Source organism: Sus scrofa, chromosome 3 (assembly GCF_054392235.1).
Source record: "Sus scrofa isolate SSC_HxYL_T2T_F1_AM1 chromosome 3, Sscrofa_HxYL_maternal_Yorkshire_Landrace_v2.0, whole genome shotgun sequence".
In the NCBI taxonomy this organism is placed as follows: domain Eukaryota; kingdom Metazoa; phylum Chordata; class Mammalia; order Artiodactyla; family Suidae; genus Sus; species Sus scrofa.
The window spans coordinates 8234109-8720750 of NC_139385.1; the positions used below are offsets into that span (position 1 = coordinate 8234109).

Below are 486642 nucleotides of genomic sequence, written 5' to 3' on the forward strand. Positions count from 1 at the left end.
AGATTAAATCCTGAACCTCACCCAGAAAAGATGTAATAGCTCTTGGTTGAGCCCCAGAAATCTGATTTTTTTTTTAAGTTCCCACATGATTCTGATACGTATATAAGTTTGGAAATCTCTTTTTAGAAAATTCAGTATTCCAATGATTTAAAAAAAAAAAAAGAAAGTTGAACTGTGTGGAGTCTAAGACTCTTGAACTTCAGAAATTCTTTTTATGGAAGGTCAAGAGATGAAAAAGGTCAGACTCCCTATCATATGCTATGCATGTCTGCTAACAGGAAAAGTGTGACAAATATAGTTATTCTAGAGCAGAACCGGGTATCAAGCCCATTCATTTAGGATCCTATTCAAAGGGGATAAGTTACATATGTAGCTCATTCCCATACTCTGTGCTCTTTTAAGCCTTCCTAGCCTTTAGCTGTGCTGTCCCTCTATGCCTAGAATATCCTTCAGTCTTTTTGGACAATTCTCATGCACCCTTCCTTTCCTTCAGAAAGTCTTCTTGACCTCTCTTGTTGAGCCGACTACCCATTTTTGTGTTCCCTTAGTGCTCTGTGTTCACTTGCCACCACTGTACTAGCTATTGCTACAAAACAAATTACCTTAAAACAGTTGCTTAAAACAACTAAAATTGACCATCTCAGTGTCTGTGGGTCAGGAATTCAGGACACAGCTTGTTCCTGCTCCACAAAGTTTGGGGCCTCAGCTGGAAGACTAGAAGGCTGGAAAGCTGAAGTCACCTACAGGCTTGACTGAGGCTGGAGAATTCTTTTCCCAGATAGGTCATGCCCATGGATGGCGAGTTGGTGCTGGCTCTTGGCAGAGGTCTCAGATCCTCCCTGTACGGGCCTCTCTGCAGGCTGCTTGGGTGGCCCCAAGATATGGCAGCTGGCTTCCCCCAGAATAGGCGGTCCAAGAGACAGCAAGTCTTTTACGATCCGGCCTCAGAAGTCACACACTGTCTTTACATTGCATTCTTTTGGCTGAGAGTGAGTCCCCTAGTCTAGCAAACATTCAAGGAGAGGGGAATTTGGTTCTACTTTTTGGAGGGAGAAGCATCATAGAATATGTGGACATATTTTAGGACTATCACAACCATTTTGAATTACAGTTTTTAAAAATTAAAGTATGGTTGACTTACAATGCTGTACCAACTTCTATTATACAGCAAAGTGACTCAGTTATACCCATATACATATTTAATTATGTGTTTCTCTGTGTAGTCCCTACTAGTCTGTGAGGACTCCCACAGCGGGACTCCGACACAAGGCTTGGCACCAAGGGAGCACTCACAAGATATTCAGCTATTGCTTGAATAGTAGCAGAGAATCTAGTCACCCTGACAAGGGAGCAGGTAGACCTTCTCTGGCTTCTCAGAATGGGTTCAAGGAACTTGGATGCAGTGGTTCAGGCTGTTTGACCTTTCCTCCAAATGCCCTCAACACTCCCCTAGCAAACCCTTCAGGCTTGCTTAGGACATTTTAAGGTTTAGGGTGGGATATAGCATACATGTTCTAAAGTCATGGTGAACTCAATATGCTCAAACCGTGTGCCTCTTTTCCAAACCTGCTGCTCCTCTGGTGTTATCATTCCAGTGAAGGACATCAAAAACCTGGATGCTATGGAGTTCCCATTGTGCCTCAGCAGAAACGAATCTGACTAGGAACCATGAGGATGCGGGTTCGATCTCTGACCTCGCTCAGTGGGTTAAGGATCTGGCGTTGCTGTGGCTGTGCTGTAGGCTGGCATCTATGGATTTAGATTCTATCTCCGTAACATCACTCACATGCATCCAAACTTCTCTCATAAAATCCTTGAGTATCTCCTCGCTGCTTTTTGCAGCAATTTCAAATTCATCAACCCAGCATTCACAGTCCTCATGATCTGGCCCTTTTCAGCTCTCTCTCTTCCTGCCTTCTCTTCCAAAATCTCTGGTTCAGAACTGTGAGAAATACCAGACACCTACAGTCAATTAATCTTCAACAAAGGAGGCAAGGATATAAAATTGGAAAAAGACAGTCTTTTCAGCAAGCAGTGCTGGGAAAACTGGACAGCTGCATATAAATCAGTGAAACTAGAACACACTCTCACGCCATGCACAAAAATAAACCCAAAATGGCTTAAAGACTTAAACATAGACAAGACACCATCAAACTCCCAGAAGAGAACATAAGCAAAACATTTTCTGACTTCAACCATACAACTGTTTTCTTAGGTCAGTCTCCCAAAGCAATAAAAATATAAACAAAAATAAACCCATGGGACCTAATCAAACTTACAAGCCTTTGCACAGCAAAGGAAACCATAAAAAAAAAAAAAGATAACCAACAATGTGGAAGAAAATAGTTTCAAACGATGCAACTGACAAAGGCTTAATCTCTAAAATATACAAACTCATACAACTCAACAGCAAAAAAACCAACAACTCAATAGAAAAATGGGCAGAAGACCTGAATAGACATTTCTTTTTTCTTTTTTTTTTTTTTTTTTTTTGTCTTTTTTGCCTTTTCTAGGGCCGCTCCCGTGGCATATGCAGGTTCCCGGGCTAGGGGTCTAATCAGAGCTGTAGCCGCTGGCCTATGCCACAGCCACAGCAACGCGGGATCCGAGCCTCATCTGCAACCTACACCACAGCTCACGGCAATGCCGGATCCTTAACCCACTGAGCAAGGCCAGGGATTGAACCCGCAACCTCATAGTTCTAGTCGGATTCGTTAACCACTGAGCCATGACGGGAACTTCTGAACAGACATTTCTTTTTTTTTTTTTTTTTTTTTTTTGTCTTTTGTTGTTGTTGTTGTTGCTATTTCTTGGGCCGCTCCCGCGGCATATGGAGGTTCCCAGACTAGGGGTTGAATTGGAGCTGTAGCCACCGGCCTACGCCAGAGCCACAGCAACGCGGGATCCGAGCCGCGTCTGCAAACTACACCACAGCTCATGGCAACGCCGGATCATTAACCCACTGAGCAAGGGCAGGGACCGAACCCGCAACCTCATGGTTCCTAGTCGGATTCGTTAACCACTGCGCCACAACGGGAACTCCTGAACAGACATTTCTTTAAACAAGACATACAGGTGGCCAAGAAGCACATGAAAAAATGTTCAACATTACTAATTGTTAGAGAAATGCAAGTCAAAACTACAATGAGGTACTACCTCACATAGGTCAGAATGGACATCGTTAATAAGTCTACAAATAACAAATGCTGGAGAGGAAGTGGAGAAAAGGGTACCCCTCCTTCACTGTTGGTGGGAATGTAAATTGGTACAACCACTATGGAAAACAGTGTGGAGGAACCTCAGAAAACTAAATATAGAACAACAGTATGATCCAGCAGTCCCGCTCCTGGGCATATATCCAGACAAAGCTCTCATTGAAAAAGACACACGTACCCCTATGTTCTTTGCAGCACCATTCACAATAGCCAACACATGGAAACAACCTAAATGTCCATCAACAGGTGAATGGATAAGAAGATGTGGTACATATACACAATGGAATATTTCAGCCATAAAAAAGAACAAAATAATGCCATTTGCAGCAGCATGGATGGAACTAGAGACCCTCATACTAAGTGAAGTAAGTCAGAAAGAGAAAGACAAATACCATATGATATCACTTACAGATGGAATCTAGTATATGGCACAAATGAACCTATCTGCAGAAAAGAAACAAACTCATGGACATGGAGAAGAGACATGTGGTTGCCAAGGGGGAGGGAGAGGGGATGGACTGGGAGTTTGGGGTTAGTAGAGGCAAACTATGACATTTGAAGTGGATGGGCAATGAGGTCGGGCTGTACAGCACAGGGAACTATATCCAATCATTTGTGATGGAACATGATGGTGGATAATGTGAGAAAAAGAATGTATATATGTGTGTGACTGGGTCACTTTGCTTCACACTGGAAACTGACAGAACATTGTAAGTCAACTATAATTAAAAAATTTAAAAAGGAGAGTTCCCGTCGTGGCACAGTGGTTAACGAATCTGACTAGGAACCATGAGGTTGCGGGTTCAATTCCTGGCCTTGCTCAGTGGGTTAAGGATCTAGTGTTGCCATGAGCTGTGGTGTAGATCTCAGACGCGGCTCAGATCCCCCGTTGCTGTGTCTGTGGCGTAGGCCAGCAGCTGTAGCCCCAATTAGACCCCTAGCCCCCTAGCCTGGGAACCTCCATTGACAGTGGGTGCAGCCCTAAAAAGACCAAAAAAGAAAAAAAAAAAGAAAAAGAAAAAAGGAAAGAACAAGAACTGTGAGAAATAAATGCCTGTTGCTTCTAAGTCCCTCCAGTCTGTGATATTTTGTTATAACAGCATGAATGGGCTAAGACACCTCCCATGCAATCCATCTTCTAAACCACCATCCTAGTTACTTTCCTAAAACGTATCTAGTGGTGTTACTTTCTTTCTCAAAATCTTTCACATTATCTGAAGCCAGTTTACCTCTGGCTCAAGGCTGCTGACCTCCCTCCAACCCCCCCCACCCCGCCCCCACCCCTGCTTTCTCATACTTCCATGCCATGGCTCATTTCCTCTGCTTGGAGCCTCCTTTCTCCCCTAACCTCTGGGCTCATCTCCACCCACATTCCAGGATTCAACTCATGTGTTACCTCTTTTAGGAAGTACCTCCTGCCCCCTCTCCAAGGTGAGTTAGACAACCCTTCTCATTCATTCAGCCTTCTGTTAACATTTACTGTCACCAGTAGGTCAGGACCCTACAGGACCCTACAGTAGGTGCTGTAGGTACAGAAATTTAAAACATAGTTCCTAGTCTTAAAAAAAGAGCAGATTGGTGGTAAGGTATTCATTAAGATTAAATCAATGTCTTCTCACTGAGTTCCCAGCCCTTGGGCTGGGAAGTCAACTTGAGTGTGAAATTTTCAGTCCTTCAACTGGCTGAACAGTTTCTGCCCTCCTCCCCTGTTCTCCCAGGATGCTGTGCACACAGCTAGAGGCTTCTCACCTTGTAATACAGCTCTCAATTGTCTTATCTATCTCCTCTACCAGACTGTGCGCTCTAGGAGCGGAAAGGAAAATGAACAAAAAGGGGGGTGGGGGTGGCAGTTACATGAAGGTGTGGAATTGTAATCAGGCCTCGAAGAATGGAGAGAATTTCGATCCTTGTTGTAGACGTAGAAGCAGAAGGACCTTCCTGCTTAAGGGAACAGGGTGAGCGAAAGAGGGATGTGGCAAGCCAAAGACAACACATAATGAAAGCTGTGTGTGCCCGCCACTCATGCACGGCAGGGGAGGGGAGGCGAGGCTGAGTTAGAAAAACTGGGTGCAGAGAGATTTTGATAAAGTGATACAATTAGATCCAAGTTTTAGGAAGGAAACTAGGGTGGTGGTTTAGAAGATGGATTGAATGAGGGGTGTCTTAGTCTATCCTTATAATAGAATCCCATAGATTAAGGTTTATAAACAACAGAAATGTGTTTTCCATCCTTCAGGAGACTGGAAGTCCAAGATCAAGGTGCTGGCAGATTCTGGGAGGTGAGGGCCTGCTCCCTGGTTCACAGACAGCTGTCTTCTCTCTGGGGTCTCTCTTATAAGGCACAATCACATTCATAAGGATTCTGCCAAAAGGGCCCACTCCCCAGAGTCCGGTGTCTCCAAGCTCTATCACATTGGGGGTTGATATTCCAATGTATGCATTTGGGGGGGTACAACATACAGTCTATTGCAGGGGAGAGAGAGGCAACAGGGAGATCAGTTCGAAGCTAGCAGGACTTGGTAACTAACTGAAGGAACGTGAAGATTCTTACTGGACCGTTCCCTTTCCTCAGTCCCCACGTGCGGCACATCACCCCAAGATTTCAGGATGTCCCACCACTGCCCTAGCTCAGCCTTCCCCATCTCGGCCTTTTGTCTAGGGCAGGCTGAAAATCTTCCATGATAGTGTCCAGCTACACAGCTCCCAACTGCTCAAGAAAAGCGACCGTGGTCCATTTACTTCTGTAGGTATACATTTCAGTGGTTTTTAGTGTCCTCGCAAATTTGTGCACCAAACACCACAGTCAGTTTTAGAACATCTTTATAATCCCATACCCTTTCTCGGTCACTCCTCAACGCCCCCATCCCCTCCCAGTCCCACACAAGCACTAATTTTCTTTCTGTCTCCACAGACTTGTCTATTCCAACATGTCATCTAAATGAAATCATTCAACAGGTGGTCTTTTTGGTATTTGGCTTTCTTCACTTAGCATAGTGATTTCCAGAGTCATTCGTGTTGTAGCATGTATCAGAACTTCACTCCTTTTTTATTGCCAAATAATATTTCATGGCGGCACCACACTTTGTTTATCCACACAACACCTGATGCACATTTGGATTGCTTTCGCTTTTTTTTTTTTTTTTTTTTTTTTTTTTTGTCTTTTTGCCATTTCTTGGGCTGCTCCTGTGGCATATGGAGGTTCCCAGGCTAGGGGTCGAATCGGAGCTGTAGCCACTGGCCTACGCCAGAGCCACAGCAACTCGGGATCCGAGCCGCGTCTGCGACCTACACCACAGCTCACGGCAATGCCAGATCCTTAACCCACTGAGCAAGGGCAGGGACCGAACCCGCAACCTCATGGTTCCTAGTCGGATTCATTAACCACTGAGCCACGACAGAAACTCCCACTTTTTTTTTTTTTTTAATGCTTTCACTTTTCGACTGTTATGTATAACACTGCTACGAACATGCATGTACCAGTTTTGTGCGAACATGTTTTCCACTCTTATGCATCTACACCTAGAAGTGGAATTACTGGGTCCTAACTCTTTGAGTAACTGCCAGACTATTTTCCAAAGCAGCTGCATCATTTTACATTCCCATCAGCAGTATATGAGCGTTCCAATGTCTCTGCATCCCCACTACTACTTCTTACTATCTAATTTTTTCACTATCGCCATCCTGGGTGTGAAGGAGTATCTCACTGATTTGCAGTTTTAATTTGCATTTCCCTAATGACTAAGGATGTGGAGCATCTCTTTGTGTGCTTATTGGCTATTTGTACATCTTTAGAGAAATGTTTTTTTGAATCCTTTGCTTATTTTTAATTAGCTTATTTGTCTTATTAATATTGAATTGTAACAGTTCTTTATTCTAGATATAAATCTTTTATCCTTTGCAAAATATATAATTTGCAAAAATATTTTCTCATTCTCTGTTTATCCTTTTGCTTTTTGATGATGTCCTTTGAAACACAAACTTTGCGTGTGTGTGTGTGTATGCGCGCGCGCGCGCGCGCGCGCGCGCGTCTTTTTAGGGCCACACCCTCAGCATATGGAGGTTCCCAGGCTAGGGATCTAATCGGAGCTGTAGCCTCTGGCCTACACCACAGCCACAGCAACACCAGATCCAAGCCGCAACTATGACCTACACCACAGCTAAGGGCAATGCCAGATCCTTAACCCACTGAGAGAGGTCAGGGGTCGAACCTGCATCTTCATGGATACTAGTCAGATTTGCTTCTGATGAGCCATGACGGGAACTCCTGAAACACAAACTTTTAAATTTTGATGAAGTCTAATTTATTTATTTCTTTTCTTTGGTTGTTTATGCTTTCAGCATCATATCTAGGAAATCTTTGCCAAGTACAAGGTCACAAAGATTTAGGTCTATGTTTTTTTCTATGAGTTTTGTAGTTTTGTTTTTACAATTAGGTCTTCGGTTCATTTTGAATTAATTTTGGTATATGGTATGAGTTAAGAGTCCAACTTCATTCTTTTGCCTGTGGTTATCCAGTTGTCCCATTAGTGTTTGTTGAAAAGATTATATTTCCCTCAGATACTGTTCTTGGCACCTTTGTCAAAAATCACATTACCGGAGTTCCCATCGTGGCTCAGTGATTAATGAATCTGACTAGGAAGCATGAGGTTGCGGGTTCGATCCCTGGCCTTGCTCAGTGGGTTAAGGATCCGGCGTTGCCGTGAGCTGTGATGTAGGTCGCAGACAGGGCTTCGATCCTGCGTTGCAGTGGCTCTGGTGTAGGCTGGCGGCTGCAGCTCTGATTCGACCCCTAGCCTGGGAACCTCCACATGCTGTAGGAGTGGCCCAAGAAATGGAAAAAAAAAAAAATCACATTACCATAGGCATAGGGTTTATTTTTGGACTTTCGATTCCATTCCACTGAACTGTATGTCTAATCCTTATGTTAATACCACACTGTATTGCTTACTGTAGCTTTGTCATAAATTTTGAAATCAAAAAGTATTAGTCTTCCCATCCATGATTGTTTTGGATCTTCTGAGTCCCTTGAATTTCCATATGAATTTTAGAATCAGGTTGTCAAATTCTGCAAAGAAGCCATGTGGAATTTTAATAGGGATTGCACTGAATCTGTAGATCAATTTGGGAAGTATTGCTATCTTAACATTTTCTTCTAACCTATAAATAATGTCTTTCCAAAAAAAAAAAAAAGTCTTTCCACTTATTTCATTCTTTTAAAAATTTCTTTCAACAATGTTGTATAAATTTCAGACTTATGTTTTACACTTCTTTTGTTAAATTTATTCCTCAGTGTTTTATTCTTTTTGATGCTATTGTACTTTGAGTTTTCTTAATTTCACTTTCAGACGGTTCATTGCTAGTATATAGGAGTACAACTGATTTTTGTTTATTGGTCTTGTATCTTGCAATCTTTCTGAAATCATTTATTAGTTCTAATAATTTTTTTAGTGAATTGCCAAGAACTGTGTATATACTAGGTCATGTCATCTGTGAACAGAGATAGGTTTACTTCTTCCTTTACAATCTAGATGACTTTTATTTCATTTTCTTGCCCAATTGCCCTGGTTAGACCTCCAGTATAACATTTAATAAAAGAGATGAGACAGGACATCCTTGTCTTATTTCTGATATCGGGGGGAAGCATTCAGTCTTTCACTATGAAGTGTAATCGTAGCTGTACAGGTTTTTTGCAGATTTCCTTTGTCAGACTGGAGAAGGAAGTTCCCTTCAATCCTAGTTTGTTTAGTATTTTTATCATGAAAGGGTGTTGGATTTTATCAAATGCTTTTTCTGCATCTATTGAGATGATCATATGGTTTCTGGTTTTTATCCTACTGATATGGTATATTACTTTAATTGACTTTGGGATGTTAAACTGGATCTAGCATTACAGAAATAAATCCCACTTAGCCAGTTGTATAATCTTTTTTAGATGTTTCTGGATTCAGTTTGCTCATATTTTGTTGATGATTCTCATGTCCATATTCATACTGCTCCATAGTTTTCTCTTTGATGTCTTTGCCCGTTTTGTATAAGGATAATACTGGTCTTTTATAAAATGACTTGGAAAGTATTCCCTTTCATCCTTTTTTTTTTTTTTTTTTTGAAGAGTCTGTGAATAACTGGTATTAATTCTCTTTTCTATATTGGTAGGATTCACCAGTGAGGATATATGGGCCTGGGCTTTTCTTTGTGTGTTGTTTGTTTTGTTTTGTAATTCAATCTCCTGTTACAGGTCTACTGAGAGACCGAAGAGACAGTAACCAGTCCCCAGTCTAACCTCAGAGTCTAAGTAGATTTCCAGTTCCAGCCCACCTGTATCCTTACAGTATACCTACACACTTTTGTTCCTAAAATTTTCAGAGTTAGCCCTATTTCTTGCAAACTACCCTAAAAAATATAGAAATTTATTCCAGGAGTGGAGATGCAAGCAACAGACTCTCCAAAGAGGTATGGAACATTCTGTTAGCAATACAGTAGAGAAAGGCAGACATGATTTCTATATCCCTGAATAGGCAGGTGAAAGACCATGGATTAATCAAACAGTTAATGAAGTTTTCATATTCAGATATTATGTCCATTGAAAATAAAGCACTGGTTGACTTTATTGCCGTTATTTAGGGCACATTAGATTACCTAAAGTACTTTAAAAAGCATGGATGCCTGGGTTGCATCCACAGATATTTCTGGGCAGGGCTCCGGCATCAGGATTTTTCAGCTCTCCTCAACTGAACCTAAAGTACATCAAAGTTTGAGAACCACTGCTTGAGACATTCTAAGGGAATAAGGAATAGAAACACCACAAGGACATGTTTCACAGCATTAAGTGACTTGAATCAAGAAGTGAAAAATGCTAGTCCTGGGGTACCTGGATAGAATCAGATACCAATATTCACGGCTACTCAATGGCCCTGAAACAAGAAACCATTTTACTATTAGCCAGTGGTTGGGAACCACTGAAAATTAAATTTCAGTGACTTTTTTTTATCATAGTCTCCCTAAAGTGAACATTTATCATATTCTATTTTTCAACTTGAGTGGCAGGTTTACCAGTCTTCATTTATTTTTATGCATCATAGATAATACATGTAACACATATTCTTTGTACATTTTCAAATGTGTTATCGTGAAACTTTGCTGCCAAATATTTTATAATAAAAAAAGACACTGTAAATTGCCAAAGTACCACATTTGCTAAGTTCACAACTGTGCTGGGTTTCTATGGTTAAAATTAATGTCTTGATTTTCAAAGCCTGAAATCCTGGCAGCTGGAAGGGCACTATCTTGAGGGGATGGAACTCCCCAGTCTCCTGGGCCCCTCCAAATAATTTCTACTGCATTCGCCACGACTGCCAAGCAAATGTGATGAGTCACCTCATAATGAAGAACATCTGGTCATAGGAGTTTGGAAATACTGTGAAACCGAGGATGGTGTGCAAAATCTGAGCAGGGAAAAGAGGCATTAGAGGCAAAATGAGCTCAGAAATGTTCTAGGGAGTTGCTGCAGGAGGGACTATGTGGACTTGAATTCCATGGGCTCACAATCGAGGAAGACGGAACAAACAAACGCGGCTAGACGATTACTTCACGCCCTTCCTCCCTCCTTTCTCCCCTTCTTTCTCTCTGTCTCTGTTCCCTCCTCCCCACCCCCGTTTTCTTTCTCTTCTTGCGCACGGTTTGGCTGATTATACTTTGTCGAGCTGACACTGAAGAGCCTGATGGATCTTGGCACATCATCCTAGATGAAAAAAAATACCAAGACTGAAGGAGAAGGAATGACAGTATGTCACCAATGACCTGCTGACAGCTACTCCCTTCCCCCAACACACACACCTCGTCTTCCTCAGAAAAATTCACCACTAAAACCTCTTTGTTGGGGGGCTGGGCAGGGCACCAGAAGAGCTGTCCCAGCTAAGAATGTGGAAGGAGGGTGGCTGACCACAATGAAATCCCTGCTAACATTGGGACAGGAGGATACCAGATGGTTAGTTAGACTCAAGGGGAGGCAGGTGTTAAAAGCAAAGTGAGTGGACCATCTAGTCTCTGTTCAAGCTGTGCAGGCTGACCTGCTTCGGGCCACACTGGTTGTTAAAGGACTGAAATGCTTTCCTGTTGGCTGGTAAATTGCTGCCTAGAGTCCCCTGATGCCCCACCACCATCTACCTGCCTCCAAGCCACCAGACCTCCCTCTCGTGCTGCAACTAAAGGGTTAACACCCAGCACAGCTGTTGGCCTCCAGAAATCTGTCTCAGTGCTAAAGTCAGTGTCTATTCTAATTGGCTGGTGGCCATGTGGTAACCAGCTGCTAAATATTTTGAATATCACCCCTAGCTGTGGCCACAAAAAAGCAAAAGCCAAGTAGGTGTGGTACTTTTGGAGCAAGAAATGACCTAACACACTGAGTTGAGGTTTTGGCTTCTGCTTGAGGTGTTGGCAGCAACAGAACAAACAGGCAGGTCTGGGTTCTGCATGATTTGTACAGAAAAATAATTCCTTAGTTTAACAAACAAAGAAGTAAGTTAAGCCAGCACACTACCCAGTCACATGCCCTCTGGCTGTAACCATCCCTCAGTCAGTTATTGACCTAGAGCTTGGGAACCTTGGAGGAAGGCTCCTAAAGCATCATTCCATTCTCCAGGCTGGTTGGTACCAAAGACAGTACCTGAAAAATAACAGAGGGTTACCTCCAGCTTAATTAGGTGGGTACTAAATATATGATAAAAGCTTTATTTTTGCTTTTTAGAGCCTCACCTGCAGCATATGGAAGTTCCCAGGCTAGGGGTTGAAACGGAGCTACAGCTGCTGGCCTATGCCACAGCCACACCAATGCATGGTTTGAGCCACGTCTGCGTACTACACCACAGCTCACAGCAACGCCGGATCCTCAACCCACTGAGCAGGGCTAGGGATCGAACCCACATCCTCATGGATGATTGTTACTGCTGAGCCACAACAGGAACTCTGATAAAAGCTTTCTTTCTGACCTCTTTACCCATACCAACAGAAGCTATTTACCTTCAGCTGGCAAGTATAACAATAGCATATCTTCAAAGGGACCTAGTTCATTTTACCGAGGATAACCAACTATTGCATCTGCCCAGGACCATCCGAAAGTTCTGCATCCCAGGAAACCCCTGGGTCTCCAGCAAACAGAGGAGCCTGATCACACTAATTTACTCCTCCATGAATGTCACCTTAATCTACTATATTGATAATATCATGTTGATCTGCCTTGGACATGAGGAAGTAGCAAGTATCTTTGTTGTCTTGTTGAGACATGAATGTAATGGGGTGTGAGGTAAAGTTTGCAGAAATACAAGATCCTGCCACATCAGTGGAGTTCTTAGGAGGTCATAACGTATAATGGAATGTCTCCTTCAAAATGAAGGCAAGGGGGAGAACTTGAAGGACAAGTTGTTACACCTTATACTCTTTCAACTTAAGGATTTTTTTTTTTTTTTTTGTCTTTTTCCTTTTCTAGGGCTGCTCCCATGGCATATGGAGGTTCCTAGGCTAGGGGTCTAATCGGAGCTGTAGCCACCTGCCTACGCCAGAGCCACAGCAACGTGGGATCTGAGCTGCGTCTGTGACCTACACCACAGCTCACGGCAACATCAGATCCTTAACCCACTGAGGAAGGCCAGGGATCGAACCCGCAACCTCATGGTTCCTAGTCGGATTCGTTAACCACTGAGCCACGACGGGAACTCCTCAACTTAAGTTTTGAAAGAAGCACATATCTCAATGTTAGCAGGAATTTTTCTTTTCTTTTTTTATTGAAGTATAGTTAATTTACAATGTTGGGTCAATTTCTGCTGTATAGCAAAGTGATTCAGTTATACATATCTATGTACATTATTTCCATATTCTTTTCCATTATGATTTATCACAGGATATTGAATACGGTTCCCTGTGCTATACAGTAGGGCTTTGTTTTTTATCCATTCTATACACAATAGCTTACTAACAGGGTTTTTTTCACTGCAAGAAACAAAAATTCACTCAACAAGGCTCAAATAAGGGAAAGAAGTTGACGAGAGAGACCAAGTCTCATAAATCTGAGGCTAGAGTGGGGTCGGGCTTCACCTAAATTGAAATCTAAGGAAGTTTGGAGTCCAGAAAACTCTGGGAATAAGATTTTATGGATTTTCTTTGATCCCAGATTGTTTATGTGGCTTAGCCCCTGTCTTCCCCTTCTGTCAGTGTTTGTCTCCTACCATCTGATTCCACATTTCTCACCTGAAGAACCCAAGAAAGAGAATCTGATTACCTTTTCTTTTCAAAAATTTATGTTTTATGTTTAGTAGAGTTTGGTGTGTACATAATTTAAAGAGTTAAATATAGAAAAAAAAAATAGAAGACCCCTTTCAACACTTCTTCATCTCCAGCTCCTCAAAAGCAAGCACTTTTTCAGTTCTTACAGATGATTATTCTGGCATTTTGGTATTAATCTCCATAATTCCAAATAATATATATATACACACACACACATATATATACATATACATATATATATATATATATATATATATTTTTTTTTTTTTTTTTTTTTTTTTTTTTGGCTACCCCACGGCATATTCCCAGTTCCCAGGCCAGGGATCAGATCTGAGCCACAGTTGTGACCTGCACTGCAGCTGTCACAACACCAGATCCTTAACCTACTGCACTGGCCAGAGATGGAACCTGTGTGCCAGTGCTCCAGAGACACCACCAATCCTGTTCGGCCACAGCAGGAACTCCAATTATATTTTGAATTCTTAGTTTTTCCAGTTTTAGCCCTACTCTATTGACTTACCACCGAGGACAATGCGATGAGATCCAGCTCTCTTTCCTTTCCCAGTCTCTCTCTCTCTTCCTCGCACACATGCACACACACACACACACACATCCCATGCCACCACCTTCCACGTATGTTTGTGATTTTAATTAGCTATTTAGGATTATATTTTTATAACTATGTAAATGCTATTCACAACTGAGCCATATGATAGAATGTTATCATTTTTCCACATGTTTTCCTTGGCACTAATAACTGCCTGTCTAAAACCATAATTCAAAAAGATACATTCACCCTAATGTTCACTGCAGCACTATTCACGATAGCCAAGACATGAAGCAACCTAAATGTCCATCAAGAAATGAATGGATAGGAGTTCCCATCGTGGCACAGTGGAAACGAATATGAATAGGAACCATGAGGTTTCGCTCCCTGGCCTCGCTCAGTAGGTTAAGGATCCGACGTTGCCGTGAGCTGTGGTGTAGGTCACAGACATGGCTCGGACCTGGCACAGCTGTGGCTGTGGTGTAGGCCAGCAGCTGCAGCTCAGATTAGACCCCTAGCCTGGGAACCTCCATATGCTGTGGGTGTGGCCCTAAAAAGACAAAAAAAAAAAAAAAAGAATGGATAAAGCAGATGTGGTATATACATACAATGGAATATTACTCAGCCATAAAAAGAATAAAATAATACTATTTGAAGCAATATGGATGAACCTAAAGATTATCATACTAAGTGAAGTAAGCCAAAGATAAATAACAAATGATATTGCTTATATGTGGAATATTAAAAAAAAAGATACAAATGAACTTATACATAAACCAGAAAAATACCCACAGACATAGAAAACTTATGTTACCAAAGAAGAAAGGGGGAGAGAGGGACAAATTAGGAGTTTGTTGTTAACATATACACACTACTATACACAAAAAAGATAACCAACAAGAACCTAGTGTATAGCACAGAGAATTATACTCAATATTTTGTAATAATCTATAAGGGAAAGGAATCTGAAAAATAATATATATGCATATCTATATCTATATATCGTGTATATCTATCTCTCTATATATAAATGTATTCATGTATCTGAATCATTTTGCCCTACACCTGAAACTAACACAATATTGTAAATTAACTCTACTTCAGTTTTTAAAAACTGAGTTGTTCTGTTTGTCTAGTTTTCTAGGTATTTATTCCTAATTAAACCCCTGATACATAAATGTCTTCTCATTATGTTCAAGCATATGGAGTAGACTATCACAGAGGGAAATGCATGTTGCTGTGCCTGCCAGGAGAAGGTAAATTATGAGGTCTTTCTGTCAGTTTCATCTCCTTAAAGAAATCCCTCCTAGAACCTTCTGATCTTTTCTACTCTGGGCTGGCTGCCATCTAGGCCCGTAGCTCAGCTGTCATCTTGAAATCTCCTTTCACCAATACCCAGGGAAGTATTTTTATCTTTCTGGGGTTGGATACCCTTTTTCATGAATCCTAAGTTTTCCTATTTCTTGCTTCATCCTTTCACTTTGGTAGTACAGCTGCCTTCCACAAGAACCCACAGATACAGAGGGCCAATTGTACTATAAATTACCACTTTATATAAGGGACTTGAGCATCATGGATATTGGTAAGGGGTGGGGGTTCTGAAACCAATCTCCTGCAAATACCAAGGGACAACTATATATTCCACCAGGAGTTCTGAAGAAGAGTGCTCAGGAAATATTCAAGACTATGTATCAGAGATTGCTACTTATTCTGCACATGTCCATCTTCTATTTTTTCCATTTAATAAGGGGTTTTTTTGGTCACACCCACAGCACGGGAAAGTTCCTAGGCCAGGGATCAAACCTATGCCACGGCAGTAACTTGAGCCACAGCAGTGACAACGCCAGGTCCTTAACCCACCAGAGAACTCCAACAAATTCTTTAGCTGGACACAAGACCATCCAAAATCAAGTCTTTATTTCTATATATTCCAGCCTCCCTTTCAGCTATGTGTGGCCATCTGGTCAAACTCTGACCAATGGGATGTAAGCAGAAGTGTTATTTGGCAGCTTCTGAGAATCTTCCTAAAGACACAGGTGACAAATGCCCCTTGTTCCTTCTTCATCATCCCTTCCTCCATCTGGTGTCTGGTACTCAGATGCTACCACGCTGAACCATGAGGATGAGGCCTACACTCTGGGCAGAGTGAGGGTGGAATGAACCTGAGTTGTTGACAGTTTCATGGAGCAGAGCCACTCTAGTGACCTGGATTTTTATGTGAGAAAGAAAATTGTAATTATTGTTTTGGGTTTTCTGTCACTTGCATCTTAACCTTGAATTAACGAAAATGCCTTTATTCTAGACTAATTCATAATTGTAGGTTAGCTGTGTATGGAATTGCAGGTTGGAAATTATTTTCCTACTGAATTTTTCATGCACTGCTCCTTTGCCTTCTAGCTTTCAGTGTTGCTATTATAAATTCTAATTTGGCCCATTTGTTTGTATCCTAAGAAATACATGTTAGAAACATTTTTTTTTTTCTGCTATTTCTTTGGGCCACTCCCGCGGCATATGGAGGTTCCCAGGCTAGGGGTCGAATCGGAGCTGTAGCCACTGGCCTATGCCAGAGCCACAGCAACGCGGGATCCGAGCCGCGTCTGCAACCTACACCACAGCTCACGGCAACGCCGGATCATTAACCCACTGAGCAAGGGCAGGGACCGAACCTGCAACCTCATGGTTCCTAGTCGGATTCGTTCACCACTGCGCCACGACGGGAACTCCCCAGAAACATATATTTAATCTCCACTATTCTCAGTTTCATGAGGATGTGCCTTGGTGAGGCTCTTAGTTTTTTCAACTGTGCTGGGACACTTGATAATTCTTTTATATCTAGAAACTCATGCCCTTCTATTTTGGGACATTTCTTAAATTTTTTCAGTAATTCTTTTCACTCCATTTTTTTCTCTTCTCATATTTTTCATATTTTTAATTTCTAACATGTCTTTCTTGTTCTCTATTCTTTTTAAAATGCATCCTATTTCTGTTTCATGAAAGTACTATCTTCTCTTATCTCTAAGGATATTAATTATGGTGGGACATTTGTTGAAATGTTCTTCTCTTTGCATTGTATCTTCTTTCAAGTTGCTTACTTCTGTTTCTGGCTTTGGTTTTTGGTTTGATTTTGGTTTTGCACCTATGCCTTTCATATAAGAGGCTTTCCTCAGAAATACTGGTGATCCTTCGCAGGACCCTACAGGGAGTGCTACAAGTTGACTGGCAGCTCTGTGTGCCTGGGTGGAGCTTTTTGCCTGTGGGGTTCACTGAGCCAATTCCGTGGAGAAATTTCAAAGTCAGTGTCTTTAAGTCTGTTCTCTTGGGCTAGCCATATTTCAGAAAATACTTCTAAGCTTCTGCCTAGAGGATAAAGGCCTCCTGCCAGCATTCTGAGAACTGAGACTGGAGTTGGGGGTGGGTTGGAAGTCTCAACATACATCTGGTGCACTAGCTTAGGGCTGCACTCACAGCATGTGGAGGTTCCCAGGCTAGGGGTCGAAATGGAGCTACAGCTGCTGGCCTACGCCACAGCCACAGCAATGCCAGATCCAAGCAACAACGGATCCTTAACCCACTGAGCGAGGCCAGGGATCAAACCCATAACCTCATAGTTCCTAGTCGAATTCATTTCCATTGTGCCACGACGGGATCTCCCCGCACTAGCTCTCTTTCAATCCCCTTATTTTCAATCAGTTACCCTCACCCTCAACTGGGCTTATGTTCCAGGGTCCAGAAATCTTCTGTTTTATCTTGTCCAGGAATAAACTTCCATTGTTACTTCCAGGTGGAGAAGTCACCCACATGAGGTTCCCAAATAGGAAGGGAATCTAGTGGTGTAATGTCTTTTTTTAATTGAGTGAAATTCATATAATATACAAGTGACCATTATAAAGTATACAATTCGGTGACATTTAGTACAGTCACAGTATCTATCTAGTTCTAAAGCATTTTCATCACCCCCAAAGAAAGCCTCAGAGACCTTAAGGAGACACTCCTCACGCCCCTCTCCCCCAGACCCAAGCAACCACCAATATGTGTTCTGTCTCGATATATTTACCTACTCTGGATATTTCATATAAATGGAATCATACAACTTGTGCCCTTTTGTATCTGAATTCTTTTACGTAGCATAATGTTTTTGAGATTCCTCTACATTGCAGCATGTCAGCACTTCATTCCTTTTCATAGCTGAACAATATTCCATTGTATGTATATACCACAATTTCTTATCCATCTATTGATAGATGTGTGGGTTGTTTCCACCTTTTGGCTACTGTGAATAGTGCTGCTAGGAATGTTTGTGTACAAGTATTCGTTGAGTACCTGTTTTCAATCCTTTGGGTATATACAGGCATACCTTATTTCACCGCACTTCACATATTGTGTGTGTTTTTTTGTTGTTGTTTTTTGGTTTGTTTTTTACAAATTGAAGGTTTGTGGTAACCCTGTGTCAAGCAAGTTCATCTGCACCATTTTTTCCAATAGCATTTGTGCACTTCATGTCCCTATGTCATATTTTAGTAATTCTCAAGCTATTTCAATTTTTCATTGTTATTATATTTGTTATGGTCATCTGTGATCAGCAGTAATCCTTGATGTTACCAATGTAATTGTCTTAGGGCACCAGGAACTATGCCCATATAAGACAACAAACTGAAGCAATAAATGTTGTCTGTGTTCTGACTTCTCAACCGACTGGCCGTTCCCCCACATTTCTCCCTCTTTTGGGGCCTCTCTATTCCCTGAGACAACACTGAAATTAGACCAATTAATAACACTACAATGGCCTCTGAGAGTTCTAGTGGAAGGAAGAATCACACGTCTCTCACTTTAAATCAAAAGCTAGAAATGATTAAGCTTAATGAGGAAGGCATGCGGAAAGCAAAGACAGACCAATAACTAGGCCTCTTGCATCAAACAGCTAGCCAAATTATGAATGCAAAGGAAAAGTTCTTGAAGGAAATTAAAAGTGCTAGTTCAGTGAACACATAAATGAAAAGAAAGCAAAAAAGTCTTACTGCTGATATGGAGAAAGAGTTAGTGATCTGTAGAAAAGATCAAACCAGCCATAACCTTCCCTTTAGCCAACGCCTAATTCAGAGCAAGCCCCCCCTCCCCCGCCTTTTTGTCTTTTTAGGGGCACACATGGCATACGGAGGTTCCTAGGCTAGGGGTCAAATCGGAGCTGTAGCCCCTGGCCTACGCCACAGCAATTCCAGATCCGAGCCACATCTGCAACCTACACCACAGCTCATGGCAATGCCAGATCCTTAACCCGCTAAGCAGGGCCAGGGATAGAACCTGCTTCCTCATGAGTACTAGTCATATTTGTTTCTGCAGAGCCACAACAGGAACTCCAGAGCAAGGCCCTTTTACTTTCTTCAATTCTGTGAAGGCTGAGAGAGGTAAGGAAGATGCAGAAGAAAAATATGGAGCTATCAGAGGTTGGTTTAGGAGTTTAAAGGAAAAAGGCTGTTTCCATAATATGAAAGTACAAGGTAAAGCAGCAACTGCTGATGTAGAAGTTGCAGCAAGTTATCCAGAAGACTTAGTGAAGATAACGAATGAAGGTAGATATGCTAAACAGATTTTTCAATGTAGATAAAACAGCCTTCTATTACAAGAAGTTGCCATCTAGGGCTTTCCTACCTAAAGAGAAGTCAATTGCCTGGCTTCAGAGCTTCAAAGGACTTCTCTTGTTAGGGGCTAATGCAGTTGGTGACTTTAGGTTGAAGCCAGTGCTCATTTACCATTCCAAAAATCCCAGTGCCCCTAAAAACTAGGCTAAATCTACTCTGCCTGTGTTCTATAAATGGAACAATGAAGCTTGGATGACAACACATCTGTTTACAACATGGTCTACTGAATATTTGAAGCCCACTGTTGAGATCTGCTGCTCAGAAAAAAGGACCCCTTTCAAAATATTACTATTCACTGACAATGTACCCAGTCACCCAAGAGCTTTTTTTTTTTTAATGTTTTATTTTGACCAAGAGATTGATGGAGATGGAGGAAATTAATGTTTTCATACCTGCTAACACAACATCCATTCTGCAGCCCATGGATCAAGGAGTCATTTTGACTTTCAAGTCTTTTTTTTTTTTTTTTGATCTTTTTGTCTTTTTAGGGTCACACCTGAGGCATATGGAGGTTCCCAGGCTGAGGGTCCAATTGGAACTGTAGCCACCAGCCTGCACCACAGCCACAGCAACATGGGATCCGAGCCGAGTCTGCGACCTACACCACAGCTCCTGGCAACGCTGAATCCTTAACCCACTGAGTGAGGCCAGGGATTGAACCCGCATCCCCATGGATGCTAGTTGGGTTCACTAACTTCTGAGCCACAATGGGAACTCCAACTTTCAAGTCTTATTATTTAAGAAATACATTTTGTAAGGTTATAGCTGCTACAGATAGTGATCCCTCTGATGAATCTGGGAAAAGTCAATTGAAAACCTTCTGGAGGAGTTCCCGTCGTGGCGCAGTGGTTAACGAATCTGACTAGGAACCATGAGGTTGCGGGTTCGGTCCCTGCCCTTGCTCAGTGGGTTAACGATCCGGCGTTGCCATGAGCTGTGGTGTAGGTTGCAGACACGGCTCGGATCCCACGTTGCTGTGGCTCTGGTGTAGGCTGGTGGCTACAGCTCCGATTCGACCCCTAGCCTGGGAACCTCCATGTGCCGCGGGAGCGGCCCAAGAAATAGCAACAACAACAACAACAAAAAGACAAAAGACAAAAAAAAAAAAAAGAAAAGAAAAAAGAAAACCTTCTGGAAAGGAGTCACCATTCTAGATGCCATGAAGAACATTCATAATTCATGGGAAGAAGTCAAAATATCAACATTAACAGGAGTGTGGAAGAAGTTGATTCCAACCCTCATGGATGACTTTGAGGGATTCAGGACTTCATTGGAAGGAGTAACTGCAGATGTGGTACAAACAATAAAAGAACTTCCACTAGAAGTGGAGCCTGATGATGTGACTGAATTGCTACAATTTCATGATAAAAGTTTCATAGACGAGGAGTTGCTTCTTATGGATGAGCAAAGAAAGTGGTTTCTTGAGGTGGAATCTACTTCTGGTGAAGATTCTGTGAAGATTGTTGAAACAACAAAAGAGGATTGAGAATAGTACAAAACTTAGTTGATAAAGCAGTGGCTGGCTTTGAGAGGATTAACTTCAGTTCTACTGTGGGTAAAAAGCTATCAAACAGCATTGCATGCTACCAAGAAATCATTTGTGAAAGGAAGAGTTAATTAATGTGTCAAACTTCATTGTTGTCTTATTTGAAGAAATTACAACAGCTACCCCAATCTTCATCAACCACCCCAATCAGTCAGCAGCCATCAACAAAGGCAAGGCCCTCTATCAGCAAAAAGATTATGACTTGCTGAAGGCTTGAATGGTGGTTAGCATTTTTTTAAGCAATAAAGTATTCTTAAATTAGCGTATGTACATTGTTTTTAAGACATAATCTATTGCACACTTAATAGACTACAGAATAGTGTAAATATAATTTTTACATGCACTGGGAAACAAAAAATTTGTGTGACTCACTTTACTATGATATTTGCTTTGTTTTGGTGGTCCAGAATCAAACCTACAATATCTTCAAGGTACGCCTATACCTAGGAGTGGAACTGCTGAGTCATATGATAATTCTATATTTGCCTTTTTGAGGAAGTGTCAAACTGTTTTCCATAGCGGCCGTAGCATTTTACATTTCCATCAGCAATGTACAAGGGTTCTAATTTCTCCATATCTTCACTGACAATTGTCACTTTTATTTTTCCTTTCTTTTTTTGCAAAATTATAGCCATTCTAGTGGGTGTGAGTGAAGTGGATATGATTTGCATTTCCTAATGACTAATGATATTGAGCATCTTTTCATGTGCTTATCGGCCATTTATACATATTCTTTGGAGAAATGTCTATTCAAGTCCTTTGCCTTTCTTTTTAATTGGGTGGTTTTTCTTTTTGCTGTTGAGCTTAATGCCATATAAACTGGCTTTCAATTAAATCTGAAATCTTGTTGTTAGTCCCCATATTAACCTTACTTCCACAAGTACTTGCTGCCACCAATTCCTAAAGGGTCCAATTAAAGTTTTGCCACAGCTTACTGGTGTTCCGTTTGTTTGTGGGGTTTTTCCCATCTTTTTTTTTTTTTTTTTTTCTTTTAATGGTTGCACTGGTGGCATATGGAAGTTCCCAGGCCAGGGATCAAACTGGAGCTGCAGTTGTGGCCTATGCCATACCCTGGCAATGCCAAATCCTTAACCTACTGAGCGAGGCCAGGGATTGAACCTGCATCATCACAGAAACATTAGTTCCTTAACCCATTGAGCCACAACAGGAACTCCTTTCCCAACTTCTTTTCCCCCCGTGCTTCATTTTTACTAGTTTCTACTAGTATGTCTTCAAGTTCATAATCTCTTCTTCTGTAATGCCTAGTCTGCTGTTAATCCCATTTGCCACACTTTTCATCTCAGACATTTTATTTTCATTTCTAGAACTTATATCACCTTTTATATCACCTTATATCACCTTATCTCCCCTTATCAAGCTCATACTTTGCTTCAAAAAATATTTTTCTTTTTACGGCTGCACCTGCCACCATAAGGAAGTTCCCAGGCTAGGGTCAAATAGGAGCTGCAGCTGCTGTCCTACACCACAGCCACAGGAGATCTGAGCCACATATGCAACCTATGCCACAGCTCACAGCAATGAGGGATCCTCAACACACTGAGCAAGGCCAGGGATCAAACCCACATCCTCATGAATACTAGTCAAGTTCATAAGCTGCTGAGCTATAATGGGAACACCATATGATATATATTTTTAATAGCTATTTTGATGTCTTTGTCTACTAAGTCTATCATGTCTTTTTTTTTTTTTTTTTTTTTGTCTTTTTGCCATTTCTTGGGCTGCTCCAGCAGCATATGGAGGTTCCCAGGCTAGGGGTCGAATCGGAGCTGTAGCCACCGGCCTACGCCAGAGCCACAGCAACGCAAGATCCGAGCCGCGTCTGCAACCTACACCACAGTTCACGGCAACGCCGGATCGTTAACCCACTGGGCAAGGTCAGGGATCGAACCCGCAACCTCATGGTTCCTAGTCAGATTCGTTAACCACTGCGCCACGACGGGAACGCCTATCATGTGTCATTTCTGAGTCAGATTCTTTTCTTTTTCTTCAACCACACCTACACACCTGGGCCAAGGATAGAATCTGAGCCACAGCTGGGACCTACACCACAGCTGCAGCAACACCAAATCCTTAACCCACTGCATGGGGCCGGGGACCAAACCCATGCCTCAGCAGCAACCTGAGCTGCTACAGAGACAATGCTAGGTCCTTAACCTGCTTTGCCACAGTGGGAACTCCTGGTTTCTATTGTTTGATTTTCTCACCTCACTATGGATTCTTTTCCTGCTTCTTTGAATTTCTGGTTCTTCTTTTACTGGATACCAGACATTGTGAATTTTACATTTGGATGCCGAATTTCTTTGTGTTTCTTTAAATATTTTGGCCTCTCTGTTGGGATGTAGCTAAGCTATTTGGAAATAGTTTGTGATTTTTTTTTTCAAGGCTTGCTTTTAAGTTTTGTCAGTGGAGACCAAAGCAGCCTTTAGTCTAGGGCTAATTTGGCTATAATACTATTTAGCAAATACCCTTCAGAGTACTGTGATGCCTTGTGTATTTACAAAGTTTCTCCATTCCATCTATTAGGAATGTGAACTTCCCTAGATTTGTGAGGCCTCCAAAAATTATCTCACTTGTTCCTTTCTGGCAGTTCATTATCCCGCCTTGAGTAGTTTCTTTATCCACATGTGATGATAAGTACTCAGTCAAAGACTCAAGAGAAACCTGCTGAAGATTCAGGAGCTCTTTCTCTTCCTCTGTGCAGCCCCTTCCAATACTTTGCTCTGTAAACTCAAACTCTCTTGGTCTAAGTTCTGTTTCCTCAACTCAGGGAACCCAGTGGGCTGTGTGTGGGTTCCCCCTCTTTGTACTGAAGACTGGGAACTCTACCCAGGCAGTGAGCTGGGGCAATGATAAGGCTGACCTCATTCTTCCCTTTTCTCAGAGATCACTATCCTAGCCTGCCCATTGTCCAATGTCTGAAAACAATTTTTTCACATATTTCATCTATTTTTAAGTCATTTAAAGTAGGCCAGCGAGTGCAGACCCTGTTATTCCTTCATGGACAGAGCTGAAGTCTCCTTGCTTGTCTCGTTACACCAGACAATTTTTTTTTTTTTTTTTTTTGGCTGCACATATGGCATGTGGAAGTTCCCAGGCCAAGGATCACACCCACACTGCACTTGGGACAACTGCAGCTTTAGCAATGCCAGATCCTTAATCTGCTGCACCACAGAGAACTTCCTACACTGACAACTTTAAAGGCCACAGGCCATTGTGTGATTTGCCTGTCTTAGGATCATGGGTCTTCCCCAGTCAGTTGTGGCCAATGACCCTTAGTACAAAATGCTACAGTGGGCTGCCCATGCAGTGTGGACCATGGGTAGTCGGGTTGATATCCTTAGAAGAATCTGTGGGCCTGTGACCAACTTGCATAGAGCAAGCTTCCTTAGGAGTCCTTGTGACTCATTTACTGGTTGGTCTGAAAATATGAGGAGAAGACAAAAAAGGAAGTTTTGAAATTAGTCCAGGCGAGAGAGCACAACGCCCTATGGCCTTGCCAACCCAGTATTACTAGAGATGTCTAATCCAATGAACTTTGGCATGCCCAACAAAGAGTCACAGTGGGTTCCTGGGGGTTTGAAGCAAGACCACATTTCATCAGATACCTATTCTCCTTCTAGGAAACATCTTTTATCTTGCTGCTAAAGTATGGTATAAATACCTGGGATAAAAATTACCATGAAACCTGAACTGAGCATTATCTAATCCATCCTGCCTCAAAATGGGGCAATCTAGAGCTTTCCATTACTAAGTAGACTCCAGATTCTGAAGGCCTAACTTGAGCATGTTGTTTATATCTTCATACACTGCTCCCCTCCCCTGTCAGATATGCTTTCACTTGCCCCATTGCAGAAAGAGTCACCTATGATTAGCTAAATAAGGCTGAAAAGACTCTAGGCAGATTTACAGATGGTTCCATGTGGTACTACCCAGAAGTGAACAGGTGCAACATTATTATATTAAAAGCCTATGGAAAGTTCTGTTTTAAAAACGGTAGCATATTTGACCCCTAGCCTGGGAACCTCCGTATGCCACATATGTGGCCCTAAAAAGACCAAAAACAGAAAAAAAGGAAAAATAAATAAGTAAACAAATAAATAAAATTTTAAAAAACAGTAGCATAAAAGGCCACGTTTCCTCTCTACCCTCCTGCAACCATCCAGGAGCAATGGAGAGAATAAGAAACAAAAATACAAATTTTAATTTCAGCAAAACAATGAACTTGCTCAATCTGCAAACCACAGTTCAAATGGAATGGCTGCCAACAGCAAAGGAGTTCTAGTGGAGGTGCATGCAGAAGGATAGGCAGCAAGGTCACTACTATTGCAGATCTCAAAAACTGCCAGGACTAGAACAAACAATCCTAAAATTTATATGGAACCATAAAAGATTCAGAATTGCCAAAGCAATCTGAGGAAAAAGATCAAAGCAGGAGGCATAGCCCTCCCAGACTTCAGACAATACCACAAACTACATTAACCAAAACAGCATGGTACTGGCACTGAAATGGACATATGGCTCAATGGAACAGAATAGACAGCCCATAAATAAACTCACACACCTCAGGTCAATTAATCTTTGACAAAGGAGACAAGAGTATACAATGGAAAAAAGACAGCCTCTTTAGCAAGAGGTATTGGGAAATTTGGATAGCTACATGGAAATCAATGAGGTTAAAACACACCCTCTCACTATACACAAAAATAAATTCAAAAATTGCCAGGATGATACAGGTCTCAAGGGTAAAGGGCATATCATGATGTGCAACAGCCCCTCAGGGCCTGTCTCAGGTGTTCAACATGGGGGAACTGAGTAAGCAGGTGCTTACTAGACCCCGTTTAACTCAGAGAAAGAGAAGTGGAGTGAATGACAGTCTGGCAAGACATGGCATGACACTGTCTTTCTCTGGGGTAGCCATGTAAAAGACTTTACATTATGAAAAACTCTACAAGTAAGGAGTTGGATGAGCTCAACAGCATAATAAGGTAGGTCTGATATCATCAAACACATCATAGTTTCAGGTATCCAGAGAAAAATCACAGAAATTGGCTCTATATTAAGTTACAAAGAAAGTCTAGTTAAATTCAATGAAAAAGAACTAAAATCATTCTCCAATCACTATGTATATATAACTAAACATTAATATTAAAACTAAGAGAGGAGTTCCTGTCGTAGTTCAATGGTTAACGAACCCAGCTAGTATCCATGAGGACGTAGGTTCGATCCCTGGCCTCGCACAGTGGGTTAAGGATCTAACATTGCGGTGAGCTGTGGTGTAGGTCACAGACATGGCTCAGATCTCACAGTGCTGTGGCTGTGGCATAGGCCGGTGGCTACAGCTCCGATTGGACCCCTAGCCTGGGAACCTCCACATGCCATGGGTGCGGCCCTAAAAAGACCAAAAAAAAAAAAACTAAGAGAAAAAAGTTCCTATCACCTGAATATTTTTTATTGTTCTTCCTCTCTCTTTGCAGACTGAAGGCAAAGGGAACATGAACTGGGCAGTGAAGAGGGGAGGTTATTCATACCAGCAACAGCTTTACGGTAGAAAAAGTCTGTAGCTTCTACATACAGTTCTTTAAAAGAAACTCTTGAGTCAATAAAAAAGAACATTAAAAATGCAGAACATTTAGAAAATAATAGCAAAGGCCACAGCATCTGAGAATCTACAAGATATAGCTGAAACAGTGCTTAGATGAAGTGTTTTGGTCTTAATTGACAAAAAATTAAAATGAATAAGCACCCAACTCAAGAAATTAAGATCTTTAAGAATGTTAACTGGTGCATGCATCACAGTGGAGCCATGCCTCTCCATTGCCTGCTGGACTGTGTGTGCCCCCTCCTCACTCTGCAGCCGGCAGAAAGCACGCCCCATCCCACATTCTGGCTATGGTCCCCCTACCAGCCCCTAGCCCTTCCCATGGTGCATCAAAGAACACAGGTACTACTTTGTGAAGACCCCTTCAAAAGCTTTATGCCTTGCCCTAGTCTGCACCAATTTCAACTCCAATTAGCAAAGGAGAAGCAGCACCAGAATCGAGGCAGATGGTCACAGCCAGAGACGCTATAGCCTTCTTGCAGTTTCTTCTGACATTTCTCTCCATAGAGAGGGAGAAAAGATATCCGCTACTATTTAACTGACTCTAGATATTCAAACAACTATATTACACAAGACAAAGTAACTAGAGCTTTAAAAAACAACCAAAAGAAGTTAAAACTACCATTACTTAAATATAGTGTGGTTTCTACCAGAAAAAAATGAAGGAAATAACTGAAAAAAAAGGTAATATCAACAGTAAGTGACAATGAGACACCAACATCAAATGCTTTCACTGACATGTGGAATCTGAGAAAAGGACGGACTGAACTTCTTTGCAGAATAGATGCTGACTCACAGACATTGAAAAACTTACGGTCTCCGGAGGAGACAGTTTGGGGGGGTGGGGGGATATGCTTGGGTTATGGGATAGAAATCCTGTGAAACTGGATTGTGATGATCATTATACAACTACAGATGTGATACATTCATTCGAGTAATAAAAAAATAAAATAAAATGAAACAAAATAAATAAGTAAATAAATAAAATTAAAAACAAAAACAAAAAAAACAGTAAGTGAAATCCGGGAGGCTGGAATACAGTCTTGAGGCCCAAACCAAGCACAAGGCTTCTTAGGAAACGGTCAGGAATCTGGTGGCAGGTCAGCTCTGTCAGGTCCCTTCTGTCCCTGAGGGTGTGGTCATTTAAACATTCTGGAAGAAACACTTAATCTCTATTTGGGTTTTCTTTCCCAGCAGGTCATGCCTCTGACTACTTCACCATCCCAGGAATTACTGACTCTGTGTAACACAGGGTGGTCCAGACAAAATTGTCTCCAACCAAGAGAGTCATTCTCCAGTCAAAGAAATACGACAGTTGGCCAGCCATGGGCCATGATCATATTTCCCATCCACCAGAAGCAGCTGGTCTTATAGAACAATGAAACAGTGTTCTGAAAACACATCTAGCAGTATCCAGGAGACCGCACCTGTGAGGCTGGGACGCTTTCTGGTAGAAAGTGATACGTGATCTCATTCAATGACTGAAATGCAGTGTCAGTTCTCCCTCGGCCAATATCAGAGGTTCAGAAACCAAGGGCTGGGGTGGGGGTGGAAGGTGGCAGCTCTCACTATTACTTTTCTCTCTAAAAACGTTTGCTTTCTACCCCCGCCAAGTCACTCATGTTCTGTGGGCTTAGCTGTCCAAGTGCAAGGTATGTTCACCAGAGAACCCGATGAGGATTCCACCTGGTCCTCTGGAACACCTCCTCCCACCAGGGCAATGGCAGAAGAGGGTGTTTCTATGCTAGCTGTGCTCAGATTATAAAGGAGAAACAGGGTTGTTACTCCCCGATAGGGCCTGGGAGGGGCAGGGGTGGCTGCCGCCTTGCACCACCACACCCAGGGGCACAAATTAACAGAAAAAGATCACAATCCAAATTAACGTTCTCATTTTCCTCCCCCACGACTACTGTATACACCAGGGCTTGGGGGAGCTAAGTCTACCAACTTGTTCAAGCTTCCAGGATAGTAAGAAATAAGCCTTGGCTAACAAGAAATAATAAGAGGAATGGGCTGCCCTTGGAAACTGTGAACTCCAGAAGGAATGTTTAAAGGGGTCTGAGATGTCACAGCTGCATATCTGGATGTGACTTGGTGTTGCCTTTTTTTTTTTTTTTTAAAGGGGTGTTGAAATGCATTTGCAGCTGTGATAACTGTGAAGAAATGAAACAAAGTACACACGGCGGTGCCCAGAGGTTCTGGGCCCTCTTCTCTGTCTACCTGCTGTAGCTAAGCAACCTCACCCAGTCTTGTGGTTTAAGTAGCTCCTGTACACTGATGACTCCTAAACCTACATTTCCAGCTCTGGCCTTAACTGCAAATCCAAACTGTCTACTTGATCAACATACTTGGAAGCCTCATAAGCATCTCAGGTCAACACATCCAAAGCAAAACTACTGATGCCTGGCTATCCGGATCCCCTGACACTGCTCCAGACCTGCTCCTACTACTGTTTTCCTTTTTTCCCCCCAATAAATGGTACCATAAGCCACAAAAAATAATCTAGAGCTGTCCTGTCCAAAACGGTAAGCATTAACCATAAATGACTATATAAATTTGAATTTTAATTAAAATAAAATTTTCAGGTTCTCAGCCTTACTATTCACATTTCAAGTGCCCAGTGGCCACGTGTAGCTAGTAGCTGCCATAATGGACAGTCAGATACAACATTCCATCATCACAGAGAGTTCGATCAGCCAGCGCTTCTCTAGAGAGGCTGCCACTGATTTCTCTTTCCCTCCCATATGTAATCCATTAACAAATCCTAAAGATTTTACCTCCAGAACATTCCCTGAATCAATCCATTATTCTCCCATCTGCTCTTAGAACCCTGGTCTATGCCACATCACTTTCTTTTTTTTTTTTTTCTTTTTAGGGCAGCACCTGTGGCATATGGAGGTTCCCAGGCTAGGGGTCGAATTGGAGCTGGCAGCTGCCGGCCTACACCACAGCCACACCAATGCAGGATCTGGAGCCACATCTATAACCTATACCACAGTTCATGGCAGTTCACGGCAACACCCAATCCTTAACCCACTATTCAAGATCAGGGATCGAACCAACATCCTCATGAATAATAGTAGGGTTCTAAACTACAATGGGAACTTCCGCCACATCACTTTCTATCTGGACTGCTGAACTCACTTCTTTTTTTTTTTGTTTTTTTTTTTTGTCTTTTTGCTATTTCTTGGGCCGCTCCCGTGGCATATGGAGGATCCCAGGCTAGGGAGTCTATTTGGAGCTGTAGCCACCGGCCTACACCACAGCCACAGCCACAACCACATCAGATCTGAGCTGCGTCTGCGAACTACACCACAGCTCATGGCAACGCAGGATCCTTAACCCACTGAGAGAGGCCAGGGATTGAACCCGCAACCTCATGGTTCCTAGTCAGATTCGTTTCCGCTGCGCCACGATGAGAACTTCTGAACTCACTTAATTGCCCTAGTTCCAACTGTCCCCATTATAACTATTTCCCCTCTATACACAGAATGATTTTTTTCAAAACTGAAAATTAGATCCTATCTTGCCCCTGATATAGTCCTTCCAATGGCTTCTGTGGCAGATACTGTGCTTTTATCCTATTGCCTTTCTCCCTTTTACTTTGGTAATTGGACCTCTGAAGTTTAGATGAGCACATAGAAGCCCAAAATAAAGGAGACATTTTCCAGAGTCCCTCCTTGCACTTAGGTGTGGACATGTGACTGAGTTCTGTCCAGGGAGAGCCAGTGAGGTTGTATGCATGTCCTTAAAAGGAGCAGGCTCTTTCCTGCTGCTGTAACACACATGATGGCTGAAGCTGGAATAGAGGGGAGCATGGGAGTGGAGGTAATGCACTGGGGAGCAAAACGATCAGAGTGTGGTCCCCCACACAGTGGAGCAACCCGCCAGCCCTGGAACACTTACCTGGACTTTTCCATGAGAGAGAAAAAACTTCATCTAAGGCCCAATTATTTGAGGTATTCTGTCATAGACAGACTTCTTTTTTTTTCTTTTTTTTTTAAGGCCACACCCGTGGCATATGGAAATTCCCCAGGATAAGGGTGGAATCGGAGCTACAGTTGCCGACCATAGCCAGGGCCACAGCCACGCCAGATCCAAGCCTCATCTGCAACCTACACCACAGCTCACAGCAATGCCAGATCCTTAACCCACTTAGTGAGGCCACGGTCAAACCTGCATCCTCACACATTCTTAACCCGCTTAACCTGTCGGGTTCTTAACCCGCTGAGCCAGGAGGACTCCAAGGGACCTAATTCTAACTAATACAGCGTCCCATCACACTTAGAAGAAAATCCAAATCCTTACCAAAGTCTGGAAGGTTCTACATGATCAGTTTCCACTTCAGTATAATCCACCCCCACTCTCCCCTCACTCACCACACTCCAGTCACTCTGCTTTCCTTTCTCTGCGTCCACACACCAGGCTTCTTCATGCTTTAAGGCCTCCACAGGTGCTGTTCCTCCTGCCTGGGTTGCGCCTTCTCAAATCTCCTCACAGCTGACTCCTCTTTAGTTACTCAGGTCTTACTTTAAATATCATGGCTTCTGAGATGGTTCCCTGACTGGTCTGAAATACCCAAGTCATCAGTTTTAGGATACCTTATTTTGATTCTCTGCCTAGAACTAATCACCTGCCGATGATTCTCTGATTTATTGTCTGCCTCCCCGACTAGAATGTAAGCTCCATGAGGATAGGAATTTTGACTGGTTGGTGCACTGCTATACTCCCCGCATCTACAACTGTGCCTGAAACCAAGTATTTGTCAAATGAATGGTCAAATACTGTTCCACGGATACTGTGGTAGTTAAAAGCAGAGTTTCTTTCTTTTTTTTTTTTTTTTTTTTTTTTTTTTTTGTCTTTTAGGGCTGCACCCGTTGCATAGGAAGGTTCCCAGGCTAGGGGTCCAATTGGAACTGTAGCTGCCAGACTACGCCAGAGCCACAGCAACGCAGTTACAAACAGCATCTGCACCCTACACCACAGATCACGGCAATGCCGGATCCTTAACCCACTAAGCGAGGCCAGGGGATCTAACCCGCGTCCTCGTGAAAGCTAGTAGGGTTCGCGAACCGCTGAGCCACCACGGGAACTCCAAAAACAGAGTTTCTGAAGTCAAATGACCTAAATCAGAAAACTGGCTGGGCCATGAAAGTTGCATGACCTACAGCAAGTTGTATACCTAAAGCTCTCTGTAAAATGAGATTTCCTACGGCACAAGGTAGGAGTAAATACAGAAGCGTACAGAAAGCACTCTTTCCCCTTCTACCTTCCTTCCTCTGAGAGCCCCCTACCCTGGGCGCCTCATACGGCCACTTCCCTTCGACTTTGAGTTCCTCTCAGCACAGTCTAGCTGAGACTAGGCCTTTGAAATTTAGCGGGAAATAACACCTGGCAGGAGGACCAGAGCTGCGCACGCGCGGGACACCCACTCTTTCTCGCGCGCTATCTTTGCGGCCTCGACAGCCAGTAGAGTCAGCGTGGAGGCCGAGTTCCGAGGACTCACCAATCGAGTGTGGGAGGCGGGCCGCCCTGGAGGCAGTGGCGAGAGGGGGCGGGGACAAGGAGAGAGCACGCACGGTGCTCGCGGCCAGGGTCTCTGCAGGCCAATCCGAGGGGCCTGAGGTCTGAAGGCAGTGGGGCGTGGCGTTGGCGGCTCCCTCAATTCTAGACCGTCCAATGTCGCGCCAATCAGAGTGAGGAGGCGGAGGAGACTAGCCAATCAGCGTGCAGGACAGGCGAAGCAGGGGGTTGAGGAGTCTCGCGCGGATGCCGCCGGCTCCCTAGCTTCTGTCAGGGGAGCCGGGCGTGCAGAGGCGGCAGAGGAGGCGGGAAGGCGGCAGTGGTTGAAGGGGCGATTGCTGACTTGCCGGGAGGAGGTCTGCGGGATTGAGCGGCCATGGTGATGGCGGCGAAGAAGGGCCCAGGACCAGGTGGCGGGGTCGGCGGGGGAAAGGCGGAGGCAGAGGCGGCCTCCGAGGTGTGGTGTCGTCGGGTGCGGGAGCTGGGAGGCTGCAGCCAGGCCGGGAACCGCCACTGCTTCGAGTGCGCCCAGCGCGGGGTCACCTACGTGGATATCACTGTGGGCAGCTTCGTCTGTACCACCTGCTCCGGCCTCCTGTGAGTGGAACGACACTGGGGGAGGACAGGGAAGAAGCAGCGGAGTGTTGGCGTTGGGGACAGTGGGACCCCGGGCAGAGGGACAGAGCTGAGGTTGGGGGCGGCGGGGAGGCCTGGGACGCGCGGGATGTGCAGAGAGGGTCGTCTGCTGCAGAATTGTCATGGGAAAGGGAGAGGATCAGAGGAGACAAGACACGCTTGGAGTCGCGTTGCAGCGGAAAGGAAGGGAATGAGAGAACTGGAGAAACTCCCTAAAGGAGGCGACAATTGAAGGATTCTGGGGGTGAGGGGGTTAGAGATTTTAAAAGCTGGAAGATGACAAAAACACCTTGAAAGGGAACCTCGTGTAGGTGGAGGGCAAGCAAGAAAGCAGTAGAGCAAGCTAGGCTCAGAATGAAGGGGTACCTTTCTTCCCTCTGGCTTGTGCCCATCCTGGAGTGTGGGACGGAGAAAACGATTTAAAATAGGTAAGTTAACCCACCTCGACAAGAAGAGATAATGACAGGTACAGAGCCCTGTTCCAATGTTCAGGAGCAGATTCTAATCTTTGGAATGCTACCCAGAGGGAAATTTCTTACAAATCTAAGAGATGCTGGTGGATTGCCCTGTTAGAGAACTTAACTTTTCCAAAGGTTTGGGGTTCTGGGTGAGCCATCCTTAAGTGTAATAATTTACACTTTTAAGCTCCTTGTTGCCATGCCTTGCTCCTGGTAGTAGCATCTGGCACCTCTTCCTAGATTTGAGGGGGCTTTGTTGTATAATCTGCAATGCTACCCTAGAGGTTGGCACTCTGTTTGGTCATGCCTGAGCTAATTTAGAGCCATGGTTCCAGCCCAGATTTCTGGTTACATAGTAAGGTTCTTCTTACCCCTTAGGGAATTATCTGGTTAGATGCATGACTAACATGTGATACCAAGCCTGTCTATTTTTTTAAGTTTATCAAGGGATTTATTTTGACTTTTTAGTATTAATACATTGGTTGGTTGATTTCATTTTTAACTAGGAGTGCATCCCTTGTTTCTTCTCACACCTTTAGGAGCCGAAGAGGGAGCAGCATTGTTCTTGCGTGACAGATGGGAGAACAGAACCAAAGAGAGGTTTAGTAACTTATTCAGTGCCAGATGGGGGTTGCTGTTTTCAGCCTTTGTTGTTTGATATTAGCTCTGATCATGGCAGAACAGAAATGAGAATCCAGGTCTCCTCATACAGTTTAGGATTTCTCTGTTCAGTTTTTACCTCCTTAGTCAATCTTCTATGTTGATCAACCTGTGTGCTGTGAGGATAGACCTGATTTTAGCCTAAGTGAAAAGCACTGTGGCTCTTGGGACAGTGGTTTAGAACCAAACAGGAATGTGTCAAAAGTAGAGAGAGGCTCAAATGAAGTAGAAGGATAGAGACCTGAGGCTGGGACCTACTTTGAGGAGAATAGGAGCAAAGTTTAGGAATATTTATAGCATAGAGTAGAAAGCAGATTCCTGAAGATCCTGTTATGAAAAGGCAAATCTGATTATAGAGTCTGGAGAGAAGTAAAAGGAAGCAGGGGGATAAAATTGATGGCATACCAGAGTCTAGGCCCCAAGAAGAAAATGTTAGGAAACAGTGTTAATTCATTCCCATGGTTACTGTGATGGCATGAAAGATAAAATACTGAATAAATGGCAAGTGCTGACATCATTATCATTAGTTCATAGATCTTGGTTTAAAGTATCCTGTAGATAACATTTCCCTTCTACAATGAATATCCCTCAATCAGGACAGAAGGAGGGCCAAGGGATGTGGCTCACATTAAAAACCTGGTTTCTTCTGCTGGAAAAGTTAACTCCTTCATATCAGTGCACAATTTGCAGAACTTTCCCACTTTCCCCTGTGGTCTTTATTGTTGATCTCACTGCTGACAAGTCAAAACATCTGTGATCTGGACAGACACTGGGTGGAGGTAAGTGTGGCCTAAGGATTGATTAATAGAGAAGTATTTTAAGAGGCTTGTCTCTGTCTGTGGTGTATGAACTTGCAACTAGGGGCTTAGCTCCTTAAGAACTTAAGTTACAGTAGGACCAGGTAGGGGGAGTCCACCAACCCTCCCCTCCTTTTTTTAGTTTCAAAAAATTCTAGAAAGAATATTTTTGCCTAGTATTTTTGGCGAAGCATTATGAGAATCGCTCAGAATGATTCTTGCGACAGTAGACTTGAGGGAACACATTTTGATAGTTGGGAAATGAGAAGCTAGGCCACCCCTTTGTTAGCCGGAAGAGTGAAGGGTCAAGAAGCTGGACCAATACGTGAAGCTGCACTGAAGGCATATAGAGATGATAAGGAGAGACAGGTCAGAAGCAGCTCTACAAGAAAGCTGTGACATCCCTGGCTGGGAAGGGCTGCCCTGGTTCTGGTGGTTTGGTACTTCTCCTTTGCTAATTGGAATTGTAATTAGCATACACTAGGACAAGGCATATAAAGCTTGAAGGGGAGCGGGGGCTTCACAAAGTGTTACCTGTGTCTTTTGATGGACTTCTGGGAGCTGGCAGGTGGGTCAGAGGCAGAATACGGGATGGGGCGTGCTTCCTGCTGCCTGCAGAGTTGGGAGGGGGCACACACAGTCCAGCAGGCAGTGGAGAGGCATGGCTCCTCCGTGATGCATACATCTTAAATCCACATGGTTGACCATAGGATTCTTTGGTGCTAGGAAGTGAAAAATTGTAGTAGGCCAATAGCACACACGTTCAGTCAGTCAGTCAACAAACATTTATTGTCTCTCAAGCCCCAGCCACTGTTATAGGCACTGGAGATATGGTAATGAACAAAACTGACAAAGTCTCATCTTCATGTAGCTTGCATCCTAGTGGAGGCCATAGGCTGTAAATAAATCATAAATACATAATATAAGGTAGTGGTAAGTGCTTTGAAGTAAACTAAGGCTCAGGATGGGTTAGAGAGTGAGGGGCTCATACTGAGGATGACGATGAAAAGGATGAAAAGAGAAGAAATACTCTTTCTCAAAATGAAGAGGATGTTGCCGGGGTTGAGGCCGGGGGTGTGCGGCGGAGTTGAAGTATCACACTTAGCCCTATAGGCAGCGAAAGGAGACAGCAGGATTGAAAGCCAGTTTTCTGTTGACTGTGTTACAAACATGTTTTCTACATAGGGGGATGGAGTGTCCTGGGGGCAGTGAGCAGAATTACCAGGGTTCCCATCTGGCTGGACTGACTGATAGAACAAAGTTGACTGTTCCAACTGAAGGTGAATTTCCCAAGATCTGAAGAAAAAACATGAGATTTTAATATTGGTGGGTGGGTATGATTATGCTTCCTCTCTGCGTGTGTGAGTTCATTCTTGCTCTCTTTTTAAATGAGAAGTATTTTCTCAGCTGTAGCAAAAGCCCACAGTGTTGGTGTGAAGGCCTGAGAGAGAAGCTGCTAGTTTCTGCTGTTTCTAAATTTACATGCATGCTGCCACAATTGTAGGTCCCAAATTTGACCTAGTTTTATTCATTTGGTTTTCTTCCAATACCTAGTTTCCTTAACCTGGATATAGATCCATTTATTTTCCCTATACATGTGCCTGTTTGTTTACTTTTATTTCTAACTCTTCCAATAGAAGATGATTCTGCTGCTTTTGAAAAGAATTTACTTCCAAAGCAGTGCCTCAGTATTCTTTCTTGTTCTGGTTGGCTTGGGTGCCTCAATGAATAAACCACTTTTCTTTTAAAAGAAAATAGATGGAGGCCTGAGATCTCACTGGCATCAGGGCAGGGCACTATCTTTGACACCCAGTTTTTCACCCAAGTATGTGACGTGCTTCCCGCACCAGGTCTGTGTTCTGGGGGGTGGGGGTGTCTTTTTAGGGCCCCATGTGTGGCATATGGAGGTTCCCAGGCTACGGGTCGAATTGAGCTGTAGCCACTGGCCTACACCACAGCCACAGCAATGCCGGATCCTTAACCCACTGAGAAGGGCCAGGGATCGAACCTGAGTCTTCATGGATACTAGTCAGATTTGTTTCCACTGAGCCACGACAGGAACGCCCCTTGCCCTGTTTTTGCCTATCCTTAAATCCACCCTCCTTCAGGTCTCAGTCCTTGTCTCTCCTGCTTCTGCACAACTTTACTGACAATGGGATTAGGTCAGGATTAAGGTGGACAGAGCTCTGGACTGGGTGTCAGCTCTTTATTTGTGACACATTGCTACCCTCCTGGTGCCTTAGTTTCCCTGTCGGTCTCGCTAGTAGCTGTTCCAGCTGAAGCACTTTTATCTCCAGGGAAGGAAACGTGTAGTATGTTGTTCAATAATTCAGTACTTTTCCATCTGTCTGGGGTGGAGAGGTAGACGTATGCCTTGCTCTTATTTTCGTCCTCCCCCTCCATCCCCTCCACCTCACCTTTCATATTCACGTCTGCTGGGCAGAGGTGGACAGGGTCTCTCAAATGACAGATTTGACAACTTGTCAAATCTTGGACAACTTGAAAAGTCCCTAAGAAAATCATCAATTACCAAAGGGATGAGATTGCCAAAGAGGGGGCAGGAATGAGAAAGGATTGAGATTGCACCTGAAGAGGAAGGTAGCTGGCGATAGGATTCTACAAGGTTCTCTGTGAGGGCAGCTGTTTTTTTTTGGGGGGGGGGGGGCTTGTCTGGGAGTTTTCTGGGCTGCACCTGCAGAATATGGAAGTTCCCGGGCCAGGGAACAAATCTGAGCCACAGCTGCAGCAATGCCGGATCCTTAACCCACTGTACCATGGCTGGGGATAGAACCCGAGCCACTGCAGAGAAATGTCAGATCCTTAGCCCGCTGCGCCACAGCAGGAATTCCAAGGGGGCAGCTGTCTATTCTTGTCACTGAGAAAGAACTTCAGGAATGGACTGAAGCAGTGAGATAAAGAAGAAATCCCCCAAACTAGTGAAATTGACCTTGGAGCAAGGTCACAGGGGAGCCGTCCTAATAGCAACTCTTGGCAAGGTCTGAGTCCAAGGTAAGAGCTAACCCGGCTTAGCCAAACCCTGCTCAGAGGCAGAGGAATAGAATTCCAGGAGCAAAGGAACACAATCTAAGGTGTTTGAATTTGAACACAAATATTCAGAGGTAAGGAATTCCCAGGTCCAAACCTGGCATGAGTGAAAGAACTTGGGCGCTGGGTAGAATGGTTTTTTTCCACTGTCGACCTGGCAGAACCTTCTTAGCTGAGCAGCTGAGCAGGTTTGAGGCTTTTACGAAGCAAGATAGAAGCAAAATAGAAGCAAAATATGGGCCAGTTCGAGGATGATGACCACAGAGAAACAGAAGGTGTGGTATTTGCAGAAAGAGTAGTATGCTTACTAGAATCAAAGGGAAGGAAAGAAGCAGAGAGAGAGAGGCTTGGGCAGACTTCAGGATCTCTGCAAGTTGCTTCCCTTGCCAAGTAATTCCGAGTACTTCAAAGAATGACTCCGAGTACTTCACATGCCATTTAGGCGCCCTGTAAAAAAGAAACCCGAGTAGAAGACGACCATGACTGGCCTGAGGCTGGCGCACCAGCAGTTTACCTTGCTTTCAATTAGGACAGCTTGCCCTGTTCTGGGCAAACACACTTATCTCTATTTCCCCAGCTCCTCCTGGTTTGAAATAACGGAAGAGATTTGCTGTGATAACCAAAGGGCAGGGCCTCCATCTAGCTTTCACTTCTCTGGGGGAGAACCTGAGCGTTATGTTGGGGAGACTGGGTGCAAGCTGGAGAGCTGGGTCTGTTTAATCCAGCGCAGTGATTCCCATCTGGCCCAGTGAATGACTCTGGGAGGTACTAGTAACAGACAACACTCCTAGACCATTTGATTTCAGCTACTGGGAGGCAAGGGGCTCTGGTTTCTAAATGCCTTCTCTCAGCCAGCAGTGGCCTCTGTGATTCAGAGACAGACGCTCTGACTCATAGGCCATGTAACTAGGCCCTCGTCCCGGGCTGCAGAGGGTTGCCTTGTAGACTCTCCCTGCCCCCAAACCATGGCTCTGGTTATACATAATCCAGTCGACAGACATCAAGGTCAGAGCAGTGCTTTTTGTACCGTGCTATGGAAACATCCTGTTCCATGAGATTCATTTGGCCCAAAGCACCTAAATCACTTATTTTCTCTGCCTTTCCTTTATCCTCTCCCCCACACGCCCCCAAAAATCCCCTCCAGTCCCAGCTCAGCCATAGGAAGTTCTGTTGTTCACAGCATCGCCGCTAGACTGATGAGTGGGTCAAGTTCCCGGGGCCCCCCCACGCCCCCCCCCCAAGGAAGCACACCTCCCTGTTTACACTCTGCTCACAGTTCCTGGTTGTCCTTTCAGGAAATGTCAATGACCTTTTTGTGATAGGCTTAGAATCTGTTTTGCTAGTGTAAACATAATACATTTTACTTTTCCCATGACCGCTTCTCTTCCCTCACTGCTGCATCCTGGTGCCACATCCTCCCCGACCTGACCATGTGCACCTAAACGGCACCCTGCTGCGCTGAGGCGTGCCCTTGTCTGGGCTCCCTGCACCCTTCTTGGAAACGAGTGCCTGGAAATTGAGAACTAGGTCCTCTAATTTTTGTATCCCCTACAGTGCCGACCACAATGCCTTGTATTTTGGCAAAGTAAATATTTGTTAGTGGGAGGTGAAGAGGCAGCCCGGGATCATAGAACAGAGAGGTCTGCTCTGGCCAGACCTCAGAAAGGCCTGGCATTCACGGGGGAAGGGCGTAGTGGTTAAGGGGAGAAGGGCTGAGGGTATAAAAGCAGACTGTCTTGACTTTGGGACAAAACAAAACCAAGCCGTTACAAAAGAGAGGCTCTGGGAGAGAAAACTGGAATCTCTCTGACATGTACTCAGGAGGGCGTCCAGGTCAAATCAAGTTTAAGAGCTGTTGTTTGACACCTGGTTACAAAGCCTTGCTTTTGGTTTTCCCTGCTCTCATCTTTCCTCCGGGCATCCATCCTCTTTGATATTGCTTCTCTTTTAAAGGGGTATTTTGAGACCCATCAGAGTCTGAAAACAACCCCAAGTGTAGCGTCCAGTGTTCCTCCTGTCCTTGGTTAGAATCTCAAAATCAGCCATTTAGAGCAGCCGCCCTTCGCCGTGTACTGCGTACTCTGCGCCTTCTCCCCAGCCCAGCTGCCTTCACTTAGGCTAACCCACTCACTGCCCTGCTGCCAGGCTAGCCGGGCACCTTCTTCAGCATGTGCACCTATGAGCTTGAACGTGCACATTCTCCCTTTTCCGACGGTTGCCATTTGGCAAGTTTTGTTGGCTTTCCTGAGGGCATCGGCCAGGACCCTATTCTGGAGTTACTTTACTTTCATGTCTTGGTTTTCCCACTTTTTCCAGGGCAGTGAAAGCCTGAAGAGGCTCCTCAGTTGAGTCTGCCTTTCCTGCATGTGGTCTTTCACTCCCGGCCCCAGGGCCTAGTTTGTTTTGGTTCAGCCAGTTTTGTTTTAATCTAATGAAGGCAGTGAGTCTAGACTAGAATAAAACGGAAGGTAAAGAAAGGGGAACCTCTGAAACCCTGCCCGGTTCAGCTTGTAGTTCCTGCTAGAACACTCCGAAGGGCAGCGGAATGGGGCTAGGAAGCCTTCTCTGCTGTAATCTCCACAGGGCATCTGTGGGCAGAGCTGGACTCCCAGGGAGTTAACAGAACACACAGGGCCGGCACAAAACATCACTACAGGATGTGTGTTCCTGACTCTTGCCAGTCTCACATCCCATGCTTGAACCTGACTTCCTCCTGCTTCGCTGAAAGATCTAGAAGTAAGAAAGTCTGGAATACTTCTTTCCCCCAAGATCACTTCCTAAAAGACAAGGCCCCACTCCATCCTTACACCACGCCAGCCTCCCATGTAGACAAGAGGAGCAGCCAGCCTGGGCACTCTTTTGTCTCTGAATCTCCGTTGGTACTACAGTCACGTGCCTTCATTTTTGCCTTCCCTCGTGCTTGAGGGGTTCGTGTCTTCATGGGCTCTGGGACCTTGAGGATGTGCTGTAGATCTGAAACAATGATAAAGCCAGAACTGGGAAGTGGTCACAGGCCTGAGTTCCCACAAGTACCCCTTCAGCCTCAACACTGAACTGCTAGGGTCTGAGCCGAGGGAGAGCAGGCCACTGGGTGGGGGCCCCATCTTCTTCTGCAGAATGACTGGGGTCCCAGGATGTTCCCAGGATCTCTTATGAGAAGCGTCCAGAACATTCTTGCTTCCCTTCTTTCCTTGAACGAGGAAGTAGCTTCAGAGAGTTTAACGTTTGTGTTGGTTTAGTCTTTCTCCCTCCCTCTCCTCCCACAAACAGAACTGCGGTGTTAACGGCCTTCTACTTTTTTTTCCTTTTTTTTTTCTTTTTTTTTTTTTTTAACGGGTGCACCTCTGGCATGTGGAAGTTCCCAAGCTAGGGGTTGAATCAGAGCCAGTCGGATCCTGAACCCACTGAGCAAGGCCGGGGATCGAACCTGCATCCTCACAGACAGTGTCGGGTTTTTAACCCGCTGAGCCACAACCGCAACTCCGGCATTCAACTTCTTTTTCGTTCCATTTCGCTCCCACAGGAGAGGGCTGAACCCCCCTCATCGAGTCAAGTCCATCTCCATGACAACCTTCACAGAGCCTGAAGTAGTGTTCCTGCAGTCCCGGGGAAACGAGGTGAGCCCCCACTGCCAGCTCTGGTTGCCCTGTCAGCAGAGCTTTGCCTCATGATCATAGGAAAACCCTACTGTTTTCTTTTTTGTTCCAGTTCCTCTTATTTTTTAGTATGTAAGGTATCTTATCTCATGTCCACGTGTATGTGCATGAATCTTAGTTACACAGACTGTGGTTTGTCTGGGCCTCTTGGAGGAATCAGGGGAAGGAGCAGAATGCCTGTTGGGGTGGCCCCTGGGCACTGGAGGGGGCAGTGCCCCACACTAATGGGTGTTCAGGTTGACGGGCGCCTCTGAGGAAGAGCTCCGGGAGCCAGCTCCGCTGACTTGAGCCTCAGCAACCGGGTTTAAGCCCATGTTGTTAACTTGAAAATGAGTTAATCCCCTTCTCCGGCTAAATCTGCAGATGGGAAGATAGATGCCAGCCTGGGTGTTAGCAGCACCCCTAGCTCACGGGGGATGGACTTACTTGCAGGGTGCCAGCAAGGGCCTCTGGAGAGTGCTCGGGGAGCCACAGCTCTGAAAATTGTTCCTGACCCACCCCCATCCTAATTTAGTTCCCCGTACTTCTCACGGCCCTTTATTTTCTTTCACAAGGTTTGTCATGCGTCATTCTAAACGTATTTGTATTTATCTAAGGCATGACCTTGCCCTTAGATGAGGGGCTCTGTGAGGACAGGGGTCATATCTGTCGTGGAAGGGTACCCACATCCTTACCCTCTGTCCAGGCTCAAGAAATCTTTACTGATGAAGACGCTGGAAATGGCACTATTCCCATTCCAGGTTTTCTGCCCCAACTCCTCTGTCGCCTGACTTCATTCCTTTAGGTGTGCAGGAAGATTTGGCTGGGGCTTTTTGATGCTCGGACATCCTTAATACCAGATTCCAGGGATCCTCAGAAAGTGAAGGAGTTTCTCCAGGAAAAATATGAGAAGAAGAGATGGTAAGGGGGCGGAAGGGATCGCACTGGAGAGAGGTGTCCTAGGCGTGCTTCGTCCTACAGGCCAGTTTCCAGAGTTGAATCAGGGCTTCTCTCAAAGGCTAGATGAGGGTTGAGTCTCTTCCCCTCAGATTCAGTGAGGGCTAAGTTCTGACTTCAAACAATAAAGGCACAGGAAAGAACAACGTGCTCTTGGTCACTAAGCCTGCAGGTTGGGGACCCTCTTTTGGGAAGACAGTAGACTGGAGGGGAGAGCAAGGCCCCCGACTAGGGAATGTGGTCAATTTTGACGGCTCAGCTGATCTCGTTTATGGGGAGAGGTGGCAGGAAGCACTTGGCCTAAAGCTTTATGCTTTTAACCCATGATGTATACGTACCTTGTTTTCCTGCTGCGGAAACGGCATCTCTGTTCCCCCTTCTCTATCCCCAGGTGTCACTTCCTATTGTTGGATCTCTGGGGTGTGTGCATGCTGGGGGGTAGCTGTGGGGTGGAGAAGAGAATGCAGGGAGCAAAGAGACTGGGAGAGATAAAACAGCATTTTGGACACAGAAGATACATCCCAAGCAGAGACCACATCCACTGGAGTGCAAGGGGATTTTATGAGAAGTAGCGGGAGCCAGCGGGATGGATGGTGAGCACTTAGAAGACAAGGGGGCAGAGACTTTTTTATGGGGCTGAGAAGCAGGAGCTTGAAGACACTCCCAGCAAATAAAAGGGGCCCTTGAGTAGGAAGCTGGAAAATAGGGTCACCTAGGTCAGCATGATTGCGGGTGTTAGTACTTGAAACTCAGATGGTTTGACACGTCAGAAGGAGGTGGGAGAGGTGAGGGGCAAAGAGACACAAGCCAGAGCAAACGGAACATTCCTGAGGAAGAAAAGGAGCATCTGACAGTAGAGGAGAAGCTCAAGTTGGGCAGAACTTTGCTAAGTTGCTAAATTCCCTTTAAGTTCAGAAAATAGGAAAATGAGAAAAGGCTTTGACTGCTATTACCTGTGTTTTCTCAAGTACCTAAGCTGAGCGAGGTCCGAGGTCCCCCACCCCTCTCAGCGCAACTCTTCTTTCTCAAAGGTATGTCCCCCCAGACCAAGTCAAGGGGCCCGAGTATACCAAAGGCAGTGCCTCCACCCCAGTCCAGGGCTCCATCCCGGAAGGGAAGCCCCTGCGGACACTTCTGGGAGACCCCGTGCCATCTCTCTCAGCTGCTGCCTCCACCTCCAGCCAGGTAACTCTCAGATCTGTGCCCCAACATTACTTGGGGATTTGGGCGGTAGGGGTGTCAGTTTCCTCAATCAAATCTCCTGGACCTAGCAGACGGCGGTACAGGACATGTGAGTTGGTTCTTGGCCCCGCTGTTACCTCTGTCTTGCATCTCTCACTGTGGACTTGTATGTTTGGGAAGAAAGGACCCAACAGGAAGTGGCCTTTAGGGGTGTCAGAGTATCACCTTCAACCCTGACCCTCCCTCCAAGGAAAGACAGAGGGGCCAGGAAGCTGCTTCAAGCACCTGGGAAGGATGAGGCAGTAACAGCTCCGGGGGGGCTGTTGGGCAACACCCCTGTGTATCTCAGGCTTACCTTGACGAACAGGCTCCAAAGTGTGTGGTTCTGGGAGCTGGCGCACTGAGATGACGAGGGATTAGGTGTGAGCAGGGCTCAGGCAACTTCTGCCCAGGAAACCTCTCCCTCTCCTCTCTCCACCTGCCCATCTGGGGGCAGCCCGGGGTGCCGTGCAGGGGCCTGAGTCATGTCGGGGATTCCAAGCGCTGCGTGTACTGCCTTCTCTTCCAAGGCTGTCAGTCAGTCTCAGCCTCGGACGTCCCAGCCCCGGAGCTCTCAGCCAGCTCCCCACTCCTCAGTCAAAAAAGCCAGTACGGACCTGCTGGCTGACATCGGCGGAGACCCTTTCGCTGCTCCCCAGGTGGCACCAGCTTTTGCTGCATTCCCAGCCTTTGGGGGTAAGTGGACTTGGGATAGAACCTTTCCACAGCATAGGTCCCCCAACACAAGGAATTCACTTGCCTCTAGCTCTCTGCAGGAATGAACGTGCGGGTAACTCTGGGGGGGGTGGGGTTCAGGTGAGCACAGCCAGGCTTAGGGTTGGGAGTTTGACCGTAAAGCCGTACAGCTGGGGGGTCCTAGCACTCCCTTTTAGAGCACAGGAAAGAGCCTTTCCTACTGCTTTCTCTATTAAAATGGGGCAAGAGGGAGTTCCCTGCTGGTATAGTGGTTAGGACTCGGCATTTTCACTGCTGTGGCCCAGGTTCAATCCCTGATCTGGGAACTGATATCTCACATGATGGCACTGCATGGTGCAGCCAAAAAAAATCAATCAGTCAATCAAAGGAGGCTAGGGAATTGTCATGTGTTCCCCCGCCCTCTTCCCAGAGATCAGCGGTGCCAATAGAGTGTTGCCCGAAAGAGTTATCTAGTTTCCCTTTTGCCTCTTTAAGCCCTTTCCCCGCAACAAAAATTTTTTCCCATTATTCCGCCCAAACTGGGCCCTGACAGAAATGTTAATGCCTCATGGAGTAAAGATACAAAATGGAGAGTGAGCCTGGAGGCCGCTGAGATCCCCTATCCGTCTGCATGTGTCTGACCCTCTGTCTCAGGCTTCTGCCAGCTCCCTCTGAAGAGGACCCTGTGGGAAGCCGATGTCCCACTGGGTGGCCTTTGGCCTTGAGAGTTAGCCTGGGTGGCACAGATTCCATAGCATTCTATATAGACATAACCTTAACGCTCTCTCCACCTACAGGCCAAACGCCGTCCCACGGGGGCTTTGCCAACTTCGATGCCTTTGGCAGCAGCGCCAGCTCCTCTGCGTTTGGAAGCATTCCTCCTGCTGGCCAAGCCCCGTTCCCGGCCCAGCCGGTGCCCCCAGGTAAACTCTGCCCCTCCCACCTCCCCTCTCTCTCTCTCTCTCTCACACCCGCCCCAGCTGTCCACACGCATACATCACCCTCCATTCACGTGTGCGGCCGGCCCAAGGACCTGGACAAAGGGACGCTCCAGAAGGAGGAGAGGAGTGTGGTGCAGTTCCCATCAGGAAGAAGGGGCTCTGTTGTAGTTTTTTCTCATAAGGAAAATGGCTACGACCGCAGCAGGAGCCGTCTAGGTTGCTCGCCAGGAGGTCGCTGATAGGGACGCAGGGGAGACCTGAGTCCTAGGAACCCTGAGAATGGACATGGCCTTTCCCCTAGAGCGCCCCCAGGGCCAGGCTGGGTCAGCGTCCGAGGGGGTCTACAGACGTCCTCACGCAGCCCTCAGACAGCAGCAGCCTGCAGACCCTGTGTTGTGCTGGTCATGTACCATCAAGAGTCCAAAGGCCCCTAAAGCAGTGGGTTCCTCCCTACGCCCCCCTCGTCTGTCTTCAGAGCTGTCAGGCTGCCCCCTTCCTTTGGAAATCCTGCACCCTGGAGGGCAGGGCAGCACAGCGAGGACAGACGTCTGAGGACAGCCAGTGACTGACACTCTCTCTCTCTCCCCTCCCCACCTGCCTGGCCTTGCCCTTTCCCACCCTCACTGCCAGCCAGTCGGATGCTAGCGGGAAGTTACAGCTTTGGTAAGTTATTCTTCCACCCCACAGCCAACCCAAGGCAAGAGCCCCATCTCAGATCATCTGACCCCAGAGTTTTGAGGTCTGGAAGGAACCCCTCAAATGTAGCCCTTTTACAGAGGAGGCTACAGCTCAGGAGTTCCTGACTCTCTGCTCTGCCCACAGCCCTCCCACCTCCCACCAGGGACTGGTTGCTTTTGTTTTTATCTTTATATATATTTTGGGGGGGGGCACACCCTGGCATATGGAAGTTCCCAGGCTAGGGGTTGAATTGGAGCTGCAGCTGCCAGCCTACACTAGGGCCACATCAACATGGGATCCAAGCTGTGTCTGCGACCTAAACCACAGCTCAAGGCAACGCCAGATCCTTAACCCTCTGAGCGAGGCTAGGGATCAAACCTTCATCCTCATGGATACTAGTCAGCTTCGTTACTGCTGAGCCACGATGGGAACTCTTAATATTTTTGAATGGAACAAGAAGAGACATTTTATATTGATAGAAGTTAAAATTCACAACAAAGTTCTCACACTGTGAATTTAAAGTAACTGACAGGGTAGCCTTGAAATTCATAAAGCAAAAACAGACACGTGAAAATTTAATAAACCAGCAAGATTAATAGATGGTGTAGACAGACAGGAAGTAGACCATCTGAGTAACACTTGAAGGAGTCTGACCTAAGAAATATAGAGGAACTCTGTAACAAAAAAGAAAATATATATTGTTTTCAAACATATAACCCATGTATAATCTGACCATATGCTGGGAAACAAAATCGCAAATTCTAACAGAGAAATTGCATAGGTCACTTTCTATATGGTAAAAGATGTCCTGGAGTTCCCATCATGGCAAAGTGGTTAACGAATCCGACTAGGAACCATGAGGTTGCAGGTTTGGTCCCTGCCCTTGCTCAGTGGGTTAATGATCTGGCATTGCTGTGAGCTGTGGTGTAGGTTGCAGATGCAGCTCGGATCCCGCGTTGCTGTGGCTCTGGCGTAGGCTGGCGCCTACAGCTCCGATTCGACCCCTAGCCCGGGAACCTCCATATGCAGAAATAGCAAAAAGACAAAAAAAAAAAAAAAAAAAAAAGTCCTAAAAAATTTTCCTAAAACAGGAGTTCCCATTGTGGCTCAGCGGTAACAAACCCAGCTAGTGTCCATAAAGACATAGGTTCGATCCCTGGCCCTGCTCCGTGGGTTAAGGATCTGCCATTACTGTGAGCTGTGGTGTAGGTCACAGATGTGGTATTGCTGTGGCATAGGCTGGCAGCTGCAGCTCCGATTCGACCCCAAGCTTGGAAACTTCCATATGCCATGGGTACAGCCCTTTAAAAAAAAAAAAATTCCTAAAACAGGAGTTCCCATTGTGGCGCAGCAGAAACGGAGACGACTAGTAACCTTGAGGTTGTGGGTTCGATCCTTGGCCTCCCTCAGTGGGTTAAGGATCCAGCGCTGCCATGAGCTGTGGTGTAGGGTGCAGACGCAGCTTGGATCCTGCGTGGCTGTGGCTGTGGTGTAGGCCGGCAGCTGTAGCTCCCGTCTGACCCCTAGTCTGGGAACCTCCACATGCTGCAGGTGCAGCCCTAGAAACCAAAAAAAAATTTCCTAAAACAATATTTCATGTCCTTAAAGACCTGAAGCATCTAAGGAGAAGATACATACTTACAATGTGGAAAACAAACAAAAAGTTAGTAACCTTAACATAGATGCCTTTTTATTTTATTTTTTTATTTTTTCCCACCCTACAGCATGGGGATCAAGTTACTCTTACATGTATACATTTTTTTCCCCACCCTTTATAGATGCCTTTTTAAAGTCCTCTGAATAAGAGAGATTAGAATAATGGACAAGGGTTAGAAGTAAATTCTACCCCAAAGGGAAATAAAATCACAAATTGAAAATGACCTCAACCTAACTCATCAGAGAAAACGCAAATTAAGATAATAATGTGGCACATTATAGTCACACAAGTTTTAAAGATTTATAATGGCCAGTATTGGGTGGGGAAATAGGCCTTGTGTGTGCTGTTGGTAAGGGTGTAAACGACTACGGGAATGCTGAGTTGAGCGAGAGAGAGCGGTGGTCCCGGGAATGGGGCCAAGGTGGTTAGGAACGGCCACATTTAGAGCTGCTTTCCTCGCGCGACTCATCAGAGCGTGCGCCGAGGAGAGAAGGGAGGCCTCCGCCCCGGAGCTGTCCTGGGCTGAACCTTCTGTCCAGTGTCAGCCCGCACTGGACGCAGAGCCCCCCAGCACCCCGATGGTGTGCAAGGACGCCCCCGTAGTAGCTCCCTGAGGAAAGAAAGTTCCCCATTTTGTAGGTGAGGACACTGGCTCCGCTTGGCCAGTGACTTGGCCAAAACCCAGGTGTCAGATCAGTGGCGGATGCCATTCACTTCCCAGCACACCGTGATCACAGGGGTGTCCCTGTGCGTGTGCCACGAAGAACCGCTGGGTACAAAGTAGGAAGATCTGAGTGAGAGGCGGGTGTCTCTCTGACAAGCCCAGCTGTATTTTTATATCTGAGGGGGAGTAGGGAGAAGGGGAGGTTTCTAAAAGTGCAGTTTTCCTGAAACTCTTAGAAGCTCAGTCCACAAATCCAGCTGTGGGAAGTGAGGCTCTGGAAGTGGCTAAGAAGCCATCAGGAGCACGGCTGCTCCCGGGTCCTCCCAGCCTTGGCCTCCTTTCTGAGAACGGCCCTCTGTGCAGGGCGCCCGCCCGGGGAGCAAGGCCCGCCTCTGCCCTCTAGTGTCCACCAGGCGGCACAGCTCTGCAGGCCTGGAGGGCCCAGGAGCTGCTCTACACCGATGGGCGCGCCCTGACCCCAGGGCCCAGAGCAGGACTGAAGAGTCAGGCCTAAGTGAGGACAGGGAGCTGCATCCCCCTGGAAATTCCTCGTACCTCGAGTCAGGTAGGCAAAGGCAAGGGTGGGGTCTGAGAAGCAGAAGATCCAGCACAAGGTCTCAGGTTTTCCCGGCTTCCTCGAGGCCTGTGGACCGGAGAGGGGTGAAGTCCCGCACTGTTCCTCTGGGAAGCCAGGGGACAGGAGAGTGGCCAAGGAGAGCTCCGTCTTCTGAGCGCTGGCCCTCCCTCAAGAAGCAGCCCACCTCTGGAACCTCTCGGCCGGCGGGCCCTGGCGTCTGTCGTCCCCGCCCGTATCTTGGGTTCTCCAAGTCAGAGCCGGGGCCGGTCAGGAACGCTCAGCTCAGCACCCAGCACAGGGAAGACCCCTTAACCCGGGGTCTGGACACACACAGCAGCCTGACCCTTTAGAAGAGAAGGCATGGAGACTCCCGTTACAGTTCTGAGGGGTTAAAAAAAAAACCCCAAACTTTCCCAACAAGACACGGGGGCTGAGGTGTGAGGGGCTGGGGAGCAGTCTGGCTTTGAGAGCGAGGCTGGCTCTGCCATTTCCTTCCTTGCCTCTTGCCCTCCTCTTTGCCTTTTCCTTCTTCCTCTTGTGTCTGAGAAAGAAAAGTGCCTTCTGAAGGTTACTCCCCCTCATCCTTTCTGCAGGGTTTGGCTGTATCACCTTTCCTGTCTGAACTGCACCTCCACTTTCTCCACTCCTGTGGGCGTCTTCCCCTTTTCCCACAAATGCGATGCAAGGTGCTGGTCCTGCAAAGTGTTTCCGCAGCCTTCCCCACACTGGGCTCCCTCGTGTCCCCTCCTCTCCAAGGCCCTGCCCCTGGGAAAAGGAGCTGGTGGCTTTTTTTTTTTTTTTTTCTTTTTTTGGCCATGCCTGCAGCTGGCAAAAGTTCCCAGACAAGGGATCAAACCTGCACCACAGCAGCAGCCCGAGCTGCCACAGTGACAATGCTGGCTCCTTAACCCTCTGCACCACAAGGGAACTCCTTCATTTACTCATTTCTTATTGTCCTGTTTTTTAACGACATGTGTTATGGTCTAACACACACACTGTTCTGCACCCCGGTGTTTCTTTAAGGTACTGTTATATTTTCATCAGTACATTAAGAGCTCCCTCGGTCTTTTTTATAGCTGCATCCCAGTCCCCTTTATGTCTATCCTGTAATTTATTTCCTCAGTCCCCTGTTGCTAAATATGTAGGATGTTCCAAACTTTTGCTATTAAACAGAGCTGCAGGAGTTCCCTAGTGACACAGTGGGTTAAGGATCTGGCATTGTCAACTGCTATGGCTCAGGTCACTGCTGTGGCGTGGGTTTGATCCCTGGCCTGGGAACTTTCACCTGCCATGGGCACAGCCAGGAAAAAGAAAAAGAGCTCCATAGTTAATAACTTTCTTTGCACAATGGAAAGTTATATCTGTAAGGAAACTCCCAGCAGTGGAATTGGTCCAGTTGATACAGAAAATACATCACTACAAATACGTCAAGTGCTAGGAATGAAAAGAACAAGGTTCTAGAAGAGAAAAATCGAATTCACATCTGGGTCAGGAAGGCCCATGAAGATGGTTCTGTTAAGCCTGCAGGGTGAGTAGGAGTCAGCAGGTCATGTCAAGGGTAGGGCCACTTGTTCAAGACAAGACCGAAAAAAAAAAAGCAAGATTTTTCCCCTTTGTAGCCTCATTTTACCCTCACTACGGCTCAGGGTAGTTGACAGGATCCCACACTCTGGGTGAGACTTAGGTCCTCAGATAAGGAGGCTTTCTTAAAATGATGGGGCCTGGGCCTCTTCTTGCCACACCACAGTACTCAGGGTTTCTAGAACTTGCCCTGAGGGCAGTTTTGTAAAGCTTCCCCTAGGAGGCTTGCCCTCCCTGCTTTTTCTTTACCTTTTTTTCTTTCTTTCTTTTTTTTTTTGGTCTTTTGAGGGCCGCACCTGCAGCACATGGAGGTCCCCCAGGCTAGGGGTCTAATCAGAGCTGTTGCTGCCAGCCTGCGCCACAGCCACAGCAATGCCAGATCCAAGCCATGTCTGCAACCTACACCACAGCTCACAGCAACGCCAGATCCTTAACCCACTAAGTGAGGCCAGGCATTGAATCCGTGTCCTCATGGATGCTAGCCGGGTTCACTAACCACTGGGCCACGACGGGAACTCCCCTCCCTGCTTTTTCTGTTCAGCTGTGAAGACCAGGGAGCACAGGGTCCCAGCCCTGCGCTGAGGTCGTGACAGGGGTCTCCTGAGGGGTGGAGGTGGCTCGGCCGGCAGTGGGAACGGTGCTGGCGAAGATTTACGCCCCTCACCTCCACGGCCATCTCCTCATTCAGGAGTCTCCCGAGTGTCCCTGAGCCCCTCTGCCCTTCCCGGCTCCTCCCCAGCTCCTTCCCCTGCCCCTTCACATCATTTCTCCACACGTGGAAATGCTGGTTTAGGCAAAGGATGAATTTTCCATCTCTTAAGGAAAAAATGGGAAGCGGAAGCCAAACTAGAGCAGGAGGGACAAGGACCTGCCTGAGCAAACACTGCTCTCCTCTCAGGGCCGGCGGTTTGGAGCACTAGGGAGCCCGAGATTCAGGTTGCCTAGAATTCCCAGTGGGAGACAAGCCGTCCTGAACTGGGCGGTCAGGAGGAGGGGCTGGCTCAGAGGACCCCGCTGGTGCCGTCCCTCCACCGCACCCCTGCCTCCATCCCCCTCCAGTCCGGTCTCACGCCCGCACTCCCTGTTCTGCTTCTTGTGCCTGCCCAGGGAGCAGCCAAGCGACTCCATTTGGTGCCTCTCCTCTTGCACCTGCCGGTCAGCCCAACAACCTGGGAGATATGGGCAGCCTGCTGGGACCGGGGGCATCAGCTGGAGGCATCCCTAACAGGTAGGACCAGACGTCGGGAGCTTGGCGTCGGGCAGGAGAGCCAGCCAAGCAGGCCTGGCCTCGCCTTCCCAGCCCGCTCCGCCCCTCCCTTTGGGCAGGACGTGTTCGCTGTCTCCCCGTCCCATGCCCAGCTTACCCCTTGGTGCTGGATGACGTGCATGCTGACTTCTCTCCTTGTATGGCAGTGTCTTCGGGATAGCCAGCCAGGTCCCCACGCTTCAGTCAGCCCCCACTGGTGGAGGCAGCAGCACAGGGCTTGCCTTTGGAGGTGAGTCTCGTGTAGCCACCCAGAAGGAAATCGGAGACTCTGGACAGGGAGGAGGGGAGAGAGGCGGAGCAGGGCTGAGACGGATGTTGTTACCACAATATTAACCAAATGAGGAAAAATAACCATCCTTCCTCCTGCCTCTACCCCACGCCACCTGAGCAGCCTTCAACCCCTTCACGGCACCTGCTGCTCACCCCCAGCTGCCTTCCACCAACCCGTTCCAGCCCAATGGTTTGGCCACAGGTAAGCCTCCCCGACGTCCCCCCGGCCCTGACTCCAGAGTCACCAGCCCAGGACAGACCGGTTTAATTTCCAGGCCACCTAGTGGGCAAAAAGTAGAGGCACTCAGTCAGCAAGTCAGAACGTCAGAGTTAGAAAGAATTGCACCTCTCACCTGAGCCGCCTTTGGCTTCCCGCTGGGAGCCCGGCCTCCTCCTCCTCTCCGGCTCCACCCGACACCACGGCCCCATCCCCTGCCCTCTCAGCCAGAGCCCTGGGGTCTCCTCAGCGTCAAGTTCATACCCCCCCCCTTTTTTTTTTTTTTGGTTCTCAAAGCCTTGAGGCCAGGAAGAGAACATCATACTTGCTACCAAGCTGACCCACGAGGCAGGCCCAACAACTGGGGCTTTGCCGCTGTTGTCTGACTTTCACGGCTTGGCCCCAGTCTTAGAGATGGGAGAACAGCGTTAGTTTATGCCGTTTAAGGGCAGCTGCCCCCAGTTCCATGCTGTACCCATGCTCATAACCACCCGGCTCTCCGGGCCACGGGCCACGGGCAGGAGAGGGCAGGTTTGGCAGGATGCGTGGAAGCTCGGTCGGGGTCCCTCCACTGGGGGCCTCTGGGTAGGAAAAGACGACACATTTCCCCACCTTGGAGGGACTTAGGAAGAACTGTGCTCCCGCGTACCTTCCAGAACCTCACCTGAGCCCCCCATCCCTCCCCCCACAGGACCCGGCTTCGGGATGAGCAGTGCGGGGCCTGGCTTCCCCCAGACAGTGCCCCCCGCCGCCGGGGCCTTTTCCAGCCCCTTCCCACCCGCGCTCTTCCCCGCCCAGCCCTCTGGGCCGCAGCAGCCGGACGGTAAGGGATTCAGACCTTCAGACCGCCCTCCTCTCTTCCCATGCCCGCCCGGCGGCCCGGGTGAGAAAACCAGTCAGGAATATGTACCATGGAGACGGCCCTCTGAGCTAGCGCCCCTCTGGGCCAGGAAGCGGGGACCAGGGAAGCCACAGACCTGCCTGTGCCCCCTGACTGTTCCACACGGTCACTGCCGCCCTTGGGAAGGCCCCTGTGGCCGCTTCAACCTCGGGATGTGGCTGTGCCTGCCCTGCAGGGAGCCGGGCTCAGGGGCGGCAGCTGAGCTTTTCCTCTTGCCTCCCAGGCTCTTCCTTCGGAGACCTGGGACCCGCCAAGCTGGGGCAGAGGCCCCTGAGCCAGCCGGCCGGGATCTCCACCAACCCCTTCATGGTGAGCGTCCCGGTGCGGTGCCAGCCCGGGTGTGGGACGGGGCCTTTCATGCTGGGGGCTGGGGACAGAACCGCCCCAGGAGCAGAGGGCCACATGGGACCCCTCATTCCCCTTCCTCGGGAAACTCCAAGCAGGGAAGCGTGGGCTCGTGAGGGGACCTCGTCTCAGCCCCACCGTTGTCCACACTCCCCCCGCCTCACCTCCCCAGTTATTTTGAGGGAAAAAGAATCCTGAGCTGCACTTCGTCTGGGGCCTCTGGCTTTTCCTCCCTAATCTAACGATTTGTGGTTGTTGTTTCTTTCTAGACTGGATCCTCATCAAGCCCATTTGCCTCCAAACCTCCGACCACCAACCCCTTCTTGTAGCACTGTGTCCTGGGGGGGCCTGCTCTCTGGGCCCCTCTTCTCCCTGGAGCTCTGATGACCACTAGCCTGTGGCATTTCTGCGGGTCTGAGACCAGATGGGTCTTGTTTTGCAGGGTGGGGGGCTGGGGATGGTGGAGGTGCTGATGCTTTGCTTGGGGCTTGCAGATCAAAGGGCAGCTCCCCGGGGTCAGCTGCCCCAAGGCTTCCTCCCTCCAGCCCTGACCCAGGCAGGGGGCCCAGGAGGCGAGATGGCAGGGCCTGGCCTAGAGGAGCAGTGGTGTTTCATTCTGCAAATTATTAATTATGACAGTAATCCTCTGTCCCTCCTGCCCTTCACGCCCAGCCCTGTGGGCGGAGGAAGTCGTGGGCACAGCCCTCCCCCATGCCAGCTTTCCAGCGCTGTTCTCCTCGTGGACAGAAGCACAGTGGGGAAAGTAGGGCAAAGGGGGAGATGAGGCGTGCATGGTGTTGATGTGGTGACCAGACGGGCGAGGAGCGGGGCGGGGGGGTGTCAGCACCCCCTTTCCCCATGTGTTTGCTTCCCCAGCTCCTCCCATGTCCTGGGCACTCAGGATGAATGGTTTTAGCTGCGTACTTACACATGCCCAGCTCCTGGCAAGCACTTTAGTTCGCTGCGGTGTCATGTTTGGATATCAGTGTTTTATATTTATACATAGAGAATTTTCTAATATAGCCTATTATACATACAAATATATATATGCACACGCACGCACGCGCAGACCCCCACGCCGGCTCCCTCCCGCTCCAGACAGCTCCTTCCCATGGGGAATGGAACGAATCCCTATCTGTGCCTCAACCAGGGGGTCGGGGGGAGGGAGCCACACGTCCTGACCACCCCCAGAGCCTGGGCTTTTCCGGGGAAAGGCTTTGTGCAATTGGCTGTTTTTTTCCTTTCTTTTCCTCACGTGCCTTCCCCATCCTACCCCGCCCCCAGATCCCTGCACCAAAGCTGTTGCAGGCAATGTTGGAAAAGAACTGCATTTGAAAGAAAAAAAAAAAAAAAGGCTCTCAGGGTCTTGCTTGGGACGAGCTTGAGGGGCCTCATGTCCATCAGTGTGACTGCCTGGGTTGGTGACAGCGTGGCTGTTGGCCAGGGACAGAGTCGGTCCCTGTCTGAGGTGGAGTCCAGTTTCAGCCGCTGGGAGAGCTGGGGGGAGCAGACTTTGGGGGCAGGAAGGGGGACCAGGGTGGGGCCTCATCAGATACAGCACTCCCAGGTCAGGGGCCTCCTCAGACCCTTTCCACGTGGGGTGTTGTGTCAACGGCTGGCCTGTTTGTGTGGTGACAAGACAGGTGGCTTGGGTTAAACACCTCACCTGGCGAAGAGGCCCAGTTTCGCCCTGCTGCCTCAAGCAGCTCCCTTTCCACCGTCACCGTCTGGCCCCTCTGCCGTCCCTTCTTGGGATTTCCCTGGGTCTCTCCACTCAGTGACCTTGAAGAGCCTGCCAGCAAGAAGCAGTGGGGACAGTGTTACCACTTACTTACTTTGAGGGTTTTTCTGTAAATACCTTCAACTGCTCTACCTTCCCAAGGCTCAGGCCCCAGCCTGTCCTGTTCCTGTTCTCCAGGCTCTACCCTCCTCCCATCTCCTGGTGGCGCCCCCAGGGTGGCTGGACCACCATCTGTTTTCCCCTGGGTGTTTCATGTTCTGGCCCCTCCACCTGTTACCTGTTTCCCATTCTCTGCCCAGAGCCAGAGAGGGAGGGAAGCTGAAATCTCTGTGGTCTTTTCTTCTTGTGCCCCCGCCCTCACCATTCCTAACCTCAAACTCTGAGGTTTGGATGTGAGATTTAAAGGACCAGGCGCTGCAGTGCCTCGTACTGTGTGTTTCAGTCACATGCCTGCTGTTTCCCAGGGATCTTGGACTGCTTGGTGCCTGAACCCAGGGACCTCCCTGCAGTCCCCCCTCCACGCCTCCCAGTCACTGTGTCCTACATGGACCCCAGCCAGCTCACTGGCCAGGGCAGGGTGATCGGGCAGCAAAGTTGAAGTTACGCTGGGTCAGCCTCCGACTCCAGAGCAGACAAAGCAAGAGTTCCCTAGGGAATAGGCTGACACCAGGACTGCAGCAGCCTCTGGGCACCCTTCCTCCAGGCAGGCAGCAAGGATGGAAAAATCCCCGGCCTGCAAGGAAATGTCCAAATGACAGGCTGTCTTCCCCCTGCCCTGCGGCCTCCAGGGCCTCCTTGCAGACCCTGCCTGGTGATTACAAATTGGGACCCACACTGTGAGACTGGAAGGACACCTGCACTGCCACCAGGCTTCTGAACAAGTCCTCATGTCCCCATGGCCAAGGCTGTGACCGTACCCCGCAGGCAACAGTCTTCTGATTTGAGCCCAGCCTTCAGCGGGTCCCCAACAGCTGCCTCTGTGGATGAAGAAGCAGGAGCTGGTCCCCAGGACCTCTGTCAAGCTCTCCATTCTCTCCACAGTGGAACCTGGTAGCCATGCGGCGGGGGGGGGGGGGGGGGGGATGAAGAAGGGGATGGCACTGTCCCTGAGTCCCCCTCCACAGAGGAGTGACAACTTGGGATGGAGGAGAGAGGGCCACAGGAGAAGATCCTGGCCTTAGTGCCCCAGTCTCCTCCCTGTAGGTGCCTCTTTGGTAACAAGTCTCCCGCAGGCACTTGGAATGCGGAGATCTCGCCCCAAGGGCGCGCTGCACCTGCGCCCGGCAGGGACACGCAGGTGGAGCCCCTCAGGTTGGGGGAGGTGCTCTCACCCAGCAGAGCTGAGGTTCTGCAACTTCCTGTCCCTAGGGAGCAACCCTAGTTACCAGGGCAACAGGCTAAAATAAATCTTGTCTGGGTAGAGCCAAGGGCAATACTGTTGCCAGGGCAACTGATGAGGTCAGTTGTTGGGCTCCAGGCTCTTCCTGGTACCCAGCAAGCTAAATCACCTGGCACTGATTACCAACCCACTCGACCACCCGCCCAGGACCCAGGCACTGGGATCCCTGCTGCTTCCTGCTTTATATGTACCCAGCACTTAGAGAGTCAAAGACGCGAGGCGGTCTAGGCTGGTCTCTGTGACAGTGGCTGTGATTTCACAAGCACTGGACTGCTGCAAGGGGGACTGGATGATGGGAGCAGGAAGGAGTGGCTGTGAAGAGCCCTCCTGTGGGTAGCTTCAAATCAAGCCTGGGGAGGAAGGCTCCAGCCAGGAGCACAGCAGGCACGTGGGCTCCATGGGTGCCCTGCTCCTTAGGGCAGCACCAAGACTAGGAAAGGGAGGGGCCAGCAGATGTCTTTTGTGTTCCTGCCACTTCGCACATGGTGCATATGTCAAGGCTACACTGGAGGCGATGGCCGGGGACATACTTATGTCCTGGTGTCAGCTTAAGGATCTATGACATATCTGCCTCTCCCTGGCCAACACCTATTGATGGTGGAGGCTGCCACAGGCCCCCCCATGTACCACGTGAGCTGCCAGCACCTCTCCCGCACCTTAGAGAGGCGCTGGCTGACCTGAGAGGCACCTGGAGTAGGCACTGGGTACCACCTGCCTGCTGGCCAGATGCCCATCCTCACGATGCCAGGCAGTGCCCTGCATCATGCTGGCAACATGACCTGTAAAGGATGTTCGAGGATGCCAGCCTCCCTGTCCACTAAACCATTGGCTCCTCTGGTATCCCAGCTCCTTCCTCCAAGGCCTGGGTGGGAAGCCCCGCCAGCCCTGCTTGGGCTTTCCTGACCCTTGAACTAGTCTATGAAAACGAACCAGATGGCCTTGCTTCAGTACTCCTGTTACAGCTCCTTCCTCACCTGAAGGCACTCCTCCCCCAAATACCATCTTTAACTGGGGCCACAGCTGCCCCCTTCCCCTCCCCAACCCTCAGCTCTCCCAGGGCCCTTCAGGTATCCTGCTTGCCAGGACAGGGATATCATAAGGTCCTCTAAGGCCCACCTGTCAACCCGTGGTTTGTCTTGCAGAGTGTACACTGACCAGCGCCATGGCCCCCGCCGTCAGCAGGTGGTCCTTGGAAGGATCAGAGGCGGGTGTAGGGCGTTCCTGCTATGGCACGGGTCGCAGCTGAGGCTCGGATTTGATTCCTGTCCCAGGAACCTTCATAGGTGGCAGGTGTGGCTGAAAAAGGGGAAAAAAGAAATGGATGTAAAAGTGCCTGAATCCCAACCCCATTTCAAACTTCTTGGGATGCAAGGGGGCAAAGGGTACCCCCATGAAGACACCTCCTGTCACCCCAACCCTGCAGAGAACCTGAACCTCCAGCTCCACCGAGGTCAACTTAGCCCAGTGCTCGGCGGCCCTGGCTCCTAGGATTACTTGGAAAGGAAGAGAACAGAACCATTCTGAGCGGGACCGGGGAGGCAGGGGACACGGGTGCTGGCGGCCTAGAGCCGGAAGGGGGTCCCGCTGTAAAGGCAGCCGGCTTAGCAGCCCCCTTACCTCCAGGACTGCGGACGAGGCCGCCAGCGGTCACCACGGACGTAGCTCCACGCACACTCTCTTCACCTCACAGCTTTCTCCGCGCTCAGGTCGGGTCAGAAGAGACGCCCCCAACACCTCCCCGCCCCGGCACCAGCCCAGGCCGAGGCCGCCTCTCCCGCACTCGGCAACTCAAACTCCACGCCCACCGCGCGGAGTCCAGCTCCGGGGCGCGTGAGGGTTAACCTCGCGGGGGTGGGGACTTGGGCGCAGTCGGCGTTGGGAGGGAGGGGAGAGGAGGCGGCGGGAGGCCACTGGGTTGAGGCTCCGAGCCCGGCGGAGCCTCGGGTGTCTCAGGCCGTCGAGCAGTCACTGGGTCACACGCTGCGCGCAGCGAGGGGCCACTGCAGACCCCCTGCCCCAAACTTCAAGTCGGGAGCGGGGGAGAGAGACGCCGGGCATTAAGGCAGTGGCAGCCTGTCAGGACGCTGCCCCCTCCCCCGGGACCGCTACCTCTAGAACCCCACCTCGGCGAGCCTCTTCCCAGCCGTCTCCGCTCCTGCTCCGGCCACTTGGTCGCCTTTGGCCCAGGATGAAGCCCAGAGGCGGCGGCGGCGGCAGCCCCACGACGGCCCCGGAGTCTGAGTCGGCCGACGTGGCCCTGGGTCCGCTGTCGCCCTGGGCCTGCCCGGCTGACGTGCGGCTCTGCGGCCACCTTCGGAAGCACAAGTCCCAGCACCGCCGCTTCTTCGTGCTCCGCGCGGACCCGCCGCGCCTCGAGTGTTACGAGAGCGAGAAGAAGTTCCACGCCGGCCGAGCGGCTCCCAAGCTCAGCGTGAGCCTGACGGGCGCGTGCACCATCAGCAAGCGCGTAGACGCGCGCCAGCGCCACCTGATCTTCCTCTTCACCGCCGACCGCAGCCTGGGCGTGGCGGCGGCCAGCGAGGCGGAGCAGCAGGCGTGGTACAGCGCCCTGCTTGAGGCGCGCGCCGCCGCCGGTGAGGCCCAAGCCCAGGGTGGGAGGGTGGGGGGGTGATCGTGGATTTGGCTTATCCGTAGGCTGTCCCTCCCCCAGGTCTCCGAAATCCAATCCAAAATGAAGCGTTTACGCGTTGTCAGTCCCCGGGGCACACTGACTCCAAGCTCCCGGCCCAGAAGCTCTGTGACCCGCCTGTTGTCTCTCCAGGGCCCAGCTCCCACGAGGACCCCGAGGCCTGGATGCTCGCTCCGTTTCAGGACATCTGGCCCGTGACGCTGCGGCCCAAGGGGCTGGGGCAGACACGAGGCCTGGGCAGCGGCGGCTACTGCTTGTGCCTGGGTTCCGGGGTACTGAGCCTGCTGCGGAAGCCCAGGGGCAGAAGCTCCAGGGCCACCCAGGCACCTCCGCCCCCAGCCCTGCGCCTGTCCCTGCTCAGCGTGCGCCGCTGTGGTCACGCAGACTCTTTCTTCTTCCTGGAGCTCGGGCGCTCAGCACCCACAGGTCCCGGGGAGCTGTGGCTACAGGCGCCCGATGCTGTGATGGCCCAAAGCATTCACGAGACTGTCCTGGCCGCCATGAAGCGAATCGGGGACACTGGTGCTAGTGGCAGGACTGAGCCACTGCCAAGAAAGCCCCCGACGAGGGCCCCCAGACCCTCTGAGACCCCAGCCTCTGCGGCTCAATCAGGCAGCCTGAACCGTCTGGGGTGCCCTAGTGAGAGGAGCGAGCAAGCAACCCCTAAGACGCTGGCGATGCTGGGGGCAGCGGCCTCACAGCCTGAGGGGTTGGGGCGGGGCGGGGGCTACATAACCATGGGAGCCAGGAGAGACTACGTGCCCATGGGAGACGGGCAAGCCAACAGCTACGTGGTGATGGCGCCCCTGGGCCTCCCTGCCTCGGCCAAAGCCGCTCCCCATCAGCCACCTCTGGATGGCGGGCACTCTGAATACGTGTCCATGAGCCGCTGTGCACCACGGTCCCTTTTCTTGAGCTCTTTGCCCGGTTCCTACAGGCCTGGGGCCGGGGAGCCTGAAACGGGGCTCCAAAGCCCTCGTCTGCGCGTCGGAGACAGCTGGGGCCCCACAGGGGCTCAGCCCTGCTTGCAGCCGCCGTCAGAGCTGGCCGGGGAGTACGTGTGCATCGAGTACTCGGACCACGTAGCCACACCCGAAACCCCCGCCAGCTGCCTCAACTACGTCGACCTGGACCTGGTCCCTCCCCTGGAGGCGGGAGGCAACGCCCCCGGGGCCAGGCACGGCCCGCACAGCTACGCCCGCATAGAGTTCCAGAACTCTGGGGAGGCCCGAGGGAGGAGACCCTGGCAACCCCGTCTGGTTTAACTGACAGACGGAGACGGCGGGAGAAAACAGGGCAAAGTTAAGAGTGCTTTCCTGCCCACGCCCCTCAACCCCACAGACCCCTTCCCTGAGACGGAGAGGCTCTAAAGCAGAGATGTCCCCTAGGAGGTGTGACCCGCAGAGGCTTGCTAAGCTGCTTCTTGGGGCCTGGTGCCCACTCCGCCCCTTTCAGCTGTGCCGCCTGGGAAATCTTTGGGAGGAGGTTCCCCAAGAAGCTGGATTCTTTTAAGGGAGAAAATTCTAGAACTCTCCCTCCCCTTGAAAACAAACCCCCAAAACGTCCACAACCTCACAGATTTCTGGACATTCTCAGCCAAAGCCCTGATCCTGTTTCCCCCAGAGGCCCCGCAGCATCACTCCAGAGCCTTAAGTCAGGCCCCTGCCCCGGCCTCGGCTGCGGAAGATATGGACCTGGACCTGCCCCTGCCCCTCCCCCGCAGGCCCGCAGGGCTGGCCTGGTGTATCTTTGGAGCCAAAGAACCACCCCCGAGACATACACACACGTCCAGCCTCAGGGCTGAACTCCTGGGGCCCCAGAGCACCAGGAGTCCTACACTAGGGCCTCCCCAAAGTGAGGCACCCCCTTACTCCCTAGTTTCCCTCTCCCAACGCCAGCTCTGTGCTCACGATCCTCCCTGCTCCCAGAGCTGGCAGAGCTGATGGAGTCCTTGCTTCCTATATAATTAGTCTAAGAGACTAGACTCCCCACCCCGCCCCCGACATTAAAGGTTCCCTGCTTGGTCAGCTGGAAAGATCTTAGGTCCATGGATTCCCCCGCCCTGGAGGGGGTGGGGAGGGCAGCCAAAACCGTGGTGGAGGAGGGGACCCCATCCCTGCCTCCACAACCCACTCTGCTATCTACCACGAGGAACTTGTCTGCAAACCAACACTGTTTTATTGTCAACAGAACCTGCCTGGGGAAGTAGGGGGCCCACTCTGCCCCCAGAGAGGCTATGGACCATGGGTGTCTGGGGTTCGTGGGAGAGATGGGTCAGTGCAGTGAGAACAGCTTTGGGCACCACTGGCACCCGGGTGGTCAGAGACGAGGTCTGGGGGGCCGGGAGGGGGCGGGGGAGCCCCGGAGAAGCTGGGCCTCGGCTCCCCCTGGCTCATCTGCAGGAGACCGGTGAGGGCGATCAGCTCGGGCCCACTGAGCCAGGCGGTGGGACAGCCAGAGGATGGAGTGGGGAGCACCCAGGGGGACATGATCGGGGGTGGGAGCAGCAGCTTCAGAGAGCCCATCACCTGAGGAGAGAGGAGGGGCAAGTGTCTCTTCCCAAGCCCTGCGGTGAGCGCTGGGGTGAGGCCAGGGCAGGAAGAGCGCTCACCTGCTGAGGGGGCTCGGACAGGTATAGGGGAACACGCTGCCCACAAGGCAGAAGAGGGTCTGAAAGAAAGACATCTTCACAGGACATCACAGGGAGCCCTGGGGAGGAGAAAGAAGCTACTAGGGCAGCAAGCTCTGCTCCGGTTCCCTGCAGAGCTGAGGGGACCAAGGGCAGTACCTGCATCCCTCGGCACCTGCTCTCGGCTCCAATGTCCTGTCAGACCCGGCCTGAGGCCTCTGCCTGAGACTGCCTCATACAGGGGCCAGAATGACGGATGACACAAAGTCCGGCCTGAGAAGGAGGCACCAGATGCACAGCTGGGTCCCTGGAGAGACAGGTGAGGTTCCTGCAGCTTCAGCCCCATCCCAAGGCAGCCCTGCCCCACCCGAGGCCAGAGCCGCAGGTACCCCCAACTCACCCACACCTGCCGTGGTTCTGCTTGAGCCTCATAGTTGGGGTCCCAAGGTGTTAGCAAGGTCATCCTTGATGGGGCCACCTCCCAGGTCATCTCGGGGGAGAGAGGACCTGGGGGGGAGGGGACTTGAAGCAATTAAGACAGGCTCAGGAATCGGTAAAAGCGTCTTAGGAGAAAAAATGGCAGGACCTTAAACCTACCTGGGGTTCCCGAGGACCGCTCTGCAGCCAAGCCTGGGGGCCTCCAAGGCAGCAGCTGCTCTTTCCAGGTCCAGGAAGGCCTTAGGGACCTGGGCTGAGGGCTGAGAGGGGGTGGTACTGAGATGCTCCAGTCACAGCCTCTCCCAGTCACCTCCCTGCTCCAAATCTGAGTTATTTCCAAGGCAGGCCCAAGGGTGCCCAGGGCGGGGAGAAGGATCACACCCATTCTTCAGCAGGGACACTGAGATTTTCTCACATTGTGGGCTCCTGTTTCCCCCAAGAGCCGCCAGCCAAGCCCCTCACCTGTCCTGTGGTGGTGTTTCCGGCTCCTCTCCAGAGTCCCAGGTCTGGCCGGGGTTACTGCCCATCCAGGGGCCTTGTTCCTCGGGCGCCGGCTCCCCGCCCGCGCCCCACCGCCGGGGGGTCCAGGGCAACATGCCCCGTCTGGGTGCAGGGCTGGGCAGCACCTCCGCGCCCTCCGCCCGCCTGGCCGCTCCTGGAACCCACTCGGGCTCTACCTCCCTTAGCGGCCAGCGGAGCCCTAAGCGTCCCGGTCCCCGCGAGCCCAGGTCGGCCCACCTCTCAGGGCCTCGCGACGCCGGCGCCCAGCGCGTTTCCGGGCCACGTGGCGCGCGCTCCCGCCGGGATCCCGTGGGCGCCCCCTGGCGGCGGGGGACCTGTGGCGCCCAGTGGAGATGCGGGCGACCCAGCTTTCGTTCGCAGACACACACACATACACACACACCCCCCCGAGGGGCAACCTAGATGGCTTCTGGCCTCTCTTTATTGCACTTGACACAATATTCAGGGCCCTCCTGCCATCCCAGACCCACGGCCGCACCCAGAGGTGACCACGCGCCTTGCTGGGCCGGCTTCCAATCTCTCAGGCCGAAGTGCCCGAGGAACAGGGCCAGGCCGAGGCCGCCCTCACCAGTCCTCGCTAGAGAGCAGAGCCCAGGCGTGTCTGTCTTCTGTTCCTGGGGTCCTGGCCGGGTCGCGGCCCTGCACCCCCGACCTCAACCCCTAAGGCCGTTCCAGCAGTGCGTGGACGACAGCAGCGATGTAGGGGAGGCCCCTTCCCGGAGCCCCCTCCTCCTCCAGGATGTGGTGGGGCTGGCACAGGGACTCCTGGAGGGAGGGGCCAGGTTAAGTTCTTGTCACCTCCTCCTCTCGGCTGTAGGGTGGAAGGCACCCTGGAGGAGCCTGGGCAAAGGCGGCTGACAGCATGTAGGGGACAAAGGTCAGGGGCACCCTGGACATGACTTGAGGACAAATGAGATGCAAGGAAGCTGCCAGTGGGTGACAGAAGGAAGATGACACAGGGGCCAAGGCTCAGAGGGAAGGAGAGACCTGACATTTCCAGAGGGAAATGCTGGAGTAGGCAGGCTGGCACATGGAGCCCAAGGGACACGGCCAGGGCTGGGCCCAGGCACAGAGGGAGCAGACGCAAACACACATACACATACACACACACACACACACACAGGTGGCCACAGTCTGTACAATTTATACAAGAGACAGGGACCCAGCCTGGGCCCCTCATCCCCTACAAATATAGAGTTCTCTCTACAAAATATAGATAATTTAGCCCCCCCTAGCGGGGGGGGGGAGATTAGGATCCACCCTCTGGGGAAGCAGAGGGCAGGGCAGGGAGAGGCTCGAAGGCACCGTCAGCGCTGAGAGGGGAGGGGCTACAGGAGGCGGGCCAGAGGCTGCGGGCCCAGGGTCTGGGGGCACCAGAGTGGGGCCTCTGAGGTCAGTGTTTCTGAGGGGAGGGGGCTCACTAGTGTCTTTGGTAGGGGCTGAAGGCACCACCGGTGGGGATGGGGCTCCCACGGGAGTCTTATAAATAGAAACAGGGCGAGGGGGTAAGGGCAGGGGTGACTTCAGGTCCTAAGAACCCAGGAGCCGAGTGTAGACGACACAGAGCAGCAGCATGAGGACGACGTAGAAGAAGATGAAGCCGCCCAGACCAGAGGGAGGCCAGAGGGGTGGGGGAGGCCTGCCCCCCACCCGCTTCACGGCCTCCAGGGTGGTCCACAGCCCCTGGGCGGTGCCCTGGAGGAGGTCCGAGGGCGAGCACAGGTCAGCCTGGGAAGGGAGAGTAGGACAGATGGACAAGGACAAAGGACACACGTCAGCAGCAGCAGCACGACGATCCTTCCCACCCCCTGCCCTCACGTGCCAGGGCCAGAGCCACGCCAACATGCAGAGTGCAGGGAAGGGGGGCACGCAGGGGACACATGCAGGCTCGGGGCTGGGGGACGTGCTTCCTTCTGGGGAGCAGACACCCCCCAGGAATGCAGTCCCGCCGTCCATGCAGAGTGCTCAGCTGAGCCCAGGACACGGCACTCTTTAGAGCAGAGACCAGCCCTGGGCTCCTGAGAACACACCCCCATACCTCAGGCACCCCCATTTTTCGACAGGCTTCTAAGAAACTCTCCACATTCTTCCGAGACTTGAGGGCACTGAGTTTTGGCTGGGGGTGGGTAAGGAAGAAAAAAAAAGTAAGGGAGAAGCCACAGGAGTCCCCCGTCCCAACCCCTACTTCCTGTCCTGGGCCCCAACTGACCACAGCAGGCGAGGGCACGTGAATGAAGGGCACAGACCGCGGCCGCAGCTGGTTGGCCAGCTGACAGAGGATGACCCCACTGGCCAGAGCCTCGGCCAGGTCCTCGGGCAGGGGCCGCTGCAGCCGTGACTCAAGGACCTGGGAGGCAGGGGGAGCCGGGAGAGAGGTCAGGGTCAGCAGGGAACCCCCTCCCGTCCCTTCCATCTTCCGCGGAAGTACCAGGGTGGGCGGAGAGGATGTCGAGGGAAGCCCAGGCCCCACGCAGACCCTGCCTCTCATACCTGGCGCAGCTGAGCCATCACCTCCTTTTCGTCCAACAGCTGAGGGGATCGCCGAGGTCTCAGGACAGAGTCTGGTGAGGAAGGGCCTGGAGAAAGAGGAAGGTGTGGGGCTGTCTCCACTGGCCTCCACCCACCTTGTAGCCAGTTCGCAGTGTCTGGCACCCACATCTCCTGCCTCTGTGCTCATGGGATTTGCAACACAAAAAGGCAACTGAGGAGTTCCCATGGTGGCGCAGTGGAAACGAATCCGACTAGGAACCATGAGGTTTGTGGGTTCGATCTTTGGCCTCGCTCAGTGGGTTAAGAATCCGGAGTTGCTGTGAGCTGTGGTGTAGGTCGCAGACGTGGCTCAGATCCCCTGTTGCTGTGGCTCTAGTATAGGCCGGCTGTTGTAGCTCCCATTGGATCCCTAGCCTAGGAACCTCCATATGCTGCGGGTGAGGCCCTAGAAAGCAAAAAAAAAAAAGAAAGGGCAACTGAGCAGAGAACTCCCAGGCCAGCAGAGGGGATGACCCCAGCCCATGGCTTAGTACTGGGTTAGTACTGGATTAGCACTGGGTTAGTACTGGGGCGGGGGAAGACCCACCTGAGCCACTCTGAGAAGAAGAACGGAAGAGGAAGCTGTTTGGTCTCTGGATGGAGCCGAGCGGCCGGGGAGCCGGGGCGGTTGCTGGGGGCCAGAGCCAGGGGGCAGGGGCAGGTGAGAGAAACATCCCCGCAGGGTCCTACTCCCTCTCAGGCCACCAGGTCTCCCTCTTCCCAAAGCCCCTGTCCCACCTGGTTCAGCTACAGGAAGGGGCTCCTGGCAGGTGGAAGCCGGAGTGGGGGCAGGGGCTCCCTGCCCCCCTGAAGCTCCCTGCTGGGGGGCACTGGGCTTAGGTGTGCTGCTGAGGAGAAACAGAAGGAGAATGAGAGGGGGGAGTCAGGGGAGGGGTGTGAAGGGACAGGATGGAGTGGGGGGAGGGGGGGAGTCCAGGAGGACACATACTTGTAGGTGGCCTGAGCGGATGAGGCAGCAGCACCCCCACCAGCAGCCCTGACTCCCAACTTCAGAAAACTGGAAAATGGAGGAGGACATGTGGGGTGAGTAGTGCCAGGCAGGGGCCCCGCCAACCCTGACTGGCAGAGAAGCTCAGGAGGGCTTACTCCCAGAGCCCACCGCCCGGCAGTCACCCCCAGGCCCGCACCTGTCCTTCCTGGGGGCCCCCCACACCCCACTCTGCTGCTGCTGCTGCTGCTGCTGCCGCCGCTCACGCTCCTGCCACAACTGCAAGGTGTCTGGGCGCCGGCGCTCCTCCCCTGCAGGCTCCTCCCGCCTGAGGGGCAAAGGCAGAGGAGAGGTAGAGCTGGGTCCAGGGAGGGCAGAGGTGCGGGTGATGGGGTAAAGGGAGGAGGTGCCGGCTCAGGCAGCTCTGGGTACCTGCTGCTTGGCGCCCTCTCCCTGTCCCCTGCCACGGGGCTCGATTCTGGTGGCCGCTGCTCCTGAAGGAAGAACAGCAGAGGGGCTGAGGGGGTCCCTCGAGCCTGCTCTAGCGCCCTCCCTGCAGCCCGCTGGTGGCGGACACACACGTGAAAGCAGGCAGCCCTCACCTCGCCAGCACCTCGATCTTCCTCCTCCCCAGGGACGTGGCTGTCGATGAAGTCAATCTGCTCAGGGTCTCCGTCGGCTGGAGAGAGGGCAGGTCAGCCAGCAGATGGGGGCCTTTAGGCCCTCATCCATTCCCCCGAGCCCCCAGCCTAACCCCACAACTCACCAGAGCCATCCTCCCTCCGCTCCCTGGGTCCCCGAGGCTCCCGGGCCAGCTCCGAGATCCGGAACGACAGCTCAGAAAACTCATCCGTCGACTGTAAATGCAGAGATGCACAGAAGGGAGACAGGCTCTCTGGGGTTGGGGGCTCCCAGTGCTCAGGGCCTCAGGCTCTGCTCCTGAGCCAGCCCTTCCCAGAGATACAAGGGCGAGGGAAGGAAGACGACAGCTCCAGCCACCAGCTGTCACTCTGAGATTTAGAGGCAGCAGGCAAAGGGTCCCAGCTCAGAGGCTCCCCCCAGGGTGGAGATGCCCAGTGTCCAGGGAAAGAAGGCCTTTACCTCATTTCCAGACCACCTCTTGCTGCCACTGTCAACGCTGTGGAAGCCTGAGTCCAGCCCACCGTCGTACCGACGTCCCGGAAACAAGTCCTCAGCCGGGCTGGGGTCAGCGGCGAGAGCTGCTCAGCCCTACTGTGGGCTGGGCAGCAACCTCCCAACCTGCCCTCCATGGGGTCCCTGCCAGGAAGGGGTTAAGTATCCAGGGGCTTCCTTCCTTCCCACTTGAAACTTACCAGGGACTGAAACTCGGGGGGCGGGAAGGGGCCAGGTCTCCCAGTGCAGACCCCCCGCGCCGCCCAGCCTCCGTTGACAAATACTTGAAGATGTGAAGTTTCCCCTTCAGGCAGACCTAGGTGTGGAGGCACATGGAGGGGTAGTTAGGGGACAGGAGGGTGCTCCCCAGATCCTGCTTGGCTACCGAAGGGACCGACGCCCCAACTTCTGCCCATTCTCAGCCCTGTCCGCATGGCCCAGCCCAGGCCACCCCTCACCTGAGCAGGTGGGCTTTGCAGGGGGTTGCTGTCCAGCAGAATGACCTGCAGGTGCCTGAGGCGGCAGAAGGAGACCGGGATGCGGGAGACACGGTTACAGGAGAAATCCAGGCGGACAAGAGGAAGGTCCCCCAGCTCTGGGGGTGGGTGAGGGGAGAGTCAGGAGCATGCCCAGGGGTGGGCTTTGTGCTCACTGCCTCTGCCCCCTGCTCTGACCAGCCGGTCTCCCCTGGGGCCGCCAAGCCTCACGTCCCAGGAACCACCTCCCTGCTCTTCTTCCCGCTCAAAGCGAGTTCAGCTGCTGCCCATCCCAGGTGCTGCCCCCCCCACCGCCCACTCCATTCCACACTGCAGCCTTCCTCCTTCTCAAGTGACTGTCACAAGGCCCAAACCAAACTGGGACACCGCCTTGCTCAAAAGCCTTCCAGAGGAGTTCCCGTCGTGGCGCAGTGGTTAATGAATCCGACTAGGAATCATGAGGTTGCGGGTTCGGTCCCTGCCCTTGCTCAGTGGGTTAAGGATCCGGCGTTGCCGTGAGCTGTGGTGTAGGTTGCAGACGCGGCTCGGATCCCGCGTTGCTGTGGCTCTGGCGTAGGCTGGTGGCTACAGCTCCGATTCGACCCCTAGCCTGGGAACCTCCATATGCCGCAGGAGCGGCCCAAGAAATAGCAAAAAGACCAAAAAAAAATAAAAATAAAAAATAAAAGCCTTCCAGAACTTGCAGCCAGGGCTGCTGCGGCTGAGTGGACTGTGCCCTGCACAAAAGCACAGGCAGAAGGGGCTGCGACCCTGCTGCGCTCCATGAGCCAGGCCCTGGCCACCTGCAGGAAAGGGTGCCCTTCCCTTCTCCACTTCTCAAAAAGGCACGGCTGGATTAGTGGTGGCCGGAGACACAGGGTGAGAACAAAAACCACTGCTCTCCGGTCAGGCAGCACTCTCTGGTTAAGGAGCTCATGATCTGGCTCAGCCCAGGAGTTCCACCTTGCTGTCTACCCTCAGACCACATCAAACAACCCTCCAGCCCCTTGGCTTCTGGACCGTTCCACATGCTGTTTGCCCAGCTAGGAAATCTCCACTTTTCTGTCCATGCGTCTTTCAAAGTTCACCTCAAGTGTCACCTCATCTATGAAATTTTTCCAGAGACTAGGTTGGAATTCATTGCTCCTTCCTCTGGGTTCCCAGGGCATTCTGCTGGGATCTCTTTTATGGCCCAGAGAGAGTTCTGACCAAATGCTTATTTGTACCCCTACCTACTTAGAAGGCAAAAGGGCGGGTATGGGGGGAGGGGCAGAGAAAACAGATGACCACCTGACTCCCCTCTCTTGTTCTTTTGTTTTGTTTTGTTTAGGGCCACACCCAGGGCACATGTAGGTTCCCAGGTTAGGGGTCCAACTGGAGCTACAGCCTCCAGCCACAGCAATGCCAGATCCAAGCCATGTCTGCAACCTACACCACAGCTCACGGCAACGATGGATCCTTAACCCACTGAGCAAGGCCAGGGATCGAACCTGCATCCTCATGCATGCTAGTCAGATTCATTTCCACTGTGCCACGATGGGAACTCCCTCTCTTGTTCTTTCAAACCATGGGTAGAGTGACCCTGGTCCTTCCCACCTGGCCCTGGCTTGTCTTTCTCACTTCTATGCTGTGCACACAGGGTCTCTTCTGCCGGGTTGCAGAAGGGCGGAGAACTCATTCCATCAAAGGTCAGCTCCTCCGCACCTCTGGGGTGAGCTCTTCTCTGGGTCCCCAGGCAGAGCCACAAGGCTCCCTCTAGCTCCTGTGGCTCTTTAAGTATCCTGTTCTAGCACCTGCCTCTGCTTGTCTCTCCCCATTAAGCCATTAAATCTTTTTATTAATTTTTGCAGCACCTGCAGCATAAAGACATTCCCAGACCAGGGATGAGCCAGGGATCAAATCTGAGCTGCAGCTGCAACCTGCACCACAGCTGTGGCAATGCCAGATCCTTAACCCCCTGTGCTGGGCTGGGGATCAAACCCTCACTGCCACAGAGACAACCTGGATCTTTAAACTACTGTGCCACAGGGGGAACTCCTAAGCCATTAAATCTTAAGAACTGGCTCAGGGAGTTCCCATCGTGGCTCAGCAGAAATGAATCTGACCAGTATCCATGAGGATACAGGTTCGATCCCTGGCCTCACTCAGTGGGTAAGGATCTGGCATTGCTGTGAGCTGTGGTACAGGCCATCAGCTACAGCACCAATTCAACCCATAGCCTGGGAACCTCCTTATGCTGCAGGTTCAGCCCTGAAAAGACCAAAAAAAAAAAAAAAAAGAGAGAGAGAGAGAGCTGGCCCAGATCTGAGTGACATCACTCACATCTACCTGGTCCCCACCTAAAACACAGGAAACACACGCACACAACCATGCTGGCTGAATAAAGGAAGGTGTGCCTGCTTTGGAGCACAGGCTATCAAATGTCAGAGGGCATCACAATTAGCTCATTAAAAAGCTGTTTGGGCTCCAGCACACGGCCTGGCCACACAGATTCAGAATCTCTGGGGAGGCGGCACAAGACCTCACCTGACTTGGGTTTTGAGAGCCTTGCTGGGGTGAGTGATGACATGGCTATGTGACCTGAAGGCCCCTTCTGAAATTCTACACAGCACTCACCTACCCTCCTCCCTGTACCTTTTCCTCCATTTGTCAGGTTCAGCTAGTAACCCACACCTTGGCCGCCTTAGGGGGTGCTGGTCAAGAGCAAGTAAAACAATCTACAGTGTGTTTCATACAATGCATCCCCCAGGCAACTAAGGCATTGCTTTTCCTTGAAGATTTCTTGTCTGTAACTCCTCCAAAGTAGACACACACACACACACCCTCACCCCCTCATTTTCCTCACCATCCGGCAGGGTGCTCAGCTGGTTCCTGCGAACATTGAGATCCCGCAGGGAAGGGAGACTGCACAGCTCTGAGGGCAGAGACTGCAACTCATTGCTGCTCACATCCTAGAATGAGGAAAGGAGGGCAGGAGCCACAAGACCAGGAGCATCAGAAACTGCCCCCGACCCTGGCCACCTCCTTCAGTCTCGGCCTTCCCCCAGGGAGCAGGCTGCCTTCCCCTGACGCCCCCGGAAAGGTCCCTAGTGCCTGGCTCGACAGTCCCTCCTCTCGCCCTGCCCCCATCCTCACAAGCTGTCGCAGGCTTCCCAGGGCGCTGATGTCGGGAGGCAGGGCTCCCAGTTTGTTGTTGCTGACAATGAGCACTCGCAGGGGCAGCTGGCAGATATAGGGTGGCAGCGATGACAGCTGGTTTCGGCTGTGGGAGGGAGAAAGGCAGTGGGCTCACGCCCCAGGCATGGCGTCCCAGCGACACTCTCCTCTCAGGGTCGCAGGGAGAGTCACTCTGGGCGCCATGCACCGGTACTTGGGGCCTAGAAGGACAACCCCCTACCCTCCAGTGGCCCTGCCTCCCTACCTGAGGTTGAGGTAGGTGAGAGCTGTGAGATTCCCCAAGGCTGGGTTCAGGCATCTCAGGCAATTGTGGTACAGGCTCAGGCCCTCCAGGGACACCAGCTGGCACGCTGCCTCTGGCACCTCGGGGAACCGGTTCCGGGACAGGTCTAGGGGAAGCAAGTGTCAGGGGAGAGTCTGCAAAGGCCTAGCCCTGGGCAGAAGGACCCTGAGCCTCCCCAGAGCCGGTTGCCCAGACCTCTTCTTTCCCAGCAGACCTTAGGAATCAGACCTCGAGCGAGAGGAAAGCCTTCTGTAAACTGGAACACATTCCAAATGTGACCAGAAGGGCAAAGGGAAGGCGAAGGCCTTGGGGTCACTAGGCTGGAGAAGCCCAGACTTGGGCGGGCGGGGGGGAGGTGGACAGGGCGAGCCACGAACACGATCTTCAAAACACACGAGTGCAGGGCAATTCTGCAAGAGTGGCTAAAGTCTCTAACTCTTGTGGTTCCTGTTTTGATGTCTGGAGATGTGGAAGGCCAAGGTCATAGGTGAAGGTTGGTGCTCCAAAGAAACTAGCAAGGTGATGGGCTGGGAGGCTCAAGATAAGACGACCAACAACCCCTGAGGAAGAAAGCTTATCCCTCCCAGGGGCCCTGTCTCCCAGCCCCAACCTATTTTCAACCCCGGGGGAGAAACCAAGGGTCATTACAGCCTGGCTCCAGACCTGACACCGCAACCAGCAGCCCCTGGGATCACAAGCCAGCCCCAAGGGACTGTGAGATTCCCAGAGACCAGGAGGGAAAGGCAAACGGCCCAAGCTGGAGGTGGGAGCTGGAGTCCCAGGCACACCTTCTCCAGGGCTGGCCTCCTTCCTACCCTCTTCTGGTCCCAAGAGCCCTCCTCTACTTCCTCTCTCACTGACCCAGACTTCAGACCAGCTTCTCTGCCTCTGGCATGATCGAGGAATAGGGAGGGTGGCAAGAAGGTAGAGTCCATTACCATTGTTTTAGCTCAACCAGGGGCTTGCTAGGCCAGTGCAAGGAGTCAGGCAGGGGACCCCCCAGCCTGGAGGCCTCGCTGCTTAGATCTCTACGGGCCTGGGTTTCTGTTTCCTCTGCTCAGCCTGTCCTGGGAGGGGCCCTGGGCCTGCTGAGGGAAGTCCCAGACAACAGAACTTGGGTGAGCTTCTTAGAGGGCCCTCCCCAGGGAGCGGCAAGCAAAAGCTGAGGGGAGGGGAAGCTGGGGTGTATCCCCCAAGGACATGAGTCTTGTGACAGGAAATGAAGCAGAAACAATCTGTCAGGTTCTGTCTCTGGTCGGCTCTGTGGTTCCCAGGGCGGATGACAGCCTGATGCCCCAGGAACCCTTCTCTCCGCCTCTGCTCCCAAGCCTGGTGTGCGCAGATAGAAGTCCTGTCACAAAAGACAGCTCCCGGGAGGGAGGGCAGAGGGATGAGGTGCAGTCCTCCCACCCCCCTCCACCTGCCCGCTTCCTCCGCATCCACTGAGGTGTGCGCTGCACGTGCCTGTGGATAAAGGGGGTGGAGGGCAAGTTCTGAGGGGGTAAGGTGGGCAAAAGCTAGGGCGGAAGGGAGCGGGCTGGAGGAGGCAGGGCACAGGAGGCACAGGATGTGGTCTGTGAGAGAATGAGCTGCACTTCTCTTTTGTGAGGGCAGCCCTTCCCCCACCTCAGATTCATCCTACTATCAGGGCCCAGGCACGAGTCCAAGGGACATGGGGACCTGCGCCACAGGACGCATGCAAGGAACACGCTGGTTCAGAAAGAGCTGAGAAAGCTGGAAGAGAGGGTTCCAAATGACTCGGGCAGCAGAGCGGTGGAGCCTGTAGTCTGTCAGGGATAAAGGGCGAGGGGATGTGGGGAGTAGGGTATGGGCACCACGGACTGGGTTTCTGCCACTTCCCCTTTCCACCCCAAGCTACAAGCACCCTGCCTGGGGAGCGGGGCCAGAGGAGAGAGTTCTGGGGACCAGAAAGGCCCGCCTGGCCTAGAACCTGGGCCCTGAAAGGCCTGAGGACTCGTGCATGGAGAGCAGGGCACAGAGGGGTTCCCAGGAAGCTGGGATTTTCCCGCCTCCCTGCACAGGCTGGCTCACAGGAGGGGCGGCTGCACCCTGAGCCGGAATGCTGGGGGAGGAGAGCGGAGGGGGCAGGAGCTGGGAGGGCCTGGAGTTCTGGGTAGTTTTCCCCAGGAGTCCACGCACACAGACAGGGCCCTAAGGAAGTAAAGAATAACATTTGGTCTTTGTCAAAAAACAAGCAAGGGGGAGGGGCAAGGGAACAGACGGCCAGTGTCCCACAGCTGCTGAGGTCAATCTGGAGCTTGGGGGTTAGGCGGCTGGGGGAGACTGGGAGGGTCGGGAATGGCTCCTGGGGCTCACCCGCTCCCTGAACTCACTCGCTGCGGAGTGGGCAAGTTAGTTGACCTAGCAACCCGAGACAAGCCGAGTGGTTTCAACTGGTTCTCTCCAGAATGTTCGCGAGGAAGAGGAGAGTGTGCCAGTGCCTACAGGGTGTTTGCAGGTGATCAGGCACCTGCTGGGGAGAAATGCAGTCCCAGGGCAGGGTCATCCGGGGGACACTCTCATCCAGCTCCCAAGTCCTACCCTGGGCTCGGATGGGGTGGGGCTTTGGGAATGCAGTCCTCCACCCCTCTCTCAATCCCCACCCACCCCAGCTGCCAGCCCAAGGTCAGCGGTGGCCTCCTGAGCAGCTGAGGCCTGACTCACCTGTTACAGTGGCGTCCCCTACACCCTACCGTCAACAGACACCAGGATGGAAGACGCATGATTGTTAAGAGCCTATGGTAGGGGGAGTGGGAAGGACAGCTAGACGGTCTCTAGCTTCCCAGCACTCCCCGCTGGGAGATAAGATTTCCTTCCTTTCAGCAACTGCAAGTCCCCTCCCCTAGGGAAAGCAGAAACTGTACTGGGAATTCTAGGGTCTCTATGAGATCACAGGCTCCACAGTGATCTCACACACGCAAGGAGGAGGAGTTGCAGATAAAGGGATTAGGGATAATGGGAAGAGCTCAGGGAGAAAAGAGTTGGCGGGAGGTGGGAGATTTGCTTTTCTCCCACAGGCTGCCTGGGTGAAGAGCCGGGTCCGAGCAAAGGAAACAGAAACTTGGGGCTATCAGGGGCAAATCCATGGGAAGCCGCAGGGAACCTGGGGCTGCTCCTATCTTGGTGGAACAGGGGAAAGAGTTGGAGGCGAAGTGCAGAAAGAGAAATGAGTCATTAGAGGGGCTCGTGGGAACGATCAGAATTGAGGTTGAAGAGGTCACGCAAATAAGCCAAACTAGGGGAGGGGCGGGACCATTCTACAGGTGCGCAGATACGCAAATAAAGACAAACGGAGGTGGGGGCGCTCTCACAACGCTCGGCCGGGGACCCTGGGCGTTCCGTGCAAACGAGAAAAGTGTTCATTGTCTAGTAGTTCTTAAAATGGGGAAGGGGTGGCAGCTGACTTATGCAAAACAGCAGAATCCAGAACTCGGACCACCAGGTGAGGGAGCCGGCCAGGCTCCCTGGCTCCAGGAAAAACGAGGGGCGGGGCTATGCAAACGAGGGTCCCCGCGGGGCCCTGGGCCGGGTGCACTCACCAGCCTGGGTGATGTCTGACAGGTCGTAGCTGCGGGCCGCGCCCCGGGGGAAGTGCTTCAAACGCCGGTTAGACAGGTTCAGGGTCCCGGTGGCCACGGCCTCCTCTAGAGCCCGCTCTGCACTGCGGCTCCCGGGCAGACCCGGAGATCCTGGGACGGAGGTTGTGGCCGCCGCCTCCTCACCCCCAGCGGCGAGTGGGGCCGCTACCACCGCCGCCATCCGCTCCTGGCGGCTCCCGCTGCCTGACTGACGGGACCGGCCGTCCCTCCTTGCCCCTCCCCCTCCTCGGAGCCGCCGTAGTGGCTTCCAGGGGGAGGAAGCGGGCTCGAGGACCCGGCGGGCCAATCGCTGTCCCGGGACGCGTCGGAAGTGGCTAATCAGAACCCGCCGGGGGGGTGGGGACTCCGGCGCTGGAGTGAGGCGAGACACGGGAGGGGGACTAGAATGGAGCGCTCGCCAACGGCCGACGTTCCAGGCCGGCCCACCCCGCGCAGCCGCATCCAATCACAAATCTTAGGGGTGGAGATGGTCCAATCAGGTCCAGTCAGGAGGCGGGGACGCCGGCGCTCCACTTGAAATGATAGAGGCGGTGAAAAGCAAGGCCGTCTCTTTTTCCAACGAAGACAAATCGCAAGCCATACACAGGCGAGTGACTGTCGAGAAGGCCAATTAGATCCTCCAAAGGGAACCTGACCCGGCCTCTTCTCTGAGGGACGGCTCTATCTACCAATAGCATGGGCGAGAAGGCGGTCCCTTCACTAAGAAGGAGGCGGGTGAGCTAGAACTTTGAGACCGACGTAAAGAATGTGAGCGCTGCGTGTTGGGCAGGCTGGAAGGAGTAGAGGGACTGCAGTAGCGTGTGCGAGCTGGACATGTTAGGGAGCGAGCCTGCTGTGGTGGCAGCAGGCAGATTGTGGGTATAGGGGGAGCTGGAGGCAAGACGATATCTGAGGCCAGTGAACAGGGGGTCGTTGCAACCGCAGGGACCATGAATGTCATATCAGCTGCAGAGGCCGAGGCCCGGAGACAGTCTCCGGAGGCTGGGCGGACAGGCGGCTTCCCAGGGACCGGGGATGCCCAGCTCAACTCCTGGAGGGAGGGTTACGGGAGACCAGGAGATCCTCGAAAATAACCTCCCGATCTGCCCCCTTGCCCAAAGAAGTGCGCCTGGGCAAATTGTGATGATCAGACCTGGGGGCTTAGTCTAGAAGGGACCTCATCTAGAAGAGGACCGCCGTTTCACAAACGAGGAAAGTGAGACAGAGGGAAGAGCTGTCAAGAGCAAACAGCAAGTTATCGACAGCTCGTTCTAGAGGCCAGGCTTCCTTCCCCCTGCATCAACTTTTGCAGTGGGCTTTTTTCTGTTCGCATCCTCTTCTTTGTCTCCCGAAGTGAAACTGAGTGGATAAAGGGGACCCAAATACAAGAGGAAGTTACCGATTCTTGCTCCGTCCACGGAGAGTCTTAACATCCTGTTAAGTGGCATAAGAACCCAATATAGTCCATTTAATTGGTTAATAGCTACCTAGCCACAAATAGCTCAAGGTTCTTTCCCATAAGTCACATCTCAGATGCTGACATTCCAGAACATTTATTGAGTTATTAAAATTCCATCCCAGGTGTCCCAAACTAGCTGTTTACTAGGCCCCCTGAATAAGGGAGTTTGATTGGCTGGCTGACAGTCTGTTCACCAGCAGAGTAAACGAATGAGTCTATAGTACTGTGCAGCTGAGGGCTGGTTGTCCAGGCCTGGATTCCTTGGAGTTCCGGGAAGATCCAGATATTCCTTGGTTGGATTGGTGCAGATCCTCTGCCCCCACAGGGATAGACACAGGCCCCACTCCTGCTGTTTCTCATCCGTGTCCCCCACCTGTCCCCTAAGACTAAGTGAACACCTTAGACTCTGGGAGAAATCCTACGCTTTCAGAGTAAACCTGTCCCTTCCTTCCACCTAATAGGCTGCCCTTTCTATGTGCAGTCATGTTATTGTCCCTGGAAAACTGTCCGCCTTTGGATGTGTTTCATGAGGCTGGAAAGCATGAGCTCAGTTGTACCCACTTTCATCTCATGTGTGCTTTCATGAGATAGGTGCTCTAGTTAGCAGGGTCACCTTCCCCCTCACCTGTCAAACTGAGTTTAAACTTTTTTTTTTTTTTTGAGTTTATATCTTTGAGGTAAAGATCCCGTGGAGGCTCTGGCCTGCTGAGATGTGAAGAATTCACCAGGGTATCTCTACAGAATTAGTGCTAAAAAGGCATCAAGTGGAAAAACTTCCCACTACTCCCTGAAAGGCCTCATCTACCAGTAGTTCAGACTTTATTTCTCCTGTCACATGCATATTCCCTAAGCCACTGGGTGGCTAGAACTGCACTTGAACCAAGGAGCTAAGAGAGAAAATCCCGGGCAAGGTTGGGGAAAATAGGTCACAGTGGCTGGGTGGTGAGGTCACAGAGAGGTTTGTCTACCCCAGACTCCATGCGGGAGGGGCCTAGGAGGCAGAGGGGCCCCAGAGGTCCCCCAAGCCCAGGCAGGGGACATGGTGTGGGAAAGGCAGCAGGGACGGGGGCCAGGGAGCAGAGTACGAGGGGCCAAGGGGCCCGGAGAGATGAGGGCAGGAGCAGGGAGGGGGCAGTCAGGATGGTGAGGAGAAGCCGGAGACGGAAGCTGCAAAAGTTCACCGGGCTGTGCGGACGGGAGGGGCTCAGGGTGAGGGGGGGAAGGCGAGGGAAGGGCAGCAAGTCGGCAGCCAGAGGGCAGGGGAGGGACCGCTTGGAGAAGTCGGACCAGGAACCAGGTGGATGGGGAGGGGCGACCCTTGGATCTAGAGAGGAAAGATGGGAGGATATGACAGCACAGAGCTGGAAGTCAGAGCTGTGAACCCCCAAGATAGTGGTGAACAGAGAAAACGGAGACAGAGAGGCCTGACCCTCAGGGAAGCCCTGTGCGCGCCCTTCTCCTTGGGTAGGTGAAGTGGAGCTGCCCTTCGTGTGGCCCAGAGCCTGGGGGTGAAGAGAAGAAGGGGAGAGGAAACCCTATTTCTGTTCAGTTGTTTCCCCCAGAGCTGGTGAGTCTTTTTTTGGGGTGGGGGGGGCTTGGTGCTAAGACTAAAGGACTGGGGGCCAGATGACTGAGGGGCCCCCACGACCCCTGCTTCTGCCCCTGCCCCCAGGTGGAGCACATCGTCTCCTTCCTCCCAGTCAGAGATGTGGTCGCTCTCAGCCAGACCTGCCACTACTTCCATGAAGTGTGCGACGCTGAGGGCGTGTGGAGACGCATCTGTCGCCGGCTCAGTCCTCGTCTTCGAGAGCAGGGTTCCGGGGTCCGGCCCTGGAAGAGAGCTGCCATTCTGAACTGTACACCTTCCCCAGAATCTCTAGTTGTCTCTGCCTCTGTCCTACCTTATTCCGGGATCCCTCCTGCTCCATAAAGTTGCCAGATGATCTTAGTCTTCCCGCCAACCTTCCAGGGCTCCCTTCTCTGGAAGGAATGCATTAGATTTAAACACACCCCATCAAGGACTTCCTCCAAGTCTCTAGGTCCGCTCTCAGACACATCACCCAGAGCCGCCACTGCCATGCCGTTACCATGCCCCGTCCCCTGCCATATTCAAACTCTTCCAAATCTAACCTTGAGATATTCTCACCTCCCCAGACCTACAGTTTTCACTCCCCTAAACCAGGATTTTCCAACTTTGTCAAGATTACAATTTTGGGCCAAGTAACTCTTTGACGTGAGGGGCTGGAGTTCCCATTGTGGCTCAGCAGGTTAAGAACCCGACTAGTATCCATGAGGATGCGGGTTTGATCCCTGGCTTCGCTCAGTGGTTGAAGGACCCGGCGTTGCCATGAGTTGTGGTGTAGGTCACAGACGTGGCTCGGATCCCGTGTTGCCGTGGCTGTGGTGCAGGCCGGCAGCTGCAACTCGGATTCAACCCCTAGCCTGGGAACCCCCATAAGGCTGCAGATGCGGCCTTAAGAAGCAAAAGAAGAAATGAGGGGCTGTCCTTTGCATCGTAGGATGTTTAGCAACATTGCTGGCCTCTGCCCACTAGATACCGGTAGCACCTTCCCCAGGTGTGACAGCCAGTGTCCCATGAGGGACAGAAATCATCCCTGGGTTGAGAAATATGCTCTAACCCCCTTCCCCTCCCAGGAAGCCCCTATCCAATCTTTCTCTCTCACATGAAGGGAGATCCAGATGCCAGATCCAGAGCTAGCGGTGAGGGAGGGGTGCTGGCCTCTCCCAGTCATTCCTTTCCTCGCCTCTTTCTGCTTGTCTACAAATTCCTACATTTCCTTTGATGTCTCCGATGCAAGTTTGGACAAAGAAGTGCTCACTTAGAAGCACAGATAGGGCCCTGGGCTGAGGTGGGACAGAGAACTAAAGTTCAGACACGGGGCATCATTGCAGGCATCTTATAAGCTTTCCACATGCCCTTTGGAAGGGGTCTGTTCCCCCGAGCCTGGGGCTGGGAAGGAACTAAGCACCTCAGCATCTGAGAAATCTAGCTTGCCCAAGCTCTGACTCATCTCCCTTCAACCTCCCTCTCCTTCCCTCCTCCAGACACGAAGGGCCTGTATTTCCAGGCATTCGGAGGCCGCCGCCGCTGTCTCAGCAAGAGTGTAGCCCCCTTGCTGGCCCATGGCTACCGCCGCTTCTTGCCCACCAAGGACCATATCTTCATTCTTGACTACGCGGGGACCCTCTTCTTCCTCAAAAATGCCCTGGTCTCCTCCACCCTAGGCCAGATCCAGTGGAAGCGGGCCTGCCGCTATGTTGTGCTGTGTCGCGGAGCCAAGGATGTGAGTAGCAGGTCTCCAACCACCGAGACCCCACCTCTCTTCCCGGTACCAAGGGCCCACACCAGTCCTGAGGCGTCATCCTCAGGAGAGCCGCCCTCCCTGACCAGGAACGGGAAACCAAGCCTGCATTTCCCATGCCAAGTATCTCACCTCCCACACCAGGATCCAGCTGCCCCGGCCTCATCCACTGCAGGGCCCCGGATCCCGGATCCCTTTGTCTTTTCCTACAGTTTGCCTCGGACCCAAGATGTGACACCGTTTACCGTAAATACCTCTACGTGTTGGCCACTCGGGAGCAGCCGGGAGTGGTGGGCTCGACCGGCAGCCGGACCTGCGACTGTGTCGAGGTCTACCTGCAGTCCAGTGGGCAGCGGGTCTTCAAGATGACCTTCCACCACTCCATGAGCTTCAAACAGATTGTGCTGGTTGGTCAGGAGACCCAGCGGGCTCTGCTGCTCCTCACAGGTGAGGCTGGGAGCAGGGGTTTGCAAATTGTTTGCTGCAGATTTCCCAGAACCTGCTGCAGGGGGTGGGGAGGGACGCCTCTCACACAGGAATCTGTGTGCCACCTCGTCCTGGACTCGGACCAAGGCACTCTGCTTTTGTTTTTCTCCTGGTCCAAGAGTCTACATCGCGTGTCATAGGAATAAAGGGCCCTGCTGCAAAAAATAGTTGGGAATCCACTGTTCTAGTGAATGCCTGACTTTTTTTCTTTTGTCTTTTTAGGGCCAAACCCGCGGCATATGGAGGATCCCAGCGAGGGGTCCAATCAGAGCTGTAGCCACTGGCCTACACCACAGCCACAGCAACACGGGATCCGAGCCGCATCTGCAACCTACACCACGCTCATGGCGACGCGGGATCCATAACCCACTGCACGAGGTCAGGGATCAAACCCACAACCTCATGGTTCCTAGTCAGATACATTTCCGCTGTGCCACGACGGGAACTCCCTGGTTTTTTTTTTGTTTTTTTTTTTTTTTTTTTTTGTGCCATGCCCACAGCATGCGGAAGTTCCTGGGCCAGGGATCGAACCCATGCCACAGCAGTGAAAACGCTGGATCCTTTAACCACTAGGCCAGCAGGGAATTCTGAACGCCTGGGTTTTAAAATGCTAATTTCCCCAACCTCCCTGCCAGGCACTGTACTTTATACCCAAAACTTTCTCAGTGTTCCTCCTACTTGACCGCACTCTCAAGTCTGAGAGCTTCTGGTCTCAGGACCTTCTGCTGAGCAGGGCCCTGAATCCCCAGAGGGCCTTCTTCCCAACACTCAAACTGGATCCAGCTGCTAGGTTTTCTCTCCACTCTTCGCTCACACTGAGGTCCCCTGGTTGATTTGTGGGGGTGGTGAGGGCTGGAGTCTGGGGAACCTGAGGTCCCTCTTTCCTTATTTCATCTCTACCCTTTTTCTTCCAAGCCCACTCCAGGGCAGTAAATGTCTCGTCCTGTGTGGCTTAGGGATTCTCTTGGGCAGTTCATGTGGATATTGGAGGGTCCCCCCCAACACGCAATTGTCTGCTTCCCCGCCCCCTCCCCCAGAGGAAGGAAAGATCTACTCTTTGGTAGTGAATGAAACCCAGCTGGACCAGCCACGCTCCTACACAGTCCAGCTGGCCCTGAGGAAGGTGTCCCGCTGCCTCCCGCACCTGCGCGTGGCCTGCATGGCTTCCAACCAGAGCAGTACTCTCTACATCACAGGTAAGAACCACCTCCCTTCTTCTCCAGACCCCAACCTCAGGCAGACCGTCCAGATAGACACCCTCCCTCGACCTTGTTCCAGCTCTCTGGGGAACCCTGAGGGCATCCTAGAAAAACATGTGTTTAGGTTCCCAGACCCCATAGCTGGTGCATTTCTAGTGGGTGTGAGACTCCCCACATCTTGCCTCTTCCATCCCAGGTAGGGCCTTATCTCTAGGAAATGGGTGCCCAAAGCTGCTGAGCTGAGGGCTCCCGACCCCCCAGACCAGGGGGGAGTGTATTTTGAGGTGCATACCCCAGGGGTGTATCGTGATCTCTTTGGGACCCTTCAAGCCTTTGACCCCCTGGACCAGCAGATGCCGCTGGCGCTCTCACTGCCTGCCAAGGTAGGATCCTGGAGGGGCGGGGCAGACCAGAGGGGGCGGGGCCTTAGGGACTGAAAGGCACCCAAGGTCTGACATATGAGCAGGAATCAAAAGATGGATCAGGGAGGGACAGGGGACCCAGGGAGGAGGGTGACTTAGAGGGCAAGACCGAAAGAAAGCCATCGGCTGGGGATGGCAGGTTAGCAGCTCAGAGTTCCTCCCGAGACAACTGAAGGCCCACCTCCCCTTCTGTCTTACCTCCTAGATCCTATTCTGTGCTCTTGGTTACAATCACCTTGGCCTGGTGGATGAATTTGGCCGAATCTTTATGCAGGGAAATAACAGATATGGGCAGCTGGGCACAGGGGACAAAATGGACCGAGGGGAACCCACACAGGTGAGACTGCCTCCCAGCTACTCTCATCCTCACCCCCTTCCTCTAATTCACTAACCTCTGAATCTCTCCATTTTCCCAATTTCCATATAATCCACTTTCTACTCCCCAGAAATTAGGCCAACCAGTATGTAATGCCTGCGATACTGTTGCGTGTCTGACCCAGGGTTGGAACCAGGAGGTGTGTTCTGTGTGGTGTGGCGCTGTCAGTTCAGGAGGAGTTTAGTGAAGCGGGGACAGGTGGGTGGGCTGAGGTAACTAGAGGAGGTGAGATGGGAGCAGGGCCTAGTGCATTCGATAGGATTTGGGTGGGTGCAGGAGAAGGCATTCTGTGTGATGACGATGCGACAGAGCTTACATGTGCCTGGGACAGTGGCAGGGTGTATGTTTGGAAATTGGTAGCTACGAGGTGATGTGGGTGGTTGCGAGTCTACAGAAGTGTGGATTTGGGAAAGTGTCCTTGCAGGTTCCCAAGCAGGCCCTGAATGATTGAGAACAGGTTACCTGGCTAGAGGGCCCATGGGGAGTCTGTTGATTGACACCAAGCACTTGAGATAAGGGCCTGGGGCTGGAATGATGTTAGCGAAAACAGAAAGGAACGGATTGGTGAAGTGTTTCCAACGAAAATGAAGAGCCTTGGAGTTCCCGTCTTGGCTCAGTGGTTAACGAACGCAACTAGCATCCATGAGGACGCAGGCTCAGAGCCCGAGTTGCTGTGGCTGCGACGTAGGCCGGCAGATGAAGCTCCGATTTAACCCCTAACCTGGGAACCTCCATGTGCTGCTGGTGCGGCCCTAAATGACTAAAAAAAAAAAAAAGAAGAGCCTCTGCAAGCTGATGAGATACGAGGACAGTGAGCTAGACCAGAGGTGGCTCTATGGCCCATAAACATGGGGGTTGGAAAGGAATGCTGGTTTGAGGAAAGAATGTGAATGTGGACTTTCCTGCAGGGAGAGTAAACCATTAGAGTAGAAAGTAGCTGGATTCCAAGCTGGAACAAGGTTAAAAGCAACAAAAGGAGAGACAGAGGAGCAAAGCTTGGGGGCAGATTTTGCCATTGTGGGCAGAGGGAGTGCGAGCTGACTCAGAGACAGAGACACACCCTCAGAGGCCAGATCCCAGAAGCCCCAGGCACAGGAAGGTTCACACAGGAGGGGTGACATGGTGACAGTGATAATGTAGGAACATACTCACTGACATGAAAAGGTGGTTGAGTCGTATTTCTAAGTAAAAAAAAAAAAAATCATAAAAAATTTCATGAAATGGCTTATACAGCACAATCCCATTTCTGTTTAAAACATACCCCTTGGGGAGTTCCTGTCGTGGCTCAGTGGTTAACGAATCCGACTAGGAACCATGAGGTTGCGGGTTCGATCCCTGGCCTCGCTCAGTGGGTTAAGGATCCGGCATTGCCGTGAGCTGTGGTGTAGGTCACAGATATGGCTCAGATCCCGCATTGCTGTGGCTCTGGCATAGGCGAGTGGCTACAGCTCTGATTAGACCCCTAGCTGGGAACCTCCATATGCTGTGGATGTGGCCCTAAAAAAGACAAAATACCAAATATATATATATATATGTGTGTGTGTGTGTGTGTATATATATGTGTGTGTGTGTGTGTGTGTGTGTGTGTGTGTGTATATGTGTGTGTGTGTGTGTATACATATATATATATATAAAATTATATATACCCTTGGGAGTTCCCACTGTGGCTCATAAGGTTAGAGACCCAATGTTGTCTCTGTGAGGATGCAGGTTCAGGATTGGGCGTTGCAGTATAGGTCAAAGATGCAGCTTCGATCTGGTGTGGCTGTGGCTGCAGTGAAGGCTGCAGCTGCAACCCCAATTCAACCTCTGGCCTGGGGATTTCAATATGCCACAGGTGCGGCCATAAAAAAAATTTTTTTTTAAATATATGTGTGTGTGTGTGTGTGTGTGTGTGTGTGTGTGTGTGTGTGTGTGTATACCCTTTGTTGGGAGTTCCCTGAGGTCTAGTGGTTAGGACTTGGTGCTTTCATCACTGCGGCCAGGGTTCAATCTCTGGGCTGAAATCCCACATCAAGCCGCTGCACAATACAGCCAAAAAAGACAAAAACAAAAACAAAACTACTTACCTGTATAAGTCTGTATAAGCAACAGTGAGGAGGACTCTCCAGCCAGATGTTAATAGTGCATGGGGGGGGGCTTCCAGTGATTTTGGGGAAAAAAATTATAGTTGATTTACATTCCAATGATTTTTCAATTAGTTTTGGCTTGCCAATATTTTATAATTTTCCTATAACGCCCATAAATGATTTATCTATACGTCTTCAAAATTAAAGCGCTCACAGTCTCAGGAGCAACGTGCAAGAGAGGCTCTGGGATTTGGCTGCTGGGAGGTCAAGTGCCTTTGGAGAGCTGTCATAGCATAGGAGAGAGAAAAACCAGATCACAGAAGGTTCAGGCAAGACTGGCTGTGGTGAGAACAAGAATGTGGCCCATCTCTGATCACCTAGCCAGCCCTGCTGCCTAAAAGGCAGAGGAAGGAGCAGCAGGAATCAGGTGGAAAATCAGGTTTTTCCAAAACAGGGTGGCCATTTCGAAAGATAATGTTATGACTAACTAACAGCGACGCTAGGAGGGAAGGAAGGCAGGTCCTTAGAGAGGAGCGCTCTTCCTCCCCAAGGCTGGCAGGCAGGATGAGACAGTGATGGGCAGAGGCATGGGGGTGAGACGAGGGAGCAGAGAGCAGGCCCTGGCCTCAGGCAAGAAGCCTGTCTTCCAGGGAGAAAGAGGAGGGACCCAGAGCCGCGCACGCACGTCGTCAGCCTGTGGCTACAGGGGAACAGAGGAGGAGAGACTGCTGCCAGTCTGCAGTCAGCAGGGCAGACCTCGTAGGGGAGGGGGGTGTATTTCAGGTCCCAGTTCCTGCCCCTCTAGCTTCCCAAGATTCTGCCCTGAGTCCTTCTGTCACTCTTGTCCAACCTGGGCCCCTGGTCCCTTGGGGTTCCCTGCTTAGCGACCCTGGCCCTGTGTCCTCAGGTACATTATCTGCAACGCCCCATCGCCCTGTGGTGTGGCCTCAACCATTCCCTGGTGCTGAGCCAGGGCTCAGACTTCAGCAAGGAGCTGCTGGGCTGTGGCTGTGGGGCCGGAGGCCGCCTCCCTGGCTGGCCTAAGGGGAGTGCCTCCTTCGTCAAGCTCCACGTCAAGGTCAGAGCCAGGTCGCCCAGGTGGGCAGCCAGGGAGGGACGGAGCAATAGGGCCAGGTAGCCCCCAGGGCTGTAGCTGGGCCCCCCACAGGGACCCAGGGGCCCCGTTTCCCAGCACCACCCACCTCCCTTTCCTGCCACGTACTGGGGCTCCTGGCTCCCTCCCTGAGCTGACCCTGCTGGCCCTCTCTGACCTCACACAACCTTGCGGCTCAGCCAGCCAGCTGCCTTGCTGGCTCAGGAGGGCTGGTCCGAGAGGGAGGAACGCAACAGCTGGGCTTCCTGGGAGCCCCTGGTCAAGGCCCCACTCAGCCATGCCCGTCTCTCCTCCAAGGTCCCTCTGTGTGCCTGCTCCCTCTGCTCTACCAGAGAGTGCCTCTACATGCTGTCCAGCCATGACATTGGGCACCAGCCTGCCTACCGGGACCTACCAGCCAGCAGGGTGCTGGGGACCGCCGAGCCCAGCCTGGGGGCCGGAGCACCCCAGGACCCTGGGGGCGCGGCCCGGGCCTGTGAGGAGTACCTCAGCCAGATCCACAGTTGCCCCACGTTGCAGGACCGCATGGAGAAGATGAAGGAGATCGTGGGCTGGATGCCCCTGATGGCTGCACAGAAGGATTTCTTCTGGGAGGCCCTGGACATGCTGCAGAGGGCTGCCGGAGGGGTTGGCCAAGGCCCCCCGACCCCCGAGAGCTGACCACCCGCCTCCTAGTCTCACCCCTGGAGGGAGAGTCCGGCCCTGGGCCAGGGGCGAAGGAGAGGTGGAGCGGGGGACAGTGTGTGCGCGTGGGGAGGGGACGCGGGGGGTGGGGCCTGCTAGCCACGCCAGGGTGGGCAGGGAACTGTTTTGTAAAATGTTCAGGGGCTGCCCAGGAGGGGCCCCCAACCTGACTATCATGGACAAAAGATTTGATGGACAAATAGAATAAAAGGCTGAAGCAAGGCCCGGTTTGGAAGCCTGGGGCCTGGGAGGAACACGGGGCAGGGGGTGGCAGATCTGCCACGCCGGGCTCGGTGGACGAGGAAGGGCAGGACCGTGGACAGGCAGGCGGGCGGAACAGATGCAGCAGCTTGAGCCGTCAGTTGCTACAGAACCGCCAGCACCTGGATCCTTCAGCTTCCTTTCCCCTCCAAGCCAAGCCCGAGACCCGACGCCCCACCCTCTGGGACGAGACCTGGTTCCCCGCCTCACCCCACCCCCGCCTCCGTGGGTCCTCCACCCACCAGACGCAAGAAGCCGCTGCCTTCTGACCAGAAAGCTTCCTACCCACCTCCCTTCTTCTCTATGAAGTCAACCCCCTGCTCTCTCCTCCTCCTATTTACCTTCCAGTCCAGATCTAATCTTTCTCTCTCTCTCTCTTTTTTTTTTTTTTTTGTCTTTTTGCCATTTCTTGGGCCACTCCTGCAACACATGGAGGTTCCCAGGCTAGGGGTCTAATCAGAGCTATAGCTGCTGGCCTATGCCAGAGCCACAGCAATGCGGGATCCGAGCCATGTCTGCAATCCTTAACCCACTGAGCAAGGCCAGGGATCAAACCCACAACGTCATGGTTCCTAGTCGGATTTGCTAACCACTGAGCCACGACGGGAACTCCTTACTTCCTTTCCACTCCATCCTCCTCTTCATCAACAGGGAACACACACCTTTTATTTATGTACTAAGGCTCCGTGCCCCACACCCACACCTCCAAATGTTTGGGAGAGAAGAAGGGTGAGCAGAAGTCTCTCTCTGTGGAGCAGACAGTAGAAATTTGAAGTGGAAAATAAACTGGAGCTGGGGGTGGTCAGGAAGAGGGTAAGTAATTAGAGGTTGGGTGTCCAGGGAAGGGCTTCCTCTGGGTACTGAGAAGTGGGAATGGGGAGAATCATGGGTGGGCTGGAGAGTCCTTGGGAAAGACCAGAGGCTGAGTTGGAAGGATGCTTGGGCACTGGACAGAGCGGGCTTCCAGATGACATTTCTGGATTGCCTGGCCGAGGCCGAGAGCCTGATGCTCCCTCTGCCCTTTGTTGCTCCACCCCCTCCTAGGTCAGTATTTACGTGTCCTGGACCTAGAGAGGCCCCTGGACTCGCCACTGTCCCGGCTCTACGCTCCCCGTCCCGCCTTCCCCGCCGCCCGCCCCACTGGCCAGTCCCCACGCCCACACGCCCGAGGCTGCCTCATCTGGCACTGATTATCCCTGCCGCTGCCGCTGCCGCTGCTCAACTCAGCTGCTGCCTCTGTCTTGAGGACCCCAGCGCCTCTCCCCCCCGACCATGCTGCCTGCTGCCACCGCCTCCCTCTTGGGGCCCCTCCTCACTGCCTGGGCTCTGCTGCCTTTTGCCCAGGGCCAGACCCCCAACTACACCAGGTAGGTCTCTTGGCACCTTGCAGACAGCTTGAGTCAGTTTCAAATCTCCGATTCTGGGGGTGGGGGTGGGGGGGTGGGGATATGCCTGTGTATCTTGCAGATTCTTTTGCTAACATAACAACCCCCCCACCTCCCAGAGCCCCCACCCTCCTTGGGTCCCCAAGTCCTCCCTCCCTGCTGCAAGACCATTGTCTCCTGCAGGTCACCACTGCTCCCCATTCCTCTAACCTCCGTCTTCTGACCTCTGAGTCTCCCCATCTATCCAGACCCTTGGCCCCCCATGGAACCTGAGAACACCAAGACCTTGAACTTGCCTGGATTCCAGGAGGGAATTAGAGATGGGGAATGGGGTTGGGGAAGAGGGGCCTGTGAGGGGGAGACCTGGAAATCAGACACTCAGATATTTAGCTGGCACAGGAGCAGGGCAAAGGTTGGGAGCTCAGGGAGCCCAGTCTCCAGGTTCAATCTGAGGGCCCTCGCTGCTGCTTCTCCCTCATCTCCCCGCCCCCTACTCCCACCCCCCCCTTCGCCTCGTGGCTCTGTCCACATCTGGAAGTAGTTAGGCGGCTCCTGTCCCTGACTGCCAAGCAGGGCGAGGGGGGAGAATGAGGAAGGGGGGCCGAGGAGGATTCCGGGAATTCCTGTTGGGTGGGGGTGGGGACTCCGAAGGGCTGGAGGGACAGCCAAGTTGCTGGCCCCACTTTTTCCTGATCCTCGGCCGGAGTATTTCCTCCTCCAGTCCCGTCCCGGCTGCGGAGGCGCCCCAGATCCCTTGGGCCTTTCTCCCTCCTTGGCCTCTCCATCCTCATTCCCCTCTCCCGGTCTCCCCACTGCTCCCCCACATGGTTGACCTCTCTTCTGTTCTCCAGACCTGTGTTCCTGTGTGGAGGGGATGTGACCGGGGAGTCGGGTTACCTGGCAAGTGAGGGTTTCCCTAACCTCTACCCCCCCAATAAGGAGTGCATCTGGACAATAACGGTGAGAAGGCCCCCCGGCCACTGCCCCCTGGTCAAAGTCCTGTCAAGGTCTCCCGGGTGGCCAAAGGCCTGACTGCAGAGGGAACCCCACTCCCCTCCCCAGAAGCACAACCACCTCTCCCTGGGGAAGTCCAAGCTCCCCGCCTCTGGTCAGTGATGGCATCAGTGATGGCATCCGAGCCGGTAGTAACACGCGTCAAGTATCCTCACACCTTCCCTCAGAGGCTGCATCTCCATTCCAAACTTCACGCCCGCCGCTCTAGTCTCTCCACAGACCTCGGGTCTCGTCCCCTGCCCAAGCCCTCCACTCCACACCCTGATGGGGTCCCCTCCCCCTTAGGCCCAATTTCTATAGAAACTGCTTGGGGAAAGGGACGTGCCCTCGGCCCAGTCGTGCTGGGCCTGACTTTGCGGGTCCCCATCCCTGTCCCCACCATCAGGTCCCTGAGAGCCAGACTGTGTCCCTCTCCTTCCGAGTCTTTGACCTGGAGCTGCACCCCTCCTGCCGGTACGATGCTCTGGAGGTCTTTGCCGGGTCTGGAACCTCGGGTCAGCGGCTCGGACGCTTCTGCGGAACCTTCCGGCCGGCGCCCTTAGTCGCCCCTGGCAACCAGGTGACCCTGAGGATGACATCGGACGAGGGCACGGGAGGACGAGGCTTCCTGCTCTGGTACAGCGGGCGGGCCACCTCCGGCACTGGTGAGACCTCCCTCACCTCCGCCTTCCCCCTCTCCTGGCCCCGCCCCCGGCGCAGGCCCCACCCCGCCTTAACCTCCACCCCAAGAGCCTGGAGCCCCCATTGCCTCCCTTACCCTTTTTCCTCACTAACTGCCCCTTCAGTCCCTCCTCCCCGTCTTCTCTCCCCTTCCTCCCGCTCCCACCCACCCCTCTTCCAGGCCCCCCCCCAGGCGCAAGGCGGAAATGGGTCACCGACCCGCGGGTGGAATGGGCGGCCTGGGGTTACTGGGACGGTGAGTAACTGCCCGCCCCCGTCCGCAATCGGGCTCCCTCAGACGGGCGCGAGGGGGCACTCCAGGCTGGGGGACTAGGTTCCCCCGACCCGGAGCCCCCTACACCCAGCCCGGGGCTCCCGATTGCGGTCCCATCACCCCCTCCTGGCGGCAGAAGTCTCCCGTTAAGTGTTTAAGGCAGGGACTTCTCCAAAGGGGCCTCGGGGGCTGTGCCCCAATTTGAGGGCACCCTCACAACACGAGGACTCGCCAGCCTCGAAAGAGACTTTGCTGCCGGGCCGGGGAGATGGGATCTCCCAGGGGAAGAGAAGCGATGTGGCCTCGGGTCAGGGGGAGGGGCAAGAAGGGAGCGTGCCCAGTCAATTCCTCTTCCCCCTCCCCCCCCCACCCCGTCCGGCTGGGTGCCTGGCGGTGCAAGACCTTATCCGCTGCGGTCCAAGACCTCCTGGAGCCCCGCTCCTCCGAGCCCCATCTCTGCTAACCTTACCTCCCCTCCTCCCCGTCTTCTCGAGACCCAGACATCTGAGCTTTCTGCACGGGCTCCCAGTCTAGAGCTCTCCTCCAGCTGACCGAGGGTCTCCACTGCCCCCCACCCCCACTCCTCTCTCCCCTCCCCAGAGCACCAATTTTGCGGGGGGCGGCTGGAGAAGGCCCAGGGAACCCTGACCACGCCCAACTGGCCCGAGTCCGATTACCCCCCGGGCATCAGCTGTTCCTGGCACATCATCGCGCCCCCGGACCAGGTACTGACCCCCTGCTCGGGCTGCCCCCGGGGATCCAGGCGGCGTTCTCCAGCATGCAGCCTGCAAAGACTTACTGAACGTCTACTATGTCCCGAGCACTGAGCTTGACATAGTGGGGAGCAAAACCAGACCCAGACCTGCTTTCACCCAAACAAAAATTGTAAAATCACAACTGTGAGGAGAGCCTTACGAGAGCGAGGTACCCAATGCCGACATATATACTGACTGGTGTGTGTGTGGGTGTGGGTGTGGGTGTGGTGTGGTGTGTGTGTAGGTGGTGGTGGTGGAGGAGATGGATTCTAGCTAGGTTCGTTCCTTGAGAATGAGCCCGGATTTGACCTTGCGGACTACGGCGACCGACGCCACTGCAGGGCTTCCGTGGATGTGTGTGTTCCTCAGAGCTGTGGTTTGAATGCATTAAGAGGAGAGCACGAAGGGACGTGGGAGAAGAGAGAGGAGACCACCGCAAACTTCCGGGAGGCGGAGGCGGGGTGGAGGTGAGAACTCCGCGCCCTTGGCCGCCCGGGGTCCCGCCGCGCAGCCTCCGCCTCTGCCCCGCCGCCAGGTGATCTCACTGACCTTCGGGAAGTTTGATCTGGAGCCCGACTCCTACTGCCGCTACGACTCGGTCAGCGTGTTCAACGGAGCCGTGAGCGACGACGCCAAGCGACTGGGGAAGTTCTGCGGCGACAAGGCCCCAGGGTGAGGGGGCGGGACCTGGGTGGGCGTCCCCGCGGCTCCGCCGCCGCAGGTGCGGGAGGGGCGGGGCTTAGCCGAAGACTCGGGACACGAACCTGGCTGCCCGGAACGGGTGGGCGGAGCAGAGAGCGGGCCCGGCGGATATCGAGGCTTGGCGCCTGCCAGGGGTCCGCGATCTAAAGGCGAGCGGCGCTTGCGAAATCGGGAAGCTAAGGCAGCCAACCCAGGGGCAGAGGTTAAAAGGCCACCGGCCCGGTTAGGGGGCACGAGGCGCTGCCCGCCTGACGCCTCCCCCACTGCCCCTCCGCCCGCAGCCCCATCTCCTCCGAAGGGAACGAGCTCCTCGTCCAATTCGTCTCGGACCTCAGCGTCACGGCCGACGGCTTCTCGGCCTCCTACAGGACCCTGCCGCGGGGCGCCACCGAGAAAGCGCCAGCCCAGAGCCCGGGGGAGGACGCCCGGCCAAGTCCCCCGCTCCTCGGCCCAGGCCCCAAGCCCGGAGCCGGGCCCAAAGTCAAGCCTGAACTCCCACCTGAGGAGAAACCGAAGGCCGCGCCCAAGGCGGAGGCAACTCCGGCGGGCTCCGGTGAGTCTGAAAAGGGATAGGAAGCGGAGGCCGACAGAAGGACCTGTATCTTTCTGCGCCCTTTCATTCCTTGTCCATTCACACAGCACTCACTGGTGCCATCTCTGTGCTAATGGCTGATACTGAGTCCTGCGACCCCAAACAGGATCGCATTCTGAACAAGTTCGAAGCAATGCTTTTGTGGGGATGGTGGTCCTTCCTACCTGCTGGGTAGGTCACCCTCCACGAACTCCACAGACAATGCCCCCCCTCCCCACCAGATGGACCCAGTGTCCCCTGCCCAAAGCAGTGCCGAAGGACAGGCACGTTGCAGAGCAACTTCTGTAACAGCAACCTGGGTAAGAAGCCCCATACCCCAGCTCTGCCCTTCCAACACCTGTAACCTCCCTTCCTGACCCCCAAGTTCCCCCCTCCTTCTGGTTCCAATCCTGTCCTCCTGTCTCCACACCTCTCCCTTTATCTTCCTCAGTGGTGACGGCAACAGTGAAGTCCATGGTTCGGGGCCCTGGGGAGGGCCTCACAGTCACCGTCAGTCTCATTGGTGTTTACAAAACCGGAGGCCTGGACCTGCCCTCTCCACCCACTGACACTTCCCTGAAGTTTTATGCACCCTGCAAGCAGTGTCCCCCCATGAAGAAAGGTAATGGAGATGTGGGGAAATGTAGAGGAGGACTTAGCCTCATGAAAATGACAGAGGTGACAACATCTGAGGTGCTGGGATGAGGAGGCACATCTGTAAGGTCTCTGTTACATGAACTCTCAATCCCTCCCTCCCTCTCCCTAGGAACCAGTTATCTGATGATGGGCCAGGTGGACGAGAACAGAGGTCCCATCCTTCCTCCAGAGAGCTTCGTGGTTCTCTACCGGCCCAACCAGGACCAGATCCTCACCAACCTCGCCAAGAGGAGGTGCCCTTCCCAGCCTGTTCAGGCTGCTGAGTCCCAGGCCTGAGCCCTAGGCACCCCTTTCTTATCCAAATAAATGTTTCTTGACTGAAGAAGGAGCCACATCTCCATGTCTGTGGTTTTAGTGCTCATCTTGGAGCGGATCTGTTTTCACTCATTAAACTGCACAGAGAGAAGTTCCCATTGTGGCTCAGTGGGTTAAGAACCCAACTACTATCCATGAGGATGCAGGTTCAATCCCTGGCTCAGTGGGTTAAGGATCTGGTGTTACTGCAAGCTGGAGTGTAGGTTGTAGATGTGGTTCAGATCCAGCAGATTTGGCATTGCTGTAGGGCCACAGCTGCAGCTCCAGTTCGACCCCTTGCCTGGGAACTTCCATATGCTGCAGGTGCAGCCCTAAAAGGACAGGAAAAAAAAAAAAAAAAAAAAAACCTCCACAGTTACCATACAGAAGAATGTAAGTCAAATCTTGTCACCCCTTTGCTCAAAATCCTCCCATATTCCTAACACACACATACAAACACACAAAAATGGTAACTATGCAAAGGTAATGGATATGTAAATTAGCTTGATAATCTTCTCACAATGTATACATATATCAAAACATCAAATTGTACACCTTAAATTATACAATTTTTGGAGTTCCCTGGTGGCTCAGCAAGTTAATTATCCGGCATTGTCACTGCTGTTGCTGTGGTCATTGCTGTGGTGATGGTTCAATCCCTGGCCCTGGATACACATACATACACACACGTACACAGAATTTTTATGTTAAGGATATCTAGTTTTTTTTTTAGTTGTTTTATTTAGGAAGGGCTGTTCCTTTTTTTTTTTTTTTTGAAGCAGGGGGGCCACACCCACGGCACATGGAGGTTCCCTGGCTAGGAGTCCAATCAGAGCTCTTGCTGCCAACCTACACCACAGCCAGAGCAATGCCTGAACTGAGCCGCATCTGCGACCTACACCACAGCTCACAGCAAGAAGGGATCGAACCCGCAACCTCATGGTTCCTAGTCGGATTCGTTTCCGCTGCGCCACGACAGGAACTCCTAAATAAAGTTTTTCGTGGCACAGCGGAAACGAATCCGGTGGCTACAGCTCCAATTAGACCCCTAGCCTGGGAACCTCCCTATGCCATGGGTGCAGCCCTAAAAAAAAAGACAAAGACAAAAACAAAAAACAAAAACTCGGAGTTCTCCTCGTGGCACAGGGGAAAATTAATCCGACTAGGAACCATGAGGTTGCGGGTTCGATCCCTGGCCTTGCTCAGTGGGTTAACCATCTGGCGTTCCGTGAGCTGTGGTGTAGGTCGCAGTCCCGGCTTGGATCTGGCGTTGCTGTGGCTCTGGCGTAGGCCGGCAGCAACAGCTCCGATTAGACCCCTAACCAGGGAAACCCCATATGCCGCGGGTGCGGCCCTAAAAAGGACAAAAGAGACAAAATAAAATAAATAAAATAACAAGAAAACTCTCCCATAGTTTCCCATCAGTCTGTCTTACCGTGGGCCCTAAGGCTCTAGGTGATCAGCATCCCTCCTTCCACCTCATCTCAACGCTGAGTACTGTCTCCCTTAAAACCTCTGTTCCAGCCATACTGGTTCCTTGACCATTTCTATCTAGTACACATTTACTTCCGGCGTTTGCCTTTGCAGTTCCATCTGGAATTCTCTTCCACAGACATGTGTCGTGCTTCCAAACTTCAATCAGACCTCTGCTCAAGCTCATCCTAGTCACTCATTCATTGTTCACTCCACATGTTTTAGGTGCTGAAAATAAAACAAAACAAAGTCCCTACTGTTGTAGAGAGCAAGGTACATTCTACAGGAGCAGCGATAAACTAAAACATGCTATCAAGTAGCTCTATGAGTGCTGTGAAGAAAACAAAAGCGTGACAAAAGGACAGGCAAAGGGAGATTCTACATTTGATAGGGCGCTCAGAGAAGGGTTTCAGATAAGATAACTTTGTTTTGCTCCACTGCTGCTAACCAAAGGTGTGGCCTGGGGCAAGATTCTTCACCTTGTTGAAGCTGTTTCCTCCTCTGCGAAGGGAGTTGAAGATTCGGTGGGATGACGTAAGTAGCAAGGCTGACTCTTAATTCAGCAAGTAGCAAATATAAGTGATTTCCGAGTGAGTTCCGTGCAGGAAGGAATCAGAAGAACCTTGGGCTGAGATCCCAGTCCAACTGGGAGCTACTTCCAACTAGTTCTGTAGCAAACGGTTTTTGTTGCTGCGAAGGCTTCTAGGAGGACCTGGGATAGTAGAGAAAGAGGGCTCTCTCGTGGGAGGTAAATTCTAGTGATTCGGACGGGCTCAGAGTGGGGAGAAGGAACAAAGACCCATTCCCAGCCCCGCCCGGGTCCCCACCCCCGCTTATGCCAGGGTTAGCATTCTAGAGACGCTCGTAAAGTTTTACGTCACTAGGATGAAGCCAATCACCTCTTTACGTGCACCGATGGGCGCACTTACGGCTGAAACCAGGCGGCGCTGGCCAATGACAGAGCCCGTACGGCGGAAGAGTGAAACGGTCTCTCCGGAAGATGGCAGCCCTAGTACAGCCAAAAGCTGATTGGCAGGTGCTGTGACCAGAAGGCGAGCTTCATAGCAAGAGCGGCCATTCGGAGGCGGAAGTCCGAATAAGCGTCGGCTTGAGCTCAGGGAGGGGTCGGAGGCACAAATACAGGTCTCGGGAAAACAGAAGACGGAAAGGACAGCCCCGGAAGAGGCGGCTGCGGCAAGTAGAGTCTTGGGGGGGCAGACTGGGCAAGTGCCCAGGGACGCCCGGAAGGGGCGGGGCATGCTGCAGAGTGGGGCGGGGCTTATGGAGATCAGGAACCCGGACTGAAGACAAGGGCCCCGGCAGGGAGCTGGGAGGGGCAGGGTTTACGAGGTGGGCGTGACCCTCGAGGTAGAGCTTGGGGGCGGGGCCTAAGGGGACCCAAGGCAGAGCTGGAGAGGGGAAGGGTTTGGGGGGGCTGGGCCTGTCTTCTGGGGCCTCATCTAGCGGGATTCCGAGGCGGCGGCAGCATCAGTCCAGGCCCTGCCCTACGGTCTCATCCCGTTCCGTTTCACCCCTCTCGCCCCTCAGCTCTATCCTCCAGGCCCGTCCCCTGAACTCTGCCCTCGGATGTTCCACCGCCCAGAGCTTGCATGCGCCGTGGGGCGCCCCAGGACCAGGAGCTGGTGGGTTCGGGGGCTCCTGGGCGGGGGTCCCGGGGCGCCCCTGCTCCCTCGGGACCTGTTGTCCCGGTCCTCGTCTTTCCCCCGGATCTAGTATTCAGGGCGGACCAGCGGAGCGGCCCCCGGCAGTTGCTGACCCTCTATAACCCCACGGGAGCAGTGCTTCGCTTCCGAGGTGAAGGGGATGGGCGTCTCGCGCTAGGATCTGGGGACTGGCAGAAGAAAATTGGGGAGCTGTATGGATTGAGCAGTCAGATGAGTACGGTCGTATGTCCAGCCTAGGCAGAATGGATGATCGGAGGTGGGGGGGCGGGGTAGGAGGCAAAGGCGCTCCATGGGCGGGGCTTGTACAGGGTCCCTGAAGCAATAATCATTCTCTGTGCTTTCTTCCTCCAGTTCTGTGCACAGCACCTGCCAAATACACAGTGTTTGACGCGGAAGGATATGTGAAGCCTCAATCCTGCATTGACATGTGAGTTGGGAGGGGAGGGGTCGAGAGGCTGATGAAAGCCAGGGGTTGCTGCCAGAATAGTTCTCTGATTTACTGTGCTTTGGCCTTAGGTCCCAGACCTTGTCCTCTTCAATCTGTTTTACCCACCCCTCTGTCTGCGTCCCTAAGGGAAAGTTTCCTGGGAGGGTGGGGCCTGGATCCACTTGGATCACGGCCCCTCAATGGGCCTCTCTCCTTTCTTGAGACCAGTGTGATTCGCCACGTGGCCCCCAATCCCAGCCACTATGACGTCCAGGACCGCTTCCGCATTGAGCTGTCTGAGGAAGGAACAGAGGGCCGAGTGGTGGGGCGCAAGGACATCACCTCAGTTCTGAGGGCCCCAACGTACCCCCCTGAGCTTCAGGGACAGCCTGACCCAACGCCCCACCCAGGGCCCCCTTCCTGGACCGCTCCACCCTCGGCCCAACACTTCCCAGAGAGTGAGTTTGGGGATGGGAATTCTGAGAGTTCTGTAGGGAGGGAGGACCTAGCATGATCTTAGAGATGAGCTCAGTTGGAGGTGAAGAGGCCTCCGGTTCAGTCTTTTGCTTTTTGGTGGAAACCTACCTAGGAGTTGAGATTTTACATCAGGTTGGTTTCTGGCTTCCACTGAGGGGGAAAAAATGTTTCCCTTAGCTCTGACTTCAGTACTTCCCATCATGTATCAGCCAAGTTCAGTTCAATAAGAAGCGTAGGTTGAGCAACTCCTGCCGTCCCAAGTTGTGTATGTGTGGGAGACAGGGGTCTCTGCCCGATAGACCAGTAAGCAGGGCCAGTATTCAAGACAGAGTGAAGAGAGAGGAAGAATGATGAGGGACCAAAGGGGAGAGGGTGTCTTGTGGCTGTGGGGACAGAGGCTCCAGGGAGGAGAGGACACTTCCAGTGTCCAACGAAAAGTAGGTACACCTTCCATCTTCAGCCTCCTCCCTGTAGGACCTTGGGCTGGGCAGGAGTGCGGGCTGGAGCGTCTGACAGGCCTTGTTTCCCAGACCCCCACCCGCAACTGGCCACCAGCTCCTTCCTCCTCTTCTTGCTGATGGGCATCGTCTCGGTGGCCTTCCTGCTGCTCCCGCTCCAGGATGAACTTGGCAGCCAGCTGCCCCCAATCTTGCACGTCTCCCTGGGACAGAAGTTGGTGGCAGCCTACGTCTTGGGTGAGCACAGTGGTGGTGGTAGAGGATGTGGGCCCAGAGAGGGGGAGCCGGGACTGGAAAGGGGGCCTCCAGGGCCCCCGGCTGCATATACGACCTTGCTCTTTTGTTCTCCCCTCTCCAGGCCTCCTGACCATGGTGTTCCTCCGGATCTGAGCTCCCTGCTCCACCTCCACCACCCCCCTCCCCGGGCAGGGACGTGGACGTGGACATGAGACAGCCACTGTGATGCTCATAACCCTGCCGCCACGCCTGCTTCCTTCTTCCTCCCTCCTGCCCATCCCCCCACCCCTACACAGACAAAACCCAGGGATTTGTATTCATTTCCAAGTTGAATAAAATAAATTTGTAAAGTTGAGCTAAGACGTTTAGGGAACAGTCCCCTTTCTTTCCACTTTTTTTCCTCCAGTTCTTCCTACCCACTGGGGACCTGGCACCTGGGGCCGTGAAGAGGCCCAGTGAAGAACTGGGTGCTAGGCCTTGTGCTGCCCCAGAAGAACAGTGTACCTTGAGCAAGTCATTTCATTTCTCTTGAGCTTCAGTTTCTGCTTCTAAAATGAGGGAATTGGGGAGTTCCCACTGTGGCACAATGGGATTGGGACAAAGTTTCCATCCCTGGCCCACCACAGTGGGTTAAGGATCCGGCGTTTAGGTCACAGCTGTGGCTTGCATCAGATCCCCGGCCCAGGAACTCTTTATGCCAAAGGGTGGCATACATGCATAAATTGATTGATTAATTAATTAAGGGAACTGGGAAAGTTGATTCTTAATATTTGCCCTTAGCCCTATCCTAGGGATTAGGTCCTATCCCTAAGGAACCCACCTAAGCTAAAAAGAAACAAACAAAAATAGCATCTAATCATACCTGCTGCAGAACTCAGGTCTCACCATCTTGAGCCATCAGAGCCTCTTGCCAGGGTTGCTGGAGGCTTCCCATCCCCAGAATCCTAGTCTGCCTTTTCGCCCCTTTATCTGCTATTATGTTGCCTCCTCCTTTGACTTCGACCCCTGTGGGTCAGAAGCACTAAGGTCCTTGCCAAGATGGGGGAGAAAGAGCCCTGCCCGACATGACCTCAGCCTAACCAGGCAGGAGACATTTAGGCAAAGGAAAAGAACAGGATTCTTGAAAGGCAGGCTTCCGGCCCTCCTTCAGATGCAAGGCTAGGCGGGAGGAAAGGAGGAGGGGCAGCCAGTGACACTGGCAGATTGTTGATTGGGAACAAGACAACATGAAGACAGACTCAGTCTGTTATGCTGCTGGAAGGTTATCAGTTGTTCCAGTTTTACTTTGGGGGCCTTGGGAACCGCCTCCCTGCCCTGAGTCCTGTCCTTCCCACAGCCAGAGCTGGTGCAAATGGGGTGTGGGCCCAATCATGAGCAGAGAATGGCTCTGTAGCCTGTGTCTAGGATAGGGCGCTCACCGTGGCCCAGCAAACCCCTCACCAATTGCAAGTGTATGAATGATAACCACTCACACTGGGCTGGCTCTGCCCAGGACTCCAAGAAGGCATTTAAGATAGCACACGTTAATGATCTTGCTGGTATTTGCTGAGAAAAGGCCTCTCGTTGTCTGTGGGATCAGGAGACTTTCTGAGGCAAAGCTATGAAGGGGTGACAGGGGCTTCAAACACAGACTTTTTTGGGGGGTGGGGTCTGCACCTCGTGGCATGTGGAAGTTCCAGGGCCACAGCAGCAACCCCAGGCACAGCAGTGACAACACCAGATCCTGAACTCACTGTGCCACCAGGGAACTCTGGGACAGACTGTTTTTAAGTAAATTTCTTAGAAAACAATACTGAGTTGGCGGTAGTTGGAGGAGGTGGGTATTAGGTTCCTGTGGCTTCTGTAACGGTTTTTCACAAACTAGTGACTTAACCCAAATTAATTCTCTTACCATTCTGGGGATCCAGAGTCCAAAATGAGTCTTCTGGGGATAAAATCAGGGTGTCAGCGTGGCTGGTTCCTTCTGGAGGCACCTGGGGAAAATGTTTCCTTGAACTTCTCAGCTTCTAGAGGCCATCTGCGTTCCTTAGGTGGTGACCCCTTCCTGCATCTTTAAAGCCAAGAGTGGAAACAACAAACGATCATTGTTTTAAGTCACACACACACACACACACACACACACACACACACACGGGGAACTCCCTTGTGGCACAGCAGGTAACCTAGTATTGTCACTGCAGCAGCTTGGGTAGCTGCTATGGTGCCAGTTCAATCCCTAGCCTGGGAACTTCTATATGCCTCAGGCATGGCCAAAAAAAATATTTCAGGAGTTTCAGTTGTGGCTCAGCAGTGAATGAACCCCAACTGGCACCCAGGGTTTGAACCCTGGCCTCACTTAGTGGGTTAAGGATCCAGCATTGCTGTGAGCTGTGGTGTAATCTGAAGATGCGGCTCAGATCCCGCGTTGCTGTGGCTGTGGTGTAGGCTCCCGTCTGTAGCTCTGATTCAACCCTTGGCCTGGGAACTTCCATATGCTGCGTGTGCAGCCCTAAAAAGACAAACAAACAAACGAAAACAAACAAAAAAAAAGCACAAATTAGAAGTTCCCATTGTGGATCAGCGGGTTAACCCAACTAGTATCCATGAAGATTTGGGTCCTATCCCTGGGCTTGTTCAGTGGGTTAATGGATCCAGCGTTGCCACAAGCTGTGGTATAGGTCACAGACATGGCTGGGATCTGGTGTTGGTGTAGCTGTGGTGTAGGCTGGCAGCTGCAGCTCTGATTTGACCAATAGCCTGGGAATTTCTACATGCTGCACGTGCAGCCCTAAAAACAAACAAAACACCAACAACAAAAAAAAACCCAGACATTAATTTCTTCACAGTTCTGGAGGCTTTGTCCAAGATTTGATGTCAGCAGGTTTGGTTTTTCCAGAAGCTTCTCTCCTTGGCTTATAGATAGCTGCCTTTTCACTGTGTCCTCACTGGGCCTTTCCCCTGAGCACCTGTGTCCCTGGTGTCTCTCTGGACACCCAATTTCCTCCCCTTTTAAGGACATCAGTCAGACTGGATTAGGGCCACACTCTGATGGCCTTGTTTTAACTTACATCTTTAAAGGCCCCCATCTCCAAATACAAACATTCTCAGGTACCAGAAGTTAGGGCTTCAGTATATGAATTGGGAGGGATACAATTCAAGATTCTCAACTTAAACAACAAAGTCTTACTTTTTTTTTTCTTTTAGGGCCACACCTGTGGCATAGGGAAGTTTCTAGCCTAGGAGCTGGAGTTGCCAGCCTACACCACAGCCACAGCAATGTGGGGTCCAAGCCTCATCTACAACCTACACCACAGTTCACGGCAATGTCAGATCCTTAACCCACTGATCGAGGCCAGGGATCGAACTCTTGTTCTCATGGACAGTAGTCAGGTCCATTACTGCTGAGCCATGATAGGAACTTCCCAAAGTTCTACTCATAGCAGAGGAGACAGTATTCAATTTATTGTCATGAGCCATAATGGAAAAGAATATATAAAAAAGATACGTGTGTGTGTGAATAACTGAATCACTTTGATGTAGAGCAGAAATTAATATAACATTGCAAATCAACTATACTTCAATTTAAAAAAGAATTAACTATGCTTGGGAGTTCCTGTTGCAGCTCAGTGGTAAGGAACCTAACTAGTACCCATGAGGATGCTCGTTTGATTCCTGGCCCCAAGCAGTGGGTTAAGGATCTGGTGTTGCCATGAGCTGCAGTATAGGTCACAGATGTGGCTTGGATGCGTTGCTGTGGCTGTGGCATAGGCCGACAACCCCTAGCCCAGGGACTTCCCTATGCCACAGGTTTGGCCCTAAAAAAAGCAAAGACAAAACAAAAAAACAGGCAAAAAAACCCCACACACAAAACTATGCTTAGAGTTCCCTTAAGGATCTGACATTGTCACTGTAGCAACTTGGGTCACTGCTGTGGTGCAGGTCCCATCCCTGGCCCAGGAGCTTCCACATGCCTAGGGAGTGGACGAAAAGTAAGATACAATAAATAGCTATGCAAAAAAAAAGAGAGAGAGATTCTCAACCTCATCACATCAGCAAAGTCCTTTTTGTCATGTAAGGTACCACTCAACACAGATTTGGGGGTTTAGGACGTGGACCTCTCTGTCCAGAACTCCATTCTGTCCACTCCAGGGAGTAAATGGACAAGGTGGAGAAGGACTGAGCAACAAACTCAGTCCCATGGAAATTTGTTCTGGACAGTATCTCAGGGAAGCAAGGAGTTGAGGAGGCTTCTGACTCCCGGTCCAGGCTCCTAAGAACCCAATAGGTCAGACTCAAAGGACTAAGGAGGGGACAGTTTCACCCTGGAACCCAGGGGCATCCCAAGCCCTAAACTAACAAGCCTTCGCTTCTCAGCATCCTGGGGAGCAGGCTAGAACCTCTCATGTCACACTGGGAGCAAGAGATGACCAGAAGCCTGAGAGCCAGGCCCTAGGATTTACACAGTCACCAGGAGGTGAGAATCTGGGCCACAGCCTCCCGAGGCCATGATTACGGGTAAAGTGGTGCAGCAGCACCTGTAATACCCTGTCTCCTGCAGCTTCCACCTCACTGAACAGATGGGCCAAAGGGGACCCTCGAGGGGAGACAGGTCCCAGGCTGGGCCAACCTAATGGCTGTGTAACCATTGCAGCTTCGCAGGGCTCCAAGCTCAAAAGGAGGCCCTGTGCTTGAGGGGGGGTGCTCAGTAGGCTCTGTCTTGAAATTCCTTTTTGCTTTTTAGGGCCACACCTGCAGCACATGGAGGTTCCCAGGCTAGGGGTCTAATTGGAGCTGTAGCCGCCAGCCTACGCCACAGCCACAGCAATGTGGGATCCAAGCTGTTTCTGCGACCTACACCACAGCTCACGGCCAACAGTGGATGCTTAAACCACTGAGCAAAGTCAGAGATCAAACCTGCAACCTCATGGTTACATCAGATTGTTTCCACTGGGCCACAGCAGGAACTCCTGCCTTGAAATTCTTAATGATTTTACCTTCGAGCTCTTTTTTTTTTTTTCCCCATCTTTTTGTCTTTTTAGGGCCACACCTGTGGCATACGGAGGTTCCCAGGCTGAGGGTCCAATTGGAGCTGTAGCCACTGGCCTATGCCACAGCCACGCCAGATCCTTAACCCACTGATTGAGGCTAGGGATCGAACCTGCAACCTCATGGTTCCTAGTTGGATTCATTTCCTCTGCGCCACTTCGAGAACTCCTACCTTTGATTTCATGATTTGGAAAGTGCAGTCCAATGAGACAATGGAGCATGTGCTGAGGATCCTGCCTCTCCTGGATGGGTTCTCACCTCTCAGCTCCCTGCCCCCTCCCATCCACAGCTGCTACCTTCCCCAGCAGAGACCTGGGTGCAGGCATAGGGAGGGTCTCGGTCTGGGTCTGGGTCAGGGTTGGGGACACATTCTGTCTGTACCAAGTTGCGGGGCAGAACCCTGAGTGCCTAAGGGGATCTGGCCCAGAGTACCTCCTTGTCTGAGGGATCTGGTCATTAAATAACAAATTAAAAACCACCAGGACAGGTTGAGAGGCTGTGGAAGCAGACAAAAGCTTTGTTCTCGCTTTTTGAACAAGAGGCTCCACGTTTTCATTTTGTACCAGCCCTCGCAAATTATGTAGCCATCCCTGGTCCAAGGAGAAGGTACAGAGCCAGCCCCTCACCCTGTGGTGGTCTTTGGAAATGGGCCCTTATTTCCTCAGGCAGTTTCCTTAGGTAACAGGAACATTGCTTTTCCCAGTGGTGACAGTATTCCCACTTGCACGGTCCCTGGCTTCTTCTACCCAACACTTCCCTAGGTGTCAAGGGAGGGAACAACTGGGGGAGGTGAAGGGGAGGAAGATGCATACAAGTGCTTATAAACAACAGATGCCACGAGGTGGTTTATTGAGCTCCAAACCCCAGCCACTCCTACCACAGGCTACGTGTTGGCGGCCATAAGGCTATGGTCCCAGCGATCTCTCCCACCAAAAGGCCTGGCCAGGTCCCAGGGACTAGGAAACCTTCCAGAAGTCTCTAGCTGTGGCGAGGGGGATGGGGGATCTCACTCCTGAAGAGGAAGGGGCTATGAGTGAGGGAGAGGGTGCTGCTCTCTGATTAATTGACAGTATGGCCCATTATGAAAGGCGCTGCTCACCACCTCCTACATTGCAGGGCCTGGGGTGTGTGGGTGTCTGCTCTGGCATCATTGCTGGGTCCCTTGGAGGTACCTTAACGACTAAGGAGAAAACGGTCGGTCAGCAACCGGAGGTGCACAAGGGGGTCTCCATCACCCAGAAATCACTCAAGGGTGGAAAGCAGGCGATTTCGGCAGGGGTCAGGGGCACGTGCCCCCCTCCACCGGCCTCAGAAGTTGTTATCGATATTCCAGACGTCCCCACTCAGCGCGTTGGCCGCCCCCTGCAGCGTCCAGGTGAGCAGGGCCAGCTGGCGCCGGAAGCGGCTCTCCTGGAAGCCGGGTGCCACGTGGGAGGAGGTGGCCCCAAGGGCCCCAGGGCCGCCCGAGCGTAGCAGCCGCACGTGGTCCAGCAAGGCGGTCAGCGTGTGGTCTCCGTGACCCAGGAAGATGTGGCGGAACGGGGAGTCGGCCGGCGACACGTACTGGGACAGGAAGTAGAACTCCACCTGCGCCGAGAGGTCAGGTGGGAGTCAGGATTCTGCCGTAAAGCGAAGATCTGAACGCCAATCCCAAACCAAGTTTGGGGCCCGCTCACTCGCTTAAACAGTGCTGAGCAGCTTCTTAAGTCCCACCCTCCTTTTACCTACCCAATGAGAAAGTGCCATTACGTGACGTAACCAGTAGCCAGGTAGGATGCATCCTCCGCTGTGTTTTGCGTTGGATCCCTTTCTTCCTATTCCTTGAGCCTCCAAGCCTGCATCTAGGTCTCCCAGTCTTCCTTCCTTATCCATTCACTTCCCTGCCCAAAGCTTCAAAGAACTGTCCATCTTCTCGCTGTTCCTCACCTCCCCGCCTGTTTAAATGTCCTCAGCCCAGAGCCAAAGGACAAGGGGACAAGCCAGTCTGAATGAAGTGTCTGACTCTGGGTTCTCACCCTCTGGACTGATGCTGTTCATCTTTCTTGAGATGGGCACGATCCTGGCCCAGTTCTCCCACCTTTCTGCCAACCTCTCTTGTTCCTTCTGCTCCCAACACCTGCGGGCAGGCCCAAGGTTTTTCCCTCTACCTTCTGCTCTTCCTATTACCTACAAGCCAATGGTTTTCAACCCTGGCTGCACATTAGAATCACTTGGGGAAGCTTTTTAATTTACTGTTGCGTGGGTGCTGCCCCAGCACAATCAAGATCTCTAAGAGTGGTCTCACACACTGTTTTGTTTGTTTGTTTGTTTGTCTTTTTGCTATTTCTAGGGCCACTTCCACGGCATATGGAGGTTCCCAGGCTAGGGGTTGAATCGGAGCTGTAGCCACCGGCCTACGCCAGAGCCACAGCAACACCAGATTCGAGCCGCGTCTGCAACCTACACCACAGCTCACGGCAACGCTGGATCGTTAACCCACTGAGCAAGGGCAGGGACCGAACCTGCAACCTCATGGTTCCTAGTTGAATTCGTTAACCACTGCGCCACGACGGGAACTCCACACTGGTATTTTCTTAAGGTCTCTTACTGTGGTGTGGTTGCGATCCCCAGCCCAGTGCAGTTGGTTAAAGGATCTGACTTTGCCAAAGCTGCGGTGAAGGTCACAGCTGTGGCTCAGATTCCCTGGCCCGGGGAACTTTCATATTCCACAGGTGCAGCCATAAAATAATTAAAAAAAAAAAAAAAAAAAGAGGAGCCCTGGTTTCAACGGGGAGCTGGTGGAGACAGGTGCAAAGCTGAAAAATCATCCACTGGAATCCTGTCCCCCAGTCTGCTGGACCTTCCCACTGGGGTAAGGGGCCTCATACACATGACCCTCATGAGCTCCATGGTATATACCCAGGTGTCAGGCTCTCAACCTCAAAGATGACAAGAGTGGGGTGAACACAGGATCACACTCCAGTTTTTCTTTGCGGTCGGACTGTGTGGTTTCTAATTTTGGCTTCACCACTAACTATCTGATTTTGGATAAGTCACTTAGCCTCTCTGGGCCTACTTCTGTGTATAATACTAGCAAACTCACAGGAGTTGAAGGAGTCCTATGGGAGGAAGTGAAGAAAAGCCCTAGAACATGGTAGCCCTTGATACGTGGAAGATACTGTTATTATTCTCCTCGTCTTCCCTCGACACCCAGTCTGTTCGTTTTTCCTTCCAAATGTGTCACAGCAGTCCTGTCCGCTCAACCTACAGATGGCATTTGCCGCTCTCACCCAGAGCTCAGCCATCCCTAACTTCATTCCCTCTTCAGGCCATTTACATTTCTGGCCAAGTCCTTCTTAAAACTCCACTTTGCCCACATCACCTCCCTGCTCAAAAACCTTCCTGAGTTTCCATCGTGGCTCAGTGGTTAACAAACCCAACTAGTATCCATGAGGACGTGGGTTCGATCCCTGGTCTTGCTCAGTGGGTTAAGGATCCAGCATTGCCATGAGCTGTGGTGTAGGTCACACATGCAGCTCAGATCCTACGTTGCTGTGGCTGTGGTGCAGGCTGGCAGCTACAGCTCCAATTCGACCCCTAGCCTGGGAACTTCCATATGTCCTGGGTGCAGCCCTAAAAAGACAAAAAGGAAACAAAACGAAACAAAAAAAACCTTTCTAATTTCCTTGATGCCCAGACCCTAAAAACCTAAACTTTTTATCGGGGCATTCAAGGCTCCCTATAGATATCCCTACCCCACTCCCCTCCTCTCTCCATGGGGCTTCTTTTCTGGCTCTCCTGGTCCACATCTGGCTCCCGAGGAAAGCCAGTCCTGTTTCACTAACACCGCTTATTCTTGGTCTCTCCACCTTGGAGCATCCTCTTTGCATCAACCCATGTTCCGCCCATTCTTCAAGACCCACATCATCGTCTAAAGCAGGGGTCAGCAAACAGTTTTTTGCAAAAAGCCAGAGAGTAACTATTTTAGGCTTTGAAGGCCACACTGTTTCTGTTGCAACCGCTCAGCTTTGCTGCTGTAGCACTAGAGCAGCCACACACAATAATAAAAAAAAAAAAAAAACTAATGAGCGGGACTGTGTTATAATAAAACTTTATTGACAAAAACAGGTGGCAGGCCAAATTTGGCCTGCTGGCCATAGTTTACCAACCCCTGGTCTAGAACCACAAAGTTCCCTGGGTGTGGCCCAGCCCTGTGTTTCAGACTCTGAAAGTTTGCATCTTTTACTCTCTAGCCCTGAGTCTGAATCATGTCTTTCACAGAAAGATGCCCTTTATCCCCTATGGGCACATGGCAACAGGGGTAGGGTGAATGGGTGCCTTTTTGTGTCTCTGGAGTTTGGCACAGCAGGGGTTAAAGCAAGATTTGTGAATGAGAATGACCCACACCTGAGCCAGGATGAAAGAGCAAGACAGGTGGGTTTGTGAACACAAAATATGAGTGATGCCAGGGAAATAGGCAGGGACACACAGGAAAAAGGAAGGGGGAGAAAGAGCAAGACCTTGCAAGGGCCAGACATGGCATCCCAAACTACACGTGTGTGCAGTGTGGAGTCCTTGCTCGCCCCACACTCGCCAGGGATGGCCCTGCTTATCATTTTGCTCTATAGACTTTTCCCCCTGCCCACAGCCCCTACCCACTTCCAGAGATGGAAGGGTTGCAGGGTTGAGTTCTTGGGGTGAGGAAATGGAAGGAAGAGGAGGGGTTGGAGCTGGAGATGCGATGCATGTTGCCAAGTATTCGAAGCTAAGCAGGAGGGATTGGCAAGGGAATAATAATAATCGTGTGGAGTTCCTCTTGCAGCTCAGGGGAAATCCGACTAGTATCCAAGAGGATGCGGGTTCGATTCCTGGCCTCCCTCAGTGCCTTAAGGATCCGTCTAAGGAACACGTCTAAGTTGTTGTGAGCTGTGGTAGCTATAGCTCAAATTCGACCCCTAGCCTGGGAACTTCCATGTGCCATGGGGGCTGCCCTAAAAAGACAGGAAAAACAAAAAACAAAACAAAAACCCTCATACAACTCAACAGTGAAATTAAAAAAAAAATTAAAAAATAATGATCATCTTCTATAAGTTTCACATGACATCTCTTCCAGGTAGCCTTTCTGGATTTCATCCATCTCACCAGGAGGAAGAGAGCTCTCTACATGCTGAATTTCTTAAGCCTTCTGTACCTCCTGAGCCATAATCCTGTGTTTCTTAGTCCCATGCACCACTGTGGACATACTTTTTCTCTCCAGATGGGTGGAGAACTGGGAGGGAGGGGGCGTTGTCCCAGTTCTGCCAAGGTGGCCCCTGTGGCGGAGGCACTGGCCCTCCCTACCTCATCACCTTGTGGGCTTACCTCAGTGGTCGCTCCAGCCTGGCAGGTCAGTCCGCAAAGCACAGTGCATCTAGGACTGGGAGTGCCCAGAGGCCAGGGACAAGTGATAGTGGAGCCAGGGGAGAGGAGTGCACAGGCTCGCAGGGCAGGGCAGAGCAGGGCGGGGAAGAGGGGCCTCAGGCAGCTGGAAAGGGCCGGGAGGCGGGGACGAGGCGACCCGGTGGGCGGGGCCTCACCCGCATGATGCGCACGTTGTACATGCGCGTCAGCCGCTCGTCGCTCTCCTCCGAGCTGTAGATCTCCTTCCGCAGCTTCTCTGCCGCCCGGATGTAGTCCCCCCGCGCCGAGTACACCCACTGGAGGGTCAGCCCGCGGGCCTGAGGGCGGAGGCGCGGGCTGGGGCCGGCGGCAAGAACCAAGACCCCGGCCTAGGGTGGGGGTCCGGGTGCTGGGGGACGGGGCTGGGACCCGGGGCCTGGCAGGAGTCGGGGGGTATAGGGAGACAGGATGCTGGGGGCAGAAGGAAGGGAGAGAGATCTGTGCGGTTGGGCAGGTACCGGCTGGGTCCTAGGGACGCAGTGACTGGCTCAAGAGTAAAAGGGCCAGGTTGCCAGATGGGACCTAGACCAAGGGGGAAAGGGGACAATCCCCTGGCCCGGGCAGCACTTTGAGGGGATATAGCGTGACCCCCCGCACCCCGGCACGCCCCACCACCAGAAGCCTGGCCTGTTGACATCTTCAACCTTGAGGTCCCCAGAGAACTCGTTGAGGCTGCCGATGTGCTTCAGGACCACGTCCCCGTAGCGGCCGAAGTCGAGGGGCAGCAGGCGATCGTGGCTGAGCCGGATGAGAAGCTGCCCGGCGAGCTGGGCCACAGCCAGGGCCACGGCGGGCAGGCGGCCCCGCAGTACCCTGTGCAGGTTCTCATAGGTGTCATCCTTGGTGTGCAGGAATGGGTACACCAGGCCATCCTGCAGGGACAGGGCGGGCTCTTGCGCGCAGGCTCTGGGCGGAGGGGCCCAGGGACGGCTGCTCTGGGGCAGGGCCCAGGAGTCTCACCTCCACGAAGGAGAACTCCACCGCAGGGACTCCCGCAAAGGCTGTGAAGGAATAGGCACTGCTCTCCATGGGCAGCGGCCGGATCCTGGGGATGGGCAGTTTGGAGTGCAGTGTGGGTTCAGGCTCCCCCTAAGCTGCCCAGCTCTCTTCCCTCCCCTCCTGCCCAGCTTACACCTCAGCTTCCCAGCTGTGATTGCTGAAGACCACCTGCTCGTAAAGGGTCTGCCCACTGCGGTTGGGAGAGTCCACCTGGAGGCAGGGTGGGGGCAGTGGTCAGGCTCTGGCAGCCACCAGCTTCCCTTTAGCCCCTGGTCCTGGCCAGACTCTTGCCTGCTTCAGGACGTTCTCGATGAGGCTGATCAGAAGGGGGCTGGTCTTGGCGTGGAACTTATCATCCCCTGTGGAGAGGGACACCAGGCTCAAGGCTTGGCCCGGAAGGCAGGGTGCACCTGAGGGGGCCCAAATGGTGGCAGTGCTCCAGCTCACCCAGCACTGCGTTGTCCAGGCTCACATAGACTACAGCTTTGAGGTGCAGCACGCTGAGGTAGCCCTGTGGGTGAAGGGTGTCAAAAATGAAATTCCCCCGCTTCTCCCCACCGCCTGACTACCTGCCCAGGCCCCCAGGTTACCTCCAGCCACTCCATGGAGCCCACACTCCCAAAGTCACCACCATCCCAGCTGATGAAGAGAAGACTTCTGCGGGGCCGGAAGCCTGGGGGGCAGCAGGGGGAGGGAGGAGGGGCTTGGCTGGGGGCCAAGGAAAGACCCTTTTCTTTGTCTCCCTCTGTCCTGGTCCCCTGGGGTCTCTCTTCCCTCCCATCAAGCCCTCATCCCATCCCATCTCCCCTGGTGTGCCTGACTCAGGTGTTATCAGTGATGGGGATGCTTACAAAGCAATAAGGAATATCCTGTTTAATCTTCACTCAGCCATGGACTATTAGTATTTTCTTTTTTTGGGGGGGGGCACACCCACAACATATGGAAGTTCCCTGGCCAGGGATCAAATCCAAGCCATCCAAGCCACAGCTGTGGCAACGTCAGATGCTTAACCCACTGTGCCACAGCAGGAACTCCAGTTTCAGATGAAGAAACGGAGGCAAAGCGACTTGCCCAGGGCCCTGCAGCCAGGACGGGGAGGGCCCAGGTTTTGAGCCCCTGGTGGTCTTGGTGGTCACCCTCCAGCCTGTGCTCCTAACTGCCCCTCTGCCTCGTCCTGGCTCAGGCCACAGCCCCGGCTGCCCGGCCCAGGCCCTGACCTTACCATTGCTCACCATGGAGGAGAAGGTCCGCACCAGCTCCAGCAGTATGGCGGTCCCCACGGCGGACTTGGCTGCCCCCGGGCCCCACGCATCCCTCTGGGCCCCGATGACAACGTAGTGGTCTGGGTGAGGGGATGTTGGGGGTCCAGCTCGTACATGGGCAGAACCCAGAGGCTTCTCCCTCAATCCTGGGAGGGTCCATTTCTCCAGGACCCCCACACCTCTGCAGCCCCAGCCCTGCAATCCCTGCTGTCCCTAAAGACAGTGCCTCTCCTCCCCAGGGCCCTTCCTGGATGGGCTGCTTCTTCACCGCAGTGCCTGGGCTCATTCGGGACTCCATAACCTCCCTGATCAGCGCGTCCTGCAGTTGACCAGGTCCTGACAGGACTGACTGATTGACTGACTTAGGCAGGCTGTGGTGAGGCATACGGAGGTTCCCAGGCCAGGGACTGAATCTGAGCCACAGCTGTGACCTCCACCACAGCTGTGACAATGTCAGATCCCCACTGAGCCAGGCAGGGGATTAAACCGGCACATACCACCTACTCAGTGACCTGAGCCGCTGCCATCTGATTCTTAACTCACGGCACTAGGGTGGGATCGCAGGTTTTCCCCTTTTAAATCCCTCTCTAATGCACTCATGCGCCCACCACTGGCATCCCCATCTGAGTTTCATCACAGGCCTCCTCTGCCTCTTCTTCAGCGCTATTTATAGTGCCACACTCTTGGGCTCCAGAACCCACTTTGATTCCCCACTGTTATCCATGTCAAATTATGCTTGAAGGGCTCACCTATCTAATCTGAGCTCCTTTTCATGCTATAACATCACCAACTTATGCTTGCTTACCTCTGGTGCTAGGGAACTCACTACTGTACAGAACTGCCCATTCCGTCTCTGGACAGCTTTGACCATGAGGTCCCCTCACTGCTACCCACCTCAGTACCAACCCAGCCCAACTTGCCAGCCTCCCTCCCTGTTAACTCCAGGGCCCCTCCTGCAAAGGTGTGGGTAACGTTAGGCAAGCAAGCACACCTGGCTCTGAGCGGCCCTCGATGCAGCCAAAGATGTTGCTGATGGGGGTGGAGGTCCTGTGGTTGTTGACCCCAAGGTGCAGGCCTGGCCCAGGGCCCAGGCGATAAGGGGAGACTGGGAGGTAGCCCTGCCACTCCTTGGGGGCCACAGGGCCTTCAAACTTCCTGGAGATGGGTGGGGCAGAAAGGGTTGGAAGTGGCAGAGAGGCTCAGGCTACAGAAGAGCCCAAAGCCCCCTCTTCACTCTTTCTCTCCCTCCCACCCTCTGGCTTCAGCTCTCTGTATCTGTACCCTGCCTGCAGGGCCAGTGCAGCCAGGACTGCCTTGGACAGTTGTGCAGGTTGTGTCTTGTTCAAAGGTGCTGAGCAGAGTGGGTGTGATATCCCGCTGGAGGTTCACTCACCAAACAGTGGGCCCTGGCAAGAGGCTGTGCCCACCCAGAGGAGTCACTTGGTTCTAGTTCACCCAAGGCTGGCTGCAGCCTCCCTGCCCCTGCCTCCTCCCCTCCTGTCACCCCATGTCCCTCACTTCAGTAGGAGAGAGGCAATGTCCGCACTGATGGGCTGGGCCGGGATGCTCGGGAGGCCCGAGGATTGGACTGGAGGGAACTGGGTTTGATTGAAGGAAGGGAAGCCAGGTGTGTAGGGGTCCCCTGTTCCCAGGTGCACCTGTGGGGAGAGGGGTGCCCACACTGAAACCGTGAGCTGGGTTTCCAAGAATAGCATAGCAGCCTCATCCTAGGCAAGGAAGTGCAGCCCTGGGACCCCAGGAGGGCACTACCGGCTCCCCCCAGACTCACATGTCCATACACAGCCCGGTGGCTGGACAGGCTGAGCTTGTGTGGGTCCTGGGAGAAGTCCGCTGGGTCTGGGTATATGAGCACTCCTTGGGCCCCAAAGTCCTGGGCACTGGCCACCTGGGCAAAGGAGGTGGCTAAAGGACTCCGTCTCCCAGAGAAAATGGATTTATAAAGGCAGGAGGAGCAGGTAAAAGCGGAATGGCTCAGCCTCCGTCTGCATCGTGGATCCACAGAAAGGCTATGGGCACCACCTGGACCTCACCTTCTGCCTTTCCACCGTGCCCCGGCCCCTAAACATCACTGCACCCCATATTCCTTCATGTTTCTGTTCGCCACCCCAGCCTCCTGGGGTTTTTCAATGGCCACACCCTCGGCATCTGGAAGTTCCCCAGGGCCAGGGACTGAATTTGAGCCGCAGGTGCAACCCACCCTGCAGCTGCTCCAAAGCTGGATCCTTTAACCCACTGCATCTGGCAGGGATTGAACTCGTGGCTCTACAGCAACCTGAGCTGCTGCAGTCAGATTCTTAACCCATTGCACCGTAGCGGGAAGTTCCAACCTCCTGATTTTGTTCCCTGACAACAGTGTCTTACGACCCATTTGGTTCTTTCTTTTCTCCCCCTGGCAGGTTCCTAGTAGACGCTTCCCATTTGCCGCCATCCGATTCTCGGGCTCCCCACCCCCAGACAGGGGCCCTCACCTTCTGGGCGAAGCTGATCAGCCCCAAGCGCACCAGCAGGAGGCGTCCCGCCGGCTCCACGCCCCGGGCCCGCAGGTCCTGCAGGTCCTCTGGCCGCCCGTAGTGGGCGTACACCAGCTCTCCCTGGGTGGGGAGGATGGGTGGATGGGGAGGATGGGTGGATGGTGGGGCGCGCTCCCCTCGTCCCTCCTCCGCCTCGGGAAAAGGCACCCTGCCTCGTCCTGGGGGCGGGTCAGGGGGCGCTCACCGTGGCGTTGCCCGTGGCGCTGTAGGGGCAGTAGACGTCGGGGTCCTCCAGGGGCAGCTGCTCCCCAGGCCTCCCGGTGGCGGCATCAACCCAGTGCAGGGTGTTGGGATGAGCCCTGAAGAGCAAGGGTGGTGAACGCCCCACCACCAGGCTCACTCTTCCCCGCGCCGTCCCCGGCCCCCGCCCCTCGCACTCACCGGTCTGGGAACTGCAGCCCCACGTAGTGCGTGTCCATCCACACGTGGTCCAGCTTCTCTCGCAAGAGCGCAGCGCGGATGTCCTGAGCCAGGGCTGCCATCCCAGCCGAGCCGGCCACCCTTTCCCGATGGCTGGTTTGCCTGCGCAGAGAGAGGTGGCAGTGGGGAAGGAAGCCAGAAGTGTGGGGTCTCTCCTGCCATCACCAGCCATCCCATCACTATCAGGGCTGTGCCAGGGTCTCCAGGCCCTCCTTCTGCCTAACCCTCCGCATCTGATAGCCGGGGGCCTACGCACCACTCCTTAGGTTCTTCCCCGTGTCAGGCCAAATCACCCGTCCACTGTTGCCTCTACACGTACACACACTGGCCTGTGCTTTGCCTCAGGCATGAAAACACTTTTCTTCCAAAGGGCTATGTAGGCAGAGGTGAGGGGCCCTTCATCTCTCTTGACCTCCAGCTGGGCCTCCTGGAGACACCTTCCACCAAAGTTCCTGGTGGAATCTGGGGTCTCTCGTCTCGGAGACCTTGCCTTGTCTTCTTTCATAGTCACCACTTAACTGGCCAGCCCGTGGTCATCTGAACTCTCCCTGATCTTCCATCTCACCTTGGCCAGGCCCATCCCCACCCCCATCCCCACGCCACCAGTTGCATGGCCTCTCTGTCAACAGGCTCCACTTATGCTTCCTTCCTTCCTTCCTTTCGCTTTTTAGGGCTGCACCCTCCACATATGGATGTTGCCAGGCTATGGGTTGCATCGGAACTACAGCTGCCAGCCTATGCCACAGCTACAGCAACACCAGATCCGAGCCACGTCTACAACCTACACCACAGCTGATGGCAATGCCAGATCCTTAACCCACTGAGCAAGGCCAGGGATCGAACCTGCATTCTCAGGGATACTAGTCAGATGCGTGTCTGCTGCGCCACAATTGGGAACTCCGCCACCTGTGCTCTTTCTGTGGCAAACAGACTCCTCCCTCCTCAGCACCATCACCGAACACCTTCCTATCTTTTGTGTTGGCAGAAACCTGGCTGTCCCTTGGGAAGCCAGGTCTCCTTCAGGCACTTGAAGAAGGCAGCTCAGGCTCTCATACCACCCAAACACGTGCCCGGCTCCCCAGTTCACATTTCAGACCATTTCTTTACAGGTGAAACTCTCCTCCTTTGAAGCCAGTGCCACCCAGCAGCACCCCCCTCTGTCGTTCATCCCTGCTGTTGTCTTCTTTCATTGAGGACTTTGGCATCTGGCCACCTACTTCCCTGGCCACATCCTGGATCTTATCATTACCCAGAACTCCATCTTTGGAATATGGATCCAATTTACTGACCACCTACTAAATGCCAGGCACAGTAGTAGATGCTGGAGACTTCAAGCTAACTAGGACACAGTTTATCAGATAAATCTGAATCCAGAATCCCACTCTTTGACTAGAGCTTTTCAGGTTCCAACTTATTCCCTTAGCCTCAGTATACCTGTTCTTCAACCCCATCAAACATTGCAGACTGTCCAGTGTCTCCAGGTCTATCAGCTCCTCTCTGGCCTCCCTTCCCCCTTATCCAGCCTAGACTTTACATCACCTCACTGCCTGCTCCCCTCTCATGGCTTCCCTCCTGGCTCCCTGCCCTTGGATGGCATCCACACCCCACCCCGAGACCTATCAAACTGTCCACCTGCTCAGCCTGCACCCAGACTACCAAGTACTGTTCAAGAAAAAAAAAAAAAAAAAAAAAAAGCCCTGCACGTTGTTGCTACCACAGATTTAAGGTCTAGCAAAATGGATCCAGTAGTGTATCAACATCTTGATCAAATTTATATTGATCTCATGAAGACAAGAAACTCTATTAATATAAACGACTATGCAAACATTAAAGAAGAATCATGTGATCATCTCAATACATTCCTGAAAAATATTTGAAAAAAATTTTGATTCCTGTTCCTCCTTTTGTGATCATTCAAAAAAAGTCTCAGTAAGCTAGAAATAGAAGGAAACTTCCTGAATTCTCTTTTTTTAAAAGCCATCCAGAATCTGCAGCAAAGTCATACTCAATGACAAAATGTTATGAAAACATTCCTATGAGAGTTAGGAACTAGGCAAGGAAATCTATTGTCATTATTATCTAAATTCATGTCCTTTTCAATGCAACACAAAATGAAAAAGACATAGAGGTAAAAACACTGGAAAAGAACCTATGTGTTTCCATCTATAGATTTTCTATCTATAGATTTCTATCTATGATTTTCTAAGTAGGGAAATCAAAGAGAATGCACTGAAAAAAAACAATTCCTCACCTCTTCTCCGGACCTATCTGGGTAGCAGTAGTCAAAGGTGACCTCAGCAGAACAAAAGAAACGCTGGGCCTTCTTGTGCTGGGGCCAGCATCCCCCGTAATGGAGATGAGGGATGGCCTGGGTCACAAACACATTTGCTTCTTTTTCTGATTCCCTAAAATGGCCCCTTCTCAGATCCCCCCCACCCCCGCCCCAAGCTCCCCGCTGCCATAGGTCAAAATCCAAGCTCCTTGATGTTGTATTCAAGACTTTCCTGGGTCTGTCCTACCTCGTATCTGGATGCTGGACACCTCTGTGCTCATTTAGTCAGTTCCCTCAACTCCCAAATGTGTCCCCTGCACTCTCGTCTCTGGAACTGCCCTTCCTCTTCTCAGCTCCAAATGCCTGCCATCCCTCCCAGAGCATAGGCCAGGAGGCAGGTGGAAGGACTCAGAAGGGGCACCCCAACACCAGGGTCCCAGGAGAGGAGGAAGGGAAGCCGGTCTGAGTGGATGATGGGTTTTGAGGGCCAGGAAGGGGGCAGGCTGATCCTTACCTGATGGTGTCCTCCAGACGGCCCTCCCCCAGGAGCCGCAGGAACATGGCCTGGAGGTCGCTCCAGTACAGTGTGCCCTGGTGGGAGTCCAGGCCCAGCTCAGAGTTGACATCCTCGCTGACCACCAACACATCGTCCCCGCACGCCTGGCAGGACCCTCGGAAGGTCACATAGCCCAGGAGGAAAGCTGATGGGTGGCAAGGTGGAGATTCTCCTTGTGCTCTTCTCTGGACCCCAGATGTTCCCCCAGCCCAGACCCTCCACTGGGAGTGGGCCTGAATCTTACCCCCGGTGAAGATCAGCAGGGCGGTCAGGACCAGGTAGGGGGCGGCTCTTCGTCCTGCTGCCCAGAGCCCAAGGCTTTGCCGAGCTGGTCGAGAGCCCAGGGGCTCGGGGCCCCTCAGCTCCATGGGGCAGAAGTGGGAGGGTGGCTCAGCCCCCTCCTCCCCGTCTTCCTCCTCCTCCTCCAGGCGCCCCTGCTGGGTGCCCTCCACAAGCTTGTAGATGGTCTGGGAGGGTCGTGGGGACCACCTTTGCTGTGGGGGGTTCAATGGCTGTGAGATTGGGGAAAGAGGCCTGGGGAATGGGGAGGAATCTAGCGATAATAGGGTCAGGGACTTTGGGGTGCCATGAAACTAGGCAGGAGAGAGGGTCCTGAGAGGCGGGCTGGAGGGGAGAGTTGGAGGTGGGAAGGGAAGGGGTCAGCCTTGGGGTCTGTGGGGGAGCTGAGAACCTGGAGAGAAGGCCTAAGGGTCTCCCAATCCCACTCGATCTTACCACTCTCTGGAGTACACCCCAAAGCCGCTCCATGCTCGTGTCCTTCCTGAGCCCTGCAGGCTGTGCCCCCCACCAGTGATAAACCGTTTGTGGGAGCCCCCAGAGGCCCCTTATCAGCCCTGGCAGGCAGCCTGAGCCCAGACCGTTCCTCGCTTCCCCCACTCCCAGGGTTGGGGCACAGTCCTGGCTTTAGTCCAGCCTTCCAGGCATGGCCCCCCCGGCTCAGGCTAGAGGACGAGGGGCTGTGCCCTCCCCTGCCAATCCCTCCACAGTTCACTCCTGCCCTCTTCCTGCAAAACAATCAATTTTTTAACCTTGGGGCAGACTTTGGCCTCTAGTTCCCGGCAGGGCTGGGGGAGGAGGGCTGATGGCTGGGGAGGGTGGAGATGTGGGTGACCCCTCTTCCCTCCTGCTTCCTCCCCTCCCAGTGTTCTTGGGGACCCCCTCCTAAGCTCCCCACCATGAACACCTCTGCCCCTTCCTCATCTTGCTTACAGGCTCCCCAGTACCCAAACCCTGTAACACATAAGCTGCCCTCCCTGTCTGGACTCCTGCCCCAGTGGGAACCCTAGTTGAGGGGCCACGTGGTGTGACCTGGGTTTTGGTCTGGCCATGTGTTTGTTCCTTTGCAATCAGACTGAAGGGGGTGGGGGTGCAGGCTCCTGTGGGCTGCTGGGGTGGGAGGTGCAAGGGTGGGAGCACCTGGTCAGGCAGGACTGGTGAGTGCTCCAGGACCAGGGCCCGCCTGGAGTCAGGGAATCTGTGGATCAGGCCCCCTCAAGCAACGATGGAGAGAGTCCTGGCCATGGAATAGGCAGAGCTGGGTGACCCTGGACAAGTCATAGTCCTCTCTGGGCACCTGCACCTCTTTGACGACCAAAGGATTTGGACCACATGGGTTTCTACAGCTTTGGGGTCGAGGGACCTCACAACACATCACAGGCACAAACTGCTAAGCCTTACCTACAATTTCAGGCAGGGGCGCAGGTCCCTGAGCCCCGCAGAGGACCCCAAGACACGCAGCTCTAAAATGGAAGGGCTCAGGGGCCCGGATGTCAGGGGTCTCCCTGGGAAACCTCAGTGCCTACCCAAGTTGGGAGAGAAGTTCTCAGCTGCTGGGGCGCACTGTGCCTCTGTCCCCTCCCCACTCTTCTCACTGCCTATAACGCCCTGGGAAAAGACAGCGGTCGGTCGGCTCACCTGAGCTGTCGGTCCTGGGGTGCTTAGGTGCAGCCTCTCCTGAGGCCCGAAGCCCGGCCCACCCCAAGCCCCACCCCTCGCGCAGGCCCCGCCCCTGGGCCGGGCCCTCGGTTCCGTCCCGCCCCTGACGCCGCATCCCCTTCGCCAACTCCCATTTCCAGCCCCGACTCTTGCTCCTCGCTGGGGATTTCATTGAGGGGCTCTACCCGGTTCTCGCTGCGCGATCCTCCCTGGATTGCGGCCCCTTTGAAACCTGAGGCGTTCGTGGCTCCTGCCGCACTGCCCCCGCCCTCAGACCTTGCCCTGGCGTCCACCGTGCGATGCCACACCGCGGATTTAGGTGTGGCCCTCCCCTCTTCTCCCTCCAGAACCCTGACCCCACTGCCCACCCCTAAAGAGGCCAAACTTCCTTTTTCTTAAAACGTTTTTACTCCGTTCGACAACGCAATCTAAGAGGACGAGCGGGAAGGGGAAGAAAAGGGGGCGGTGGGAGCGTTGGGAGCTTGCGGTGCCGAGGCGGGGAGGCGGGGGGGGGGGGGGCGGGAAGAACGGGGGCGGGGGTTAACCCTCTCCTTCCTTTCGCGTCCCCTCCCCCACTGCTGCAGGCAGGCCTGTGGGTGAGGAGGGGGCGCCCTCAGGGGCACTTCCGCTCCACGCACTGCTTCCCGCCCTCCTCATATTCCTGCTTGGAGATCCACATTTGCTGGAAAGTGCCCTGGGTCGGGGGACGACACTGGCGGTCAGGGAGGCCCTGAAGGAAGAGAGAAGCGCCTCCCCACACTCCACGCGTGCAGGCTCGACGCCCCGGAACCCTCCTCCGGGCCTCCCTGCCTCTCAATCCCACATCCCTCCCGCGACCACCAGCCTGCCCCATCTTCCAGTCCACCCCTTCGTAGTCAGAGGGCGAACACCCGCTGCCTGTCGTTCAATCCAGGATTCATTCATTCAACAAGCATCTACTGAGCACCTGTTCAATAGCTGTTTCCCAGCTGGGAGGTGGTGCTTACAGACCCTGGCCAGTGGCCAACGCTCCATACCTCTTCTTCTCCAGGTACCCTATAGGGCCTAACAAACATGTCAAGTCTCCCTACTTCCCAAGAAAATCTTCTCTCCACGCGCCTCACCAATGGACATCACCTAACATCAGGATGGGGCTGTCTTTACTCCCAAGTGGCCCCCGCCCCCCTTGAAACCTGCTCCTTGAGAGTCTCTGGTCCTGGGCATTTCAGGCTGTACCCACTCTTTCATGGTTTCTCTGCCTCTGCCTGCAAGTGTGTGTGTGTGTGTGTGTGTGTGTGTGTGGCTCTGCTTCTGTCCTGGGCATTTCAGGCTGTACCCACTCTTTCATGGTTTCTCTGCCTCTGCCTGCAAGTGTGTGTGTGTGTGTGTGTGTGTGTGTGTGTGTGTGTGTGTGGCTCTGCTTCTGTCCTGGGCATTTCAGGCTGTACCCACTCTTTCATGGTTTCTCTGCCTCTGCCTGCAAGTGTGTGTGTGTGTGTGTGTGTGTGTGTGTGTGTGTGTGTGTGTGTGTGTGTGTGTCTCTGCTTCTGTCCTGTGGCTCAAAGAACACGCCTTCCTGGACCATGTCATCTGCTAGGGTTTGCTCCTGCTCCTGTGCCAAAGCTCCACCCTTCCCACCATCTCTGGTTCCCAGTTTGGATCTCCATGCTGAGCTCCAGACCCTAATACTCAGATGTCTTTTGGACACCTCCTCCTTAGTGTCCCAAGGGACCTCACCCTGGACATGTCCACAGCTGCATTCACCATCTTCACCCACGCCTGCCCCAAACCTGCTTCTTTGACCTTTCTCACCTTCCACAGTTGCCCTGTCCAAACCCAGGGGTCCCTTGCCACACTGAACACTTGAAATTGAGCTACCGAGCACTCGAAGTGTGGCTAGTCCTGTCAAATACGCACCAGATATGGAAGACTAAGTCCAGAAAAAAGAATGTAAGGCACCTCCATTTTTATATTGATGATATTTAAATTATATTTTTGATGTATTGGATTCAATACTATATATATATATATATATATATATATATATATTTGGGGGGGGCATGCCTGTGGCATGCAGAAGTTCTCAGGCCAGGGGTTGAACCTGCACCATAGCCCTGACCCAAGCCACAGCAGTGACGATACCAGATCCTTAATCCACTGAGCCAGTAGGAGAACTCCAAATACAATATATATATATATACTTTTTCTTTTTAGAGCAGCTCCTGCAGCATATGTAAGTTCCCAGGCTAGGGGTCAAACTGGAGCTGCAGCTGCCAGCCTACACTACAGCCATAGCAATGAGATCCGAGCCACATGTGTGACCTATGCAGCAGCTTGTGGCATACTATCCTCATGGGTACTAGTCAGAGTCTTTTATTTTTTTTATTTAATAATGAACTAGTCAGAGTCTTAACCTGCTGAGCCACAATGAGAGCTCCCCAAATATGATATATTCTTTTTTTTTTTTTGTCTTTTTGCTATTTCTTTGGGCTGCTCCCACGACATATGGAGGTTCCCAGGCTAGGGGTCGAATTGGAACTGTAGCCACTGGCCTACGCCAGAGCCACAGCAACACCAAATTCAAGCCGCGTCTGCAACCTACACCACAGCTCACGGCAACACCGGATCATTAACCCACTGAGCAAGGGCAGGGACCGAACCCGTAACCTCATGGTTCCTAGTCGGATTCGTTAACCACTGAGCCACGACGGGAACTCCCCCCAAATACAATATATTCTTATTTTTTGGACTGTTTTTAAAAAATGGCTACTAAAATTTTTGAAATGACATACGTGGCTCCCATTACACTCCTGTTGGACAGCACTGCCAGGAGCCAGCATCCTGGGCCTCACCCTTGACCCTCTCCTTCTTACCTTGCACATCCAAAGAGTGTCCACATTCTGTCAGTCCGAACTCTGAGAAGCTGCCAGTTCCACCCCCCCAGTATCCGCTCCTCTGTCAAATCCAGGTCACAGTAGAGACCACAGTAGCCTCTCCAGTCCACTCTCCGCTCTGCAGCCCAAGCGAGCTTCCCAAACTCAGATCCCACAGCATCTGCCCATGGCCTTTGGCTTTGCCTGGCTTCCCCATGGGCCATGCACCCTCTCTCCCGCTTTGTCTCATGAGTTCTTACTCATTTCAGCTTGAAGGGTCCTCAGAGGTCCTTCATGATCCCTGAGCCACATCAGGTCCTCCTTTGACAGAACTCCCAACACTTTGGTTTTTTTGTTTGTTTGTTTGTTTGTTTGTTTGTCTTTTTTGCCTTTTCTAGGGCTGCTCCCACGGCATATGGAGGTTCCCAGGCTAGGGGTCAAATCGGAGCTGTAGCCACCAGCCTACGCCAGAGCCACAGCAATGTGGGATCCGAGCCACATCTGCAACCTACACCACAGCTCACAGCAACACCGGATCCTTAACCCACTGAGCAAGGGCAGGGATCGGACCCGAAACCTCATGGTTCCTAGTCGGATTTGTTAACCACTGAGCCACGAGGGGAACTCCTTAGGAACTCCCAACACTTTGTGGCGACCTCCTGCTTGTCTCGGCTTCCAGACTGTCCCCACTCATGGAGGCAGGGACTAGGTCCAGACGTCTGTCCACTTCAGGCACACGGGAGGCCTGGGGCAACTGGTGACTGGCATGCTCCCAGCTCTGAGTTAATTTCAGACCGTCAGCCTCCTGTTGTTCTGACCCTTGCTTCTATCTCTTTGGGGGCACCCCCTCCAGTGGGTGTCCTCCTTGTCCTGTCATCACCTTGCTCTCCTCTCTGTGTGGCTGACACTCCTCAGATACAGTTTGCATCTGCAGCTCTCTGCTCTGGAACCAATCTGCCTACTGCCTTCTTCTTCTTCTTCTTTTTTTTTTTAATTTTTTGGCTATCCCGCGGCATTTAGAGTTCCTGGGCCGGAGGTCAGATCTAAGCCATTTGTGACCTACACTGCAGCTGTGGCAATGCTGGATCCTTAACCCACTGTGCCGCGCCAGGGATTGAACCTGCATCCCAATGCTCCAGAGACACCCCTGATCCTGCTGTGCCACAGCGGGAACTCCTGCCTGCCTCCTCCTGTTTGCCCCTTTCTCGCTACCCCATCCACACTACTACCCGGGACTACAGAAAGAGCCTGCTGGCAAAGTCCCCTTGCGTCCAGCTCTTACCCTGATCTCCAAAGACTCATGTCTGACATAATCTTCCCAAACGTGCCTGTGGCAGTCACACCATCTTTCTCCAAGCAGTCAGTGTCCCGCCCTGGCCTATAAGACCACTATGACCTCATCCCAGCCAGCCTCTCCAGCTTCCTCTCCTCCGCTCCCAGATTTGTGTCCTGATGTCGCATCCGCCTTTCCAGGAGCACTGACTTCCCTTTCATCAAAATAAATGCTTGTTGAATGAATGAATGAGGAGGCAGGCAAGGCGGCAGGGGCCGTCTGGATCTGCCCCTTCCCCACATTCGGTGCTAGGCCAAGCCCTTCCCTCTCACCAGTGAGGCCAGGATGGAGCCACCAATCCAGGGGCTGAACTTGCGCTCCATGGTGCTGTTGCTGGCGATGAGCTTCAGTCTCATGCTCTGAGGGGAAAGAGGGGCTGGGGGAAGCCGACACCTGGGTTCTGGGAAGGGTCAGGGCTGGGGGTGGGGAGCACTGGGAAGCCACAGCAGGCAGCCATCTGCTCTGGTGGCCAGAACACTCCCTCCACGCGTGGGAAGGAGGAAGGACTCAGTCCTGAAGGACTAAGCCAGGACTGGAGTCCAAGGCCCTGGCCACGCATGGGCTCCTACCGGTGGAGTCTTCTGGGAAAGTTCTCGATTGAGCCTGTCAGTGAAGCCCTGGAGCAGTGTGTTCCCTCCAGTGACAATGACACTGCCATACAGGCCCTGACAACAGGGAGACGGAGTGAACCGTCAGGGAACGTCCCCTCCCTGCCACCCCGCCCCTCACAGACACACTTCTGGGCCACCCCACCCAGACACAGGCTTGGGCCTCACCGGGCGAATGTCAATGTCACACATGCCGATGCTGGTGGTCACCACGTGGCCCACGCCCAACATGGTGTTCCCCGACAGGCCCTGTGAGAAAGGTGACTGGACTTTGGGCCCTCTGTCCCCTCTCCCCAGACCCAAGTGATCCTTCCCAGCTTCCCCCACACCCTGAGGTCCAGGGACTCCAGCCAGCCTCACCTTGACATTGGAGGGATCGAACAGGCCCTCAGGGATGCGCAGTCGCTCGGCACCATAGTCGGTGTTGTAGCCGTTGGGCATCTCATAGTGCACTGTGGGCATCTGCGCAGCCACCCTACCCAGGAAGGAGCAAGGCTCTGCTTGGGGGTGCTCTCAAAAGACCAGAGGTCGCCGCTGAACCCCAGGCTGGCCGCCCCCCCACCTCAAGCTGTGGGCCCCACTCACTGCTCATCGTAGGGAGAGTCTGAGACCTGCAGCACGGAGGCCTGAAAGTCCTGGATCACCTCCTAAGAACGCGGGGAGGGGGTGAGGGCGGGGCTCCCTCCTGAGCCCCGCCCCCACCCGCAGGGCCTCAGGTCCCCTCCTGGCCTCACAGTGGGGCAGGGGACGAGGAGCTGGAGGCGGGGGCTCAGGGGACCCTCTCCAGTGCCTCACATTGCACATGTAGTTATGCCAGGACTTGGAAACCTGGGGTAACTTCTCTTTCTTCTTCCAGTTGGGGGGGGCACCCTCCCGAACGGGCTCCTGTGGGGACACAGCCTGTGAGCACCCATTCCCACCCTGCTGGCCGCACCCATGCTCCCAGCACTCACTGGTTCTCAGCTAACGGCCCAGATGCTCTGCTGCCCAGAAAAGGCGCTTCTCCCTCTCCCCTGTTAGAGGAGAGGGAACGAGGAGAGCCCATCACCATGGATGCCACGCGTGCAGTGGGCATAGCCGATCTGAAAGGCTCGGTAAGAGAAGGCTGAGGGCCCTGGGGAATCCTGTAGGAGGCCAAACCTTCAGGAATCAATCAGCCTTTAACTGAGCCATGTTCCACGTGGGGGTCCCTGGCATGCGGTATCTCACTGAACCCTCACGGCAGCCCTACGTGCTGTGATTCCACTTTACAGGGAGGAAACTGAGGCTTCGGTCTCATTTCTAGGTGACACAGCTTTTCTGTGGCAGAAGGAGACCTTGAACCTGGGTCTTTTGGCCCTCAGAACCCTCCCCAGCCCTCACACATATATCCTGCTGGCAGTTGGCTGTGGGACCTCGGCCATGTCCCTCCGCCTGTCTGGATCGTTGATGACTCAGTTACAAATTGAGGACCAGGGTCCTCTTGGGGCCCGGCTGCTCCCCTCTCTGCGATTTTATGGATCAGAGGGTTGACAGTCATAGGGTGAGTGCCCAGGACATCCCAGAGGCTCCACCTTGGCTGCGATCATGTAAGGTGGGATGATGTCAATGGCCATTTCCTGGAAGAGCTCTCGGCACTGCATGGAGATGAAGTCCCCTGCCAGGGGTGACTTGACAATGCCTAGAAAGGAGTGGGTGTCAGAGCCTGGTCCCCCAGGCACCCCCAACCCCTGCCGAGGCCCCACCTTGCTGCAGGACGTAGCCATCATGCACTGGAATGGCCGTGGTGTGGGTGGCCCCACTGTCCAGCACCAGACCTGTGGAGCGTCCATTTGCAAAGCTGGTGTGGGATGGGCGGTCAAAGAGACAGCAGCAGCAAACGAGGGAGCGGGACCTGAGTCTGGCCTAGTCGCTCTCTGTTCTCCCGGATCCAGCCCACTCCCAGTCTGCAAATCTCTCCTGGTTTGTGACCCATCCACTGGAGAAGGCTCTTGAGATGCCTGTCACGCTTCTCTTGTCTGAATCACACTTTCTGCCTTCCTTTTGTGCTCCCAGCTTCTCTTTAGTCTTCCTTCTCAGTCCCATGGGCTCCCTGAAATTAGGGGCCATATCACCCCAGGGCTTCGCATAGGGTTCAATGCAACGCACAGCCTTAAAAAAAAAAAAATGCTGCTTGGCTGCTTGGGAAGGGACCACCTCAGTGTCATATACCCTTCCCTCCTCTCTCCAGCCCCAGCCCCTGCTGCCTCCTTGTCCCAACTCTCCATGCTCAACCTGATCCAAGGAACGGGAAAGGGCTGCTGACGCGGCCATCTCAAGGTCCAAAGCACTTAGCCCCCAGGGGCCCTCTGCACTAATGGGGCTCAGAGGGGATGTCTGCCCATCCAGGATACTGATGGCCACAGAATCAGGCCCAGCCTCCAGCTCAGTGTGCCACACACCCCACCCTGGCCCTCCACCCTGGCAGAGCAGCTCAAGCCAGAGGATACGCGGTAAGCACAGCTGTCTTGCATAAGAAGAAGGCAGGAATGTTGTACTGCTCGAACATCAGCTCTGTCAGCTTCTCCCGCTTGGCCCGTGTGTTCCACTGGGGAGAAAGTGAAAGAGGGAAAGATTCAGGAAGGGAAAGGCAGAGATCCATGCACCTGCCCACACTCATATCCATCCATCTTGCACTGGGGACAGAGGTAAGGTCCCTTGACCCTCAGAGCTTTAGAATGTGAGAACTATAAAATACTTTAAAGATCACAATCCAAACCCAACTAAAGAAAACAACATTCAGAGAGGGATAGTGACATGGCCAAGGTCACACAGAAAGCTCTTGGTAGAGTTGGATTGGAGTCACATGGAGTCTCTTGACTCCTAGCCCAGTGCTCTTTACTGTGCAATACATCATATTTCAGGGCCCTCGCAGACCCCAGTACATCCCTCATCCCCGTTTTAGTCATCTCAGAGGCAAGAAAGCTGAGGAAGACGATTTATGGGTAAAAATGCTGGATTGAATACAAACATCTACTTTTATTCCCTCCTAAGATCACGGCAAAACTATAATAAAGGGGGAATTAAAAAAAAAAACAAACCCATAAACCTATAAAAGCCAACAGGCACATAAAAATAAGGGAAGTGCAAATAAAAAGCACAATGAGATATCGCTTCACAACTAGGGTGGTGATAACAATTAAACAAAAGAAAAAGAAAATAATGAATGTTGGAAAAGATATGGAGAAATAAGAACCCTTGTGCATTGCTGGTGGGAAGGTCAAATGGTTCAGCTACTGTAAAAATGATTGGTGGTTGTTCAAAAATTATGCATAGAATGATCACAGGACCCAGCAATTTCACTCCTACTTATCCATCCCAAAGAATTTCAAACAGGTATGCAAATGAATCCTTCTACACAACTGCCCACGGCAGCACTATGCAAAATAGCCAAAGGTGGAAATAACTCAAATGTGCATCAATGTATGAAGAAAAAAATAAATTGTGGTATATTCATAAAAAGGAATATTGCTCAGTCAATACAACGCGGCTGAACCTTGTAAACATTATGCTAAGTGAAATAATACAGAGACAAAAAGTCACATGTTGTATGATCCACTTATATTAACAATCCCAGGATATATATATCCATAGAGAAAGAAAGTAGATTGATGGTTGCCACGTGCTGGGGGCAAGAGGAGTGAAGAGGAACTGCTTAATGAAAATGGGTTTTCTTTGGGGGTAATGAAAATATTTTGAAACTAGGCAGAGGTGATGCACAACATTGTGAATGGAGTGAATGCCACTGAATTGTTAACTTAAAAAAAGTTAATTTCAGAGTTTTCTTGTGGCTCAGCAGCTTACAAACCCAAGTATCCATGAGGATGTGGGTTTGATCTCTGGACTCACTCACTGGGTTAAGGATTCCATGTTGCCATGAGCTGTGATGTAGGTCACAGATGTGGCTTGAATCCTGCGTTGCTGTGGCTGCGGCGAAGGCCAGCAGCTGCAGCTCCAGTTTGACCCCTAGGCTGGGAACTTCCACACACTGTGAGTTGGGCCCTAAAAGGACAAAAAGAAAGAAAAGAAAAGAAAAGAAAAGAAAGAAAGAAAGAAAGAAAGAAAGAAAGAAAGAAAGAAAGAAAGAAAGAAAGAAAGAAAGAGAGAGAGAGAAAGGGAACACAGCAAAAAAAATTTTGAATGTTGGAAATCAGGTGAGTGATAACTGACTTAACTGGTTCAAGAACACTGAGTTCTAAAACTGATATTGGAAGCAGCCAGCAACAGCCTGTTAAATCTCAGACTCCTCAGAGGGATCAGGAATTGGTAGTTTCAGGTACCTCTGGAAGCGGAGGGAAAGGGAAAATGAAAAAGTTTTTTTTTTCCTTTTTTGGTTGCCCCATGGCATATGGAGTTCCCAGGCCAGGAATCACATCTGAGCCACAATTGTGACCTACACTGCAGCTGTAGCAACGCCAGATCCTTAACCCACTGGTTTGCGCCTGGAATTGAACCTGCATCCTAGCACTCCTAAGAGGCTACCGATCCCATTGCACCAGAGCGAGAACTCCTAAATAAGAGTGTTTAAAGCTATTCAAGTAACAGATCCCTAAACTCTCTTCCTAATTCCATGTCACTAAGCTATTGCCCACTCCAACCTCAGAGAAGACTAGAAGGTTATTCTCTAGAGAGAGGAAAGCTGAGGGTCTGAAATGGTGGGACACTTGATACTGTTGGGAATGAGGACATTATATTTAAAAGAAGGGAATTAAGTGATACCATGCATATTGAATGCTGATAACATCATCCCTATTTGCTCACTTGGCTTCCACAAAGGGGGTGGGGCAGGCCTGTCTTCAGGGTGGAAGTCTTCCCAGTAAGTTACATCAAAGATCTAAAGATGCCAATTATCAGAGGCTGCCAAGTAAACACGCCAGTCAAATCATCCTATTGCAAAGATTTCAGCCAACAAGTCCCCTTGCCCAATCAGATTTTATTTTTTTTTAATGGCCACACCCAAGGCATATGGAAGATCCTGGACCAGGAAGTGAATCTGAGCCACAGCTGTAGAACATATGCAGAACATCAGATCCTTTAACCCACTGCTTGGGGCCAGGATTGAACCCATGCCTCCTCGTGACCTGAGCTGCTGCAGTCACTTAACTCACTGCACCACAGCTGAAATTCCATAGTGTCCCATCCTTAAACATATGCAGACAACCAAGGATTTACAGAAATCTAAGAAGAGCCCCCAAAAATAGAGACTCCCAAGAAAGGGCAGGGAAAGAAAGCAACTTGGAAGAACAATAATTATACAATGAGAAGAAAACTTCCAAAGACAAAACTAATAATACCTTTAGTGAGATAACGAATGACATTGCACATATGAAACAAGAATAGGATACCCTAAAGAGTAACATTTGTGGAACAAGAAAGACCTCCTGGGAAATAAAAACACAAGAGCAAGAATGAAAAAATTAATAGAAGGGTTGAAAAGTAAATTGAGGGACTATCTTGGAAATTAGAGGAAAAACATAAAGAGCTGGAAAACATAAGAGAAAAGATAAGAACATTAGGAGAACAATTTAGGAGGTACAAAATCCAAATAGATTTCCCAAAAGAGAAAACAGAAAATACTGAAAGAAATAAATCATCAAATAAGTAATTAAAGGGAGTTCCCGTCGTGGCGCAGTGGTTAACTAGGATCCGACTAGGAACCATGAGGTTGCGGGTTCGGTCCCTGCCCTTGATCAGTGGGTTAATGATCTGGCGTTGCTGTGAGCTGTGGTGTAGTTTGCAGACGCGGCTCGGATCCCGCGTTGCTGTGGCTCTGGCGTAGGCTGGTGACTATGGCTCCGATTAGACCCCTAGCCTGGGAACCTCCATATGCCGTGGGAGCGGCCCAAAGAAATAGCAAAAAAATATAAAAAAATAAAAAGAAAAATAAAAAAAACCATATAAGACTCAATATAAAAAAAAGATAAGTAATTAAAGTTTTTCCATGAAATTGAAAGACATAGGTTTCCAAATTAAAGGGACATATTGAGTGTCCACCGCCATGGACAAAAATAAACCAATATAAGACCATAAAATTATAATATACTGAGGACAAAGTGAAAATGTTATAAGCTCTCAGAAAGAAAAATAAGTTACATCAAAGGATCGGAAAGTAAATGGTTTTGGTCTTCTTGATGGCAACAGTAGATACTGGAAGACACTGGAGAAGTGCCTTCAAGAGTCCAAAAAAAAAAAAAAAATGATTTCCAAATTGGAGTGTTACACCTAGCTAAACTATCAATCCAAGGTGAGACATGTAAGGTCTTAAAAATTTTATTTCCTGTGACCTTTCTAAGGCAGTTACTGGATGATGTGCTCCATGAAAACAAGGGAGTAAATCAAGGAAAGGGGTCATGAGATACAGGAAACAGAACTTTTAATACAGGAGAGAGACAAAGTATTTCCTTAAGGTGATGGTGGAGGGCAATGTCAGGATGATAGATACATTTTCTTTTCTTTTTTTTTTTCTTTTTGTCTTTTTGCTATTTCTTTGGGCCACTCCCGTGGCATATGGAGGTTCCCAGGCTAGGGGTCGAATCAGAGCTGTAGCCACCGGCCCACGCCAGAGCCACAGCAACACGGGATCCGAGCCGCGTCTGCAACCTACACCACAGCTCATGGCAACACCGGATTGTTAACCCACTGAGCAAGGGCAGGGACTGAACCTGCAACCTCATGGTTCCTAGTCGGATTTGTTAACCACTGCTCCACGACGGGAACTCCAGATACGTTTTCTATGTAGAAAGCAACTAATCCACAGCAGAGCAGGTCAGTGGGCTCCTGGGGAGATTTCTTCAAGATGAAACTGATACAACACTCTAAAGAATTAATGTCTTGAGAAAAGATATAGATAACTGAGGAACAATCTATCTACTGCGTTATTAGCAGATAGAAAACTAAGGAAAATAGGAACTAAGACAATTTTCAGTGCTAGAGAGAACAAAAAGTTTGCACAGAAAAGGTAAGAAACCATAGTTTATTGGTTGGCTCAGGCCTAATAAGCATATATAATAAGTGTAAATACTGAATATTGATCTTAAAAAAAAAAAACCCTAAACTACAACAGTACTTAAGGTGAGAAATAAGAAATGTATGTGGTGTGGGTAGAGAGGAAAGAGAGCTAAATGCTGATTTTCTATATTGGGAAATTCACAGATAACAAAGCTAAAAAAATTCACAATCAGGAGTTCCCATTGTGGTTCAGCAGTATTCATGACTAGTATTAGTGAGGATGCAGGTTCGATCCCTGGCCTCACTCAGTAGGTTAAGGATCCATCATTGCCCAGAGCTGTGGTGCAGGTCACAGATAAGGCTCAGATCCAGCCTTGCTGTGGCTGTGGTGTAGGCTGGCAGCTATAGCTCTGATTTGGCCCCTTGTCTGGGAACTTCCATATGCCTCAGGTGCAGCCCTAAAAATAAATAAATAAATAAATAAAAATCATGATCAGCAATTCAATTCAAGTGTGATAATCAGAGATATGAAAGGTAATGGGAAAAAAAAAAGCTAAGAGAAAAGCAACTGCCTCTGGAAAAGGGTGAAGAGAAGAAAGAGGGTATGAATGCCAGTTTTTCCCTTAACATATTTTCTAAAGCAAATTGATTATCACTTTCACTTTATTTTTTACTTAAAAATTGAAGTATAGGAGTTCCTGATGTGGCACAGTGGAAACGAATCCAATTAGGAACCATGAGGTTGCAGGTTCGATCCCTAGCCTCGCTCAGTGGGTTAAGGATCTGGTGTTGCCAGGAAATGTGCTGTAGGTTGCAGACCCAGCTCAGATCTGGCCTTGCTGTGGCTGTGGTGTAGGCCGGCAGCTATAGTTCCTATTAGACCCCTAGCCTGGGAACCTCCATATACCATGGGTACAGCCCTATAAAGCAAAAAAAAAAAAAAACAAAAAAAAAAAAAAACAAAAAAAAAAAACCACCCAACCAACCAACCAAAAAAACCCCAAAAAACCCAAAAATTGAAGTATAGTTCATTTACAATGTTGTGTTATTGTAAATTGACTATTGATGTGTATATATAATATGGACAACAATTTTAAGTTAAAAGTTCAAAAAAGATCTTGGGAGGAGGGGCAGTGGAGGGGCAGTGTAGGAGTCTGGCTGGGGGAAAAGCACGTGGATGGGGCGGGAAGAGCGAGGCATGGAGATTAAACCAGGGAGGAAAGAAAGTAGTTGAAGATGATGGTGTTGGAAGGAAACTCTGAGGGAGTTCCCCCTGTGGCTCAGCTATTAATGAACCCAACTAGCATCCATGAGGATGGGGGTTCAACCCCAGGCCTCGCTCAGTGGGTTAAGGATCCGGCGTTGTCATGAGCTGTGGTGTAGGTTGCACACGTGGCTTGGATCCTGTATTGGTGTGGCTGTCGTATAGGCCAGCAGCTACAGCTCCGATTGGACCCCTAGCCTGGGAACCTCCATATGTCACAGGTGTGGTCCTAAAAATAAAAAAAAGAAAAAAAGGAAGGAAAGTCCAAAAAGCGAAGTGGAGTGATTGATGGCAGTGGCTTGATGAGAGAGGTGAATGGTAAATGGTGGGACCCAGAGCTAAACTAGGGGCTGGATGAGGCACTTACCGGGGCCTCAGACATGAGCACTGGGTGCAGGTTTGGCTCGGACTTGACGTGTTTGCTGTAGGTGTGATCCAGGATCGCACGGAAGCACTCCCAGTCCTCGACTGGGGCCAGGAGACCAGGGGAGAGATGAAGGTGGGCAGGCGGGTGTCCAGGGACAGGAAGGAAAGGAAGGAGGGAGGCCAAGGCCAATGGAGGAGAGGTGAGACAAGCTCCCGTAGAAATTCCCCCTCCCCAGGAATCTGGTGGCCCCTGGTTAGGAACCAGGCAGCTGTGCAAAGTAGTGAGGGCATCCCTGGGACTTGGGCAGCTGCAAGGAAGACTCCTTGGGTGTGGAGTGCTGTGCCCTGGGGTGAGGGGGGGTGGGCTCCCAGTCTGTGTTAGGAGGCAGTGGGTGCGGGCCCCTTACTCATGCCATTCTTGAGGGGGGACATAACTTCTGCTCCATCCCGAGGCACGTGGAGGGCGTTGGTATCAATGTGAAAGATCTTCCCTTTCTTCTCTTTCTCCCCCTCCAACTCCAGCCCACCCCCCTCCTCTGCGGCCAGCAGCCCCACAGTGGTGGGGAAGTCAGCCTGGAGGGGGGCAAATACAGAGGAAAAATCAATCTCTTGCACCTACCCAGGCCCTTGGCAGGGCTCTCAGCCCATCCCTGGGCTTACTGCCAAATTCCAGCTCAGCAGAGCTTCTTTCTTGGCCTTGAGACCCTAGATCACTGAGAAGCCTGGGGGTGGGGGGCAGGATTTGGGGAGGGGGCTGGAAGGCTCACCTTGGGGCAGTCCTCCCCAGCATACCCAGCGCGGACTGAGAAGGAGCCAATGTCAAAGACCAGCGCGCCCACCTCATCTGTGCGGAGAGACAGACCTGTGAGGGGACCTGTCCCAAACTCTCTCCCCTTGGATTGCTCCGAGAGGAGGTCAGGGCAGAGCCACAGTCTCACCACCTTCAACGTCGGACGGGGCAGGTGGGAGCTCGGCCAGGAGTTCGGGGTCTTGGGAGTGGGGGTCAAGATTCCAAAGTCCCTTTTGACCCGTGGCCCGTGTGCAGGCCACTCTCCTTGCCAGGCTGGGGGCCGGGTGGAGGTGGGTTGAATGATGGAGAGGTTGGGCCGAGTGCGTGCGAGCGTCTGGGAAGGGTCTTAGGTTGGAGCGGTGCAGGACCCAAACCCCGGGTTGGACCCGCTGTAGCGCCGAGTGACAGGCCCCAGAGTGTCCAGAGCTTGGATCGCGCGGGTTCGGGGCGCTGGGCTTCGGGTGAGGCCGCGCCGGGCTGGGGAGCCCGAAGCCCGAGGCTCGCTCACCTCCGCCATAGACGCCCCCGCTCATAGTGCCCTCTCAGCGCTGCTCGCGGCCCGTGGGCGGCGGCGGCGGGATCAGCACCGAGGTGGCCGGACAGCTCCCGGAATCCCGGGAGGGGCGGGGCTCAGAGCGGCCTATCGGGAGGCCGGGTCCCCCGCCCCCAACGGCGCCGCCGATTGGCTGAGAGGGGAGACAATAACTCGACCGGGGGCTGCTGCTTTAAAGGGCCAGACACCTCAACATTAGGCGTCAGGGAGGGAATTAACGGGATCAAGGACCTCGAGGCCCGCCCTAAGGGATAGGCAGGCAAGAAGCAGGAGTAGGCAAGAGATGGAAACCTTGTCCATCCGGAGATCAGGACTCTGTATGGTGACCGACAGGGCTTCTGCTTCCTTATTTTAAAATGGGGTCGAGGAGAGGGCGCCATAGTCTCGCAGACTCGTCCATTCTCAGGCTCCTGAGCAAGGTTCTGCCATACCCTGAACTAAATGAAATCACCAGGAAAGTGGGGTAGGGAAGGAGGAGAGGTAAGGAAACAGGTGTGTCTCGATTTTCTCCCTGTTTCTTTCCACCCTTGTCCTTCTGATGACTCCTCTTTTCCTGCTCATCCCCTAGTGCCTACACCTTATACATACACACGTGTACACACATGTACACGTATTCATACATGGCACTCAGCTAACCTAGCTTTTGCTTCCTTTCCTTTTCGCTCTCTTTATCTATTCCTTTCTGGAGCTATTTATCAAGCAAGCAGGTTTTGTACCAGAGGCTCCTAGGTTTTTCTGGGCATCGCCTGAGGCCACTTGGGGGGGGGAGGGGGTGGGCGGGGTTTGCTTTTTTTTTTTTTTTTGCCATTCCTTGGGCCGCTCCCGCGGCGTATGGAGGTTCCCAGGCTAGGGGTCTAATTGGAGCTGGAGCCATCGGCCTACGCCAGAGCCACAGCAACGTGGCATCCAAGCCGCGTCTGCAACCTACACCACAGCTCACGGCAACGCCAGATCATTAACCCACTGAGCAGGGCCAGGGACGAACCCGCAACCTCGTGGTTCCTAGTCGGATTCGTTAACTACTGCGCCACGACGGGAACTCCGTTATTTTTCGTTTTTTGTTTTGTTTTTTTTTTTTTAGGACCACACCCCGAGGCAAAAGGAAGTTCCCAGGCTAGGGATTAAATCTGAGCTGCAGCTGCCGGCCTACACCACCACAGCCACAGCAACACCAGATCTGAGCCATGTCTTCCTTAAACCTACACCACAGCTTGGTCAATGCCAGATCCTTAACCCACTGATCAAGGCCAGGGATCTAAACTGCATCCTCATGGTTACTAGTTGGGTTTGTTTCCACTGAACCACAGTGGGAGCTCCTCCACAGCAGTTTTGATATTGAAGGCCAAGGATCAACTCTGAAAGTCTGGCTCAGCTGAGACACTCTTTTGTGAGCCTGTGTGTAGGTGTGTGCTTATCTGTGTGTGTTTGAGTGTGTCAGCATGTGTGTGCATATGCACATACATGAATGTATGTGTGAATACTTGTGTGGCTCAGGGGCACTCCTACCTACTTGTTTGGGGGTAAGGGGGACATTAAGACCAGAAGTAGCCAAGGAAGAGGGTTCTGAACAATGGCTGAATGCCCCTGAAGTTCACCAGATGCTCACACATGGTTTGAGCTGGCTCATCTGTTACCTACTTGGTGCCGGTGGCATTTCACATACTCAGAGTTGGTTCTTAGTCCAGGCCTGGCTCCCCAGACTGGAGGCTTCAGTAGGAGGGGTGAGCTGGAGGACAGAGAGCTGACTCAGGAGCTGGGAAATGGAAATATTCCAGAGTGACCCTAGGTCTGTCACTGGCCTCTATAAAGGGAGGCCTGGATGAACTGGATGAATTGGGTGAGCCCTTAACCTCTCAGCACCTGCATTTCCTCATCTTTCAAAATGCTGAGGTGAGATTAAAGGGAAACTGGAGGGGAAAGTGATGCTATCCATGGCCTGCACCTCTCCTTTGGTGGACATTGAATGAGGCTGCTTCACTTCCCCTGTAAATATACCTTGTCAATTCCCACTACCCCCTCCCCCATCCCAGTCAGGATCTAGGATTCAGAAACTGCCCAGGTCAGGAGGAACCTTACTGATCAGGGATCCAACTCCTAGATTTTACAGGGATATCTGCCAGGGAGAGGCAGGGCCTGGTCTTGGGTCACACAGCCCACTGGAGCAGAACCAGGACTAGAATTCACCTCTCTCATCAGCTAATTGACAGATGACATCTCTGTGTCTCTCCAGGCTTCACTGTCCCCATCTGGAGGAGAGACAATACTGAGGATTCAATCTGATGCCAGAATCAAATCCCTGGTTAAGAGCTGGGCACAAGGACTATTCAGCAAGCATTCGGTCCAAAGAAAATCCCTGGGGCATTTTTGAGGCTTTGGTGTTATTATTCATATGTTCATAGAAATCTGTGGTCGATCTGGTGAAGTGATTTTTCCTCTCATGGTTGGTGGAAGAGCTACAGTCAGCTAGCTACAGGACTAGACTTGATTTAAATTCCAGTTACCTGCAGCCAATTTTCATTTGTCATATGATCTGACATGATATTCTATTGCATTATGGAAATGGTTAAGTTAAAGTTTATTAATATATTTCATATATATATCACTGTATATATACTTCCTTCATCCATCATTGATTCAACAAACATCTTTTATGCCTACGGTGTACCAGACATTGTACAGGTACGGGAATACTAAGGCACATAAGATATATCCGTGCTCTCAAGGAGCTTTGGTGCAGTGGGGAACTTGGACTTGCATGAAAGGGGGTGAAATGGAGGTCCAGATGAGGGAAGGGCTACTTGTCTCTGAAAGTCTGGGGAGGCTTCTAATGTGAAGTCTGAGCTGTTGTGAAGGATGAAGAGGGATTCACTGGCGACCAAGGTGGGTAAGGTCTTCCATCCAGAGAACTGTGTGGGCAAAGGAAATAGGAGCTCAGTCTAGAAGAAGAGTTGGAGACGAGCTGGTGGCAGAGACCAGTGTAAGAGAAGATGAAACTGAAGAAACAGTCAAAGACTTACTTGTTCATGCCTGAACCCTATATATATATATATATATATATAATTTTTTTTTTTTTGGCCATGCCCTCACATGCAGAAGTTTCTGGGCCAGGGACTGAACACAAGCCACAGCAGTAACTCAAGCAGTAACTGTCACAGCAGTGACAATGCCAAGTCTTTAACTGCTAGGCCACCAGGGAACTCCTGAATACTATTTTTATTTAACAAACACAAAGCATCTGCTATGTTCCAGGGACTGTTATAAATGCTTTACAAATATTAATATTTTAGTTCTCATAATGACCCAATTATCACCCCCATTTTGCAAGGGAGAGAGAGGCTTCTGGAGACGTTAAGTGACTTGGCCAAGGTCACTAAGCTGGAAAGGGACAGAGGTGAGATTTGAACTGTGAAAAGTATTGATCCTGGTGAAGATGTTGCCATGCTTCTATTTACTTCATAGATATTCTCTAGGTACCTGATTGGCACTGGGAATAAAATGGCTCGTACAATTTGATGTGGCTCGTACAATTTAATGTCTATTCTGGAAGACAGATGATTAAACAATTAGCTCAATAAAGTCATCTGGAGGTTCTCACATTAGAAGCCTGCACACCTGGTAATGACATTGAAGGTGGCAGGCCATGAGCCTGAGACCCCACACCTTGGATATAATTTGGCATCTTGTGAGGGTCTGTCATTGCTTAGTGAGCTCTCACTCAGACTTTTGCCAGACAAACCAAGTGTCCTGATTTCCCAGGGAGCCCCTAGGACAGGCAGCAAGTGCCAAGAAAGGAACAGTCCAGTAAAAGCTGCAATAGGAATGGAGCCAGCATTGCAGTGGGGCACAAAGAACAGTGTCGTCAGGGAGGCAATATTTAAACTAAGAGAGAAAAATGAAGTTTCCCGGCTGACAAGGAAGTGGAATTGGAGTAGGTACAGAAGGCATTCATGGTAGAGGGGACAAGACCCAGCCTGTGTGTCCTGCAAACAAGTTTGGCCCTTCTCACAGAACTGAGGAGGAACTACTGCCTAGTTTTGGATGGCAAAGTTGTACAACCCAACTTGTATTTGATTGATTGACTGATTTTTAATTAATTAATTTTTTCCTTGGTCTTTTTAGGGCCGCAACTGTGGCATATGGAAGTTCCCAGGCTGGGGTCAAATCGGAGCTGTAGCTGCTGGCCTACAATTTGAATTCAACTCGGAATTCAAGCCACATCTGCAACCTACACCATAGTTCATGACAACATTGGATCCTTAACTCACTGAACAAGGCCAGGGATCAAACCCGCGTCCTCATGGATACCAGTTGGGTTTGTGAACCACTGAGCCACAACAGGAACTCCTCCAACTTGCATTTTAGGAAGATACTTTCCGGAGTTTCCGCTGAGCCACCAAGGGAACCCCCCCCCTTTCTTTATGAACAATGTTTTAGCTGGGTATGTGCCTAGAGACTACATTTTGTCTACATTTCCCAGCCTTCCTTGCACCTGGCCAACTTCTGAGCAGAAGGTAGCGGTGTCCTTAAACAGGAAAGAACTTGTGCATTCCATGCCACCCCCCTTCCCAAGAGATGAGCTTCAGATATAATAAAGGGAAATGCCCAGGCCACACTGGACACAGAGATGGAAGTCACATGTTGAGGATGGCCAAGTTACCGCACAGTCCCACAAGATCTATTTTGGGGTTGTCACTTAAGCCACTGAATTTTGGGGACTCTGTTATAGCTGCTTGGACTATAGCCTAACTAGTTGACCATTCTTTGGATACAGGGAATGAGGGAGTGAGAAGCTCCTGGGTGGATAGTGGTGCTGTTAGCTGCATTAAGAAATTCAGAGGAGGGGTAGGGTTGGGTAGGATGAGGTGGGATGGAAGAGGATTAATTTAGTTTTGAGTATGCTGAGTGTAAGACACCTGCGAACAGTGATATGTAGTAGCTGTTTTAACAACCAGCTCTTGGAGTTCCCAGGTGGTTCAGTGAGTTAAGGATCTGGTGTTGTCACTGCTATGGCTTGGGCCCCTGCTGTGGTATGGGTTCCATTCCTAGTCCAGGAACTTCCACATGCCACAGATGCAGCAAACAAAACAAAAAAAAAACCCAGCCAGCTCTTCAGGGAAGGGACCCTCAATCTGAAGCATTCATTGATTTCCATGGTGTAAATACTCCCACCATAACAATTACAAGTTACTACTATCAACATGACATCATTCCAGACCCCTATGGTCGATTAATCTTCTATAAAGGAAGCAAGAACATAAAATGTGAAAAAGACAGTCTTTTCAGCAGGTAGTGCTGGGAAAACTGGACAGCTGCATATAAATCAATGAAACTAGAACACACTCTTACACTGTGCACAAAAATAAACTCAAAATAGCTTAAAGACCTAAACATAAAATAAGATACTATAAAACTCCCAGAAGAAAATATAAGCAAAATATTCTCTTCAACCGTACAGATGTTTTCTTAGGTCAGTCTCCCAAAGCAACAGAAATAACAAAAATAAACCAATGGGACCTAATCAAACTTACAAGTTTTGCACAGCAAAGGAAACCATAAAAAAAAAAAAAAGACAACCTACGGAATGCGAGAAAATGATTTCAAATGATGCAACCGACAAGGGCTTAATCTCCAAAATATACAAACAATTTACACAAATCAACAGCAAAAAAAAACAACAACCCAATTGAAAAATGGGCAGAAGACCTAAACAGACATTTCTCCAAAGAAGATACACAGGTAGCCAAGAGGCACATGAAAAATGCTCAACATCACTAATTATTAGAGAAATGCAAACCAAAACTACAATGAGGTACCACCTCACACTGGTCAGAATGGCCATCATTAACAAGTTAAATAACAAATGCTGGAGAGGGTGTGGAGAAAAGGATACCCACCTTCACTGTTGGTGGGATTGTAAATCAGTATAACCACTATGGAAAACAGTATGGAGGTACCTCAGAAAACTAAATATAGAACAACCGTATGATCCAGCAATCCCACTCCTGGGCATATATTCAGACAAAGCTCTCATTGAAAAAGATACATGTACCCCTATGTTCTTTGCAGCACCATTCACAATAGCCAACACATGGAAACAACCTAAATGTCCATCAACAGATGAATGGATAAGAAGATGTGGTACATATACACAATGGAATACTACTCAGCCATAAAAAAGAATGAAATAATGCCATTTGCAGCAACATGGATGGAACTAGAGACCCTCATACTAAGTGAAGTAAGTCAGAAAGAGAAAGACAAATACCATATGATATCACTTACATCTGGAATCTAGTATATGGCACAAATGAACCTATCTGCAGAAAAGAAACAAACTCATGGACATGGTGAACATGTCCTCCATGGCTGCCAAAGGGGAGGGGGAGGGAGTGGACAGACTACAAGTTTGGCGTTAACAGATGCAAACTATGACATTTGGAGTGGATAAGCAATGAGGTCCTGCTGTATAGCACAGGGAACTATATCTAGTCACTTGTGATGGAACATGATGGAGAATAAAGTAAGGAAAAGATTGTGTATATATACGTATGACTGGGTCACTTTGCTGTACAGCAGAAACTGATAGAACATTGTAAATCAACTATAATTTTTAAAAAAAGAGAAAAAAAAGAAAAAATTCTTATGTGCTAACATGATGTCATTGAACAAGGAAGGAGTTTCAAAGAGAGGTATACAGTGGGCTCTTGTGAGCTGGTATGAGCCAGCACGAGCTGACTCCAACACACCAGTGTCCATGAATATCCATCTGGAGAGGTACAATCTGTGGTGAACAGACACCAAGTCTGCACATGGAGATAGAGATTTGAGGAGTTCCCGTCGTGGCTCAGTGGTTAACGAATCCGACTAGGAACCATGAGGTTGCAGGTTCAATTCCTGGCCTTGCTCAATGGGTTAAGGATCCAGCATTGCCGTGAGCTGTAGTGTAGCTTGCAGACATGGCTCGGATCCTGTGTTGCTGTGGCTGTGGCGTAGGCTGGTGGCTACAGCTCCGATTCGACCCCTAGCCTGGGACCCTCCATATGCCACGGGGGCGGCCCAAGAAATGGCAAAAAGCAAAAAAAAAAAAAAAGAGAGAGAGAGAGAGATTTGAGAGTGATGAGCAATTAGGGGGTAATTAAAGTTCCAGTAGTGACTGAAGTCACTAGTGAATAACACAGAGAATGAGAGGAGGAAGCTGAAGTCAGGATCTTGAGAAAATCAACATTTACCCAGGGTCCTGAAGAGAGGCAGAGGCTGAGGAGAAGGCCTGAGAAAGAACAGTCAGAGGGGGGAGGAAGTGTCCCATGACCCGGCAGGGCCAGGTCTCCACATGTACTCCAGGGCTTCTGCTTTCTTGGAGAAACTGATCATGTAGTGGTCATACCCCATCTGTATCCTTCACCTTTCTCCTCTCACTGTCCTTTTTATCATCAAAATAATCTCCAGTAGCTCCAATCAAAACACAAATATCTGGACTCCACATTCTCTTCCTGCTGCTGCCCACCTTTCTACAACCCCTCCCAGCCAAGATTCCCAAAGCTTTACCACTTCATTGCTCCACTTGCCCTCATCCCACTGCAGAGCAGCCATTGCAAATGCTCTGGACCATCAGCAGTGGCCTCCACGGTGGTCAATCCCATGCCCACTTCCCAGTCCAGCCTTGATTCATCTTTCTGCAGCATTCAACACAGTTTACCATTCCTTTTTTGGAACACTCTTTTCTTTGGGGTTCCAGAACTCCACATTCTCCTGATTTTCTCAGCTCTCTGGTTTCTCCTTTGGCAGCTCCTCTGCCTGACCTTTAAGTGTTGGAGTTCTTCAAGGCTTGGTCTTAGGCCATCCTGTCTTTTCCCTGAACCTCTTTATGACTTCATCTGCTCTAAAATGCCACTCATTCTCAAGGCTCTATTCCAACAGACTCCTGCTGTGCCCCAGACTTGCTTCAACAGTACTGAGCATTCTTCCTTGTACTTCTCCTAGGGACCTTAAGCCTAACGTGTCCCAACTTCAAACTCCTGATCTTCCTCCCCAAATGTAACCCTTTCTAACTGTTTTGCTCTCAATGAATGACACTTCCAAAGCCCCCAGTACTAATAGTTATCTCCATGGTTGTCTATCGGCTGTTGTAAGCTCTCTGCAGGCAGAGGAGGGTGCACAAGTTTGAAGTTGTATTCCAAGTACCTAAGACAGTGCCTGATACATCATTGGGACCTAATAACTATTTGTTGAATGAGTTAAAACAAAGAAACATATCCACACAGAAACCAAAGCAAGAGGAAGCATGGAGTTCCTAGTGTGGCACAACGGGATCGGTGGCCTCTTGGGAGCACAGGGACACAGGTTGGATCCCACGCCCGGCACAGTGGGTTAAGGATCTAGTGTTGCTGCAGCTGTAGCTTAGGTCCTGAATGTGGCTAAGCTACATTGGCCCAGGAACTCCATGTGCTGCAGGGCAGTCAAAAAAAAAAAAAAGGAAAGAAAAGGAAAAAATGAGAGGAAGAATAGAAGAATAACTTGATGCCTATAGAGATTAACAAAATTGGGTTCCCGTTCTAGGCTGCTAGTTTTCTAAGTGACTTTAAGGAAGTCACTTTAATCCATCTGTAGATTGAGAGGAAACTGAGCTAAATTTTCTATAAGATCCCTTCCAAGTTCTTTTTGTTTTGTTTTTTAGGGCTGCGCCTGCAGCATATGGATGTTCCCAGGCTAGGGGTTGAATAGGAGCTGCAGCTGCTGGCCTATGCCACAGCCACAGAAATGCAGGATCCAGAAGTTCCCGTCGTGACGCAGTGGTTAACGAATCCGACTAGGAACCATGAGGTTGCGGGTTCGATCCCTGCCCTTGCTCAGTGGGTTAACGATCCGACGTTGCCGTGAGTTGTGGTGTAGGTTGCAGACGCGGCTCGGATCCCAGGTTGTTGTGGCTCTGGCGTAGGCCGGTGACTATGGCTCCGATTCGACCCCTAGCCTGGGAACCTCCATATGCCGTGGGAACGGCCCAAGAAATAGCAAAAAGACAAAACAAAAAACAACAACAAAAAAAGGAATGCAGGATCCAAAACCAGGCTGCAAACTGCACCATAGGTCACCGCAATGCCAGATCCTTAAGCCACTAGTTGGATACTGGATACTAGTTGGATACTGGATACTAGTTGGGGTCATTACCTGCTGAGTCACAATGGGAACTCCCTCCCTTCCAAATTCTCATTGACACCTATTACCTACTGCTAATATATGATCGAATTGGTGAGTGCTCCATAAATGGAATTTGTGCTTAACTAAGAATGTGACTTTTCTTATTCTCTTTAAAAATTGGTGCTTTGGAAACTGTTTTTAATGCCTTCAACTGAGGCTAAATGAAAAGTGTATGTTTTAATACTTTTAAATCGCATGAGGACTCAATGAAGGTTACTCATTGATTTGAACTTTCCAAAACATTTTCACAATCCGCAGGATCTTAAAATAATCCAAGGTGACTTGCAGGGCAGGTAGCTATCAACACTCTCATTTTATAGATGTGGAAACCGAGGCCTATACTTACATTCTCATCCCTTCGCGGAGATGGTCCAGAGCGAGGTTCATCAAGAGGCTAGATATTAATACACACAATAAGGTCGATAAAGCAGCCTTGGTTCATATTCCAACTCTGCAGCCCTAGGACTCTGTTTCCACTACTGTAAAATGGGGACAAAGCCAGTACTCAACTTCATAGCACTGTGAGGAGTAAATAAGTATGAAGCTCAATAAACGAGTTGCTATTAGAGTGTCATGCCGCCACATAAAGAGTTCCGCAAAAGCCACTGGGCAACGCGGGGGCACTGCCTGGGCAGACCCGTTCTCACAGCATACCTGAGTTCCCAGGGGCCGCCCTGGTCCCCATGGCTTCCCGCCCGGGCACCTTCGGAAACACTGCTCCTCCTCGCTACGCGTTGAGGCCGGCTGGCCTCTCCAGCACTGATCAACACTGATCTCTCTCAACCCTGTCCCCTGTGGAGGGGCGTGGTCTCACAGACAAAGGGCGGAGCCAAGGCGAGAACTGGGGCGTCGAGCTCCCCTTCCCAGTCTGGAGCCGCCCAATCCGGGAGGGCAGGTCACGTGACCAGCGAGCGGTTTCACCCTCCCCTATGCCGGTACCACCTATGTCAGTCCCAGAGGGGATGTTTTGTGCCTTTTCGGGAAGCAAAGTATTTTTCTGAGCCCATTTTGCGTAGAAATAATGTAGAGTAATATCTTTGATGTTATGGGGTCAATATTTGCCCCCTAAGTGCTATTTTTCCCCCGGCCTCCCCCCGATAAGTAGTTGGTCTCGTCCAGCCGGGCCCTGGGCGCGGCGGCGACGGCCGCGTCACTGGCGGGCGGGATCCCTCCGCTCTGGGGAGAGCAGCGCTGGACGGTTGAGTTGGGGTGACTGAGAAAATCCATCCGCGTCGCCGCCGCTGCCGCCTCCGCCGCGGAGGAAGACAGGACCTCCCGCTCTCCTTTAGCGACCCTTCGCAGAGTCCCACCGCCACAGGTACCTCCGCTGGTAAAAGGAGTCCTCATCCCCTTCCCAGCCCCAAATTCCCGTGGGGGAACCTCTCTTCGGTCTGTCTACCCGGTCTGGCCTCTCGGGAGCGGACGTAACTCCCCAGACATCCCCTCCCTTCTTATGGCCCCGTCGCTCCCAAACCCGGAAGGGGAACTGGGGGACCCTCGCCCCCAATAACGCACGCGCTCCCTGCAGCATCAGGGGCCTTTTGCCTGACTCTAGACCTCATCTCACCCCCACCTGCCTCTTGCTCCCTGAGAAGTTGGGGGGCTAAATTCGGGGCTTCCTCTAGGCCCTGTCCCGCCCCCTTTCCCCACCACTGCCACCCTCTTAGCTCCCCCGGGGTAGCACCCCTCGTGTCCTCCCATTTCGCACCGCCGCTGGCATTCGCCTTGCAAAAGTCCAGAATCCTCAGAGAAGCAGGCAAGGCCGCGAGGCCACCCTTCCCTTGTCTCCACCCTCGATTTAGGTTCTTTTCTGGACCCATTACCCCCTAGACCAGAGACCTCGGCACCTCATTCCCTTTAGCAGTCCTAACCTCACGCTTAGCTCCCAGTCGCCCCTACCCCCCACCGAGCTTTCTTTTGGGCAAAATGGAGGTCGTGGGGGCCGGAGAGCCAGGCCCACTGCGTTTCGAAGAGCCACACCGGCCCGCGCCTTCCCCTGCCAGATCCGGGGACCCTCGCTTGTCCCTTGCCTCCCCTTCGCCCCGTCAGCCTTGCGGAGGCGGTGGCACCCCCATTTCTCCTTGGGACCCCAATTGCTGTATGCCCAGAATCTGGGGTTGCCGAGGGGGCTCGGAAGGGTGATAGGGATTGAGGGCTGGGAGCGTTGCCCCCGCCCCCAGCGGCTTCCTCCTGGCCTGCTTCCTTCTGCCTGGGGCGTCTGGCGCTGCCGCCCGGCCTGGGCTGCCGGCAGCTGGAATTGAGGGGCTTTGTCCCGAGCTGGGGAAATGGGATGGGGGTCTCTGCCCCCCACTTTGGAAGGGCGTCCCCAGGCTCTGGCGTAGAAAGCTGAACAGAGCGAGGGGAAATGTCAGCGGGGAAGAGAAACGCCCAGGGCCTGGGGGAAGTGGGAGCAGGGTGGGGGACGCCTGGGTTGGCAGAGTGCAGTGTGCATGGCCAGATCACACAGGTGTCCAAAGGAGGGGGGGGGTAGGACTTCGGGCGCTGGAGCGGAGCCAGCCAGGCCCCTGGGGCCCCGGCGCGGAGCTCACAGGCTGGGCTCCTGGGGAGCCGAGGGTGCAGGGGCCGGGCCGCCTGAGGCCGTCCGCTCGCCAGCCCGCTCTCCGGCGCCTGGGAGAGAGCAGCTCCGCGCTCGGGGCCCGGGACCTCTCTTCGGAGACCTAATTACTCGAGAGCGGCTCCCACGGGCTTCCTGCAGGCACGCCGGGGCCGTCAGCCTCGGCGCTGGAGGAGCAGAGGCTTGGGGCTGCCCTCCCTGCCACCCTCGCCTCCACCCGCTGCGGGCGGCTAATGGGGCGCAGCCGGCCCAGGGATAATCCGGGGTGAGCCGTCCCGAACCTATTAGTGCCCAATCGGCTTTTCCAAATCCTGTAAACAGCCACCCGGGCCGGTTCTGGGGAGGGGCGGGAGGCTGGGTCGGGCGGGGGCGATGGGGCTGGGGCCGGGGGTGGGGTCACCCACCCTACAGGTCTCTGCCGTGGATGCGGTTGCCTTAGCAACCGGGCTAGGGTGGGGGCACTTCACCAATGAGGTGCTCTCAGTCCGGGTGACGGTTGCCTAGGCAACCCCACGAACAGCCCAGCTTTCCCCTGGTCTCCCCCCACCCCCAGTCGAAGCTGGGGGTGTGCGTGGAGAGTGTGCGGCGTGTGGGGGTGAATTTAAAGAGGCAACGCCCCTTTTAAAATTAGGTGCTAGGCGGGTGGTGCCTGTGCGGGCCAGGGCGGACGCCAGGTCTGTTTTCGAAGGGACTCTCCCCGCCACCCACCCCCCCCACCGGCCCCCAGTTCCTGCCTCGGGTGTCCCGCCCGGGCTGCTGTCCGAGGGAGGGGTTTCCCCTGCGCTTCCTCTTACACTTCCCGCTCCGCTTCCGGGGGGCGGGAGGAAGATTGGGGAAGTCGGCTGTTCCGCTGCAAAGGCGGCTCACCAGTGCCAGGAGACCCTGGCCCTGTCCGTGGCACCGCAGCCACCGCTGTCGCCCCCTCCCTTCCCCCTCCCAGCGGCGCTTACCCCTTCCGGGCCGCGCGCTTCAACCCCGCCTTTCCCCCTTCTTCCCCGGCGGCCTTGGGCCTGACGTCAGCCCTGCATCCCCCAGGCCTCGGGCCAGCGGCGAGGAGCTGCCTCCCCCAGCCCCCGTCCCGCGGCCCCCAGCCGCCCCCAACCCCGCCCCACGGGCCCGGCGCCATGAGTGAGCTGGAGCAACTGAGACAGGAGGCCGAGCAGCTCCGGAACCAGATCCGGGTGAGGGCCTGGCCGGCTGGGCAGGAGACGCTGAACGGGCAGGGGGAGGGGGCTTGACTGTACTGCTCCAGGGAAGGGGATGGAGGTGGAGGGGGGTGGTACCCTAATCTTTTACTGTCTCGTCTTCTCTACTCCTCTGTCTCCTGTTTTCTTTCCTCTCCTCCCCCTCCCGTCTTTTCTCCTGCTTCTCTCTGACTGGCTCTGCCATCTCTTATAGGATGCCCGAAAAGCATGTGGAGATTCAACACTGACCCAGGTGAGATGATCCCAGGGCTGGACGTGGGGTTTAGGGAAGGAGCAAGGGTTCCAAGCTTGCTGCCGCCTGGACCTCCCTGACCCCATTCTGTCTCCACCTCCAGATCACAGCTGGGTTGGACCCAGTGGGGAGAATCCAGATGAGGACACGGAGGACTCTCCGTGGGCACCTGGCAAAAATCTATGCCATGCACTGGGGGACAGACTCAAGGTGTGTGGAGCTGGGGCTGTGTGCTGAGCTGTCGTGTTTGCCTGGGGCTGAGTTTACAGCAGGCAAGGTGGGGAGGGAGAGCCTTGCCGATCTGGTGCCATGAACAGGATGCTCATGTTGCCAAGTCTGGGAAGACCGTGGCTCCCTGACATCCCCAGGGAATGGGAAACAACACCACACCAACAGCAAGTTGTGGGCTGCTACTGGGCGTTGTCTTGGAAGTGCCTCCCACCAGCTAGGAGAGGTGCCCTGCCTCCAGAGGGGGCTTTCCCCTGCTGACCCCTCTGCCCTTCCTGCCACCCGCCTACAGGCTGCTGGTCAGCGCCTCCCAGGATGGGAAGCTCATCATTTGGGACAGCTACACCACCAACAAGGTAAAGGTAGTGCCTGAGGCTCGTAGGGGCTGGGCTGCAGCCCCTGGCCGGCTTTGACCCTGGGCACTGCCCCTCATCCATAGGTCCACGCTATCCCACTGCGCTCCTCTTGGGTCATGACCTGTGCCTACGCGCCCTCAGGGAACTTTGTGGCCTGTGGGGGATTGGACAACATCTGCTCCATCTACAGCCTCAAGACCCGTGAGGGCAATGTCAGGGTCAGCCGGGAGCTGCCTGGCCACACTGGTGAGAGGGGCCTGCCAAGGCACGGGCACTGATGTGGGGGGAGGGGCTGCGCTGCCCTCCCTTAAAGACCCGGCTGACCAGCCCCTTTCCCCAGGCTACCTGTCATGCTGCCGCTTCCTGGATGACAACCAAATCATCACCAGCTCGGGGGACACCACCTGGTGAGGCCCTGCCAGACCTAGGCCGTCAGGACTGGGCCGCACTTCCTGAGGGGAGGGGGCAGTGCCTGAGTGCTCAGCACGTAGTACACAGCTTGCTCAAGCATGGGCAGAGTCGTCCTCAACGCCTCAGCCTCTTGCTCTGGTGGCAGGAAGGAGGGAGAAGGGGAGACCCTTTGGGGACAGGAGCAGGCTTCTGTGACACAGTGGCTCTGTCAGGCTTGGGCTCATGGGGTGGAGGGGTTAGGAAGAGGGCCTCTGTCCTGCATACTGCTCTGACCCCTTCTTGTCACCTTTCCAGTGCCCTGTGGGACATTGAGACTGGCCAGCAGACAGTGGGTTTTGCTGGACACAGTGGGGATGTAATGTCCCTGTCGCTGGCCCCCGATGGCCGCACCTTTGTGTCAGGAGCCTGTGACGCCTCCATCAAGCTGTGGGACGTGCGAGATTCGATGTGCCGACAGACCTTCATCGGCCACGAATCCGACATCAATGCCGTGGCAGTAAGTTCTGGGGGGAGCTGGGCTGGCCCGTGTCTGCCAGTCTCCTGGCCCTGCCCTGCCCTGCCCTGCCCTGCCCTGCCCTGCCCCTGGGCCCTCATTCCCACTCCGGTCCTGTGTCCCACAGTTCTTCCCCAACGGCTACGCCTTCACCACGGGCTCCGATGATGCTACGTGCCGCCTCTTTGATCTGCGGGCCGACCAGGAGCTCCTCATGTATTCCCACGACAACATCATCTGCGGCATCACCTCTGTTGCCTTCTCGCGCAGCGGCAGGCTGCTGCTCGCTGGCTATGATGACTTCAACTGCAACATCTGGGATGCCATGAAGGGCGACCGTGCAGGTAAGGGCTGGAGCTGAGCAGGGGGGCAGGCAGGGACAGGGAACTTGGGCTGGATGAATTCTGATGTCCCCCGTGTCACAGGTGTCCTCGCAGGCCATGACAACCGTGTGAGCTGCCTTGGTGTCACTGATGATGGCATGGCTGTGGCCACAGGCTCCTGGGACTCCTTCCTCAAGATCTGGAACTAACAGCCCCGACCCCAACTGGGCCCAGGCTAGGAGGGGCCCTGCCCATGCCCACACTACAGGCCGGGAGCTCTGGGGCTGGGTGCACACCGAGCCTCCCCCGCCAGGCCACGGGGCCTTGGGTCCCTGCTCCCCTACCCTGGTTTGGTTCCTCCTGGGGGCCCCACTGTGGTGATTAAGATGGGGATAGAATGGGGAAGAGGGGCAGAAAGCCCTCACCCTTTTGCTGCCCTGGGGTTGGGGCCTCATCCCTCTGGAGGGCCAGAGGCAGGAGGTGGAAACTTCAGGGGCTGGCTTTTTTAAAACTTGGTTTATTTTAATTTTTATTATATTTTCAGTTTTTCCATAAAGGAACCAATTCCAACTCTGTATCTGGCCTCTACCCTTGCTTGTATCTTCCTCACTCTAGGTCCCTGTCCCTGAGGGCACACTGGCTGGGGACACGGGGCACCAAATCCCACTCCTCCTCAGATGGCAGCTGAGTCACTGGCAGGAGGACCTTCTCTGCCCAGCAGGTCACAGGGGTTCCACACACAGCCCTCCCATTTCTAGTCTGGCCTGTGGGTCAGCCAACCAGAGGTGCCTGCCCCCTGCCTGTGGCCCTTTCAGTTCCCAGAGTCCCCTTCGTTCAGGAAAAGACTCAGGCAGAAGGGGAGAACACACACCAAGTTTTATTGGGGGAAGGGGAGTATTTACAGGGGCAGGTAGAAGAGAGGGGAGTCACATGGGGGCGGGGAGACTGTGGGTACAAGGCTGACGCCAGGATACAGAATGACCCCTGCACCCACCCTAACCCCAGGAAGGGCGGGAGAGCAGCTGGGCCCAGGAAGACGGGCTGGGAAAGGACAGCAAAGGGGCTGAGTCCCTGGGCTGGGGGGCTCAGGGGCTTGTAAACATTGACCACTCTCAGAAGGGGATGGGGGTGGGAGAGGGTTCCCCCTACACTTCCTCACAGGGTTAAGGCCTCTCCAGGCTCAAGGGCCCCCTAAATTCAAAGTCTCTTTAGCTGGGGGGGAGGGGGGAGGAAGAAACGGGGAAGAGTGTCATCCCCCTGCCCCCTGCATTGGCTGCGGCAGGGGTGGGGGCAGTTACATTCAGTCACAACAGTACTCCCCCCACACCTCTAATGCCGCCAAATACTGGCTCGAGGAAAGGGGGAGCTGGGGGGCCAGCAGCAGCAAGACATTTCCCCCTGGCCCATCACCCCCTTATTGCTTTAGAGAGAATATTGTCTTTTCACGGACGCTAACACTGTTGAAACCAGGGAGAAGCAGGTGGAGGGGATCCCTCCACCCCCGAGGCCAGCTTTATCCCCCAACACTGACCCAGTTGCCACTTTGGTGCAAAAAAAAAAAAAAAAAAAAAAAAGTCATCTCTCTGGGGACAGATGGGGAAAGAAAACTGGGGCCACTCCCCATTTCCCCAGGGCAGGCGGGAAGGAGAAATACATTCATGGAGGGGAGGCAGTGGCAGAATCTTGCCCTAATACTGCACTCTGAGCAATGAGGTCCATGGGAAAAGTTAAATGGGAAATCCAAGAGATACTACAAACTGGGGAAAAAAAACAACCCCCCCCACCCCACAAATGGAGACAAACCTAGATAGGTGATTGGGAATAAGAAGTTGGTGAAGGGCAGCCTACCCCCCAACCCAGGAGACAGACACTCCCATCCTTGACACCCCACCCTACCCAACATTAAAAACACATCAGGGGAGCAGGAGGGGAGAGGCCACTTGCTCCTCTCCCATTTGGTCAGTGGAGGGGTCAGGGCAAGGCTGAGTGGTCCAGATGCCACACAGCTGGCTGCAGGTGGGGGGACTCCTAACAGCCCCCCGCACTGCAACCTGAAGCCCCAAGCTGCCCACTGCCATGGACTCCTCGGCCCCTCCTCCGCCCCCTTCACAGGAGAAATGACAGTCATTAAGTGGTGCCTCTCTCTCCAGCTCCTGGAGGAACCGCTCCGCCCCCACCTCGCTCAGAGTTGAGGCAGGGGGCGCAGCAGGGGCTTGTGGCCCAGAGAATACATTCATGTGGCAAGGCAGGGAGCTGGGCTTTCAGCTTCATACCCAGGTCGGACCCCCGAATGGCAGCGGTGGGGGGTTCAAACCCCTCACCAGGGCCAGAGTGGAAGTTCTGCCGGCCTAACAGCCAGATGAGGTTGGCACGGCTGGCCCTCTCCCATCCACCCTCGTGAGCCAGCGTAGGATGGCAGCCTGGGGCACCGAGGCAGCCTGACCCATTTGTGCAACTTTCCCCCGAAGCAGCAAAGCCAAGGGGCTACTTTGGCCCCCACCCCAGACACCCCCGCCACAGTCACAGCAACAAGGGAGCCGTTCACAGCGGGTCCGGCCGGCGGGGCTGTGGGGGCCTCGCTGTGCAAACTGCTGGCACCCCAGCTTCCAGTTACCCCAATAGCCCACCTTGTGGGGCAGGGAGGGTAAGTGCAGCCTTGGGGGCCAGGCAGGACAGGTCCGTGGGGCCCATGTCCCCACTGCCCCAAAATAACAGTGTGTTTTTTCTTTCAGTCTCCTAACCATTTTTTTTTTCATTGTTTTTCTTTTTTCTTAAAAAAAAAAAAAAAAAAAACACACACACGAAACAAAACAAAACCTCTGTGGATCTTCCATGGTCACGCCCACTATCCCCAAAAGGGAAAGGGGTGCTTAGAGTCTAGTTTTTAACAATCTCTTTCATCTTCCTAATGTTCTCTTCAATGTTGTTTAAAATTTAAAAAAAAAGGAAAAGAAAAAAAACCCCTTCCCCCCAATCTGTAAAGTGCCTCGTGGTGGGTGAATTAAGGTGCATCGTGTGGTTTGTAACAAGTGCTGGGGCCCCTGCCCCTGCTTCCTCCTATGCTCCTCGAGGGGAGCCTGCAGGCTGGGGACCCTGGGGTCCAAGCCGCTGCTGCTGCCCCTGGCCTACAGCCCAGGGCGCTGGTGGGACGGGCTGGTCAGTAGTCATCCACGCTCTCGATCTCACCAGAAGGTCCATGCAGGGAGTACCCTGAAGCCGGGGGAAGCTGGGTTTGAGCTCTGCTACCCAGGCTTCTGCCTGGCACTGAGGAAGGAGCTTCCTCCCCGGCCCCGCCTCCAAACTCACCCAAGATGCTGGGGTCCGAGTGCAGCATCAGCGCCCGCCTCTTGGCCTTGCTGCCCTCCCCAGGGCCGAGTTTGGTGCTATGGTTGGTCTGAAAGGCCGTCTGCAGGGAGCCACTGCTCAGCCACGCCTCCTACAAGGCAGCAAAGGGGCAGGTAGGAGAGTGCTGGGCGCCCTCGGTCTCTCAGCTGGGGCTCTCAGAAACCTCACCTGCTGCTGCTGCCGCTGCTGGCTGGCCTTCTGCTTGGCTCTCCGTTCCAGGAATTGTTTGGCAAATTCTTTGGCTTCCAGCGTGTCCCCCAGGCAGGAACGGATATAGTCATGGACGTCGTAGGGGGATTCCACCTCCTTGAGGATCGCTACAGCCATGGGCACTGCAGGGCGGGATGCGGCTGTCAGGGCCCACCTGGCGCAGGTTTGGAACCCCTGGTCCGGCCCGAGGGGAGCACTGCTGTACCGTCTAGGCTGCCTGTGGTGCTCAGCGTGTGCAGCATCTGCTCACACCACTGGGTGAAACCATCCTGGGGCCGGGGGATGCCCTGTAGCAGCTTCAGCAGCTTCTCTTCCTCCTCTGTCTTTTTGCGCACAGGCCGACCTGACAGGTGGCTATAGGAGTCACTGAAGCGGATGGGGCTGAGTCAGAGACAGAGGACTGGCTCAGGAGTCCTGTGTCCTTCCAGCCCCGCCCTTGGCCTGGACCCTGCAGGCCCTGGCACCCACCTGAGAGAGGGGCTGCTGCGGCTGTTCTTCAAGCCCAGGCTGCGGGCCAGGCTCCCGCTGCTCTTGAGGGTGTCCTCCCAGAGTCCCAGGCCGCTGCTGCCCCCACTCTTGTCGGGCCCGCCCCACAGCGGCCCAGCCTCAGACACCCACTGGTTCAGGGGGGCGGTGCCCAGGCCCCCAAGCTGCTACGGATGGCAGGGAGTCAGGGTGGCCCAAACAGCAACACCCACACTGAAGAATGCTGAGCGGGCGGTTCGCTCAGGTGGCAAAGGGGGCGGGGCAAGGTGAGGGCCATGCAGCAGGGAGAGCCTCCAGATTTGAGCACGGACCAGCATGCCTCCCCACCCCGGGTCACCCTAGGAGCTGACCGGAAGGGGTTCCCAAGCGCCCCAAAGGTGCCAGCGCACAGGGGCTGGGCCCAGCCTGCTCACCACACGGTGGTTGGGGGCCTGGGCCCGTGACGGCTCCCGAGGTGGGGGCTGCTTATGCATCTGCCGCTCGCCCTCCAGCTGTAGCTCCAGCAGCGTCTTCATGGATAGTCCCTGCTTGGCCAGGCCGGCCCACAATGGGGGCGGGGAACTGGGCGCAGGAGGCGTAGGAACAGCAGCCACGGCCTGCTGCTGCTGGAGCAGCTTCAGCAGAAGCTCCTGCTGCCGCACCTGAAGCAGGGATGCAGTGATGGCGGGCGGCCAGCTGGCCCCGGGGCCCTGCCCGCGCAAGCTGAGGGCTTGATGGGACCCCCACCTGCTTGCGTCGAAACAGCTCCTCTTCCTCCTGCCGCCGCTTCTGTTCCTCCTGCTGCTGTTGGCGGCGCTTCTCCTCCCGGCGCTTGCGCTCCTCCTCCTCCCGCTTCGCCCTGAGCTCCACTTCTCTGCGCTCCTGGAACTGGTGTGGTTGAGATCAGACGTCCTGCCCTCCCACCTCCGCCTGACCCTTGATCACCCAAAGACTCCAGCCCCGGATACCCACTCACTTTATGTTGCAGCTGGAGTTGTTCTAGAATTGGACCCTGAGTCGAAGAGTTAATTGGTATGTCCCAAAGACTGGCCTCACCGCCTGCAGAGGGCAAAGGCAGCTGCAGAAAGGAGCAGACCCCCAGGACCCCACCCATCCACCTGGGACTGCTGGGGGATGAGGGGAAGGGATGTCAAGATTCAGGACACGGCCGAGCGGGGAACTCACTGGCCACAGACCTGACTGTGATGAGGCTGAGGTATGTATGTCCCAGAGGGGGCCCGAGTCTGGCACGGACAAGGACCGATTCATCGTCGGGAGCAAGTTCTGGTCCCCACCCCTGAGAAGCGAAGAAGCATTGATGCTCAGCACCCTAAAGCCATCTCTGGTTGGCACCCCCACCCAGTTTGACACTGACACAGACAGACAGACACACACACACACACACACACACACACACACACACACACAGCCCTGGAACACAAAATAGCCCACAGACCTGGGGGGTTTGAGAGCTTGAAGCTGCTGCAGGAATGCGGTGAGCTGCTGCTGCTGCGGTGGCGGCAGGTCCCCCAGAGCTGCCTTCTCCCGGAGAGCACACTGCGGGAGCTGGCGGCTGCTGAAATGCAGGCCGGCGTGAGGCAGGCAAGCCATGGGGTCGGCGCTGGCCCTACTGACAATCCCTGCTAAGCACCCCGTACCTGCTGACCAGCTGAAGAAACTGCTGGTGCTGCAGCTGCTGGTACAAGGCCGCTGCCGCGAGTTCCTGTTGCTTCTTCAGCCGCTCCTGGTCCATGTTTCCCTGAGCGAGGGTGAGAGCACCCCTGCAGCTTTGACCTTGTCTTGCTGGGCACCACCCGCTGCCATCCATCAGGCTCCTGCCTCCCATCCCTGTTCCGCACCAAGGGGGAGACACTCCACTCACCAGCAGTGGGGGTGGTGAGGGCCCCGGGGCAAAGGGCACACGACCCCACATCTTGATCACCTCACCCAGTGGCTGGAAGCCCTCATCACAGCCCCGCTTCACAAGCAGGGCCATGGAGAAGTAGCCGGCCTGGAACCACTCTGCCATCTCTTGTGTCGTGAAAGGGCCTGGACCAAGGGAAGGGGCCTGTGGTCAGAAAGGCTTGCCTGAGGTGCCCTCAATGAGAATGGTGCTGTCCCAGTGCCCCAGCAGCCCCTCCTGCATGCCCCGGTCCCCATGGCACCTTGGATCTCCCCCTGTGGGTCCTTGTAGAACCACTTCCGGGCTGCGCCGTGGCTGAGGGGGAGGGCCGTGGCAGCTGCCGAGTGGCGCAGGCCCTGGGCCTGTATGGCAGCTGTGAACTGCTCCTCCTCCAGGGAGCTGTCCTGCAGGGAGGCCACGAGCTTCTCTGCCTCCTGGGAGCCCAGGGAGAGAGGGAAGTCTCAACCGTCCAATCCCAGCAACATTAGGACAGGACTGGGGCTAAGGTGGGGTGGGGTCAAGAGGTCAGCTTCTGGACACAGTGGGACACATGGGAAGAGCTTGGAACCGGGGCAAGGAAAGATGGAACAAAGACCCTGCTCCTGCTAGGGAAGGCTCTCTGGAGCCTTCTCAGCAACGCTCCCCCCCCCCCACCTGCTGCAGGTGCTTCAAGCCTTCATCATCTTCCAGATCTCCTGGAGGGCCAGGGGGTGAGCCCACACCAGGACTCAGCTGCATACCCCTCGTGTCGTCTCCTAGGAGGAACAAAGAGGGGAAGGTGGGATGAGCAAGTCCAGAGAGGGGGGAGTGACAGCCCCCTACCACTCATTCCAGAAAAGGGGGCTCTAATCCTGCTCCCCGCAAACAGCCCTTGGTCTGTTTTTCCCCACCAGGCCCAGGCTCTAGGGAAAGGGCGGCCCCACCCTCTGGCTACCTTCAGCGGCTGGCAGGTCTTTGTCCACAGCATCATCGCCCTCCCCGTTAGCTCCCCAGAGCGGGCCCAAGGTGGGCAGTGGGGATGGGGAGCTGGACTGCTCATCCTGAGGAGGCAGGGGGGTCAGTTCCTTCACGCCTGAAAGGGAAGAGTAATAACAAGAATTCAAAACCAAAACACTGGAAAGCCTTCACATCGATTTAGCATGAACCCTTCGTTTGCGGCCAGAAGGGCCTCTGGGTGGTGTCCATCCATGTAACTTTGGTCAACACGACGAATGCCAGGGGAACGAACACTGTGAAGCCTGCTCCGCACACCTCCTCTTTCGCCCCTATGGTCATGGACGCGCATCCACATCACGGGGCCACTGACTCAGCACCGTGTTCTACAGGGTCCTTCAGGGACTTCTGAGGGTCATTCCGATTCTGTTTTGATTTTTATCTGACACTGAGCCTTCTTGACACAGCCGTGCTGCTTCCAGGCTCCTCTCCACACTGGGTCAGCACCCGCTTTTCTCCCGCTGCCCATGGACCTGGCCCAAGGCCCAAACCCGCAGGCTCACCTGCCTCAGGCCCCTCCTCCTCCAGCCCTTCCGGCGGCTCTTCCTCCTCCTCCTCCAGCCCCTGGAAGTCGAGCTCCTGCTCCTCAGGAATAGGGTCCTTGGGGCCCTTCTGTGTGGGTTGGGGATACAAGGAGGAGGTGAGGGGCAGAGGACAACGAGCGCAGGGAGGACCCGCCCCGCCCCAAGGCAGGATCCCACCGACCTCCGAGGAAACCCCCTCCACCAGATACCTTGAGGGGCAAGAAGGCCCCGGAGGCGTCGAAGGTGCCCATTTCTTCATCTTCGTCGTCCAGGCACCACTCCGGGAGCCCGTCCTTGTCATCATCAAATCCGTCGGGCCCTCGGCACCTCCGGAGGTGAGAGCTGCCTCCCCCACCCCGCCCCTCCTCTTCACCACACCCGCCTCGCTCCCCTCGCAAATCAAATTCAAACTTTCGACGCCGGTCCCCATGTTCCCGCCAGCCAGCCGAGCGGGGGCCGCCATCTGGATCGGAAAAGTCGGAGAAGGAGAATCGGTATGCCGGTCAAGTCAGGGTCTCTCCTCCTCTGCTGCCCACCAGGACCCCGTGACACAGCTGGCATTTCTGGGACTGCTGGCCCACCTGCCCCGCTCCAGATCTCTCTGCTCCCTGGGCCTGGCTACGGGTGTCCACCCTCGTGGGAAGTGCTCACGGCCCCCCGGCCCCAATCTCACCAGGGCTGGCTGAGCGCCAGCGGTCGCCATCTCGCCGGGGTCCTGCCCCGAGTCTCCAGCTGCCCTCTTCCTCTTCCTCTTGCTCCTCTCGGAGAGAACGCCAGTTCTCGCTATCTGAGCGGGCATGCTCCTTCCTCGGGCCAGCCCCTCCCTCCTCAAACCCGGATCGTGCTTGGGGTAGGGGAAGACACAGTCAGCAGATGGCAGCCATGGTCCCTGCGAGACTCCTACTATGCACCTTGCCACGCTCCAGGCCCCCTGCCCCCCTGCCTCCCCTAGGAAACATCTCCCACCTGGGGTCACCCCCTTCAGCCCTCCCCGAACTCTCAATGACCTGGGGCCCTTGCCACCACCCTCGCCACTCTCCATACCTCCATCCCTCCTGGCTGACTTCTCAAACCGTCTCTCGCCTCTGCAGAAGGAAAGGTGCAGATCAGAAGGAAAGGTGCAGATCAGAGGACAATTCCCTGGAGTTCCCGTCATGGCGCAGTGGTTAACGAATCCAACTAGGAACCATGAGGTTGCGGGTTCGGTTCCTGCCCTTGCTCAGTGGGTTAACGATCCGGCGTTGCCATGAGCTGTGGTGTAGGTTGCAGACGTGGCTCGGATCCCGCGTTGTTGTGGCTCTGGCGTAGGCCGGTGGCTACAGCTCTGACTGGACCCCTAGCCTGGAAACCTCCATATGCCGTGGGAGCGGCCCAAGAAATAGCAAAAAGACAAGAAAAAAACAAACAAACAGAGGACAATTCCCTCCCTGACCTCTAGGGTCTCTGCTCACATTGTCCATTCTGCCCTGAGAGGAGGGGGTGCAAGGGGAGGAAAACTGGGCTTGGGAGGGAGCCCAATGGGGTGCACGGATAATCGGAAGGAAGAGGGTGGGGCCACGGGGGATCAGAGAGCATGGAGAGAGCTCTCTGAACTGGGCTAATGAGTGGGTCTCCTGGTGCCCTCTGATGACAGAGTACCAAGCCTCCCTCCATGGGACCCTGGCCCTAACCCTGGGGCCTCTCTCTGCTCTGCCTCTATGCCACCTGCTTCCAGTCTGCACCTGTCATCCCAACTCTGGCTACGCTGGATCTCCCGGGGGTTTCGGCCAAAGGTCCCATCGCCTTCTTCAATGCTTCTTTGGTAAAAGCAACTGTCACCACGGCCTCGGCCTGGAGAAGGAACGAGATGCACGTGGGAAACCTGCTGGTTCCCCTCTCCGGGTCCTCAAGACCACAGGCCCCACCTCTGCCCGCCCCAGAACATGGCATCACTGCCCTCTACCTCGGCTCCGTGTGCTGCCCCTGCCACGGGAGGTGCCACCTAGGGGGGGACCAGCCCCTTTCCCCATCAGCCTCAGCACAGCCACACTGTTCACTGACAGGGAGAAGTTTCTCTGAGGAGGGAGCCAGGGGTGGGAGTGAGGACCTAAGCACCCAACCAGCCCCACCCATCCAGAACCACAACCTCCACCACCTCCCTTCCCAACTTCACCCCCCGCTGAGGTGGAGACCCCACGCCCACACTGCAGCTGCCCAGGCCTGGCCCCACCTGCTCCTCCTCAGTCAGAGGCTCCAGCGCCAGGGGCTGCAGTGGCTCCTCCTGCAGCACCGCAGCAAACTCCTTGTCCTGCAGCTCATCAGGGACCTGCCAATGAGGGCAGGATGGTACTGTGTGGTACACATGCTCCTGAGCCCTCTCCACTGGCCGAGACCTAGTGGGCAACTGGGCCACACACCCCTCACCACCCCCTCACCTTGCTCTCCTTGACATAGAGGGCCAGCATCTCCTCTCGCCCGTAGCGATAGTCAGCCAGCTTGTATTTGGGCATGGCAGGGGACGGGGGTGGGGAGGCCATACTGCTACCACTAGAAAGGGCCCTCAGCCTGGAAAAAGGACACGAGATGGAGAGAAACAGGAATCTGAGCAGTTCTGTTCTTCTCAGCTTCTCCACACCACCCAAAGCACATATGACTCACCACTCAGGCCCAAAGTTGAGGGTCTCTGCTGCCATCGTGGAGCTAGGTGTGTCCTAGAGGTCGCAGGGGGTGAGCAGGGGAGGGGGTACCTGGCGTTCACTCTCCAAACACCTGCGGAGGCATGGGGGACACTGGGCCTTGGGGACAGCACACCCCAAGAACCCAAGAGGATGAGGAACAGGTCCCCACCTAAGCGGGCACAGTAATGGGTTCTCTAAGGACTCACCCGAGCCAGCCACAGGTCACTCACACCATGAGTTAACCAAAGAGTCACGCTGGGGGGAAACCTGGGGGAGAGGAGGAGACAGGCAGCTACAGCCCCTTCCACCTTCTGTAAGGGGATGCCCTCCCTCCGGCCCAGACTCACCTGGCAGCCTTGCCCAGGGAAGCAGGTAGGTCGGGGGCCAAGTTCTCTCAGGAAAAGGGCTGTGCTGGAGTGAACCAGGGTCCCCAAGCAACTGGATGTTGGTCTGACCAGAGCAGTGCCCAGGGAGGGACCTTCACATCTAGGCAAGATCCTTATGGAAACATGAAAGGAAGAAACAGGAGTTAAATTAATGGTCAGACAGACCTCCCTGCCTCCAGCCCTCCTCTGTCCTCGTGGAGCTGCACACAGCAGCGGGTTATATGGAGCACAGGGGATCAGAGCTCCTGCATGTCCTCCCAGCAGGCCTCCCCAGCGGTCAGCTCATGCAGCAGAGCTGGCTGAGGTGCTGGAGGCATGGCTGAGAACGCCAGGCACCTCTCCATAGCTCAGCACTCTCGCCAAACGCCCAGCATTCAGTAAAGGGGTGCCTGAGGAATGTCTGCATGTTCAGAACAAAGAAAAAACACATACAAGGAAGCAAAACACCCACCTGACCCACGAATACTCTAGAAACAAAAAAGGCCAGTTATGAAAAGTGTTAGTAGTTTATCTGGAGCAAAATTACTTCTCTCCTGAAAAAACTCAGGTCTGGCTGCTCAGCAGCTAGAATCCAGAGACTCCGTTTGGGGCGAAATTCTGTACAAGGGGAGCAGGGGGGCTCTATTCCAGGGCCGGAGGTGGGATACACACTGAAGGCTGAGGGCAGGCAAGTCCGGCCAGTGTGCCCAGGGCTCATCTACCAAAGAGGAATCAACACCCAGGCCCCTTCCCTGGGATCAGGAAGAGCCAGAGCTTCAGTACAAAGAACCAAGAAGGGAACAATGGCATTACAACACAAGCGAGGAGGAAGGAGCCCTTACCATAAAGCAGAAAGAAGATCAGACTTACTGAGGCTGACAGAAGTGGCGACGGTAGCAGTGACCTGCCCCTCTAAGGAACAGCAGAGGCGGCTCTTGGGAGGTGGCTCATCCCTGGTGGTTCCGAGCAGAGGGTGGGAGGGCTTCCCTCACTGGCTGGGGCGGAGGCTGGACTGGAGCGCCTCCACAGTTCCCATCAACTCCAAGACTCTAGGAAAGAAGGAGGGACAAGGGTTTCCACCAGAGAGGCCCAGAGAAGGCGGCTCCCACCGATAGGTGCAGACCAGAGGATGAAGCAAAACGCTCCCACTCCCAGACCCCTAGAGCTTTTGGGGCCATCGAGATGCCCTCCCCCAGCATGGGCAGCTCTTCTACAACAGTCTCAGCTGGACCCCTCTGGAGATGGAGCCCACCACTGCGGACACGGCTGTCAGAGGAGACAAGCCTGGTGCAAAGCTCTTCTTGCCACTGAAGGCCTCCCAGAACAGTGGAGTAAGGTTAATTCTTTCTAAGCTACAACCCTGACATAATCCGACCAATAAATGAATCTTGAAAACATCAGCCAAGTAAAATACACCAGTCACAAAAGAACAAATATTAGATAACTTCTCTTACGTGAGATTCCTAGGGGAGTCGAATTCAGAGGGAAGTAGACAGTGGGTGCCAGGGCTGTGGGCAAGGAGAGCGGAGAGTTGTTTAATAGGGATCGAGTTTCAAGTGAAATGGGCAGGTAAAAAAGTTCTGCAGATGGGGTGGATGGCTACACAACGTGAATCTTTTTTTTTTTTTTTTTTTCTTTCTCTTTTTAGGGCCACACCTGCAGCATATGAAGTTCCTGGGATGGGATCAAATCAGAGCGGCAGCTGCTGGCCTACACCACAGCCACAGTGATGCCAGATACAAGCCACATCTGTGACCTACGCTGCAGCTTGTGGCAATGCCAGACCCCTAACCTACTGAGTGAGGCCAGGGATCAAACCCACATCCTCATGGATACCAGTCAGGTTCATAACCTGCTAAGCTACAACAGAATCTCCATAATGTGAATGTATTTAATGTTGCTGAATTGTGTCCTTAAAAACAGCTAAAACAGGGAGTCTCCACCATGGCACATTGGGTTAAGAATCTGGCTGTAGGAGTTCCCAATGTGGCTCAGTGGAAACGAATCTGACCAGTATCCCTAAGAATGCAGGTTTGACCCCTGGCCTTGCTCAGTGGGTTAAGATCTGCTGTTGCCATGAGCTGTGGTATAGGTCACAGACATGGCTGGGATCCCATGTTGCTGTGGCTGTGGCGTAGGCTGGCAGCTGCAGCTTCAATTTGACCCCTAGCCTGGGAACTTCCATATACCGCAGGAGTGGCACTAAAAAAAATAAAAATCCGTCTGTAGCAGCTTGAGTAGCTGTGGCAGCACAGGTTTGATCCCTGGCCCGGCACAGTGGGTTAAAGGATCTGGCGCTGTGATGAGCTATAGTAGATCACAGCTGTGGCTCAAATTCAATCCCTGGCCTGGAAACGTCCATATTCCATGGGCACAACCATGGAAAAAAAGGGCGGGGGTTAAAATGGTACACATTATATTTTAGCACCACTGAAAAAAAGATTTAAGAAAAAAAAGACACGTGGGGAGAGCTGCTGCATACCTAAGTCATTCCCACTCCAAGAAAAACAGCCCGCTTCCTTCAAACAAACTTAGGAGAGGCTGTTCTGAGTCTTCCAGTTCACCTCAGAAGAGCCCCATCTTCTAAATGGACAGGACGGAAGGGTCCTGTGGGCATGGAAAGCCGCTGTGGGGCAGGGGGACAGCGAGGGGACGACTCACCCTCCCACCCTTCCAGGGAGTGCCAAAGGCGGCTAGCCGCCAGGGGCTTTCCGCTTCCGGCTGTCACCTTCTGTCCTGGTCGTACTGAGGAAATGTGGCTGGCTGGCTCCGGTGTGAGAAGCAGGGAGACTGCGGAGGTGAGAGGGAGCAGACGAGCAGTTGGTAAGAAAGAGCTCGGCCAGAGGACTGGGTCCCGGAACCTGGTGGCTGCCAGGCTCTTCCACAGGCTGTGAGCAGCACACACACACTAGGGCTTCTAGTGCTCCAAAGAGGCATGCATCTTTTCCACCTGCTTCCTCAAAGCCAGCCGTTCTCAACTGGGGCAGCTCTGCTTCCCATGGCACACCTGGCAACAGCTGGTGGGTGTGACTGGGAAACACTACTGGCACCTCATGATAAGCAGAGACCAGGGATGCTATTAAACATCCTCCAATGCACAGGACAACCCCCAGGACAAAGAATTATCTGGCCCCCAAGTCCCGACAGTGGTCAAGTAACCCCCTGCACCCCTTGGGCAGAGGGGAACGCCTACAGTCTGCTTATGCGGAAGAATGGAAGACAAGAGAAACAAAACTGACTCCAGCTCATTCTCCCCTCTGAAGAACAAGGAAATCATTCCCTAATTACACTGTCCCATAAGAGAAATCTGAAATCCTGCCAGGAAGAAATCCTTGAGAAAAGAAAAGGTAAAAAAAAAAAATTCCCCTAAGTTTCTCTATTACCAACTCTCAACGACCAGGGCTCTGATCTCTTTCCAATGAAGGAAAAGAGCGGGAGGTGGCAGGCAGGGAACTGGGGACAGTATCCCTTCCAGGCTACCTGGTGCTGTGCTTAGTCCCCCCCCCTCAGCCCTACCCGCTTCATCTACCCATTCCCTCCCAGGCAGTCTCCTCCTTCTCTAGCCTCTGTATACTCTCACTCCCCTAGCATCTGAATTATTGCTATTAGAAGACTGCCCCCTGCTGGAATCGAGGGGAGAAGACACACACTGGTCCTGGGTGCTCACAACAGGCTTGAGGGAACAGGAGGGGAGCCTGCTCTCTGGGGTTCAGAAATCACAGAAGGAAAAGATCCAGAGAATAGGCAGTCCCAGTACAAACTAAGTTAAGAACATTCCATCACCCCTAAAATTAGCCCAGATCCAGAGCAATGTGCCTTGGCACAGGAAGGCACCACTGTCAAGAGAAGTAGAATCCCAAATTCCCCAACATTTGAGCAACCGCCCAGCCCCAAGCCTGTTGGAGGTTTCTCTGCCCTTTCTCAGGATGGAAAGACTCTCTGCCACGCATGGTCCGAGGTCGGATGAGAACTCTGAGGCTTAAAAAGGGGTGCAAGCCTGAGTTTCTCCCTGCTGGTCAGTTATCCCGGCTCTGCTCTCTGAGCCATCAGGACCACACCCAGTGGCATGTCTAGCAGTTAACAGTTTTCAAAGCACTTTCACACTTTACCTCATTTGATCCTTCTGCCCACTTGCCCAGACCTGGGCTCCAGTCAGGGAAAACAGGGAAGGGAGCCTCAGCTGCCCCAACAGACCTTGATGTCCCAGACACCCGAGCCAGCCTGGAGAAGGGGCTCACGTGTACCCACAACCACCCCAAACTCACAGGCACACTTTGTGACTTTGAAACCATTTTTAATTCCTTACTAGACTACTAAAAATCCTGCCCAGAGCCACCTCTTCTCACCTCCTCTGCTCTAAAGCGGGGCTATTTCTGTTTTTTTGGGTTTTTTTCCCCCATCCCAAACTCCAACCACAGATGTAAAAGCTGGGGCAAACTGGGGTCCTTTAATCCACCAAACCACACACAATACTGACACATCCATTGGCTGAGAAAACCAGGCCAAGAGTCTTAGAACACAACTCATTTGACTGTAATCGCCATATGGGACCCTCAAGGTCCCTGGACCCCAGGCCATGGTAGCAACACAAAGCCCAGATCTGCCCCAACTCTGCCCAATGACACACCACCTAGAAAAAACGGAGGCGGGAGTAAGGGTGAGTGGCTCGGACTGCAGCAGTGCACAAGGAACGGTATACTTGAAGGAGCCAGAGAGAAAACTCACCCTGAGAGCAGCAAAAGGGACCAGCCTGTTGGTACTGATGGTGTTTCAGGTGCAAGGCCAAAGGGCAGGGCTAAATTGCAAGTGCACATCAGCTCTCAGGGGCAGAGAGATTGTAAAGGCTGATCTTTGGAAAAGCAGCAATGAGAAGCAAGACAGGAGACTGGGTGGATGGAGGAAAGAGCCGGCCAACAAGTACTAGTTGGGCATCTACCTCTCAGGGTCAGGCCGGGCCCTACGATGGACCAGACCTGGAAGTTTACTGGAAATTACAGTAATGACTGCGTAAGATATGAGCGATGAGGATCTTTTTGAAGTGAACTTGAAGGGAACAAAATAAAAAGGCAAAGTGTGAGGGGCTGTGGCTGGAGAGCTGCTGGATCAGGGGAGATGTGCTGGGAAGGGCCCAGCCTGCTAACAGGAAAGACTAAGGTGTTTCACAAGCCCAGGCAGCCAGGAGGAAGGAGACCCCAATGACCAAGCACTAACGTCGCTTGCTGAAAGGAAATTTAAGCGAAGACCCAGCCGAGGTGCTTTGGTTAAGAAAAAAGGCTTCCACGTTAGCCAAAGTCATGGAACGCTTGGACTTCAAGACCTGCAGGGCCCAGCTAATTTCGATAAGAAGCCAGAGGCACGTTGGGGGCAATCTCCGGGCAGCACCGGGCATTAGGGTCCGGGGCCCCCGGGCGGAGACTGCGGGCGGGGGGAGGTGGGGAGCCCGGGCCGAGCTTCCGAGGGGCAGGAGGACGACCGTTAGGAGCGCGGGGGTGGGAAGGAGGCGGCCCGGCCGGGGAGGACGGCGTGCCCTTCAGGGAGGGGGCGCCAGGTGCGTGGGGCGCGGGCGGCCGCCCCCCGGGAGCGAGCCGGCCTCTCCCGGGGCGGCGCGGGGGGCCCGGCCCGCGCGGGGGGAGGGTCCGGCGGGGAGGGCCGGAGGGCGGGCGCACCCGGGGGCGGCGGCCTCGGGAGGAGGCGGGGGAGGGTCCGTGCCGGCGGCCCGCGCTCCCGCTCAGCCTCTCGCAGGCTCGGCGCGGCCGCCTCGGCGTCGGGGGCGGGCCTTGGCCGCGGCCCGGCCGCCAGCCGGGGTCCGCGGGGCCGCCGAGCGCTTACCGCGGCTGGCGGGCTGCGCGAGGCTCCGGTCCCGGGGCGTTGGCGACGCGCGGCGGGCCGGGGGGCGGCGGCGGCGGGGGAGGGGGCGCTGGCGCTCCCGCGGCGGCCGCTCCTCTCTGTTTGTGTTTGTAGCAAGATGGCTGCCCGCCTCGCACCACGTGACGCGGACGCGGGGCCGCGGGGCCGCCCCCTCCGCCCCCGCCGCCGCCACCGCCCCCGCCCCCCTCCGCGGCTCCGGCCCGCTGCGACCCGTAAGGCCTGGCCCGCTCCCCGCGTGCCCAGCGGGCGGGGCCCGGACGCCCGCCGCCCCCGAACCCCCCCCCCCCCGGCACGTGACCCCGGAGCCCGGTTCCTCACGTGACACTGCCTGCTGCGGGCCGGGGGTGTCCCTGGGGCTGCCCGGGGACCCCCCCCTGCACGTGATGCGCGACCATCGCCGGCCCCCCCGGGGGTTGGCTTCCTCCGGGAAGCCCGCCTGGATTGAAGGGGAACACATACAACCCAGCGGTGTGTTCATCAGACATCTGGGACATATGAAATAACGGGGAACCTAATGACTTAGAAACAATTCGAGGCAGCACTGGCTGGTGAGACCTGGACTTTCTATCTGGCTCCCCTGCCAACTAGCCACCTAGACGTCGAGGGCGTTGGACTTGACGCTTTCTGGCCTCAGTTTCTGTTTTATAGTTAGATATTGAAGCTCTCCTCCCTTCCCAGGCCCCCATTCCATGCCCTTCCCGGGGTGCTCAAAGAATGAAAAGAAATGAATGCAAAAGGCTTTGAAAAGAGTGAAAAGTACTATGCAAATATGAGAAGTAAATTGACACTTCCTTTGTTGAAAAAGCTTTTCAAAAATGAGTTTTCTGATTCTTTTTGAACTTTTTAGGATAAAAGAGTTTGGTGTGTATTTTCACCATTTTCTTTGGAAGTTACCTCAGACTGTATGCCCTACTTCCAGGCTTTCTAACACAACCGATACCAAAAACAATATAATTCTCGTGACAGGGAGAGGTAAATTCAGACCTGGAGCTTGAGTCCCCTGTGTTGTGCCAAAACGGGGCACACAACTCCAGAGCTACCAGGAAGAGCCTTTGTTCTTGCACCGAGTAAACCCCAGGCTTCTATGCACTTGCAGCTTTAGTGTCTGCTTTTTTTCAATTCACTTGATTTTTCTTGCAGTCAGGATTCCCGCCTCTGTTGTCAGTGCAGCTGCTTGCTCACAGACTGCAGAAAGCAGTTGTTTAAAGCGAGGACTTGTGTACTGGTTCCATCCATTCCTGTCTGTGGCCTTGGGCACCTCTACTAATCTCTGAGTCTCTGGATTGCATGGTAGGTAAAGCACTTAACACAGTGCTTGGCACAGAGCAAGCACTCTGTACTTGTTAGCTAGTAGGGGCTTCTGGGTCCATGATGTTCAGATTGTTAATCCTATATGAAAACAGATCAACATAATCCAATCTTGGGTCAAGTTCTTTACCTGGAATAGAGTTTTTAAGTTTATGACAGATGGTTTTTCTTGCTTGAAAGCTTTTGTTTTTTTAACTTTCGTAGATTGTGTCCTGGGCGGTTAAAGATAACAGCCGCCTATCTTCTGAAGGAATAAGATCTTAGCATGTTTTAATTGTTAATTAACAAATGTGAGGTTGTAAATTATGGTGCAGAAATGGTAAGGGGGTGGGGGAAAGGGGGCACTTCTGTGACGTGGAAGCAGTCAGGGACAGTGGTAGCCTATGCTGAGCTGGAAGGAAGGGCAGGATTTGGGTAGAAAAAAATGAGCATCAGCTTTAGAATTGTGACGGTCCAGGCTGATGGGAGAAGAGGACCTGGATTGCTCGTTGGGTGAAAAATGAAGTAAAACTTCAGTAAAGGGCTTTGAATGCTCTCAGGAAAATGTTTTTGGTTTTTTTTTTCATGTGCCTGGGGCATGTGGAAATTCCTGGGCCACAGATCAAACCCAAGCCACGGCAGTGACAGCACTGATCCTTAACCCACTAGGCCACCAGGGAACTCCAGGAAAATGTTTTTGATTGGAGAGTACCTACTAGATGCATTGTGTCAGGGAGAGCACGCTGGACTCCAGGGTAGAAGACTGGAGTTTCCCAGGTACCAGTTTGTGATCCTGGTCAAGTAATTTCCCCCGACCATAAAGTGGGAATGCCTCTGTTGATGATGACACTGTGGAAATTGAATGTATAAGTGTCCTCTTTGAGAAATGAAACAAATCAGAACTGTGAATCTCCCATAAAAAATTAAAGGAAAAATTATGAAGAAATCACTTGGACCTAAGATATTTGTGTTTATCCAGGTACTATGCTGTAGAATGTCTTGGTCTTTGTTCTCTGAAATTTGGAAGCCTTTGAACTAAACAGAGATGTGGCTAGATGATTAACTGAGATGAAAGGGAGGTCTCCAGGAACACTAAACAGCCAAGCTCTCTGCCTTTTCTCCTAATGGCAGATTTCCCTGCAATGTTTGCCTTCAATGAAATGCAAAACTTAAGGACCATCTTAGTGTCAAACCAATGCATTACAGTGCCTGGCTTCACCCACCTAAATTGGGAACCTTTATCTGTATGTCAAAATTTGGAAAACATATCTTAGCTCTGAAAAGACACACACCCTAAGTAATGGAGTGATATCTCATAAACTCCTTATTGTTAATTATCAGACAAAATGGGCCTTACAAATAATTTATTGCATTCAGAATTTCTGCCATGAGCCAACTTCTTCGGTTGATCAAGTGTTAATGCTTGTTAAGTCACCAGTGACCATGTTGCTAAATCCACTGGTCTATTATCTTATGTGGCCTCTCAGCAGCCTATGACACAGCCAGTCCCTACCTCCTCCAAGATATGCTTTCTTCACCTGGCTTCCAGATCACCCCACTCCCTTGGTTTTTTTTCCTACACCTCACCAGCTGCTCCTTTTGAGTCCTTTGCTGGTTCCTTCCTATTTCCCTATCTCCCTGGGCTCAGACCTTGCAGACCTGTCCTTTGTAACGGGGGCGGGGTGGGGGAGCAGCACAGTGTCTGAGCCGCATTGCTAGACATCTTGCCGCAGCTTACCCATTGCTTCCTCTGGAAAACCTTGGCTCCACCAAGGTCATATTGGCTGTACCTCCTTGAGGGTCCACTAAACCCTGGACATGCTCTGCACACAGCACTGATCTTCCTCATCTTATTTGCCTTCCACAGTAAACTTATGAGATGCTCGGCACAGTATTGTTCTGTGATGTGACTAGTCTTCCAACAGCTTAATGGACCTCTCTGAACCAACTTTCATTGTGGAGCAGTAGTCCATGGTATGGACATTTGTGTACAAGCATATAAATGCCCATAAGTGCTCTTGCTGGATCATACTGGGAGTGTATGTTTAATTTTAGAAGAAACTGCCAAACTATATTAGAGTTGGCTGGACCATTGAACATTTCCACAAGCAGCATATTAGAGATCCAATTTCTCTGCATTCTCCTAAACAGAATTGTTAAATTTTTTATTTTATTTTTATTTTTGGCTGCACCTGCTGCATGTGGAGGTTTCCTGGGCCAGGGATCAAACCTGTGCCCCAGCAACAACCTGAGCTGCTCCAGTGACAATGCCAGATCCTCAAGCCACTGTGCCACAAAGGAAGTCCAACATTTTTTATTTTAGACATTCTAATAGATAATGGTATCTCATCATGGTTTTAATTGCATCTCCATAACAGCTAATAATGTTGAACATCTCACGTGCTTCTTTGTCATCCTTATACCCCTTTCACCAAAGAAGCCTCTGTTCAAGACTTTTGCCCATTTTCCACTTGTTTTCTAACCCTTGAGTTTAGAGTTCTTTTTCTATTATGGATACAAGTCCTTTGCTGGATATGTGATTTGCAGATATTTTCTCCTAGTCTGTGGCAACGCCAGATCCTCAACCCACTGAGCAAAGCCAGGGATCAAACCCACGTCCTCATGGATGCTAGTCGGGTTCGTTAATTGCTGAGCTACGACAGGAACTCCAGTATTCTAAGTTTTATACTTTTACATTTTATGTTTAAATCTACCATCTGTTTTATTAATTTTTTGCATAGGGCTGAGGGTCATTTCTTTGCCTATTTATTCAATTGTTTTACCACCACTTGCTAAAAAGACTCATTCTTTCTCCATTCAACTGCTTTTGCACCTTTGTCAAAAATCAGCTGGCTGTACTTGTGTGAATCTATTTCTGGGCTCTCTATTCCATTTTATTGATTTTTGTGTCTGTCCCTTGGCAAATACCACACTGTCTTTTTTTTTTTTTTTTTTTTTTTTGTCTTTTTAGGGCCACACCCGCGGCGTATGGAAGATCCCAGGCTAGGGGTGGAATCAGAGCTCTTGCCGCTGGCATATACCACAGCCACAGCAACGTGGGAACCGAGCCGTGTCTGTGACCTACACAGGTCATGGCAATGCTGGATCCTTTAACCCACTGAGTTAGGCCAGGGATTGAACCTGCATCCTCGTGGCTACTAGTTGGGTTCATTACCACTGAGCCACAACGGGAACTCCCCACACTATCTTGATATTGTGTTTATTACAGTAAGTCTTAAAATCAGGTAGTGGGATTCCAACTTTTTGCTTTTCAAAATTGCTTTAACTTCCCTTGCCTTTCCATATAAATTTTACAATAAACTTATCTAGGAGTTCTCGTCGTGGCTTAGTGGTAATGAACCTGACTAGGATCCACGAAGACAAGGGTTCGATCCCTGGCCTTGCTCAGTGGGTTAAGGATCCAGCAACACCTTGAGTTGTGGTATAGGTTGCAGACGTGGCTCAGATCCCACATTGCTGTGATTGTGGTGTAGGCCAGCGGCAATAGCTCCGCTTCGACCCCTAGCCTGGGAACTTCCATATGCTGCAGGTGCAGCCCTAAAAAGACCAAAACAAAAACAAAAACAAAAAACTTATCTCCATCTACAAAAATTCTTGTGGGATTTTCATAATAATTGCATTAAACTTGGAGAGAATTGATATCTTTACTATGTTGAATCTTCCAGTGCATGGACGGTGCATCTCTCCATTAATTTAGATCTTCTTTGATTTCTTTCTTTTTTTTTTTTTTTTTGTCTTTTTGCTATTTCTTGGGCCGCTCTCGCGTCATATGGAAGTTCCCAGACTAGGGGTCGAATTGGAGCTGTAGCCACCAGCCTACGCCAGAGCCACAGCAACGCAGGATCCGAGCCACGTCTGCAGCCTACACCACAGCTCATGGCAACGACGGATCGTTAACCCACTGAGCAAGGGCAGGGATCGAACCTGCAACCTTATGGTTCCTAGTCGGATTCGTTAACCACTGTGCCACGACGGGAACTCCTGATTTCTTTTATCTGAATTGTGTAGTTTTTTGTTTGGTTGGTTGGTTAGTTGGTTTGGGCTGTACCCACAGCATATGGAAGTTCCCCAAGCCAGGGATGGAACCACACCACAGCATTGACCTTGACTACTGCAGTGACAAGGCAGGATCCTTAACCCACTGCACAAGAGAACTCTTTGGTGTAGTTTAGCATACAGATTTTGTACATGTTTTGTTAGATTTATGCCTAAGTATTTTTTCCTCCTCCTCCTCCCCCTTTCTCTCTGGAGTGATTGCAAACAGTTTTAAATTTTGATTTCCTACTGTTTATTGCCAGCATATAGAAATAGATTTGATTTTGTACATTTATTTTGTATTCTGCAAATTTGCTAATAAACTCATTTATTAATTATATAGGTTTTTGGTAGATTCCTTGGGACTTTTATGTATGTACAGTCATGCCATCTGCAAAGAGACAGTTTTATTTCTTCCTTTTCAGTTTGTCCTTTGCCTTACTGCACTGTCTGGTATTTACATCAATGAGAGTGGTGAAAGAAGACATGCTTGCCTTGTTCTTGATTTTAAGAGAAAGGTTTCCAGTTTTATACCGTTAAGTATGATGGTTACTGTAGGGTTTCTGTAACCCTTTACCAGGTTGGGGAAGTTCCTTCATTCTTTTTGCTAAGAGCTTTTATCATAAATGGGTTCTAAGTTGTGTTAAATGTTTTTTCTGTATCAATTAATATGATCATATATGGTTTTTTCCTTTAGTTTATTAATATGGTAGATAATACTGATTGGTTTTCTTATATGGAAACAGTCCTGCATCTTTGGAATAAACTCTACTTGGTTGTGGTGTATAATTCTTTTTTTATATACCACTAGATTCAGTTTGCTAAGATTTTGATGAGGATTTTGTTGCATTGTTCATGAGAGATATTGGTCTGTGGTTTTCTACTTTGTATAATCTCTGTCTGGTTTGGGTCTCATAAAATGGACCCTCTTCTATTTTCTGAAAGAGATTGTCTAGAATTTGCGTTTTCTTTCTTTCTTTCTTTTTTTTTTTTTTTTTTTTTTGGTAGAATTCACCAGTAAAACTATGTGAGCCAAGATATTTCTTTTTATAAAGTTAAAAAAAACCTATGAATTTAATTTCCTTAATAGTTACAGAACTATGCAGATGATCTACTTCATCTTGGGTAAGTTTGGTAGTATGTGGTTTTCTGGGAATTGGTCCATAAATTGTGGAATTTGTCTGTAGCGTGGTCTATATTACTCTAAGTATACTTTAATGTATGAGGGATCTTTAGTGCTATCCTCTCTTTCATTTCTGGTAATCATAACTTGAATCTTCGTTCTCTTGTTCTTTTGTCAGTCTTGCTGGAGGCTTATCCATTTTATTGATCTTTTTCAAAGAACCAGCTTTTGGTTTGAATTTCTTTATTGTTTTCTTGTGTTCAGTTTAACGGAGGTTTTTTGGTTTGCTTTTATTAAAGTATAGTTGATTTACAGTGTTGTGCCAATTTCTGCTTTACATACAGCAAAGTGACCCAATCACACGTATATATACATTCTTTTTCTCATAATTTAATTGGTTTTTGTTCTTTATTGTTTCCTCCCATCTTCTCCCTTTGGCTTTACTTCGCTCTTTTTCTAGTTCCTTGAGGTGGAAGCTTGGATTACACTTCCATTCTTTTAAAAATGTTTCCAGAATACTCCTTGGTTCCCTGAAGAACTCCTGTTTGTCCATCAAAACTCAGCTCATATGTCACTTCTGAGGCAGAATAAAGTGGTAGACAGGCTTTCCTCCTCACCCCCAAATAGCCCCCAAACTTGTAAATATCTGAAGCTAAAAAGAACCACAGGATTTAAATGGTGCTGGGAAAGTTCTCAGGAACCTGACCACTTTACAACCTCCAGTCAAATGGAGTCGGACTCCACCCCAGGCAACAAAAAGCCGTGTAGGGGGCATAAAAATGCCAACTCAAATGTATAGGCTTACAGTTTACCCAAGGTTATATCGGGTTTCGAAACTCAGTGGCAAGAACAGGAATTGTCATCCCTATTTGAGTGATGAGAAAACTCAAGCGAAGAACAGTCAAGGACCCCAGTGCAGCTCTAACTCAGTTTCCAGTGGAACTCCACCAAAGCTAAAGCAACCTGGGCCGAGAACCCCTCCCCACTGGCCTTAGGGAGCCTCCAATCCCTCTGTGCTGCCCTGCCCTTCCCGCCAGGGGGCGCAGGTCCCTGCTCCTGGGTGGCGGGCAGAAGCCAAAGAGCTGGTGGATGACGACTGAGGAGTGCTAGTGGGTCTGCGAGCCACAGGGAAGCTGTAAAGGCTAGCCCCACGGCTCACAACTCGCGTCCCCAGGCGCTGGCCTGGAGGTCACCCTGGTCAGAGAAAGGGGAGAAGAACGGGTCCCCGTAAACTGCAGAGGAGTCCCCGAGCCAAAGAACTTGTCCTCCGCCAAGGGCCGGGCCTTGCTTGCCCCCATCTTCGGGCAGCCGGAATCTTGGACGGGAGGTCAGTTCTGCCACACCTCCTCTGACCCGAGGAACTGCGATGGACCCGGGAGTCCAGACTTCTCTTTAGGCCATTCGCGATCAAGATCAGTGGAATTCGCCGTCCTCCCTCACACCTTTGGAAGACCCTTACCCCTAAATCCTCCACGCCCCTAGAAAACCTCCTCTCTTTTCTCCCCTTCATGACTCCTCCGGGAACCGAGTACTGGGTGGGATTGGCCCAGGGAAGCTAACCTTTCTCTTTCCAGATCCTCCCCGGCTTCGACTTGGTATACGCCCCCTGCCTCTGCAGCTTACAAGTGGTAGATCCCATCACCCCCGGAAGCCTCGCGTTACTCAAACACATCGCGCGGTTTTGCGAGCAACTCAGGAAAGGGGCGGGGAGAACGGATGCCGGGAAGGCGATTCGCGGATCGCCCGGGCCTGGCCACGGGGTATGGGCGCGCCTGCGCACTCGGGGGCCTTTTCAGGAGCCTGGTACTAAGGGCGCCCGTGTTTCGGCGTTCCTGCGGCGAGTCCCTTCCCTTCTCTTCCCTTTTTGGGGCCTGGGAGTTGCGGGCAGCTCCTTCCCTTCAGACTGGTCGGCGCAACGCTCGAGTGGCCTGGCAGGGGAGCGGGCTGCGTGCGCGCTGAGGGCACTGTGGAGCGAAGAAGGTAGGCGTGGGAATAGCTGGGGCGGTGGAGGGGCCTGAGATTGGGAGCGATGTGATGGATGAATGGGAACCGGAGGTGGGGGAGATGCTTGAGCTTGAGGTAAGTGGGAAGGGACTGAGACTTGAAGCGACGAGGGGCGTCGAGTGCGACCCCTCTTGGCTGCACCGTTTGGGCGGGAAACGGGGTAGGAAACGAAACCTGGTCTCTCCTCACCCATGGCTGATCTTTCTCCCACACCAGGGCACACTGCATGGCTGAAAACCGAGAACCCCGCGGGGCCGTCGAGGCCGAGCTGGACCCGGTGGAATACACCCTGCGGAAGCGGCTTCCCCACCGCCTGCCCCGGAGGCCCAATGACATTTATGTCAACATGAAGACTGACTTTAAGGCCCAGTTGGCCCGCTGCCAGAAGCTGCTGGACGGAGGGGTAAGGGGTCAGAATGCATGCACTGAGATCTACATTCATGGCTTGGGCCTGGCCATCAACCGCGCCATCAACATTGCCCTGCAGCTGCAGGCTGGCAGCTTCGGGTCCTTGCAGGTAGCTGCCAATACCTCCACCGTGGAGCTTGTCGATGAGCTGGAACCAGAGACTGATACACGAGAGCCACTGACGCGTATCCGCAACAACTCAGCCATCCACATCCGTGTCTTCAGGGTCACACCTAAGTAAAGGAGATGAGGCCGGCCCACCTTATCCACCCATCCCATACAGCTTGGCTCAGAAGTGGCTTTTGTACTGAGTACATGAACCTCCTACCAGGACCATGTAGGATAAAGCCTATCCCCTCACCATCCAGAGGACTCTGAATTGAGAGGGTGAATATTGTCTTTTGTTGGGCTCAAGCCGTGAGTCTTCCTGAATCTTTGTGGTCTGTAACCATTGTCCTATACAATAAAAAGCATCAAGTTGTGTTAGTGCCTGGCCACCCAACTGCACCACCTCTCTGCTGTGTAAATTCAGTGTGTACCTGGAAAGGAGAGTAGGAGTAAAATTTTACAAGGACGTAGGTACAAGAGGGGAAACAGTGTTTCCTGCCTTCACAGAAAGAGCATAAATTGTACCACAGACACTGCAGCATAAAACAAACTTTAGCACAAAACAGAAGTCTGAAAATCCTGATGTTTGCTTTCAAATATTTCATTCTCTCAGGAGCTCCCACTGTGGTGCAGTGGGATTGGGAGTGCTGGGATGCGGGTTGGATCGCCATCCCCACACACTGGGCTAAGGATCTGATCCTGAGCCCAGGAGCTCTATATGCCTCAGGGCAGCCAAAAAAAATTTTTTTTTTCATCCTCTCAGAAGAAGGCAGGGTGGATAATGTGTATATTCTTGCCAGCTGGGGTGTAAAGCATCAGGCACTACTCTGGTGCTGGTTACCAGGCACAGGAAAGGTGAGGGTATAAGGATGATGGACGCAAAGACAGGCCCCTCCTTTGTAAAAGGCTGTTAAGGCTGTCGTGGGAACCGACAAACTGACAGCTACATTCGATTCCTGGTGGCGGGGGGCAAATTGTTCTAAACAGCTATTCAGACCCCTCTGGCTAGGCTATTCTAAGAGGGAAAGGAAAGCCTTTCCTCTGAATTACTGGGCATACAGGCCATAAGTACTTTTTTGTTTGGATATTTGTAGGAGGATCTGATTTCTCATGTTTATCAAACGAGTCATCTAAAGCAATGTTATCCAAGTGGGTGGTGACCGTTTGTGAGGTTTAAAATCAATTCACTGGGTCATAGCCTTTTAAAAAGCAAGTAAAAAAGAAAAAGTGCAGCTTCAATGGTAATATCTTGTTGACACTGTTTCAGTTGTAGATGTGTATATAGACACATGTACTAGTTATGACATAAATCTTACTGTTGGTTGAGGTCACAAGAGTTTGAAAGCCTTTGATCTAAAGGTTAATAACAGAATTTGCCTCTAGTTTGCCTGAAGGCAGTTTGGTTAGGGGTTCTGAAAATCAGCCTTTCCGTTTATCAGAATCTCACCCCCCAGCTTGAGTATTACTGTTGATGAGGGACTTTGATGCTGTACAGGTGACTATCAGCAACTCAGGAAAGGACAGAAGGACTAGTGCTTCTTTCTAACTACTACACACATGCTGAGTACCTGTTGTAAGCGAAGGCCTGGGCTGGGCCCTGCAGATACAAAGATGAGCATAAAATGGCCCCTGCCTTCAAGGAGTCCACTATTTGCCTGGGAAGGTGGGTATATTAGTTACTGTGAGATGACTAAGATGGGTTATGTAAGAAGAGTAGCCCTGATGTAGAAAAGTGAAGAACAAAATGGCTAACTTCCTGGTGGGGTCTGAGATGGCTTCACCTTTGACCTGGGTTTTAAAGGATGCATAGGAGTTTGTTAGGCAGAAAAGAGGGGAGAGGAAATACCTAGCAGAGGGAGCAGCATGCACAAAGGGGAGTCATGAATATCACTGTTCCGGCACTGGAGGGTCACTCAGCGGCTAGAAAGCAGGAAACAGTGGGGAGGCTTGAGAGATAGAGTGCTGGAGACCATTTTGATCAAGTCTCCCTGATTCCCCCCACACCCCAGTTTCCCTGTCAGCCTTGACTGCAAGGCTCCAGTATCAGAGAGGGAAGCCAGCAGGAAGCTGGAGGGAACTATGTGTCTCACTGCACGTATGTGCTCTTATGTCCGTGTTTCTGGCCTGGGCCCAGCCGAGGTGGTGGCAGCAGCCCTTTTGCATTCGGTTTGTTTTGGCAGCTACGTCTCCCAGCTTATTTGTTTGTTATTTCTACTCCATGTTCTCTCACTGCTTGCCAGTGGGGCTTCCCTCAGTGGCAGGTCTGTGTAAACAGCCCCTAGGCACTGCCACTGAAGATAGAGGGGGAGTGTGGGCAGGTAGGGGCTGTGGGGACAGCTCGCGTGAGCTGGAGTCCACGCACCGTGGACGGGGCAGGGAGCTCTGCATTCCCTTCGGCAGGAAGGCCACCCCTGGCCTCTGTTCCCTCTGCCGGCGCTCTAAGTGTTTTCCATCAAAGCTGGGGAAACAGGCGGTGATAGGGCAGAAGGGGTGCAGTGCCCCTCCCTTTTTGCTCTACAGCTACTGAGCCCACAGCTACCGAGTGCAAAATTACCTACTTCAAAACAGCCCCAGAGGCCAGATCTGAAATGCTGTCTCAGAGGAGGCTGTAGACCTTTGCTCATCATCTACAGTATGACTGAGCACCCACTAATTACAAGGAATCTGTGTTAGGCGCAGGCCTGCCTGGGGAGGCATAAACCACTGGTTCTCTAAAAACTAATAGGAAAAAGGACTGATAGATTTCAAAAGACAAAGAACCCACATAGTGCTTGGAACTGCCCTGGCATTAAAAAGGGCTCAACAGGAGGTCCCATCCTGGCTCAGAGGAAACGAATCTGACTAGCATCCATGAGGATGCAGGCTCGATCCCTGGCCTCGCTTGGTGGGTTAAGGATCTGGCGTTGCCATGGGCTGTGGTGTAGGTTGCAGACACGACTTGTATCTGGTGTTGCTGTGGCTGTGACGTAGGTCAGGGGCTACAGCTCCAATTCGACCCCTAACCTGGGAACCTCCATATGCGGGTGCGACCCCAAAAAGACAAGCGGGGGTGCTCAATAAATAGTAAAGGCCACTGTTAGTGTGAGCCATTTTGCTAAGGAATGACTTGGGCCTCTTTTTTAAAAAATTGTTATTTTTAATTTTTTTATTATAGTTGATTTACAAGGCTTGGGCCTCTTAATGGGGATGGAGAGAGGGGAAGGAAGGTGATGTGTATCTGTGTTTGATTTACGAGGCTGAGTTATTAGTCCTGTCAGCTTTTACTTTTGTGGCTCGGGGCAGGGAAGAAAACGTGCCCTCGGGACACAGGAACAGGTTTGCTTGGGCTGAGGATCTGCCTAGGAAGTCACTGCAGTCTGTCAGGTGCGTTTCTGGTGCTTGGTCAGGACTTGGGGGAAAAAGGGCATGTTCCACAAACCTGGAACCTGTGGAGAAGCTGGACTAGAAGTACATGTCTGGTGTAGTTCCTTAGGGAACAGATGTCCCACTGCACAGAGATTTGGGGTGAGGCAAAGGTTATCCCTCCAAGAAAGAAGCCTGTGAAAATCACCAGCTGAGACTCCATCTTGCTGTATAGCACAATTGACAGAACATTGTAAATCAGTTATCATTTTTTTTTAAAAAGACTCCATCTTCCTAATGACATTATGGGTGCTTCTAGATTTATGTTTTTTGGTTTAGCCATATTTTCTAGCTGTTCAATGATCACATATTATTTTTGCAGTAAGAAAAAGTCACTTTTTTATGAAGGCTGTTCCTTTGATCTGGCCTCTAGGTGGGGTGATCAGGGGAGTCTGTTATCAAACTGATGGGATAACTTCAAAGAGAAGTGACACCACTGCCCAATCCAGTAACTAATAAGTACCTGACGGGTGGACAGATGGATGCATGCACAGGAGGACAGCTTGCTAGCCACTCTATAACAAGTCTCTGCTCCCAGATATCTCTTATTGGAAGTGTGCCTGCAAGCAGAGGGTGACCTTTCACCTTTGCAGAACCTCCTAGGTCCCTTCCAGCTCAGTCTATGAGTCTTTTTTTTTTTTTTTTTTTTAACTTTTTGCTGCAAGAAAAACATATTTTCCTGGGAGTTCCCTGGTGGCCTAGTGGGTTAAGGATCTGGTGTTATCGCTGCTGTGGTACAGGTTCAATCCCTGGCCTGGGATCTTCTGCATGCTGTGGTAAAGACAAAAAGAAAAGAAAAGAAGAGCGTTTCTGGGAGTTCCCATCGTGGCTCAGTGGTTAACGAATCCAACTAGGAACCATGAGGTTGCAGGTTCGATCCCTGGCCTTCCTCAGTGGGAAGGCCATGAGCTGTGGTGTAGGTTGCAGACGCAGCTCAGATCCCATGTTGCTGTGGCTCTGGCATAGGCTGGTGGCTATAGTTCTGATTAGACCCCTAGCCTGGGAACCTCCATATGCTGCGGGAGCAGCCCTCAAAAGGTAAAAAGACAAAAAAAAAAAAAAAAAAAAAAAAAAAAGAGAGAGGGTTTCTGTCGTGGTGTGCAGAAACAAATGCAACCAGTATCCATAAGGATGCACATTCGATCCCTGGCCTCACTCAGTGGGTTGAGGATCCAGTGTTGGCGTGAGCTATGGTGTATGTAGATTGCCAACACAGCTTGGATCCCATGTTGCTGTGACTGTGGCATAGGCCAGCAGCTGTAGCTCTGATTGAACCTCTAGTTTGGGAACTTCCATGTGCCTCTGGTGCAGCCCACAAAGCAAAAAAAAAAAAAAAAAGAAAGAAAAGAAAAATATACTTTTCCTGAAAGTACTAAAATTGTTTGCTGGTTCATGAAATAAGACATGAACAGGAGGGCTCACTTATATACAGATCAGGGGATGCCTGTGTCAAGCAATAGGTTCTTGTAATTCATTGGTTATCAGTGAACCGTGAACAATCTGGGAAAATATTTGCTAAATTTAGGTGTTTAAGAGTATGTCTGAGGCTTCTATAAATTCCCTTGAGTAGATCTTGGCCTATATTCTTCCAAACAGGAACAGCTTATATGATGGCCCAGTAGGGTTCATACAAAATCTTTAAGTCCCCAAGCCCCATGTTAACAAAATGAAACTTTGGTATTCACGACTGCACCCCTGCAAAGAACTTACGTGGGAGAAAAACTTTACTCCCATTGTTACTGCCAGTAGTGTTTTTTTTTTTTTAGGGCTGCACCTGAGGCATATGGAAGTTTCCAGGCTAGGGGTGGAATTGGAACTGCAGCTGCTGGTCTATGCCACAGCCATGGCAACATCAGATGTGAGCTGTGTCTGCACCCTATGCCACAGCTTGTGGCAACAGCAGATCCTTAACCCACTGAGAGAGGTCAGGGATCAAACCCGTGTCCTCATGGATACTAGTCAGATTCTTAACCTGCTGAGCCATGACGGGAACTCCCAAGGATTTTGTAGTTTTATTTTTGCTTGCAGAAGAAAGCCTCTCTGGCCAATTTAGCAGCTTCATTTTCTGATAAAGGGTGGGTGATATGGGAAAGAGTGTGGGAATATTCAGCCATACTTGTGAGCAAGAGATCCTAGGATGGGCCTGACACTTTTCACAGAAACTAACCTGGGGACGTGGTTCTGGAGCTCAAGGTGAAGGTGGTGGTGTTTTGGGAGCCCTTCTCCAAGGACTTAAACCTTAGGGGAGATTCAGAAGACAAGTAATCAAGGAAGGTGGCCCCATAATGCTTCAGGGCTTGTCTAGGGCGAGCCTGAAGACCTCATTCAGTCCAAGGTCCTTGGGACCCCCAGGCCTGCCCCGGGACGAGACCCATGTTAATGGGACAAGAGATTCCTGGTTGGCCCCGGGCTTTGAATCAACTTAAGTTTGAGACTTGCTAGATATTTGTCTTAACCAGCCCCCGACTCCCAAGGTGATGCTGGTTCACTCAGCTGTGTTCAGTGGCAAGTTTCCGCAAAGAGTAGTGGATGTAGACACCCAGACGTACCTCTGTCCACACCCACCATCCCCATGACCTTTTCTAGCGAGGCGCTCGCGGGGGCAGCTACACTACCAGAGACAAGGTGAACACATGCCCAGCTTCCCAGAAGGAACAGTGGAGGACACTGGAGGAAGCTGAGGAATATCCTGGAGAGTTGGTCTCCAGGACTCCCACGTGAGGACAAACAGCAGGGAGAGTGAAGTGAGGGCGCAGTGATGACCGCTGGCCTTTACCAATTACTCCGTGCTGGCCAGCATGTAATCCCAGGACAGTCCTGGCAAGTGACTGCTATCATTTTTGCCATCCCCAGGCTCAGAGATAAAGTCACTTGTCTAAGTCAGGTGCTTGGTAAGTGGCAGAGTTCAGGCCGCTAATCCGGGCTGCCTTGTTTACCGGACAACCCTTGTCAGGCTGCTGAAGCACAGAGCCGCTACTAAGAATAGAAACCCAGGGGTCTGGTTCACTGCTTACTCTGTGGCCAAGAAAGCAGAACTTGCCTCAGTTTCTCCAAACTGACCTTTGCACAGGACTTTCTTTGGTTGTCCAGCAGGAATCCCTTCTCCAGAGTCCGTGCTCCCTTCCCTGTTCCCCAAGGGCCAGGAAGCCCTCCCCCCAACGCCCTCTGAGGTCCCCAGCCGGCCACCTCGCTTCCCAGCACAGAAGGTCTTCCGGGCCTCTGGCTGAATTCCCGAGGCCCAGAAGAGAAGCCACTGCTTGGAAAGGAGGAGGAGGAGAGGTCTGGAGGTCCCTCTCGTCCCCAGCACAACTCCAGGCAGCTGGGACTTCATGCTGCCTGGGGGTCTGGACAGCCCCGGGGGATGGGGGGCTGTAAATCTGCTTCTTGGCTTTTTCAATCTGAACTGGCTGCCAGGAAGACTCCAGGGAACAGAGCCTGCCTCCACCCCCGCCATCCTCTGGTCACAACCGTCCCTTTTCAGACCCTGCCTCAGCAGCTGCCTGCTCAAGAAGTAGATGGTGGCGTCTCAAGCCCCCTCGATTCCAGAGGGAGGTTGTCCCGGCCTGGCTCCAGCACGCATTCGGAGGCTGAGCAGCTCACTTCCTCCCTCGAGACCTCCGGTTTCTCTGGCCAAGGTGCCTGGAGTGGAGGGAGCACGTAATGCAAGCCACACGCAAGCCATGACCACACAGAGGCAACATGCTAGGTGCCCAATGGCACCAAGGTGAACAAGATCTGCCGCACACGGTCCTTTGCTCTCTTCTCTGATTAACCTGTGCTGCCTGACTCCAGAGGGTACCATTCTCATCAGGGTCTACATGAGTGGCACTTCTTGGAGCTGGGTCCTGAACCTTGTCAGTTGTACATGGTGGTCTGGGCAGGAGAGACCTAAGACACATACATAAAGGATGGCAGCTGAGATGGGGAAGACAGCTTTCTACTCGGGTGTCAGGGAGGGCTTCACAGAGAAGGTAATGCTTGGGTGGAGGCTTGAAGGACAGGGAGAGATAGTGTGGGAGGGAGATCCAGGTGGATGACACAGAGTGAGCAAAGGGCAGGAAGCAGCAAACCATCCAACTAAGTCCATGTGAGGGGGGAGTGGGAACGAGCCAAGTGGGAGAACAGGCTGTAGAGGCAGGTGGATGGCAGCACACAAAGGGTCTTCGTTCAGAGGCGACTGGGAGCCACTGCAGGCTCCTGCTCAGGGGACTGATAGGAACAAGGCCACTGAATGAGAAAGTTACTCTAGTGACACAGCTGGGGATTCACCTGGGGGGAAGAGACAGTGAGGAGACCCTCTGCAGTGGTCCTGGCGCTGGGCCAGCACTACGCCAGAGAAATGCAAACAGGCAGATGGAGGGGGCACTGGTAGGGGTTGATGGGTATCAGAGGGAGAGCCCCAGATAGCTTCCTGCTCTTCAGGGCCCCCTGCTGTCAAGGATGGATAGATGGACCCTGCTGGGCAGTATCCAAGAGCACCTGTGCTGAAGCTGGCCCCCAAACCAGCCTCTGCACCCTGAGTGGAGTTACGACAGCTCAGGGATTGGGTGCAGGGTGTACTGAGATACTGTCCTCTATTCCCTCTCCCAGGCTGCAATTGTAGCTCTCTCCAAAAGCCCCAGGAGATGAGCCAGGACGACTCTGTCAGCAGTCCCCAGCACCTAGGGGCTAGTGCTCAGGGCCCATCTCCCTTCCTTTCTCAAAGGCAGGGGCCTAGGGACCTCTGACAAGTTGCTGTCAGGAGAGAAGCAGGTCCCACAGCCTGAATGACTCTTCCTCTCCTCCCTCTCCTCTGGCTGCGTCTACCTCCCCATCTGTTCCTGGCCCCCTCTCCATGGTCAGGTCAGGGCAGTGACGCAGGAGTCAGGAGACTGGGAGAGCAGAGCCTGGGGGGTGTGGGGGAGTCGGGACAGAATGCATGTGTGGACGTGTGTGGACGTGAGTGTGCGTGTGCTCGTCCCACAGCTGGGATCTGGGAAGGGAGCAGAATTGGGCTTTGAGGGCCAAGTGAGGCTGGGAGGCTGCCTGGGTGCTGAGAGGGAAACTGGGACCAGAGGGCATAATGGGGTGTGCAGACCAGCAGCCAGTACACCACGTTCAAGGGGGGCCCCCAGAGCAGGATCAAGGTGAGCAGAGGGCAGGGGAGCAGGGTCCGAGCAAGTCAGACCCTTATTATTTCCTATTACTTCCCCAAAGCTTCTGTCTCCCTGCCCTTCCCGTTCATCTTTCTGAACCCCTCTTTGAGAATGCCCTTTCCCCAACCAGTTACTCATGGCTCCCTCCATCATCTTCTCAACAGGCATCCCTTCCTGATTCATTTAACACTGCCCCCTCCTTCAACACTCCCGGGCCTTTTCTCTTTAGTCATTTTTGCCATTAGAGATCCTCCATCTTTTATTCATTTTTGTGTTTATCATCCATCTCTCCACTAGAATGTCAGTTCCACCAGGCAAGGCCAGATCCTAAACTGGCTGAACCACAAAAGAACTCCTGGTAAGCATTCTTGTCTGCTTCAATCACTGCTCCAACCCCAGGTCCCTGGCCAAGAGTAGGTACTCTTACATGTGTATTTCTTTTTTAAAATTTATTTTATTTTTAGGGGAGTTCCTGTCGCAACACAGCAGAAACAAATCTCACTAGGAACCATGAGATTGCGGGTTCAATCCCTGGCCTCACTCAGTGGGTTCAGGATCCGGTGTTGCCATGAGCTGTGGGGTAGGCTGAAGACACGGCTCAGATCCCACGCTGCTGTGGCTGTGGTGGAGGCTGGCAGCAACAACTCCGATTAGACTCCTAGCCTGGGAACCTCCATATGCTGTGGGTGCGGCCCTAAAAAAGACAAAAGACAAAAAAAAATTATTTTATTTTTAGGGCTGCACCTGCAGCATATGGAAGTTCCTAGGCTAGGGGATGAATCAGAGCTGCAGCTGTCATCTATGTCACAGCTTTCGGCAACACAGTATCCTTAACCCACTGAGTGAGGCCAGGGATCAAACCTGCATCCTCATGGATACTAATTGGGTTCATAACCCGCTCAGCCATAACAGGAACGCCCACATGTATATTTCTTGAGTGAGTGAATGACTATTGCCCACTCTTTCCAAACAAAATCCAAATTCTTCAGAGCGGCATTCACGGCCCTTTGCAGCCTGACCCTTCCCTAACAGTACTCTAGCCCCATCTCCACCTCTCCTCCCACAGCCTCCACCCCAACTAGGCAATGGACCAACCTCCCCCACCCACCTCACATCTCTTCCCATTGAAATCTTACCCACCCTTCAAGGCTGAGCTTGTTGTTACCTCCTGTATCAAATCTCCCTTGATTCCCTCTGCTGGAAGTGAGCTCCCCTCTTCCAAACTCTTACAGCTCAGATCTGTACACCTCAGTCCTCCAGGCCCCATGGACCCCCCCTTCTCTCTACTGTAAGCTACAAACTTCAGGAGGCAGGAGGCAGGAAGCAGGGTTCAACACATCTTTTGGTCCTGAAAATTTTGTAGTCAATTGTCTTGCACTAAGAAGACACTGAATGCATGAATAAGGTATCTCTAATATCATGGGACTGGGGAGGGAGTGAATGTATAAATATCCACCTGTATTTGTAGGACTTCCCTGCCTTTTTTTTTTTTTTTTTTTTTTTTTGGCTGTGCCTAAAGCATACAAAAGTTTCCAGACCAGGTAGGTATTTAACCTGCACCACAGCAGTGACAACACTAGATCCTCAACCCCATGTGCCACCAAGGAATTCCAGACTTCCCTGACTTTTTTTTTCTTTTGGTCTTTTTAGGGCCACACTTGTGGCATATGGAAGTTCCCAGGCTAGGGTTGAATCAGAGCTGCAGCTGCCAGCCTATGCCACAGCCACAGGAATGCGGGATCCGAGCTGCATCTGTGATCTTCATCACAGCTCATAGCAAAATCGGATCCTTAACCCACTGAAAGGGGCCAGGGATTGAACCTTTGTCCTCACAGATACTAGTTGAGTTCGTTACTCCTGAGCCACAGTGCAGACTTCTCCGTCTTTTATGAGAACTGCATGAGCTGGGACTGGTGTTTTCATGACACCCTTTTCACAGATGAGAGCACTGAGGTTCAGGGACTCAGACTCACTCCTTTCCAAGGTTTGAGAGGCTAGCTAGCCTTGGATTCCTGCTCCCCAGACCTGAACCCCTGCCTCAGGGCTTCCCAGAAGCCACAAAATTTAGCTGCAAATTCTAAGTGCCCTCACTCTGGGGGTTAGCTCTATACTAGAGCTCTTAAAGAATTTTGTGGGAGTTACCATCATGGCTCAGCAGAATCGAGTCTGACTAGCATCCATGAGGATGCAGGTTCGATCCCTGGTCCTGCTCAGTGGGTTAAGGATCCAGTGTTGCCATGAGCTGTGGAGTAGGTCAGAGATGTGGCTTGGTGAGGCCCTAAAAAGACCCCCCCCAAAAAAAGAATTTTGTCACACAGATTAGCCTAAAAGTTCAGTATCTGGCTTTTCAGGGTCCTAGAAGGGGGGGAGAAGACCCCCCAAATTTCTTGCTCTGTGCGGCCCCCACTAAATTCCTCAACAAAACGACACTAGTTTCTAGAACAAGAACTGGGATTTTGAGGAGGCCACTGGTGTGCCCCACCAGCACCTTTTCGGCTTCCACACCCAGATGCCTTGCAGTCCCAGCTCTGAGTCTCCGCCCAAGATGGGGACACCCCCTTCTCCAGAGGGCCGTCGGGGTCACCAGTCTTTCCCAGAATGGCACTGCTTTCCCAGCGCAGCCTTCTGCCCATCCAGCTGAGAGCACCCACCTGCACCTTCAGGAACTCAGGGATCGGGCGGGTAGCCCCGTGCCCCGCACCCGCGCCCGCTGGTCTCACTCCCCTGAGGGCCCCCGACCCAGGCGTCCTGCCCCGGCTCTGACCCCTCCGGCCCACACCTCCCGCGACCCCTCACGCACACAGCCTCCCCCCAACCCCCCACACGCACGCACACAGCTGATAACAGCCCCGACCCCCGGCCGCCGCCGCAGTCCCCGGGCCAACCCCGGCCCGTCGCCTCGCCTCGCCGTCCTCCGGACCCTGGCTGGGGGCCCTGAGGCGCTCTGTTCCGACCCCGCCTCGGGGGTCCCGGACAGCAGCCCCCTCCTTAGGGCGGAGAGGTGGCCCTGTCCCGCCAGGCTTTCCAGGATGCGGGCTCCCGGCGCCGGCACCCGCCAAGCCCCAGGACGCTGAGGGGCCGGGCGAGGCGCGGAGATGGGGGCGCGCGGTGAGTACTCCCGGCCGCCCGCCCAGCCCCTGTTTGAGGAGGAATTTACCGCTGGGGCTGTTGGCCCCGAGGGGGCTAGGTTCAAGGACCTGAGACTTGCCAAGGACCCCGGAAGGGCAAGGGGGGTGGGGCAGCCTTCACCTGCCGGCGGGGCTTGGGGAGTCCCCGGGCAAGTCGAAACCTGAGCTGGGACCGGGTGGAGGTTTACAGGTCCAGGGGAAAGAGGGGCTGCTATGTGGGTGACGAGAAAGCTGATACCTGGACCTGGGAGCAGCAACCCGGATCTGCGAGAGGGGAAGCCTCTGTCACACCGGGATTGAAGTTTGGCCGGGACAAGTGGATTCCGGTAGTTGGGGGGTGGGGTGTGCACGCGGCCGCGGGATTGAATGAAGGCAAAGGAGGCAGAGCCTGCGCGCTCGCAAGGTTGGGGTCGGGACGGCTGGCTGGGGGCCAGGCGGCCGGATGGGTGAACCTGTCCGTCTAAACCAACCCTTCTCCTGCAATGCCCAGCCTCACATTCAGCCTGGCTCTCTTTCCTAGAATGTCCTGCCCGGCTGCTTCTGCTGTCCTTGCTGCTGCTTCCTCTGGGCCTCCCAGTCCTGGGCGCCCCCCCACGCCTCATCTGTGACAGCCGAGTCCTGGAGAGGTACATCTTGGAGGCCAAGGAGGGCGAAAATGCCACGGTGAGGCCCCTCCCCAGGATCTTCCACAGGTCTCATTCTCAGGAGTTCAGGGTCTCCTCCAAGATCCAGGAACCTGGAACTGGTTTCAGGGGTGGAGGTGGGGAGCCAGAGCCCCCAGCAAAAGTGATAAAAGTGGTAGTCCCATCACAAATCTGGAAGCTAGGTAAGGGGCAGGGCCGGCAGGAGCCCTTGGGGCCCCTGACTCCAGGATTGTGCATTGCAGATGGGCTGTGCCGAAAGCTGCAGCTTCAGTGAGAATATCACTGTCCCAGACACCAAGGTTAACTTCTATGCCTGGAAGAGGATGGAGGTGAGTTCCTTTTTCCCGTTCTCTTGGGAAGTCTCATTTGGGGAACCTCATAGGGTGGGAAGGAGAATGACAGTGAGAGAAAAAACGGAGCAGCAAAGATGAGGGCTGAATGGAATCTGTTAATTCGTTCATTCATTTGTTCATTCATTCAACAAAACTTGTGTTGGCTTGGGGCCGCTGAGAAGAAGGAGGGAGGGGCTGGCTTGGGCCAGCTGACTCTGAGTCTCTGGTCTCTTCAGGTCCAGCAGCAGGCCATGGAGGTCTGGCAGGGTCTGGCCCTGCTCTCAGAAGCCATCCTGCAGGGCCAGGCCCTGTTGGCCAACTCCTCCCAGCCATCTGAGGCCCTGCAGCTGCATGTGGACAAAGCTGTCAGCGGCCTGCGCAGCCTCACCTCCCTGCTTCGGGCGCTGGGAGCCCAGGTGTGTAGGACTCTCCCTCACACTTGTGTTGCCCTTTCTGGAAAGTGGGAGGAGGGCCCTGCCAAGGAAATGCCAGGGCTCTCCTTGTCCCCCCTGTGATTCTATCCTGAACCCCATGTCCCTCTGGGGTCCCCGGCACTGCAGTAAACTTCTGTTCTCTTCTTGGCAGAAGGAAGCCATCCCCCTTCCAGACGCATCCCCCTCCTCTGCCACCCCACTCCGAACATTTGCTGTTGATACTTTGTGCAAACTTTTCCGCAACTACTCCAATTTCCTGCGGGGAAAGCTGACGCTGTACACTGGAGAGGCCTGCAGGAGAAGGGACAGGTGACTTGGTGCTCCCACCCGGGGCATGTCCACCACTTCGCTCACCACCACTGCCTGTGCCATGCCTTCTGCACCTCCACTCCCAACCCCCGCTGAGGGGCCATCAGCTCAGCGCCAGCCTGTCCCATGGACACTCCAGGGCCAGCGGTGACATCTCAAGGGCTAAAGGAACCGTCCAGAGCTCAACTCAAACCTAAGGATGTCACGGGGCCAGCCTGAGCCCCCAAAGCAGGAGGAATTCAGAGATCAGCTTAAACTTGGGGACAGTGCCAGTCTGGGGAGACAGTGAGACTCATCTTGGCGCCCTGCACAACTGTGATGCCTGGACAAGCTGGAGGGAAAATACCTCCTTCTGCACCTACCAAGCAGGGACAGAATGGACTGGAGAATTTAGGAGGCAAGCCATGAATTCTCCAGGTCTCATGGAGACTCCCACAACAGCAAGAGCCCACTGGACAAGGAGGGTGGTGGGAGCCGTGACGGGATGGGGGCTGGCCCCTGGCTCTCACTAGGTCCAAGTTTTGTGTATTTTTCAATCTCACTGGCAAGAACTGAAACCACAACCTGGCTCTTGGCTTTTCTCTTTTCCTGGGAGCCCCCTACTTCCCTGGTTCTGCCCTATCCTGGCAGTAGGCAGCAGGTCTGGGAAACCAGAAGTGGAGGGGGTTGGGCCCTACGTGCAGCCTTGCATGGCCTGTCTGACCTCTTGACCCCACTGGGCCTGAGGCCACAGCTCTGCCCACGCTGGTCAATAAGGTGGCTCCATTCAAGGCTAGTCCTCAGTAGGCAGCTGCCAACTGGCCCAGGATAAGTCTTTAGTGAGCCTCGGCTGCCAGCAAGGAGATAGTGGCCAGGAGGAGGGGCCCCTTGGGGGCTGGTGGCAGCTGTCAACACTGGCCACTGGACCCTTATTATTTTCTGCCTCCTCTCTGTGGCCCCTTCTTCTAATGCCACCTTGCCAGAATCAGCCTTTGGCACCTTAGCGCACAAACGCCCTCTGAATCCAGTGGATCTTTCCTTGTCTGGGGACGGTTACCATTAATGCTCTACCCTGAAACCTGCAGAAGGGGCTACAGATAGTGGTGCTGTAGAAACCATCTTCCCAGGGAGCCATCTCATTGATCAATCACTGCCCAGCACTACTCCAGGCAGTTCCCTTACGTGACATTTTATCCCCACACTGCCCCATGAGAACATTACTGCTGTCACTCCCACGGTTCAGAGGAAGAAGTAAAATAACTTGCCCAAGGCCAAGATGACGGGAATCCTCAGTTCTCCCAGCACTCACTCCTTCCCACTGCTGCTGTCCCTGCCACATAATCCCTCCCTGCTCCCCCGAGATGGGGGACTCACTCAACCTCCACTCTTGATCCCTACTTATTCTTCTTCTTTTTTTTGGCTTTTTGCTTTTTCTAGAGCCACTCTCGCGGCATATGGAGGTTCCCAGGCCAGGGGTCCAATGGGAGCTGTAGCTGCCGGCCTATGCCACAGCCACAGCAATGCAGGATCTGTCTGCGACCGTCTGCAACTTATACCACAGCTCAAGGCAACACCGGATCCTCAACCCACTGAGCAAGGCCAGGGATCAAACCCACAACCTCATGGTTCCTAGTCAGGTTTGTTAACCACTGAGCCACGATGGAAACTCCTTGATCCCTACTTCTAATTTTACCCTCCCTTCTGACAATCAACTTCAAATGCCTGCCCAGAAATGATGTTTCAGCTGCAAAGTAACGCCCAAGACAGACCTATGCAGATAGAAAAAGATGTCACAAAACTGTCCGGGAACCTCCATCCTGGCCATTATTATAAACATGGGGATCAGTCCTTCTGCTTATATCATGAAACTTAGAAAAGTCAGCCTACCCCCCCTGCAAATAGGCAAAAAAGGAGGGAATGTTTTGCAATCTGTGTAGGAAAAATATGGGCAGGTTAGGGGTTGGAGGGTATTTGCCAAGTGTATGTGTGTGAGGGGGTAGAGGTGAAGCTGTGGTGGGAGGAGTCAGCAGTGGGGCAGGACCCACGGAGAATTTTCACTCTGGCCAACGCCACTCCTGGGCTACAGTGCCCTCTTCAGGCGCTGTTGGGAAATGCAAGGATAATCTACAAGCTGTGTCTGACATCACCTAGCTCCAGAAACATTTGTGTTATGGTTTCCATACCTGCCATCTGGTTTTGCTCCATGCTGTGAATCAGTACAGAAGGAATCCCTCCTTCTTGCTGGCAAAACTGAAACCAAAAGACTTGTCCTGAAGCTCAGGGAGTCCAGCTAATAAATCACAGCTGGGACTTGAACTGGAAATTTAGGGCTTATGACCCCAAAGTCTTGTCTACCTCTTCACCAGATTTAGGGGCTTCTAGCCCCCAAATCTCAGCCTAAACATCATCTGGCTCTTTTTCCCCTGATCTTATTTCTCAGCTTCATTTCAGACTTCTTATTGCTTTCAATTTTAAAAAAGTAGTTAATAGAACCTGAAATATATGATGTGGGGGTCAGGTGATGGGCAAGTATGTTAAGAACCTAATTTATTTATTTATTTGCCTTATTGTCTTTTTTAGGGCTGCACCTGCGGCATATGGAGGTTCCCAGGCCAGGGGTCTAATAGGAGCTGTAGCTGCCAGCCTCCGCCACAGCCACAGCGGTGCAGAATCCAAGCCTCATCTGCGACCTACACCACAGCTCACAGCAACACCGGATCCTTACTGGCCAGGGATCGAACCCTCATCCTCATGAAAGCCAGTCGGGTTCATTAACCGCTGAGTGACGATGGACACTCCTAGTTTAAATTAGGTTCTTAGAAGTTTAAATTAGGTTCTTGGAGTTTCCTTCGTGGCTTAGCGGTTAATGAACCTGACTAGCTTCCATGAGGACACAGGTTCGACCCCTGGCCTCGCTCAGTGGGTTAACGATCTGGCATTGCCATGATCTGTGGTGTAGGTCAAAGACAAGGCTTGGATTCCACATTGCTGTGGCTGTGGTGGAGGCTGGCAGCTACAGCTCCTATTAGACCCCTGGCCTAGGAACCTCCATATGCTGCAGGTGTGTCTAAAAAAGACAGAAAGGCAAAAAAAGCAAAAAACCCAAAACCACATAACTTATTTATTCCACATTTATAGAGGGCCTGCTGTGTGTCGGCCTTTGCATTAAGTGGGAGGAAACACAGAATGACAGTCTGTGCCACCCATAGCCCAGTGTCTTCCTTGAGTGGCCAGTCCTCTGGGGGCAAAAAGACAGGAGCTTGTGAATGCAGACATAGCCAGCTTGGCATGTGACTGAGTCCTGAGGTATGGGGAGCAAGGGGCCCATGGTCTCTGTGAACAGACAGTTATGCCAAGAAGGCATGACCAGATTTCCAAGGTATGTCAGGTGCAAGCTCTGGGTGTAAGCTTTCTTCGGCAGTATGATTATTATGACTAACATCTTATTAACCTCTGGCACCTATACGATCTGCTGTGATTCTTAGGCCACTCCATCACACAGGAGGACAGGAGGTGTCATCCCCGTTTGTCAGAAGGGAAAACTTGAACTAAGTTCCTCAGGTAAAAGACCAAGCCAGCTCTGCCGACTTCCGGGTGGGACAGGAGCCAGTTCAGCCCACTTCTGAGTCAGCAGTTACATAACTGTTTAATGGAGAGGGCTTCTGTTTGCAGAGGGCTTTGCAATTTCCAAGGTGCTTTCCAGGGGCGGTCTTACATTTGATCTCCTAACCCCAGGAGGAGGACAGAGAATGCAGAGGATCCCCATTTTGCAGAGGAGGAAACCGAGACCCAGAGGGCTTATGGATGGGTCTTGCCCAGGTCACGAGAGGAAATGTCAGGACCAGGAGCTCCAGTCCCTCTTCTACCTGAAGCAGGGATCACAGAGCGGAGAGGAGACGGAGGAGACGAAACAGCCTCAGTCAATGAGGCATGAGTCCCCATTCATTTCTCACTACTAACTCCCTCCTGCTTCATCCCCTGCCTCTGGCACCGGCCTCCTTCCTGGAAAGGCAGAAGGGACCTACCGTCCTCCCCACTGCCCAGGTCTCTCAGCTCTGGGGCACCTCAGCCACCTCCTGTAGCCCCAGCTCCCACCTTGACTGTAGCCTCTTGGTTTTCGGTTCTAATGGCCCAAATGCTCTTCCTGGGCCCGACCCTGGCCCACAGGCCCCCTAGGATTCTCCTGGAACTACTCAGTCTACTAGTCTTAATGCAGCAAGTGACTGTTGCTGGAGCTGAGTTAGCTAAATGGGCCTCTTAGACACTGGTGTCTACGCTGAATATTAGTACACAATATTATCATATTATTTCCAGCTGGTTGAAGCTAATTCCTCTGAAATTCCACCATAAATCTGTGACATTATGAAAGATTATTGGCAACAGAGAAACAGATAGTGGCATGGTTTCCTAGCCCCCTTGAGTCATGCCCAAATGTCTCTATAAACTCCCTCCTTGATTAAAAAAAAATGAATTATTAAAAAAATATCCCACCCATATAAAATTTGATTTTTAAAAAAACCTTGGCTCTGCCGGTCTCCACATCTTACAGACGAGGAAACCGAGGCCCAGAGTGGATGAGCAAAGTATCAAAGACTCCAGGAAGCCAGGACTGGCTCCAGGTTTCTGGCGTGATTCCCAGACTCTTCCACATCCCAGGGGCCCTCGCACCTATTCCTGCAATTGCCAGTCTTGCAAGCTGACAAACGCTCTGGGGCCTTGCTCCTTCCTGACTGCCCAAAAGGCAGAACCCCATGGTTCCCTCCCACACCGCCATCCCCTCCGGTCCTGCCCGAGCACCAACCCCCACCCCCAGACAGGGTGGAAGCTAGGACTGTCCAGCTCTGTGGCGCCAAAGGGAGGTCAGCAAGAGCAGCCCTCAGAGGACATATTGCCCAACCTGGAGGGGGCTGTGGATCCAGTGGCTCCTGCTGCTCATCCCTGGGTTAACCCTTTCCTGGCTCTGTCCCTCTTTCGACTGCTCTCCTGACCTGCTCTGGAGAAAGGGGAGATCAGGGTTTGGGCTGAGACTCCTTTACCCCCAGCTTTAAGGCAGAGGGTCTCTTCTTTGGGGCTTGACCCTGTGTGGACCCTGTCGAGGCCCATTTGGGCAGAAGGAGTCCCTGGGACTCTGAAGGGGGTTGGGACTTTCCTTTCCAACACCTGGGGCATGACAGTGCCTGCCCCTTCCTGAGAATGGCCAACCCTGCAACCCTGTCACTTGTCAGGGGCCAAGGCCAGGCATCCTGGGCATGGATTTCACAGTAGGGAGGGGGGCCGCCAAAGTGAAAGGAAAGAAACAGAAGGTTTCTAGGAACAACCGGGTGTGTGGGACACAGGAACTCTGGACTCATGACAGCTCCACCCGCTGCCAGGCCAGCCCTCTGGCCAAGAAACAGTGAGGAGAGTCAATGGGATTTTTTAAAAGTGGTCAAAGCCCCCTCTTAGCTGTAATCTCACGTAGACTTGCTATTGATGAAACTGATAAAAGCGGATCTGCCCTGGCCGGGGTGGGACCCCACTCCCATTTGGATGAACTTTCCCAGCTGATGGGACTCGGCAGGACTCCGCAGGACTCCGCATAAGGTCCCTTGGCATCATGCTCTTGTGCTGGGCATTGACGTCATTTCTCTAGAGCTCAGGTTCACCATGTGGAAATGAGGACAATCGCTTTGCAATGAAGAGAACGTGAGATTCTACAGATGGCCAAGAGGCACATGAAAAGACGCTCAACATCACTAATTATCAGGGAAATGCAAATCGAAAGTACAATGAGAAAGAAAACGATAACGCGGTAGCACCTCACACTGGTCAGAATGGCCATCATGACAAACATCTGCAAAGAAATGCTGCAGAGGGTGTGGAGAAAAGGGAACTCTCCTGCACTGTTGGTGGGAATGAAAACTGGTGCAGCCACTATGGAAAACAGTACCTGGCAGGGGAGAGAAGGGCGGAGAGGGAGTGAGTGTGTAAAGACGCGGCAGGCCGCCAGGGCGATAGAAGGCTCGGCTCCGGCCCGGTGGGTCCTGGACGGCAGCCTGCGAATGGCACATGGAGAGCCTCCAGGGCCAGGGCACACGCTGCCGCCTGCTGCCCACCGCCCCTTCTGGCCGCGTTGCTGCGCGGGAGCGCGGACTCCGGATGGGCAGCCTTCTGGGGACAGTGGCTTGAAGACCCAGGCGAGAAAGAGGAGAAGGTACAGCACCACCCAGAAGAGGCGATGCCTGATGGCCCCGGAATAACGGACGCCTTGGGATAGTCACCCAGTCAGACGATTGTGGCCAAAATCGAAGTGTTATGATTACTTATATCAAGAAGCAGAACGATTTCATTTTATGAAGATTGTGATACTGAAGAAGAAATTGAGGAGCTCATCTGTGAAAATGAATCTGATCACTTTTGATGACATTTGGAGCTTACAAGTACAAATTAGATTAGTGTACACATGTATCATAATCCTTTTAAACTAATTTATTTGTACATAAATTATTAAGAAAATGAAATATTTAGTAATTACCAAAAAAACAGTGTAGCCATTCCTCAAAAAACTAAAAATAGAATTACCATATGATCCGGCAATCCACTCCTAAGCATATATCTAGACAAAACTGTGATTCAAAAAGATACATGCACCCCTACATTCATAACAGCACTATTCACAACAGCCAAGACATGGAAACAACCTAAGAGTCCACAGACAGATGAATGACAAAGAAGATGTGGTACATATACACAATGGACTACTACTCAGCCATTAGAAAGAATGATAATGCCATTTGTGGCAGCATGGATAGACCTAGACATTACCATAGTAAGTGAAGTAAGTCAGAAAGACATACCATATGATATCACATATGTGGAATCTAAAACATAACACAAATGAACTTATCTATGGGTTTTTGGGTTTTTTGGGTTTTTTTTTGTTTGTCTTTTTGCCTTTTCTAGGTCTGCTTCCCGCGGCACATGGAGGTTCCCAGGTTAGGGGTCTAATCGGAGTTGTAGCCACCATCCTACACCAGAGCCACAGCAATGTGGGATCCGAGCCGTGTCTGCGACCTACATCACAGCTCACGGCAACGCCGGATCCTCAACCCACTGAGCAAGGCCAGGGATCGAACCCGCAACCTCATGGCTCCTAGTCGCATTCGTTAACCACTGCGCCACGACGGGAACTCCAAACTTATCTATGAAACAGAAAGAGACTCATACACTTAGGGAACAGACTTGGGATTGCCAAGGGGGAGGGGGTGGGGAAGAATGGTTTGGGAGCTTGGGATTAGCAGATGCAAACTATCACCATAGAAACAGATAAACAACAAGGTCCTATTGTATAGCACAGGGAGCTATATTCAATATCCTGTGATAGACCATATGGAAAAGAATGTGTGTGTGTGTGTGTGTGTGTGTATAACTGAATCATTTTGCTGTACAGCAGAAATTAACACATTGTAAATCAACTATACTTCAATAAAATAAATTAAGAGAGAAAAAGAGGGGTTCCTTCCCTAGCCTCGCTCAGTAGGTTAAGCATCCGGTGTTGCTGTGAGCTGCGGTGTAGGTCATGGATGAGGCTCAGATCCCCTGTTGCTGTGGCTGTGGTATAGGCCAGCAGCTGTAGCTCAGACTGACTGCTGGCCTGAGAACGTCCATATGCCGCAGGTGTGGTCCTAAAAAGAGAGAGAGAACATGGGATTCAATTAGGTCAGCTGGCAAGAAGTGCTGTTTTCAGCTCCCGGAAAGCTCTTGATCCACTCATATCTCCACTCCCGCTGCCCTGGCATTCGTGCCCACTGGCACACCCATCTCTCAACCTCCACAAACTCCTTTCCTGTCTCCCTAGCTCTGCCCAGAACCTCTGATACAAAGCCACCAGGGGCTGCTGGAGCAGCCTTTTGAAAATGCAAGTGGAATCAAGTCACTCCTGCTGCTTAAAAACTTTCGGTGACTCCTCAAAGCTTTGGCATTCAAGGTCCTCCAAGGAAGGGCCCTGCCTCTTCCCAGTGCTATATTCACACATACACACATGCACACACACAGCTCCAAGTGTCATGCTTCCTCTAAGCCTGGAATATTCCCTCTTCCTGGAATGTGCCTTACCAACTTCTCTGCCTAGTTACCATCTCTTGGTAGTTCAGAAAGCCGCTCTTGCCAAAAGCCTTTCCTATTCAGCTCCCTTCCCTTCCTGTCACCAGTGACCTGGGTCACAGACTCCTTTTCCAGGCTCCCTAGCAAAGTGCTTATCTGCCCAGCTACCTGTCTGACTGCCCCACAGAGGGACGCAAGTTGATGCAACTGTCAAGTGTGGCAGGAGGTGGGAGGGGATGGGTGGAGGAGAGAGCGCTGGTGTTGGCAAGGCTGCAAGGTATGGATGGGCTGGCTGTGGGCCGCACTGGCAGGGATCTTGCCTGGAAGGACCACTCTGTGGCCTTCTTGCCACTTGACCCTTCTCCATTCACCTGCTACTTCACAGATAAAACAGAAGCTGCCAGACATGCATGGGTCCCCAAACACCTTCCCATGAGTATTTACAGACTCAAATTTCCCTTATTTTGAAAAGACTCCACCTCATCTCAACTCCCACACCTGCCCTCCAAGTCTCATCTAGAAGATGTGATTGAAAACTCTATCCTCCTGGTGGGATTCCTTACTCAACTTCCACTCCCTTGCTGAACCCTCCAGTCTGGCCTCCTACAATCAGGCCCCTCAGATGGCTTTCACTAAGCACTAAGGTCCCTATTACAAGCTACATCTGTTACCCAGAAAGGCCTGAGAGCATTTTTTTTTCTTTTTTTTTTTTTAGGGCCGCAATCTTGGCACATGGTGGAGGTTCCCAGGCTAGGGGTCAAATTGGAGCTACAGCTGCCAGCCTACACCACAGCCATAGCAATGCAGGATTCAAGCCACGTCTGCGACCTACACCACAACTCACAGCAACGCCGGATCCCTGACCTACTGAGTGAGGGCAGGGATAGAACCTGCAGCCTCATGGATACTACTTGGATTCATTTCTGCTGAACCACAATGGGAACTCCCTGCAATGAACATCTTTAAGGCATGTACATCTTTGTGAAAATACTCACATATTTCTGGGGGAAGACTCCTAGAAAGGTAATGCTGGGTCAAAAATACACACATTTGAAAGCCTGTCATTGTCAAATTATTTCCTCAGACATTTTCACCAGTATATAGTCTTAGCATCAGTTTTTTTTTTGTTTTGTTTTTTTTTTTTGGTCTTTTTGCCATTTCTTGGGCCACTCCCATGGCATATGGAGGTTCCCAGGCTAGGGGTCTATTCAGAGCTATAGCTGCCAACCTACGCCAGAGCCACAGCAATGCGAGATCCGAGCCACATCCGCAACCTACACCACAGCTCACGGCAACGCCGGATCGTTAACCCACTGAGCAAGGGCAGGGACTGAACCCGCAACCTCATGGTTCCTAGTCGGATTCGCTAACCACTGCACCACAATGGGAACTCCAGCATCAGTGTTTTTGAGTGTGTCTACCTCCACCCCAGCCAACACTCAATGCCTCAATCTTTTCAATTGTTAGCCACATGGAAGTTGTAGTTTTGATTAGTGTTTTGCTTATTACTATGGACGTAGAACATCTTTTCCAATGTTCACTGGCTGCTTGCAGGTCTTCCTCTGTGACTTTTCTTCAGTTCTTTGCCAAGAAGCATTTTCAGGCCTCACTTTACTCGATCTTTCCGTTTACTTTGTCACTGTTGCCAGCTATAGAACTTGAGGTTTGCAATGGCCTTCTGTTGGAATTCTGCAGACAATGTTCCACTGGCTCTCAGAGTCCATGGTTGCTATCGAAGAGTCCAGTGCCGTGCTGACTCCTGACCCTTAGTAAGGGACCTGCTTTTTTCTGTCTGAAAGTGTTTAGGATCTTCTTTTCACCCCTGATAGTCTGAAATTTCACGACATGCCTTTCATGGGTCTCTTTGGTAGATGGTTTTTAATCCAGAGGCTTACTTCTGTTCTGGGAAACCTTGTTGGGGCTTTTTCTTAAGTAATTTCTTTCCCTCCAGGCTGTCTTCTTTGAACTCTCCTGGTTGAATGTTAGGCTTCCTGGACTGACCCTCCAAGTCTCTCTTCTTTCTTTCTTCCCTGTGCTCTTGCTCTCATTTTCTCTTGATTTCACAGTATAACTCTTCTATTGGATTTTAAATTTCAGCCCTGGTAGTTTTCATTTCCCAGAGCGTTGCTGTGTTCTCTGCCCAGTTTTCATGGCATCCTTGGAAGGATGCCAAGAGAGGAGGGGCAGGGGTGTATAAAGTGGTCTGGGCTCCTCACTCTGCCTTCCCCCTCTCCCGAGAGCTGCCTCTGAGGTCCTGCCCGAATGGCTCCTCCACTCTGGATTCTGGTGCTACAGCTGGGGGCTGCTTGGGGCCAGGGCCACATGCCCGCCCCTGCCCGGTAAGCTGGGCTCAAGTGGGCAGTTAGGGGTGGCTCTGAGGAAGAGTGAGGGGCAAAGCTGGAAGGGGCAAGTGGGCTAGCGATGAAGGGCACAGCCCTGGGGAGGAAGGCAGGCCCCACTGGGTGAGAAGAGGATGATGCACAGGAGTGGGCACAGCCCTGTAGCCTTAGAGCCTGGAACTGGAGCGGGGGAGCAGCTCCGCGTGGGCAGGACAGAGTTGAAATGGGAGGAGAGAGGGAGGCGGGGCAGAGCTGGGAGACAGGAAGGCGGGGAGGAGAGAGAGGTCAGGTCCTCAGAAAATGGACAAAACCCAGGACAGACCCACTGGAAGCAGCAAGAAATGATGGATGGTTTGGTGTCCTGGAGGGGTGGTTTGTTTAAGGGGATTTGATCCAGCAGGACTTGAACGATTGAAACAAAGGGGTGTTCTATGTGGCCCACGACACTTGGGGGCACCCAGCCAGCTTCTTTCTGGAATTTATAAGGTGTCCTTCGATCTGTGTGTTCAGTGAGGGCAATACCATCCCTGCCACCTACCTGGCAACACGGGACCATACAGTCCCTTCTCTGTAAGGAAAACTTGGGCGACAGCACAGGAGGACCTCGACCAGAAAGAGGGAGACTCCTCAGGTGTGAACTCTCAGGCTCTGCGTGAGAGGACCTGGCCCTTCCTCACAGGACATCTCATGTGATATCTAGGGCACAGAGGGATGGAGGGAGCGGGTGGGGATGTGAGGAGCCTGGAGGGGAGACTTTTTTTAGGACACAGAGGAAAATTTAAGGTGAAAAGGCTGGGATGGTTTTTTTGAAAACCTGCAAGTAAATATACACTCACTGCATTCACATTGACACAATATGGATAAAATGAAAGGAACAATCCTCCAGAAGGCTCACAATCACGGAGGCGTGATGGTTCTTGGTAATGACAAGGATTCCATTTTTTTCTCTCTTCAAATCAACCCGCAAGGAAAGAGAAGCCTCTGGATTGGAAGACAGTTGCTCGAAACTCAAGGGACAACTGTGAGTTGGAACCTTAAGTACTGCTAGGACCTCCTCTCCCTCCCATGGCACCCCAGGTGCCCTCGGGCTGAGAGAAAACATAAGCTTGTGATAAATGTTCAAGGCGCAGCTCTCAGAGGATAGAGGGTGGAGAGAACTGGGGAGGAATAGAGTAACAGCCCCACCTGAAAGATTCACATGCAAATGAACAAGAACAAAATGTGCATCGCCCCGACAAGCCTGCCTGCCTGGGACCTCAGTTTGCAACCCCTGACCTAGTCATCCTACCCTGAATTTCTCCTTATTTCTCTGGACCTTAATCTTTTTTTTTTCTTTTTTTAGGGCTGCACCAGGGGCATGTAGAGGTTCCCAGGCTAGGGGTCAAATTGGAGCTGTAGCCGCTCTATGCCACAGCCACAGTAATGCAGGATCTAAATTGTGTCTGTGACCTATACCACAGTTCACAGCAAGGCCAGGGATTGAACCCGCATCCTCATGGATACTGGTTGGGTTCGTTAACCGCTGAGCCATGACGGGAACTCCTGGACCCTGATCTTCTCTCTAAGCTTTGCAATCCTGCTAACCACCCCCACCCATTGGCTCTGCAGCCAACTCCTGGCCCTCTCCCCTCACAATGGCCCTTTCTTCCCAGCCCTTCTCACCCAGTGTGATTTTGAGGATGACTCGAGACCCCTCTGTGATTGGACTCAAGCATCCTCAGATGATGGGGACTGGACTCGAACCAGTAGACCCTCCTCCACTGGCAGCACCGGGCCCCCTGGGGGGTACCCCAATGGAGGTGAGGGAGCCTAAGGTTTAGGGAGGCAGCTGGGAAGTGATGTGGACAGACCTGGGTGCAGGGAGGCAGTGGGAAGTGGTTGTCTGGGCTCTGAGAAGGGGTGTAGGGTTGGGGTGGGGAGGGCAGCCCTTTGCGGGGGTTGGGGGGGGGTTAGGGCAGGGCCTCACTGTCCTGGGCTCTGCCTCCTCCCAGAGGGCTACTACCTGCACATGGAATCCAACAAATTCCACCAGGGCAAGGTGGCCCGCCTGCACAGCCCCCTCATATGGGAGCAAGGCCCCCTCTGCGTGCGCTTCGCCTACTACATGTTTGGGCTGTCGTGGGGCGCCCAGCTCAAGCTGCTGCTGACCTCAGGCTCCAAGGGCAAGCACCCCAACGTGCTCTGGAAACACAGTAATGCCCAGAGCCCCTCGTGGATGCCCACTGCTGTCACAGTGCCCACTGGGCTTATCCTGCCTGGCCGGGTGAGGCTCAAGGCAGACCTGGAGTCCCAGCGGGAATCTGTGTGTAGAGGTGCCCAGGAAGGGGGTGGGATGGGACAAGGAGGGGGCTCAGGGGCGGGGCCATCTGAAATCAGACAGGAAACGGGGAGCCTGAGACAAAGGGGCTCATAGGGTGGGTGATCCCCTTCTCCCCCCTGCAGCTGACATTTGAAGGTGTGAGGGGCAGCACGGCTTATCTGGACATCGCTCTGGACACCATCTCCATCCGTCGGGGCTCCTGCAATCGGAGTGAGCCCCTCTCCCTCCTCCCCTTGCCCCCCCACCCCACCGCTGGACTTCGGTCAGGTGGCAGGATTAGCTCAGGGACCGTGACCCTGGCTTCTTCCAGAGTTGAGGCTACTTGCTCCCCTCTACCCACACGCCTCACACCTTTGACTCCTGAAGCAAAAGTCACCTACAAAGAAGCTCTCTCAGAACACACTGTTGTGGTGACACCTGTTGTAGAGTGACCAACCATTCTGGTCTGACTTGGGTTGTCCCTATTTTGGCACTGAAAGTCCTGCATCTCAGGAAACCCAGTCCCAGGCAAACCTGGACATCTGGCCATTCTGGCTGCACCAGATCTATCCAGAATTAGCCCTCTAAGCTGACATTAGAGATTCAAGAGGAACAAATTCAAAGGAAGGAACATTCCAGAAGCTGTATACAAGAAACTAACACTTACTGAGTGCAAGCATTGTGCTAAATGCTCCCACATGGGATATAATTTACAAGAGGCAGGTACTGCTATTCTCAGTTTACAGATGGGGAAACTGAGTCTGGGGAGCGGGGCTCTATCTGGCTTCCAACCCAGCCTTGGCTTACATGAGGACCCTGATTAAGACTCAGAATTCTGGAGTTCCCATTGTGGCTAAGTGGTTACTGACTAGGATCCATGAGGATTCGGGTTCGATCCCTGGCCTCACTCAGTGGGTTAAGGATCCAGCGTTGCCATGAGCTGTGGTATACGTCGCAGACGAGGCTTGGATCTGGCGTTGCTGTGGTGTAGGCTGACAGCTATGGCTCTGATTCGACCCCTAGCCTGGGAATCTCCATATGCCGTGGGTGTGGCCCTAAAAAGACAAAAAAAAAAAAAAAAAAGACTCAGAATTCTGACTCCACATTTTTTTGAGCTCCTTCCTCTTAGAAAAAGCTTCGTTCTTCCTCTTTTCTTTCCCCTCAGTCTGCATGATGCAAACGTGTAGCTTTGACACGCCAAATGATCTCTGTGGCTGGAGCTGGATCCCGACGGCCACTGGGGCCAAGTGGGTCCAGAAGAAGGGGTCAACAGGGGTGCCGAACGTGGGACCTGAGGATGACTTCTCTAGTCCTGGTAGTGAGTAATGGCCACACTTCTGTCCTTTGACTTTCTGAGCTTCTAGTGCCCTCTGCGGGAGTTTAAGATGTTTGCCTGACAACCCTGCAAGAATTCACCAGGGAAGGCCTGAGATGAACCCAGCCACCTCAAACCTCCTCAGCTCAAGTTACATGGCAGAAAGCAAACTTCAGACACCCAGCCATCTTCCCCCACCTCCATCCCAAAAGTCCTACCTGGCAGACCCAACACAGCCCGCTCCTCACCTCTTTTCCCTGGCAGCCTTCCTTCTTCATTCATCCAACACATATTTATTGAACACCTATGATGTGCCAGGTACTGTCCCGGGCTCTTGAGATGGATCAGGTTACAAAAGAGTCAGAGAGCAGGGGGCAAGAGGTTGGGCGAAAGCGAGACAGTTCCTAAAACAATAAAGAAGTAAATTATATAGTTATAAGGCAACCAGTGTCATCAGAAAAAAAATTAAACAAAGGGAACTGAGAGAGCAGAGTAGAAGGAATTTTAAGGGTTTTTTTTTGTTTTTGAGGGCCGCACCAGCGGCATATGGAGGTTCCCAGGCTAGGGGTCTAATCGGAGCTGCAGTTGCCAGCCTACACCACAGCCACAGCCACATCAGATTCGAGCAGCATCTGTGACCTACACGACAGCTTATGGCAATGCCGGATCCTTAACCCACTGAGTGAGGCCAGGGATTGAACCCCAACCTTATGGTTCCTAGTCAGATTCGTTTCCACTGTGCCACGATGGGAACTCTGCTTGTAAGTTTTATTTTATTTTATTTATTTATTTTGGTCTTTTGTCTTTTTAGGGCCACACCCATGGCATATGGAGGTCCCCAGACTAGGGGTCTAATTGGAGCTGTTGCTACTGGCCTACACCAGAGCCACAGCAATGCCAGATCCAAGCCGCATCTGTGACCAATACCACAGCTCATGGCAATGCGGGATCTTTAACCTACTGAGCGAGGCCAGGGATCGAACCCGCAACCTCACGGTTCATAGTTAGATTCGTTTCCACTGCACCACGATGGGAACTCGCACTTGCAAGTTTTAAATAAGGTGGTCAGAGTAGGTCTCACTCAGATTACATCTGAGCACAAACTTGAAGGAGGTAAGGGAGTGAGGCATGAAACTGTGGAGGGGAAGAACATTCTAAGCAGAGAGGTAAGCCATGCAAAGACCCCGAGGTAGCAGTGGATTTGCTGAGGTACAGCAAGGAGCCGTGTGACTTGGATGGAGAGGACCAGCTCAGACAGGAGACCATGTGAAACCTTGAAGGCCACTGCCAGGACTGTGGCTTTTATTCTACACGGATGGGGAGCCTTTGTAGGATTTGGAGCAGAGGAGTGACCTGATCTGACTTAAGTTGCGGAGGCCATTCTTCTCCATTTTTCCCTCCCCCCCAATTCCAGGCTCTCCTTCCTCTGATCTTTCCTCCTGCCTGAGGTTCACCTTTTAGAAAGACGTGAAGAAAACCCGCACACCACCTTCATTTTAGGCTCCTGGAGAGCAGGGGACCAGGCCCTCTGCATCCTCCTCAGCGTTTAGCCCCATATCCCGTGCCCGGCAGTTTCAGTAAATGTTACCGGGTTGGTTGGTTGTTTATTTTCCCATTTTCTCTCTCTCTTCCTTTCCCTACCTTGCTCCCGTCCTTACATTCTCTCTTTTTTCCCTTCTTCTCTCCCACGTCTCCTTTCCCAGTTCTCAGACGTCCTAGTGCCGCCGCTTGTTGCGTTCTTTCACCGTTTTACTCTTCCCCTACTCCTTTCCTGTCTTTTCTCTCTCTCTTCTCTTCTCTCCCACCCCTGGCCGCTCCCTCCTGTTCGGTTCTCCTCTCTTCCTGTCCGAAACCCACCTTCCTGAGGCCCAGCTTTCAGAGCAGACCCCAAGCCTCTGCGACGAGCCTGCTCCTCAGGCAGAATCCCGCGGACACGTGCACGTACGCGTGCGCCGTTGGCAGCGCCCTAATTCCCCGCCCACTAGCAGTTGCGTCACGCAGCGAAGTCCCGGCTGATTGGCTGCCTGAGCTGGTGGCGGGTGTAAGGAGGTGCCTGCCCTTCAGCTTCAGGCCCGCACTCTCAGCGATTTGTGTGAATCATCTCTGTACAGTGGGTCGAGAAAAGGAAGAGGATGTGGCTCTAGGGGACTTCAAAAGCCACCATTTGAAGGACAAGATTCTGGCCTGTGCTTCTGAGAGGATGCCGCGATTCCTAGGCAGCGCCCCCACCCTCACCCAGACCTGCCAAGCGCTTCTGGAAGGATCCGAGGCCTCAGCTCGTCGCGTGGCGGGTGTAGGCCCACCTCGGTGCTGGCTGATCCTAGGGAGATGTTAGGGCTCCCTGCCCTCGCAGGTCCTATGGCTATGCCACACCCACCTCTAATTCCCTCCACTCCCACTTTATTGGCCTTTTCCTTCCCAGGTGGCTTCTACATGCTCCTGGACCCCAAGAATGCAAAACCAAGGCAGAGATCTGCCCTCCTGAGCCCTCTGATCCAGTCCTCCGGCTGCCTGAGCCTGTCCTTTCAGTACACCCAACGTGGCCAGGCGTCTGGTGCAACCCTCATGGTCTATGCTTCTGTTTTGGGTGAGAGCGATAAAGTTGCAGGATTTACATTGACCTAGGCTTTTCTCCCAGAGTTGGGTGGACAAGGTGTGGGGCATCCCCAGGGGTCTAGGAAAATCTGGGATTCGTGCAAGATTATTCCTGGAATGCAATTTGGGAGCAGGGAGGATATTGGGTTCTGAAAAAATAGTTTAAAATGCCAGGAGAGTGAGAGAGAAGGATATGGTTGCACTTGGGGGAAGGGAATATACTTCAGGTAGTCCCTTTGCTGCTTACTCAACCTTCTGAGTATAGTTTTGAAATCATTTTCCAGTCCCCTTAATCTGACTTCTCCCTTGGATTCCTCCCATTGTAGGCAGCATCCGGAAACACACTCTTTTCTCAGGACAACCCGGACCCAGTTGGCAGCCTGTTTCTGTCAATTACACAAGCCAAGGACAGATTCAGGTACAGCAGAACAAGAAGTCAGATCTCCTTGGATGTGGGAGACAACCCCCCGATATTGACAAGGATTGCTCTGGGCACTAGAAGCAGGACTCCTAGGTCCCTGAAGAGAGTAAAATCAAATGAAGGGGTGGCTGAGTATTTGGCCTCTTTTCTCATTCCCAACCCCCTCTCTCCCTCTCGCTTCAGTTCACCCTGGTGGGTGTGTTTGGAAAGATCCCAGAGCCAGCTGTGGCAGTAGATGCAATCAGCATTGCTCCCTGTGAAGGTGAGAGCATCTCTCTGAAGGGGCAGGGGGGAATGGGGTGGGAGAAGAACAGAGAGCATGGCCCAGATTTCTGAAATCTCCCATCTTGATACCCCAGAGAGCTTTCCTCAGTGTGACTTTGAAGATAATGCCCATCCCTTCTGTGACTGGGTACAGGCATCACAGGATGGTGGATACTGGAGGCAGGGAAATAAAAATACATTCATCCAGCCTGCAGGCCCCTTTGGAATCTCCCTTAATGGAGGTGAGGAGATGGAGGACCCCTCAAGCCAATGAGTTACTGAATCTGCTCCCAGCTAGGGGTGGGCTGGCGTGATTGGTGAAAGATGTAAGTGGTGAGAACGAGCCAGCGGATATTCATTGGGAAACCACCATGGGACCAGAGCTGTGGAGGTGACAAAGGCAGAGCAAGTTGATTCTCATGGTTGTGGGATCACTTGGGAACCACCCCGCCCCAAATCCAGGCTTCTCACTTCACTGAGCCCAAGGCTTCAAAATCCACTGTGTCATTTTCAGGCAAGACATTTATTTACTAGTGCAGCCAACAAAGGAATCTGGGTTGCCAGTTCGGTTTTCCCTTTCTTTTTCACCCTGCCTTCTTCAGTTGAAAGTCTAAAATGGGAGTTCCCGTCATGGCGCAGTGGAAACTAATGCAACTAGGAACCATGAGGTTGTGGGTTTGATACCTGGCCTCACTCAGTGGGTTAAGGATCCGGCGTTGCTGTGAACTCTGGTGTAGGTCGCAGATGCGGCTCAGATCTGTCATTGCTGTGGCTGCCATGTAGGCTGGCCTCAACAGCTCTGATTAGACCCCTAGCCTGGAAACCTCCGTATGCCACGGGTATGACCCTAAAAGGACAGAAGACCAAAAAAAAAAAGAAAGAAAAGAAAGAAAGTCTAAAATGAGCAAGAAAAAAATAAAACAGACCAACCAAAAAAAACCCTGCAATGTGGGGAGTTTGGGTATTTGCATCAGATCCCTGTTTGGAAAGCACAGTGTCACGAAAAAAAGCACCAGAATTGTCCTCTGGAGTTTTGTCACCTGGCCTGTTCCCTTCTTTTGTCCAGAAGGTCACTACATCTTCCTTGAGACTGACAAGTTCTCCCAGGCAGGCCAGTCTTTCAGACTGGTGAGCCGGCCCTTCTGTGCCCCGGCTGTGATCTGCGTGACGTTTACCTACCACATGTATGGCCTGGGACAGGGCACAAAGCTCAGGCTGCTGCTGGGGAGTCCTGCGGGTAGTCCCCCAAGTTCTCTCTGGGAACGTGTTGGGCCTCAGAGCCCTGAATGGCTGAACACCTCCGTCACCATCCCTTCAGGACATCAACAGCCCATGCAGGTGAGAGACGGAGAGACTGGCCCTGTAAGTGTCATTGTTGGGCCTGGTGAGGGAGACAGAATGCCTGGGATCTGGGGGCGCAATCAGGGCTGAGAGGAGGGGACACTGGAAAAAGAGCAGGGCAGAGGGGACCTTTGTGTCTTCTCCCCCCCCCCCCCCCCCCCCGGGCTCACTGGTCCTGGAAAGGGGCGGAGCCCCAGTTGGACTGTTAAAGCCAGAACAAGGTGACATTAGGCAGAGGATAGTCCCTGTGCCAGGAGGGTCACTGAGTTGCCAGGGATTCACTTTCATTTCTTTCTTGCTTCATTCTCCCTTGTACCTTCAGCTGATATTTGAAGCCGTCAGGGGCACCAACACCGCCTTTGTTGTTGCTCTGGGTTTCGTCTTGATCAATCATGGGACCTGTCGAGGTAAGACAAAACCCAAGGCCCCAGAAAGGGGGCCGTGCCCTGGCATCATCTCTTGGGTTCTCTGCGTGTACTGCTTAAAATGCGAGTCCTCTCTTGGGCCTAAGGCCTCCCACAGCTTTGTTCTCTATATTCTGCCCACCTGTATCTTCCTGGCCCATCAGGATGCTTGCTTGAGTGAATGTGACTTTGATGCCCTGGATTTCTGTGATTGGATTCAAGACCTCTTACCTAGTAAATGGTGATCCTGGAAGGAAGGCTAATATCCTTTGTTTCATGTTTCCTGCACCCTGTGCAATATCAGACATATATTAGGAGCAGTGTTTGTTGAGTGTTGAGTGGAGGTTGGGGTTGGGAGTAGAAGAAGAGATGAGCCCCCCATTCCAATTAGATGTGAGTCAAGAGGGTGGTGGTATACTTTTGACTAAACTCCAGGAATTTTTTTTCTTCATAGGACCTTCTGAAACCTCTGTCTCCACAGAAAAACCCGTGGCCCCTACAGAAAAACCAACTGTCCCCAGTGAAATATACACTATCCCCACAGAAAAGCCCATGGTCCACATGGAGAAGCCCATTGTACACACTGAAAAACCTACAGTTCCCACAGAAAAACCTACAATCCCAACAGAAAAATCTACAGTGCCCACCAAAAAACCCACTGTCTTTAAAGAACCCACCCTTCCACCTGAAGGGCCCACCGTCCCTGCTGAACAGCCTACCACCCCGCCTGAAGGGCCTGCTGTCCCTCCTAAAGGGCCCACTGTCCTCACTGAATGGCCCACAAGCCACACAGAAAAATCTACTGTCCACACAGAGAAACCCATTCTCCCCACAGGAAAATCCACCATCCCCACAGAAAAACCCATGGTCCCCACCAAAAGGACCACCACTCCCACTGAAAGGACCACTATCCCCGCAGAAAAGCCAACTGTCCCCATAGAAAAACCAATGGTCCCCACCGAAAGGACCACCATTCCCACTGAAAGAACCACTATCCCCACAGAAAAACCTACTGTTCCCACAGAAAAACTCACTGTCCCCACAGAAAAGCCAATTGTCCCCACAGAAAAGCCGATTGTCCCCACAGAAAAACACACCATCCCCACAGAAAAACTGACAGTCCTCACTGAGAGGACCACTACTCCCACTGAAAGAACCACTATCCCCACAGAAAAACCTACTGTCCCCACAGAAAAACCCTCTGTCCCCACAGAAAAGCCAACTGTCCCCACAGAAGAACCCACCATCCCCACAGAAAAGCTTACCGTCCCCACTGAGAGGACCACCACTCCCACCAAAAGGACCACCACTCCCACCATAAGGACCACCACCCCCACCATAAGGACCACCACCCCCACCGAAAGGACCACCACCCCCACCATAAGGACCACCACTCCCACTGAAAGGACCACCATCCCCACGAAAAAGACCACTGTTCCCACAGAAAAAACCATTATCCCCACTGAAAGGACCATAGCTCCTACAACACCCCAGCCCAGCCCAACTCTTGTACCCACTCAGCCAGCAGCCGTCGTGATGCCAAGTACTTCCGCGACCACTGTGACCCCGAGAACTACTATAGGTATGTGGTGGAGCATCAGACAGCTGAAAGTCAGAGACAGTGACTAGGAGAGAGGGCTCAGGAAATGATGCTTCTAGTAGAAAATTGTAGTCTTAGCGGAGAGATGAATCAGACACAGTGACTTGGCGGGAATGATGAGGGCGACCCCAAGTGAGAGGGATAGTGGGGCCCAGGTGGAGTAGGGGTTGTTGGGGACCAAGACCAGGCTTACTTACCACTGCTGCTTGTTTTACTGAGGTATAATTCACTGCCTTAAAATCCATCTTTCAGAGTGTACGATTCAGTTGTTTCAGTATATTCACAAGATTGTGTGACCACCACTGCATTTCAATTTCAGGGCAGTTTTATCACCCCAAAAAGGAAGCCTGGGCCCATTAGTGGTCGCTCTCCATTTCCCTTACCCCCAGTCTCTGGCAACCACTACTCCGCTTTCTATCTCGATGCATTTGCTGTTTTGGACATTTCATATACATGGAATCACATATGTGGTCTTTCGTGGCTGGCTTCTTTTTTTCTCAGCATATGTTGTTTTCAAGGTTCATCCTTTTTTTTTTTTTGTCTTTTTGCCCTTTCCAGGGCCACTGCTGCAGCATATGGAGGTTCCCAGGCTAGGGGTCCAATCGAAGCTACAGCTGCTGGCCACAGCCACAGCCACAGCAATGCAGGATCCAAGCCGTGTCTGCGACCTACACCACAGCTCATGGCAACACCAGATCCTTAACCCACTGAGCAAGGCCAGGGATTGGACCTTCAACCTCATGGTTACTGGTCGGATTCATTTCCGCTTCGCCACAGCAGGATCTCTGGGGTTCATCCATGTTATACTTTGTGTCAGGACTACATTCCTTTCTTAAACATTTTATTGAAGTATAATTGACTTGCAGTTTTTTTTTTTTTTGAGGTCGGAACTATTTTTTAAAATTATTTTTTCATAATTTTGGGGTATCGTTGCACTGCTTTCTCTCTCTTTTTTTTTTTTTTGTCTTTTCTAGGGCTGCACCTGCAGCATATGGAGGTTCATAGGCTAGGGGTCTAATCAGAGCTGTAGCCACCGGCCTACGCCAGAGCCACATCAATGCCAGGTCCGAGCCGCGTCTGCAACCTACACCACAGCTCACGGCTACGCCAGATCCTTAACCCACCGAGCGAGGCCAGGGATTGAACCCACAACCTCATGGTTCCTAGCCGGATTTGTTAACCACTGAGCCATGATGGGAACTCCTGATTTTCAGTGTTAAGCTTTGCTGTATATCCAAGTGATGAAATTACACACACACACACACACACACACACACACACACACACACACACACCATTCTTTCCCATTATGGTTTATCGCCTGATATTGAACATAGTTCCCTGTGCTCTACAGCAGGACTTTATTGTTTATCCATCCTATGTGTAACAGTTTGCATCTGCTAACCCCATACTCCTACTCCATCCTTCTCCTACCCCCACCTTGGCAACCACAATCTGTTCTCTCTGTCTGTGAGTCTGTTTCTGTTTCGTAGATAAGTTCATTTGGGTCCTATTGTAGATTCCATGTGTAAGGGATACCATATGGTCCATGTCTTTCTCTTCGTGATTTACTTCACTTAGTATGAGAATCTAACTGCATCTGTGCTGCTGCAAAGGATATTATTTCATTCATTCTTTTTTATAGCTGAGTAGTATTCCATTGTATGTACACACCACATCTGTAACCATTCGGTTGATGGACATTTAGGTTGTTTCTGTGTCTTGGCTAATGTGACTAGTGTTTCTATGAACCAAAAGGAGTTCCTTCCTTTTAATGGCTTCATCATATGGGCCTATTTCTGCAAGAAGAACAGGACTGGAGGGGAGAGGGGAGACAGGAAGAAAGCTGGAGGCTTGATGGAGTCTGTTTTCCTTTAGCGAGCTGCCCCCCAAATGCCCACTTTGAACGCTGCGCCTGCCCAGTGTCCTGCCAGAGCCCCACACCCAACTGTGAGCTCTTCTGCAAGCCCGGCTGTGTCTGTGATCCTGGCTTTTTATTCAGTGGCTCCCACTGCGTCAACGCCTCTTCCTGTGATTGCTTCTACAACGACAATTACTATAAGGTAAGACACTCAGATCTCCTGAGGAGAGTTTCAAGCCAAACACCTGGGGTCTGGCTCCACCTGCTCCCCAGGTGACATGAATTTGGATTCATTCCCAAGGGGTCAGCTCTCAGGCAGTGGTTACACGGTGATGGAGTCATTCATTTGGCGTATGGTTTTTGACTGTCATGTCTGTTCCCACAATACATATTTGTGAAGCATCCACTTTGGTCCATCCGGATGCTGGGCTCTGCGGAAGATCCCGTCACCCCTGACCTGTCCTCCGTGTTCCTGGCAGTCTTGCCACTTCGGTACCTCTCCCTCCCACACTGGCAGCCGTGATGCCTTGGTCCCTAGGCCAGCCAGATGGGGCAGGGCCCTCATTTCCATCCTGAGGGAAGTCAGGGGTCCCTGCATATCCAGAGAGCCCTGGACGTGGCGTTTTCAGGGCAGAATAAGGGATTCCAGAACCTTTTTCCCAAGGAACTGATAAATTCTGATAGGATAGGTCAAAGGAGAGGAGATACTGTTTGCGCCTTCTCGACTGATACCCCCCTTCTGGGGAGATTCAACAAAAGCAGAGGGGGGAGTTCCCATCGTGGCTCAGTGGTTAAGGAATCCGACTAGGAACCATGAGGTTGCGGGTTCGGTCCCTGCCCTTGCTCAGTGGGTTAACGATCCGGCGTTGCCGTGAGCTGTGGTGTAGGTTGCAGACGTGGCTCGGATCCCATGTCGCTGTGGCTCTGGTGTAGGCCGGTGGCTACAGCTCCGATTCGACCCCTAGCCTGGGAACCTCCATATGCTGCGGGAGCAGCCCAAGAAATAGCAAAAAGACAAAAAAAAAAAAAAAAAAAGAAAAAAGCAGAGGGGCACAGACTCTGGGCCAGTGCTGTCCTAATGGGATGCCCTGCAAGCCTCACTGGGCATTTATGTGTCCTCATTGCCACGTTCAAAAAAGCATAGGAAACAGGTGAAATTAACTCCAGTCATCCACTCATTGCAACATGTAATCAGTAGTTCTCAATGAGATCGTTTACATCCCCTTTTTTTTTTTCATGCTGTCTTCAAAATCCAGTGTGTATTTTACACTTACAGCCTCTCTCAATTTGCACCGGCCACATTTCAAGACCTCAGTGGCCACATGTGGGTGGGGGCCCCTGTATTGGATAGAGCCACCAGAGAGTCAGGCTGTTCTGAGCCTGAAGCCTGGCTCCAGCACGCGTTTGCTGAGTGACCTTGGGCAAAGACCTTTACCTCCTCAAATCCATTTCCCTGTTCTGCACAGTAAGACTTTCAACCTCATCAAATTGTCATGAAGATGATACTAGATCCTAACACAGACCAATTAATAAACATGAATTATTATTATTATTAGCAATTTATAATGAATATATGTAACCTGTTAATGAAAAGCTCAGTCAGGAGTTCCCGCCATGGCACAGTGGGTTAAGAATCCAACTGCAGTGGCTCAGGTCACTGCAGAGGCATGGGTTCGATCCTTGGCCCAGTGCAGTGAGTTAAAGGATCCGGTGTTGCCACAGCTACAGCTTGGATTCTTTCCCTGGCCTGGGAACTTCCATATGCCACAAGTGCAGCCATAAAAAAATAAAATAAATAAAAAATAAATAGGAGTTCCCATTGTGGCTCAGTGGTATGGAACCCGACTAGTATCCCTGAGAATGCGGGTTCAATCCTTGGCCTTGCTCAGTGGGTTAAGGATCCGGTGTTGCCACAGACTGCCATGTAGGTCACAGACCTGGCTCAGACCCGTGTTGCCTTGGCTGTGGTGTAGGCCGGCAGCTGCAGCTCCAGTTCAACCCCTAGCCTGGGAACTTCCATGTGCCGCGGGTGGAGCCCTAAAAGCAAACAAACAAACAAAGGAATAAATAAATAAATGAAAGTGCAGTCAGCTGTTTGTTAGAGCCTAGTGCCTCCTCTTAGCTCCAGATGTTCTCCCCGTGAGTCGTCAGAGTTCCTGCTTATCTCTTTGAGTGCCCCTTCCTCCTCCAACCCTCCTCACCAGCCTCCCGGGCATCCCTGGGTCAGTGTTAGGATTAGCTCCAGCTGCAGCTTGGGTAGGACAGTCTGTCACAACCATCAGCACCAAGCGTCTCTTCTCTCTGCCCTGAGAGACACATATGAACTTCTGATATGTTCACTTATGCGTTCGACAAATGTTGATTGGGTGCCTTCAATTCTCTTGGCCTTGGGGTCACCATGAAAAGGGTGTGTCCTTGCTCTCATGCTGTTAGATTCTAAGGGGCACATCAGGTCTTGGTTCACTCTTTTTTTTTTTTTTTTTTTTGGTCTTTTTGCCATTTTCTTGGGCTGCTCCTGCAGCATATGGAGGTTCCCAGGCTAGGGGTTGAATCGGAGCTGTAGCCGCCGGCCTACACCAGAGCCACAGTAATTTGGGATCCGAGCCACGTCTGCAACCTACACCACAGCTCACGGCAATGCCAGATCCTTAACCCACTGAGCAAGGCCAGGGATCAAACCCGCAACCTCATGGTTCCTAGTCGGATTCGTTAACCACTGAGCCATGACGGGAACTCCTTGGTTCACTCTTTCATTGAAATGAGAACTCTTTGTCAGGCACCGTGCTACGTGTTGGGGCTGAGACAGCAGATATAGACAGATATGGCCCTTCATAGGGGCGCTTATAATCAAATAATTTCAGACATTAATAGAAAAGTGCAACTGGGGGAGTTCCTGCTGTGGCACAGTGGGGTTGGCGCTACTTCTGGAGCATGAGGATAAGGTTTGATCCCTGGCCTGGCACAGTAGATTAAAGGATCCAGTGTTGCTGCAGCTGTGGCATAGTTTGCATCTGTGGCTTAGACCTGATTCCTGGCCCAGGAACTTGATATGCCACAGGGTGGCCAAAAAAGAAAAAAAAAAGTGCAATTGTGGTAAGTGCTGAGAAGGAAAGGTACCCAGAACTAGTCAGGGAGGTCTGGGGAGTCTTCCTGAGAAAGCAGTAACCCTTGAGCTAAACTCCACTGATTGCACAGGAACAGGTTAGGAAGAAGGAGAGGGATGAGTATTCCAGCACAGCATGTGCAAAGGGCCTGAGGTGGGCAGGAATATCTGGTAAGTATTGAGAAGAATCTGAGCAGGGTGAGGCCTGCAGGCTCTGAGTAGAGGGGTTATAGCACAGGATGACAGAGTCTGCCTGGGAGCTGTAGCCTGGTGACTCTGGCTCCCTTGCTCTCAGCTGGGGACAGATTGGTTCAGCCCCAACTGCACAGAACATTGCCACTGCCGGCCCAGCAGTCGGATGGAGTGCCAGACCTTCAAGTGCGGGACACACACAGTGTGCCAGCTGAAGAATGGCCAGTACGGCTGCCACCCCTATGGTGAGACCCTCCCCTCATGCTGTACCCGCCTGTCAAAGTGGATGTGACACCATCTCTCCCTCAACCAGAGGAGCCGGGGCACCTGGGTGGGTGAGGTGGCCCTGGGCCTGGCCAGGCTTGCCAGCTTCAGATGTCTCCCGTGTTTCCCAGCAGGCAGTGCCACCTGCTCTGTCTACGGAGACCCTCACTACCTCACCTTCGACGGGAGGCGCTTTAACTTCATGGGCAAGTGCACCTACATCTTGGCCCAACCCTGTGGCAACTTGACAGGTAGGACCCAGAGATGCCTGGGCCTGGGGTCTGAGGTCAGAAGAGCCGGGCTCGAGAGGAAAGGGCCAGAGCAGATGGCAGGGCAAGATGTGAACAAGGGAGTGAGGTAGAGTAAGGGAGGACACGTCCACCCCAAAGGCAGGACTTTCTCAGGACCAGGCCGCGGGGCAGATGCAGTTAAGACGCTCTATCAGTTGCTTCCTTGGCCACCTTTGACTGAGGGTGCGCCTGGCAGAGTGGCGATAAAGGCAGGAGAGAAGTAGCACAAATACCCTGTCCCCAAGGATGTCGGCAGCCACTGTGGGGTGGGTTGGTAGTGCGGTCCCAGGCTGCGTTCCCACCAGGACTGGGGCGTCCCGCCTCCCCTCTTGAGCTGCAGAGCCGCTGGCGGCCCTTTATCCCCACAGAGCGGGTGGGGGTGCCACCCTCGGCGGGCACTCAAAAAGCCTCTGGAATGAGCCCCTGGGCACTCTGCACCCCCTCTCCTCCCAGAGCACTTCTTCAGGGTGCTGGTGAAGAAGGAGGAGCGAGGACAGGAGGGCGTGTCCTGCCTAAGCAAGGTCTACGTGACTCTGCCTGAAAGCACCGTCACTCTGCTCAAGGGCAGACACACGCTGGTGAGTCCTTCTCCACTCAGCCCTGCGGGGCCGCGGACTCGGCTGTGGCCTCGACCTCCCGGTTCCTCCAGCCTCCCAACCCTCCAGAGCGTTCCACGTGGCATGGAGGAGGTCATTCGCGTCGCAGTGGGGATGTGCGAGTCTGCTGAGGTCCTCCTTGGCGTCCCCCCCATGTCTCCCTGTCTCCTCCTTTGGCCCCTCCTTCCAGGTCGGAGGTCAGCGAGTCACCCTCCCAGCCATACCTTCTAGAGGTGTCTTCCTGGCTCCCAGTGGGCGATTTGTGGAGCTGCAGACGGCGTTCGGTCTGCGGGTGAGATGGGATGGTGACCAGCAGCTGTTTGTGAGTGTGCCCAGGTGAGGGGCGACCCAGCCAGGCAGCTGCCACTCCTCCCACTCTGGCCTTCCCTCTCCGGGCACCCTACCATCCTGTCCCCTGCCATCCCCGGTGCTAATTCTCACCTAGCTCAAGGGGCAGGCCTCCCTTTGCTTGAGGAAGGGGAGAAGATGGTTTCAGGGCTGTGTGATCCTAGCAGGATATATACACAGGGCTTTGAGAATGTTCTAGAAGGAGTTGCTCATAAGCCGTGGAAGCCCTCAGAAGAGTGGTCTCCTGACCTCGGCCTTCAAGGAAGAGTAGCTCCCCACATGGACAAACAAGGGAAAGAAAGACTTTATGGAGGAGTTCTCTGGTGGCACAGCGGGTTAAGGATCTGAAGTTGTCACTGCTGTGGCTCTTGTTAAAGCTGGGGCCCGGGGTTCGATCCCTGGCCAGGGAACTTCTGAGGGTCATGGGTGCAGCCAAAAAAAAAAGCTTTATGGAAATAGTGAACAGTAATTGCAAGGAACAAAGTGGGATGTCTTCGAGCCAGCAAAAGGCTTGTTAGGCCTGGAAGACGGGGTGTGAGCAGAAGAAGAGGACAAGGAGAGACATGAGATGGCTGGGGGTGGGGGTGAGAGCTTGAGGTCCTTGTGTGCCCAGTGCCTGGCATGGAACCCTTGTTCCGAGTCTGCTCCTCTTCCGCCTCCGCCTGCCTCGTGTCTGTTCCCCCATCCCCTCTCAGATGACAGAGACCCCTTCTCTCCACTAATGCTTCCTCCCCACCCCCCGCAGCACCTTCTCTGGCAAACTCTGTGGTCTCTGTGGCGACTATGACGGTGACAGCAGCAACGACAACCAGAAGCCGGATGGCAGTCCAGCAAAAGATGAGAAGGAGCTGGGTAGCAGCTGGCAGACCTCGGAGGATGCGGACCAGCAGTGAGGACCTCCCGTCTCCGACTCCGCCCTCCTGCCCCTCTGCCCCTTCCAAGAACCAAGAACCCTGACTGCCTTCACTCCTTTTCTCCTCTCTCCTCTTCTGCACGCCCCCGTCTGTCATTCTTCTCCCCCTCCCATTCGCGGCTAAGTTCATTACCACCAGGCTCACCCCCACCGTCGGTGGTCACCTCCTCATCGTCAGCTGTCCCCAGGCGCTTCTGAACAGCCCCGCTCCAGCGGGCCAGGCTCCCAAGTTTTCCCACCTCCTCTGGGGCTTGGCATTCAGGTGTCCTCCACTAGGGGCTGCCGAGAGCCCGGAGACCGCTGGGGCCCAGCAGGGACAGAGGCACCTCGGTTCTTAGGGCGTTTGGGCCGGGTCTCTTCCAGGTGCGAGGAGAACCAGGTGTCTCCCCCGTCTTGCAACACGGCCTTGCAGAATACTATGTCGGGGCCAGAGTTCTGTGGACAGCTGGTGGCCCCTCATGGAGTCTTCGAGTATGAAAGGGTTCCAGAAGGGCTTGGCACCCAGTCCTCCATGGCGGGAGGCGGCCGGTTCTGTCCCCTCCTCCCTTCTGACCAGTTCTCTCTTTTCAGGGCGTGCCTGCCTCACCTCAGGGCCTCTTCCTTCTTCAAGAGCTGCACGTTTGACATGTGTAACTTCCAGGGGCTGCAGCATATGCTGTGTGCTCACATGTCGGCCTTGACTGAGAACTGCCAGGATGCTGGCTACACGGTGAAGCCCTGGAGAGGACCCCAGTTCTGCCGTGAGTTGTTCCGAGAGGCAGGGCCCCCTCCTTCAGATGCAGACGCCACCTGAGAGCATTAGTACAGGCTCGGGGGTTGGGTGGGGAGCCAGGTTGAACCCCTTCGCTTCCACACAAGGACAGGGAAATCAGAGTCAGGAGCATCCACTGACAAATCACACAGTCACCTGCAAACTCAGAGAGGCCTCGCAGGACTTGCCCCCAGCCGTTGAGTTTGCAGGCAGCATTTTCAGCCTGAATCCAGCTTGGTTTTGATTCCTTGGATTTGGGCCCTGACTACACGTTGACATTTTTAGTTCTATTAAAGAATTAATTAAAGCTCTTTGGGGAGTTCCCATTGTGGCTCAGAGGTAACGAACCCAACTAGTATCCATGAGGACGCAGGTTCCATCCCTGGCCTCGCTCAGTGGGTTAAGGATCCGGCATTGCTGTGAGTTTTGGTGTAGGTCGCAGACGCGACTCAGATCTGGCATTGCTGTGGCTGCGGTGTAGGCCAGTGGCTACAGATCTGAAAAGAGGCAGGAAAGGCTTCCCAGCTGCCCGTGGGCATGCAGAGTAGTGCATAGCTTGTCAGCGGGTGCCCAGGTCAGGGACGCACAGTATAATACAGGCTGTCGGTGTGGGGGCGTGGGGGGGGGCACACCATGACTGCCCCACAGCTCGCGGTCATGGTCCAGCGCTCTGGGGGGTCTGCTTAGGGTCAGGCCTGGTTGGAGGCCATGTGGGTTCTCCCTGCTCCCCTCCACCCTGACCGTCAGCTCACCCCGGCCCATCTGCGCAGCAGTGCCACCAGTCTGCTCCTATGGTCCTGCCCCCCCGGCAAGTCTCTGCAGGCCCCTCCAGGCCTGGGTGGAAGCTAAGTTCCTTGCTGGTTTCTCCCAGTCTTTTCTCAAGACCTGGCAGGAGTTTCTAGCTGAGGGCCTTCTGAACTCTGGGCTGGGAAGGACCGCTTTTCTCTTTTCCCCGTCCCACCTCACCTGTGCTTCCTCCTCCACCAGCGCTGGCCTGCCCCCGCAACAGTAGGTACACGCTGTGTGCCAGGCTGTGCCCCGACACCTGCCATTCTGAGTTCTCGGGCAGGGCCTGCAAGGACCGCTGCGTGGAGGGCTGCGAGTGCGACCCAGGCTTCGTCCTCAGTGGCCTCCAGTGCGTCTCCCGGTCCGAGTGTGGCTGCCTCGACTCCACAGCGGGTTATGTCAAGGTGAGCCTTGGGGCTGCAACCAGAAGGCGCTCGTCCAGGTTCAGAGGTCTGTGTCCAGCTCGTGGATGGGAAAAAGAAGGCTGGGGGCCTGGGTGAAGGGCTAGGATTAGGGAACTGCAGGCTCAGGTCTAATCTGCCTTTTTTTTTCTTCTTTCTTTTTCTGGCCGCACTGTGGCATATGGAGTTACCAGGCCAGGAATCAGATCTGAGCTGCAGTTGTGACCTATGCCACAGCTGCGGCGTCGCTGGATCCTTTAACCCACTGTGCAGGGCTGGGGATCGAACCTGCATCCTGGCACTGCAGAGATGCCACTGATCCCATTGCGCCACAGCAGAAAATCTTCTTTGCCTTTTCCTTTCCTCGGCTCTAATACTTTTCACGCAGTCCGGGATGGAATTGTAGGAGAGTTATTTCTCACTGGGGTGGACTCCTGGTTCTCTCCCACCCGTCTGCCCTGCCCATCACATCCCCGAGTCATTTTCCCAGCTTCTCATCCTCCCAAGGCCCAGGCACGTCTGCATCTCACTTGCACTCTTTCTAAACACATCTCTCCTACTGAGGGGCTGAATTTCTCTGCTGAAGAATTTTAGCCGCTACCTAGGCCCCATCTTCACCATCTTTTCAGAGGCGGATTTGGAGCTAGATCCTCATCCGCAAAGCTTCTCCTTCCTTCTCTGCCTGTCCCTCCTCCATGGCCTGGGGGGACAGTGCTGTCCGTCCACGCGTGTCCTCTGCTTCCTGATGTCCCCTGGACTCTCCTCTGCTCGGCACCGCGTTCCAGACTGGCCCACAGAACGCTCCTTGTGCCGCTTGCTCTCTCAGTTCGTGTTCTTTGCGGCCCTTTCCCCTCACTCTGCCTCGCAGGCACCATGCCTATTAGCCACTGTCCCCTCCTCTGAGGCCCCCCTGTAAGGCTGCCTCCTCCTTGAAGCCGTTCTAATTCACATCTCAACTCTTGTCGCAAGGGCTGGTTGTCTGTGTCGAGGGCAGGAAACTCCCTGGGTGCCCGGACTGTGGTCTGTGGGTGCGTGTCGTGTTGGGGCTGACCTGCGCCACAGGCCTGTGCGTGCTGTCAGGGAAGGAACTTTCTCCAAGTTGAGTACTGACTCCCTTACGCCTGGCACAGCACATGACTACCTGTTGACATAGTGAAGGAGGAACAAACGAACAATGGAGTGACGGAAAGAGTGAGTGAATGCCAGAGTTTTGCAACTAAGCCTGGACCTTTGGGGCGAGACGAATGCCTTCCCATGAGCAGGTCGGTGACAGAACAGCAGTGGGCTAATGGACCTGGCATGAACTTCTCTTCCTTCCTTCCTTCTGCCCACCAGGTAGGGGAGCGGTGGTTCAAGCCAGGCTGCAGACAGCTCTGTATCTGTGAGGGTAACAACAGAACTCGCTGTGTGCTCTGGAGGTGCCAGGCCCAGGAGTTCTGCGGTCAGCAGGATGGCATCTACGGCTGCCATGCTCAAGGTGAGTGGAGGGCTGCTCACGTGGCTTCAAGCAAAGGCATGGACCCGTCTTAGAGCAGAGAGCTGGGGCATAACCAGGGGCTGGAAAACGATTGCCCAGAGGCAAAGCAGCATCTTCAAGGATCCAAAGAATGCGGTTGGAGCAGTCCCTGACCTTGACCTCTCCAAGCCACACCATGAGCCGTGGGGGTACCATCCCGACATGGACCCACTGGGTTGGCAGCTCAGGGTCAGAACGTCTCTGAACCCCATCTCCTCCTGCCCAGGGTCTGCCACCTGCACTGTCTCGGGGGACCCCCACTACCTGACGTTCGACGGAGCCCTGCACCACTTCACGGGCACCTGCACCTACACCCTGACCAAACCTTGCTGGCTGAGGTCCCTAGAGAATTCTTTCCTTGTGAGTGCCACCAATGAGTTCCGCGGTGGAAATTTAGAGGCCTCCTACGTCAGAGCCGTCCAGGTGCAGGTCTTCAACCTCAGAATCTCGCTGATCAAAGGCCGCAAAGTCACGGTACGTGCCTGCGCCCAGCTCCCCCGCCCACACCCCAGCCCAGGCAGCATCTCTCCTGGGCCCCTCCTTGCCTGCAGGCCCAGTTTCTGAGACACCCGCCATCCCCTTCCTGCTCCCTGGTCTTGGCTCTGTTGTTATCCTTGTCCCAGGCGCCTTTCCCTACCGCGTCCTCCCTGTCTCTCTAGCTGGATGGCCGCAGGGTGGCCTTGCCCCTGTGGCCCGCACAAGGCCGGGTGAGCATCATGTCCAGTGGCTCCTTCATCCTCCTCTACACGGACTTTGGGCTTCAAGTTCGCTATGATGGCGACCACCTGGTGGAAGTGACCGTGCCCTCCTCCTACGCTGGCCGGCTCTGTGGGCTCTGCGGTGAGTTCCCTGGGCACCTGTGGGCAAAGCTGGGGCCATATCCACGAGCTGCGTGCCAGTCGGGTGCCCTCAGTGCTCGTGGAGCTGTTACCTGGTTGAAGGTGCTGTGTGTGAGGCCGGCGTGAAGAGAAGCTGCAGATGAAGGAACAGAAAGGAAGGGCTCCTCTTGGTCGGTTCGGAAAGAGGGAAGGTTGTTTCTTGCTCCTGGGGCCGGGTCTCTGGCCTGTGCTGACTCTTTGGTCCCCCAGGGAACTACAACAACAACAGCCTGGACGACATTCTGCAGCCTGATAAAAGGCCTGCAAGCAGCTCTGTGCGCCTGGGGGCCTCCTGGAAGATAAATGAGTTATCTGAACCTGGGTGAGCTGGGAATCGGGGCAGGGGGTCTGGACTGGAGGGAGGAGCCTTGGCATGCAGCCTGGAGGTGCCCCCTCTCTGTCCCTCATCTCTCCTGGAGTTGATGAGAGGTTGTTGCGACCTCCCATGCCCCTGCCTGCTGATTTCTCCCATGCTTACTGAGCTATCTCTTGGGAAGTCCACCCTGAGATCTAACCTTTTGCCTTCCTGCTACTTCTGCTGATGTCACCTTTTGAAGGCACCACTGTTCTCCTCTCCCATCCTTATTCCCCTCCCCGTTTCCCTCTCCACTTTTGCTTTGGCTTTTGGAAAGCTTTCTCCAATCTTAAATTCCTGTCCCTTCTCTGCCCCTTCCTCTGTCAGCTGCTTTGCTGAAGGTGGCAAGCCCCCCAGGTGCCTGGGGAAGGAAGTGGCAGACGCCTGGCGTAAGAACTGTGATGTCTTAATGAACCCTCAGGGTAAGCCATGGCCCCTGTGGGTCCCCTTTTCTTTCCCTGGGGCAGGAGACAGTGGAGGGGGACTGATCAGGGAGGGAGGGAGGGTGAGATGGAAGTAGGCAGGTGTTGGGAGACAGGAGGTAGGCAGGTGTCGGGAGGCAGGTGAAGGGAAATTCAGAGGCAGGGTTCACCTGGGAACACTGAGGAATCTGAGGTTTTTTTGCATCTCAGGCAGCAAGTTCTCAGCAATTATGGGTTTTAATCAAAGCAAATGTCACATTCGCACCAAAGCAGCCACGAGGTTCTGGGTCTTCCCAAGCTTACCCTTGCCTGCTTTGTTTCATTCTCCAGGACCCTTCTCTCAATGCCACAGGGTGGTGGCCCCTCAATCCAGCTTCTCCAGCTGTTTGTATGGCCAGTGTGCGACCAAGGGGGACACCCTGACCCTGTGCCGCTCCCTGCAGGCCTACGCGTCCCTGTGCGCGCGCGCTGGCCAGGCCCTCACCTGGCGGAATGGCACCTTCTGCCGTGAGTGACCTGACCTCCCCTCCCGCTGGCCAGAGGTGTCCCCAGAGCCCTGCCCTTTCTGCCCCTCCCTAAATTCTGCCCCCTGCTCTTCCCTTTGCAGCCAGGCCCCAGCCCCCACGTGGGACCCTCCTCTGTCTCCCAGTCTCCAGTCTCTCCCGCCCAGCCCCCATCCTCTTCTGTGCCCCTGCCCTGGGGGCCTCCACTGCTTTTCTCCTCACCACAAAGTTCTCATTGACTTACTGTCTCCCTCCTTTCACTGTTCCCTGGGCCAGCTCTGTTACCTTTCTAACTCTTTCCCAGGAACTTCTTTTTAATTGTAGTGAAACATATATAACATAAAAATGAAACTCTAACAATTTTAAGTGTCCAGGTCAGTGGGTTTAAGTTCCTTCGCCTTGCTGTGGCCTGCAGAAGTTCCCAGGCCAGGGATCAAACCTGTGACCCAGCAACGACCCAAGCCACTGCAGTGACCATCCCAGATCCTTAACCCACTTCACCGCAAGGCGACTCCTTCCAGAGCTTCTTTATCTTCCCAAACTGAAACTCTGTCCCCTTAAACCCTGTAACTCCCCATCCCCCTTTCCCCAGCCCCTGGCAACCACCCCTTACTCTCTGTTTCTCTGAATTCTACGACTCTCGGAACCTTGTGTAAGTGAAATCACACAGTGTTCATCTTTTTGTGACTGGCTTTTTTCACTCAGTGTCATGTCCGGAAGGGTTCGTCCATGTTGTAGCAGGAGCCAGAATGTCCTTTTTTTTTTTTTTGGCTTTTCGCTTTTTCAGGGCTGCACACACGGCATACGGAGCTTCCCAGGCTAGGGGTCCAGTCAGAGCTACAGTTGCCAACCTACATCACAGCCACAGTAACACCAGATCCTCAACCTCCTGAGCAAGGCCAGGGATTGAACCCACAACCTCATGTTTCCTAGTCAGATTCGTTTCCGCTGCCCCATGATGGGAACTCCAAGAACGTCCTTCTTTTTGAGGCAGAATCATTCCATCATGTGGATGACCCCATTTAGTTTTTCCAGTCACCTAGTGGGTGCTCCCAGGAGCTCTCGATGTCCCAAGGTCAGGAAGCTGGAAACTCTTCCTGACATTGATTTCTTCTCAGCTCTGAAGTGCCCGTCAGGCAGCAGCTATAGCACCTGTGCCAACCCCTGCCCAGCCACCTGCCTCAGCCTGAACAATCCATCATACTGCCCATCCACGCTGCCCTGTGCCGAGGGCTGCGAGTGCCAGAAAGGCCACATCTTGAGCGGAACCTCCTGCGTGCCCCTCAGCCAGTGTGGCTGCACCACCCAGAGGGGCTCCTACCACCCGGTGAGAGGCCAGGTGGCAGCAGATGCCCTGCCTTTCCTTTCCTACAAGTTTGGGGGCCAGAGGGCTTAGAACCTGCAAAGAGGGGGCAGGCCAGTGCTGAGGGCTGAGAAGCAGGTCCGGAAGCCAAGAGCCTGAGTAAAGCCAGCGATGGAGGCCGGCAGCCAAGTGCAGGGAGCCTCATGGTGGGGGGGCCCGGGTTTTGGGGGGCTCTGTCCACCTCCAGCTTTCAAGTTTCTGTTGGCTCCGCTGATGCCTGCCCCCCACCCTCAACAGGTTGGGGAGAGCTGGTACACGGACAACAGCTGCTCCAGGCTCTGCACCTGCTCTGCCCACAACAACATCTCCTGCCGCCAGGCCTCCTGCAAGCCCAGCCAGATGTGCTGGCCCCAGGATGGGCTGATACGGTGCCGGGTGGCAGGTGGGAGGCCACTGAGGGTGGAGGAGGACCTCCAGCCACTGAGACAAGCTCTCCCCAACTTCTCCTCCATCGGGAAGGGCCCCTGGGGTTCCCTCTGCTCCACTGCCTTGTGTCTTGACTCTTTCTGTGGAATTGGAGTTCCCTTCTGAGGCTCCCTCTCCTCCGCATCCTTTCCTTGAAGGTGGGGAGGGGGCCTGTTCTTGCTGGAGGCAGGGCCCCTCCTCAGCCACCTGTCTGTCCTCCAGGGATGGGAGTGTGCCGCATCCCTGACACATCCCACTACGTGAGCTTCGATGGCAGCTACCATGCTGTCAGGGGCAACTGCACTTACGTCCTGGTGAAAATATGCCACTCCACCATGGACCTGCCTTTCTTCAAGATCAGTGGCGAGAATGGGAAGCGGGAAGGCCAACCCCCGGCTTTCTACCTCCGCCAGGTCTACGTGGATATCTTTAATACCCTGGTCACCCTGAAACAGGACCAAGTGCTGGTGAGCTGGGTGAGGAGGACGTGGACTCTGGGGACGGGGCTCTGGTCCTTCCTCCTGCTCACAGGTCCTGTCCTCTGTAGATCAATGGCACACGGGTCAGTCTGCCTGCAACCACGCAGATCCGTGGGGTCAGAGTCATTTCCAGGGACGGCTACACCGTGCTCACCATCAACATCGGGGTGCAGGTCAAGTTTGACGGCAGAGGTTTCCTTGAGGTTGAAATCCCCAAAGCCTATTACGGAAGGGTGAGGAAGACTCCTGCGTCTCTGTGCAAGGGGATCAGCCTGCAGGGCCGGTGGGGGGGGGGGGCGGGGGCGCCTTTCTCTTTGGAGTGGGAAGGTGGTGCCAATGAAAAATGCCCCCTGCCTCCCCCGGCGCTGAAGATCCCCTCCATCTCCTCCGCCCACCCAGACCTGCGGCGTGTGCGGGAACTTCAACGACGAGGAAGAAGACGAGCTCATGATGCCCAGTGATGCACTAGCTCTGGATGACGTCATGTATGTGGACAGCTGGCGAGATAAGGAGATCGACCCAAAGTAATTGCCCCCAAAGACTCTCTTTGTGTAGGAACGTGAGTCGGGATTCTAGACCGTATGGCCCACCTGGGCTGGGAAGGCCCGCGTGGTCCTTCACGGGCGCCGCTTGACAGGGACGGCGTCTGGGCCCCAGGAGCCCGTCTGGGAAACACTACGGTCTTCCTGTCTGGGCTTTGAAAGGTGCGGGAGGCCAAGGCCGCATGGAAGGCTGGCCAGAGCCCAGGCCAGCTTCCCAGGGAAGACAGGAGGATCTCCTGAGGGTGGTTTGGCTGTCCCTGTGATGACCCCTTTCCCTCCCCAGTTGCCAGGAAGATGACAGGAAGACCGAAGCAGAATCGCAAGAGCAGCCAAGTGCAAACTGCAGGCCAGCTGACCTGGAGCGAGCCCAGGAGCAGTGCCAGGCGGCCTTTCAGGCCCCGGCCTGGGCAAACTGTGCCACCCGCGTGGTGCTCAGTCCCTACGTGCGCAGCTGTACTCACAAGCTCTGTGAGTTTGGAGGCCTAAACCGTGCCTTTTGCGAGTCTCTGCAAGCCTTCGGGGCCGCCTGCCAGGCCCAGGGGATCAAGCCCCCAGTCTGGAGAAACAGCAGCTTCTGCCGTGAGTGTCCCCTGCAGCCACCCTCAGGCCACTCCCAAGCATTCTTTCACCTGTGTACCTCTGAAAGCTCCCCCAGGCTCCTTGTCGGTTCTCCCCAACCTAGTTCTGACTTTATTTTCCCGGACGTGGACCATTTACAGGAAGCTCTTAGCCTGTGCCCCTTACGGCCAGGCCTGCGTGGGCTGCTTCTCAGCGGCTCCTGTCCATGTCACTCCCCTGCTCACTCTTACCTGCAAGTCCGAGTTCCTCTCCGAGACCCTCCAAGCTGTCGCCGCCACTCCCTGCCCCCTTCTCCCCCTTCCCTGCATCACCTGCGTCAAATGACCCCTTTCCCCACTCAGGCCCTACTTTCCCACAGCCCTCCCTCCCTTTCTGTGCACTGCTCCCTGCACCCAGAAAGTTCTTTCCACTCCCCTCCTGGCAGACTCCAAGACATCCTTCTTTAGCTCTTTTCTTTAAACTTTTTTTTTTTTTTTTTTCTAGCCAGGAACTCCTGCAGTCAGATTCTTAACTCACTGCACCACAGCAGGAACTTTGTCATTTAAAAAAATTTTTTTTGGGGGGGTAGTTCCTGTCATGGCTCAGCGGAAACGAATCTGACTGGTATCCATGAGGACACAGGTTCAGTCCCTGGCCTCGTTCAGTGGGTTGGGACTCCGGCGTTGCCATGAGCTGTCATGTAGATTGCAGATGAGACTCAGATCTGGCATTGCTCTGGCTGTGGTGTAGGCTGGTGGCTACAGATCTGATTCAACCCTTAGCCTGGGAACCTGCATATGCCATGGGTGCGGCCCTAAAAAGACCCCCCAAAAAATCTTTTTTTTTTAGACTGGGCTTGTGGTGTGCAGAAGTTCCCAAGCCACAGCAGTGACAGTGCCAAATCCTTAACCACTAGGTTGCCAGGAAGTCATCATTTATCATAATTTATTTAACTAGTTTTCTATTGATGGACTTTCTAGTTGTTTCCGATCTTTTGCGATTGCAAATGGTTCTGCAGTGGAAACTTTGTGGAGATGTGATTTTCTCTGTGTGTGTTTTTATCTGTAGGATAAATTCCTAAAAGTGGAATTGTCAGGTCAAGGGCTGTGTAGATTTGTACTTTTGAGAGACATTGCCAGATGGGCTTTCATAGGGGTTGAGGAATTTACGTTTCTACCAGCAACATATGAGGATTTCCCACAGCCTCACCAATAGGACATTATCGAGCTTTTGATTTTTGCCAATCTGATAAGTAAAAAATAAATAGTCTTAATTTGGGAGTTCCTGTCGTGGTTCGGCGGTAATGAACCCAAATAGTATCCATGAGGATGCGGGTTCAATCCCTGGCCTGGCTCAGTGGGTTAAGGATCCAGCGTTGCCGTGAGCTTCGGTGTAGGTTACAGACGTGGCTAGGATCTGGCGTTGCTGTGGCTGTGGTGTAGGCCAGCAACTGTAGCTCCAGTTCCACCCCTAGCCTGGAAACTTCCATATGCCATGGGTGCGGCCCTAAGAAGCAAAAAAAAGGAAAAAAGTCTTAATTTGTATTTTTCCTAGTGTGAGTGAGGTTGTGCCTTCTTCATACGTTAGGAGCCTTTAGATCTCCTCTACGTGATCTATTCACACTGATTCGCCGTTTTCCCCACTGGCGTGTTGGTCTTTATTGAACTATTTTATAAATGACCTTTATCTGCTACAGGGAAGGACCCTTCATTAGTGCTGTGAGTTACAAAAGATTTGTCCAGTTTTTTTTTTTTTCATCTTTGATTTTTTTTTGCCATACAGAAATATGTATACATTTATGGAGTCAAATATAATAGTCTTTGTTTCATGGCTTCTGCCTTTTGAGCCATAGTTACAAATGCCTTCTGGACTCTGAGGTTAAAAAAGAATATGCTCACATTGTGCTATAATATGTGTATGGTTTCATTTTTTTCATATTTAAATGTTTGATCCATGGGGATTTATCCTGGTGTATAGGGTGAGAACTGAATGAACTTTTTTTTTTTTTTTTTTTTGTCTTTTTGTCTTTTTTGTTATTGTTGTTGTTGCTATTTCTTGGGCCGCTCCCGCGGCATATGGAGGTTCCCAGGCTAGGGGTTGAATCGGAGCTGTAGCCACCGGCCTACACCAGAGCCACAGCAACGCGGGATCCGAGCCTCGTCTGCAACCTACACCACAGCTCACGGCAACGCCGGATCGTTAACCCACTGAGCAAGGGCAGGGACCGAACCCGCAACCTCATGGTTCCTAGTCGGATTCATTAACCACTGCGCCACGACGGGAACTCCTGAATGAACTTTTGTATTTATTTTTTCCCAGTATTATTTCCATAGTAGTTGGGTCTCTCTCTTCCACTGCTCCATTTTCTCCTCTTCCACTGCTCCATTTATCTTCATTTACTAGCAACACAATGTTGTGATCATTGAGAGTTTAAATTGTGTTTAAATTTCTGATAAAGACATTCACTATCCACTGGTGGTTTTTGTTTTTTTTTTTCCCGCCCAGTTTTGCTTTGTTTTTTATTTTGTTTCAAACTTTTCCTGGATTTTCTGGTTTATTATATTTTTCCTCTCTGTGTTAACGTCATCTTGATCTATTAAAAATCAAAACAAGGAGTTCCCTGGTGGCCTAGTGTTGCCCAGTGTTGGACAAGGATCCAGTGTTGTCACTGCATGAGTTCGATCCCTGGCCTGGGAACTTCTGTCTGGGAACTTCTGCATGCCTCAATGTGGCAAAAAAAAAAAAAAAGGGAGTTCCTGTCGTGACTCAGTGGTTAACGAATCCAGCTAGGAACCATGAGGTTGCAGGTTGGATCCCTGGCCTTGCTTGTGGGTTAAGGATCCGGTGTTGCCGTGAGCTGTGGTGTAGGTTGCTCGGATCCCACGTTGCTGTGGCTCTGGTCTAGGCCGGTGGCTACAGCTCTGATTAGACCCCTAGCCTGGGAACCTCCATATGCCATAGGAGTGGCCCTAGAAAAGACAAAACAAACAACCTATACACAAAAAAACCTGAAAACAAAACAAAAAGACAAAATCCTGTTGGTGTATTTTATTGGGATCAAATCAAATGTATAAATTAACTGAGGGAGAAATGACATCTCTACGTTGTGGACTCTTCCTGTGAACATTTCCATTTGTTTCCAACTACTTCTGTTTAAAAGCTCCTCTGACAGAGTGAATACCTCCCTGCCCTGTGCTCCTGTCACGCCTTGTACACACACACACACACACACACACACACACACACACACACGCGTGCTCGCCAGTCCCACGCTTACTGACCAGACACAACAGGGTTGCAGCGGTGCTGGCTGACCTGAATTGAGAGAACGTTCCTGCCCTTTTCTTTCCTCGGAGCCACACGAGGCCCATGCTCAGTAAGTTTCCCCTCCCCTCCTCCAGCTCTGGACTGCTCCGCCCACAGCGTCTACACCTCCTGCGTCCCCTCCTGCCTCCCTTCCTGCCAGGACCCCGAAGGCCAGTGCACAGGCGCCGGAGCTCCCTCCACCTGTGAGGAGGGCTGCATTTGTGAGCCCGGCTACGTGCTCAGCGAGCAGCAGTGTGTGGCCAGGAGTCAGTGCGGCTGCAGGGACGCCAGGGGCACTTTCCTTCCCGTGAGTGGGGACAGGAAGTGGGAGTGGGGGCAGTACACCTCCAGGATGGCGCTTTCTCCTTTCCTGTACCTCTCTCTCGGCCTAGGGCACCTGTGTGTCTACGCCTGGCCCTGGGTGTGAAAGCTGGTGACGGCAGGGTGATGACCTGCCAGGCCTGGGGAGGGTGTGTGGTTTGGGTTTGGGGATGGAGGGTTCCAGACAACAGGGATGTAACACGTTAGAGTGGCTTGGTTTGAGTTAGGGGACCTCTGTGACCTCAGTTTCCTCATCTGTAAGATGGGTCCAGCAGTACCTCCCAAACAGCCTGTGTGAGACACTGAGCCCATAGCCTTAGGGGGCGGTATAGAGACCTAAGGGTACAGAGGGCACCGGGACTGCCTCTGGTGTGAGCCAAGTAAGCCATCAGACCGTGGGCTTAGGCTGGAGTGGTAGAGGGAAGAGAGCTGCCTTCCTTCCTCACCCCTCCTCCTTCCTGCAGGTGGGTAGGTTCCGGCTCTCCAGCGGCTGCTCCCAGATGTGTGTCTGCACAGCGGGAGCCATTGAGTGCAGGCCCTTCACCTGCCCCTCCGGCTCCCAGTGCGAGCCCAACGAAGACGGCAAGGACTTCTGCCAACCCAACAGTAAGGAGGCCCTTGGGAGGTGGGGCCAGAGGGGCCCCTGCAGCGGCTGGGCGCTCTGGAGGGGGAGGGGCCGGCGCAGGCGGGGTGGGCCTGGGCTCTTGCGCTCTTACCAGCTCCCCTGTCGCCTGCATGATCCTCTCTGGGATCCACTACCTGAAGGGCAAAAACAGGGAACCAGAGCCGGAGATCCTCTTGGGAGAGGATGAAAGTGGAAGATGAAGTCCACCAGGGGCCCAGGGCGGAGAGGGTAGATGACAGAAGGCAGCAGGCGGGTGAGGGGCTCCGGCCGGGACTCTGACATCAGGCAGGCTGCCTTCTCAGCGTTGACCCTTCTCGGCAGGCTCCAATCTATGCTCAGTTTTCGGGGATCCCCATTACCGCACATTTGATGGCCTCAGCTACCGCTTCCAGGGCCGCATGACCTACACCCTGGTCAAGACCTTGGACGTGCTCCCCGATGGGGTGGAGCCCCTGGTGGTGGAGGGACGCAACAAGGTGTATCCATCCTTAACCCCGGTCTTCCTGCAAGAGATCATCGTCATGGTCTACGGCTACACAGTCCAGCTCCAGGCCGAACTGGAGCTTGTGGTAAGAGCTGGGCCGGGCCAGGTGAGGAGGCAGGCCGGGTGGTGGGAGGCCACCTGGAGCAGGTGAAGCCGGGTCTCCGTGCTCCCTGGGATGTTCCCAGCAGGGGCTGCCAGGCTGTACAAGTCAGAATTGGCACCACCCTCACCTCCTTGTGGGGCGCAGAGGAGGGCGGTGGGGGCAGGGGGAGATCAAGCAGTGAGAAGGCTGAAGAAGCTCCAGGGGCCCCCACCTGCCAGTTTTCTTGCAAGGAAGGGGCTGGGGCAGCAACAGGAGCAGAACTCAGGGAGGCCCTTGCCTCTGGGGACGATGAAGCTTGCTGGGGAATCTCATCCCAGAACAGCGGCAGCGGGAGGGGTGCAGAGAGGCGCGGGCCACGGGGGTAGGGGTGGATCCAGGCCTCCCGGCCGCTGCCATCTGCCTCCTCCAGGTCAACGGTCAGAAGGTGTCCATCCCCTACAAGCCCAACGAGTACCTGCAGGTCACTCTGCGAGGCCGTCGCCTGTATCTGGTCACAGACTTTGAGCTGGTCGTCAGCTTCAATGGAAGAAACAATGCAGGTCCCTGAGAATGTGGACCGGAGGGCAGAGGGGAGGGAAGACCACATCTTAGGCCGAGCGCGTTTGAGGCCCCTGCCTGCGAGTGGGGCCCCGAGCTCCAGGGGAGGGCCTGGGAGGGGCCGAGAGTCTCCCTCAAGGACGCCCCTGCCTTCTGCAGTGATCGCCATGCCCAGCACCTACCTGGGGCTCGTGCGAGGCCTGTGCGGCAACTACGACAAGAACAAGAGGAATGACTTCATGCTGCCTAATGGCTCCTTCACCCAGAACCTCCTTGTCTTTGGCAACAGCTGGGAGGTAAAGGCCAAGGAAGGCCACCCCCGCTTCTCAAGGTGAGAGGACTGGGGCTCTGCGCAGGGGGAGGGATGAGCGGCAGCCCAGCCTCTGTCCACACCCCTCTCACCCCCACGTCCTCAGCAGAGGAGGAGCCCCGAGGTCCAGGGCCTGCACTGGCCTAGATTCTTCTAGTCCCATCACTTCTCTTCTCTGCCACTGACTATGTGGCATCTCCCTGTGGGTCCTGGTCTGTGCCCACGCCCTCCCGCTTCGTCCCCTCCCCAGTTCTTCCTAAATTCGCAGCCCTCGTGGGCCTCACCTGGCCCTTCACTGTCTCTGCCCCAGGGCCATTCGAGAGGAGGAAGAGAAAAACGAAGAGTCAGGCTTTCAGAATGTGTCAGAATGCAGCCCAGAGCAGCTGGAGCTCGTCAACCACACCCAGGCGTGTGGGGTGCTGGTGGACCCTCAGGGCCCCTTTGCTGCCTGTCACCAGATTGTGGCCCCAGGGCCCTTCCAGGAGTAAGTTGAAGACGCAGGACATGGGGAATGGCCTTTCTCTAGGTCCTGCAGCCTGTTCTCTGATGGGCTCTCTGTTGGGCGTAATTCTCTGAGCTCGGTACCTTGTGACACACATATGCACGCACGCATGTGCGCTGCCTGCTGGGACTTGCAGGGCCTCTTCTGCAAGGCTGGGTCTCCTTGCCTCCCCGTCTCTGACAGCCCCCATGGTCCCTGTCATCCCCCCAGGCACTGTGTGTTTGATCTCTGTGCTGCCCCGGGCCCCAAAGAGCAGGAGGAGTTGCGTTGCCAGGTCCTCAGCGGGTACGCCATCATCTGCCAGGAGTCGGGCGCCACCCTGGCCGGCTGGCGGGACCACACCCACTGCGGTGAGGCCCTGACCTTCCCCAGCAGCTGGGCCTGAGCTCATCTCTGAACCCCCACCACGGCCCCCATGTTGGCGTCCTGTCTTGGTTTCCCCAGCCCTAAACTCTCCCCTTGTCCTCCTGGCCGAACCCCTTCCCTGCCCACCTGTCCACTCTGTCTCGCTCCTTCTTGCCGATGCCCATCTTTGCTTCTCTTCATGCATTAATGTCACAGATGAAAGGACACGCAAAGTGGCCCACTGTTCTGCCTTCCCTGCCTCTCCCAAGCTCTGTACTCTGTCAGGTGACCCATACCTGTGGGGCCAGCTCCAGTGCAGCCACCTTCTGACTGTGACTCTGTGCCTTCAGCCTTGCCATGTCCGGCCAACACGGTCTATCAGAGCTGTATGACACCCTGCCCAGCCTCCTGTGCCACCCTGGCAGTCCCCCGGGCCTGCGACGGCCCGTGTGTGGAGGGCTGTGCCAGCCTCCCCGGTTACATCTACAGTGGTGCCCAGAGCCTTCCCATGGCCCACTGTGGCTGCACCAACAACGGCGTCTACTACCAGGTCCGGGCTGGGAGCGGGAGGCCCTGGGGGAGCAGAGGCGCAAAAGGAGAGTCAGACTAGGGAGGTGAACTGGACCCCGCCTCCCGGCCCTTCTCCCTCTCCAGCAGGGTGACAGCTTCGTGACCGAGAACTGCTCTCAGCGCTGCACCTGTGCCAGCTCGGGGGTCCTGCTGTGTGAGCCCCTCAGCTGCCGCCCTGGGGAGATCTGCACCCTGGGGAACCTCACTCGTGGCTGCTTCCGAGGTGAGCCTGGACCACCTCTGGGCTTCAGACTGCCCTCAGACCCTGGGGGGGGGTGTACCCTGGACCAAGGACAGTCCCTCCCACTGCTGTGCCTGGAACTCCACGTCATCGATGTCAGGAAGTTTACACCAGAGAGGGTCCAGAGAGGGTAAGCAGTTTCCCCTGAGCCCGGGGCTTGTGAGTGTAGAGCCAGGATTGGAAGCCCGGCCAGCGGCCCCAGGCCAGTCCCTCTGTCAGCCGCCGCTCTCTTCCCTGGCACCCCAGCCCGCAGGCTCCTCTCCCTGCCTGTGGGTGTCCTCTCAGAACCCGTCCCAAACCCCTCCCTCTTTGCAGACAGCCCATGTCTACAGAACCCCTGTCAGAATGATGGGCGGTGTCGGGAGCAGGGAACCCACTTCACCTGTGAGTGTGAACTTGGTTACGGGGGAGACCTCTGCACGGAGCCTCGGGGTGTACCATCCCCCAAAAAGCCAGGCAAGAACTCCATCCCAGGCCCTGTATCCTCACAGCCCTTTCCCCACCACCAATGGCTGCAGGATTATTCCATGTATATGATACCTTATGTTAACCTATAAAATCTGTTCTAGATCATAATAGTATATTAACATCATATGTTCCTGTATGAAATATAACACACACATATATATGTATTATCACTAAAGGTTAGCAGAACCAAGATTCTCATGGAATCGCGGTGTCCTCGTGCCCATCTCCTACCCACACACTCTGGAATCTTGTCTCTGAACCTGAGCTCCCCACTTTTATGATCTGTATGTCTCGTCCTGCTCTCATTCCCGCTTGTGTCCCTCTAAGCCTCTCCAGTACCTTTTGTTGGTTTTCTCTGTCGCAAACTATTAATTCCCATGAGCCTCAGGGCCAGCAGTTCTCCAGTTTTATCCTTGTGCCTAAGATTGGGGTGGGACAGGGGTGTCTTGTTAAACATGTTCATTTCGGAGTTCCCGTCATGGCTCAGAGGAAATGAATCTGATGAGATCCGTGAGGCCGCAGGTTTGATCCCTGGCCTCGCTCAGTGGGTTAAGGATCCAGTGTTGCTGTGAGCCGTGGTGTAGTTTGAAGATGGGGCTCGGATCTGGCGTGGCCGTGGCTGTGGCTGTGGCTGTGGCGTAGGCTGGTGGCTACAGTTTTGATTTGACCCCTAGCCTGGGAACCTCCATGTCCCACAGGTGCGGGCCTAAAAAAGACAAAAAATAATAATAATAATACATAATACTTGTTCATCCTGGGACTTACCCCCAAGAGATTTGGATTCGGTAGGTCTGGAGGGGGCCCAGAGATCTGCATTTTTCACAAGCTCGCAGGTGATGGATGGAAATGACTCCAGGGCTGCTCTTGGAGAGGACCTAACACCCTGGACTCTAGGGGACCTGCTGGATGAAGGTCCCCCTGAATGGCTTATGGGAGTCATGTGTCCAGAAACAGGAGGCTGGCACCAAGGTCTTGAAAGCCCTGGAGCAGCAGCTTCCTGGAGGGAGAGCCAGCCACCCAGGGGTTTAGGGGATGCCGTCCCTCCAGGGTGGCAGCCAAGGACCGGAAGGGAGTGTCACCCCCACCCCTTCCTATCCCACATCCCTCTTTCTGTTCGCCACACCCCAGAGGCGTCCAACCGCGTGGCCATCCTCTTGGGGATGCTGATGCCCACAGTGCTCCTGGTGCCGGCGGTGACCAGAGTTTCCAGGAAGAGGAGGAGGAGGAGGAGGTGAGGTCCCGGAGGGGGAGGGGGAGGGCCGGCCGGCGGAGGAGCAGGCTTGGGGTTGGGCGCCCACCTTCTGGCGCTGTCTGTCCCCCAGGCCCTCTAGGGAGAGAACGCAGAGCCAGAACAGAGGCAAGCGGGCCGGCACAGGTGAGCGCCAGCCCCAGCGGCCACGACTTTGGCCACCGGGAGGTGAGTCGGCCTCTAATCCAGGTTTTCTCGCTTTCTCCTCAGATTGTGCTCCAGAGCAGGCCTACAAAGTGGCTTAGTTTTGAGGTGTTCACACAAAGGGAGAGATAAAATTATTTATTTTTGAGATGTGAATTTCCACATGATTCTGGTGGAGGAAGGGTCTGTCTGAGAGGTGGGTCTTAGGGGGAGAAACAAGACGGAGACTGGTGTGGGGGCGCCCAGGGCGGGAGAGCCACAGGCCGCCCGGGGGAGGGGCTCGGAGGTCTGAGGTGGGGAGGGGTGTCTGTCCCTTAGACGAGGCCACATGAGGGTAGGCCGTCTGCCCTCTGGCTTCGGGGTACCGCAGGAGAGACTCTGGCTTCGGGGTACAGCAGGAGACTTCCCCTCAGGAATTCTAGGTCTTGGAGGACGTGGCCGCGGAGCCTCCCAGAAGGGGCAGTGAAAGGTGATCCTGAGAGGTTTCATATTCCTCACCAGGAGATGAATTGCTGGGCAGAGGCTAAGGATGGGGAAGCTGGCTTTTTCCAAAGGGTGAACCAGCCTGTGACCAAAAGGGCCTTGGGGTTACTATGGTAACTGAGGGTGGGGCCTGAGGGCCGATTTGTTGTTTTGAGCTCCATCCTATTAGGAATGACCAGCTCACCTCTGCCAAAGGCCAGAGTGCAAACATTCCCACCCTGACTCCTGTGCCTTGTGCCTCCCACCAGGCAGGTCCTTGCTTGGGGGACGGGGGCTGGGACACCCTGCTTGGACTCTAAGAGGAAAAGGAAGGCTGCCAACGGCGGGGGTGCGGGGGAGGGGCCCACAGCCCAGGATGTGGGACCCCAGGGGACAGGACACCAAAACAGGTAGGACCCTGATTATAGAAAGGAATCCTTCCTCTGCTTACCCTCCAGGATGACTTCAGCAGCCACCTTCATGTAAGGAAGCGAGACCCAATGTGGTTGGGGAAAGGGCCCCAAGGCGAGAGGGCTGCCCCTGGCCAGGCCCCCCCTGCCCTTTAGCTAGGGGAGCAGCTTATGCTCTGGGGCTGAGTGTGGCAGGAAGGCTCAGGGGCTTCTGGAGCTGGGCTGGCCATGCTTAAATGTGGGCATCATGAGGCTCCCAACGGCATGCCTGCCCCCGCTGAGCCCCCTCATCTGGGCTTTGACCCTCTGCCTCTGTCCTTCATCTGTGCCCTGCCCCCTTGAACTGTTCCTCCCCTTACCCAGCTAAGGTCACCTCATCTAGCCTGACGTCTGATTGGCAGGGGAGGGAGGCGGCCTGGGGCCGCATCCTCGGAGACCTCCTCCTTCCATTAGGAGGACCCAGACCCCTCCTCCTCAGCTGGGAGGGACAGGAGTTATGGTTTGGGGTCCTGTACCAACCCCAGCCCAACAGCAGGGGGCAACTGAGATGCAGAAATGGCAAGGCTGCAGCAGCTCAACAAAGGGAACTGGTCCAGGCCTGCCCCTGCAGGTGTCCTTGAAGGAGGGCAGGCTGGCAGCAAAGAAGGAAACCAGAGATGGTGAGAAAGACTGTGAGGGGGATGGACCGCATCCTCAACTTCCTGTTCCAGAGGGAGAAGTTGGGGAAGGATTCTCAGGTGGTTTCCCCTCCCTTCCCAAGAGACTGGGAGAACCTGCCTGGGCAGCATCTTGAAAGGGGGAATTGTCCTCCAGACCCAGCCCAGCATCTGTGTGTGTGTGTGTGTGTACATGAGTACACGTGGGGGGTCCGAGTCCTCCATGCCAGCCCCTGCCCCCCCCATTGCCTCTAACCAATTGTCCTCCAGACCCAGCCCAGCATCTGTGTGTGTGTGTGTGTGTACATGAGTACACGTGGGGGGTCCGAGTCCTCCATGCCAGCCCCTGCCCCTCCCCATTGCCTCTAACCAACCCCAGCTGTCAACATCTGGCCTACATCTGTCTCCCTCATCTGACTAGACCTCCAGCCCAGCAGATTCCCCCCTCACCTCCTTCAGGGGGCTGTAGGGTGGGGCCCTGAGCTCAAGGTCTCTCCAACCTCATGGAGACCCTGCCAGGGTAAGTGAACCAGGGCAGGGGAGGGAGGGCAGCCCCACCCCGGAGGTGCCCTGGGCTCTTGGCAGAGCCAGCTGGAGCTGTTAGAAGCAGCTGCCAATGACTCATCTCCCACTGCCCCCACCCCATCACCTCAAACACACCCTGGGGCTGGGAACCAAGCACCCAGCCCCCCCACAGCCCTGTCTCCAGACCTCCAACCCCTCTCAGCCTAGCTCAAAAGCTCCTCCATACCACACCCACCCTCCTCCTGCCAGTCACCCCCAGGGCCAGGACACTTCCCGTTTTCTTTTATTTATACAAAACAATTGTTTTAAATATAATTTAAGAACCCCTCCAAGCACCGGTGTCTGTCTCTGTTTCCACCACCACTTCCCCCCCCACATCCCCTCATGGACACAGCTTGGGGGTACTTGGTGGGGCCAGGAAAAGTTTGGGGTTGTGGCACGACCAAGGAAGGCACTGTTCTGGAAACAGACACAACGATGGGTCCCTGTTTCGACTGGAGCAGAGGAGGGATAATGAAACAGGTCCCCTCTAACACAAAAAGTTATGACAAGGACAGTGGAAGAACAAAACAAAAACGAAAAAAAAAAAAAAAAAAAAGACCAAGAACAAAAAAAAACTCAAAAAAAACCTTCAATATGAAGGCAGCGATGGGGGAGGGGCATTTACAGGGGAAAACTGAGTTCGGTGGAGACAGCAGCAAGGCTGGAACACCCCAGTTCAATGGTTTTTGTCACTGGGTCGTGAAGTCCCTTCCCACCTCCTGCCGGCCGCAGAGCTGAGCTCCTGAGCTCACAGACTAGTCCCCTCCTTCTCTTTGGTCTGCAGGGCCATGGCCCTTTCAAGGTGAGGAGGGGTATCTGGGGGCCCTAGTTGGGGATCAGGGGGAGGCTGTGGGGATCGTGCCCAGCCACCCAGGCATGCTGGCCGATTCCGGGCCCTTCTTTTCCTCTGGTCACACCCGGTCCTGAGGGCAGGACTCCCACACCCTTGGTCTGGGGTTCCCCGCCTAGGAGGCATGTGATTTCTACACGCTGGTGGGACAGAATTGCCAAATCCTGTCTCTCCAAATTGCCAGCTCCCTGCCCCCATGGGTTCAAAGTGCAATCCAGTGGGGCTTGAGGATGGGGGGCCTCTTGGGTCCCTATCCGACTCTGCCCCAGGAAAAAGGGGAACGGTGTCCCCCACGTGGGGGTTCCCGCTGCTCCAGAGCTGTGGGGCAGGCGAGGAGGCACAGGTCAGTACTGGGGGGCTGGTGCTCCCGACCCGCCTGGGGCTCCAGGCTTGGCCTGGGACTTCATGTGCTGAACACTGGCCAGGATTTTCTTCTGGTGTCCCGCCAGAGTGACTCCGATGCGGAGAAGGTCCCTGCAGATGAATGAATAGCTAGGTGAGGCCACAGGGCTCCTACAGAAAGCCTATTCTCGCCTCAGCCAATCAGGATGGCTGCTGGGGACCTCAGCAGTTGCCAGGCAGTTTCCACAGGCTTTGGGAGCCAACCACAGTCCTTCTGCGCAACTGCAGTAGTGGGTGGGGCTAGGTACCCAGAACCGCCAAGAAGCCGGAGGTGGGGGGCTATGGTCTGGATAAGGATTAAGAAAAGGTGGAGAATCAGGAAAGAGGAGGAATGAGAAGGAGAGAAAAGCCCATAAAATGAGATTGTGGGAAGAGAGTGCACAGACTGCTTTAGAAGAGAAATCCAAAGAAAATGGCCAGAGAGAAAGGAAGAGCAGGGTCGGGGAGAGAAAGGGGAGGAAAGGGACAAAAACCAACTGCCACATTCCCCATCCTGAAGCTGCGAAACAGATAAGGGAACAAGGGGTGAGACATGGAGGGCGAGAACCCGGGTCAGGGACCCTGGGTCAAGGGGCTGGAGCTAGTCAGGGAGGAGGGGCCCAGACCCCGTGGGGCCCCCCAGGGTGAGGGCCTCCTGGATCCTCCTGGACCCTCTGTGTCTGATTTGTACTCCTTCTCTTTCTGTTAATCAAACCTAGGGTAGAAGAGTCCTTGGGGGAGAAATAGGAAGACAGAAAGGAGAACCAGAGAGAGGCCAACTAGGGAAAAACAGTATCTGGGAGGCGTTGGAATCATAAAACCATTTAACGTTGAAAGCTGGAAAGGATCTCCAAAACCTAGTCCAACCTTCTCCTTTTATGGGTGGGAAAGCATCCAGAGTTGACACGTTGTTAATGTGAGAGCAGGGTTTGGAATGTAGATAGATGCACAAAGATAGATACAGATTGTGAGGCGGGAGCTCGATGGCCCAAGTCTGAGATGGTGCAAGGGGGTGAGGCGGGCACAGCTGGCCTGGAAGATTCCTGGGGCTCTCAGCCCCTGCAGCTGTTTATGCTTTGGGTGGGGAGGGGCTCTAGAAAACAGAGTTGGCACCAGGAGTTGACCTTAGAGGCCCCTGCTGAACCCATGGGCCTGATTCTGGTTCCCAGGCATCCTAACGTGGCTCGGCTTTCACCCCACCCCACCTCCAGCTCTTGCCACAACTTACTCAGTGGAGATCTGGCTGACCAGCTCGAAGGAGCCAAACCCAGCGGCTGCAAAACTTTCTTCATATCTTCCCATCTTGATGGCTCGAAGCCATTCGCCCACAGAGCCAAAAGCTGAGTAGTGAGGCTGCCGCTGATCCAGGAGTGGGTGCGAGGCCCTGGCAATCGGCATGGGGAGGACACACTGAGAACCAGCCTGTGTCAGGGTGGGGACAGAGGGCCCAGCCTCGGAGAGGTGGCCAGGGACCATCCTACGTATCACCAAAGGGACATAACCTTCTGGGGGTGGGGGTGGGGAGCGAGGTTCTCAGGGGACAGCAGAGTACAGAAAAGGGGGCCCATTCTCTGAGGTCCTCACCCGCCATTCTCCCTGGCCACAATTTTGAGGCTGGCAGGGTTCCGGATCATCTTGTCAAGGGCGCTGACCACCTGGGGGAAGCGGGGCCGGGCATTCCGATCTTTCTGCCAACAGTCCAGCATGAGCTGATGCAGGGAGGTGGGGCAGTCTGGGGGCGGGGGCAACCGGTAGTCCTGTTCGATGGCATTGATCACCTGCAATGACAGGTAGAAGCACTGGGTGAGGACATCTGGGGAAAACGAGGCTGCCGAAGGATCCCAGGGAAATGGCACCTTAATAGATGCTGGGATGGGTGTGAGAACCACCCCCTCCCCTGGAATGGCAAATCTTGGAGGGGGGGGGTCCTCCTGGCCAGGGCCAAGGCTGGCTGTGGCTCAATGTCCCCGAAGCTCTTGAGCTATGATCCATGTGACCTCCTAACCCTGCCCGCATCCCCGTTTCCACATGGTGTCAAAGTCTTGGATACAGGGATCAGCTCTTCTTTGCGCCGCCCTCATTTCTCAAAGCAATACTGAGCTCTCTGGGAACCCCCCACGGCCACCAAGTGAGAGGGCATTCCAGAAAAGCTTGGTAAGACTGTGGGACACTTACGTCCTGATTGCTCATGTCCCAGTATGGTCGTTCCCCAAACGACATGACTTCCCACATCACAATCCCGTAGCTCCAGGCATCACTGGCAGATGTGAACTTCCGGAAGGCAATGGCCTCGGGGGCTGTCCATCGGATGGGAATCTTTCCTCCCTAAGGATGGAGGAGGAAAAGGGGAGCTGAGCGAGACCCACAGGACCCAGGCCCTCACTCCCAACCTCTGCCTTTCCTCCTCGCTCAGGCCACCTTTCTTTCTAGGCCTCAAACACCCAGCTCCCCAACTCTGTGCTTTTCCTTGACACCCGGCAGCCAGGTTCCTTAAGCTGACCACACCTCACCCCCACCTCCAGGGTCTGCTCCTGCATCCTGTCCTGGGTCAGGGCTGTCAGTCCCTCAGGCTCCCACCTTTCCAGCCCACCCTGCCCACCTGGACCTAAGAACCCAGTCCCCATGCCCATCCCCCAGCCTCACCAGAGAGCTCGTGTAGGTGGGATCAGATGAGTTCTCCTCCAAGAATCGGGAGAGGCCAAAGTCTGAAACTTTGCAGACCAGGTTGCTATTGACCAGGATGTTGCGGGCGGCCAGGTCTCGGTGGACGTAGCTCATCTCCGCGAGGTACCGCATGCCCGAGGCGATGCCCCGTAACATGCCCACGAGCTGGATGACGGTGAACTGCCCGTCGTTCAGCTGGAGAAGGACAAGGAGGGGTGTGGTGAGGACAGCTCCCCTCAGTGGCCCCGCTTCCTTCCGCCTGCTAGTCGCGTCCAGACCTTCTCACGCCCACCTGTAGGGCAGGCCTGCCAATGTCCCAGGTAAACCCTCCTCCTCTCTTTGACCCTCGGTTCTCTCAGCTCCCACGACATACAGTATCGTGACAGTGCTTGTAGCTGCTGCTGTGTCAACTACACGCATTGGCCTCTCTTAATCAGATGATAAGGAGATCATTTTAAGATTTTCTTCTATTTAACTTAGTACAGTGCTTCACATTCAGGAAATAGTCAACAAATGCCTTTGATTTAATCTGTTATTTTGGCTGTGCCCACAGCATGCCGGAGTTCCCAGGCCAGGGATCAAACCCACATCACAGCAATGACAGCGCTGGATCTTTAGCCCACTAGGCCACCAGGAAACTCCATATATGTTCATTTTTTTTTTTTTTTTGTCTTTTGTCTTTTTGTTGTTGTTGTTGTTGCTATTTCTTGGGCCGCTCCTGCGGCATATGGAGGTTCCCAGGCTAGGGGTTGAATTGGAGCTGTAGCCACCGGCCTACGCCAGAGCCACAGCAACGCAGGATCCGAGCCGCGTCTGCCACAGCTCACGGCAACGCCGGATCGTTAACCCACTGAGCAAGGGCAGGGACCGAACCCGCAACCTCATGGTTCCTAGTCGGATTCGTTAACCACTGCGCCACGACGGGAACTCCTGTTCTTTTTATTTGATAGCAAAAGTGCACTGACAGTCACAAGTGTGCTCTAAGGCCACCTGTCTACAGTTGGAAATGCAAGCATTGGTGCTGATCTAGCAGCAATTTCTCGCTCTTGGACCAGCTGAAGGTAGGATATAAGAGCACAGTGAGGAATCGGGTGTCGGTCAGTGATCACAGCACCAAAACCAAGGTCTAACACCTGACCTTGACCTTATAGAGCTTGCTCTCACTCAGTAAGCCAACCAGGCATGGACGGTTAACTAAGCCCATCCTCTGGGTTCAGCTAGCATGCCGGGGACCCAAGGTAACCCTGCAGGCCAGCAACGGAATCCTGAATCCATCCTCCAAGCCTGCACCCGCCAGGCCTTGCATTTCAGTTTGTGGAAACACCACTTCCTCTCTCCCCCTCACCCATGACTTACAATCCATCAGTAAGTTCTGGTGGCCCTGCCTCCAAAACATCCCCAATCCAGCCACTTCTCCACACTCACCACAGCCCCCAGGGCCTGAATGAGGACCAGTTTCTCCAGGCTTCTGCTCCTACTCTCAGCACCCGTCACAGGGACCGCCTTAAATATTCTCACTCCTCTGCTGAAATCCTTCCAACTTCTAATCAAATCCAAACTTCTAAGGCCACTGAGGCCCAGCCACTGTCTACAGGACCCACCATCACTTCTCTGCTGACCTGGTTCAGCTTCCCCAATCTTTTTGCTTCTCGAATACGCTGGGATCCTGCCCACTCTGAGTTTCTACTTTCTGCCTCCCGCACCCTCAACCCCCCATGCCCTATCTTCTCTTGGCTGGCTCTCTCATCTATCCAAATGTCATCTCTTTTCTTTTTTCTTTTTAGGACGCAACTGTGGCATACAGAAGTTCCCAGGCTAGGGGTCTTGGAGCTGCAGCTACTGGCCTACACCACAGCCACAGCCACGCCAGATCTGAGCTGCATCTGTTATCTACACCACAGCTTATGGAAACGCCAGATCCTTAACCCACTGATTGAGGCCAGGGATCGAACCTGTGTCCTCAAGGGTTTGAGTTCGTTATCACTGAGCTAGGATGGGAACTCCCAAATGTCATCCTTTCGGCTGTGCCCGTGGCATGCAAAAGTTTCCGGGACAGGGATTGAAACTATGCCACAGCAGCAACCTAAGCTACAGCAGTGATAACACTGCACCCTTAGCCCTGCTGGGCCTTTTTTTTTTTTTTTTTTTTTTAAATCTCTTCTAAAATAGACTCCCTTCCCTTTCCTGCAGCTGGACAATGGAACAGACTCCTATATCCACAAGGGAGAGTCAGGCTGTCATGACACTATTCCAGGGTCTGCCTCAGCATCCTTTGTGGTGGGAGCCAGGGAGCCTCTGTCTCTTTTTTTAAAAAAAAAAAAAAAAACTCTTTATCTGCTAAGTATTTTATTTTGCCATAACTTCTTTTATTATTATTTTATTGTCTTTTTGTCTTTTTTAGGGCTGCACCCACATCATGTGGAGGTTCCCAAGCTAGGGGTCGAATCGGAGCTGCAGCTGCCAGCCTACACCACAGCCACAGCAACGCAGGATCTGAGCCTCATCTGCGACCTACACCACAGCTCACAGCAACGCTGAATCCTTAACCTGCTGAGCGAGGCCAGGGATTGAACCCAAATCCTCATGGATACTAATCGGGTTCACTAACCGCTGAGCCACAACAGGACCTCCTCTTTTTTTATTGTCAAAGTATAGCTGATTTACAATGCCACATCAATTTCTGCAGTACAGCCTGTGTCTCCTGATGCAGTATCCTGTGAACACATAGCACCCTCTGATGTAGGCTGGCCAAAGGCGTTTGACTTTGAATTTATCACAATATAAGACACAGCATCTCTTAGAGGAAACACAGAGAAACAAGCTAAATGACCCCACGAGGAAGAATCTGACAAATCTAGAAGAGGAAATTTCAGTGGACAAATGGCCCAGCCCTTCGGCATTTCAGAACCACAACAAGGGACTGTCTTGGATGTACAAAAGCCTCCAAAACAGGAGTTCCTGTCGTGGTGCAGCGGAAACGAATCCAACTAGGAACCATGAGGTTGCAGGTTCGATCCCTGGACTCGCTCAGTGGGTTAAGGATCCGGTGTTGCCGTGAGCTGTGGTGTAGATCGCAGACGCAGCTCAGATCTGGCGTTGCTGTGGCTGTGGTGTAGGCCGGCAGCTGTAGCTCCAATTGGACCCCTAGCCTGGGAACCTCTATGTGCCATGGGTGAGGCCCTAAAAAGACAAAAAAAAAAAAAAGAGCCTCAAAACAATAACCACCAGGTGCACCACTTGATCTCAACCTGGATGCTAGTTTGGAGAAACCAGCAGTAAGGGACACTTGGGGGACAACTGGAAAAATGTACATATCAAATGGGCACCAGGTGATACCAAGGAATTGTTATAATTCGGTTAAACATACTGTTATTTTGCTATTTTTTAAAAATATATATATAAAAGATGCACAGTAAAATTTTAAAAAGAACAAAATTTCCTAAGATTTTGCTAATGTAGCAAAGGTACCCTCTTCCCCCTCATCTCCAAACACGTTTCTGTGCTCTCTATGATGGCTTTGACTTTTGTTCACATCTGAAATTTTGTGTACTTTTTACAAAAGCTCGTTTGTGCTTGTTAATTTTCAGTCTCCCCCATGACACGGGCAGCTCGCCCAGAGCAGAGAGGTTCACGGCCCTGTTCCTGAGGCTGAGGACAGTGGCTGGCGCACAAGGATGCACTCGGTAAATACTTGTCACGGGGATGAAGGACAGCCCCCTCCATATCCCGGGGTCAGCTGGCTCCGCGGGGAGGCCAGTCCCAGAACCCAACCTTCCCTGGGGGAGAAGGAAGGGCAGAGGGGCCGGGACGTGGGACCACCCCTGCCCCGCCTGTCCTGGGCTCTGAGCAACGTGGGCTGCCCCGGGGGAGTGCAGGGTGGCTGTGGGGCACCGGGGTCGGGGCAAAGGGGGCGCTCACCCGCAGGAAGGAGTCCAGGGCGCCGTTCTCCATGAACTCCGTGAGGATCATGACGGGCACGCTGTTGGTGACCACGCCCTCCAGGCGGATGATGTTGGGGTGCTCAAACTGGCCCATGATGGAGGCCTCACTCAGGAACTCCCGCCGCTGCCGCTCCGTGTAGCCGCCCTTCAGGGTCTTGATGGCCACGCAGCTCTCCTTCTTCCCGGGGGCCTTGAGGCGCCCCCGGCACACCTCCCCGAACTCGCCTTGGTGAAGGACCGAGGGTCAGCGCTCCTCCGCCCGGGGCCGGGGCTGCCGGCCCCCCCGCCGCCCGGGCATCCAGGTGTTTTCCACTAACCTGCGCCAATCACCTCTTCAATCTTGACGTAGGAGACGTCGATCTCTTTCGCAAATTCCCTCACAGCCTCGTTCGGGTCTTCGTAAGTGAAGGGGTCAATGTAGACCTTAGTACCTGAGGAATGACGCGGGCCTGTGAGCCGAGAGGTACCTCCCAGCGCGCTCAGATGCCCGGGGTCTTGGCTCACGGCCCTCGGCCCAGCCCCGCTTCCTTCAGGACGGGCCTACCCACCGTGCCCGATGAGATACTGTCCGTGTTTGTCCGAATATTCAGCTTCTCTCCCGTTGCTCTGCTTCCTGTAGCCGATGGGAAAGAAAAGGTAAACGGAGTCACGCATCCCGCTGTTCCCAGAGGGACAGGGAGGGAAGAGAGGAGCGGGACCTGAGAGGATTCCAAGTGAGGAGGGGAGGCTTGCCCGCCAGCAGGAGGCTGGGGGGTTGGGGGGGGGGGGGCTTCACAGGGGCCTCCAGGTGCCCGGAGCCTCACCTGAGACAGAGAACGGCAATGACAATGACCACCAGCACCAGCACCACACCCACGACTGCGGTGCCTGCAATCAGGGCCAGCTGCTCCCGCCAGCTCTCATGCTCTGGAGGAGAAAAACTGGCCATCAGGACGACCCGTCAAGACCCTCAGGGTCAGGGAAGAAGGTTCCCAGCCTTACGACTGCCAGAGGGGGCTTGATTTTATTCTGGTATAAACACCGGTGACCACACAAAGTCCCATTTGAACGAAAGGGTCCAAAGGCTAAACATGAAAAGGTTTATAGCCAAGAAGTGGAAACAACCCAAATGCCCATCAAAGGATGAAAGGACAAATAAAAGGTGTGCTAGCCGGGAGTTCCCGTTGTGGCACGGTGGTGAACGAATCCGACTAGGAACCATGACAGTTGCGGGTTCAATCCCTGGCCTTGCTCAGTAAGTTAAGGATCCAGCGTTGCTGTGAGCTGTGGTGTAGGTTGTAGACGTGGCTCAGATCCTGCGTTGCTGTGGCTCTGGCACAGGCCGGCGGCTACAGCTCTGATCAGACCCCTAGCCTGGGAACCTCCATATGCTGTGGGAAGCAGCCCTAGAAAAAAGACCAAAAAAAAAAAAAAAAGTGCTAGCCATACAATGGAGTATTTTTTGGCCAGGAGAAGGAATTTAGTCCTGATACATCCTAAGACCCTGATGAACCCTGAAAACATTCTGCCATGCGAAGGAGGAAGCCAGTCACAAAAGACTATGTGTTGTAGGGCTGCATTTGTATGAAATATCTACAAGTTCCTGTTGTGGCTCAGCAAGTTAAGAACCCGACATCGTGTCTGTGAGGATGCAGGTTCGATCCCTGGCCTCACTCAGTGGGTGAAGGATCCAGCATTGCTGCAGCTGTGGTATAAACCGGCAGCTGCAGCTCCGACCTGCCCCCTAACCTGGGAACCTCCATATGCTGTAGCTGAGGTAGCAAAAAGGAAAAAAAAAAAATTTTTTTTAAATAAAAGGAAACATCCAGAATAGGCAAATCTATAGAGACAGAAAGTAGATTAGAGTTTGCCAGGGGCTGGCGGGGGGGGGGACGGACGGAAGGGTTGTAAGTGTTTTTTTTTTGAGGGGGTGCTGAAATGTTCTAATTTGTAGTGATGGTTGCACAACTCTGTGAATATACTAAAAGCCAATGAATTATACATTTTAAATGGGCGAATCATGGTATATAAATACATCTCAATAAAACCATTAAAAAAAAAGTAAAGGGTTTAGAAAACCATTGGGCCGGCATATGAAAACTAACAAGGTGTCACCTCATTTAATTCTTGGAGCCCTGTGAGACAGGCCTCATATTTCCATTTTTTGGATGACAGAGCCGGGCCTCGGGGGTCAAGTTTTTGCGAAAGGTCACATAGCTGGAAAGCCGCTGAGCTGGTCTTCACACCCAGCTGTTGGTTTTGGTTTCTACAACCTGTCACCAGGCCAAAATGCCTAGTGCTTGAGAGCGAAGCATGGGGAGGTGACTCGGTGTCCTGAGGGCAGAGCCAAGGCCTCCCGCCTAGGGTGGGACAGCCAATCTCCCCAGGCCCAGTGCCCCAGGCTCACCGTCCAGCTGGGTCTGGCTGTGATGCTCCTGGCCAAAGGGCCCGTAGCCAGCCTCAGAGCGTGCCCGCACCTGGACCAGGTAGCTGGCTCCCCGCTTCAGTCCCCGCAGCTCTGCCCGGTTCTCCGACGTCTTGAGGAACCGCACGCTGCTAGGACCCTCTGCGCCCTGTTCGGGAGGAGAGGGGTCCGACCGTAAGCCAGAGGCCCTAGATCCCACTGCTCTTTCCACCTCCCCGTGTCCTGAGCCTCCGTCACCAGCATCTCCGTCCTATTGAGAGGCAGGTGAGGCCTTTGTGCTCACTTGTGTATGCACTGTGCCATAGTTTCACATTAATCGTATCACTTAATCCTCACAGCAATTCCGTAGGGTAGGTTCCACTACCGTAAGTATGTTACAATGAAGATATTGAACTGAGAGAGGCCACTGACACAAGGACACATAGCTAGGATGTGGCAGATGCCTGCAATTCGGGTGTCCCGCCCTGGAGGGGGTCCCACTGCCAGCCCCTAACCCTGGGGCAGGGCCTGGTCTTACCTTCTCATGGTACTTGACCTCGTAGTCCAGCACGGCCCCGCTGGGTGCCCGAGGGACAGTCCATGCCAGGCTCAAGCTGCTGGGGGATGACCGAGTCACCCTGATGTCAGACACTGGGGGCGGCACTGCAAAAGATAGACACGGTGGGGCCCTTGAGCATGGCAGGTCTGTCCCTCATTTTTCCCAGCTCTTCCTCTGCTGGTCACACTTGTCTCAGTCTTCCAGCTGTTAAGGGACTGCCCTCTGGCTCTCCCTGCCCTGTCCTCAACTCTGCAGTCCACCTTTGCATCTTTGTTGTTGTTGTTTTATTTGGTGACCGCCCTGTAGCATTTGGAGTTCCCAGGCCAAGGATCAGATCCAAGCCACAGGTGTGACCTAAGCCACAGCTGCATCCCAGCACTCCCAAGATGCCACCAATCCCACTGTGCCATAGCAGGAACTCCTGCATCTTTTAAACTCTCTTTCTGCCTCTCGTCCCAAAGGCCTTGAGCCACTGTAATTCCTCGGGTCCCCACTCCCAGCTGCTGCCTTTTTCCTTTCAGGCCTTTAGACTGTCCACAACCCTTGCTGGCCTTTCCCACGAGCATCTCTCCCAACCAAGCACAGGCAGCTCCCAGCCCCCAGTCTTACCCTCTCGGTCGGTGGTGACATTCACAGCCTCAAATGGGACTGGCCCGCTGGCTAAGGAGGACACCCCGTTCAAGGCAGTGACCTCGAAGGTGTAGGTGAAGTCAGGACGCAGCCCACGAATTGCCACCCAGGGCTCCACCAGGTCCCGGGGGCCAGGGTCGAAGGTCAGGTCTCCCCCACAGGGCATGCAGGAACCCCCAGGCCGGCACTCCCGGCAGCGGAGCGCGTAGGTGAGGTCCTCTCTGCCGCCCGACTCGAGGGGGGCGCTCCACTCCAGGCGCAGGGAGGAGCCGTTCAGGCGGGATACCACACTTCTCGGAGCGGATGGTGGGGCTGTGAGAGACCAGGGCATCAGGCAGAGGCTGAGCAGATGGGCAGGAGACGGGCAGTGGGACAGACAGCCAGCCAGCCACACTGCCATTGTCTTGGCCGGGCACCAGGCCAGGGTCAAGAGGAAGAAGGCGTGGAGGATGGCGCTGGGGTGGGTCCCACCCCAGGGGACACTGGCCACTTACTGGTACAGGGTGCACCCCGGGAGTCCGTGCGGGCCCGGAAATAGCCAATGCGGCACTGGCAGACAGACGAGCCGATGGTGTTGGATTGGCTGTTGGCTGGGCATGTCTGGCAGGACCCCTCTCCGGACTGAGACTTGAAGGTGCCCTGACCACAGGCTGAAAGAGAGAAAGTGTCCATCAGAAACTCACATTAAAGACGTTCAGCAGCAGCTATTAAAGTTGCATGGGGAGTTCCCTGTGGCTCAGTAGCTTACGGATCTGACATTGGGAGTTTCCGTGGTGGCTCAGAGGTAACGAACCCGACTAGTATCCATAAGGACATCAGTTTGATCCCTGGCCTCACTCAGTAAAGTAAGGATCTGGTGTTGCCGTGAGCTGTGGTGTAAGTCACAGACGTGGCTCAGATCCCACGTTGCTGTGGCTGTAGCTGGCAGCTGCAGCTCCGATTCGACCCCTAGCCTGGGAACTTCCATATGCTTTGGGTGCAGCCCTTTGAAAAAAAAAAAAATCTGGCATTGTCACTGCTATGGCTCTGGTTACAGCTGTGGCATGGGTTTGATCCCTGGCCCTGGAACTTCTGCATGCCATGGGTGCTGCCAAGAAAATAAAGTTGCACAAAGTGCAAAGGGGGAGAAGGGAGGAGGAGCTCAGAAACCTGGCCTCTAAAAGGGAGGACCTTCTTCCAGAGCAGGGATCTGAACCCTGACATGTACCCCTGCCCCCAAGGCAGCATGGTGAAACCCAGACCTCCACTCAGAACCGTGAACTTAAATTGCACACCGTAATCTGTTTTTTCAGATTACCAAGAAAACCAAAGAAGTGAAAATACAATGATCAAAACGGGAAGAAAAGTTCGCAGCAGAGCAATGTGCGTGTTTCTCTATTAACAAGATACAGCAGTAGGGCTAACGGCCAATGGAACACTGAAATCACGATGAGCCAACCCAGCATTTTGACATTCTTGCATCATCTCTAACGGGCTGTGAAAACACCCAGGATTTGAATGGAGCCCAAGTCTCAGGACCTGCTCCCGCTCCCACGGCTGGGCTGTGGCTGACAGTCCGTAAAAGGAGTGGCTGATTTCAGGTGAGCCTGAATGAGAAGAAAAAGCCGCTCAGTGGGCTGGCGCAGTGGTTAACAAATCCGACTAGGAACCATGAGGTTGCGGGTTCGGTCCCTGCCCTTGCTCAGTGGGTTAACGATCCGGCGTTGCCGTGAGCTGTGGTGTAGGTTGCAGACGCGGCTCGGATCCCGCGTTGCTGTGGCTCTGGCGTAGGCCGGTGGCTACAGCTCTGATTCAACCCCTAGCCTGGGAACCTCCATATGCCGCGGGAGCGGCCCAAGAAATAGCAACAACAACAAGACAAAAGACAAAAAAAAAAAAAAAAGAGAGAAGAAAAAGCTATTTTTCTTCCCTCCACCAAAGTTCACAGATCTCCTATATTCTACCTACAAAACCCAGGTTAAGAATCCCTGCTCTGGGAGTTCCCGTTGTGGCTCAGTGGTTAACGAATCTGACTAGGAACCATGAGGTTGCGGGTTCGATCCCTGGCCTTGCTCAGTGGGCTAAGGATCTGGCGTTGCCATGAGCTGTGGTGTAGGTCTCAGATATGGCTTGGTAGGCTGTGGTAGGCCGGCGGCTACAGCTGCATTTCAACCCCTAGCCCGGGAACCTCCATATGCCGCAGGAGAGGCCCTAGAAAAGGCAAAAAGACCAAAAAAAAAAAAGAAAAAGAAAAAGAATCCCTGCTCTGGAGAAAAAGCTAAGTGAGATTTCAGTATCAGTAAATTAAAGGACACCACGATGACTTTGTTCTCTAAGTCCAACAAGGTCCCCCAGCCCTGAGGACAGGCCCGCATCCCAGGACAACCTCTCATGGCCAGAAAGGAACTGGGCCCTCGTTAGGAGGAGGAGGAGGAGGGTGGAAGTGAGGGAGAGCTCAGAACTGTGCTGTGTGCTGGGGGCCCTGAAAACACACCCTCCAGAGTGTGAGCCCCCAGGAGAGCAACGAATGTTCCAAACAGAAACTGAAAAAGTGGATCAGCCCTCACCTCGGCACCTGGTATTCCCCTCGGCAGCCTCGAACCCTGGAGCACAGCTGCAGCCCGTGACCGGCTGCTCGGCCCACTGGCCATCCTCCCGGCAGTAGAGGCTGGGGCTCGGGCCAGAGCCAGGCATGGCATCCGCCACGCAGCTCCCTGCCACAGGCACCACAAGCTCACGAGGCACCGTCTCCGGGAAGTGGGTCAGGTTCACAGTCAGCTGGGCGCACTTCTTGTAGAAGAGGTGCAGGGACAGCAGGGCCATGCAGGCACCCTGGTCCTGGAAGGCCAGGTAGAAACCGGCCTTGGTGAGCGGGCCCAGACGCAGCGTCTTGACGTTGACCTTGCCGGTGGCCTCGGCCCCGGGACGCTTCCGGGTCAGGTGCTCCGCAGCCACTGTGTCCACCTGCCAGGTCAGACAAGAGACTCACGGCTGCTATCCTCCACTCCCCAAGGACCCCGCTGGGCTGTCTTCTTCCCAGCTCACCCTCTCCCTGACCTGCCTGGCTCCTGTTTGAGAACCTTCTCTCCACCTTTCCCAATATGCACTTTCTTTCCTGCAGGCCCCAACATGGTCCATTAACACTCGCGGGGCTCCTACGATGTGTCCGGCTTCCGTCCTGCACCCCCTCTCCGTGCATTCACCCAACCTACAGACGCATATCAACACCTACTCTATGACAGGCCCTGGACTCTGTGCCCAGGAAACAGAAACGAAGGATACACCGTTAAGTTAAATATCTGAAGAACGCTGCGGCGGGCAGGACCCCCGAGCAGGGTGCACCTGCAAAGGTGTCCCCGGGGGGGACCTCAGCCCTGGAACTTACAAGACAAGTAGGAGCTGGGTGGGAGAGGTGGAAAGAAGGCATTCCAGGGCGAGGTGTCAGCTGGCGCAAAGACCAGACCAGGGGCCGTGAAGGGGCGAGCAAGGTGTGCTGGGAGAACTGGGACGTGGAGGGGGGCCCGCGCAGTGGAGAACAGCCTTTCCACCCAGCAGACCATGCTCGTCCCTCCTCAGACCTGGGCCTCCTGCTTCCAGGTCCCGCTGCTTCTAGACCACAGGCCTGCCCGGGGCCCCGCCCTGACGCTCCACCCAGCCCTGGGGCGCCTGGGTACCTTGATGTAGGGGTTCTCCATCCAGGCTGGAGTGTGGGCTGTGGCCGTGTCCGCGTCACTCTCAAAGTAGAAGACGGTGAAGGTCTCCTTGCAGGAGCGGCCAGCCCGCGGCAGGGAGAGGCACTCCAGCATGGTGAAGCGCAGCGTGGCATACACGTGGACGGCCCCTCGCCGGGGCACCCAGCCGGTGCGCAGCCAGTGCGCCTGGCCTGGGGCCCGCTGCACGTCACACACCTCGTAGGTCCGAACGCTGTGCTGCTCCTCATCCAGGCCACTCAGCTCCTCCCACTGTGGGGAGAAGGGCATCAGCCCCGGTGACTGCCGAGCCGGTGGGCGAAGGTCAGTGCGAGGGTGTTTGCCATAAAGCAGGGAGGGGCGGGGGGACCCCTGGAAAGCAAGAACTCAGAGGACACCTGCCCCGGCTTCTGCGATGGGCATTGTGGGGGGGTTGCTGGAAAGCAGGAGCACAGAGGGCCCCCTCCCTCAGTTTCCCCCCCAGGCCCTGGATCTTACCTGCCCCTCCACCTGAGGAAATGTCACCCACTTCAAATCGGCAGTTTCCAATTTTGTGTTCAATAGGGTCTCTAAGACAGAGAGACAGACAGACAAGTTGGTCAGCACGGGCAGGGAGACACCAAAAAGACCAGATGCTTGGGAGCTGAGACAGGTGGGTCCCCTGAGCTTGGCCCCACTGGAGCAGTCTGGAAGACTCAGACAGACAGACAGGCGGAGGAGGGGAGCCAGCTCTGCTTTCTGCCCCCTCCTCCCCCAGATCTCTAGCCTCTTTTCTGAGTGCCAGCCCCACCCCTAACAGCTGGCAGGCACAGAGCTGACCCTCAGGACTCCCCGATCTAGGCCTCTGTAAACCCCAGTGCCCTGGAGGAGAAGGGGAGACAGAAATGCTGAAAGGGGGAAAAAGGGGGAAAAAGCTCAGGAAGGGCTGAACTAAAGGCCAGATCTGACCCTGACCGCTGGCATGGGACACCCCTCCCACTAGGGCCTGCCTCAGCCTCTGCCGTCCCTTCCCCAAATCCAAAATTGCTGTCTCCCAATCCAATCTACTCCTCTTCCCAATCGCCACCCCACCTTCGGACCCAACACTCCAGCCCTTCAGCTCCTCCCGCGTGGTACTGAGCTCTGGAAGCCCAGCCCTGACTCCCTCCCCCTCTCCACCGGCTAACTGCCCTCAGAGGAGGAAGTGCTGGAGGCCAGGACGCTTGGGTTCCCACCCTTGGCCCCCGCCTGCAGAGGCCTCACATCTGGATTTGGTTACGGGAAGAAAAAGGGGAGGAGATTTTAGGGGGGTGTGTGTACGGAGGGGGGTGAGCACACCTGGCTTGGCTCAGGCGTCGGGGGAGGGCTGTCGGGAGAGGGGCGGGGCTCCTTCGGAAGGGGGGGATTAGGAGAAACTGCACAGCCCCGGGCAGAGGAGGGTGGAGGGAGGGTAGGGGAATCCCCCCAGAGGCCAGGACGATGTGGGGGGGGGGGCTGCAGACGTGTTCTGGAAGGAGCCGAGAGAGGGGTCCCCAGGGCAGCCAGCAGCACACCTGGGACCTGTTCCCTCCTCCCCCGCAGGGGCTACAGGAAAGAAAGGAAGGCAACTGGGTGGGGCAGCCTCCTCCCAGGGACCAGGTGAAGTCCCCTGAGGGCAGGGGTCAAGAGGACCCCGGCCAGCCAGAGGTGAGGCCTCTGCCCACATGGGTGGCAGGGACAGCCCAGCACGCTGGGGACAGGATGCTGGGGTTCTGGGAAGGGGGTGGATAGAGGCTGCCGTCTCCACCCTCCATTGTTCCAGACTGGATAGTGTTTTCCTGTCTCCAATTTACACACTGTCTCTGTTTCAGGCTGTCCTGGGCGCTCCGGGCCGCTCACTTTCTCTCATCCTCTCTGTCTTGCCCGCCTCCCGCTCTTTGACCTGTCACTTCTCTGGCCTCACATCTCTCTCTCTCTACCTCACTCTCTGCCCATCTCCATTCCTCTTTCTGACTGTCACTCTCCTCTGTTTTCTGTCTCCCATCTGTCACTTTCACTGGGGCACAGAGCCGTGGATAAATGGAAAGTCTCAGTCTTCTCATCTGTAAAATGGGAGCAACAATACCTCCCACCCAGAGGGTTGTTGGAACCATGAAAACATAAAGCGCTTAGCACGGCCCGGGGCTCGGAAAGCACTCGGGGAATAGGAATTAAAAGTGACTCCCTGATCCTCTTTGCGTCTTTCTCTCTCTCACCCACCCATCCATCCTGGCCAGTTCGCTTCCCGCTTTACCTTCCCTCCTCCTCTCTCTCCCACAGTTCTTTCCACTTCTTTCTCTGAGCCCAGCAAGTCTCCCCTCTCCCCTCACACCCAGCCTTTGATCCCCAGCCCAGAGCAGCGCTGCCCAGCCTGGGGGAGAGGGGTTCCTAATTGCTTTTCATTCCTCCTCCTCAGAAGCCCCCGCCCCATGGCCCACTCCCCAGAGACCCCTTTGATTCCAGGCAGTGAAGGAGGGGAAGGAGGCAGCTCACTGAAAGGAGATTAGGGCTATGGGAGGAGGGTTTATGGGGCTCTCTGCTCCCCTTCTAGGGGTTGAGGGGAGGGCAAAGACTCATGAATAAAGTAACATGTGGGGGGGGGGGAAATGCAGAAAAAATAGAAATGTAAAGAGACTAGGAGGTGATAGTTAGGCTGAGTTCTGGTGACAAGAGGGTCGTGTAGGTCAGTTTTTACCAGCCAATAGGGTTAGAGGAAAGGACTCTGGTGGGTCTGGAACAGGGCTGGGGTCTAGACAGCATTTAAAGGGCTGGGGTGCAGCCTGGAGAAACCAGGGAGGGGGCCTTCCTGCAGCAGGGGCTGTGGCTTTGGGAGGGATTCGCAAGTTTGGAGTGAGTGCAGAAGGGGGCCGTCCGGCCCGAGGTGTGTGGAAGTGTAGGATCAAGGTGTGAAGGCTGAGGAATGGGGGCCGCGGTAGTTTTACGGCCGAGCACAAAGTTCTGCCTTGTCTGCCGTGGTGCCTCCAGGAACGTTTCCTCATGTTTGGCGGAGGTGGGAAGAGGGACAGAAATTTTGGAAAGAGTTTTGAAGATCGTTGTACGGAGAAAAGGAAAGGCTGGCAGGGTGTTTGGAGGCCAGAGTAAGAGCTTGAGGAGCCGGGACCGGGGCAGGTCCGCGTCCCGGGACGGAGCTCGACTCCATCGCTTTCCCAAACAAAAGAAAACTCCACTCCCCGCTGGGCCGCCTCCTCCCCGCCCCCCTCCCGAGCCAGCACTATTGGTCTGGAGTGTTCAGGGTTGGGGTGTCGGGTTAGGGGAAGACAGAGGTCGGCCCCTACACTCCGAGGCCTATCTTCGGGGACCCCCGAAGTGGCGGGGCGCCCCCAGGAAAACTCACCTTCTAAAGCGGCTGCAAGCGAAGCCCAGCAAAGCAGAGCCCGGAGCTCCATGGCGCCGCCTCTCTCCGGTTGGATCCGATCCGAGTTTGGGGGGCGCTAGCCCCCCCAGGTCTGAACCCCTCCCTGAGCGGGTGGACGCCGACTACCCGCGCGGGACTCGGTCGGGGCCCTCAGCGCGGGCCCATGTGGCCGCACCGGGCACCGGGTGTTGGCGCCCAGGTGTGGCCCTGCGTCCCCGCCGCGCGCGCAGACCGGTGGGCTGGGGGCGTCCTGGCAGCGGCTGCGTCGGGCGAGAGCAGAGCGAGACGTGGCTGGAGTCGAGGTCCCCCCGGGGCTTCGGGGTCCCGCCCTGGCTGGCTAGGGGTGGGCTGGCCGTTCGCGGTCTCCCCCCACTCCCTGGAGTGGTGCTGCTCGCGCGACCGGGCTGAGTACGCTCCGCGCCGGCTGGGAGGGTGGGAGTCGGGGCAGGGCCGGGAGCGGGAGGGAGGGAGACTGCAGCGCGGGGCCGGGCGGGCTGGGGCTGGGCCGGGCTGGGACTCGGCCGGGCGGCGCCTGGCTGGGGAGGGAGGGGCGCTTGGGGGGCGGGGGAACCCCCCCCCCGAAAGCCCGGGCTCGGCGAGGGGGCCGGGGCGCGCTGATTGGAGCGGGCGCTGCTGAATAATTCATGAGGGAAGCAGAGCGGGGCGCTGAGCGGAGCAGGTCGGGAAGTTGGGAGAAAGTTTGGAGCAGGGGGAGGGGCGGCGGGCGCGGAGCCCGGGGACCGCCCAGACCTGCATCGCGGCCGTGCGCCCTGGCCCAGACCGCGCGTGTCCGGGCGGGAGCCCGGCGACCCCCGGGGCAGATCTGAGCCTGGCAGACACCGGGGAGCGGAGAAACACACCCAGCAGCATGGAGGTCCCCACACTCGAAGCCCCATCCGATCTTCCTACTGATTTTGGAATCTTCTAGATGCGCCCACCGCTCTCTCGTTGGCGCTGGGGGACCGGTTTAGGGGGAAGCTTTTGAGGGTGAAGGGTGGCCCACTGCCCAAGGCAGTGATCTCAGCTTAGATAACCCTAGAGCGAAGTTCACAGAATCATTCAACAAACATTAAGTATTGGGGATCTGCTGTACTCGCAACCTAGTGCTGAAAAGCGTGCGGAGGAAGAAGGGCACCTGGGTTGCGATGGGGAGGGGTATGAAAAGCCGAGGCAGCATCGGAAAATAAAAGGTAGTTGGGTCCGACAGAGTGAGTGGTCGGGATGGATTCCCAAATCATGGTCCTCACTCACTGCCGCGTTTCGGAGGGCTCCGGGACACCCGCAGCCCTGACCCCTGAGGTTCGGCCGGGGCTGCTGCTGTCTGTCTTTCCTGAGGCTGTTTCCTGTCTGGCTCCTGAGGGCCCTAGGCCTGGCTGGGAGGGCCCTTCCTCCCCGTCACCCTCCCGCCCCCCATCTCATCAGTTAGAGGGGAGGGTCCAGGAAAGCAGCGCTCCTCCCACCTACCCCTTTGTACCTTGGAGCACCTATAGCGTGGGAGATGGTGCTGCAAAAAGTCCGTCAGTGGAAAAGCTGGAAGGAAAGAGCTTAGACTCCGAAGGTATTTAAGCGGACCGAGACTAGAGGAGCTGAGGCGCCTAGAGAGAGGGAAAGAGGAGTCCCTGATATCTGGGGGGCTGCCAAGCCCCTCTAATCCACAGAGAACGGCCAGGCCTGCAATGACCTCTTGTCCCAGCGCACTTATCTTGCTGCCGCAAGTAGTGCTCCCCACACCCCTGCCCTTCCTCATAGCCCTGCCTGGGTCCTGCTCCGGGGTGGGGGGTCACGGAGGGCAGGAAACAGCCGGCTTGGCTGGAGCCAGGCAGACCAGGTCAGGGCTGGGAATTCCCTCCTCCCCTCCCGAGCCGAGCCCAGTCTCCCTTCGTTTTCAGCTTCTCTGGGTTATCCCTGGAATTGTCTCTTTTGATGGGGAATGCGCTTCACCCATACCTTACAGGGTGGGGGGTACATGGCCTGAATGGAAGAGAAACCCAGAGGCATAGAGAAATGAGGCTGTGTGGAGTGAGGAGCTGATGAGACAGAGGAGTAAAGAGAGGCAACAGCTCAGCACACATTCAAATCTCGTATTTCTGACCCCTGAGCACCAGCACTCCCTCAGCCAAAGAGAGGAGGGCACCAGAGGTAAGAAAATACCCAGTGGATTCCCTATCATGGAATCCTCAGCCCCCATCCCCGGGCATGTAATCCAGTTCCTAATGACTAGTGTATACCAATCAAGGAATGAATAAAATGAAACCTTTCTTGAACATCTACTGTGCACCATGAGATCACTGGCCTAGTTTGCAAGATTTGTGAAACAGGGCTGCTGACCTCAAAGATCTATAATTTGGCAGAAATCCTATTATTTCCCCCCTCCATGGTGATAATATCAGATTTTCCACGCCAATCCTCTTTTTTCTTTTGCTTTTTAGGGCCGCACTATTGGCATATGGAGGTTCCCAGACTAGGAGTCATATTGGAGCTGTAGCTGCCGGCCTGCGCCGCAGTCACAGCAACCCCAGATCCGAGCTGCGTCTGTGACCTACACCACAGTTCATATCAACACTGGATCCTTAACCCACTGAGCGAGGCCAGGGATGGAACCTACATCCTCACGGATACTAATCAGATTCGTTTCCACTGCGCCACAACAGGAACTCCTTCATTCCAGTCTTAAAAATCATCCTTGGTCTCCTCTGTGAGTGTGAGGTCATTTCTTCCACGCTCTGACCACCCAGGAGCACTTCGAAGGCAAGCTAATTCGGTATCCACTGAGTTACATTACACTGGCCAGCGCCCCTGTCACTTGGCTCCACAGACCCAAACAAATCTCCCTGGAGCTCTCATTTCTTCATTAGTGGCACATAGTACCTCACAGTCCTCCCACCCCAAATATTAGGCTGTGACCTCTGTTCCTTGCCCATGGTCAATATGCTGCTACGATTGCCATGGCATTACCTGCGTGGAGCACCCTCCCCCAGCAGCTGGTAGGGTTTTCTTTTTGTTGATCACATGCTTACAGTTGTTTGGAGCGGGATTGGAGTTAGGGCTTTTTCTGTATGTAATAACAAACAAATCATGCCTTTCAGCATCAATTGTAGACATCGTCACTGCTTTCCCCATATTCCAGGCCCCCTTGCAAGGCCCACCTGACCCTGTCAAGACTAGAGTTCAGTTTAGCCTGGAGCTCTGGAAGTTTAAGCTTAGGCGTCCCACACCTTCCAGGCTCCTCCCACCACCCTGGTTAATGAGTGCCATCAATTTAAACCGCTTTCAAGGTGAGTCACAGCAGGAGGATGTTTGAAATGGCCCCAAATCTCACAGCTCTTACACAAAAGGAGTGTGATAGAGATGTTGACAGTACCGGTAATAAATTGCAAAACTCAGCGAGATGTTTATAAACTCTCAATAATGAGAGAAAAAGATTCAATTGGCTGTGCTAGAGAAAATACAGAAAGAAAATAGAAAATAATATTATGAAATCATTGTCATATGAAGAGGTGGTCAAAGAGTTCACATTGGAGAAACAGGTAGGATGTGAAAATATTATAGTGATGTGTGGGAATTTATTAACTATAAATACTGTGTTGTTTTAGATTTTGTAATATCGATGGTATTTGTCACCTTAACATTGCAACTGGTTGTGATTTCTCAATCTAAGTAATCATTAACTTTTACACCTAATTTTATATTCATGGTTTTGTTTTTCTTTTTTCTTTTTTTTTTTTTTTTTGTCTTTTGCCATTTCTTGGGCCTCTCCCACAGCATATGGAGATTCCCAGGCTAGGGGTCGAATTGGAGCTGTAGCTGCTGGCCTACGCCACAGCCACAGCAACGCGGGATCCAAGCCACGTCTGCGACTTACACCACAGCTCACGGCAATGCCAGATCTACTGAGCGAGGCCAGGGATTGAACCCGCAACCTCATGGTTCCTAGTTGGATTTATTAACCACTGAGCCACAACGGGAACTCCTCTTTTTTGTCTTTTTAGGACTGAACCTGCAGCATATGGAAGTCCCCAGGCTAGGGGTCAAATCGAAGGCATAGCCACCAGCCTACAACACAGCCACAGCAACACAGGCTCCAAGCCGCATTTTCAACCTACACCACAGCTCATAGCAGTGCCAGATCCTCAGTCAGATTTCTTTATTGCTGAGCCACGACGGGAACTCCTGTTTTCATTTTCTTAAGGAGGGTTCCCCCAAGTTGCATAAGCCAGCGGACCCACAAAACCTGAATCCATTCCTCATATGATCACCACAAACCTTCCTGAACTCATCATACACAAAGTTGCAATAGACAACATGTCTTTACTAATTTTAATTTATTAGTGATTGTGTATTTGCTTGTATGTGGCTCTAGGCTTCACATATGTTGTGCTCCCTGCTGTAAGTCCCCTGCAAGCCTTTCTCATAGTAAATGCTTAGTAAGTATTTGTTGACTATTTACTCATTAATTGACTCTTTAATTTATGCAGCATTTATTTATTTATGCCTGCACCCTCAGCAGCTGGAAGTTCCCGGGGCCAGGAATCAAACCCCCGCAGCACCATAGCAGCAGCAACCTGAGCCGCAGCAGCGACAAGGCCAGATCCTTAACCTGTTGAGCCCCCACGTGAACTCCAGCAATTATTTACTGAACATTTACTATGGACCAGGTCTGGGGACACAAAGTCATCCTCTGCTTTCTAGGACTTGATGGCCCAGGGGTAGAAATCTCCATAAAACCTCAACAGAACACAGGAAGTTACCCATTGAGCATAAAGGGTGGCAGGTGGAGGGTCCTAAGGGGATCACAGAGGAAGCACAGGAATTCAGCCTGCAGGTTCAAGGTGAGCTTTCTGGAGAAGATGATGCTGTGTGAATGAGTCTGAACTGAGTCCCAGAGATTAGTGGGAAAGGTTGCTTTCAAGGCAGGAGGAGCAGCAAGTACAAAACCATGGACATGGTGAGATTGTTCTTGAAGCTGCCAGCATTCGTGTTGGAGTGTGAGGACAGTGACAATGGATGAGCTGGAGAGGTGAGCCAGGGCCAGTCTCCATCATTACAGGATGTTCCAGGAGTGCAGGCTTGTCCTGAATACCTCGCAAATCACGGAAGGGTTTTAGGCAAAGAAGCAACATGGTCAGACTTGTATAGAAATCCCACTTCTACAAGTTGGGAGAATAGATTGGAAGAGATCAAAACTAAAGGCAGAGAAACTAAATGTAGTCCCCAAAAGATGGCAAGGGCTGGAACTGACAGGGGGTGGGGGATGAAGGGAAGATTCAACAGAGGTCAAAGAGCTAGAGTGGGCAGGACGTGAGTGCCTGGCTGTGAGGGTGAGGGGGACTGAAATCAGGAATGATTCAGATTTCAGACTTGGGCAGCTTGGTAGCAGCTGGTGAAACAGGGACCACAGGGGAGGAAGATGAAGGGCATGTTGAGTTTCAGATCCCTGTGTGCCATCCAGGCAGCGGGGCCAGAAGTCAGCTAGCTCTGAGCTCGATGGGTCTGTAGCTCAGAGACAGCTTTTTGGCTGGAGATACAGGTTTGGGAGTTAATGGCTTGTGACTGTGATGGAAACTGCAGGGAATGGGAAACGGGAGTGGGGGGGGCATGGGGGAGGCTGTATAGATTGGGAAGACTGGGGAAAGCTTTAGAACCTCACCTTTTCCCCCCTAAACAAACATCATCAAATTTAAATCGTCATTAAGAACTCTGTTAGGAGTTCCCCCTGTGATGCAACGGGATTGGCAGTGTCTTGGGAGCACTGGGACACCAGGTTCACTCCCCGGCCCAGGCCCAGCACAGTGGGTTAAGGATCCCCTTCGGCTTAGGTCACAACTGTGGATCAGATCTGATCCCTGGCCCAGGAACTCCATGTGCTTCAGGGTGGCCAAGAAAAGGGAAAAAAAAAAAAAAAAAAAAAAGAACTTTGTTAGAGGGACAGGATGGGGTGTTATTATGAATCTCAGAGATGAGACAGGCTGGGGAGGTTAAGTGACCCGTCCAAGCACTCAGCTAGCAGCCAGCAGGTGGACCTGACTCCACACTTAGATCAAACGGCCTTCCAGCCCGACCTCCAAGGACCTGGAGGACACCTCGCAGCCTTCTGCTTCTTCCTTTCCCACCCAGGCCAGGCTTAGGGCATTTCCCTCCCTCTGCCTTGGACCCTTACTCCTGTGGAGCCCCTGTTTCCCACCAGCTATTAAACGGGTATGATTTACTCCCTAACATTCACCAGAGCCTTGCCCACCCAGCCCCTGGTCTTGACGCTGGAGACAGAGGAAGGGGTTCTGAGCCCTGATGGAAGAGCAGGGGACTGAAACAGCCAGGACTGGAGACAAGCATCAGTGCAAGCTGATAGGAAGGAGGGCAGGGGAAGGGCAGAGCTGGAAGGGCAGAGCTCAGAGCAGAGGCCAAGGCTATCAGAGGGTAAGGAGGTTTGGAGAAGGGAGGCCTGGGGGCCTGAGCTCAACGGGAGGGCTGCGGGGTAGTGGGAGGAGGGAAAGAGGTAATGGGAGGCTCATTGTCCCAGCAGGGGGAAGTCTTTTGTTTCCTCTCTTCCCTTGGCAGCCTGACAGGATATGAGGCCAAGCCCCCCCCCCCATGCCAGGGCCCCCCCCCCCACTGGACGGGGCCCTTCCCCTACTATTGTGTCCTTGACAGGGATGGGGGCAGGGGCAACAGCTCTGGGGCAAATATAAGGAGGACCATTCGTGGTTAGAGGCTAGGCTAACAAGGACCTGAAGGGACAAGAAGCCCCTGGGCTGGTTCGTGGAGCTTGGCAGGAGAGCTCTGTGCCTGGGGAGGAGCAGGAAGCCAGGCCAGGGTGGGGCCTGCACCAAGGGCAGCAGGTCGGGCCGGGGGGCGGCAGGCTGGGCCCCAGAGGAGATGACGCAGTGCTTCAGGCCTCTCCCAGCCCCCACCATTCCAGCCTGGGGGCCTGAGAGCTCACCTGAAATCCAGAGTTCCCCCCAACCCCCTCCATTCCCTAAAGTTGACATCACCCCTACCAAGACAGCTGGGATCTGAAAGAGCCCAGCAAACTCTGGTGTCCTGCCTGGGCCCTCCGCATCCATTTTCCTGGACTCCCTCCCTCCTTCCCCGGGATCCAGGAGTCTGGCCTCCTGCTGCGGTCCTCCAGGAACCCTGGAATTTCATCCCTCCCCTTCTCTCCTCCCTCCTGGGTCATTTTGCTCCATCAGCTGTTCCTGCAGGAAGGGCGCCCTGCTCAGCCTCGCCTCTCTTCCCGAGCCTTTTGTTTGCTGGATCTGCAGGAAACTGTAGGGGCGGTGGCCAAGGGCTCATCTGCCCCTGGGGCCTGGGGGAGGGGGGGGTCCGGATTCACGAGACTTAATTCAGGGGAGCTCACGGCGGGGGACGGGGTGCCGAGGAATTAGCATTTAGGGCCTGAACTCGGAGTGGGGCACTCAGGGGCGGGGATTGGACGTCCTGTCTCCGAAGGATGGTCCAGGTGTGTGCTCTGGGATCCTTTAGAACAGAAGGCTGGACAGGCACCCCGAGATGACCTAATCGGTAGATCCGGGAGCCAACACGAGGCGAGAAAAACCCAGATACTGATTCCACAACCTCGTCCTACACGTCTCAGATCCCAGGAATCCCAAGCAGTGGGGAGATGATAGGCAGCTCAACGTTTTAGGATTAGCCAATTCCTTTCTCCTTTGAAAATGGTGGGGAGGACGACCAGCACGTAGTCCTGAATTCGCGCCTTCCCAGTACGCGACCGCAGACCAGGCGGCGGCGCGGACGCTCTAGCGAGCCGGCGCCCTCTCGTTTGCTGCCCTCTTTCTGGGGCACCCTGGGCGCCGCCATCTTCCCTCCTTAGAGGGCGGGGCGGGGCCACAGCAGTCACGTGAGGAGCCAGCCCCAGATCCGCCGAGGCTCCCAGAAGACACGGTGCACGGTTACAAAGGGCCACCGGAATGCCAGGGACTGATGGAAGTACCGGAGCTAGAGCAGCAAAGAAAAGTTCCTGTTTCGTGGAGCTTAACTTTTCTGTTGGGACTAGGCAGTCGATGAACAAGATAAACACTTTAAAGGCATCTATTAGATGTGTTAAGCGCTCTGGTTAAGGAAAAAAAAAATAGGAAAGGGGGATAAGCCCTAGGAAAGTGGGATGGGAAGGAAGGTGTAGTTCACATTTATTTATTTATTTATTTAGCTTTTTAGGGCTGCACTGTGGCATATGGAGGTTCCCAGGCTAGGGGTCCAATTGGAGCTACAGCTGCCGGCCTACACCACAGCCACAGCAATGTGGGATCCAAGCCGCGTGTGCGACCTACACCACAGCTCTCGGCAACGCCGGATCCTTAACCCACTGAGCGAGGCCAGGGATCGAACCTGCAACTTCATGGTTCCTAGTCCGTCCGCTGTGCCACGACAGGAACTTCTGTAGTTCACCTTTAAATGGGACTGGCAGAGATTTCACTAAGAAGGTAATATTTGAGTCCAAAAGACAAAGGAGGCTCCTGTCCTGTGCTGCCACAGCATTCTTGGCAACAGCCCAGAGGTCCTCGTGGGGCAAGATCAGGGATGAGGAGAGGTGAGGGCAGGATACGGGTCAGGTAGGGCTTCATGGGGCGATTGCCCATATAATATATAGACCACTCTGGGTCACTTCTGAGCAAAGGAAATGCTATTAATGCTTAGGCCATGGCAAAGGTGTAAACTGTGGCAGTTGGACGGTAGTCTGAAACAAGAGGTAAGTGTGGTTAACTTACTTGTAAGTGCCCTTGCGGAGTTCTCTTGTGGTGCAGTGGATTAAGGATCCGGTGTTGTCACTTCAGCAGCTTGAGTGGCTGCTGTGGTGCAGGTTCCATCCCTGCCCTGGTATCTTTTGCATTTGGTGGGTGCAGCTAAAAAAAGGGTGGGGAGTTTGGCTTTTACTCTGAGGAAAATGGGAAACCACTAGACAGCTTTTTTCTTTTTCTGCTACACCCAAGGTGTATGGAATTTCCCCAGGCAGGGATCGAATCCTAACCACAGCTTCTGTGATCTACACCACAGCTGTGGCAACACCAGATTTTTTTTTTTTTTCTTTTTTTTTTTAACACCAGATTCTTAACCTGCTGCACTATAGCAGGAACTCCCCACTGGACAGTTTGGGAAAGAGAAGCGTCACAAGTTCCTGTTGTGGCTCATCAGGTTAAGAACCTGACATAGTGTCTGTGAGGATGTAGGTCCAATCCCTGGCCTCACTCAGTGCATTAAGGATCCAGCATTGCTGCAAAGTGCAGCATAGTTCACAGATGTGGCTAGGATCTGGTGTTGCCAGGCTGTGGCGTATGCCTGCAGCTGTAGCTCCGATTAGACTCCTAGGCTGGGAACTCCCATATGCCACAGGAACAACCATTAAAAAAAAAAAAGAAGAAGCATCATGAATGGATACTTGCTTTAATAGCAACACTCTGATTTGTTTGGAATAGACAGATCAGGGGCCGGGGCAGAAGCAGGCATATGAGTTAGGGGGCTGTTGCAATAATACAGTTAAGAGATGACGGTGACTCGGACTAGGGTGGTAAATTGTAGTTGGCTACTGGTTATATTTTTAAAACAGAGGCAAAAGGAATTGCTGGTGGGTTGGATATGGGGGAGGTTGAAGGAGTATGCAAGCGTAACACCAAGGTTTTGACACCAGAAACCGGGAACATGGGATAGACACAAGAGGAGTAGGTTGTGGGGCTGAGTGTTGGACATGCCAAGCTTGAGTTGCCAGTTTGATGTCCAGGAAGAGTTGTTAGTATGTTGTTGGACATACAGTCTGAAGTTCAGGGTCGAGATTCGGGCTGGAGATACACCCATGGGGCACTGTTATATAGATGGTATTTAAAACTAGGAGATTGGGTGAGATCACCAAGAGAGTGGGTGTAAAGGGTGGAAAGAAGTCTGTGGACTGAGCTTCCAGTGCTCAGTGGAGCCTCCATCCCACAGTGGCCTCTTGGCTGTTTCTCCGACACCTAGGGGTGCTCCAGGGTTCAGACAAGAGATGAGGAAGAACCAGCAAAGGAAACTGAGCAGGAGGAAATCCATGAGAGTGTGGTGTCCTAGAGGCCATATGAGGAAAGTGTTGGAGGAGAAGGTAGTGGACCAGTAGGTCAGGTGATGCTGGTAGTTTAGTAAAATGAAGATGGAGCAGTGACCCTTGCATTGACCATGGAAGTCACTGGTAACTTGATGAGAAGTTTCCCTTTTGCTGAGAGGCAAAAGCTTGGGCTTAGTGAGTTTAAGAAGAAATGAGGGGAGGGGATTGGAAACAGCTAGTATGGACAACTCCTATAAAGAAATTTTGCTCTGGAAGTTCCCTGGTGGCCTAGCAGTTAAGGAATCAACAGTTGTCACTGCTGTGGCATGGGTTTGATCCCTGGCCTGGGAACTTCTGCTGGGTGTAGCAAAAAAAAAAAAAAAAAAGTTTTGCTCTAAAGAAGAAACAACAAAGAAATTAAACAGTAATGGGGTGTGTGTATGTAGTAGATTCAATAAATTATTTTTATTCAATAATTTTTTTTTTTCTTTTTAGGGCTGCACCTGTGATATATGGAAGTTCCCAGGCTAGGGGTTGAATCAGAGCTGCAGCTGCCCACCTACACCACAGCCACAGCAACGCTGGATCCGAGCCACATCTGTGACCTATACCGCAGCCCACAGCAATGCTGTCTCCTTAACGCACTGAGTGAGGCCAGGGATCAAACCCTCATCCTCACGGGTTCTTAACCACTGAGCCACAGCGGGAACTCCCTGGACTTGTTTCTGATGGCTCTCGTCTTCTCAGTGAATTGGGAAGCAGGGTAGTGAGCTGAGAGTGAGACTGGTACAGGAAGCACTGTAGAGAGGGGTGAAGGTTTAAGAGTCATCTCAGACCGTAGGAGAGTGAATAGACCAGAGATGAAATACTCTCTGAGCGCTGGGCAGCATTAGTGGCCCCTTGAGGTTCAAGGTCATGAATTTGAAATGAATGGCTGCCATGGTTGGGTATTTCCTCCAGCCGTACTCAGCTGTGTGGGCAGGCACAGGGTAGATGGAGAGTTGCATTTACCTGGGCTGTGATTTTGCCAGAATGTGTAATAAAGTGAGAGAGGGGCAAAGGAGCACTTTTCACTGACTGTGAACCTTAAGCTAGGGGAGAAGAGCAGTGAGTTGGGGACAGTGGGCAGAGGGCAGGATCAGCGAATGGGGGGAGGGGTCCAGTAAGATGGAGGCTTCTTGGGGTCAGGGCGTGACAAAGATCTTCTCCTTGAGCAAAATTCAGTCTGGTTCCTCTGAGCCCTCTTTTGGATTAGGCCTCGACCTTGGCCCCCATCCTTGCTGGACCTGCCTCGCCCAGTTTAGAGAGAGTCTCCTCACCCTTCGTGTCCATCACCTTGACCTGCCTTCAGTGAGAATCTTGTTAAGTCTCTAGCTAGAATCCCCCTACACTTGGTGTTTCTTCTTAGTCAATTTCCATTCACTGACCCCCTCATTCTACTTGTTGGCTATTAACCCCCAGCTGTCTTTGCCATATTTGAGGTTGATCCCCCTCTCTCACCCCTATGTGAGTCTTGACACCCATCACAATAGCTCTGAATAAGGTCTTCCTTACCATTTTGGCAAGTGTTGCATTATTTTTTCCTCAACAGGCGTGACTTGAAGTGGTGAACACTAAGAGAGGGGCTACAGTTATTGGTAATGACCAAGCCTGGGCATAACATTGGGTGGGATGGAGGGTGAGATCTATGTGGAAGTGGAGTTTAAGTAATTGCCAGCCCAGGAGAATGGGAGTCTGATCAGTGTGGATGTTGAGGAGTTCCCCTCTTGGCACAGCAGAAATGAATCCGACTAGGAACCATAAGGTTTCTTTTTTTTTCATTTTTTTTTTATTACTCAAATGAATTTATCACATCTGTAGTTGTATAATGATCATAACAATCTGATTTCGCAGGATTTCCATCCCACAGCCCAAGCACATAGGAACCATGAGGCTTCAGGTTCAATCCCTGGCCTTGCTCAGTGGGTTAAGGATCCAGTGTTGCCATCAGCTGTGTGTAGGTCGCAGATGCAGCTCGGCTCTGGCGTTGCTATGGCTGTGGTGTAGGCCAGCAGCAACAGCTCTGATTAGACTCCTAGCCTGGGAACTTCCATATGCCATGGGTGTGGCCCTAAAAAGACCAAAACAAAAAGTGTGTGTTGAAATCACCAACAATTGTGACAGGAGTGTTGTTGGAGAGACCCAGGAGTCCAGCACTGTGTCATGGGAAGCAGAGATGACCACTGAAAAAGCTCATGAGACCTCTCCCTGACAAAGCCACAGTTGTGCTGCTTTGAGCCCCTTCCTCTCCTAGGGAAATGTTGTGGATAATTTACAGCCAAAGACCAGTGGCTGGAAAAGCAATGTTCATTTCCTGAGGCTCAAATGACAGTGTAACCATAAAGCACTGTCATAAAGTTAGGAAATTATTACTGAAGCTCTCCAAGCGTCAATTTATTAATGTGAAAAATAGAAATCAGGGAGTTCCTGTTGTGGCTCAGTGGAAATGAACCTGACTAGCATCCATGAGAACACAGGTTTGATCCCTGGCCTCACTTGGTGGGTTAAGGATCTGGTGTTGCCATGAGCTGTGGTGTAGGTCACAGACGCGGTTCAGATCTGGCATTGCTGTGGCTGTGGTGTAGGCCAGCGGCTACAGCTCTGATTTGACCCCTAGCCTTGGAACCTCCATGTGCCTTGGGCATGGTCCTAAAAAACACAAAAAGAAAAAAGGAAAAAAGAAAAAGAAAAGAAAAAGAAATCAGGGGCTCAGTGGTTTACAAACCTGACTAGTATCCATGAGGACTGGGGTTCAATCCCTGGCTTAGTGGGTTAAGGATCCCACGTTGCTGTGGCTGTGTAGGCCTGCAGCTGCAGCCCCTATTCCACCCCTAGCCTGGGGACCTCCATATGCCACGGGTGTGGCTCCGAATAAGACACAAAGAGAAAAATAGAAATCACAGTGGTATCTACTCACAACGTGGTGATGCGTATTTAATACAGTACCATATGCAAGTAATTTATTGAACATTTTGGTATTGTTTTCCAGTTCTTTGAGCTCTCACAGCAACCTTATGAGGCAGGAGAGTCTAGTTAATCCCTATTTTCAGATGAGGAAACGTTAACAGGTAGCGCTGATGTTGATGGTACCTGTAAAAAAGTGAGGAGGGAAGTCCTAATTCTCAGAGGGTGGAAAGTCCTATAATTCCTGCCGGAGGACAGCCTTGCTGGGAGGCGCGAGAGCAGGCGGGGGACGAGGCGGCCGGTGCCTCAAGGGCTCGCCGGGATTGGCGGCCAATGGCTCCCTCCGGCGGCGGAAGCCGAGAGCGCAGCCGCTGGGCTGGACTGGGCTCAAGGGGAGGGCGCCGCAGGGGCGAGGGCTGAGGCTGGAACCTGGTGGGCTTTCTAGGGATCCGAGAGGCTGGAGGAGTAGGACCCCGGGAAAGTGTGGGCTGAAGTGGCCCGGCGTACCTGGGCCAGGTGAGTGGCCCCGCCCATCTGCCGGCGGCCTTCTGTCCCTTCACCGCCACGCCCCTTTCAGCAGGGGTTCCTCGCTGCGCCTCCGAGCTCCAAGTGGGGTCCCGGCTGCGTGGTGGGCGCTTGTTTGCACAAGGGTGCTAGGCGCAGTGGGAGCCGTGGCCTGTATTCTGACGGAGACGCACGTCTGAGGGGCAACCGAGAGTAGCATCCCACTCGCTTGTGGGGCGGGAGTCCTGCGGGCGGCGTGAGCCCGGGGGGGCGGGGCTTCCCTAGGCTCGCCCATGGGGCGGGGCCATACCCGGGGACCAATGGGGAGCCTGTGTGCTGGGGGAGGGGGCAGGCTCCGGGCCTGGCATCCCGGTAGCTGCAGCTGTCTTTTCCGGCACCCGCGCCCCCTCCGGCGTAGCCGACCCCACTGGCTCTCGGGGATCACCCCCGAGCGGCTGCGTCCTCTGGTGGGTGAGTGAGCGCCCTGCCACCGCTGGGCTGTGGGGGTGCGCCTGGGCGGGGAGAAGCCAATCTCGGCCCCCTCCAACCTGCCCCAGGAGAAAGTGGGTAGGAACCGGGGAGGGGAGGAGGACCCACTTTGTGTTGCTGGCCAGTGGTTTTGTTTTGGTAGTCGTTGGGGTGGTAGAGTTTGGAGGACGCCTTGTGGGTGGGAAGAATCTGGTGAGGTGAAGGAGAGAGGAGCCTGTCTGAGATGGGTTGAGGAAGAGGGTTGATGGAGGGTGGGGCCTTGGAAGATTGGGAAGTTTCTTACTGTGGGGGTGGGGAGGTGAGGGGTGGGGGGTTGAGGTGATGGCATAGAAGAAATTGAGGGGCGGCTCAGGACTCCGGAGGAGAGGGTGAGGAGGGCCTCTTGCCCATAACTCACTTCCCTTTTGGGGGATTTGCTTCCTCTTGCACTGCTAGTTAAGAAGGGTGAGAATCTGCACTTTTCCAGAGCCGCTGCCATCCCTAGCCTCAGGGATGTGGGGGAAGGGGTGGCCCCCAGGAGCTGGGAGGGGCCCTGGTACTCAATGATGAGGCTTGGAGCCTGCCACTGTTGGGGCAGTAGCCAGGACCAGTCTGCACCCCCCCCACCGACTCTTTGAGTGTGTGTGTATTTCTTCTTGGGGGAAGCTTCTGGGTGTTTGATTCGAGGTGTTTTGTGGGGAGGCTCCACGGAGCTGCTTTCCACTCAGCGAACTCTTTGCAGGCCTCATAACCCACTGTTGGCTTCCTCTGCCTGCTCTCGGCTATGGCCAGTGAGAACTCTCCTCTGCTGGCCTACCGGCTCCTGGGGGAGGAGGGGGTTGCCTTCCCTGCCAATGGGGCCGGGGGTCCTGGAGGGGCATCTGCCCGGAAGCTCTCCACCTTCTTGGGTGTGGTGGTGCCCACCGTCCTGTCCATGTTCAGCATAGTTGTCTTCTTGAGGATTGGTGAGTAGGAGGGGTTCCTCGGGGGTGCAGGGGGGTGGGACTGCGATGAGTTGGGGAAGGGCTCTGGGAGAAGGTCGGTAGATGATGGGCTTGGGGAGGGGGCTTCCCGCGGCCTTGTTTAGCTCTGCCCTGGGTGGGGGTGGGACGGGTGAACCACCATCTGAACTGCTTTGCCTCTCCTGTCCCAGGGTTCGTGGTGGGCCATGCTGGGCTGCTGCAGGCTTTGGCCATGCTCCTGGTTGCCTACTTCATCCTGGCCCTCACTGTCCTCTCCGTCTGTGCCATCGCCACCAATGGAGCTGTGCGAGGGGGCGGAGCCTACTGTATCCTCCAGCAGTGGTGGACTGGGGTCTGGGCTCTTCTGTCTTATAGGGAGGAGGAGGGGGCCCCTCCCTGCACCCAAGGGAGGGCAGGACAAGGGGGGGTGGTGTGCAAGTTCTAACGAATGTCTGGCAGACAGGTTGCTATGGGGAAGGTGACCAACATGGCCTTACAGGTTAGTGCCACTTTCCAGGCTACCAGGTGGCTTCTCAGCTGCCATCTTGGTTCTCCTAACAGTCCTGTCAATTAGGTAGTATTCATCTTATGGACTTGGAAATTCAGGAGCATTTTGGCAAAGCCACATGGCTTGGGAGTGGTTGTATGGGGACACACTGCCTGCCTCTGGGAGCAGTCCCAGTGTGTTCAGGGAGACAAGGGCTGGAGGACCAGCTGCACAGTGCTTTGCGCTTCAGTTCAGTTTCTTTTCCCTTAACGCTCACCCCCTGCTTCCACTTTCAGTCATGATCAGCCGGACCCTGGGGCCTGAAGTCGGGGGCAGCATCGGCCTCATGTTCTACCTGGCTAACGTCTGTGGCTGTGCCGTCTCCCTGCTGGGGCTGGTGGAGGCCATACTTGATGTCTTCGGGGCTGGTCTGTGTTCCCTCCCCGGTTGGGGCAGCTCTGAGGATTTGCAGGGTCTGGGATTCTGGGGATCATGGCAGGGAGAGAAGCCCACTCCAGGAGAGACACATAGTGGTCCTTGAGCTCAACTTCCTCGAGCTCCTGCTGTGTGCCCAGCCTCATGTAGACACCCAAGAGGATGTCCTGGCCCACGAAGAGCTTACCATTTAGCAAGGGAGGCTAGGCTCACGCTCCTAAAACTGACAGAGCGAGATTAGGGCTACCCACCAGGGAGTGCTAGGATGCTGGGGTACAGTTAGGGTGGGGGAATGGGCATGGTGGCCCCGCCAAGGACAGGTGGGCCAAAGATAGGGTCTGTTCCCATTTTGAGTCATGGTTGGGGGGGGGCCTCTCCTTGGGGGTCTGGCTTTCTAACTCTGTTCCTTCCTCTCTACAGATGCTGCAGGGTCCAGTGGGCTCCGGGTCCTGCCCCAGGGCTACGGCTGGAGCCTGCTCTATGGCTCCCTGCTTCTGGGCCTGGTGGGCGGGGTCTGTACGCTGGGGGCCGGCCTCTACGCCCGAGCCTCCTTCCTCACGTTCCTGCTGGTCTCTGGTTCCCTGGCCTCGGTGCTGGTCAGCTTTGTGGCTGTGGGGCCCAGGGACATCCCCTTGACCCCTCGGCCTGGCCCCAACGGCTCCTCCCTGCCACCCCAGGTCGGCCACTTCACTGGCTTCAACAGTAGCACCCTGAAGGCCAATTTGGGCGGTGAGCTGGGGGCAGGGATGCTGGGGTCCTAGGGGTGGCACCTGTGAGAACAGATGTCAGAAAAGATGACATGAGCACAGATGTCAGAAAGAATCAGGGGCGGGAGGTCTGGACCTCAAAGCAGCGCAGGTTGATTAAGATCTGCTGGGCATGTGTTGGCCGCTCTGTGTTTGGCTTAGCCAGTCGCAAGGGTGACCACAAGAGAGTCCCTGCCTTAGAGGAACTTGTTTAGTTGAAGAGATAAAACATATATTCAGGAAACACATTGTTCCACAGGACAGAGTGTGATTCAAGCAGATGAGAATCACAGAGGCGTCCAGAGAAGGGGGACCTGGGCACGGGCTGGGGAGGGCGCCAGGCAGTGGAGCCCCCACAGATGGCTGGAGCCGGGAAGGAGGGGTTGGGAGATTCAGAGAGGAGGGAGGGAAGAACAGTATGGGGGAGAAGGAGGGGATGAAGTCAGCCGGGCCAGGCCCAGAGACAGGTCAGAGCTGGGGTCTGGGTGAGGGTGGTGGGGGGCAGAGGGATTTTAGAATATCAGGAGAGGAGTTTCCCATTGTGGCTCAGCGGGTTAAGAACCCGACTAGCATCCAGGAGGATGCCAGTTCGATCCCTGCCCTTGCTCAGTGGGTTAAGGATCCAGCGTTGCCACGAGCTGCAGTGTAGGTTGCCGACATGGCTCAGATCTCAAGTTGCCATGGCTGTGGCGTAGGCCGGCAGCTGTAGCTCTGATTCCACCCCTAGCCTGGGAACTTCGAGATGCAGCAGGTGCAGGCCTAAAAAGCCAAAAAAATAGAATACGAGGAGAGGGTGGTAGGGCCAGAGGCACGTGGGAGAGATGCTGAGGCGCTGTCCTCCTTTGGACCCCCCCCACAAGCTGGCTACGCCAAGGACTACACCACAGGGGCTGTGATGACCTTTGCCAGCGTCTTTGCCGTCCTTTTTAATGGCTGCACGGGCATCATGGCCGGGGCCAACATGTCAGGTGAGAGCCCTTGGGGGAAGAGGACTGCCACCTTGTGGCCGTACGGGGTGCTGAGGGTTTGGGTGCAGGGGATGGTGGAGGGCTGACCCCTCTTCCTCTGCTCCCTCCCCTCCAGGGGAGCTGAAGGACCCCAGCCGGGCGATCCCCCTGGGCACCATCACTGCTGTTGCCTATACTTTCTTCATCTACATCCTGCTTTTCTTCCTCTCCAGCTTTACCTGTGACAGGTAAGGGAGGGGGTGAGCCTGGTCCTCAATGGGGTGGAGGGGGGTGGTGTCAGAACAAGGTCGTCACCCCTGGATTGCCAAGGGAAGCACAGGCTGGGGGGCAGATACCCAGGTTCTTGGGGTGCGGAGAAAATGGGGACTCTTCCCGCCACTGGGGGAGCTACTGCCGTGATGGGGAGGCCTGGCTACATGGTAATAGGCAACCCGCAGCCAGCATTTGCTTCGTGCTTGGTGCTGTTGTAAGCCCTTGGTTTGCCGGTGGGGTGGGGAAAGGCTTTCTGGTCGATTTGTATTTCCATAAATGTTTGGCTTCCTGTGCACAACATACTCTTGGGAATGTCCACCCTGCGATTAAATCCAAAGCAGCCCAACAACAGCCAGTGACTGCCAAGTCTAAGCCCCAGGCACACTTGATCTACGAATATGGCCCTTGAGATCCGGGCTGGGGTCAGTTGAGGATACCCAGCACTCAACCTCATCCGGGCAGCGTGGGCTGTTCTCACCGGACCCTGCGATGGAGGCACATTTATTATCTGCCTCCTCCTCCTCTCCTTCCCCATAGGACCCTGCTGCAGGAGGACTACGGGTTCTTCCGTGCCATCAGCCTGTGGCCCCCGCTGGTGCTGATCGGCATCTACGCCACATCGCTCTCAGCCTCCATGAGCTCCCTCATCGGTGCCTCCCGCATCCTCCACGCCCTGGCCCAGGACGACCTCTTTGGTGAGCTGTCCTCTGCATCTGCCCGGCTCTGAGCCCACCCTCCCCAGTCTGTCTGTGTCCCCTGCTCAGCCCTGGCTGATGTGTCCACCGCCTGCCTGTTTGCACAGGAGTGATCCTTTCACCGGCCAAGGTCGTATCCCGAGGGGGGAACCCCTGGGGGGCTGTGCTCTATTCTTGGGGCTTGGTGCAGGTAAGCCTTCCTCTTAGGTCTGCTTTCCCCCTCTCCTGGAGCCCCTCCTGGTTACACTCTGGCCCAGGAAGGGTTAAGGCACAATGTGTTGGCATTTGATGGGGGGGATTCATGAACGCCCAGCCTCTTGGTCCTTGTGCAGCTGGTGCTCCTGGCTGGGAAGCTGAACACACTGGCCGCCGTGGTCACTGTCTTCTACTTGGTGGCCTATGCTGCCGTGGACCTGTCCTGCCTGAGCCTGGAGTGGGCCTCGGCCCCCAACTTCCGGTGAGAGAATGAGATGCCTGTGTCCCCAGAGAGAGGGAGGAGGGTGTGGGAGGGGCTGGGGACGGAGGGGCTCGGGTGTCAGGGCAGCTCTGAGCACCCTTCCCTCTCTGTCTGCCCCCAGCCCCACCTTCAGCCTCTTCTCCTGGCACACCTGCTTGCTGGGCGTGGCCTCCTGCCTGCTCATGATGTTTCTCATCAGCCCCGGGGCTGCCGGCGGCTCCCTGCTTCTCATGGGCCTGCTTTCTGCCCTGCTCACAGCGCGAGTAGGCCCCAGCAGCTGGGGCTACGTCAGCCAGGCTCTGCTTTTCCACCAGGTTGGGGGAGCTCTGAGGAGGGTGGGGGAGGAGAGGGGGCAGGCTGGGAAGGCCCGTGACCCCACGGAGACCTCCCCTTCCCTGGGCTGCAGGTGGTTGCGTGGGGGATGCCTACCCGAGCCCTCCCTCCCACCACCTCACCTTGTCCCCAGGTACGTAAATACCTGCTCCGGCTGGACGTCCGCAAAGACCACGTGAAGTTTTGGCGGCCCCAGCTGCTGCTCCTGGTGGGGAACCCCCGGGGCGCACTGCCTCTGCTGCGGTTGGCGAACCAGCTCAAGAAAGGGGGCCTCTATGTGCTGGGCCACGTCACCCTGGGGGACCTCGGTCAGTGGCCTCTCTCTCCCTGACTTTCTCTGTGTTCTTTGCAACCCAGAGGCCTCATGCTTCTTCCCCAGGGACCATTCCTAGCAGCCACATCCCTGCTCAGGCCATTCTCTGCTGAGGTCTTGGGATTTGGACTCTAGGGGAGAGTACATGAGTCTGGCCCACATTTGCTGCCTACCTTCTCTGCAGACTCCCTGCCCTCGGACCCGGTGCAGCCACTGTACGGGGCATGGCTGAGCCTGGTGGACCGGGCCCAAGTGAAGGCGTTCGTGGACCTCACCCTCTCGCCTTCCGTGCGCCAGGGGGCTCAGCATCTGCTGAGGATTTCAGGTCTTGGTGAGCTGCTCCTCTCCGGGTCCCCTTGGCCCCCTCCGTGACCCCTTTCAATCTCTGCTCCCTTCCCCAGGAGAGTAAACCACAGAAGGCGGACTCCGAAAGGAACCCACAGTCTAGTGCAGATAGGACTCGGTGCTCCGAGATAAGGGGCTGTGTCTGATAAGGTCTCCGAGGAGATGCTTTAAGGACTAGAGATGCAGTGACACTGTTTGGTTTCTTTCTGGCCCGTGATGGGGGGAGTGGGCACAGGCTCTGAAGAGCATGTTGTCTTTATGGGGACAATGGGAGCAACATTTGAAGCTGGAAGTGGCCCCATCAAATCTAGGGCAGATGCTTTCTAACCGCCAGAGAAAGGAAGGCCACTGTGCACTGATGTGGCCGGCCAGGGTTTTGCAAGATGGTATCTCAGCTGGGCCTCAGAAGGAGCAGAGATATAGACAGTGGTGTAACGTGGCCCCCCAAGAACGCGAGGATGCCGAGTGGGTGCGGGGCTGGTGCGCTCGGGTGGGGTGGACCATTCCCAGCTTTGTGACTGTGTCTTCATGCCGGGCCTCCAGCCCTGCACCCCGGCTTCCTCTGAATCCCTGTTCAGCTGCCTCCTCCTTTCCCAATCCTGGGCCTGGCGTCTGTGCCCTCTCTCAGTGCATGCTCCCTGCTCCATTTACAATCTGGCTAAAGTGCAGGTGCTGGACCTTGCCCTGTTCGGTGTTGATGGGAACCCTTGAAAATGCTCAGGAGGGGGTGTAACTAGTTTAATTTGCAAGATCAGTGTTTTGGGGGTGTTGTCGAGCATTATTAGATCCTGGCATATCTGAGGGCCTGGTCTCTCCTCAGATCCACCTTTTGATGGGGAGCCTGGGCCAAGAGACCACTCCTTTCATGTGATGTATCCTGCAGAAAATGATTTCAGGAAAAGGAAAAGGGGAGTCCCCTGGTGGCTCAGCAGGTTAAGGATCCATTGTAGTCACTGCTGTGTCATTGACTGTGGCTTGGTTTTGATACCTGACCAGGGAACTTCTGCATGCTATGGGCACCGCCAAAAAAAAAAAGAGAGAGAGAGAGAAAGAAAAAGTTTTCCTTTAGTTGGTCAATTCCCTAGTATGTACAATTTGATTTGTTGGTAGATTTTTGAGTAAACCCATTTGTCTCATGAGAAGGGTATTAGAGGAGTTCCTGTCATGACTCGGTGGTAACAAACCTGACTAGTATCCGTGAGGTTGCAGGTTTGATCCCTGGCCCTGTCCCTGCTCAGTGGGTTAAGGATCTCGCGTTGTCATGAGCTGCAGTGTAGGTCATAGATGTGGCTCGGATCCCAAGTTGCTGTGGCTGTGGGGCAGGCCAACAGCTACAGCCCAGATTCAATCCCTAGCCTGGGAACATCCATATGTTGCGAGTGCAGCCCTAAAAAAAGACAAAAAAAAAAAAAAAAAAAAAAAAAGGATCCAGCCTTGCAGATGTGGCTCAGAACTGGTATTGCCGCAGCTGTGGTGTAGACCGGCAGCTCCAGCTCTGATTTGACCCCTAGCCTGGGAACTTCCATATGCCGCATACGCGGCCCTAAATTAAAAAAAAAAAATGGGGTGTTAGAAAAGGTCTGAGCCTTCCTATAGACTCAGTCTGGTTACAGGGGCATTAGCCGATTCCAAACTGATTGTTCAGAGGGACGTGAGGCATTGTGGTTGGTGCACAACTGGCTTAGAGGCTCAGAGAATGGGCTCTGGTGCTGGGCACTGTAGTGTTCACCTGCTGGGCCCAGTGTCTGCCAGCTGTGAGCCTTTGGGCAAGTGACCTCACCGCTCTGGGGCTCAGGTGCCTTATCCGTAAAGGGGAGTGAGTAATAGTCCCTACCTCATAGCGTTGTTTCAAGGATCAGATGAGTTAAAACACAAAATGTTTTCTACAGGATGGGGCCCCCGATTAGCGTGCAGAGGTTTGCTCTCAGGGGACCGTGCTTTGGACACGTCATCATTAGGGCTTTTCTATCATAGAAACAGATCGTGCAGCCCCAGTGCCGAGCTTCATCCTCCCCTAGCAGGGTCTGAGCGCTGTCTCCCTGGGGATCTAGGCCATGAGCTTGACTAATCAGGGGGTCCCTTCTGTCCGGTGGAGTCAGACTCTCATCTCCCATCACAAAAAAGGTGTGCAGCTTAAAGCCTGGAGTGAAATGCATCCTACTGCCTCATGACGCCTGGAAGTGCTCCTTAGTTAAAAGAATCCTAAGGCGAACTCTGTCAATTTAAGTGGGGGAGATTAGTCATGAAGATAAATGCCTGTGAAAGTGTTTGGGAAAACTCAAAGTCATTACGCAAATGTGCATAATGTTGCCTTAAGAGGCCAAGCACTGTGCAAATGTCATACCTGCTGGCTGACACGTCGCTGCCAGAGGGTGGGAGTGGGTGCCTGTTAGTATGGTGTGAACTCAGCCTGTGACTGATTCCTTGGGGCTCCTTCCTGCCTATCCCTCTCTGCCCCCAGGTGGCATGAAGCCCAACACACTGGTCCTGGGTTTCTACGATGATGCTGCGCCCCAGGACCACTTCCTGACAGATCCAGCTTTCTCTGAGCCTGCTGATGCCACCCAGGAGGGCGGGTCCCCAGCCCTGAGCACCCTGTTCCCTCCACCCCGGGCTCCTGGGAGCCCCCGGGCTCTCAGTCCCCAGGACTATGTGGCCACTGTGGCAGACGCCCTGAAGATGAATAAGAATGTGGTTCTTGCCCGGGCTTGTGGGGCCCTGCCCCCTGAGCGACTGAGCCGGGGTTCCGGGGGCACCTCTCAGCCACATCATGTGGACGTGTGGCCCCTCAACCTGCTGCGGCCCCGGGGTGGACCTGGCTACGTGGACGTCTGCGGCCTCTTCCTGCTGCAGATGGCCACCATCTTGGGCATGGTGCCTGCTTGGCACACTGCCCGCCTCCGGATCTTCTTGTGCCTGGGGCCTCGGGAGGCCCCAGGGGCAGCCGAGGGGCGGCTCCGGGCACTGCTGAGCCAGCTGAGGATCCGGGCAGAGGTGCAGGAGGTTGTGTGGGGTGAGGGGGCTGGGTCCGAGGAGCCTGAGGAGGAGGAGGAGGGGGACTTTGTGAATGGCAGGCGCGGAGACGCAGAGGCAGAGGCCCTGGCACGCAGCGCCAACGCCCTGGTTCGGGCCCAGCAGGGGCGCGGCAGAGGAGGAGGGCCTGGTGGGCCTGAGGGTGGGGATGGCGAGGAAGGGCCCACCACCGCCCTCACGTTCTTGTACCTGCCTCGGCCGCCTGCTGATCCCTCTCGCTACCCTCGCTACCTGGCGCTGCTGGAAATTCTGAGCCATGACCTGGGCCCCACGCTGCTCATTCATGGCATCACCCCTGTCACTTGCACTGATCTCTGATGCCGGTTCCTAGTAGAGAGTGTCCAGGTCGAGTGGCCCACTTTGCTTGGCGGGTTGAGGAGGGGAGGTGCTGCCTCTTGCCCTCCTTGTACTTGGGACTCGGACCCTGGTGGAGGTATTAGGGGAACCTGGTCTTTGGGAGAGGGTCCTCGCTGTGCCCAGGGCAGCTGAGCCGGCGGCCACCACTGGCGAGAAGTCAGCAGCCCTCCCCCACGCTGGCCTCCCTCCCTTCACTGGTGCCTTGACGGGGCTGGGTCTCCGCTTGTGACTCTAGGCTACCTCAGTCTCCCCGCCCCTTGCCCAGTAGACTCCTCACCCTTGAGGTTGTGATGTTTTTGTTCCGTTTTATTTTTCTAACTGCTGAATGTGAATAAAAGACCAAAACACTAGGTGCTGGCCGAGCGTTTCTGGAGGGAGCCGGTAGGGGGGACAGAATGCGGGACGAATCTGTATGCGGGGAGGGGCACTGGAGCATCCCAGCGCAAGGGGGCCACGTGCGGACTTGGGGCACAAGAGCCCCGTGTTAAAGGAGGCTGCCTGAGCCTCCCACCCCCACCCCCCGGGCCCACGCTCTGGAGGAAAGCCGCCCCGGCTCGCAGGAGGGGGCCGACTAGGGGAGGGACGGCAGTTTAGGGCCTAGGGGGCCACGTGACCCTCCCCCAGGAATGCGATGACGTCATCGGGGGCGTGGCCGTCCCCAAAATTGGGGAGGAAGGGGAAAAAAAAAAGCCAGAAAAAGTTTCTGTCCTGGAGTCCCAAGCGAGGTGTCGGGGGGAAGAAGGGGTCAAAGTCAGAGCCCGGGGCTCCGTGGGGCCCTGACCGCTGTCTGGAGTCCCCCATTCCAGACCATGTCCGGGCCCACCTGGCTCCCCCCGAAGCAGCCGGAGCCCGCCAGAGCCCCTCAGGGGAGAGCGCTCCCCCGAGGCGCCTCCGGGCCGCCGCCAGCCCACGGAGCAGGTAAGGCAGCCCCAGTGCGGTGCGGAGGCCACCGGGCCACCAACACTCAACTCTGCCCTGCTGCTCTTGCCTCCCGCTGAGCCTGCCCCTGTCGCCCCTTCCCCAAGCCCGGCTGGAACCCGCCGCGCCCCCGCCCTCGCCCTCTCCCAGCCCTCACTGCCTCCTGCCCCATTCTCGGACCCCAGATGCGGGGGGAGAGGGGTGAAGAGGGACCCAAGACCGGTGGCCTCCACAAGTGTCACCCTCCTCTCCTTCCCCATCCCCACCTTGGCTCTCTCTTCCCTCACCCCAGCACTCCAGTCCCACCCCAGGGTCAATTTTTGCCCCCTCCCATCTGAGCAGTGTTACCAGGCCCCTGGGGGACCGGAGGATCCGGGCCTGGCCTGGGTGGGGTGCCATGGAGCACCCCAACGCTCACAGGTGAGCACCGCGATTAGGGGGTGTGGGGGGGACTTAGGGCAGGAGAAGAGGCCATATGAGTTGCATTCTCCCTGCTTTTGCTCTATCTCCAGGGGCTCCCCCCGGACAGGGGGGCCTTGCGCCCAGGAAGTCTGGATGCTGAGATAGATTCCCTGACCAGCATGTTGGCTGAGTTGGACGGGGGTCGGGGTCACGCCCCACGGCGGCCTGACCGGCAGGTGACTCCCCGCTCCTGTCCCTCCCTGTCCTTGTCCCCCACCCCTCCCCCGCAACCTGGTTCCTGCTCTGTATTCTCACTCCTCTTCTCCCTCCACATGGGGGATGCACCCACCAGCGAGGAGGAAGCTGGGCCACCAAAACGTACTAGGTTGCCAGCCACTCAAGGACGGGCCCTTGTCAAAACCAGTGCTTACCTGGGTGCCACAGACACAGGGTTCAGGGGTTCCACAGATGTGTGTTCTGGAATGGGCCCAGCTCATGCCTTCTGGTCTGTGCTTCTCTCCAGGCTTATGAGCCCCATCAGCTCCCTGCCTACCGCTCAGGCTCTGGCTCCCTGAAGCCGAATGGAGGGAGTGTTCCTCCCACACCACTCCCAGCGGCCTCCTATGGCGGCCCCACGCCGGCCTCCTATGCTACGGCCAGCACCCCCGCCGGCCCTGCCTTCCCTGTGCAAGTGAAGGTGGCACAACCAGTGAGAGGCTGTGGCCCCCCCAGGCGGGGGGCCCCTCAGGCCTCGGGGCCCCTCCCCGGCCCCCACTTTCCTCTCCCAGGCCGAGGTGAAGTCTGGGGGGCTGGCTACAGGAGCCACCGTGAGCCAGGGCCAGGGGGTAAAGAGGAGGCTGCCGGAGTCTCCGGCCCTCCGGGAGGAAGAGGAGGCGGGTACGGGCCCCAGGTAAGCCCTGGGCCCTGGGATTTGGGGTCCTCAAAGACAGTTGGATGCTGACTGGGTGGGGTGGGGGTGGGGGTTGATGTTCCAGTTTTCAAGCTCTGGATTCTCTGGGGGCGGGGGGCAGGTCAGGAAATAAAGGAGGGAGGGGACTAGATCTGCACACTGGCTCCCAGAGGCACACCCCTGGCCCCTGGGCTGGGGTGTTCTCCTGTGAGCTTTTGGGTGGAATTGCCTGATCACTCTCGGTGACAGTATTGGGAGGGAGAGGTAGGATTGAACCCCTGATTCTCACCTCCCAGGTCCCCCTGAGCCAGCCTCCCGAGGAGGAACTTGAGAGGCTGACCAAGAAGCTGGTGCAGGACATGAACCACCCGCCCAGTGGGGAGTACTTCGGTGAGCTGCCCCCCGCCACACACCCCGGGCAGGGGGTGGGGGGAGGTCAGGTAGACAGTGGGTCTGGCTTCCCAGTCTATGGTTGACCCTGACCCATCCCGTCCCCAGGCCGGTGTGGTGGCTGCGGAGAAGATGTGGTTGGGGATGGGGCCGGGGTTGTGGCCCTGGACCGTGTCTTTCACGTTGGCTGCTTTGTCTGTTCTACATGCCGGGCCCATCTCCGGGGCCAGCATTTCTATGCCGTGGAGAGGAGAGCGTATTGTGAGAGCTGCTATGTGGTGAGTGGTGGGGGCCGGCGGGGGGTGGTGGCAGATGGAGTCAGCAGCAGGAAGCAGGGGGCTTCCATCCAGAGTGGGAACTAGGTGTCCAAGCCCCAAAGAATAAGGCTCGAAGCAGGAGAACTAAAACTAATAAAGAAAAAGGCATGGATGAAATAAGTAGCTGTATACTGGTTGCTGGAGAGAAAGGACAACATTCCCCTGTAAGAGTGAGGCATTTATTTTCGGTTTAGGGGAATGTGCTGAATCCCCACAATGCCCTGGTGAGGCAGCTGTTACTCCTGAAGGAAACTGAAGGTCTGAGAGCTTAAATATCTTGTCTGGGGAAGCTGCAGTGCTAGGATTTGCACGCATACCTGTTCAAGGCCACCTTTAACTGAATCACATGCAGGGGGCTACATAAATAGGTGGGGGAGCTGGCAGGATGCCTGTAAGGGCTGCCATGGGTCACCCCAGCCCTGACCTTCCTGCTCTCCTTCCTGACAGGCCACCCTGGAGAAGTGCTCCACCTGTTCCCAGCCCATCCTGGACCGGATTCTGCGGGCCATGGGGAAGGCCTATCACCCTGGCTGCTTCACTTGTGTGGTGTGCCACCGCGGCCTCGATGGCATCCCCTTCACTGTGGATGCCACCAGCCAGATCCACTGCATTGAGGACTTCCACAGGTCAGCTAGGTCATCAACCTTTGTCTCAGGATGTCTGGCCTGGCCTTTCCCATCTTCCTTATCTCTCCTTCATATCCCAGTACCAACCTCTCATGTTTTGCGCCCCTGGCCATGCCTCATTCTTGGTAACACAACTCTCTTCCATAAGATCCAAGACCCTACCTCTGGCCTATCCTGTTCCCTCCCACCCTGGGCTTCGTTGTTGGTCCCCTCCAATCCTGGGGCTTGACAGCCTCCTTGGTTCCCTTCCACTCTAGGAAGTTTGCCCCACGATGCTCAGTGTGTGGTGGGGCCATCATGCCTGAGCCCGGTCAGGAGGAGACTGTGCGAATTGTAGCTCTGGACCGCAGTTTTCACGTTGGCTGTTACAAGTGCGAGGTCAGGGGGCCTGGGGCGCTGAGTATGGTAGAGCACAAGAAAGAAGGGGCTCAGGGATCCAGGCCTGATGAAAAGCTACTGTTTCTTTCCAAACAGGAGTGCGGGCTGCTGCTCTCCTCTGAGGGTGAATGTCAGGGTTGCTACCCGCTGGATGGGCACATCTTGTGCAAGGCCTGCAGTGCCTGGCGCATCCAAGAGCTCTCAGCCACCGTCACCACCGACTGCTGAGTCTTTCCCAGAAGCACCTACTCTGTTCTCCCTTCCCATCAACCACCCTCCCTGACATCTACCTTTATAATGTTGTCACCAAATGCCATCTTCTCTTCCTCTAATCATGAAATAATAATCCCTCAAGAGTGTACAAAACACTTTGAAGTCTATTGTCTCATCTGATGCTTTTTTTGCTTTTTAGGGCTGCACCTGTGGCATATGGAAGTACCCAGGCTAGGGGGTTAAAACAGAGCTGCGGCTGCCACCTATGCTGCACTTCTGGCAACACTGGATCCTTAAACCCCTGATCGAGGTCAGGGATTGAACCCACATCCTCATGGATGCTAGTCAGGTTCTTAACCCCGCTGAGCCACAATGGGAACTCCAGTCCTGGGTGTATTTTACAACTCCTCTAAATCCCCCTTTTAGGGTAGTTTCTGTAGAACGCCCCCCCCCCCACCCCAGCACTGGGAACAAGGCTGCAGCATATGCGAGGGAGGCAGCATTTCCTCTTGTAAAGGTTATGGGGCAACAGAGATCCTGCTGGGTGGTGAGGCCCTCAACCTACAACCGAGCTCATCAAGGTACTGGTTGGGGTTTGCCACTTTTGCTTAAGGATGGGGGTGCCTTTGTGGAAGAGCAGGAACAACTGGTTTAGGACGTAGCGCAGACTGAAGCACTAATAAAGGCTGATTCTCTGGTGGGACCACAAAATGGTGGGAAATGCATTAAAATGGTTGCTGGATCCGCTGAAAGGCCGCACTCCCCCAACCCCTGCCCTGTACAAGGAAAGGGGGGTTGGAAACCACTCCCGATGACGTCAGGAGGCTCCCAGATCAAAGCTGCGGGTCGGGGTACCAGCGGCTGGATGCGAACTGATTCAGACACACCCGGGGAAGCGCGACCTTCGACCTCGGCGAGAGGAAACTCACCCTCAAGCCCAGAGGCTTCTACCGCCCACCAGAGGCCACACTTGATCCAGCGCGGCTCCCATAGCTTCTCGCCCGTGCCGTTCTCGTCCCGGAAAGCTCGCGAGGCTTCCGGGTCCCCGCCCCTTCCCATCGGCCCCCGGTGCTCCCCGCCTTTGCCTCTGTGGTTTGGTTCCGTTCTGTCCCCGCGGGCTCCAGTTTGTATTTCGAGGTGCCATTCTGCGGGTGACGCAGGCGCAGCTCGGGCGGCGCGCGCCGACCGCCCATCTTTGGTTGTCCCGCTCTCTTCGCGTCTACTCGGCCCAGTCACCGAGAGCCCCGCGTCTCCCCCTCACCCGAATCCGTCCCCGTCGCGCGCCCGAGGGAAGGGGCGGGTCCAGGTTGCCCGGAAAATCTGCCGGCCGGAGCGCGAGACTAACGGCCGCTGCCGCTCCCAGGTGGGGGAGGGGAGGGGCCTGGAGAGCAGGGGCTGGGGCGGGCAGGAGGGCGAGAGGCCCGCGGGTGCGGGGAGCCGGGCGGGAGACCCCTGGCAGCTGGTGGAGCCCTGCAGCTGAAGGGGAAGAGGGCTTAGAATGGCGGGAGCAGCGGAAGGCTGGCCTCTGCGGACGGAGGGGGGCGTGCTGCTTCAAAGGGACAATCCTTTGCGCTTGTCGTCATTGTTCATTATCCTATTTATCCGTGTTTCGCCTCCAGGTCCTCTCAGACCGCGCCATGGGTGACAGTGATGACGAGTATGATCGAAGGCGCAGGGACAAGTTTAGAAGGGAACGCAGCGACTATGACCGTTCTCGGGAAAGAGATGAGAGACGTCGAGGGGATGATTGGAATGACCGGTAAAATGTTACTCTTCCTTAATTTTGTTCCAGCGCATTATTCTCTTGCACTCCACTTTTCACTGCATTGCCCTTAAGGTCTTATTAGGGTGAACCATATGAAATCGCTCATCCTTGACCATTTCACGTGGTTCATTCACCTCTTTGCTTTTGGTCCAATAGTTGTCTGTGTAATGACTAGAAGATCAAAGCGGTGAAAGTAAGAGAGTTTGAATATAAAAGAGCAATACTTGTGTGTGCTGTTTATTGTTTGTAAATTATACACCGAAAAGGTTGATTCAAAAAGAAAGTAATGTTACAGAATTGGTTTGACTGGAGAGGTTGTCCGACCAGTTTCCTGGCAGGATATGATTAAATGTCGTTGTCTAGCCTAAAATCAGCAAGAGTTCTTTGAAAAATGATGGTCGGGTTAATTGATTAGGTTTGACTCTGGTAGTAATTAGTTTTTTGGGATGTTCTTTTTTAAAAAAAAAAACAAAACCTTTTCATTTTATTTTTTCGGCCATATTTGTAGCATGTGTGTTCCTGGGCCAGGGACCGAACCCACGCCAGTACAGTGACCCAAGCCGCAACAGTGACAATGCTGGATCCTTAACCCACTAGACTACAGGGAACTCCTAGTTTGTTTGTTTTTGTTTTGCCGAACCTGCAGTATATCTGGGATATTCTTGAGTTATAGTTAAGGTGTATAGTTAGGCTGTTAAAACGCTGATGTTTTAAATAACTGATATAAGAGGAACTGTGGAAGACTTTCATCTAAGGGACATCACAAATGTCAGTCAGTGAGCTGATAGCACAGGCTTGACTTGGAAACAGCCAAAAAATGAAGAGTTTGAGGTGGCCTATTTTGATAGCATTTTTTCATGCAATATCATTTTGAAAAATAGGTTTAGTAAACTGTTTAGGTCTTTTAGTCAGTTTATCTCTTCACCGTGGAGGCTTTATGTGGCACTTTGTTTTCCTTAGTATTTTCTAAGAAAGTCAGAAGAAAACTAAAGGTGTTTTTGGGATTCTGAGGATGAATAAGGTATAGTTATTGCCTTTAAGAAGTTTGTAGTCTGGGGCTTGGAGTGGGGAGCAAAATGGCCCTGGGTGTATGTTGCAAGTGAATATACATGAGAGGTCATGATAAAGGCTCGAAACGTTGAGGGAACAAATGTTCTGAGGGAGGGGAGAAGTGGTGGAGGCAGTGTAAGGGAGAGCAACAGGAAAGGGACATTTAGCAAGACTTGGAAAGGTAAATGGGAATTCCTGAGAGACAGGAATGTACAGCTTGGAGTTGGGGACATAATGTGTGCAGAAAAGAGCATATGTTCTAGTTTTTATAGAGTAGAACCTCTTAAAATACGTAAGGGCTCCGTGAGCTCACAATTATTTTTATTACTGTTTTTATTTTATTTATTTATTTACTTATTTTTTTGTCTTTTGCTCTTTTGGGGCCGCACCCGTGGCATATGGAGGTTCCCAGGCTAGGGATCGAATCGGAGCTGTTGCTGCCAGCCTGTGCCACAGCCACAGCAATGCCAGATCCGAGCCTCGTCTGCGACCTACACCACAGCTCAAGGCAATGCCGGATCCTTAACCCACTGAGTGAGGCTAGGGATCGAACCCACACCCTCATGGTTCCTAGTCGGATTTGTTTTCGCTGCGCCACAATGGGAACTCCTGTTTTTAAATTTTTATTACTTAAATTTTTGTTGTTGTTGTTTTTTAGGGCGGCAGCTACAGCATATGGAAATTCCCAGGCCAGGGTTCTAATTGGAGCTGCAGCTACTGGCCACTGCCACAGCCACAGTAACACCAGATCTGAGCTGCATCTTCGACTTATGCTGCTTGAGGCATTGCTGTGGTTAACCCACTGAGTGAGGCCAGGGGTCAGACCTGCATCCTCATGGATACTATTTGGGTTCTTAACCAGCTGAGCCACAATGGGAACTCCCCATTATTTTTATAGTAACACTAAGATAGTATGGTTCTTTCCATTGTATTGACATTTGGTGCTATAGCAGTGGTGGATAGAACTGCTGGTGCCTCAGGGCAGTGGCAATAAACAGTTTAAAAAGTCAGTTGCATTTAATGTCCTTGATGAAGCAATAAAAATTTCAAGTTTTATTAAATTGGATTCTTTTTTTTTTTTTTTTTGTCTTTTTGTCTTTTGTTGTTGTTGTTGCTATTTCTTGGGCCGCTCCCGCGGCATATGGAGGTTCCCAGGCTAGGGGTTGAATCGGAGCCGTAGCCACCGGCCTACGCCAGAGCCACAGCAACGCGGGATCCGAGCCGGGTCTGCAACCTACACCACAGCTCACGGCAACGCCGGATCCTTAACCCACTGAGCAAGGGCAGGGATCGAACCCGCAACCTCATGGTTCCTAGTCGGATTCGTTCACCACTGCGCCACGACGGGAACTCCTGGATTCTTGACTATATGTTTTTTTAAATAATGTGTTGAATAGGAAGTAGGCATATGGGAGTTCCCGTCATGGCTCAGTGGTTAACCAGTCTGACTAGTATCCATGAAGATGTGGGTTCGATCCCTGGCCTTGATCAGTGGGTTAAGGATCTGGCGTTGCCGTGAGCTGCAGTGTAGGTTGCAGATGCAGCTGGGATCCTTCGTTGCTGTGGCTGTGGTGTTTAGGCTGGCAGCTGCACCTTTACTTGACCTCTAGCCTGGTGCCTCCATATGCTGCAAGTGCGGGCCTAAAAAGACAAAAAAAAAAGGAAGTAGGCCTAAAGCACTTCCCCTGTATGGCATAGTGGTTATCTTGAGGAGAGGGGCATTTGTGGGATTGAGTTGTGAGCTGAACCAATCATCCTTATCCTTTCTGTCCCCCATCCAAGTTTTCCCCCTTCTCCTTCCTGCCCCCACGGGATGCCATTTTTTACCTGTCAAACGGTGCTAATTCATGTTTCGGTATTTGGCAGACATGAAAAAGCCAAGATAATTTGTTACTTTAAGAAAAATTGTCAGTTTTGTTGTCAATGAGGAAGTGGAACTTTGCAGTGAAAACTAAAATTTTGGAAGATTTATATCTACCATTGTCAGCTTGACAGCTTCCCGTTACTTTAAAGATTTTTCTGCTGAGATATAGGTAGTGATACTAATGATTATGATGTTTTGATACTGTGTAATGTGATGTGTCAAGATCCAAAGAGCAAGATAGAACAATGAATTTTAATATAGGTTCTTACATAATGTCCACTGATGTAGTTTCAGATTCAACATTGTAGCTAGCTTTTAAGAAACTATCTCTTGCTAAATTTTGGGTGGTATCAAAGAATATCCCCAATTACCCGAAAAGGCTATTAAATATTAAAGTATTGCCTTTTCAAATTATGTGTCGATGTGAGGCCAGCTTTTCTTCATGTTTTTTCAGCCAAATAATATATCATAACAGGTTGAGTGGAAAAGTAAATACTACGATGGAGTTCCTGTCGGGGCTCAGTGGTTAACGAATCTGACTAGGAACCATGAGGTTGCGGGTTCAATCCCTGGCCTTGCTCAGTGGCTTAAGGATCCGGCATTGCCGTGAGCTGTGGTATAGGTTGCAGATGAGGCTCAGATCCTGTGTTGCTGTGGCTCTGGCATAGGCCGGTGGCTACAGCTCTGATTTGACCCCTAGCCTGGGAACCTCCATATGCAGTGGGAGCGGCCCAAGAAATGGCAAAAAGACAAAAAGAAAAAGAAAAAAGCAAAGTAAATACTATGAGAATCCAACTTTGTTAAGCCAGACCTTATGAAGATTTGTAAATGAAAAAACAGTGCAGGCATTCCCGTTGACTAGTATCGATGAGGACACAGGTTCGATCCCTGGCCTTGCTCAGTAGGTTAAGGATCCCACGTTGCTATGGCTCTGGTGTAGGCCTGCAGCTACAGCTCCGATTTGACCCCTAGCCTCGGAACCTCGATATGCTGCAGATGTGGCTCTAAAAAGACAAACAAAAACAATTCAGCTTTCCTCACTAAAATTCTCTTTGGAAAATTGTCATTTTTTATAAAAACATTTAACTTTTGTTACCATGTAACTTCCAAACTAATAGGTATTTTATTTTCTGTCGTAATTTTGAACATAGGTAAGTATTGCTAGATATAACCCACATAAGCAAAAGCTCTTAAACCTTCAGTAACTTTTTAGAGTGTCGTAGGGCCCCAAGACCAAAATATTTGAAAACCACTGGTTACAACAGATCTTCTTTTTTACCTTGTTAAGATGGGAATGGGGTTGGCTGGTGACTGGTAGAGAGCCTGGAATGACAGGCAGGAACCGAGGTTTTGAACAGTATTGTGTACTGGCATTTAAGCAGGGATGTGGCATGATCACATTTGTGTTTGAGAAAGATCACTTTGATCTTACGGTGAAGAAGGGGGAGAGACCAGAGGCGGGAGAACCAAACTAGGCTGCATTTAAAAGAGAAATGGCCAGAACCAGGGCTCACGGACGGACGAGGGCAGAATTTGTGCGGATGGCAAAGAAAATGACTGCTTCACTAGGCCTTGAAGCAGAGGATTAACTAGCCAATAACAAGTTAGTGGTGAGAGTGACACTTGCTGACTGGATACCTGGCACTATATTGGTGCAGCTGAGGGTGGGAAGCAGGAGAGGGGCAGAGTCTGGGCCCACGGTGCCACATGGAGATACTAGGCTCAGTGCCGCCGTGTTGAAGTGGAGGTGACGGTGGCCGTCTGGGACGAGATGGCGCACGTTGGTCTGGAGCTCAGGAAAAAGGCCAGGCTGGAGGGGGAGCTGGCGAGCCATCAGTTTGTGGCGAAGTGAGGCAAGCAGGCAGGAGTCTTTTTCTGCTTAGAGTAGAGGGTGGTGGTACCATTGCAGGCTTTCAGTCCGGCGGCCTCTCAGATAGGACGGGAAGGGCCTGTCCAGGAACGTGACCTTGGCGTATCCAGCCATGTCTTCCTCCCTGTTCCCTGTTCCCAGAGAGTGGGACCGTGGCCGGGAGCGCCGCAGTCGGGGCGAGTACCGGGACTATGACAGGAACCGGAGGGAGCGCTTCTCTCCCCCCCGCCACGAGCTCAGCCCCCCGCAGAAGCGCATGAGGCGAGACTGGTGAGATGGCAACAGTTTGTCCGGCTTCTCTCTTTCGCCTCTGTTCTGCCTGGCCTCAGCTGTCTTCCTTCACGTCTGCCGAGAACTTTCTTTGTCACTTCCTTTTCTCAAGCTCCCCGTAAACCTTTTTTTGTCCCTTTAAACCCTTGGATGAGAGACCGCATTCCATATACGCCTTTCCCTCTGTCCCATTCTCCTTTGTGCTCTGGAGAGACCGTTCTCTTCTCTGTCTGACTTTTGTGTCCCCCACCCTCAGGGATGAGCACAGCTCTGACCCATACCACAGTGGCTATGAGATGCCCTATGCTGGGGGGGGTGGGGGCCCAACTTATGGCCCCCCTCAGCCCTGGGGCCACCCAGACGTCCACATCATGCAGCATCACGTTCTGCCTATCCAGGCCAGGTAAAGACCTGGGGCTCTGGGGTTCTCGGGAGAAGGGTGTCAGTAGGCTTGGGGGATGGATCGGGGTTGCCGAAGACCATGGCTGGAGCCAGGAAGTGGGTTAGGCACATAGGCCTGCCTGTGGGCTGGTAGCATTTGGTGCCTGGGGTGACGTCCCTGGTGGGCAAAGGAAGGGGGCAGCTGGCTACCTCGGCCCCCCATGCCCCCACCCTCTTCCCCCACAACCAAGACCTCCTGACCGGGCCCCCCCCAGGCTGGGCAGCATCGCTGAGATTGACTTGGGCGTGCCGCCGCCCGTGATGAAGACCTTCAAGGAATTTCTCCTGTCACTGGATGACTCTGTGGATGAGACAGAGGCAGTTAAGCGCTATAATGACTACAAGCTGGACTTTCGAAGGCAGCAGATGCAGGATTTCTTCTTGGCTCACAAAGATGAGGAGTGGTGAGTGCCCCTGCTCCCGTGCTGTCTTTTCCCTGGCACGTTTCCCCTGGCCCTGCCAGTGGAGCCTGCAGCCCTGTCCTCTTCCCGTTTTCCCCAATCCAGACCTCCTGGGGGAGGGGGATGGGAAGTACACCAGCACTGGCTGATGGGTTCTCCTCCTCACTTCCACGTCCGCCACGGCCCCCACCCGTCTCCCTCCCGCACTGTCCTCAGTGAGCGAGACACCTCCAGGCAGCTGGCCAGAGCCACCTGTTCCCTTGGGGCAGCAGACAGACTGCTTCCCACTCGCTGATTTGGGTCATTGTCATCCCTGATCGCCAGGACCCCGTGTGGCTGTGGCTTCCTCCCAAAAGCAACGAGTGAATCCAGACAAGAAAAGCAAAGATCTCAGGGTCGTTTGACAGAAAAAGAATTTTAATTTTTTTCCTTTTGTGGATGTTTTAATTTTAATCAACCATCTTTTCCCCCCTTCCTGCTCCTCCTCCTCCTCATCCTCTTTCTGCTCCTCCTCCTTGAAAAGAGCCAGAACTGGGAACTACACCCGCTCATCGACGGAGCTCGGAGCAAACCCACCTCCACCCCCACCATACCCAGCCCATACATGAGCCCCCAGGGCTGACCGCGCTGCCCCGGCCAGGCAGACAGGCAGGGCACCGCTGTGCACAATGCAGCGCTTTAGCTGAATGTGATTGCTCAGGCAGTTAGTCAGTCAGGGCCCCCACCGCGGAGTCCCGCGGGGGTGGGGCATCCAGGCCGGGCCGCCCCAGCCAGGAGCCAGCCGGTGGCCCACCAGCCAGCATGGGCCCTGGGCGCGGCTAGTTAAATCTTGAGCTCTGTTTGACCAAGCGGCCAAGGTAAAGATCCTGGAGGTGACGCCTGCGGCTTTCCTTCCCTCTTACGCTCGACTTGTGGTTCTGTTCTGTCACTGTTCCCTCTTCTTTCTCCGTGTCTCTGTCTCACTCTCCCATGGACCTTTCATTCTTTTCTGTTCCCTTTCTTGCTCCTGCCTAACACTTCTTTCTACTGTTCCCCCCACCCCCACCCATGTCAGTTTGGTCTTTAATTTTCCCCTTTGTTTTTGATTTCTGGGACTTTCTCACAGTTTCCACTTTCTTTTTTGCATATCCTGATTTCTTCTGTCTCCTCCCAATCCTGTTTTAAGTTTTTTTCATGTTCTGCCCTACCCCTCCACCCCATTTCTCTCTCAATCCCTGTGGGCAGTGCCTGAGGTTATAAGGGCACTTCGGTTTCTCCCTTTGGTCTTCTCCTGTCCCTTCACCATCTGCTTATCTTCCCAAGGGGGGAGAAAGGTATCCTGCCTTTTTTGGCTTTTCCTTTCTGGTGATTTCAGGTTTCCCTGTTTTCCACCTAGGGATGGAGGGAGCTGGTGGGAGCAGTCCTTTTAATGGCTGCTAGTTTGGGGTTGGCAAGGAGAGGGCGGTTCTTTGGGGCCTGCGGTTTCCTCAGTGTTCCTCTCGGAAGCTTTGGGAAACTACACTTTTTAAAATTAGTGTTTCCCAGACACTTAGGGCAGTCGTCTGCCTCCAACCCTGGCTCCCCTTATAGTCCCGCTCTTCCCAAATCCAGAGCTCTTAGTTCCTGGCTCTCCCCCAGAACTTCTCAGAGCATAACCTCTGGTTACTTTTGGGGGGATTGGGTGGTTCTAGCGCACCCCTCTCCCCTTATCTCTGCTTTTATGATCTTTTGTGGGTGCGAGAGGATGGGGGCTATGCCCTGACTTTCCTGGGCCCCTCCCCATGTCCTGGCCCTGGCCTCCAGTGACTGTTTGGTCTCTTCCCTCCCCACTTCTTTCCCAGGTTTCGGTCTAAGTACCACCCAGATGAGGTGGGCAAGCGTCGGCAGGAGGCCCGGGGGGCCCTGCAAAACCGACTAAGGGTATTCCTGTCCCTCATGGAGAGTGGATGGTTTGATAATCTTTTGCTGGACATAGACAAAGCAGATGCCATCGTCAAGATGCTGGATGCAGGTATGTGGGCTGGGAGGATGGGGTCGTCTGGCGATCAAAGGTTTGGGTGGAAGTGGAAGTAGATTGACAGTAAGCCAGAGGCTGAAGGCCTGGGCCCTTGGTTTGTGACCTCTGCTCCTTTTGTTGGTAGCTGTGATTAAGATGGAAGGAGGTACAGAGAACGATCTACGCATCCTGGAGCAGGAGGAGGAGGAGGAACAGGCAGGAAAGCCTGGGGAGCCCAGCAAGAAAGAGGAAGGCCGGGCTGGACAGGGCCTGGGGGATGGAGAGCGTAAGGCCAATGATAAGGACGACAAGAAAGAAGACGGCAAACAGGTCTGGGTGCTGGGGCGTTAAGGGGCTGCCGGCGAGGCCTGGGGAGGAGAAATGGAGCTGCTTGGGTGTCCAGATGAGCTGAAACTCCAGGGGGTTGTGTGTTGGGTGGAGGAGGGCGAACCTGAGGGCTCAGCTATGGAGGGTGGGAAGGGTCCTCTGATAGGGCTGAAGGGGAGACCGACATCCCTGATGATTTGTCGCTACCTGTAGGCTGAAAATGACAGTTCTAGTGATGACAAAACTAAGAAATCTGAGGGTGACGGGGATAAGGAAGAGAAGAAAGAAGACGCTGAGAAAGAAACCAAAAAGGTAGGATCTCCCTTGCATGGGGTCAGGGTTGGGGCTGGGCCCTGGTACCTGACTTACCTCCCCTCGCCGTGCCTCTCACAGAGCAGCAAGAAGCGGAATAGGAAGCATAGTGGTGACGACAGCTTTGATGAAGGCAGTGTGTCTGAGTCGGAGTCCGAGTCTGAGAGTGGCCAGGCTGAGGAGGAGAAGGAGGAGGCTGGTAGGCATTCTTTCTCTGCTTTAGTCCAGTCTCTTTCTGCTGAACAGGGCTGGGAGGGGGGAGAGGTTGGTGAAATTGATGGGAGGGTGGCCTTTTGGGGGAGACTGGAAGGTTTGATAGTGGGCGGGAGGTTTGATAGCGTCTCTCCCCCTCCACTCTGAGTCAGCAATAAATTTTCACCAACTACCACTGCTTTCTGCATAGAAGATGCAGTCAAGGAAAAGGAGAAGCCCAAGGAAGAAGAACGGGAGAAGCCTAAGGATGCCCCTGGGCTGGAATGTAAACCCCGACCCCTGCACAAGACTTGCTCTCTCTTCATGCGCAACATCGCACCCAACATCTCCCGGGCTGAAATCATTTCTGTGAGTGGGGAAAATGGTTTTGGGGGCGGGGACGACACCCAAGGTCCATTCCGTCGGCGGAGTGGGGGAGACAGGGAGAAGGTAATCTGGCGCTGCCTCTGACGTGCATCCTATTTCTCTAATGGGGAGGCCTCCTTCCCATGGGCCCATGCTGTCAAGGGTGGCCCTGATTGTATCATTTGCTTCCAAGTACGATTATCCTTTAGCCTTTTGTGGGTTTTTCCTAATCTGAGGAAAGATTAAAAGGCAGTTCTCCGGGATTTTGAGGACATGGGGATTGGAGAGAGAAGTGAATCTTTGCACTAAGTGGGTTTCTGTTCCTCTGCTTTTCCAGCTTTGTAAAAGATATCCAGGCTTCATGCGTGTGGCACTCTCGGAGCCCCAGCCCGAGAGGAGGTGAGGAACGGAGGGAGCGTGACCCTGGATACCTTGGGGAGAAGTTGCAGGGGAAGATGAGGGGCCAACATTACTTCCATCTCAGGAGTATGCTGGCATTTTCTTTCTTGTCTAGGTTTTTCCGTCGTGGCTGGGTGACCTTTGACCGCAGCGTTAATATCAAAGAGATCTGTTGGAACCTGCAGAATATCCGAGTGAGTGCTGGGAGAGGGACTGCCGAGGAGGAGGCAGTGGGGCTTTCCATGCCCCGCACAACCTCTGACTCTGGGGCTCTGGGACCCTTCCTGTGAACAAGTCACACCTGTTCCCTGTCCTCAGGGAACTCAGTCTGATCACCAGCGCTCTCAGACAGGCCAGTCTTTGAGGGATTCTTCTTGGGCAGGTGTTGGTAAGCTTTCTGTTCCCTCCAGCTACGGGAGTGTGAGCTGAGCCCTGGCGTGAACAGAGACCTGACTCGTCGTGTCCGCAACATCAACGGCATCACGCAGCACAAGCAGATAGTACGAAATGACATCAAGCTGGCAGCCAAGCTGATCCATACGCTGGATGACAGGACCCAGCTCTGGGCCTCTGAGCCTGGGACACCTCCTTTGCCAACGGTCAGTGGCTCCTCGTGGAACTTTTTTTTGGCCACACCTGTAGCATGTGAAAGTTCTGGGCCAGGGATCAAGCCCGAGCCACAGCAGTGACAATAGGCATCTGTAACCACTAGGCCACCAGGGAGCTCTCATGGGACTCTTTTAACAGGCTGCTGGCACCACTTCACCTGCTATGGGCACCTTTGGCCCTACTTGATCTGTAGTATTGATCTCTCGTCCCTACCCACGTTTTTTTTTTTTTTTAAATGGCCACAGCCATGGCATATGGAACTTCCCGGGCTAGGGATTGAATCTGAGCTGTAGCGGTGGCAGTTCCTTTGCTGGGCCAGGAATTGAACCCTCGCCTCCACAGTGACCTGTGCTGCTGCAGGTGGATTCTTACATGCCACAGTGGGAACTCCCCCACCCACATTTTTGCCTCTCTCCTCCTGGTAGCACCTCCAGCTTCCAACAGAACAAATTGGCTTTAGGGATTATGGGTCAGGGCAAAGAAATACAAACATGAAAATAAATAATGAGGCACAGGTGGCAGGCCAGTTGAGTCCTTGTCAGAGAGGAGGTTCCTTGGTGACCTGCTCTGAGGAGTTTGTCTGCCCCCCAGAGTCTGCCGTCGCAGAACCCCATCTTGAAGAACATCACTGACTACCTGATAGAGGAAGTGAGTGCTGAGGAGGAGGAGCTGCTGGGGAGCAGCGGGGGGGCCCCTCCTGAGGAGCCTCCTAAGGAAGGGAACCCGGCAGAGATCAACGTGGAGCGGGATGAGAAGCTAATCAAGGTGCCGGTGGGAGCAGAGTGGGGAGCGTGGGAGGGCCTGGCTCCAGGTGGTAAAGAGGCCGCAGCATAGTGAACTCAAAGCTTCTCACTTCTCTTAGGTTTTGGACAAACTCCTCCTCTATTTGCGCATTGTGCATTCCCTGGATTATTACAACACATGCGAGTACCCCAACGAGGACGAGATGCCCAACCGCTGTGGCATCATCCACGTTCGGGGGCCCATGCCGCCCAACCGCATCAGTCATGGAGAAGGTGAGCGCTCGGCTTCCCTGCTCCTGGTTCCCTTTCTCCCAGATGCCTCTGGCCTGGGTTCTGCTCTGGTAGCAGTGCTCTGCCACCTCCTGTAATCTCCTCCGTCTGGCTTATTCCTTGCCTTTGGCTCCCTTCTCCAACCGGCTGTCCTCTGTTCCCCAACTACAGTGCTAGAGTGGCAGAAGACGTTTGAGGAGAAGCTGACTCCGCTGCTGAGTGTGCGGGAATCTCTTTCAGAGGAAGAGGCCCAGAAGATGGGTCGCAAAGATCCTGAGCAGGAAGTAGAAAAGTTTGTGACCTCCAACACTCAGGAACTGGGCAAGGATAAGTGGCTATGCCCTCTCAGTGGCAAGAAATTCAAGGTCTGGGATGTCAGAGAGCTGTGTGTTAGAACTGTGGGAGGAGAGGGTTGAGCCAGGAAGCCTCCTCAAAGCCTGGGGGGAGCAACTCTCCCTACCCCCCTCTCCGGGGCTGGAGGGAGGGGAGAGGGTGGGTCTGGGGAGGTAGGGAACCTGCACTGGCACCTCTGTCCTGACCCCTCCTCTCCCCTAGGGCCCTGAGTTTGTGCGCAAACATATCTTCAACAAGCATGCAGAGAAAATTGAGGAAGTGAAGAAGGAGGTGGCGTTTTTTAACAACTTTCTTACGGATGCCAAGCGCCCAGCTCTGCCCGAGATCAAGCCAGCTCAGCCACCTGGCCCTGCCCAGAGTAAGATACGATCCGTGAGGGTCAGCCACATCCCCTGTTCCTTGACTATTGAGACTCCCGGTTCTCTTTAACGTGTCATACCTGAAAAGTCTCCTCCCATTCTCGAGCCAAATCACTAAAAAGCAGTTGTCCCCCCCCCCCCCCGCAGTAATTCATGTTCCTGTCCGTGTTGTACTCCCCCCAGGCCTGACTCCGGGACTCCCCTACCCGCACCAGACTCCCCAGGGCCTGATGCCCTATGGTCAGCCTCGGCCCCCCATCTTGGGCTATGGAGGTAAGTGTAAGAGGGAGTCAAAAGGACTTGATGATGGTGAGGGGCCGAGAGAAAGAAAACTTAGCTAGGATGTAGTTGAGGTCACGGTTTTTCAGCTCAACATTGATGTTTTTCATAGCTGGTGCCGTTCGCCCTGCAGTCCCCACAGGAGGGCCTCCGTACCCCCATGCTCCCTATGGTGCTGGCCGAGGGAACTATGATGCCTTCCGAGGCCAGGGAGGTTATCCTGGGAAACCTCGAAACAGGTGAGAATGGGCTGCCTAAATATTCTTGCTCCCTTTCGGGGGTCAGCTCTCATCATCCTATCTTACCTCTTTCTTATCTCAAAGGATGGTCCGTGGAGACCCACGGGCCATTGTGGAATACCGTGACCTGGATGCTCCAGACGACGTGGATTTCTTTTGAGCCATCTTTTCCTCACTCCTGGTATCATCTACAAATATGACTGCTTTGTCCCATCCAACTCTGAGAAGTTTTTGTACGTTCAGCCTTACTGCCGATAAAAGCACTTCCACGGTCACACTCTTTACTTAGTGTATAATATACACCTCCCCACATTCTCCCAAAGATTGACTGGGGCCATGGGTAGCTGGGCCTTGCCACTTTATTGACACCAAAGGTCCCAGGTTTTGCTGGGACTTCCTGGGGGCCTGATGTCAGGCAGCCTCTGCCTTTGAGTTGGGGGTAGGTGAGTGTATATGGAACTAGAGATGTTTTGGTTCTGGGATCTTAGCCTCAGTCCAAGGCATTTCGCTGCTTTTCCGAGTTACAGCTGGTCAAGCACAGGTTGTAGAAGGAGTTGGGGTCAAAGGCTGTGCTTACCTCTTGCCAGCCCACCCACCCAGCAGCCTGTAATTCACTGGGGTTTTTCGGAGCACCCCAGCAGTGAGGGTCCAATACCAGGACATAGGCTTCTGTGCCTGGCCCCAGGCACACTCCCAACAAGGCCTTGGCCTGGGCATCTGCATCCCCGCCAACCATTACAGGCCCCCCGCCTCCTGCAAAGTGAGAGTAGAGCCTCTCCAGCTCCCCCTGAAGCCCTGCTCCACGGGGCACGTGGCATAGGCGCCCCTGAGGCCCCCCGAAATGATCCAGGCAGAGGCTGGCCTCTACACACCCGATCCAGCTCCGAGAGCCCCGGAAGCCGGGTGGCTTGTCTCCCATGTCCTCCAGGGCCGCCTGCACGGCAGCCAGCCCGGGTACCCCCGTCGGCCGGCCCTCTGGCCACGAGCACAAAGTCTGCAGAGTGCGGTAACCGCAGCCCCAGCCCCGGTCATCCAGGCCGTCGCAGCCGTAGTGGTAATAGAGGTAATGGCCCGAGAGGAGAGCCAGGCGAGCGGGGCCGCGGGCGGGCGGGTCCAGGCCCAAGTGGACATCCTTCAGCGGCTCCAGGGCGGTGGGTGGGCGCGGTGGTCGCTGGGCCGGGCAGGTGCGGTCTCCGTGCGGCGCGAAGCGAACTCCGGGCTCCAGCGCGTCCTCTCGGCCCCGAGGCTCGAGCCAGCTGCGGGCAGACTCGGCGTGCGGGCCCCACGTAGCAGCGGAGGGAGAGGCCGCCCCTTAACGTCGAGGCCGAGCCGCGGGGCTCCCACAATGCACCGCCGCGTCGCCGGCCTCACCGCGCAGGCGCGAGCTCCGCCTCGCGGGGCGGGCGCCGGCCCCCCCCTCCCACGCCAGCGATCAATCCGTCCCACCGGCTTTCGCACCCACGCTTCCATTCACCCGGTGGTTGAGGCTTTCTTCCCAGATCCCAGCCCCAGTCGCGCACACTTCTGTGGCTGATAACAGTTTATTGGCAGCCCAGAGGGGCGAAGGCACCGTGGGGGAGGGGGCTCGGCCCGAGACATGCAGAGGGCGGGGAGCCCCAGGGGAAAGGTGGGTGGGCAGGGTCTAGGAATCCTCTCTGTTATATCCCAGCCCTTAAATAAATAGTATATACAGCTGGGGGGGCTGGGCGAGGCGGGCAGGGCAGAGGGACGTGGGGTCCCGCCTGGATCACAGGTCTGAGCAGCGATCCTGCTTGCTGTAATGGTCAAACTGGTTCTTCCAGTGCACCATGTAGGAGCTCCAGCGGTGGAACTCGGCCTTCCACTGGCGCTCCGCCTCGTCCAGCGTGTCTGCGGCCAGGGCGCCCGGCAAGTGGGTGCGGGGAGGACAATGGAAAGGAAGGGAATGGACGTGCGGGGGTGGGTGGGGGGCAGTTCGGGGAGGACACACGGAGAATGTAGGAGGCCATGTGGGATGGTGGAAAGAGGATCAGGAGAATATGCGAAAGAGGGAAGACGGAAGACCAGAAAGAGGACAAGGATAGAGGCGGGGCCGGAGAAGGATGGCGGGAAGGAGGAGGGAGGGGGAGAAAATGACCGGAAGACGGGCACAGAAGGGGTCAGAGGAGGAGGATCCGTGGGTTGGTGGGGAAAAGAGAAGAGACAGAAATGGTTGGCGGTTATAGCCCCACTGTGTGGTGCTATCTAGCCCCAGGGCCTCACTCTCTCCCCAACACCAAGCTCAGGCTCCAAAGAATAATTTTATATAAAAAAGAAAATTGGCTTTTTCATTTCCACTTAGACAACGAAGGCGTGTGGGTCCCTGAGATGGGTCACCGGTCCTCTCCAGCCCCCCAGCCCTGTCCAGTTTGAGTTTCTCGGTTTGAGGAGGGAGGGGGCGCTGGGTCGGAGATCCCTGAGTGGGGCCCTTCCCCACGGTCCGACCACTCTTTAGAGGAGGGGCCCCCTGAGGCCGGAGGGGGAAGAGGCCATGGTCACAGCCGCAGGAACCGGGAGAGGAAGAGGAGGAGGAGGGATAGGGGGAGGCCGGGCCTGGGCCTCGGGGCAGCCTCCCCGTGGGCGGGGCCTGAGCAGGTGCAGGGGGCCTCCGAGGCTGGGGGGAGAAGAGAGGGGTTATACCCTGCCGGCTCCCGCACCCCTCTCTCTCTCCGCGCCCCTTTCCCGTTCCTCCGCCCAGCCCTGCCTGCGGGCTTCTGCGTACCTGTGGCGCTGAGCAATTTGGGTAGGAAGCGGTTCCAGAAGGCGCAGGCCTGGGCACGCAGCCCGCGTCGCACCTCCAGCGGCCGCAGGTTCAGGCTCACGTACTGCTGCGCTCCCGCCGTGTACGGGGGCCACTGCGGGGCTTTGGAATCCCAGGGGTCATTGGGGTCCCTGCGGAAGGAAAGAGAAGGTTCGGCCTCAGGCAAGCCAGCCCCTCCCTGGGGCCTGCGGAATGGAGATGGAGAGTAGGGGGAGGCAGGCTGCTTCCTGACCCTGTGCCCTCTTAGGCTCCAGGGAGAGCCTCATCCCCTCCCTCCCACCGCCTCCTTAATCCTTTCTCTTTTCCAACAGTCCCTGTTGCCTGGAGTCTTCCCCTTCCTCCTGCCTTCCCTCTTTCTGCTGTTCCTCTTCTTTTCCCTCAGTTTTACTGCTCCATCTTTGTTTCTCCCATTAAAAAAAAAAAAAAAAAAAATGCTGATTTATTGAGCCCTTTACTATATAAACAGGCCTGGTCCTCTCTCTACAAACGTCATATTTACTTCTGCCAACACCCGTATGATGCTGAATTTATGGTCCCCTTCTTCAGACAGGTAAGCTGTCTGCGTGCGCGCACACGTCACAGCTAATAAAATCACCACCAGTCCAACTGATCCAGTTCTACACTTCAGCTCCTAACTGCGACGGTAACTCCTTTGTCCTTGTCTGTCTCTTCTCTTCACCTCCCTCTGTTCTGTCCCTGTCTCATCAGGATGTGCCACTGCCTCCCCCCTCCCCTTCTCTTGGGGTCTCCTTTGTCATTCTCTCTCCCCCTTTGTCTCCCTTCCTTTCTGAACTTGTCCCCCGCCCAGCCCTTCCTGTCTGCTCTGCTTTTCTGCCTCTTTCTCTGTCTGTCTGTCCCCTCCCCTTGCCTCCCAGGTTCCTGGGGGCCTTCCTCCCCTCAGTACCGCTGACCCTGTGCGGGCGAAGTTGGCCCAGTATCTCATCAGTCGCTGGGCAAAGGTTCTCTCCTCGATGGTGTAGTTTAGCGAGGGTTCCAAGGGGAGCCCGAAGATGAACTCGATCTCGTAGCCGTGGGGCACCCCCATCCAGAGGGGCCAGGAGAGTGTGGATGCTCGGTGTTCAAAGACGTAGGCATAGACTCTGGCGCCCTGGGCGGCCAGTCGCCCAGCCAGCTGGGCCACGGGGCACACGACGTTGTGGTCGCCCACCAAATCACTCATGGCCTCCCTCAGGCGTGCTGGGTCCTCAGGGTGTAGCCAGTCTGTGTAATGCAGGACCACAGCCTCGGCAGCCAGGTCGCTTGCCTGGGGGACCCCGACCCGCACCCCGGCCAGGAACTGGGCCCGGCTGATGAGAGACTCGTTGTCTTTGCTGAAGCCTGGGGCCCCGTAAACCAGAAAATAGGAGCCCTCATCCTTCACCACACCCACCAGCACCTGGGGGGACAGGATGGAGGGATGGGGGGTGGGGAAGCACAGACAGACAGGCAGACAGAAACAGATGGACAAAGAGCCAGAGAGATGAACAGTTATAGACCCAGAACCAGGGAGGAAGAGAACTGGAGATTGGGAAAGGGAAGGAGAGCACGAGAAAATACGCCCACATTTCCTTTCCTCTCTGTCCCCCGGACCACCCTGGGATTGGGTCCTGAGGGAAGAGGAGGTGGCCATGGGGCCCAGAAGCCTGGACCTTTGGGACTGGGTCTTGAGCCCTCTTGTCTGGGTTCCCAGGGGGAGGGGCGGGTGGGAGAACAGGCCTAGAGGAACAAGCTCCGCCCCCTCCAGCCACTAGTCACCTGTAGGCTGTGGAAGTCTCCAGCATTGATGAGGGCCTCAGGCGTGTCACTGAGAAAGTCTCCGTCCACCACAGGCACAAAGGAGAAGCGGAAGACGCTTTCCTGAGGCAGCACATGCCACTCGTGGTCCACGAGATCCTGAGCTGTCCGCGTCCGCAGGCAGGCCACCAGTTCTGTGTCATTGCCACCAGCTCCACCTGGGGGACAGCCCACGAGGCGGGCCAGCAGTGTGGCCCTGCGGCGGGCCTCTCCCACACCCACCGTGGCCCAGGGCCCATTGGGTGCACCGCTCTGCAGCACCGCCCTGTGGAACAGGCCCCGGCTGGGTGGGGACAGCAGGTGCATTCCTACAGAGGCTGCACCTGCGCTTTCCCCAAACAGAGTCACTGACATTGGGTCCCCTCCAAAGGCTGCCACATTCTCCTGCACCCACTGCAGTGCCAGCCTCTGATCCAGCAGACCCACATTGCCAGGGGCCTCCCGGCTCCCGGGCAGGGCCAAGAAGCCAAAGGCTCCCACCCTGTAGTTCATGGACACCAGCACAGTCCCCTCCACCTGGGCCAGGAAGCGGCCATCATACACGTCCAGGGAGGAGGCCCCGCTGTAGAAGCCACCCCCGTAGATCCAGACAAGGACAGGGGTGGGGGACGCAGGCCTGGGGTACGGTGTCCACACGTTGAGGTAGAGGCAGTCCTCACTCAGCTCACGGTTGGGGTTCCACATCTCAGTGCCCTCAAAGCCAGGGTACAAGGTGTCCACATATTGGTAGCAGACGCTTTGGAAGGCTGTGGCATCCAGCACCCCTGGCCAGGGCCGCTTGGGCTCCGGTGGCAGAAAGCGACGGGGGCCCACAGGTGGCTCTGCGAAGGGGATGCCCAGAAAAGCAGAGACAGGGCCCCCAGGGGCCATTAGGCTAATGCCTCGAAGCCGGCCCCCACGCACCGTCACCAGCAGCTCCGGGTCCTCTGGGCCCTCAGCCTCTGCCCCTCCTCCCAGAAGGAAGAGGAGGAGAAGGAGTGGGGAAGCCAGGGAGGGCGTGTGCAGGGGACACCACGGTGGCCTCATGGCTGCCGGGGCAGGCAGGCGTCTGCTGGGAGAAAGAAAGGCAGAGGGTGAAGGCTTGAGGCTGCCAGGAGGGAGGAGATGATTAGGTAACACTCTTGCCCAGGGGTTATCACTGAGCTGCAGAAGAGGTGGGGCAGGTTGGCAGAGAGGAGGAGAGAAATGGTGAGAGGGAGGGAGACAGACAGAGACAAGGACATAGACAGGGAGAACCAAGGGGGCACAGAGACGAGGCGCGCGTGCACACACACACACACACATACACACACACAAACAAATGCCGGGGACAAAGATGAGAACTGCCGAGCAATACCCTCCCCTGCCCCGCAGAGGACCCCCCACCCGCCCCTGCTTCCCAGCTGGGTGAACTGGGTTGGGCCCAGTGCAGGCAGTGTCAGCACCAGCACCAGAGGCCGCAGGCCACCGGACAGGCCACCCGACAGGGGCGGGGCCCTCATTGATGGGAGGCGCCGATGGGGGAGCTTGAGGTGGCGTGAAGGCGCAGCCTCTTCTGCGTTGGTCAGGGCCAGGGCCCTGGGGGAGGGGGAGGGTTTGGCACGCAGGGTGTGAGAGCGGCAGGTCCCTGGGTACCCCAAATCCTGCCTAGCCCACACCCTGCTCCACCCACCCCCACTTCATCCAGTCTGGCACAGCGCTCTGGTACTCCCCGGTGCCTGTCAACTGCGCACCCCCCTCGCCTAGCCTCAAAGAACAGACTCGCCAGTTCTGGCCCCCCAGGATTCCAATCCCCCATCTACCCGATGCTGCAGCGCATGCTGTCGCCAGCGGGGGGCAGTAGAGACCGAAAAAAGGTCGGCGCTCCCTGCCTGGAATCCTGGAGCTGGGAACTTAGGGCGGGGGTCTGGGGGCTTGAGGCATTGCCGAGGGGTCTGAAGGGCGACCAGGGTCGCCAGTGTTCTTGGAGCTCCGGAGATCCCCGGCTGTAGGGGCGGGGGCGCTATTTTGGTGCAGCAGCTGCTGCGGTTCCGGCATCTCCAGCCAAGGGATCAAAATTCCCCGGGTCGGAACTCCCCCCTCTCCCGCCGGTCACCCCTCACCCAGCCCCCGCTGCCCCGAGCTGGGGTGGTGGTGATGGAGATTAACTAGGAAACCCGAGTGGGGCTAATTATAACTCGGGGCTTCCGCTAAGCCTCCCCTTCCCCCAAAATAGAGACGGAGTCCCCGCGGGCGGGGGACGCCTGGGCCTGGGAGGGGGCTTCGGCTGGGCGCTGCTCAGGGGCGCTGAGGTCGCAGGATCCGGGGGCACCCAGCCCGGCGCCAGGAACCTGCGCAGCTCGGATTCCGCCCTAAGCAGGGGGCGTCTTCCAGTGGCCCCCAGACAGTCTTGGGGGCGAGCACAGGCAGCGGCGCTCGAGGGTCCCCACGGGAATTCGAGAGCAGAAGCCGGGGCCTGCCCTGCAGGTTGCCGCGCGCGCGGGCGACCGTAAGTATGCGGCGGCGAGGGAAGAGTTAAGGATGAGTGTGGGGCGGCGGGGGGCGTCGCTGGGCAGGCCCCGGGGCGCGGTGGGCGTCCCGTGTGGGGGCCTGGGTCCCTCGGGGAGCTCGCCGGCCTCGGGACACGGAACGGACCGCGGGCCGGGGGAGGGTCCCGGGCGGGGCGGGAGACTCACCTGAGGCGGCCGAGCCGGGCCGGGCCGGGCCGCGCCGGGAGCTGGAGGCGGCCGATGTTCCCCGGCGCAGGCTGAGCCGACTCTGACAGCCGCCGCCTCCGGCCCCCCGCACACACCCCCTCCGGGCCGCTCGGCGCCCCCGCCCGCCCCCGCCCCCGCCCACTGTCTCCGCCCCCGCCCCTCCCCGCCTACTCCGGGCTGCCACCTCCCCTCCCTCTGCCTCCCACGAAGCCCAGCTCCCAGAGACCCCGGGGCCCAGACGGACTTCAGGGACAGACGCCGCCGACAGACGGACAGACACGCAGGGACAAACACGTTCGAAAGACCCGCAGCGGCGGAGCAGACAGCCACAGGGACAGACGGACGGACAGAAGCCCGGGGAGACAGACACGCGCAGACAGTCTCATGCCGTGACAGCCAGAGACAAACGGTGACCGACATTCACAGACGGATGGACACACTTGGATACACTGACACGTTGGGGCTGGGGGGGGCAATAAATGAGCATCCCTGACCACGACACAGCAGGGGTGGCATGGGAAGACTGGCGCGTGAAAATGTGGCTGGGGACCCCCTCAGGGGTCTGGGTGGCACCGGTGGAGAAAAGAGGTGGGACACCTCTCGGGATGAGGGCACACCTGTGGGAATGAGGATGTGAACATGAGATCACGAAGGGACACGAAGGGGCCCCCGAGGAGGAAGGAGACCCCCGGGCGGAGGGAGAGGTGACTCTGGGACAGCAGACAGGGAAGGCCAAGGTGGTGGCACGCGCAAGGCTGTGGGGCGAGGCCTCACTCCGCCGCTGCGGTGGAAACTTCTGGAACCCCCGCGGGTGGGTTTGCGCTGGTTCCCTGACGGGTGACCTCGTACTTTCGTCACCAGGGTCCGGTCAGGGCATGACATCACCAGGCCAGGCTCTCATTGGCCGCCGCGGCCAGCAGGTGGGAGCGGCCTGGCCCAGGCGCCCCCAGCCTGGTCCGAGGGGCCTGGGCCCCATGACTCCCCCAGGTCCCGCTCTGCAGGGAGTCACCCATGGGGACCGTGGGGCCGCGGCTGCGGCGTTCCTGCACCCAAGATGAGGGTGGAAAAAGAGGGCAGACGTGTGCCCGCGCTAGTGCGCCAGGCGCAAGCCCCCTCCTCTCCTGGGGCAGCCAGCTCTGGAGTCTGCAGCCGGCTCGCTGCGTGAGAGAACGGCCGGCACGGGCGAGCGTCGGGGTGTGCGTGCGTGCGCGCGCGCGCGCGCGCGGCGGTGCGGGCGCTGCGTGGGGCGGGCTCGCCCGCGCACGCTCACTCAGCCGCTGAACTCTCCTCAGCGTCTCGGGCCCGCGACCGCTGCCGCGAGGAGCGTGGGGCACCGGGTCTTGGGGTCTCGCGGTTCCCCGGAATGCAAGAGACACGCCTATCTCTGGGCCGCGCGGTCGCGGCTCTCCAAGCTGGGCCGCCCCAGCCCCAGCCTGCCCGCCCGCTCCTCGGGAACCAGCCCCTCAGGCGCGGGACCCCGCGCTGGGTCTACTCTTCGCTTTCGCGTGGCGGCCGCCAGGTGGCGCCGAAGGCAGCCGCTCCAGCCTCGGAAACAGGGATGGTCCATCAAGGCCTTGAGGGTGATGGGGGCTTGCCCCCCTGTCTCTCCAAAACGGGCTGTGCCACGCAGGCACCTCATCAGACTTCTCTGGTCGTGAGGTCCTAGGCCCAGACCACAGACATAAGGGAGGTCAGGAACAGCTTATACCCTGAGGTGGTCATAAACCAGTGATAGCTTAGAAGGTGAAAGGGCTGTTCTAGAAGCTGGCCCAGCAGAGATCTCCTCTGCTGGCTTCTGCTCGCTTTGCAGTGGCATCAGTGGGGCAATAACTGTTGGGGGATCCATGGCAGGTAAGGGCAAGAAGGTTGTGGGGTTTCTTTCTCTCTCTCTCTTTTATTATTATTATTTTTTTGCTTTTTAGGGCTGCACTGGCGGCATATGGAAGTTCCCAGGTTAGGGGTCTAATCAGAGCTGCAGCTGCCAGCCTACACCACAGCCACAGCAACATCAGATCCGAGCAGCATCTGTGATCTACACCGCATCTCACGGCAACGTGGGATCCTTAACCCACTGAACAAGGCAAGGGATCGAACCCATAACCTCATGGTTCCTAGTGGGATTCATTTCTGCTGCCCCACAGATGGGAACTCCGGTTGTGGAATTTCTGAAGGCAGTCAGAACTTTATTATTTTGGGGGGAGGCTGGGGGTGAAATATGGAAAGTCAGCCGGTGGGAGAGAAAAGGAGAAATTGTACCTGAAGGTGCTTGAGACCCTGGGGCAGGAAGAGGATGATGTCGTTTATGTCAATACCGTTCTTCTCCTTCTGCAGGTGTGGGGAGGGTAGGGGCCGGGCGGCACTAGGGAGATGGGAGGAAGGGTCAGCAGGCCAGGTAGGGGGGTAGGTTGGGATCTGAGGAGGGTGTCCTGATCTTGGAGCCCCTGCTGTGCTTTTCCAGGTTCTGGGTCAGGGAGGGAGGTCAAAAGGACTTGCAAATCTGCATGGAGTCCTAGGGTGCAGGTGTGGGAGACCCTGCAGAAGGAGGCCAGGACTCTGTAGCTGCCCGCAGCTCTGGGAGATGTGCTGAGGAGCCACGTGCATCCTCAACCTGCAGTTTGTCCCAGGATTGGGAGGATGGAGGAGACCATACAGACTGTGTTCTCATCTCAGAACCTTTTAAAATTAGCAGCGGACCACTCCAGAGAGCCAGGATAAAGGGTGCAGGTGTCAGGAGATCCACAGCGTCCTGGAGCAAGCCCTGGACGGGGTTCTCACTCAGAGTTCTGCCAACTGGTGGGGAGACCTCTGGAGGGACAACACTGCTCGTCTTGGCTTCAGTTTCCCCACGTCCAAAATGGTGGATTGCACTTGAAGGTATGTCAGAATCCCGGGGCCACTTACAGGCGCTGATCCACCTGGTGTTGGGTGGAGTCCTTAAATCTGCATTTTTAGCAGGTCATCAGGGCAGTCGCAGCACGAGGGTGGTCTGACAACCACAAGAGGAAAAATGTGGGGTGAGGTGCCCCCATAGTGGCACCAAACTGACCTCCTCGGGGTCAGCAGGCTGAGTAGGTCAGCAGGAAGTGCTCCGGGTAGTCAGTGGATTCCAGACCTGACCCGGACACCTCTGGCCACTAGGGCAGATGGATAAAGATTTGCGCCTATTCTTAAAAGTGGGTAGAACTTCCCGGAACAATTCCCTTTTTTACCTTGAGCCTTTCTCTAACCTTTGTCAACAGGGACCTCACCTGTTGACCCATAACACCTTCCCCTGTGTAGTCCAACATAGTCACCTCCCCCGTGTGACCACACCTCCACAGCTGTCACTACAGAGATGTTCTCATCCATTTCTTCCTTCTTCCTGTCTGCTTATCCGGGAATCCATCTGGCTTCTGTCATCAGTGCTGCCAATTCTACAGCTCTTGCATCTCTGTCTTCTACCTTTGCTAACACAGGGAACCCCTACTTCCACTGAAGTCCTCTGCCAGCAAAAAGGATTCTCATCTCTGTTGATGTGTTAGGATTCAGTTCAGCTATGTGAGACAGAAAATCAAACAATAATGGCTTGAATTAAATGTAATGGAAATATATTTCCCTCTGAGATAAAAGGGACCCAGAAGTCAGCCATGCAGGGTGGGCAGGATGCCCTCGACGTCAGGGACCTGATTCCTTTACATAGAATTTTCTTGCTTAATCATTTTCAATATGTAGCTTCCACTGCGTGGTGTAACATGGCTGCTGGAGCATCAGCCATCACATCTACATTCCTACCAGCAGGAAGGAGGAAGGACTGAGGAAGGGTATCCATACTCCCTTTAAGGACACTTTTTGGGAATCACAGACACACAGACTTCCATTTATATCCCACTGGCCAGAACTTAATCCTAAAGTCAGAACTGGCTGTACAGGAGGTTCAGAGATGTAGTTTTTGTGCGGGATGACTGTGCTCATCTCAGACTTGGCTATCCTAATCCTGCGGAAGAAGAGGGAGCAGATACAGGGGACGGTTACTGTTTATCAAGCCTCGGGTAACTTCCTTTACCTCTGTCAGTGCAGGACTCAAACATACTTCTCAAATTTTTCAACTCAGGGATGACGTCGCCCCCCCCCCGTGGCCCCCTACCCCGCTTCCTTCATGAATGTCCCCGTCCTGCGTTTAGCCAAAGTCTATACCCAGTTGCCTTTCCTCAACATGCACTGGTTTTCTGGCTGCGCTGCGAGGTGGGAGTCCGCTGGGGGGCGCTGTGCGCAAGCCTGGCCGGAGCCGCTGTGCCGCCGCAGACGCTGAGGCTCCATTGTGCTTTCACTAGGCGGAGCCCCGTGAACCCGCTGGGGCTGAGGGAGGGAAAGGGATTCCAGACGGGCAGCACCACCGGGGTCTCCTCATCACCCCAGGGCTCAGAGCGAGGAGGGGCGTTGATTAGGGCCAAGGTCCTGGGACTGCCCCCACCTAGGACTGGAGGGCACCTGATGAGGCCTCTGCCCCACGCTGCTTTCAGCTGTGTTGTACCTGTGGAGCGGAAGCTGGGGCTGTGCCACAGACTTTCCTCCCCTCTCCTGCACCCCACGACCCTTTTTGTTTGTTTGTTTGTTTGTTTTTTCTCTTTTTAGGGCCACACTCGCTGCATATGGAAGTTCCCAGGGGTCCAATCAGAGCTGTAGCCTCCAGTTTACACCACAGCCACAGCAATGTGGGCTCCCAGCTGAGTCTGTGACCTATACCACAACTCGTGGCAACGCCGGATCCTTAACCCAGTGAGCGAGGCCAGGGATTGAACCCGTGTCCTCCTGAATACTAGGGGGGGGGTTCGTTATAGCTGAGCTGCAACGGGAACTCCACCCTGTGACCCCTTCTGAAGGTTGGCCTAAAATTCATACTTGATCCAAGTTACAGCGTTTTGTGTGATTCCTTTTTGGACTCATCCATCCATCCCATTTGTATCTTTTTCCTCTTTTGCTCGTTTTGATCATTTTGCACAGTTTTTAGCCAGTCTTGGGAGAGTCTCATTTTATTTCCACAATCCTGTTAAGTATTTCACCAGTTTACAGTATTTCCCATGCAGTTCATCACACATCCTTTATTCTCTCTCCTTTTTTCTAGCTGAGGGTAGGGTGGTGTGTGGGGGTTCATACTCTTATGCTCTGGATTGACTCATTTTAGACATCACTATCCTTCTTGGGTTGATTTTGGCTCGTGAGCTGTAATGGTTCCGAAAGGGCTGAAGGGTGTAATATAATTCACAGTGAGTACATTTCGCCCCGTGTTACCATTTATCCGCTCTGGTGTCAGAACCCTGGAGGAACTCAGATCTGGGAGTGTGACTCAGCACCCACCTGATGATCCCTGGCGTGCTGGCCTGCTGCCCACTCAGATCCTGGTTTCACACAGGCTCCAGCCACCCCGATGCGGTTTCAGTTTAAACGTTAGCAGCGCATCTTGGATGACTTCTTGGGAACAGCTGGTGCGGTTGGAGTAGATGGTCTCGATGTTTGACACCCAGGGAGCTCCTGTAAATGTTCCCTTTTGCTCCTGGCCGCCCTGCAGGTTACCAGCCAGCCACCGAGAGCCATCCCAAAGCAGTTTCCTTGAATGACCTTGGCTGCGACCCAGGGACACCAAGCATCAAACCCAGGAGTTGGTTGCAGAGCCTGGAAGGACCTGTCTGGGCTGGCTGCAGGATTAACTTTGTGGCCGACGGTCCAGCAGCTAGAGCCCCAAGGTGAGTGTCCACACCATCGGGGACATCGGAGCAGGGCTAGGGAGTATCCCCGACCCAGTGGTACCTCCATCCACATGAGTGTTTACTGGGGCTTGTTTGCCCGCCACTGTGCCTGACCACTTGGCATAGCACCATCCTGACGAATTCTCACTCACAACATTGCAGAGTGGTACATCCTCTAATCCTGCAAGTGAAGAGTCAGGAGATGGAAATGGACACAGAGAGGTTAAGCTGTGAATTACTTCCATCAGCTGCTCAGTGGAGGGCCTGGATTTCGGCTGGGAACCCTGACCCGTGGGGGTGGCGTGCTTTGGAGTCACTCACTGCTGTGACTTCCAGAAGCCTTCCTCGAGTCAAGGACATGAAGACAGGTGGGGTGGGCGCCCGTGCTTGCTGGGACCCCCCTCCTCCCTGTCTGCCTGCGGGCCCTTCCTGGCCTGCTCGCTCTCTCCCTCTCAGGATCCTGCCCGGCAGACCCTCCAGCCATCTCAGACCCTGAAGACCGGTGGGTCTGGGCGAGGGGTGTGAGGCTATTGCCCAGCATTTCAAGGGTGGAGGGCAGGGGCAGGGGCAGGGGCAGGACACACTCCGGGGAGGAGAATGGTCTCTGCGGTTTCCAGGGGCCCTCCCCTCTCACCACGTGGGACCTCACACCTCCATCCCACTTCCACGCTGAGACCTCCCCCCACAGCACGAGCCCACCCTGCTCAGCCAGGTCAGAGGGCACTGGCTGTCCAGCCTTGACCCAGAGCCCAGGGTAGCCCCAGGCTCCATCTCTCTGGCCCTTCCCTGGCCACCCGCCCCCCCATTTCAGGGGCCACTTCCAGAGCCCCTTCCTTCCGCCCTCACTTCCTGGGCCTCTGTGATTTTCAGGGATTGAGATTCAAGGAGAAAGGGCACCCCTCCCTGGCTGCGTCTCTGGAGGCTGGTGGGCTCTTGGGACAGGGAAGGGACAGCAGGACAGAGGACGTGAGGTCCCCAGGGACGCTGTGGTGTGAGGAAGGTGGGAGGAGTTTAAGCTGGGAGGTGGCAATGCTTCAGCCCTTCTCGCCGCCTCACTTCCTTTCCTCCTTCATGTGGTCATTTTCATCACCCCATCCATCCTCCTTTGCCTGCAGGACAAGCCCCAGATTCTCCCAGGCACACATGCACTTCTTTTACTTTATTTATTTATTTTTACCAAATAAAGTATGGCTTTTGTTAATAATAATGGACCAGTATGGGTTAGTTAGTTATAGCAGATCCCATGCGCTTGTTTGAATTGTCAGAGGGGATCTCCCTTTCTGTCACTGGCAAGCTGTGCTGGGTGGGGAGCGGGGATGTGTCTGGAAAAGAAGCTATGAGGGAACTGGGGTGCTCTCTTAGAGGTTGGGGTCTAATTCTTCTTTTGGTGGTGTGTTGTCTTTTTCTTCTTTTTTTTTTTGGTCTAATGTGTGGTTACGTTTGTGAATGTGTTCCATGGGCATCTGCAAGAGAGTTCTCTTCTCTGTTTTCAGGATACAGAATTCATTACCTAGATCGGTTGGATTTGCCTTATTCAGTTGTTTAGGCTTTTTGCATTCTATTAAGCTCTTTCTACATCCATTTCTTTTTTGGTCCTTTTGATTTATCCTGGGCTGAGAGAAATGAATTAGTGTTCTCATATTCATGTGCTTCTATTTTTTTTTTTTTTTGTCTTTTTGCTGTTGTTGTTGTTGCTATTTCTTGGGCCGCTCCCGCGGCATATGGAGGTTCCCAGGCTAGGGGTTGAATCGGAGCTGTAGCCACCGGCCTACGCCAGAGCCACAGCAACGCGGGATCCGAGCCGCGTCTGCAACCTACACCACAGCTCACGGCAACGCCTGATCGTTAACCCACTGAGCAAGGGCAGGGACTGAACCCGCAACCTCATGGTTCCTAGTCGGATTCGTTAACCACTGCGCCATGACGGGAACTCCGCCTGCTTCTATTTCTTATATATTTTTTATAGGTTTAGCTCTAAAAATGTTGATAACTTTGCAAATGGGCACATAGATGTCCATAACTGTCATATCTTCATTGTGAGCTACACACTCTGCCGTTAGAAAGTGTCTTTCGTTGTGGCTTTGCGGGTTAAGAACCTGACATAGTGTCTGTGAGGATTCGGGATGGATCCCTGGCCTCGCTCAGTGGGTTAAGGATATCAAAAGTGGTCCAACGTTACTGTCCTTAAGGAAATGCAAATTAAAACCACAGCGAAATACTATCACACACTGATAAAGGACAGCTAAAATTAAAAAGTACTTCCAAGAAATTTTCCAGGTTAAGGATCCAGACTTGCTGCAGCTGTGGTGCAGGTTGCAGCTGTGGTGTGCGTTCAGTCCCTGCCCTAGGAACTTCCACAGGCCACAAATGTGGCAAAAAAAAAAAAATGTATATGTATATATGTATATATATATACACTGACAGAAGTTCTCTGGTGGTTTAGTACATTAAGGATCCAGCGTTGTCACTGCTGTGGCTCGGGTCATTGCTGTGGTATGCATTCTGTTCCTGGCCCAGGAAATTTCACATGCTGTGAGTGTAGACAAAAAGAAAGAAAAAATTTTTTTGAGCTGTTGAGTATAAACATTTTGAATAAAGAACTTTTTTTTGGTGTATTTTAAAATGGATACATAGGAAATTGACCTGCCTTTTTCATCAAAAATGAGAAGTCTAGTAGGAATTACACAGTACAGCCAGAGAATGCACACAACCCAACATTAAAATGTTTGGATTTGATGCTTATTTATGTTATGGTTTATTCTCTGATCTGAGTTTGAATGGGGAACCTTCATATGTTTTTTTCCTTTTGTCATGCCCATGGCATGCAGAAGTTTTCCGGCCAGGGATTGAACCTGCGCCACAGCAGTGACAGTGCTGGATCCTTAACCTGCTAAGCCACCAGGGAACTGCTTTCCTATATGTTTTAACTGTGTTTATTTGGGGTTTTATTTAATCTGAGGTAAGTGATAATTGGAAGCATCTTAAAATGTAAAATTAGGAGCTGGTATCCATGAGGACTCAAGCTCGATCCCTGGCCTTGCTTATTAGGTTAAGGATCCAGTGTTGCCGTGAGCTAGGTGTAGGTCCCAGATGTGGCTCAGATCTGGCATTGCTGTGGCTGTGGCCGGTAGCTACAGCTCTGATTCAACCCCCTGGCCTGGGAATTTCCATATGCTGAGGGTGTGGACCTAAAGAGACCGAAAAAAAAAAAAAAAGAAAAAAAAAAGAAGTAAAACTGTAGGTGTTCCCTTGTGGCTCGGTGAAGGTAAGGATCTGGCATTGTCACTGATGTGGCTCAGGTTGCTGCTGTGGTGCAGGTTCAATCCCTGCCACAGTTGCAGCCAAAAAAAAAAAAAATTATAGATGCAAAGTGACAATTTATAGACTTGCACACAATATCTCACAAGTTACCAGAGCAATGCCGAACATGTTCTTCCGTAAACTTTCTGGCTGATTTTTAATTTAGAAAAGATTCTTTTATTTATTTATTTTTTTGGGTCTTTTTGCCTTTTCTAGGGCTGTACCTGCGGTATATGGAGGTTCCCAGGTTAGGGGTCTGATCAGTGCTGTAGCTGCCGCCCGACACGACAGCCACAGCAAAGCGGGATCTGAGCCGCATCTGCGACCCACATCAAACATCACAGCACGGCCCATCCCCAGCCCACTGAGCAAGGCCAGGGATCAAACCTGCAACCTCATGGTTGCAAGTTGGACTCAATAACCACTGAGCCATGATGGTAACGCCTAGAAAAGATTCTAAGATATGGCCAGTAAGGTTAAATTTAAGCTGTACAAGGTTATATTGCAATATAATTTTATTTATATATTTATTTACTCCTTATACAACCATTATTTTACTGATTTATTTTATTATTACTCAAACGAATTTATCACATCTGTAGTTGTGTAATGATCATAACAATCTGATTTCAATCTGAATTCCATCCCATGACCCAAGCACATCCCCCCGCCCCCGAAACCATCCCCTCCGGAGACCAAGTTTTTCAGTGTCTGTGAGTCAGCATCTGTTCTGCAAAGAAGTTCCGTCTGTCCATTTTTCAGATTCCACATGTCAGGGAAAGCGTGTGATGTTGGTGTCTCATTGTATGGCTGACTTCACTTAGCATGATAGTTTCTAGGTCCATCCATGTTGCTACAAATGCCGGCATTTCGTTCTTTTTGATGGCTGAGTGATATTCCATTGTGTATAGGTACCACATCTTCTGGATCCACTCCTCTGTCGATGGGCATTGAGGTTGTTTCCGTGTCTTGGCTATTGTAAGTAGTGCTGCAATGAACACTGGAATACATGTGTCTTTGCGAGTCGTGGTTTTCTCTGGATAGATGCCCAGGAGTGGGATTGCTGGATCAAATGGTAGTTCTATGTTTGGTTTTCTGAGGAATCTCCATGCTGCTTTCCACGGTGGTCGCACCAATTTACAGTCCCACCAACAGTGTAACAGGGTTCCTTTTTCTCCACACCCTCTCCAGCACTTACTGTTTGTAGACTTTTGGATGATGGCCACTCTGGCTGGTGTAAGGTGGTGCCTCATCGTGGTTTTGACTTGCATTTCTCTAATAATGAGTGACGCTGAACATCGTTTCATGTGTTTCTCGGCCATCTGTATGTCTTCTTTGGAGAACTGTCTGTTTAGATCTTCTGCCCATTTTTGGGTGGGGTTGTTTGTTTTTTTGGTATGGAGCTGCAGAAGGTGTTTATAAATTTTGGCGATTAATCCCTTGTCCGTCGATTCATTTGCAAAGATTGTCTCCCATTCTGTGGGTTGTCTTTTTGTGTTGTTGAGGGTTTCCTTTGCTGTGCAGAAACTTTGAAGTTTGAGTAGGTCCCGTTTGTTTATTTTTCTTTTTTGTTGTCAATACTCTCTAAGAGGTGGATCTGAGAAGATGTTGCTGTCGTTTATGTCCGAGAGTGTTTGGCCTGTGTTTTCCTCTAGGAGTTTGATAGTGTCTGGTCTTATGTCTAGGCCTTCAATCCATTTTGAGTTTATTTTTGTGTATGGTGTTAGGGAGTGTTCTCATTTCATTCTTTTCCATGTGGCTGTCCAGTTTTCCCAGCACCACTTATTGAACAAGCTGTCCTTTCTCCATTGTATAGTCTTGCTTCCTTTGTCATAGATTAGTTGGCTGTAAGTGCATGGGTTTAATTCTGGGCTTTCTGTCCTGTTCCACTGATCTATATGTCTGTCTTTGTGCCAGTACCATGCAGTTTTGACGACTGTTGCTTTGTAGTGTAGTCTGAAGTCCGGGAGCCTGATTCCTCCAGCTCCATGTTTCTTTTTCAGGATGTCTTTGGCTATTCTGGGTCTTTTGTACTTCCAAACAAACTTTAAAGTGTTTTGTTCGAGTTCTGTGAAAAATGTCCTTGGTAATTTGATAGGGATTGCATTGAATCTGTAGATTGCCTCGGGTAGCGTAGTCATTTTGATAGTATTAACTCTTCCAATCCACAAGCATGGTATATCTTTCCATCTATTTGTGTCATCTTTGATTTCTTTCGTCAGTGGCTTGTAGTTTTCAGAGTACAGGTCTTTTGTTGCTTTAGGTAGGTTTGCTCCTAAGTATTTTATTCTTTTGGATGCGATGGTAAACGGGATTGCTTCCCTAATTTCCTTCTCTGCTTTTTCGTTGTTAGTATATAGAAACGCTATCGACTTCTGTGTATTGATTTTGTATCCCGCGACGTTGCCAAATTCGTGGATGAGCTCTAACGGTTTTCTGGTAGAGTCTTTAGGATTCTCTAGGTATAGTATCATGTCATCTGCAAATAGTGATAGTTTGGCTTCTTCCTTTCCAATTTGGATTCCTTTGATCTCTTTTACTTCTCTGATTGCTGTGGCTAGGACTTCCAGAACTATGTTGCAGAGTAGTGGCGAGAGCGGACATCCTTGTCTTGTTCCTGATCTCAGCGGGAATTCGTTCAGCTTTTCACCATTGAGAATGATGTTCGCTGTGGGTTTGTCGTATATGGCCTTTATCATGTTGAGGTAGGTTCCCGTTATGCCCACTTTCTGAAGGGTTTTTTTTTTTTTTTTTTTTTTTTTAATCAGGAATGGGTGTTGGATGTTGTCAAAGGCTTTTCCTGCGTCTATTGAGAGGATCATATGGTTTTTATCCTTCAGTTTGCTAATGTGGTGTATCACACTGATGGATTTGCGGATATCGAAGAACCCTTGCATCCCTGGGATGAATCCCACTTGATCATGACGTGCAGTCCTTTTAATGTATTGTTGGATGCGGTTTGCGAGTGTTTTGTTGAGGATTTTTGCATCGATGTTCATCAGTGATATCGGCCTGTGGTTTTCTTTTTTTGTGGAGTCGTTGTCTGGTTTTGGTACCAGGGTGACGGTGGCCTCATAGAATGAGTTTGGGAGTATCCCTTCTTCTGCAATTTTTTGAAATGGTTTCAGAAGGAGAGGTGTTGGCTCTTCTCTAAATGTTTGGTAGAATTTGCCTGTGAAGCCATCTGGTCCTGGACTTTTGTTTGTTGGAAGTTTTTTAATCACAGTTTCAATTTCAGTTCTTGTGATGGGTCCATTCATCTTTTCTATTTCATCTTGGTTTAGTCTTGGAAGATTGTACTTTTCTAAGAATTTGTTCATTTCTTCTAGGTTTTCCATTTTATTGGCATATAGTTGCATGTAGTAGTCTCTTATGATCCTTTGTATGTCTGTGATGTCCGGTGTTACTTCTCCTTTTTCATTTCTAATTTTATTGATTTGTGTCCTCTCTCTTTTTTGCTTGGTAAGTCTGGCTAGGGGTATATCGATTTTGCTGATCTTTTCGAAGAACCAGCTTTTCGTTTCACTGATCTTTTCTGTGGTTTTCTTTGCTTCTATTTCATTGATTTCTGCTCTGAGCCTTATGATTTCTTTCCTTCTACTAACTTCAGGTCTTGTCTGTTCTTCTCTCTCGAGCTGCTTTAGATGTAAAGTTAGCTTGTTTATGTGAGCTTTTTCTTCTTTCCTGAGGTGGGCTTGCATTGCTATAAACTTTCCTCTTAGAATGGGTTTTGCTGCATCCCATAGGTTTTGGGGTGTTGTGTCTTTGTTGTCATTTGCTTCTAGGTATTTTCTCATTTCCTCTTTGATTTCTTCAGTGATCCATTGGTTGTTTAGTAGCATGCTGTTTAGTCTCCACGTGTTTGTGTTTTTTTGCAGTTTTTTCCCTTGCTGTTGCTGTCCAGTTGTATGGCGTTGTGGTTGGAAAAGATGCTTGATATGATTGCAGTTTTCTTAAAGTTACCGAGGTTGGATTTGTAGCCCAGGATGTGGTCAGTCTTAGAGAGTGTTCCATGTGCACTTGAGAAGAGTGTGTATTCTGTTGCTTTTGGATGAATTGTCCTATAAATATCTATTAAGTCCATCTGGTTTAATGTATCATTCAGGGCCTGCGTTTCCTTATTGATTTTCTGTCTGGTTGATCTGTCCATTGCTGTAAGTGGGGTGTTAAAGTCCCCCACTATTGCTGTGTTATTGTTGATTTCTCCTTTTAAGGTTGTTAGCAGTTGCCTGATATGTTGTGGTGAACCTGTGTTTGGTGCGTAGATATTTAAAATTGTTATATCCTGTAAATATCTATTAAGTCCATCTGGTTTAATGCTTCATTCAGGGCCTGTGTTTCCTTGTTGATTTTCTCTCTGGTTGATCTGTCCATTGCTGTAAGTGGGGTGCTAAAGTCCTCCACTATCATTGTGGTATTGTTAATTTGTCCCTTTAAGGTTGTAAGCAGTTGCCTTATATATGTGGTGAACCTATGTTGCGTGCGTAGATATTTAAAATTGTTATGCCTTCTTCTTGGATTGATCCTTTGATCATTATGTAATGACCTTCTTTGTTCCTTAAAGTATTCCTCATTTTAAAGTCTATTTTGTCTGATATGAGTATTGCTACTCCAGCTTTCTTTTGATCCCTGTTTGCATGAAATATTTTCTTCCATCCTCTCACTTTCAATTTGTATGTGTCCCTACAAGTGAAGTGGGTCTCTTGAAGACAGCATATATATGGATCTTGTTTTTGTATCCATTCAGCCAGTCTGTGTCTTTTGGTTGGGGCGTTTAGTCCATTAACATTTAAGGTAATTATTGATGTGTATGTTCTTTTTTTTTTTTTTTTTTTTTTGTCTTTTTGTCTTTTTGTCTTTTTTGCTATTTCTTGGGCCACTCCCGTGGCATATGGAGGTTCCCAGGCTAGGGGTCAAATCGGAGCTGTAGCTGCTGGCCTACGCCAGAGCCACGGCAACACGGGATCCGAGCCGCGTCTGCAACCTACACCACAGCTCACGGCAACGCCGGATCGTTAACCCACTGAGCAAGGGCAGGGACTGAACCCGCAACCTCATGGTTCCTAGTTGGATTCGTTAACCACTGCGCCACCACGGGAACTCCTGGTGTGTATGTTCTTATTGCCATTTTTTAAATTACTCAAATGAAGTTATCACATCTGTAGTTGTGTAATGATCATAACAATCTGATTTCACAGGCTTTCCAAGCACATCCCCCCACCCCCCCAGACCGTCCCCTCCGGAGACCATAAGTTTTTCAGTGTCTGTGAGTCAGCATCTGTTCTGCAAAGAAGTTCCGTCTGTCCATTTTTCAGATTCCACATGTCAGGGAAAGCGTGTGATGTTGGTGTCTCATTGTATGGCTGACTTCACTTAGCATGATAGTTTCTAGGTCCATCCATGTTGCTACAAATGCCGGCATTTCGTTCTTTTTGATGGCTGAGTGATATTCCATTGTGTATAGGTACCACATCTTCTGGATCCACTCCTCTGTCGATGGGCATTGAGGTTGTTTCCGTGTCTTGGCTGTTGTAAGTAGTGCTGCAATGAACACTGGAATACATGTGTCTTTGCGAGTCGTGGTTTTCTCTGGATAGATGCCCAGGAGTGGGATTGCTGGATCAAATGGTAGTTCTATGTTTGGTTTTCTGAGGAATCTCCATGCTGCTTTCCACGGTGGTCGCACCAATTTACAGTCCCACCAACAGTGTAACAGGGTTCCTTTTTCTCCACACCCTCTCCAGCACTTACTGTTTGTAGACTTTTGGATGATGGCCACTCTGGCTGGTGTAAGGTGGTGCCTCATCGTGGTTTTGACTTGCATTTCTCTAATAATGAGTGACGCTGAACATCGTTTCATGTGTTTCTCGGCCATCTGTATGTCTTCTTTGGAGAACTGTCTGTTTAGATCTTCTGCCCATTTTTGGGTGGGGTTGTTTGTTTTTTTGGTATGGAGCTGCAGAAGGTGTTTATAAATTTTGGCAATTAATCCCTTGTCCGTCGATTCATTTGCAAAGATTGTCTCCCATTCTGTGGGTTGTCTTTTTGTGTTGTTGAGGGTTTCCTTTGCTGTGCAGAAACTTTGAAGTTTGAGTAGGTCCCGTTTGTTTATTTTTCTTTTTTGTTGTCAATACTCTCTAAGAGGTGGATCTGAGAAGATGTTGCTGTCGTTTATGTCCGAGAGTGTTTGGCCTGTGTTTTCCTCTAGGAGTTTGATAGTGTCTGGTCTTATGTCTAGGCCTTCAATCCATTTTGAGTTTATTTTTGTGTATGGTGTTAGGGAGTGTTCTCATTTCATTCTTTTCCATGTGGCTGTCCAGTTTTCCCAGCACCACTTATTGAACAAGCTGTCCTTTCTCCATTGTATAGTCTTGCTTCCTTTGTCATAGATTAGTTGGCTGTAAGTGCATGGGTTTAATTCTGGGCTTTCTGTCCTGTTCCACTGATCTATATGTCTGTCTTTGTGCCAGTACCATGCAGTTTTGACGACTGTTGCTTTGTAGTGTAGTCTGAAGTCCGGGAGCCTGATTCCTCCAGCTCCATGTTTCTTTTTCAGGATGTCTTTGGCTATTCTGGGTCTTTTGTACTTCCAAACAAACTTTAAAGTGTTTTGTTCGAGTTCTGTGAAAAATGTCCTTGGTAATTTGATAGGGATTGCATTGAATCTGTAGATTGCCTCGGGTAGCGTAGTCATTTTGATAGTATTAACTCTTCCAATCCACAAGCATGGTATATCTTTCCATCTATTTGTGTCATCTTTGATTTCTTTCGTCAGTGGCTTGTAGTTTTCAGAGTACAGGTCTTTTGTTGCTTTAGGTAGGTTTGCTCCTAAGTATTTTATTCTTTTGGATGCGATGGTAAACGGGATTGCTTCCCTAATTTCCTTCTCTGCTTTTTCGTTGTTAGTATATAGAAACGCTATCGACTTCTGTGTATTGATTTTGTATCCCGCGACGTTGCCAAATTCGTGGATGAGCTCTAACGGTTTTCTGGTAGAGTCTTTAGGATTCTCTAGGTATAGTATCATGTCATCTGCAAATAGTGATAGTTTGGCTTCTTCCTTTCCAATTTGGATTCCTTTGATCTCTTTTACTTCTCTGATTGCTGTGGCTAGGACTTCCAGAACTATGTTGCAGAGTAGTGGCGAGAGCGGACATCCTTGTCTTGTTCCTGATCTCAGCGGGAATTCGTTCAGCTTTTCACCATTGAGAATGATGTTCGCTGTGGGTTTGTCGTATATGGCCTTTATCATGTTGAGGTAGGTTCCCGTTATGCCCACTTTCTGAAGGGTTTTTTTTTTTTTTTTTTTTTTTTAATCAGGAATGGGTGTTGGATGTTGTCAAAGGCTTTTCCTGCGTCTATTGAGAGGATCATATGGTTTTTATCCTTCAGTTTGCTAATGTGGTGTATCACACTGATGGATTTGCGGATATCGAAGAACCCTTGCATCCCTGGGATGAATCCCACTTGATCATGACGTGCAGTCCTTTTAATGTATTGTTGGATGCGGTTTGCGAGTGTTTTGTTGAGGATTTTTGCATCGATGTTCATCAGTGATATCGGCCTGTGGTTTTCTTTTTTTGTGGAGTCGTTGTCTGGTTTTGGTACCAGGGTGACGGTGGCCTCATAGAATGAGTTTGGGAGTATCCCTTCTTCTGCAATTTTTTGAAATGGTTTCAGAAGGAGAGGTGTTGGCTCTTCTCTAAATGTTTGGTAGAATTTGCCTGTGAAGCCATCTGGTCCTGGACTTTTGTTTGTTGGAAGTTTTTTAATCACAGTTTCAATTTCAGTTCTTGTGATGGGTCCATTCATCTTTTCTATTTCATCTTGGTTTAGTCTTGGAAGATTGTACTTTTCTAAGAATTTGTTCATTTCTTCTAGGTTTTCCATTTTATTGGCATATAGTTGCATGTAGTAGTCTCTTATGATCCTTTGTATGTCTGTGATGTCCGGTGTTACTTCTCCTTTTTCATTTCTAATTTTATTGATTTGTGTCCTCTCTCTTTTTTGCTTGGTAAGTCTGGCTAGGGGTATATCGATTTTGCTGATCTTTTCGAAGAACCAGCTTTTCGTTTCACTGATCTTTTCTGTGGTTTTCTTTGCTTCTATTTCATTGATTTCTGCTCTGAGCCTTATGATTTCTTTCCTTCTACTAACTTCAGGTCTTGTCTGTTCTTCTCTCTCGAGCTGCTTTAGATGTAAAGTTAGCTTGTTTATGTGAGCTTTTTCTTCTTTCCTGAGGTGGGCTTGCATTGCTATAAACTTTCCTCTTAGAATGGGTTTTGCTGCATCCCATAGGTTTTGGGGTGTTGTGTCTTTGTTGTCATTTGCTTCTAGGTATTTTCTCATTTCCTCTTTGATTTCTTCAGTGATCCATTGGTTGTTTAGTAGCATGCTGTTTAGTCTCCACGTGTTTGTGTTTTTTTGCAGTTTTTTCCCTTGCTGTTGCTGTCCAGTTGTATGGCGTTGTGGTTGGAAAAGATGCTTGATATGATTGCAGTTTTCTTAAAGTTACCGAGGTTGGATTTGTAGCCCAGGATGTGGTCAGTCTTAGAGAGTGTTCCATGTGCACTTGAGAAGAGTGTGTATTCTGTTGCTTTTGGATGAATTGTCCTATAAATATCTATTAAGTCCATCTGGTTTAATGTATCATTCAGGGCCTGCGTTTCCTTATTGATTTTCTGTCTGGTTGATCTGTCCATTGCTGTAAGTGGGGTGTTAAAGTCCCCCACTATTGCTGTGTTATTGTTGATTTCTCCTTTTAAGGTTGTTAGCAGTTGCCTGATATGTTGTGGTGAACCTGTGTTTGGTGCGTAGATATTTAAAATTGTTATATCCTGTAAATATCTATTAAGTCCATCTGGTTTAATGCTTCATTCAGGGCCTGTGTTTCCTTGTTGATTTTCTCTCTGGTTGATCTGTCCATTGCTGTAAGTGGGGTGCTAAAGTCCTCCACTATCATTGTGGTATTGTTAATTTGTCCCTTTAAGGTTGTAAGCAGTTGCCTTATATATGTGGTGAACCTATGTTGCGTGCGTAGATATTTAAAATTGTTATGCCTTCTTCTTGGATTGATCCTTTGATCATTATGTAATGACCTTCTTTGTTCCTTAAAGTATTCCTCATTTTAAAGTCTATTTTGTCTGATATGAGTATTGCTACTCCAGCTTTCTTTTGATCCCTGTTTGCATGAAATATTTTCTTCCATCCTCTCACTTTCAATTTGTATGTGTCCCTACAAGTGAAGTGGGTCTCTTGAAGACAGCATATATATGGATCTTGTTTTTGTATCCATTCAGCCAGTCTGTGTCTTTTGGTTGGGGCGTTTAGTCCATTAACATTTAAGGTAATTATTGATGTGTATGTTCTTTTTTTTTTTTTTTTTTTTTTGTCTTTTTGTCTTTTTGTCTTTTTTGCTATTTCTTGGGCCACTCCCGTGGCATATGGAGGTTCCCAGGCTAGGGGTCAAATCGGAGCTGTAGCTGCTGGCCTACGCCAGAGCCACGGCAACACGGGATCCGAGCCGCGTCTGCAACCTACACCACAGCTCACGGCAACGCCGGATCGTTAACCCACTGAGCAAGGGCAGGGACTGAACCCGCAACCTCATGGTTCCTAGTTGGATTCGTTAACCACTGCGCCACCACGGGAACTCCTGGTGTGTATGTTCTTATTGCCATTTTTTAAATTACTCAAATGAAGTTATCACATCTGTAGTTGTGTAATGATCATAACAATCTGATTTCACAGGCTTTCCAAGCACATCCCCCCACCCCCCCAGACCGTCCCCTCCGGAGACCATAAGTTTTTCAGTGTCTGTGAGTCAGCATCTGTTCTGCAAAGAAGTTCCGTCTGTCCATTTTTCAGATTCCACATGTCAGGGAAAGCGTGTGATGTTGGTGTCTCATTGTATGGCTGACTTCACTTAGCATGATAGTTTCTAGGTCCATCCATGTTGCTACAAATGCCGGCATTTCGTTCTTTTTGATGGCTGAGTGATATTCCATTGTGTATAGGTACCACATCTTCTGGATCCACTCCTCTGTCGATGGGCATTGAGGTTGTTTCCGTGTCTTGGCTGTTGTAAGTAGTGCTGCAATGAACACTGGAATACATGTGTCTTTGCGAGTCGTGGTTTTCTCTGGATAGATGCCCAGGAGTGGGATTGCTGGATCAAATGGTAGTTCTATGTTTGGTTTTCTGAGGAATCTCCATGCTGCTTTCCACGGTGGTCGCACCAATTTACAGTCCCACCAACAGTGTAACAGGGTTCCTTTTTCTCCACACCCTCTCCAGCACTTACTGTTTGTAGACTTTTGGATGATGGCCACTCTGGCTGGTGTAAGGTGGTGCCTCATCGTGGTTTTGACTTGCATTTCTCTAATAATGAGTGACGCTGAACATCGTTTCATGTGTTTCTCGGCCATCTGTATGTCTTCTTTGGAGAACTGTCTGTTTAGATCTTCTGCCCATTTTTGGGTGGGGTTGTTTGTTTTTTTGGTATGGAGCTGCAGAAGGTGTTTATAAATTTTGGCGATTAATCCCTTGTCCGTCGATTCATTTGCAAAGATTGTCTCCCATTCTGTGGGTTGTCTTTTTGTGTTGTTGAGGGTTTCCTTTGCTGTGCAGAAACTTTGAAGTTTGAGTAGGTCCCGTTTGTTTATTTTTCTTTTTTGTTGTCAATACTCTCTAAGAGGTGGATCTGAGAAGATGTTGCTGTCGTTTATGTCCGAGAGTGTTTGGCCTGTGTTTTCCTCTAGGAGTTTGATAGTGTCTGGTCTTATGTCTAGGCCTTCAATCCATTTTGAGTTTATTTTTGTGTATGGTGTTAGGGAGTGTTCTCATTTCATTCTTTTCCATGTGGCTGTCCAGTTTTCCCAGCACCACTTATTGAACAAGCTGTCCTTTCTCCATTGTATAGTCTTGCTTCCTTTGTCATAGATTAGTTGGCTGTAAGTGCATGGGTTTAATTCTGGGCTTTCTGTCCTGTTCCACTGATCTATATGTCTGTCTTTGTGCCAGTACCATGCAGTTTTGACGACTGTTGCTTTGTAGTGTAGTCTGAAGTCCGGGAGCCTGATTCCTCCAGCTCCATGTTTCTTTTTCAGGATGTCTTTGGCTATTCTGGGTCTTTTGTACTTCCAAACAAACTTTAAAGTGTTTTGTTCGAGTTCTGTGAAAAATGTCCTTGGTAATTTGATAGGGATTGCATTGAATCTGTAGATTGCCTCGGGTAGCGTAGTCATTTTGATAGTATTAACTCTTCCAATCCACAAGCATGGTATATCTTTCCATCTATTTGTGTCATCTTTGATTTCTTTCGTCAGTGGCTTGTAGTTTTCAGAGTACAGGTCTTTTGTTGCTTTAGGTAGGTTTGCTCCTAAGTATTTTATTCTTTTGGATGCGATGGTAAACGGGATTGCTTCCCTAATTTCCTTCTCTGCTTTTTCGTTGTTAGTATATAGAAACGCTATCGACTTCTGTGTATTGATTTTGTATCCCGCGACGTTGCCAAATTCGTGGATGAGCTCTAACGGTTTTCTGGTAGAGTCTTTAGGATTCTCTAGGTATAGTATCATGTCATCTGCAAATAGTGATAGTTTGGCTTCTTCCTTTCCAATTTGGATTCCTTTGATCTCTTTTACTTCTCTGATTGCTGTGGCTAGGACTTCCAGAACTATGTTGCAGAGTAGTGGCGAGAGCGGACATCCTTGTCTTGTTCCTGATCTCAGCGGGAATTCGTTCAGCTTTTCACCATTGAGAATGATGTTCGCTGTGGGTTTGTCGTATATGGCCTTTATCATGTTGAGGTAGGTTCCCGTTATGCCCACTTTCTGAAGGGTTTTTTTTTTTTTTTTTTTTTTTTAATCAGGAATGGGTGTTGGATGTTGTCAAAGGCTTTTCCTGCGTCTATTGAGAGGATCATATGGTTTTTATCCTTCAGTTTGCTAATGTGGTGTATCACACTGATGGATTTGCGGATATCGAAGAACCCTTGCATCCCTGGGATGAATCCCACTTGATCATGACGTGCAGTCCTTTTAATGTATTGTTGGATGCGGTTTGCGAGTGTTTTGTTGAGGATTTTTGCATCGATGTTCATCAGTGATATCGGCCTGTGGTTTTCTTTTTTTGTGGAGTCGTTGTCTGGTTTTGGTACCAGGGTGACGGTGGCCTCATAGAATGAGTTTGGGAGTATCCCTTCTTCTGCAATTTTTTGAAATGGTTTCAGAAGGAGAGGTGTTGGCTCTTCTCTAAATGTTTGGTAGAATTTGCCTGTGAAGCCATCTGGTCCTGGACTTTTGTTTGTTGGAAGTTTTTTAATCACAGTTTCAATTTCAGTTCTTGTGATGGGTCCATTCATCTTTTCTATTTCATCTTGGTTTAGTCTTGGAAGATTGTACTTTTCTAAGAATTTGTTCATTTCTTCTAGGTTTTCCATTTTATTGGCATATAGTTGCATGTAGTAGTCTCTTATGATCCTTTGTATGTCTGTGATGTCCGGTGTTACTTCTCCTTTTTCATTTCTAATTTTATTGATTTGTGTCCTCTCTCTTTTTTGCTTGGTAAGTCTGGCTAGGGGTATATCGATTTTGCTGATCTTTTCGAAGAACCAGCTTTTCGTTTCACTGATCTTTTCTGTGGTTTTCTTTGCTTCTATTTCATTGATTTCTGCTCTGAGCCTTATGATTTCTTTCCTTCTACTAACTTCAGGTCTTGTCTGTTCTTCTCTCTCGAGCTGCTTTAGATGTAAAGTTAGCTTGTTTATGTGAGCTTTTTCTTCTTTCCTGAGGTGGGCTTGCATTGCTATAAACTTTCCTCTTAGAATGGGTTTTGCTGCATCCCATAGGTTTTGGGGTGTTGTGTCTTTGTTGTCATTTGCTTCTAGGTATTTTCTCATTTCCTCTTTGATTTCTTCAGTGATCCATTGGTTGTTTAGTAGCATGCTGTTTAGTCTCCACGTGTTTGTGTTTTTTTGCAGTTTTTTCCCTTGCTGTTGCTGTCCAGTTGTATGGCGTTGTGGTTGGAAAAGATGCTTGATATGATTGCAGTTTTCTTAAAGTTACTGAGGTTGGATTTGTAGCCCAGGATGTGGTCAGTCTTAGAGAGTGTTCCATGTGCACTTGAGAAGAGTGTGTATTCTGTTGCTTTTGGATGAATTGTCCTATAAATATCTATTAAGTCCATCTGGTTTAATGTATCATTCAGGGCCTGCGTTTCCTTATTGATTTTCTGTCTGGTTGATCTGTCCATTGCTGTAAGTGGGGTGTTAAAGTCCCCCACTATTGCTGTGTTATTGTTGATTTCTCCTTTTAAGGTTGTTAGCAGTTGCCTGATATGTTGTGGTGAACCTGTGTTTGGTGCGTAGATATTTAAAATTGTTATATCCTGTAAATATCTATTAAGTCCATCTGGTTTAATGCTTCATTCAGGGCCTGTGTTTCCTTGTTGATTTTCTCTCTGGTTGATCTGTCCATTGCTGTAAGTGGGGTGCTAAAGTCCTCCACTATCATTGTGGTATTGTTAATTTGTCCCTTTAAGGTTGTAAGCAGTTGCCTTATATATGTGGTGAACCTATGTTGCGTGCGTAGATATTTAAAATTGTTATGCCTTCTTCTTGGATTGATCCTTTGATCATTATGTAATGACCTTCTTTGTTCCTTAAAGTATTCCTCATTTTAAAGTCTATTTTGTCTGATATGAGTATTGCTACTCCAGCTTTCTTTTGATCCCTGTTTGCATGAAATATTTTCTTCCATCCTCTCACTTTCAATTTGTATGTGTCCCTACAAGTGAAGTGGGTCTCTTGAAGACAGCATATATATGGATCTTGTTTTTGTATCCATTCAGCCAGTCTGTGTCTTTTGGTTGGGGCGTTTAGTCCATTAACATTTAAGGTAATTATTGATGTGTATGTTCTTTTTTTTTTTTTTTTTTTGTCTTTTTGTCTTTTTGTCTTTTTTGCTATTTCTTGGGCCACTCCCGTGGCATATGGAGGTTCCCAGGCTAGGGGTCAAATCGGAGCTGTAGCTGCTGGCCTACGCCAGAGCCACGGCAACACGGGATCCGAGCCGCGTCTGCAACCTACACCACAGCTCACGGCAACGCCGGATCGTTAACCCACTGAGCAAGGGCAGGGACTGAACCCGCAACCTCATGGTTCCTAGTTGGATTCGTTAACCACTGCGCCACCACGGGAACTCCTGGTGTGTATGTTCTTATTGCCATTTTTTAAATTACTCAAATGAAGTTATCACATCTGTAGTTGTGTAATGATCATAACAATCTGATTTCACAGGCTTTCCAAGCACATCCCCCCACCCCCCCAGACCGTCCCCTCCGGAGACCATAAGTTTTTCAGTGTCTGTGAGTCAGCATCTGTTCTGCAAAGAAGTTCCGTCTGTCCATTTTTCAGATTCCACATGTCAGGGAAAGCGTGTGATGTTGGTGTCTCATTGTATGGCTGACTTCACTTAGCATGATAGTTTCTAGGTCCATCCATGTTGCTACAAATGCCGGCATTTCGTTCTTTTTGATGGCTGAGTGATATTCCATTGTGTATAGGTACCACATCTTCTGGATCCACTCCTCTGTCGATGGGCATTGAGGTTGTTTCCGTGTCTTGGCTGTTGTAAGTAGTGCTGCAATGAACACTGGAATACATGTGTCTTTGCGAGTCGTGGTTTTCTCTGGATAGATGCCCAGGAGTGGGATTGCTGGATCAAATGGTAGTTCTATGTTTGGTTTTCTGAGGAATCTCCATGCTGCTTTCCACGGTGGTCGCACCAATTTACAGTCCCACCAACAGTGTAACAGGGTTCCTTTTTCTCCACACCCTCTCCAGCACTTACTGTTTGTAGACTTTTGGATGATGGCCACTCTGGCTGGTGTAAGGTGGTGCCTCATCGTGGTTTTGACTTGCATTTCTCTAATAATGAGTGACGCTGAACATCGTTTCATGTGTTTCTCGGCCATCTGTATGTCTTCTTTGGAGAACTGTCTGTTTAGATCTTCTGCCCATTTTTGGGTGGGGTTGTTTGTTTTTTTGGTATGGAGCTGCAGAAGGTGTTTATAAATTTTGGCGATTAATCCCTTGTCCGTCGATTCATTTGCAAAGATTGTCTCCCATTCTGTGGGTTGTCTTTTTGTGTTGTTGAGGGTTTCCTTTGCTGTGCAGAAACTTTGAAGTTTGAGTAGGTCCCGTTTGTTTATTTTTCTTTTTTGTTGTCAATACTCTCTAAGAGGTGGATCTGAGAAGATGTTGCTGTCGTTTATGTCCGAGAGTGTTTGGCCTGTGTTTTCCTCTAGGAGTTTGATAGTGTCTGGTCTTATGTCTAGGCCTTCAATCCATTTTGAGTTTATTTTTGTGTATGGTGTTAGGGAGTGTTCTCATTTCATTCTTTTCCATGTGGCTGTCCAGTTTTCCCAGCACCACTTATTGAACAAGCTGTCCTTTCTCCATTGTATAGTCTTGCTTCCTTTGTCATAGATTAGTTGGCTGTAAGTGCATGGGTTTAATTCTGGGCTTTCTGTCCTGTTCCACTGATCTATATGTCTGTCTTTGTGCCAGTACCATGCAGTTTTGACGACTGTTGCTTTGTAGTGTAGTCTGAAGTCCGGGAGCCTGATTCCTCCAGCTCCATGTTTCTTTTTCAGGATGTCTTTGGCTATTCTGGGTCTTTTGTACTTCCAAACAAACTTTAAAGTGTTTTGTTCGAGTTCTGTGAAAAATGTCCTTGGTAATTTGATAGGGATTGCATTGAATCTGTAGATTGCCTCGGGTAGCGTAGTCATTTTGATAGTATTAACTCTTCCAATCCACAAGCATGGTATATCTTTCCATCTATTTGTGTCATCTTTGATTTCTTTCGTCAGTGGCTTGTAGTTTTCAGAGTACAGGTCTTTTGTTGCTTTAGGTAGGTTTGCTCCTAAGTATTTTATTCTTTTGGATGCGATGGTAAACGGGATTGCTTCCCTAATTTCCTTCTCTGCTTTTTCGTTGTTAGTATATAGAAACGCTATCGACTTCTGTGTATTGATTTTGTATCCCGCGACGTTGCCAAATTCGTGGATGAGCTCTAACGGTTTTCTGGTAGAGTCTTTAGGATTCTCTAGGTATAGTATCATGTCATCTGCAAATAGTGATAGTTTGGCTTCTTCCTTTCCAATTTGGATTCCTTTGATCTCTTTTACTTCTCTGATTGCTGTGGCTAGGACTTCCAGAACTATGTTGCAGAGTAGTGGCGAGAGCGGACATCCTTGTCTTGTTCCTGATCTCAGCGGGAATTCGTTCAGCTTTTCACCATTGAGAATGATGTTCGCTGTGGGTTTGTCGTATATGGCCTTTATCATGTTGAGGTAGGTTCCCGTTATGCCCACTTTCTGAAGGGTTTTTTTTTTTTTTTTTTTTTTTTAATCAGGAATGGGTGTTGGATGTTGTCAAAGGCTTTTCCTGCGTCTATTGAGAGGATCATATGGTTTTTATCCTTCAGTTTGCTAATGTGGTGTATCACACTGATGGATTTGCGGATATCGAAGAACCCTTGCATCCCTGGGATGAATCCCACTTGATCATGACGTGCAGTCCTTTTAATGTATTGTTGGATGCGGTTTGCGAGTGTTTTGTTGAGGATTTTTGCATCGATGTTCATCAGTGATATCGGCCTGTGGTTTTCTTTTTTTGTGGAGTCGTTGTCTGGTTTTGGTACCAGGGTGACGGTGGCCTCATAGAATGAGTTTGGGAGTATCCCTTCTTCTGCAATTTTTTGAAATGGTTTCAGAAGGAGAGGTGTTGGCTCTTCTCTAAATGTTTGGTAGAATTTGCCTGTGAAGCCATCTGGTCCTGGACTTTTGTTTGTTGGAAGTTTTTTAATCACAGTTTCAATTTCAGTTCTTGTGATGGGTCCATTCATCTTTTCTATTTCATCTTGGTTTAGTCTTGGAAGATTGTACTTTTCTAAGAATTTGTTCATTTCTTCTAGGTTTTCCATTTTATTGGCATATAGTTGCATGTAGTAGTCTCTTATGATCCTTTGTATGTCTGTGATGTCCGGTGTTACTTCTCCTTTTTCATTTCTAATTTTATTGATTTGTGTCCTCTCTCTTTTTTGCTTGGTAAGTCTGGCTAGGGGTATATCGATTTTGCTGATCTTTTCGAAGAACCAGCTTTTCGTTTCACTGATCTTTTCTGTGGTTTTCTTTGCTTCTATTTCATTGATTTCTGCTCTGAGCTTTATGATTTCTTTCCTTCTACTAACTTCAGGTCTTGTCTGTTCTTCTCTCTCGAGCTGCTTTAGATGTAAAGTTAGCTTGTTTATGTGAGCTTTTTCTTCTTTCCTGAGGTGGGCTTGCATTGCTATAAACTTTCCTCTTAGAATGGGTTTTGCTGCATCCCATAGGTTTTGGGGTGTTGTGTCTTTGTTGTCATTTGCTTCTAGGTATTTTCTCATTTCCTCTTTGATTTCTTCAGTGATCCATTGGTTGTTTAGTAGCATGCTGTTTAGTCTCCACGTGTTTGTGTTTTTTTGCAGTTTTTTCCCTTGCTGTTGCTGTCCAGTTGTATGGCGTTGTGGTTGGAAAAGATGCTTGATATGATTGCAGTTTTCTTAAAGTTACCGAGGTTGGATTTGTAGCCCAGGATGTGGTCAGTCTTAGAGAGTGTTCCATGTGCACTTGAGAAGAGTGTGTATTCTGTTGCTTTTGGATGAATTGTCCTATAAATATCTATTAAGTCCATCTGGTTTAATGTATCATTCAGGGCCTGCGTTTCCTTATTGATTTTCTGTCTGGTTGATCTGTCCATTGCTGTAAGTGGGGTGTTAAAGTCCCCCACTATTGCTGTGTTATTGTTGATTTCTCCTTTTAAGGTTGTTAGCAGTTGCCTGATATGTTGTGGTGAACCTGTGTTTGGTGCGTAGATATTTAAAATTGTTATATCCTGTAAATATCTATTAAGTCCATCTGGTTTAATGCTTCATTCAGGGCCTGTGTTTCCTTGTTGATTTTCTCTCTGGTTGATCTGTCCATTGCTGTAAGTGGGGTGCTAAAGTCCTCCACTATCATTGTGGTATTGTTAATTTGTCCCTTTAAGGTTGTAAGCAGTTGCCTTATATATGTGGTGAACCTATGTTGCGTGCGTAGATATTTAAAATTGTTATGCCTTCTTCTTGGATTGATCCTTTGATCATTATGTAATGACCTTCTTTGTTCCTTAAAGTATTCCTCATTTTAAAGTCTATTTTGTCTGATATGAGTATTGCTACTCCAGCTTTCTTTTGATCCCTGTTTGCATGAAATATTTTCTTCCATCCTCTCACTTTCAATTTGTATGTGTCCCTACAAGTGAAGTGGGTCTCTTGAAGACAGCATATATATGGATCTTGTTTTTGTATCCATTCAGCCAGTCTGTGTCTTTTGGTTGGGGCGTTTAGTCCATTAACATTTAAGGTAATTATTGATGTGTATGTTCTTTTTTTTTTTTTTTTTTTGTCTTTTTGTCTTTTTGTCTTTTTTGCTATTTCTTGGGCCACTCCCGTGGCATATGGAGGTTCCCAGGCTAGGGGTCAAATCGGAGCTGTAGCTGCTGGCCTACGCCAGAGCCACGGCAACACGGGATCCGAGCCGCGTCTGCAACCTACACCACAGCTCACGGCAACGCCGGATCGTTAACCCACTGAGCAAGGGCAGGGACTGAACCCGCAACCTCATGGTTCCTAGTTGGATTCGTTAACCACTGCGCCATCACGGGAACTCCTGGTGTGTATGTTCTTATTGCCATTTTTTAAATTACTCAAATGAAGTTATCACATCTGTAGTTGTGTAATGATCATAACAATCTGATTTCACAGGCTTTCCAAGCACATCCCCCCACCCCCCCAGACCGTCCCCTCCGGAGACCATAAGTTTTTCAGTGTCTGTGAGTCAGCATCTGTTCTGCAAAGAAGTTCCGTCTGTCCATTTTTCAGATTCCACATGTCAGGGAAAGCGTGTGATGTTGGTGTCTCATTGTATGGCTGACTTCACTTAGCATGATAGTTTCTAGGTCCATCCATGTTGCTACAAATGCCGGCATTTCGTTCTTTTTGATGGCTGAGTGATATTCCATTGTGTATAGGTACCACATCTTCTGGATCCACTCCTCTGTCGATGGGCATTGAGGTTGTTTCCGTGTCTTGGCTGTTGTAAGTAGTGCTGCAATGAACACTGGAATACATGTGTCTTTGCGAGTCGTGGTTTTCTCTGGATAGATGCCCAGGAGTGGGATTGCTGGATCAAATGGTAGTTCTATGTTTGGTTTTCTGAGGAATCTCCATGCTGCTTTCCACGGTGGTCGCACCAATTTACAGTCCCACCAACAGTGTAACAGGGTTCCTTTTTCTCCACACCCTCTCCAGCACTTACTGTTTGTAGACTTTTGGATGATGGCCACTCTGGCTGGTGTAAGGTGGTGCCTCATCGTGGTTTTGACTTGCATTTCTCTAATAATGAGTGACGCTGAACATCGTTTCATGTGTTTCTCGGCCATCTGTATGTCTTCTTTGGAGAACTGTCTGTTTAGATCTTCTGCCCATTTTTGGGTGGGGTTGTTTGTTTTTTTGGTATGGAGCTGCAGAAGGTGTTTATAAATTTTGGCGATTAATCCCTTGTCCGTCGATTCATTTGCAAAGATTGTCTCCCATTCTGTGGGTTGTCTTTTTGTGTTGTTGAGGGTTTCCTTTGCTGTGCAGAAACTTTGAAGTTTGAGTAGGTCCCGTTTGTTTATTTTTCTTTTTTGTTGTCAATACTCTCTAAGAGGTGGATCTGAGAAGATGTTGCTGTCGTTTATGTCCGAGAGTGTTTGGCCTGTGTTTTCCTCTAGGAGTTTGATAGTGTCTGGTCTTATGTCTAGGCCTTCAATCCATTTTGAGTTTATTTTTGTGTATGGTGTTAGGGAGTGTTCTCATTTCATTCTTTTCCATGTGGCTGTCCAGTTTTCCCAGCACCACTTATTGAACAAGCTGTCCTTTCTCCATTGTATAGTCTTGCTTCCTTTGTCATAGATTAGTTGGCTGTAAGTGCATGGGTTTAATTCTGGGCTTTCTGTCCTGTTCCACTGATCTATATGTCTGTCTTTGTGCCAGTACCATGCAGTTTTGACGACTGTTGCTTTGTAGTGTAGTCTGAAGTCCGGGAGCCTGATTCCTCCAGCTCCATGTTTCTTTTTCAGGATGTCTTTGGCTATTCTGGGTCTTTTGTACTTCCAAACAAACTTTAAAGTGTTTTGTTCGAGTTCTGTGAAAAATGTCCTTGGTAATTTGATAGGGATTGCATTGAATCTGTAGATTGCCTCGGGTAGCGTAGTCATTTTGATAGTATTAACTCTTCCAATCCACAAGCATGGTATATCTTTCCATCTATTTGTGTCATCTTTGATTTCTTTCGTCAGTGGCTTGTAGTTTTCAGAGTACAGGTCTTTTGTTGCTTTAGGTAGGTTTGCTCCTAAGTATTTTATTCTTTTGGATGCGATGGTAAACGGGATTGCTTCCCTAATTTCCTTCTCTGCTTTTTCGTTGTTAGTATATAGAAACGCTATCGACTTCTGTGTATTGATTTTGTATCCCGCGACGTTGCCAAATTCGTGGATGAGCTCTAACGGTTTTCTGGTAGAGTCTTTAGGATTCTCTAGGTATAGTATCATGTCATCTGCAAATAGTGATAGTTTGGCTTCTTCCTTTCCAATTTGGATTCCTTTGATCTCTTTTACTTCTCTGATTGCTGTGGCTAGGACTTCCAGAACTATGTTGCAGAGTAGTGGCGAGAGCGGACATCCTTGTCTTGTTCCTGATCTCAGCGGGAATTCGTTCAGCTTTTCACCATTGAGAATGATGTTCGCTGTGGGTTTGTCGTATATGGCCTTTATCATGTTGAGGTAGGTTCCCGTTATGCCCACTTTCTGAAGGGTTTTTTTTTTTTTTTTTTTTTTTTAATCAGGAATGGGTGTTGGATGTTGTCAAAGGCTTTTCCTGCGTCTATTGAGAGGATCATATGGTTTTTATCCTTCAGTTTGCTAATGTGGTGTATCACACTGATGGATTTGCGGATATCGAAGAACCCTTGCATCCCTGGGATGAATCCCACTTGATCATGACGTGCAGTCCTTTTAATGTATTGTTGGATGCGGTTTGCGAGTGTTTTGTTGAGGATTTTTGCATCGATGTTCATCAGTGATATCGGCCTGTGGTTTTCTTTTTTTGTGGAGTCGTTGTCTGGTTTTGGTACCAGGGTGACGGTGGCCTCATAGAATGAGTTTGGGAGTATCCCTTCTTCTGCAATTTTTTGAAATGGTTTCAGAAGGAGAGGTGTTGGCTCTTCTCTAAATGTTTGGTAGAATTTGCCTGTGAAGCCATCTGGTCCTGGACTTTTGTTTGTTGGAAGTTTTTTAATCACAGTTTCAATTTCAGTTCTTGTGATGGGTCCATTCATCTTTTCTATTTCATCTTGGTTTAGTCTTGGAAGATTGTACTTTTCTAAGAATTTGTTCATTTCTTCTAGGTTTTCCATTTTATTGGCATATAGTTGCATGTAGTAGTCTCTTATGATCCTTTGTATGTCTGTGATGTCCGGTGTTACTTCTCCTTTTTCATTTCTAATTTTATTGATTTGTGTCCTCTCTCTTTTTTGCTTGGTAAGTCTGGCTAGGGGTATATCGATTTTGCTGATCTTTTCGAAGAACCAGCTTTTCGTTTCACTGATCTTTTCTGTGGTTTTCTTTGCTTCTATTTCATTGATTTCTGCTCTGAGCCTTATGATTTCTTTCCTTCTACTAACTTCAGGTCTTGTCTGTTCTTCTCTCTCGAGCTGCTTTAGATGTAAAGTTAGCTTGTTTATGTGAGCTTTTTCTTCTTTCCTGAGGTGGGCTTGCATTGCTATAAACTTTCCTCTTAGAATGGGTTTTGCTGCATCCCATAGGTTTTGGGGTGTTGTGTCTTTGTTGTCATTTGCTTCTAGGTATTTTCTCATTTCCTCTTTGATTTCTTCAGTGATCCATTGGTTGTTTAGTAGCATGCTGTTTAGTCTCCACGTGTTTGTGTTTTTTTGCAGTTTTTTCCCTTGCTGTTGCTGTCCAGTTGTATGGCGTTGTGGTTGGAAAAGATGCTTGATATGATTGCAGTTTTCTTAAAGTTACCGAGGTTGGATTTGTAGCCCAGGATGTGGTCAGTCTTAGAGAGTGTTCCATGTGCACTTGAGAAGAGTGTGTATTCTGTTGCTTTTGGATGAATTGTCCTATAAATATCTATTAAGTCCATCTGGTTTAATGTATCATTCAGGGCCTGCGTTTCCTTATTGATTTTCTGTCTGGTTGATCTGTCCATTGCTGTAAGTGGGGTGTTAAAGTCCCCCACTATTGCTGTGTTATTGTTGATTTCTCCTTTTAAGGTTGTTAGCAGTTGCCTGATATGTTGTGGTGAACCTGTGTTTGGTGCGTAGATATTTAAAATTGTTATATCCTGTAAATATCTATTAAGTCCATCTGGTTTAATGCTTCATTCAGGGCCTGTGTTTCCTTGTTGATTTTCTCTCTGGTTGATCTGTCCATTGCTGTAAGTGGGGTGCTAAAGTCCTCCACTATCATTGTGGTATTGTTAATTTGTCCCTTTAAGGTTGTAAGCAGTTGCCTTATATATGTGGTGAACCTATGTTGCGTGCGTAGATATTTAAAATTGTTATGCCTTCTTCTTGGATTGATCCTTTGATCATTATGTAATGACCTTCTTTGTTCCTTAAAGTATTCCTCATTTTAAAGTCTATTTTGTCTGATATGAGTATTGCTACTCCAGCTTTCTTTTGATCCCTGTTTGCATGAAATATTTTCTTCCATCCTCTCACTTTCAATTTGTATGTGTCCCTACAAGTGAAGTGGGTCTCTTGAAGACAGCATATATATGGATCTTGTTTTTGTATCCATTCAGCCAGTCTGTGTCTTTTGGTTGGGGCGTTTAGTCCATTAACATTTAAGGTAATTATTGATGTGTATGTTCTTTTTTTTTTTTTTTTTTTGTCTTTTTGTCTTTTTGTCTTTTTTGCTATTTCTTGGGCCACTCCCGTGGCATATGGAGGTTCCCAGGCTAGGGGTCAAATCGGAGCTGTAGCTGCTGGCCTACGCCAGAGCCACGGCAACACGGGATCCGAGCCGCGTCTGCAACCTACACCACAGCTCACGGCAACGCCGGATCGTTAACCCACTGAGCAAGGGCAGGGACTGAACCCGCAACCTCATGGTTCCTAGTTGGATTCGTTAACCACTGCGCCATCACGGGAACTCCTGGTGTGTATGTTCTTATTGCCATTTTTTAAATTACTCAAATGAAGTTATCACATCTGTAGTTGTGTAATGATCATAACAATCTGATTTCACAGGCTTTCCAAGCACATCCCCCCACCCCCCCAGACCGTCCCCTCCGGAGACCATAAGTTTTTCAGTGTCTGTGAGTCAGCATCTGTTCTGCAAAGAAGTTCCGTCTGTCCATTTTTCAGATTCCACATGTCAGGGAAAGCGTGTGATGTTGGTGTCTCATTGTATGGCTGACTTCACTTAGCATGATAGTTTCTAGGTCCATCCATGTTGCTACAAATGCCGGCATTTCGTTCTTTTTGATGGCTGAGTGATATTCCATTGTGTATAGGTACCACATCTTCTGGATCCACTCCTCTGTCGATGGGCATTGAGGTTGTTTCCGTGTCTTGGCTGTTGTAAGTAGTGCTGCAATGAACACTGGAATACATGTGTCTTTGCGAGTCGTGGTTTTCTCTGGATAGATGCCCAGGAGTGGGATTGCTGGATCAAATGGTAGTTCTATGTTTGGTTTTCTGAGGAATCTCCATGCTGCTTTCCACGGTGGTCGCACCAATTTACAGTCCCACCAACAGTGTAACAGGGTTCCTTTTTCTCCACACCCTCTCCAGCACTTACTGTTTGTAGACTTTTGGATGATGGCCACTCTGGCTGGTGTAAGGTGGTGCCTCATCGTGGTTTTGACTTGCATTTCTCTAATAATGAGTGACGCTGAACATCGTTTCATGTGTTTCTCGGCCATCTGTATGTCTTCTTTGGAGAACTGTCTGTTTAGATCTTCTGCCCATTTTTGGGTGGGGTTGTTTGTTTTTTTGGTATGGAGCTGCAGAAGGTGTTTATAAATTTTGGCGATTAATCCCTTGTCCGTCGATTCATTTGCAAAGATTGTCTCCCATTCTGTGGGTTGTCTTTTTGTGTTGTTGAGGGTTTCCTTTGCTGTGCAGAAACTTTGAAGTTTGAGTAGGTCCCGTTTGTTTATTTTTCTTTTTTGTTGTCAATACTCTCTAAGAGGTGGATCTGAGAAGATGTTGCTGTCGTTTATGTCCGAGAGTGTTTGGCCTGTGTTTTCCTCTAGGAGTTTGATAGTGTCTGGTCTTATGTCTAGGCCTTCAATCCATTTTGAGTTTATTTTTGTGTATGGTGTTAGGGAGTGTTCTCATTTCATTCTTTTCCATGTGGCTGTCCAGTTTTCCCAGCACCACTTATTGAACAAGCTGTCCTTTCTCCATTGTATAGTCTTGCTTCCTTTGTCATAGATTAGTTGGCTGTAAGTGCATGGGTTTAATTCTGGGCTTTCTGTCCTGTTCCACTGATCTATATGTCTGTCTTTGTGCCAGTACCATGCAGTTTTGACGACTGTTGCTTTGTAGTGTAGTCTGAAGTCCGGGAGCCTGATTCCTCCAGCTCCATGTTTCTTTTTCAGGATGTCTTTGGCTATTCTGGGTCTTTTGTACTTCCAAACAAACTTTAAAGTGTTTTGTTCGAGTTCTGTGAAAAATGTCCTTGGTAATTTGATAGGGATTGCATTGAATCTGTAGATTGCCTCGGGTAGCGTAGTCATTTTGATAGTATTAACTCTTCCAATCCACAAGCATGGTATATCTTTCCATCTATTTGTGTCATCTTTGATTTCTTTCGTCAGTGGCTTGTAGTTTTCAGAGTACAGGTCTTTTGTTGCTTTAGGTAGGTTTGCTCCTAAGTATTTTATTCTTTTGGATGCGATGGTAAACGGGATTGCTTCCCTAATTTCCTTCTCTGCTTTTTCGTTGTTAGTATATAGAAACGCTATCGACTTCTGTGTATTGATTTTGTATCCCGCGACGTTGCCAAATTCGTGGATGAGCTCTAACGGTTTTCTGGTAGAGTCTTTAGGATTCTCTAGGTATAGTATCATGTCATCTGCAAATAGTGATAGTTTGGCTTCTTCCTTTCCAATTTGGATTCCTTTGATCTCTTTTACTTCTCTGATTGCTGTGGCTAGGACTTCCAGAACTATGTTGCAGAGTAGTGGCGAGAGCGGACATCCTTGTCTTGTTCCTGATCTCAGCGGGAATTCGTTCAGCTTTTCACCATTGAGAATGATGTTCGCTGTGGGTTTGTCGTATATGGCCTTTATCATGTTGAGGTAGGTTCCCGTTATGCCCACTTTCTGAAGGGTTTTTTTTTTTTTTTTTTTTTAATCAGGAATGGGTGTTGGATGTTGTCAAAGGCTTTTCCTGCGTCTATTGAGAGGATCATATGGTTTTTATCCTTCAGTTTGCTAATGTGGTGTATCACACTGATGGATTTGCGGATATCGAAGAACCCTTGCATCCCTGGGATGAATCCCACTTGATCATGACGTGCAGTCCTTTTAATGTATTGTTGGATGCGGTTTGCGAGTGTTTTGTTGAGGATTTTTGCATCGATGTTCATCAGTGATATCGGCCTGTGGTTTTCTTTTTTTGTGGAGTCGTTGTCTGGTTTTGGTACCAGGGTGACGGTGGCCTCATAGAATGAGTTTGGGAGTATCCCTTCTTCTGCAATTTTTTGAAATGGTTTCAGAAGGAGAGGTGTTGGCTCTTCTCTAAATGTTTGGTAGAATTTGCCTGTGAAGCCATCTGGTCCTGGACTTTTGTTTGTTGGAAGTTTTTTAATCACAGTTTCAATTTCAGTTCTTGTGATGGGTCCATTCATCTTTTCTATTTCATCTTGGTTTAGTCTTGGAAGATTGTACTTTTCTAAGAATTTGTTCATTTCTTCTAGGTTTTCCATTTTATTGGCATATAGTTGCATGTAGTAGTCTCTTATGATCCTTTGTATGTCTGTGATGTCCGGTGTTACTTCTCCTTTTTCATTTCTAATTTTATTGATTTGTGTCCTCTCTCTTTTTTGCTTGGTAAGTCTGGCTAGGGGTATATCGATTTTGCTGATCTTTTCGAAGAACCAGCTTTTCGTTTCACTGATCTTTTCTGTGGTTTTCTTTGCTTCTATTTCATTGATTTCTGCTCTGAGCCTTATGATTTCTTTCCTTCTACTAACTTCAGGTCTTGTCTGTTCTTCTCTCTCGAGCTGCTTTAGATGTAAAGTTAGCTTGTTTATGTGAGCTTTTTCTTCTTTCCTGAGGTGGGCTTGCATTGCTATAAACTTTCCTCTTAGAATGGGTTTTGCTGCATCCCATAGGTTTTGGGGTGTTGTGTCTTTGTTGTCATTTGCTTCTAGGTATTTTCTCATTTCCTCTTTGATTTCTTCAGTGATCCATTGGTTGTTTAGTAGCATGCTGTTTAGTCTCCACGTGTTTGTGTTTTTTTGCAGTTTTTTCCCTTGCTGTTGCTGTCCAGTTGTATGGCGTTGTGGTTGGAAAAGATGCTTGATATGATTGCAGTTTTCTTAAAGTTACCGAGGTTGGATTTGTAGCCCAGGATGTGGTCAGTCTTAGAGAGTGTTCCATGTGCACTTGAGAAGAGTGTGTATTCTGTTGCTTTTGGATGAATTGTCCTATAAATATCTATTAAGTCCATCTGGTTTAATGTATCATTCAGGGCCTGCGTTTCCTTATTGATTTTCTGTCTGGTTGATCTGTCCATTGCTGTAAGTGGGGTGTTAAAGTCCCCCACTATTGCTGTGTTATTGTTGATTTCTCCTTTTAAGGTTGTTAGCAGTTGCCTGATATGTTGTGGTGAACCTGTGTTTGGTGCGTAGATATTTAAAATTGTTATATCCTGTAAATATCTATTAAGTCCATCTGGTTTAATGCTTCATTCAGGGCCTGTGTTTCCTTGTTGATTTTCTCTCTGGTTGATCTGTCCATTGCTGTAAGTGGGGTGCTAAAGTCCTCCACTATCATTGTGGTATTGTTAATTTGTCCCTTTAAGGTTGTAAGCAGTTGCCTTATATATGTGGTGAACCTATGTTGCGTGCGTAGATATTTAAAATTGTTATGCCTTCTTCTTGGATTGATCCTTTGATCATTATGTAATGACCTTCTTTGTTCCTTAAAGTATTCCTCATTTTAAAGTCTATTTTGTCTGATATGAGTATTGCTACTCCAGCTTTCTTTTGATCCCTGTTTGCATGAAATATTTTCTTCCATCCTCTCACTTTCAATTTGTATGTGTCCCTACAAGTGAAGTGGGTCTCTTGAAGACAGCATATATATGGATCTTGTTTTTGTATCCATTCAGCCAGTCTGTGTCTTTTGGTTGGGGCGTTTAGTCCATTAACATTTAAGGTAATTATTGATGTGTATGTTCTTTTTTTTTTTTTTTTTTTGTCTTTTTGTCTTTTTGTCTTTTTTGCTATTTCTTGGGCCACTCCCGTGGCATATGGAGGTTCCCAGGCTAGGGGTCAAATCGGAGCTGTAGCTGCTGGCCTACGCCAGAGCCACGGCAACACGGGATCCGAGCCGCGTCTGCAACCTACACCACAGCTCACGGCAACGCCGGATCGTTAACCCACTGAGCAAGGGCAGGGACTGAACCCGCAACCTCATGGTTCCTAGTTGGATTCGTTAACCACTGCGCCACCACGGGAACTCCTGGTGTGTATGTTCTTATTGCCATTTTTTAAATTACTCAAATGAAGTTATCACATCTGTAGTTGTGTAATGATCATAACAATCTGATTTCACAGGCTTTCCAAGCACATCCCCCCACCCCCCCAGACCGTCCCCTCCGGAGACCATAAGTTTTTCAGTGTCTGTGAGTCAGCATCTGTTCTGCAAAGAAGTTCCGTCTGTCCATTTTTCAGATTCCACATGTCAGGGAAAGCGTGTGATGTTGGTGTCTCATTGTATGGCTGACTTCACTTAGCATGATAGTTTCTAGGTCCATCCATGTTGCTACAAATGCCGGCATTTCGTTCTTTTTGATGGCTGAGTGATATTCCATTGTGTATAGGTACCACATCTTCTGGATCCACTCCTCTGTCGATGGGCATTGAGGTTGTTTCCGTGTCTTGGCTGTTGTAAGTAGTGCTGCAATGAACACTGGAATACATGTGTCTTTGCGAGTCGTGGTTTTCTCTGGATAGATGCCCAGGAGTGGGATTGCTGGATCAAATAGTAGTTCTATGTTTGGTTTTCTGAGGAATCTCCATGCTGCTTTCCACGGTGGTCGCACCAATTTACAGTCCCACCAACAGTGTAACAGGGTTCCTTTTTCTCCACACCCTCTCCAGCACTTACTGTTTGTAGACTTTTGGATGATGGCCACTCTGGCTGGTGTAAGGTGGTGCCTCATCGTGGTTTTGACTTGCATTTCTCTAATAATGAGTGACGCTGAACATCGTTTCATGTGTTTCTCGGCCATCTGTATGTCTTCTTTGGAGAACTGTCTGTTTAGATCTTCTGCCCATTTTTGGGTGGGGTTGTTTGTTTTTTTGGTATGGAGCTGCAGAAGGTGTTTATAAATTTTGGCGATTAATCCCTTGTCCGTCGATTCATTTGCAAAGATTGTCTCCCATTCTGTGGGTTGTCTTTTTGTGTTGTTGAGGGTTTCCTTTGCTGTGCAGAAACTTTGAAGTTTGAGTAGGTCCCGTTTGTTTATTTTTCTTTTTTGTTGTCAATACTCTCTAAGAGGTGGATCTGAGAAGATGTTGCTGTCGTTTATGTCCGAGAGTGTTTGGCCTGTGTTTTCCTCTAGGAGTTTGATAGTGTCTGGTCTTATGTCTAGGCCTTCAATCCATTTTGAGTTTATTTTTGTGTATGGTGTTAGGGAGTGTTCTCATTTCATTCTTTTCCATGTGGCTGTCCAGTTTTCCCAGCACCACTTATTGAACAAGCTGTCCTTTCTCCATTGTATAGTCTTGCTTCCTTTGTCATAGATTAGTTGGCTGTAAGTGCATGGGTTTAATTCTGGGCTTTCTGTCCTGTTCCACTGATCTATATGTCTGTCTTTGTGCCAGTACCATGCAGTTTTGACGACTGTTGCTTTGTAGTGTAGTCTGAAGTCCGGGAGCCTGATTCCTCCAGCTCCATGTTTCTTTTTCAGGATGTCTTTGGCTATTCTGGGTCTTTTGTACTTCCAAACAAACTTTAAAGTGTTTTGTTCGAGTTCTGTGAAAAATGTCCTTGGTAATTTGATAGGGATTGCATTGAATCTGTAGATTGCCTCGGGTAGCGTAGTCATTTTGATAGTATTAACTCTTCCAATCCACAAGCATGGTATATCTTTCCATCTATTTGTGTCATCTTTGATTTCTTTCGTCAGTGGCTTGTAGTTTTCAGAGTACAGGTCTTTTGTTGCTTTAGGTAGGTTTGCTCCTAAGTATTTTATTCTTTTGGATGCGATGGTAAACGGGATTGCTTCCCTAATTTCCTTCTCTGCTTTTTCGTTGTTAGTATATAGAAACGCTATCGACTTCTGTGTATTGATTTTGTATCCCGCGACGTTGCCAAATTCGTGGATGAGCTCTAACGGTTTTCTGGTAGAGTCTTTAGGATTCTCTAGGTATAGTATCATGTCATCTGCAAATAGTGATAGTTTGGCTTCTTCCTTTCCAATTTGGATTCCTTTGATCTCTTTTACTTCTCTGATTGCTGTGGCTAGGACTTCCAGAACTATGTTGCAGAGTAGTGGCGAGAGCGGACATCCTTGTCTTGTTCCTGATCTCAGCGGGAATTCGTTCAGCTTTTCACCATTGAGAATGATGTTCGCTGTGGGTTTGTCGTATATGGCCTTTATCATGTTGAGGTAGGTTCCCGTTATGCCCACTTTCTGAAGGGTTTTTTTTTTTTTTTTTTTTTTTTAATCAGGAATGGGTGTTGGATGTTGTCAAAGGCTTTTCCTGCGTCTATTGAGAGGATCATATGGTTTTTATCCTTCAGTTTGCTAATGTGGTGTATCACACTGATGGATTTGCGGATATCGAAGAACCCTTGCATCCCTGGGATGAATCCCACTTGATCATGACGTGCAGTCCTTTTAATGTATTGTTGGATGCGGTTTGCGAGTGTTTTGTTGAGGATTTTTGCATCGATGTTCATCAGTGATATCGGCCTGTGGTTTTCTTTTTTTGTGGAGTCGTTGTCTGGTTTTGGTACCAGGGTGACGGTGGCCTCATAGAATGAGTTTGGGAGTATCCCTTCTTCTGCAATTTTTTGAAATGGTTTCAGAAGGAGAGGTGTTGGCTCTTCTCTAAATGTTTGGTAGAATTTGCCTGTGAAGCCATCTGGTCCTGGACTTTTGTTTGTTGGAAGTTTTTTAATCACAGTTTCAATTTCAGTTCTTGTGATGGGTCCATTCATCTTTTCTATTTCATCTTGGTTTAGTCTTGGAAGATTGTACTTTTCTAAGAATTTGTTCATTTCTTCTAGGTTTTCCATTTTATTGGCATATAGTTGCATGTAGTAGTCTCTTATGATCCTTTGTATGTCTGTGATGTCCGGTGTTACTTCTCCTTTTTCATTTCTAATTTTATTGATTTGTGTCCTCTCTCTTTTTTGCTTGGTAAGTCTGGCTAGGGGTATATCGATTTTGCTGATCTTTTCGAAGAACCAGCTTTTCGTTTCACTGATCTTTTCTGTGGTTTTCTTTGCTTCTATTTCATTGATTTCTGCTCTGAGCTTTATGATTTCTTTCCTTCTACTAACTTCAGGTCTTGTCTGTTCTTCTCTCTCGAGCTGCTTTAGATGTAAAGTTAGCTTGTTTATGTGAGCTTTTTCTTCTTTCCTGAGGTGGGCTTGCATTGCTATAAACTTTCCTCTTAGAATGGGTTTTGCTGCATCCCATAGGTTTTGGGGTGTTGTGTCTTTGTTGTCATTTGCTTCTAGGTATTTTCTCATTTCCTCTTTGATTTCTTCAGTGATCCATTGGTTGTTTAGTAGCATGCTGTTTAGTCTCCACGTGTTTGTGTTTTTTTGCAGTTTTTTCCCTTGCTGTTGCTGTCCAGTTGTATGGCGTTGTGGTTGGAAAAGATGCTTGATATGATTGCAGTTTTCTTAAAGTTACCGAGGTTGGATTTGTAGCCCAGGATGTGGTCAGTCTTAGAGAGTGTTCCATGTGCACTTGAGAAGAGTGTGTATTCTGTTGCTTTTGGATGAATTGTCCTATAAATATCTATTAAGTCCATCTGGTTTAATGTATCATTCAGGGCCTGCGTTTCCTTATTGATTTTCTGTCTGGTTGATCTGTCCATTGCTGTAAGTGGGGTGTTAAAGTCCCCCACTATTGCTGTGTTATTGTTGATTTCTCCTTTTAAGGTTGTTAGCAGTTGCCTGATATGTTGTGGTGAACCTGTGTTTGGTGCGTAGATATTTAAAATTGTTATATCCTGTAAATATCTATTAAGTCCATCTGGTTTAATGCTTCATTCAGGGCCTGTGTTTCCTTGTTGATTTTCTCTCTGGTTGATCTGTCCATTGCTGTAAGTGGGGTGCTAAAGTCCTCCACTATCATTGTGGTATTGTTAATTTGTCCCTTTAAGGTTGTAAGCAGTTGCCTTATATATGTGGTGAACCTATGTTGCGTGCGTAGATATTTAAAATTGTTATGCCTTCTTCTTGGATTGATCCTTTGATCATTATGTAATGACCTTCTTTGTTCCTTAAAGTATTCCTCATTTTAAAGTCTATTTTGTCTGATATGAGTATTGCTACTCCAGCTTTCTTTTGATCCCTGTTTGCATGAAATATTTTCTTCCATCCTCTCACTTTCAATTTGTATGTGTCCCTACAAGTGAAGTGGGTCTCTTGAAGACAGCATATATATGGATCTTGTTTTTGTATCCATTCAGCCAGTCTGTGTCTTTTGGTTGGGGCGTTTAGTCCATTAACATTTAAGGTAATTATTGATGTGTATGTTCTTTTTTTTTTTTTTTTTTTTGTCTTTTTGTCTTTTTGTCTTTTTTGCTATTTCTTGGGCCACTCCCGTGGCATATGGAGGTTCCCAGGCTAGGGGTCAAATCGGAGCTGTAGCTGCTGGCCTACGCCAGAGCCACGGCAACACGGGATCCGAGCCGCGTCTGCAACCTACACCACAGCTCACGGCAACGCCGGATCGTTAACCCACTGAGCAAGGGCAGGGACTGAACCCGCAACCTCATGGTTCCTAGTTGGATTCGTTAACCACTGCGCCACCACGGGAACTCCTGGTGTGTATGTTCTTATTGCCATTTTTTAAATTACTCAAATGAAGTTATCACATCTGTAGTTGTGTAATGATCATAACAATCTGATTTCACAGGCTTTCCAAGCACATCCCCCCACCCCCCCAGACCGTCCCCTCCGGAGACCATAAGTTTTTCAGTGTCTGTGAGTCAGCATCTGTTCTGCAAAGAAGTTCCGTCTGTCCATTTTTCAGATTCCACATGTCAGGGAAAGCGTGTGATGTTGGTGTCTCATTGTATGGCTGACTTCACTTAGCATGATAGTTTCTAGGTCCATCCATGTTGCTACAAATGCCGGCATTTCGTTCTTTTTGATGGCTGAGTGATATTCCATTGTGTATAGGTACCACATCTTCTGGATCCACTCCTCTGTCGATGGGCATTGAGGTTGTTTCCGTGTCTTGGCTGTTGTAAGTAGTGCTGCAATGAACACTGGAATACATGTGTCTTTGCGAGTCGTGGTTTTCTCTGGATAGATGCCCAGGAGTGGGATTGCTGGATCAAATGGTAGTTCTATGTTTGGTTTTCTGAGGAATCTCCATGCTGCTTTCCACGGTGGTCGCACCAATTTACAGTCCCACCAACAGTGTAACAGGGTTCCTTTTTCTCCACACCCTCTCCAGCACTTACTGTTTGTAGACTTTTGGATGATGGCCACTCTGGCTGGTGTAAGGTGGTGCCTCATCGTGGTTTTGACTTGCATTTCTCTAATAATGAGTGACGCTGAACATCGTTTCATGTGTTTCTCGGCCATCTGTATGTCTTCTTTGGAGAACTGTCTGTTTAGATCTTCTGCCCATTTTTGGGTGGGGTTGTTTGTTTTTTTGGTATGGAGCTGCAGAAGGTGTTTATAAATTTTGGCGATTAATCCCTTGTCCGTCGATTCATTTGCAAAGATTGTCTCCCATTCTGTGGGTTGTCTTTTTGTGTTGTTGAGGGTTTCCTTTGCTGTGCAGAAACTTTGAAGTTTGAGTAGGTCCCGTTTGTTTATTTTTCTTTTTTGTTGTCAATACTCTCTAAGAGGTGGATCTGAGAAGATGTTGCTGTCGTTTATGTCCGAGAGTGTTTGGCCTGTGTTTTCCTCTAGGAGTTTGATAGTGTCTGGTCTTATGTCTAGGCCTTCAATCCATTTTGAGTTTATTTTTGTGTATGGTGTTAGGGAGTGTTCTCATTTCATTCTTTTCCATGTGGCTGTCCAGTTTTCCCAGCACCACTTATTGAACAAGCTGTCCTTTCTCCATTGTATAGTCTTGCTTCCTTTGTCATAGATTAGTTGGCTGTAAGTGCATGGGTTTAATTCTGGGCTTTCTGTCCTGTTCCACTGATCTATATGTCTGTCTTTGTGCCAGTACCATGCAGTTTTGACGACTGTTGCTTTGTAGTGTAGTCTGAAGTCCGGGAGCCTGATTCCTCCAGCTCCATGTTTCTTTTTCAGGATGTCTTTGGCTATTCTGGGTCTTTTGTACTTCCAAACAAACTTTAAAGTGTTTTGTTCGAGTTCTGTGAAAAATGTCCTTGGTAATTTGATAGGGATTGCATTGAATCTGTAGATTGCCTCGGGTAGCGTAGTCATTTTGATAGTATTAACTCTTCCAATCCACAAGCATGGTATATCTTTCCATCTATTTGTGTCATCTTTGATTTCTTTCGTCAGTGGCTTGTAGTTTTCAGAGTACAGGTCTTTTGTTGCTTTAGGTAGGTTTGCTCCTAAGTATTTTATTCTTTTGGATGCGATGGTAAACGGGATTGCTTCCCTAATTTCCTTCTCTGCTTTTTCGTTGTTAGTATATAGAAACGCTATCGACTTCTGTGTATTGATTTTGTATCCCGCGACGTTGCCAAATTCGTGGATGAGCTCTAACGGTTTTCTGGTAGAGTCTTTAGGATTCTCTAGGTATAGTATCATGTCATCTGCAAATAGTGATAGTTTGGCTTCTTCCTTTCCAATTTGGATTCCTTTGATCTCTTTTACTTCTCTGATTGCTGTGGCTAGGACTTCCAGAACTATGTTGCAGAGTAGTGGCGAGAGCGGACATCCTTGTCTTGTTCCTGATCTCAGCGGGAATTCGTTCAGCTTTTCACCATTGAGAATGATGTTCGCTGTGGGTTTGTCGTATATGGCCTTTATCATGTTGAGGTAGGTTCCCGTTATGCCCACTTTCTGAAGGGTTTTTTTTTTTTTTTTTTTTTTAATCAGGAATGGGTGTTGGATGTTGTCAAAGGCTTTTCCTGCGTCTATTGAGAGGATCATATGGTTTTTATCCTTCAGTTTGCTAATGTGGTGTATCACACTGATGGATTTGCGGATATCGAAGAACCCTTGCATCCCTGGGATGAATCCCACTTGATCATGACGTGCAGTCCTTTTAATGTATTGTTGGATGCGGTTTGCGAGTGTTTTGTTGAGGATTTTTGCATCGATGTTCATCAGTGATATCGGCCTGTGGTTTTCTTTTTTTGTGGAGTCGTTGTCTGGTTTTGGTACCAGGGTGACGGTGGCCTCATAGAATGAGTTTGGGAGTATCCCTTCTTCTGCAATTTTTTGAAATGGTTTCAGAAGGAGAGGTGTTGGCTCTTCTCTAAATGTTTGGTAGAATTTGCCTGTGAAGCCATCTGGTCCTGGACTTTTGTTTGTTGGAAGTTTTTTAATCACAGTTTCAATTTCAGTTCTTGTGATGGGTCCATTCATCTTTTCTATTTCATCTTGGTTTAGTCTTGGAAGATTGTACTTTTCTAAGAATTTGTTCATTTCTTCTAGGTTTTCCATTTTATTGGCATATAGTTGCATGTAGTAGTCTCTTATGATCCTTTGTATGTCTGTGATGTCCGGTGTTACTTCTCCTTTTTCATTTCTAATTTTATTGATTTGTGTCCTCTCTCTTTTTTGCTTGGTAAGTCTGGCTAGGGGTATATCGATTTTGCTGATCTTTTCGAAGAACCAGCTTTTCGTTTCACTGATCTTTTCTGTGGTTTTCTTTGCTTCTATTTCATTGATTTCTGCTCTGAGCTTTATGATTTCTTTCCTTCTACTAACTTCAGGTCTTGTCTGTTCTTCTCTCTCGAGCTGCTTTAGATGTAAAGTTAGCTTGTTTATGTGAGCTTTTTCTTCTTTCCTGAGGTGGGCTTGCATTGCTATAAACTTTCCTCTTAGAATGGGTTTTGCTGCATCCCATAGGTTTTGGGGTGTTGTGTCTTTGTTGTCATTTGCTTCTAGGTATTTTCTCATTTCCTCTTTGATTTCTTCAGTGATCCATTGGTTGTTTAGTAGCATGCTGTTTAGTCTCCACGTGTTTGTGTTTTTTTGCAGTTTTTTCCCTTGCTGTTGCTGTCCAGTTGTATGGCGTTGTGGTTGGAAAAGATGCTTGATATGATTGCAGTTTTCTTAAAGTTACCGAGGTTGGATTTGTAGCCCAGGATGTGGTCAGTCTTAGAGAGTGTTCCATGTGCACTTGAGAAGAGTGTGTATTCTGTTGCTTTTGGATGAATTGTCCTATAAATATCTATTAAGTCCATCTGGTTTAATGTATCATTCAGGGCCTGCGTTTCCTTATTGATTTTCTGTCTGGTTGATCTGTCCATTGCTGTAAGTGGGGTGTTAAAGTCCCCCACTATTGCTGTGTTATTGTTGATTTCTCCTTTTAAGGTTGTTAGCAGTTGCCTGATATGTTGTGGTGAACCTGTGTTTGGTGCGTAGATATTTAAAATTGTTATATCCTGTAAATATCTATTAAGTCCATCTGGTTTAATGCTTCATTCAGGGCCTGTGTTTCCTTGTTGATTTTCTCTCTGGTTGATCTGTCCATTGCTGTAAGTGGGGTGCTAAAGTCCTCCACTATCATTGTGGTATTGTTAATTTGTCCCTTTAAGGTTGTAAGCAGTTGCCTTATATATGTGGTGAACCTATGTTGCGTGCGTAGATATTTAAAATTGTTATGCCTTCTTCTTGGATTGATCCTTTGATCATTATGTAATGACCTTCTTTGTTCCTTAAAGTATTCCTCATTTTAAAGTCTATTTTGTCTGATATGAGTATTGCTACTCCAGCTTTCTTTTGATCCCTGTTTGCATGAAATATTTTCTTCCATCCTCTCACTTTCAATTTGTATGTGTCCCTACAAGTGAAGTGGGTCTCTTGAAGACAGCATATATATGGATCTTGTTTTTGTATCCATTCAGCCAGTCTGTGTCTTTTGGTTGGGGCGTTTAGTCCATTAACATTTAAGGTAATTATTGATGTGTATGTTCTTTTTTTTTTTTTTTTTTTTTTGTCTTTTTGTCTTTTTGTCTTTTTTGCTATTTCTTGGGCCACTCCCGTGGCATATGGAGGTTCCCAGGCTAGGGGTCAAATCGGAGCTGTAGCTGCTGGCCTACGCCAGAGCCACGGCAACACGGGATCCGAGCCGCGTCTGCAACCTACACCACAGCTCACGGCAACGCCGGATCGTTAACCCACTGAGCAAGGGCAGGGACTGAACCCGCAACCTCATGGTTCCTAGTTGGATTCGTTAACCACTGCGCCACCACGGGAACTCCTGGTGTGTATGTTCTTATTGCCATTTTTTAAATTACTCAAATGAAGTTATCACATCTGTAGTTGTGTAATGATCATAACAATCTGATTTCACAGGCTTTCCAAGCACATCCCCCCACCCCCCCAGACCGTCCCCTCCGGAGACCATAAGTTTTTCAGTGTCTGTGAGTCAGCATCTGTTCTGCAAAGAAGTTCCGTCTGTCCATTTTTCAGATTCCACATGTCAGGGAAAGCGTGTGATGTTGGTGTCTCATTGTATGGCTGACTTCACTTAGCATGATAGTTTCTAGGTCCATCCATGTTGCTACAAATGCCGGCATTTCGTTCTTTTTGATGGCTGAGTGATATTCCATTGTGTATAGGTACCACATCTTCTGGATCCACTCCTCTGTCGATGGGCATTGAGGTTGTTTCCGTGTCTTGGCTGTTGTAAGTAGTGCTGCAATGAACACTGGAATACATGTGTCTTTGCGAGTCGTGGTTTTCTCTGGATAGATGCCCAGGAGTGGGATTGCTGGATCAAATGGTAGTTCTATGTTTGGTTTTCTGAGGAATCTCCATGCTGCTTTCCACGGTGGTCGCACCAATTTACAGTCCCACCAACAGTGTAACAGGGTTCCTTTTTCTCCACACCCTCTCCAGCACTTACTGTTTGTAGACTTTTGGATGATGGCCACTCTGGCTGGTGTAAGGTGGTGCCTCATCGTGGTTTTGACTTGCATTTCTCTAATAATGAGTGACGCTGAACATCGTTTCATGTGTTTCTCGGCCATCTGTATGTCTTCTTTGGAGAACTGTCTGTTTAGATCTTCTGCCCATTTTTGGGTGGGGTTGTTTGTTTTTTTGGTATGGAGCTGCAGAAGGTGTTTATAAATTTTGGCGATTAATCCCTTGTCCGTCGATTCATTTGCAAAGATTGTCTCCCATTCTGTGGGTTGTCTTTTTGTGTTGTTGAGGGTTTCCTTTGCTGTGCAGAAACTTTGAAGTTTGAGTAGGTCCCGTTTGTTTATTTTTCTTTTTTGTTGTCAATACTCTCTAAGAGGTGGATCTGAGAAGATGTTGCTGTCGTTTATGTCCGAGAGTGTTTGGCCTGTGTTTTCCTCTAGGAGTTTGATAGTGTCTGGTCTTATGTCTAGGCCTTCAATCCATTTTGAGTTTATTTTTGTGTATGGTGTTAGGGAGTGTTCTCATTTCATTCTTTTCCATGTGGCTGTCCAGTTTTCCCAGCACCACTTATTGAACAAGCTGTCCTTTCTCCATTGTATAGTCTTGCTTCCTTTGTCATAGATTAGTTGGCTGTAAGTGCATGGGTTTAATTCTGGGCTTTCTGTCCTGTTCCACTGATCTATATGTCTGTCTTTGTGCCAGTACCATGCAGTTTTGACGACTGTTGCTTTGTAGTGTAGTCTGAAGTCCGGGAGCCTGATTCCTCCAGCTCCATGTTTCTTTTTCAGGATGTCTTTGGCTATTCTGGGTCTTTTGTACTTCCAAACAAACTTTAAAGTGTTTTGTTCGAGTTCTGTGAAAAATGTCCTTGGTAATTTGATAGGGATTGCATTGAATCTGTAGATTGCCTCGGGTAGCGTAGTCATTTTGATAGTATTAACTCTTCCAATCCACAAGCATGGTATATCTTTCCATCTATTTGTGTCATCTTTGATTTCTTTCGTCAGTGGCTTGTAGTTTTCAGAGTACAGGTCTTTTGTTGCTTTAGGTAGGTTTGCTCCTAAGTATTTTATTCTTTTGGATGCGATGGTAAACGGGATTGCTTCCCTAATTTCCTTCTCTGCTTTTTCGTTGTTAGTATATAGAAACGCTATCGACTTCTGTGTATTGATTTTGTATCCCGCGACGTTGCCAAATTCGTGGATGAGCTCTAACGGTTTTCTGGTAGAGTCTTTAGGATTCTCTAGGTATAGTATCATGTCATCTGCAAATAGTGATAGTTTGGCTTCTTCCTTTCCAATTTGGATTCCTTTGATCTCTTTTACTTCTCTGATTGCTGTGGCTAGGACTTCCAGAACTATGTTGCAGAGTAGTGGCGAGAGCGGACATCCTTGTCTTGTTCCTGATCTCAGCGGGAATTCGTTCAGCTTTTCACCATTGAGAATGATGTTCGCTGTGGGTTTGTCGTATATGGCCTTTATCATGTTGAGGTAGGTTCCCGTTATGCCCACTTTCTGAAGGGTTTTTTTTTTTTTTTTTTTTTTTTAATCAGGAATGGGTGTTGGATGTTGTCAAAGGCTTTTCCTGCGTCTATTGAGAGGATCATATGGTTTTTATCCTTCAGTTTGCTAATGTGGTGTATCACACTGATGGATTTGCGGATATCGAAGAACCCTTGCATCCCTGGGATGAATCCCACTTGATCATGACGTGCAGTCCTTTTAATGTATTGTTGGATGCGGTTTGCGAGTGTTTTGTTGAGGATTTTTGCATCGATGTTCATCAGTGATATCGGCCTGTGGTTTTCTTTTTTTGTGGAGTCGTTGTCTGGTTTTGGTACCAGGGTGACGGTGGCCTCATAGAATGAGTTTGGGAGTATCCCTTCTTCTGCAATTTTTTGAAATGGTTTCAGAAGGAGAGGTGTTGGCTCTTCTCTAAATGTTTGGTAGAATTTGCCTGTGAAGCCATCTGGTCCTGGACTTTTGTTTGTTGGAAGTTTTTTAATCACAGTTTCAATTTCAGTTCTTGTGATGGGTCCATTCATCTTTTCTATTTCATCTTGGTTTAGTCTTGGAAGATTGTACTTTTCTAAGAATTTGTTCATTTCTTCTAGGTTTTCCATTTTATTGGCATATAGTTGCATGTAGTAGTCTCTTATGATCCTTTGTATGTCTGTGATGTCCGGTGTTACTTCTCCTTTTTCATTTCTAATTTTATTGATTTGTGTCCTCTCTCTTTTTTGCTTGGTAAGTCTGGCTAGGGGTATATCGATTTTGCTGATCTTTTCGAAGAACCAGCTTTTCGTTTCACTGATCTTTTCTGTGGTTTTCTTTGCTTCTATTTCATTGATTTCTGCTCTGAGCTTTATGATTTCTTTCCTTCTACTAACTTCAGGTCTTGTCTGTTCTTCTCTCTCGAGCTGCTTTAGATGTAAAGTTAGCTTGTTTATGTGAGCTTTTTCTTCTTTCCTGAGGTGGGCTTGCATTGCTATAAACTTTCCTCTTAGAATGGGTTTTGCTGCATCCCATAGGTTTTGGGGTGTTGTGTCTTTGTTGTCATTTGCTTCTAGGTATTTTCTCATTTCCTCTTTGATTTCTTCAGTGATCCATTGGTTGTTTAGTAGCATGCTGTTTAGTCTCCACGTGTTTGTGTTTTTTTGCAGTTTTTTCCCTTGCTGTTGCTGTCCAGTTGTATGGCGTTGTGGTTGGAAAAGATGCTTGATATGATTGCAGTTTTCTTAAAGTTACCGAGGTTGGATTTGTAGCCCAGGATGTGGTCAGTCTTAGAGAGTGTTCCATGTGCACTTGAGAAGAGTGTGTATTCTGTTGCTTTTGGATGAATTGTCCTATAAATATCTATTAAGTCCATCTGGTTTAATGTATCATTCAGGGCCTGCGTTTCCTTATTGATTTTCTGTCTGGTTGATCTGTCCATTGCTGTAAGTGGGGTGTTAAAGTCCCCCACTATTGCTGTGTTATTGTTGATTTCTCCTTTTAAGGTTGTTAGCAGTTGCCTGATATGTTGTGGTGAACCTGTGTTTGGTGCGTAGATATTTAAAATTGTTATATCCTGTAAATATCTATTAAGTCCATCTGGTTTAATGCTTCATTCAGGGCCTGTGTTTCCTTGTTGATTTTCTCTCTGGTTGATCTGTCCATTGCTGTAAGTGGGGTGCTAAAGTCCTCCACTATCATTGTGGTATTGTTAATTTGTCCCTTTAAGGTTGTAAGCAGTTGCCTTATATATGTGGTGAACCTATGTTGCGTGCGTAGATATTTAAAATTGTTATGCCTTCTTCTTGGATTGATCCTTTGATCATTATGTAATGACCTTCTTTGTTCCTTAAAGTATTCCTCATTTTAAAGTCTATTTTGTCTGATATGAGTATTGCTACTCCAGCTTTCTTTTGATCCCTGTTTGCATGAAATATTTTCTTCCATCCTCTCACTTTCAATTTGTATGTGTCCCTACAAGTGAAGTGGGTCTCTTGAAGACAGCATATATATGGATCTTGTTTTTGTATCCATTCAGCCAGTCTGTGTCTTTTGGTTGGGGCGTTTAGTCCATTAACATTTAAGGTAATTATTGATGTGTATGTTCTTTTTTTTTTTTTTTTTTTTGTCTTTTTGTCTTTTTGTCTTTTTTGCTATTTCTTGGGCCACTCCCGTGGCATATGGAGGTTCCCAGGCTAGGGGTCAAATCGGAGCTGTAGCTGCTGGCCTACGCCAGAGCCACGGCAACACGGGATCCGAGCCGCGTCTGCAACCTACACCACAGCTCACGGCAACGCCGGATCGTTAACCCACTGAGCAAGGGCAGGGACTGAACCCGCAACCTCATGGTTCCTAGTTGGATTCGTTAACCACTGCGCCACCACGGGAACTCCTGGTGTGTATGTTCTTATTGCCATTTTTTAAATTACTCAAATGAAGTTATCACATCTGTAGTTGTGTAATGATCATAACAATCTGATTTCACAGGCTTTCCAAGCACATCCCCCCACCCCCCCAGACCGTCCCCTCCGGAGACCATAAGTTTTTCAGTGTCTGTGAGTCAGCATCTGTTCTGCAAAGAAGTTCCGTCTGTCCATTTTTCAGATTCCACATGTCAGGGAAAGCGTGTGATGTTGGTGTCTCATTGTATGGCTGACTTCACTTAGCATGATAGTTTCTAGGTCCATCCATGTTGCTACAAATGCCGGCATTTCGTTCTTTTTGATGGCTGAGTGATATTCCATTGTGTATAGGTACCACATCTTCTGGATCCACTCCTCTGTCGATGGGCATTGAGGTTGTTTCCGTGTCTTGGCTGTTGTAAGTAGTGCTGCAATGAACACTGGAATACATGTGTCTTTGCGAGTCGTGGTTTTCTCTGGATAGATGCCCAGGAGTGGGATTGCTGGATCAAATGGTAGTTCTATGTTTGGTTTTCTGAGGAATCTCCATGCTGCTTTCCACGGTGGTCGCACCAATTTACAGTCCCACCAACAGTGTAACAGGGTTCCTTTTTCTCCACACCCTCTCCAGCACTTACTGTTTGTAGACTTTTGGATGATGGCCACTCTGGCTGGTGTAAGGTGGTGCCTCATCGTGGTTTTGACTTGCATTTCTCTAATAATGAGTGACGCTGAACATCGTTTCATGTGTTTCTCGGCCATCTGTATGTCTTCTTTGGAGAACTGTCTGTTTAGATCTTCTGCCCATTTTTGGGTGGGGTTGTTTGTTTTTTTGGTATGGAGCTGCAGAAGGTGTTTATAAATTTTGGCGATTAATCCCTTGTCCGTCGATTCATTTGCAAAGATTGTCTCCCATTCTGTGGGTTGTCTTTTTGTGTTGTTGAGGGTTTCCTTTGCTGTGCAGAAACTTTGAAGTTTGAGTAGGTCCCGTTTGTTTATTTTTCTTTTTTGTTGTCAATACTCTCTAAGAGGTGGATCTGAGAAGATGTTGCTGTCGTTTATGTCCGAGAGTGTTTGGCCTGTGTTTTCCTCTAGGAGTTTGATAGTGTCTGGTCTTATGTCTAGGCCTTCAATCCATTTTGAGTTTATTTTTGTGTATGGTGTTAGGGAGTGTTCTCATTTCATTCTTTTCCATGTGGCTGTCCAGTTTTCCCAGCACCACTTATTGAACAAGCTGTCCTTTCTCCATTGTATAGTCTTGCTTCCTTTGTCATAGATTAGTTGGCTGTAAGTGCATGGGTTTAATTCTGGGCTTTCTGTCCTGTTCCACTGATCTATATGTCTGTCTTTGTGCCAGTACCATGCAGTTTTGACGACTGTTGCTTTGTAGTGTAGTCTGAAGTCCGGGAGCCTGATTCCTCCAGCTCCATGTTTCTTTTTCAGGATGTCTTTGGCTATTCTGGGTCTTTTGTACTTCCAAACAAACTTTAAAGTGTTTTGTTCGAGTTCTGTGAAAAATGTCCTTGGTAATTTGATAGGGATTGCATTGAATCTGTAGATTGCCTCGGGTAGCGTAGTCATTTTGATAGTATTAACTCTTCCAATCCACAAGCATGGTATATCTTTCCATCTATTTGTGTCATCTTTGATTTCTTTCGTCAGTGGCTTGTAGTTTTCAGAGTACAGGTCTTTTGTTGCTTTAGGTAGGTTTGCTCCTAAGTATTTTATTCTTTTGGATGCGATGGTAAACGGGATTGCTTCCCTAATTTCCTTCTCTGCTTTTTCGTTGTTAGTATATAGAAACGCTATCGACTTCTGTGTATTGATTTTGTATCCCGCGACGTTGCCAAATTCGTGGATGAGCTCTAACGGTTTTCTGGTAGAGTCTTTAGGATTCTCTAGGTATAGTATCATGTCATCTGCAAATAGTGATAGTTTGGCTTCTTCCTTTCCAATTTGGATTCCTTTGATCTCTTTTACTTCTCTGATTGCTGTGGCTAGGACTTCCAGAACTATGTTGCAGAGTAGTGGCGAGAGCGGACATCCTTGTCTTGTTCCTGATCTCAGCGGGAATTCGTTCAGCTTTTCACCATTGAGAATGATGTTCGCTGTGGGTTTGTCGTATATGGCCTTTATCATGTTGAGGTAGGTTCCCGTTATGCCCACTTTCTGAAGGGTTTTTTTTTTTTTTTTTTTTTTTTAATCAGGAATGGGTGTTGGATGTTGTCAAAGGCTTTTCCTGCGTCTATTGAGAGGATCATATGGTTTTTATCCTTCAGTTTGCTAATGTGGTGTATCACACTGATGGATTTGCGGATATCGAAGAACCCTTGCATCCCTGGGATGAATCCCACTTGATCATGACGTGCAGTCCTTTTAATGTATTGTTGGATGCGGTTTGCGAGTGTTTTGTTGAGGATTTTTGCATCGATGTTCATCAGTGATATCGGCCTGTGGTTTTCTTTTTTTGTGGAGTCGTTGTCTGGTTTTGGTACCAGGGTGACGGTGGCCTCATAGAATGAGTTTGGGAGTATCCCTTCTTCTGCAATTTTTTGAAATGGTTTCAGAAGGAGAGGTGTTGGCTCTTCTCTAAATGTTTGGTAGAATTTGCCTGTGAAGCCATCTGGTCCTGGACTTTTGTTTGTTGGAAGTTTTTTAATCACAGTTTCAATTTCAGTTCTTGTGATGGGTCCATTCATCTTTTCTATTTCATCTTGGTTTAGTCTTGGAAGATTGTACTTTTCTAAGAATTTGTTCATTTCTTCTAGGTTTTCCATTTTATTGGCATATAGTTGCATGTAGTAGTCTCTTATGATCCTTTGTATGTCTGTGATGTCCGGTGTTACTTCTCCTTTTTCATTTCTAATTTTATTGATTTGTGTCCTCTCTCTTTTTTGCTTGGTAAGTCTGGCTAGGGGTATATCGATTTTGCTGATCTTTTCGAAGAACCAGCTTTTCGTTTCACTGATCTTTTCTGTGGTTTTCTTTGCTTCTATTTCATTGATTTCTGCTCTGAGCCTTATGATTTCTTTCCTTCTACTAACTTCAGGTCTTGTCTGTTCTTCTCTCTCGAGCTGCTTTAGATGTAAAGTTAGCTTGTTTATGTGAGCTTTTTCTTCTTTCCTGAGGTGGGCTTGCATTGCTATAAACTTTCCTCTTAGAATGGGTTTTGCTGCATCCCATAGGTTTTGGGGTGTTGTGTCTTTGTTGTCATTTGCTTCTAGGTATTTTCTCATTTCCTCTTTGATTTCTTCAGTGATCCATTGGTTGTTTAGTAGCATGCTGTTTAGTCTCCACGTGTTTGTGTTTTTTTGCAGTTTTTTCCCTTGCTGTTGCTGTCCAGTTGTATGGCGTTGTGGTTGGAAAAGATGCTTGATATGATTGCAGTTTTCTTAAAGTTACCGAGGTTGGATTTGTAGCCCAGGATGTGGTCAGTCTTAGAGAGTGTTCCATGTGCACTTGAGAAGAGTGTGTATTCTGTTGCTTTTGGATGAATTGTCCTATAAATATCTATTAAGTCCATCTGGTTTAATGTATCATTCAGGGCCTGCGTTTCCTTATTGATTTTCTGTCTGGTTGATCTGTCCATTGCTGTAAGTGGGGTGTTAAAGTCCCCCACTATTGCTGTGTTATTGTTGATTTCTCCTTTTAAGGTTGTTAGCAGTTGCCTGATATGTTGTGGTGAACCTGTGTTTGGTGCGTAGATATTTAAAATTGTTATATCCTGTAAATATCTATTAAGTCCATCTGGTTTAATGCTTCATTCAGGGCCTGTGTTTCCTTGTTGATTTTCTCTCTGGTTGATCTGTCCATTGCTGTAAGTGGGGTGCTAAAGTCCTCCACTATCATTGTGGTATTGTTAATTTGTCCCTTTAAGGTTGTAAGCAGTTGCCTTATATATGTGGTGAACCTATGTTGCGTGCGTAGATATTTAAAATTGTTATGCCTTCTTCTTGGATTGATCCTTTGATCATTATGTAATGACCTTCTTTGTTCCTTAAAGTATTCCTCATTTTAAAGTCTATTTTGTCTGATATGAGTATTGCTACTCCAGCTTTCTTTTGATCCCTGTTTGCATGAAATATTTTCTTCCATCCTCTCACTTTCAATTTGTATGTGTCCCTACAAGTGAAGTGGGTCTCTTGAAGACAGCATATATATGGATCTTGTTTTTGTATCCATTCAGCCAGTCTGTGTCTTTTGGTTGGGGCGTTTAGTCCATTAACATTTAAGGTAATTATTGATGTGTATGTTCTTTTTTTTTTTTTTTTTTTTGTCTTTTTGTCTTTTTGTCTTTTTTGCTATTTCTTGGGCCACTCCCGTGGCATATGGAGGTTCCCAGGCTAGGGGTCAAATCGGAGCTGTAGCTGCTGGCCTACGCCAGAGCCACGGCAACACGGGATCCGAGCCGCGTCTGCAACCTACACCACAGCTCACGGCAACGCCGGATCGTTAACCCACTGAGCAAGGGCAGGGACTGAACCCGCAACCTCATGGTTCCTAGTTGGATTCGTTAACCACTGCGCCACCACGGGAACTCCTGGTGTGTATGTTCTTATTGCCATTTTTTAAATTACTCAAATGAAGTTATCACATCTGTAGTTGTGTAATGATCATAACAATCTGATTTCACAGGCTTTCCAAGCACATCCCCCCACCCCCCCAGACCGTCCCCTCCGGAGACCATAAGTTTTTCAGTGTCTGTGAGTCAGCATCTGTTCTGCAAAGAAGTTCCGTCTGTCCATTTTTCAGATTCCACATGTCAGGGAAAGCGTGTGATGTTGGTGTCTCATTGTATGGCTGACTTCACTTAGCATGATAGTTTCTAGGTCCATCCATGTTGCTACAAATGCCGGCATTTCGTTCTTTTTGATGGCTGAGTGATATTCCATTGTGTATAGGTACCACATCTTCTGGATCCACTCCTCTGTCGATGGGCATTGAGGTTGTTTCCGTGTCTTGGCTGTTGTAAGTAGTGCTGCAATGAACACTGGAATACATGTGTCTTTGCGAGTCGTGGTTTTCTCTGGATAGATGCCCAGGAGTGGGATTGCTGGATCAAATGGTAGTTCTATGTTTGGTTTTCTGAGGAATCTCCATGCTGCTTTCCACGGTGGTCGCACCAATTTACAGTCCCACCAACAGTGTAACAGGGTTCCTTTTTCTCCACACCCTCTCCAGCACTTACTGTTTGTAGACTTTTGGATGATGGCCACTCTGGCTGGTGTAAGGTGGTGCCTCATCGTGGTTTTGACTTGCATTTCTCTAATAATGAGTGACGCTGAACATCGTTTCATGTGTTTCTCGGCCATCTGTATGTCTTCTTTGGAGAACTGTCTGTTTAGATCTTCTGCCCATTTTTGGGTGGGGTTGTTTGTTTTTTTGGTATGGAGCTGCAGAAGGTGTTTATAAATTTTGGCGATTAATCCCTTGTCCGTCGATTCATTTGCAAAGATTGTCTCCCATTCTGTGGGTTGTCTTTTTGTGTTGTTGAGGGTTTCCTTTGCTGTGCAGAAACTTTGAAGTTTGAGTAGGTCCCGTTTGTTTATTTTTCTTTTTTGTTGTCAATACTCTCTAAGAGGTGGATCTGAGAAGATGTTGCTGTCGTTTATGTCCGAGAGTGTTTGGCCTGTGTTTTCCTCTAGGAGTTTGATAGTGTCTGGTCTTATGTCTAGGCCTTCAATCCATTTTGAGTTTATTTTTGTGTATGGTGTTAGGGAGTGTTCTCATTTCATTCTTTTCCATGTGGCTGTCCAGTTTTCCCAGCACCACTTATTGAACAAGCTGTCCTTTCTCCATTGTATAGTCTTGCTTCCTTTGTCATAGATTAGTTGGCTGTAAGTGCATGGGTTTAATTCTGGGCTTTCTGTCCTGTTCCACTGATCTATATGTCTGTCTTTGTGCCAGTACCATGCAGTTTTGACGACTGTTGCTTTGTAGTGTAGTCTGAAGTCCGGGAGCCTGATTCCTCCAGCTCCATGTTTCTTTTTCAGGATGTCTTTGGCTATTCTGGGTCTTTTGTACTTCCAAACAAACTTTAAAGTGTTTTGTTCGAGTTCTGTGAAAAATGTCCTTGGTAATTTGATAGGGATTGCATTGAATCTGTAGATTGCCTCGGGTAGCGTAGTCATTTTGATAGTATTAACTCTTCCAATCCACAAGCATGGTATATCTTTCCATCTATTTGTGTCATCTTTGATTTCTTTCGTCAGTGGCTTGTAGTTTTCAGAGTACAGGTCTTTTGTTGCTTTAGGTAGGTTTGCTCCTAAGTATTTTATTCTTTTGGATGCGATGGTAAACGGGATTGCTTCCCTAATTTCCTTCTCTGCTTTTTCGTTGTTAGTATATAGAAACGCTATCGACTTCTGTGTATTGATTTTGTATCCCGCGACGTTGCCAAATTCGTGGATGAGCTCTAACGGTTTTCTGGTAGAGTCTTTAGGATTCTCTAGGTATAGTATCATGTCATCTGCAAATAGTGATAGTTTGGCTTCTTCCTTTCCAATTTGGATTCCTTTGATCTCTTTTACTTCTCTGATTGCTGTGGCTAGGACTTCCAGAACTATGTTGCAGAGTAGTGGCGAGAGCGGACATCCTTGTCTTGTTCCTGATCTCAGCGGGAATTCGTTCAGCTTTTCACCATTGAGAATGATGTTCGCTGTGGGTTTGTCGTATATGGCCTTTATCATGTTGAGGTAGGTTCCCGTTATGCCCACTTTCTGAAGGGTTTTTTTTTTTTTTTTTTTTTTAATCAGGAATGGGTGTTGGATGTTGTCAAAGGCTTTTCCTGCGTCTATTGAGAGGATCATATGGTTTTTATCCTTCAGTTTGCTAATGTGGTGTATCACACTGATGGATTTGCGGATATCGAAGAACCCTTGCATCCCTGGGATGAATCCCACTTGATCATGACGTGCAGTCCTTTTAATGTATTGTTGGATGCGGTTTGCGAGTGTTTTGTTGAGGATTTTTGCATCGATGTTCATCAGTGATATCGGCCTGTGGTTTTCTTTTTTTGTGGAGTCGTTGTCTGGTTTTGGTACCAGGGTGACGGTGGCCTCATAGAATGAGTTTGGGAGTATCCCTTCTTCTGCAATTTTTTGAAATGGTTTCAGAAGGAGAGGTGTTGGCTCTTCTCTAAATGTTTGGTAGAATTTGCCTGTGAAGCCATCTGGTCCTGGACTTTTGTTTGTTGGAAGTTTTTTAATCACAGTTTCAATTTCAGTTCTTGTGATGGGTCCATTCATCTTTTCTATTTCATCTTGGTTTAGTCTTGGAAGATTGTACTTTTCTAAGAATTTGTTCATTTCTTCTAGGTTTTCCATTTTATTGGCATATAGTTGCATGTAGTAGTCTCTTATGATCCTTTGTATGTCTGTGATGTCCGGTGTTACTTCTCCTTTTTCATTTCTAATTTTATTGATTTGTGTCCTCTCTCTTTTTTGCTTGGTAAGTCTGGCTAGGGGTATATCGATTTTGCTGATCTTTTCGAAGAACCAGCTTTTCGTTTCACTGATCTTTTCTGTGGTTTTCTTTGCTTCTATTTCATTGATTTCTGCTCTGAGCCTTATGATTTCTTTCCTTCTACTAACTTCAGGTCTTGTCTGTTCTTCTCTCTCGAGCTGCTTTAGATGTAAAGTTAGCTTGTTTATGTGAGCTTTTTCTTCTTTCCTGAGGTGGGCTTGCATTGCTATAAACTTTCCTCTTAGAATGGGTTTTGCTGCATCCCATAGGTTTTGGGGTGTTGTGTCTTTGTTGTCATTTGCTTCTAGGTATTTTCTCATTTCCTCTTTGATTTCTTCAGTGATCCATTGGTTGTTTAGTAGCATGCTGTTTAGTCTCCACGTGTTTGTGTTTTTTTGCAGTTTTTTCCCTTGCTGTTGCTGTCCAGTTGTATGGCGTTGTGGTTGGAAAAGATGCTTGATATGATTGCAGTTTTCTTAAAGTTACCGAGGTTGGATTTGTAGCCCAGGATGTGGTCAGTCTTAGAGAGTGTTCCATGTGCACTTGAGAAGAGTGTGTATTCTGTTGCTTTTGGATGAATTGTCCTATAAATATCTATTAAGTCCATCTGGTTTAATGTATCATTCAGGGCCTGCGTTTCCTTATTGATTTTCTGTCTGGTTGATCTGTCCATTGCTGTAAGTGGGGTGTTAAAGTCCCCCACTATTGCTGTGTTATTGTTGATTTCTCCTTTTAAGGTTGTTAGCAGTTGCCTGATATGTTGTGGTGAACCTGTGTTTGGTGCGTAGATATTTAAAATTGTTATATCCTGTAAATATCTATTAAGTCCATCTGGTTTAATGCTTCATTCAGGGCCTGTGTTTCCTTGTTGATTTTCTCTCTGGTTGATCTGTCCATTGCTGTAAGTGGGGTGCTAAAGTCCTCCACTATCATTGTGGTATTGTTAATTTGTCCCTTTAAGGTTGTAAGCAGTTGCCTTATATATGTGGTGAACCTATGTTGCGTGCGTAGATATTTAAAATTGTTATGCCTTCTTCTTGGATTGATCCTTTGATCATTATGTAATGACCTTCTTTGTTCCTTAAAGTATTCCTCATTTTAAAGTCTATTTTGTCTGATATGAGTATTGCTACTCCAGCTTTCTTTTGATCCCTGTTTGCATGAAATATTTTCTTCCATCCTCTCACTTTCAATTTGTATGTGTCCCTACAAGTGAAGTGGGTCTCTTGAAGACAGCATATATATGGATCTTGTTTTTGTATCCATTCAGCCAGTCTGTGTCTTTTGGTTGGGGCGTTTAGTCCATTAACATTTAAGGTAATTATTGATGTGTATGTTCTTTTTTTTTTTTTTTTTTTTTGTCTTTTTGTCTTTTTGTCTTTTTTGCTATTTCTTGGGCCACTCCCGTGGCATATGGAGGTTCCCAGGCTAGGGGTCAAATCGGAGCTGTAGCTGCTGGCCTACGCCAGAGCCACGGCAACACGGGATCCGAGCCGCGTCTGCAACCTACACCACAGCTCACGGCAACGCCGGATCGTTAACCCACTGAGCAAGGGCAGGGACTGAACCCGCAACCTCATGGTTCCTAGTTGGATTCGTTAACCACTGCGCCACCACGGGAACTCCTGGTGTGTATGTTCTTATTGCCATTTTTTAAATTACTCAAATGAAGTTATCACATCTGTAGTTGTGTAATGATCATAACAATCTGATTTCACAGGCTTTCCAAGCACATCCCCCCACCCCCCCAGACCGTCCCCTCCGGAGACCATAAGTTTTTCAGTGTCTGTGAGTCAGCATCTGTTCTGCAAAGAAGTTCCGTCTGTCCATTTTTCAGATTCCACATGTCAGGGAAAGCGTGTGATGTTGGTGTCTCATTGTATGGCTGACTTCACTTAGCATGATAGTTTCTAGGTCCATCCATGTTGCTACAAATGCCGGCATTTCGTTCTTTTTGATGGCTGAGTGATATTCCATTGTGTATAGGTACCACATCTTCTGGATCCACTCCTCTGTCGATGGGCATTGAGGTTGTTTCCGTGTCTTGGCTGTTGTAAGTAGTGCTGCAATGAACACTGGAATACATGTGTCTTTGCGAGTCGTGGTTTTCTCTGGATAGATGCCCAGGAGTGGGATTGCTGGATCAAATGGTAGTTCTATGTTTGGTTTTCTGAGGAATCTCCATGCTGCTTTCCACGGTGGTCGCACCAATTTACAGTCCCACCAACAGTGTAACAGGGTTCCTTTTTCTCCACACCCTCTCCAGCACTTACTGTTTGTAGACTTTTGGATGATGGCCACTCTGGCTGGTGTAAGGTGGTGCCTCATCGTGGTTTTGACTTGCATTTCTCTAATAATGAGTGACGCTGAACATCGTTTCATGTGTTTCTCGGCCATCTGTATGTCTTCTTTGGAGAACTGTCTGTTTAGATCTTCTGCCCATTTTTGGGTGGGGTTGTTTGTTTTTTTGGTATGGAGCTGCAGAAGGTGTTTATAAATTTTGGCGATTAATCCCTTGTCCGTCGATTCATTTGCAAAGATTGTCTCCCATTCTGTGGGTTGTCTTTTTGTGTTGTTGAGGGTTTCCTTTGCTGTGCAGAAACTTTGAAGTTTGAGTAGGTCCCGTTTGTTTATTTTTCTTTTTTGTTGTCAATACTCTCTAAGAGGTGGATCTGAGAAGATGTTGCTGTCGTTTATGTCCGAGAGTGTTTGGCCTGTGTTTTCCTCTAGGAGTTTGATAGTGTCTGGTCTTATGTCTAGGCCTTCAATCCATTTTGAGTTTATTTTTGTGTATGGTGTTAGGGAGTGTTCTCATTTCATTCTTTTCCATGTGGCTGTCCAGTTTTCCCAGCACCACTTATTGAACAAGCTGTCCTTTCTCCATTGTATAGTCTTGCTTCCTTTGTCATAGATTAGTTGGCTGTAAGTGCATGGGTTTAATTCTGGGCTTTCTGTCCTGTTCCACTGATCTATATGTCTGTCTTTGTGCCAGTACCATGCAGTTTTGACGACTGTTGCTTTGTAGTGTAGTCTGAAGTCCGGGAGCCTGATTCCTCCAGCTCCATGTTTCTTTTTCAGGATGTCTTTGGCTATTCTGGGTCTTTTGTACTTCCAAACAAACTTTAAAGTGTTTTGTTCGAGTTCTGTGAAAAATGTCCTTGGTAATTTGATAGGGATTGCATTGAATCTGTAGATTGCCTCGGGTAGCGTAGTCATTTTGATAGTATTAACTCTTCCAATCCACAAGCATGGTATATCTTTCCATCTATTTGTGTCATCTTTGATTTCTTTCGTCAGTGGCTTGTAGTTTTCAGAGTACAGGTCTTTTGTTGCTTTAGGTAGGTTTGCTCCTAAGTATTTTATTCTTTTGGATGCGATGGTAAACGGGATTGCTTCCCTAATTTCCTTCTCTGCTTTTTCGTTGTTAGTATATAGAAACGCTATCGACTTCTGTGTATTGATTTTGTATCCCGCGACGTTGCCAAATTCGTGGATGAGCTCTAACGGTTTTCTGGTAGAGTCTTTAGGATTCTCTAGGTATAGTATCATGTCATCTGCAAATAGTGATAGTTTGGCTTCTTCCTTTCCAATTTGGATTCCTTTGATCTCTTTTACTTCTCTGATTGCTGTGGCTAGGACTTCCAGAACTATGTTGCAGAGTAGTGGCGAGAGCGGACATCCTTGTCTTGTTCCTGATCTCAGCGGGAATTCGTTCAGCTTTTCACCATTGAGAATGATGTTCGCTGTGGGTTTGTCGTATATGGCCTTTATCATGTTGAGGTAGGTTCCCGTTATGCCCACTTTCTGAAGGGTTTTTTTTTTTTTTTTTTTTTTTAATCAGGAATGGGTGTTGGATGTTGTCAAAGGCTTTTCCTGCGTCTATTGAGAGGATCATATGGTTTTTATCCTTCAGTTTGCTAATGTGGTGTATCACACTGATGGATTTGCGGATATCGAAGAACCCTTGCATCCCTGGGATGAATCCCACTTGATCATGACGTGCAGTCCTTTTAATGTATTGTTGGATGCGGTTTGCGAGTGTTTTGTTGAGGATTTTTGCATCGATGTTCATCAGTGATATCGGCCTGTGGTTTTCTTTTTTTGTGGAGTCGTTGTCTGGTTTTGGTACCAGGGTGACGGTGGCCTCATAGAATGAGTTTGGGAGTATCCCTTCTTCTGCAATTTTTTGAAATGGTTTCAGAAGGAGAGGTGTTGGCTCTTCTCTAAATGTTTGGTAGAATTTGCCTGTGAAGCCATCTGGTCCTGGACTTTTGTTTGTTGGAAGTTTTTTAATCACAGTTTCAATTTCAGTTCTTGTGATGGGTCCATTCATCTTTTCTATTTCATCTTGGTTTAGTCTTGGAAGATTGTACTTTTCTAAGAATTTGTTCATTTCTTCTAGGTTTTCCATTTTATTGGCATATAGTTGCATGTAGTAGTCTCTTATGATCCTTTGTATGTCTGTGATGTCCGGTGTTACTTCTCCTTTTTCATTTCTAATTTTATTGATTTGTGTCCTCTCTCTTTTTTGCTTGGTAAGTCTGGCTAGGGGTATATCGATTTTGCTGATCTTTTCGAAGAACCAGCTTTTCGTTTCACTGATCTTTTCTGTGGTTTTCTTTGCTTCTATTTCATTGATTTCTGCTCTGAGCCTTATGATTTCTTTCCTTCTACTAACTTCAGGTCTTGTCTGTTCTTCTCTCTCGAGCTGCTTTAGATGTAAAGTTAGCTTGTTTATGTGAGCTTTTTCTTCTTTCCTGAGGTGGGCTTGCATTGCTATAAACTTTCCTCTTAGAATGGGTTTTGCTGCATCCCATAGGTTTTGGGGTGTTGTGTCTTTGTTGTCATTTGCTTCTAGGTATTTTCTCATTTCCTCTTTGATTTCTTCAGTGATCCATTGGTTGTTTAGTAGCATGCTGTTTAGTCTCCACGTGTTTGTGTTTTTTTGCAGTTTTTTCCCTTGCTGTTGCTGTCCAGTTGTATGGCGTTGTGGTTGGAAAAGATGCTTGATATGATTGCAGTTTTCTTAAAGTTACCGAGGTTGGATTTGTAGCCCAGGATGTGGTCAGTCTTAGAGAGTGTTCCATGTGCACTTGAGAAGAGTGTGTATTCTGTTGCTTTTGGATGAATTGTCCTATAAATATCTATTAAGTCCATCTGGTTTAATGTATCATTCAGGGCCTGCGTTTCCTTATTGATTTTCTGTCTGGTTGATCTGTCCATTGCTGTAAGTGGGGTGTTAAAGTCCCCCACTATTGCTGTGTTATTGTTGATTTCTCCTTTTAAGGTTGTTAGCAGTTGCCTGATATGTTGTGGTGAACCTGTGTTTGGTGCGTAGATATTTAAAATTGTTATATCCTGTAAATATCTATTAAGTCCATCTGGTTTAATGCTTCATTCAGGGCCTGTGTTTCCTTGTTGATTTTCTCTCTGGTTGATCTGTCCATTGCTGTAAGTGGGGTGCTAAAGTCCTCCACTATCATTGTGGTATTGTTAATTTGTCCCTTTAAGGTTGTAAGCAGTTGCCTTATATATGTGGTGAACCTATGTTGCGTGCGTAGATATTTAAAATTGTTATGCCTTCTTCTTGGATTGATCCTTTGATCATTATGTAATGACCTTCTTTGTTCCTTAAAGTATTCCTCATTTTAAAGTCTATTTTGTCTGATATGAGTATTGCTACTCCAGCTTTCTTTTGATCCCTGTTTGCATGAAATATTTTCTTCCATCCTCTCACTTTCAATTTGTATGTGTCCCTACAAGTGAAGTGGGTCTCTTGAAGACAGCATATATATGGATCTTGTTTTTGTATCCATTCAGCCAGTCTGTGTCTTTTGGTTGGGGCGTTTAGTCCATTAACATTTAAGGTAATTATTGATGTGTATGTTCTTTTTTTTTTTTTTTTTTTTGTCTTTTTGTCTTTTTGTCTTTTTTGCTATTTCTTGGGCCACTCCCGTGGCATATGGAGGTTCCCAGGCTAGGGGTCAAATCGGAGCTGTAGCTGCTGGCCTACGCCAGAGCCACGGCAACACGGGATCCGAGCCGCGTCTGCAACCTACACCACAGCTCACGGCAACGCCGGATCGTTAACCCACTGAGCAAGGGCAGGGACTGAACCCGCAACCTCATGGTTCCTAGTTGGATTCGTTAACCACTGCGCCACCACGGGAACTCCTGGTGTGTATGTTCTTATTGCCATTTTTTAAATTACTCAAATGAAGTTATCACATCTGTAGTTGTGTAATGATCATAACAATCTGATTTCACAGGCTTTCCAAGCACATCCCCCCACCCCCCCAGACCGTCCCCTCCGGAGACCATAAGTTTTTCAGTGTCTGTGAGTCAGCATCTGTTCTGCAAAGAAGTTCCGTCTGTCCATTTTTCAGATTCCACATGTCAGGGAAAGCGTGTGATGTTGGTGTCTCATTGTATGGCTGACTTCACTTAGCATGATAGTTTCTAGGTCCATCCATGTTGCTACAAATGCCGGCATTTCGTTCTTTTTGATGGCTGAGTGATATTCCATTGTGTATAGGTACCACATCTTCTGGATCCACTCCTCTGTCGATGGGCATTGAGGTTGTTTCCGTGTCTTGGCTGTTGTAAGTAGTGCTGCAATGAACACTGGAATACATGTGTCTTTGCGAGTCGTGGTTTTCTCTGGATAGATGCCCAGGAGTGGGATTGCTGGATCAAATGGTAGTTCTATGTTTGGTTTTCTGAGGAATCTCCATGCTGCTTTCCACGGTGGTCGCACCAATTTACAGTCCCACCAACAGTGTAACAGGGTTCCTTTTTCTCCACACCCTCTCCAGCACTTACTGTTTGTAGACTTTTGGATGATGGCCACTCTGGCTGGTGTAAGGTGGTGCCTCATCGTGGTTTTGACTTGCATTTCTCTAATAATGAGTGACGCTGAACATCGTTTCATGTGTTTCTCGGCCATCTGTATGTCTTCTTTGGAGAACTGTCTGTTTAGATCTTCTGCCCATTTTTGGGTGGGGTTGTTTGTTTTTTTGGTATGGAGCTGCAGAAGGTGTTTATAAATTTTGGCGATTAATCCCTTGTCCGTCGATTCATTTGCAAAGATTGTCTCCCATTCTGTGGGTTGTCTTTTTGTGTTGTTGAGGGTTTCCTTTGCTGTGCAGAAACTTTGAAGTTTGAGTAGGTCCCGTTTGTTTATTTTTCTTTTTTGTTGTCAATACTCTCTAAGAGGTGGATCTGAGAAGATGTTGCTGTCGTTTATGTCCGAGAGTGTTTGGCCTGTGTTTTCCTCTAGGAGTTTGATAGTGTCTGGTCTTATGTCTAGGCCTTCAATCCATTTTGAGTTTATTTTTGTGTATGGTGTTAGGGAGTGTTCTCATTTCATTCTTTTCCATGTGGCTGTCCAGTTTTCCCAGCACCACTTATTGAACAAGCTGTCCTTTCTCCATTGTATAGTCTTGCTTCCTTTGTCATAGATTAGTTGGCTGTAAGTGCATGGGTTTAATTCTGGGCTTTCTGTCCTGTTCCACTGATCTATATGTCTGTCTTTGTGCCAGTACCATGCAGTTTTGACGACTGTTGCTTTGTAGTGTAGTCTGAAGTCCGGGAGCCTGATTCCTCCAGCTCCATGTTTCTTTTTCAGGATGTCTTTGGCTATTCTGGGTCTTTTGTACTTCCAAACAAACTTTAAAGTGTTTTGTTCGAGTTCTGTGAAAAATGTCCTTGGTAATTTGATAGGGATTGCATTGAATCTGTAGATTGCCTCGGGTAGCGTAGTCATTTTGATAGTATTAACTCTTCCAATCCACAAGCATGGTATATCTTTCCATCTATTTGTGTCATCTTTGATTTCTTTCGTCAGTGGCTTGTAGTTTTCAGAGTACAGGTCTTTTGTTGCTTTAGGTAGGTTTGCTCCTAAGTATTTTATTCTTTTGGATGCGATGGTAAACGGGATTGCTTCCCTAATTTCCTTCTCTGCTTTTTCGTTGTTAGTATATAGAAACGCTATCGACTTCTGTGTATTGATTTTGTATCCCGCGACGTTGCCAAATTCGTGGATGAGCTCTAACGGTTTTCTGGTAGAGTCTTTAGGATTCTCTAGGTATAGTATCATGTCATCTGCAAATAGTGATAGTTTGGCTTCTTCCTTTCCAATTTGGATTCCTTTGATCTCTTTTACTTCTCTGATTGCTGTGGCTAGGACTTCCAGAACTATGTTGCAGAGTAGTGGCGAGAGCGGACATCCTTGTCTTGTTCCTGATCTCAGCGGGAATTCGTTCAGCTTTTCACCATTGAGAATGATGTTCGCTGTGGGTTTGTCGTATATGGCCTTTATCATGTTGAGGTAGGTTCCCGTTATGCCCACTTTCTGAAGGGTTTTTTTTTTTTTTTTTTTTTTTAATCAGGAATGGGTGTTGGATGTTGTCAAAGGCTTTTCCTGCGTCTATTGAGAGGATCATATGGTTTTTATCCTTCAGTTTGCTAATGTGGTGTATCACACTGATGGATTTGCGGATATCGAAGAACCCTTGCATCCCTGGGATGAATCCCACTTGATCATGACGTGCAGTCCTTTTAATGTATTGTTGGATGCGGTTTGCGAGTGTTTTGTTGAGGATTTTTGCATCGATGTTCATCAGTGATATCGGCCTGTGGTTTTCTTTTTTTGTGGAGTCGTTGTCTGGTTTTGGTACCAGGGTGACGGTGGCCTCATAGAATGAGTTTGGGAGTATCCCTTCTTCTGCAGTTTTTTGAAATGGTTTCAGAAGGAGAGGTGTTGGCTCTTCTCTAAATGTTTGGTAGAATTTGCCTGTGAAGCCATCTGGTCCTGGACTTTTGTTTGTTGGAAGTTTTTTAATCACAGTTTCAATTTCAGTTCTTGTGATGGGTCCATTCATCTTTTCTATTTCATCTTGGTTTAGTCTTGGAAGATTGTACTTTTCTAAGAATTTGTTCATTTCTTCTAGGTTTTCCATTTTATTGGCATATAGTTGCATGTAGTAGTCTCTTATGATCCTTTGTATGTCTGTGATGTCCGGTGTTACTTCTCCTTTTTCATTTCTAATTTTATTGATTTGTGTCCTCTCTCTTTTTTGCTTGGTAAGTCTGGCTAGGGGTATATCGATTTTGCTGATCTTTTCGAAGAACCAGCTTTTCGTTTCACTGATCTTTTCTGTGGTTTTCTTTGCTTCTATTTCATTGATTTCTGCTCTGAGCCTTATGATTTCTTTCCTTCTACTAACTTCAGGTCTTGTCTGTTCTTCTCTCTCGAGCTGCTTTAGATGTAAAGTTAGCTTGTTTATGTGAGCTTTTTCTTCTTTCCTGAGGTGGGCTTGCATTGCTATAAACTTTCCTCTTAGAATGGGTTTTGCTGCATCCCATAGGTTTTGGGGTGTTGTGTCTTTGTTGTCATTTGCTTCTAGGTATTTTCTCATTTCCTCTTTGATTTCTTCAGTGATCCATTGGTTGTTTAGTAGCATGCTGTTTAGTCTCCACGTGTTTGTGTTTTTTTGCAGTTTTTTCCCTTGCTGTTGCTGTCCAGTTGTATGGCGTTGTGGTTGGAAAAGATGCTTGATATGATTGCAGTTTTCTTAAAGTTACCGAGGTTGGATTTGTAGCCCAGGATGTGGTCAGTCTTAGAGAGTGTTCCATGTGCACTTGAGAAGAGTGTGTATTCTGTTGCTTTTGGATGAATTGTCCTATAAATATCTATTAAGTCCATCTGGTTTAATGTATCATTCAGGGCCTGCGTTTCCTTATTGATTTTCTGTCTGGTTGATCTGTCCATTGCTGTAAGTGGGGTGTTAAAGTCCCCCACTATTGCTGTGTTATTGTTGATTTCTCCTTTTAAGGTTGTTAGCAGTTGCCTGATATGTTGTGGTGAACCTGTGTTTGGTGCGTAGATATTTAAAATTGTTATATCCTGTAAATATCTATTAAGTCCATCTGGTTTAATGCTTCATTCAGGGCCTGTGTTTCCTTGTTGATTTTCTCTCTGGTTGATCTGTCCATTGCTGTAAGTGGGGTGCTAAAGTCCTCCACTATCATTGTGGTATTGTTAATTTGTCCCTTTAAGGTTGTAAGCAGTTGCCTTATATATGTGGTGAACCTATGTTGCGTGCGTAGATATTTAAAATTGTTATGCCTTCTTCTTGGATTGATCCTTTGATCATTATGTAATGACCTTCTTTGTTCCTTAAAGTATTCCTCATTTTAAAGTCTATTTTGTCTGATATGAGTATTGCTACTCCAGCTTTCTTTTGATCCCTGTTTGCATGAAATATTTTCTTCCATCCTCTCACTTTCAATTTGTATGTGTCCCTACAAGTGAAGTGGGTCTCTTGAAGACAGCATATATATGGATCTTGTTTTTGTATCCATTCAGCCAGTCTGTGTCTTTTGGTTGGGGCGTTTAGTCCATTAACATTTAAGGTAATTATTGATGTGTATGTTCTTTTTTTTTTTTTTTTTTTTGTCTTTTTGTCTTTTTGTCTTTTTTGCTATTTCTTGGGCCACTCCCGTGGCATATGGAGGTTCCCAGGCTAGGGGTCAAATCGGAGCTGTAGCTGCTGGCCTACGCCAGAGCCACGGCAACACGGGATCCGAGCCGCGTCTGCAACCTACACCACAGCTCACGGCAACGCCGGATCGTTAACCCACTGAGCAAGGGCAGGGACTGAACCCGCAACCTCATGGTTCCTAGTTGGATTCGTTAACCACTGCGCCACCACGGGAACTCCTGGTGTGTATGTTCTTATTGCCATTTTTTAAATTACTCAAATGAAGTTATCACATCTGTAGTTGTGTAATGATCATAACAATCTGATTTCACAGGCTTTCCAAGCACATCCCCCCACCCCCCCAGACCGTCCCCTCCGGAGACCATAAGTTTTTCAGTGTCTGTGAGTCAGCATCTGTTCTGCAAAGAAGTTCCGTCTGTCCATTTTTCAGATTCCACATGTCAGGGAAAGCGTGTGATGTTGGTGTCTCATTGTATGGCTGACTTCACTTAGCATGATAGTTTCTAGGTCCATCCATGTTGCTACAAATGCCGGCATTTCGTTCTTTTTGATGGCTGAGTGATATTCCATTGTGTATAGGTACCACATCTTCTGGATCCACTCCTCTGTCGATGGGCATTGAGGTTGTTTCCGTGTCTTGGCTGTTGTAAGTAGTGCTGCAATGAACACTGGAATACATGTGTCTTTGCGAGTCGTGGTTTTCTCTGGATAGATGCCCAGGAGTGGGATTGCTGGATCAAATGGTAGTTCTATGTTTGGTTTTCTGAGGAATCTCCATGCTGCTTTCCACGGTGGTCGCACCAATTTACAGTCCCACCAACAGTGTAACAGGGTTCCTTTTTCTCCACACCCTCTCCAGCACTTACTGTTTGTAGACTTTTGGATGATGGCCACTCTGGCTGGTGTAAGGTGGTGCCTCATCGTGGTTTTGACTTGCATTTCTCTAATAATGAGTGACGCTGAACATCGTTTCATGTGTTTCTCGGCCATCTGTATGTCTTCTTTGGAGAACTGTCTGTTTAGATCTTCTGCCCATTTTTGGGTGGGGTTGTTTGTTTTTTTGGTATGGAGCTGCAGAAGGTGTTTATAAATTTTGGCGATTAATCCCTTGTCCGTCGATTCATTTGCAAAGATTGTCTCCCATTCTGTGGGTTGTCTTTTTGTGTTGTTGAGGGTTTCCTTTGCTGTGCAGAAACTTTGAAGTTTGAGTAGGTCCCGTTTGTTTATTTTTCTTTTTTGTTGTCAATACTCTCTAAGAGGTGGATCTGAGAAGATGTTGCTGTCGTTTATGTCCGAGAGTGTTTGGCCTGTGTTTTCCTCTAGGAGTTTGATAGTGTCTGGTCTTATGTCTAGGCCTTCAATCCATTTTGAGTTTATTTTTGTGTATGGTGTTAGGGAGTGTTCTCATTTCATTCTTTTCCATGTGGCTGTCCAGTTTTCCCAGCACCACTTATTGAACAAGCTGTCCTTTCTCCATTGTATAGTCTTGCTTCCTTTGTCATAGATTAGTTGGCTGTAAGTGCATGGGTTTAATTCTGGGCTTTCTGTCCTGTTCCACTGATCTATATGTCTGTCTTTGTGCCAGTACCATGCAGTTTTGACGACTGTTGCTTTGTAGTGTAGTCTGAAGTCCGGGAGCCTGATTCCTCCAGCTCCATGTTTCTTTTTCAGGATGTCTTTGGCTATTCTGGGTCTTTTGTACTTCCAAACAAACTTTAAAGTGTTTTGTTCGAGTTCTGTGAAAAATGTCCTTGGTAATTTGATAGGGATTGCATTGAATCTGTAGATTGCCTCGGGTAGCGTAGTCATTTTGATAGTATTAACTCTTCCAATCCACAAGCATGGTATATCTTTCCATCTATTTGTGTCATCTTTGATTTCTTTCGTCAGTGGCTTGTAGTTTTCAGAGTACAGGTCTTTTGTTGCTTTAGGTAGGTTTGCTCCTAAGTATTTTATTCTTTTGGATGCGATGGTAAACGGGATTGCTTCCCTAATTTCCTTCTCTGCTTTTTCGTTGTTAGTATATAGAAACGCTATCGACTTCTGTGTATTGATTTTGTATCCCGCGACGTTGCCAAATTCGTGGATGAGCTCTAACGGTTTTCTGGTAGAGTCTTTAGGATTCTCTAGGTATAGTATCATGTCATCTGCAAATAGTGATAGTTTGGCTTCTTCCTTTCCAATTTGGATTCCTTTGATCTCTTTTACTTCTCTGATTGCTGTGGCTAGGACTTCCAGAACTATGTTGCAGAGTAGTGGCGAGAGCGGACATCCTTGTCTTGTTCCTGATCTCAGCGGGAATTCGTTCAGCTTTTCACCATTGAGAATGATGTTCGCTGTGGGTTTGTCGTATATGGCCTTTATCATGTTGAGGTAGGTTCCCGTTATGCCCACTTTCTGAAGGGTTTTTTTTTTTTTTTTTTTTTTTTAATCAGGAATGGGTGTTGGATGTTGTCAAAGGCTTTTCCTGCGTCTATTGAGAGGATCATATGGTTTTTATCCTTCAGTTTGCTAATGTGGTGTATCACACTGATGGATTTGCGGATATCGAAGAACCCTTGCATCCCTGGGATGAATCCCACTTGATCATGACGTGCAGTCCTTTTAATGTATTGTTGGATGCGGTTTGCGAGTGTTTTGTTGAGGATTTTTGCATCGATGTTCATCAGTGATATCGGCCTGTGGTTTTCTTTTTTTGTGGAGTCGTTGTCTGGTTTTGGTACCAGGGTGACGGTGGCCTCATAGAATGAGTTTGGGAGTATCCCTTCTTCTGCAATTTTTTGAAATGGTTTCAGAAGGAGAGGTGTTGGCTCTTCTCTAAATGTTTGGTAGAATTTGCCTGTGAAGCCATCTGGTCCTGGACTTTTGTTTGTTGGAAGTTTTTTAATCACAGTTTCAATTTCAGTTCTTGTGATGGGTCCATTCATCTTTTCTATTTCATCTTGGTTTAGTCTTGGAAGATTGTACTTTTCTAAGAATTTGTTCATTTCTTCTAGGTTTTCCATTTTATTGGCATATAGTTGCATGTAGTAGTCTCTTATGATCCTTTGTATGTCTGTGATGTCCGGTGTTACTTCTCCTTTTTCATTTCTAATTTTATTGATTTGTGTCCTCTCTCTTTTTTGCTTGGTAAGTCTGGCTAGGGGTATATCGATTTTGCTGATCTTTTCGAAGAACCAGCTTTTCGTTTCACTGATCTTTTCTGTGGTTTTCTTTGCTTCTATTTCATTGATTTCTGCTCTGAGCCTTATGATTTCTTTCCTTCTACTAACTTCAGGTCTTGTCTGTTCTTCTCTCTCGAGCTGCTTTAGATGTAAAGTTAGCTTGTTTATGTGAGCTTTTTCTTCTTTCCTGAGGTGGGCTTGCATTGCTATAAACTTTCCTCTTAGAATGGGTTTTGCTGCATCCCATAGGTTTTGGGGTGTTGTGTCTTTGTTGTCATTTGCTTCTAGGTATTTTCTCATTTCCTCTTTGATTTCTTCAGTGATCCATTGGTTGTTTAGTAGCATGCTGTTTAGTCTCCACGTGTTTGTGTTTTTTTGCAGTTTTTTCCCTTGCTGTTGCTGTCCAGTTGTATGGCGTTGTGGTTGGAAAAGATGCTTGATATGATTGCAGTTTTCTTAAAGTTACCGAGGTTGGATTTGTAGCCCAGGATGTGGTCAGTCTTAGAGAGTGTTCCATGTGCACTTGAGAAGAGTGTGTATTCTGTTGCTTTTGGATGAATTGTCCTATAAATATCTATTAAGTCCATCTGGTTTAATGTATCATTCAGGGCCTGCGTTTCCTTATTGATTTTCTGTCTGGTTGATCTGTCCATTGCTGTAAGTGGGGTGTTAAAGTCCCCCACTATTGCTGTGTTATTGTTGATTTCTCCTTTTAAGGTTGTTAGCAGTTGCCTGATATGTTGTGGTGAACCTGTGTTTGGTGCGTAGATATTTAAAATTGTTATATCCTGTAAATATCTATTAAGTCCATCTGGTTTAATGCTTCATTCAGGGCCTGTGTTTCCTTGTTGATTTTCTCTCTGGTTGATCTGTCCATTGCTGTAAGTGGGGTGCTAAAGTCCTCCACTATCATTGTGGTATTGTTAATTTGTCCCTTTAAGGTTGTAAGCAGTTGCCTTATATATGTGGTGAACCTATGTTGCGTGCGTAGATATTTAAAATTGTTATGCCTTCTTCTTGGATTGATCCTTTGATCATTATGTAATGACCTTCTTTGTTCCTTAAAGTATTCCTCATTTTAAAGTCTATTTTGTCTGATATGAGTATTGCTACTCCAGCTTTCTTTTGATCCCTGTTTGCATGAAATATTTTCTTCCATCCTCTCACTTTCAATTTGTATGTGTCCCTACAAGTGAAGTGGGTCTCTTGAAGACAGCATATATATGGATCTTGTTTTTGTATCCATTCAGCCAGTCTGTGTCTTTTGGTTGGGGCGTTTAGTCCATTAACATTTAAGGTAATTATTGATGTGTATGTTCTTTTTTTTTTTTTTTTTTTTGTCTTTTTGTCTTTTTGTCTTTTTTGCTATTTCTTGGGCCACTCCCGTGGCATATGGAGGTTCCCAGGCTAGGGGTCAAATCGGAGCTGTAGCTGCTGGCCTACGCCAGAGCCACGGCAACACGGGATCCGAGCCGCGTCTGCAACCTACACCACAGCTCACGGCAACGCCGGATCGTTAACCCACTGAGCAAGGGCAGGGACTGAACCCGCAACCTCATGGTTCCTAGTTGGATTCGTTAACCACTGCGCCACCACGGGAACTCCTGGTGTGTATGTTCTTATTGCCATTTTTTAAATTACTCAAATGAAGTTATCACATCTGTAGTTGTGTAATGATCATAACAATCTGATTTCACAGGCTTTCCAAGCACATCCCCCCACCCCCCCAGACCGTCCCCTCCGGAGACCATAAGTTTTTCAGTGTCTGTGAGTCAGCATCTGTTCTGCAAAGAAGTTCCGTCTGTCCATTTTTCAGATTCCACATGTCAGGGAAAGCGTGTGATGTTGGTGTCTCATTGTATGGCTGACTTCACTTAGCATGATAGTTTCTAGGTCCATCCATGTTGCTACAAATGCCGGCATTTCGTTCTTTTTGATGGCTGAGTGATATTCCATTGTGTATAGGTACCACATCTTCTGGATCCACTCCTCTGTCGATGGGCATTGAGGTTGTTTCCGTGTCTTGGCTGTTGTAAGTAGTGCTGCAATGAACACTGGAATACATGTGTCTTTGCGAGTCGTGGTTTTCTCTGGATAGATGCCCAGGAGTGGGATTGCTGGATCAAATGGTAGTTCTATGTTTGGTTTTCTGAGGAATCTCCATGCTGCTTTCCACGGTGGTCGCACCAATTTACAGTCCCACCAACAGTGTAACAGGGTTCCTTTTTCTCCACACCCTCTCCAGCACTTACTGTTTGTAGACTTTTGGATGATGGCCACTCTGGCTGGTGTAAGGTGGTGCCTCATCGTGGTTTTGACTTGCATTTCTCTAATAATGAGTGACGCTGAACATCGTTTCATGTGTTTCTCGGCCATCTGTATGTCTTCTTTGGAGAACTGTCTGTTTAGATCTTCTGCCCATTTTTGGGTGGGGTTGTTTGTTTTTTTGGTATGGAGCTGCAGAAGGTGTTTATAAATTTTGGCGATTAATCCCTTGTCCGTCGATTCATTTGCAAAGATTGTCTCCCATTCTGTGGGTTGTCTTTTTGTGTTGTTGAGGGTTTCCTTTGCTGTGCAGAAACTTTGAAGTTTGAGTAGGTCCCGTTTGTTTATTTTTCTTTTTTGTTGTCAATACTCTCTAAGAGGTGGATCTGAGAAGATGTTGCTGTCGTTTATGTCCGAGAGTGTTTGGCCTGTGTTTTCCTCTAGGAGTTTGATAGTGTCTGGTCTTATGTCTAGGCCTTCAATCCATTTTGAGTTTATTTTTGTGTATGGTGTTAGGGAGTGTTCTCATTTCATTCTTTTCCATGTGGCTGTCCAGTTTTCCCAGCACCACTTATTGAACAAGCTGTCCTTTCTCCATTGTATAGTCTTGCTTCCTTTGTCATAGATTAGTTGGCTGTAAGTGCATGGGTTTAATTCTGGGCTTTCTGTCCTGTTCCACTGATCTATATGTCTGTCTTTGTGCCAGTACCATGCAGTTTTGACGACTGTTGCTTTGTAGTGTAGTCTGAAGTCCGGGAGCCTGATTCCTCCAGCTCCATGTTTCTTTTTCAGGATGTCTTTGGCTATTCTGGGTCTTTTGTACTTCCAAACAAACTTTAAAGTGTTTTGTTCGAGTTCTGTGAAAAATGTCCTTGGTAATTTGATAGGGATTGCATTGAATCTGTAGATTGCCTCGGGTAGCGTAGTCATTTTGATAGTATTAACTCTTCCAATCCACAAGCATGGTATATCTTTCCATCTATTTGTGTCATCTTTGATTTCTTTCGTCAGTGGCTTGTAGTTTTCAGAGTACAGGTCTTTTGTTGCTTTAGGTAGGTTTGCTCCTAAGTATTTTATTCTTTTGGATGCGATGGTAAACGGGATTGCTTCCCTAATTTCCTTCTCTGCTTTTTCGTTGTTAGTATATAGAAACGCTATCGACTTCTGTGTATTGATTTTGTATCCCGCGACGTTGCCAAATTCGTGGATGAGCTCTAACGGTTTTCTGGTAGAGTCTTTAGGATTCTCTAGGTATAGTATCATGTCATCTGCAAATAGTGATAGTTTGGCTTCTTCCTTTCCAATTTGGATTCCTTTGATCTCTTTTACTTCTCTGATTGCTGTGGCTAGGACTTCCAGAACTATGTTGCAGAGTAGTGGCGAGAGCGGACATCCTTGTCTTGTTCCTGATCTCAGCGGGAATTCGTTCAGCTTTTCACCATTGAGAATGATGTTCGCTGTGGGTTTGTCGTATATGGCCTTTATCATGTTGAGGTAGGTTCCCGTTATGCCCACTTTCTGAAGGGTTTTTTTTTTTTTTTTTTTTTTTTTAATCAGGAATGGGTGTTGGATGTTGTCAAAGGCTTTTCCTGCGTCTATTGAGAGGATCATATGGTTTTTATCCTTCAGTTTGCTAATGTGGTGTATCACACTGATGGATTTGCGGATATCGAAGAACCCTTGCATCCCTGGGATGAATCCCACTTGATCATGACGTGCAGTCCTTTTAATGTATTGTTGGATGCGGTTTGCGAGTGTTTTGTTGAGGATTTTTGCATCGATGTTCATCAGTGATATCGGCCTGTGGTTTTCTTTTTTTGTGGAGTCGTTGTCTGGTTTTGGTACCAGGGTGACGGTGGCCTCATAGAATGAGTTTGGGAGTATCCCTTCTTCTGCAATTTTTTGAAATGGTTTCAGAAGGAGAGGTGTTGGCTCTTCTCTAAATGTTTGGTAGAATTTGCCTGTGAAGCCATCTGGTCCTGGACTTTTGTTTGTTGGAAGTTTTTTAATCACAGTTTCAATTTCAGTTCTTGTGATGGGTCCATTCATCTTTTCTATTTCATCTTGGTTTAGTCTTGGAAGATTGTACTTTTCTAAGAATTTGTTCATTTCTTCTAGGTTTTCCATTTTATTGGCATATAGTTGCATGTAGTAGTCTCTTATGATCCTTTGTATGTCTGTGATGTCCGGTGTTACTTCTCCTTTTTCATTTCTAATTTTATTGATTTGTGTCCTCTCTCTTTTTTGCTTGGTAAGTCTGGCTAGGGGTATATCGATTTTGCTGATCTTTTCGAAGAACCAGCTTTTCGTTTCACTGATCTTTTCTGTGGTTTTCTTTGCTTCTATTTCATTGATTTCTGCTCTGAGCCTTATGATTTCTTTCCTTCTACTAACTTCAGGTCTTGTCTGTTCTTCTCTCTCGAGCTGCTTTAGATGTAAAGTTAGCTTGTTTATGTGAGCTTTTTCTTCTTTCCTGAGGTGGGCTTGCATTGCTATAAACTTTCCTCTTAGAATGGGTTTTGCTGCATCCCATAGGTTTTGGGGTGTTGTGTCTTTGTTGTCATTTGCTTCTAGGTATTTTCTCATTTCCTCTTTGATTTCTTCAGTGATCCATTGGTTGTTTAGTAGCATGCTGTTTAGTCTCCACGTGTTTGTGTTTTTTTGCAGTTTTTTCCCTTGCTGTTGCTGTCCAGTTGTATGGCGTTGTGGTTGGAAAAGATGCTTGATATGATTGCAGTTTTCTTAAAGTTACCGAGGTTGGATTTGTAGCCCAGGATGTGGTCAGTCTTAGAGAGTGTTCCATGTGCACTTGAGAAGAGTGTGTATTCTGTTGCTTTTGGATGAATTGTCCTATAAATATCTATTAAGTCCATCTGGTTTAATGTATCATTCAGGGCCTGCGTTTCCTTATTGATTTTCTGTCTGGTTGATCTGTCCATTGCTGTAAGTGGGGTGTTAAAGTCCCCCACTATTGCTGTGTTATTGTTGATTTCTCCTTTTAAGGTTGTTAGCAGTTGCCTGATATGTTGTGGTGAACCTGTGTTTGGTGCGTAGATATTTAAAATTGTTATATCCTGTAAATATCTATTAAGTCCATCTGGTTTAATGCTTCATTCAGGGCCTGTGTTTCCTTGTTGATTTTCTCTCTGGTTGATCTGTCCATTGCTGTAAGTGGGGTGCTAAAGTCCTCCACTATCATTGTGGTATTGTTAATTTGTCCCTTTAAGGTTGTAAGCAGTTGCCTTATATATGTGGTGAACCTATGTTGCGTGCGTAGATATTTAAAATTGTTATGCCTTCTTCTTGGATTGATCCTTTGATCATTATGTAATGACCTTCTTTGTTCCTTAAAGTATTCCTCATTTTAAAGTCTATTTTGTCTGATATGAGTATTGCTACTCCAGCTTTCTTTTGATCCCTGTTTGCATGAAATATTTTCTTCCATCCTCTCACTTTCAATTTGTATGTGTCCCTACAAGTGAAGTGGGTCTCTTGAAGACAGCATATATATGGATCTTGTTTTTGTATCCATTCAGCCAGTCTGTGTCTTTTGGTTGGGGCGTTTAGTCCATTAACAGTTAAGGTAAATATTATTTTTTTTGGTCTTTTTGCTATTTCTTGGGCCACTCCCGTGGCATATGGAGGTTCCCAGGCTAGGGGTCAAATCGGAGCTGTAGCTGCTGGCCTACGCCAGAGCCACGGCAACACGGGATCCGAGCCGCGTCTGCAACCTACACCACAGCTCACGGCAATGCCTGATCGTTAACCCACTGAGCAAAGGCAGGGACCGAACCTGCAACCTCATGGTTCCTAGTCAGATTCGTTAACCACTGCACCACGATGGGAACTCCTAAGGTAATTATTGATGTGTATATTTTTATTGCCATTTTAATAATTGCTGTGGATTTGTTTTTGTTGCTCTTTTTTTTTCCTCCCTTCTTTTCTTGTTCCTTCCTCTTCTGGTTTGGTGACTATCTTTAGTGTTGTATTTGAGTTGATTTTTCTTTATTTGTTTATCAATGGTAATTCTTGGTTTGTTGTTTTTCTGAAGTTTTGATATAAGAGTCTACATTTATATGAGATTGTTTTAAGTTGTTGTTCTCTTAATTGCAAATTCATCTCCAGTGTCCTGCATTTGTACCCACCTCTTCTCTTGATTTCTGATGGTGGTGGTATGATTTTGCATGGATGATTTCATATCTTTACTGTATATATACCTTTCTGGTGAGCCTTGTCATTTGTGGTATTTTTGTTTCCCGTTGCTGTCTTTTCTTTTCTGCCTAGAGAAGTTCCTTTATTATTTGTTGTAAGGCTGGTTTAGTGTTGGTGAATTCTCTCATGTTTTGCTTATCTGTGAAGGTTTTGATTTCTCCTTCAAATCTGGATGAGTGCCTTGCTGGGTAAAGTAATCTTGGTTGGAGGTTTTTTCCTTTCATCACGTTAAGTATATCATGACACTCCCTTCTGGACTGCAGAGTTTCTGCTGAAAAATCTGCCGATAACCTTATTGGGGTTCCCTTGTATGTTATGTTTCTTTTCCCTAGCTGCTTTCAAGATTTTCTCTTTGTTTTTAATTTTGGTCAGTTTGATTAATATGTGTCTCAGTATATTCCTCCTTGGGTTTATTTTATATGGTACTTGTTGTGCTTCCTGGATTTGAGTGAGTGGTTCCTTCCCCATGTTAGGGAAGTTTTTGGCTATTATGTCTTGCAATATTTTTTCTGTCCCCTTCTCTCTCTCTTCTCCTTATGGCACCCCTATAATACAGATGTTGGTGCATTTAACATTGTCCCAGAGTTCTCTGAGACTCTCTTCGTTTTCAGTCTTTTTCTCTTTTCTGTTCTGCATTTGTAATTTCTACTAGTCTGTCCTCCACCTCCCTTATTTGTTCTTCTGCCTTCTGTATTCTGCTGTTAGCTGCCTCTAGTGGATTTATTTCAGTTATTGTATTTTGCATCTCTTCTTGTTTAAGTTTTATATCTTATATCTCTTTCCTCAGTGTTTCCTGTAAGTTATCCATCTTTGCCTCCAGTTTATTTCCAATGTTTTGCATCATCTTCAGCATCAACAGTCTAAAGTCTTTTTCCTGGAAGCTGAGAATCTCCTCATGGCTTAGCTCATTTTCTGGGGGTTTTCCTTTCTCCCTCATCTGAGTTAAAGTCCTCTGTCTTTTCATTTTTATAGGTTTTTGGTGTGGTGACCTTTTTACAGATAATAGAGTTGTAGTCTGCCCCCCATGTAGCTGAAGTCGGTATGGGGGCTTGGTGTAGGCTTCCTGATGGGAGGGACTGATGCCTTCCCCCTGGTAGGTGGAGCTGATTCTGATCCCTCCGGTGGGTGGGGCTTAGTCTCTGGATGGGGTTAGAGGTGGCTGTGTGCCTGAGGGGTCTTTAGGTAGCCTGTTTACTGAGGGGTGGGTCTGTGATCCCACCTGGATTGTTGTTTGCTCTGGGGCTTCTCAGTGCTGACGGGCCAGATTTTCCCAATATGGCCACCTCCAGAGAAAGATACTGGCTGCTGAATATTCCCAAGAGCTTTGCTTCCAATGTCCTTCCTTCACAACAAGCCGTATTCACCCCTGTTTTCCCAGGATGTCCTCCAAGAACTGCAGTCAGGTTTGACCCAGATTCCCATGGAGACTTTGCTTTGCCCTGGGACCCAGTGCACGTGAAAGTCTGTGTGCACCTTTTAAGAACAGGGTCTCCGCTTCCCCCAGTCCCATGGAGTTCCTGAGCACAAGTCCTACTGGCCTTTAATGCCAGATGCTCCAGGGGCTCTTTCTCCTAGTGCCAGAAGCCTACACGTGGGAGTTTGATGTGGAGCTCAGAGCTCTCATCCTGTAGGTGCGTCTCTGTGAACCAGTTAGTTTCTAGTTTGTGGGGCTTCCCACCCGGGAGGTATGGGGTTGTTTATATCGCATAATTGCCCCACCCCACCTCTTGATGTGGCCTCCTCTTTGTCTTCTGGAGTAGGACATCTTTTTTTTTAAGGTTTCTGGTCTATTTGGTTGAAGATTGCTTAGCCTTTAGTTGTGAATTTTGTTTTTAGGAGAGAAGTTGAGCTCCTTTCCTTCTGTTCCGCCATTTTAATCCCATCCTCTATCAAAAGTTTCTGAATCACTTTGTCTGAGCTGTGTCTTTTCTATGGACAGTTGGATTTTTCTTTGTGTGCTAATGTTGAGGTCTTTTTAAAAAGTAGGTGAGCTTAATTCATTTTTATTTATAGGACAGCTCATTTTTTCCCACTCCCTGCCCCCATGATTTCTCTTTTATAACTGAAAAAAAAAACCACGTTCATTGTTTGGACTATGCTTTCTTTTGTGTATATTTCTTCTCATAATTTGGAATATTAAATTACTAGTGGGTACTGGTATAGAATATGTAACTTATAGCTGTAATTCTGTTTCTCTCTGAATTACTTCCCTTGTATGAGCAACAATGAAATCGTATCCTCCTCTTCTCCCATCTTCCTGTCCTCCACCTCCTTTTTTTGTATTTATTATTTAAATGTTTTTCAGTATAGTTGATTTACAGTGTGGTGTTAGATGCTGGTCTACAGCAAAGTGATTGAGTTTCACACACACACATATATTCCTTCACATTCTTTTTTATTTTAGGTTATTACAAGATATTAAATATAGATTCCTATGTGGTACAGTAGGACCTTGTTGCTTATCTTATTATCTTTCTTAATATTTACCTTTGTACTTAAATAGTTTTATGCATTTATTGCTTGTTAATCAGCGTCAAATGAGATATATAAGTCTCCAGCTGTAAAAGGTAAGGAAGTCAACATCCTCCTCCCCTCCCATTTAACAGTACATACTATTTTTATGTTGTTAGGTTTTATAATGCATACACTGTCTTCTAACCATGATACTGGAATCCTGGAGTGGAATGTATTCTAGTACACGGTCACCCTCTGTTTTCTCGCCTCCTCAACTGTTACGGAGGGCAAACAGTCATGATCAGGACTGCATCTTGGCTGTTCTCCTCCCAGAGACTATGAGGTTTTATCTCTTCCATACAGAGAACACTGTGAACCAAGCATCCTACAAGGTCAAGCTCTGCAATCTGTGAATTCTGCTTCCGGGTGAATCAAACCAGAGCCGAGGGGGAGGGGAAACAGCAACCGGGAACCGGTAAGCTTGCCCTTTCCTTAAAGAGCAGTAACTGTCAAGCAATATAAGTTGCCTGGGTCAGGGGTGGGGGGGCCCTCAGGAGATAGGAGAAACTCCCCAAGAGTGGGCATTGCACTGAGTGGGAATTGGACGCCCCCCCTTGCCCCCCACCAGTAGTGCTTTCAACAGCCCAGGGTGCCTGGTAAAAACCCCAGACAGTTCATGTGGACCACACTGGACCACTGAAAATTGAACAAGTAGTGCTTCCCCTCTGCGGGGCTGTGCCTGACATCACTACTGTCTTAGATGCCTTGGCCACGGCTCTGGAGTGCAGGTACCGCATGTACCGTCCAGGAGCCCAGTAGAGCATGGCATGGACTTTGCAAATGCATTCTTCAGTGGGCCTCTGGCCACTGAGTCTCAAGATCAAGTACTCTTTACCTGGGAGGGGCAACAATGGACCTTTCAAGTGCTTCCCCAAAGTTACCTGAACAGCCCTACCGTATGTCATGGGATGGGAGCCCCAAACCTGTCCCTGTTCTCTTTCCTCACCCCAGGAAAATGGGCCCGTTGCCTTGATGACTAAGGCGAACATGTGAAGACTTGCACTCTGCAGGCTTTGTTGGAACACCTGCAAGGGAGGTTTTGGAATTGTTTGGGTGAGGTGTGTGTTATCCCAGAAGCTGTTTGGTAAGATGCAAGACTCTCCAACCCCTAAGTATGTGAGAGAGATGCAAGGTTTTGTAAGGATTTGGTAGGTTTAGGGGACTTTTATTTTATTGGCTCAGTGCCTCCATCCCTATGCTGCCAGGTAAGCAAAGGCATGTGTGGGACAGGGAAATCAGCAGCAGGGCACATTTTTTTTCTCTTTAGGGCTGCACCTGTGGCATATGGAAGTTCCCAGGCTAGGGGTCGAATCAGAGCTGTAGCTGAGGCCTACACCACAGCTCACAGCAATGCCGGATCCTTAATCCACCAAGCAAGGCCAGGGATCAAACCCCCATCCTCATGGATACGATGTTGGGTTCTTAACCTGCTGAGCCACAACAGGAACTCCAGCAAGCACTTTTGAGAAGGCAAAATACTAGTAAAGTAGCTCTAAATATCCCACAAGCAGGGCTGTCATCTGAGTTAGATGTGTCCGTGACTCCAGAAAGTATGGCTCAGACACTGGCAGAGGTAGAAGGGGAGAGTGCCCCTAGGATTTTGGTTCCAGCTCTGGAAGGGGACAGAAACCCCATATAACCCCACAGAGCATCAGCTCCGAGCTGTATCCATGTGCTCCTTCAGATGGAGCTCTCAGAAGGGACTAAACTACAGCAACCACCAGGCTGACCTCGGAGTGGTTTTGACTGGTGATCACTCATGAGCCTTGGTTGTTAGCCCTTCAGGAAGCCAAGGGGTACATGATTCATGACTGGGCTCCTGTGGGGTCAGGATTTGTGGAGGGACATTCAGGTTTGTCTGGAAGAACCTGAGGCCATCCTCTGTTTTCCACATCCCAGCTCATGAGGCACTGATACCCCCTGGCAGTCAGGAAGCTGATGCCCTAGATTGGATCTGAGCCCTAGCAACAGACACTTCCATAGATACAGCAGATTGGGTACCTGGGCCACTGCAGTGCCTAGGTTGGGACAGTGTGTTATCCAGGATGCTGGATTGACCTTGGAATACAGTGACTTGGTTGATGCAATAACAGTATGTCCTGTGAGTTCTAAACAACACCCAAGGCAATTGCCAAAATAGTCTGGGCCTTCCACTGGAGTTCCAACTGGTAAGGGATTGGCAAGTTGATTATACTGGCCTCCTCCCTCTGAGTGAGGGTTCTAAATAACACACCCTCAGGGATCAAACCCTGCCACAGTATTGACCTGAGTGGCTACAGTGACAGTGCCAGGTCCTTCACCTGCTGAGCCACAAGGAAACTCCGATATAAGCTTTTAAGATTTGGCAGGTGAATGCAGAAAAACCATTTATCTTGTGGGCAGCCCAAGACAAGCCTGGTTAGTAAGTTCCCTTGCTCAGTAAAACTGTCACCCCCCAATCTAGAGTGGTCTGCCTATTCCTTCAGTCTCTCTGTGCCCTGTGTGTTTTTGAACCAAAAAGAAACAAGTCTATTGCATTTAGGTTATCAAATCTGTGGGCATAGAGTTGTACACAGTATTCATTTATTATCTTTTTAATGTCCAAGAGATCTGTAGTGATGTCTCCTTTTTCATTTCTGATATTAGTAATCAGTGTCCATTCTCTTTTTTTCTTAGCCTGGCTAGGGCTTACTGATTTTATTGTCTTTTCAAAGAACTAGTTTTTGGTTACATTGATTTTGACTGGTTTCCTGTTTTCAATTTCATTGATCTCTGCTCTAATTCTTAGTACTTCTTTTCTTCTGCTTACTTTCAATTTTATTTGTTCTTGGAGTTCTCCTATGGCTCAGCGGGTTAAGGATCCGGCATTGTCACTTGTATAGCTTAGGTTGCTGCTGTGGTGCGGGTTTGATCCCTGGCCTGGGAACTTCCACATGCTACAAGCATGGCCAAAAAAATTTCTTTTTGCTCTTCTTTTTCTGGTTTCCTAAGGTGGAAACTTAGATGATTGATTTTAGATCTTCTTTTATATATGCATTCAATATAATACATTTCCCTCTAAGCACTGCTATCATTGCATACCATAAATTGATAAATTGTGTTTTCATTTTATTTCAAAATATTTTAAAATTTCTCTTGAGATTTCTTCTTCGATTTTTTTTTTTTTTTTTTTGCCTTTTCTAGGGCTGCTTTCCGTGGCATATGGAGGTTCCCAGGCTAGGGGTCTAATTGGACCCGTAGCCACCAGCATACGCTAGAGCCATAGCACCGAGGAATCCGAGCCGAATCTGCAACTTACACCACAGCTCACGGCAATGCCGGATCCTTAACCCACTGAGCAAGGCCAGGGATTGAACCCGCAACCTCATGGTTCCTAGTCAGATTCGTTAATCACTGCGCCATGATGGGAACTCCAAGATTTCTTCTTTGATTTATGTTTTATTTAGAAGCGTATTGTTTGGAGTTCCCATCATGGCTCAGCAGAAACGAATCTGACTAATATCCATGAGGACACAGGTTCAATCCCTGGCTTCTCTCAGCAGGTTAAGGATCTGGCATTGCCGTGAGCTGTGGTGTAGGTCGCAGATGTGGCTTAGATCTGGCATTGCTGTGGCTGTGGCATAGGCCAGCAGTTACAGCTCTGATTTGACCCCTAGCCTGGGAACCTTCATAAGCTTCAGGTGTGGCCCTAAAAAGCAAAGCAAAGAAAAAGCATATTGTTTAATCTCGGCATTGTTATTTTTACACTTATATTTGTTACTGACTTCCAGCTTAATTCCATCATCATCTGAAAGTATACATTGTATGATTTCTATTTTAAATTTGTTCGGGTGTGTTTTATGGCCCAGAATATGGTCTATCCTGGTGACTGTTCCGTGTGAACTTAAGAAGAAGTAATTTACTTTTAATAGTCCAATTGACAATGTTTTATTTTAAACCCATTAAACTAAACATCCTGTACTATAAAGCATAAGAATGGCATTGGACCTGGTAATATATTTTTAAACATGACGTTCATTCACATCATAAAAACAGAACTGAATCCTAAAAGCAATATCCAGGAATGAAAAGTGTGACCCAAACACCACCTATAACAGTTACTTAGTAATCTAAAGTTGTGTACCACAAGCCAAGTTTTCCAGCTGTCTATGTGTATATCTTTAAAATTACCTTAAAATTTTCTTTTTTGTCTTTTTGTCTTTTGAGGGCTGCACCCACGGCATATGGAGGTTCCCAGGCTGGAGGTCTAATCGGAGCTGTAGCCACCAGCCTACACCACAGCTCACGGCAACACCAGATCCTTAACCCACTGAGTGAGACCAGGGATTGAACCTACAACCTCATGGTTCCTAGTCGAATTCGTTTCCGCTTGCCACTATGGGGACTCCAAATTTTTCTTTTGAATAAAATGCACACTTCAACAAATTCACCAAGACCAGTCATGCTATGCTATAGCTATGAAGGATTGCAGTTAGAACTATTAAAATAAAACTTTTAAGTGTACTCTTAAAGATTACCAACTGGGGGAAATCAGTTTTACTTTTTAAAACTCCTGAGGTTTGGAAGCAAAAGCATATACTGGCATGGTTCAAGTTGGAAGTTGATCTAGATATCAGGATTGGAAAAAAAAAAGAAACAGGAGTTCCCGTCATGACTCAGCGGTTAACGAACCCAACTAGTGTCCACGAGGATGTGGGTTCGACCCTGGCCTCACTCAGTGGGTTAAGGATCTGGCGTTGCTGTGAGCTGTGGTGTAGGCTGTCCGCCATAGCTCTGATTCATCCCCTGGCCTGGGAGCCTCCATGTGTCAGGTGGGGGGAAAAAAAAAAAAAAAACTCAGTAAGAACTGAGGTTCCCCAAAGCCAAAAGATAACTTGTGCATTTAATTTCTTAAACAAATAAAAAACTCTAAAAGCAATGTTGTAAATACATACTTTTACAGAAGTAACTTTTCCAAGTAGAAAACAACAACAACAAAAAAAAACCAAGAGTCCAGAAACAGCAAGATTATAATCAATCGGAAGTGAAAACAGAGTGACTGCTTATGGTCTGGGATACTCAGCCAGTAGTTCCTTCAGTTCCCTTTGTTTTGGTCTGAAGCTTCATTGAGCGTGAGTGCTCTGCCGGTGTTGTAAGTAGCAGGCCTACAGCACCCTCCATCTGGATAGGAAAGCAGGCGATGTTCCTGGACTGGCTGTCTGGGCGAGGCTGGTGCCAACAGTCTTCCGAACATACCAGGCTCTAGGCGGGAGACTGCATGAGAGAGAAGAAGTAAATGAAAGGCGAGATTCAGTTTTCCTTGTGACATCACTTTGTTGAACCTTTAGAAATATTCTCAAGCTGATGCGATCTTCCTTACATGCAATCCTCAGAAATCAACTGCCATGTGAGAAATATGTGCACAAGTTTTCTGTGATTTTTTTTCCTTTTTGTCTTTTTAGGGCCACACGCACAGCATATGGACGTTCCCAGGCTAGGGGTTGAATCAGAGTTGTAGCCACCAGCCTACATCAGAGCCACAGCAATGTGGGATCCGAGCTGTGTCTGTGACCTACATCACAGCTCATGACAACGCTGGATCCTTAACCCATTGGGCGAGGCCAGGGATCGAACCCGCGTCCTCATGGATGCTGGTCAACAACGGAGCCACAATGGGAACTCCCTGTGATTTTTTTTTTTGGCTGCACCCATGACACATGGAAGTTCCTGGGCCAGATATCCAGCCTATGCCACAGCAGTGACCCGAGCTGCTGCAGTGACAGTACAGCATCCTTAACCTGCTGCACTACAATGGAACTCCCTCTGTGTTTTTTAAAAAAACTCATAAATCTATAAATGGTGGCATTCATTTCTCTAATTTTTTTGGGGGGGGCCCACATCCACAGCATATGTAAGTTCCCAGGCTAGGGGTCAAATTGTAGCAGCAGCTGCTGGCCTATGCCATAGTCACAGAAATGCCAGGTCCTAGCCACATCCAAGATCTATGCCACAGTTTGTGACAATCCCAGATCCTCAACCCACTGAGTGAGGCCAGGGATCAAACCCCCATTCTCATGGATACTAGTTGGGTTCTTAACCCACTGAGCTACAATGGGAACTCCGCATATAATGGCTCTGGTGTGGGATCTCAGTTCCTGGACCAGGGATTGAACCTGGGCACAGCAGTGACAGCACTGAATCCTAATCCGTAGACCACCAGGGAATTCCCTCATTTCTTTAATGGGAGCATTCCTCCTAACAGGATAAATCCCATATTTAAATTAGGGTATTAGTCCTCATTTGAAAGGAAATGTTAGCAATGATATCAAGTCCTATTGCAAACAGAAACTGGCAAACTCTTGTTCTCTCACTCCCTCCCCATAAAGTGTTTGCTTTAAATCATAAAGCCTGTAAGAGATTTATAGGAACTACATTAAAGTAGTGGTGATAAAATAAAACTGCCAGTAAGAAAGTTAAGAACAGAACTGGCTTCCACTTGAAATGCCACTTAATGATCTTAGGTTCCTGAATAGTATGAGCTAGGCATTCAATTCTATCCTAGAAATCACTGCGCATACATATCATCAGCAAGGAAGGAGAGAGAAGGGGGTGATGAGAAAGGGGGGGATATTGATTAATGGAAAAAAAGGAGCAAGGAGCAAACTTCGCATGAAAATGGAAGTTTTGAAAAATATATTGAAAAACATTTTGCCCACGACAGTCCTAGATCATAAACACACTACAGACATAGAGATTGCCAGCAGGTACATGAAAAGGTGCTCAGCATCACTAATTATCAGGGAAATGCAAATCCAAACCACAGGGTGGTACCACCTCATACAGGTTAGAATGGCTATTATTAAAAAGATAAGCAATAGCAAGTGTTGGCGAGGATGTGGAGAAGAGTGAACACCTGTGCACTGTTGGTAGGAATGTAAATTGATGCAGCCATTATGGAAAACAGTATGGAGGGTCCTCAAAAAATTAAAAGGAGAACCATCATAGGATCCAGCATTTCTTCTTCTGGATATTTATCAAAGAAAACAAAAACACTAACTTGATAGCTAAACCCTCATGTTCACTGCAGCATGATTTACAGTGGACAAGCTATGGGAGAGCCTAAGTGTCCATCAATGGACAAATGAAAAAGGAAAAAAATATATATACAATCTAATATTATTCAGCCATAACAAAGGAAGAAAATCCTGCCATTTGCAACCCCATGGCTGGACCTTGAGGTCATCACGCTAAGTGAAATAATTCAGAGAGTGACACGTACTTCATGAACTCACTTACATGTGGCATCTAGAACCAAAACCCAAACCAAAACTTACTGAAACAGAGAACAGACTGGTGGAGTCTCTTGTGATTCCATCTAAATTTTAGAATTTTTGGTTCTATTTCTGAAAAACTATCAATGAGATTTTGATAGGAATTACATTTGATAGGGTAGATGGCTTTAGGTAATATGAACATTTTAACAAAGTGAATTCCTCCAATCCATAAACACAGGATATTTCTTTTCTCCGTTCCCCCCCCTTTTGTCTTTTTTTAGGGAAGGGCCACGCCCACTGATATGGAAGTTCCCAGGCTAGGGGGTGAATTGGAGCTACAGCTATTAGCCTATACCACAGCCACAGCAATGCCAGATCCTTAACCCACTGAGCAGGGCCAGGGATCACACCAGAGTCCTCATGGATGCTAGTTGGGTTTGTTAGCACTGAGCCACAACGGGAACTCCTGTTTTTTAATTTTTAATTTTTTTTTGTGTGTGTGTCTTTTTGCTTTTTCTTTGGGCCGTTCCCACGGCATATGGAGGTTCCCAGGCCAGGGGTCAAATCGGAGCTACAGCCACTGGCCTACGCCAGAGCCAGAGCGACGCGGGATCCGAGCCGCGTCTGCAACCTACACCACAGCTCACGGCAACGCCGGATTGTTAACCCACTGAGCAAGGGCAGGGATCGAACCCGCAACCTCATGGTTCCTAGTTGGATTCGTTAACCACTGCGCCACGACGGGAACTCCATTTTTTTAAAAAATTTTTTAAAGCCATTATTACTTTACAATTTGTTTTTAAAGCTCTGGGGATTTAAAATTTTTTCTAAATTTATTTTTAAAAATTACAGTATAATTATTAGTGTTGTACCAGTTTCTGCTGTACAGAGGTGACCCAGTCATACATATATCTACATTCTTTTTCTCATATTATCTTCCATCATGTTCTATCCCAAGAGACTGGATATAGTTCCCTATGCTCTACAGTAGGGTCTCGTTGCTTATCTATTCTAAAATAGTTTGCATCTACTAACCCTAAACTCCCAGTCCAAACCACTCCCTCCTCCTCGGCAACCACAAGTCTGTTCTTTAAGTCTATGAGTCTGTTAAACGTTCTAGTCTTTAATGTCTGATTCCCCAAAGGGGAAAAGGGGAAAAACAAAGTGTTGGGTAGGGGGGCTGTTGGCCCTTTACATCACCCAGAAGTCTTTTCTGATGAAGGGGGTGGGGGAGAGGCAACAACTGAATGGCTATTTACCTCTTTTCCTGCATGTATGCGATCAGAAGTAGCAATCAGTGCATCAGAGCCGATCCCTGATGTCTGCAGTACATGGCTCTGCCTAGCTTACAGCTCCCATGTGGCTGGAGGTGCTGAAGAGGTAGCTGCTATTGTGTTAAGAGCTAGAATTGACCAAAAGTTACTGAAATTTGCAGTTTACCATCCAGGCCTTTCCTTGGAAGTTTCAAGCCTTCAACAGAGGCTAGAATTCCAAAATAGTTCCCTCAGACAGACAGATTCTGCTAATGCAATCATTGTCTAGGTGGGGAAATAGATCCCTGGGGTGTTCTAGCCCATAACCTTCCCAGAATCCTCCTCTAAATTATTTTTTAATTACCTTCAAAAACATAATACAGTCTCCCAGAAAGCCAGACATTAAAGCAGTAAGGATAGATTTTAAGCTCTAATAGACCACTGCAGTAGGAAAAAGTCTAGCGTAAACTGAATTCCACTTTGGCACAGAAGTGACCTGGCGTTTTAAAGGGAAAGTGAGGGTGTAGGCAGAAGGGCAAAGCAAGGGCTCAGCTGTGTTAGGAAAGTGAAAAGTTACAAAAAGGAGGGAATGGTCCTCGTGAAACTCATCTCGATTTGCTAACTGGCGCTTATAAAATTAGCTTCCTCCCCTCCACAAAGGCAAGGGGACAGGAACCCTATCTTCAGGTGTTGGCTGGAACAAACAGTTCTTTTCGCAGCCTTGAGTTTTCTCAGGCAGGCACTTCAAGGAGGGTTGGGGTCATCCTAGGGATGGGGCCTTGAGCTGCTAGAAACCATGTGTCAGTTCAAGTCTTTATAGGTCAAGGTTGTAGCTTATTGAAGAAGGAGACTCAGGGGAGCCAGGCTAGAGTTTAGTCAATAAGATAATCTTGGTTAAAGTAAAAACTACAGATACAGCCATATATGCCTGACAGTCATTCCCCACATGAGTTCTTTCATGCTTTTCTAAGGTAACCTTACCCCATTATTGGAGCAGGTAAGCCTCTTCCCAAAGTTTGAGTGCACTTACTTGTGTGTGTGTGTGTGTGTGTGTGTGTGTATTCATAGGAGACACATATGTGTGTGTTTTAACAAAGCTGTGTCTACTGGTGTCACCAAATAAGACATTCCAAGAATCTTGCCATGATGGTACCATTATTTCTGATTTGGATGTGGTGGTCTATCGTGTGACTTTTCCATCGTCATTCTAGCTTCCTATGAAGGGCCATTTGGGTTGTTTCCAGTTTCTTTTGGAATTGCAATAAACTGGACGGCAATAAACATTCTCATGAATGCCTCGTTGAAGTGCTTCTTGAACACAGATATGGAAAGGTGGAATTACTGGGTCCTTGAGTATGCATTTAAAATTTTAATAGATGCCACCAAATTGCCTTTTTAAAGCAACCCAACCCACTTACACTCCCACCAGCTGGGTAAGAGTGTTTATTCTTCCCACTTTTCCCAGCACTGGATAGAATCAAAGTTGCTAATCTCTGGGGTCAAAACTAGTCATTTTGTTTGATTGTTTCCACAAGCCATCTATGTTTCCTTTTCTGGGACCTGGCCCAGATCCTCGGATAGTAAAATGACTTTTGACTGAATCCTGCATTGTTCCCTGGCTTTGGTGGTGGGGTCATAGCCCCAGAGTAATGCTAAGGGCAGGGTGGGGAGGGGGAAGAGCAAGAGTCGGGGGAGTGAAGAAGACGTTTTCATCTAACCTCCCCCCCCTGCAGCTGGGGCCGAAGCTAAGGAGAGGCCCCAGGCTCCAGAGTCCAAGGTCTTGGCCAAGCATATTCTCCATCTAGTTTTGCTGGTTCTTGGTGGGGGGGCAGGGGGAGGGAAGGGCAACGTCCTAGGAACCGCTCTGAGGGGGCCAGGCAGGCTGGGGGTTGGGCCAGCAGTAGCTCTTCCTGGTTGACACCTCCTGGGCTTGTCTTATCTTCTAAATAGTCCTCCCTTCCTGCAGCAGATATAAGGGGGAAAGTGGGCGGTGCAAAGGTGAGGCTGTGCTCAGCTCCCACACCCAGCAGTGCAGATAGATAACCTGCCCATCGGGCTGGGTGCTGCTGTGCTGCTGTCCCCCGTGTGCTGGCACTGACCCTGCTCCCAGCCTCAGCTGTGCCAGGCCCATGCAGCTGCTCAGGATCCTCTGCCTCCTCTGGATGCTTGGGGTCTCCCTGGGAGCCACAGGTGAGGGGGTGAAGTGGGGGAGGGCTGGGGAGACCCCCCCTGATGTTTCAGGGCAGGGGTGTTGTGTGTGTGTGGCGGGGAGATCTGAGATCTAAGGGCAGACTGAGGAGGGGGTCCTCAGAGCTCCTGGTGCAGGGAGAACTGAGGGGAGGGGAGGAGAGGGGAGCTGGGTCCAGGGTGCCGCCGTCCACCTGAGAGGACGTTTGCAAGGGTCCGCGCTCGTATCAGGAGGGTGGGATGATCTCTTTCTGGAAGACTGCTCTTCCCACTTTGACTCCGTTTGCTGAGCTCCTCTCCTCTTGTTGCTCCCGCATCTTGAGTCCTGATACTTCCTCCACCCGGACTCCATCCCTCCCTTTACTTCCACGTTCAGCCCTCGGGAGAGACCCCGCCTCTGCCCCAGGCCCCCTCCTCTGGGGCATCTCTGCCTTTGGTCTCAGTGCCCCCTCCCCAGCTCTGCTCCTAAGCCACCCCATGTTTCTGGGCACTGCTGTCATCGGCAGGTGGGCAGATCCTGATTGCTCCCAAAGGGTGGGTCCGAGGCCACCTGGTGGGGCGTCCTGCTCCTTCTCTCTCCCATCCCTTAGGAACCCCGCAATTCCTCTGCACTTCCCTTCCCTCTGCCCCCTGCCATGTTGGCTCCTGACCCCCAACCCTAGACCTTCCCCACAAAAAAGTCCATGGTCCATCCTCTCAGTCGCCTCCAGGGCCACCTCCTGCCTATTTAAGGGCTCTATCCCAGGAATCTTCACAATCCCCTTCCCTGCCTCCCTGCCAGCCCAGCTAAGCCTAGAAGTAAAACCCCAGCTCCCAGAGCAAAGACATGCTGAGAGTGAGGGGAGGAGGAAGCGAACCCCCGAGGGGGCAGGAGGTCTGGGTGCTTCCTGCTAACAAGTGGTGTGGCCACCACCCACCTCAGCGTTATGAGGTCTTTGACCCCCACTCTCTCCACCTGTAAGATGGGGTTGGCGATATCGTAGAAGGAGGGGCTCGTGCTCATAAACTAGTTAACTCAGTGGCTGAAACAGACTAGGTGATAGAAAATATGACTGTTTTTAGTATGAACTCACTGCTACACCCGAAGGTCTCTGGGACTCAGGCCTGTCTGCTGAGTATCTCTTTCTGGAAGTTTCCTTTTCTGTCCTGTTCTGCGGCCTGTGGGTGGTCCTCTCTCCTTGTCCCTCAATCTCATTGAAGTCTGAGCTTCAATCTCTGTTTTTCCCTTTTTCTCTTTGCAATTTTCCCCTCTGACTCCTCATCCCCCATGATGCATTCCCACCCTCAGCCCAGGCTTGGCTGGGGGCTGTTTCTCTCCAAAGAGGAGAGGCGCTCTCTCTCGGGTTTCTCTTCAGGTGGTATAAATCTTTCGCCTTTTGCCAAGAGGAGAGGCAGCCCGGACAGCAGTGGGTTGAAGGGAGGGGACAGAGGTGGGCCGAAGGGTGTGGGTGGAGAACCAGTGGGGACCAGGACGTCTGGTGGCAGGTGGAGGCGAGCGGAGAGAGCAGAGTTAAGAAAACGCGGGTGTGTGCGGAGGAAGGGCTGGCACTGGCAAGGGGAGGGGGCAAGACTCTCTGCTGAACCGCGTGCTCAGCACGGCCATCCCAGGGCTGGGACTCAGACGAGGCGTGTGCGGGATTAAGGCCACCCTCCACCCCAACTCCCCTGGGGGAGGCTGCCCCGGGGAGCAGACAGATGCTGGCTTTCGGAACCGTGAAAGACCCCAGCTCCAAACGGCCTCTGCTGGGGGAATAAGTGGCGGCAATTCCCACCCTCTGTGATATGTAGCTGGAAAACGAAGTAGTGAGTAACCTATGCGGCATTATGGTGACAAAGCGACCTACCAATGAATTGCTCTGTTCTACCATCAATACAGGAACTTCAGCCATGGCCACATCCACCTCTAATGCACGTTTGCGTGCTTCCCTCAGCTCCCCACACTCCAAAGGCACAGCCGGGTGGCCACTGAGTACCCCTAAAACCACTTCTCCCACTCCTGACAGTAGGGATCACATACCTATGGCTATCTCCACCTCCCCTCGCTCGAAATCCATTTCTAAAACCTTGCTCAAACCGCCAACTGATTCCAACACCTCAGCAATCCACACGCCCAAGTTTGTCTTCAAGGTCGAAACCACCCCACCGACCTTGGTTGTCTATAAGGGCACGACAGAGTGCGTCAATCCATTGAGCTTTACGGTCACTACCACTTACGCCCCCACCACCTGCATGACACGGACCCAAGTGTCCTTCACCAGCTCTTACACCGCCCCACCTGTGACAGGGAAGCCACAGACAACCAGAACCAGTACCCACCCTGTGACAGCTACCAAGCGAGTCACCTCAGCCGTGACCAATTCTCCCACCATCACCACTCTGGGGAAAACTCTCGCAACCATGGCCCATGCCTCGTCCTTTGTCCCGACCACCGCCACGACCCTAGACACTCTGATCTCCTCTCTGACTGGTACCATGGAAAACACTACCCCAACTCCTGCAACTGTCCGCACAACTCAGTCTCCTACTCCAACCGTCGTGTCCACCTCTGCTACTACCCCTTCTCTAACTACTAAAAACACTTTGATGACAACAGTGACTGATAAAAGTGCCTCTCCCACCACCAGTAGTCCCTTGATTACAACCACTACTTCATTTCCAAACAAGGTCAGTACATTTAAAACAACTACAGCCACCACGCATGCACCTTCCTCAACTGATATAGTAGCAACACATATGGCACCAGTTATACAGGCTGCTCCTGAAGCTACCACTGCACTAAGTGCACCAAAAGCAACTCCTTCACATGCAATGAGCTCTGTGAAAACGACACTTATTTCAATGACTGACATTCCCAGAGAAATTCTCACCACAGGAATTGCTTCTATTTCTTCAAACATGTCTTCTATCATTCCCACAGACACAATGATTTCTACCACACGGACCGCGTCCAAAGCAAGCCCTGTGCCAGCCAACACTGATGCATACACGACATCCACTACCAAGGGATATCCCTCCACCACTGCAGCCACCACAGAAACAGGCAAGATGAGGGGTACAGCCGCTCAAGCTTCATCCACTTGGGAAACCACATTTATCCCCACCACTGACACGTCCAAAGAGCCTCTCACAACAGCAATCACTGCCACTCCACCAATCATATCAGACACTCCCACAATTAAAATCCATAATCTGACGTCCATTACAACTAGGTCAATGACCACCAATGCCTTGACATCAAATGTGAGGATGCCTCACTCATCGGTACTTGCAACAACCAAAGAAACAGTCCCCTCATGGACCTCAAACATTAAGCCTCTGTCCACCCTAATGACCACAACCCCAATCACCCATGCCACATCCACCTCTTCATCACTAACAAGAAACGCCAAAGCCACAAGTATGCCTACCACTAGGTCACTCAAAATCAGAATAAAACGTGCATCCACATATACTTACAGGAGGATAACAGAAATACCACGAATTAAAACGACATCCCACGCCACGATATACAAAACACAAAATATATACACTACCACGAGAAAAAATGATATCAGTCCAAAAATAACAGTCAAAACCACAAGCCAGGAGAAATATGGAAATCCGTCAGAAGCGGATAAATCCAAATATAAAACCCAAACGGTCTCACCCAAAAATATGACAATAGAAAAAACCAAAAATACAAAAGATAGCTACACTTTAAGAAAAACACAAAGTATTGTAAATACCAAAAATCCAAATATTCTGACAGAAATACAAAATCTAACAAAGAAAATCTATTATTCTCTAACAAAAAACAAAACAGAAACTATAACAGAACTACACACAACCATATACAAAACCACGAGGGAAGCCAAAACACTCAGGGTCACCACGGCCGCCCCGGGCACTCCACACAGCGCCCCGGCCGTCACCTCCGGCACCGTCCCCACCATCCACCCCACACTCACATCGCCACCCACCTCCACCTCCCTCATGCACTCCTCCCCAGCCTCCGCCTCCGCCTCCCCCTCGGCGCCCGGCCTCCCAGCCACAGCCCCGGCCACCACCACCACCACCACCGCCACCAGCGCCGCCTCCGCCCCGTCCACGGGGGCCCCGACCCCCACGGCCGCCCTGGGCTCCACGCTCGCTCCCGCCAGCTCCGCCCCCGCCCCCGGCACCACCACGCCCGCCCCCGCCCCCCTCCGCACGACACACACCACGCCCGCCGTCCCCACCACCGCGGCCACGGGGCCCGGCGTGACATCCATGTTCACCAGTACCCACAGCACCCCCGCGCCCTCCCTCTCCACCAGCCCCGCGGGGACCTCCTCCGGGGGCTCCTCTCCCGCCCCGACCGCCGGTACCCGGGCCACCCAGGCCCCGAGTGCCACCTCGGCGGTGGCGGCCGGCTCCAGCTCCGCTCCGCCGCGCCCCACCTCCGCCACCCCGGCCACTGACCTCTCCCCCGGCTCTCCCGCCATCACCACCCGCATCACGTCTCCGCCTTCCCTCACCACAGCCGTCACGCCCACCCACACGGCCCCGTCCCCGGCACCCACCACCACCTCCACGCCCGTGGCCGCCCACACCCTGACGTCCTCCACCAGCGGCCTGGGGTCCTCCCCGCCGGCCCCCACCACGCTGCCCGCCCCCGCCTGGACCTCCAGCACCAGCCCTGGGTCCGGCTCCCCGAGCGGCACCCCTGCCACCCACACCACCTCCCTCCCCGCGCCTGCCAGCTCCGCCCCGCCCACCGGGGCCACCTCTGACACCAGCCCTGGCCCCGCCACCTCGGCCCCCGCCTCCGCGACCACGGCCACCCTGCCCACGCCCCCCGCGTCCCAGGCCACCCGGGACGCCACCACACTCAGGGTCACCACGGCCGCCCCCGGCACACCACACAGCGCCCCGGCCGTCACCTCCGGCACCGTCCCCTCCACCGTCCACCCCACACTCACATCGCCACCCACCTCCACCTCCCTCACGCCCTCCTCCCCCGCCTCCGCCTCCGCCTCCGCCTCCCCCTCGGCGCCCGGCCTCCCAGCCACAGCCCCGGCCACCACCACCACCGCCACCAGCGCCGCCTCCGCCCCGTCCACGGGGGCCCCGACCCCCACGGCCGCCCTGGGCTCCACGCTCGCTCCCGCCAGCTCCGCCCCCGCCCCCGGCACCACCACGCCCGCCCCCGCCCCCCTCCGCACGACACACACCACGCCCGCCGTCCCCACCACCGCGGCCACGGGGCCCGGCGTGACATCCATGTTCACCAGTACCCACAGCACCCCCGCGCCCTCCCTCTCCACCAGCCCCGCGGGGACCTCCTCCGGGGGCTCCTCTCCCGCCCCGACCGCCGGTACCCGGGCCACCCAGGCCCCGAGTGCCACCTCGGCGGTGGCGGCCGGCTCCAGCTCCGCTCCGCCGCGCCCCACCTCCGCCACCCCGGCCACTGACCTCTCCCCCGGCTCTCCCGCCATCACCACCCGCATCACGTCTCCGCCTTCCCTCACCACAGCCGTCACGCCCACCCACACGGCCCCGTCCCCGGCACCCACCACCACCTCCACGCCCGTGGCCGCCCACACCCTGACGTCCTCCACCAGCGGCCCGGGGTCCTCCCCGCCGGCCCCCACCACGCTGCCCGCCCCCGCCTGGACCTCCAGCACCAGCCCTGGGTCCGGCTCCCCGAGCGGCACCCCTGCCACCCACACCACCTCCCTCCCCGCGCCTGCCAGCTCCGCCCCGCCCACCGGGGCCACCTCTGACACCAGCCCTGGCCCCGCCACCTCGGCCCCCGCCTCCGCGACCACGGCCACCCTGCCCACGCCCCCCGCGTCCCAGGCCACCCGGGACGCCACCACACTCAGGGTCACCACGGCCGCCCCCGGCACACCACACAGCGCCCCGGCCGTCACCTCCGGCACCGTCCCCTCCACCGTCCACCCCACACTCACATCGCCACCCACCTCCACCTCCCTCACGCCCTCCTCCCCCGCCTCCGCCTCCGCCTCCGCCTCCGCCTCCCCCTCGGCGCCCGGCCTCCCAGCCACAGCCCCGGCCACCACCACCACCGCCACCAGCGCCGCCTCCGCCCCGTCCACGGGGGCCCCGACCCCCACGGCCGCCCTGGGCTCCACGCTCGCTCCCGCCAGCTCCGCCCCCGCCCCCGGCACCACCACGCCCGCCCCCGCCCCCCTCCGCACGACACACACCACGCCCGCCGTCCCCACCACCGCGGCCACGGGGCCCGGCGTGACATCCATGTTCACCAGTACCCACAGCACCCCCGCGCCCTCCCTCTCCACCAGCCCCGCGGGGACCTCCTCCGGGGGCTCCTCTCCCGCCCCGACCGCCGGTACCCGGGCCACCCAGGCCCCGAGTGCCACCTCGGCGGTGGCGGCCGGCTCCAGCTCCGCTCCGCCGCGCCCCACCTCCGCCACCCCGGCCACTGACCTCTCCCCCGGCTCTCCCGCCATCACCACCCGCATCACGTCTCCGCCTTCCCTCACCACAGCCGTCACGCCCACCCACACGGCCCCGTCCCCGGCACCCACCACCACCTCCACGCCCGTGGCCGCCCACACCCTGACGTCCTCCACCAGCGGCCCGGGGTCCTCCCCGCCGGCCCCCACCACGCTGCCCGCCCCCGCCTGGACCTCCAGCACCAGCCCTGGGTCCGGCTCCCCGAGCGGCACCCCTGCCACCCACACCACCTCCCTCCCCGCGCCTGCCAGCTCCGCCCCGCCCACCGGGGCCACCTCTGACACCAGCCCTGGCCCCGCCACCTCGGCCCCCGCCTCCGCGACCACGGCCACCCTGCCCACGCCCCCCGCGTCCCAGGCCACCCGGGACGCCACCACACTCAGGGTCACCACGGCCGCCCCCGGCACACCACACAGCGCCCCGGCCGTCACCTCCGGCACCGTCCCCTCCACCGTCCACCCCACACTCACATCGCCACCCACCTCCACCTCCCTCACGCCCTCCTCCCCCGCCTCCGCCTCCGCCTCCGCCTCCGCCTCCGCCTCCCCCTCGGCGCCCGGCCTCCCAGCCACAGCCCCGGCCACCACCACCAGCGCCACCAGCGCCGCCTCCGCCCCGTCCACGGGGGCCCCGACCCCCACGGCCGCCCTGGGCTCCACGCTCGCTCCCGCCAGCTCCGCCCCCGCCCCCGGCACCACCACGCCCGCCCCCGCCCCCCTCCGCACGACACACACCACGCCCGCCGTCCCCACCACCGCGGCCACGGGGCCCGGCGTGACATCCATGTTCACCAGTACCCACAGCACCCCCGCGCCCTCCCTCTCCACCAGCCCCGCGGGGACCTCCTCCGGGGGCTCCTCTCCCGCCCCGACCGCCGGTACCCGGGCCACCCAGGCCCCGAGTGCCACCTCGGCGGTGGCGGCCGGCTCCAGCTCCGCTCCGCCGCGCCCCACCTCCGCCACCCCGGCCACTGACCTCTCCCCCGGCTCTCCCGCCATCACCACCCGCATCACGTCTCCGCCTTCCCTCACCACAGCCGTCACGCCCACCCACACGGCCCCGTCCCCGGCACCCACCACCACCTCCACGCCCGTGGCCGCCCACACCCTGACGTCCTCCACCAGCGGCCCGGGGTCCTCCCCGCCGGCCCCCACCACGCTGCCCGCCCCCGCCTGGACCTCCAGCACCAGCCCTGGGTCCGGCTCCCCGAGCGGCACCCCTGCCACCCACACCACCTCCCTCCCCGCGCCTGCCAGCTCCGCCCCGCCCACCGGGGCCACCTCTGACACCAGCCCTGGCCCCGCCACCTCGGCCCCCGCCTCCGCGACCACGGCCACCCTGCCCACGCCCCCCGCGTCCCAGGCCACCCGGGACGCCACCACACTCAGGGTCACCACGGCCGCCCCCGGCACACCACACAGCGCCCCGGCCGTCACCTCCGGCACCGTCCCCTCCACCGTCCACCCCACACTCACATCGCCACCCACCTCCACCTCCCTCACGCCCTCCTCCCCCGCCTCCGCCTCCGCCTCCGCCTCCGCCTCCGCCTCCCCCTCGGCGCCCGGCCTCCCAGCCACAGCCCCGGCCACCACCACCACCGCCACCAGCGCCGCCTCCGCCCCGTCCACGGGGGCCCCGACCCCCACGGCCGCCCTGGGCTCCACGCTCGCTCCCGCCAGCTCCGCCCCCGCCCCCGGCACCACCACGCCCGCCCCCGCCCCCCTCCGCACGACACACACCACGCCCGCCGTCCCCACCACCGCGGCCACGGGGCCCGGCGTGACATCCATGTTCACCAGTACCCACAGCACCCCCGCGCCCTCCCTCTCCACCAGCCCCGCGGGGACCTCCTCCGGGGGCTCCTCTCCCGCCCCGACCGCCGGTACCCGGGCCACCCAGGCCCCGAGTGCCACCTCGGCGGTGGCGGCCGGCTCCAGCTCCGCTCCGCCGCGCCCCACCTCCGCCACCCCGGCCACTGACCTCTCCCCCGGCTCTCCCGCCATCACCACCCGCATCACGTCTCCGCCATCCCTCACCACAGCCGTCACGCCCACCCACACGGCCCCGTCCCCGGCACCCACCACCACCTCCACGCCCGTGGCCGCCCACACCCTGACGTCCTCCACCAGCGGCCCGGGGTCCTCCCCGCCGGCCCCCACCACGCTGCCCGCCCCCGCCTGGACCTCCAGCACCAGCCCTGGGTCCGGCTCCCCGAGCGGCACCCCTGCCACCCACACCACCTCCCTCCCCGCGCCTGCCAGCTCCGCCCCGCCCACCGGGGCCACCTCTGACACCAGCCCTGGCCCCGCCACCTCGGCCCCCGCCTCCGCGACCACGGCCACCCTGCCCACGCCCCCCGCGTCCCAGGCCACCCGGGACGCCACCACACTCAGGGTCACCACGGCCGCCCCCGGCACACCACACAGCGCCCCGGCCGTCACCTCCGGCACCGTCCCCTCCACCGTCCACCCCACACTCACATCGCCACCCACCTCCACCTCCCTCACGCCCTCCTCCCCCGCCTCCGCCTCCGCCTCCGCCTCCGCCTCCCCCTCGGCGCCCGGCCTCCCAGCCACAGCCCCGGCCACCACCACCACCGCCACCAGCGCCGCCTCCGCCCCGTCCACGGGGGCCCCGACCCCCACGGCCGCCCTGGGCTCCACGCTCGCTCCCGCCAGCTCCGCCCCCGCCCCCGGCACCACCACGCCCGCCCCCGCCCCCCTCCGCACGACACACACCACGCCCGCCGTCCCCACCACCGCGGCCACGGGGCCCGGCGTGACATCCATGTTCACCAGTACCCACAGCACCCCCGCGCCCTCCCTCTCCACCAGCCCCGCGGGGACCTCCTCCGGGGGCTCCTCTCCCGCCCCGACCGCCGGTACCCGGGCCACCCAGGCCCCGAGTGCCACCTCGGCGGTGGCGGCCGGCTCCAGCTCCGCTCCGCCGCGCCCCACCTCCGCCACCCCGGCCACTGACCTCTCCCCCGGCTCTCCCGCCATCACCACCCGCATCACGTCTCCGCCTTCCCTCACCACAGCCGTCACGCCCACCCACACGGCCCCGTCCCCGGCACCCACCACCACCTCCACGCCCGTGGCCGCCCACACCCTGACGTCCTCCACCAGCGGCCCGGGGTCCTCCCCGCCGGCCCCCACCACGCTGCCCGCCCCCGCCTGGACCTCCAGCACCAGCCCTGGGTCCGGCTCCCCGAGCGGCACCCCTGCCACCCACACCACCTCCCTCCCCGCGCCTGCCAGCTCCGCCCCGCCCACCGGGGCCACCTCTGACACCAGCCCTGGCCCCGCCACCTCGGCCCCCGCCTCCGCGACCACGGCCACCCTGCCCACGCCCCCCGCGTCCCAGGCCACCCGGGACGCCACCACACTCAGGGTCACCACGGCCGCCCCCGGCACACCACACAGCGCCCCGGCCGTCACCTCCGGCACCGTCCCCTCCACCGTCCACCCCACACTCACATCGCCACCCACCTCCACCTCCCTCACGCCCTCCTCCCCCGCCTCCGCCTCCGCCTCCGCCTCCGCCTCCGCCTCCCCCTCGGCGCCCGGCCTCCCAGCCACAGCCCCGGCCACCACCACCACCGCCACCAGCGCCGCCTCCGCCCCGTCCACGGGGGCCCCGACCCCCACGGCCGCCCTGGGCTCCACGCTCGCTCCCGCCAGCTCCGCCCCCGCCCCCGGCACCACCACGCCCGCCCCCGCCCCCCTCCGCACGACACACACCACGCCCGCCGTCCCCACCACCGCGGCCACGGGGCCCGGCGTGACATCCATGTTCACCAGTACCCACAGCACCCCCGCGCCCTCCCTCTCCACCAGCCCCGCGGGGACCTCCTCCGGGGGCTCCTCTCCCGCCCCGACCGCCGGTACCCGGGCCACCCAGGCCCCGAGTGCCACCTCGGCGGTGGCGGCCGGCTCCAGCTCCGCTCCGCCGCGCCCCACCTCCGCCACCCCGGCCACTGACCTCTCCCCCGGCTCTCCCGCCATCACCACCCGCATCACGTCTCCGCCTTCCCTCACCACAGCCGTCACGCCCATCCACACGGCCCCGTCCCCGGCACCCACCACCACCTCCACGCCCGTGGCCGCCCACACCCTGACGTCCTCCACCAGCGGCCCGGGGTCCTCCCCGCCGGCCCCCACCACGCTGCCCGCCCCCGCCTGGACCTCCAGCACCAGCCCTGGGTCCGGCTCCCCGAGCGGCACCCCTGCCACCCACACCACCTCCCTCCCCGCGCCTGCCAGCTCCGCCCCGCCCACCGGGGCCACCTCTGACACCAGCCCTGGCCCCGCCACCTCGGCCCCCGCCTCCGCGACCACGGCCACCCTGCCCACGCCCCCCGCGTCCCAGGCCACCCGGGACGCCACCACACTCAGGGTCACCACGGCCGCCCCCGGCACACCACACAGCGCCCCGGCCGTCACCTCCGGCACCGTCCCCTCCACCGTCCACCCCACACTCACATCGCCACCCACCTCCACCTCCCTCACGCCCTCCTCCCCCGCCTCCGCCTCCGCCTCCGCCTCCGCCTCCCCCTCGGCGCCCGGCCTCCCAGCCACAGCCCCGGCCACCACCACCACCGCCACCAGCGCCGCCTCCGCCCCGTCCACGGGGGCCCCGACCCCCACGGCCGCCCTGGGCTCCACGCTCGCTCCCGCCAGCTCCGCCCCCGCCCCCGGCACCACCACGCCCGCCCCCGCCCCCCTCCGCACGACACACACCACGCCCGCCGTCCCCACCACCGCGGCCACGGGGCCCGGCGTGACATCCATGTTCACCAGTACCCACAGCACCCCCGCGCCCTCCCTCTCCACCAGCCCCGCGGGGACCTCCTCCGGGGGCTCCTCTCCCGCCCCGACCGCCGGTACCCGGGCCACCCAGGCCCCGAGTGCCACCTCGGCGGTGGCGGCCGGCTCCAGCTCCGCTCCGCCGCGCCCCACCTCCGCCACCCCGGCCACTGACCTCTCCCCCGGCTCTCCCGCCATCACCACCCGCATCACGTCTCCGCCTTCCCTCACCACAGCCGTCACGCCCACCCACACGGCCCCGTCCCCGGCACCCACCACCACCTCCACGCCCGTGGCCGCCCACACCCTGACGTCCTCCACCAGCGGCCCGGGGTCCTCCCCGCCGGCCCCCACCACGCTGCCCGCCCCCGCCTGGACCTCCAGCACCAGCCCTGGGTCCGGCTCCCCGAGCGGCACCCCTGCCACCCACACCACCTCCCTCCCCGCGCCTGCCAGCTCCGCCCCGCCCACCGGGGCCACCTCTGACACCAGCCCTGGCCCCGCCACCTCGGCCCCCGCCTCCGCGACCACGGCCACCCTGCCCACGCCCCCCGCGTCCCAGGCCACCCGGGACGCCACCACACTCAGGGTCACCACGGCCGCCCCCGGCACACCACACAGCGCCCCGGCCGTCACCTCCGGCACCGTCCCCTCCACCGTCCACCCCACACTCACATCGCCACCCACCTCCACCTCCCTCACGCCCTCCTCCCCCGCCTCCGCCTCCGCCTCCGCCTCCGCCTCCCCCTCGGCGCCCGGCCTCCCAGCCACAGCCCCGGCCACCACCACCACCGCCACCAGCGCCGCCTCCGCCCCGTCCACGGGGGCCCCGACCCCCACGGCCGCCCTGGGCTCCACGCTCGCTCCCGCCAGCTCCGCCCCCGCCCCCGGCACCACCACGCCCGCCCCCGCCCCCCTCCGCACGACACACACCACGCCCGCCGTCCCCACCACCGCGGCCACGGGGCCCGGCGTGACATCCATGTTCACCAGTACCCACAGCACCCCCGCGCCCTCCCTCTCCACCAGCCCCGCGGGGACCTCCTCCGGGGGCTCCTCTCCCGCCCCGACCGCCGGTACCCGGGCCACCCAGGCCCCGAGTGCCACCTCGGCGGTGGCGGCCGGCTCCAGCTCCGCTCCGCCGCGCCCCACCTCCGCCACCCCGGCCACTGACCTCTCCCCCGGCTCTCCCGCCATCACCACCCGCATCACGTCTCCGCCTTCCCTCACCACAGCCGTCACGCCCACCCACACGGCCCCGTCCCCGGCACCCACCACCACCTCCACGCCCGTGGCCGCCCACACCCTGACGTCCTCCACCAGCGGCCCGGGGTCCTCCCCGCCGGCCCCCACCACGCTGCCCGCCCCCGCCTGGACCTCCAGCACCAGCCCTGGGTCCGGCTCCCCGAGCGGCACCCCTGCCACCCACACCACCTCCCTCCCCGCGCCTGCCAGCTCCGCCCCGCCCACCGGGGCCACCTCTGACACCAGCCCTGGCCCCGCCACCTCGGCCCCCGCCTCCGCGACCACGGCCACCCTGCCCACGCCCCCCGCGTCCCAGGCCACCCGGGACGCCACCACACTCAGGGTCACCACGGCCGCCCCCGGCACACCACACAGCGCCCCGGCCGTCACCTCCGGCACCGTCCCCTCCACCGTCCACCCCACACTCACATCGCCACCCACCTCCACCTCCCTCACGCCCTCCTCCCCCGCCTCCGCCTCCGCCTCCGCCTCCGCCTCCCCCTCGGCGCCCGGCCTCCCAGCCACAGCCCCGGCCACCACCACCACCGCCACCAGCGCCGCCTCCGCCCCGTCCACGGGGGCCCCGACCCCCACGGCCGCCCTGGGCTCCACGCTCGCTCCCGCCAGCTCCGCCCCCGCCCCCGGCACCACCACGCCCGCCCCCGCCCCCCTCCGCACGACACACACCACGCCCGCCGTCCCCACCACCGCGGCCACGGGGCCCGGCGTGACATCCATGTTCACCAGTACCCACAGCACCCCCGCGCCCTCCCTCTCCACCAGCCCCGCGGGGACCTCCTCCGGGGGCTCCTCTCCCGCCCCGACCGCCGGTACCCGGGCCACCCAGGCCCCGAGTGCCACCTCGGCGGTGGCGGCCGGCTCCAGCTCCGCTCCGCCGCGCCCCACCTCCGCCACCCCGGCCACTGACCTCTCCCCCGGCTCTCCCGCCATCACCACCCGCATCACGTCTCCGCCTTCCCTCACCACAGCCGTCACGCCCACCCACACGGCCCCGTCCCCGGCACCCACCACCACCTCCATGCCCGTGGCCGCCCACACCCTGACGTCCTCCACCAGCGGCCCGGGGTCCTCCCCGCCGGCCCCCACCACGCTGCCCGCCCCCGCCTGGACCTCCAGCACCAGCCCTGGGTCCGGCTCCCCGAGCGGCACCCCTGCCACCCACACCACCTCCCTCCCCGCGCCTGCCAGCTCCGCCCCGCCCACCGGGGCCACCTCTGACACCAGCCCTGGCCCCGCCACCTCGGCCCCCGCCTCCGCGACCACGGCCACCCTGCCCACGCCCCCCGCGTCCCAGGCCACCCGGGACGCCACCACACTCAGGGTCACCACGGCCGCCCCCGGCACACCACACAGCGCCCCGGCCGTCACCTCCGGCACCGTCCCCTCCACCGTCCACCCCACACTCACATCGCCACCCACCTCCACCTCCCTCACGCCCTCCTCCCCCGCCTCCGCCTCCGCCTCCGCCTCCGCCTCCCCCTCGGCGCCCGGCGTCCCAGCCACAGCCCCGGCCACCACCACCACCGCCACCAGCGCCGCCTCCGCCCCGTCCACGGGGGCCCCGACCCCCACGGCCGCCCTGGGCTCCACGCTCGCTCCCGCCAGCTCCGCCCCCGCCCCCGGCACCACCACGCCCGCCCCCGCCCCCCTCCGCACGACACACACCACGCCCGCTGTCCCCACCACCGCGGCCACGGGGCCCGGCGTGACATCCATGTTCACCAGTACCCACAGCACCCCCGCGCCCTCCCTCTCCACCAGCCCCGCGGGGACCTCCTCCGGGGGCTCCTCTCCCGCCCCGACCGCCGGTACCCGGGCCACCCAGGCCCCGAGTGCCACCTCGGCGGTGGCGGCCGGCTCCAGCTCCGCTCCGCCGCGCCCCACCTCCGCCACCCCGGCCACTGACCTCTCCCCCGGCTCTCCCGCCATCACCACCCGCATCACGTCTCCGCCTTCCCTCACCACAGCCGTCACGCCCACCCACACGGCCCCGTCCCCGGCACCCACCACCACCTCCACGCCCGTGGCCGCCCACACCCTGACGTCCTCCACCAGCGGCCCGGGGTCCTCCCCGCCGGCCCCCACCACGCTGCCCGCCCCCGCCTGGACCTCCAGCACCAGCCCTGGGTCCGGCTCCCCGAGCGGCACCCCTGCCACCCACACCACCTCCCTCCCCGCGCCTGCCAGCTCCGCCCCGCCCACCGGGGCCACCTCTGACACCAGCCCTGGCCCCGCCACCTCGGCCCCCGCCTCCGCGACCACGGCCACCCTGCCCACGCCCCCCGCGTCCCAGGCCACCCGGGACGCCACCACACTCAGGGTCACCACGGCCGCCCCCGGCACACCACACAGCGCCCCGGCCGTCACCTCCGGCACCGTCCCCTCCACCGTCCACCCCACACTCACATCGCCACCCACCTCCACCTCCCTCACGCCCTCCTCCCCCGCCTCCGCCTCCGCCTCCCCCTCGGCGCCCGGCCTCCCAGCCACAGCCCCGGCCACCACCACCACCGCCACCAGCGCCGCCTCCGCCCCGTCCACGGGGGCCCCGACCCCCACGGCCGCCCTGGGCTCCACGCTCGCTCCCGCCAGCTCCGCCCCCGCCCCCGGCACCACCACGCCCGCCCCCGCCCCCCTCCGCACGACACACACCACGCCCGCCGTCCCCACCACCGCGGCCACGGGGCCCGGCGTGACATCCATGTTCACCAGTACCCACAGCACCCCCGCGCCCTCCCTCTCCACCAGCCCCGCGGGGACCTCCTCCGGGGGCTCCTCTCCCGCCCCGACCGCCGGTACCCGGGCCACCCAGGCCCCGAGTGCCACCTCGGCGGTGGCGGCCGGCTCCAGCTCCGCTCCGCCGCGCCCCACCTCCGCCACCCCGGCCACTGACCTCTCCCCCGGCTCTCCCGCCATCACCACCCGCATCACGTCTCCGCCTTCCCTCACCACAGCCGTCACGCCCACCCACACGGCCCCGTCCCCGGCACCCACCACCACCTCCACGCCCGTGGCCGCCCACACCCTGACGTCCTCCACCAGCGGCCCGGGGTCCTCCCCGCCGGCCCCCACCACGCTGCCCGCCCCCGCCTGGACCTCCAGCACCAGCCCTGGGTCCGGCTCCCCGAGCGGCACCCCTGCCACCCACACCACCTCCCTCCCCGCGCCTGCCAGCTCCGCCCCGCCCACCGGGGCCACCTCTGACACCAGCCCTGGCCCCGCCACCTCGGCCCCCGCCTCCGCGACCACGGCCACCCTGCCCACGCCCCCCGCGTCCCAGGCCACCCGGGACGCCACCACACTCAGGGTCACCACGGCCGCCCCCGGCACACCACACAGCGCCCCGGCCGTCACCTCCGGCACCGTCCCCTCCACCGTCCACCCCACACTCACATCGCCAACCACCTCCACCTCCCTCACGCCCTCCTCCCCCGACTCCGCCTCCGCCTCCGCCTCCGCCTCCGCCTCCGCCTCCCCCTCGGCGCCCGGCCTCCCAGCCACAGCCCCGGCCACCACCACCACCGCCACCAGCGCCGCCTCCGCCCCGTCCACGGGGGCCCCGACCCCCACGGCCGCCCTGGGCTCCACGCTCGCTCCCGCCAGCTCCGCCCCCGCCCCCGGCACCACCACGCCCGCCCCCGCCCCCCTCCGCACGACACACACCACGCCCGCCGTCCCCACCACCGCGGCCACGGGGCCCGGCGTGACATCCATGTTCACCAGTACCCACAGCACCCCCGCGCCCTCCCTCTCCACCAGCCCCGCGGGGACCTCCTCCGGGGGCTCCTCTCCCGCCCCGACCGCCGGTACCCGGGCCACCCAGGCCCCGAGTGCCACCTCGGCGGTGGCGGCCGGCTCCAGCTCCGCTCCGCCGCGCCCCACCTCCGCCACCCCGGCCACTGACCTCTCCCCCGGCTCTCCCGCCATCACCACCCGCATCACGTCTCCGCCTTCCCTCACCACAGCCGTCACGCCCACCCACACGGCCCCGTCCCCGGCACCCACCACCACCTCCACGCCCGTGGCCGCCCACACCCTGACGTCCTCCACCAGCGGCCCGGGGTCCTCCCCGCCGGCCCCCACCACGCTGCCCGCCCCCGCCTGGACCTCCAGCACCAGCCCTGGGTCCGGCTCCCCGAGCGGCACCCCTGCCACCCACACCACCTCCCTCCCCGCGCCTGCCAGCTCCGCCCCACCCACCGGGGCCACCTCTGACACCAGCCCTGGCCCCGCCACCTCGGCCCCCGCCTCCGCGACCACGGCCACCCTGCCCACGCCCCCCGCGTCCCAGGCCACCCGGGACGCCACCACACTCAGGGTCACCACGGCCGCCCCCGGCACACCACACAGCGCCCCGGCCGTCACCTCCGGCACCGTCCCCTCCACCGTCCACCCCACACTCACATCGCCACCCACCTCCACCTCCCTCACGCCCTCCTCCCCCGCCTCCGCCTCCGCCTCCGCCTCCGCCTCCGCCTCCCCCTCGGCGCCCGGCCTCCCAGCCACAGCCCCGGCCACCACCACCACCGTCACCAGCGCCGCCTCCGCCCCGTCCACTGGGGCCCCGACCCCCACGGCCGCCCTGGGCTCCACGCTCGCTCCCGCCAGCTCCGCCCCCGCCCCCGGCACCACCACGCCCGCCCCCGCCCCCCTCCGCACGACACACACCACGCCCGCCGTCCCCACCACCGCGGCCACGGGGCCCGGCGTGACATCCATGTTCACCAGTACCCACAGCACCCCCGCGCCCTCCCTCTCCACCAGCCCCGCGGGGACCTCCTCCGGGGGCTCCTCTCCCGCCCCGACCGCCGGTACCCGGGCCACCCAGGCCCCGAGTGCCACCTCGGCGGTGGCGGCCGGCTCCAGCTCCGCTCCGCCGCGCCCCACCTCCGCCACCCCGGCCATTGACCTCTCCCCCGGCTCTCCCGCCATCACCACCCGCATCACGTCTCCGCCTTCCCTCACCACAGCCGTCACGCCCACCCACACGGCCCCGTCCCCGGCACCCACCACCACCTCCACGCCCGTGGCCGCCCACACCCTGACGTCCTCCACCAGCGGCCCGGGGTCCTCCCCGCCGGCCCCCACCACGCTGCCCGCCCCCGCCTGGACCTCCAGCACCAGCCCTGGGTCCGGCTCCCCGAGCGGCACCCCTGCCACCCACACCACCTCCCTCCCCGCGCCTGCCAGCTCCGCCCCGCCCACCGGGGCCACCTCTGACACCAGCCCTGGCCCCGCCACCTCGGCCCCCGCCTCCGCGACCACGGCCACCCTGCCCACGCCCCCCGCGTCCCAGGCCACCCGGGACGCCACCACACTCAGGGTCACCACGGCCGCCCCCGGCACACCACACAGCGCCCCGGCCGTCACCTCCGGCACCGTCCCCTCCACCGTCCACCCCACACTCACATCGCCACCCACCTCCACCTCCCTCACGCCCTCCTCCCCCGCCTCCGCCTCCGCCTCCGCCTCCGCCTCCCCCTCGGCGCCCGGCCTCCCAGCCACAGCCCCGGCCACCACCACCACCGCCACCAGCGCCGCCTCCGCCCCGTCCACGGGGGCCCCGACCCCCACGGCCGCCCTGGGCTCCACGCTCGCTCCCGCCAGCTCCGCCCCCGCCCCCGGCACCACCACGCCCGCCCCCGCCCCCCTCCACACGACACACACCACGCCCGCCGTCCCCACCACCGCGGCCACGGGGCCCGGCGTGACATCCATGTTCACCAGTACCCACAGCACCCCCGCGCCCTCCCTCTCCACCAGCCCCGCGGGGACCTCTTCCGGGGGCTCCTCTCCCGCCCCGACCGCCGGTACCCGGGCCACCCAGGCCCCGAGTGCCACCTCGGCGGTGGCGGCCGGCTCCAGCTCCGCTCCGCCACGCCCCACCTCCGCCACCCCGGCCACTGACCTCTCCCCCGGCTCTCCCGCCATCACCACCCGCATCACGTCTCCGCCTTCCCTCACCACAGCCGTCACGCCCACCCACACGGCCCCGTCCCCGGCACCCACCACCACCTCCACGCCCGTGGCCGCCCACACCCTGACGTCCTCCACCAGCGGCCCGGGGTCCTCCCCGCCGGCCCCCACCACGCTGCCCGCCCCCGCCTGGACCTCCAGCACCAGCCCTGGGTCCGGCTCCCCGAGCGGCACCCCTGCCACCCACACCACCTCCCTCCCCGCGCCTGCCAGCTCCGCCCCGCCCACCGGGGCCACCTCTGACACCAGCCCTGGCCCCGCCACCTCGGCCCCCGCCTCCGCGACCACGGCCACCCTGCCCACGCCCCCCGCGTCCCAGGCCACCCGGGACGCCACCACACTCAGGGTCACCACGGCCGCCCCCGGCACACCACACAGCGCCCCGGCCGTCACCTCCGGCACCGTCCCCTCCACCGTCCACCCCACACTCACATCGCCACCCACCTCCACCTCCCTCACGCCCTCCTCCCCCGCCTCCGCCTCCGCCTCCGCCTCCGCCTCCCCCTCGGCGCCCGGCCTCCCAGCCACAGCCCCGGCCACCACCACCACCACCGCCACCAGCGCCGCCTCCGCCCCGTCCACGGGGGCCCCGACCCCCACGGCCGCCCTGGGCTCCACGCTCGCTCCCGCCAGCTCCGCCCCCGCCCCCGGCACCACCACGCCCGCCCCCGCCCCCCTCCGCATGACACACACCACGTCCGCCGTCCCCACCACCGCGGCCACGGGGCCCGGCGTGACATCCATGTTCACCAGTACCCACAGCACCCCCGCGCCCTCCCTCTCCACCAACCCCGCGGGGACCTCCTCCGGGGGCTCCTCTCCCGCCCCGACCGCCGGTACCCAGGCCACCCAGGCCCCGAGTGCCACCTCGGCGGTGGCGGCCGGCTCCAGCTCCGCTCCGCCGCGCCCCACCTCCGCCACCCCGGCCACTGACCTCTCCCCCGGCTCTCCCGCCATCACCACCCGCATCACGTCTCCGCCTTCCCTCACCACAGCCGTCACGCCCACCCACACGGCCCCGTCCCCGGCACCCACCACCACCTCCACGCCCGTGGCCGCCCACACCCTGACGTCCTCCACCAGCGGCCCGGGGTCCTCCCCGCCGGCCCCCACCACGCTGCCCGCCCCCGCCTGGACCTCCAGCACCAGCCCTGGGTCCGGCTCCCCGAGCGGCACCCCTGCCACCCACACCACCTCCCTCCCCGCGCCTGCCAGCTCCGCCCCGCCCACCGGGGCCACCTCTGACACCAGCCCTGGCCCCACCACCTCGGCCCCCGCCTCCGCGACCACGGCCACCCTGCCCACGCCCCCCGCGTCCCAGGCCACCCGGGACGCCACCACACTCAGGGTCACCACGGCTGCCCCCGGCACACCACACAGCGCCCCGGCCGTCACCTCCGGCACCGTCCCCTCCACCGTCCACCCCACACTCACATCGCCACCCACCTCCACCTCCCTCACGCCCTCCTCCCCCGCCTCCGCCTCCACCTCCGCCTCCGCCTCCCCCTCGGCGCCCGGCCTCCCAGCCACAGCCCCGGCCACCACCACCAGCGCCACCAGCGCCGCCTCCGCCCCGTCCACGGGGGCCCCGACCCCCACGGCCGCCCTGGGCTCCACGCTCGCTCCCGCCAGCTCCGCCCCCGCCCCCGGCACCACCACGCCCGCCCCCGCCCCCCTCCGCACGACACACACCACGCCCGCCGTCCCCACCACCGCGGCCACGGGGCCCGGCGTGACATCCATGTTCACCAGTACCCACAGCACCCCCGCGCCCTCCCTCTCCACCAGCCCCGCGGGGACCTCCTCCGGGGGCTCCTCTCCCGCCCCGACCGCCGGTACCCGGGCCACCCAGGCCCCGAGTGCCACCTCGGCGGTGGCGGCCGGCTCCAGCTCCGCTCCGCCGCGCCCCACCTCCGCCACCCCGGCCACTGACCTCTCCCCCGGCTCTCCCGCCATCACCACCCGCATCACGTCTCCGCCTTCCCTCACCACAGCCGTCACGCCCACCCACACGGCCCCGTCCCCGGCACCCACCACCACCTCCACGCCCGTGGCCGCCCACACCCTGACGTCCTCCACCAGCGGCCCGGGGTCCTCCCCGCCGGCCCCCACCACGCTGCCCGCCCCCACCTGGACCTCCAGCACCAGCCCTGGGTCCGGCTCCCCGAGCGGCACCCCTGCCACCCACACCACCTCCCTCCCCGCGCCTGCCAGCTCCGCCCCGCCCACCGGGGCCACCTCTGTCACCAGCCCTGGCCCCGCCACCTCGGCCCCCGCCTCCGCGACCACGGCCACCCTGCCCACGCCCCCCGCGTCCCAGGCCACCCGGGACGCCACCACACTCAGGGTCACCACGGCCGCCCCCGGCACACCACACAGCGCCCCGGCCGTCACCTCCGGCACCGTCCCCTCCACCGTCCACCCCACACTCACATCGCCACCCACCTCCACCTCCCTCACGCCCTCCTCCCCCGCCTCCGCCTCCGCCTCCGCCTCCGCCTCCGCCTCCCCCTCGGCGCCCGGCCTCCCAGCCACAGCCCCGGCCACCACCACCACCGCCACCAGCGCCGCCTCCGCCCCGTCCACGGGGGCCCCGACCCCCACGGCCGCCCTGGGCTCCACGCTCGCTCCCGCCAGCTCCGCCCCCGCCCCCGGCACCACCACGCCCGCCCCCGCCCCCCTCCGCACGACACACACCACGCCCGCCGTCCCCACCACCGCGGCCACGGGGCCCGGCGTGACATCCATGTTCACCAGTACCCACAGCACCCCCGCGCCCTCCCTCTCCACCAGCCCCGCGGGGACCTCCTCCGGGGGCTCCTCTCCCGCCCCGACCGCCGGTACCCGGGCCACCCAGGCCCCGAGTGCCACCTCGGCGGTGGCGGCTGGCTCCAGCTCCGCTCCGCCGCGCCCCACCTCCGCCACCCCGGCCACTGACCTCTCCCCCGGCTCTCCCGCCATCACCACCCGCATCACGTCTCCGCCTTCCCTCACCACAGCCGTCACGCCCACCCACACGGCCCCGTCCCCGGCACCCACCACCACCTCGACGCCCGTGGCCGCCCACACCCTGACGTCCTCCACCAGCGGCCCGGGGTCCTCCCCGCCGGCCCCCACCACGCTGCCCGCCCCCGCCTGGACCTCCAGCACCAGCCCTGGGTCCGGCTCCCCGAGCGGCACCCCTGCCACCCACACCACCTCCCTCCCCGCGCCTGCCAGCTCCGCCCCGCCCACCGGGGCCACCTCTGACACCAGCCCTGGCCCCGCCACCTCGGCCCCCGCCTCCGCGACCACGGCCACCCTGCCCACGCCCCCCGCGTCCCAGGCCACCCGGGACGCCACCACACTCAGGGTCACCACGGCCGCCCCCGGCACACCACACAGCGCCCCGGCCGTCACCTCCGGCACCGTCCCCTCCACCGTCCACCCCACACTCACATCGCCACCCACCTCCACCTCCCTAACGCCCTCCTCCCCCGCCTCCGCCTCCGCCTCCCCCTCGGCGCCCGGCCTCCCAGCCACAGCCCCGGCCACCACCACCACCGCCACCAGCGCCGCCTCCGCCCCGTCCACGGGGGCCCCGACCCCCACGGCCGCCCTGGGCTCCACGCTCGCTCCCGCCAGCTCCGCCCCCGCCCCCGGCACCACCACGCCCGCCCCCGCCCCCCTCCGCACGACACAAACCACGCCCGCCGTCCCCACCACCGCGGCCACGGGGCCCGGCGTGACATCCATGTTCACCAGTACCCACAGCACCCCCGCGCCCTCCCTCTCCACCAGCCCCGCGGGGACCTCCTCCGGGGGCTCCTCTCCCGCCCCGACCGCCGGTACCCGGGCCACCCAGGCCCCGAGTGCCACCTCGGCGGTGGCGGCCGGCTCCAGCTCCGCTCCGCCGCGCCCCACCTCCGCCACCCCGGCCACTGACCTCTCCCCCGGCTCTCCCGCCATCACCACCCGCATCACGTCTCCGCCTTCCCTCACCACAGCCGTCACGCCCACCCACACGGCCCCGTCCCCGGCACCCACCACCACCTCCACGCCCGTGGCCGCCCACACCCTGACGTCCTCCACCAGCGGCCCGGGGTCCTCCCCGCCGGCCCCCACCACGCTGCCCGCCCCCGCCTGGACCTCCAGCACCAGCCCTGGGTCCGGCTCCCCGAGCGGCACCCCTGCCACCCACACCACCTCCCTCCCCGCGCCTGCCAGCTCCGCCCCGCCCACCGGGGCCACCTCTGACACCAGCCCTGGCCCCGCCACCTCGGCCCCCGCCTCCGCGACCACGGCCACCCTGCCCACGCCCCCCGCGTCCCAGGCCACCCGGGACGCCACCACACTCAGGGTCACCACGGCCGCCCCCGGCACACCACACAGCGCCCCGGCCGTCACCTCCGGCACCGTCCCCTCCACCGTCCACCCCACACTCACATCGCCACCCACCTCCACCTCCCTCACGCCCTCCTCCCCCGCCTCCGCCTCCGCCTCCGCCTCCGCCTCCCCCTCGGCGCCCGGCCTCCCAGCCACAGCCCCGGCCACCACCACCACCGCCACCAGCGCCACCAGCGCCGCCTCCGCCCCGTCCACGGGGGCCCCAACCCCCACGGCCGCCCTGGGCTCCACGCTCGCTCCCGCCAGCTCCGCCCCCGCCCCCGGCACCACCACGCCCGCCCCCGCCCCCCTCCGCACGACACACACCACGCCCGCCGTCCCCACCACCGCGGCCACGGGGCCCGGCGTGACATCCATGTTCACCAGTACCCACAGCACCCCCGCGCCCTCCCTCTCCACCAGCCCCGCGGGGACCTCCTCCGGGGGCTCCTCTGCCGCCCCGACCGCCGGTACCCGGGCCACCCAGGCCCCGAGTGCCACCTCGGCGGTGGCGGCCGGCTCCAGCTCCGCTCCGCCGCGCCCCACCTCCGCCACCCCGGCCACTGACCTCTCCCCCGGCTCTCCCGCCATCACCACCCGCATCACGTCTCCGCCTTCCCTCACCACAGCCGTCACGCCCACCCACACGGCCCCGTCCCCGGCACCCACCACCACCTCCACGCCCGTGGCCGCCCACACCCTGACGTCCTCCACCAGCGGCCCGGGGTCCTCCCCGCCGGCCCCCACCACGCTGCCCGCCCCCGCCTGGACCTCCAGCACCAGCCCTGGGTCCGGCTCCCCGAGCGGCACCCCTGCCACCCACACCACCTCCCTCCCCGCGCCTGCCAGCTCCGCCCCGCCCACCGGGGCCACCTCTGACACCAGCCCTGGCCCCGCCACCTCGGCCCCCGCCTCTGCGACCACGGCCACCCTGCCCACGCCCCCCGCGTCCCAGGCCACCCGGGACGCCACCACACTCAGGGTCACCACGGCCGCCCCCGGCACACCACACAGCGCCCCGGCCGTCACCTCCGGCACCGTCCCCTCCACCGTCCACCCCACACTCACATCGCCACCCACCTCCACCTCCCTCACGCCCTCCTCCCCCGCCTCCGCCTCCGCCTCCGCCTCCGCCTCCCCCTCGGCGCCCGGCCTCCCAGCCACAGCCCCGGCCACCACCACCACCGCCACCAGCGCCACCAGCGCCGCCTCCGCCCCGTCCACGGGGGCCCCGACCCCCACGGCCGCCCTGGGCTCCACGCTCGCTCCCGCCAGCTCCGCCCCCGCCCCCGGCACCACCACGCCCGCCCCCGCCCCCCTCCGCACGACACACACCACGCCCGCCGTCCCCACCACCGCGGCCACGGGGCCCGGCGTGACATCCATGTTCACCAGTACCCACAGCACCCCCGCGCCCTCCCTCTCCACCAGCCCCGCGGGGACCTCCTCCGGGGGCTCCTCTCCCGCCCCGACCGCCGGTACCCGGGCCACCCAGGCCCCGAGTGCCACCTCGGCGGTGGCGGCCGGCTCCAGCTCCGCTCCGCCGCGCCCCACCTCCGCCACCCCGGCCACTGACCTCTCCCCCGGCTCTCCCGCCATCACCACCCGCATCACGTCTCCGCCTTCCCTCACCACAGCCGTCACGCCCACCCACACGGCCCCGTCCCCGGCACCCACCACCACCTCCACGCCCGTGGCCGCCCACACCCTGACGTCCTCCACCAGCGGCCCGGGGTCCTCCCCGCCGGCCCCCACCACGCTGCCCGCCCCCGCCTGGACCTCCAGCACCAGCCCTGGGTCCGGCTCCCCGAGCGGCACCCCTGCCACCCACACCACCTCCCTCCCCGCGCCTGCCAGCTCCGCCCCGCCCACCGGGGCCACCTCTGACACCAGCCCTGGCCCCGCCACCTCGGCCCCCGCCTCCGCGACCACGGCCACCCTGCCCACGCCCCCCGCGTCCCAGGCCACCCGGGACGCCACCACACTCAGGGTCACCACGGCCGCCCCCGGCACACCACACAGCGCCCCGGCCGTCACCTCCGGCACCGTCCCCTCCACTGTCCACCCCACACTCACATCGCCACCCACCTCCACCTCCCTCACGCCCTCCTCCCCCGCCTCCGCCTCCGCTTCCCCCTCGGCGCCCGGCCTCCCAGCCACAGCCCCGGCCACCACCACCACCGCCACCAGCGCCACCAGCGCCGCCTCCGCCCCGTCCACGGGGGCCCCGACCCCCACGGCCGCCCTGGGCTCCACGCTCGCTCCCGCCAGCTCCGCCCCCGCCCCCGGCACCACCACGCCCGCCCCCGCCCCCCTCCGCACGACACACACCACGCCCGCCGTCCCCACCACCGCGGCCATGGGGCCCGGCGTGACATCCATGTTCACCAGTACCCACAGCACCCCCGCGCCCTCCCTCTCCACCAGCCCCGCGGGGACCTCCTCCGGGGGCTCCTCTCCCGCCCCGACCGCCGGTACCCGGGCCACCCAGGCCCCGAGTGCCACCTCGGCGGTGGCGGCCGGCTCCAGCTCCGCTCCGCCGCGCCCCACCTCCGCCACCCCGGCCACTGACCTCTCCCCCGGCTCTCCCGCCATCACCACCCGCATCACGTCTCCGCCTTCCCTCACCACAGCCGTCACGCCCACCCACACGGCCCCGTCCCCGGCACCCACCACCACCTCCACGCCCGTGGCCGCCCACACCCTGACGTCCTCCACCAGCGGCCCGGGGTCCTCCCCGCCGGCCCCCACCACGCTGCCCGCCCCCGCCTGGACCTCCAGCACCAGCCCTGGGTCCGGCTCCCCGAGCGGCACCCCTGCCACCCACACCACCTCCCTCCCCGCGCCTGCCAGCTCCGCCCCGCCCACCGGGGCCACCTCTGACACCAGCCCTGGCCCCGCCACCTCGGCCCCCGCCTCCGCGACCACGGCCACCCTGCCCACGCCCCCCGCGTCCCAGGCCACCCGGGACGCCACCACACTCAGGGTCACCACGGCCGCCCCCGGCACACCACACAGCGCCCCGGCCGTCACCTCCGGCACCGTCCCCTCCACCGTCCACCCCACACTCACATCGCCACCCACCTCCACCTCCCTCACGCCCTCCTCCCCCGCCTCCGCCTCCGCCTCCGCCTCCGCCTCCGCCTCCCCCTCGGCGCCCGGCCTCCCAGCCACAGCCCCGGCCACCACCACCACCGCCACCAGCGCCACCAGCGCCGCCTCCGCCCCGTCCACGGGGGCCCCGACCCCCACGGCCGCCCTGGGCTCCACGCTCGCTCCCGCCAGCTCCGCCCCCGCCCCCGGCACCACCACGCCCGCCCCCGCCCCCCTCCGCACGACACACACCACGCCCGCCGTCCCCACCACCGCGGCCACGGGGCCCGGCGTGACATCCATGTTCACCAGTACCCACAGCACCCCCGCGCCCTCCCTCTCCACCAGCCCCGCGGGGACCTCCTCCGGGGGCTCCTCTCCCGCCCCGACCGCCGGTACCCGGGCCACCCAGGCCCCGAGTGCCACCTCGGCGGTGGCGGCCGGCTCCAGCTCCGCTCCGCCGCGCCCCACCTCCGCCACCCCGGCCACTGACCTCTCCCCCGGCTCTCCCGCCATCACCACCCGCATCACGTCTCCGCCTTCCCTCACCACAGCCGTCACGCCCACCCACACGGCCCCGTCCCCGGCACCCACCACCACCTCCACGCCCGTGGCCGCCCACACCCTGACGTCCTCCACCAGCGGCCTGGGGTCCTCCCCGCCGGCCCCCACCACGCTGCCCGCCCCCGCCTGGACCTCCAGCACCAGCCCTGGGTCCGGCTCCCCGAGCGGCACCCCTGCCACCCACACCACCTCCCTCCCCGCGCCTGCCAGCTCCGCCCCGCCCACCGGGGCCACCTCTGACACCAGCCCTGGCCCCGCCACCTCGGCCCCCGCCTCCGCGACCACGGCCACCCTGCCCACGCCCCCCGCGTCCCAGGCCACCCGGGACGCCACCACACTCAGGGTCACCACGGCCGCCCCCGGCACACCACACAGCGCCCCGGCCGTCACCTCCGGCACCGTCCCCTCCACCGTCCACCCCACACTCACATCGCCACCCACCTCCACCTCCCTCACGCCCTCCTCCCCCGCCTCCGCCTCCGCCTCCGCCTCCGCCTCCCCCTCGGCGCCCGGCCTCCCAGCCACAGCCCCGGCCACCACCACCACCGCCACCAGCGCCACCAGCGCCGCCTCCGCCCCGTCCACGGGGGCCCCGACCCCCACGGCCGCCCTGGGCTCCACGCTCGCTCCCGCCAGCTCCGCCCCCGCCCCCGGCACCACCACGCCCGCCCCCGCCCCCCTCCGCACGACACACACCACGCCCGCCGTCCCCACCACCGCGGCCACGGGGCCCGGCGTGACATCCATGTTCACCAGTACCCACAGCACCCCCGCGCCCTCCCTCTCCACCAGCCCCGCGGGGACCTCCTCCGGGGGCTCCTCTCCCGCCCCGACCGCCGGTACCCGGGCCACCCAGGCCCCGAGTGCCACCTCGGCGGTGGCGGCCGGCTCCAGCTCCGCTCCGCCGCGCCCCACCTCCGCCACCCCGGCCACTGACCTCTCCCCCGGCTCTCCCGCCATCACCACCCGCATCACGTCTCCGCCTTCCCTCACCACAGCCGTCACGCCCACCCACACGGCCCCGTCCCCGGCACCCACCACCACCTCCACGCCCGTGGCCGCCCACACCCTGACGTCCTCCACCAGCGGCCCGGGGTCCTCCCCGCCGGCCCCCACCACGCTGCCCGCCCCCGCCTGGACCTCCAGCACCAGCCCTGGGTCCGGCTCCCCGAGCGGCACCCCTGCCACCCACACCACCTCCCTCCCCGCGCCTGCCAGCTCCGCCCCGCCCACCGGGGCCACCTCTGACACCAGCCCTGGCCCCGCCACCTCGGCCCCCGCCTCCGCGACCACGGCCACCCTGCCCACGCCCCCCGCGTCCCAGGCCACCCGGGACGCCACCACACTCAGGGTCACCACGGCCGCCCCCGGCACACCACACAGCGCCCCGGCCGTCACCTCCGGCACCGTCCCCTCCACCGTCCACCCCACACTCACATCGCCACCCACCTCCACCTCCCTCACGCCCTCCTCCCCCGCCTCCGCCTCCGCCTCCGCCTCCGCCTCCGCCTCCCCCTCGGCGCCCGGCCTCCCAGCCACAGCCCCGGCCACCGCCACCAGCGCCACCAGCGCCGCCTCCGCCCCGTCCACGGGGGCCCCGACCCCCACGGCCGCCCTGGGCTCCACGCTCGCTCCCGCCAGCTCCGCCCCCGCCCCCGGCACCACCACGCCCGCCCCCGCCCCCCTCCGCACGACACACACCACGCCCGCCGTCCCCACCACCGCGGCCACGGGGCCCGGCGTGACATCCATGTTCACCAGTACCCACAGCACCCCCGCGCCCTCCCTCTCCACCAGCCCCGCGGGGACCTCCTCTGGGGGCTCCTCTCCCGCCCCGACCGCCGGTACCCGGGCCACCCAGGCCCCGAGTGCCACCTCGGCGGTGGCGGCCGGCTCCAGCTCCGCTCCGCCGCGCCCCACCTCCGCCACCCCGGCCACTGACCTCTCCCCCGGCTCTCCCGCCATCACCACCCGCATCACGTCTCCGCCTTCCCTCACCACAGCCGTCACGCCCACCCACACGGCCCCGTCCCCGGCACCCACCACCACCTCCACGCCCGTGGCCGCCCACACCCTGACGTCCTCCACCAGCGGCCCGGGGTCCTCCCCGCCGGCCCCCACCACGCTGCCCGCCCCCGCCTGGACCTCCAGCACCAGCCCTGGGTCCGGCTCCCCGAGCGGCACCCCTGCCACCCACACCACCTCCCTCCCCGCGCCTGCCAGCTCCGCCCCGCCCACCGGGGCCACCTCGGCCCCCGCCTCCGCAACCACGGCCACCCTGCCCACGCCCCCCGCGTCCCAGGCCACCCGGGACGCCACCACACTCAGGGTCACCACGGCCGCCCCCGGCACACCACACAGCGCCCCGGCCGTCACCTCCGGCACCGTCCCCTCCACCGTCCACCCCACACTCACATCGCCACCCACCTCCACCTCCCTCACGCCCTCCTCCCCCGCCTCCGCCTCCGCCTCCCCCTCGGCGCCCGGCCTCCCAGCCACAGCCCCGGCCACCACCACCACCGCCACCAGCGCCACCAGCGCCGCCTCCGCCCCGTCCACGGGGGCCCCGACCCCCACGGCCGCCCTGGGCTCCACGCTCGCTCCCGCCAGCTCCGCCCCCGCCCCCGGCACCACCACGCCCGCCCCCGCCCCCCTCCGCACGACACACACCACGCCCGCCGTCCCCACCACCGCGGCCACGGGGCCCGGCGTGACATCCATGTTCACCAGTACCCACAGCACCCCCGCGCCCTCCCTCTCCACCAGCCCCGCGGGGACCTCCTCCGGGGGCTCCTCTCCCGCCCCGACCGCCGGTACCCGGGCCACCCAGGCCCCGAGTGCCACCTCGGCGGTGGCGGCCGGCTCCAGCTCCGCTCCGCCGCGCCCCACCTCCGCCACCCCGGCCACTAACCTCTCCCCCGGCTCTCCCGCCATCACCACCCGCATCACGTCTCCGCCTTCCCTCACCACAGCCGTCACGCCCACCCACACGGCCCCGTCCCCGGCACCCACCACCACCTCCACGCCCGTGGCCGCCCACACCCTGACGTCCTCCACCAGCGGCCCGGGGTCCTCCCCGCTGGCCCCCACCACGCTGCCCGCCCCCGCCTGGACCTCCAGCACCAGCCCTGGGTCCGGCTCCCCGAGCGGCACCCCTGCCACCCACACCACCTCCCTCCCCGCGCCTGCCAGCTCCGCCCCGCCCACCGGGGCCACCTCTGACACCAGCCCTGGCCCCGCCACCTCGGCCCCCGCCTCCGCGACCACGGCCACCCTGCCCACGCCCCCCGCGTCCCAGGCCACCCGGGATGCCACCACACTCAGGGTCACCACGGCCGCCCCCGGCACACCACACAGCGCCCCGGCCGTCACCTCCGGCACCGTCCCCTCCACCGTCCACCCCACACTCACATCACCACCCACCTCCACCTCCCTCACGCCCTCCTCCCCCGCCTCCGCCTCCGCCTCCGCCTCCGCCTCCCCCTCGGCGCCCGGCCTCCCAGCCACAGCCCCGGCCACCACCACCACCGCCACCAGCGCCGCCTCCGCCCCGTCCACGGGGGCCCCGACCCCCACGGCCGCCCTGGGCTCCACGCTCGCTCCCGCCAGCTCCGCCCCCGCCCCCGGCACCACCACGCCCGCCCCCGCCCCCCTCCGCACGACACACACCACGCCCGCCGTCCCCACCACCGCGGCCACGGGGCCCGGCGTGACATCCATGTTCACCAGTACCCACAGCACCCCCGCGCCCTCCCTCTCCACCAGCCCCGCGGGGACCTCCTCCGGGGGCTCCTCTCCCGCCCCGACCGCCGGTACCCGGGCCACCCAGGCCCCGAGTGCCACCTCGGCGGTGGCGGCCGGCTCCAGCTCCGCTCCGCCGCGCCCCACCTCCGCCACCCCGGCCACTGACCTCTCCCCCGGCTCTCCCGCCATCACCACCCGCATCACGTCTCCGCCTTCCCTCACCACAGCCGTCACGCCCACCCACACGGCCCCGTCCCCGGCACCCACCACCACCTCCACGCCCGTGGCCGCCCACACCCTGACGTCCTCCACCAGCGGCCCGGGGTCCTCCCCGCCGGCCCCCACCACGCTGCCCGCCCCCGCCTGGACCTCCAGCACCAGCCCTGGGTCCGGCTCCCCGAGCGGCACCCCTGCCACCCACACCACCTCCCTCCCCGCGCCTGCCAGCTCCGCCCCGCCCACCGGGGCCACCTCTGACACCAGCCCTGGCCCCGCCACCTCGGCCCCCGCCTCCGCGACCACGGCCACCCTGCCCACGCCCCCCGCGTCCCAGGCCACCCGGGATGCCACCACACTCAGGGTCACCACGGCCGCCCCCGGCACACCACACAGCGCCCCGGCCGTCACCTCCGGCACCGTCCCCTCCACCGTCCACCCCACACTCACATCGCCACCCACCTCCACCTCCCTCACGCCCTCCTCCCCCGCCTCCGCCTCCGCCTCCCCCTCGGCGCCCGGCCTCCCAGCCACAGCCCCGGCCACCACCACCACCGCCACCAGCGCCACCAGCGCCGCCTCCGCCCCGTCCACGGGGGCCCCGACCCCCACGGCCGCCCTGGGCTCCACGCTCGCTCCCGCCAGCTCCGCCCCCGCCCCCGGCACCACCACGCCCGCCCCCGCCCCCCTCCGCACGACACAAACCACGCCCGCCGTCCCCACCACCGCGGCCACGGGGCCCGGCGTGACATCCATGTTCACCAGTACCCACAGCACCCCCGCGCCCTCCCTCTCCACCAGCCCCGCGGGGACCTCCTCCGGGGGCTCCTCTCCCGCCCCGACCGCCGGTACCCGGGCCACCCAGGCCCCGAGTGCCACCTCGGCGGTGGCGGCCGGCTCTAGCTCCGCTCTGCCGCGCCCCACCTCCGCCACCCCGGCCACTGACCTCTCCCCCGGCTCTCCCGCCATCACCACCCGCATCACGTCTCCGCCTTCCCTCACCACAGCCGTCACGCCCACCCACACGGCCCCGTCCCCGGCACCCACCACCACCTCCACGCCCGTGGCCGCCCACACCCTGACGTCCTCCACCAGCGGCCCGGGGTCCTCCCCGCCGGCCCCCACCACGCTGCCCGCCCCCGCCTGGACCTCCAGCACCAGCCCTGGGTCCGGCTCCCCGAGCGGCACCCCTGCCACCCACACCACCTCCCTCCCCGCGCCTGCCAGCTCCGCCCCGCCCACCGGGGCCACCTCTGACACCAGCCCTGGCCCCGCCACCTTGGCCCCCGCCTCCGCGACCACGGCCACCCTGCCCACGCCCCCCGCGTCCCAGGCCACCCGGGACGCCACCACACTCAGGGTCACCACGGCCGCCCCCGGCACACCACACAGCGCCCCGGCCATCACCTCCGGCACCGTCCCCTCCACCGTCCACCCCACACTCACATCGCCACCCACCTCCACCTCCCTCACGCCCTCCTCCCCCGCCTCCGCCTCCGCCTCCGCCTCCGCCTCCGCCTCCGCCTCCGCCTCCGCCTCCCCCTCGGCGCCCGGCCTCCCAGCCACAGCCCCGGCGACCACCACCACCGCCACCAGCGCCGCCTCCGCCCCGTCCACGGGGGCCCCGACCCCCACGGCCGCCCTGGGCTCCACGCTCGCTCCCGCCAGCTCCGCCCCCGCCCCCGGCACCACCACGCCCGCCCCCGCCCCCCTCCGCACGACACACACCACGCCCGCCGTCCCCACCACCGCGGCCACGGGGCCCGGCGTGACATCCATGTTCACCAGTACCCACAGCACCCCCGCGCCCTCCCTCTCCACCAGCCCCGCGGGGACCTCCTCCGGGGGCTCCTCTCCTGCCCCGACCGCCGGTACCCGGGCCACCCAGGCCCCGAGTGCCACCTCGGCGGTGGCGGCCGGCTCCAGCTCCGCTCCGCCGCGCCCCACCTCCGCCACCCCGGCCACTGACCTCTCCCCCGGCTCTCCCGCCATCACCACCCGCATCACGTCTCCGCCTTCCCTCACCACAGCCGTCACGCCCACCCACACGGCCCCGTCCCCGGCACCCACCACCACCTCCACGCCCGTGGCCGCCCACACCCTGACGTCCTCCACCAGCGGCCCGGGGTCCTCCCCGCCGGCCCCCACCACGCTGCCCGCCCCCGCCTGGACCTCCAGCACCAGCCCTGGGTCCGGCTCCCCGAGCGGCACCCCTGCCACCCACACCACCTCCCTCCCCGCGCCGGCCAGCTCCGCCCCGCCCACCGGGGCCACCTCTGACACCAGCCCTGGCCCCGCCACCTCGGCCCCCGCCTCCGCGACCACGGCCACCCTGCCCACGCCCCCCGCGTCCCAGGCCACCCGGGACGCCACCACACTCAGGGTCACCACGGCCGCCCCCGGCACACCACACAGCGCCCCGGCCGTCACCTCCGGCACCGTCCCCTCCACCGTCCACCCCACACTCACATCGCCACCCACCTCCACCTCCCTCACGCCCTCCTCCCCCGCCTCCGCCTCCGCCTCCGCCTCCGCCTCCCCCTCGGCGCCCGGCCTCCCAGCCACAGCCCCGGCCACCACCACCACCGCCACCAGCGCCACCAGCGCCGCCTCCGCCCCGTCCACGGGGGCCCCGACCCCCACGGCCGCCCTGGGCTCCACGCTCGCTCCCGCCAGCTCCGCCCCCGCCCCCGGCACCACCACGCCCGCCCCCGCCCCCCTCCGCACGACACACACCACGCCCGCCGTCCCCACCACCGCGGCCACGGGGCCCGGCGTGACATCCATGTTCACCAGTACCCACAGCACCCCCGCGCCCTCCCTCTCCACCAGCCCCGCGGGGACCTCCTCCGGGGGCTCCTCTCCCGCCCCGACCGCCGGTACCCGGGCCACCCAGGCCCCGAGTGCCACCTCGGCGGTGGCGGCCGGCTCCAGCTCCGCTCCGCCGCGCCCCACCTCCGCCACCCCGGCCACTGACCTCTCCCCCGGCTCTCCCGCCATCACCACCCGCATCACGTCTCCGCCTTCCCTCACCACAGCCGTCACGCCCACCCACACGGCCCCGTCCCCGGCACCCACCACCACCTCCACGCCCGTGGCCGCCCACACCCTGACGTCCTCCACCAGCGGCCCGGGGTCCTCCCCGCCGGCCCCCACCACGCTGCCCGCCCCCGCCTGGACCTCCAGCACCAGCCCTGGGTCCGGCTCCCCGAGCGGCACCCCTGCCACCCACACCACCTCCCTCCCCGCGCCTGCCAGCTCCGCCCCGCCCACCGGGGCCACCTCTGACACCAGCCCTGGCCCCGCGACCTCGGCCCCCGCCTCCGCGACCACGGCCACCCTGCCCACGCCCCCCGCGTCCCAGGCCACCCGGGACGCCACCACACTCAGGGTCACCACGGCCGCCCCCGGCACACCACACAGCGCCCCGGCCGTCACCTCCGGCACCGTCCCCTCCACCGTCCACCCCACACTCACATCGCCACCCACCTCCACCTCCCTCACGCCCTCCTCCCCCGCCTCCGCCTCCGCCTCCCCCTCGGCGCCCGGCCTCCCAGCCACAGCCCCGGCCACCACCACCACCGCCACCAGCGCCACCAGCGCCGCCTCCGCCCCGTCCACGGGGGCCCCGACCCCCACGGCCGCCCTGGGCTCCACGCTCGCTCCCGCCAGCTCCGCCCCCGCCCCCGGCACCACCACGCCCGCCCCCGCCCCCCTCCGCACGACACACACCACGCCCGCCGTCCCCACCACCGCGGCCACGGGGCCCGGCGTGACATCCATGTTCACCAGTACCCACAGCACCCCCGCGCCCTCCCTCTCCACCAGCCCCGCGGGGACCTCCTCCGGGGGCTCCTCTCCCGCCCCGACCGCCGGTACCCGGGCCACCGAGGCCCCGAGTGCAACCTCGGCGGTGGCGGCCGGCTCCAGCTCCGCTCCGCCGCGCCCCACCTCCGCCACCCCGGCCACTGACCTCTCCCCCGGCTCTCCCGCCATCACCACCCGCATCACGTCTCCGCCTTCCCTCACCACAGCCGTCACGCCCACCCACACGGCCCCGTCCCCGGCACCCACCACCACCTCCACGCCCGTGGCCGCCCACACCCTGACGTCCTCCACCAGCGGCCCGGGGTCCTCCCCGCCGGCCCCCACCACGCTGCCCGCCCCCGCCTGGACCTCCAGCACCAGCCCTGGGTCCGGCTCCCCGAGCGGCACCCCTGCCACCCACACCACCTCCCTCCCCGCGCCTGCCAGCTCCACCCCGCCCACCGGGGCCACCTCTGACACCAGCCCTGGCCCCGCCACCTCGGCCCCCGCCTCCGCGACCACGGCCACCCTGCCCACGCCCCCCGCGTCCCAGGCCACCCGGGACGCCACCACACTCAGGGTCACCACGGCCGCCCCCGGCACACCACACAGCGCCCCGGCCGTCACCTCCGGCACCGTCCCCTCCACCGTCCACCCCACACTCACATCGCCACCCACCTCCACCTCCCTCACGCCCTCCTCCCCCGCCTCCGCCTCCGCCTCCGCCTCCGCCTCCCCCTCGGCGCCCGGCCTCCCAGCCACAGCCCCGGCCACCACCACCACCGCCACCAGCGCCACCAGCGCCGCCTCCGCCCCGTCCACGGGGGCCCCGACCCCCACGGCCGCCCTGGGCTCCACGCTCGCTCCCGCCAGCTCCGCCCCCGCCCCCGGCACCACCACGCCCGCCCCCGCCCCCCTCCGCACGACACACACCACGCCCGCCGTCCCCACCACCGCGGCCACGGGGCCCGGCGTGACATCCATGTTCACCAGTACCCACAGCACCCCCGCGCCCTCCCTCTCCACCAGCCCCGCGGGGACCTCCTCCGGGGGCTCCTCTCCCGCCCCGACCGCCGGTACCCGGGCCACCCAGGCCCCGAGTGCCACCTCGGCGGTGGCGGCCGGCTCCAGCTCCGCTCCGCCGCGCCCCACCTCCGCCACCCCGGCCACTGACCTCTCCCCCGGCTCTCCCGCCATCACCACCCGCATCACGCCTCCGCCTTCCCTCACCACAGCCGTCACGCCCACCCACACGGCCCCGTCCCCGGCACCCACCACCACCTCCACGCCCGTGGCCGCCCACACCCTGACGTCCTCCACCAGCGGCCTGGGGTCCTCCCCGCCGGCCCCCACCACGCTGCCCGCCCCCGCCTGGACCTCCAGCACCAGCCCTGGGTCCGGCTCCCCGAGCGGCACCCCTGCCACCCACACCACCTCCCTCCCCGCGCCTGCCAGCTCCGCCCCGCCCACCGGGGCCACCTCTGACACCAGCCCTGGCCCCGCCACCTCGGCCCCCGCCTCCGCGACCACGGCCACCCTGCCCACGCCCCCCGCGTCCCAGGCCACCCGGGACGCCACCACACTCAGGGTCACCACGGCCGCCCCCGGCACACCACACAGCGCCCCGGCCGTCACCTCCGGCACCGTCCCCTCCACCGTCCACCCCACACTCACATCGCCACCCACCTCCACCTCCCTCACGCCCTCCTCCCCCGCCTCCGCCTCCGCCTCCCCCTCGGCGCCCGGCCTCCCAGCCACAGCCCCGGCCACCACCACCACCGCCACCAGCGCCACCAGCGCCGCCTCCGCCCCGTCCACGGGGGCCCCGACCCCCACGGCCGCCCTGGGCTCCACGCTCGCTCCCGCCAGCTCCGCCCCCGCCCCCGGCACCACCACGCCCGCCCCCGCCCCCCTCCGCACGACACACACCACGCCCGCCGTCCCCACCACCGCGGCCACGGGGCCCGGCGTGACATCCATGTTCACCAGTACCCACAGCACCCCCGCGCCCTCCCTCTCCACCAGCCCCGCGGGGACCTCCTCCGGGGGCTCCTCTCCCGCCCCGACCGCCGGTACCCGGGCCACCCAGGCCCCGAGTGCCACCTCGGCGGTGGCGGCCGGCTCCAGCTCCGCTCCGCCGCGCCCCACCTCCGCCACCCCGGCCACTGACCTCTCCCCCGGCTCTCCCGCCATCACCACCCGCATCACGTCTCCGCCTTCCCTCACCACAGCCGTCACGCCCACCCACACGGCCCCGTCCCCGGCACCCACCACCACCTCCACGCCCGTGGCCGCCCACACCCTGACGTCCTCCACCAACGGCCCGGGGTCCTCCCCGCCGGCCCCAACCACGCTGCCCGCCCCCGCCTGGACCTCCAGCACCAGCCCTGGGTCCGGCTCCCCGAGCGGCACCCCTGCCACCCACACCACCTCCCTCCCCGCGCCTGCCAGCTCCGCCCCGCCCACCGGGGCCACCTCTGACACCAGCCCTGGCCCCGCCACCTCGGCCCCCGCCTCCGCGACCACGGCCACCCTGCCCACGCCCCCCGCGTCCCAGGCCACCCGGGACGCCACCACACTCAGGGTCACCACGGCCGCCCCCGGCACACCACACAGCGCCCCGGCCGTCACCTCCGGCACCGTCCCCTCCACCGTCCACCCCACACTCACATCGCCACCCACCTCCACCTCCCTCACGCCCTCCTCCCCCGCCTCCGCCTCCGCCTCCCCCTCGGCGCCCGGCCTCCCAGCCACAGCCCCGGCCACCACCACCACCGCCACCAGCGCCACCAGCGCCGCCTCCGCCCCGTCCACGGGGGCCCCGACCCCCACGGCCGCCCTGGGCTCCACGCTCGCTCCCGCCAGCTCCGCCCCCGCCCCCGGCACCACCACGCCCGCCCCCGCCCCCCTCCGCACGACACACACCACGCCCGCCATCCCCACCACCGTGGCCACGGCGCCCGGCGTGACATCCATGTTCACCAGTACCCACAGCACCCCCGCGCCCTCCCTCTCCACCAGCCCCGCGGGGACCTCCTCCGGGGGCTCCTCTCCCGCCCCGACCGCCGGTACCCGGGCCACCCAGGCCCCGAGTGCCACCTCGGCGGTGGCGGCCGGCTCTAGCTCCGCTCCGCCGCGCCCCACCTCCGCCACCCCGGCCACTGACCTCTCCCCCGGCTCTCCCGCCATCACCACCCGCATCACGTCTCCGCCTTCCCTCACCACAGCCGTCACGCCCACCCACACGGCCCCGTCCCCGGCACCCACCACCACCTCCACGCCCGTGGCCGCCCACACCCTGACGTCCTCCACCAGCGGCCCGGGGTCCTCCCCGCCGGCCCCCACCACGCTGCCCGCCCCCGCCTGGACCTCCAGCACCAGCCCTGGGTCCGGCTCCCCGAGCGGCACCCCTGCCACCCACACCACCTCCCTCCCCGCGCCTGCCAGCTCCGCCCCGCCCACCGGGGCCACCTCTGACACCAGCCCTGGCCCCGCCACCTCGGCCCCCGCCTCCGCGACCACGGCCACCCTGCCCACGCCCCCCGCGTCCCAGGCCACCCGGGACGCCACCACACTCAGGGTCACCACGGCCGCCCCCGGCACACCACACAGCGCCCCGGCCGTCACCTCCGGCACCGTCCCCTCCACCGTCCACCCCACACTCACATCGCCACCCACCTCCACCTCCCTCACGCCCTCCTCCCCCGCCTCCGCCTCCGCCTCCGCCTCCGCCTCCCCCTCGGCGCCCGGCCTCCCAGCCACAGCCCCGGCCACCACCACCACCGCCACCAGCGCCACCAGCGCCGCCTCCGCCCCGTCCACGGGGGCCCCGACCCCCACGGCCGCCCTGGGCTCCACGCTCGCTCCCGCCAGCTCCGCCCCCGCCCCCGGCACCACCACGCCCGCCCCCGCCCCCCTCCGCACGACACACACCACGCCCGCCGTCCCCACCACCGCGGCCACGGGGCCCGGCGTGACATCCATGTTCACCAGTACCCACAGCACCCCCGCGCCCTCCCTCTCCACCAGCCCCGCGGGGACCTCCTCCGGGGGCTCCTCTCCCGCCCCGACCGCCGGTACCCGGGCCACCCAGGCCCCGAGTGCCACCTCGGCGGTGGCGGCCGGCTCCAGCTCCGCTCCGCCGCGCCCCACCTCCGCCACCCCGGCCACTGACCTCTCCCCCGGCTCTCCCGCCATCACCACCCGCATCACGTCTCCGCCTTCCCTCACCACAGCCGTCACGCCCACCCACACGGCCCCGTCCCCGGCACCCACCACCACCTCCACGCCCGTGGCCGCCCACACCCTGACGTCCTCCACCAGCGGCCCGGGGTCCTCCCCGCCGGCCCCCACCACGCTGCCCGCCCCCGCCTGGACCTCCAGCACCAGCCCTGGGTCCGGCTCCCCGAGCGGCACCCCTGCCACCCACACCACCTCCCTCCCCGCGCCTGCCAGCTCCGCCCCGCCCACCGGGGCCACCTCTGACACCAGCCCTGGCCCCGCCACCTCGGCCCCCGCCTCCGCGACCACGGCCACCCTGCCCACGCCCCCCGCGTCCCAGGCCACCCGGGACGCCACCACACTCAGGGTCACCACGGCCGCCCCCGGCACACCACACAGCGCCCCGGCCGTCACCTCCGGCACCGTCCCCTCCACCGTCCACCCCACACTCACATCGCCACCCACCTCCACCTCCCTCACGCCCTCCTCCCCCGCCTCCGCCTCCGCCTCCCCCTCGGCGCCCGGCCTCCCAGCCACAGCCCCGGCCACCACCACCACCGCCACCAGCGCCACCAGCGCCGCCTCCGCCCCGTCCACGGGGGCCCCGACCCCCACGGCCGCCCTGGGCTCCACGCTCGCTCCCGCCAGCTCCGCCCCCGCCCCCGGCACCACCACGCCCGCCCCCGCCCCCCTCCGCACGACACACACCACGCCCGCCGTCCCCACCACCGCGGCCACGGGGCCCGGCGTGACATCCATGTTCACCAGTACCCACAGCACCCCCGCGCCCTCCCTCTCCACCAGCCCCGCGGGGACCTCCTCCGGGGGCTCCTCTCCCGCCCCGACCGCCGGTACCCGGGCCACCCAGGCCCCGAGTGCCACCTCGGCGGTGGCGGCCGGCTCCAGCTCCGCTCCGCCGCGCCCCACCTCCGCCACCCCGGCCACTGACCTCTCCCCCGGCTCTCCCGCCATCACCACCCGCATCACGTCTCCGCCTTCCCTCACCACAGCCGTCACGCCCACCCACACGGCCCCGTCCCCGGCACCCACCACCACCTCCACGCCCGTGGCCGCCCACACCCTGACGTCCTCCACCAGCGGCCCGGGGTCCTCCCCGCCGGCCCCCACCACGCTGCCCGCCCCCGCCTGGACCTCCAGCACCAGCCCTGGGTCCGGCTCCCCGAGCGGCACCCCTGCCACCCACACCACCTCCCTCCCCGCGCCTGCCAGCTCCGCCCCGCCCACCGGGGCCACCTCTGACACCAGCCCTGGCCCCGCCACCTCGGCCCCCGCCTCCGCGACCACGGCCACCCTGCCCACGCCCCCCGCGTCCCAGGCCACCCGGGACGCCACCACACTCAGGGTCACCACGGCCGCCCCCGGCACACCACACAGCGCCCCGGCCGTCACCTCCGGCACCGTCCCCTCCACCGTCCACCCCACACTCACATCGCCACCCACCTCCACCTCCCTCACGCCCTCCTCCCCCGCCTCCGCCTCCGCCTCCGCCTCCGCCTCCCCCTCGGCGCCCGGCCTCCCAGCCACAGCCCCGGCCACCACCACCACCGCCACCAGCGCCACCAGCGCCGCCTCCGCCCCGTCCACGGGGGCCCCGACCCCCACGGCCGCCCTGGGCTCCACGCTCGCTCCCGCCAGCTCCGCCCCCGCCCCCGGCACCACCACGCCCGCCCCCGCCCCCCTCCGCACGACACACACCACGCCCGCCGTCCCCACCACCGCGGCCACGGGGCCCGGCGTGACATCCATGTTCACCAGTACCCACAGCACCCCCGCGCCCTCCCTCTCCACCAGCCCCGCGGGGACCTCCTCCGGGGGCTCCTCTCCCGCCCCGACCGCCGGTACCCGGGCCACCCAGGCCCCGAGTGCCACCTCGGCGGTGGCGGCCGGCTCCAGCTCCGCTCCGCCGCGCCCCACCTCCGCCACCCCGGCCACTGACCTCTCCCCCGGCTCTCCCGCCATCACCACCCGCATCACGTCTCCGCCTTCCCTCACCACAGCCGTCACGCCCACCCACACGGCCCCGTCCCCGGCACCCACCACCACCTCCACGCCCGTGGCCGCCCACACCCTGACGTCCTCCACCAGCGGCCCGGGGTCCTCCCCGCCGGCCCCCACCACGCTGCCCGCCCCCGCCTGGACCTCCAGCACCAGCCCTGGGTCCGGCTCCCCGAGCGGCACCCCTGCCACCCACACCACCTCCCTCCCCGCGCCTGCCAGCTCCGCCCCGCCCACCGGGGCCACCTCTGACACCAGCCCTGGCCCCGCCACCTCGGCCCCCGCCTCCGCGACCACGGCCACCCTGCCCACGCCCCCCGCGTCCCAGGCCACCCGGGACGCCACCACACTCAGGGTCACCACGGCCGCCCCCGGCACACCACACAGCGCCCCGGCCGTCACCTCCGGCACCGTCCCCTCCACCGTCCACCCCACACTCACATCGCCACCCACCTCCACCTCCCTCACGCCCTCCTCCCCCGCCTCCGCCTCCGCCTCCCCCTCGGCGCCCGGCCTCCCAGCCACAGCCCCGGCCACCACCACCACCGCCACCAGCGCCACCAGCGCCGCCTCCGCCCCGTCCACGGGGGCCCCGACCCCCACGGCCGCCCTGGGCTCCACGCTCGCTCCCGCCAGCTCCGCCCCCGCCCCCGGCACCACCACGCCCGCCCCCGCCCCCCTCCGCACGACACACACCACGCCCGCCGTCCCCACCACCGCGGCCACGGGGCCCGGCGTGACATCCATGTTCACCAGTACCCACAGCACCCCCGCGCCCTCCCTCTCCACCAGCCCCGCGGGGACCTCCTCCGGGGGCTCCTCTCCCGCCCCGACCGCCGGTACCCGGGCCACCGAGGCCCCGAGTGCCACCTCGGCGGTGGCGGCCGGCTCCAGCTCCGCTCCGCCGCGCCCCACCTCCGCCACCCCGGCCACTGACCTCTCCCCCGGCTCTCCCGCCATCACCACCCGCATCACGTCTCCGCCTTCCCTCACCACAGCCGTCACGCCCACCCACACGGCCCCGTCCCCGGCACCCACCACCACCTCCACGCCCGTGGCCGCCCACAACCTGACGTCCTCCACCAGCGGCCCGGGGTCCTCCCCGCCAGCCCCCACCACGCTGCCCGCCCCCGCCTGTACCTCCAGCACCAGCCCTGGGTCCGGCTCCCCGAGCGGCACCCCTGCCACCCACACCACCTCCCTCCCCGCGCCTGCCAGCTCCGCCCCGCCCACCGGGGCCACCTCTGACACCAGCCCTGGCCCCACCACCTCGGCCCCCGCCTCCGCGACCACGGCCACCCTGCCCACGCCCCCCGCGTCCCAGGCCACCCGGGATGCCACCACACTCAGGGTCACCACGGCCGCCCCCGGCACACCACACAGCGCCCCGGCCGTCACCTCCGGCACCGTCCCCTCCACCGTCCACCCCACACTCACATCACCACCCACCTCCACCTCCCTCACGCCCTCCTCCCCCGCCTCCGCCTCCGCCTCCGCCTCCCCCTCGGCGCCCGGCCTCCCAGCCACAGCCCCGGCCACCACCACCACCGCCACCAGCGCCGCCTCCGCCCCGTCCACGGGGGCCCCGACCCCCACGGCCGCCCTGGGCTCCACGCTCGCTCCCGCCAGCTCCGCCCCCGCCCCCGGCACCACCACGCCCGCCCCCGCCCCCCTCCGCACGACACACACCACGCCCGCCGTCCCCACCACCGCGGCCATGGGGCCCGGCGTGACATCCATGTTCACCAGTACCCACAGCACCCCCGCGCCCTCCCTCTCCACCAGCCCCGCGGGGACCTCCTCCGGGGGCTCCTCTCCCGCCCCGACCGCCGGTACCCGGGCCACCCAGGCCCCGAGTGCCACCTCGGCGGTGGCGGCCGGCTCCAGCTCCGCTCCGCCGCGCCCCACCTCCGCCACCCCGGCCACTGACCTCTCCCCCGGCTCTCCCGCCATCACCACCCGCATCACGTCTCCGCCTTCCCTCACCACAGCCGTCACGCCCACCCACACGGCCCCGTCCCCGGCACCCACCACCACCTCCACGCCCGTGGCCGCCCACACCCTGACGTCCTCCACCAGCGGCCCGGGGTCCTCCCCGCCGGCCCCCACCACGCTGCCCGCCCCCGCCTGGACCTCCAGCACCAGCCCTGGGTCCGGCTCCCCGAGCGGCACCCCTGCCACCCACACCACCTCCCTCCCCGCGCCAGCCAGCTCCGCCCCGCCCACCGGGGCCACCTCTGACACCAGCCCTGGCCCCGCCACCTCGGCCCCCGCCTCCGCGACCACGGCCACCCTGCCCACGCCCCCCGCGTCCCAGGCCACCCGGGACGCCACCACACTCAGGGTCACCACGGCCGCCCCCGGCACACCACACAGCGCCCCGGCCGTCACCTCCGGCACCGTCCCCTCCACCGTCCACCCCACACTCACATCGCCACCCACCTCCACCTCCCTCACGCCCTCCTCCCCCGCCTCCGCCTCCGCCTCCGCCTCCGCCTCCCCCTCGGCGCCCGGCCTCCCAGCCGCAGCCCCGGCCACCACCACCACCGCCACCAGCGCCACCAGCGCCGCCTCCGCCCCGTCCACGGGGGCCCCGACCCCCACGGCCGCCCTGGGCTCCACGCTCGCTCCCGCCAGCTCCGCCCCCGCCCCCGGCACCACCACGCCCGCCCCCGCCCCCCTCCGCACGACACACACCACGCCCGCCGTCCCCACCACCGCGGCCACGGGGCCCGGCGTGACATCCATGTTCACCAGTACCCACAGCACCCCCGCGCCCTCCCTCTCCACCAGCCCCGCGGGGACCTCCTCCGGGGGCTCCTCTCCCGCCCCGACCGCCGGTACCCGGGCCACCCAGGCCCCGAGTGCCACCTCGGCGGTGGCGGCCGGCTCCAGCTCCGCTCCGCCGCGCCCCACCTCCGCCACCCCGGCCACTGACCTCTCCCCCGGCTCTCCCGCCATCACCACCCGCATCACGTCTCCGCCTTCCCTCACCACAGCCGTCACGCCCACCCACACGGCCCCGTCCCCGGCACCCACCACCACCTCCACGCCCGTGGCCGCCCACACCCTGACGTCCTCCACCAGCGGCCCGGGGTCCTCCCCGCCGGCCCCCACCACGCTGCCCGCCCCCGCCTGGACCTCCAGCACCAGCCCTGGGTCCGGCTCCCCGAGCGGCACCCCTGCCACCCACACCACCTCCCTCCCCGCGCCTGCCAGCTCCGCCCCGCCCACCGGGGCCACCTCTGACACCAGCCCTGGCCCCGCCACCTCGGCCCCCGCCTCCGCGACCACGGCCACCCTGCCCACGCCCCCCGCGTCCCAGGCCACCCGGGACGCCACCACACTCAGGGTCACCACGGCCGCCCCCGGCACACCACACAGCGCCCCGGCCGTCACCTCCGGCACCGTCCCCTCCACCGTCCACCCCACACTCACATCGCCACCCACCTCCACCTCCCTCACGCCCTCCTCCCCCGCCTCCGCCTCCGCCTCCGCCTCCCCCTCGGCGCCCGGCCTCCCAGCCACAGCCCCGGCCACCACCACCACCGCCACCAGCGCCACCAGCGCCGCCTCCGCCCCGTCCACGGGGGCCCCGACCCCCACGGCCGCCCTGGGCTCCACGCTCGCTCCCGCCAGCTCCGCCCCCGCCCCCGGCACCACCACGCCCGCCCCCGCCCCCCTCCGCACGACACACACCACGCCCGCCGTCCCCACCACCGCGGCCACGGGGCCCGGCGTGACATCCATGTTCACCAGTACCCACAGCACCCCCGCGCCCTCCCTCTCCACCAGCCCCGCGGGGACCTCCTCCGGGGGCTCCTCTCCCGCCCCGACCGCCGGTACCCGGGCCACCCAGGCCCCGAGTGCCACCTCGGCGGTGGCGGCCGGCTCCAGCTCCGCTCCGCCGCGCCCCACCTCCGCCACCCCGGCCACTGACCTCTCCCCCGGCTCTCCCGCCATCACCACCCGCATCACGTCTCCGCCTTCCCTCACCACAGCCGTCACGCCCACCCACACGGCCCCGTCCCCGGCACCCACCACCACCTCCACGCCCGTGGCCGCCCACACCCTGACGTCCTCCACCAGCGGCCCGGGGTCCTCCCCGCCGGCCCCCACCACGCTGCCCGCCCCCGCCTGGACCTCCAGCACCAGCCCTGGGTCCGGCTCCCCGAGCGGCACCCCTGCCACCCACACCACCTCCCTCCCCGCGCCTGCCAGCTCCGCCCCGCCCACCGGGGCCACCTCTGACACCAGCCCTGGCCCCGCCACCTCGGCCCCCGCCTCCGCGACCACGGCCACCCTGCCCACGCCCCCCGCGTCCCAGGCCACCCGGGACGCCACCACACTCAGGGTCACCACGGCCGCCCCCGGCACACCACACAGCGCCCCGGCCGTCACCTCCGGCACCGTCCCCTCCACCGTCCACCCCACACTCACATCGCCACCCACCTCCACCTCCCTCACGCCCTCCTCCCCCGCCTCCGCCTCCGCCTCCCCCTCGGCGCCCGGCCTCCCAGCCACAGCCCCGGCCACCACCACCACCGCCACCAGCGCCACCAGCGCCGCCTCCGCCCCGTCCACGGGGGCCCCAACCCCCACGGCCGCCCTGGGCTCCACGCTCGCTCCCGCCAGCTCCGCCCCCGCCCCCGGCACCACCACGCCCGTCCCCGCCCCCCTCCGCACGACACACACCACGCCCGCCGTCCCCACCACCGCGGCCACGGGGCCCGGCGTGACATCCATGTTCACCAGTACCCACAGCACCCCCGCGCCCTCCCTCTCCACCAGCCCCGCGGGGACCTCCTCCGGGGGCTCCTCTCCCGCCCCGACCGCCGGTACCCGGGCCACCCAGGCCCCGAGTGCCACCTCGGCGGTGGCGGCCGGCTCCAGCTCCGCTCCGCCGCGCCCCACCTCCGCCACCCCGGCCACTGACCTCTCCCCCGGCTCTCCCGCCATCACCACCCGCATCACGTCTCCGCCTTCCCTCACCACAGCCGTCACGCCCACCCACACGGCCCCGTCCCCGGCACCCACCACCACCTCCACGCCCGTGGCCGCCCACACCCTGACGTCCTCCACCAGCGGCCCGGGGTCCTCCCCGCCAGCCCCCACCACGCTGCCCGCCCCCGCCTGGACCTCCAGCACCAGCCCTGGGTCCGGCTCCCCGAGCGGCACCCCTGCCACCCACACCACCTCCCTCCCCGCGCCTGCCAGCTCCGCCCCGCCCACCGGGGCCACCTCTGACACCAGCCCTGGCCCCGCCACCTCGGCCCCCGCCTCCGCGACCACGGCCACCCTGCCCACGCCCCCCGCGTCCCAGGCCACCCGGGATGCCACCACACTCAGGGTCACCACGGCCGCCCCCGGCACACCACACAGCGCCCCGGCCGTCACCTCCGGCACCGTCCCCTCCACCGTCCACCCCACACTCACATCGCCACCCACCTCCACCTCCCTCACGCCCTCCTCCCCCGCCTCCGCCTCCGCCTCCGCCTCCGCCTCCGCCTCCCCCTCGGCGCCCGGCCTCCCAGCCACAGCCCCGGCCACCACCACCACCGCCACCAGCGCCGCCTCCGCCCCGTCCACGGGGGCCCCGACCCCCACGGCCGCCCTGGGCTCCACGCTCGCTCCCGCCAGCTCCGCCCCCGCCCCCGGCACCACCACGCCCGCCCCCGCCCCCCTCCGCACGACACAAACCACGCCCGCCGTCCCCACCACCGCGGCCACGGGGCCCGGCGTGACATCCATGTTCACCAGTACCCACAGCACCCCCGCGCCCTCCCTCTCCACCAGCCCCGCGGGGACCTCCTCCGGGGGCTCCTCTCCCGCCCCGACCGCCGGTACCCGGGCCACCCAGGCCCCGAGTGCCACCTCGGCGGTGGCGGCCGGCTCCAGCTCCGCTCCGCCGCGCCCCACCTCCGCCACCCCGGCCACTGACCTCTCCCCCGGCTCTCCCGCCATCACCACCCGCATCACGTCTCCGCCTTCCCTCACCACAGCCGTCACGCCCACCCACACGGCCCCGTTCCCGGCACCCACCACCACCTCCACGCCCGTGGCCGCCCACACCCTGACGTCCTCCACCAGCGGCCCGGGGTCCTCCCCGCCGGCCCCCACCACGCTGCCTTCCCATGCTCCCAATTCTTCCCCCATTGCCTCTGCTGTTTCAAAGACTTTTACTCGTAGCAGAGTCTCTTTCCCTGTCGTGTCAAAACCTACACATTTTTCCACAGCGATTGCAGAAATTTCTACTACTAAGCCTGCCTCAACGTCCTCTTCTTTGATTAACAGTGATATCACTGCCACTGGCAAATTCACCATATCCCCTGACATTTACACTTTTTCTACTTTCTCATCAAGCACTGTTTTCAGTCCCTCCTCTTCAGAAAATTTCAGGAGTGCTTCCACCCTTGTCATTTCCACTCCTATCCCAACCACAAAACAAATCTCTTCAGGCATTACCTCTGCTGATGTATTCTCAACAAGTAGCATTATCACATCCACAAGCACCTCACCTCCATCCACTTCTTTCACCCCTTACACCTCAAAACATATGACTCCATCTTTTGTTCATACGAGCAGCACTATCCCAACATCAATCAGTATCTCCACCTCCAGCAGTATCACTCTTCCATCAAGTACCACTTCTACCCTCACCTCCAAACCTACGCTTCCTAGCGATTCTGTAACTCCTTCAAATATCATCACTCATTCCCCCACCTTGCACAATACAGATGCATCATTCAGTGTCATCAGCACCTCTGCCTCGCTGCCTCCCGTGACATCCTTTTCCACCAGTACCCAGAGCTCTGCCACCCCCTCCTTCACTACAGGCATTGCTCTTACATCTGCAGGCTCCTCCACCACGTCTACCGGCAGTACCAGGATCACTCAGACAGAGAGTCCCACCTCATCTGCAGGGAGCACAAATGTGATGCACACAATTGGTGAATCCACCTTGGCATCCACTATCATTGATACCTACATGACACCTACAACAATAGGACCTCCCTCTTCCACTCAAGCTACTACACAAATAGCCAAGACGAGGGATGCAACGTCTCTTGCTTCATCCACTTTGAAAACCAGTCTCACTCCTACCAGTACCATTTATTCAGAGTCTCTCACGACAGACATTACTTCTACTTCTGCAGTCACATCATCAGTTACTCCAATGAATACCATCCATTTTCAGACATCTCCCAGCTCTACTCCAGCGACCACCAGCACCATCCTTACATCATCCACAAGTATGCCTCCGTCATCTTTTTTCCCAGCCACAGAGCCAGTCCCTAGTGGAACCTCTGACACTACTACTCTGTCCACCTTGATCCCCACAATCCTTACTACCCAAGCCTCATCCACTTCTCCATATCCCACTAGTACTTTCACCACTACCAGGTTAGAAACCACTCCCACCTCTTCAACCTTAGCTTCCTCCATCACAGCAATTTTCCCCACTTCCCCCACCACAGAAGTAGCGAAGAGTGGGACCACAAGCATGATAACAACACCCACCTCGAAGATACCTTTCAGTACTTTAAGTGTTTCTCCCTCATCACCTTTCCCTATGTTGAGTACTTCCACTAGTGCAGTAATGACCCCTTTTAGCACCATCATCTCCTCTTCAATACCCACAATAACAATGTCCTCTTCTCTATCTTCCATTAGTGCAAGTTCAGTGCTCACTACAACTACTAAATCTTTTCCTACCTCCTCGCATATCTCCAGTACAGAAATCACCAGGTCTTCTTTTGTCAGTGCTTTTCCCACTCTTTCTATGTCTGAAACTACAAGAACTTCTCCAACCATGTCTCCCCTAATGACCTCTCCTACCAAAACAACCACTGTATTGACTCTCTCTTCCTCTACCCAGTGTCCAGAATCTATATCAGTTACCATAGTGTCTGCTTCTCCCACTACACCATGTATAGAAGTAGATACAAATAATGAAGTTACTTCTGTGTCTACCGTCCCATTATCCATTTTCACCTCTACTACTGAGATGGCCACCTCCCCCATTTCCACCGCGGTGACAACTGGGTTTCCTGCCAAAACGGATGCTTCTACTTCAGTTCTGGAAACTGAGCCCACCCACGTAACGGATGCTCCCAGTTCTATCAGCACTGGAACCATCTCCATTAACACAGTTTCAACAAGCACACAGAGGCCCAGCAGCGGAATCTGGATGAGCACCAAGTCTGTAACTACCCCACGTGTGCCTGGCTTCACTAGCCTCCCACTGACCACGAAACCAAGGAGCAGCTTTTCAACTGCCATGATGACTTCAAGCAGGCTGACACGCCCCACCCCACCCGCAACCAGGACTCCAGGGATACTGATGACCAAGACTCTCCCCATCCTTACGTCCCCCAGGAGAACTTCGATCACTACTCGGATGACCACACAGTCTAGGTTGACCACCACGCCAGGTTGGATGTCCCACCTTCCTGTCACATCTCCTCCCTTTCCTGTTAAATTCCCGTGACGAAGGTCAATCCTGTCCTGTCCGGAACTTCTTTTTTTTTTTTTTTTTTCCCTCCCCTGTGAACACTCAGGCACTTGTGACAATGGTGGCACCTGGATGCACAGCCGCTGTTTCTGCCCCAGCACTTTCTATGGCTCCCGCTGCGAGTTTGCCGTGGAACAGATGGATCTGGGTGAGTTGCTGTCTGCACTTCTTCCTGGGAGGTATCACTGACTCTCCCTGAACCCGGCCACTCTGCCTCATCCCTTCATCCCTCCCTTATCCCTCATGCTATCGCCCCCCCATATCCTCCCCTCCAGAAGAGAGCTGGGGCCACTCTCTTCCCTGGGACTGCCTCCCAGTCTGGACTGCTGGGAGTCATATTAATTCTAATTTCTGCTGTGACAAATTATCATAAATTTAGCAGATGAACAATGCACACTTATTACATTTCTATAGCAGTCCGGCATGAGTCTTGCAGGGCTAAAATCAAGGTGTTGGCAGAGCTGGGTTCTTTCTGGGGGCTCTAGGCAGGAATCCATTTCTGGGCCTTTCCCAGGTTCCCAAGCTTCCCACATACCTTGTCTCAAGGCCCCCATGCTCCATCTTCCACGCCAGCAACAGTGCATCTCTGTGCCCTTTTTCCATACTCACATCTTCTTCTGATTTTGATTTCTGCCTCCCTCTTCCACTGCTAAGGATCCTTGAGATTATACTGGGTGCACCTGCAGAATCCACATTAACTTTCCTACATTAAAGTCAGCTGGTTAGTACCCTTAATTCCACGTGCAACCCTGATTCTGCCTTGCCACTGCCAGGTAGCATAATATATTCCCAAGTTTTGGGAAACAGACATAGGCATCTTTGGGGGCCATTATTCTACCTCCCACTGGTCAGATGAGGGAGAGGCCTGAGTGCCATACATTCTGACTTCCAGCTTTTCCCTCATCAAAGGACATCTCATCCTAAAATTCCTACCTCTCTCCCTCCTTCCATTCAGTCAGTCCTCAAGGAACATGGAGAGGGGCCATGGGAGCAGCCTCTGGGTTGGGGTGGTGGTGACATCAGACAGGGGTGGATGGTGAAGTGACCAGAGCAGGGCATGCCTTGTGCAGACACAGTGGACGCTGATGTGCGCATGGAGGTGTCTGTCGACCAGGAGTTCTCCCCGGACCTCAGCGACAACACTTCTAAGGCCTACAGGGATTTCAGGAACATCTTCCAGGATCAGGTGAGGGGGAATGGGAGGGAACTCAAAGGTTGATTTGATTTCTGCCTCCCTCTTCCACTGCTAAGGATCCTTGAGGTTATACTGGGTACACCTGCAGAATCCACATTAACTTTCCTATATTAAAGTCAGCTGGATTTGAACTTGGGCTTCTGGGTGGCCCCTGGTCTGGAGGGTCAGACATGAGCCCAGGATCCTTGGCATTTCAGATGCAGAAGGTTTATCAGAACATGCAGGGTTTCAAGGATGTGGAGATCCTGTCCCTGAGGTAGGAGACCCTTCTGGGGCCACGGGTGCTGTGCCAAGTGGCGGGGAGGGGGCCCAATGAAGGGCTGGAGAAGCCATCTTTTGCTTTTGGAATCATCAGATTTCATAAAGCGGGATGGAGGGAGGACGCAAGGGGACCACTCCATGGGGGATATTTTGCTATTATTTTCTGGAGTCATTTCTCTGTAGGAGAGATGCCACTCATCCTCTATAAGCATGTACGAAAGAGAACAATTGCTTGGAACATAACAGGGAGGTGGTATGTGAAGGCTGGTGGGACGCCTGCTGTCTGGCTTATGGCTGAGCTCTCTGGTTGGTACCTGGTCTGCTGGATGGGTCAGCAAGCATAAAGCAGAGAGTCCAGGAGGGCCTGGTTTGATTGTGGCCTGAGGTAATGAAAAGAGAATGTCAATCATTTCTTGTCGTACCTCCTGAGGCAGAGTTGCTGGCAGCCCCTTCTGGACATAGCGTGTCTGGAATCCCAATTCATTGTCTCTATCTCCTTCCAACCCACCACCTATATATTTAGGGTTATTCCGCAAATGCACTTCTACAGGCCTATGGTGGCCTGGACTTGGGCACCTTTTCAGGCCCCCTGCTCCCCTGCCCCCCTCAGGAATGGCAGCATTGTGGTGGACTATCTGGTCTTGCTCGAGTTACCCTTCAGCCCCCAGCTGGAGAGTGAGTATGAGAAGGTGAAGGTGGCCTTGAAGGAGGAGCTCTGGAAGGTCAGCCAGGATGGAAGCGGTTGCCAGAATGACCAGGGTGAGCACAGGCTGGGGACCTTGGGCTCCAGGGAGGAGTCAGGGTCATAGCCTCCATCCCAGCCTGCTCCAGCTCAGACAGGGGCTTCTTGGGGTCAGGTGCTGGCCCTGTGCTACCTCTGGCAGGTTGGGAGAAGAGACACAGGTCCACAGCCAATGGGGTCAAGGATGGGGCTAAGGAGGGGCTGGCCAGAACCTCTGGGCTGCGGAAGAGACAGTTCTACCCAAGGTTTCCAGGGTTGCCGAGGACCCCTGATTATTTCTAATTTGGGGAGAAGAGGGACCAAAGGGGCCTTTCCTTGTGGCCCATCCACACCTCCCTCACACTGACAGGGCCCTCTCTGCCCCTCCCTGTGTCCCTCCAGTCCTGTGTTTTAAGCCTGACTCCATCAAGGTGGACAACAATACCAGGACGGAGCTGTCTCCGGAAGGTGAGAGGTGGGGAAAGGGGGTGAGTGGCCCCAGGAGGCCATGACCCCTCCCATAAGGGATATCTGCCCACGGAAATTCCCTAGGGAGGAGGGTGGTTACCTTTCGGGGGAGGCGAGTGGTGAGGCGGCGTCAGCGCTGCCTCTCTGGCCCTGGTCTTTAGCTTCCACTTGGGAACCAGCCCGGAAGGTGAGAGAGGGGCCTTCCCTCCCCTCATCTACCCCCAGGGTCAACCCCTGCGCTCCCCACTCTGGGAAATGCAGTCCTCACCCATTTTCAGTCATTATAGCCAGGCCCCACGGCAGAGCGGACCAGGTCTTGGCCTCAGCAACTCTTACTTACCCCCCAGCCGTCTGTCGCCGGGCCGCTGCCGAGGGCTACGAGGACTTCTACTTCCCCTTGCTGGAGGAGAACCGGCTCCGCTGTGTCACCAAATGCACGACGGGCGTAGACGACGCCATCGACTGCCATCAGGGCCGCTGCTTTCTGGAGCGGAGCGGCCCCACTTGCCGGTGAGGCCCCGCTCCTCGGCCCGCCCCTCGTGGAGCCCCGCCCACCTGTCCCCCATTGGGCCCGGGGCCCGGAAGAGGGGGGGTGGGCGTGACCTATGACCCCTTCCTCCAGCTGCTTCTCCACCGCTACGCACTGGTTCTCCGGCCCGCGCTGTGAGGTGGGCATTCCCTGGAGGGTGCTGGTTGGAGGCTTGGCGGGAGCCTCGGTGCTGCTGCTGCTGTTGCTGCTGGTGGCGCTGAGCTTCATCGTCACGCGCTCCCAGAGGAGGGGCGGCCAAGGCGGAGGCCAGTGAGTGCGCTGGGGGGGGCGGGGGGGAGACGGGGCGGGGGGCGGTGGGGGCAAAGAGGTCCCAGATGGGGTGGCCCAGCCCTGACGGCAGCGTGGTGCTCCGACACAGGTCCTGGGACAACAGGAAGTGGTTCGAGATCTGGGATGAGAGCACCGTGGGGACTTTTTCAAACTTGGGTTTTGAGGATGACAGAACAGGTGAGTCCTATTTCCTGGGGAAAGGGGATGGGGCTTTCCTGGGCACCATTTCTGCCTGGGCAGGACCAGAGGGTCTCTCTTGCCCAAGAAAAGCATATACTTCAGGCCCGGAGCTTGCCTCGAGGCTTCCCCCCCACGCCACCCCCACCCCCACCCCCGGCCCTTCTAGGGCCCAAGCAGCACCCCTGGGGGGGGGCGTCACAGGGGCCCCCTCAGACCCTGCCTTCCTCACATTTCTGTCTCTCCCCACCTCTTCCATCCCCCTCACCCCGCCCCCCACCTCCCCACTTTCTCCTCTTTTCTCTTTCTAGTTAAAGATGGAAACCTCCATGTGGCCTTGGAGAAGGTGGACACCAATGTGAGGGTGAGGGGGGAAGGGGGTTGGTAAGGAACTCTCCCACGTCCAGCCCCAGGTGTCCCCCTCCCAGGGCAGGGGGCTGGGCTGGGACCAGGAGGCAGTGACCCCCACCCCTACCCCCAAGCCAGCGCCAGCAAGGCGGCTCCTTATTCTCACTCCCTGTCTCCCGTATCTGTGGCAGGTGCACATCCACAGACCTGAGATGGCCTCTTCTTCACTGTGAGCCCCCGACAGTGGGAGGAACCGTCTGAGCTGCCTTTGAAGAGATGGCCATGGACTTGTGTGGCTCAGTCTCCTGGTTTCCTTGGGCAAAAATCCAACTTCCCTCTGACCTCCAGTCTTCTCCCAGCTTGAGTGAAACCCACCTGGAGCCTAGTTCAAATCCAGGCTCTTTCACTGTGGAAACCTTGGGCAAGTCAGTAACGCCCCCACACCTCAGTTTTGTCACCTGTAAAATGAGTGTGGCAACCTTGTCCTGACATCTCGTGTAGCTATTATGAAAACCAGATGTGCTGGGTCAGACCTCTGTCCCAGTGCAACTTCCTGTGTCAGCCCTCGTGCTGATACACGGCTTCTCTCCCAGTGCCCACGGCCTTCCCCGGGGCTTAGGCCTCAAGCTCTTATATTCCTGTTACATCCTTAGTGCCTCTTTGTCACCCTGAAGCTGTAACCAGCCTGTAGCCCGTCCCATTCTCCTACCCTTTCCTTATGTAACCCCCTGCTGCACCCCTTCCCCCACCCCTTAAACTCCTCTGAACCTACCCACCACATGCGGAAGTTCCCCAGCTGGGGATCGAACCCGCACCAAAGCTAACACTAGATCCCCAACCCACTGAGTCACAATCGAACTCCCTGAACCCACTTCTTTAGTCACTCCTTCTCCACCCCCAGCACCCAGCCCTGTCTCCCCGTTTCAGTACTCTCCCTTCCCCCATCCTTGTACCCGTAGCCCTAACTCCCCCCATCTCAGTGCCCCAGTCCTAAATCCTCCCTTCTCTCCTGCCCCCCATCCCTAGCTAGGTACAGGTGGCTCCGCATCTTAGGACTCTCAGCTGGTGCTCCCTAGGCCAGGTCCCCCATTCCAAGGCTCCATCCCTTCCTGTGACCCCCCAAGGGCCCTGGATCCCAGTGGGTGGGAGGTGGGAGGTAGATTTCCCCCGTCCCTGAGAATGAGGGGAAGTGGGACCCCGAGGTGGGAAAGCTCCCTCACCCCTCCTACTCATCCCTCAAGGCTCCCTCCCTCCCTTCCTGCTCCTCCCCCTTCCCCCCCTACCTCTCCTCCCCCTTCCTCTCCCTGGTCTGGCCACCATCCCTGCAATAATCCCTGAAGCCAGAAGCCCCCAGGGGGGCCTCATTTGGGCACAGGAAGTCTGTGAGTCCCCAGTTCTCCCAAGTGAACATAATAGAGCATTTATTGTAAAAGCAACTGCTCTGTGTCTTTCTTTCTCGTGCTCCGCTCCTGCACTTGGTGGGGGCCAGGGACATCAGAGGAGACGCTGTAGGAGGGCCTGGGAGCCCTGGTTTCTCCCAGCGAGGAAGGAGGGGGTCTGTGGGCAGCCCTCAGGGCACATGACCATCCTCAAAGGAACTTGGAGACCGGAGGACCCGTTTCCTCGGGGAGTGGGTGGGAGCAGGAGGTGAGAGCCTGTTGGGTTTGACATTGAGAGCTTAGGGCTGGGACAGGGACGTGGGGGACTCCGGCTGGGTCAGCTGCCATCGGTGCTGATGGGTGAGCAAGTATCCCCAAAAATCTTGCAATGACAAGCCTGGGTGGCAGACACACTCATGCCAGAGCCTGCTGTGCCCTGGCTGGGACCCTCTTGTTGCCACTCTTGTAGGCAGCCAGGCCTGCTGGGCTGGAGCCGAAGGGTGGTCAGGGCTGGTTCTCTGGGTGGCAGTGTTGGAAAGGCCCCTGGGACCTTTGTCCAGGGCAGGAGAGGCAGTGACCAGCATGGGGGTGATGACCAGGCCCATAAAGCCTCAGGTGTGAATGGGAGCCCCACCCAGGAGAAGCACTAGTGGTCACAGGTGGCCGAGGGGAAGGCATAGGACTACTTGGAAGGGACCAGCTCAGGGTGGCTGATGGGGAAGGAAAGCTGAAAGGGGGACCTCTTGGGAGGGAGGGTAGGGGGTCCTCCCCACCACCCGGCCTGGACTGGCAGCAGCTCCTCCCTCCATAATCACCATCTCCCTGGCATTTCTTGGTTCCTGTCACACCCTCTCACACCTCTGACTGTCCCTTCCTCTGGCACTGCCACACCCATGGCTCTGGCTTCCACTTTGTAGAGACCCTGCCGTGTAGAGAGGAGAGAGGTTGACAGACTGCCCTTTAGCCAACTGCCTGTGGTCATCGTGTGTCACCCACTCGGCCTCATCATCTCACCTCCACCCTGGGCCAGGCACTGTCCTTCCCAAGGCAAAGGTCTCCAGGGTCCTATATATAGCTGATCCCTCCCTGGGAAGCGCTCACTTCTGGATCCCTCCTGATGAGGGAAGACTCTGCAGCCAGAGCCTCACTCTCTGGGAGATGCTGGTGATCTGGATCCTGCCCCTGACTCTCTGGGTCTGGGTGCCCGCCACTGCCTCTACCACTGCCTCTACCACTGAGACATCAAGTGAGTGAGACCCAGCCCGAGTTCTTGGGGGCCCCAGTGTGTCCTGACCACAGGCAAGGCTGATTTGCAGGGGAGGGGGCTGCTCAAGGGCTGGACACCCAGGCTGTCCCGCATGCTGCCTTTGGGAGCTGAAGGGGTCACCCTGGAGACCCACAAGTGCGGTGGGGCGGGGGGGTCTGCCCCAAACCCCAGGCCCAGGGGCTGAGTGGGAGCTGGAATCTACCCATTCTGTTCTCCTGGTGTCCCCCCTGGGGACAGGGGGCTTTTTCCTCACCCAGCCAATGGTCTCTGCCTGCCCTCATCCTAGGAGCTACTTCTATCCAAGGATTGGCCATTTCCAAACCTCACAAGAGACACTGCAGTTTGCTAGCCCTGGAGGAGGCCGTGGGGTGTCCAGAAGCTTCCCTCCTTGCTTGGGGAAGGCCTCCAGGGATGGCAGGGAAAGACCCTCTAGTTAGAAATAGCTGAAGGGGGATTTTCTGTTGTGGTTCAGCAATAAGGAACCTGACTAGTATCCATGAGGACGTGGGTTCAATACTTGACCCTGCTCAGTGGGTTAAGGATCCAGCATTGCTGTGAGCCGCAGAGTAGGTCTCAGATCCAGCTTGGATCTGGTGTTGCTGTGGCTGTGGTGTAGGCTGGCATCTACAGCTTCCATTTGACCCCTAGCCTGGGAACTTCCATCTGCCAAGGGTGTGGCCCTAAAAAGACCAAAAAATAACAAATAAAAAGAAATAGCTGAAAGGCTGAGGGAGGAGCCAGGCTCTTATTGAAGCTTGTCATGGTCATTTGTCCAGGGAGACTGGTTACAAGCTGACTTCCCATGGGTCCCCTTGTACTGAACAGACTTTCTGACTCCCCCCCTGCCCCTGAGAGGGAACCCTTCCCCAAGGGGTTGGTAGGGTGGATGCAGGGGTGAGGGGTGCTGGGGGAGTGAGCCCAGGGTGCCAGGTGAAATTAGCTTCTCTTGAGGTGAAGGATATTCAGGGTGTGGGGGCAGGAGTGGTGAGTGGGGGGGAGAGGAACCAGGACTGGGGGTGTAGACTTCATGGATTTAGAGACATTATGAAAAAACATGTTCATTACAGACATATGAGCTGGAAGGTAACATACAGACAAAAGGAAGCTATGGGTGGCGGTCAAACTTAAGAGGGGTCCCCCCATCCCTGCTCCCCAAGCAGGTGCTGAGGAGAGGGATGGTGGTGACGATGAAGGACCCAAATGTCAGCAAGTGCACTGCCTCTGTGCCTCCCACCATGCCTTAGAGGCAGCCACCCACGCAGGCAAGGGGCTCATGATTGCATGGGAAAGATAATGATGCATCCATTAGCACGCAAAGGAGTCAAAAACATCTCTCCCTGATAAATGCAGAGAGCCGTCAGGATTGGGGAGATCAGGCAAGGAGGGCCATTCTGGGGACCTCCAGGTCCGATGGTGGCCTGAGGCCCCTGCCCCCACCTGCAGAGGGCTCTGCTATTTACAAAGCCGTTTCACAGCATTGTAGCCTGTGTGACTCTCGTAAGGAAGACCGTGGAAGGAAGCAAAGCAGGTGAGAAGGTGAAGCTCAGGGAGGGTGAGCGACTTACCTGGGATCAGCAGGACCCATAATTACGGGATAATTAGCGTGAGCTCATTCCTGTGACACTAGGTTTGTGCCGCCCTGACCTCACACTGGCCGCCCTCAGCCCTCTGCGGTGCCTCCACCCCCTGCCTGGACCCTGGGTCCTCAGGGAAGGCTTCAGACGGTCAGGCCAGAGATTATGGGTGGCATCTGTGGTTTTCTGTTTCTAATCGACTCCTTCCTCTGGGCACTCCAGTTCACCGTGAGCACTGATGAGGGTTTGGACAAGCGAACCGTGGAGAGAAGGAATGCCAGCCTGAGGAGGTAGAACAAAACATGGCAGGGCTGAGCAGGGGAGCCGCGGGGCAGGAATGCCCCTCAGGGGAGGCACGTGTGACTGGTGGGGAAAGCGTGGTAGCTGGTGAGAGAGCATCTTGGGGCGACAGGAGCATTAAAACCAAGTGGAGGCTTTTGTGTGTGTGTGTGTGTCTCTTTAGGGCCACACCCACAGCATACGAAGGTTCCCAGGCTAGGGGTCAAATCGATGCTGTAGCCGCCAGCCTATGCCACAGCCACAGCAACGCCAGATCCGAACTGTATCCGTGACCTATGCTGCAGCTCACAGCAGCGCCAAATCCTTTCACCCACTGAGCAAGGCCAGGGATCAAACCCACATCCTCATGGATACTAGCTGGGTTCTTAACGTGCTGAGCCACAACGGGAACTCCAAGTGGAGGCTTTTAGACACCAAAGGACCTCAAAGGACCGAGCGGCAGTGGGTTGCTCCTGCCAGGACAGATAGGAAGAGACATTGAGAACCATCCTGACACAAAGCCACGAGGGTCCAGCTGGGAAGCTGAACCCCCCCACACCCCCCGGAAGAGGAGAGAAAGGCACCTAGATAGACGGTCCAAGAGCCTGCGTTACTCAGAGGCCAGAACTCTCTTTTTGGTGGTTGATGATGGGCTCCAGGCAGATCTGCTGTGCTTGGGGTGAGATTGGAACTTCTGGATGGAGTTTTTCTGGAGGCCTGGGGCTTGGGAAGGAGGACAAAAACAGGGACACGGTCTAGGAGTCTTGATTCTCCACATGTTGCAGGGGCAGCAGAGACTAGACCAGGTGTCAACATGAGGATTGGCGTCTGTGTCCTGTTTTGTGTACATGAAGTTCTGGAGTGTTTATAGTGAGGGTGGGGGAGGAGTGGCAGCAGGGCCCAGGGTCCAAGTGTCTTTCCTGGAAGGGCTGGTGCAGGGGCCTCAGGGGGTCAGAGGTCTGGAGCCTCCCAAAGCGAAAGTGGAAATGGAAACATTCAAGGTATGAAAATGCAGTAAAAGCCAGAAAAGATTTGTTCACCATAGACAAAGGGGCAACCTTTGAATCCTAGGCGATTTAAATTTAGAGCAATTAAAAGTGTGTTTTATACAGAGAGTAATAAACTTACTCATTCAGCAAATACACGAGGCCTGACTCTGCCCAGACAGGTGCTCCTGCTCTGAAGGAAGCAGGATGAATAAGCCAGTTTATAGACTCATTGATGAGAGGGAAACACAGGAACGGGGCAAAAAGAACCACAACCCACGGCTGATGCTGAGGCTCCGAGAGGCCACTCAGAGGCTGTGTCTGCCTGGGCTGATCCAGGGCACCGCAGGGGGAGGTGGCGTTGGAGGGTGCTGGCTGAAGGGCAGTAGAGCAGGGTGGTATCAATAGATAACAGAGGCCTCAGACAAGTTCAGAACTAACAAAGCCATTCGTAGCTATGGGCAGAACTGGCATATTGACCAAAAGGTTCCCCATGAACAACAGTTTAAGAAGCCACACTTCCCTGTAGCATGGGGATGACACTGATGCTCATGGTGGCTGATGTTAGGTGTTCCCGTCGTGGTGCAGCAGAAATGAATCGGACTCGTGACCATGAGGTTGCAGGTTTGGTCCCTGAGTTAAGGCTCCGGCGTTGCCATGAACTGTGGTGTAGGTCACAGATGCACCTTGGATCCCGCATTGCTGTGGCTGTGGCTGTGGCTGTGGCTCCAATTCGACCTGGGAACCTCCATATGCCACGGGTTCGGCCCTAAAAAGCAAAACAGAGTGTCATCTCTGAGTTTTCCCAACCCACTGTGTAATCTGCAAAGACCGAAACCAAGAATGCGTCCATATCAGGTCCAGGTGACTCGTAGTAGTGGTGGAAATTAGCCATCTTCACTACTAGGCAAATAATTTCTCTTACAACACTCTTAAGAAACATCAAATTGTTCAATTTCAACTGCAGGTACTGGGAGTTCTGCCACCTTTTCCCAAAGTTCTGGATCCACTCTCTCTTCACAAAGTACATCCACCACAGGCCCTGGGAGTCCTACCACCACTCCGGAATGGTCTGGACCCACTGTCTCTTCAGAAAGTACCTCCACCCCAGGCCCTGGGAGTCCTACCACCACTCCGGAATGGTCTGGACCCACTGTCTCTTCAGAAAGTACCTCCACCCCAGGCCCTGGGAGTCCTACCACCACTCCTGACTCGTCTGGACCCACTGTCTCTTCAGAAAGTACCTCCACCCCAGGCCCTGGGAGTCCTACCACCACTCCTGACTCGTCTGGACCCACTGTCTCTTCAGAGGGTACCTCCACCCCAGGCCCTGGGAGTCCTACCACCACTCCGGAATGGTCTGGACCCACTCTCTCTTCAGAAAGTACCTCCACCCCAGGCCCTGGGAGTCCTACCACCACTCCTGACTCGTCTGGATCCACTGTCTCTTCAGAAAGTACCTCCACCCCAGGCCCTGGGAGTCCTACCACCTCTCCTGACTCGTCTGGACCCACTGTCTCTTCAGAAAGTACCTCCACCCCAGGCCCTGGGAGTCCTACCACCACTCCTGACTCGTCTGGATCCACTGTCTCTTCAGAAAGTACCTCCACCCCAGGCCCTGGGAGTCCTACCACCTCTCCTGACTCGTCTGGACCCACTGTCTCTTCAGAAAGTACCTCCACCCCAGGCCCTGGGAGTCCTACCACCACTCCTGACTCGTCTGGACCCACTGTCTCTTCAGAAAGTACCTCCACCCCAGGCCCTGGGAGTCCTACCACCACTCCTGACTCGTCTGGACCCACTGTCTCTTCAGAAAGTACCTCCACCCCAGGCCCTGGGAGTCCTACCACCACTCCTGACTCGTCTGGACCCACTGTCTCTTCAGAAAGTACCTCCACCCCAGGCCCCGGGAGTCCTACCACCACTCCTGACTCGTCTGGACCCACTGTCTCTTCAGAAAGTACCTCCACCCCAGGCCCCGGGAGTCCTACCACCACTCCTGACTGGTCTGGACCCACTGTCTCTTCAGAAAGTACCTCCACCCCAGGCCCCGGGAGTCCTACCACCACTCCTGACTCGTCTGGACCCACTGTCTCTTCAGAAAGTACCTCCACCCCAGGCCCCGGGAGTCCTACCACCACTCCTGACTCGTCTGGACCCACTGTCTCTTCAGAAAGTACCTCCACCCCAGGCCCTGGGAGTCCTACCACCACTCCTGACTGGTCTGGACCCACTGTCTCTTCAGAAAGTACCTCCACCCCAGGCCCTGGGAGTCCTACCACCACTCCTGACTCGTCTGGACCCACTGTCTCTTCAGAAAGTACCTCCACCCCAGGCCCTGGGAGTCCTACCACCACTCCGGAATGGTCTGGACCCACTGTCTCTTCAGAAAGTACCTCCACCCCAGGCCCTGGGAGTCCTACCACCACTCCTGACTCGTCTGGACCCACTGTCTCTTCAGAAAGTACCTCCACCCCAGGCCCTGGGAGTCCTACCACCACTCCTGACTGGTCTGGACCCACTGTCTCTTCAGAAAGTACCTCCACCCCAGGCCCTGGGAATCCTACCACCACTCCTGACTGGTCTGGACCCACTGTCTCTTCAGAAAGTACCTCCACCCCAGGCCCTGGGAGTCCTACCACCACTCCGGAATGGTCTGGACCCACTGTCTCTTCAGAAAGTACCTCCACCCCAGGCCCTGGGAGTCCTACCACCACTCCTGACTCGTCTGGACCCACTGTCTCTTCAGAAAGTACCTCCACCCCAGGCCCTGGGAGTCCTACCACCACTCCGGAATGGTCTGGACCCACTGTCTCTTCAGAAAGTACCTCCACCCCAGGCCCTGGGAGTCCTACCACCACTCCTGACTCGTCTGGACCCACTGTCTCTTCAGAAAGTACCTCCACCCCAGGCCCTGGGAGTCCTACCACCACTCCTGACTCGTCTGGACCCACTGTCTCTTCAGAAAGTACCTCCACCCCAGGCCCTGGGAGTCCTACCACCACTCCTGACTCGTCTGGACCCACTGTCTCTTCAGAAAGTACCTCCACCCCAGGCCCTGGGAGTCCTACCACCACTCCTGACTGGTCTGGACCCACTGTCTCTTCAGAAAGTACCTCCACCCCAGGCCCTGGGAGTCCTACCACCACTCCGGAATGGTCTGGACCCACTGTCTCTTCAGAAAGTACCTCCACCCCAGGCCCTGGGAGTCCTACCACCACTCCTGACTCGTCTGGACCCACTGTCTCTTCAGAAAGTACCTCCACCCCAGGCCCTGGGAGTCCTACCACCACTCCGGAATGGTCCGGACCCACTGTCTCTTCAGAAAGTACCTCCACCCCAGGCCCTGGGAGTCCTACCACCACTCCGGAATGGTCTGGACCCACTGTCTCTTCAGAAAGTACCTCCACCCCAGGCCCTGGGAGTCCTACCACCACTCCTGACTGGTCCGGACCCACTGTCTCTTCAGAAAGTACCTCCACCCCAGGCCCTGGGAGTCCTACCACCACTCCTGACTGGTCCGGACCCACTGTCTCTTCAGAAAGTACCTCCACCCCAGGCCCTGGGAGTCCTACCACCACTCCTGACTCGTCTGGACCCACTGTCTCTTCAGAAAGTACCTCCACCCCAGGCCCTGGGAGTCCTACCACCACTCCGGAATGGTCTGGACCCACTGTCTCTTCAGAAAGTACCTCCACCCCAGGCCCTGGGAGTCCTACCACCACTCCTGACTGGTCCGGACCCACTGTCTCTTCAGAAAGTACCTCCACCCCAGGCCCTGGGAGTCCTACCACCACTCCTGACTGGTCCGGACCCACTGTCTCTTCAGAAAGTACCTCCACCCCAGGCCCTGGGAGTCCTACCACCACTCCTGACTGGTCTGGACCCACTGTCTCTTCAGAAAGTACCTCCACCCCAGGCCCTGGGAGTCCTACCACCACTCCGGAATGGTCTGGACCCACTGTCTCTTCAGAAAGTACCTCCACCCCAGGCCCTGGGAGTCCTACCACCACTCCGGAATGGTCTGGACCCACTGTCTCTTCAGAAAGTACCTCCACCCCAGGCCCTGGGAGTCCTACCACCACTCCTGACTCGTCTGGACCCACTGCCTCTTCAGAAAGTACCTCCACCCCAGGCCCTGGGAGTCCTACCACCACTCCGGAATGGTCTGGACCCACTGTCTCTTCAGAAAGTACCTCCACCCCAGGCCCTGGGAGTCCTACCACCACTCCTGACTCGTCTGGACCCACTGTCTCTTCAGAAAGTACCTCCACCCCAGGCCCTGGGAGTCCTACCACCACTCCTGACTCGTCTGGACCCACTGTCTCTTCAGAAAGTACCTCCACCCCAGGCCCTGGGAGTCCTACCACCACTCCTGACTGGTCCGGACCCACTGTCTCTTCAGAAAGTACCTCCACCCCAGGCCCTGGGAGTCCTACCACCACTCCTGACTGGTCTGGACCCACTGTCTCTTCAGAAAGTACCTCCACCCCAGGCCCTGGGAGTCCTACCACCACTCCTGACTGGTCTGGACCCACTGTCTCTTCAGAAAGTACCTCCACCCCAGGCCCTGGGAGTCCTACCACCACTCCGGAATGGTCTGGACCCACTGTCTCTTCAGAAAGTATCTCCACCCCAGGCCCTGGGAGTCCTACCACCACTCCGGAATGGTCTGGACCCACTGCCTCTTCAGAAAGTACCTCCACCCCAGGCCCTGGAAGTCCTACCACCACTCCGGAATGGTCTGGACCCACTGCCTCTTCAGAAAGTACCTCCACCCCAGGCCCTGGGAATCCTACCACCACTCCTGACTCGTCTGGACCCACTGTCTCTTCAGAAAGTACCTCCACCCCAGGCCCTGGGAGTCCTACCACCACTCCGGAATGGTCTGGACCCACTGTCTCTTCAGAAAGTACCTCCACCCCAGGCCCTGGGAGTCCTACCACCACTCCGGAATGGTCTGGACCCACTGTCTCTTCAGAAAGTACCTCCACCCCAGGCCCTGGGAGTCCTACCACCACTCCTGACTGGTCTGGACCCACTGTCTCTTCAGAAAGTACCTCCACCCCAGGCCCTGGGAGTCCTACCACCACTCCTGACTGGTCCGGACCCACTGTCTCTTCAGAAAGTACCTCCACCCCAGGCCCTGGGAGTCCTACCACCACTCCTGACTGGTCTGGACCCACTGTCTCTTCAGAAAGTACCTCCACCCCAGGTCCTGGGAGTCCTACCACCACTCCTGACTCGTCCGGACCCACTGTCTCTTCAGAAAGTACCTCCACCCCAGGCCCTGGGAGTCCTACCACCACTCCGGAATGGTCTGGACCCACTGTCTCTTCAGAAAGTACCTCCACCCCAGGCCCTGGGAGTCCTACCACCACTCCTGACTGGTCCGGACCCACTGTCTCTTCAGAAAGTACCTCCACCCCAGGCCCTGGGAGTCCTACCACCACTCCTGACTGGTCTGGACCCACTGTCTCTTCAGAAAGTACCTCCACCCCAGGTCCTGGGAGTCCTACCACCACTCCTGACTCGTCCGGACCCACTGTCTCTTCAGAAAGTACCTCCACCCCAGGCCCTGGGAGTCCTACCACCACTCCTGACTGGTCCGGACCCACTGTCTCTTCAGAAAGTACCTCCACCCCAGGCCCTGGGAGTCCTACCACCACTCCTGACTGGTCTGGACCCACTGTCTCTTCAGAAAGTACCTCCACCCCAGGTCCTGGGAGTCCTACCACCACTCCTGACTCGTCTGGACCCACTGTCTCTTCAGAAAGTACCTCCACCCCAGGCCCTGGGAGTCCTACCACCACTCCTGACTCGTCTGGACCCACTGTCTCTTCAGAAAGTACCTCCACCCCAGGCCCTGGGAGTCCTACCACCACTCCGGAATGGTCTGGACCCACTGTCTCTTCAGAAAGTACCTCCACCCCAGGCCCTGGGAGTCCTACCACCACTCCTGACTCGTCTGGACCCACTGTCTCTTCAGAAAGTACCTCCACCCCAGGCCCTGGGAGTCCTACCACCACTCCTGACTGGTCCGGACCCACTGTCTCTTCAGAAAGTACCTCCACCCCAGGCCCTGGGAGTCCTACCACCACTCCTGACTCGTCTGGACCCACTGTCTCTTCAGAAAGTACCTCCACCCCAGGCCCTGGGAGTCCTACCACCACTCCTGACTCGTCTGGACCCACTGCCTCTTCAGAAAGTACCTCCACCCCAGGCCCTGGGAGTCCTACCACCACTCCTGACTCGTCTGGACCCACTGTCTCTTCAGAAAGTACCTCCACCCCAGGCCCTGGGAGTCCTACCACCACTCCTGACTCGTCTGGACCCACTGTCTCTTCAGAAAGTACCTCCACCCCAGGCCCTGGGAGTCCTACCACGACTCCTGACTCGTCTGGACCCACTGTCTCTTCAGAAAGTACCTCCACCCCAGGCCCTGGGAGTCCTACCACCGCTCCTGACTGGTCTGGATCCACTGTCTCTTCAGAAATTTCCTCCACTACAGGTACTGAGAGTTCTAGCACCATTCCTCACTGGTCTGGATCCACTATCTCTTCAGAAAGTTTCTCTACCACAGGCACTGGGCATTCTAGCAAATTTCCTGACTCGTCTGGACCCACTGTCTCTTCAGAAAGGACCTCCACCCCAGGCCCTGGGAGTCCTTCCACTGTTCCTGAATGGTTTGGATCTACCTTCTCCTCAGAAAGTTCTCCTACCACAGACCCTGCGGGTTCTAGCACCATTTCTGAATGGTCTGAATCTACCTTCTCTTTAGAAAGTTCTCCTACCACAGGCCCTGGGCGTTCTAGCACCATTCCTGACTGGTCTGGTTCCACTGTCTCTTCAGAAAGGTCCTCCACCCTAGGCCGTGGGAGTTCTATCACCTTTTCTGACTGGTCTGAATCCACTGTCTCTTCAGAAAGTTCTCCCACCACAGGCCCTCGGAGTTCTAGCACCGTTTCTGACTGGTCTGGATCCACTGTCTCTTCAGAAAGTTCCTCCACCCCAGGCCCTGGGAGTTCTAGCACTGTTCCTGAATGGTCTGGCTCCACCAATGCGTCAGTCCCTGGGTTTCGTACCATTTCAACTCTTCATCCTTCATTCACTAGTAGGAACACAGTTGTGACGACAGCCCATTCTCTGACTACGACACCACGTATGTCTCCTTGTATATCACTCTATAGACCCTACCCGTTCACCTCCCCTCATCAGCTAATCATTTTTCTCCTTTTCTCAGTCTTGTTCCACCCTTCCAGTGCCTTCTTGTTGCTAATGGACTTAGTCCATGCAGATGATAGTTTTCCCTTTTGGTTGTTAGGGCCCTTGTTTTCTTTGCATGTCCTCTTTTATCTCTTGCTTCCTCCCTCTCTGTTGTCCCTCCTCCTTTCCTCACTATCTCCTGGTGATTGAGGTGGTGGCAGAAGGGTCTCCATTCCTGCATGATTATCTGGTCCCAGTGCAGTGTCTTTCAGTGTAGTATCTGAATGATGGGGCTTGAAGCAAGAGTTGGTGTTTTTGTGTCTTGGGCTTCCATGGTAACCTCTGTGACTATTCTACCCCTTTTCAGGGCAGTGCTATAATGGGGCCACTTGGAACGGAGAAGATTGTATCTGCCCTCAAGGCTACTTTGGTTACCAGTGCAAATCCCTCTTGGATTACCACTTCCTAGGTAAAGACTTTTTTTGAGGCCTGTAGGTCGTCCCCACCCCTCTTAACCACTTAAAAGAGGAGGGCAGGACTGCAAGGATCATGTGCGACCCCTGCTTAATTGTGCAGTTAGAGGAGAAAATGTGACTTTCGCCCAAGCCAAGGTGCAGGTAGTACACGGTGCTTCTGCCTCTTCTTTTAAGGCCCTTTTCACTAGCTAACTTGCCTCTCTCATCATGATGAACTGGAGCCCTCCACTTAGATCTCACTGGGTCGTGATCCTGGCCACCAGCTCCTCATGGTATTCAGAAACAAGAGGCAGAAGTTTCAGCTACTCCCACCTGCCTTTTTTTTTTTTTTTTTTGTCTTTTTAGGGCTTCACCTGTGGCATATGGAGGTTCCCAGGCTAGGGGTCGAATTGGAGCTACAGCTGCCAGCCTATGTCACAGCCACAGCAATGCCGGATCCTTAACCTGCCGAGCAATGCCAGGGATCGAACCTGCATCCTCATGGTTCCTAGTCAGATTCGCTTCCGCTGAGCCATGCTGGGAACTCCCCACCTGCCTTTTGAATTTCCCTCCTCCCCCCTACACATCTTCCCTACCTCCATGAGGCCAACAGATGAAGAATTAACCCATCCTGGAACTTATTACTCGGGGGGTTGCTGTCTCATTCCTGATGTGGCCTGTTCCCACAGAAATCCCAGAAAAAATCAATGCCACTGTAGACCTGAGGGTGAAAGTGACTAACAAGAATTTCACAAAAGAGCTAAATAACATATCCTCCCATGAACACCGGGATTTCACTCAAAAGTTCAAGAATCAGGTAAGAGCCAAGAAAGCCTAGATTCCCCCAATGTGAGAGGGGCTGCCGGGGCTCATCCTGACCTTCTCTCCAGGATTTCTCAGCTCATGGGTCCCTTCAGGCTTCCCAAGTCCTCAGACGGGGTCCTCCGGGAGCTTCCTTGCTTGAGCCCTCCCCCACCCGCATCCTGGAAGCAGGAACATCCCTATGCCTCTCCCTCTCTCTTTCCTGTGGGCTCAGAAAATGGGGACGGCTGCACACTCCGGGCCTATATGAGCTCAGCTTTCTTGTTTATTTCAGATGGCTAAAGCTTACAAGGGCGATGACTTTCCCCAGTACAAAGATGTGATCATTAGGAGACTGCTGTGAGTATGGGGGCAGTGGTGGGGGTGGGGGGAGTACTTTAAGACTTCTCTCTTGCCTGCTCTCCTGCTTCCGCCATCAAGAACAGCCAGAGTGTCAGTACCTGGCTGGGCCAGAAGACCCCCAGACCCAAGGCAACACCTGAGAGCTCTGAGACCATGCATTCCTTCATTCTTTCATCAGAACTTCCTTCCTTTTAAGACAGAATAACATTGCATTATATGTATAGACCACATTGTGTTTATCCATTCATCCATCAATGGACACTTAGATCAGTTCCACATTTTAGTTTTTATGAATAACGCTGCTATGAACGTGGGTATACAAACATTTCTTCCCGGGCCTGCTTTCAAGACTTCGGGATGGATGCCCAGAGGTGGAATTGCAGGACCATACGGTCATTCTATTTTTTAATTTCTTAAGAAACCACCATACTGTTGTCCACATGACTGTACCATTTCACAGCCCCACCAACAATGCACAAGGGTTCAAGGTCTCCACGCCTTTGCCAAGAGCCTGCATCTTTAGGAATGCACTTTGCCCATTGGCATTTATTGTAATCATTTACTGATGGTTCAATATCTTACTCTGTGGCCTCCCTCTAATTTAAAGGGGCTCTGTTCTGTCTTGCCTCTGGGTTATGCAGCTAAGGTTTCTCGTCACCCCTCCTATGTCTTGGGCCCCCCTTGTGGGGAGGGTGGGCAACTCACTGATGTCTCCTGGTTCCAGCAATGGCAGCGTTGTGGTGGAACATGAAGTCGTCATGGAGGCAAACTTCACACCAAAATTTCAGGAACTGTTTGAAAACCTCACCAAGATCATAAACCTCAAGCTTACAAATGAGACCAGAAGGCTAAGCAGTGATTCTCAAGAGTGCAAAGGTGAGCCCACCTAAAACCCCTTGCTGCTGGTGGGGAAAGGAGAAGAGGGGTCCCCTAGAGGTCTCGGCCCCACCTCCCACCCCCGACCCCTGCATCTCACCTCTCTCTGGACCTCCAGAGACCTGCCTCGAGGAATCCAGAAGCCGGGCCCAGGTACCTTCCCCACGCTCTTGTGCTGCTCCCCGCAGCCCCTCCCCGTCCTGGGCTGAGGTTGTCACCAGCCCTAATGTCCTCACCTAAGCCAGCTCACAGGCCTGGCGGCATCTAGGGATGGGCCAAGACTTGAGTCCTCTTGGCGGGCGCAGAGGCTGGCTGCCGCCAGGGGACAGAGTGTGGCCTACCTGCTTTGTTCTTTCCCGCCGCCCCGGGCAGACGCCGTGGATCTGTGCTTTGACAAGACCATCTTCGTTAACGAGACAGTGAAGCTTGGCTTTGACCTGCAAGGTAAGCAGCTCCGCAGAGTGTGGGTGCTAAACGGGGGCTAGGGGGGCGTTCGCCTCGCTGATGGTTCCTGCCTGCCCCCACCCCGCCCCCCAGGGCAATGCACCCAGCAGGTGGCCAAGGACTTTGCCCAATTCTACTATGTGGATGAACTGGATGGGAAGCTTGCCTGTGTGACCAAATGTACCACGGGGACAAAGTCGCAAATGAACTGTAACCAAGGCACCTGCCAGCTGCAGCAAAGCGGGCCCCGCTGCCTGTGAGTGCCCGTCCCCTCGAAGCCTGGCGCCCACCCTCTCTGCGGCAGAGCTGCACTCTCTCTGACAGTCACCCCAAGGGGCAGGGAGGGGGTGGGCAGAGCTCACAGGGCCCCTCCCCCCACTCCTCTGCATCCCCCTTCCCCCTCCCCAGGCCTCCCATCATCCCCAACCTCCACCAGAGGGAGGGGGAGGGGCAAATTACAGACACAGGCGGGCGGGCGTCCGAGGACTGAGGACTGAGCAAGCCCCTTCCTGAGAAAGTTCCAGCTATCAATTTCCAAATCTCTAACTACGCATCTCTTGATCTCCATCTGTCATTCATTTCCCTGATGTCAGCCCAGCCACCGTACCAGTATCACCTCCAGCTGCAGCTGGGGCGAGACTTTTCAGAGTCCATAAATTAAGTACAAAATATAAAACACATGTGCCAGCTCCTTAGCGATTAGGCGGGCGGAGAACATCCTATGTCTGGGGTGAGGCACACAGCACTCTTGGATGCTGAATTCCTGCTCTGCAGATCTGGGGTCCCGGTACCCTCTCCCTACCTCTTCGCCTTGAGAAGTCAGAGCGAGAGCTGGTTTCTTGGGCTTTGACGTGGACTGTTTTGTACGGGGAGACTGGGTGGGCGAGGGATGCTGGTGGGCTGGCCTGAGCTTGTGTGTGTCCCCAGATGCCCGAACTCCAAGACCCACTGGTACTGGGGAGAAAGCTGTGAACTCAGCACCAGCAAGAGCCTGGTGTTCGGGATCGTGGGGGCCGTGGCGGTGCTGCTCGTGCTCGCGGTGCTGCTCCTGACCGTCTTCCTCGGCCGATCCCAGAAAAAACTGCGCAGGTGAGCCTCTGAGACAGCGCCGAGGAGAGGGAGCCACAGGCGGAATCCCTTAAGGCTCTGCCTCTTCCAGCTCAGCCATCAGAAGTCAGCTGAGGCCCAACCAGGGTGAGGCCCGGCCCCTCCCAGGCCCTCCCAGCTCTGGGTACAGCAAAGGGCAGCCTGCCGATCTGCTAGGATATTCTGTTTGGCAGAGAAATGGAAACACAAACTTATATACTGAAATTGGCTTAGGTAATGAAATGACCTGGTGCTTGTTATCACCGTGGCTGTTATCACGCGTGTCGCTCTTCCCAGCTGTAAAATGGGTTAGATCCACCTGGGAAGGTTGAATAATGCCCTGCCTGGCACTTGACCAGCTGTCAAAGGGAGCTGCCCTGACTCTGGTCCAATGTCCCCATCTCACAGGTAGGGACACTGAGGCCCACCAAGGGGTGTGTGGGGGCAAACTTTGGTGACATGCCCAGGCATGCCTTTTGTTTTCTGCTGCCGAGGGCAGGACCCCACCCGCCTCCGCCCCTGACCCACGGCTTGTGTGGACAGCTTCTTCTGGAAGCCGTGGGTCAGAGGCAGCTCTGCCCCCAGCTGCTCACGGCATTTCTATTGGCAGCCAGGAGTACAATTTCTCTCGAGAGTGGCAAGGAGAAGATGTCCCTGCCGGTTTCCAGAACACAGGCATCTGGGAAGGTACATCTCACGGGGGGGGGGGGGGTGGGCAAGGGGGGTGGCAGCCTGGAGGGTTGGATAAGTGTCTCAGTTGGACTTAGTGGGGTTGTGGGGGACACGCACCTCCTGCCAGCCTGTCTTACATCTGCTGCAGCAGCCAGGCTTGGCCAGCTGCTTGGCAGCCTCCTGACCCCAAGCCCCGTGAGCTGAGGGCAGGGACGGTGCTTCAAGTAAGCCACCTGCTTCCGTGAACCTGGTGGGCAGCGAGACCTTGTCCCGTGGGGACCCTGCTTAAGAAAGGGGGTGGAAGACTTCCTGCTGTGGCACAATGGCATGGCCAGTGTCTTGGGAGCCCTGGGACATAGGTTCGATCATCAGCCCCGGCATCGTGGCTTAAGGATCCAGTGTCGCCGCAGCTACAGCTTAGGTCACAACTACAGCTTGGATCTGATCCCTGAAACAGGAACTCTGTATGCCGTGGGTTGGCCAAAAAAAAAGGAAGGAAGAAAGAGGAGATGGCAAAGAGCAGAGCCTGTAGGGGAATGAGGGCAGGGGGTCAGTGGGACATGAGGATGACAAAGCCAGATCAGGGCTGGCCCGTGGGCTTTGATGGGGGGACCTGCGGGGCTTTGGGAGAGGGGCCCGGGTGTGCCTTCTGAGCAGCTCATGCAGGAGGATTCTAGGGGGACAGCACGTGCGACAGCGGAGAGGCCAGGGAGGGAGCTCCGCAGTAAGGCAGGCAGGGGACCATGAGGCCGAGCAGGGTCCGGGATGTGCGGACAGCAGGTGACAGTGTTCAGATGCCAGCGGGCAGGGCCGGTGTGCTGTTCACAGGCCCAGGGCGGGTGACCGAGGCGGGTGGGCACAGCGGGGAGAAGGCGCGCAGTGCGGGCGCCGGGGGGACTGCAGAGGCCGAGGCTTCGCACAGCTGGTCTGTCTGAGGCCTGAGGAATGTTCGGAGAGATGCCAGGAGGACGTGGAGCCCGTGGCATGACGCCAAGGAGGGAGTTTATCTGCAAGACGGGGACATGGGGAGCTGGACACATGCCAACTCAAACAAGAAGATTCCAGCCCAGCCGCTCTCTGTCTGTGTGCTGTGGTTACTGTTGCTGAGGAAGTGGGCACGGGGACCTCCTCCTGCTCCACCCTGACCAAGTCACCCCGCCGCCCCAGCTCTCCAGGCCATGACCTCTGACCCAGGGGCATGTCAGAGGGCTGCGGCTCTGGTTCCCTCTGGTCCCTGTGTCACACGGGGCCAGCTCCCATCACAGTCCCGAAGCCCAGACAAGCTGCGCTGTCGGGAGGATGGAGGAGCAGGGGGAAGGCAGTTTAGGGCAACCATGGGATGGATGCTTCAACCCCACCCCCCTTTTTTTTAACTGGAAAAAAAAAATCCCCCCTCTGTGTTTCTTCAGCCTCCCCCAGGCTGACTCTCACCCCAGCCCCTCTCCCTACAGGCCAGAATCTGAAGGGGGACAAGTTTGGCCTTGAAAACACTTACCAACACTTCCAGCCCTCCCTGGAGAATGTGGATCCCACCACAGAGGTGATTCAGGACCCCCCCCCCACGCCCCACCAGGGGCTACTCCCCTTCCCCCACCCCTGCCCCCCCAGCGCCTGGGGCATCCCCTGGCCCGAGGCAGGTCACTGCATCACCAAGGGCCCCCTTGGCTCACCCCCTCTCTCCCATCCTGCCCCCAGCTCCACATTCAGAGGCCCAAGGTGGTGACAACTGCTCAGTGATGGGGGACATGGACTCCCACCCCTCAGCCAGATCTGGACGACCAGGCAGTGGCAGAGACCTCCACAGGACCCAGGTCCACCAGGAGGAAACAGACGTCAGGGCCCAAGGAGGTCCTGCTCAGGGCTGGTGGCCTTGCCTGGCTCCCGCTGCTGTGAGCCCCCTCTGCTGCCTCGCACTCCTTCTGGGGCCCTCAAGGCTGCCCAGACACCTCAGCATCTTGTTTGCTCCACTCTGGAATTTCCTACCAATAAAAGAACAAGTTTTAAAGTGCAGAGTGACGTCAGTGGTCTGTTCCCCTCCCCGCAGGGGCTGGGCTGCAGGCCTGCCTCTCTGGAAAGCTCCTCCTTGGCAGAGCACCCCTCCCAGGGTTGGACGCTGAATCTCAGCCCCTTCCTGTGCCCACATGTGGAGCACGGAGTCCCTTGCCTGCTTCAGGTGTGGGCAGAGCCGGGGCCATCTCCAACCGAGGTCTCTGTGGCCCATGGGCTTAGGGTCGCATCCAGGGAGTGGACCTCAAGCCGACAGAATGAGGATCATGAGTTCCCAGGAGGCAGAATAGTGTGCACTTGGCCCTGCTGACCTTGGAGGGGGGCAAGGTCCCTCCAAATGACCCCAGGGGCTGGGTTTAGCTGTGAGCCCACAGACCCCAAAACTCTGAGCCATCCTGAGACTGGGCACTGCACCCCATGTCCTGGTGGGGCTCCCATGGTGGCAGTAAAGAGGGCTTGAGAAGAGGAGAGAAGGGGCCCCTCTTGGAATTCCCATCGTGGTTCAGTGGTGATGAACGTGACTAGTATCCATGAGGTTGCGGGTTCAATCCCGGGCCTTGCTCAGTGGGTTAAGGATCCGGTGTTGCCATGAGCTGTGGTATAGGTCACAGACGTGGCTCAGATCTGGCATTGCTGTTGGCTGTGGTGTAGGCCAGCGGCTATAGCTCTGATTCAATCACTAGCCCGGGAACCTCCATATGCTGTGGGTGTGGCCCCCCCCCCAAAAAAAAGTAGGACTCCCTTCTCACAAGCTCAGGCCCACCCTCTCTCTGCCTCCTACCTCCCTCCAGGGGTCTCCTTCATTCCTCCAGGCTGCTTCAGACCCTGCACCTGCCCCTCCATGGGGGCGACAGATCCAATGGCCTGTGTGCCTACATGCTGCCTGGCCAGGGAGGGGCTCCCCTTCCCTTCGCCCTTTGGCACGGAATGGGGCTTGAACCCCCAATCGTTAGTGAAACTTCCCAGCTGCCTCAGGTGGCCCCCAGCTCTCCAGGGCCTCCCGAACCAAAGGACTTGGGATCCATTTCATTATGCGATTTCTTGATGGTTATTCATTTCACCAGTTCCCAAAGGGGTGAAAGGCAGGTGTGCTGCTCTCCAAGCTCTGAAGTCGAGACTGGTGACAATGACACTCTGTCTGCTGCCTCTGGTCCCCCAGCTCCTGCCCCACCCCCCCAATGGTGTTTGACCCTCCACTACCCTCATAGTCCCAGCGATGCCATCTCCTGGGTCAGCCCCTGCCCAGGGGGGCCGAGTCCTGGGGGCACAGGTGAGGTACCCTCAGCCTCCTGCCCCCCCGCTACTCCTCTCCTTCTGCAGCAAGATCTGGGGGAAGAGCCAGGGCCTTGGGGCTCTTCTGAGTTAGCCTCTCTGAGTCTCAGTTTCTTCTCCGAAAAGTGAGAATAAGAATGTTGGAGTTTGGGAGTTCCCTCTTTGGCTCAGGCCGACTAGGATCCATGAGGATGCAGGTTCCATCCCTGGCCTCACTCACTGGGTTGGGGATCCGGCATGGCTGTGAGCTATGGTGTAGGTGGCAGATGCAGCTTGGATCCCGTGTTGCTGTGGCTGTGGTGTAGGCTGGCAGCTGCAACTCTGATGTGACCGCTAGCCTGGGGCCTCCCATGTGCAGGCCGTTGGGAGGTGGAGCCAAAAGACAGAGAGCTGACTGATCAGGGCTGGAGGATCAGACAGAAGCCCCCAGGCATGATCCCTGGCACGTGACAGATGCTCAACCAATGGGAGGGTCTGTCCTTACCCTGTGACTGCGGCCTCACCTCCCACCCCTCCACCAAATGCCCGGGGGTTTTCCTTGCAGGACAGGAGACAAATGTCTGCTCTCTCCAACTCTCTGGGCCATTTCTGCACCACTCACCCCCGCCTCGTGCCCTGAGGATGTCACAGGGCTGTCAGGCATCCCAGAACCAGGAGAAAGCCCACTGCTGTAGCCAGATGGACACCAGACAGGGGTTGGGGAGCCCCAGTTTCTAAACCTGCCATGAAGCCTCCGTGTGCCACTGGGCAACTCGGTTCATCTCTGGCCTCAGTTTCTCCCCCTAAAGGACAAAGGTGGGGACACTTAGGATTTCTTCCAACTCAGCTGCTCTGGGCTCCATGGCCATGGGGACCGGGTTCAGATCAGTGGCGGATGAGAGTGGGTCCTGGTCAGACCCTCCAGAAGTTCTCTCTGGCCCTCTCCTGCTCCCAGAAAAAGAGGGAGGAGAACAAAGGCGGAAACCAAACCATGGCCTCTGGACTCCCACCCCTCGGGATGTCTTCCTGAGGTCACCGGGGTGGGGGGAAGGGTACTTGGGGGAGACGTGGTGGGGCCTGCACCCCTCATGCTGGGCCCTGCACATGCCATTCAAACAGCCACGACCTGGACTTTTTCCTGCCCCGGGCTCACGACCCCAGGAGCAGTGGGGGCTCCTTGACGCCCTGCCCCAGACCCCAGACGACACTCCTTCAAGGGGACATGGGGACAGGAACAGGGAGAAAGAAGCCCTGAGCATCATCATGGGCAAGTCCAAACCCACCCACGGGCACAGGGGCCTTCCTTGGCGGCCACCCTGAGGCCTAACTGGGCAAGTGCAGAGAGTGAAGGCCGGACTGGAGGCTGGGCTGGGGCGGTGGCTCGCGGTAAAGAGGGGTTCACTGACCTGAACCCTGCCACCCCTTGGCACAGACTCCTAGCATAACGTCACCAGGAGTCTTATCAGTAGTAAGAATGACACCTTCTTTCCCGGCATGTTCGACGTCTTCCAGACTCTTAGTCACCAACATCTAAGGGTGGCATTTGGCCCATAGTCATGGCCGATCCTTCTGGTTCCCTCTCATCCCTTTATGCGCCCTGTCCTCCCTCTTCCCCCTTCCCCTCTCTCTTCTTTCTGCTTTTCTCTTCCTTCTCCCTTTCTTCCCCTTCTTTTTTCTCCACCGGTCCCCGATCACCCCTGAGCCGCTTCCCACCTTCCACACCCAGTGACTCTGTAACTCTGGCCTCAGTCTCCCCCCTGTGCAATAGTCTCTCAGATGCTCCCCAGGATTCTATCGTCCCCTCTCTGGGCCTGGCATCCACTGGCCTGGAGACCCCTGGCCAGCTGTGCATGGCATCTGACTCCCCCACGTCCCTTCTCTAAAGACCCAGAACCATGTGCCCCCTCAGGACACGGGCCTGGGGATGCCAGGATGAGGCATGGGCCTCAAGGAACATCCTGGTGGCCTCTTCCTTTCCAAGGAGCCACACCTTCTCCAGCCACCTGCCCGGCCCCAGCACGCAGCACACCCTGGTTATATTTCATATGAGTGAAACACGGTGTTTTTTCAGTCCAGGGCTGCCCCATCCAGCCTTGGCAAGCGCCTCCTCACCTCCTACCCCCAGCGCCAGGGGCACCAGGGCCTGGATACTCAGTTCTCTGCCTACGGTGTGTCCCTCTGTCCCTTCTACCCTCCCTCTTACCCCCTGCCCTCCACGTTAGACCGGGGGCCCTTTCACCTGCCTCCTGGTCCCTGCTGCCAACACTGTCCAACTCTTGTTCTTCTTGAGAGTCTGGGAAGGTAGACTCGGGGGTTTATCCCTCCCCCACAACATCCCGCCCCACCCAAGATGAGGCCCACCTCCTCTGAGGAGCCCCCCTGGGCTCTCCACTAAGCTCTCTCCCCTCCAACCCACCCCTGCAAGCAGTGGTGACCAGAAAGAACCATACTTCCTGCGGTTGCCATAACAAATTACCCCAGGAGTTCCCGTGTGGCTCAGGGGGTTAAGAACCTGACCTGTATCCATGAGGATGGAGGTTCGATCCCTGGCCTCGCTCAGTGGGTTAACGATTCCACAGTGCACTGGCCATGGTGTCAGCCGGCAGCTGCTGCTCTGATTTGACCCCTGGCCTGAAACTTCCGTTTGTCACAGGTGCGGCTCTAAAAAAAAAAAAAAAGAAAAGAAAAAAATCCGACATGGTAATTCCCAGTTTAGTACAAAAGGACTTTATTGTCTCACATTTACGAGGCCAGGAGTCCAAATTCAAGGTGTCAACAGGGCTATGCTCCTGCTGAAGGCGGCAGGGACACCTATGTCCCAGCCTCACCCCTGGCTCCTGGAAGTTGGCTGGCAATCTTGGCATTCCCCGGCTTGCAGGCACATCGCCTGGATCTCAGCCTTTATCTTCATGTTCCCTTCTCCCTGTGTGCTCGTCTGTGCCTAAACTTCCCCCAGAACAAGGACACCAGTCATACTGGATTAGGCTTTAGCCTAACCTCATTTTAACTCGCTTACCTCCATAAAGACCTACCTGCAAATAAGGTCATGTTCAGGGTGCTAAGGGTTAGGGTTTCAACACTTCTTTTTGTTGTGGGGGGGACACAATTCAGTGTAAAACAATTGCCAAGAACTCGAAAGCTAGATGGTAGACTGGGTGTGGAGAGTGTGGGGAACAGGCCTGGCCGCAGCAAGGAGGAGGGGGTGTAAACGGAGGATGTTTTTTTTGTTGTTGTTGTTGTCTTTTGTCTTTTTAGGGCCACACTCATGGCATATGGCGGTTCCCAGGCTAGGGGTCGAATCGGAGCTGCAGCCGCCAGCCTACCCCAAAGCCACAGCAGCTCGGGATCCGAGCCACATCTGCAACCTACACCACAGCTCATGGCAACGCAGGATCCTCAACCCACTGAGCGAGGCAGGGATCAAACCCTCGTCCTCATGGATTCTAGTCAGGTTTGTTAACCACTGAGCCACGATGAGAACTCCGGGAGTGTGAGTGATACAACTCCATCCAGAGAAGCGACACAACATGAAATACTTTCGCTCTTTCACTGGGCAATTCTCATGTTTCGGGACTTCAGCACACCCCACCCCCCCAAACACCATTATCATGCCTAATAAGTTAATGATAATTCCAATATCCATTTTCCCAATTAACCCAAGAATATCTCTTATCCCATGGAGTTCCCGTTGTGGTGCAGTGGTTAATGACTAGGAACCATGAGGTTGCGGGTTCAATCCCTGGCCTTGCTCAGTGGGTTAAGGATCTGGCATTGCCGTGAGCCGTGGTGTAGGTTGCAGACAAGGTTCGGCCCCCACGTTGCTGTGGCTCTGGCGCAGGCCGGTGACTACATCTCCGATTTAACCCCTAGCCTGGGAACCTCCATATGCTGTGGGAAGCGGCCCTAGAAAAGGCAAAAAAGTAAAAAAAAAAAAAAAAAAAAAAAAAGAGAATGTCTCTTATCCCCTGCTTTTCTCAAATGCGAATTCAATAAATTTCACGCATGGATTTTGTTGTGTCCCTTTGGTCTTTTCATCTAGAACTGACTCCTACCTCTTTAATTTTTTGGTATTCTTGAATCTAGTATAGTTGTCTTAAGGAGTAGTTCACATTCTAGATTTGACTAATTACTGGTGTCATTTAACTTGTCCCTCAATCTCTATATTTCCTGTATACTTGCAGTTAGGTGTAGAGGCTTGATTAGACACAGCTTCACCATTTTTTGTTAAGCATACATCATAAATAATGAGGTACATACTTGCAGGTTGGCCTGGTATGATTAGCACAAGATTGGTCACTTGATGAGGGGAGATGACTCCTTGATTGCCAGTTCGATTTTATTTCAACCAGATAGATATCTGAGGGCAGAAGAAATACCCTCAAAGTATTCACACTTGAGAAGACGTGTGCTTGGCTTTGGCCATTGTACTTCCTAGAGAGAGCCTTGGGGCAAAGAAGAACTCCCTAGACAGGAAACCTTCCAACCTAACTTGTGGATGGGGGCAGGAGAGACACAGTTGATTTGTGATAGACTCCAGCTAAGAGGCTCTGTTCTTCCCCAGTCCCAAGACTCTTCTCCTTTCAAAGACCAGTTTCCTCAGGGGTCCAGCCCTCACTTGGTTCTTTCTATCTGTCATGAAAATTCAGAGACCCCTGGTGATGATGATATTGACTTAAGGCAAAGGCAGTTTTGTGTGGGAGCTTGGGATCTGGGCATGAGGAGATCTCTATTCAGTTGAGCTTGGGGGACCATTTCCCAATGGAGCCCATTCCACAGGAACCAATGAGAAACACCTGTACATATAGAAGGAAGAGAAAGACCACAGTGATGGGAAACGCTCCAATAGAATCACCATGGAAGTTTTGTCACCATCTCTGGTGAGGCCCTCCTGCTCATTCCAGGAAGACTCTTCTTCCCAGCATGCTCAGTTTCAGGACCAAGGACAGCACCCAATCAACTGGCTTAGGGCCGTGATCGCTTGAACACCGAACTGAACTTTCCATTAGACAAAATGTTCCTGTAAGATTTATTGTATTTCATCTTCAGGAAAAACATGTACTTTAAAACATAGAGCATTTTCTTTGGGGTTATAACACTATGAGTATTTTTAAAGTTCTTACTTATATCCATAGGTTCTGATTTTTTTTTTTTTGTTAGTCACTACAATCATGTCTAATAACTAAAAACAACAAAAGCAACTTCATGGAATTTTTCATGGTTCCCAGACCTTCCCCATCATCTTTTGCTGGCCACCGAGGATGCCACAAAAAGCAGGTCCCATGCACACTCACTCATGTGATTCAGGGACTCACTTCCTCCTGTGAGAAAACTTAAGTTCTCCTTCTGGAAATGGGTTCACATGTCTTTCCATGGATCTGAAGGGATAGAATCTTGGGCTCTTTTTCTGGCTTTCTCATCAACACCCTGGGTTAAATTGGGGGAAAATCACATTTGACCATTCGAACTCGTTCTTGCCTTCCTCTGAATAAAGACTAGATAGTTTCTGAAGTCCCCCTTACTGCTGTCATCTTTAACATTTGTAGGATGCTTTAGCACTGTTCCTGCCATGCAGCTCAGAATTCATTTTGCTCTGGAAGGTGTCTCCCACAGGCAACTCTACTTAAACCACAACTTAACAAGAGGGCAGGCTCTGCTGCCCCCTCATGGACACTTAGGGAATCTGCAGGCACCGTCCAGCTTCTCTCCCAAGAGAGATCTTTAGCTTTCATTTGTTTGGTTCTCATATTTGCAATCAAGATGCCCAGCTCCTAAACTGAGCTGTCCTAGTCCATTCAGGCTCATATAATAGAATACCACATACTGGATGGCTTAAAAACAACACACAGTTATTCTCACAGTTCTGAAGGCCGAGATACCCAAGATCAGGGTGTTGAGAGCTTCAGTGTCTGCTGAGAGCCCGCTTCTTGGTTCATAGGCACCTTTTTGCAATACCCTTCCCACACCTTCCTCCCTAGAAGCTGACTCATCCTGAAACTCCAAATCCACTTCCTTCAGGAAGCCCTCTCTGATACAACCCTTGCAATTAATCCTTCTCATCTACATCTGTCTATCTAGTCAGCTCTGGGTGCTACAACAGAATACAATATACTAGGTGGCTTAAACAACACACACTGGCTTTCTCCCAATGCTGTAGGGCAGAAGTCCCAGATCAGGGTGCTGGCAAGATCAAGATCATATTCTGGTAAGGGCTCCCTTCCTGGCTGGCAGACTGGCCCCATATCCTCACACGATCACTTTTCTGTACATGCACACCCCAGAAGTAGAGGTGGGTGTGCAAAAGAGCAAGCTGTTGTCTCTTCTTATAAGAGCACTAATCCCTGTTGGATCAAGGCTCCATTCTCATAACCTCATCTCACTCCACCTCCCAAAGGGCCCATCTCCAAAACCCTCACGATGGGGTTTAGGGCTTCAACACATGGTTTTGGGATGGGGCAAATATTCAGTCATTAGCTCTTCTTAACACAAAGGGGTGACACTCCTAGATACACTCCTTATGTCACAGTGGTAATTTTCCCTATGTAGATAGGACAAGGGCGAGGATGTGGCTTTGCTCTCCTCTGTGCCCCAAATGCCTAACATAATGCATCGTGCATAGAAGATGCAAGTAACGCTGTTATATTTAACTGAATCAAGACTCATCTCCACACAAAGTTTTTAAAAACGTCCCCTGTCACATTCATCTCATCCCTCTCTGGCCTCCTTTTGGGCTCATGGCAACATGACATAACTGAATTCTTACATGTTCTCTGATTGCTTCATACGTGCTCACCTCCGATCCTACAGAAAGCTCCATGTTTAGGGCCATAGAAGCCAGTTCCGGGCTGTGTGGGCCATGGGCACCTGTTTGTCCTCCCCTCCCACAGCTAAGCGCCGCCCTCTCCGGACTAGATCAAGACAAAAGGAATGGTGAGCGGAGCTTCCTTCCCCATCACAGAGGGGCTGGGTTTGGGGATAAATCAGCACCCTCGCCTCCTTCCTTCTCCTTCTCTGGATTTTTCCAGATTGTTTTCAGTCACCCAGAGACCCTGGGAATGGGCAGAGCATGAAATAAGGCTGGGCGTTCAAGGACCACTCCCTGATGATAACCTAAGACCAGTGCCACCAGCCCACCCTTGAAATGTGTAGAGACAAAGGAGATCAAAGCTTCCTCTAAAATTCAGTGCTCCGCAGGCAGATTATAGTATAATTTTTCATAAGTAAGGGTCTTGGCGTGTAGAAGTGCAGAGATTTCCCTAGACCCGGGAGATGTGACCATTTGTTCTGCTGCTGAGGGTGGTGTGACTCCGTGTAGACGGCGTTTAGGTTACAGACCCAGGTCGGGCTGGCCTGATTCATCCGTGATGATACAGCAGGCAGGGAGCTGGCAGCTCGCTAAGCTGGGCTGCCTGACAAGAGGCAGGGCTCACAGGGGAGCCTGGTGGCTGAGGAAATTTACTGCGTGTTGTAGCCAAGGAAAGTAGAATTGGCTCTGGGCGATAATCAGCCTGATTAGCTGAGCGCCTCCTGGAGCGGTTGGAGGGCAGGGAGGCGGGGTGGGGAGGACAGCCAGCATCAAGGTGGAGCCCCAAGGGCTGGGGTTTGCTGAGGTCAAGAGCCACTGAGGCCCAGAGGAGTGTATGGAGAAGCAAAGGCAGAGAAAACAAGCACAACGCCCAGTCGTGGGAGGGAGGGTGTTTCAGGAGCGGCGACCAGGCTGAAAGCTGGGAGTAGGGACATGCAGGTGTGGTGATGGGGCAGCCAGGACCGAAGACAGTGGGTGGAGCCGGGGTGCCCATCGTACCTCTTCACCAGGCCCTGGCCGAGGGGCAGGTGCTGGCCAGGTTAAAGGCCCAAGATCCACCATCAGTCCCGCCCTGGGAGACTCAGCCTCTGCTGCATGTGTGGGTCCTAAGCGGAGCTCACCAGCGTTGACCTTGGTGGGAAGGCCACAGGGTTATTGTGGTGTGCCTGCTAGAACCCCAGCAGGTCTGTTTTGAGAGATAAAACTGCAGCCTGCTGGCTCTGCCCTCCCCTCCCACCTCCTTGCTATAGGATCCTGTCATGTCTGGCCAGGACTGAGTGACTCTGTCCTCCACGTGGATGGGCCCCTGTCAGATGACACACCTGTTGCCAAAGCTTGGCCTCTGTCTGCCAAATACAAACGTGGAGACAGGGTTTTGGGTGAAGGAGAAAGATAGCTTTGCCAGGCAAAGGGGGCACAGCAGGCTAAGGCCTTAACGACTGTGCCCCCCCTTGGGAGAGATTGGGAGGTGGTTTTATAGTTTGGGCTGCAGATAAGGGTCAGGGTAGAGGCAAGCTTGCATTGTCTTTCAAACCTGGGGTTTTGTGGTCCTAGGACTGGTTCTGGTGGTCCTCCTTCTTCCCAGAATGCAGACGCTTCATCAGGTAGGTCTTCCATTTGTTGCGGGGTTTAGTCCTGCAGAAAGGGCTCAAAGATCTCCTTATGGTTCCTTGAGGAGGAACCAGCACCCCACCCATGGCTGCACTATTGTCTCTTGATGCTCCTCCCTGGTCCCTGCATCCCTTCCCTTCCCTGAGCAGCAACTGCCCTTTGGAACTCAGGGAAGCTCATGGAGGCTGAGGCTTATTTCCTAAAAACAAGAAATGGAGGGCACAGAAAGGCTTGTGTGCCCAGGAGCCTCAAAGGGCCCTGCTCGGTTACACCACCAGACTTCCCAAATCATCGTGATCACAGTCACAGCTCAACAATTTGTGAACCCTTGGTCTCTGCCAGGCCTGGTGCCAACCATGCACATGCGTTAATTCGCAGCTCCCCAACCTGGGCACCTCCACCCAGTGTGCCCAGAAAGGGTAACAGTGAGCAGGGACAGGGAGCACCCCCCCATCCCCTGCCACTTGGACCACTGCAGGGCTTGCTGGAGGCTGGTGGCCCACCCTTAGGTAACCTCTTCCCAATGCAATCAGTTTTGCCCTTGTGCCAGTCAGGGGAAAGCTTTGAAAGCATAGCCATAGTGCATTTGATCCTCAAGCAGCCATAGGAGGCAATGACCTTTTTCTAGGCTGTACAGATGAGGAAGTCGAGGAGTCAAAGGGTTAAATCGCCTGCCAGTGGTCGCCCACGTGGGAAGAGGGAGGTTTGCACTGGGCGTGCTCAGTGTGAAAGCCGGCTGTGGGAAGAAGCCTTTGGGAAAGCAGACTGCCCTCCCCCACACCAGGACCCATGTCATCGGGTCAGAATTGCTGGCAAAGCCAGCGCTCTCCCAACACCTCCATCAGGATGGAGGGTCCCCCCTGGGTAGGGTGGGGCCTCTTTCAACAGCTTTGGTAGAAATGAAAGGAAAGGTCCTCCTGGCTCTCTTAAGCCCAGGGTTGAGCTCGAATCTTCCTGGGGTGGGCGGGGGGGGGGATAGGGGCCGCAGGTGCTCAGCTCTTTGCTCCTCCTCTTCCTCCGTCACCCGAACGGGGCTCTCGGCACTGCAGAGATTCACACTGAGGGCATCCAGGGCTGGGATTTGCTCCAATAAGTCAGAGGCGCCTGACTCGATGCCAGAGGAGCCAAGCATCATCGGCTGTGCTTTCGGCCACTCTTAAACCTGGAGGGCAGTTTGAGCCCTGGAACCTGATGGCAAGCTCTTCTGGAGAGCTGCCGCAGGAGCCTGGCAGACCCCCTAAGACTCACTCCCCAGCCACCAGATCAAGACCTCCTACACACTCCTAGGAGAGGCTGACCCCTGTATTCGTTTTCTATTAAGTATCAATAACAAAGGGCCATGCTGAGTGGCTTAGACAATAGAAATATATTCTCTAGCAGATCTGGAGGCCGGAAGTCCCAGATCAAAGTGTCAGCAGAGTTGGTATCTTCTAGGGCCCCGAGGGAGAATCTATTCCATGACTCTCTCTTGGCTTCTGATGGCTGGCTGGCCATCTTGGCGTTTCTTGGCTTGGAGAGGCATCACCCCTCCTGCTTTCATCTTCAGATGGCATTCTCCTCGTGTGCTGTTCTCTTTGTGGGCATAAGCTCAACCCTGGGCACAAGCCTTGACTTCCCCTTGGTATGAGGACGCCGGTCCTATTGGATGGGGGCTCACTGTACTCCAGTATGGCTTCATCTCAATGGAACTCGCTACCCCTGCAAGACTATTTCCAAAGGTCACGTGCTGGGGTCCTGGGGGTTAGCCCTCCAACATACGAGCTGGGGGGAGGGGGCGCAATTCAACCCATAATGGCTCTTCTCCTACAATGGCTGTTCTCACATTTGGTTAAGGATCCGAATCGCCATCAAAGACCCCAGAGGCTCAAGCGTGTTGACACAGGATGAAGACTAAGGGGTCCTGACACCACCGGTGTGACTCTCCTTGTGGACTTTTAACTCACCCAGGTACAGAGTTTTGAGCTGGTTACACATCTCAGATCAACCCATTGTCCACTGGGCAGACAAGGCTTCTTTGTCATCACATTTGTCCCTCTGTCCCAGCGGCTGACTCTCTCCCCTCCTGCATCAGTGCCTGCTCCAACGTGCTACGTGTAGATTAATTACCCATTAATAGATTACGGTTGCCTTGAAAGTTATACTGTGCTGGTTTTATCTCTACAAGTGTTTTAAAATTAGGTATGTGAATGCATTCTGTGGATCTTGACTTTTTCTGTTTCTATTCATTTAAGTTTTTAAGGCTTGTCTCCAGGAGAGATTCTCTGGGGGTTGGGTTGCTAGGTCATTAGATTTGCATATAACTTAGTTTCACTGCTTTGCCAGTGGGCTCTCCCAAATGGCTATGCCCATGTCTCCACCCCCCAGTTTCCATGTCTCCCCAGACCTGTCTTTGGATGGGTACGGGTGCAAAATTAGGAGCATTTTCTAAAATGCTTATTGGTGGAGTTCCCATTCTGCCTCTGCTGTAATGAACCTAACTAGTAGCCATGAAGACGCAGGTTTGATCCCTGGCCTCGCTCAGTGGATTAAGAATCCATCATTGCAGTGAGCTATGGTATAGGTTGCAGATGCGACTTGGATCCTGCGTTGCTGTGGCTATGGTGTAGGCTGGAAGCAGCAGCTCGCATTTGACCCCTAGCCTGGGAACTTCCATATGCCTCGAGTGCAGCCTTAAATAAACCAAAAGAAAAAAAAAAAAAAAGCTTACTGGCTTTCATAATCTTTGCCTATTTGTCTTTGGGTTGCTTGCCTTTTAAAAATTATTTTGCAGGAGTTCTCGTGGTGGCGCAGTGGTTAACGAATCCGACTAGGAACCATGAGGTTGCGGGTTCGATCCCTGCCCTTGCTCAGTGGGTTAACGATCCGGCATTGCCGTGAGCTGTGGTGTAGGTTGCAGATGCGGCTCGGATCCCGCGTTGCTGTGGCTCTGGTGTAGGCCGGTGGCTACAGCTCCGATTCAACCCCTAGCCTGGGAACCTCCATATGCCGCGGGAGCGGCCCAAGAAATAGCAAAAAGACAAAAACAAAACAACAACAACAACAAAAAAAATATTTTGCAGTTTGCTGGATATGAATCCCTTATCGATTTCAGATATTGCAACTGTCTTTTTCCAGCTATACACACTTTTTTTTTCTTTGCCACACCTGTGGCATGTGAAAGTTCCCAGGCCAGGGATCAAAAAGGCCCACCACAGCTGTAACAAGAACCACAGCAGTGACAACACTGGATCCTTAACCCGCTGAGTCACAAGGGAATTCCTGGACACCTGTATCGTAACTATCTCTACAGCACCCCTTGTTGAACAGGAAAAAATTTTTTTCTTTCCCATACATAGTTTGTGTTTTGGAGCTTCAGTTCAAAAAGTTTCCCCCTCTAAAAATTTCACAAATCCTCTCATAAGTCATATTCTGTAAGTTTTGTCATGTTATTTTTCACATTTATCTCTGGACCTAGTGGGAATTCACCCCACTAGGTAAGTATATGATAAGTCAGGAATCTGAATTAATTTCTCATTGCTGGTACAACAAAGTACCACAAAGTTAGTGACTTAAAACCACTCAAGTTTATCATTTTACAGTTTTGGAGGTCAAAGTCTAAAATGAGTTGGTTTTGGGGGTGGGGGGCATGACTATGGCATGAGGAAGTTCCCAGGTCAGGGACTGAACTTGTGCCACCACAGTGACCCAAGCCACAGCAGTGACCATGCTGGGTCCTTAACCTCTAGGCCACCAGGGGACTCCCAAATGAGTTTTATGGGGCTAACATCTAGGAGTTAGTAGGGCTGTTGGCTTTTGGAAGCTCTAAAGAGAATCTATGTCCTTGAATGTTCCAATGTCTAGAGGCTGCCTGCATTCCTTGGCCTGTGACCCCTTTCTTAATTTTTATTTATTTGTGCACACCCTGTGGCATATAGAGGTTCCCAGGCTAGGGGTCAAGTCAGAGCTGCCAACCCAGGCCACGTCTGCGGCCTACACAGCTCACTGCAACACCAGCTCATTAACCCCATGAGTGAGGCCAGGGATCAAAGCCACGTCCTCTTGGATACTAGTTAGATTTGTTACCACTGAGCCACAAGGGGGAACTCCCCCCTTTCTTAATTTTTATTTATTTATTTGCTTTTTTGGGCTGACACCCGAGGCATTTGGAGGTTCCCAGACTAGGGGTCTAATCGGAGCTGTAGAGTGCTGAAATACATCACAGCTCATGGCAATGCCAGATCCTTAACCCACCGAGCAAGGTCAGGGATTGAACCTGCAACCTCATGGTTCCCAGTCAGATACGTTTCCGCTGCTCCACGACGGGAACTCCGCCCTTCTTTGATTTTTAAAGAACTGCTTCCATCATCTCATCATCTGCTCTCACTCTGGCCACAGGTGAGGTTCATCTACTTTGAAGGATTCATGTGATTAGATTGGGCCCAGCTGGATAATCCAAGATACCCTCCGCATTTTATGACCTAACTTAATCACGTCTAGGAGTTCCTGTCGTGGTTCAGTGGACGGTTACCGGACCTGACTAGTATCCATGAGGACGCGGGTTCGATTCCTGGCCTCACTCAGTGGGTTAAGGATCCGGCCTTGCCGTGAGCTGTGGTGTAGGTTGAAGATGTGGCTTGAATCTGGCATTGCTGTGGCTGTGGTGCAGGCCGGCAGCTACAGCTCCGATTCAACCCCTAGCCTAAGAAAGTCCATATGTTGTGGTTTCGGCCCTAAAAAGACAAAAAGGCAAAAAGGTGAAAAAAATAAAAAAATCACATGTACACAACCCCATTTGCCATGTAAATTAACATATTCACAGGTTCTGTGGGATGTGGACATCTTTGGGGGACCATATTCAATTGAACACAGGATCCAACTTGATTTTGTTCCATGTGGTGAGATAGGCTCCCAGCGGCAGCTACCACAGGCCGTTTTCCTCCACTGACCTGCGCTATCACCTCTTCCATGCCCCAGGTAGCTGCATTCACACCAATCTGATTCTGAGCTCCCACTCTGTTCCATTGCCCCATTTGTCTGTGCCTGCACATGTATCAGTGTGATTTTGTTATTACCATGGCTTTATAAAATATTTTTAAACTAGTAGAGTGAGTCCTTCCGTTTTTTGTTTTTTTTTTTTTTTTTTTTTGCTTTTTTGGGCCTCACCCTTGGCATATGGAGGTTCTCAGCTAGGGGTCTAATCCGAGCTACAGCTGCTGGCCTGCGCCACAGCCACAGCCATGCAGGATCCTAGCCGCACCTGCGACCTACACCACAGCTCATGGCAACGCTGGATCCTTAACCCTCTGAGCAAGGCCAGGGATGGAACCTCCAACCTCATGGTTCCTAGTCAGATTTGTTTCCGCTGCACCACTACGGACACTCTGAGTGAGTCTTTCTGTACAACATTGTCTTAACTACATAAGGACTTTATTCTGTCATATAAATTTAGGATTGCATTTAGTTAATTTGCAGAGAATCCTTATGTTTGCAGTGCTGAGGCATTGTATCCATGAAGATAGTATATTTTTTCTTTTATTGGGTCTTCTTTAAAGTCCCTCAAGGAATGAGTTCCCTTGTGGTGCAGTGGATTAAGGAGCTGGTGTTGTCATGGCAGCATCTATGGCACATGTTCAGTCTCTGGCCTGGGAACATCTACATGCCATGGCCATGGCCAAAAATTAAATAAGTGCAAATAAATAAATTCCTTCAAGGGAGTTTAAACTTTTCCTCTGTAAGGGGTAATTGTTCTGATCATCATCTTCGGTGTGTATATGGTGGGTTTTCCCCACATCAATCAGCAATTCTTTGACGCCAGCTGGATGTCTTACTAGTCAACTCAGTTCTGACACTGTCTACCTGGAGAGAGCATCAGATTCCCAAGGTTAAGTGTTCATTTTCCAAGACCCCACTTCAGATGCCAACCCCAAGTCCAGGTTGTTGTCTATATTCCTGATCAACCAGCTATGAATCAGAGGTTCCCACGACCTCCTCCCTAGGTTCAAGTCATTTCCTAGGGTAGCTCACGGAACCCAGGACACTCATTTACTCTCCAGATGACAGGTTTATTACAAAGGATATTAAATAATACGAATCAATAGCCAAATGAGGAGCTGCATAGGGCAGGTTCCTCCCCAAAAGGAGCCTCTGTCCCCATGGAGTTTAGGTCTGGCACACTGTCACGTGTAAGGGTTCTGATTCACCCACCTGGAAGCCCTCCAAACCACATCCTTTTGGGTTTTTATACAGGCTCCATTACATAGACATGCTTGATTAAATCATTAGCCATTGACAGTTGATTCAATCTCCAGCGCCTTCTCCTTCCTGGAGGTCAAGGGGATGGGATGGAAAGTTCCAACCCTTTAATCACCTGCTTGGTTCTCCAGGCAACCAGCCCTCAATCTTAGGTGTGATCCAAAAGTCATCTCATTAACCAAATAAGACACCTTCAATGGCTCTCATACTTAGGAAATTCCAGAGGTTTTAGGAGCTCTGTAGTGGGAACTATGAACAAAGACCCTGTAAATTTCTTATTGTAAATCATAACATCAGAAGTCCCATAGGTTCCATTGATGGGAATAGTCATTCCCCAATGCTTGTGTTTCTACTAGGAATTGCTCCTGGATCTTACCTCCTTCCTACACTTGGAATGGTAAGTGATGGCTATTTGTCAAAATCGCTCTCTCTCTCTCTCTCTCTCTCTTTTTTTTTTTTTTTTTTTTTTTCTTTTTAGGGCCGCACCTGCAGCATATGGCGTTTCCCAGGTTAGGGGTCAAATCGGAGCTACAACTGCTGGCCTACCCCACAGCCACAGCAACACAGAATCTGAGCCGTGTCTGCGAGCTACACCAAGCTCGTGGCAACACTAGATAACTGAGCGAAGCCAGGGATCGAACTGCAACCTCATGGTTCCTAGTCAGATTCGTTTCTGCTGCACCATAATGGGAAATCCTATTTGTCAGAATCTCTCAAATGATTGCGCTAACCATCAAAAGGCTTTAAACACTGGGGTTTACGACCCTTTTTCTTCTCCCTCTTTGTGAGCAGTGTGAGGCTAGGAGTTCTGAGTAAGTGCCTCTGATGTTGAGGGTCGGTAAGATAGGAGAACCTAGAGAAGGGGTGGGCTGGGAGCTGGGGAGAGAACCAGAAGAGCTGGGGGACCGAGATGCCAAGAGTTTCGAGGAGGGTTGATCTCTGCCAGACGCCAAATAAGAGGAGCACAGATGAGGTGAAGGTCGTTGGTGACCTTGACCAGAGCTGCTTCCTGGGAAGTGTCGAGAACAAAAGCCCAATTGTAGTCAGTGCAAGAGAAAGAAAAACAAGACGGGAAAAAGACGGGAATGAAAGGGCGTGTGAGGTCAGGCAGGGGACTGGTTTTCTTTTGTTTTAAGACAGGAAATATGCCGAAGAAGCATCCAGGGGCAAGAAGAAAGGTGATGTCGGAGAGAGAGAAATACAGAAGTGACATCCTTGACTAAGAGGTAGGGGGTGAAACCCAGCAAGGCTGGGCTGCACAGGGCTGAAGCCTGAGGCCAAAGGAGAAGCTCAGTAATACCGATTTTTGTCTTGACTTAAAATGTGAATATTTTGCTCCTTATGGATTTTTTGCATTAGTTATAATTTTTAAACGATTGCCCTAAAATAGTAATGTTGGTTAATGATATTCTGGGTGTTCTTTTAGGTTTTGCATAGGAGGCCCTGTGGAGGGGAATCTTAGTGCAAGAGGGAGGTTGAAGGCAGGGGGTGTATGAGAATAAGAGCGCACGAGGCCTCTGATGATTGACAAAAGCAGCCTGCAGGCTGAAAGGCAACCCCAAAGCCCAGAAGCCAGGAGAGGTACCAGCCGTTCAGCGATGGACCATGTCACAGAGTAAAGTCAGCCTCTGCAGGGACAGAGCTCCCTCTGGTGGGCATAGGTGGGAAACACAACTCAGAAGGGATGGAGCCGGGAGTCTGGGGCGTGTTTGATCGCCCAGAGACAGGCAGCTGCAGAGGAAGCCCCCCCGCCCCGCCCCCGAGCAAAGGGGAGTGGTCTCAGAAGGAGGGGGAGGAGGGGCGTTCAAGAGAGGAGGGAGTTTTCAAAAAGGAGTGATGGACAGTTTCAAACGTCAGAGAGGCCCGCTCTAATTTCGGCCTGATTATTTATGTGGATGCTGCAAATGCTGTGCATTTATGCATGTCAACCTCTTCCAGGGGACTGTATTTCACAAAGATGTGAAACTGACCGGTTTTTGTGTGTGTCTTTTTAGGGCCGCACCCGCGCATATGGACATTCCCAGGCTAGGGGTGGAATCGGAGCCACAGCCACAGGAAGGCCTGATCCAAGCTGCCTCTGCAACCTGGGATCCTTAACCCACCCACTAAGTGAGGCGATCTAACCTGCCTCCTATTTGATACTAGTCTGATTCTTAACCCACTGAGCTGCAAGGAGAACTCCAAGAAACTTAACTTTTATGTGGAAATTTTCTAAAGGAATCTTGGCTTGGACCTTTAAAAGTCTCAGTATTTACTCTTCTCTCTTGAATCTAGGACCAAAGCCAAGACAGTCTGTTCACAAATGTCACCTGCAGGACCTGTCAGTGGAAGTGAATTCTCATCTCAGAGATATTCCCAACATTTTGAGGGTTCTGACTCTCAAGGGGTGATCTTCCTCACCCTTGTGAGGCTGGGACATTAAAAAAACAAATTTAAAAAGCGAAGTTGAGGAGCGTAAAAGGTAGAAGGAACCCAGAATACAAGGCAGATTTTGCTGTTTGTGGGTGTTGGAGCCTGAGGCCTTTGGTGCTGGGCTAAGAGGGTTAGTTGGCCAGTGACAAGGTGGATTTTGAGTGACTCAGAACAACTCTGATTTTGCTGTAAGACTGACTGAATCCCAGACTCACACCACTGAGAAAATCAGGACTGATTTGGCAGTTTTAGCATACAGCCTGTGAGCAGGAATTTGGAGACACAGCCAGATTTGTCTGCACACCCGGGGCTCCAGGCATCAGCCCTGCTTCTCAGTGAAAGGGGACAGCTCCTGGCTGATGGGTTTAGCATATGCACAGACTGAAAGCTGACATCCAAGCCACATGGTCAGCTCTGCTGGACAGCCGGAACACCAATGCCAGGGACACAGGCCAGGTCTCGCTCTATATTTTTACTTTTGTCTTTATTTTTTTCTTTTCAGTGTTGCACCTGAGGCACATGGACTTTTCCAGGGTAGGGGTCGAATCAGAGCTGCAGCTGTTGGCCTATGCCACAGCCATAGCAATGCCAGACCCAAGCTACGTCTGCAACCTACACCACAACTCAGGGCAAGGCCAGATCCTTAAACCCACTGAGCAAGGCCAGGGATTGGACCTGAATCCTCATGGATACTAGTCCGGTTTGTTACCACTGAGCCACAGTGGGAACTTCTAATTTTACTTTTAAGAGAATATTATGGAATAATTTCATTTTCAACTACTTTGCAGCATAGCTACTTCCAGAACATAATGGTTTTTAAAGGTAACTTGTTTTAAAGGTAACTATGTAAATATCACTAGGTATCCTTCGAGACTAGCATGTCCATTTCCTCCAGGAAACTGAGGGGCCCAGCAGAAAATAAAAGCTGGAGATGCGAGTATAGCTGAACCATAAATATGTCCCCCTGCCCACACACAGGTCACTTGGCAGAGGACAGGAGCCTTCAGGGCTCCAGGTATTTGAGCACAACTTCTGCCCAGATCATTGATTGACAGACAACTAAGCTAAGCAGACACTGGGAGATTCCAACATCAGGCTAATATATAAGAACAGAAAAATCAAGTAGAGATATCAGTGACCTCACACCTCAGAGAAACAAAAGCCACAGTTTAAGGCTAGTCTAGTTGCTAGGCAACAGCAGCATCAGCAACAACCCTCCGCACCAAATACTCCAAGATTCACCAAGAAGCAGAAAAGTGTGAGCCGTATTCAGGGGAGAAGAATAATCAACAGAAACCGGTTCTGAGTGGCCCAGAGGTTGCATGTAGCAGATGCTGGTATTACGAATATCTGTGAAGAATCAAGGGGAAATAGACGACCATGATTCCCCCAAATCTCAGTAGAGAAACAATTAAAGAAAAGAGAACCAAATGGAGGAGTTCCCATCATGGTGCAGTGGTTAACGTATCTGACTAGGAACTATGAGTTTGCAGGTTTGATCCCTGGCCTTGCTCAGTGGGTTAAGGACCCAGCATTGCCATGAGCTGTGGTGTAGGTCACAGACTCGGCTCAAATCCTGAGTTGCTGTGGCTCTGGTGTAGGCCAGTGACTACAGCTCCGATTCGACCCCTGGCCTGGGAATCTCCATATGCTGCGGGAGCAGCCCTAGAAAAGGCAAAAGGACAAAAAAAAAAAAAAGAGAGAGAGAGAGAGAACCAAATGGAAATTCCGTGGTTGAAAAGTAAAATCACTGGAATGAAAACTTTATTAGCAGCGCTCAACCACAAATTGGAGTTGTCAAAAGAATCAGGAAACTCAAAAACTGACGAATAAAAATCCAAGCCAAAGAACAGAAGAATGAGCAGAGCCTCAGAGACTGTGGGACCATGTCAAGCTCTACGATGCATGTGTAATGTGGGACCCAGAAGGAGGAGAGAGAACAAGGCAGAAAAGATTATCCTTCAAGAATGAACACATGTAAACCAGCTATAATGGAAAAAAATAAAAATCATTATATACCAAGAAAAGAAGAAAGATCTCAAGACTAGATGCAAAAAAACCTCAGTAAAATATTAGCAAATCAAATCTAAAAAAAAAAAAAAAGGAATGAACACGACTTCTTCTGTCATTCCTGGCACTGTTTGTGGGCTCATTTGGTGGGATCTGGTATCTCTTTTGTGAAAGCAGCAGCTTAGGAGACTCCAGTATCGCTTTCGGGGATGGAAACCTTGGTCCAGATTAAGAACCAAGGCGATGTTGATGTGCAGCTGGAGGGCAGGGGGGTTCCACGGTGCAACTGAAGATTCAGAAGCATGTACTGGATTTCCTGCCGTGGCTCAGCAGGTTAAGAACCCGACCTAGTGACCGCGAGGATGCAGGTTTGA

General features: G+C 53.6%; 22 protein-coding genes and 6 long non-coding RNA genes across 138 annotated transcripts; 15 read left to right on the forward strand and 13 right to left on the reverse strand.

Moving 5' to 3' along the window:
• Positions 1-32592: 32592 nt before the first annotated feature.
• Positions 32593-54605, forward strand: AGFG2 (ArfGAP with FG repeats 2). 2 transcript variants are annotated; one of them, XM_013995456.3, is made up of 13 exons: positions 32593-36193; positions 41482-41575; positions 42399-42514; positions 43582-43735; positions 44302-44467; positions 45265-45390; positions 46039-46071; positions 51673-51793; positions 51979-52061; positions 52224-52304; positions 53011-53142; positions 53444-53529; positions 53835-54605. In XM_013995456.3, the coding sequence occupies exons 2-13, from the start codon at positions 41522-41524 to the stop codon at positions 53892-53894; spliced, it is 1212 nt and encodes a 403-aa protein (XP_013850910.1). In that variant the 5' UTR covers positions 32593-36193; positions 41482-41521; the 3' UTR covers positions 53895-54605. The 2 variants fall into 2 exon arrangements, with proteins under 2 accessions (XP_013850910.1, XP_005661967.1); XM_005661910.4 differs by having other exon boundaries at positions 32593-32959.
• LOC106509647 (uncharacterized) lies at positions 47755-59218 on the reverse strand. 19 transcript variants are annotated; one of them, XR_014840169.1, is made up of 9 exons: positions 58829-59218; positions 58323-58726; positions 57861-58001; positions 56224-56353; positions 55851-56039; positions 55232-55357; positions 51930-52100; positions 48963-49050; positions 47755-48353 (listed from the first exon to the last, which is right to left on the reverse strand). It is a non-coding gene; the product is annotated as an uncharacterized LOC106509647 (long non-coding RNA). The 19 variants fall into 19 exon arrangements; XR_014840173.1 differs by lacking the exons at positions 55851-56039; positions 58323-58726 and adding an exon at positions 49169-49328; XR_014840174.1 differs by lacking the exons at positions 55851-56039; positions 58323-58726 and adding an exon at positions 49169-49328 and having other exon boundaries at positions 56224-56283; positions 57822-58001.
• IRS3 (insulin receptor substrate 3) lies at positions 58640-61390 on the forward strand. Of its 2 annotated transcripts, none has more exons than XM_013995452.3 (2): positions 58640-59299; positions 59377-61390. In XM_013995452.3, exons 1-2 carry the CDS (start codon positions 58894-58896, stop codon positions 60618-60620), a joined length of 1650 nt encoding a protein of 549 aa, XP_013850906.2. In that variant the 5' UTR covers positions 58640-58893; the 3' UTR covers positions 60621-61390. The 2 variants fall into 2 exon arrangements, with proteins under 2 accessions (XP_013850906.2, XP_013850907.2); XM_013995453.3 differs by having other exon boundaries at positions 59488-61390.
• Positions 61391-61510: 120 nt separating this feature from the next.
• On the reverse strand, positions 61511-63204 carry SAP25 (Sin3A associated protein 25). 2 transcript variants are annotated; one of them, XM_003124361.6, is made up of 6 exons: positions 62885-63204; positions 62582-62682; positions 62385-62491; positions 62144-62291; positions 61967-62064; positions 61511-61883 (listed from the first exon to the last, which is right to left on the reverse strand). In XM_003124361.6, exons 1-6 carry the CDS (start codon positions 63016-63018, stop codon positions 61590-61592), a joined length of 882 nt encoding a protein of 293 aa, XP_003124409.4. In that variant the 5' UTR covers positions 63019-63204; the 3' UTR covers positions 61511-61589. The 2 variants fall into 2 exon arrangements, with proteins under 2 accessions (XP_003124409.4, XP_084872804.1); XM_085016678.1 differs by having other exon boundaries at positions 62385-62506.
• Positions 63205-63347: 143 nt separating this feature from the next.
• On the reverse strand, positions 63348-75301 carry LRCH4 (leucine rich repeats and calponin homology domain containing 4). Of its 4 annotated transcripts, none has more exons than XM_085016661.1 (18): positions 75053-75301; positions 71454-71598; positions 71168-71294; positions 70878-70983; positions 68015-68151; positions 67757-67872; positions 67524-67623; positions 67189-67279; positions 67025-67101; positions 66855-66916; positions 66622-66750; positions 66423-66491; positions 66212-66318; positions 66021-66104; positions 65435-65520; positions 65154-65291; positions 64983-65060; positions 63348-63709 (listed from the first exon to the last, which is right to left on the reverse strand). In XM_085016661.1, the coding sequence occupies exons 1-18, from the start codon at positions 75270-75272 to the stop codon at positions 63605-63607; spliced, it is 1977 nt and encodes a 658-aa protein (XP_084872787.1). In that variant the 5' UTR covers positions 75273-75301; the 3' UTR covers positions 63348-63604. The 4 variants fall into 4 exon arrangements, with proteins under 4 accessions (XP_084872787.1, XP_084872786.1, XP_020941889.2 ...); XM_085016660.1 differs by having other exon boundaries at positions 66212-66321; XM_021086230.2 differs by having other exon boundaries at positions 63348-64672; positions 66212-66321.
• A 199-nt stretch (positions 75302-75500) lies between these two features.
• On the forward strand, positions 75501-86445 carry FBXO24 (F-box protein 24). 3 transcript variants are annotated; one of them, NM_001445164.1, is given in 10 exon segments: positions 75501-75826; positions 78019-78117; positions 78223-78406; positions 79617-79855; positions 80086-80320; positions 81397-81555; positions 81820-81941; positions 82186-82317; positions 85333-85503; positions 85837-86445. In NM_001445164.1, coding segments are annotated over 10 exon segments (1743 nt in total). In that variant the 5' UTR covers positions 75501-75787; the 3' UTR covers positions 86200-86445.
• LOC102160135 (uncharacterized) lies at positions 76626-91265 on the reverse strand. Its single transcript, NR_201378.1, is given in 3 exon segments — positions 76626-78380; positions 78452-78530; positions 91122-91265. It is a non-coding gene; the product is annotated as an uncharacterized LOC102160135 (long non-coding RNA).
• Positions 87644-92838, forward strand: PCOLCE (procollagen C-endopeptidase enhancer). Of its 2 annotated transcripts, XM_085015761.1 has the most exons (10): positions 87673-87851; positions 88721-88829; positions 89269-89527; positions 89725-89799; positions 90418-90542; positions 91108-91244; positions 91556-91827; positions 92088-92165; positions 92297-92467; positions 92612-92830. In XM_085015761.1, exons 1-10 carry the CDS (start codon positions 87757-87759, stop codon positions 92776-92778), a joined length of 1488 nt encoding a protein of 495 aa, XP_084871887.1. In that variant the 5' UTR covers positions 87673-87756; the 3' UTR covers positions 92779-92830. The 2 variants fall into 2 exon arrangements, with proteins under 2 accessions (NP_001432091.1, XP_084871887.1); NM_001445162.1 differs by lacking the exon at positions 89725-89799 and having other exon boundaries at positions 87644-87851; positions 92612-92838.
• Positions 92839-93495: 657 nt separating this feature from the next.
• On the reverse strand, positions 93496-99603 carry LOC146404377 (uncharacterized). The gene is made up of 5 exons (XR_014840181.1): positions 99445-99603; positions 95169-95278; positions 94749-94981; positions 94357-94497; positions 93496-93702 (listed from the first exon to the last, which is right to left on the reverse strand). It is a non-coding gene; the product is annotated as an uncharacterized LOC146404377 (long non-coding RNA).
• On the forward strand, positions 95825-97908 carry MOSPD3 (motile sperm domain containing 3; the record flags this gene model as incomplete). Its single annotated transcript, NM_001195356.1, is given in 5 exon segments — positions 95825-96084; positions 96306-96381; positions 96610-96839; positions 97389-97553; positions 97675-97908. Coding segments are annotated over 5 exon segments (708 nt in total). The 3' UTR covers positions 97707-97908.
• A 3793-nt stretch (positions 99604-103396) lies between the features above and the next one.
• TFR2 (transferrin receptor 2) lies at positions 103397-118033 on the reverse strand. 11 transcript variants are annotated; one of them, XR_014840151.1, is made up of 20 exons: positions 117993-118033; positions 116793-116852; positions 116302-116551; positions 116016-116202; positions 113191-113331; positions 112994-113108; positions 112747-112869; positions 112047-112163; positions 111776-111915; positions 111249-111412; positions 110228-110337; positions 109586-109668; positions 109443-109506; positions 109287-109354; positions 109129-109205; positions 108957-109041; positions 108641-108868; positions 107289-108274; positions 104307-104957; positions 103397-104165 (listed from the first exon to the last, which is right to left on the reverse strand). XR_014840151.1 is itself a non-coding variant. In XM_003124374.6 (19 exons), exons 2-19 carry the CDS (start codon positions 116823-116825, stop codon positions 103887-103889), a joined length of 2415 nt encoding a protein of 804 aa, XP_003124422.2. In that variant the 5' UTR covers positions 116826-116852; positions 117993-118033; the 3' UTR covers positions 103397-103886. The 11 variants fall into 11 exon arrangements, 2 of the variants coding, with proteins under 2 accessions (XP_003124422.2, XP_020941896.1); XR_014840148.1 differs by having other exon boundaries at positions 104307-104512; positions 107919-108274; positions 110218-110337; XR_014840147.1 differs by having other exon boundaries at positions 104307-104939; positions 107536-108274; positions 110218-110337.
• Positions 118034-118402: 369 nt separating this feature from the next.
• Positions 118403-142746, reverse strand: ACTL6B (actin like 6B). 6 transcript variants are annotated; one of them, XM_003124370.6, is made up of 14 exons: positions 132701-132808; positions 132170-132246; positions 131810-131975; positions 131404-131504; positions 125275-125372; positions 124531-124625; positions 124360-124466; positions 123602-123691; positions 123392-123453; positions 123167-123281; positions 122975-123055; positions 122768-122863; positions 122471-122557; positions 118403-118707 (listed from the first exon to the last, which is right to left on the reverse strand). In XM_003124370.6, exons 1-14 carry the CDS (start codon positions 132723-132725, stop codon positions 118627-118629), a joined length of 1281 nt encoding a protein of 426 aa, XP_003124418.1. In that variant the 5' UTR covers positions 132726-132808; the 3' UTR covers positions 118403-118626. The 6 variants fall into 6 exon arrangements, with proteins under 6 accessions (XP_003124418.1, XP_013850924.1, XP_084872802.1 ...); XM_013995470.3 differs by having other exon boundaries at positions 118403-118743; XM_085016676.1 differs by lacking the exons at positions 131404-131504; positions 131810-131975; positions 132170-132246; positions 132701-132808 and adding exons at positions 142287-142419; positions 142595-142746.
• Positions 142747-143104: 358 nt separating this feature from the next.
• On the forward strand, positions 143105-148338 carry GNB2 (G protein subunit beta 2). Its single transcript, XM_003480989.4, has 10 exons — positions 143105-143258; positions 145551-145696; positions 145914-145952; positions 146056-146162; positions 146473-146536; positions 146620-146782; positions 146877-146943; positions 147242-147443; positions 147568-147784; positions 147866-148338. The coding sequence occupies exons 2-10, from the start codon at positions 145640-145642 to the stop codon at positions 147970-147972; spliced, it is 1023 nt and encodes a 340-aa protein (XP_003481037.1). The 5' UTR covers positions 143105-143258; positions 145551-145639; the 3' UTR covers positions 147973-148338.
• A 278-nt stretch (positions 148339-148616) lies between these two features.
• GIGYF1 (GRB10 interacting GYF protein 1) lies at positions 148617-164171 on the reverse strand. Of its 33 annotated transcripts, none has more exons than XM_085016646.1 (31): positions 164055-164171; positions 160954-161015; positions 160708-160832; positions 159680-159733; positions 159096-159274; positions 158208-158358; positions 158067-158127; positions 157841-157951; positions 157618-157747; positions 157413-157508; positions 157146-157257; positions 156925-157033; positions 156248-156288; positions 155877-156047; positions 155413-155666; positions 155183-155291; positions 154621-154758; positions 154341-154441; positions 153949-154120; positions 153666-153832; positions 153442-153542; positions 153240-153356; positions 152980-153080; positions 152760-152842; positions 152531-152671; positions 152218-152445; positions 151787-151971; positions 151524-151684; positions 151277-151440; positions 151070-151199; positions 148617-150973 (listed from the first exon to the last, which is right to left on the reverse strand). In XM_085016646.1, the coding sequence occupies exons 8-31, from the start codon at positions 157873-157875 to the stop codon at positions 150921-150923; spliced, it is 3099 nt and encodes a 1032-aa protein (XP_084872772.1). In that variant the 5' UTR covers positions 157876-157951; positions 158067-158127; positions 158208-158358; positions 159096-159274; positions 159680-159733; positions 160708-160832; positions 160954-161015; positions 164055-164171; the 3' UTR covers positions 148617-150920. The 33 variants fall into 33 exon arrangements, with proteins under 33 accessions (XP_084872772.1, XP_084872768.1, XP_020941904.2 ...); XM_085016642.1 differs by having other exon boundaries at positions 151787-151968; positions 153240-153359; XM_021086245.2 differs by having other exon boundaries at positions 153240-153359.
• Positions 164172-172344: 8173 nt separating this feature from the next.
• Positions 172345-173478, forward strand: POP7 (POP7 homolog, ribonuclease P/MRP subunit). Its single transcript, XM_013995472.3, has 2 exons — positions 172345-172539; positions 172780-173478. Exon 2 carries the CDS (start codon positions 172790-172792, stop codon positions 173210-173212), a length of 423 nt encoding a protein of 140 aa, XP_013850926.1. The 5' UTR covers positions 172345-172539; positions 172780-172789; the 3' UTR covers positions 173213-173478.
• Positions 173479-184592: 11114 nt separating this feature from the next.
• EPO (erythropoietin) lies at positions 184593-187024 on the forward strand. Its single transcript, NM_214134.1, is given in 5 exon segments — positions 184593-184724; positions 185265-185407; positions 185631-185717; positions 185957-186136; positions 186306-187024. Coding segments are annotated over 5 exon segments (585 nt in total). The 5' UTR covers positions 184593-184711; the 3' UTR covers positions 186468-187024.
• A 5870-nt stretch (positions 187025-192894) lies between these two features.
• LOC106509649 (uncharacterized) lies at positions 192895-202414 on the reverse strand. The gene is made up of 4 exons (XR_001307348.3): positions 202335-202414; positions 200726-200881; positions 200119-200564; positions 192895-195809 (listed from the first exon to the last, which is right to left on the reverse strand). It is a non-coding gene; the product is annotated as an uncharacterized LOC106509649 (long non-coding RNA).
• Positions 196216-235218, forward strand: ZAN (zonadhesin). 2 transcript variants are annotated; one of them, XM_085015914.1, is made up of 48 exons: positions 196216-196293; positions 196763-196863; positions 197832-197884; positions 198516-198662; positions 198855-199126; positions 199306-199393; positions 200328-200480; positions 202900-203064; positions 203399-203490; positions 203677-203755; positions 203853-203999; positions 204824-205095; positions 205421-205505; positions 205957-207084; positions 208981-209165; positions 212362-212503; positions 212657-212773; positions 213266-213390; positions 213599-213744; positions 214502-214645; positions 215033-215140; positions 215240-215409; positions 216408-216610; positions 217943-218084; positions 218350-218597; positions 218783-218963; positions 219212-219323; positions 219684-219778; positions 220109-220285; positions 221400-221608; positions 221882-222026; positions 222272-222516; positions 222597-222761; positions 222928-223052; positions 223354-223649; positions 227030-227241; positions 227720-227861; positions 228202-228449; positions 228877-229006; positions 229164-229335; positions 229625-229798; positions 230027-230166; positions 230512-230711; positions 230816-230954; positions 231288-231428; positions 232569-232671; positions 232763-232815; positions 232900-235218. In XM_085015914.1, the coding sequence occupies exons 2-48, from the start codon at positions 196787-196789 to the stop codon at positions 232932-232934; spliced, it is 8127 nt and encodes a 2708-aa protein (XP_084872040.1). In that variant the 5' UTR covers positions 196216-196293; positions 196763-196786; the 3' UTR covers positions 232935-235218.
• EPHB4 (EPH receptor B4) lies at positions 235152-253818 on the reverse strand. Of its 3 annotated transcripts, none has more exons than XR_014840183.1 (17): positions 253357-253818; positions 250503-250573; positions 249990-250277; positions 248883-249279; positions 246831-246986; positions 246316-246648; positions 245686-245810; positions 244493-245316; positions 243568-244117; positions 243313-243377; positions 243082-243195; positions 242742-242989; positions 238803-239018; positions 238335-238484; positions 237744-237937; positions 237388-237543; positions 235152-236252 (listed from the first exon to the last, which is right to left on the reverse strand). XR_014840183.1 is itself a non-coding variant. In XM_003124371.6 (17 exons), the coding sequence occupies exons 1-17, from the start codon at positions 253406-253408 to the stop codon at positions 236123-236125; spliced, it is 2964 nt and encodes a 987-aa protein (XP_003124419.1). In that variant the 5' UTR covers positions 253409-253818; the 3' UTR covers positions 235152-236122. The 3 variants fall into 3 exon arrangements, 1 of the variants encoding a protein (XP_003124419.1); XM_003124371.6 differs by having other exon boundaries at positions 243568-243670; positions 245151-245316; XR_014840182.1 differs by lacking the exons at positions 235152-236252; positions 237388-237543; positions 237744-237937; positions 238335-238484; positions 238803-239018 and adding an exon at positions 240463-241256 and having other exon boundaries at positions 241991-242989; positions 243568-243670; positions 245151-245316.
• A 2820-nt stretch (positions 253819-256638) lies between these two features.
• SLC12A9 (solute carrier family 12 member 9) lies at positions 256639-277049 on the forward strand. Of its 10 annotated transcripts, XM_085016707.1 has the most exons (16): positions 256655-256904; positions 258067-258206; positions 266790-266860; positions 268059-268281; positions 268470-268604; positions 269062-269193; positions 269621-269929; positions 270807-270914; positions 271030-271141; positions 271704-271861; positions 271969-272051; positions 272194-272318; positions 272440-272632; positions 272785-272959; positions 273149-273295; positions 275771-277049. In XM_085016707.1, the coding sequence occupies exons 4-16, from the start codon at positions 268101-268103 to the stop codon at positions 276658-276660; spliced, it is 2748 nt and encodes a 915-aa protein (XP_084872833.1). In that variant the 5' UTR covers positions 256655-256904; positions 258067-258206; positions 266790-266860; positions 268059-268100; the 3' UTR covers positions 276661-277049. The 10 variants fall into 10 exon arrangements, with proteins under 10 accessions (XP_084872830.1, XP_084872831.1, XP_084872827.1 ...); XM_085016704.1 differs by lacking the exon at positions 258067-258206 and having other exon boundaries at positions 256639-256904; XM_085016705.1 differs by lacking the exon at positions 266790-266860 and having other exon boundaries at positions 256646-256904.
• A 342-nt stretch (positions 277050-277391) lies between these two features.
• On the forward strand, positions 277392-281006 carry TRIP6 (thyroid hormone receptor interactor 6). 4 transcript variants are annotated; one of them, XM_003354478.5, is made up of 9 exons: positions 277392-277617; positions 277910-278037; positions 278130-278255; positions 278543-278929; positions 279226-279319; positions 279428-279597; positions 280084-280262; positions 280520-280640; positions 280737-281006. In XM_003354478.5, the coding sequence occupies exons 1-9, from the start codon at positions 277509-277511 to the stop codon at positions 280866-280868; spliced, it is 1446 nt and encodes a 481-aa protein (XP_003354526.2). In that variant the 5' UTR covers positions 277392-277508; the 3' UTR covers positions 280869-281006. The 4 variants fall into 4 exon arrangements, with proteins under 4 accessions (XP_003354526.2, XP_084872835.1, XP_084872837.1 ...); XM_085016709.1 differs by lacking the exon at positions 280520-280640; XM_085016711.1 differs by lacking the exon at positions 278543-278929.
• A 1038-nt stretch (positions 281007-282044) lies between these two features.
• SRRT (serrate, RNA effector molecule) lies at positions 282045-295213 on the forward strand. 8 transcript variants are annotated; one of them, XM_085016692.1, is made up of 20 exons: positions 282045-282216; positions 282473-282612; positions 287544-287672; positions 287929-288075; positions 288305-288517; positions 290335-290504; positions 290635-290819; positions 291030-291128; positions 291210-291327; positions 291532-291689; positions 292024-292085; positions 292201-292279; positions 292496-292684; positions 293286-293459; positions 293557-293710; positions 293879-294072; positions 294263-294419; positions 294592-294693; positions 294812-294938; positions 295023-295213. In XM_085016692.1, the coding sequence occupies exons 2-20, from the start codon at positions 282491-282493 to the stop codon at positions 295096-295098; spliced, it is 2655 nt and encodes an 884-aa protein (XP_084872818.1). In that variant the 5' UTR covers positions 282045-282216; positions 282473-282490; the 3' UTR covers positions 295099-295213. The 8 variants fall into 8 exon arrangements, with proteins under 8 accessions (XP_084872818.1, XP_084872820.1, XP_084872819.1 ...); XM_085016694.1 differs by having other exon boundaries at positions 294604-294693; XM_085016693.1 differs by having other exon boundaries at positions 291535-291689.
• Positions 295214-295279: 66 nt separating this feature from the next.
• Positions 295280-296287, reverse strand: UFSP1 (UFM1 specific peptidase 1). Its single transcript, XM_003354480.5, has one exon. The coding sequence runs from the start codon at positions 295855-295857 to the stop codon at positions 295429-295431; it is 429 nt and encodes a 142-aa protein (XP_003354528.1). The 5' UTR covers positions 295858-296287; the 3' UTR covers positions 295280-295428.
• A 176-nt stretch (positions 296288-296463) lies between these two features.
• ACHE (acetylcholinesterase) lies at positions 296464-302249 on the reverse strand. Of its 4 annotated transcripts, none has more exons than XM_003354481.5 (5): positions 302166-302249; positions 299473-300559; positions 298629-299113; positions 297679-297848; positions 296464-296807 (listed from the first exon to the last, which is right to left on the reverse strand). In XM_003354481.5, exons 2-5 carry the CDS (start codon positions 300535-300537, stop codon positions 296686-296688), a joined length of 1842 nt encoding a protein of 613 aa, XP_003354529.2. In that variant the 5' UTR covers positions 300538-300559; positions 302166-302249; the 3' UTR covers positions 296464-296685. The 4 variants fall into 4 exon arrangements, with proteins under 4 accessions (XP_003354529.2, XP_084872834.1, XP_020941910.2 ...); XM_085016708.1 differs by having other exon boundaries at positions 296464-297570; XM_021086251.2 differs by having other exon boundaries at positions 299473-300562.
• On the forward strand, positions 301329-392620 carry LOC110259881 (uncharacterized). 9 transcript variants are annotated; one of them, XR_014840189.1, is made up of 7 exons: positions 303435-304037; positions 304873-305060; positions 307732-307906; positions 383145-383256; positions 383793-384118; positions 386477-387081; positions 387578-389849. It is a non-coding gene; the product is annotated as an uncharacterized LOC110259881 (long non-coding RNA). The 9 variants fall into 9 exon arrangements; XR_014840188.1 differs by lacking the exons at positions 303435-304037; positions 386477-387081 and adding an exon at positions 301329-301978 and having other exon boundaries at positions 383793-384160; positions 387567-389849; XR_002342301.2 differs by lacking the exons at positions 303435-304037; positions 387578-389849 and adding an exon at positions 301329-301978 and having other exon boundaries at positions 383793-386109; positions 386388-386736.
• Positions 386723-445760, reverse strand: LOC110259884 (uncharacterized). Of its 2 annotated transcripts, XR_014840191.1 has the most exons (5): positions 445552-445760; positions 444337-444402; positions 443102-443246; positions 387593-388073; positions 386723-387101 (listed from the first exon to the last, which is right to left on the reverse strand). It is a non-coding gene; the product is annotated as an uncharacterized LOC110259884 (long non-coding RNA). The 2 variants fall into 2 exon arrangements; XR_014840192.1 differs by lacking the exons at positions 386723-387101; positions 444337-444402 and having other exon boundaries at positions 387673-388073.
• Positions 393327-447992, forward strand: MUC3A (mucin 3A, cell surface associated). 2 transcript variants are annotated; one of them, XM_085016700.1, is made up of 11 exons: positions 393327-393516; positions 442613-442714; positions 443637-443752; positions 443959-444017; positions 444633-444781; positions 445146-445211; positions 445559-445721; positions 445834-446010; positions 446120-446208; positions 446520-446572; positions 446748-447992. In XM_085016700.1, the coding sequence occupies exons 1-11, from the start codon at positions 393456-393458 to the stop codon at positions 446787-446789; spliced, it is 1077 nt and encodes a 358-aa protein (XP_084872826.1). In that variant the 5' UTR covers positions 393327-393455; the 3' UTR covers positions 446790-447992. The 2 variants fall into 2 exon arrangements, with proteins under 2 accessions (XP_084872826.1, XP_020941912.2); XM_021086253.2 differs by lacking the exon at positions 393327-393516 and adding an exon at positions 440492-442486.
• A 10766-nt stretch (positions 447993-458758) lies between these two features.
• MUC12 (mucin 12, cell surface associated) lies at positions 458759-465954 on the forward strand. Of its 2 annotated transcripts, XM_021087977.2 has the most exons (11): positions 458759-459203; positions 459615-459716; positions 460392-460519; positions 460799-460863; positions 461591-461742; positions 462115-462186; positions 462280-462442; positions 463114-463275; positions 463883-463959; positions 465396-465484; positions 465640-465954. In XM_021087977.2, exons 4-11 carry the CDS (start codon positions 460799-460801, stop codon positions 465679-465681), a joined length of 822 nt encoding a protein of 273 aa, XP_020943636.2. In that variant the 5' UTR covers positions 458759-459203; positions 459615-459716; positions 460392-460519; the 3' UTR covers positions 465682-465954. The 2 variants fall into 2 exon arrangements, with proteins under 2 accessions (XP_020943636.2, XP_084872838.1); XM_085016712.1 differs by lacking the exons at positions 458759-459203; positions 459615-459716; positions 460392-460519; positions 460799-460863 and having other exon boundaries at positions 461442-461742.
• The last annotated feature ends 20688 nt before the right edge of the window (positions 465955-486642 follow it).

Excerpts from the sequence above, each read along its gene's own strand:
- AGFG2 (XM_005661910.4), top strand. The coding sequence starts at position 32,739 with ATGGTGATGGCGGCGAAGAAGGGCCCAGGACCAGGTGGCGGGGTCGGC. Across the intron at positions 52,062-52,223 it reads CACAGGGCTTGCCTTTGGAG|CCTTCAACCCCTTCACGGCA; the intron begins GTGAGTCTCGTG and ends CCACCTGAGCAG. Across the intron at positions 53,143-53,443 it reads TGGGCCGCAGCAGCCGGACG|GCTCTTCCTTCGGAGACCTG; the intron begins GTAAGGGATTCA and ends CTTGCCTCCCAG.
- IRS3 (XM_013995452.3), top strand. The coding sequence starts at position 58,894 with ATGAAGCCCAGAGGCGGCGGCGGCGGCAGCCCCACGACGGCCCCGGAG. Across the intron at positions 59,300-59,376 it reads TGAGGCGCGCGCCGCCGCCG|GTCTCCGAAATCCAATCCAA; the intron begins GTGAGGCCCAAG and ends TCCCTCCCCCAG.
- SAP25 (XM_085016678.1), bottom strand. The coding sequence starts at position 63,018 with ATGTTGCCCTGGACCCCCCGGCGGTGGGGCGCGGGCGGGGAGCCGGCG. Across the intron at positions 62,507-62,581 it reads GCGGTCCTCGGGAACCCCAG|TCCCCTCCCCCCCAGGTCCT; the intron begins GTAGGTTTAAGG and ends AATTGCTTCAAG. Across the intron at positions 62,292-62,384 it reads CAGAACCACGGCAGGTGTGG|GGACCCAGCTGTGCATCTGG; the intron begins GTGAGTTGGGGG and ends CTGTCTCTCCAG.
- LRCH4 (XM_021086230.2), bottom strand. The coding sequence starts at position 75,272 with ATGGCGGCGGTGGTAGCGGCCCCACTCGCCGCTGGGGGTGAGGAGGCG. Across the intron at positions 65,521-66,020 it reads TTCTTCTCAGAGTGGCTCAG|GCCCTTCCTCACCAGACTCT; the intron begins GTGGGTCTTCCC and ends CTCTTTCTCCAG. Across the intron at positions 65,292-65,434 it reads TGATGGCTCAGCTGCGCCAG|GTCCTTGAGTCACGGCTGCA; the intron begins GTATGAGAGGCA and ends CCTGCCTCCCAG.
- FBXO24 (XM_021086233.2), top strand. The coding sequence starts at position 77,529 with ATGCGGGAGGGGCCTAGGAGGCAGAGGGGCCCCAGAGGTCCCCCAAGC. Across the intron at positions 78,118-78,222 it reads AGTTGTTTCCCCCAGAGCTG|GTGGAGCACATCGTCTCCTT; the intron begins GTGAGTCTTTTT and ends CCCTGCCCCCAG. Across the intron at positions 79,856-80,085 it reads TGTGTCGCGGAGCCAAGGAT|TTTGCCTCGGACCCAAGATG; the intron begins GTGAGTAGCAGG and ends CTTTTCCTACAG.
- PCOLCE (XM_085015761.1), top strand. The coding sequence starts at position 87,757 with ATGCTGCCTGCTGCCACCGCCTCCCTCTTGGGGCCCCTCCTCACTGCC. Across the intron at positions 91,245-91,555 it reads TGCGGCGACAAGGCCCCAGG|CCCCATCTCCTCCGAAGGGA; the intron begins GTGAGGGGGCGG and ends CTCCGCCCGCAG. Across the intron at positions 91,828-92,087 it reads GGCAACTCCGGCGGGCTCCG|ATGGACCCAGTGTCCCCTGC; the intron begins GTGAGTCTGAAA and ends CCTCCCCACCAG.
- TFR2 (XM_003124374.6), bottom strand. The coding sequence starts at position 116,825 with ATGGAGCGGCTTTGGGGTGTACTCCAGAGAGTG. Across the intron at positions 112,870-112,993 it reads GCGCCACGGGCAACGCCACG|GGAGAGCTGGTGTACGCCCA; the intron begins GTGAGCGCCCCC and ends CTCCCCACCCAG. Across the intron at positions 112,164-112,746 it reads TGATCAGCTTCGCCCAGAAG|GTGGCCAGTGCCCAGGACTT; the intron begins GTGAGGGCCCCT and ends TCCTTTGCCCAG.
- ACTL6B (XM_013995470.3), bottom strand. The coding sequence starts at position 132,725 with ATGAGCGGGGGCGTCTATGGCGGAG. Across the intron at positions 123,282-123,391 it reads GACTCTCCCTACGATGAGCA|GGTGGCTGCGCAGATGCCCA; the intron begins GTGAGTGGGGCC and ends CTTCCTGGGTAG. Across the intron at positions 122,864-122,974 it reads GTGACATTGACATTCGCCCG|GGCCTGTATGGCAGTGTCAT; the intron begins GTGAGGCCCAAG and ends CCCTGTTGTCAG.
- GNB2 (XM_003480989.4), top strand. The coding sequence starts at position 145,640 with ATGAGTGAGCTGGAGCAACTGAGACAGGAGGCCGAGCAGCTCCGGAAC. Across the intron at positions 145,697-145,913 it reads AGCTCCGGAACCAGATCCGG|GATGCCCGAAAAGCATGTGG; the intron begins GTGAGGGCCTGG and ends CATCTCTTATAG. Across the intron at positions 147,785-147,865 it reads CATGAAGGGCGACCGTGCAG|GTGTCCTCGCAGGCCATGAC; the intron begins GTAAGGGCTGGA and ends CCCGTGTCACAG.
- GIGYF1 (XM_021086239.2), bottom strand. The coding sequence starts at position 157,875 with ATGGCAGCAGAGACCCTCAACTTTGGGCCTGAGTG. Across the intron at positions 153,360-153,441 it reads TTTCTTCAGCTGGTCAGCAG|CAGCCGCCAGCTCCCGCAGT; the intron begins GTACGGGGTGCT and ends CCTGCATTTCAG. Across the intron at positions 151,972-152,217 it reads AGGCCCCCAACCACCGTGTG|CAGCTTGGGGGCCTGGGCAC; the intron begins GTGAGCAGGCTG and ends TGCCATCCGTAG.
- POP7 (XM_013995472.3), top strand. The coding sequence starts at position 172,790 with ATGGCTGAAAACCGAGAACCCCGCGGGGCCGTCGAGGCCGAGCTGGAC.
- ZAN (XM_085015914.1), top strand. The coding sequence starts at position 196,787 with ATGGCTCCTCCACTCTGGATTCTGGTGCTACAGCTGGGGGCTGCTTGG. Across the intron at positions 220,286-221,399 it reads GCGGAATGGCACCTTCTGCC|CTCTGAAGTGCCCGTCAGGC; the intron begins GTGAGTGACCTG and ends ATTTCTTCTCAG. Across the intron at positions 232,816-232,899 it reads AGGCAAGCGGGCCGGCACAG|ATTGTGCTCCAGAGCAGGCC; the intron begins GTGAGCGCCAGC and ends CTTTCTCCTCAG.
- EPHB4 (XM_003124371.6), bottom strand. The coding sequence starts at position 253,408 with ATGGAGCTCCGGGCTCTGCTTTGCTGGGCTTCGCTTGCAGCCGCTTTA. Across the intron at positions 243,196-243,312 it reads ACAGTATCTCATCGGGCACG|GTACTAAGGTCTACATTGAC; the intron begins GTGGGTAGGCCC and ends GTCATTCCTCAG. Across the intron at positions 238,485-238,802 it reads CCACCTACACGAGCTCTCTG|GGAGGAAAGATTCCCATCCG; the intron begins GTGAGGCTGGGG and ends CTCCATCCTTAG.
- SLC12A9 (XM_085016704.1), top strand. The coding sequence starts at position 268,101 with ATGGCCAGTGAGAACTCTCCTCTGCTGGCCTACCGGCTCCTGGGGGAG. Across the intron at positions 271,862-271,968 it reads GGCCCAGGACGACCTCTTTG|GAGTGATCCTTTCACCGGCC; the intron begins GTGAGCTGTCCT and ends CTGTTTGCACAG. Across the intron at positions 272,319-272,439 it reads GCCTCGGCCCCCAACTTCCG|CCCCACCTTCAGCCTCTTCT; the intron begins GTGAGAGAATGA and ends GTCTGCCCCCAG.
- TRIP6 (XM_003354478.5), top strand. The coding sequence starts at position 277,509 with ATGTCCGGGCCCACCTGGCTCCCCCCGAAGCAGCCGGAGCCCGCCAGA. Across the intron at positions 278,256-278,542 it reads CACGGCGGCCTGACCGGCAG|GCTTATGAGCCCCATCAGCT; the intron begins GTGACTCCCCGC and ends GCTTCTCTCCAG. Across the intron at positions 280,263-280,519 it reads TGCATTGAGGACTTCCACAG|GAAGTTTGCCCCACGATGCT; the intron begins GTCAGCTAGGTC and ends CTTCCACTCTAG.
- SRRT (XM_085016692.1), top strand. The coding sequence starts at position 282,491 with ATGGGTGACAGTGATGACGAGTATGATCGAAGGCGCAGGGACAAGTTT. Across the intron at positions 292,685-293,285 it reads GGACACCTCCTTTGCCAACG|AGTCTGCCGTCGCAGAACCC; the intron begins GTCAGTGGCTCC and ends TCTGCCCCCCAG. Across the intron at positions 294,939-295,022 it reads CCTGGGAAACCTCGAAACAG|GATGGTCCGTGGAGACCCAC; the intron begins GTGAGAATGGGC and ends CTTATCTCAAAG.
- UFSP1 (XM_003354480.5), bottom strand. The coding sequence starts at position 295,857 with ATGGGAGACAAGCCACCCGGCTTCCGGGGCTCTCGGAGCTGGATCGGG.
- ACHE (XM_003354481.5), bottom strand. The coding sequence starts at position 300,537 with ATGAGGCCACCGTGGTGTCCCCTGCACACGCCCTCCCTGGCTTCCCCA. Across the intron at positions 297,849-298,628 it reads GCCAACTTCGCCCGCACAGG|GGACCCCAATGACCCCTGGG; the intron begins GTCAGCGGTACT and ends TTCCTTCCGCAG. Across the intron at positions 296,808-297,678 it reads CAAATTGCTCAGCGCCACAG|ACACGCTGGACGAGGCGGAG; the intron begins GTACGCAGAAGC and ends CCCTGGCCGCAG.
- MUC3A (XM_021086253.2), top strand. The coding sequence starts at position 440,608 with ATGACTCCATCTTTTGTTCATACGAGCAGCACTATCCCAACATCAATC. Across the intron at positions 443,753-443,958 it reads GGAACATCTTCCAGGATCAG|ATGCAGAAGGTTTATCAGAA; the intron begins GTGAGGGGGAAT and ends TTGGCATTTCAG. Across the intron at positions 446,573-446,747 it reads AGGTGGACACCAATGTGAGG|GTGCACATCCACAGACCTGA; the intron begins GTGAGGGGGGAA and ends TATCTGTGGCAG.
- MUC12 (XM_085016712.1), top strand. The coding sequence starts at position 461,502 with ATGCAGCTAAGGTTTCTCGTCACCCCTCCTATGTCTTGGGCCCCCCTT. Across the intron at positions 462,187-462,279 it reads GCTTGGCTTTGACCTGCAAG|GGCAATGCACCCAGCAGGTG; the intron begins GTAAGCAGCTCC and ends CCCGCCCCCCAG. Across the intron at positions 465,485-465,639 it reads ATGTGGATCCCACCACAGAG|CTCCACATTCAGAGGCCCAA; the intron begins GTGATTCAGGAC and ends TCCTGCCCCCAG.